This window comes from Hippopotamus amphibius, chromosome 3, assembly GCF_030028045.1.
Source record: "Hippopotamus amphibius kiboko isolate mHipAmp2 chromosome 3, mHipAmp2.hap2, whole genome shotgun sequence".
Lineage (NCBI taxonomy): Eukaryota > Metazoa > Chordata > Mammalia > Artiodactyla > Hippopotamidae > Hippopotamus > Hippopotamus amphibius.
Genome location: NC_080188.1, coordinates 148,145,141 through 148,721,856, shown reverse-complemented (window position 1 = coordinate 148,721,856; position 576,716 = coordinate 148,145,141). Strand labels below are relative to the sequence as shown.

The window sequence follows — 576,716 nt, the reverse complement described above, 5'->3', positions numbered from 1 at the left end:
GCCTACTGGTTCCAGAACTCATGTTCTTAACCGCCTCCCTGTTCTGATCTCAGCCCCCTTCATAGTGTTCTTTCTGTTATACCATTGATTCTTGTTTTCTTTTCAGAAGAAGAATGATGAGTTTTTATAGGTGACTACAACAAATGCGATAGCTTAGTTTTTCATAGACTTGCACATCATGCAGGAAAGAACCAGAAGTCAGGATGGGGGTGATTTTTTAATTCCTCTGCTGTAGCTTAATTAACAAGAAAACACAGTGCACGAAGACCGTGTAATACAGTTAACATTTAATAATTACCCAACACTTAGCCAGTACTCCAAAAGACAGACACACGGGAGAGTCAAGGATGAAAAGGCAGGGACGAGAAGTGAGGCACAGATAGGGCATTAAAGGTTTGAGGGAGAAGATGCGGTCTGTCGTCCTGTGCATTCTTAGTGCCTTTCCACTGCCCAAAGCATCGCCAGCTAACACTGTCTTCCTTCAACTAAAAGAGCAGCGCTGCCCTGGGCAGGGAGCTGGCCACCGAGCTCGCCAGGGGAGCCCTGTCCACAGGACACGGATTCCGCTTGCGGTTTTCCAGGGGTGGGACCCATGGCCCTGGGCCATCTGTGCTCTCTGCTGGACCCCACAAGGTTTGACCATGACAGCTGAGGGGGGCTAGGGTTGCAGCCTTCAGCACTCTGGAAAAAAACAGCTGCTGCGGTTCCTTTGCTGGCTGGCTTGTTCTCCATTGGCGAGTGGGACATTACGGTCTTTGTTATTCACGCAGCAGTTGGAATCTCTGCCCATTTAAGGAAGGAAGCCGCAGGGTAATTCAGCCCTGGCTGTGCCACTGACGAGTGACTCACTCCTTTCTGCCACGTGAACTGTGGATGAACCCCGGGCCGCGGTGGCTCAGGCCCTTCTCAGACGTAGTCCGTAGCCTGTACTCAGTAGACGTAATGGATTCCTGAGGGATGTGTGTACTCTATATGTTAAGTCAACTCAAGCCCTGTGCACCATAAACCATGCTTTTTTGTTTGTTTTGTTAACATTAGAGAATAGGAAGGAAAAAAGTTTCAAGTCTGGGAAAAGAGCGACAGCTCGGCCACATTGATTTACCCCGAAGGGTATCCAAGGCAGCGCTTCCCCAGGGGGCTGCTGGGTGGGGAGTCTCGTCCCAGGGCCCTCCTGGACCAGGAAAGGCCAAGTGCCAGCACAGAGTAGAGCAGTCCTTGAAGCAGGGGAGCACCAGATTCCATCCTGCCCTGCTGCTTACTGGTTATGTAACTCTCTGGGCAGCCAACTAATGTCTCCTGCCCTCAGTTTCTTCATCTGTAGAATGGCCCATTCTTGCTTCACAGAGGTGGCCTGAGAAGAGGGTCTGGCACAGTGCCAGGTTGCACTCAAACACTGATAAGGTAAGTGTAGACACACGCATAGGTGTGTGTCTACCTATGCATGTATACACGTGTGCATGTATGTATGTGTATATATGCACACACATATATACCTATGTGTATATATAATATATAATATATATATATCAGCCTACATAGATATATACATATATGATGTTTCTATTGTATAATGTATATACATACATTCTTATTTGGGCCACCAAGTAGCTGGGACACGAGGCAGGGTTGGCAGAGGGGACATGGTACAAGGGAGGAGGTGTCTGTCGGTGGAAGAAGGAATGTGATCCCAAGTGTCCACACCCACCCGGACACTGAAAAGAGCCCCTTCGTAGCAGCTGCAATGGGAGGAAACTCATGTTTATCAGGTAGCCCCTTATCAGAGAAGCACTGTCCTTTCATGTTGTTTTTGTTTTTTCTAAAAACAGAAACTAGAGGCTATAACTGTTGCCAAGATTCTTTAAGGGTAGACTCCATTGGGATCCAGTGGCTAAAGGGCACAAGCAACAACCTCAATAAGTTGCCGTGACCTCTGGCCAGAGGGCAGTGTGGAACCTGATCCAGGAGGTGTCCTATGTGGCTGAGGAACCAGTCGTGAGCTGAGGACAAATGCCCGCTTTCCTGGGCCTTTCTCTCCCTAACCCCAGGAGTTATGTTCCCAGGCCCTCAGGAGGGAAGCAACTTGAGCCTGAGCAGTCAAAAGAAGGAGGAGTGGGATTTTTTCCTAGCAAATGACTCTGTCCCTGCTATGCTACTAGCAGTCTTGCCCACAACCCAGTATATGACATCGTTCTCTGTGCAGCTGTCCTTAGTGATTTCTCACTATTTTCCACTTTTCTTCTGTTCTTATCTTGGCCTCCCATCTAGAGTGGAGGATCCAGAAACACAATGCCTGGTCAAAAGGAACTAGATGAGCCCAATAAGAGATGGAGTTCTTATGGTACCTCTGCTCTAACTTCATAAGGGACTTTGGACCCTTTAACTCCAGAAAACCTCAGTGTCCCCATTTGAAAATGCAAACAAATGCACCCACTCTGTGGGGACCCAATGAGATCGTGTGTGTGTGTGTGTGTGTGTGTGTGTGTGTGTAAATCAATAAAACATTGCACACATGCACCTCTTCCAGGGATTTGCACACCTCAGGGACTCCACCAAGTCAGCTTATATTTTTGCCACGACCACCGGAGCAATATTAAAACACACGAAACCTGCATACTACTGACTGAATTGTGTCCCCCTGGCCCTAATTCATACCTACCCCCAAGGGTGATGATATTTGGAGGCAGGACCTTTGGGAGGTGATGAGGTTGATGTGAGTTCATGAAGGTGGGGGCCCCCATGATGGAATTAGCATCCTTGTAAGAAGAGACACTGGAGAGCTTGCTCTCTCCCCACCAGGTGAGGACACAGCAAGAAGGCAGCCACCCGCAAGCCATGAAGAGAGCTCTCACCAGAACCAGACCATGCTGGCACTTTGATCTCTGACTTCTAGCTTCCAGAACTGTAAGAAAATAAACGTGTGTTGTTTCAGCCCCCTAGTCTGTGGCACTTTGTTATGGCAGCCCAGCAGACTGAAACACTGCGCATCTCAGGTCTGTAGCAGGCGGGCTAAGGATGCTGAAACAGCACGCTGGGGTCCGTCTCTGCCCTCCTGGAGGACAGATTCCCAGGCTTGGACTCACGATACCAATGGACCAGGGGGTTCAGTTATCATGGGATGAACACTGAAATTCTCAAAAGTTTTCAAAATCAATTTTCTTTCACTTTGGTTTGGAAATTTGAACGATTTCAAAAAGATATGGAATTTAAATGTGGGATGGATATTGATAGAAATAATGTATAATAATACATGTTCTGCATAATGTAAAAGTGTTCATCCCATGATATACCACTGTTCGGAGCACGTGGGCAGGTGCAGGTGGGAGAGGAGGTTGGGGGTAACACAGAATGTCACAGTGCCACGGAGCAGGAAATGATGGCACCCGGGCCACCGAGACATCAGCACATATGCACTCACCCCCCTTCACATCTAGTTAATAGACATTTCACAGTGAAGACGTTAATCCTTCTGGTCAATAGTTCTTAGCCAAATAATCAAAAAATAAATAAATCACTCATCACAAGAAAACACATGTGTAACTGTATGCTGATAGATGTTAGCCAGACTTATTATGACAATGACTTTGGAATATATATAAATATCAAATCATTATATTTACACCTGAAACTAATATGTTATATATCAATTGTACCTCAATAAATGAATAAATAAATAATAGCCGTGGACTTTTCTCCCCCTTCTCAGCCACCATCTCTTTCTAGCCCTTTTGTCAGTTCTGTGGCATCAGAAGCCCTCCTCTGTCCCTCCGCACCCAGGGGTGGCATTGACCTTGCCCTTGAAGGAGAAATCCTTGGCAGGGTTGAGTGGGGGAGGCTCCAGCATGGCTGGAATGAACCAAGGCACACTTCCCAGGAGACCATGCAGCTATCGATTCCACCTGCCAATTGTCTGGCGGGAGAGTGACCGCCTTCCCCCAGAGATGCACAAAGTGCCAACTGTGAGAGGTGCCTATCTGTTAGGGGACTACAGTGTGTGCCTTTGTGATCAGAGGCTGAATGTGGCTCGGGTGGGGAGGGAGGAGCTGGGAGACCAAGGCTGGGAGGAAGAATTACTACAGTAAGTGCTGTCTTTCAGCCTGTCCCACATCAGGGGACATGCAGCATTAGCTGCATTGAGAAACTTCGGCAAATTGAGGATAGGCCAGAAGATGTCAGAAGCAGAATCTCTATAGAAAAAAAAAAAAAAAAAAGCAACGCTGTCTCACCTGCACCACTGTACCTGGGCAGAACGAGAAGATCCCACCAAAAAGGAAAAAGGAAAGAGAGGAAGCTCTTCTTTCTCAATTTGTTCATCTCCCATTGTCAAAAGTTTCTACGCTACCAGGGGGGTTTCCCAGGAAAACAGAAATTCTGTAGGAACTCTATTTCCCTTAGTATATAGAGTGACATACTCCCGACAAATCCAGCTTTGGGGAAGAAAGTCCGAGGCTCCATCTCAGATCCAGAACTTTCCTCCCTGAGCTCCCCAGACAGGCCTGGTGCCCATCCCATCGTCTTGGATTGAAATGAGCAGGAACAAGCCCGGGAGGGGGAGGGGCACTGGGATGGGGAACGGCAGAATTAAAGAGCACTCACGTTTTCAGCCCCTGGGTCTGGCTATAGAACTCCCCCTGAGGAGCGGGTGGCCACTGCTTGCACACAGGGCTGCCCCAGGCCTGTGGCTCCTGCAGGGCTCCTCCTTGGTCCCATCACAACCTCCCCGAGGCCCCTGCCTAGGCTGGCACCAGCTCTCATCCCCAGGGCTGGGACGGACTCTCTGTAGGACCTATTACCGTGGCCTGCCTTGCCTGGAGGTACTAGTATGTTTGTTTTATTACCTCTTCTAAATGTTGAACTCCTTGAGAGCAGAGACTCTATCTTAGGCACTTTGGGTTTCCCTGAAGTTCTGAGCTCAGTGCCTTTTGAATGGCTGACGTTAGGAACATGTGTTCAGTCAAGAAGGAATGGGAATATGGCACACAAATAGCCTCCAAGCTGCTCGCCCACCCATCTCGCACAAAATTACTGGATGATGGAGTAAAACAGGATCCTGAGAAAGAGCTTACAAAGGAGCGTGGAGACAACTAACCAACCCCGCCAACACCCCTCCCCGCCCCGCCACCACCGCCCGAGGAACAAGGTCCCAAGTTTCCCTGGGTTACAGCACCTTTGCTGCTCAAAAACACACAACTCAGCGCAAGAAGCTGAGGTGGCAGCTCAGTGCTGGGAGAACCGGGTGCCCCAAGGACCAGGAGGGGAAGGCGTGGAGGAAGGCGAAGGGGGCCACTCCAGGGTGGAGACACATCTTCCTGGGGATGGGGACAGGCAGGGAAAGGGCTGGGCTGGGGACAAGCAGCACCTCCAGAAAAAAGGAACTGCACTGGTACCCAGCTTGGGAGGAAGAGCTCACCAGGCTCCTGGGGTCCAGAGCTTCCTGCACTTTATGCCAGGTGCTGACGCCTGGGAAACGTCCCTCCTATTGGAAATTCGCTGGTGAGGGGTGGCTTCCGGCCCCAGAGACAGAGAGGAGCCCAGCTGCTGTCCCAGGGTCCCCCGTCTGGGGCTTGGTGGTGTGATCCACGGGTTGTGTGGTGTGGCAGACACAGGTCGCTGTTAACTCCCACGCGTGGAGAAACTGCAGGACAGGACCACCTGTCCCAGCGCCATGGGCTGGCCCCCTCCCTCCCCCTGTCCCAGAAAAAGTCATCTGGGCGGCCTGACACAACACACAGAGGGCGGCTAGGTCTGATCTTAGGTCGCCGTGAGAGAGACCCTGCCGGGCAAGAAGGTTCCGTTTCCAGCTAAAGGCAGAAAGGCCCCCCAGGTGGCTCCCTCTGCCAGGCCAGAGAAGGCGGCCCTTCCCTTCGATGATCTCTTGTTGTCTTCTGACCCCACCTGAAGGGGGAAAGGGGACATTTAAACAGGAGAAGGAAAGTAGCAAGGGGGCCGTTTTGAGTTTCGCTGCGGAAAATCAGTCCCCGGGGCTGTAACGGTTGCTCTGTGTTATGCTTGGCCCCTCCCCCTGCCCCCCACACACTGTCACTTCATCACCAAGCAAAGGGTGCGCCTTCAGACTCATCAAGACTGGGGTTTGTCCAGAGCCTCCTGGTTGTTTAAACCAGGCGGAGCTGAGGGCCTAAAGTCCCGTTAAAACTTTATGCCGCAGTGGATGCAACTCTGTTCACGGAGTCCCTTAAAATCTAGAGCTTGGGGCATGAGCCTTACCTCAAAGGGGTCAGAGCCCTTCCGTGGGAGGTCTGGGTCCAGCTGTTACACACCAGATAAAGCGTGCTGCGCACAGCCGCCAATCAGGTGATTTGGAAAAGCTCAGATAGTGTGGGAGTCATTGGACTACTGAAGGCAGCATGTTTACGTAAGCATAGGGAGAGGGAGATGAACATTCCTGCATCCCCAGTTCCCACGAAATGTCACACTCGCCCCCAAATAGCCTCTTGCTAAATAAGGAGGAGGCGGCCAGAGGTTCTCTAGCCTGCCTCCAGTTAAACTGAAACTAGCCAAGGGAAGAGCATGGTGTGGAGGAGAGCTGTGAAAGGGAGCCTTGTTCCAGCTCCTAAGCCGCGCAGGAGGAAGGTGAGGGGACCAACCGGCCAGGCGGGGCTGCTGCTGGGGACGGACCCTCCTCTGCACCCCGAGCAGCTCCCAGCAGCAGCGCCGCCCCACCCTCCCTGCCACACTTGAGTCTGCCCGACAGCGGCCAGGAGATCAGACACAGCCTCAGCCCCGCCTCCCCACGATAAGTGCCCGAACAGAAATGCATCTAGTTTCTAAGTTGCGGCTCGGCTGCTTGATCCTTCTTTCCGCCCCGCCCCCAGCACCGCTGGGACCCTGCTGCGCACGCACTGGTGCGATTGTGACAGCTCAGGGCAAGGAGAAAAATGGCAAGCATCTGTGGACTCAAGGATCACAGAGCTTTTCATAGAGAGAAAAGACGTAACATTGGAAATCCGGGCGCTGAGTGTCAATGCAAAATCAGTGGCTTGAGTGGAAAGTCCTCTGAATTTCCCAGGAGAGTCTGCCTCCAGAAGCCACCAAAGCTCTCCAGCCCTTCTTTTTCTTCTGTTTTTAAAAATTTAGTTTAATTTATTTTGCTTTATTAAAATTTTTATTGGAGTATAGTTGATTTAAAATGTGTTATTTTTTGCTGTACAGCAAGGTGAATCAGTTATGCATATATCCACTCTTTTTTAGATTTTTTTCCCATACAGATCATTACAGAGTATTGAGTAGAGTTCCCTGTGCTGTACAGTAGGTCCTTATTAGTTATCTATTTTATATATAATAGTGTGTATATGTCAATCCCAATCTCCCAGCTTATCCCTCCTCCCCACTTTCCCCCCAGTAACCATGTTTGCTTTCTACATCTGTGACTCTATTTCTGTTTTGCAGGTAAGTTCATTCATACCATTTTTTAAGATTCCACATGTAAGTGATATCATATGATATCTGTCTTTTTCTGTCTGACTTACTTCACTTAGAATGACAATCTGTAGGTCCATTGCTGCAAATGACATTATTTCATTCTTTTTAATGTCTCCAGCCTTTCTGAAATTTAGGGGCATCTAAACAACAACTCTCAGATTGTCTCTCATTTCTGAAAGCCACATAAAATCTTTATGAACGGTGTCTATTCTAGTTTGGAATCTGCGGCGCTTGTTCAGGCCAGTGAGAAGGAACTTGTACCTGAGGTGGCCACAGAAGTTCCCCGAGGAGGAGGGAAACAGGATGGGCATGAGCTGGAGTCGCCAACGATGGGATCTCTCAGAAGAGACAACCATGACAGGCAAAGCCTGAGATGTGAGGCTGGGGCCACGTGGAGGCAGAGTAGTGAGGGAGGAAGAGCTCAGCGGCTGGTTTGTGAGCATACGATGGAGGGATTTAAACACTTAGCCTTGGGGTGTGGACTGGACATTTTAGGCCAGTGTTGGCCAGATCCAGTTCTGTTCCATGGAGGGGAAAGGTATACCGAATGTCCACCCTCCACCCTCTTCTCTGCCTCCCTCTCTGCCCTGTAAGGCTGACTTCTAGCAACTGTATGGTTTGGACTCCTGTGCCCTTTGGCTTAGGGTTGGGTTCAGAGGATGGGAAAATTGACAAGTGATTGGAGTAAAAAGAGAAAGAGGCAGGGTGTTTATTCCCCCTTCGTGTGGGTTTGGCAGTGGCCCGGCCTCGGGAGGTTTCGGCTCTTGTCAGGCAGTGCCTCCCCAGGCCCACGCTTGTCCTGGGTTCCGTTCTCTTCCTTATCCCAAATTGCCTCTGTTGCTAGTTCCCCGGGTGCTCCATCATCCCCTGGTTGGTTTCCTTAATCTGTTCACACTTTTGCTAATAGTCCCTGCAATTACTCCTTTGAATGAGCCATCTGTTTCCTGCCAGGATCCCAGTCAAGTAAATTTGGGGGAAATGCTTGAAAATTTGCAATGCTTATTAGCATCTTAAGGCTCCAAAAAGTCCTGCTGTAAAGCAACTCTTTAATTTTGTTTTGTCTACAAAATCCCTTTTTCATGGAATGCTTATTAATCCTCACAGAATATAAGAAAAGCTGCTATAAACGAATGGTCATTTGCGGAGAGGAGTGACACACACAAAGCAACGCTTTAAGAAAATTAGTTTGACCAGTGGGAAGAGAGCATTGGAAAGAACAGAAGCAGGAAGATCTGGAAGGAGCAGAGTCTCCGTTTGAAGGTGTGATTTAGGTCATGAGAGTGGGAAGGAGGGAACGTGACAGCTGACATGTGCGCTGTGTCCCTGCTGCCGGGCCCCATGGGGTTGGGCGACCACTTTCACCTCTAGTGAGAAGGGAGCCTCTGGTAATGGTTAAGTTCCATGATTCAGCGCTTGAGAATTCTGATTAAGGACACTTGGTAAATACTGTCTACTATCCCCCAAATTGACAGGACCTGGAAGGAGAATAAAATCTGACCATTAAATATATGCAAGCTTCTCTCTGTGGTTGTACAAGTGAAAAATAGCATTTTCAATGAGAAATCTGCAGATTCAAATAATCATGATGACGTTAAGAAAGAGAAACTGGGATGCTGAATTAGATGCTTCAGAAGACAATTAATAGGCCAGATCTTGGTCTCTCGTTAAGGTGGAACTGCTTTTTTCTCAAGAATCTCCTTGGTCCAAGGCATGAATTTGTGAAGTTTTGTGTCAAGAACGTTCGCCACATTCTCCAACAAAATTATTCAAGGGAAAAAGAACACTGTTCTATTACCCTGACTATCTACAAACTCTATGACCAAAGTTGCCCCAGAATTTTGTCTTTTCCTTATTTAGGTTGCATCATGACCCAAGAGACCGTATCCACTTCTGTTTTACTGCATTCACATTTCTGCTGCATACTTTTACCCCAATGGAATCTTTCACAGAAATCCAGAGATGGGGCTGAGAGCCCCAGGGCTCCAAATAGTCCGTTGTTAAGGTGGTGTGATCAATTCTCAGTTATTTGCAATGAGGAAAGGAAGCATTAGAGTTGATGCGAGAGGACTGCAGGAAGTCAGCTCAGCAAGGCTGGAATGCCAGCAGAGAGATTCCAGAGCCAGGGGTACACCCGGCCAGCAGGAAGAGCCCTTGGTCAGGAAGAAAACTGGGGCGATTCCTTTCTAAGTGGTTTGGACTCAGTGCATGACATCCTTCCCAGAGAAGAGCACGTGGGTTTTCAGGACATACGAAGACTGTCTCCAATATCCAGGGGCCACGATGGTTGCGAGGTGGTGGGTGGTTAATTCTCTGTAGTGCTGAAGAGTGGACCTAGAATGAATGGTCAAGTGATAGACTTGTGCTCAATTTTGTTTGAACTAAAGGAATCTTCTGGTATCTATGGCAACTCTCAGAGAGTTAATAATAATAATAGTACTGATCTATCACTGGGAGTTGATTATAAATCAATTCTACCTGCACTTCAGTAGACAGCAGCCAAGCGAAAAGAGAGTAGAACGCTCCACTGATCTCAAATGCATAACATGGCAAATGCTAGAGCAGTAAACAAGACACACAAGCCCTCTTTGAGAAAAGTCTTTTATGCCTGAGTATGTTCAACATGTTCCCTTGACATAGAAACTGCAGAGTGGTGCATTCCATCTTTCTTGGGGAAAGGATGAGTCAGTTCCAAATTCCGAATCTTCATGTTCTAAGAGGCTGGAGGAAACCAAAAATCTGATCCTCGCAGAGCTCTTCTCACTGTGAGCCAGAAAGTGCCCAGGGGATGGGAGGCCTCGAGAGTCAGTTCAAGGATACTATGTCATTTGTTGTTTAGAATCGTCAACATCTCCACTAATAAGTAGTCAAATGTGTACACACACACACACACATACACACACACACACATATCTTTTCTAAAAGAAGGAAGGAGCTGTAAACGGACTTGTAGAGCTCTTCCTGGCTACTTACAGAGCACAAAAACTATATTGGCTGAGTGTAGAAGGCAAAGGAAAAGGGGAGATTTATGTCTCCCTTCCAAAAAAAAAAAAAGCAGTTTTTCTTGCAAATCTCCAGATCATGGGGGTTGAGTTGACATTTCAGATGGTTGCTTAAACTTGGGCTGATTTCGGAGTATGCTGGGTTGTGGGGTAGACAACCTGCCATCAACCCTTCCTGTCTTAAGACCTCGTGAGACTTCCCTGTCCCATCCCCACCCCCATCTGCAAAGTCACCAACAGGAAAGATAGCCCCTTGAGTTATGGAGAAATGGTCTAAAGAAAAATCAGAGGCAGCAAGAGTGTAATTGCTGGGACAGATGACCAGGCAGCCCTTGTGTCTTTCAATTTAGAAATGCAACACTTTGGGAAAATCATTCGTCTTCAGAGTAAAGTCCAATTGATAGATGTGGATATTGAGGCTTATTGCGTGGAAAGATTACTGAAAGTTAAAGTGTAAACACGCATCCAAACCAAGAAGAGACAGGTGCCGTACGAAGTTAAGGCTGTGGGCACTACCAGCCGAGGGATAATGTTTTGTTTTCCCACCAGGTAAAGAAGCATTGGGGGGCGGGGGTGGGCAGGGGAGACTAAGTCAGCTAAGGTCACTACACGGTCCTCTGTCAACCGAGGGCCCACTTCCCAACCAGCGTCTCCCTGTTCCCTTCCCGGGACTGAATTGTAATCCAGCTTGGAAGTCAATACGATACACTGGGGATCCTGGGCTCTTGGTAGGAAGGAGCAGCTTTCTTCTTCTTGAGTCTTTGCAGTCCTAGAGTGGCTGGGGGAGAGAGCACGTGTGCCCACGTGTGCCAGGCCTGGCTGCGTGCCCCACTGAGTGAGGACAAGTTTGGAAACTACTGCTTCTTTCTAGGGTTCCACAGGAAACATCTCACTGTTTCCTTTTATGTAGCCCAGAGTACCCCCAAATAGCTCATGAATGGGAAGGCGGGCTACGCATCTCGTGTTTCCCTCTAGCTAGCTCATATCTTGGAAGGAACAAAAATCAAGAGAGATTTGATGTCCAGCCTGCCCAACACAACTCTGGAGGAAGTTTCAGAAGGTGGCAGGAAAGGAATCTGCAGCTTTCATTGGATGATGAGGTAGAGGGAAGTGAAAAGGCCTTGTTCTACCCCAGCAGAAACCAAAGTTTTCAGGGAAGGAGGGAAGTGCTGGGGAAGTCTGGGTTAATTCCCCTGCTTCTCTTTTCTCTATGTCCTGTCACATCACCAAAGGGGCTCTGAAGCCTATGACACAGAGAGATTCCTCCTGGAATAAGTCAAGGACTTATAGGAGCTGTTCTCTCTGTTTTCCAGAGCAAAGCAAAAATATGATAGAAAACATGGGCAGTATGTCTCATAAACAGGAACAGAGGAAGGGTAAGAGGAGAGAGAATGGTGAGTAGCTGTCTGTGTCTTGCCAATTATTATAAGCTCTGTTTATGTTTTCAACAAGTGATTTTCCATTCCTGGTGGAGTGGCGTGTGAGGGTCATTGAGACAATCCCTCAGGCACCAGGAAAAATACACACCTAAACAGAAGCCGCCTTGCCAAGAGAGCACGGATTCTGTTCTGGTGTGGGTTTCTCCCTCCTTTGGTGTTTTAACACATGCTTGTTACACCCTTCAGAGCTGAACGTGAGGAGCTGGATGATGTCTCAGCGGCCCACGTCTGTCTGAAATGGCACAGCCTGGCACTTCTCCCCCTGGCTGTGGGGATGTTGTCTTCACATGAAGTTTCTGCCCTTCAAGACACTTACCTGGTTGATGGCAAAGATGGGAGTATTGTCTCCTCCTCAGGGAAGTCTCCCTTGATTCTCCACAGCAATTAATACAATTATAATCATCCAACAAATTGAGCTGTATGCTTATGCATTTAGCATGTGCCTCTCGACTGTATCATAAGCTCTTTGGAAAGGAGCTCTATCAATCCACTTTCCCAATTTATCTCCAGCTACTAGAACAGAGCCTGGTACACAGTAGGTGCTCAGTACCTACTTGTTGGATGACTGACTGAATGAATGAATGGCATTATCATCCAAAGAGACACAGGTACCCGGAAAGAAAGGATACAGGCCCATGGCCCATGGCTATTAGTTCATACAAATGAGTTATTGTATGAGGTCGTTTAGCGATGCTGAATGGCATGGAAAGAGCAAAAGCAGAGGCATCCCACAGACTTGGATTCAAAGCCCAGTCCTATCACTTACCAACTGTGTGACGAGAAAGTTCTAGTAGAGGTTCCTCAGTTTTCTCATCTGTAAAGTGGGGAGAGTAATCGCACCTACGTCAATGATGTGCTGATTATAAAGTGTTTAGCACAGTGCCTGGCACATAACGGGGGCAAAATAAACATGCTTCCTTTCCCCATATATCTCACACTTGGCGATGATTGCAGAGGGGTAGTGGAGAGGTTTCAGCCAGAGAGAGAGGGCCTTCTGGGAGAGACATCTTAGCGCGCACAGGTCAAGCATGAACGGGGCCCAGCTGTGGGTGGACTGTGGTGGAAGAACTTCCACCTGCCCAGCCTTGCTAGAGAGGGGGCCAGCTCCTTGAGAGAACTGGGACAGGGGTGATTTTTTTTTTTTAAATCTGCATGAGAGGGACAGAGAAAAGAGGATGCTCATTCAACAAGCAGTATGCAATCTCCAGGAGGCATACTCAGAAAGATAGCATTAGCCCCATGACCAAACACAGAGCTTGGCGTGGCCCTTGCCCTGGGATACCCATTGTTCTCTTCCTCCTGCAACCTCCTGTGCACGTGGACATTCCCACCTCCCAGTCTCAGGAGATGGAGAGAAGTGTTGGGAGAGGTGGAGAGGGCAGGTCTGAGGGCCAGGAGTGATGTGGGGCTGGACACGTGGCCACAGGTCCATGCTTTGAACATGCGTGTTTCCTATCCTTAAAATAGGGATGGTATGGAGGCAACGTAAGTGTCCATCAACAGATGAATGGATAAGGAGGATGTGGCATATCAATATAGATATAGATAGAAAGATATAGATTAGCTAGCTAGATAGATGATAGATAGATGATAGATGATAGATAGATGATAGATATGATGGACCACTACTCAGCCATAAAAAAGTACGAAATTTTGCCATTTGCAACAACATGGATGGACATGGAGGGCATTATGCTAAGTGAAATAAGTCAGACAGGGAGAAACAAATACTGGATGATGGTACTTATATGTGGAATCTAAAAAATACAATAAACTAGTGAATATAACAAAAAAAGAACAGACTCACAGATTTAGACAACAAACTAGTGGTTACCAGTGGGGAGAGGGGATGGGGAAGGGCAAGATAAGGGAAGGAGATTAAGAGATACAAACTATTTTGTACAAAATAAATAAGCTATTTGTATATTTTGGAGATTAATCCCTTGTCGGTAGCTTTGTTTGCAAATATTTTCTCCCCTTCTGGGGTTGTCTTTTTATTTTGTTTATGGTTTCCTTTGCTGTGCAGAACATTTTAAGTTTAATTAGGTCCCATTTTTATTTTTGTTTTTATTTTTATTACTCTAGGAGGTAGATCAAAAAAGATGTTGCTGCGATTTATGTCAAAGAGTGTTCTGCCTATGTTTCCCTCTAGGTGTTTATAGTGTCTGGCCTTACATTTAGATCTTTGATCCATTTTGAGTTTATTTTTGTGTGTGGTGTTAGAGAGTGTTCTAATTTCATTCTTTTACATGTCGCTGTTTTTCCAGCACCCTTAGACCATGGAATATTACTCAACCATAAAGAAAAGAAGTAATGCCATTTGCAGCAACGTGGATGGACCTAGAGTGAAGTAAGCCAGACAGAGAAAGACAAACATCATGTATCGCTTATAAGTGGAATCTGAAAAGATGATAAAATGAACTTATTTACAAAGCAGAAATAGAGCCACAGATGTAGAAAAACAAACTTATGGTTACTGGGAGAAGGGGGGGGGGAGAGGGATAAATTGGGAGATTGGGATTGACATATAAACACTACTATATATAAAACAGGTAACTCACAAGGACCTATTGTATAGCACAGGGAACTCTACGCAATACTCTGTATGACCTATATGAGTAGAGAATCTAAAATAGAGTGGATATATGCATATGTATAACTGATTCACTTTGCTGTACAGCAGAAACTAACACAGCATTGTAAATTAATGATACTCCTATAAAATTTTTTTTAAAAAGAAAAAAAAGCTATGAGGATATATCGTACAGCACAGGGAATATAGGCAATGTTTTACAATAACTATAAATGGAGTATAACTTTTAAAAATTGTGAATCACTATGTTGCACACCTGAAACTTATATAATGTTGTACACCAACATTTCAATTAAAAAAAATTAAAAATAGGGATGGGGGAGGCAGAGGCAGTGAAGACCCCCTCCCACTCATCTGCCCACTCAGGCCTTTGCTCCCGCAGCAAACATTTAGCCAGCCTCAACATTTAGCCAGCCTTCTTGGGTGTGGGAAACGTACTGGAGTTGAATGGTGGGCAAACTGGACACGGTCCACGGCCTCCAGAGAGTCCAGCAGAGAAGAGAGACCTCCATGTAACACTCACTGCCATGCAGAATTGCAAACTTATGAGTCCTGGGGCAGGGGAGGTGAGGGCTGGGGGTGGTGCTGGAGGTCGGAAGTCCAGGTCCAGACTCCCCTGCTTCTCCTTTCCTCAGTGACTTTAGTTTTCTGACTACACAGCCGTCTTCCTCCCTAAGGAAGGAAAAAGAACAAAAAACCAATTATCTGTGTCTGCTCAACGGAGGGAACCTGGGCCTGACCATCCACCCTGAGACACAGAACCGCTGGGCGAGGCTTGCTTGATAGGGACAAGGGTCCAGGGCGTTGACCCCAGAGCCTGGGGAGCGGCGGTCCTGACCCATCTTCCCAGGTGGGAATAGCAAGAGCAGTGCTGCTTCCTAAGTGCTTTACACACTGCCTCATGGAATCCTTACCAAAGGTCCCATGCACCAGGAGTTCCATACTCCATTGATAGATTAGGAAACTGAGGCTGAGACAGGATGAGAAACTTGGTTGAGATTTCACAATTACTCAGCGGTGGAGTCGGGACCTGAACCAACCACCCCAAGAGCCCAGGGCCCTGTCCTCCCTGGGCTCCCTCTCTCCTGACTGGCCTTCCTGGGGCCCTGGCCAGCTTGCTGGAGGCATCCTGATCACCCACCCATGCAGCCACAGCCCCCATCCCGGGACAGCACGTGGGCGGAGGACCGGGACCCCCAGGGGCAAGCGCTGGCTCCAATGCTGAGCAGTAGGCCCACTGGCAGGCATTTCCAGCCCCCTCCTCCCCTTTGGCAGCAACAAGTGTGAGGGTTTCCCCCTCCCCTGCCACATCCAGAGAAGCAGGGCGATGCAGAGCAGCTGGCTAGCACAGAACCAAACACCTGTGTGCCAGATATTACAGCTGCACGCGTGAAACGCAATCTGTCTACAGCGCCTGTCACATGCCACGTCCAGTTGTTGTACTGGGGCAGGTTGGAAGGGGATCCGTGGAAGAGGCCTTTCCGGGGCAGAATTTCAAAGCACAGGCACCCACCTCTTCCCTTCTCCCACCCCCAGCATTTTACATGCTCCTCTTCCTTTCACGTGGCATTTCCGGCTGGGTTTGCCCTTCACCAGCCCGAGCAGAGCAGTGACTGTGCGGAGCCGGCGTGCTCCGGTGTAATAAAGGGGCTCCGTGTGCTCCCAGGGCTTTTCATCTTCAAAGCAGTTGTTTGATTTCTCGTTCCGGGGGCTGCACATCTGGCTGAAACATTTGTGGATGCCAGGCTGACAGGTTACCTTCAAAGCCGGTGCCTGGGAGACCCCAGAGGCGGCCGCAGTTTGGCTCAGCACCCGCCTGGGGTCGTCGCCCCATCCTCACCCCCGAGGCTGCAGACACGTTCCACCCCAAGGTCCAGCTCTTCTGCTTCACAGAGACCTGCTCCTTTCCTGCCAGAGTCACTTTCAGGGCTTTGGATGATGTTCGCAATTAGCCTGCATATGAAAAAGAGACAAGATAGGACATTTCACAGGTGCTGAAGAGGGCGGAGGGAGGAGGCAAAGAAGAGAAGAACCAGTTGCTTCTGAATATTAACTCACGGAGCGCCTTTGCCAGAGGGAGACTGCATGGGGCGGGGGTGGGGGTGGGGGGGAGGGGAGGTGTTTTCACCCACAACCAACTATAACACATTTACCCTGATGGAACAGAAAAAGGAAATAAAATCCAAAATGGAGTGCAGGCCTCAAATAGGTCCACCTGCCCTACTTGCCGTGCGCTCCATGGTCCTTCAAACTCCTTAGGGGATTGGCCCGGCTGAGAAACTGGACGTGGTGACCGCACACAACTGACACCTTTATCAAACTCAAATGCTTTACTTGGATCATCTTGTTTACTCATTGTCAGTCAACTAATATTTACTCGGTCAGTCCTCACTGCAACTTTATGCAGTACTTTCTATACTATCGCCAATTCACAGAGGAAAAAACTCGAGGCTCAGGATATGATGTACTTTACAAAAGGGCATCTGGGTAGTAAGTGATAGAGCAAGGCCTGCGCTCATAACTCTCTGGGCCTCAAAGTGAATGAATAAAGCAGGACTCTGGGTGGCTGCCTTCACCGTCCTCAAGTACCAGACTCGGAGGAGGTAGGGGGCCAAGCGTGGACCTGACCCACCTCTGACGTACTGAAAGGAGAAACTGGAGGCTCCGTTTCCAAACTTCTTTTCACTTGGGTCTCTTTCTTCAACTTTCAAGTGAAAAACAAACAAAAAATAAAGCTTTAATTACAGAAATTATTTTATGTGGATCAAAACTTAGTTGTTGCTTGGCCACGTTGAAAGATTCCACAGAGACTGTATCTGTGTGCCCCATCACTCCGCCTACTGCATGCCACTCCAACATCAGCCCTGTCACCACTCAAGGTGGCACTTTCTTGGTTCTGTACAGAATGTAATTTTCACTTGCCCCTGAAAAATCAATATGGAAAGGCTCTAATTCCCCAGATTTCGATTTTTCAATAAAAAAGTGAAAATGAAACTCTGCAGGATTGCAGCCAAAATGGTGCCCCTGAGCCAACTGCAGTCTGGAGGGAGACTCACCAAGAGTTTCAGAGAAAAGCACCGACTTTTGACATTGCTCTCCTCAGATGACATGGCAGCTAGGAAAGGAAGCAAATGGGGCTGGTGAGTCTGTGCGAGATTTAGCAGCACTCCTTCGCAGGAAGACGTCTCACTCCAAAGAGATTTGCTGCAAAATTCAGGCTGTCCTGCAGGGCTGTTGATGGGCCATGTGGTAACAGGGAAAGAACTTAACTTTGGACTCAAGACATAAATGCATTAAAACCCTATCTCCATCATGTAATAGCTTCTTTCCACTTAACAGCTCTGATCATCCTATGTCCTCAACCCAAAGGAGGAAGAAGAGTCAGAGTTGCAGACTGGGTTCTCAGGGAACAGCAGAGACAGTACGCGTGAAAGTGCCAGCACAATGCCTGGCTCAAGGCAGACTTTACAAAGGGTTAGTTTCCCTCCAGCTGCCCGGCCTCCTCTTTCCCTATAACTTTATAACTGGGGCTGAACAGCTGATACCCTTCAGTATGTGGTGTTGTCAGTGGAGGGCCACAGTGAACTATTGAGTTACCCAGCCTGGGACCTCCTAATCCACTCATGCCGATGACAGACCTAAGAAAGATGTCACCACCAATCCCCAGAGACGCTCTAAAACAAGACCACCAGGGTTCCCTGCCGCCTCCTTGTGTGGCTGTTTGACATTGCGCCAAGGAAAAGAAGAGCAGCCCACCCCCAGCGTGCAACCTGGTCCTGTAACGTGAGCTGACCCTCATGCCCGCTGGCTGCTCTGCCTGAGCCAAGGGCAGGTCCACCAGCAGAAGCTGGAGTCCCAGGCCTCTGGGGCGCTGCCACATGATCCTGGGTGGGTCCGTAGCTTCTGGGTGCTTCTGACCCTCAGCTGTCCAACAGGTTAATAATAGTGAGGCATGCTTGGACCCAGCACGGCAGGGTTTTGCAAAGAGAAGTCACCCTAACAAGTGCAATGATGGGACACAGGTAGAAGAAATTAAAAAAAAAAAAAAAAAAAAAAAAGCCCACCTAGCCCTGAAGTCTATTATTTCAAGGCTTTGCTCCTCCCCATGTACTGAAACAAAAGAAAGGAGATATTTAAGGCCACCGAGATAACACACACCTCCCCCGGCAGGTTCTTTGGTATTGCCTCTGAGGATGGATCAGTCCTGTGTGTGGGGGGGGGGGGTCTGGGTGGGGGGTGGGGTGGGGAGGAGGTTGCACCAACCCCAGTAGCTTCCAGACCTGTGACCTGGAGCCTGTGGGGGGCGGAAGGGCAGAGGGAAGAATGGAAGTAGAGGCTGGCTGCTTCACGCACTGGGTTTCAGTGACTGGCCCGCCAGCCCCACCCCCACGTCCACCAGTACAGTATCCAGCAGAAGAGGTGTAATTCTCCAGGACCTGGGGTTACCAGAAAGTGAGGGGATGGAGTGAGGGATAAGTGCAAACAATTGAGGCCAGAAACAATATAAAAGTGTTCTTAATTTTTCTAGGAAATCAAAAATAAGTACACAAGCCCTCTTCTACCCATGGTAGATGGACTAAATATAGCCTATTTGGTTACTGTTAAGAACTGGGTTTGGGGGGCTTTTAAGACAGTGTTTCCTGGGCTGGGCATGGGGAAGGAGACCGTTGATCAGTGGTGATGACGGATTTCCAGAGTGATAATGCCATGGGTGACTGACAGTTCAGTGGGGACAAGAGCTGCCTGGAATGAGCCCACAGAGTAGCTTATATACACAGGCCCATCTACTAGCAGAGTCAGATCAGCAGGGAACTGGCTACATACAGTGAAATAAATACCATTATTCCTTTAAAGGCTGTTAAAAGTGGTGTTAAAGATTTACTTCTCTTGGGACTTCCTAGGTGGCACAGTGGTTAAGAATTCGCCTGCCAGTGCAGGGGACATGAGTTCAATCCCTGCTCCAAGAAGATCCCACATGCCGTGGAGCAACTAAGCCCATGCACAACTACTGAGCCTGTGCTCTAGGGCCCGTGAGCCACAACTATTGAGCCTGTATGCCACAACTACTGAAGCCTATGCACCTAGAGTCCATGCTCTGCAACAAAAGAGCCACTGCAATGAAAAGCCCATGCACCACAGTGAAGAGTAGCCCCCGCTCGCCGCAACTAAAGAAAGCCCATATGCAGCAACGAAGACCCAATGCAGCAAATAAATTACTTAAAAAAATTAAAAAATAAAAAATAATGTTGAAATCAAAATATATATATATAAAAAATACTTACGTATTTCGACATAGAAATGTTTCCTCAATATATAATATTGGGTGAAGAAAAGTAGCTTCGATAAAATGTATAATATGAGCCCATTTATGTAAAAGGGAATCCACGCATCAAGAGGTATCCTGAAAAGTGATCCCCAAAATGTTGTCTGCGGTGTTCATCAGAGGATGAGATCTTGAGTGACCGTTTTTCTTTCTTCCTCATTCTCTTCTGTGTTATTTCTTTTTTCTTACAAAGAGCATTTACATAAAAAACAAAGCATCATAAAAATCCATCTCTATAAGAAGTAAATTTCACCTTTTCATCTTAGTGAAAATTCATGATTAAGCAGTGAGAAGGGTATCGAACGTTCTCCTGATCTTTCACGACATATCACGATTAATAGAGAGTAAAGAGCTCTCTGATTTCCTAATATCATAAAAATACTGGGGAGAAGGAACATCATGTAAGAGGCCATCAAAACATCTCTTGACTAACAAATCCTTATTCTCAACCCTCTTGCAAAGAAAACTAACACATATCTCATAAGGTCTATTTTTACATAATCATTTCCCCCCATTTTTCCTTTAATACTTTTCATTCAAACATGTACAGGTATCACCTGCTTTTCAAAAATTTGCTTTACACCACCTGCCTTTTACAAAAGATCTACATTAGTATCTGTTTTCACTAATCAAAAGAAATCTGAAGAGGACTTTTGATTTTTATGAAAAGGCCCAAATCGAAAAAAGTGCTCAGCATGTGTTTTGCAGTGAGACATTATAGAGGCAGGGTGCACCTGGAACTGCAAGAGTGGCACCCAAGTTCCTTCCCTGGGAGCCACACTCAGCATTTCAGCATCAAGCCGCCAGAGCTTTGAACTGTGTCTGTGAGCATCTGCTCTTTATCTTGATTTATTTTGTGTATCCATTGGCAAGATGTGTCCTAAGGTAACTGCTTCTTCTGTTTATAAGCCATTCTGTCTTTTGAAAGTTTTCACAGGAACACTCTACTTTCAGATGGGGGTGGGGGGGGGGGGTGAACCTGTATTGAGCTTGGGCAATCTGTAAGACCTTCTCTTTGAAAGCCATCCCTTCATCTGCTGGCTCTGCTTTGTTGCAGACCCATTATTGGACATAGTCACAGAGACCACAGTGGGGGAAGGCACCCACCCATCTGAGTCATTTTGTCTGTCAAGCCAGTTGACCCTGGCTACAGGGCACCTGAAGCTCTCATAATAGGTGGGTTTGCAATAGTGGCTCCTCCTCCATGCACACGTGCAAAACTCCGGAGGCATGTAGTCCTTGTTCACTCAGTATTCATTCATTCAATATTTACTGAGTGCCCTCTGTGTGTCAGGATGGCTCTAGGTGCCTGGTCTACAGTAGTGAACAAAATAAGTCTCTGCCGTCAGGGAGAGTATGTTCCAGTGGGAGAAGTCAATCAAACACACATTTCAGGATGTAGTAAGTGCCGTGCTGAAAGACAAAGCAGGGTAGCAGGGCCTGAGTGACAGGGTGGCTGGTGCTGTTTTAGATGGGGTTCTCAGGAAACTCCCCTCTGGTAAGATGACCTCTGAACAGAGGCCCGAGGGAAGTGAGGAGCAAGCCATGAGGACACCTGAAGGAAGAGCATTCCAGGCAGGGGCACAGGACGTGCAAAGGCCCTGCAGGGGAGCTGGCTCCGCGTATTCCAGGAACTATAAGCAAGTCAGTGTGGCTGGGACCCAGCAACTAAGAGGAGTGGGAGGAACGGAGGTGAGCGAGGACTGAGAGACCAGATCCTGACCTTCGGGGGCTACTGTGAGGACGGGCATTACATCTGAGTGGAATGGAGAACCTTGGAAGAGCTTAAGCAAAGTTATATGAGCTAACATGGTGGAGGCTGCATTTTTATTCTTTTTAGAAACAGAGTAGAGAAGATACCAAATAAATAAAAAGAGGCAACATTTTTAAGAAAGAGAAATGAATATGTATGCCACCCAGAAGGACTATGAACACTTCATGGGTTTCTTCCATAATAGCAATTAATCTCATACGGACCTAATGTCTTTCCCCAAAAAGCATCATAAACAGTAGTCAGTCAATGGTCTTGGAGAACAGAACTTGCCACAAGGCAACAATAGGAGCTTTGAGCAAAGCAGTGAGTCCGTTTGGGTCACAGAGGACTTGTCCCTGCTTTGCCAGAGTTGAGGACATCCCTCTCTCCATTCTCTGTATCCAAGGGGCACCCTGGGCATGTGCAAAGGATAACAAGCTACAGCTTTCTTTTATGCAGGTCAAAACCCAGTCTTGTCATGTTATACTTTCAGCACTAAATTAATTTAAATATAGTAATAATAAAAGTATTAATAAAATGAGCAATAGCTAATATTTATGAGGTGTCTCCCATGTGCTTTACAAATGTTTTCAAATACTGCTAACTATTCTTATAAGAAACCTTACGTGGTATTATTACTCCCATCTCACTCTTCAGGAAACTAAGATTCAAGAAGGCTCACAAAACCTTGCCTACATTTGCACAGGTGACTAGTGGCAGAGCAGGAATTCAAACCCATTTGTGTCTGAACGGGAATCCTGTGTTCTTAGCCAGTTAGCTACACTACAGAGGCGTTCACTAATGAATGTGCAGTGCTGGACTCAAACAGGGGCATACAGGTATGAATCCTAGTTTCTTGAGAGCTGAAAAGCTAATGCGAGCTGAGACCTACACAGAGAGCATTCGAGAGTGGAGGGCATGCTGGAGTGTGGCCCTGACCGCACATGGCCGGGCACAGAAGAAAGACTTTGGGGAATGCGGGGTGTGGGGGGTGCAGAATCAAGGGCCACATCCTTATTCAGCTGAGTTCCCAGCTCCAAGAAGTCTGGGGCTTGGTGAGTTTGGTCCTCCGGTAGATTTTTCTAACCAGCTGCCACCTACTGAGCATTCCTGTGGGCCAGGCACTCTGCTAGTGCTCCGGCGCAGGAGTGCTTCTAGTCTTCGCTGTCCTCTGAGGTGGTCTCCGCATTCTGCAGATGCATTAAGTCAGGTGGCCAAGGTCTTACAGCTTATAAATGGAGTGACTAAGGCCCTGTCCAGGTTGATTCAAAAGCCAGTCTTAGTCCTGGTGCATACTTCTTAATTTTCAGGCCTTTGGAGTTAGAGTGTCCCTCTTTTTCCCCTTGGACCCACTTTTATGTGTTACTCTTGAGGAGATAGTCCTTTTTACACGCATTAGCTCCAAGGAAAACTGGCACCTAAAATTCCCACTTATGGATCTCAGGGTAGGATAAGCATTGGGGGTGCGTCTGTGTGTGTGTGAGAGAGAGACAGAGACAGAAACAGAGACCGAGACAGACACAGAGACAGAGACAGAGAGAAAGAGGGAGAGAGATGGGTATTTTTAAAGAGAGAGGGTGGGCGAGAGATAGGGGTTGGGAGGGAGAACGCTCTAGCAGGCACTGACCGTCAGGGCAGAGTCTGCAGCTCAGCTTCCAGCCTCCAGCGCTGCACACAGAAGACAGAGCAGAGGGGCTTGAGGCTGCTCTCCCCATCGGAAGTCCTGCCACTGTTTATAGAACCACCTTGTAAAGTCACGCTCAGAACAAAGCTTTTGCTCAAAGCAGTCCATGCCCTCAGGCTGGGCAGTTGTGTCCGAGGCGGGGTTTCCCGGCAGAGCCGCCCTTGCCATGTGGGCAGCAGCTGTATCCAGGACCTCCGTGGAGGGCCCTCTGCCTCCCCCTCCACGTCCCTCTCTTGGGCCTCATGTGGTTGGCCGCTCTTGGCACACGTCCGCCCCAGCAGGTCGGTGTCACGTCGGGAACCATCAGCGCGGCAGATGGGCTCAGCTCTCTGGGCTCATCCTGAGGGACCTCATCCCACCACAGCGGAGGCCGTGGGTGATGGGAAACCCAGCAAGAAGCTGGAAAGTGATGCTCTGGTTGTCCGGCCGTACAACCAGAAAAACGTGAGAGGCTCTATCACCCGTGCACTCTCCTGGCCTGGGGGACGATGGCACTTAAACTTTCAGCCTTGGAAACACATCCCACAATCATGTATTGAGCACCTACAAGTCCCATTTTGTTGTTTAAAAAACAAAGCAAGAGATGATATTTGTTACATCTTGGTAAATGTGAAAGGCTTTCTCCATTCATGTTGGTGTGTGACCTTGTTTGCTATGAGAGGGTATCTGGAAATGGAAATTTGTCTGAGTCAACCTAACTCAAACTGATCTGAAAACTTAAAAAGTTTCCTGCCCATCAGAGAAGCCCACAGCCACAGTCCCCCTTCGTGTAAACTGGAATCCACACGTCTCCGCTGTATGCTTTGAGGACAAGATCTTGACTAATTTTTTCCCCTTTTTTTCCCTTGTTCTGTATTATTTGGGAAGAGACTAGGGAGAGAAAGACAAACAACACACAGCTCTCTCCTCCTCGAAGAGAAACTAATCCAAAGATCACATCTGTATGGAGCTCTGTGCCCCACAAAGTGCTGTCATCTATTGACTGCTTTCAGAATTTTCCACCAGAGAATTTCCTGCAGAATCAGAGGAGAGTGAAGCTGAATGCCTGACATAACCCACCAATAATGTCGATTTCTTTGAAGACTTGTGTTTCCCCTTAAAATTCATGCAAATTTTGCGTTGCACTTCACAACGTATTATTTAAGCATAAAAATGTTCTTGGTTATCTAAATATCATTAAGCAAAATTAATGGCCCAAGAAAATGCTTCAGGTTTATCCTGTGACTCTCCCTGTGCCCAGTGTGACTATCGGGATTTCTAGGACAAAGGCCTCTCAGAGCAGCAAGGAGGTGGCAGCACGTCCTGACTGGGGCTCCACAGACTTTCAGAGTCTCTGCTAGTCTCTTCTCCCTGGGGTTCCCTGGCAAGTAATGCAGGGCTCTTTAAATCTGAAGCGCTAGTCAGGTGAGCTTAAAGTGGGCTTACTTGAAATGTATCAGAATCCTTATACTAGGATTGCTTGTGAAACAACTTGCAGGCACCAAAAACCTCTGAGGCATCAATAATTCCACTCCAATCCCTGGTGAGATCCTATGGATACCCTGGGCATGCCTTTGGCCCCTTGGGCTAGGATTTACACTTGGCTTTTATTCTATTTTCTGGCTTTTTCTGGACCTGCGAAACCTGTTTGACCACTCCTGTGACCACAGTCCTTAAGCCTTTATGACCCAAATGAGCCACCTTGAGTAACTGCTGACAGGCACAGGCACCATCCACTTTGGCTATTCTCAAACTTACAGTCAGTACGTAGCACCACAGTGCAGTCTTCCAGAAGGACTTGAGGAATAGTCACCTGCCCTCTGTCTTCAGGTGACACCCACCTCACTTTGAAGCAGTTCTCGTGGTCAGTAAAGACAAGAGTTTATCCACATCCACCGAAACATTCTGGTATACTTTCTGGTTCTCATCTTGCATCTGACAACACAGTTTAATTGCTTAGGTTGAAAAAGACTAGCTCTGGCCCATTTACACTGGGGAACACGTCGGGCTGGTTATCACAGACTTTGGACAAATCTTCATGCCAGGTGGAATGCACCTTAGGGATGTTGTTGAGCATCTCAGGCCAAGCATGCTGCCCCTGTGAAAGGTAAAGCAGCTGTGAAAGCCACTGAAACATACACGATGACATCTGATCTGTTTTTTATATTCTCCTCTATCTGCCCTGTGGCCAAGGTCATTCTGTATAAATCAAAGAAACATGACCTTATTCTAGGTCCCCCTTACAGACAGGCTTTGGCAGCAAAGGAGAGGGTAAAGAAACTAAGCAGAAATAGCGCAGTCACCTTGCTTTTTTTTCATTAAGATGGTGATAACAGGAGGATGACGTAACACAGTGTCAAAAGCACAGAACTGCTTGCTGTTCCTCACACATTTGAAATGTTATTGATACCTGGAATCATCTGATCTGAAAAGGAAGAAAAAGAAACAGTGAAATTTTCCTTTATATTGGATTTTTAGGGCTGAACATGTGTGTTTTCTAGAAAAAGCAGCTAATAAATTTCTAAGTGACTTTGAGTCAGGTTTTCTGGAAGAACTTTTCTTCGGATCAGTATCATTTACGAATGAATTTGGCTACGAGTAACAGAAAATACTACTATAGCGACTTAAAGAAGTAGGCTTTATTCCTCTCACAGGACAAGGTTCAGAGGTGGCAGTCCAGGGCAGGTGCAGTGCCTCAGTGATGCTCCCGGGGACCAGGTCCCTTCCACCTTTCTGCTGCTCGCTCCATTCTTAACCTGGTCAGCCTTCCGTACTCATCTGCTATCTCCTGTGTCTTTGACATCTGCATCCTAGGAGTGAGGTGGGGAACAAAGGGCAAAAGAGGCTTTCTCTTGGTAAAGCTCAGCCTTTTTATTTAAAAAAGACACACTCCCAAGGACTTCTTCCCACTTCTCATTGGCCCTACTGTGCTAAATGCACTCCATCAGCCGTCATGAAGAACGAGAGTGTTGCTGGTCAGCCATATGGCTACCCCAAGTAAAATCGGGGCTCTGTAAGTCAGGAAGTCTGCGGAAGTCCTAGATGGTAGGTGAAGACGTAGAAGTATCTGCCACAGTGACTGGGACCTGGCAGGGTATTTTGGTACCTGTATATAAGGTACCTACCAAAAACTTCTGTGGTTGTCCACATCTAAGTTCACCGCCAATCCTTGGCTACTGTGACATGGCATCTGACCAAAAGGACTATGATGCCTGTGGCCTTGAATGAGAGAAAAAATGAGATTACATGTATCTTCTTCTTCTGTTCTAATGGTGCTTAATGAAATCATTACCAGACATCACCAATAAGGCAGTTCATTCTTATGGCTCATGTTTGAACACATAGCTTTCATTTATGGCTAAGTCAAGGAAACGATTCCTTTTCTCTCTCATTCACTCTTCTTTTTCCTCACGCTGATTATCACACAAGGCTATTTAAGTCCCCCTTTTCTGATGATTTAAACAACTGACTATACCTCTCAGCACTTTCTCCCAGTTCTCAATCATTTGAAAAATCTGTACTCTCCTGACCTGCTTCAAGAACTTTCATCCTCTCGTTTGAGGAGGTTCTTGCCCAAGACCAGTTGACTCAGTAAACTTCTGAACAACGTCAATAAGCTAGGTTTAAAATTAAATATTCACATCTCTCAAAGTCCTTATTGGCATCTACAAATGCTATTTTACAAATTATTCAAAGCTCATGACTTGCTAATAGCTAGTGACATTATTTTAATTTTATGGATTAAAATTACTACAGTATTACTTATAAATCCAAGCAGTAGGGTTTATAAGTGCTGGGTTAATTGTTAAACAATAGCTTTATACGATCACATTGTATTTGGCTTATGCTTGGTTATGACCTTCAGATCATATAAAAAAGCTCCTCTGTATAACCAGTCATTTTTCTCTCTTGAACTTGGGAGTCCATGGGGTTTTATTCTAAGACACAAACTCCACAGGCAAGAGAAAACATATCTATTAAAAGGAGGGGTAATGAAAACTGAGTTCCTTCTGCTAAAACTAAATAAGCCAGGCAGTTAAGAACACCTAGCAGGAAACACATGGTCGTCTTGTGTTAAGATTCACCCTCAACGTGTCGTTGTAGTATTTCTTTATTATGTATGAATGGGATTCACTCATTCTTGGGGAAGGACAGTCTTTCCCAGAACACATGAAAATACCTTCACAAAGGTGTAAATATAAGAAAACAGAATATTTGAAAGACCACCTCCTTGCTGCCCTAGAGAGAAAGGGGACCAGCAGCACGTGCCGAAAGCCAGCTTTGAGTCCAAGCAGTCTTGTTCCGGCGCCCAGGTCCTTCGCTACTGCGCACCGCGGGCCCCCCCGCGACACCGCAGGCTGACACTCCTACCAGCGTATTTCATAGACTAATGGGGAGAGCCCTCACCCCTGTTCTTAAGAGAAGGGGAAGAGTTGTTTGAACTGGAAAGCCCAGGGCACCCCAGCCAGGGCGGCGGAGAGCGGCTCCCACCCAGCAATACGTGGGATGAAGGCGACGGAGAGGAAGAGCCACAGCACAAAAGCTACGTGTAAAAAGGCCAGTCGATGAAGTTGCTTTCTCATGTGCGAGCAACAGCTATAAAAAGAACTTTTCAGCTTTTCAGTCAAAACTTTGTGGTATCTCCACCCAAGAAACAGTCTCAAAATTAAACTCTCAACTTCTTATTTAGGGCCGGTTTTCATTTGAACGTGTCCTTATGTACCTCCTCTTGGGTCAGAATGACCCCGCCCCCACTCACCAGGCACATTCAGCTGGACAACCCAATGTACACTCAGGGCTCAGGAAATCTTTTTTAAAAAAGAAGCTCCATCACCAGCCTGTATTTCAGAAGTAGCAATCACATATCCAGCCAAAGTGAAATTAAGAAATTTGCATGTCATTTATTAATATCTTTCCTGTCTGTCAAGCAGCTTTCAAAAACATGTTTTCCTCCTTTAGAAAGAAGCAAATTGGAATGAGCATAGTCACACAAAGGACCTCAGACCAGGCTACATTCTTCCATGGGGACAAGAAGGACCGTGGCTAAAAATACACTCCCTCCCTATCCTGACACCTGGGACATTCTTTCCTACCTACAGCCACTCGTTTCTTGTCTTCAGAATGGTCTCCTCCCTAGCACAGTCTACCTTGAAATCAAAAGGGTCATTTGAAAATACTGCAAGAGGCCTGGGTGTTAGGTTAGGGACTTGTTGATTTGTTAGGTGGGGCATTGATATCGTGCTGCTGGAAGAAAATGTCCTTATGTTTCAGAGATACACAGTGAAGCATTTAGGGATGAAATGTAATATTTCTAAGTTACTTTAAAATACTTCAGTGAAATTTTTTAAAAAATAGGTAAAATAAATATGGCAAAATGTTAACCACTGCTGTATGCAGGAAATGGGTTGGTAAGCGTCCGTTACACATTTCTCTCCACTGTTTGGTGTGTTTGAACATTTTCAAAACAAAAAACCCCAAGAACTCCCAGATGGAGCTTGCCCGAATGCTGCTTGACCTCCTGCATCAGACGAGCTCTCCCTTCCTCCGCCGTCCGCGGCCTCCCGCGCTGCCGGCCCTCTCCGGTTAAGCTCTGAGTCAGGGCTGCCAAGGACCTGGACATTCACAGTCAGAAGGGAGGTCAATGGTGACGGTAACTAACATTCAGGGCACTTTTTCCACGTGCCAGGTGCCATTTGAAGCACTTTACGTGAATTACATCACTGAATCCTCACAGCAGTCCTATGCAGAGGCTAAAGTAGCAACGCTGACCCCGTTTTACTGAGGTGGAAACTGACACCCAGAGGTGTTAACATGGCCAAGGCCACTCAGCTAGTACGTGGCACAGCCAGGATTTCAACCCAGGCAGTTAACTATTAGGGTAAAGTGCCTCACTCGGCTACTTATCAGAAGTCATAGAAAGGTGTTTTAAGGTGTACACTTTACTACCTTACATGAAATTGATTAAATTCTAGCAGCTCTCTTTCTACCTGAATAAAAGTAAATTTCAGTTGTTCTTTTTTGCATTTCTCTCAGAGGCCAAGTCAGTGCCTGGTACTTAACAGACACATGATAACTGTTTATGGATTGATTTGCTCCATGGTAATCGCCTGGAAGGGAGGGTCAAGGATAGCCACAGGCTGATTTCAGTCCTTGAATCCATAGCCTTTGGCACCTCTGTCCCCATCATTCAAGTACGGGCAGGTGATAACCCTCCCCAGAGGCATTCTAAATCCAGTTCCCATGCTGACCTTGGCTTCTTCCTGCCTAACTGAATCACTACGAGAAATGACAAAGAGGAAAGGGTGCCCATTTACACATGTACCTGTGGAACTGGCTGAAACCCAACATGTGTGTATACATCCATCTCTATCTACCTGTCTAGCTATCAGCACGTGTATAATTTTGATATTAGAAGCCAGGGAAAAGCCAACATCTTTTATAGTGAACTGATTTATCTAGACGTGACGAGGTTTGAATTCATCTCTGCTCCCTTACTTTAGGAAAATACACTTTGGCGGGACTTTGGGTCAGGCAAAGGGGTAGCAAAGACCCAAATCCACAAGAGGGAGGTCAGATGGCCGTGCGTAATCATGTCAAGGGTTGTTCGTGGTGGGCACGTGCTTTCCTTACTTTCCTAAAAATGGGTTTAGGGTGTACGGCCTCTGAAAATTATTTTCTGCTCTTGGTTGATGTGCTTTTAAGTGTCTTTTCAAAGTACGGGCTCACGGGAGATTAGGAGCAGACACTGGGAGGATGTAGGAAGCTGATCATCACTTTGGCCGGGAAAGACTCCCCCAAAAAAGACCAGACAGGAGTTGCTGAAGCCCATTTTGACCTTCTACTGAAGCCCCACAGATAGGCTTATCCAGGACCGAATGGCCCAGTCATTGTATGGTGAAGGCTGTTCCAGGAGAAGCCCGAAGCTTTGGTCAGACTCCTCAGGTAGCAGATGGAGTCCGGTCAGTGGCACAGTGTACCTGCTCTCACTGTCATCCACCTTTCACAGAAGTTTTTTCTGACACTGAAGTGAGCACCTAGAAGGTGGCCTTGGACGGAGGGGAGGTGGTCCCTCACTCCCTGGATCTTGAGGAGTGACGTCCAGACTCTGGGCAGGAGGGACAGGCGCAAACGTTCTCCCAGTGGATTGAGAAGTAAGAACTCACTTACCATTGGCTGGGGAACAAGAGAGAGATTTCCAAGGAAGGGGGTCTTGATGGAAGGTCGTGGCTTCTGTCAGCAACCAAGCACAGCACAGACAAGTCAGAGGACCACATCAGGGTTCCCGGGGCTTGCCAGGGAGCAGCGCTTGCTGAAACGCCAGTCTTCTCTGGCGGTGCAATTGGTCTACTACATTCTGTGTGACCTCACAACCTGGGAAGTGGTGGGAATTTAGCCTGCATGCCCAGCCGTTCTAAATCCTGTGCCTGGTGTCTCACAGAAGTACTTAGCAGCCTTCAAGTGGTTTAAAACACGTATTTCTGTTGCTTTTTCCCAAGTACTTCAAATCGCTGGTAATCAAAGAAATGCAAATCAAAACAACAATGTAATAGCCTTTTCCTACTATTGGGTTTGCAAAAGTTTAGAAGAATAAAGGCCAGTGTTTACATATGTTGAATTACTCTTTTGTCCTACCCCAAGTCCTAAACAATGCCTGAGAGGGAGAAATAGAAGAACTAGTCCATAGTTAGAGTCTTTTACGTAATAATCATGTCCTCAGCATCGATGAAGACAAAATCATCAGGGCTGTGAGCACTTTGGAATAGAAAGCCATCTGATTCATGCATTTACTAATTAACTCATTCATTCAGGAAATATGCGTTGAACATCTAAAAAGCACAGAGCGAACAAGGAAAGTAAAAACATATCGAACACTGAGTGTGGGGAACCCTGAGCCAGGTTTTTAGGTGAATTATTCTGTGAGGTTGGGTAACAAGATTCCCTTTTCACAGAGGAAGAAAGGGTCCATCAGTCGCCCATGGTCACCCACCTAATGAAAACTTTGCTAGAGGCTCTGTGAGACAGAAAGATGCAGAATGCCCTCTGCCCTTTTGGGGCTTCCCCAAAGGGGAAAGGAGGGTGGAACTAGTGCCCAGATAAACCCCAACAGGAACACTCAGAGTCCTGAACCTGGGGTCATTCGGGCCATGCAGGCTCCAGGGAATTCGAGAAGAGATGATTCTGGTGCAGGCAAAGCTATGCTCAAGGAGCTTCTCAGGGAAACATTGGAACTGAACCTTCTAGGATGGGTCACATTAACAAACAGATGAGGGCAGGGACAGAATGTTCTAGAGAGATTTGCTTGGGCACATCAGTAAAGAAGAAACGGCCAAGGTATCCTCAGGAAAAACTGCCAGCAAAGAAACAGATAAGCGAACAAACCCAAACACAGATCTTCACAGCCCTTCAAAAATTCTGGTGGAGCAAAACTGGTTATAGTTCACAAAAGAGATACACAAAAGGTGCTGAGAATGAGGCTTAGCCCACAGCCAGTGAGTGTGTCCACCAGACTTGAGGATGTGAGTCCTGTGTTTGGAAAATAGTTCAGGATGCAGGTATAGTTTGGGGATAGTCTTATAGTCTTTCCAGTGGCTGGGGATGCCTTGAAGGGAAGAGATTGTACAGAGTAAACGGAAGATGGATAGACTCCTACGTGCTTGTTCCCAAGTGCAGCCAAGGGTGTGATGGAGACAGAGGCTGGAGGGGAAAGCCATTACCTAAAGCTGGCATTTTTATCTCCCTCCTGTGCATGGCACCCTGCCTGTCACAGATGAGGTGCTCAACAATTATGTAGAATGAATAAAGGAAAAATTAACCCATGCCAGGAACCCAAATACTTGCTGCAAGTGAGCACAGGCCCAGTACTAAAAATAACAAAAGGGAATAAGGCAATCTCTCTAAGAGAATCACAAACTCAAGACCCCCAAGTCCTGTTTGGTTGTACATGAGAGGAGATTATCTACAAGAGGAGCCACAGGGACCTGAAAGAATGAGTGTGGGTGCCAGAACCTTCTTCCTAATGTGATCAAGACCAGTAACGGCATATTGTGAATTGTAAATTTGTTCAGGACTCCACATTTCGCTAAAACTTCAGTGTGTGTCCAATTATCTCAAGAAAGGGATGTCATGACATCTTCAAGACTGAATTAATGCTAATTCATATTCATCATATGTGAATGGAAAGCAGGTGCTGACCGTGCAGCATCTTGAGGGAAAGTATCCTACAAAACTGAACAAAGATTAGGGAACAATAACAGCTACTGTGTATTAAGAGCCTACCACGTTCTGCACAGGGAACTAAGTGCTTTCACATCCAGAGTTGATACCGCCTCTGTGCCAGGTGCTCAGGAAAAGACACACGATCTGCTGCTTCATTTCATACACATTTTCTCATCTAATCCTCACAGTGATCGTATTGCTAACCCTACGTGATAGTTGAGGAGACTGAAGTTATGTAACTTGCCCAATATCATGTATCTATAAGCGGCAAAGCAAGGATTCAAACCCAATGGGTTTGATTCTGGAAACTGCCCTTACTGCACACTCTAGGACTTGGTAGGACTCAATGCAGAAGCATCTCCTGAGCTCTCAGGACTGTGTGGTACACTGAGCAGATATACACATGGGAAGGATGCTATGTGGGAGACCCATCCCTGAAAGGACAGAGTAGCCTGGAGACCCAGGGAAAAATCTGCTCCCCATCACTTTGGATTCTAGCTTGTGTGGCATTCCAGTGTTGTGTTTCCAAGGCCTCATGGCCTCGAGACAGGCAGCAGGAAGCAATTCCAGTCTTTGGTCCAGACCTTGAGTCCTCTAAACCTTTCTATCTAATTATACTTCCACTGGCTTTCATTTCTGCAGCTCTTCTTACAGAAATGCTCTATGTAAAATAACTAAATGAGAGGGAAACTGATTGAGTTGACTGAGAATGTACCTAATTTCCACATCCAACTCCTATGACTAATGTGCGGGGTAAAGGGCAAAGTCTGTCCAGGTATGATTGTGTTTTGCATAAACTCTTACGCATGAAGTGGCTCTATTTGCAACTAGACAGGATCTAAATTTCAGAATCATTCTAACGACTGACGGTAGTAGACAATATTTTATTTTAAAATGGTTTATTTTTAAAAAAGAGAGAGAGCAAAGTCATGTCAACTTTTGCCTGCATTATAATAGCCCTGGAATGGGACATTCTTGCCTTGAAGCTTTCCTCTCTTCTTTGTAGAAGCCACTGAAGGCACCTCCTCAGACGTGAACCACCCAGGCTCCTGGCGCTGTGGTCAGGGACCTCAAGGAGCACCTCGTTCAAAAGGTGAGCAGAACCAGCATCACCACCTTCACTCAGCCTACCTCTGACCTTGGGCCCCAGTCTGATGTCTGCATCCCTGCCTGGGGCACCAGTGTGGCGCCCAGGTCTGCTGCCTTCCTTGTGGTGTTAGCCTGGGCGTGCTGGTTGCCTGTGCCAGTCATGCTGCCATGTGCAGCACAATTTCTCCTTTTGGTTTCTCCTTTTTGGAAAACTCCTTCAGCGTCATTGCCCAGTCTTTCTCCCTCGGCCCAGCGGTTTCCAAATTCAAAGTACACGAGATTCACCAGAGGATCTTGCTGAACTGCAGGCTCTGATTCAGTAGGTCTGGGATGGATGTTGAGAGTCTGCATTTCTAATAAGCTCCCAGCGTTGGTTTTGGGAACACGTAAAGGTTAATCAGTGTCAAGAATGCTGACCAAAGCAGATGAGACAGCCACTGGCCACTACTATTTTTGTCTTCCCAGAGCATGTGCTTTGCCTGCTTTTTGTTTTTTTTTTTTCCCTAGTAACAAATCTTTCCCTCCTAGCCATAGCAGTGGACATGTCTGGGACAATCAGAGTCCTGCCTGGGAATGATATAAGGACAATGGTGGGAATGAGGAAGTGGAGGTTATTGGGGAGCAGGCTCTCCTTTCCCTGAGGTTACTAAACTGAGATGACGTAGCCTCGGGGTTTCTGGTAGCCATCCTCCTTGGCATATGCAGGAAGTCATCTGTGGTGACAGAAGATGAGCTGAACCTACAGAAATAACTGAAAGAGGCAGAGATCTGATAATACCATTTAAACTCCTGAATCTAGCCATACTTGATGCTGGTTTGCTCCAGCCTTTCCCCTTATGTGAACCAATAAATTTGCATTTTCACTTAAATTGAGTTAATCCCTGTCACTTGCAAATAAAAGTGTGTAAGGCAATTTGGGGTCAAAAACAAAGTATATAATGATGATGGTTTCATGGAGTGACTTCAAAAACTATTCCTAAAGGCCAGTTCCTGAAACATTTGAACAATGGCAGTTTCTCTGGAATAAGTGCTTAGTCTCCCTGGCCACTAGAAAAAGGATAGCATTCATTTGGAATGTTTTTAAATGATCTTATAACTAACTTCATTGTGACATTTCTTGTGAACCCCAAATTCTCTGGAATGAAGGAAAGTTAAGCCATCTTAACTTAAACCATCTCTGTACCCTGGATAGCAGAGACCAGGGAAGAAGAGGATACTGCCAGCAGAACCTTGAAAATGTAATCAAGTATGGCTCTCCTAAGGACCTGATCGCCAAGGGTAGATAATGCTATGAAAGAAACCCGAGATCCCTCCCCAGGGAATGTTTGGATCATACCTTTCATGATAGTATTAAAACTTTTTGTAGAAGCTCCACGTGGGCGGTTGTTTCTTCCTGGATTTTTAGTTATATAGGAAAGTTTAGTTAACACAGGACCTTGATTCAAAACCAGATTCATAAATGGCTTCATTTCCAGTTATAGCCCTTGATGTCATCTCTCAAAGAGTCATCATCCCAGCCCCTTAGGGACTTACTGAGACCTCGGGATCTGAGGTAATGTGCAGATCCGTGAAAAGCAAAGGGCATGCATGCAAAATAGATTGAGACTTATGTACGTGAGTTGTTGGAAGATGAGCACATCTGTGGTGAGTAAAGAGGGAAGAGGGGGTTCCTGCTTCCCCCTGTGACTTCCCTGTTTCAAAATGGCAGCACCACCCTTCTGAGCACCCATGTTCAAAACCTCAGAGCCTCTTGAGTCCTCTTTCCCCGTTTTATTTTCTTCCTCATTGCCTACATGAGATTGACCCTATCCCAATGTCTACTTCTCTACATTCCCTTCTCTACATTCATTATTTCAACATGAATCACTGTGTCAATGCCTTGTAGATATTCTCCTCAAATCTGTCTTTCACACTGCTACCAGATCCAGTAAAAAATTTCAAGGACTTATTATTATTGACCCACCCCTATGGCAAATCGTATTTCCCAAAGGGTCTATAACAATAGCTCCCGTTTCATGTGTTCTTACAATGTGATCTTGACATCCTCCCATCAAGAGGTGGAGTCTGATTCCTTCTCTTGAACTTAGAGGGGCTTGAGACCCAGCAGAAGTGATGTTATGTGACTCCCAAGGTTAGGACCAGAAAAGTGTTACAGTTTTTGCCTGGTTCTCTTGGGAAACTTGTCTTCAGACCCATGGTTGCCATACAGTAAAGGCTGATGTACTGTGAGGAAGCCCAAGCCATGTGGAGATGCCATGTGTAGGTGCTCCTAATGGGAGGGCCTCACTAGGCAGGGAACGTGCTAGAAGATACCTGCACAGGATTTCCTCCCCCAGCCTTTGAGTTCTCCCCATTGAGGCCATAGCATCATGGAGCTGTGCTGTTTTTGAATTCCTGACCTACAGAATCTGTGAACACAGTGAGATGGTTGTTTTAAATTGCTAGGTTTGGGGGTAATCTGTTATTCAGCCAATAGATAACCAATACTTTACTTTCAAATTCCTTAATCTTCACACAAAACCTGTACCAATCATCTGGCTCCAACTTTCAAGGACCTACTTACAAGAGAGGTGAGATTTCAGGAACTGTCAGAGAGGAAGAGAGGCGTTGATCCCACAAAGGGAATCTGGGAATCCCTATGCATTTTTTTCGTAATTACTATGTCCAAGTGCATCCTAGTCCTTATCATATCCAAATCTTTGCCATCATGGCCATGAGGTAGGCATTAATTATCTTCTTTAAGAGGTGCAGATATTGAAGCTCAGAGTAGAAACATAAATTTCTCTTGATTTCCTGGATGTCAGTGGCAAGATAAGAATCCAAACCCAGGACCGGATGGCACCAAAGCCCTCACGGTCCTCACAGGCTTCCCAAAGAGCTGAATCTAAGAAAGAGGACACAGATGAGCACTGGGCACAACTTTGTGCTTCTACCTTTCCCAGGGCATTACTGAAATAACTTCCCTCTTTGGAGTAAAGAAAAACAAAGCAGTCTGGTTTGGTCAGAGAAAGCCCCCAGCTACAATGTCGAACAAGCCAGGAGTAATTTGTTTCTATTCTTCTCCATGTGACTGCCGGAGGTTATCCTGGTTTTTATTAGCCAAACTTCCCCTTTCCAAAAGATAATTCTTTGAAATCTTCTGGGAAATTAACATGGCTCAATCTGGCTCTGGGCTGGCTACCACATGCTCTCAGAATTAAGAGAACTTGGGTTTTTAACCCCTTGTAATCACATACACATGCACACAAAATTAGATGCCCCTCTATATTGTGTTACCAGGCTATACAGAGACAGCTTACACTGAACCAGGCCTTATGTTCAGCTTTATCCTGGAAAAATAATTTGATGTAGATTTGCTCCAATTAAAGAGTTCTACGCAATGTACTGATTTAGTTATAATTCAAACGTACTAGAAATTTTTTATTTAAGAAGGGAGGTTGGGAGGGAGGCTCAAGAGGGAGGGGATATGGGGATATATGTATACCTGTGGCTGATTCACTCTGTGGTACAGCAGAAACTGACACAATACTGTAAAGCAATTATACTCCAATAAAGGTTAAAAAAATAAAAAATAAAATAAAATTTAAAACAACGAAAAAAAAAGAAATATCATGAACCAATTAATACACAAGTTAGATCATTTAAATATGCTGGGGTTTTTTTTTCAAATATTCTTTAAGGAAAATTCATTAGGAACAAATAATATAAAATAACTACAGAAGAAATTTTAAATTCTAATTCTACTCCATATTCTAGTCAGTTACATAAAAAAGTTCATAATATTTCTTCATTTTTATCTTCTAATTGGGAAGTTTTGATATTTTTTACAGTTTCATAAGAGATATTAAAAAGTGACACAATGTAGGCAACTAATTTCTTGTTCTTTCAACATTTCCCTATCTATGTTTCTGGCAGTTAAAAATTTGTTTTTCTCTGGGAAATTTGGTAGAGCAGAGCAGGGTGGAGAAGAAGCCCACTGCTTATCCTTCCTGCCCCCTCTCCTCCAGGACCACCCTTGCTGGGAAGGCTTATGGCCTATGCAGCTGATCTCTCCTTTCCTAGGCAAAGGTCTCTGAGAGATAATGCAGGAAATCCTCTGGGAGCTGAGAGTAGAAGGAGTCTTCCATTATCACCCAGGCCCAGCATCAAGGTCATATCCAGAACTATGTGACCATAAGGGTGACACTGACTGGAGGAAGGATGAGGAGATCTTCAAGAACAGGATAGAACCCTGATCAGGCCAGTGCAGTGAGTTCATGCTGTGTCTCACACCCCTTTGCTGCAAAGACATAGCAATGTCGGGTAAGAAACAAAACAAAAGCAAAATAACTGGCCTCAAAATAATCACCCCTTAATAGAAACAAAAAGTGGTGTGCAGCAGCTGAAACCACAGGCCTGCAGGTAGCGATGATCTAGAATTTCACTTCTGCAGAATGAGGGGATTACTGGTATTCCAACTAGAGTCATTTTCACTGAGAAAGGCAAGACCTGGAATGAAAGAAATCTGAAAAATTAAGCTGCTGACAAGACAGTGTTTGGGGCTTTAGCTAGGGAGACAGGAACACATGGAAAAGATTCTGTGACAAAGAACCTCAATCAAATGTAGTGAATATGACATTCCCAATATTAAAATGAGAAGAAAGCCCTGAACTAGTAGAAATGGCTAACAATTAGAGGCCTGGATCACAGCAGCTCTGAACAACTGTAAAATCGCTATCCGGAAAGGAAAATATGGGGCGGCGTGGAGAGAGGAAACATAAACAAAAAATACCCACTCACAATAAGTATACAAACCAAAATCCCAAACCAAAGAAGAAATCCAATGAGAATGAAATCAAGGATATAAATGCGAATTCATGTATGACTAAATCAGTTTATGGAACAGCCTAGAAAAGACTTTTCTAAATTTAAAAATAAATGTTTATAATGCAAAAAGACAAATGAAATAATAATTTTCATTTTAAGAGACAGGAAAATTTGAAAAGGGAAGAAATAAAAGAAGAACAGGCATATATGAAAAAGAGTTAACTTCTTAAGGCTTGGGATACAAATATACATTCATTTAAAAAAAAACTCAATAAATAAGATCAACTCTAGACTGGACACTATAGAAAAATGCTAATTAGAAGGAAATACTGAATAATTCACCCATAACACACAGAAAAAAAGCATACATACACACACACACACACACACACACACACACACACACATAGAGAGAGAGAGGTGCTCTCCAACTCTCTAGAATAAATACACATATAGACTCATCATAGTGACACTATAAGATCACAGATAAAGAGAAACTCTTAAAAGCCACACAATAAAAAGGAAAATTATTTAAAAGAAATAACAATTAGACACTCAGCAAATTTCAAATTGGCCCCAACAAAGGTCAGAGGACAATGGAGTAACATCTTGAAAGTGCTGTGGAAAACTAAGCATCAACTTAGAAATTTATATTGAGCTCAACCACCACTTAACAATGAAAGTGACATAAAGATTTTTTTCAGATATACAAAAGTTAACTGCTTACACCCCCACAGATTCTCACTGTAAGATGTTCTTTAGAAAGAAAGAAGAAAATGAAACTAAACTCAAAGATAAACTATGGTATGCAAGCAAGAAAAAAAAATATGGTGAGTATGGAAATGGATAGAATATCAATTGTAACTATGTAGAATGAAAAAAATACAAATAAAATCTAACTTTTTATTAAAAAGTAAGGCTAAACTTGTTTACAGTTATACCAAAAAAGGAGGTAGGTGTGATTGTGATCAATAGATATTTGAGGAATTCCAAATCAGCAAGAGGAACAAAGTTGAACTAATCAATTTCCCAAGAGGAATTAGGAGGAAATAGGTGCATAAAAATACTTAAAGAAAAAGATTGGAAAATATAAGTCACAATATATCACAAAAAGGAAATCTGATTAAGCTCAACAAAAAAGGATTATCAGATTGCAATTTTTTAGCCATATATAAAAGGTTAATTCATCAGGAATATTTAATAATTTTAAATTTATATATAGCTTATAACATAGACCAAAAATACATAAAGCGAAAACTGACATAACCGAAGGAGGAACAGTCAAATCCAAAGGCATAGAGAGATAATAACACACCTCTCTTATTAGCTGACAGATTAAGAAGACCAAAATAATTGCTAAGAGTGTAAAAGAACTGAACAACATGACTAACAAACTTGCAGTAATTGGCATATTTAGAATATACTGCACCTAAGAACTGACGTACATGTGCTTTTCAAGTATACGTGCACCCTTTACCAATATTACCATAAGGAAATTCTCAAAAAATGTGAAAGCATAGAAGTCATGTAACATATACTCTCTGACTATAGTAAAATTAAACTAGATATCATTTACATAAAACTAGAAATCCCTACATATATTTAGAAATTAAGTAATAAACTGCAACATTATTTGAGTCAAAGAAGAAATCTGAATAGAAATTAGAAAATATTTTGAAATTATGATGAATGCTATATATCAAAACTTATGGAAAGCTGCTAAAGTTGTGTCTAAAAGAAAATTTATAGCCTTAAAAGCATATATTAGAAAGGAAGAAAGGCTGAAAATCAATTTTTAGTATCAATCTTAAGTTAAGAAAAGCAAAAGAATAGCAAATTAAAACCAAAGAAAATGAAAAGAAGAAAATAAAAACAGAATAATAGGAGTTAATAAAATGAGAAGCAAATATATAAAAAAGAAACAGCAAGGCCAAAGTTGGTTATTTAAAGAGTAATAAAATTAATAAATCCATAGTAAGACTAATCAAAGAAAAAAGAGAGAAGGCACAAATAAAAATATCAGGAATGAAAAAGGGGACATAACTATATATCCTCATACATTAAAAAGATAATACAATAATATTATGAGCAATTTTATGACAATAAGCTAGAAAATTAGATTAAATGACAGTTTAAAAAACTTTGCTAAAAGGAAACAAAAATAGAGAAAATCTAGTCTTGTATCAAATTGAATCCCAAATTTAAAAGCTTCTCTCTCCTTCAGGGGTAAATTCTTTATACAATTTAATGAAGAAATAGTACCAATTGTTTACAACTCTTTCAGGGAATGGGGAAAAAAAGAGAGAAAGAGAGAGAGAGAATACTTCCCAGCTTTCTAAAACTGAGCAAGATCATTATGAAGAAGAAAATTATAGGGCCAAGTTCTTTCATAAACACTTTTTTTTAAAAAGCCAATAAAATCTAATGACATACAATGAGGGTGAAATGTCACATCATAGTGGTTTATTCTAAGAATGCAAGGTTGGTTTAACATTCACACATAAGAATAGTCATGGATCAGTGTTTAACTTCCTGACTTGATTATTAAACTCCAGTTATACAAGAGAATGTCTTTGTTCTTAGTAAATATACATTGAAGTATTTAGGGGTAAAGATTTATAACATCTCCAATCTAGTCTAGAATGGTTCAGAAAAAATAAGTAATGTGTATGTACATCCTATATGAGTATATAGGATGATGAAGCAAATGAGTTGAAATGTAAACAACCGGTAAATATGGGTAAAGGGTTAGGAGTATTCCTTGTACAAATCAATTTTTATGTAAGTTTTAAGTCACACCAAAATTTATAGTTACAAGTACAAAATCAACTTAATTCACCTGTAAACAGAATAAAGGAGAAAAAGCATACAATTATTTCAATAAATGTGGAAAATAATTTTATAAAATTCAATATCTATTCACGATGAAAACTCTTGGCAACTTAGAAATAAAAGGACTAATAAAAGTTATCTACCAAAAAACCTATAGGAAACACCACACTTAATGGAAAAAATGTTGAAACCTTCTGTGAGGTCAGCAATGAGAGAAGGATGCTACTGTCACAACTTATAGTCAATAGAACTTTCAGTAAAAAACATCCTACTTTAGAAGAACAAGAAAATTGTCTGCTCGCTACAGGCTTCTTATTCCCTAAAAGAAAACAAGACAGAGCTAAACTGAGTTAGTCTTTGCAAATCTGACTCCAGATGAGTGATTACATCTCTCCCAGGTGAAGTGGGTGAAGGAAGAAAGTATGCTTGGGGAAAATTCTTCCTCACACGAATCACTATCAAAGGGCAAGTTTCCCTCTAACAATGTTCGAGACCCTTTGAAGAAAGTTACAGAATATTATCAAAAGGCATAAAAGAAAGCCTGAATAGAGAATTAGACCACATTCATGGATGAGAAGACCACATATCGTAAGTATGTCAAATATGCACAGATTCTCCACAGTTCTCTGTACCTGGTGGGTTTAGATAAATCTTGACACACTGATCAAAAAGTGCATATGGCAGAACAGAAGGCCAAGAAGAGCTACACTCAATTTTGAAAACAAAGAACGAGGAATGGCAGCAAGCCTATCAAATATTAAAAACGTTTATTAACCTACTGTACTTAAGAGAATGCGCATGGGGTAAAATATATAAATAAATAAAACAGAAAGGGAACAGACAGAGGTTGAGAAACAGACCCAGGCATATCTGTAAACTTGATATATGACACAAATGGCATTTTGAATCTATAAGGAAATAATAAACTATTTAATAAATGGTACTGGGCCAATAGGTGATCTCATCCGGAAAAACAAAATAAAAGTAGATCCTTAATATAAATTTTTTAGAGTAATTACACATGGATTAAATACCTAAGTGAAAAAATATCAAAACTTCAAAAATTTTAGAAGAAAATAGAAGGGAATAATTTTACATTTTCAGAGTAGGGAGGATTTTTAAACTAGGTACATAAAGAACAAATCATAAAGAAAAAGACTGATAAATTTGACTATATTGTTATTAATAACTTTTATCCAAATAAGACATCTTAAGCAAAGTTAAAAGGCAAATTGCAGACTGTGCAGACTAAGCAAAGATCTTTGTGATCTGTACAAGTGAAAAAGGATGAAAATCTAGACTAGGTGAAGAACTTTTACAAGTCAGTAAGGAAAACAAGAAACCTAGTTGAAAAAATGGACAAAAGATGTGGATGTGCCTTTCTAAAGGGGGACCCAGCGGCCAACGCACATATGAAAAGATGCTTAACCAAGCTGGTAATCAGGAAATTGCCAATTAAATCACCACTGAAATACCATTTCCCACCAAGCAGATTGGCAAACAGAAGAAAGCTAACAATATTAAGTGCTGGTGAAGAGGTAGAGAAAAGCAATGGGGCATTTCACACGCTTCACGGGGAATGAACATTGGTACAGGCCCTTTGAAGTGCAGGGCTAGTGTGTTAGAGACACACAGCTGATTCAGGAATTCCATTCCTAGAGATGCACAGAGATGTACTGCTCATAATGGGGTAAAAAACAGAGACAGCTTAAATCCATCAACGAGATAATGGATAAATAAACTGTGGTTCAACAGAACACTATACAGTAATAAAAATGAATAAACTAGAGCTATATACACTAACACAGAGAACCCTCAAAGACATCATGTTGAATTTTGTAAAAAAAAAAGAAAAACATGCTGCCTGATGCTATGTACAGTATGCTAACATGTAGATACAGCTTTAAACATGAAAACAAGTATTATATATCATTATGGATAGAAATAACATTAAAATATTCTTGAAAATGATAAACAACAAATTCAGAATAAGCTGTTATCTCTGAGCCAATAGAAATAGAATGTGAAGGGATACACAGAGAGCTTCACCTGTTTTTATTTTTTCCTAAAAAAAAAAAAGATCTGAAACAAGTCAGAGTTGAAATCAAAGTGCTTTGATCAAATTTGCTTATTCTCACAAAGAAACATAAATTCCACATGATCTATATTCATTGTTTTTCAAAATGAATTTTATCAGTAAAAATTTTTTGAAAGGTGTCCATCTAGAATGGACACCTGTGAGAGTGGCTAAAATGAGACACAGTGACAATACCATGTGCTGACAGGGCCGTGGACAAACTAAGGCACTCACACACTGTGGACACCAGCTATTGGTGCTTTCTACCCTTCACATCCTCACTGTCCTGTGAGATGCGCTTGTGTCTCATTGTGGTTTTGGACGGGTGAGGTCTGGCATTGCTTTGTATGTCTAGTGGCCATTTGGCCTTCCTTCTTTGTAAAATGTCTTTAGTCCATTTTCTTGTTGGGTTATCTTGTTGGTCATCTGTCTCTTCTTGGTTTGTAGGATTTTTGTTTGCTTGTTTTTTATAATTACTGGATGAGTCCTTACCATTTCCCACTCTGTGTGTCCCCTTTGTACACTTATATTACTTGTGTATTTAAAAAGAAGAAGGAGGGCTGTTCTCACCAGCTTGAGCATGCATAGAATAACCCTGGAAGGATGCCTACAATGGTTGGCAGCCTCAAAATCAGTAGTCCCCCAGTGCTCCCACCTCTGGTGGCAGAAGTGATGGGATCTCACTTTGAAGGTGAGGTGCAAAAAGCCTGTGGCTTCTGTCTGGACACAACTTCGCTTGCTTGATTGCTCCCACGTTGGGAGCTGCCCTGTGGAAAGGCCCTCAGAGCAAGGAATTAATGCTTCCAGCTACAGCCAGTGAGAACCAGAATCTTGCCTACAAGTCCTGCTCACAGTGAGTGAGTTTGGAAACAAGTCCTCCCCTGAGCGAGACTTGATGCAGCCTGGTGAGAGCCCGGGCCAGAGAAACCTTGCCAAGCCATGCCCCATGGAGATTGTGAAATAATACATGTTTGTGGTTTTTAAACCTTTAAAACAAACCCAAAAAAAAGGAGCAGAAAGACTAGGCAACATTTCTCCTGAAAAGTTTATTGATCACCTACAAGAGGCCAGACAGAACAAGTGATTGTACAGAATTCCTTCCAGAGCTGGGATCCTAAGAAATTCTCAACATAATACAGTAGATCCTTGGTTTTAAACAAAATGCTTCAGGAAACTGGTGATCTGCTGAATTTAATTTCCTGGTTAATTGGAAGAACGTTTTTAATAGGATCATGGGGCTTAAGTATACCTCATAGATCATTATACAGATGAAGAGGCTGAAGCTGAGAATAAGTAGTTTCTGAAAGTTCTGAAGCTTTTGTATCACAAACCCTAGCACAGCACCTGTCACACAGAAGACGCTCAATAAATAATTGTTGAAACAAGAAGAAAGAAGAGCAGGTGGCCGGGAGGAGGGAAGGGAGAGGTGCTTGCCCTCTTCATGGCTTTGAACTGCTGAAACTCCTGGTCCTGGCTGTGATGCCAGGAAAGCTCAGAGTTGGAAGTGAGCAGACCTGAATTCAAGCCCCAGTTCACATTTAGTTGTGTGACCTTGGACGGCCCCTTGACCTCACCCCTACACCTTATGCCTTACCTGCTCGGGTGTACAATTTAAAAAATAATAACTTCCTGTGTCATAGCGTCACTGTGAGATTCAAATACGATTCCAAATGAGAATGCACTTTCTAACTGTAGAGGAGCATACACATTTTGCTACCTTTATCTTTAGGAGATACTGTCCACTGTGCTGACTTAGAAAGCAGACCATAAACTAAAACATGCCCCCACCCCAACATATGGGAAAGGGTTGCTGTTGGGAAAATCAGCTGTTTGGGGGAGGGAAATCTATTTGGATCCTCATGTCACACCATTCACTGACACAAAATTGAGATGAATTTAAAAGTCAAATGTAAATTACAGTACATGTACAATATGTAATATCGTGCAATTAAAAAGAATAAGGTACAACTATGTGTGCTGGCATGGAAAGATCTCCAAGAGCTAGTGTTGTGTGAAGAAAACCAAGCTGTAGAATGCTATGTATACATATGTGTGTGTGCATTTTACTCACGAAAAAGTAAATGCCACACACACATGCGCACGCATATGCCACAAATTTAAAGAAAGTCTGAAGAATTCACACATCAATTGTTAACAGTAGTTGCCTCTGGAGAAGGTAATGGGACTGGGTGTAAATATGGCATTTTAATTTCTCATGAAAATTGTATATACACACATATATGTTAGTTGAATTTTAAAATGAGTGTGTATTAGTTTCAAATTTTAAAAACGAAAAATATTTTAAAATTTAAATGTAATGAATAAAACCATTAAAAATAATACATGAACACGTGGTTTCTGTATGAGAAAGAAAAAACTCTGAAAGCAATGTAAAAAATCATGAAAGTATTTCTAGAATTAACTATATTAACTGCTCCTTTTGTCCAAAAAATTAAAAGGGAAACCAAAACTGTATAATAATGTAGCTCCAAATATAACAAAGAATTAATCCTTTCTATTATAAGTTGTCAAAACTGATTAAATTTTTAAAATAAGGTCACTATCCGCCCCCCCCCCCCCCCCCCAAAAAAAAGCCCTGACCTTCCAAGCATTCAGCCCCAGGCTTTTTTGAAATTATCATCCCACGTCCTCATTTTACAGAGAGAAAACTGATACAAAGACGGTGAGTCTGTTGAGGGGAGGAGCCAGGCCTCCTGAAAGGTGAGGCTGAGGTGGGCCATTCCCTGCAGCTCAGGCGTCTACCACCCGCTTCCTCCATCACTGCCCCTGACGAAGTCCGAAAGCAGCGCGTCTTCCCGATCTTGTCAGAACCCCAAACCCCGCTCTCTCTCTCTTTCAGATTCCCCTTGAGGATGAACTGAGATCTGGTCCCCAAACGGAGAGGTCCGGGTGCAAAGACGCCTGGGGAGTTCGTCACACGGGGTGGCCCTGGATCCACGGGAAGGCTGCGTCCTCACTGCGGCCGCGTTTCCACCTGACGTGCTGCCACCACGCCTCCGGCCTGCACGCGGACAGCACGCGGCGGCTCCGGCTGCCCTCCTCCCCTACCGGGGTGGGGCCCCGGGAGGAGACGGAAACTGCCCCAAGGGAGCCCATTTCTCCAAAGTCGCCCGGCCGGGGCCGCCGCTCCCAGCCGCCCGCAGCATTGCTGGCCTGAAGACCCCCGTGTTTATCAGAGAATGACGGAGCTTGCCACCAGTTTTGAGAAAGAATGTATCTTTAAGGTTCTGGAAGGCATTTTTGGTTTGCATCTGTGACTGTGCCCACCAGGGTAGAAGGTGGGAACTTGGAAGGAACTATCAGCCCTGCCCCCAGACGTCTCCTCCCACAGCCCCGCACCTCCGGGCAGGGGCTGCCGCCTGGGGAGGGGGCCGGGGGGGGGGGGTCCTCCACCCCCACCTCCAGCCCCTGACATCGTCCTTTGGCAGTAAAGGGGAAATCCTGCACCTAATAGCTGAGAGCTTGGATCAAGCCAATGTGGGACTGCTCCTGCAGACAGGTATTTTTTAAAAGAACATTAGATAAACATTTACAGTGAAAAGATCTTGTTATCCCATCAAAAACTCATTTAACATTCAAAAAACATTTACTGAGCACTAATGAAAGTGCAGGAGTTAAACACATACAGATTATGAACATGCCCTCCTTGCCAGGGAACAGGTAATGATCCCTAAGAATTGAACATTCTGTGTGGTACAGGGGAAACTCTGCTGCTTACTAGAATAGACTCCTGATTTACTCTTTCTGAGGATGTATCTATAAAATTGGCGTAGTAGTAAAAAATCCCCCAGGATCTTGTGAGGATTAAATGAGATGGTGTAAGACAGTGCCTGGCATAACACAACCCCAGGCACATGGTAGACAGAGAAGGGCTTATACTCTGATCCCTGTGCCTCCCCATCAGTTTCCTCATCTCCCAGGTTTGTTATCTTGTTGGCTTCACTGACCTGCCTCGCAGGCTCAAATTGCATGGTACATCAGCACAAGTGCCCCACACAAATCAGTTGCCTTATTATGACTATCAAGTCTCTGATTGAAAAAATTAATTCTCTTTATTAAGTTGGGTCAATGTGAATGTCAATATACTCTTCAAAGACAAATAAAATCCCTTGCTTAGATCTGGAATGTGCTGCAGAAGAGTAAGTCAGAGACCGAGCCTTCTCTTGCAGAAGGTCAGCAAACTTCGGCCCAAGGGCCACATCTTTCCCACCCCCCACCTCCCACCCCTGCCTGTTTTCGCAAGTAAAGTTATATTGCATCACAGCCATGCTCAATCATCTACGAATCCTCTTTGGCTGCTTTCATGCCAGAACCACAAAACTAAGTCATTGTGACAAGAGAGTGTATGGCCAACAAAATCTAAAATATTTACTAGCCCACAAAACCTAAAATATTTACAATCTGGCCATTTATAGGGAAAAAAAAACTGTCAACCTCCATCCTGTTGAACACCTTCTATTCCTCTATTGCAAATATACATAAATCTGAGGCTGAATGCTGGAAATTAAACTTTTTCGCTGTAAAGTCAGTTAAGGTTTATAAGGCCTGGTGATTGGGATTGAGACTCGAATGAATCCGAAGGTTGGAAATAAGAGGGCTCTCTTCAGGTTGCCTCTGGCTTGTTCCTGTGTAGTCCTGAAGCAAGTTGTAGATTAAAATAAGGCTTTAACATACTCGTAAGGGTTTTAAGATGTGAGGAAACAAGATGGAGTAGAAGCAGCACTCACCTCAGAGTTGGCAGCTGTGTTCCAGCCCCTGGTTGGCCACCAATCAGGTGTATAATTGGCGCCATTGCTGCCCTTCCCGGACCAGTTACTTTATTTGTAAAATAAGGGGCTCATCAGTTTGTCAACCATCTTTGAACGACTCCTGGGAGGGAACTCGCCAACACAGACATGGAAATTTGGGGCCATGTCATCTCCAAGATGCCTTTCCAGCTTTAAAGTTTAATGTAAAGTGAGACTTCATATTGTGAGACTGTGGCTTTGGGGAAGGTTAGGTGAGAAGCAGTGAATTTATATGCATGGGGTGCTTCCAGTTCTGCCGTGTCTTGATGACATTCACCATGGTAGTAATTCACTGAGCTCACCTCTTTCCAAATAGATGCCATGCTAGTGTAAGTCCAGTCCATCTGCGGAGAGAGACAGCAGTCCCCAGACAGCTTTGGACAGGCCCTTCACCTTGAATTATGTGGCAGTAGCGGGGATATGAAGATTGGCCCTCTGAATTATGCCTTCTCGTTGGGCATCAGTGTGAGTTTACCTACCTTACACTAGCACCGGCAGACACAGTAAGGATGGCTTTATCCCTAGAGTGATTAGTCCACGTAGCAAAAGAATCCTAAGGATGCTGCCAACACTCTTGGGATAATTGGGACCTGACAGCAAAGAAATCCTGCAGAATCAGGACCGCTTTCCCTATCCCAAAGCCCCAAAGGGAGGACCACCTTCCAAAAGCTCAGAATCCAAAGTCTGCGTATCCGCTTTGTGGAGAGCCCATCGTCCTGGACTGCATGCCCTGCACTCCTCCCCCGTAATACCCATGCAGGCCAGTGACCCCAGCTGGCAGTGCCGAGCTACACGGATGGCAGTCCAACAACACCCAGATGAAAACTGCAGCTGATGGCCCAGCCTTTCGGGTCAGTGGCTGCTGTGCACAGCTCTCTCCCTGCCTCCTGAAGTTCAAATGCCAGCCTGATTTCTATCTGGAAGCCTCCCAGCCCAAACATGGAACAAAAGTTCCCTCTGACAAGCCCATTCCGGGTTCCAAAGTATGTTTTTATGTTTGTTGGCAAATAGAACTGTCACCAGCAACAATAATAACACTGTTTCCCCTCGACTGAAGCTACTTCATTTCTTCACATTTGTTCCAGGGCTGGAGCTGGACAGATGAATAATGTAGGCTCGGCGGCTGGCCCGAGCCCTGACCTCGTGCCTCCAAAAGCAAACACGGTGGTGAAAATGGAGACTTGTTTGTTTGAACTTTCACTGCCTAACTTAAAAAAGAAGAAGAAGAAAGAAAAACACACCTCCCACCATCCCATTTCATCAGTGTAGCCACTGAAGTTTTATTGTTTTGTTTTGTTTTTCTTTTTTTGTTTTCATTTCTCACTGTTTGAAATGAGGAACTACAGCCCTCTACTGGTGCGAGGGCTGGAGCCAATTCCCCAATCGTCGAGGCTACCCTGCCATCTTGTGGCCACCTTAAGGATGTGCAAGTTTAGGTTAAAATCAACTTCTAAGCATCATAAAACACAGGTTGTTTGAAGGAATCTTCCAAATATTTAGACAGGCTTTCATTTAAGACATCTAGAGAAGATAGACTGGATTGTTCAGGGAAAACATAGATTGGATTTGGAGTCAGAATGTTATTCTGTATCTCAGCGCCCGTCAACCATTTGTGGCATCACGCCTGAGCAAATCATTTCTTTTTTCTGAACCTGTTTTCTCATCTGTAAAGCAGAGGTCATAATCACTGTTTGATTTTTAGAGTTTTGTGACACTTAAATAAGACTGCATATAAAAAGTGACTTGTAAACTTTATACACAAATACACATAAATATATTTTTTAAATCTCTAAGGAAGCAGATTATCTCATTATACTTGGTAAGACTTTTTCTCAGGTGAAAGCCTGAGCCTTTGGATAAGAGGGAGAAGGCGTCACACTGTTACATGCTTTCCTAAATGCACAGACTGTCAAGTTCCTTAGCTTTCACTTTCCTGATTTAAGTAAAACCCATTTCTTCGGCCTTTCCCCACAGGGCCAGCAAACGGATCGCGAGGAAGAAGGAACGTAGATGAGCCTTTGGAGGTTACACTCCGCTTACCTGGAGTCGCAGTGTGCCCATTAGTGCTGGGGCTTGAGTATTTGGCTACCTCGTCTTCTGGAAAAAGCCCGAGCCAAACGCAGCCGCTGAGGAAGCACCCTTAGACGCCAGGGCGGCACAGGGCTGACGCAGGATGACTCATCAAACACAAGATGGTTTTGGCCGCTGCTTCTGTGCAGCTGTCTGGAGGAAGTCAGGAATTTCTGGTGCCTTGCTCTGCACTTGGTGAACAAACCCAAATGTTGCAGTCCTCAGCGCGTGCTAAATTTCAACCCTTCCTGGGTTGGTGGACTAGCTGGTGCTGGGTCTACTGATAAAAATGTCCAAAACGCAGGGCTGAGCTCAGAGGTTTCCCACCCACAGGCTGGCCCTTTTTGTCCTCCAGTAACAGTTTATCACTCATCTCGCTGATGCAGGAGGCAGGCTTAGGGCACACTTGGCAGCAGGATCAATAGTTTTGCAAAGAGAAGATAGCATGCCAGCCAAAGGGACATCAAATCCTTGGGTGAGTGGTGAGGAGCTATGACTCAGATTTCTAGGCCATCTGCCCCCCAGGCTGGGCTCTGCTTCCACCTGTTTCCACGTTTTGTTCATCTAGGCCTGTCCTCATGGATGTCACCTTTAGACTCCTGGATGTCACCAGTGAGCCCATGTGTTCGTGGGAGAGGGGAACAGAGGAGGGAAGTAGGCTGTGTCCCAGGAGGGTCCCGTGGCAGGTCAGGGGGATGGAAGGGAAAGGACACGCCCCTGCCCTGCGGAATGAGGGTCTCCTCCCCAAGGCCCAGAGTGCTGTGCCAGAACTCCACAGTCAGAGAGGCCACTCCTCCCCACCTGACCCTCACTGGGCTGCCCCAGAATCTTCCACAGAGACCAGCCTGTGGACACAGACTGGGGCTTGCTCCTCAGCCACCTCCAAGGAGGTGGTTCTTCCTCCTGCTGTCACTGGGAGGGGGTAGCAGTCAGGGTCTTGCCTCAGGAAGGGATGAGAGGGTAAGGTTTTCTTCTTCAGAGTTTTTCCACATCTTGCAAACTACTTATATCAGCCAAATGAGGGTAGGAGTCAAAGGTATGGTGGCCAGGGACTTCCCTGCGGGTCCAGTGGTTAAGAGTCTGCCTTCCAATGCAGCAGATGCAGATTCGAGCCCTGTTTGGGGAACTAAGATCCCACATGGTTCGGGGCAACTAAGTTCACATGCTCTAGAGCCCGCGTGCCACAACTAGAGAGAAGCCCACACTCTGCAGTGAAAGATTCCGCATGCCGACATGAAGATCCCACGTGCCACAACTAAAGACGCAACACAGCCAAATAAATAAATAAATAAATAAACTTAATTAATTAATTACATAGTTTTTTAGAAAAGGCATGGTAGCCAGACTTTCTAAGCTGAAGTTCATATGATCTGACAAGGTGAAGGTGGCTGTGGGTACAACAAGACTGCTGACAGAGTTATTAGTTTTCTGGGATGTGTTGAAAAAGATGGACCTTGTAAATTCAAGTGTGTGGGTTTGCGTGCCAGTCACGTGCGAGAGCCTGCAGGGGATCAGAGTGTGGGGGTGTCAGAATGCGCTCAGGACTGGGTGCTCTCACAGCCACGTGGTCAACTGTGACTGGCAGCAGTGGAAGCAGGGGCTCTACCGGCTTCAAACACAGAACAATGAATTCGTGTATTTGGATAAACACACTTATTTTTAGGATTTTTCTTCTAGATTTATTTAGGATACACTTATTAATACAACCCAGTAGTTAAAATATTGTCCTGTATATCATATCTTACAAAAGTTTAACGAGAAGAAGTAGAGGAAAGGTGGTATGTGTCGTATAATAGATTTCGACTGACCTTTGTCCCTGGCTGCTGGTAGGAAGCCTCCAAACCCTTGGACTTTCTGGAGTCATAGGAGTCTTGTTATTCATGATGGCCCCTCAGGCCACCACCCCTGAGTTTATGCTAATGAGATGACTCATGGTGGGTTCCCGGGTGGTTTCAGCATGGGGCCTGGCGGGGCTGCAAAGACTGACATGTGATTAGAGAGTTGGACCTTTGAGCCACGTGGTGTCCGCCCAGCCTCTGGGATGTCCGCCCAGCCTCTGGGGAGGGGAGATGGGGTTCAATCACTGCACCATGAATCATGGCTGTATAACTAAACCCCAGTAAAAACTCTGACCACCCGAGGCTCGGACACGCTTCCCTGGGGGGCGGTCACACTCTGATGTGCCGACGCAGTAACGCATCCTGAGGACACCAGAAGAGTACACTCCGGACGCTCCTGGGCCTCACCCTGGCTGGTCCTGATTTGCATCCTTTACAATGAACTGAATGGTACATACAGCACTCCTCGGAGTTCTGTGAGTCATTCGAGCAAATTGTGGAACCTGAGGTAGTGCTGGGAAGCCCCTGGATGTCAGCCAGTGGGTGAGAGTGCAGGACCTGGGAACCCCCAAGCCTGCATCTGGCTTTTGAAAGGAGGGAAGTCATGGGGAGGGGTGTGCCTTACTTGGTGAGCTGCACGGCACTGTGGAAGGAATCACAGAGGACCTGGGGACATTCACAAGGGCCGCTGGTGCGGGGCCCTAACGTTTGTTCATGTGTGCCTCCCTCCATATGCAAGAGGCGTCCTGGATTGTGTGTGGGCTGAATGAATGCATTAATTATGTAACAGGAGGCGCGCTGCCCACTGCCCAGCATGGGGTGTGGATCGTGCCTCACCTGACCCCCAAATCAGCCCCATCCCCACCTGCACTCTTCTAAGTGTCATGTGTGGTCCTGGAGCTTACGAGAACCCCTGGGAGCATCTCTCAGTCCATCTGTCCCTCTGTCTGTCTCTTCACCTTTACACTGACATCCCCCCTACAGGAACTCTCATTAGCTTGTTTTCACCCAGAAGCTGGGCCAGAAGAAGAACTTAGTCTCACTTTGTAACAGAGTCCAAAACCAATAACAGCATGAAATTAGAGAACTAGTTTTCTTCCCCGGAAAAGGGAAAGAAGGAACTTTTTAGAGGAATCTGATTTGTTTGAAGAGACTGTTCCTTTGAACTGGAAGTGTATTCATTTTTTTATTGAGATATAATTGACATATAACATTGTAATTAGTTTTAGGTGTACAACATAATGATTTGGTATATATATCAATTGTGAAATGATTACCAGAATAAGTTTAATTAACATCCTTCAGCACAAGTGTATACAGTTACAATTTTTTGTGTGTGGTGAGAACTTTTAAGATCTACTCTCTTAGCAACTTTCAAATATGTGATGCAGTATTATTAACTATAGTCACATGCCATACACTACATCTCAGAACTTATTTATAACTGGAGTTTATACCTTTTGATCACCTTCACCCATTTCCCTTACGTCCTAGTCCCCACCTCTGGTGACCACCAATCTGTTCTCTGTATCTATGAGTTTGGCTTTTTGCAGATTCCACTTACTAGTGACAGCATGCAGTATTTGTCTTTCTCCGACTTATTTCACTTAGCATAATGCCCTCAAGGTCCATCCATGTTGTTGCACATGGTAGAGTTTCCTTCTTTTTGTGGCTAGATAATACTCCATTGAATATGTATATCACATCTTCTTTATCCATTCATCCATCAATGAACACTTAGGTTGTTTCTATGTCTTAGCTATTGTAAACAATGCAGCAATGAACGTGGGGCTGCAGATATCATATTCAGAAGTGAAATTGCTGAATCATATGGTAGTTCTATTTTTAATATTTTGGGGAACCTCCATGCTGTTCTCCATAGTGACTGTACCCATTTACATTCCCACCAACAGTGCACCAGGGTTCCCTTTTCTCTACATCCTCGCCAGCACTCGTTATTTCCTGTCTTTTTGACGATAGCCTTTCTGACAGGTGAGAGGTGATATCTGCTGTGGTTTTGATTTGCGTGTCCCTGATGATTAGTGATGCTGAGCACCTTTCATGTGACCTGGGAGTTTAGACTCTTCTACTGGGAGACTTGTTTATGATAACCCCCAGAACACACGCCTTACCTCTCCCTCTCACCCACAGATCCCTAAACAATATTTTAAAAGATGTTTTTTAAATCTCAAGAACACAGGAAACCAAGAAGGGGGTACTCTTAATGACCTAAAGATTATGTCAAATCCTCAAAACCCAGATGGCAGGCAAGGATGGGATTAAAGGATGAAGCTACAGCCCAAGGCTGTAGGGCAGACAGCTGCCCAGAGGTGGAGCCCCCTGCTGGTGCTGCAGGCCAAGCTTGGTGAGCTGGCCTGGAGAGCTGTCGCTGTGACTGGCTTGGGGCAGCCTGGGGGCTCATGAGTTGGGACGTTTAGGTTTGAAAGGCATACCCCTGAGAAGGAGGGAGTCCTCAGAGCTGGCACGCCACCTCACAGCCCGCCTCCTTGGGCGCAGGGGCACAGGGAGGCCGTGAGGACATCCTGAGTGAAGATATGAGCCGCACCAGGACAGGCCAACTACTTGAGGAAAAAACTGACCCCATGGAAAAGAGACACCAACTCACCTGACAGAGGTGATCCTGGTGGACCCCAAGGCAGCAGCCTTCAGGGGAGACTAACGGGCTGGGCGACGGACAGATACAGAAAAGACTCAGGTCAGGCCAGGGAGGCCGGCTGCCTGCACTTTGTGCTAGGAACTCCCTATGTTTCCACAGAACCTTTCCTGCCCTACCCAGTTGGCTTCCTTTTCCATTTCCCCCTGTTAGCCTCAGAATGCTCACATCCTCAGGACCTGCAGGCTCCACGATTTCTTCCTGGATGGGGTCTCCATCGTATGCCTTTTCCCCTGGGATTTGGGCTGGGGCCCAGCCTTCCAGTGTGTTTTTCCTTAAAAATTTTTACTGGTCTCACAGGGTCTCTTGTGTCTGGAAATATGTTGGAAAGTTAATAAACACCCTCTGAATTGAGTGACCTCACCAAGGGCACCAACGTGCCCCTTGAGCTCCGTCCCTGCTTGTACAGTCTCCAGAAGGTTCATTCTGCCAGCCTTCACCATTTGCAGCTGAGAGACTGAAGTCATGCTTTTCTAGAGGTTCATTTTTAGTTGTTAAGCTTAGTAGGATGAAATATCCACCTGTTCTGTAGTTCATATCTTTTTTTTTTTTTTTTTTTTTTTTTTTTTTGCTGCACCGCAGGGCATGCAGTATCTTAGTTCCCCAACCAGGGATCAACCTGTGCCCCCTGCAGTGGAAATTCGGATTTTTAACCACTGGACCGCCAGGGAAGTCCTCCATTTTAATACATATATCAGTCTTGGAAGTAACAGATTTCTAGAAGCATCTAAAGTTGGTCCTAAAGCTGCACTAATAGGTAGCTCTTCTGGAGAGAAGAGTTGACGCACACCAGTAATGTGACATATTGTTGGGTCACCTGGGCAAGGCGGGGGGTTGGGGGTTAAAGGAGCGGTTTAGGTGGAGACTAGAATCTCTTCTGATTTTGCCTTTTCAGATCACATATAAACCCCTTTCTAATGAATGATCCTCAGGCTATTTATAGGCAAATGGAATTCCCAGGCCTAAGCCCTTGGGCTAAGTCAGCTTTTCACATTAAAATGGTGAGTTTGGAGTCTGGCAAATTAAACAAATATTTGTATTGTTATTTATATTCTTTTTTTTTTTTTAACTAAGAGCTGGTTTTTTATTTTTATTTTTTGGTAAATTTTTATTGAGTACTGTTGCTGTACAATATTATATAAATTTCATATGTACAACAGAGTGATTCACAATTTTTAAAGGTTATATTCCATTTATAGTTATTATAAAATGTTAGCTATATTCCCTGTGTTGTACAATATATCCTTGCAGCTTATTTATTTTATGCATAGTAGTTTATACCTCTTAATCTCTTATGCCAATGCCCTCCCCCATCTCCTCTCCCCACTGGTAACCACTAGCTGTTCTCTATGTCTGTGAGTCTGTTCCTTTTTTTGTTATAGTCACTAGTTTGTTGTATTTTTTAGATTCCACCTATAAATGATATCATATAGTATTTGTCTTTCTCTGACATTTCATTTGGCATAATACCCTCCAAGTCCACCCATGTTATTGCAAATGGCAAAATTTCATTCTTTTTTATGGCTGAGTAGTATTCCATTGTGTGTGGTATATATATCACACTTAACTTACATTCCACTTAAGTTAAGGGGAAAAAAACCTTCTTAACCATATGTCCACATGTGATGTGGGTGGGCCAAGATATTCATTCGTTTTTTCCTGTAAGATGGCTCTAATAGCACTTGGCTGTCTTTAACTTCATTTGAAACAATTTTATTAGATTGTATTTGACAGCTGTAATATCAGCGTGCATTTTAAAAAAGACATCAAAATTGGTGAATATTTGTGTAGCCATTTTAATATTGAAGATAGAAGAAAAAAGCAACATTTTCAGCATATTATGTCTTATTATTTCAAGAAAGGTAAAAACCCAACCAAAACCCAGAAAAAGATTTGTGCAGTGTATGCAGAAGGTGCTGTGACTGATCAAATGTGTCAAAAGTGGTTTGTGAAGTTTTGTGCTGGAGATTTCTCACTGGAAGTTGCTCCGCAGCTGGGTAGACCAGTTGAAGTTGATAGTGATCAAATCAAGACATTGAGAACAATCAGCATTATATCACGCGGGAGACAGCTGACATAGTCAAGACACCCAAATCAAGCACTGAAAATCATTTGCACCCACTTGGTTATGTTAATTGCTTTGATGTTTGGGTTCCATGTAATTTAAGCAGAAAAAAACCTTCTTGACCGTATTTCCACATGTGATTCTCTCCTTAAACATAATGAAAACATTTCATTTTTAAAACAAATTGTGATGGGTGATGAAATGTGGATACTATACGATAATGTGAAACAGAATATATCATGGGGCAAGTGAAATGAACCACACCAACCACACCAAAGGCCAATCTTCATCCAAAGAAGGTGATGTTGTGTATATGGTAGGACTGGAAAGGAGTCCTCTATCATGAGCTCCTCCTGGAAAACCAAGAGATGAATTCTAACTGCTGCTCCCAATTAGACCAACTGAAAGCAGTACTTGATGACATGTCCAGAATTAGTCAACAAAAAATGCAGTCTTCCATCAGGATAACACAAGACCGTGTATTTCTTTGATGACCAGGCAAAAACTGTTACAGCTTGGCTGGAAAGTTCTGATTCAACCACCATATTCACCAGACATTGCACTTTCAGATTTCCATTTATTTAGTTCTTTACAAAATTCTTTTAATGGAAAAAAATTTCAATTCCCTGGCAGATTGTAAAAGGCACTTGGAACAGTTCTTTGCTCAAAAAGATATACAGTTTTGGGACAATGGAATTATGAAGTTGCCTGAAAAATGGCAGAAGGTAGTGGAACAAAAGGGTGAATACGTTGTTCAACAAAGTGCTTGGTGAAAATGAAAAATGTGTCTTTTATTTTTACTTAAAAGCTGAATGCACTTTTTTGCCAAGCCAATTATACATATATATAATATTTATATGTATATAATATTTATATATATGCTTATATAATATTTATATATATTTATATTTATATATTTAATTATATTTAATTTAAACATATATTATATATTTATGTATATTTATGTATATATTTAATTTAAACATATAATATTTATATATATTTATTATATATTTATATTTATGTAAATTTATATATAATATATAAATTTTTATATATTATATTTATATAAATTTGTATATATATTTATATATATAAAGAAGATGTGGCATATATTCTTTATCAATTCATCTGTTCATGGACAGATGATTGCTTCCATATCTTGGCAATGGTAAATAATGCTGCTATGAACATTGGGTTCATGTATCTTTTCAAGTTAGTGTTTTTTGTTTGTTTGTTTGTTTGTTTTCAGATATATACCCAGGAGTAGAATTGCTTGGTCATAGGGCAGCTCTATTTTTAATTTTTGAGCAACCTCCATGCTGTTTTCCACAGTGGGTGCACCAATTTACACTTATGCCAACAGTGTATGAGGGTTCCCTTTCCTCCACAGCCTCACCAACATTTGTTATTTGTGTTCTTTTTGATGATAGCCATTCTGACTAGTGTGAGGTGATATCTCAGTCTTGTTTTAATTTGCATTTCTATGATGATAATAATGTTGAACATCTTTTCGTGTGCCTTTTGGCCAACTGTATATCTTCTTTGGAAAAATGTCTATTCAGGTCTTCTGCCCATTTTTTAAATCAGGTTGTTTTGTTTTTGTTTTTGATGATGAGTTGTATGAGTTGTTTATATATTTTGGATATTAGCCACTTATTGGTCAGATCATTTGCAAAAATTTTCTCCCATTCAGTAGGTTATCTTTTTGTTTTGGCAAAGGCCTCGTTTGCTGTGGAAAAGCTTTTAAGTTTAGTTAGGTCCTATGTATTTATTTTTGTTTTTATTTCCTTTGATTTAAGAGACAGATCCAAAAGAATTGCTATGATTTATGTCAAAGAGTGTCCTGCCCATGTTTTTCTCTAGGGGTTTATGGTTTCCAGTCTTACATTTAGGTCTTTAATCCATTTTGAATTTACTTTTGTATATGGCTTTAGAAAATGTTCTAATTTTGTTCTTTTACATGTGGCTGTTCAGTTTTCCCAGCACTACATAGTGAAGAGATGATCTTTTTTCAACTGTGTATTCTTGCCTCCTTTGTCATAGATTAAATGACCATGAGTGCATGGGTTTATTTTAGGGTTTTCTAACCTGTTCTATCAATTTCTGTGTGTGTTTTTGTGCCAGTATCATGCTGTTTTGATTACTGTAGCTTTGCAGTGTAGTCTGAAGTCAGGGAGTGTGATTCCTCCAGCTTGGTTCTTCTTTCTCAAGATCATTTTTGTTATTTGGGGTCTTTTGTGTTTCCAGAAACAATTTTAAATTACTTGTTCTACTTCTGTGTTATTTATATTTTTATCCCACATCTAATTCTTGGCTTTAAACACCTTTCAATGCGTACTTTTCATACAATTCAATACAGTCATTCCCCTGCTATGTTCCAATCTCTTCCATGCATGAGAATTCACTGCTGGCACTAGAATTCCTCTCAGGGTGAGAACTGTCTTTGCTGAGATGACTGATTAGATGGAAGATGAGCCCCACTCCTAAGGGCCTGGGTGTCAGGCCTGTGACAACAAGGTCACAGCACTGCATAACAGAAGAGGGGACTGGGCCAGGATGAGCAGAACAGGGAGAGAAGGAAAGGACCACCAAAGGGCACCATCAGGGATCCCCACAGTCTGCAGCAATGTCTTCTAAACACATCTCTGTTTCGTGTGAAGGATTTTCTCTTGTGAAAACCAGAGAAGGAGCTGAGTCCCTTATCAGGGTAAAGATGGTCCAAGACCGAGGCAGCCCAGGGAAAGGCCAGATCCAGGGCAGAGGAGGCCAGGGGATCCAGGCCCCCACCAATTAGCAGCAACCTTGAAGATGTCTTTGGCTTCCACCAGCTTCAGAATTGGCAGTTTTCAGACCATTTCACCTGGACAATCTCAGTTAATGGCTGAGATGTGAATAGGAATTTGTGTGCAAGGATGATAATCATAGAATTACATATAATATTGGAAAGTTGGAAACCTGAATATTCAACTATAGGAATCTGGTTAAAGAAATGGAGAGCTAAATGAGGAAATAAGTTGCAGCCATTAAAAACTGTTTTCAGTGTGTTTAATGACTTAAAGAAGCTCCTACTCTAATGTCAGAAAAGAAAATATTCCAAAATGTCATTGTTGGTATTAGTTTGAGTTTGTGTTTTGTTTTAATAAGTGATCTTTGAAGAAAAAAGACTAAAATTTTAACACAGATTGTTCCAGAGTTTGTGGGATTATAAGTGACTTGTCTTTTCTTTGTTTTACTTCTACATGATTTTCAAATTCACTATAATGAGCAAAGTAATGTCACAAACAGGAAAAATCAACATCCTTTTGAAGCGTGGGTGTGGAGTTTGCGTCAAGTGGTTTATTTGGCAGACACAGGAGAGATGAGCAAGAAGGATATTGCCCTTAAGTGACGTTTGGTCTTGATTTATTTATACCAGTTTAGGTAGATTCAACATTTGTTTAGCAGACATGAGAAGGGATCTAACCACTTTTAGGGGATCTTCACTGTTGTCAGGAAAAAAAACAGAAAAGAAGAAGAAAACAGAGGGGAGAGATAGGAAATACAGAAAAAAAATGTATTTAGGCTCGCTTCTGAAATGGGCTTTGAATAGCAGGTAATTTCTTCTTATTTCATTTTTGTGTGTTCTTCTCTTTTACCAAGTTAAAGAGGTGACAGCTGGATTATAGATGTATGGCAATCATGCCAGAGAGAACATGCGTGTGCACATATGAGAGCATGTACTTGTGTGTGACACCACCCTTCCATGTCCTACATGAATTAACTGGTGTAAACAAGGACAAATTCCCCAAGACCTTGACTCCTGCCCCCCATCCCACCAACCCCACAAAATTGAGGAAATCTCATCATCATACACAGAAGATTGTAATGAAATAATTTCAAGTCTCTCTGCTGCCACGTTGAGTAGCATGAAGCCAGGCTTGATATGTCATGATCTCAAAAATAATTGAGGAGGAAATTATATCAGACATTCTAGGCCAGCCAATTAATGCATCAGCCTTGTGTCCCCTCCCTGGCCCTGGAATCTAAGAGACAAAGTTCATCTTCTTGCCATTGACTACCAAAGAATAAGCTCACACTCCCAAAACATCCCACAACTAAGTTAAAGACCATGGCATGACTTAGCAGGAAACACAAGTTATGAAATGTGTGCCCGCACAACCCTGGCCAAGCTGCACTGCCTCTCAGGGCGCCAGCACCTCACCTGTGTGATGAGAGCTCCGTCCTGGGGCATTTCCATGGTGACTGTAAGCACTGACAAGCTACGATTCTCTGTCGAATTTATGCATAAGAGAGACAAAGAGTGTGTGTGTGTGTGTGTGTGTGTGTGTGTGTGTGTGTGTTTGATGTGCTTATTTGCCCAAATGGAAGACAATCAAGTGTGTGGGTGACAATTTCAATGATATTTAACCCTAAGAGGGAAAGAGAAGTAAATATCATTTGTTGAGCGACTCTGGAACTATTCTAGGTATTGTTCTCATGTTATCTCATTTAATTCTTAGTCTACGATGTTATTGCACATTTTACAGTTTGGGAACTGAAGCTCAAGTGTAAAGTGACTTACTCCAGATCATCCGACCACTAAGAGCCACAGGTGAGAAACAGTACCTGGAATCACTCCAAAGCTGTGGACTGACAATGCAGTGCAGTTGAGGGACCCTCCCCTTCATGAGGGGCCTTTGCTGTCGTGGGTGGGGGAGGTGCCCCCTCACCTGGTCGCTGTGGTCATTCTGGGCCAAGCTCCCACCACTCCTGCCACCAGGCTTGTCATCACAGCTCCTAACGATGCCCATGATGGGGCAGTGGCTGCCAACGGGGCCCTGAGGTTGGAGGAAGAGTGACTACAGCCCATGGGCTCCCCGGAAGGTCACCTTGTTTTGCTTGTGAAATGTGTGTTCCAGAGACTGGGCCGAAGGGTAGTTACCTGAAAGGCACACTCAGGACTATGTCAACCACAGCCATCACCATGCCTGGCTGTGTGCCAGAACCAGCACACCAGCTCCCCACTCAGGGTCAGTGCTCCCCCAGAGTGGGTGCACCTCCCATCTCCCACCAAGGGGTTGGGGAAGACTTTGTGGTTAAGCCATGCTTTTAATCATTGCACTAAATGCCATCTCTAAGACCACCACCTGGTTAGGAGCAGAGTACAGGCAAGGACCCAAAAGACCAGAGTTCCATTCCTCTTTCTATCCATGAGGCCACAATGCCTCTTGAAGCTACCTTTATTCAAGAGAAAGAAAATTCCAGAAATTTGACATATGCTGAACCATTTAGGGAGACTAAGTTATATTGAAAAGAGTAAACAGGGGCTTTCCAGGTGGCACAGTGGTTAAGAATCCACCTGCCAATGCAGGGGACATGGGTTCGATCCCTGCCCCAGGAAGATACCACATGCCACGGAGCAACTAAGCCCATGCACCACAACTATTGAGCCTGTGTGCCGCAACTACTGAAGCCCATGCGCCTAGAGCCCATGCTCTGCAACAAGAGAAGCCACAGCAATTAGGAGCCTGTGCACCACAATGAAGGGTAGCCCCCACTCACCACAACTAGAGAAAGCCCGTGTGCAGCAACAAAGACCCAATGCAGCCAATAAATAAATAAATTTATTTAAAAAAAAAAGAGTAAACAAGCAGGAAATGACTGGTTGTTCTGTTGCTATTTATCTGTGAGACTTTGGGCAAGTCACCAACACTCTCCGAGCCTGAGTTCCCACCTGCATAAAATAAAAGGATTAGGAAAGGTGATCTCTCAGACCTCCTCTGGAGAGCCTGTGCTTGGCCCCAGACCATCAGCTTTAACAGGGCTCATCTTAATTCTAGAGACTGGATCTTGTTGAGTGGCTCCGCGTTCACCTTTCTCGACTTTTCCAAATTTCCTCCCTGCTGGCATCATCAAATGCTGGCCTCCTCCTGTCGATGTGTGTGGCTCGGTGACGGCAGCAGAGCCTGGGAGCAGAGCCGGATGCCAGCCACCACCTTCCAAGAGGCCCTGTCTTGCTCGACTCCTGCCTGGGCTGCCCACTGACCTCGCCCCACAGCTGCCGCCATCGTGCAGTCCTCCTGGCAACCCTCACAGGCCTCACAGGTGTGGCCTGCCACCAGCTCTCCCCCACCGGTCTCTCGGATGCCTCTTGAGGCATCAGCTGGCCCTGGCACCTTTGCCATTGGGAATACTGGCACCAGCTCTTTGGAACGCATTGAGCTGTCATGCCCTGGGGCCTTCAAAGGTGCCTCACCCAGATGAGTCCCATGGGGTTGGTAATCTCACCCCATTTCACAGGTGGGGAACTGTGGCTGAGAGGCTGCCTTGTCTTCCAAGAGGAAACAAAGACAACAACATATCAGCCAGGGCAGAAATAAAGCTTCGGCACTCTCCCAGAGCAATATAAGCTTTCATAATCGGTCATGCGTCTCTACCTTTTGAAACTTTGTGGGATTTATATATAGCCTCCATCTTGTCCCTCTGAACTCGGCAGGGCTCACCATCAGTCACTGGGCTGAACACCTGGAACTCTGTGGGGATTATCATTAGAAGGATGCGAGGCCAGGTGTGGTTTTGGACCAGAGACCTATTGGAAGAGGGAGGATTTCTCACTTTCCAAGTTTGCTCTGTTCAAGTTAAAACAATTAACCTCCTTTCCCCTTCAAACAACTGTTCTCTGCAGCTCTCTACTAGCAAGATCCAAGCCGAAGACACAGTGTCAAAAGTGGACTCTCTCTGCCCTTCAAAACCTTCAGATGAAAAGGCGGATTAGACTGTCCTGGGGGCTTCTTCCTGCCATTGCTGCCTTCTTTTCTCCACTAATTTCGTCACTTCCCTCTGGACCTTAAACCCCCTGAGAGCAGGGATTTTCTCTACTGCGAGGGTCATGAAGAGACTGTAGCCAAAGGGAGTTTGGCCACAGTTAGGCCCCCACCTTGGGCCCCATGCTCACCTCTCGAGAGTTTGCCAGGCCTGCCCACAGGGAGGGAAGGACAGATGGCAAGGTTATTTCCACCCATTTGGGGTCTTAGCTCTCTTAACTGATGTAGCTGTCAGCACATTATTCCCCTTCTTGGGCTGCAACATCTCCTAGGAGACAAACACGCACACACACACACGCACAGACACACACACACTCAAAAACTCTTGGTAATATTAATATTTTCAGGAATTCACACACCTCCTTCTTACATTATACTTATATTACATAGCTAGCATAAATTGAATGCTTATTTCATTCTGGGCACTGTGCTAGGTGATTTTCATGCCCTAAATGACTTCATTCAATCCTCACAATAATCCTATGAGGAGCTATGTGGGATGAATCTAAGGCTTGTGGACTGAAGTGAATAACCCATGTCACCCAGCCAGTGAGGGGCAAAGCCAGGACTTGAGACCCGGTCTCACCTGACAAGTGAGTTTGCCAATCATCATCTGAGATTCTCTCCGTGATACGTGGTGTCAGTTGCAGGTGTCAAGGAGTAGCTGGTCCATAGAGGTAGTCCTGGCCAGCCCTTGACAGTTACAAGCCCTTCCCTCACCCTCACCTGTTTCACACAGCTTGGCCTTTTCCTGAGCTTACAGGGAGGCATGGTGATGGCCCACCACCCTCAGGAAACACTGCCCAGTGCAAGGCTTTCAGATGGTGGGAAATAATTCATCAGAAAATTAACTGATCATCTTGCAGAAAAGATCTTACTTAGCTGTTTTCAAACTTGGAAGCACATTAAACAACTGGGGAGACTTTTTAAATCCTGCAGGTCAGGCTATACCCCATACCAATTAAATCGACTTTAAATTGGAACCAACCAGAATTTTTAATAACATTTTTTCAAACAAGTACAAATTTACAAAAAGGTTGGAAGTTGCTATGGACTGAATGTTTGTGTTCCCCAAATTCGTCTGTTGAAACCCTAACCCACACTGTGATGGTATCAGGAGGAGGGGATGTTGGGGTAATTAGGTCATGAGGGTGGAGTCTTCATGAATGGGAATCAGCGACTTATAAGAAGAGGCACGTGGACTTGCTTCCTCTCTCTGCTCTCTGCCACATGAGGATACAGCCACCTGCAAACCAGAAAACAGGCCTTCACCAAGAACCTGACCCTGCTGGCACTCTGATCTTGGACTTCCAGCCTCCAGAACAGTGAGAAAGAGATTTCTGTTGTTTAAGCTGCCCAGTCTGTGGTATCTTGTTATAGCAGCCCAAACTGACTAAGATACAAACACAATACAAAAAAAATCCTTCCTGAACTAATTGAGAGTAATTTGCTAGCCTACTGCACCATCTTCCCCAAACATTTTAGTGTCTATTTCCCACAAATACTTTCTCCTCAATAAAAAATCACAAATCAGGAAATTTACATTGTTATATCTCTACTAACTAATCTCAGATTTCAAGTTTCACTAACTGTCCTAAGAACATTCTTTACAGATAAGGGTCCAATTTAGAATCATGGGTTGCAGTTATTGGTCAGGTGGCTTTAGTCTCCTTCAGTCTGGAAAGTTCCTCAGCCTTTCCGTGACTTTCATGACCTTGACACTTTTGAAGATTATTTTGTAGAATGTCCCTCAATTTGGGTTTGTTCAACACTTTCTTATGAGGGGATTCAGTTTATTCATCTTTGACAAGAATCTCACAGAAATAATGCTATGCTCACACTGCGTCCTGTTGGGTGGCCCACTATCTTTATTGATCCTGTTACTGATGACATCCACTTTGATCACTTAATTAAGACAGTGTCTGCTAGGCTTCTCTACTGTAAAGGTACTCCTTTTTCTTTTGTAAATTAATTGGTATTTTGCAATGAGAGGCAAGAGGTGAGCTGCATATCGGGAGATGGCCCAGCCATCACTTACTTTTACATTTCCCCAGGTGATCCCAGAGTACAACCAATTTTGAGAATGAGTGGTCTAACTCCTTCCCGAGAATAAAGCATCAGCAAAGACGTGGGGCCTTTGTGACATGAGTTAATGATGGTGAGGGCTAACACGTATTCGCTAACACTTATTGAGGCCTGTGTTCCATCCACTGGGCTAGTTACTCTATATGCATCTTCACCCCATTATTATAGAAGCTTACAGTTATCATTCACTCAGTAAGTTCTTACTGAGCACTAACTGTGGGCCAAACACTCTTCTGGGTGCTGGAGACACAGCTGTGCACAAGAGACACAAAATCCCTCTATTCGCGGAGCCTACATGCCGCTGGAATGCCGTGTTCCAAACACTGTGCTGATTGCTTTATAGTCACAGGAATTGTGACGATACTAATAACTTGCCTCTATTGAGCACTAACTACGGGCCAGACTCTTAGGTTAGCCTCACAACAACACTGTGAAGCAGGCACTTTTATCATATACTTATGAACTTAAGTCAGGGAAAGAGAGGCTGTAAGGCACATATAATAGACATGCAGTTAGCACAGCACTTGATACATTAATTACATTCCCTGCTGTCCTAGCAAAGATGATTATGGACACTAGGATTTGGGGAGAATCATACTGAGTTAACAAAATGCCACTTTACATGCATCAAGTTGGTAAAAATTAGAAAGTTGGACAAAATCAAATGCTGGCAAGGATGTGGGGAGATGTGACTGTTGAGCGTTGTTGGTTTGAAGGTAGCTGGTGAGCCACTCTGAACAATGTTTTCTGTGTGTATCCCTAGAACCCAGGAAAGCCACTCTCGGGGTCATACACTGGAGAAATCATCACAAGTTCACACAGAGACATGTATAAAGAGGTTCATACAGTGTTGGATGTGTCATAGATTTGGAGGCAACCTAGGGGCCCTTCCCAGGGAAATGAACAAGCAACATATGTTGCATGTATTTGGTGAGACTTTGCCTTAGACAGAAGAAATTACCCAGACTACATAAAACATGTATAAATCTCAAAATCATAATGTTAGCCCCCAAATGTAAGAAACAGAATATTTATAGTACAACATTTCTGAGTTATAAAACAGCATACAAAACAACATCATATATCACCAAGGATGTGTCCACACGTATGTGTGGTGGAAGCGGGACTAGAAGGAGATGAATTAAATACATGTCTAGGTATACACAGAGGGGCAGGGAGGGAAGGTGATGGGATTTCAGCTGGGGGACTAAGAGAGAAAATAACTTCAAAAAATAGAAGAGTCTTGTAAGGACAATTCCTTATATCCTATAAATTCATGCATGTGATCAATTTGATTCTGTGCCTGATTTGATTCTGCCGGGAAGCAGAATAAAAGAGGGGTAGTGTATGCAGGTCTTTCAAAAACATTATATGAGCACTCCAGAAAGAGCTCCCTTACACCCAACACTCTTCAAACGCACCCTCATGGAAGAAGGGTCTCTGAATCAGACTGACATCCTTTTGCATCAAATTGACCTAAAGAAAACAGACCTGTGTGGATGTTCACTCTGAACCACGCCAGTACCCCCTGGACTTTGACACCTGTTTTCCACAATGCCCTTCTCTGGTGACAGAGGGCCATGGAAAGAGAACAGAGTTGCCCAGATCAGGAAACATAAGCTTGGGTCTTGGCTCTGCAACTTACTGGCTGTGTGAGCTTGATCAAGATGTTTACCTTCTTCAAATATTTCCTCATCTCTCAAAATGGAAATCACACCAGCTACCTGAAAGGGCCGTTTGGAGAAACAAACAAGGTTTTGCATGAAGGAACATGGGCATGGCCATGACCTCCCTCCCTCTCTCTAGAGAACCTCAGTGGAACCTGAAGTCTCTTGTCCATAATTCTAAACATCCCCCCAAATGATGGGCACCTCCTGGTCACGGCTGGCAAGTGATTGGGCTGCTCTCCTTCAGTCTCTGGGCTACACGAAGGGCAGAAGAATAGCCATCCACACAGGGCACAGTGGTGGTCTGGGCCCGCCTGGACCCAAGGCAGGTGTGGGCGGCGAGCTCCCAGAGGAGGAGTGTGCAGAGTAGCAGCTCCCTGGTGGCCTACTCAGCTTCACAAAGTGGCTCAGCATTTTCCGAGCTGTCCCAAGTGACTGGGCATTTTCTTTCCTGCATTTCCCTCGCGGTAAATGGCACTGTTTTTCACCCAGTCATCAAAAACCTGTTCTGGAAGGCTCTTGGGCTTTTCCTCCTCCCTCACCTCAAGTCTATTCACCAGCTCAGTCCTGTTCATTCTTCCACCAGGAGCCTCTCCCAGCCACCTGGCCCCATCCCTGGATACCTGTGAACTGTCCAGGCTCTCCGCATCTTTTCTCCAGGAAGGCTGTGGCAGTGTCCTGTTTTATCTCCCTGCCCTTCCCCCATCCTCCAGGGCACCACAAGAGGGAACCTTCAGACACGTGGTCTAATGTCTCCTCTCCTACTCCAAGTTCTTAAAGGTTGCTCTAGACAAGCTCAGTTCACGTCACTGCTTTCCCTCTCCCCCTACCCCAGTCTCACCTGGGAACTTGCCAAACCCCTCAGCTCCCCAAGGCCTCTGCTCTGCCCATCCATCGTGTGCAGGCTCTCCTGCTCACCTTTGTGAGGCTGGTCCTCACTGGCTTTTAGAATTCAGCTCTGCTCTGCAGACTGGCCTTTCCTGACCACCCTCTCTAAGGCCTCCTCGCCACCCCACAATTCCCATGGATGCCCCTGCTCGTGGCCTTCAGAGCACTTGTCACAACCTTAGTTTGCTTGCTGGCTTCTTTAGTTACTCACTTATGAAAGTTCTTCCTCCAGAACCTAGCATGGTGCCTGAGACATAATAAATCCTCGTGCTGGGTTGAGCAGGGTCTCCTCAAAATTCATGTCCATCCAGAACCTCAAATGATCTTATCTGAAATAGTCTTTGCAGGTGTCATTATGATAATAATTGAGATGAAATCACATTGGGCTGGGGTGGGTCCTAAGTCCAATGAGAGTCTCATAAGGGACAGAAAATGACACATGGAGACATAAAGAAGGCCATATGAAGACAGAGGTTGGCCTTGTGCTGTCACATGTCAAAAACAACTGGGGCCCCCAAAAGCTGGAAGCGCGGGAAGGATTCCTCCCTAGGCCCTTCAAAGGGAGTATGGCCCTGCTGACACCTTGATTTCAAACTCTGGCCTCTAGAGCTATAGAAAACAAATTTCTGTTGTTGTAAATCACCAAACTTGTGGTAATTTGTTACAGCAGCCCTAGGAAACTAATATAGTCCTCAATGAATATTTGCGGAATGGAGAGGTAAAGACCGAGAGGGTATATCAATACACCTACACCCCTAAGCCCAGCACGCAGTATCGCTTGGAACTTCTGTCCCCGCCCCTTCTGCCGTCTCCCAGGTGGAACTGCTTGGGCCCCAAATAATTGACATATAACGTATTCATTTTAGGTGTACGACATGATGATTTGACGCCTGTGAAACCTGTAATGATTAGTCCAATCCATTTCACTTGCCTTCACTAATCAAGGTCATTTTAAGACTTGCACGTCCTCCAAGCAGCACGTAGCCTAAACAATAAGATGCTTGCCCGAGTTATTTTCCAGGAACTTGGAGTCAGCAGCATCTACTTGGAGCCCAGCTGAGTGAGCCTGGGTGGAACCACCGACCCCTCGACTGGGCATGCGCGCGTGTCCACTTGGTGCCCCTGTGAACGTGCAGAGGTCTGCATGTAGCCTAGTTAAGCGCGCAGAACGATTACCACACCTTTATGCAATCACCTTTCCCTCGCTTCCAATGCCTCAGGCCGCCCTGCTTCTTTATTCCTCATCCCATAAATACCGTTGCCTCCAGGGAGGTGAATCTGAGATGTGTTCTCCTCACACGGTTGCCTTGCAAATAAACCCTCTCTTTGCTGCAAAGCTTGGAGCCTCTGTGTTTTGGCTTGCTCTGCCTTGGGCATGACCAACCTGATTTGTTAACACTTGTCTATATCTGAACTGAGATTTTAACCCAGTCTGATGATCTAGGTCCCTTGAGCCTCTGTATTAGTTTTCTAATGTGATTGTAACAAATTATTACAAATCAAGCAGCTTTAAGCTACACAAATCTGTTATCTTACAGATTGGTTAGAAGCCCAATTCAGGTCTCAGTGGATGGAAACCCATCACTCACTGGGCTTATCCCTCCTGAGTCTCCAGGAGAGGATCCGCTTCCTTGCCTTTTCCTGTATTTCTTGCCTCGCGACCCCTCTTTGTCTTCACAGCCAGCAGAGTCCAGTGGAGTTCTCCTCACATTGTATCCCTCTGCCACCAACGTTCCTGCCTCCCTCTTCCACTTCCAAGGACCCATGCTGATAATCCAGGATAATGTCCCTATTTTAAAGTCAGTAGATTAATAACCTTAATCACACCTGCCACCTTAACTCCCCTCTACCATGTAAGGTAACATGTTCACAAGTTCCAGGAAGCCATTCATTATTCTGCGTACCACACCTGGGAAACCAGATAAAATGGGAACATTGCTTATGTCAAAATTGTCCCCTGATTGGTAAATTACATATGGACTGTAGGGAGCTATGAATCGATTATAAACACTTGAGGTGGACAGCATATTTTGGGCAAGGGGAGAATCCCTTTCCTTCTCTTTCCCAGTTTCTAGAGGTCACCACACGTCTTCAAGGCGAGCAGTGTTGCATCTCTCTGACTCAGCTTCTGTCATCACATCTCTGTCTGACCACAGCTGGGAAGGGGCTGCTATTCCACCTGCCAAAGCCTTCCAATATCTCATGCTGCCTCTGCAGTCCAGATGTGGAGAAGCCAGACTATGCCTTGCCCACACTGCTGGCCTCTGAGAAGACTTTAAGATATGTTCCGCTCCCTGTACTGGGTTCCAGTCTGTGGCTCCTGGGAAACCATGGCCTCTGACCATCCTCCATGCCTCACATTACTTGTAGAAGAGGTAGCTGTCTGAAATGCCAGGTTTACATTCTGGCATTCACTGGAAGGAGGAAAGTCTCTTATGCCCCCAATGGCAACAATATCCACAAGACTCCCTCTGAACTTTCATCCAGATTCCCAGGTTACAGAACCGTGTTCCGAGGCCCAGGGAACTGCCTTAAACTCCTCACAGAGCTTCGGTGGTCTCCTACCTTCTCCCTCACACACCTTTCCTGCCCCACCTCTCAGAGCTGTCTTGGTTGTAAGGCCATCACTTGTGTCGTGAATCTGTTTTCTTGATAACTTGCTTAGTGTCTGACCCTTTGTTCCCTGGTCCTAAACACCCACTCACCATTGGCCTTTTGTTTCTATCACTGTTTGTAGGTAACTAACACATCCCTGAGCCTCTCTCCTCTCCTTTCCCTGTATCCATAGCTCTTCCGGCTCTCCCAAGCTGTTGCAGCCCTGAGTAGCATCCCAGCCCCAGGACTCTGGAGTCCCAGAAATCCCTCCATGCACCAACGCATTCGATAACTTCAACAAGTATTTCTGAGTATGAAATCACAGCCAGGCACTGCACATGAGAACAGAGTGGGCACAAATCCAACATGGAGCTTACAGTCTAGTGGGCGGAAGGTTGTTAAACTAACATGAGAAACATAGAATCACAAATGGCGAGGATCTGTGTGAAGCCAGCAAAGGATGCCATAAGAAAAAGTAGGAATGGTGTTTAATTTAGACAGTGGGGAAAGGAGAAAGAGATGGCATCTCTGAGGAAAAGACATTGACACTGAGACAGAATGTTGTGTATAAATTGGTGGAAAAGAGAGAGAAAAGCAAGTGCAAAGGGCCATATCCCATAAGATTTTCCAACCAGGTTAAGTGTCTTGGATTTCATCCTAAGTATAGGAAAGCCACCATGGGGTTATTAAGCCAAGAAGAGGAAAAAACATTATCTGATTTAGATTTTACAAAGATCACAAGAGCTGCTGATTGAAGAGGAGGCTAGTGGAGGCAGTAGTGGAACCAGGGGTCCCTTCTGTAACCCCAGAATAATGGGAGATGACTTCATGGCTGCATTTACGAGTTTTGTGCCTTCATCTGTCTTCATCTCACTTTGTGATAGTGTTGAAAAACACTCAGTTTCTTCTCAGGTTGAAAAAAAAGCAGGGACGGAAGTACTAACTAACTTCCCATTAATGGTCTGAACAGCTGTGGAAACACCTCTGGCTATAATAAAGAGTCCAACCAAGATGGGAACAGGTGCAACCATCCTTTCTGATCCAGTGAATGGCATTTTCAGTGGGTTGGCACCAACCCACTTAACTGGCAAGAACCCAGTTGTGGTCTTCTGAATGGACAACAGGCCAAAGGGGCAAACAAAGGCTCCAGAGGAGGAACTTGGCACAGCTGCAAGTTTGCTCAAACAGTGAATTTATTCAGATGCCTTCACAACTAAATCTGTATTTTACACAACAGGGAAGCCTCTTAAACGCCATGAAATCATTTTCAGTTTTAGAAGCAATCTTTTGACCTTTTTTCAAGGTTTATCTGTGACCTGGTCACAGAGACACTGAGCTGGGACATCTTCAGCCTGGGCCCTGGTGTTCTGCTTCTCATCCACAGACTCACACGCACCCAGCTCCCAGAGCGCAAGTCAACCTCACTGCAAAACAGGGGCCCAACTGGAGGTACAAGCTCTCTTCTCGCCTGTAAGTCAGGACACACACACGGCACTGTTGGAGATTGGCTTTGCCAGACAGAGGCTCTGGTTGGCTCTCTTGTCCCACCCATGAGCACCAGGGAGCCCAGAAGTGTCTTAATGATCATCTACTGGTTATTAACCATGGCTGCACATGAGAACTTAAAGTTATCCATAAGACATTCTGGAAAAGGCAAAACTATGGACACGGCAAAAAGATCAGTGGTTGCCAGGGACTCAAGGGGAGGTGAGGATGAATAGGTGGAGCACAGAGGATTTTTTATGGTGAAACTTTTACATGATACTATGACGATGGATACACGTGATTACACATTTGCCCAAACCCATAGAATGTACAGCACCAACAGTGAACCATAATGGACCCATGGACTCTGGGTGATTATGATGTTTTGCCACTGTAGGTCCATCACTTGTAACAAATGTACCACATGGTGGCAAGGGTGGCGGGGGCGGGGGGTGGGGGGGGGACGTGGTGTTGATGGTCGGAGAGGCTATGCATGTGTGCCGGCAGGAGGATACAGGAAATCTTTGTATGTTCCTCTCAATTTTGCTGTGAACCTAAAACTTCCCTCCAAAAAAGTCTATTTTTAAAAAAGTAATTTAAAAACTATCCATGCTTAGCATGTGGTATATCCAAATGATGGCATATTATTAGGCATAAAAAGGAATGAAGTACTGACATACTACAACATGGATGAACCTTGAAAACATTATGCTAAAGGAAAGAAGTCAACCACAAAGGACCACAGAGTATATGATTCCATTTATGACATGTCCACAACAGGCAAATCTATCGAGACAGTACATTACTAGCTGTCTTGGGCTTAGTGGAGGGGAAAATAGGGAGTGACTTTTAATAGGCACATGGGTTTCTTTTTTGGGGTGAAAAAATGTTGAAAAATTAGATAGAGGTGATGGTTATACACTCTGTACATACCCTAAAACCCACTGAATTGTACACTTTCAAAGGGTGGATTTTTTGGCATATGAACTATATCTGCATGAAGTTGTTAAAATACATCTATGCCAGTGCCCTGACCTACTCCAATTACTTCAGAATGTCTAGGGGGTGAAGCCCAGGCAGTGGATTTTTAAAACTCCCTAGATGATTCCAATTTAAAGTTAAGGCTGAGAACCACTGGTCTAACCTAACCCTCTAGTAAGCAGCTGAGGACACTGGGGTCAGAAAGTTGCAGTGACTCTCATCAGCACTTAGAGTCAGGACTAGGACCCAGGCTGCTGAACCAGCCCCCCTCTGTGCTCAGTCCCCCCCACTGAATACCAGAATCAGATGAGGGTCTGCCTGACACTCCACATTCAGTGCTCCCTGGCTCCCCAACTCCTGCAATGGCTCTTAAATCAGCTTCTTTCCAAAATATCCAAACTGCCTCATTTGTCAAAATTTCTCTTCTAATCCACGGCTGCCTCCTTAGCTCTTCAACTGATTTCGAGTCATTTCTCCAGCTGCCCTTCAGACTTCACATCTGCCACATCTCCCTATTCTGAAGGCCAACGTGCCTGCTCGCAGTTGTTCCGTTTCCTTCCAGTAATTTCTTACCTGTTATGAATTTGCTGTACATTTAACACAAAATCATTTCTGTCTTCAGCTGAAAGGTTCTATCCATTCAACCTTTACAATCAGAGAGGAGAAGCTGTTCATCACAGGGGTCCTGGATCCTTTTGGCAGTCAAGTGTAATTGGCTGTTCATAATTCCCATTTTGAGCTGGATGACTGTTTAAGCTTTAAGGGATCTTCACTACAAGTTAATGTCCAGGGTTAGAATATAAAAAGCTTGTATCTGATGTCATTTTTAGGAATGACTACTGTTAGGAAATTAGAAATATGTTGCAAGCAAGGCTTTATCAGATAGCTTAAGAGGAAAAATTAAAAGGCAAAATCAAGCACCTTCAAAAAGAGGGTTTTAAAAAGTTTTTTTTTTTAATGTACATTCTTGTATATAATTTGTTCAGTGAAATGTATGGACTTTTGTGTTTTCTGAGCAAAGACACTTGTAATACTTTCTCATCTGGAAAAAGTAAAGGGAAGGGTTATTTCATTTACCTTTGTATCCTTTCTCCCTTTTAAACTTTAGATTTTAAGGGTCAAGGGTCTTCTCATTCATCATTGTACCTGTCCCTCCTCACATCCCCCACTGGGTTTTGGCACAGAATTGGGTTCAACAAATATGTTTTGAACAAGCTCAGAGCAGCAACCCTCAAATGGAGACAGGGAAGTAGGCGATGGGCTTAGAAACAGCACAATCAATATATTTCTTATTGTTATGTTACAAACTACATCAACAAATATCAATATTTACTTACTCATTACCAGGCACTGTTGTAGGATAAAGCTGGACAAAACTGACAAATCTCCGGAGACACTTCCATTCTACCGAAAGTAAACTTCCCCATGTAGGCTGGTGGGGACGTGAAGAATAAATGCTGGGAAAAGTCAGAGAGATAAAAATACAGATACTGGCACCATTTCCCCCACTTCCTCCACACTAACTTCATGGTTCCCTTTTCTGGAAATAGATGAGACCAGAAAAAAGTCAAGGAAATAAATTCTAGTATCTGAATGGTCTTGTGAAGTTCACATCACACGTTCACATAATTTACATCACTTAATCTCACAACCCTGTGGAATAGATGGCATCATTCCCCTTCTGTAGGTAAAGAAGAAAAGACTCAGGGAGGACCTGCAGTGTGCCCACAATCACATAGCAGATAAGATACAGAGCTAGGACTCAATTCCCCAGGTCACCAGCATCCCAGTCTTAGGTCTTTACACGTTATCACACAGTTTCTCAAGGACACAAGGAAGCCTGGGGGAGCTGGAGGAGCGGGGAGAGGTAGTCTATCTTGGCCCAAACACTGGAACATTGCTCTCAGAAGTAGGAGTGACAGCAAATATGGCTGCAAAAGCAGGCTGGGACCTGGGCACCCAGGCCTTGAAGGATGGCTTTGCACCCGTCCGGGGGAGAGTGTGCACTTAGGCCAGTTGCCCCGGCATGATAGCTAGCAGTAACTTTCGCTATCCGAAGTGTCAGTGTGCTGTCATTGCTTCCCCCACCCACACTGGAGAACCCAGAGACAGCAGAGTGAGCGAAGGAGCGGAGCAGGAGGAAAGGTCGGAACTTCCCTATGGCTGCTCGTCTGACCTCAGCTCTGAATCAGCTGGAAGACTAAGCTCTGACTTCACATTCAAAACTGACACTATTCCAGTTCCTGAAAGCTTGGGACTTTCGTGACTGAAAAAGCTATAGGCCCTGCCCAAGAGATTGTCCAGGAGTAGAAAAAGAATATCTGACCAAGTGTATTTGAGTGCAGTGATAGGAAAAAAAAAAAAAAAAAGTTCCTTCTAGTCATAAAACAGCAAGTATCTAGGAAAGGATGGTTTACAATGAGGAGGTTCTTGAGTTACTTTAGTAATAAAACCACCCAGGACAATAAAGTATGTGGCCACTGCTATGGTTCAAATGTTTGTGTCCCCCCAAAATGTACATGTTGAAATCCTAACCCCCAATGTGATCGTATTAGGAGATGGGGCCTTTGGGAAATAATTAGGTCATGAGGGTGGAGCCCTCACGAGTGGGGTTTGTGTCCTTACAAAAGAGACCCTCGAGAGCCCCGTCACCCCTTCTACCATGTGAGGACACAGTGAGAAGCCAACAGCTGTGAACCAGGAAGTGGGGTCTCACCAGACGCAACGATGCTGGTGCCTTAATCTTGGACTTCCAGCTCCAGAACCGTGAGAAGTAAGTGTCTGTGGTTTATAAGCCACCCAGTCTGTGTTACTTTGCTGTAGCAGCCAGAACACACGAAGACAGCCATGCTGTCTCTCAGCACGGAGGTGCTAATGAGATCCCAGCAACGGTCCTAACCCTGTTTCACTGACTCTGCCCTGTCACCCTTTATTAGAGGCTATCTGACTTTGCAAATGTTCTTTGGCCCTGGCCCTTCATTGTTTGCCACTGGTGAAGGCTGCCTCAAGGCGCAGTCCCAGCTGTTGCAGCGTGCCTGGAGGGATGCACCCCTCCTCCCCCTGTGTCACACTTCATCACCTGCACCGTGAGTCCTGAGTCCTGGTGAGAGCAGAGCCTGCATTCTCTGCCTGCAGTGCCCCTCTGCAAAGCCACAAAGAGATGGTCGTCAGGGGCTCCCCCTCATGCTCATTGTTTTTGTTGCTTCAACTCGTCCCCAGACTTCAACAACCTCCTCCCTCTACTCCAACCTCTTCCATCATCCTGCTTGCTCAGACTAGACTGAATCTTAGCTTGATCTCAAGCCCAGACCACTGACAGTTTGGCTTTATTCAGCAGACAACAGGAAACCTCTGATGAGCTTTGAGTAGAGAAGAAACCTCATCATTAGGAAGATTCTTCTTGGCAGTAGTTCCTCAAGTGAACTGGGGCGGGGGAGAGAAACTATTCTTGCTTCTATCCCAGGGTAGATCCAGTTTAAGACGGCGGCACTCTGGTGCCACCTGGAGGCAGTCAGCCTCAATTACAGAAGCCGTTTACTGAAAGCTGAGTTCTGAAACCAAATCTGCACATCAGAAAGTCACAGAGGGACTTTTTAGTGCTGCTGGGAAATCAGCCTGTTTGTTTGGACTAGGCCAAAAAGAACAAAGCCTCAAGGAGGTGGCTATGCTATAGACTCTAGGAGCAGCTTAGGTCTCCATGCCTTCCCCCAGGGGAGGCTGATTTATAAGGAGATTCTTGAGTCACTTCTGTACTGAAACTTCCCAGGATGGGCTGGAGAGACACCCCCAACTCCTTACAACAGATTTGCAAATCAGCATCTTTTCCAAAATAAAAGATGGTCCTTGCTCAGAGGAAGGAAGAGGACTCATTCTTGTTTCAAGTGACACATTCCAGGTGCCTGGTCTCACTTGCTTTAGAAGTCCTTGCTCACACTGGAAAGAGAAAGCGTCTCTTGGACAAAGAGAGTAGAGAGGCTATCGCAGGGAGGGTGGCAGCCAAAGCCTGTCCTGAGAGCCTGCACAGGTTTCTCCAGTAACTTTTTCCCCTAATGACCCTGTGGTTTACAGCACAACCCAGGAAATAAGTAACGAATAGGCAATGCTAGGAATTGTAATGAAACACTTTTGAGAATTAAGACTAGACCTAAATCTTTGAATCCCAGATTCTTTCTGCCAGAATCTACTTAATTACATACTTCAGTATATAATTCTCTTAATAGTATGTAATTTGTTTTTCCTTTCTCTCAAAACAATTTCTTATTCCTTATCTATTTTCTCCAGGTCACTGAGTCATGGAAGTTTATTACGGCTGAGATTTCTCTTGCCATTAGCTCTGCTTCCTAATATCTAATGTTTTCTTAAGAAAGTGTTTCATTGTAGGCAAACAAGGTCATTTCTCTGAGTCTTTGCCAAGACTGCACTGGACTTTTGCTTCTAGACGAATAGGAACTTACAAGCAGCCCAAGGCCAGCCGTCTCGATTTGTACAAGAAAAAAAGGGAAAGCTAGTTTACGCACTTAATTCTCAAACAGTATTATGAGATTTATATTGTCATGTGTATTTTAAAGGTGATGAAATAGATGCTCAGAGAATACTTTGCCCAAGGACACAAAGCTAGAAAGTGGAAAAAGTAAAATTTTAAATTCTAGGGTTGCCTGACTTCAGATCCACCGACAGCACAAGAAATATAGGCAAAGGAAACCCCAAAGTGCTAAGGGCGGCAGGGTGAGTCCTGCGAATGAAAGGAAAATGGTTTGGGTCTCAGAGCCTGTGGGGAGGGGCTATGCTGAGGGGACACCAATGTTAGTGGCCCAAGAGGAGAGGTATTGGGGAAAAGAAAAGGCTGGGCCCAGGAGGGGTAACAGTCAGATGTGGGGTGGCCCCAATGGCAAAAGGTGAGGAGGAGGCCCAGGGAAGAAATTTTGCCTCCAGGACTTTCTGAAAAGCCAGTGTCAGTGCCTTATCTCTGCCACTGTAGTTCTTTCTACCTCTCTCTTCTCTTTTTTCTTCTCTCTCTTCTCACTCTAGCCCACTTTCTTTTTCTATTTGGCTTTACTTAATTGTGAATATCATGGTGGAGCCAGGGGAAATTCAGGCCTCTCTTCTTCTGACTGAATATAACATAACGCCTTTCACTTCCTCCTTTCATTAAGGGCAAAATGTATACTATAAAATCAAAGTTCACATTCTGCATCTGACTTCCAGTAGGGTTATCTTTTCCACATTTTCTTTTAAACTGCCTTCAAGCTTTCTCTTCCTCCTTGCCTCTCTCAGAGACCTCAGTGTCTACAGGCTGAGCTGTAAGGGGGTGGTGCTGGGAGGTGTCCCCATGGAGGCAATAATGAGCTTGGAATGGGTTACACTGAGCAAATAAGTAACTTGAGCAAGTGATTAAGTATAGAGAGGACAATGGGAGCCAGGCTGGAGAGATGACAAGCAGTGAAAAGGGAAGGCTGAAAAGGAACTTGAGGTATTGGATTGTAATTGGAAGCACAGTATAAATTCATTGTTTTAAAATATACGTATAAACATAAAAATATAAATCTATATACATAGATATAGATGATGTATAGAGATACACACAGATATATTTCCATATGTTGGGGGGGATGTATATATCTATACAGACGTATACACACACACAAACACATACACACAAACAAATTCTAGCTCTGTCAGCTGAGAGGGCCCAGAAATGATAACATCCCAGTAGCAATGAGCACATGGAACATCTAACATTGGTTTCTAAATACCATTCTTTACTAAAAGAACCAGGAATGGCTGATTCCAAAGATAGAACAGAAACAAGGTGAGCCTGGAATATCTTCTTATGCCAGAAAGTAAGGAGATGCTAAAAGAATGACTAGGACATATCAAAAGGACACAGGAGCCAGCTGAAGGAGATCCCACTGGCTAACTCTGGGACAACCTAAACATCAAAATGATATGATAATATCTTATTTTCACTTATTAAATAAAATAGAAATCTGTATTGAAAATAAATGAATAAATAAGCTAATTAGACATGTGTGTGTGAAAGCTCTTTCTTATAGTAGACTGCCAAACAATAAATGTAGAGGAAATGATGGAAATAGAAAACCACCATATGACACCATCATGGTGATGATTTATTCAGGTAGGGGTCAACAATGAATGCTAAAGCTGATGAGTGGAGGTTGATAAGGACCGGGATGTTGGTATCATCTCAGAAAATCACCCCAGAAAATGCTTACCATTACAAAGAAGAAAGCAGTAACTTGATGGGGGAGAAATCTGGAAGATGCCAACATGACCAAGCAATCGAGATCCATGTCACCACTGGTGGGACAGGGGGACATCGTGTACTGTAATATGAAAAGCCCAGCATCTTTTCTGTGGTGCTGCTAACAAGAATGCATGGTGAGGTCTGACTGAAAGGAAATGTCAAATAGAGCCAGGTCTATGGTCCTCTTACAGAATAAAAGACCTGTACTCTTTTAAACTGAAGGACATTAATGACAGAACATCTCTGAGAAATTATTCCATGTTGAAGGAGATTGAAGAGATGCGACAAGTAATGGAAATATGCGTCCCAGGATTGGCTGGATCCTGGACCGAAAGGAAAGAGAGCTGCTGAGCTGGCAAAATTTGAAGGAGGTCTGTGGACTGGGCTCAGTGTTGTGCCATTGTTGGTTCCTCATTTGGAGGGTTTACATCAGTTTCCTAGGGCTACCGTCACAAATCACCACAAGTGGGTGTCTTAAAATGACAGAAATCTATTCTCTGGAGGCTAGAAGTTCAAAATCGGGGTGTCAGCAGTTAGGGTTGGTTCCTTCTGGAGATTGAAGGAGAATCTGTCCCATGCACTTCTCCTAGCTTCTGATGGGTGCCGGCAATCCCTGGCATCCCCTGGTTTGTGACAGCATCACTTCAGTCTCTGCTTCTGTCTTCATATGGCCTTCTCCTCTGTATGTCTCTGGGTCCCTCTTCGTCCTCTCCTCTTATTATAAGGGCATCAGTCTGCTGGACTTAGGGCCCACCCTAAACCCAGGTGATCTCTTCTCGAGATCCTTTATTACATCCTCAAAGACCCTACTCTGAGGTTTCAGGGGGGGCATAAATTTTGAGGGAACACTATTCAACCCACAAAAGGGTTGTATCCAGAAACACACACTGGAGTATTTAGGGGTGGCATGACGTGTAACTGCAGCTTGCCCTTAAATGGTTCAGAAAATGACAACAGAGGACTCAAGAAGTCTTTGCGTATTGTTCTCACAACTTTGTGTACACTTGAAATTATTTCAAAGTAAATCATTTAAATTTCTTTAAATCTGCTTTGACATCATGTGAAGGTTTTTCATGGGGGAAATATTCAGGAGAGACTAAGACAAGATGTTTGAGCTTCCACAGTTTCTGCCACCACTTGTCATCTTGTTTGAGGGTCCCTAAGATTGGGGACAACCTTCCTTGACTGGGTAGGAAGGAGTGTGAGAACACTCACTCCTCTCAATGCCTTGCCTTTTCACATTTTCAACATCCTTCAAGAGCTTTAAATATTGCTTCAGAGTGGATGAGACCAATTTTCAGAGGGAAGTGATTTGGAATTTGGCCATAACCATGAGAAGCTTTGTTCAAGCAAAATGTAGGAGTGAGAGTAGAGGGCTCGTCTGGTTCACAAGGCTTGGTGCTGTGCCCCCAGGGCCGGGCACCCAGGCATTGTCCTAAGGACCACCCGTTGCCATATGTGCTGCATGCCTTCAATTTTTATTTTTAATTTGACTTTAGACTCATGTTCAGCCTTTTCACTCCTACTTTGTCTTTCCTGACTTTCTTTTCTTTTTATTCCTGTCAAAGAGAGAGAAATGCAGTTCCTTTCTGCCAATTACACGTTTCTACTCACAGACTAAAATCTATCTCTGCAGGTTTTTAACTTTTTAATCTAGCTGATAAAAGGGTTTCACCTTTTATTTTTCAGCTTTAAATCTCAGACATTTTATCCTTCATTGTTTTTCATTGTCTTTCAGATTTAGTGGGTTGTTTATTTTATTTTATAAATTTTACTGGTTTTGTTTTGTTTTTCTTGTCTATTTTTTACCTTTAATCTTCCAAACTTCCATTGTCCCTTTATTAGCCTGCCCTAATTTTCCTTCTTTGCCTTTTCTTCGTCCTCTCATACAATGACCGGCTTTGACAATGACTGTTAAGAGGATGGTCCCCTGGGATGTGAGGCATTTAGAGTGATGACACTGGAAGTTATCTTCTCCAGCTCTCTCTCAAGCCTCCAGTCTGGTTCCCAGCACAGCCCTCCCAGAATCTTTGCTCTGCCTTCAGAAACTTCATCCATTCCAGGGCTACAAGTCTCTTGGAAATCTTGTTGTTAATATCTCACACAATCCAATCCTCTGTGTTTGAAAATCAGGCATCTTCAATATATAGCCAAAGTTTGTTGAGTGAAACGTGCTGGTGACCTGTGACATGTCACAAGCCAAAAGGATGTGGTCAGGGAGGTCACAGCAACCTAACCTGGACGTGATTGACCCATTTGGCCCTGATAGGAATTCTGCAGAGGCACGGTCATCAGGCCCATAGCAAGACTTGTTTCCCTATTGTGTTTCCAAGTTGTGCCACCTTCCTTTCAGGCTGGCCATGAAAGTTTGCTGGGTGTGTGCTCCTTCAGGCCCCCTTCCCACTTTAGGAGAGTCCTGGAAAAACTGGCCAGTATGGAGATTATTCTGAATGAACTTTTAAATAACAACGGAGTTCTCTCCAAGGTGAACCTCTATTGTTAGGGTCCATTCTATACATCCCACATGCACGTAGAGGATCATAACGAGAGACAAATGGGAGTCTCATTTTCTCTCCAGATCATCAGGCGTCTTTCATTCCCTACCCCTACAACTCTGTCTCTGACTTTTGCCACTTCCTCCAGGATGGAATATTGGTTCTGCTTTACTATCTCAGCTAATCTAGGGAGGAAGGCGAGAATTTCAGAGACTTCTTCTCTTCCTTCTTAACTACAGTAGCTATTATCCCAAAGGCCAAGGAACCAATGTGGGGGTAAAGCCAACAGCAAGTATGTCCATCACAATTGTATATTCAGGTTCTGGAGAAAGGACCACCAGATGGATCAGTGAACCCAGTGGACTCACCATAAGCCAGACTCGGGCCAGAATTCCATTTATCACCTGGTCCTCATATGTCTCCATTTGAACAGGGGTGCCATGATCATGCTTCTTGACTCTGAGGATGATCAGTGTCATTATCTAAGAAAATAACTACAAGAATCATTGAAGAAAGACTGGGACAAACATTACTAGGTACAATTATGGTGTTGCAGGTTTTTTCCTTGAAAGAACCAAGCTTCCTCAATCAATGGGTCTGAAAACTAACTCAGGTCCAGAAAATGGACAAGGGATTGTAACTTTTAATTATGTAAGCTGCCCCTGTCCATCCTTTATTTTTTTGTTTTTAAATAATGCCCATGTTTGGTGTCCATCTATAGTGTCTTAGGAATGCATGTTCTGTTTACCATTTCCATAGCTCTATGTAGGCTTGGTCCCTTAGCTGATCATGTGACTGGCCACTCATTTTAATCATCCTGCCGCCTTCCTTTTGAGGGTTAGGTATAACTGCCTGGTCTCTATTATTTTGGGATCTTATCTTTCTCATTGTCATCAGGGACCATGGTTCTCTAACGGTATCTCCTACCATCAGCCCTGGCCTGTTGAGTACAGCCACCACTGAACTTTTCAGTGATGCTGGTGTCCCTCTCCTCAGCTCATTCCTTTTCACTTCAGTAAATGGAGTGTCCTCCAGACACCCACCTCCTACCTCCTGCAGCATGCAGTCATTGGGGTGGGTTTTCCAGCCTTACACCATATAGAGATACTATGGCCCACTTCTCTGACTCTTTTGATCTTTTCTTCCACTTTCTGCCACAACAGTTCTAGCACATCTACTTGATTTAACATGGGCCATTGCTTTCTCCAATCTTCTGGGAGCTATATTTGCTCTGTCTCCTGGGATCCTTGCCAGAGTGTTAAATCTTCTATCCCAGGAGAAGGCTCCCAAATCTATAAAATTTCCCTTGTCTGGGGTTGGGATGAATTGGGAGATTGGGATTGACATATGTACACTATTGATACTATGTATAAAAGAGATAACTAATGAGAACCTACTGTTTAGCACAGGGAACTCTCCTCAATGCTCTGTGGTGACCTAAATGGGAAGGAAGTCCAAAAAAGAGGGGATATATGTATACGTATAGCTGATTCACTTTGCTGTACAGTAGAAACTAAGACAACATTGTAAAGCAACCATACTCCAATAAAAATTTAAAAAAAAATTTCCCCTGTCCAACTTTCTTTTCCACCCCTATATTAAAAATATACTGAGAATTTGTTTTAAACAGATGTGGTAAGACCACAGACATGGAAATGGTTGTTATGAAGGAAAATGTTTATACTCACAGATACCCAGACACAGTTGCCATGGCTCCCATGCAAGGCCACATGGGGAAAGAGGAGGGATGGTCAGGAGTCAGAAGAAAGAGAGGGAGAGCATGGCCCAGAGCCTTCTGTGGGTTTTCTTGGAAAGGAACAGTGACGCAGGTACTCTGAGTAGGTTTAGGATTGGATAGTTTGAATAATTTCCCCAGGCTCTGGACTGCAAGAGTGGCCCACAGTTGTCTTGTACCTGGCCCTGGGGTGACTTACAGCAGGGGGAATATTGGCTTGGTGTGTGAGAATCTGTTAAAGGAGACAGTTGGGGGATATGAGCTTGGGATTGGTTTGTGTACATATGAAATGCCCACTTGCAGGGGAGTCATTGCTCTCTCTAGGAATTAGCTAGCCTTGGGAGTAGCAGTCTTTTCAGGATGAAGGCCCCAAATGCCAGAGCAGCAAAAATACAGAAAATAAGAAAATGTAGTCAATATGGCCCCCACTCTCCCACCCTATCCTCCACTCTCCAACTTAGGACGCTCAGAACCCGGCCTTTCTATACGCTGCTGGCTCCTCCAATATACGTCAGCCAGGCCCTGCAGCTCCTTCAGTGTGCAGTTCGTTTTCTCCCTTAGCAGGTCCAACACTTCCCCAGCTGGGGAATGATGTCTCTTCATGCTAGTTACTGGCCTAATATTCAAGCGGGCAGGTGAGGGCAGACCCTGACAAGGGTGCCTGCTGTCATGCAAGGGAATAGCCTCTTCAATGTCTTCAAGCATGTGGGGTAGATATTAGCCCTTCATGTGGAGGAGGGAGCAAATTCTGCAGGCTCAGAGGGTTCAGGGAATCAGGATTTTCAAGTGCATCACCCAGATGTCCCTACTTCATATTTCCAGATCCCATTCTTTACTAATGAGAGTCCTGACCTGGATAGAGCAAACCTACCTAGGCCGAGTATTCAACCCTCTGCTACTCTTACAATTAAATCCTGGGCTGATCCTCAGCTTTTTCTTCCCTTTGGCTACAGGAGCTACAGATTCCTTTATATGCTGCCAAGAAGGCCTGTCATTACAAGACCTACCTTTTAATCTGTGCAATCACTGTCAGCCTTTCATTTTCCAAAGCATCAATTGCCCCCCTGCAACAGTCATCCAAATCCATTGTCGTTTGAATTCCTTTCCCTTTATGCTTCTTAAATGTCTAAATACATTTCACCTACTAGTATATTTCCTTCCATGGGTATGCCATCCAACTTCACTAGTGGCCAAAGTTTTAACAACTGCACTGCTACTTTTTACCAGCTCTAAGCTGTGCCCCAACTACCAGCAGTTATGAAGTCAACTTTGCCAGCTGGACAGCAGGTGGTTCAGCTGCAGAATCCCATTTTCATGTCTGCTTCTTGGACTACTGCTGGTAGCAATAGTCACAGGTTGATTTCCCTGGGAAAGAAACTGTGAGGTGGAGATCAACATGCAGGAAACTTATTAGAGAATGTTCTTGGGATTAACATCCCTGGGGAAAGAGATGGAAATGATTGGAAAGAGAAGTTGGACTGTGCTGTGGTCTCAACAAAAGCCTCAGCTGACCCCATGGGGAGATTTGATACTGGGATGCCCCTTCAGAGTTGTCATGATTTGGGGTAAGGTGTCTGAGCCTTTGTGCCCCCGCAAAGGACAGTCATTGGATACAGGCTGTCCCAGGAAGAGGACATAACCCTGGACATGGTGGCCCCTCGCAGCTAAGAGTAATTTCTGGAGAAGGCTGACAGCTGAGGGTTCTCAGCCAACAGCACTCCCAGGGTCCTCCAGGTCTGCAGGGGAATGGGGATGGAGACTGGACCATCCTGCACCCTGCAGTCTGGACATGATTTATCTTAACGCGCTCATTCCCCTATCTAGGTACGTGCTGTCTACTTGGACATATGGTCTCTCTTTTATGATTATTTAACTTGTATTTACATTTCCTTCTCCATGACAGAATTAGTTAACTTTAGGACCTTAAATATCTGGATTTGTGATGGGTCTAAAAGGCGAGGAATAGGAATGGGAGCATCATTTTCCCATGGGTAATATTTCTAGAGACAGGTGTGCTAACCTAAATGGAATATTTCTTACACTTTTTTGAAGAGCAGGATCTGGAAGCTTGGAATACAGAAGGCTGATAATTTTGCTTTGAAGTACTTGAGGGAGATGGTTGGACAGCCTTACTCATCAGGATCCTGTTATCCGCTGTGAGAACAACGTGACGCTATACTAACATCTCACCTGTGTAGATACACTAGTCACCTGATAAGTTAGTTGCTATTTGAGGTTCTGAAAGTCGACAAAAAGTGAATGAAATCACCCTTCAACCACTCTGGTTCATTTTTTAAAAAGAGCTTTGTGGGGAGAAGAATTTCCTCCTAGACACAGAGGGCATTTATTAGAAAACATTTCTCAACACCAGAGGATCATTGGCTAGGCTCTGAAGATATTTTTCACAGGAAGTCCTGCCACAAAAGAATTTGGCCTGTGTTTCCATAGCCAGTAGTCAGTGTCAAGGCTGCTTGGTTTCTCTGGAGCTTAGGCCATCTTAGGTGTGAATGAAAAGGAACCGCTTCAAGTTCAGACGAAACTCATGGACTGGGATGCCAGCAGAGGGTCGCTGTGACTCCCAAGACTGAAGTGATATGTGGGTGGGAGCTGCAGTAGGTTCGTGGCCCCCGGGAACTCTAGTGCGTCAGTCTGGGGTGATGCTGCAGGGCTGCTCTGAGGCAGTGGGCAGGGGAGCCCGCAGAGGAGGTCTGAGTGTGTGGGGTCCTCTTTTTAATCATTTTGCTTTTAGGTCAGAAGAAAAATAAATCAACTTTTCAGTTAAATATTATCGTTCATATCAACCGTGTCACGATAACATATGTCTGGGTTCATCTTGCTGCACCCCGCCACCACCCCCCTCCACACACACACACACACACCAGCGTCCTTAACAGGAAAAGGACATTGGTTGTTGGAGATAGAGAAGTGAAGGGAACTCCAGGTTGTGAGCTGGATGTGGGCCCCATGTGCACATTATTATGCCTCTGAAGCACAGAGGCGGTTGTTTTTAGGGTGGCAAGACTTAGCAAATAAAAATGCAGATGCCCAGTTAAGTTTGAATTTCAGACAAATGGCAAATAATTTTTAGTACAATTACATCCCAACTATTGCATGGTACCCTATAAATTATGTCCCAAATAATGCATGGCATCCTGTATTTTATCTGGCAACGTATTGTATTTCCAAGCGAAAACTGTTGAGTTATGCCAGGGGATTTGCAAGGTGAGTAGGACCAACGATGTGGCTGCCCGTGACAATAAGAAGGGCAATGAGCCCAAAAAACCATGGGAGGAGAAGTGACAAAGAGGAAACTAAAACTGAGTTAGACAGCCAAACAAAACTGGACTGTCCAATTAAATAAAAATAAAATTTTAATGGAGCTTACATGCCCAAATAGACCAATAGATTTGGCTTGGCAGACAGCTGAGACAAAGCGCAAAGAACTGCTAAAATGAATGTGTACTGGTTTGCAGTCCAAGAGGAGTAGGGGTGTGGCATGATGGCAGTTGCCATGTTTATTTCCAATGAGAAATGAACGTTGATGCTGACCTGTAGTTTTAGGATTTTAAAATGTAGGGCAAGCCTCCATTGTGACTAACTTCCTCTCCATGGGGAGGTCTGGCAAAAAAATCCATTGGCTATGATCAAACCAGAGCAACAAAGCATCCCAGTGATTCTTCGGGGGTCCTTGTGCACCGCAGATCAGTGCCAAGGGGCAGGTGCCCACAGGTCTCTCAGAGCAACAAATTCTGTCTCTACTTGCCCATTAGGTAATTAAGGGGCCTTGTCCACAAAGCTACGATAATTAAAACTGTGTACAGCAGTTGTAGGATTGAGAGATGAAAGAAATAGTATTGAAAGTCTTTCTCACTTTCTGTGATATAATCATATGATAAAAGTAAAACACACTGTTCAGTCAATAGTGAGTCGATTGCCTCACCGTTTGAATGAAAATAATTGAAATCGATTCCATGAGGAATATTAACATAATCATCTTTTACTTGGTCATCTAAACTCAGAGCAGTTATCTTCCTCAAAAAACAGTATGCTCCAAACTAGCATTGGGTCCTGGAAGTGATTTCTAGAGGGTCCACTTTCCCCATCATTTCTTCCTAACTAGATCCAGGGCCACCTCCAGGCTTGATGCTTCATGAGCAGGGCAGTGACTCTGTGAATCCGGCAGATGAGGAGGAGAACATAAAAGAATTGTGTAGAAAGGACAGCCTTGAAGAAAGCAAGCATGAAATTCAACCTACAAATCCTGACTTAAACTTGACTTCCTAAGCCAGTATGTATACAACCGTTGCATATTCAAATATATCAAGGATTTACCTGATTTCTAAATCCCTCAAAGGCTTAATGGTGTCCCCAGCTCTGACGAATTCCCAATGAGAAAATTGTATATGAAAGTGCTATTAAAAAATAAAAGATGTCTTACACCTCAGTTTTTATCATTTGCAAATCTCTACCCCACTCTCACATTGAATCACAACATTTAATACATAAAAGAGTGTGGAATCTGATTCAGCAGATTAAGCTCTGTGACCTTGACAGGTCACTGCTGTTTCCTTGGCTTCTGTCTCTCCTAACACACAGGGATGTACCCGGGGCTCTCTGAGGTTGCTTCTAACATGTGATTCTGTGATCACTCAAAGTGCACTGTCTTATGGTCTAATTGACATTTAGACAAGGCTGCTCAATCTCTTTATTTAAAACATTGTCATTATCATTACCATCCTTGGGTAATGTTCCTGGGTCTGGAAAAACAGAGACAAAACTCAAAACCCTTAACAAGAATAACTTTGACCTTTCTTCACTGGATTTTCTCTGTCCCTGGTTGGACTTTTTGGTTTTTGGAAGCAATTCAAAAAGACCGGAGGTAGTACTTATACAAAGCCACAGCTCTTATATCAATAATCAGAAAAAAAGGCTTTCACTTGATTCTCTTCCTTTTTCCTCTTGCACTGAGGCAGGCTGAACTGGTTTGCCCAGCTTTGGAATGCTTAGTAAATTTTTTATTGTTTCTTAAGAAGATATTCAAGGAGTGGTGCCAGGACAGACTGGGAAGGACAGTACAAGACCAATTTAAGAGTAAAGGATATCCAGTGTACCAACTCTGCTGTCAACAGAATAACTGTTTACAAGTGAACCATTCAAAGATCATGAATCGGAGATGACATATAACTACAGAAGTACATTTAGTTTATTCAAACATTTCCTTGGTGCCTTAAAAAACAAGGTTTGTTTTCTGGTTGGAGAACATAGCACAGCCATGACTCAATCCTGACTCAAAGCTCCCTGACCAGTTGACTTTCAGGAGAGAAAAACAATTCAGTCTAGTTACCGAGGAGTCACATTGAGCCGGCTTCCAGAAACCTGATAAAGCAGCTTCCCTGCCCCACAGAAAATGTCACCTTTCTTCATCATTTCTTTTTTCTTTTCTTTTTGTTAAATCAATCCATTTTAGAGGAACTTGGGGAAAGTTTCAACATTGAGCGAAGTATGCTCTCTGTGCCTCTATTTCCAAATCTGTAAAAATAAATATTCTAATATATGTGAAGTACTGAGAATAGTGCCTAGACTAGAACAACTGTTCAACCAATGTTTGCCATTATTATTAATTATTATTATTATTTTATTGAAAAATCTTGTCTCAGTCTCTCTGGTCTCACTTCCCTCTGCCCTCCATTCTACGTGTCGTACACATCAGCCATCCTAAATCACCTGCATCCTAGTTGCTATGGCTTAAATTGTCTGTCTCGATAGAGTATATTTCTTGCCATATACATTATATGGGCTATAAGTGACAACCCAATTTCCAAGGACATATTTTTTTTAAAACTAACCTTCTGAAGGTAATCAGTACATGAAGGAAAAGTAAATATTTCAGCAAACTTAGCCAAGCAAGCAACAAATATAATGTAATACGTATTATACATTTATATAATATATGAGTCAATTCCTCCACAGGAGGCCACAGTGCCTTTGAATGGCATGTGTTCTCCGTAATGCTTTGTGCAGCCACACTGGGCCAGAAAGAGCTGGATCTTCTCTATCGTTTTCTTGTCTTCCAAGTAAGAAGCAGACTTGTGGGTTTCACTTGGTATTATAGTAAGATTCCCTTCCTTTTTTTCTAGGGGTATTTTTCATCTAGTTTGTGTTTCAGTGTTTCTTCGACTCACAATGGGGAGTACAGAGGAGAAACGGTGAGATAATATAAACTCCCTTTCATCATGAAGTCGGTCCTTTCATCTTATGTCTTAAAGGTAACCTTCTCTCAGTATCCAAGAGTCACCACTGATCATTCTAGACTTACTGACACTCCTCTTACCTTGCTGATCAACAGTTCCATGTAATAAGCAATTGTCGGGGGCGCTTTGGAGATAGAGTGGGAAACACGTGTGACTTGTGAGCAAGAACAATAGTCTCCTTCCAGGAAGAGCTGATGTGGGAACTGGGGGCCTCCCGCCTCCCAGATCTGGACGAACGGCCCCACCCCTCAGACCAGACACCTCAGGGAGTGTTACCCTTGATTCCTTTCTCGATCTCGTGACTATCCACTCAGTCCCAGAGCTGGGTGGATTCTGCCTCCTGGTACACTTCCAGCCTGTCTCCTTTCCTGTCTTTATTATCACTGCCCTAGCTCACATCACCTCCAGTTCTTACTCAGGTAACAAAACTGTTTTCTCACAGATCTCCTTACTGCCAGTTGTCTACAAACCACTTTCCACGACGGAAAATACAAGTTTAATCACATTGATTGAGTGCGTATGGTGTGCCAGGGACTGTGGAAACCACATCACTCACTGAATTCTCATCACAATCAGTGAAGTAGATACTGGTATGATCTCCTTTTTACAGGGGAGAAAACTACTAAAAACTTAAGGAACTTTCCAAAGTTTCACAGCTAGTGACAAAACCAGGGTTCAAGTCCAGTCTGGCTCCTAGACTCAATTAAGCAAGACATACCACCACTTGAATAACTCTCCTTCCAAGTAAAATCCTAACTCGTTAATGTGGCAGACAGAGGCCCTCGAAGGCCTGCCCCCTGGCTGCTGTATCCTCATCCTCAAGTGCCCCTCTGTCTCTACTCCCCGAGACTGAACAACCTGCTGTCCCCGCTCACCTGCCTCTACACCTCTGCACCTGCTGCTCACTCAGCCTGAGATATGCTTTCCATCTCTCCTGCTGGCCTCCCTTTATCATCAGGTCTGATATGTGTTGAGCATTAACTTGGTGGCAGGTACATTAATTATCCCATTTACTCATCATAATAACTCTAAGATGCTCTTATCTCCATTTTATAGAACTGGAAACTGAACATGGAGAGGGTGAATAGATTTTCCATGGGCCACAGCTAATGAGTCAAACTGGATTTGTTGTGGCCAAGTTTTGCCCTAACACTTTAAAAATGTCTTTTTTTTTGAAATTAAGGTATTACATACAAAAATATTCATCTACCTTAAGTGTGCAGTTTGATAAGCTTTGGAAATGATATGAAAGCGTGTAACCACCACCACTGTTAAGATACACAGTAGTTCTCTCAGTTTAAAAGCTTCTTTGTGTCATCTTTATAGCTGATCCCCTCTCCCCACCCTCAAGCAACCACTGATCTACTTTCTCTCATTGTACTAAAGTCACAGGTTATGCAGTGTTTTATCTTCCGTGTTTTCTTTCTTTCACTTGGTCTAATGTCCTTGAAATTCATCCAGTGTTGTTCCAAGCACTAATTTTTTTCTTTTTTCCTGCTGAGTGGTATTCTATAGTATGGATATACCACAATTGTTTATCCATTCACCAACTGATGGATATCTGAGCTATTTCCAGTGTTTGGCCGTTAAGAATAATGCAGCTATGAATATTCATATACACATCTTTGTGTGGAATATTTTGCCATGTCTCTTGAATAAATATCTAGGAGTGGAGTTACAAGGTCATATGGTAAGTTTATGTTTAACTAACAAGAGATTGCCATATTATTTTCCATTTATCATCCTCACTGGGATTTTACTTCTTTTCCAACATATATACTTTTTACTTCTTTTTCTCGTCTAATTATGCTACCAAGGACATTCAAAACAATGTTAAATAGAAGTGGTGAAAACAAATGTCCTGGCCTTGTTCCTGATCTTAGGCAGAATGCATTGACATTTGCTGTAGGTTTTTTTATACATACTCATAGTCAGATTGAAGAAGTTTCCTTCTATTCCAGTTTCCTATTTGGTTTCTCCTGAAAGAATGTTGAAATATGTCACATGCTTTTTCTGCCTTTGTTGAAATGATCATACAGTTTTTCTCCTTTATTCTATTAGTAGTGTGAATTTCACTGATCCATTTTTAGTTGTTAAATCAATCTTGCATTCCCAGGGTAAATACCACTTATCCATTTTATAAATTGTTGAATTCAATTTGGTAATACTTTTGAGGATGCTCTTGTCTGTGTTCATGGTCTGGAGTTTTCTTGCAATCTCTTTGTCTGGGTTTGGAATCTAGGTGATGCTGGCTTTGTAAAATTACTTGGAAAGTGTTCCCTTCTCTATTTTCTTAAAGAGTTTATATAGGACTGATAGTATCACTTCCTTAAATGTTTAAAAGAATTCATTAGTGAAGCAATGTAGACCTAGAGTTTTCTTTGTGAGAAGGTTTTTAATTATGAATTCAATTTCTCTAATTGACATAAGGCTGTTCAAGTTTTCTATTTCTTCTTTGGACAACTTTGGTAATTTGTGTATTCCAAGAATTTTGTCCATTTCATCCAGGTTGTCAAATTTATTGGCATAACATTGTTTATAATATTTTCTTATTACCTTTTTAATCTCTAGAGGATCTGTACTGAGAATTTATGTCATTTATCTTTTCTTACTTTATCAGTGTTTAGAGGTTTATAAATTTTTATAAATCTTTTTAAAGAATCAGGTTTTGTTTTATTGGGTTTTTTCTATTTTTCTCTTTTTTATTGATTTGTTTTCATTTTTATTATTTCTTTCCTTGTTTTGGATTAAATTTGTTCTTTTTCTAATTTCTAAGCTTATAGCTCTGATCATTGATTTGAAACCTTTCTTCTTTTCTATTATAAACATTTAAAGCCCTATATTTCCCCCTAAAGACTGTTTTTTGCTGAATCTCACAAGTTTTAATGTGTTGTATATTCATTTTCATTCAATTTAAAACATTTTCTAATTTATCTTGTACTTTGCTTCGATTTACTGATTATGTAGAAATCTATTGCTTAATTTTCAACTATTTGGGCTTTGTCCTAACTATCTATTTTTATAGATTTGCAATTAATTCCATTGTGGTCATATAATATACTTGGTACAATTTCAATCTTTGGAATATTGATATTTATTTATTATGTACTATCTTGGTAAATATACCATTTAGAGTTGAATTTATATTCTACCATTTTTAAGTTTAGTGTTTTAGAAGTAACAAATAAATTATTTCTGATTTTTTTCTAGTTCTATGATAATTGCTGATATAAAGAGGTATTAAAATCTCTAACAATGATTGTGGAATTGTTTACTTACCTCTTTCATTCTGTCAATTTTTGCTTCCTGTATTTGAAGCTCCAATACGCAGTGCATACCCATTTATGTTTTTTATGTCTTTTCCTGATTAGTTAACCCATTTATGATTATACAAAAGACATTATACATAGATCTTATACATATGTTGTTAGATTTACACCTGAGTACTTCATTCTGGGGAATGCTAAGGTAAATTGCATTGTGTTTTCAATTTCAAATTCCACCTGTTCATTGCTGGTATATAGGAAAGCAATTGACATTTGTATATCATCTTATATCTTGCAATCTTGCTATAATTGCTTATCAGTTCTAGGAAGGTTTTTTTTTTTTTTACTTGATTCTTTCAGATTTTCTACATAGACACTCATGTCAATTGCAAAGACAGTTTTATTTCTTCCTTCCCAATCAGTGTACCTTTTATTTCCTTTTTCCACCTTATTGTATTACCCAGGACTTCCAATACCATGTTGAAAAAGATTGGTGAGAGGGGACATCCTTGCCTTATGTGTGATCTTAGTAAAAAGGCCTCTAGTTTCTTTATTAAGTGTGATGTTAGCTATAAATTTCCCTCTAATCTCTGCTTTCGTTGCATCCCACAGATTTTGTTGTGTTTTTATTTTCACTTAGTTCAAAATATGTTTTAATTTCCCTTGAGGTTTCTTCTTGGACCAATGTGTTATTTAAAAATGTACTGTACAATCTCCATGTATTGGGGGGGATTTTCCAGTTATCTTTCTGTTACTGGCTCCTCGCTTAATTCCACTGTGGTCTGACAGGAGATATTGTATGACTTCTATTCTTTTAAATTTGTTAACGTGTGCTTTATGGCCCAGAATGTGATCTATTTCGGTGAATGTTTCATGTGAGCTTCAGAAGAATGTGTATTCTTTTGTTGTTGGGTAGAGTAGTCTATAGGTGTCCATTACATCCAGTTGAATGATGGTTGTTGAGGTCAACTATATGCTTATTGGTTTTCTGCCTGCTATATCCGTACATTTCTGATAGAGGAGTGTTGAGATCACTGGTTACGATAATGGAGTCTTCTGTTTCTCCTTGCAGTTCAATCAGGTTTTTTGTTTCTATTTTGTTTTTGCCTCATGTAGTTTGACACTCTGTTGTTAGGCACATTAAGAACTGTTATGTCTTCTTGGAGAACTGACCCCTTTGTCATTATGCAATGCCCCTATTTAGCCCTGATAACTCTCCTTGCTTTGAACTCTGCTTTGATTGAAATTAATATAGCTATTCTCACTTCATTTTGTTAACACGGTATATCTTTCTCCAACCATTTACTTCTAACTTATATGTCTTTATATTTAAAGTGAGTTTCTTATAGACAACATATAGCTGGGTCTTGTTTTTGATCTACTAGGACAGAGTTTGTCTTTCATTTGGGGCATTTAAACCCTTGGCTTCCAAAGTGAGTATTGATATGTTTGGATCATTATCTAACATGTTTGTTACTGTTTTCTATTGGTTGTCCTTGTTCTTTCCTCCTGTTTTTGTTCGCCACTCTTTTTTTTCTGCCATCTGTGGATTTAATTGAGCATTTAACATGGTTCCCTTGTCTCTGTTTCTTGGCACATCAGTTATCTTCCTTTTTAAAAAAAATTTAGTTGTTGCTCTATAGTTTGCAATATACATTTACAAATATCCCAACTCCACTTTGAAATAACACCATATAACATCATGAGAAGTGCAAGTACCTAATAATAACAAAATAATCCTTATTCCTCCCTCCCATTCCTTGTATCATTGTTGCCATTTATTTCATTCATATACAAACACATACAAGCATATATAAATAAGTGTATATATAAACATATATAGGCATATATAATCGAGTACATTGTTGCCATTATTATTTTGAACAAACTGTTACTTGTTATATCAATAAAGAATAAGAAAAGTAAATATTTGTATTTTACCTTCATTTATTCCTTCTCCAATGCTCTTCCTTTCTTTATGTGGATCTAAGTTTCTGACCTATTTTCCTTCTCTCTAAAGAACTTTTTTTAACACTTCTTGCAAGGCAGGTCTACTGGCAAAAATTCCTCAGTTTTTGTTTGTCTGAAAAAAGAATCTTTATTTCTCTTTCACTTTTAAAGGATAATTTTACAGGGTAGATATTTCTAGGTTAGAATTTTTCTCTCAATACTTTAAATACAACACTCTAGGACTTCCCTGGTGATACAGTGGTTAAGAATCCACCTACCAATGCAGGGGACATAGGTTTGATCCCTGCTTCAGGAAGATCCCACATGCCAAGGAGCAACTAAGCCCATACACCACAACTACTGAGCCCATGCACCACAACTACTGAAGCCCACGTGCCTAGAGCCCGTACTTCACAACAAGAGAGAAGCCACCACAATGAGAAAACTGCATACTGCAATGAAGAGTAGCCCCCACTTGCCGCAACTAAAGAAAGCCTGCAGGCAGCAACAAAGACCCAACGCAGCCAAAACAACAAACAAACAAAACAAAACAAAACAACAACAACAAAACACATCACTCCACTTTTTTCTTGCTTGCATGGTTTTTGAGAAGTTGGGTGTAATTTTTATCTTTGTTCCTCCGTAGGTAAGGTGTTTTTTCACCTCTGCTTTCTTTATCTTTTGATTCTTTTCTTCATCTTTGATTTTCTGTAATTGGAATATGACATGTCTACGTGTAGTTTTTTGGCATTTATCTTGCATAATGTTCTCTGAGCTTCCTGGATCTGTGATTTGGTGTCTGACATTAATTTGGGGAGTTTCTCGGTCATTATTGTTTCAAATATTTCTTCTGTTCCTCTCTTTCTTCTCCTTCTGGTGCTCTAATTACATACACGTTACCTTTTGTGGTTGTCCAACAGTTGAATATACTGTTCTGCTTTTTTCAGCCTTTTTTCTCCTTGCTTTTCAGTCTTGGAGATTTTTATTGCCATATCCTCAAGCTCAGAGATTCTTCAGCCATATCTAGTGTCCTAACAAGTTCACAAAAGACATTCTTCACTTCTCTTACAGGGCTTTTCATCTCCAGCATTTCTTTTTGGCTCTTTGTAAAAATTTCCACCTCTGCTTACATTGCCCATCTGTTATTTAGGGCTCTCAACTTTATCTATTAAAGCCCTGAACATTGTAACTAGAGTTGTTTTAAATTCCTGGTCTCATCATTCTACCACCCTCACCATGTGTGAGTCTGTTTCTGATACTCGTTCAGTTTCCTCAAACTGTGTTTTTCACCTTTTAATATGTTCTGTCAGTTTTTTCCTTGACATCTGATGTGATATACCAGGTAAAAGAAACTGCTGTAAGGAGGCCTTTAGTAGTGCGATGGTGAAGTGTCGGGGGCGGGGAAGCGGTCTACAGTTCTGTGACTGGATCTCAGTAGTTTCAGTGAGCCTGGGCCACTGGACTATGCACTTCACCAGTGCTTCTCAGTCCCTCCCTCTTAGGTGGGACAGACAGCTAGAGTGGGCTGGAGTTGGGTATTTCCCTTCCTCCAGGTCACTTAGGCTCTGGTAATATTCCAGCAGGTTAGGCGCTGGTAAAATAGATTCTCAAACCTTGCTAAGAAGAAGAAAATGCTCTGGTGTGTTTCAGATGTTTCCTTTTCCTATCTACCTGCCAGAACCATGAGGGGATTTTTCTCTGATATTCACAAAATTGTGGGGCCGCTTTATGATTGGGTCCACCAGGAGTTTTTATCTCTTGTACTTGTCCACACTGAGCCGTCAGTAATTTGCCAATTACAGTTCAGATTTTCCTACCCCAGCACTGCTTCCCATGAAGTTTCTGCTCCAGTAAGCTGTGATTCTCTGTATTCACCTTTCTGTCTCTCTGGTTTGGGAGGCAGCAGTCTTCCCTGTGACTTCACATCTCTTACAGATCTGAGAAGAGTTGTCGCTTTTTCAGTTTGTTCAGCTTTTCGCTTGTTGTCACAGTGGAGTGAGTGGCAATTTCTAAGCACCTAACATGTGGAACCAGAAACCCAAAGTCCTTAACTGATTATTCTTTCTTTTTTTAAAATATTTATTTATTATTTACTTATTTTGGCTGCACCAGGTCTTAGATGCAGCATGCTTGATCCTTAGTTGCAGCATGCGGACTTCTTAGTTGCGGCATGCATGTGGGATCTAGTTCCCCGACCATGGATCAAACCCAGGCCCCCTGCCTTCGGAGCGCGGAGTCTTACCCACTGGACCACCAGGGAAGTCCCTGATTATTCTTACTTTTGGTCATTCCCTGAACTCAGCTTAGGCATTCTCTGGGCAATGTTCTCTGGCTTTTATGCCTGGGATGAATGTGCCCTCTACTTGCTCTCTCAGCACCGTGTGCATCCTCTAGCCTGACCATTCATTCATTCCTCTGTCCAATAAACATATATCAAACAATCACTCTCCTAATGGCAACTGAAAGAGCCATTATGAATAAAAAAGCCTAGAGCCTAGTGGGGGAAAATTAGGCAATTACTATGGTAACTGTGGCACATGACCCAAACTATACTGGTTATTAAAAGCTTTCCAGTGGACAGGAATATAGGAGCCCTGAGGAAAATGATGAGTCAGCCAGGTGGAGAGAGCTTATTTTTCTTTGTATCTGTCTCTCTTTCTCGATTCTAACTTCTGTAGACAAGATCCACATTTTTTTCATATTTGTATTCCTAATACTCAATCATTGCTTAGGGAAGCAAATAAGTAAAATTTAATAACTGGAAAATGAAAGAAAGGGCATATCAGGTTGAAACAAACTTTACGATGTGTTCAGGAAACCTCAAATAGTCTGGGGTGATTGGAGCATCGTGTCTGTGGAGAGCTGGCCTAGATGAGGCTGTGGCTGGCTGATGGAGGACAGGGAATGTCAGATCAAGGAGTTTGGTCCTTATTTAGCAGACAATGAGGGACTCAAAAGAGTTGTTGAAATGACAGCAGCAGGTCAGTTAACAGAAACAACCAACTCTGAGCACCCACTGCTTCTTGTAAGAAGTCACCACGAGAGAGTAATTCCCACGGTAGAGTGCCTAAATTCCACATCTGCAGCTAAAAAGCATTTTAAAAATGATATCTTAGCTTCACAGATAAAGAATGGATGAACTCTCTGCAGATATTTAAAATCCTTGATGCCCTGGACAAGCCCCATTCTTCTGCTTGACTGATGAGGGCCGCATTTTTTCCCCAGGATCACCTCTCCCAGCAGCAAGGCACACTCTAGCCCAGGGAGCCCTGGTGGTCAGCTGGGAGTGCCAGTCTCCAGAGGTGGAGAGAAAGCTCTGGAGCTGCTAAAGTCTCCTCGTCTATGAAAAGGGTAGAGTTTCCCTGGATGCTTTCTCATTGCCAAAGAGGCAATGTGGGAGCCTGAGGAGAGAAGAGCAGGAAAGGACAATACTCATCACATGAACACGCATCCCAGCCAAGCGGGCTTTCCTTGGCATTTGAGGCCCCACATCTTCAGATGTTGAAAGCCCCCCCCTGCACTCCCTGGAATGGATTCTGCTAATGGAGTTCTACCACTGAATTAAAATTTTCAGTGACATCCCTGGGAATAATTCACTTGGAGACCTTTCTTAAAGCAAAGAACAAAACACTCAGGAAATGCAGAATGGGATGAAAGAAGAGGAGAGCTAATCTGTTTTATTTGAGGCATCTAGGTAGGTTTTTAATGTTGAGATTCACAGGGGCAAGAACAAGAACGGATGGCTGATAGGATAAATTCAACTACGTGTTTTATTCCGCTTGCGCAGGGTACTGGAGGTCAGGAACGTTCCCGTTAGAAATCTGTTTTCTCTGGAAAAGCTGGAAGACTTCGGCACCCTGGGCCCACTTTCCCGCAACAGCAGCAGGCGCGCAGAGCTGAGCAGCAGCCACCCCTGCAGGGCCAGGCGCCCTCCACACCTGCAGCCCCTCTGCAGCCCCTCTGCAGGCCCCTGACACCTCCCGCTGGCTTCTGCCCGTCTGTGGGCGCCTCGCCTCCAGGGTCCTGAGTCTCCTGACCCCTGTTTCCGAGATTCTTTAACTCTTCTCAGACCTTCTTCTATTTCCTCTCCTGGTCTCTTTTCAAGCTCTTCACTCTCAACAGGCAAAAGTGTTTTTCCTGTCCTGAGAATCTTCTACAAAACACCTAAGATAGAACCCTCAGGGGGCTCAAGGGGCTCACTGGCCTTCCCATGGGTTGTGAAAAAGTAAAAGACCAGGTCAAGCGATGAAGATTTGCTCTAGATCTGCCTGCAGCCTGGTTTTTAACCACAGCGTACTTGGTAACGAGCCCCATGCCCAGCACATGCTAGGTGCTCCAGTAAGAAGTTCTGAATGAACGAACAAATCTTACTATGGTCTTACGCAGTTTCCTCATTTAACCAGAGGGTCCCCAAGGTTCATCCAGCTCTACTTTCTGTGATTCCGTAAGGGCAAGGGAGATTTTCAGGTGGCTTCGTATGGCTGAATGACAGGATGATGGGCAGGGACCCTAAAGTCTGCCTCATATTAACTCCAGTTGACGAGAGCATGTAAACATTTGTTGCTGCTGTGCTAAGTCTGGATATACAAGTCTTACAAGATGCAGAGTGTGCCTTCCCTGTGTTGGTAACTTCCTGCCACTAGAGAAGAAGGAAATCAGTTATTAAGACAGCAGGGCTCACTGGGCCTTCCTCTGTCTTGCACCCCCTGTGCCACCACCACCTTGTGCTTCTTCGTCTTCGGCCCTTCCCTCTGGGGAACTACTAGCAGCTCTCTGAGACAGAGCATCACCGTCTCCTGGCTAAGCACGTCTGCTGGTGGTTAGATGAGTGATGCCCTATAATTTTGTGGGTTACAAATGGAGAAGCTAAAATGCTCATTCTGCTGAGAGAGGCGAGCCAAGCCTCAGATGACACTGGGATGCAGATGATAAACATCAGCTCCTTTCCTGGATGCTGACCTTGGTGGGAGAAGCGAGGAGGACAGCAAGGGAAGGCAGTGCAGGGTTAGGGCCCATTGCCGGCAAGGTCGGGGGGCTCCTATCTGTAACGCTCAGCTCTCTTGTGAAAGGTACTTGCAGCGTCAATTCTGCTCTCCTGTAATTTTATCTCTAAATTATTACATTGTATTGAAAATTCTGTCTTTCTGGGAGAGAGGTCAAAGTTCAATCAGACAAGAGAAGCGATTGTCCCAGTGGGGCCGGCTAAGGCAGGGAGGGTGGCTGGCAGCCACGGAGCCCGCCCCTCACTCAGCCCTCTCCTCCACCGCAGTTGTAACCTCTCTGTTGCAAGGACTGAGACGAGACCAAAGGGCTTGCCGAAAGGAAGCCCTGACCCAGGGCCACGCAGCTGGCCTTCTGATGTGGGGGCCTGCCCAGCCCCGCAGCTCAGCAGCTCCCCTTCCCCCCAGCTAAGCCACTGAGTGTCACGCACAGGTCCTAGGATTTACTTGACCTGAGGCCGGAGGGCCTCTGACTCAACTCCTGATTCCACATGAAGCCTGCGGTACTTGCTGTCCATGTTGGTCTGGTCCTGGAGATGCTAACTGGGCATCATGGCTTTGTTCCTAGACTGAGCCTCCCTCCCCCAACACATGGTCTAGCTCTTATCATAGGTCCCTGAATTTTTTTATTTTTCTGGCTGCTGCCCAGAACCCTCCCCTCCCCCACCACCACCACTCATGCCTCCCAGCTCTGAGCTGGGTCCCCTCCTGGGACCAGAGGAAGGATGAGTTAACACTTGCTGGGTGGCTTCTGTGTGCCCACGTTATCCCTTTGACTTGCGCTATTCCTTTCCAGCCTCATAGCAGTCGTGTAAAGCTGAACTAGTCCTCAAATACAGATGAAGAGCACTGAAGCCACTGAAACTCAGAGACAATAAGGACATTTCCCAAGGTCACCTGGCTCAGAAATGGAGGAGCAGAGATTGAAGCACGGTCAGTTTGGCTTGAAAGCTTTATGTTCTTACCGCTCCACCCAGGGACTGAAGCACAGCAATAAATGCAGCCGAGTCTGGCCGGACCTGTCAGCCCCCTCCCTGCTGCCCAGCAACGTCTAAGTGCTGCTCACCTTAGATTTGCCACAGCTCTGTCCTCTCCCCTGTTCGGGGTCCCACTCTGTGGCAACTCAACCTCGTGTTGTCAACCAGCTTTTGAGAAAAAAGCAAACTCTGAAGTCACATCTGGGCTTGGCCACGTCATACCTTGCTCTGTGACCCTGAACAAGTTTCTTAGCTACTCTGAGCCTGTTTCCTTGTATGTAATATGTGATGATAAAACTCACCTCAGGGAGTGGTTGTACAGATGTGAATCTGACTATCCTTTAAAATCCTAAATCTAAAAGCTTATTTCTCTGCCCATGAGTCTGGACTTGCTGTTTTAAAGTCTTTGTTTTAAAGCTGTTTAAAAAAAAAACAAACTAAGATGATACTTGCTGAGGGTTTCACAGATGATATTTCTATTGAAATCACTAAATGGCATTGTATACAAAATAGGATATAATAATGTCATTCTGGCATTTATTAAGAATGCAGCCATTAGGCAACAAAGGCAGAGGAAAATTGTGGCATTCTGTAAGCATATCTTGTAACAATGCCTCTTTTCAGGAGGGGCCTCTGCGACCACTGCTGACAATTTTCTTTAGGCTCCATCAATGTTTTTCGTTGTTTAAAGACACACATTAATTTAAAGTCTCCTCCCATTCTCTGTGCAAATTACAGCATTCAGATGAAGTGACAGCTGCTGTAATTAAGACACAGTTAATTGCCTATCTCCTTAATTGCAATGATAGGATTTTGACAGTTCAGTAAATAAGAATTGTTTGGTTTCCTCTGGCAACTTCAGTTTTGTCTCCCATCACAAGTGCTGAGTCACCCATTTCTGGGACAAGGGCTGTGGTCCAAGGGAGCCAGGGTGGGAGAGGAACTGTGATTTACCTGCAGTTCTTTTTCTTCCTACTGGAACCTTCCAACACCACCTATTCCGTTGCCCAATAAAATCCTCCCAGGAGTTTTCTCCACATTAATCAGTCATCACATGAGACTACAAGACAGGAAACCTCAGAAGCAGGAGGGCTGGGTTGTGGGACAACGATTCCTTGTCACTGATGGGCACAAGAGGACATGATGCTGTTGGATGAGGAAACAGAAGCCCGGAGTGGTTAAACATACCCAAAGTCAGAGCACTACTGAATGCCAACCCAGGTCTTCTGACCCAATCTTCCCACTGTGCTCAAAGGATGCTTGAAGGAGCAGACAAAAATGATAGTTCAAAGCAAAACCTTTGGGGTCATGCAGACCTGAGTTCAGAGAATACTTTCACTTTTTACTGCTTGTGTAACTATGGGCAAGTTACTAAATGTTTCCAGGCCTCCACTGTAAAATGAATTTTGCATTACTCACCTCATATCATTGTGAGAAGTAAGAAAAATAATCTTATAAAGTACTTTATAACATGTCAGGCTTGTGGTAAGTGCTCAAAAAATGCAAGTTGCAAAGCAAGTACAACTCTTATTCCAAAACCTACATAAACAAATTTTTTTGCATTTCTTTCTTTTCCATAAACTTAATTTGACTGTGGCCTATGTTCCAGGTTCCCATCTGAGGCATTTCTCTCTAGGGTCTTGCCACTTTCCAGTGACACTAGCAAGGAGCCAAAGTCCAAGTGATTAGCGTCAGAAATACCAGACCTCATGTTCAAAGCCTCGTAGGAGGCAAGGAAAAATATTTGCACTTGCCTGCCATGCTCTGTGGAGCTGCAAAGAAAGGAAGAGAAACAAAACAAGTTTCCACAATAAAACAAGTACAAATACTCATATCCTACCATGGTTATTATTAGCTCTAAAAACATGACTGTAAACTCTGATTGTGTTGTGACAACCACGTTATTAGTCAATCCTTGCTTCCTACAGGCCCCCCTGGACTTGGGAACTAAAAAAACATTTTAGTCACAATAACATCTAGCTTTTTCCCAGTGCCACTGTTTTGTGCGCAAATTCCTGTCCTTTCCTAAGTATACAGTGAAGGAAGTATTAGTATATAATACTTAACACTTTTCAAAGGATGAATGAATGGAGGGAGTGGGAAAATCCTATTTAAAAACAAGATTGCCTTTAAGGAAGATGGATCTTGTCCCGTTCAGCACATACGTGGGTTTGGCTATGTAAAGATGGGCTTTAAAAAGACAGAAGCTTTCACCTAAACAAAGTCCAAAGTCAAAGGTTGTGTGGTGGCTCCACAATCATGAGGGAGTGATCTTCTTTGAATTTACTGTTCTACCATCCTAGATGCATGGCTTCCATCACATGGTCCCAGGGCTGCTCAAATCCCTGCATCTCATCTCCATTTTTATCCAATAGCAAGGAGAAGGCCGTGCTTCTTTCTTTAAAGATATTTTCCAGAGACAGCATAAAACATTTCCACTTGCACTTGCTTGGCCAGAATTAGACACATTAGTCACACAAAGATGCACAAACATTGACCTGGCCACCCAGCCTTCTAACACTGATGCAGACCTCACTGGGCACTATGATTCTCACTCATGCTGAGGCCACTGGAGGCTGTGGTCCCAAGGCAGGCCCCCCACATAGACACCACAGCTCTCAGCCAGCTCAGTGCTTACCTAACCAGTAAACCTAAATGTCGCCAGCCAGTCGGCAGCCTCAGACACTGATTTTCTAATGTGAGACAGAAGCGGTACTCGCTCTTTTAGCTTTAAAAACTCGACTACAGGGACTTCCCTGGTGGTCCAGTGGTAAAGAATATGTCCTGCAATGCAGGAGATGCGGATTCGATCCCTGGTTGGGAACTAAGATCCCACGTGCCGCAGGGCAACTAAACCCGCACGCCACAACTACTGAGCCCGTGCACCTCAACTAGAGAGCCCACGTGTGGCAAACTACAGAGCCCACGTGCTCTGGAGCCCACATGCCACAACTACAGAGCCCACACGCCCTGGAGCCTGCACATTACAAATAGAGAAGAGAAAACCCGCAAGTAACAACTGGAGAGAAGCCCACATGCTGCAGTGAATAGCCCACGAGCCACAGTAAAAGATACTGCATGCTGCAGCTAAGACCCAATGCAGCCAAGTAAATAAATAAATAAATAAAAACCATTACAAAAAACTCTACTACATTTCTCCTACCCCAAACCTAATCCCTAGAGCCTAAAACTGTGCTGGTTCAGGTTCCTTGCTGGAGAGAACAACTTTTCCACTCTGTGCTCCATCTGTAGTCTCTGAGTCGTGATATATATATTTTCGAATAAATGAAAGGGAGACTGAGAAATTCTATGGTTTTTGGTTGAGTCAATCCTGACCTGGGTTAAAAATGGAGGATTCTATTACCGAGGAGGAAGGACAGAATGGATATCGGGGGACAGATAGCAGTCTCTATCACACCCATAAATTGAGGAAGCTGGAATTTAAAGTGAAAAATGACATAAGAACATAACCACCCCCTGCTACCTCTCCAGCCCCAAATTCACTGAAATCTTGAGAGAGCTTTGGACTTCCTCAGGTAAAATTGGAATTGAGGCAATCTTATCTAGATTCTAAGTGGCCAGAAGACCAAGTCACATCTGGGTCTGAGTGATGCCACCAGGCATATGCATGTGTCACTACACAGCCAGCAGCAGCAGCAGCACACTCGAGCCCAAGACATCAGTAAAGCATAAATCCCCCAAACTGCAGTCCATGAAAAAGAGCATTGGACTTGGAGTCAGGAGCTCAGAACTGAATTAGGAACCAGAGCTCAGTCATCTAGTGAGTGATTTTGTGTAGGTACCAGAACAGAAATATCAACAGTAATTAGTGCCTGATGAGATGTTACCATATACCAGGTACATGTCACACATTTTATATGCATTCTTTATTCTCCACAAAAATCCCATGATAAACATAATATTATCATTGCCACTTTTCAAACAAAGGGAAACTTGAAGGCCTAGAGATTAAGAAATGACCAACAGAACCGGGAAAGTAGCACAGTGAGAATTTGAACCCAAGGCTTTGAAAGGCCAGATTTCTTGCTCTTAACTAACTGATGCTACTCCTCACAAAGAGGAGATGCGTGCTGACATCAGGCGTATATGGGCTGAGACACAAGTGAACAGTACATAGTGACCGGATACGTACAAGGTCAGGTGTGTGGGGGGAGGCTCCCTAGATGAAGAATGAGTAGCAGCTGGCCAGGCAGACAAAGGGGGAGAAGTATTCTAGATCCAGGAGGCAGCAAACGTGATGGTGTGGCCTTCACCGACCACCAAGTGGCGGCTGGGCTCCAGACATGTGTTCTCCATCAGGAAGAAAGGAAGGGCTGGGCGGGAAAAGATGTCTTATTGAGCAGTGAGGAAAATGTTGCTCAGCAACCCCCAGCAGACTTTGCTATGTCCCATCAGCCAGACCATGTCACAAGACCACTCCAAACTGTGAGGAAGGACAGAAAAGTCACACGGGCTGTGGTCAGTCATGAACCACCCCCTGGGGCTGGGCCCAGCGCAGCCCTAACAGAGCTGGGGTTGTGCTGGCCAAGAAGGAAGGGGGCTGGGAGGTGAGGAGGCAGCTCATAGGCGCGAGTCACCATCCTCTGCACGGAAGTCAAGGGGGAGGTGAGAGCAGCACAGTAGGACTAATGAGAGGAAGGACTGAAATCATTTCCTGAGATACTAGAGGTGAGAATTGAAAAAGCAGGATTCTTAAGTGATTGCCAGATTTATGGCTTGGGTGACTGGACTGTCAGGAACTAAACTAATCAGGGAGCAGAGGGTTAGAGCTGGAAGGCAAACTAACAGGATGTATTGTCTGAAGTCAGCTCAGACTGCCATGATGAAGTACCACAGACAGGGCAGCTTAAACAACAGAAATTTCTCTCTCACAGTTCTGGAAGCTGGAAAGTCCAAGATCAAGGTGCTGGCTGATTTGTTTCTTGATGAGATTCTCTTCTTGACTTGCCTTCTCGCTGTGTCCTTACATGGCTTTTTCTCCATGCATGTTCAGAGATTCTCTTTCCTTCTCTCTCTCTCTCTCTCTTTCTCTATCTCTCCCTCTCGTTGTCTTCTTAGGAGAATGTTATATCCATCATGGGGGCCCCACCTTCATGATCTAATCTAGCCCTAATTACCGCCCAAAGGCCCCAACCCCAAATACCATCACATTGGGGAATGTATACATTTCGAGGTGACACCTTCATTCAGTCTGTAACATGCATAAAATGATTTTATGACTCAGGAGACATTCTATTGCTCTGGGATTCTTCACAGGCTTTCCTATCTCTTGATCTGTTAGGACAATCAAACCAATAAAGCAAGTAAAAGCATCTTTAGGGAATGCCCTAGAGGTCCAGTGGTTAGAATTCCGGGCTTTCACTGCCAGGGGCCCGGGTTCAATCCCTGGTCGGGGAACTAAGTTCCTACAAGCTCCCCCCCAAAAAGCATGTTTACATCAGCCTCATATAACAGTATGTTGTCATCATCACGTAAACAGAAGGCAGTTGGAGTGGTTGCCTGATCCTATTTCCCCAGTGGCTATGAACATGCTATGTGATCCTAACCCCTGACAGATGGGCTCTGTCATTCTCATATCAATTTCAGTGCCCAGGGGATCAGGAACCTTTGCTTCTGGGGTCCCAAGACCTGTCCTGGTGCGTGCCTTCCTGAAGCTTAGTGATTCTTATTCTTCCTTCAATTTTATAATCTACTCTAATGACCTCCCAAGAAATTAATTTTTTCGTCAAGTTAATAGTCATCATTTTTGTAACCTAAAACCAAAAGAACTTTATCCAACTTTTGGTCAGGTCTTTTTTTTGAAATCACTTTATTGAGGTATGATTGACGTACATCTTGGTCACGTCTTTAAAAGTATATAATATGCCACAGTATCCCATATGTGGTGCTCTCGCCAAAAATGCTTACTTAAAATCTAATTATGAGGAAATGAGGAAAAAATAGACTGTGAGACATTTTACGAAACAACTAGTGTGGACCCTTAGAGCAAGTCATTATCATAAGAAACCAACAAAATTCTAAGGGGATCTGTTATAGGTTAGCAGAGACCAGAGACGTAACAACCAAATGTAATGTGTTAAGTTTGGATTTTGAATCATTAACAAAAATCAGCTTTCATAAACACTTCTGAGTCAATTTGAACTATATATGAGATGATAGTACAGAATTTTTAGTGTCACTTTCTTAGGTGAGAGAACATACTGGGGTTAATAGTGTTGACCTGAAACTAATAGACACCAGTTATTTCTCAAGCAAAGATGGTTTATTCAAGATCAACGAGAACTGCATTTCTGGGTCTACAACCATGGTGAGCCATGTGAATCCTCTCATGGGAAGAAGAACGTTCTTATAGACAGGAAAAGGAAGTTGGGAGGGCTACAGTAAACAATGAGTCCATGGCTTTCCCTGGCTGAGTCCTTGCCAGGAAAGAAGAGGCGTTTTCTTTTTCCTCTGCTCGGCTCTGCTATCCTAGCAGGGTGTGAAAGCTTCTCCTTCTAGTGCCTTGATTCTGAGATTTATGTTCATTCATTTTTTTCATTAGAAAATATTCTTATTCTTAGGAAACACATGCTGAAATATTTAAAGTTGTGTCATAACATCTACTTTCAAATGACTCAGAAAAAAATTTATATAACTTCATCAATTATTAAAAACTGCCAAAACTAGGTGAAAGGTACATAGATGCTCATTGTATTATTCTTTCAACTTTTCAATGAGTTTGACATTTTTCTAAATAAAATATCTGGGAAAAGTATGCAATATGCAGTTGTCCTAAAGGACAGATTCATGAGTCAGAGTGAAACATCCTAGTCTACATAGTTCTCGAGGTCCGTACTGTCCTATAAGGTTATAACTAACCTTTGCAAACTAACAAACTGCTGCCTTAGGCATTCTCTCCTATAATCCTAATGTGAATGACCCTTATGTGGTAGGTTTTGTTGCCCTACTTTGTAGCCAAGGTGCACAGTTGACCGGCAGAGCTGCAATTCTGGCCTGTGTTTGACTCTAGCCTTCCTAGATTTTCCTCCGTCCCTGCAGCCAGTGCAGTAATGAGCACCTGGCAGGTTCTCCTTGAACATTCATGTAGTATTTGTCTGATAAAGCGAAATTTTTAAACTATTAATGAGGAGTATTGTGTTAGATAGTTGTCAAAATTTTAGATTTTTAGTAAGATTTTATGACACCAGAAACTTGAGAATAATTTTTTTGATCAGGGAAGAAACTTTTTTTTTGCTTTCTTTTCTTCTTTTAAGCCTTTAGTCACACGTCCTCCTCCCCTCCCCAGCACTGGACTAGAAGCAGATGGAGAATGCAGGGATTGTGGTTTGTTTAAAGGGAAAGGTCTTTTAGCTTTGAGTTGGTCACTCACATAGCGTTTCCTGGGAAACACACTCTGATAGAAATTTGCTCCGGGGAGGTTTTTGGAGTGTGTTCCTGTAGCAACACTTATAAGGGAGTGAAAGAAACAAGACCTGGCAAAGGGATAAGCTGAACCGTGTGTCAGCTGCATCAGAGACCTGAGCCAATGCCATGGAGAGCTCCAAAGCTAGAATGGAACTTCAGAGACGTCCCAAACTGGGGCCAGGAGGCTGGGCTTCTGTATACTCATGTTAACCAGCCACCAGATGTGGGCTGCCCCGGGAAGACGGTGTAGTCTGGGCGGAGGCAACTCCTTTCAGCGGAGGGAAATTCCTGGGGAAGGACTGAGTGCTTTCAGTTGGGCTCCAGCAGGTGTGGTCTGCATCAGCTACAGAGCCCTTTCACAGTCTGGACCAGGATCCAGTCCAAGATCACATAGTACTTTTATGTGTCTCATCTCTTTAGGCTCTTAATCTAGAAGAGCTTCTTAGCTCTTCTTTATCTTCCTTGATTTTCTCATTTTTAAAGAGTTCAGGTCAGTAATTTTGTAGAAATATTTAAGCACATCTAAACTTTCCTTATGATTAGAATTCAGTTTATTATTCTTTGACTCATAGTTTTCTTCCCCTCTAAGCAGATCTAGCACTGCCCCTGCAGGTTACATTATTACTTGGTCTAAGTATCGTCTGGTGGCCAGAAGAGGAAAACTGGGTAGATTCTGAAGAAGGAAGATGGCCTCTGTGTTGTCTTCAAGCAAGAGAGGAACAATAACCCTTAAAAGAAAGGAGTGGGCCACTTCTGCAGACCCAGAAATTCAGATAAGTCTGAGTTTTCAAGGTTCCCAAGTGCATTGACTCCTTTTCCCTCATCCCAAATCTTAGGTTGCCACACCTTTCCAACCATGGCCTTGACATTGGCATAGGAAACTTGTTAGAACTATTCTCTGGGGCTTCACTACTATTACACCGAAATCCTGAGACTGATTCTCATCGATTTCTCCCCTCCTACCACAGCAAATGAGAGTCCTGCTATATGCTGCATAGCTGGGGAGTGGGGTGGGGAGGGGGGTTTTCTCTGATTTCACATTTTCCCTAAGTTAATGCTTAATCACCTTCAGCTGTTCACTGTCTTACTGCAAAACACAGTGGTATTCATCAAGAGCCATCCAATTTCATTGCTCTCATAATTACTTCTTCCTCCAATTTCTCCAATGCCTGAGAAACTGCACCTGCCAGTGGATTCCCTTCCTCTCATATCCTGGAAGTGAAAGTCTTAACAATTGCTCTGCTACAGAATGCCAGGGGCTCTTCCCACTCCACCGGGCACCAGTGGTGATGTCCTCACCAAGAGTCTGCCAGTGGATGATGGAATTCCAGAATTCAATTCAGAGTCTGTTTCCTCAGACAACTCCCAGAACCAACTCTTTTAAATCAGGTTCACTGGGAAACAGACTCTGAGACAAAGAATTGTATGGAGGTGGTTTAATGGGGAAAAGTCTCAGAAACTAGCTCTGTAATGGAACAAAGTGAGAAGGATTGGGTAGAGGGAGAAATTGAACTCAGACGTAAAAATTCACTCTCAGCCAGTTGGTTCCACAGGGACCGTTGGAGCTGGGCTGGCCCTTCAGAGTTTTCCAAACTGACACCAGGAGTGCTCACATTGACAAGCCGTTGGAGGTAGCCTGCCTACAGGTGGGAGCTTAAAGTCTGGAAGACAGTCTTCTTTGATCAAGGGCAATTGTTGGGGGAAGATTCAGTTGAAAGTCATCAAGAGGCAACATACAGTCTCCACAGATGTGAAAATGCCTCCTATCCTCCTCTCCTGAAGAGGAGAAACTGGATAGGACACCACGTTCTCCACTCCAGGTATCCTCACCCTCTTTGTGGCTGAAGGCTCATCCACTTGAAAAGCACCTTTAGAATAAAGAGGTATAGAAAGCCAGCAAGGAAACCAGAGGAATGTCAGGGGAATCTGCCCTGCAGGGCTGGCTCCACAGTCAGGGTGGCAAGGAAAGAGGATGCATCAGGAAAGTAGATGGGGAATACTCAGCACAGTTGCTCTGTCCTAGAATAAAGTGTGCATCACTAGAAGTCAGGGCTTCTCTCCAAACTTCATGGGAATCTAAATATACTACTGCACCCTACCCCAATAATAACTAATATACTTAATGAGATCAACTATTAATAGCAGTGTCCCTGGATTGAAGGATTTCTGATTATTTTAATGTTCCTAATTATGTTTTTCTATGTTATCTGAATTATGAGAACACATATTATTTAAAAATATATTTAGATGTTCTGTGCAGATGATGAAGGAAGGTCTCAGAGCTCTCTGATGTCACCAGGGAAGAAGTGTGAGATTAAGTGGAGAGAAGAGGACTTGAAAATAAGATTTGGGAATTATAAGAGAAGGTGATGATTGCTTCCCTGTATGTGGTTAGGATGACCTAGCAATATTTTGCCATTTAAGAGAGTCAAATGACAATATGACATGGTGGAATGATAGACTGATAGCTTCGTGACCAAATTTTATAGGAAAATCTCACTAACACTTTTCTAAAAGGAAGCATTAGATTGTTATTTACAGAAAACCCAGTTGGGGGGTGTGTGTGAGAATTTGGAGGTCATTTTAAAGCTGAAGAGAATGAAAACCTATGTATAGAGGTCAATGAGCTTGGCATAAGCTTGAAGAAATTTACATCAGTGAGCATCTTTATGCAAAAGCAGTCCCTACTGTTTAGAGGAACTTATGATGACTAATCCATGTGATCTCTTAGAAGGTGGAGATGAATCATTACAATTTTGGGTTTGACTCTTTAGTTAAATGTTTTAAAATTTACTCACTATATGTTATATTTTAGATATATGGAATGTATGTTATGATCCCAGTTTTCTAAAATTATTTTGGTTTATAAAGCTATCTAATTCTTTTTTTAAGCTATCTAATTCTTGATGGCAATCTGCTTATATGTTATATGATGTCAAACCTGATGCTCACCTATTGTGGACAATGATAATTTCTGAGTAGTGAGATTTGTGTTCATTTTTTAACTTTCTATTTTGTACTACTAAATACATTCCCATAACTAACACGGGGATTTTTTTGTTTGGTTGGTTGTTTTTTGCTTTCGTAAAGAACATGTTATTATTCTCAAAATTAAGAATTAACATATTTTAATTAAAATGTAATTCAGCTTGGGCTTCAGTGTCAGACAGCTTGATTCAAATCCAGATTCATTACAGCCTGGTTGTTATGACTTCAGACAAGTTCTTTAGCCTTTCTTAGCCTTCATTTCAAACACGGGTGTTTATCTGTGATGGTCAAGGTTGGGATCTGAGATGAAATGTATCAAATAACTAACACAAGGCCTAGCAATAAAACCATATGTCATTTCTATTAGTTTTGGCTCAGTATTTGCTTCAGTTCTTACATTTAAATTTTCCAACCTGTCTACTTTCAACAAAAATGCTGTGTCACCAAGACTCTGGTATTAAACTATTTTGTGTTTGTTCCATGTAGTTGCTGGTCTTTCCTAAGTGCCACCTGAAACCTTATGGAAATACTTTATTTCCTAGCTTGGGAGGGGCCCAAGATGATGGTGTAGGAAGACCCTGAGCTCACCTCCACCCATAGACACAACAACCTACATAAAGAGCAATTCCTCCTCAGGAAGGACTGAGGGCTGATTGGACAGTTTCTGCACACAAATGACAGAGGGATCACAGAGAGAAGGGTAGGAAAGGCAGAGACATGGTGTTGACCAGGAATCCCACCCTCAACCCAGAGATCTACAGTGAGGAGGGATATCACTAAGGGCCCCACGTGCCGACGTGCCCACCCTGGAGCACAGCCAAAAACAAACAAACAAAACAAAACAAAACACAGTGGGTTAAAGAGCACCTAGACTATACATGAATGAAATCCATTTGCTAACCCTAGAACATCTTCCAAATGGGTAGAGAATTGCTAAAACTCTCTCTGGGGTAGAAGGCACCAATTTTGGAGAGAGTGCCATTTTTTGCCTCTTCCCTCCACCTTGATAGCACAGGTAAGAACATGGTCCAGGCACCCTAGCCAGTCTACCAAGGCCATACCAACTGCCCCAGGCCCCTGGCCCACACCAGCTACAGCCATCCCCCAAGGTGGTCCTGGTGCATTGCATGCCAGGACACCCCCAACCCATGTCCAGTCTAGCTCCAGCCATCCCACCAGGCAGCCTGGGAGCAGTACACACCAGGACTACCCAACCTGTACCCACTCCAACTTCAGCCATCCCACCAAGGTGGCCCAGGCACAGTGTGCTCTGGGAAATCCACTGGCCTATGTTCATCTCAACTCTGGTCCTCCCACTGGGGAGGCCTGTTGCAGAGCTCTCCATGCCCACCCTGATTCCAGCCATCTTACCAGCATGACTAAGGCACAGACCACTGAATACTCTACTGCCCCCACCTACTCCAGCTCTAGTCCTCTCACTAGGGTGTCCCTAGTTCAGCACATCTTGGGGAACTTTGGCCTATGTTTGGAGCTCCAGCTTTAGCCATCCCACCAAAAAGGCCTTGGCCTGGTGCACTCCAGACTCCATTCTGCATCCATTTCAGTTCCAGGCATTCCACCAAGGCAGCTCAGCACAGCACACCCCAGGACCCCCCAGACAACACCCACCCCAGCTCCAACCAGTCTGCCAAAGCCACCCAGCACACACAGTCTATACAAAGGATGTTCCTACACAAGGCCACATTTTCGAATCCAGCAGAGGTCCTGTTTAGCCTAATTCATAGAAACAAATACAGAAAGTCAAACAAAATGAGGAACAGACAAATATATTCCAAACAAAAGAACAAGACAAAATCTGAGAGAAAGACCCCAATGAGACAGAGATAAGTAATTTACCTGATAAAGAATTCAAAGCAAGGGTCATACAAATGCTCACTGAATGGATCAACTCAGTGAGAATTTCAACAAAGAGATAAAGAATATAAAAAGGAACCAATTGGAACTAGAGAATACAATAACTGAAGTGAAAAAAATACACTAGAAAAAAATCAACAGCAGATTAGAAAATGCAGAAAAACATTTCAGCAATCTGGAATACAGTGTAGTGGAAATCACCCAATCAGGACAGCAAAAAAGAAAAAAAATGTTTTTTAATGATGATAGTTTAAGGGATCTCTGGGACAACATCAAGCATACTAACATTTGCATTTATAGGGGTCTCAGAAGGAGAAGAGAGAAAGAAAGTGGCAGAAAACTTACTTAAATAAATAATGGCTGAAAACTTTCCTAACCTGAAGAAGGAAACAGATACCCAGGTCCAGGAAGCACAGAGAGTGGCAAAGAAGATGAACCCAGAAATCTACACCAAGACCTATTGTAATTAAAATGGTAAAACTTAAAGATAAAGAGAAAATTTTAAAGGTGGCAAGAGAAAAACAGCTAGTCACCTATAAGGGAAGCTCCATAAAACTATTGACTGATTTTTCAGTGGAAATTTTGCAGGCCAGGGGGAATGGCATAATACATGTAAAATGCTGAAAGGAAAAACTTACAACCAAGAACACTCTACTAACAAATTTATCATTCAGAATTGAAGGAGAGATAAAGAGTTTCCCAGATAATCAAAAACTAAAGGAGTTCATTGCCACTAAACTGGCCTTAAGCAGAAAAAAGAAGTCATAAATAGAAATAAGAAAATATATGATTGCACAGAGCTCCATTGGCAACCCAAGTCTAAAGGAGGCAAGAGGCAGCTTAAGATGCTCATTGATTTTGCAGTTGGACGAACTCCTTAGGCAGGGGTCACTCCTGCCCCTTGGTTCCAAGGTCTGGATCCTTTCCCCAGGGTCAAGAAATTGTCCCTAATTACTACACTGTTTTTAGAGGAGTTTCCCTCCTCACCCTTAAGAATGCAGGGACATTAGTGGACAAAGGCTTTATCAGAAGTTGAGAAAATGTTTAAAATAAGGTGATTTTTACTTAAGGCCCTGCCATGACTTCTCTGTTTTGCAAAGGAGAATGGAGGCTTGCTTGCAGCAGAAATGGAGGAAGTGTTTTGTGGGAGGATAGGAAAAAAGCATGAATAATTATCTAAAATTATTATATCATATTTATAAATGTAAATAAAATATTCCAACTATTATTGCAAATATTAATACTTTGAATTTTAAAACTTAAAATTGGCATGGAATAAATGTAACTTGAATATTCTGTTATTCTTTTAAATATATGGTTCTAAGCTGCTTTTACAGATTGTTTTCCTAACCCTTGGACAACCAGAAATATCAGAATTTAGCAATAGAGTAAAATAAAAAGAGAAAATTAAAAAAAAAGGAAAGAAAATATATGAAAGAAAAAAGTCTCACTGACAAGGGTAATACACAGTAAAGGCAGGGCATTAGCCACTTAGAACGGTAGTATGAATGTTAAGAGACAAAAGTAGTAAAATCAACTATAACTACAACAAGTAGTTAAGGGATATACAAATTTTTTTAAATGTAAACTATCACATCAAAAACATAAAATGTGATGGAGGGAATAAAAATGTAATGCTTTTAGAATGCCTTTGAGCTTAAGCAACTATCAGATTAAAATAAACTTTAATATGTATATATATACACATTATGATATATATATACATTATAATATATATATATTACATACATATATGTTTTGGTTTGTGGAACCTCATGGTACCACAAACCAAAAACCTACAACAAAATACACAAAGAATAAAGAGAAAGCAATCCAAATATAACACTAAAGAAAATCATCAAACCACAAAGGTAGAGACAAAGAGAAGGAAGAAACAGAGAACTACAAAAACAACCAGAAAACAATCAACAAAATGGCAATAAGTAAATATCTATCAATAATCACATTAAATTTAAATGGACTAAATGCTCCAATCAAAAGACATAGGGTGGCTGACAGGATAAAAAGACCCATCTAAATGCTGCCTAGAAGAGATTCACTTTAGATCTAAAGACACACACAGACTGAAAGTGAAGGGATGGAAAAAGATATTCCATGCAAATGGAATGACAGGAAAGCTAGGGTAGCAATACTCATATCAGACAAAATATACTTTAAAACAAAGACTGTAACAAAAGGCAAAGAAGGGCATACATAATAATAAAGGAGTCAATCCAAGAAAAGGATATAACCTTCATAGACTTTTATGCACCCAAACAGGAGCATCTAAATACGTACAGCAATTATTAACAGACTTAAAGGGAGAAACTGACAAAAGTACAATAATAGTAGAGGACTTTAGCATCCCATTTACATCCATGAACAGACCATCCAGACAGAAAATCAATAAAGAAATATTGGCCTTAAATGACACATTAAACTAGATAAACTTAATACATATATACAGAACATGCCATCAAAAATCTTCAGAATACACATTCTTTTCAAGTGCACATGGAACATTCTACAGGATAGATCATGTGTTAAGCAGCAAGACAAGTCTCAATAAATTTAAGAAGACTGAAATCATATCAAGCATCTTTTCTGACCACAATTGTATGAAACTAGAAATCAACTACAATAATAAAACTGGAAAAAATACAAACATGTGGAAACTAAACATTATATTACTAAACAACCAATAAGTGAATGAAGAAATCAAAGAAATTTAAAAATACCTTGAGACAAATAAAAATGGAAACACAATTTTCCAAAATCTATGGGATGCAGCATAAGCAGTAGTAAGAGGAAAACTCATAGTGATAAATGCCTACCTCAAGACACAAGAAAAATCCCTAATACAATCCAGCATTACACCAAGTGAAACTAGAAAAAAAGAAGAACAAAGGCCAAAATTAGTAGAAGGAAAGAAATAATAATGATCACAGTGAAATTAAATAAAACCTTAAAGAAAACCAGAAAAGATTAATGAAACTAAGAGCTGTTTCTTTGAAAAAGGTAAACAAAATTAACAAAACTTTAGTCAGACTCACAAAGAAAAAAAGAGAGGCCAAAATAAAATAAAATAAAATGTAAGTGAAGTTACAACCAACACCACAGAAGTACAAAGAATAATAAAAGACTACTATGAACAATTACATACAGACAAAATTAGACAACCTAGAAGAAACAGATAAATTATTAGAAATATACAATCTCTGACTGTATCAGGAAGAAATAGAAAATCTGAACAGAACAATTACTAGTAATAAAATTAAATCAGTCATCAAAAACTTCCAAAAAACAAAATTCAGATGACTTCACAGGTTAATTCTACCAACGGTTTAAGGAAGAGTTAATATCTATCCTCAACAAATTATTCCCAAAAAATTGAAGAGGAAGGAACACTTCCAAACTCATTTTACAAGGCCATCATACCATGATACCAAAACTAGACAGAGACAATACAAAAAAAAAAAAAGTTATGGCCAATATCCCTGATGAACATAGATGCAAAAATCCCCAACAAAATATTAGCAAACTCTTTTTTTATTCAACAATATATTAAAAGGGTCACATACCATGATCAAGTGGGATTTACTCCAAGGATGTAAGACTGGTTCAATATTCACAAATAATTAATGCGATACACCACATTAACAAAATGAAAGAGAAAAATCATGTGATCATCTCAATAGACATACGGACAGCATTTGACAAAATTCAACACCCATTTAAATAAAAACTCTCAACAAAGTGTGTATAGAAGGAACACACTTCAGCATAATAAAGGCCATATACGACAAACCCACAGCTAACATCATACTCAATTATGAAAAGCTAAAATCTTTTCCTCTAAGATCAAAACAAGAATGCCCACTCTTGCCACTCTTATTCAACATAGTATTAGTAGTCCTAGCTATGATAATCAGACAAAAACAATCAAAGGCATCCAAATTGGGGGAAAGAAGTAAAACTGTCATTATTTGCATGTGGCATGATACTATATAGAGAAAACTCTAAAGTCTCCATCAAAAAATCTATTAGAACTAACAAATGCATTCAGTAAAGTTGCAGGATACAAAATCAATATAAAGAAATCTGTTGCTTTTCTATACACTAATAATGAACTGTCAGAAGGGGAAAGCAAGAAAACAATCCCATTTAAAATTACATCAAAAAGAATAAAATACCTAGGAATACACAACCAAGGTGGTAGAAGACCTAGACTCTGAAAGCTATTGAACATTGGTAAAAGAATTTGAAACTGATATAAAGAAATAGAAAGATATCTCATGTTCTTGGATTGGAAGAATGAACATTGTTAAAATCTCCATTCTACCCAAAGCAATCGATAGATTAATCCAATCCCTATCAAAATACCAAAGGCATTTTTCACAGACCTAAAACAAACAATCCTAAAATTTGTGTGTAACCACAAAAGACCCTGAATAGCCAAAGCACTTTTGAGAAAGAAGAACAAAGCTGGAGGTATTACACTATGTGATTTCAAACTATACTACAAAGCTATGATAATCAAAACTGTATGGTACTGGACAAAAAACAGACACATAGATCAATGGAATAGAATAGAGACCTCAGAAATAAACCCATCAACATCACTAACCACCAAGGAAATGCAAATCAAAACTGAAATGAGATATCACCTCATGGCTTTCTGAGATATTGCAATCTTAATCTGCAACAAAGAAGGCAAGAATACACAGTGGGGAAGAGGTAGTCTCTTCAGTAAATGGTGCTGGGAAAATTGGACAGCTACATACAAAAGAATAAAACTAGGCCTCTTTCTTACACCATATCAAAAAATAAACTCGAAGTGGATTAAATGTAAGACCTGAAACCGTAAACTTCTAGAAGAAAACATAATAGCATGCTCTTTGACATCAGTCTTAGCAATATTTTTCTGGATCCTCAGGCAAGGGCAAAAAGAGAAAAAATACACAAATGAGATTAAATTAAACTAAAAAGATTTTGCACAGCAAAAGAAGCCATCAACAAAATGTAAAGGCAACCTACTTAATGGGAGAAGTTATTTGCAAATGGTATGTTTGATAAGGGGTTAATATCCAAAATATATAAAGAATTCATACAAGTCAATTGCAAAAAGACTAACAATCTGATTAGAAAATGGGCAGAGGACCTAAATAGATATTTTTCCAAAGAAGACATACAGATGGCCAATCAAATGCCTCCTTTGATGCCTTCAGTAGTAGCAGGATGGAGCCTATCTAGTCTTGGACCAGAGGTAGACTCATCTGTCCCTCGTGCCACCCCTGCTTCCTTAACTTCAGCTTGCAAAGGGTAGTGCTTGCAATACAGTACTTTTCAGATCTTTGACCTTATGTTGTCTTTGGAATAACCTTCCTAGAAAAGAGAATTCTAGTGATTAAATAGTCAGGGTTACTTGCCCACATGGTTTTCCTTTCCACACCAATTTTTATCCTTTCTTTCGTGTGCAGCTGGGCTGTCATCGAGACCAAAGGATCTCTACTTTTTATACATCCACACCTGAAAGGCATTACCTAGTAAAATTTTCTAACCCACAGTGCATCACAATACCCTTTGAGTGATGTAAAAGGATCAAGTCCTATAACTCTGCCATGAGCCTTTGCAATACCAGGAGACAGCTGAAATAATTGCTGTCCTCAGAGGACTGCTTTTAAGAACAAGGAGGTCTCTACCCAGTGCAGTCTAAGTAGGTAACACCAGTTACTGTCCATACCTCTCTCTCCTCTCGCTTAGTGGTTGCATTACTAAAAAGCTGATTGCATTTTGAATGTTCTAGGTACAGGAGCTCATTATTTAAGGAAACTTTGTGGCAAACCATTTTGTGAAGCCAAGAATTCTTTTGGAAACTGAATATTCATACCTCTCAATTTTGAATTATTTGAATAATTTTAGATCAACATTTTTTTCTTAGAAATGGGGTATACCTGTATTAAGGTATCTGGCTCTATGATACAAGAAGAACAAAGCTTAAAAACTGTTAACTAGATTATCAGATTACTGAGTGGTCCGATTTATGGATGGATGGATGGATGGGTGGGTGGATTCTTTCATTTATTCATTAATTATGAAGTAGGCATTGAGCACTTCCTTGGATGGGGAACACTTTGTAAGACAGTGAGGTAGGAGAACAAGGAGAGTGAAGATAGAGGCCATCAAAACAACATGGTTCCAACATCCAGGAGCTTACTTAATTTTAGCAGAGAAGGAAGACACTGTATGAAACTCATGTCTTGCTCTTTGAAGAATCTCTAGAGCTATATTCAAGGCCTGGCACAACATTGCCACTCATTAAACATTTTCTTAAATGATGAATAAATGAGTTCAGAAACCAATGAACCGATGAGAACCAAAATGCATAATAGGATTAATCAAGGGCTCTGGGAATTCAGGGTCAGGCAACGGACCATTTGGAACTCTGAGTCCTAGTAAGAGGTTGTAAAGGACCTGAATAAGGCCCTGAAGAATGGGTGGAATTTAGGCTAGAAAAGGAGGAAGAAAAAAGCATTCAGGCAGCAGAATTTATGGTAGGATTTTGGAGGTTGTGTGCAGGGGTGTGGAAGGGGAAGAGAGCAAGTGGGTAACCAGTCTTCCCGAACTGGGAACACTGCTTCCTGAGAAGCAGTACGGGACTGCCAAAGTAACTCTGTTGCTGAAAACCATTTTCTAAATATCCTTTTACGACATACATGCTCAAAAGCAGCTGGGAGCCATTGCCCTAGCCACAGAGCAATCCTGCAGCCAGTGAGGCTGCTGTCATACTTCTGGCCAGGGTGGGTCATATGAATTCTGAGAAAGCCATCCATACACCCCCGCACCTCTCTGCTCTGTCAGATTACTAGGGTGTGGCTTTCCCTAGGGGCCCAACTTCCCCCAGTGCAATGGAGTACAGATGCCACTCCAAGGAAAGGGGACACCCGAGGACTCTGCTGTTATAAACTACATATAACACCATGCCTCTGCCCCTTCTTTGGACATATTAATTGAATGATAACTTGCTAGTTATCATGTACTTAAGGTTTACAAGCTTATTAACTTACCAGGTAATTGCTACTGGTTCCACTTGAAGTTGTAAACCTTTGATTTAACAAACATTTTTAACTCTTTCCTACCATAAAAGTAGGTGCCAACTTAAAAAAATTTTTTTTCTAAACCTCAGAAAGCCAAGAGGAGATTTTCTAAATCTCCAAGAGGAGAGTTTCTCACATGTTTCATATCACGGGAAATGTCCTGAAGCAAATGTGGCTTATCCATTCTTAGAGCTTTTCTCTTTAGAATTCTGAAAGAGACGAGGAGGGGACGCAGCCCCTCAACTACCTGAAAGCTAACTTGTCAGGATTCTGTTTTAGCAGTTCCTGATCTTTAATTTTACATTGACTGTGTGACTCTGTGATTAATATCTGACTTCAACTCCTCTACCACATAAGTAACATGAGAGCAGAATCACATACCTTTTGCTAAATGCTTTTTCCCTAGTGCCTGGTACAATGCCAAGCAAAAGTAGTCAATCAATAAATGTTTACTGAGGAAACCAATGAATCAGTGGCACTAGAGGAGAAGGAGGATGGGCTTTGGAGTCAGGCAGATCTGGATTTTTTTGTTTACTGGCTGTATGACTTTATACATGTAATTTAACATTTTCTACAAATTCAGGATAATAATAAACAACTCTCAGGTCTCTTGTGAGGACTGAATGAAAGAACATACGTAAAATGTCTGGTTGTGAGCTGACGACATTTCTACCAGAGGGCGGTTGCTCTTTTTCAAAATTATTTTAGCTATTTTATTTCCCTTGCATTTCCAAATAAACTTTAGAACAAGCTTATCTACATCTACAAAAAAAATCCTCCTGAGGACTTCCCTGTGTGTGCAGTGGTTAAGAATCCACCTGCCATGCAAGGGACACGGGTTCAAACCCTGTTCGTGGAAGATGCCACATGCCATGGAGCAACTAAGCCTGTGCACCACAACTACTGAGCCTGTGCTCTAGAGCCCATGAGCCACAGCTGTTGAAGGGCATGTGCCTAGAGCCCATGCTCCAGAACAAGCGAAACCACTGCAGTGAGAAGCCCACGCACCACAACAAAGAGTAGCCTCCACTTGCCACAACTAGAGAAAGCCCACTGGCAGAAACAAAGACCCAATGCAGCCAAAAAAATAAAAATAAAATAATAAAATAATAATTTTTAAAAATCTTAAAAAAAAAAATCTCGCTGATTAGTTCAAGCAGACAAATCAGATCAATCTGGGGAGAATTATCATCTTTACTACACTGAGTCTTCCAATCGATGAACACAGTGTCTCTCAGGTCTTTGATTTCTTTCATCAGCATTTTGTACTTTTCGTCATACATAGCCTGTACGTGTCTCGTTAGATTTATACACAATGTTTCTTTTTTCTTTTTTGAGCTATTATAAACAGTTGTGTTTTAAATTTTGGTCCTAATTTTTTACTTCAAGTATAGAAATATAATTTTTTATGTGTTGACATAGTATTCTATGATCTTATTAAAAACAGTTATTAAAGACTTTATTTGTAGATTCCTTGAGATTTTCTACACAGACAATTATATCATTTGCAAATAGGGATAGTTTTCTTTCCTTCCCATCTGAATGCCTTTCATTTCACTTTCTTGCCTTATTGCACTGAATCAGATTTCCAGCAGCGTGTTGAGTAGAAGTGGTGAGAGTAACATCCTTGCTTTGTTCCAGATTTTAAGAAGAAATCAGCCTTTCACCATCAAGTATCATGTTAGCTGTGGGTTTTTACGGTTGTTCCTTATCATGTTGAGAAAGTTCCTTCATGGCTTGCTAAGAAATATTACCATAAATGGGCGGAACTTATCAGGTTTTTGACTATGTTATTGTATTTTATAAAATTTTTATTTGATCCATAATATATTCTATAATACCAAAAAGTTGCTGAGAAAGTTGGAAAATAAATCTTATATATTTTTTTCCTGAAGTCAGCATGTTGAATATTAACTTTGAGGAAGTTTGTTGGAACGTACATCTTTTATTCATTTACCTTAGTTCACCTTTTTAAATTAGCATAATAAAAATTCTATTATTAAATTTTAATATCTGTGCCCTAGGAGTCCAACCGTAGTGAATTAGGGGCCAGTATTAATTATTGAAAGTGGCTAAAATCCTCCTAAGTAAGAGCCATAGAGTTGCCCAAACCTTGACTCACTTCTAGGAATGTATTCTAAGAAATAAATTCAATAGAATCAAACATATAGATGTTCAGCACAACCAAAATGTTGAACATTAGGGGACTGGGTTTCATAAATCATGGCACATTCAGTTATTCAGTAAATATTTATTAAATGTCTACCACATGTCAGTTAGTATCTTTGGCCCTAGAGATACAGCAGTGAACACAACACACAAAGCTCCCTGCCCTCAGGCGGGTTGGTTTCTAATGGGGAAGACAGACATGAACAAGATGCCTGAGTAAACATACAGCATGGCAGATGGTGATGAGTGTTTTGAAGAAAAATCAAGCAGAGAGCATGGATAAGGAGTCCGGGGGTGGAAGTGGAGAGGATACTGTTTTAAATAGAGTAATGGGTAGGCCTCACCAAACAACACAGAAGAACATTAAATATTAGAATTAAGAATACTTTGTAGCAATGTGGAAATTTTTTCATGAAATATTGTTAAATGAAAAACAAAAAACATAAAATAGAATGTCCACTGAGTTTTCAAGTTTTCAAGTGTAAACCCGAGTATATATACATAAAATATAAAAAATGAAAATAGTTGTTTATGGGTGGTTTTAATATTATTTTACAGCATTATTTACCCTGAGCATACTGTATTTCACTTTAAAAAAAGAAAAATGTTTAAAGTTTCCCAGGGTTAATGTGAGATTGAATGAAAGGTAGGGTGAGGTTTTAGAACTCATGTTTGCTCTGGAAGAATTTTACTAAGGGCACATCAGAAGGAGATTCTCTTAAGGCGACAGAAAAAATTATATATTTTAAAGGAGGTAAATGTTGTTTGTGGTGACTCTAACATCAATTGTGCAGTGTTGGCTGTGAGTATGGAAATAATGGCAAGTTTAACATGTGTTCATAATTGAGTCACATTCGGATTTGGTACGTAACTCTACTTTTTAAGATTAAAATAAAATGCACTGACAGACCTTATTGCAAACTACATTTTTTAATGTGTTCTAGAGATGATAGCTAACCACACAAAATGTGTTCTGGTAGCCTATGCACCTGGTAGAGACATCCTCTAAAGGTGCAGAATGGCAAGGTCACCCTCCCAAACAAGGTCTTCTGATTTTTCTGCAAGTTTAGGCTTAGACTCAAAGTGTGCTATTAATATGTTCCTCTGAAAGGGTTTCTACCGCATAGCCAAGTTACAGCCACCCAGGACTGGCATTCCCTGCGGTGCTGATTCAGAATTTCTAGGCACTGAGCAATCACTTTTTCATCAAAGCCACACTAGGTGTTGCCTTTGTTAGGAGCACAAATGTCCTAAATATCTTGCATTCTTCTCTCCAGCATGTCACTTCTAGTGAACTGAAATCCCAGCAGCCAGGTTTTCTGAGTTTAAGGGAGAGCTCAATTGTGTTTACTCAGATTTTCTCTTTCATTCTTTCTTCCTTCTTTTTAATTTTTTTTAAAATAAGCACACCAGTGCTAAGAGTAAAAACACACTTTGTAATTAACAGGCTCTGTTAGATAGCCGAACTGTTCTGTCCTAATCTTGTTTGAAAACTTTCAAGTTGCTTGAAAAACACAGAGGTGAAATAAAGCAGCCAGCTGGCCTGTGGACAGTAACTTAACAAGTTATAAAAGGAAGAGAGGGAGGCATCACACTGTTTTTTCCAATCCTTTCTCCCTCCTGGTTACTGCCTCTTTGGGGTTGCCCAGTTTCGTTTTGGCTGATGGTCTGGGTGCTCCGTGGTTGTTTCATTACAGCATAGTCGTTAAGATAAATGTTTCTGGAGCCAGAGGGTTCTAACCATGGTTCCTCAGAAGTTATTTTACTTCTCAAAATCTCAGTTTTCTTGTCAGTAAAGTAGTGATAAACAGTTCATAGGGTTTCTAGGAGGCTAATATGAGTTGATACATGTTACCTGACACATAATACGTGCTCATAAGTAGAAACTCATATATTCTCCTTTCTCAAAGATGCTTTTTAGGTTAGAAAACACTCGCACGTGCATTATTGCCTCACTTAACTCTCCAGAAAGATATTGTAATCATCCATGTACTTAGTGGGTGCCTGAGTCTGTTCAGGATGCTGTAATAAATTTCAGAGGGTCGGTGACTTGTAAATGATAGACGTTTCTTTCTCATAGTTCTGGAGGCTGGAAGTCCAAGGTCAGGGTGCCAGCACGGTCGGATTCTCGAGTTTGATGTAGATAATGAGGTGCTTACAAAATCATTGGAAGGGTTGGAAGCCTTGGAAGGCCTCCAGGAAGCTTCTAGAACACCTTCACAAACTGACCCATCATGGAAGTGCTACCTGTGCCCTCATCAGGAAGCTGCTTCCAGACAATTGAGTTCAAGAACCTAGTCCCAGAGCCACCAGCCCTGCCACTGCAGCCCCCTCTCCACACTCACGAAGCCGGTGTTTGAACACTAGAACAGAGCATTCAGCACTGCCCTTGACACAAGTGCCTCTTGACACCCTCAAAGCTGAAGACTGGACAGGGGCATTCTGCTGAAAAAAAAAAACCAAAACAAACAAAAAAACATACCATATCATCATAAGCTTGCTTGCCAGTAGAACAAGTCAAAGCAGCAGGAAACAGCCTCTGTCTCGTTTTCATCTTCCAAATCTCAGTCCATTACATCTGATTGGAGGATCCTAATTCATGTCTGGAACTCTAGTGGTGAGGGAGAATGGAAGATGCAGGGCTGAGCCTGCATAGCTCATGCAGTAGAAAGGCCCCCTAAGGAGGCTGAGAAAGGAGGCTACCTGCCCAACTCGCACAGTACTTCCTGTTTTTAAAGGAAAGCGTGTCTATCTGTATTGGCTTATGCTTTCCATTTCTTTTTGTTTAAAAGTCTATTTCCTTCCCTAAATAGTCTAGCAGAAGCTATGGATGGACCTTCTACTTTCAAGACAGACCTTGTAGTACTAATAGCTCATGCCTGCAAATATGTATAAATTTGCAATGTGAAACTTCGCTCTAATCTTTTTTTCAGAGTCCTATCCATCATGACTGCCATCCGGCTCCGAGAATTTATTGACCGCCGCCCAGGGATCCCACCCAGGTAATGTTCCTCCAAGTGCAGACGCTTCCAGAGCTGTGGCAAGGCGGACAGACACCTGGGGAATTGGAATTGCTCACCCTGCTGTTTGCTCCCTGACTGAGGGATAACTGCTGCCAGATGTTCTGGTGAAGTTTCTTTGGGTTTAGAGACAATTGTAAAAAAAATCCCACATTCATAGCAGAACCCAAGCAAACAGACAACTCCAAATTCCCAAAAGACTGGAAGGATGTTGGGTTTTGTTTGGGAAGAGCTTTAGCAAGGAACTGAAGCCCAAATTTCAGAGGGGACCTGTTTACTCTTCTTGGGATAAAACAAACCACTCTCATGCTTTTGCAACATGGGAGGCAAGGCAACTGTACAAACAGAAACGAAGTAATTTCACTCTTTCTCCAAGTTCATCAATGGCCCAAGAATAAAATTCCTAGACATGTTTTATTGTCCTAAATTCCTCCTGCTGAGAGATAGTAGATAACAACCTATAAATCCTAACCCCACCCTCCCTTCACCACTGGCTATGGGGTCTGCAGAGATTTAGAAGCTATGAAATTGGGGCAGGAACCCTCACACAGCAAGTGACTCTGGGGTCAGCCTCCTGCAGCCACACTGGCTTCGTGGTTTTTGACCAAGCCTCGTGTTTATTTTAGTATTTAGCTATTTTCAACAATGTTTAGTCATCAAAGATATGGCTTTTTGCTTCCAGAAATCACTGAAGGAGGGCTGAGGGAAGGATGCTCTATTCCTAGAAAGATGCTCTCTCTCTAAAAGAGCCTTCTTTCAGAGAAAGTATAGTGCCTACCCTTCTCTCCTTGAAACCCACATGCAGAGGAAGCAGGGTGGAGTGAAAGGGATGGGTTCCAGTATTTCCTGGTTTCTGCCTCCCCACAAGCCCTTGTCTTTCTGTGTGTGTGTTTGAGATTTTTTTTTTTTTTCCCACTCTTGGGCCTATTTAACTGTGATCTCATCTCCTGGGGAAAATGGAAACAACGCTCCATTGGCAGCTGCTGCCTGGAGCTAAATGAAATCAAGTCAGAGTCACTGGGCCTGGCTTAAACCAGCCCATGGGGAGCCAGAGGGTTTGGGTGGAACACAGAGCAGCAGGCACCAGGCTGCTGAGGTCCTCAGGCTGGGCTGCATTCAGTCCTCTTATGCTCATCCATCAGAGCCCGACGAGGAGGCACAGCATGCCTGCTCTAGACTGGGGGCCCACACCCTCCACCTGAGTGCTCCCTGTGGGGCAGGTCTTCGTCTACTTTGTGTCTTTCCTGCCTTGTAACAATAGTGGGCCCAATCCATCAGTAAGTTCCTCAGTTCTGCCTCCAGGATGTGTCTCCCTGCAGAATGTTTTTCTCCATCTCCACTGCCACGGCTTGGTCCAGACCACCACTGCCTCTCCCCTGCTCATCTGCAACAACAGCCACGTTGGTCCTCCTCCAATCCATTCTCCAGAGTGAGCCCCATAGAGTGTAAATGGGATCAAAGCCTTCCATTGCATAAAATCCTGCAGTCATTGCATTTTGCATGAAATTGAAACTCTTTGCCAGGGCCCACAAAGTCCTACATGAATGGGCCCTGCCGATCTCTCCAACCTTCTCTTAGCTCCAGCCCCATTGTCTTTCTTCCATTCCCTAGGCCGGGGCTTTTTCCTGTTCCATGCCTCGGGGCTTTTGGACACATTCCTTCTCCCTGCGTCACTGCCTTCTCCACCCTCTGCTGCTCCTCATCCTCTGCTCAACCAGCCCCCTTTCACCCAGCGTGTCTCAGCTCTGTGATCAGCTGCTCAGTGAACAGAAGTTGGGACCACCCTGACCATCCTGGCTGGGGGAGGTCTTCTTCTGCCCACCTGGCCACCTCCGTTATTCTCTATCTCACACCCTTTTTGATTTCCTTTATGGCTCAGATCACAACTTCCAATTATTTTATGTGTTTACTTCCTGTCTGCCGCACCAGCTGGAATAATAAACACTTATACAGCCCTTAAGGTGTGGCAGGCACTGTTCTAAGTGCATATTAACTCATTTAATCCTCACAATGACTGGAAGGAAACTGAGGCACAGAGTGGTTAAGTGACTGTGCTGATATCCCACAGTAGTAAACTAGCAGAGGTGGGATTTGAACCCACTGGTCTGGTGCCAACATCTGCACTCTTGGTCACTGCCCTCGACACCTCTGGGTCAGCAACCACGGCAGGGCTTGTTTTGTAGGCCACTGTGCCTAGCAGACTGCCACACTGGGTAGGCCCTCCGTGCACATTTGTTGAAAAAATGAAAATGAATCAATCGATGAGAAAAACTCATTCTGTCACGTGTTCAAGGTTTGGCCTCCCCAGTGACTGACAGTATCTGCAGAAGGCCTGCCCTCTGCTGCTCCTCTCCATAAGCATTTACCCCATTCATCCTTAAATGCCTAACACTTGGGGCTATAGTAGGGAAAACTGAATTACAAACCAGTAGGGGCATCTAATAAAATTAAATATTAAACAGTTTACAAGTAGTAGTCACCACAGAAAATTCTCATAAAAGAATTATATTAGATGCAAATTATGCCCCGTTGCTCAGGGGCAGGGCTGAGTATAGTGCTGATTTGTGGAGCCCAGGGTGCTCCTGAAAAGATCACTGCCATTGGATTAAAGTCAGTGTAGCGTGGAAGATAAAAGATAAGGAATTTGTGTTAGACTTAAATGGACTTTAAAAACATCAGCTGAATTGGTCTCTAAGAGATCAAGAGGCAGCTGTGAAGGTCAGAGCATCCTGCCTTAAATGATAGCAACACCTAACATGTATGGGACACTTTAGTCACCAAGGACGTTTGCATATATCTTGTTGACTCTTGTGTAAGCATTAATGGAAATAGCATTACCCCCACTTTATTGATGAGGAAACTGAGGCTCCCTCTTCCTTGAGGAGATTTGTGGAGCCAGTAGAGTCTGGAAAATGAGAGCGTGGGGATGGTGGTCTGCCATCTTCTGTTCTTATTAGCTCCGTCCTTAGTAAGTTACTTATTCCCCCCGAGCCTGTTTCCTGACTGGTACAGCACCACCGCACTGTATAGGATTAGCTGTCTGAATATGGTTTTCCTTACCTGACTATGAACTCTCAGGTGGAAAGACAATATTTCTCGTCACTGTATCCCTAGCATCTAGCACACTGCAGACACTTCTGAGCCTGCAATAAACACTTGTTTTATTGCACTGAAAGCAGCCTCCAGTTACACTGCTGGGTCTATTTCCCCTCCTATTCCTTTGGTACAAGACGTCTACTTCCTGCCTGCACACAATGAGAAAATCACAGAGTTCACACAAAAATAGCGCTGAACTTTTCTGAAAAGAAGTCATCACACAAACACAGAGATGACTCTGGATGTGACATGGAGTTTAGAGAGCTGGATTTGATTCGTGCCTCGGTATTTATCAGGCAAGTGATATTTAGAAATCCATGTAACCTCTCTGAGGGACTTCCCTGGTGGTCCAGTGGATAAGACTCCTCCCTTCCACTGCTGAGGGCACAGGTTCGATCACTGGTCACGGAACTAAGACCCTGCATGCCACACTGCGTAACCAAAAAACAAAACCAAAGAAACTCTCTGAGCCTTGATCTCCTCTTCTGTAACTGGGTGTTAATAATGTTTACCTGGCAAGGTGACTATGAGAGTTAGATGAGATCACCTCTGTAAAGACGCTTGGTAATGCACGAGGCCCAAAACAGACACAACGACTACATGGTCACTGTGGCACAGGCTGCCTCAGGCTCCTGAGGGATAAACACTCCTGACCTCCCCTGTGCCTACTGAATTTTGCCTGCGGGTAAGCCCAGATCCTGCTCCGGTTACATTCACCCTCCCAGGGGACAGGTTTGCTCTTGTCTGGACTGAATGCGTCACCTCAAAGAGCCAAGCTTTCAGGGACTGGTAAACACTGTATGTTGGAATCAGACGCACCTGGACTCCTACTCCCACCCAAGGAGAAGGAAAGGGCTTTCTGCAGCTGACTCAAGAATCTCGTAAGCCAAGTCAATTAAATGGGTCTGGGCAGAGTCCAGGGCAGGGCTCCTGGGCCAGGTTGGAGGCCAGCCCTGCTTTCCTACTCATTAATCGATTTTGCCTCACACCCAAACCCCCCTGGAGAGGCCGGGTACTGTGCAGCCTCTGGGAATACTGACGGCCACGCCAGGCCAGGCATTGCCCCTTAGGAGGTACAAATTCTCTTCCAAACAAGTGATATTTTAACCTGTTACTCGAGACCTTTCTCCTGTTTGAGGTGAAGGCACCATGGGGGGACTTAAAAAGTCTACCCAAAGAGTTGGAGGAAAAGTGCATCGCGCTTTCATTCCTCAAACCTCGCCACGTCTCCACCCAGCCCTCCAACACCTACCTGCTTACACACTTTCCCACTCTCTCCACTCCGAAACCTACCCAGGGAGACGCCCGAGGGACTTGGCGCAGGCATGTTACCTGGTGTTGGTGAGGGGCTTCTCCAGTCTCAGATGGCTTGTACAGACCACTTCTAGGAGCAGTGCTTAGGCTGCTTGCCTGGACTCACGCCAGGGAGGAACCCAGAGTCAAAACACAGCATAACGCAAACAGCAGAGCAACCGTGAGAAAGCAGTGTCGTTCTAGAACTCCAGCTGGAGGCTTATCAAAGTATAACATGGCCATGGGTCATCTTTCCAAGGTAGTGCTTGGAAACTGGATGGACGCCTAAGAAAGCTGTCTCCCACTCCCACGCGCTTAGAAATGTCATTTGTTCCCTGTTATTGTGCCAGTTCCTCTTTCTTCTTATGACCTAATCCCCTGCTGTTATTTACTGTTCAGGGATCAGTCATATTACCCCAGCCGCTGGGCAGGTCCAGACAGCCTGAGGTTTTCTGAAAATCAGAGCTCCCTGAGGTACTGTTTGCACAGACAGACAGACCCACCCCGATTACAGCACTTGCCTTTTGCACCAGCTAGACAGCAAGGTCCCCACTGGCCTCCACACACTCCACTCTGATCCCAACTCTAAGTCTTGGCTTCTATAATTCCCCTCACCTGGAAACTCTTCCCCATCCTATTTACTTGCCCAAACCCTAGACACCCCCCCCTTTTTGTGCCTCACTGACCCTTTATTCAGATCACAATTCAGCACGTAAAGAGCATTATGAGGACAAGGGCTGCTTCTTAGTCACCTTTGTATCTGCAGACCCTAACAGAATGCAGGATACATTATGTGCATTCAATAAATGCTGCTTAGAATGGAGGCATAGTTTAAGTTTCCATTCACTATCCAGTACATATTTGGCGAGCTGCTTCATGCAAACCTATGTACTACTTTCTACTGACTCTTCTCCTTGAATTCTTATGGCCCCTACTGAATGCTCAGAACCTGTGGAAGGTCCCCAAAGACCCCACATACTACAGACTGTATAGTCATCCTCTCAACAGGGGTCACCTTCCTGTGTTCTGTTTCTTGGGAAACGGCAGGCTTCTTCCCGATGCCTGAAGCCTCAGCCTTGTCTTGGATCCCTCCTTCTTTTTCACCCTCAACCCTCTCTCCTAATAGTGATCTCAGTCAGACCTCTCCTCCCATCCACATTTCCACCACAAAGTTCAGAGCTTCCCCACATCCCACGTACATTACTATGATTGCCTCCTGGCCAGACTTTCTACTTCCAGCCAGATTGTCCTCAAATTTGTTTTCCACACTGCCACCAGTGAAATCATCCTAAAATAAAAACTGCATTCGTCATGAATCTTCTTAAAAATCCTACAAAGATGCCCTGTTACCTGCATCAGTGGTTTTCAACCTTTCAGACAACACCCTCCCTTTGTTTATAACAGATATTTTGTAATGTCCCTGCTCCCCTGCTGAAATAAAATCCAACTACATGTAATTTTAAAATATCCATATACTGCTATAACTGTAATCTAAAAGGAAAGTAATTAGTTATAAAAGAGGATGTATTTCAACATGTGAGATCTGGGTACCACTAGCCCTCGGCCCCTCCCCGCAACACCACTGTGTTTCAGCTGCATGTACCCAGCTCACCTCACGCCTCAGAGGACTCCCCCGACTCTCCACCTCATTCATTCATGCTTGTGCTTCCAAATGTCCTCACAACCCAGCCCTCCCAGGCAGGGATACAGCCCTTCCTCCAGGCTTACAAGCACCTTGTGCTTTGACCGTCACAGTGCTTCTTTATTTTTAGCCCCATATACTTAATTATCAGAGAGTTTTTTTTTTTTAACACATTGTGAAAGTTTGTAAAGATATCTAAAGTAGAAAAAATAGTATAAGCCACCCCCATTTATCCATTTCCATCTTTCAACAATTATTAACATTTGCCCCATGGGTCTTATATGGTCTCTTTTTTTTCTGATATTTTGAACCTAATACCTGAAGTGTCAAATTTTTCTTTATGAATCCTGAAAACTAAATCCTGAAAAATGGATAACAAGAGACACTCCTAACAAGGGATTCCAAAGCTTTTATGAGATATGTGCCAGGAACTGGGTATAAAGATGGCATATATTTTTTTATTATACCACAGCTGGTTTTCTTCTGTAAAGAACTAATCATAATAATTGCTTTTCTCTCACCCCTCCCCCAACTGTCCCCACAAGTATATTCATTGCTCATCAAGGAAAAGACCTCCATGGCTACTACCCTGGGCAAGTCGCAAGGCTCCATTATGATCATAGTGCAAAGCGATCTCCCAGGTGAGACATCTTCCTAAATCTTAACGCACAAAAATTTCACTAAAGTTAGAATAATAAATGAAAAAAAAAATGGGAATCACAACTTGTAATGGTTATAACAATAATAATTATTATTGTTTAATGGATGGAAAAATTTGGAAGGGAATACAGCAGATTGTTAACAATGGTTTTTCATGAATGATGAGATTATTGATATTTGTATTTCATTTTCTATCTTTTTCTCTATTTTCCAGATTTGCTATAATGAACATATATCACTTTTAAAATTTGCAATACATATAAATTTTATTAAATCATCAAAGAAATTTAAGAAACACCATGAGTTTAGCATTTTAACTTCGTCAAATAACTTAATCTTCCTGAGACTCAGTTTCCTTATCAATAAAATTACAAATCTGACCTAAATGGATTCTGCCTTTCCCATAGATGATTTTAACAAAAAGGGGAAATAAGTAGGCACTTCAATGCTATTTTCTAGTTTGGGGAGGATGGAAACCACAGCAGTTAAAAACAACAAGTTGAGTAACATAAAATGTTTGACTTAGGCAGTTTTCATTCCTCTATCATTCCTCTATCAGTCGACTTATCTGTTAAATAATTGATATAAAATTCCAGAACATAGTAAGCACTCACAATATGATTGCTATTATTTTGAGTTCATCATCTAGTATATTGTCTTTGATATAGTCAACGCCTGATTATTCTCCAAGCAAAGGAAAGGGAGCCATGGCAACTATAAAGCAGCATACAGTCTAAACTTAATAGGTGATCAAACTGGAAGTAGCTTTAGAGGACATTCTGATCCAATTTGATAAATAAGATGTAGCCCACAGAAGTGACATGTCTTGCCAGAGGTGTAGTTGGTTGCAGTAAAACCTGGGAAGTGAATTGACCACATTTTCTGATTCCCAGTTCAAGGCTCTTTGTTCTAACTTAAACACATACCTATATTAAACTCTTGTGAAAGCCGTGTTCTTTGCCAGAGGATAAACAAGGAAGGAAGCCACTGCCAGAAGCCCTATCCATGTGTGTCTGTGACTCTGACCATTCCCCCAATTCCACTGCCTCACTGTCCTCCTACCACAGGACGCTCAGGCGAAGGGAACCTTGACTCTGACAAGATTTGTGCCTGCCCAAGATGAGTCTTAGGGAGAAAACTTAGTGCAAATGTCAATCAATGACTTTATTAAACTTCTGGTTAAGATTAAGGAAAAAACAAGCGAAAACAAAGAAAAAAAGAAAAAAGGAAATAATGCAGTTGTTTGGACCAGTCCTAACTTCATTTTTTACAGTCATAGTTTAAATTGATAGGTGCCTAATGGCTTTCCTTCCCCACATATATTCTCCCACCAACTTGATATTTTCAGAATTAGAGTCCCTCCTTTGAGTGGAAGCCTTGTCTTCAGAATACTGATGTATTCCTTGAAAATGGAGAAGATTCTGCTTCCATAGAAACATCCAGGGCAAAGGCAGAGCAGGCTGACAGTCTAACAGGAGTAGACCTAGCGGCAATCACCAGGATCTGGTTCAGAAGCCGCAGCTGTCAGTGTCACAGAAGTGACCAGACAACAGTAAGTCAGGCAGAACACAAACTCACAAGAGACTGACACATGCATCAGACAGCTAATGTTTTGATTGACAGCAGGATATAAGCTTTTGTAGGGAAAGAAGAGCTCCTGCCCACCATATAGGTGCCACTTTTTAGGACCAAGTACCTATTAAGCACAAAACTACAACAAATAGAGGTGGGAGGGAATTCTTGGTGTTCCTCCACACCTGTCCACAAGAGGACACCTCTCCACCCATCCAGCATCGATCCCCTGTCCAGTACCACACACACACACACACACACACGGTCAGAATCTTGCTCTTCCTTTTTCTGAACTTCAGGTTAGAGCCACTCCATTTCTGCTAACACACTCTCTCTTTAAAAAGGGCACACCACAGTCAAGTTTTTACCCAAGTACGTAAACATAATGCATTATGATTAAACTGTCAGTCATCCATTTCAATGTAATTAATCACAGTTATAAAATCAAGTAAGACTACATCCTACTCAAAATGACTGGATTTAGATGTTCTTAAATCTCACCCAACATTTAATATTTTTCACATCTCTAGCAGCTCACCTTATCTACTTTACAGTTTAAAAATATTCATGTTTAGGGACTTCCTTGGTGGCCCAGTGAGTAAGATTCCACGCTCCCAATGCAGGGGGCCTGGGGTTTGATCCCTGGTCAGAGAATTAGATTCCACATGCGTGCCTCAAGCAACTAAGAGTCCGCGTGACAAAAAGATCTCATGTGTCACAACTAAGACCTGGTGCAGCCTAAATAAATAAATATATTTTTTAAAAAATACACGTTTATTAAAACATTTAGAAACACTGATATTGAAAAAATTTTTAATTATCCATAATATCATTACTCAGAGATAATCATGTAGAATCTTCCAGATCTACACAAAATAGAATGAGATGGCATTTTGAAACCTTTTCCCCCCTAGTTTTACTGAAATATAGTTTACATATAACATTGTATTAATTTATGGTATATAACATAGTGATTTTTATACATGTACATACTGCAAAATGATTACCATAAGTTCATCAATATTCATCTCATAGTTACAATTTTTTTCTTGTGATGAGAACTTTTAAGATTTATTTCTCTTAGCAACTTTCAGATATACAATATAGAATGCTATAGTCACCATGCTGTTCATTACATTCCCAGAACTTATTTATTTTATATCTGAAAATTTGTACCTTTTGACCATCTTTACCTATTTCTACCACCCCCCAAACCTCACCTTTTGTGATCACTATTCTGTTTTTTTATGAATTCAGATTTTTTAGATTCCACATGTAACTGAGATCATACAGTATTTGTATTTCTCTGACATTTCACTTAGCACGATGCTCTCAAGGTCCATCTATGTTGTTGCAAATGGTAGCATTTCCTTCTTTTCTTTAGGCTGAATATATATATACAATGAAATACTGTTATCTATAATTAAGATACGAAGTATTATATTTAATGTTGATTAATTATTATAACTAATATTAATAATTGTTATGTTAATATATTATATATATTCCACATATTTTTATCCATTCATTCATCAATGGACACAGGTTTTTTCGATGTCTTGGCCATTAAATAATGCTGCAATGAAAATGGGAGTGCAGATATCTTTTTGAAATAGTGATTTTGTTTCTTTTGAATAAATATCCAGAAGTGGAATAGCTGGATCATATGGTAGTTCTATTTTTAGTTTTTTGAGGAATCTCCATACTGTTTTCCATAGTGGCTGCAACCAATTTACATTCCCACTAACAGTGCCTGAGGATTTTTCTTTGTATCCTTGCTAACACTTGTTATTTGTAGTCTTTTTGATGATAGCCATTCTGACAGGTGTGAGGTGATATCTCATTATGGTTTTGATTTGCATTTTTCTAATGATTAGTGATGTTGAGCACCCTTTCATTTACCTGTTGGCAATCTATAAGTCTTCTATGGAAAAAATATATCTATTCAGTTCTTTGGTCCATTTTTTAATTGGATAGTTTGGGTTTGTTTGTTTGTTTTTGCTATTGAGTAGTATGAGTTCTTTACATATTTTGGATATCAACTCCTTATCAGATATATGACTGATAATTATGTTCTCCCATTTTGTATTTTGCCATTTCATTTTGTTGATTGTTTCCTTTGCTATGCAGAAGCTTTTTAGTTTGATGTGTATTTATTTTTGCTTTTGTTGCCTCTGCTTTTGGTGTCAAATCCAAAAACTCATTGCAAAGAGTGATATCAAAAAGCTTACTCCCTATGTTTTCTTCTAAGAATTTTATGATTTCAGGTCTTACATTAAAATCTTTAACCCATTTTGTGTGTGGTATAAGACAGGGATCCAGGTTCATTCTTTTGCATGTGGCTGTACAATTTTCCCAGCACCAGTTACTGGAGAGAGTATTCTTTCCCCATTGTGTACTTCTGGCTCCTTTGCCATAAATTAATTGACTATATATGCTTGGGCTTATTTATGGGCTCACTATTCTGTTCCATTAATCTATGTGTCGGTTTATATGCCAATACCATACAGTTTTGATTATTACAGCTTTGTAATACAGTTTGAAATCAGGAAATATGATATCTCCAGACTTCTTCTTCCTCAGGACTGCTTTGGCTCTCTGGGGTCCTTGGTGATTCCATACAAATTTAGAATTGTTTGTTCTATTTCTGTGAAAAAAAAATGCCATTGGAATTTTGATAGGGGTGGTATTGAATCTGTAGATTGCTTTCATAGTGTGGAAATTTTTACAATATTAATTCTTCCAATATGTGAGCATGGAATATCTTTCCATTTATTTGTGTTTTCTTCATTCCTTTCATCAGTGTCTTATAGCTTTAAGTGTACAAACCTTTCACCACCTTGGTTAAATTTATTTCTGAATCTTTTATTTTTTTCATGAAATTGAAAATGGGATTGTTTTCTTAATTTCTCTTCCAGATAGTTCATTATTAGTGTATAGAAGAAACACAATAGATATTTTTATAATGATTTTGTATCCTGCAACTTTACTGAATTCATTTATTAGTTCTAACAGCTCTTTGATAACATTTTTGGTTTTTTTTAATTAATAAAGGTCATGTGATCTGCAAACAAATGCAGTTTTATTTCTTCCTTTCCTATTTGAATGCCTTTTATTTCTTTTTCTTGCCTAATTAGTCTGGATAGACTACTAATATTATGTTGAATAAAAGTGGAGAGAGTTGACATCCTTGTCTTACTTCTGATCTTAGAGGAAAAGCATTTCATCACTGAATATGATGTGAGCTGTGGGCTTGCATACATGGCCTTTATTATGTTGAAGTATGTTCCCTCTAAATCCAGTTAGCTGAAACTTTTAATCATAAACAGATGTTGAATTTTGTCAAATGTTTCTTGTGTCTCTATCAAGATGATAATATGATTTTTCTCTTTTATTGTGTTAATGTGGTATATCACATTGATTGATCTGTGGATGTTGAACCATCCTTGCATGCCTGGAATAAACCCCACTTGATCATGATGTATGATCCTTTCAATGTTTTGTCATATTCAACTTGCTAATATTTTGTTGATTGAAACACTTTTTGTATAACAGCTTTATTGAGATAATTCACATACCATACTATTTATCCATTTAAAGTGTACAATTCAATTGAAATCTTTCTTTAGATATAGTATATTGTGGACGTTTTTCCATCTCAAAAATTATAATTTTACAACATCACTTTTAATGGTGACATGGTATTTCTGTATATGTTTGTATCATTGTCTAAATAATTCCCTATTTTTTTCCACATGAAGGCTGTTTCCACTTTTTTTATTATCATAAAAATACTTTGACAAGATTTTTAGAGCTAAGTCTTTGTTGGCATTCCTAATTTCTGGGTTTCTTGGACAAAATATTTGTATCCACAGTTTAAAGGTTTAATACATATCACCAGAGTATTCTCAAACAAGTTGCACCAGTGAATGTATACTCCCACAAGTGTCTGAAGGTATTTCTACATTCTGATTCTTCTTTACCTTTACCTTCTGAGGGTACTCATCTGAGTGGAGGTACAGGAAGGTTATAATTGATTTCAGGTTTATCGAACACCAATAGGCACCATAGTGGTTAGTCTAGTCAGAAGAAAGCATTAGTTCCTTTAGGGGACCAAATTATCTAAAAATTACATTGCAAAAATGCGTTTGAAGATCTGATGTATAGGAAGTAGCCATACGTGAGCAGATCCATAGGAAGTTTTGATGCAGGTGATCTTCTGTGACCTTTGATTGAGAAGGATGAAGGATGTTAAAGGGAAGAACAGGGATCTGGAATCCTTGAGCCATCTACTGACAAGTTTGCTAGGTCTAGACTTGGAGTTATGGAGTTTTGCCGATACTACCTTGGTAGCCCCCTGGCCATTTTTAGGGAATGGATTTCAGCTGATGAGAATATGGAATGCTTTTATTCTACTGGCTGGGTATTCAGCAAGCTGTTTCTGTTTCCATTTAGACCTCTCATAGACTTGGAAATTCCACCTAAGAGAAAAAGTCAGTATCAGCCTCAATTAGACCAACAAACTCTCATTCGATATATTTGTTTTCGAAGACATTCAAAGCCTGCTGAACCATGGTATAAAGAAACTACTTACCAAAGAGACTATTCTTTGCCATTTTACAAGACTGGTAAGTCAGATCAAGAGTTCTTACTCTCTGAGATCAACCTTGCCTGGGCCACAGATGAACATCTTCCATGGGCTTGCTCTCCCAGGGAGGATGTCTGGGACCAGTCATGTTGTGGGGGAGGGGAATGCATGTGTGTCTGGGTGCAGGAAGAAGGATTTAGTGAGCTGCCCCCTTTCCTTCTTCCCTAGCTCCTTACACAGGAGACTTTAAGGCTGAAAATTCATAAATGTCCTTGGTAGGAAGCAAGCTCAAGCCTGAGCACTCCTCAGAGCCCCTTGTCAAAAAATTTGTTATTGTGCCTAAACATATTGTTAGAGAACGTTTCCCCCTCATTCTCCTATTTTAAATGGATTTATGAAAATTATTTGATATTTGGAGGTGTGTTTCAAAAATTCTAAATTCCTTGTTAGTATTTCTCCACGCTGAAGCCTGTGTGAGAGTACTGAGGGGCCCAGGTCCCCCACAGATATGACCCTGGGGGATACACATGGACATGACCTTAAACATTACCTGTATTCCTGTAGTCACTGATATGTTGGATTTTAGTCACAGAGTGGATTACTTCATTGACAGATTTTCTAAATGAATAAACCCCAATATTTCTGAGGCTCTTACACTGTGGCAGGCATATATTTTGTCCTTCTAAAGCTCTCTGAGGTAAATGCTATTATTTCTCCCACTTGACAGTGACCAAGTTGCAGAGAGAGTCAATTAACTAGCCCCAAATCACAGTACATAGGAGAAGCAGAATTCAGACCCAGGCCATTTCAGACACGGAATTCAGCCCCAAGACAAGCTCTGTGGTTGACCTTTAAGCTATATTGTCTCTGTCACAGCTAAGCATCACTTGTGCTACTATTTTTTCAACAGTTTTCTTTAAAGAGAGCCACTTTTTATCTTAAAATTAAAAATAAGAAAACTAGTAGAAGGATGGTGGGGAAGAGTGGGATTGGGAATGGCAAGAATCTTCCCTCCTCCTTTTCTCCCCTGAGAAAAGAGCTGCAGCCTGAATGCCAGAGCAGGGCTGGGACTCAGGTCCTGACGGGACAGCAAACAACGGCAATTGGGAAGAGTGGGAACCAGGCAGATCCTGGGAGTTGAGACAGGCATAGGGATGGTAATGGATGAAGCTGGGATTGGGGCCAGAGATTGACAGGAGGAGTTTGGGATAAGAGACTACAAGTAGGGCAAACCTGGATTCTGGGAGGGGAGAGAAGATTGGAGCCTGAGAAGAGAGAGAGCTGAGGGAATGGGGAGGAGGGTGAGGGCTGAGATGAGGTCATTTGGAGGAGGAGGTGCATGGTGGTAGGAGTTAGGGTCCTGCAGGTAGGGTACCTTGGGATGGTTATGTTAAAGGGAGCCAGTGTGGGGTGGGGGGCACTGCCAGGGGCTGAGGAGGGGTTGAAAAGAAGGGGTGGTCCGGAGGTGTCAGTGGGGCTTCCATCCCTGTAGAATAGCCAAAGCAGTTTTTTGAGACTGACCGAGTGTGAAATCTGCTTCCTTCTCTGAGGGATACTAGGTGGCCTCTTGTTTCCAATGTGATAGTGAACACTTCTTCACAATTCCTCTGCTATGAGGAAACTTTGGCAGACAGACACAAAAGGTCTCTCCCTCGCTTATTTTTTTTTTTTTGGGGGGGGGTACACCAGGTTCAATCATCTGTTTTTATACACATATCCCCATATTCCCTCCCTCCCTCGCTTATTTTAAAAGACAATTTCTAATTCTTTCCAAACCTATAGAACAAGGTTATTGTTTAGCAAAGCAAACCCCTGGGCTAGGTACCATAGGAGGAGGTAAAAGAAAGTCCAGACTATGATCTGAACCTCAGGGAGCTCACAAGCTAATTGGGAAGATGAGGCAACAGTCAACCTATCAGAGAATGATTAAGTACCAAGTAGAGGAGCAGGAGTTGAAAGATGAGATCACTGGGGCCTAGAACAGCCAGGAAAGCAGCATGCTCCAGTGGGGAACTAAGCTGGGTCTTGATAGACAAGATTTGCATGGTGAAGAAGAAACAGGGTGACATACCAGAGGCAGTGGATGAGAAGGATGGGGAGGTTTGTGGGTTTGGGAGAGCAGGGAAGAATCCAGCCATGAGGACCTGGCCTGACTGGGAAAAGTAGAACAAGGAATGGGGAAGTAAAATGTGGATTGGCAGGTGAGAAGTAAATGTGGAAAGTAAAATGTGGGTGAGGATGCCTGGAACTGAAGAGGAGCTGCAAGAGTCTGGAAAGTTGAATTTGGACAATCAGAGCCGTTGTAGGAACAGAGTCAAGGAAGTGACCCAGTCAGCTTCAGAGGATGTTACTCCATCAGGCTGCTTAGCATGGGTGGGAGAAGACACAGCCAGCAGGTGAGAAGAGCAGCTGGCAGGCCATGGCAGAACCGTGGGATGGAGCAGTGAGAGGCAGTGCACAGAATCCAGGCCTTGTTGTGCTAGAGGTCTGGCACATCCTGGTTGCGTGGTGTTAGGCAAAACACTTGATGTTTCTGAACGTTTTTGTGTCTGTAAAATAGAGATTCAAAGTCTACATTTTAGGATACTTGTTAGAATTGAAAATATCTGTCATGTGCCCACAACTGTGCTGATTTATTCACACTTGTGTGTCACACTCATGAGCTGCAATGAGCTGTATTACCCCCATGAAGTAGGTATTGTTATTAACTCCATTTAGCAGAAGAGGAAACAGAGGCTTAGAGACGTAGAAATCTACCAAGCAAGCAGCTGGTAATTCAACAGTCTAGGTCATGTCCAGAGATGTCACACACCCAAACCTTGCTCTTCAGTTGAACTGAGGAAGTTTCATGGGAAATGGGAAGAAGACTCATACGGCAGAGCATCAGAAGAGAGAAACAACAGTACTAACAGAGAATTCACAAGAGAGAAATTAAAGCTAATTGCACAGCCTCCCACTTCTACTGCAAGACTGTTAGTGCCTCTGATAGAAATAATGGTTTTAGGCATAAGAGGTGTCAAGTTAGCATCTGTATACAGTTGAAAATATGGTACTAGAAAGCATAGGCTAGGCAACACGAGAACACGTGGGTGGGTAGTCCCCTACTTAGGTTTGAAGCTGACCCATTCAAGAGAAAGTTTATGTTGAAATATTCATTGCTCCATTCATTGACTCATTGATTGAGGGTATGTTAGTTATCTATTGTGGAGTAACAAATCATTCCAAAACCTAGTGACTTAAAACATCAATGATGATACTTTTTATCTCTGATGGTTTTGGTGGGTTAGGATTTGAGAACTGCTTAGGTGGGCAGTTCTGACGCAGAGTATCTCTAAGGTAACAGTGTCAGCGAGTTCTCCATCCTCTGAAGGCTTGACTGGGGCTGGAGCATTCACCCTCAAGGTGGCTCACTCACACAGTTGTCAAGTAATGATGACCCACATGGTTGCCACAGGCTGGTTGGGAACTGGGGCCTCACTGCCTTTCCAGGTGTGGCAGCTAGCTTCCCCTGGAATGAGTAGTCTGAGATGAAGGTGGGAACTGCAATGCCTTTTATGGCTGAAGCTTAAAAGTCACACAACAGTCATCCCTGAAGCAGTGTGGGAGGGGAGGATACCAGGGGGTGAGAATCATTGGGGTCCATCTTGGAAACTGGCAACCGTAAGATGACTCGGTCACTGATTGAGCACCCAGGACATACTAGACACTGTGCTGTCTGCTGGGGGTACAGTGACCAGGATAGACAAGACGTGCTTTCACGGAGCTGACATTCTGGTGGGGTATATGGAACATAACCAAGTACACTTTTTTAAAAAAATTTTCGATTGTAGTAGTGCTATAAAGGAGTGCTATAAACCGAGTGATGAGTATCGCCTAGGGAGGTTATTTTTAATAGGGCAATCAGGGAAAACCTCTATACAATTTTAGCTGAGCCCTGGAAGATAACAATGAATCATGTAAAGAGCATTTCAGGAAAAAAGGAACAGTAAATGCTAAAGTCTGAAAGCTGGAAAGGGCTTGGCATGTTTGAGGAACAGAATGCAGGCCAGTGTACTTTGGCAGTGAGGGTGAGAGTGGTAAGATGTTTGGATCCTATTCTGAGAACAATGGAAAGACTTGGAATAATTTTGAACAGAGTAGTGGCATATCATTCATATTTTAAAAAGATTAGTCGGCCTGCTGTTAGGACACGGGAGAGGAGTAAGAGGTGAGGGTCTTGCTTGCAGACTGGTGAGGAAACTGTTTAGTAGTTGAGATCATAGACGACAGTGTTTGGACTAGCAGGGAAGATGAAAAGGAATAAGTGGGTTCCAGAGATATTTTGGAGCTGACATCAATCGAACTTGGTGATAGATTTGATGTCAAGCACATTTTCATTCATTCATACATATTCCTTCAGTAACTAATTTGAGAGCCTAACTATATGCCAATCAGTGTGTAAGGTTTCAGCAACACCATGTGAAGCAGATATAGACACAAAGTTTCTACATTCAAGGAGCTTTGGTGGAGAACCAGCATAGAAATAAGCATAAAATTTCACCTGTCAAGTCCTATGAAGCAGAGTTTGTGTGGTGCGATAGGAACATATAACAGGTCAGAGAAATGATGAGTTGAGAGCTGAAAGATGAGCTAAAAGTTAACTAGGCAAGGAATGGGGGAAGAGCTTCACAGAGAGCACAGCATGTGCAAAAGCACTGTGGTAAAAGGAAGACATGTTTGAAGAACTAAAAAAAAAAAATGTGTGTTGGAGCCTAGACGTCAAGAAGGATGTGGCTAACGAGATGGCAAGGTCAGAACAAGGAGGGCTGTATAGGCCATTTTAAGGTTTGGGGCCTCTAGCCTGAGATTAATGGGAAACTTTTGAAAAACTTTAAGGTGTGTGGAAGTGACACGATTAAAATTGCATTTTGAAAAGATTACTCCAACTGTGGAGAAGAAAAGGGGGGCAGCATGGGGAGTAGAGTGGGGCAAATATTGAATACGAAGGGTCAGGAGGCAATTGCAGTGGTTAGGCTGAAGGCTTTTAACCTTAGCTACATCACTTTTAAAAATCCAGATGCCCAGGATATACCCAATACCAATTAAGTCAGACTCTCCTGGTGGGAGGGAGGAGGTCCCAGGCATCAATAATTTGTAAAACTCCCCAGATAATTCCATTGTGCAGCTGAGTTAGGAACCAGTGCTTTAGGCAATTGATGATGGGAGGTAGTGATACTGACCAGGGTTCTTGGCCTTCCCCAGTCAATAGACATTGACTAGAGGCCAGACAAGAAATTCAGGCAAGGCTTTATTGGGGCTCCTGCACCGGGAGCAAAAACAAGGACTATGCTCCTTATCTTGCTCCCCAAGGGGCTGGGAGAGCTGGTTGGTTATATGGGGTGAGGGTAGGGGTGTGTCCAGGGGTTGGGCAGCAGGGGTGGCTTAGGTGTTTTGCCCACCCCTTTGGTGGTGTGTGCAGGGGGCATGCACAACACCCTGCTTTTGCACGCACAGTTATTTTTAGTCCCGTATGGTTTCTTTGTATGTTGTTGCTCGAGGAGAGGTGTGTCCAGGTGCAAACATTGCAGCACCCGCAGCAAAAGGTCCCAGGTCCCAGCTTGTCTCATTCCCCTCTGAGACACTCTACATCCTCATTCTTAAGGGGCAAGGGGCTGAAGGTCTCTTCTGAAACTTATTCCTGCTAGACAGGGACCACAAACCCTAGATTACCCTAGAGGTGTAGAAGTCACTCGCTGACTGTCCCAAGGACCTGTAGGGACATGGGCCACTCTCTGCTGGAATGGGTTGAATTCTTTGAGCCATCATGAGCCTTACTTCAAACTGTTGGAGCCTAGAGTAAACTTAACCAAAAGGTTAAACAAACCAGGGCTAAAAAGGTGATCAACAATCGCCATTAAATTGTCGAGAAAGAGAAGGAACCAGGTTAACTTTGGGAGGGCCTCCTTCACTGTCGACCAGACAGGGGAGGCAATGTTGTCCCTGCCAAGAGGCCATTCTAACTGGGTGTATATTTTTGTCAATCTCAGGGTTAAAGTTTAACATGTTGCTCAATTTTTATTTATTTTTGTTTTATTTTATTTTTTAATTTTAATTAAGAAACAAAAAGAATGAAAGCCAAGAGAATACTCAAAAAGCAGAGTTCTTAATTGTTTCATACATGGACCCTTCTAAGAATGTTTTTATTTTATTGTTTATTTTTTATTATTTTATTTTATTGGCTGCATTGGGTCTTCGTTGCTGGGCGTGGGCTTTCTGCATTTGTGGAGAGCAGGAGCTACTCTTCATTGCAGTGCGCAGGATTCTTATTGCGGTGGCTTCTCTTGTGGACCACGGGCCCTAGGTGCCCGGGCTTCAGTAGTTGTGGCACATGGGCTCAATACTTGTGGTTCGCAGGCTCTAGAATGTAGGCTCAGTAGTTGTGGTGCACAAGCTTAGTTGCTCCACAGCATGTGGGATTTGCCTGGACCAGGACTCGAACGCTTGTGTGTCCCCTGCATTGGTAGGCGGATTCTATTTTTTTTTTTTTTAAGAACTTTTATTGAGATACACTTAACATACAATAAACTGCATATATTTAGAGTGTACTATTTGGTATCCCAATCTCCCAATTCATTCCCCCCCAACCCTCCCCGCTTTCCCCACTTGGTGTCCATATGTTTGTTCTCTACACCTGTGTCTCTATTTCTGCCTTGCAAACTGGTTGATATGTACCATTTTTCTATAGTCCACATATATGCATTAATAAACGATATTTGTTTTTCTCTTTCTGACTCACTTCACTCTGTATGACAGTCTCTAGGTCCATCCATGTCTCTACAAATGTCCCAGTTTCATTGCTTTTTACAGCTGAGTAATATTCCATTGTATATATGTGCCACATCTTTTTTTACCCATTCATCTGTTGATGGGCATTTAGGTTGCTTCCATGTCCTGGCTATTGTAAATAGTGCTGCAATGAACACTGGAGTGCATGTGTCTTTTTGAATTATGGTGTTCTCTGGGTGTATGCCCAGCAGTGGGGTTGCTGGGTCATATAGTAGTTCTATCTTTAGTTTTTCAAGGAACCTCCATACTGTTCTCCATAGTGGCTGTATCAATTTACATTCCCACCAACAGTGCAAGAGAGTTCCCTTTTCTCCACACCCTCTCCAGCATTTACTGTTTGTAGACTTTCTGATGATGCCCATTCTCACTGGTGTGAGGAGATACCTCAATGTCGTTTTGATTTGAATTTCTCTAATAATTAGTGATGTTGAGCAGCTTTTCATGTGCCTCTTGGCCATCCATATGTCTTCTTTGGAGAAATGCCTATTTAGGTCTTCTGCTCATTTTTGGATTGGGTTGTTTGTTTTTTTGATATTGAGCTGGATAAACTGTTTATATATTTTGGAGATTAATCCTTTGTCTGTTGATTCATTTGCAAATATTTTCTCCCATTCTGAGGGTTGTCTTTTCGTCTTGCTTATAGTTTCCTTTGCTGTGCAGAAACTTTGAAGTTTCATTAGGTCCCACTTATTTATTTTTGTTTTTATTTCCATTACTCTAGGGGGTGGATCAAAAAAGATCTTGCTGTTATTTATGTCGAAGAGTGCTCTTCCTGTGTTTTCCTCTAAGAGTTTTATAGTGTCTGGCCTTACATTTAAGTCTTTAATCCATTTTGAGTTTACTTTTGTGTATGGTGTTAGGAAGCGTTCTAACTTCATTCTTTTACATGTAGCTGACCAATTTTCCTAGCACCACTTATTGAAGAGGCTGCCTTTTCTTCATTGTATATCCTTGCCTCCTTTGTCATAGATTAGTTGACTGTAGTTTAACTCTGGGCTTTCTATGCTGTTCCATTGACCTATATTTCTGTTTTTGTGCCAGTACCATACTGTCTTGATCACTGTATCCTTGTAGTATAGCCTGAAGTCAGGAAGCCTGATTCCACCAACTCCATCTTTCCTTCTCAAGATTGCTTTGGCTATTCAGGGTCTTTTGCATTTCCATACAAATCATAAAATTTCTTGTTCTAGTTCTGTGAAAAATGCCATTGGTAATTTGATCAGGATTGCACTGAATCTGTAAATTGCTTTCGGTAGTATAGTCATTTTCACAATGTTGATTCTTCGAACTCAAGAACATGGTATGTCCCTCCATCTACTTGTGTCATCTTTGATTTCTTTCATTAGTCTTATAGTTTTCTGAGTACATGTCTTTTACCTCCTTGGTTAGGTTTATTCCTAGGTATTTTATTCTTTTTGTTGCAATGGTGAATGGGATTGTTTCCTTAATTTCTCTTTCTGATCTTTCATTGTTAGTGTCTAGAAATGCAAGAGATTTCTGTGTGTTAATTTTGTATCCTGCAGCTTTATCAAATTCATTGATTAGCTCAAGTAGTTTTCTGGTGGCATCTTTAGGATTTTCTATGTATAGTATCATGTCATCTGCAAACAGTGACAGTTTGACTTCTTCTTTTCCAATTTGGATTCCTTTTATTTCTTTTTCTTCTCTGATTGCTGTGGCAAGGACGTCCAAAACTATGTTGAATAGTAGTGGCGAGAGTGGACATCCTTGTCTTGTTCCTGATCTTAGAGGGAATGCTTCCAGTTTTTCACCATTGAGAAGGATGTTTGTTGTGGGTTTGTCATATATGGCCTTTATTATATTGAGATAGTTTCCCTCTATGCCTACCTTCTGGAGAGTTTTTATCATAAATGGGTGTTGAATTTTGTCAGAAGCTTTTTCTGCATCTCTTGAGATGATCATGTGGTTTTTATCCTTCAGTTTGTTAATATGGTGTATCACATTGATTGATTTGTGTATATTGAAGAATCCTTGCATTCCAGGGATAAACCCCACTCGATCATGGTGTATGATCCTTTTAATGTGCTGTTGGATTCTGTTGGCTAGTATTTTAAATTCATCAGTGATATTGGTCTGTAGTTTTCTTTTTTTGTAGCATCTTTGTCTGGTTTTGGTATCAGGGTGATGGTGGCTTCATAAAATGAGTTTGGTAGTGTTCCTTCCTCTGCAATTTTTTGAAAGAGTTTGAGAAGGATGGGTGTTAGCTCTTCTCTAAATGTTTGATAAAATTCACCTGTGAAGCCATCTGGTCCTGGACTTTTGTTTGTTGGGAGATTTTTAATCACAGTTTCAATTTCATTCCTTGCGTTTGGTCTGTTCATATTTTCTATGTCTTCCTGATTCAGTCTTGGACGGTTATACCTTTCTAAGAATCTGTCCATTTCATCCAGGTTGTCCATTTTATTGGCATATAGTTGCTTGTAGTAGTCTCTTATGGTGCTTTTTATTTCTGTGGTGTCCATTGTAACTTCTCCTGTTTTCTTTCTAATTTTATTGATTTGAGTCCTCTCCCTCTTTTTCTTGATGAGTCTTGCTAGAGGTTTATCAATTTTATTTATCTTCTCAAAGAACCAGCTTTTAGTTTTATTGATTTTTTTGCTATTGTTTTCTTTGTTTCTATTTCATTTATTTCTACTCTGATCTTTATGATTTCTCTCCATCTACTCACTTTGGGTTTAGTTTGCTCATCTTTCTCTAGTTTCCTTAGGTGTAAGGTTAGATTATTTATTTGGGATTTTTCTTGTGTCTTGAGGTAGGATTGTATTGCTATCAACTTCCCTCTTAGAACTGCCTTTGCTGCATCCCATAGGTTTTGGATTGTTGTGTTTTCATTGTAATTTGTCTCTAGGTATTTTTTGATTTCCTCTTTGATTTCTTCAGTGATCTCTTGGTTATTTAGTAGCATATTCTTTAGCCTCCATAACATGTTGCTCAATTTTTAGAATGGAAGGTCTGGACCTGTTGGTCTTAGTCACAGGTTTATAATGGTAGGGAAGACAACGGAGTACTAGATGAAATATAGCATAAATCAGTATGACTGAAAAGAAAAGTGTTATGAGAAAGTGAAAACCTCCTGCCAGAAAGTTTTTTATACCTTGTGGAATCCAAGAGAACAAACTCAATAAGCAGTTTTCAATTTCCCCACCCATATTGAATAGCAAGGATTGGTGGATAAGCGTCTGCTGAAGCCAGATGGCTTGTCAAATATTCTCAATGTTCATTTCTACCTGGGAAGAGGTGTTGACATATGTACAACACGAAGTCTTAGCAATTGGACATACCCCTCCTTGTTAGGCTAATAGAGGATCGAGGGCCAATCTGCTGTCTGTACCACCTTGGCCAGGGAATCTAGATCCGCCTCCCTCACCTCAGATGGGGAGAATCATGTAGTCCTTTAATACTTTTCCACTGGTCAGAAAGGGATATGAGCAATTTCTGATATATGTGCCACCAGCCATCTGTTCCCTTAGTTCCCCCTTTGTCGCCTGCCCAGGTCTATTTGGAAGTTGAATACCTAGGTATAATGTTAGAAGGGTAAGGGATGGGATTAAAGCCATTTCTGTTAAGGGTATCAGGGCTGCTTTCTTTGCCTCCCAATCTGCCCTGTTGTTCCCTTGGCTAATTTGAGATTTTTCCTTTTGGTGCCCGTGGCAGTGAATGATGTATACTAGTTTTGGTTTTGAGCCACTTCTGTGAGATGTAAAATCTCAGCCCTGTATTTTATAGGGGATATTTTTGCATTTAAAAGTCCTCTTTCTTTCCAGACAGCTGCATGGACATGTAAAACAAGGAAGGCGTATTATGAGTCTGTATATATATTTATAATTTTTCCTTCCCCTAAGGTTAAGGCTTGAGTTAGGGCTGTTAGATCAGCCCTCTGGACTAAGGTGTTAGATGGCAAAGGTTTTGCTTCTATAACACTATAAGCACTCACAATAGCATACCCTGCCCTACTGATTCTGTCTTTAACGAAACTACTGCCATAAGTAAACCATTCTTTATCAGGGTTTTCTATGGCCTGGTCTGTTAAATCAGGCCTATAGGCATAAACCTGGTTAAAGGTTTCAAGACAGGAATGTGTTAGTTCTGGGCTTTCAGCAGGCATCAGTGTAGCCGGGTATGGCCAGTTTTGAGGGTTTACCTCTGGGGAGTCAAGGAGTAAAGCCTGGTACTTAGTAAGGTGGCCTCCAGTTAGCCAATGGTGGCCTTTAATCCCCAGAATCCCTTGTACTTGATGAGGGGTTGGACTTCCAGTGGCTATCCAATGGTAAGCTTGTTAGCTTCTTCCACTAATAAAGTGATGGCAGCTACCACCTGGAGGCAGCCAGGCCAACCTCGGGCAATGGAATCCAGTTGTTTGGAAAAATACCCTATAGGCTGAGGAAATTTTCCTAGCTTTTGTACAAGGACCCCCAGAACTGTCCCCTGCTTTTCAACTATGTACAAGATAAATGGCTTTTTTAAACTGGGGAGACCCAGAGCAGGACCTCTGGTGAGGGCCTTTTGGATATTATCAAAAGCAGGAATATTTCTCATTCCCTAGTCCAAAGTAATGGTTCTGTATCTGGGCCTTTAGTGGCTTCATGTAGAGGCTTAGTCATTAATCAGAATCCTGGAATCCAAATTCAGCAAAATCCTGCCTTGCCTAAGAAAGTATGAAGATTTTTTTGTCTTTGGGGCACTTAGGCCTAACATAGCTTGTTTTCTATCTGGACATAACTGTCTACTTTCAGGGTTTATAATATATCCCAGATATTTAACTTGTTTTGAGATTTGTGCCTTTTTCTGGGAGATCCTGTAACCCTGGGCCCCAAGGAAATTAAGGACTTCAATGGTGTTCTGATCTGAGTCCTCCGTGGTGGGACTACATATTACTATATATCATCCACGTATTGTAGAACAGCCCCTTCTTTTAGGTGTATATTCCTTAGTTCTTTTCCTAGGGCCTGGGCAAACAATTGTGGCCTGTCCCAAAATCCCTGAGGCAACACTATCCAGATATATTCTTGCATTTGGCCCCAGTGGGGGTTAGTCCACTCAAAGGCAAACAGATACTGAGTGGAGGGATAAACTGGGATGCCAAAGAAGGCATCCTTGAGGTCAAGCACAGTAAACCACTTGGGGCATCTCCAGGAATCTGGACTAATATATTACAGTAAGTCCCCTACATACGCACTTTCAATTTGTGAACTTTCAAAGATGCGAACGTGTGTTTTTACGTCCGATCATGTAAGTTAGTTCATGTGTCTGGAGTACATTTTCATGTGCATGCATCCTCTACAAGTGGGTTATGCTTTTGTGTACTTTACAGTACTGTATAGAGTACAGTAGCACTTTACCATCTCCCACCTCCTCTCCCTCCTCCAGTCAGTAACTCTTCTTGCCTGTTCACTTGATGCCAGCCCCTATACGCCAGCTGTTGTACTGTACTATTGTACTTTTCTTACTATACTGTAAGATTAAAAATGTTTTCTTTATTTTTTGTTTGTTTTTTATGTATTATTTGTGTGAAAAGTATTGTAAACCTATTACAGTACAGTACTATATAGCCGACTGTGTTAGTTGGGTACCTAGGCTAACTTTATTGGATTTAAGAACGCGTTCTCGGAACTCATTCGTATGTAGGGGACTTAATGTATAAGGATTGGCCACAAGGGGATATGTAGAGACCACTGCATCATTTACTGCTGTAAGGTCCTGTACCATTCGATATTCCCCATTTGGCTTAACAACTGGTAGAATAGGGGTATTGCATGAAGACTGACAGGGAGCTAAGAGGCCATGTTTTAAGAATTTATCTGTGAAGGGTTGCAAATCCTTTTTTGCTTCCAACTCTTGTTCGCATAAGTGACTTCTGGCTTAAGGCTAATTTTTACAGCTTGGGCATTTATAGCCTTCTTAGGGATTCCTTTGTCCCACACTGCAGGGTTTAGTGTAGAATATGGCTGGGAATAGGCTCTTGTTCTTCTAGCTGATTTGTTTTAGAGTCAAGAAAAAGGGATGCTCAGGGCCTCCTAATTGCAATATGGCTGTGAGAGAGTCTGGAAGTTCTCTTCCCAGTAGTGGGGTAGGACACTCAAGCACAACTAAAAAGGCATGTGAGATCAAATGCTGTTCAAATTGGCAAGTGAGAGGCCCAGTAAAGTAACAGGTGCGAGGCTTTCCGTCAACACTGGTCAGTGTACAGCTTTCAGAGGCGAGAAGGCCAGTGTGAGAGATTAGGACAGAGTAAGTGGCTCCAGTATCATCAAGGACCACCTGGGGCTCCTCGAAGGAGATAGACATCTCGTGAAGGGGAGCCGCCAGAATCCCCAGGCCACCTCAGTCATCTAGCATGGCCATCTCAGGAGCAGGAGCTCCCCCTGCCCCTTAGGGACTGGGGACAGTCCCACTTCCAATGACCTGCTTGTTTGCAGACTGGGCATGGACCAGGGGCCTCTTTCTGGCACTTTTGGGACTAGTGGCCAGTTGACATATTTGAAGTGTTCCCCCTTTCTGGATGGATGGTTAAACTTCCTTGATCTCCTTGGGTTGCCCTGAGCATGACAGACAGCAACAGCTATCAGTTTAGCATGAACCCTGGCCTGCCTGTTTGCACGTTGAGTTCCCTCTTCCTCCTCAGCTTGATCTCAATAATTAAATACCTCAAATGCCACCTCTAGGAGTTGCGGCATAGGGGTCTGTGAGCCTAATTGTAACTCTTGGAGTTTCTGCCTCATATTAGGGGTATACTGGCTGATAAAATGTTGTCCCAGCAGGGACTGGCCCTTGGGAGTGGATGGGCCAATGTTAGTACATTTTCTAAAAGCCTCTATATGTCGTCCCTGAAAGGGGGCAGGATTTTCTTTTTCTTCTTGGGTCACCCTTTAACCTTTTCAAGCTAGCTGGCTTTTTGATACACTTTCTCATCGCCTTTAATACACATTGGATCATGTGCTTCCTGGTTTCTGTTCCCTCCCAGGAATTATAATTCCAACGGGGCTGCTGATTTGGGACACACCTCCTCCCATAACAAGATGTTCAGGTTGGTCCCTGGCAAGCTGGTCAGCGTGCCCCTGGGCTGCTGCCCAAATTCTCTGTTTCTCCTCAGGAGTACAGCAAGTAGATAGGACTATTTGGAGATCCTTCAAAGTTACATCAAAGGCAGGGTCTGAGGGTCTTCAGGAAATCAGCCAGTCTCTATTTGCATTGGGCTAAATAGGTTAAAGAGAAGGGGCACATGTACTCTGATTGTCCCTTCACCGTTTGCCGCTTCCCTAAGAGGGCATATTTTTCCTGATCATGGGTGATAGGAAGTTCCATTACTAGTTACCTCGGAGGGACTAGTCTCTCCCATCTGGGGTAATGGAGGGTATAAAGGGACATAGGGAGGCAGAGTTTGCGGTTTGTCAGAGGAGTCTGGAGAAGTAGGTGCCTCCAGGGAAGTAGGTGGCTCTGGAGAGGTATGTGTCTCCAGAGAAGCAGGGGAGACTTGGCTTCCCCCCTGAGAATTGCGGGTGGTTAGAAGGGGATCATCTAAAATGTCAGGTGTGTTTTCTGATTCCCCAGGCTTTTGATTACAGGAGCCGCATAGAGTGGGGTTTTGGTAAAGGACCATGAAAGCTTGAACATAGGGAACCCCAGTTCATTTTCCCATCTTGCAACAGTAAAGATCCAATTGCAAGATGGTATTGTAATTTAGAAACCCATTTTCAGGCCATTTTTATCCATCCCCAAGACTTATATAAAGGCCAGGCAATGTTAGAGTAGAGTGTAAGTTTTCCCCTTTTCAGTCCATCTATTTTTTTAAATTTCCAGTTTTTAAGGATATATTCCAGAGGTGTTTCTTCTGGCTTAGAAGAGGATCCTCCCATGTTGAATAACCTGCAGCTGAGAAAGAGCACTCTTAGATATGAAGTCTGGTGTCCTGGAGACGTTTTACCAGGAGGCCTTTGTCGGAAGGGGATCAGAGTGTTCTCCAGATTCCCTTCTAACCTAATGGGATTTTGAGCGTCCTCTACTTTCCCATCGATTCGTAACCAGACATCTCTGGTCGACCCAGCCCCTCGTGCAAGGGGTCCCTGATAGGGGACGTTTAAACCAGTGCCAGAGTGTTGCCAGGGCTCTCCTTGAGGGGGATCTTAAGTCCTGTAACAAGTTTCTCTATGTTGGGGTGTATTCCTCAAGACCGAGCATCTATAAAGCCTAGGATGTGGGCTGCTTGGAAGTGGCCAGCCCAGTAGGTAATCTGTAACAAGGTCTGGGCTGCCAAGGCCTAGAGTGAAGGGGGTCCTAGAGGTGCAAAACGAACTCCTGGAGGAATTGGAGTTGGGCGTAATGAAAAATGCCGTGGGAGAAAGGACCTGAGGCGTAGAGGTGGGAGTATTCCCACAGGGGATTTTCGGACATAGAGTAAGGTGAGAGACTAGACAGCAGAAGAACCCAAAACCCTTTCCCCTATCTGTTTGGTGGCTATGATAAAATTGGGGAGAGCCTGATGATTCCATCTGACACAGGCAACAGCAAATTTGGACAATATATTTCACGTAATTTAACATACCAAATGAACTTAATTAGTTTAGGGTCTCTCTTTGGGATGCTCCAAGGACCCTTTGAAGCAGCCCCAAAGTTAGCTGGAGGTCAAAAGAACTTTAATTAGAATTTGATATTTGGGAAGTCTGTCAAAATTTCAAAAAGTTTTAAAACACCCAGTCAGATAGAATCATAGGTTACTGTGAAACAATTATTCCTTGAGCTAAGGTAAAAAAATGATTTCAAAAGTAAATACAGATCACTTACAGGCACAGAAATTCACATAATCTATTACCAAAAGCAGCATTCCAGGAAAATTTTGTTCTCTTATGAGAGAGAAAAACCAAATTCAGTCTTGCATCAGTCTATTCTTAATAAAGTCCATTTACCTAATTTAATTTAACCCAACCTTAGAAAATCCCAACCACATACAAAATTCTCTTCTCAGTGTTCCTTTTCCGCAAATCTTCTGCAACTTTCTGTAGCCATAGTTTGTCCCTTACTCTTTCCCATTCAGAAACAACCCGCTCTAGGACAAAAATCACCCTTTTTTCCTTTCAACAAAATATATTTCCATTCCTCATACCTTCTTTTCTGAAAACACACATCCTACTTTCCTTAAGCAACAATGAACTGTCTTTTACATTAGCATTCTATAGACTGGTAGAGAACATCTCAAGGTGGCACCAAACATCTTTAGCTTCTCTCTCACAAGAAGACAAAAGTAGGTAAATTTAGACATGTTTAACAATTAATGTTCCAGTAGTTTATCTTATTTGAAATGGCCTGGATATTCAATGAATTCTTATCATTTAATTTTGTTTTGATATCAAAATTTGGAGAGACTATTTTAGATGGACATTTCCGAAACATAATTATTCCTATAGAGTTTACCAAAAAAGGTCTTATCTCAGTTACATTTACTTAAAAGTTCAATCATATTGGGTTATTTTCCCTGTGGACACATTTTGTAACAGAAACAATATGCACTTATTGACTTTCAGTAATCCTAGGTACAATGAAAGTATTGTACTCAATGTTGATGACTCTAAAGACAGGCCTGTATTAATTAAAATCTTAAGCTTAAGCTAGCTCTAATGCCAAATATTAATTCAATACTGACTGTTTCCCAGATCACAAGAACCTGCAATATATTCTGTTGAGCTACTTTTATATTTCTGAGAATGTATATAAGCACTTAATTTCCTTTAAGCCAATTAAATACAGCTCATTTACAAGTTAATTTTTACATAAAGACAGACAGAACCTCACAGTTTTTCTGCCTGAATTTAAAATGCCTCTTCCCCCACCCCCCCTCAGTCTGGAGAACTACAGATGGATCAGGTATTTCCTGAGAGCCCAGGCAGAATAGTTACATTGCAAAGGCAGAGGAGAGATGCAAGCTCCTCTCCGTTTTTCGGTTTTTTTGGGGGGTTTTTTTACTCTTTAAAATCCCACTAAGTAATGCAAGGCTGGAGTCTCAGGCCATGTGGGCTATTTGTATTTCAAGGTTTAAGTGCTCCACTATGCCCACAATGTCAGCAGAGACTGGCAGGAGCAGTTGGACAGACAAAACTACATAAAACAAAGATACCAATGACAAAAACTTAAAGACACAAACAAGAAGTTTTCAGGATAAAGGGGACGGGAGTGCAAGTATAAGGATCAAGGGAAAGGGAAAGGGAGGAGGGACAGAAAAGACTGAAAGAGAGAAAGGCAGCAGAAAAATAAAGGTGAGACTACTGGGACAATGGGACTTCCAGCCACTACACGATATGAGGTTTAAACCTCTATCACTCTCATAAATCTCCCTTCAGGGAGAGCCTGCTGGACCAGGATCTGCATGGTGGGAGGTGAGCCTCTTCCACCTCTGCTCCTCACCCGTCAGCGTGAGCCATTGCCAGCCAGAGGGAGCATGGTCTCACCAGCTGAGAGGAGTGATGCTGTAGCTGCCACTCTCTCGGAAGGACAGGACAGATAATTAGAAGAAGACAGAGAGAAGTGGAGCGATATCAGGAGAGGGAAACAGACAAGGGGGAGGAGAAAGCATTGTCTGAATGAGGGTCCTGAGGTCCCCAGGGACCAGGTAAGCAGACTTACCAAATGTGCTGTCACTGAAACAAGAGGTTCAGGCGGCCACTTGTCACCGACGGGGAAGCTGCATTCGGTGGTCCCAGAGGTGCCCAGACCCTCTTCTCAGAAGGGGACAACTGCCCCACATCGGGCATCAACCACAGTTCTTGGCCTTCCCCAGTTGATAGAAATTGGCTAGAGGCCAGACAAGAAATTCACGGAAGACTTTATTGGGGCTCCTGTGCCAGCTGCAGGAGGGAGCAAAAAACAAGTAATAGATTCCCTTGCTCACTCCCCAAGGGGGCCGTCAGCTGGCTCCTTATATGGAATGAGGGTAGGGGTGTGTTCAGGTTGGGCCAGAGGGGTGGCTAAGATGGTTTGCCTGCCCCTTCGGTGGTGTTGTGTGCAGGGGGCACACACAGAGTAAAAGCTCATGAGGCATTTTTACTTCCAGCTCCTCAGAAGTGGTAGTTGGGTTTTTTGGTCTTTTTGTATCTTTTTCTCCATAATTTGCCCCAACCGAGCAAGTACACAGTTATTTTTAGTCCCTTATAGTTTCTCTGTATTTTGTTGCTGGAGAAGTTTGTCCAGGTGGTAAGCATTGCAGCAAAGGGTCCCACGTCCCCAGCCTTGTCTCAGCAGCAGTACAGAGAGTTACATGGATTTGAGAGATACTTAGGTGGCAATTATTTTATAAACAACTACCAGGCAGGCAAAAGGCTGATCTGTGAGAGACCTAACAGGGTTGTTACAAAACTGAGCACTGATAGAGAAAGGAGCAGAGATTTAATCCAGTTTTTGTTTCATTCAAGAAACTTTGACTCCTTGAAAGAGTGTTTGGGGGAAGTGCTTTTTGCAGAATAAGATAAAGTAAACATTACATTGTTTATCAAGGTGTAAGGTTTATTTTTTTGTTTTTAAATCTTACCCATTTAACCAGTCTTTGTGATCAGATTTTAAGGGCAGAGCTTGTCTAGATTAGCAACAATTTGCATTTCATGTTCAGTTCTTATTCCTTATTTGGGAATAGCTGAAGAACAGATTATATATAGATGATGATAGATCACAGTTATTGCCTAAGAAATTTTTCCTCGGTAAAAATTCTTTCTCAGCATATACAGGTTCATTTATTTATTTAGGAGATATTTATTAAGCGTTGACTATGTATAAGACACAGCAGAAAAGATGAAGACTCTGTCTTCAGAGAATGTATAGCCTTGGAGGGTGAGACGCCCCCTCAGATGAAAGTTGCCCTTGTTTTACACACCCTTGTGCCAAATAATTCATAAACCTCATTCTTCCAAAATATATTCTTTTAGTAGCAATGTGACCCTTAGACTCTCCGACCTTCAGTTTTCTCATGTGCAAAAAGGACAAAAATAGTGTCTACCTAATAGAATTAAGACACTTGTATGAAGAATTCAGCATTGTGCTTGTACATAACATCAAAAAGCTTCCAAAAATGTTAGCTATTTATTGATCAAGAATAAACATGTGCCACAGTAAATATGTTTTTAAAAAAACCTAATACACTGGAATTACATCTTATACTGATTAATTTCTAAAACCAGGACATAAACTAATAATCACATATAATCAAGGTTATCCTTCAAAGTTTCTTAAATTGCTCAGTGGTAGTATTAAATAATACTAAATCATTAAAGTATTTGGAATACATGGGATTCTTCAGCAAGTTCGTTAAATTTTCTATGTGGTTCTCAATTCTTCATTTTATTTTTCAGCACTGAATTTCAAAGAAATCACACAAATCCACATGAAAAATTTCACTTTGTCAATTGATAAAGAAATCCAAACAATCATTTCATAGTTCTTTCCACAGTATTCCCCACCCCCATATCTGAATAGTATATTTCAGGCTTGATAGCATCCACAGTCTGTGGGCATATATATACTAAGTGTAATGGCAAGAGAATTCCTCCGAAAAGGTTGCTGTGCATTCTTAAAACATTTACTGTTGAATTTACTGGTTAAATGTGTATATAATTCAGCTCCATTATATTAATTCCCACAACAAGTATCACTAATGATATTAAGTAGGATTCCTAACACTTCTAAACTTCATTAATATATTTCCCTGGCATACAATGTAATCCTCAAGAAGGTCAGAATTACTATTCAATCCAATAGTAAACTTTGAGAAGTCATATGGTTACTGCCTACAGACAGGATCACACTTAATTAAATTTCATTTTTAAAATATTCCAGAGATGGCATTTCTAGTCATATTCCCTGGATAAATGAAACATTATCCATTCTTAATATCAAGAAATGTTCTTCTTTAAATGCTCTTGAAGTGCTGTGCAAGGTGGAAAAAACAATGAAAAGATTAGGGAGGTTGGGGCCTGATAATCCTCGGTCAAATGTGGGCTCCTCCTCTCCTGAGTCCTATAAACTTGGGCAAGTTAATTAGTCTCTTTGAGGTGGTGATATCAGTGGACCTCTGAGGATTACTATGAATATTAGGGTTAATGTAAATAAAACACCTAATACAGGGTATATAACCATACAAGATAAAGTATTGAAATATTCTAGTCTTTGGTTCATTAGGTGTAGATGCAATGATTGCAGTATTCAACCCAAGCTCCTAGGTAAGCAGAACTGTTTGTGATTGTAGACAAGCATGAGGGAACTCCAATGGGTATGAATTTAGGGATGGTTAACAACTGCAGTTTGATACAAAGATGATACAAAGTGGCCTGTTAATGTAGGGCTTAAATGGGTCTACAATTAGAAAGTGAGAATGCAAACTTATGTGATTTATTCATTTTATTTACATTTTGGAATAATCCAATTTAAATAAGCCTCTTAATCAGAGACTGAATGACAGAAATAACCTTTTGACTAAGTCCTTTTTTCCCATATCTTTTAAATATATTCCTTTGTCTTAAAACCTGTAAATTATTTTGTTATTGCACACAATTGTTGTTGAAAGGACGTGTTAAAATTTAGTAGTCTTAAAATAAATCATTACTTTGTTTTACATTTCAGATTGGGACCAGAAATTAGCCACAGTTTCGTCAAATCCTAGACCACTTAATTCACTACCAGAGCACTACTGCTGTGAAGACAGGTGGCTTTGAAAGAAAGGCTTTTAAACTAAAGTAACCATGGCATTTGACAAAATCTTAAGTGGCTCTTCTAGACTAAAATATTGGTGACAAAACTACTTTTAAGTGTGTATCCACATGGCTACAATCCTAAAATATTTACATGTTGCAAATTCTTTTCAGATTAAGTTGGTCAGCCTAGGGCAGGGAATCAAGATCAGCTTTAAGAAGACTTGTCACCTGTTCTTAATGCCCCACTACCAGTCTTGTTGCTGGTGTGGCAAACCATCTCACATTTAGTCCAGTGGTTATATGTGGGACCAGGTAAGAATATAATTGCATCTGCCCAATAATTGCATCACTATTGGGGAAAAAGAAAAAAAAAAAGCTGAGGATGTAGCCGAGGAAGATTACTGGCATCACAGACCCTAAAGGTGATTTGGATGCAGAACCGCAGATATGGCACAGGGCTGTAGTGAGATGTGGGACTGGTAAAAAGGAAGATTAACTGAAAGTTTCTATACAGGAGCTAACATCCCTATCCTGACAAGAAGAAAGCCTGACAATTAGGCATCTACTCCCTAGGTAAAATGCTAGAGGTTCTTGTCTAAAGAAATGAAATGATCCCAAAGAAAAGAATCCTACATTCTGTTCCCTAGGGACCCCCTCCCCACACACACACATAGTAGTTGGTTCCCTACTCAATACCCTAAAGAGAAGTCTATTAGTTAATAAACTCCCCCCCAAAACAGAGTAACATTTATATGTATATATACACACACATATACACACACATGTATATATACATACATCTCCATTGTTTTAGTCTTAGTTGTGAAGAGCCAAGCAAGGATCACCAGAGTTGAAAAAATACTGCAACATGAAAGACAAAGACCAAAATAAACAAAACAAACAGAAGAAATTATTCCAGAGGAAAGAGAATTCAGGGAACAGAAGAGAACCTAAAACAAGCTAAAAAATAATCATTTGGCAAGAGACAGGTCAAAATAATTAAATCTATAAATATGAAAAAGCATTCTTTCCAAAGCTCTTGGAAATTAGGGATATTTTAGCAATTAATTGCTAAAATTAAAAATTTGATAGGATTTGGAAAAAATTCTGAAATATTTTATAGAGAATAGAAAAGCAAATAAAAGGACTTAAAAAAAGAGACACAGAGTAATAAATCAGGAGGTTCATTATCTAACTAACAAGCATTCTAGAGACATCACAACAAAAAAATTAGAGGAAATTATCAAAGAAACATTTTCACAGAGCAGAAGGTCAGAAGCCTCCCAAATGAAAGCTTTGCTTATCTTTCTATTAGCTGTCATGTTATTTCAGGCAGCTCTTTGTCTTTTAGGGATATACATTGAAATATTTTTTCCCAAGTTTTACTTCTGTTTTTTCAGTTGTTTTTTTTTTTTAATTTTTTCATAGTATTTTTAAAACTTTTAATTTGGTCAAATCTGTACCTTTTTCTCTAGGGTGTCCAAGTTTCCCGTTTTTCTTTAGAAGGCTCTAAGATTATATATTTTCCTATATTACTTTTATTACTTAGAACTTTCATAATTTAGATTTTTATTCTATTATACATTTCTTCTTTATGTTGAGATTGTTTTGCTGTCATTCTTCTTAATGCCTATATTTAGTTCCCATACATGCTGCAACTATTTCTAGAATGTCTAGTCCACTTCCCTTACGTATTTGTTCTTTCCCATGACAATTTCACATACATTGATTATAGTAGCTTTATACTGTTTTAATATCTAGTAAGTAAAAACCTCCCCTCTCAACACATCCCTTTTTCAAAAATATCTTAGGAATTCTTGCACATTCGTTTTTTCACCAAAGCGTCAATATAATTTTGTCCAGTTACAAATAACACAGCAATCCTGATTGGAATGGCATTAAATTCATATACTCATTTGTGAAGGACTGGCATTCAACTATATTAATCAATTAATATATAAAACACATATACTAAATAGGTCCTCTCCCCACTGAAATATCTTGTTCTGTCATTCATTTCCCTTCTACTAAGTTTCACAACTCAGAGTTTCGTTTCAGTGGTTGTTCCGTGCTTTCATGATGCCTCCTGAAGCATATGTATACATTTTGGCCTACGGTCCTCTTCTTTCACACAAAACATGGTTTGGTTGTTTGGCTTCACTTTCTTCCAGTTTTTCTTGTCAACTTCATCAGCCTCAGCAGCCTCACCAGCCCCTCACTTATTCTGTTCAATTGCTCAAACTTTCCAAATTATTTCCAGCCTCTGAATCTTTGCATATTGACTACTTTGTACTTCGGCCACTTATCCTTTTGGTCTGTTTAAATGCTATTTCTACTAAAGGCTTTCTCTGACTTTTTCCAAATTTATATTAGGTTCTCCTTCACAGCACTCTGGTACTTTTCCATCCCGGCATGTGTTTAGCATGCTGTCCCCACTACAATAAACTTTAGGAAGACTGTTTACTTGTCTTGTTACCACCACAAACCTAGTACCTAGCATATTTAGTTGCTCAACAAAGATTATTTTAATACAGTTGTCTATGATTTTAAAGACTAACCTGTATCTGAAGAACAGATCCTCTCAACCAGTTTATTTAGCAAACAGCTCATTTTTAAAGAGAAACAAGAGAATCACTCAAAATGGTCAAAAATATGTAAATGTATATCAACATCAATAGGAGCGTTACACATTTTTGGTACAAAAATAAGACCACTCCTGACTTAAAGACAGGGTTCTTTACATTTGCTTCTGGACTATTACTAAAAATATATTTTAATAATGCAATGCTTATAGCCAAGATAATGGACTTTAAAAACTATTAATAAAAATATATCTAGTGAAGATAAAAACATATAGATCCTTTCAAAGATTCTGTTTTTGATCTCTCCTCACCTTATCCCACAGACTATAAAGATAAAACTCCTCTTATATATACTAGTAGTATTACTATTACGTCTCTTATCACAATAAAAACACAATACACAGAACGTACTAGAAATAGTTGGTTCTTTTTAATCAGCTATTGATGCTATAATAAAATAAATTTAAGTGGCACCTGATTTAAACATTTAAAATAGTTCATTGAAGGATAATCTACAACACAATATGTTAAGCCAAATAGTCAAAATAACACCTTTTTTTTTTTTTCCTAAGAAAGAAGAAATAAAGGCATGATCAAAATTATGACCAACAATTTGGGTTCATTTGGACACTTATAGATGACTTTGTAGGCATATTGGCAGGCACGGTTGAAATATCAATCCACTTGACTTAGAAATAATGGTAAGATAAAAAAAGAAAGCTGTACATCTCAGAATTAATGTCAAACTAAAGAAAAATATCCAACAAATATCACAACAGATCTTTTAATGGCTAATTTTTTTAACATTACAATTGTTGTTTTAGGGAACACTTTTTCTCTTTGAACATTTAAATGTTCAATGTGTTAAATAATTTACAGAGAGAAATAAGTTTTGTGTTCTGTACAAATAAAAGGACCCACGAATATAACCCCCTCCCACCACCAAAGCTCAAATTTGCAATGGTCTCAGCAGAAAATAAACAGTTCACAATTTAAACAGAATTTATAGCATTACAAAAGTTTACAGGACTCCTCTCTTATCATTTTTTTTGAACAACAAAGATTACAATGACAGAACTGAATGATCAGAATGTAAAAATATTTGTGCAAAATTGCATTAATTGTTCTTACCATTCAATAGAGGTAAAACCTATGAACACACAATAACAATGATGAAAAACTACATTGAAAATAATTCTACTTTAGATTTCAAACAACATTGACTACATTATTACTAAACATTAAAAGAAAATGTGGCACCATGAGCAGCAGGAGCAACAAATGATTCGGCAACTATGCCAGCTAAGGAAGCTGACACTGGAAAATGCCAGTGTATCTCCACATGAGCCATCCATCTTAAAAGACTGGAAACAAGTGTAGGGCTTAAAACTCACTTCAATGTCTTTACTCTTGAAATTTGCAGATCATAAATGAAATATCTAAGAAAGTCCTTTCCCCCCCTCTCAAGGAGTGTTTCTTGCATCACTGGAAGTCCTTAAAAGAGTTGAATCATAGACTCTCTGGATTTACCTACACCAATCCATTTAACTGGGAAGGAAAAAAGGGTACAAGAATAGTATTATTTCATTTATAATGTTCAATCTTTGGGATTAACAGACCCCCCACTTTTCTCAATATCACCATTTAACATTTCCCCCCGTGTCTTTTGCTATCTTTTTTTCTCTATTAGCAGATTATGCCAATTTCTAAACAGAATGTGCAGTCACCATCCAGCACAGGGGCGTTTGCCTTACCATTTCCTGTTTTAATTGCAAAATATTTATAACTGTTCAATTCCTAATGAGTGTACAGTAAAGTACTGGCCCAAACCAGTAGAGATCTAAAGAATCTTTAATCAAGTTCCTAATTAAGTAGAAAAGATAAGCATCTTTGATAAATGGACGATACTAAGAGGAAACTGAAGTGTTACTGTAACTTTCATATCTCACAAAAAGTAGAAATATCTGGAAGAGAATACTGTTTTAACGTGCACAGCCTGAGAACTTGGCTACGGTACAAGTCTAGGGGACACTAATCATCTGCACCACATAAGTAAACCTTTATCACATTTTATAGGCGCCATTGTTAAGTTCATTGCTTATCATATTTCAAAAGGTGTTGACTAGGTGCCGTAAGCAAACATGCTTACAAAATTTGATATCAAGTTGGGAAACACAGCTAGCAACATGAAAAATAAGATTCATGTTTGGAGATGAACCATAAATATAATGAACAACACAAAATCAGAATAAGCGCATAATAGATTTTATACAGAGGGTACTTCCCACTCACTTCACTTTTTGTCTCTGAAATGTCCAACAGTGCAAAAAAAAAAAAAAAAAAGGAAAAAAAGCAATGTTTTAAAAGAAAGATTTCACATAACTAGATAACTAGTCACAGCCATAACTTGGTTATGCCTAGCTCCTTGGCCAGCTTACTTTTTTTTTTAACAAAGAAGTTTTATTCTTTATTCTTACATTTTTTTTCAATTTGGATTTCCTATTTCCTGTACTTATTTCCTAATATCTAGTCAAGAAGCTCCCACAATTCTCAAGAGTAGCTTAACCCCAAATGACAAAAGCCACAAACCATTTCTGATGGTGGTAAAGACACAAAGGATTTGTTATTAAGAGGGAGAAAGGAATAAGAATGAATGTCATAGTGTAGAAAAGAGTAACAGAATTAAAAGCAGGGTCAAAAAGGACGAGAGGTAACCTATTGTCTTCAGGCATATGAAGGATTCCTGGGCATTTGTGCAAACCATGAGCACTCTACAAAGTAATAATCTGTTTTTTATCCTATTTCAAAGGTAAACAGTTAAGTCAAAAGCAGAAAAATATAGTTGTTCATAAAGTACTTATATTTACCTGGAATTTGAAGCTCATCTTCAATAAATCGAACATAATTTTGTGCATTAATAGGTAGTTCTTTAAAAGTCCTTGCGTTTGATATGTCTGTGTTCCATCCTGGGAGAGTCTTATATTGAACTTCAACTTTATTTAAGATTTCTTGGTTTGCTGCAAGTTAAAGAATAAGTATATCTGTCCATGGTATACAATGCCTATTGTCAAACGAATTTTAATATATCATAGGTTCACAATCTCTTATACTTGGAGCCAGATACGTTCTGGAATTTAAAAGTTTTCAGAGTTTAGAAAGGTAAAGCAGTGTACCATGCAGTATTTTATAATCAAACATATTTCTGCAGCAACAGGATTATTCACTCTAAGTGGGTAGATTATTAGTTCTAATAATATCAGTTCAAGTCAGGTTTTGCTGTCAAATGAGTTTCAGTGCCAAACTTACGACCTTCAATTTTTAGAGCTTTTTAGATTTCTACACAATGGATTAGCGATTGTAGATCTGTATAATGGCAGCAATCTCAAAGAAAGAAGGTTCGCATACTTGCTCTCACCTGGGAAATCTATTGTTTTTGTGACTGTACACAAAGGCTTAGCTGGAGATCTTCATTATCTCACCTAACCAGTTTCTCTGTATCCTCTACTAGAAACCAAAAATGTACTAAAATAAGAAGTTTCTTTGACTAGAGATAGTATGGTAGATGCTATGGTACGCTGTCCAGATTTCCCTCTTCAGGATTCAGACACTCATTCCCCAGCTACGGGAGTACTGTCTGCTGAGAACTCACAGTTCAGAATCTCCCCAGCTGTCTCCCTGGAGCAGCCCACATCTAATGACTTGTCAATGGGGGATACAAAGGAGCTGACTACTTACCTTAATTTGGGACTACTCGGAAGGGCTATTTTAGCCCCAGAGCTCCCCAAGGGATTAGCTGAGGGCTTTCCATGGAACTTCTCTGCAGCTCTATTTCTCCCTCTGCCTATTCCCGCTTCTTCTCTCACACCCTTACAGATGCTGTTGCTCAGAGCACTTGCAAACATACTACCTACATGTACATCTCTGTATCAGAGCCTGTTTCCCAGGGAACCAAAAATAAAGACAGTTGGTGCCAGGAGTGGTATGAGGAAGAAGGCTCTAAAAATGGGATCATGAAGCTAGATCACTGGCCAGCTCACTAGTGGTAGATAGAGTATGGATAGTCTCTGGCATGTTACAGTTAGTGCAACTGATAAAACCTTCATGGGAGGTGAACTGGGATGCCTCGGTGGCAAGTAAAGAACTGGCAATATCTGAAGCATTGAGAAATGAGCACAACGGAACAATGGAATTGACTGGCTCTAGATGAATGCCATTCACGAACTGGAGAAAGACAATGAAAGATTAATGAAAACACCTACAGAGAATCTCATCTCCTACAGCAGAGAGCAGGAAAAGCTGAGGGTCAGGCTTTGGAGTCAGTCACACTGACAGCAGAGCTCCAGAGAAAGCTGAATTCTCAAATCCAGCATATCTGCTATGACAAGGCCAGATCGTTTTTGAGAAAAAAGGATCTCAAAAATCCTGTTTGAGACTTTGGATGAGACATCAGGGTTGAATCCCTAGATTCGCTGATGGCCTGCAGAATGGCCTGCGACTTCCTGTTAAAGGCTAAGGCTTCCCTTTGCTTGAGGATGAGGCAAGGCAGCTTGTGGCCCTCTCAGGGACTACCTCTATCTCCCCTCCTGACCAGCAAACAATGTGTAGGCTCAGGTACAACATAAGTTGGCCAAGGAGGCACGGGGCCTGGTAAAGGAGAGGGACTACATTCTGAAGGATTTGCAGGACCGAGCCCACATTTACCAGTAGGAGCCAAAGGAGTATGTACAGCACTGGATCCTAAAGGTACTGGATCAAGGGGTCCTGCGAGTGCTGGAATAAAAAGTTTAATAAGAGGGTATATCTATATGGGAGTTCTCTCCTATGATCCATGATACAAACATGATGAAAACATACTGCTGGGAGTGTTCTTGGATGCCTAGAGAAAGTGATGAACCACACCAAGTCAGAACTGCTTGTGGCAGATGACAGCAGGGGTCAAGAGACTCAGGGGGGCTTCTCCTTCCAGCCACGATGGAGTACATGGTTCTAGACCAACTTGTCCAGCATAAATAATTGTAAAACTGGACAAAATATATGACAACTCTTTCCAGGCAGTGGTCAATAGGCAGCACAAACTGTGGTTTCTGAGAGAAAGAAAAATCACACGCAATTCCTGAAACTACTCAACTCTCTGCCTAGGGACAATTTCCTGATCAATGAAAGTCAGGACACTGGAGTCAACAGAGAATGGTGGTCCCACGGACCTGAGAAGACAGATATGAGATTTCAGGGAAGCTGATGCAGCTAGAATCATCAAGGCCAAGAGTCAGAGGACTGAGCTAGACAGAGAGGGCACCCCTCTCTCAGAAGTCTGTGTGAAAGTCCCATGACTAAAGTTCAACCAAACATGCAAAGAATGGGATCATGGGAGGCTTACCAGATAGGAGTTGTCACATAGTTGAGTGGGACAAAGATTCTAGAGGTCAGGCAGTGCTGGTACAAGGGAAGGGACAGGGTACACTGGAGCTCCAGTACTGCCAGATTGGAGAGATCTCTTTATACCTAGTTAACTCTCCTGGCATCTAGCTGAGACAACAGAAAGGCTGTTCATTAAAAGTAAAAACCATACTTTAGATTGAAATCTACCCACAGCTATCCCCCAACTCCCCAACAAAGCCTAAAACCAAGCTCTGCCAAGATCCACAGAGGAGACAATTTGAAGACTGTCTCACACTAGGTTAGAGATATTTGGGAAACACCCTAAGCTCTCCACATAACTATACTAACAAAGCATAAAACCAAGCTATACAAGGTTCAGGATGATCAGCCAGTAATTCAACTGTCCCCTAAAACAAGAACCAATACTCTTCAGAGTAAGATAACTGAATCCAAGTCTCTAGAACACATTATCCACAATGTCCAATATCCAACCCAAAGCCATCAGACACAGAAACAGTGATCCACAATCAAGGAAAAGAATAGTCAAGAGAAACCAAACTGGAGATGGCCCAGATGTTAGCCAACAAATAATGACTTTAAACATGTTTCTAAGAACTTGCAGCTCTCCTCAATTTCCAAGGGCTGGTCACAAAACCTACCAGCCTACCAAGTTTCATTAAGCTAGTCAATATTCCTCCATTTGACATATTCCTAGTCTTACAGGATGACTAAACAATTTAACAGTTTCTATTTCTGGAAGCTGGAAATATTCTTGGAACTTCCTGAGTAACTGTAACTAAAGAAATCATATAACTAAAGATATGCCTGAAAAAACACATTGCTTCAAGTAGGAAATCTCTCTACATCCACCCACTTTAGACACAGAATAGAAGTTTGAAAAAAAATCCTGACAGGAATGACAGGGTAAGGACATTGCTTGAAGGACAAGCAGGGCTCTTTTATTCTATTTCACATTTCTCAAGGAAGGGAGAAATGCCTACATAGAGGTTACTTTCAAAACAGGGAAGATGAAATTCAGGAGCAACATAACTGGGCTCAGTGGTACCATGTTTCTTCTTTCCTATTTTAAGATTGAGCACATGCTTGCTGTGATCCAGAACCCAAATGCACAGCAGCTATAAAACAAATGCTAATAAGTGAATGTACCTGCACTGTTCACAAAGGGCATATCATGTCTGTGGTTATATATCATAAATCATACAGAAGAGCTTTATGAGTTGCTCTAATACATACAGCTAATAATACTCTTTATACATAGCCTAAAAAAGAGTACCTGGGAAATGAGGTATAATTTCACCATCTAACTTGTATGCAACTCCAACTTTGATTTCCTTAAACATGTCCAAAATATCCAATTTGGTAAGTGCCAACCTAATTTTGGAAGAAAAAGTGACGTTAAAACAGCAAATTCTTAACGGTCCTAACAACTAACTTGATGAGGCAGTAAAGGAAAATTCATACAAAGCTAAAAGTTCCAAAGCAATTCTGAAAACTGGTTAGGATTATATTTTAAAGCACATCTCACATAAAACACTACAGGGCAATATACTGATGTATTTTCCTCACAGTAAAAACAATAACTTCACTGATCTACCAGTGAGTTACTTTTCTAATAATTACAGTAGATTTTCACTGATTGATAGATCCAAATTCTCTTCCTTAGTTTCTCAGGATCAAGGAACACATACCCAGAGAGGGCTGCCTGGAGTAAAGGATGCACTCTGTGGCTGTGGGACACAGCACAACTGACTCTTCCACGTGGATGACAAGATACATCTACATTTACACATATGCTCTCCATCCTCATTTCTCCACTCTCCTGACCATCACCTCCACCATTCCGGTCAGAAAGTGTCAAAGGAGAGTGAAGAAACTACATCAAGGACCTCTTCATGATACATCAAAATCTCCCAATAAACTGACTGAAAAACAGAGTTTTACAAGAAAATCTACAGAAATTAGATAAAACACTAGGTTTGAGATTCTTGTCCACAGACTATTTTTTTATTCTTTATTCTGTTATTTGCTGAAGTTAAGCCTAATTCATACAAACATGAATACATTTTTACATTTCCTTATGTGTATGTGTTAACAGTAACTTTTACTGAGCATTTTTAGTGTGCCAGGCAGCGTGCTGCATGCGCTCATCTAGTTTTCACAATACCCTTTTGAAGTAGATAGTACTGTTATCTAGATTTTAAAGATGATGAAAAAGGCACAGAAAGATTAACTTGCCCAAAGTCACACAGCATAATGTGTGGATCTGAGATGTGAATCCAGAAGTCAGACGTCTGGCAAGCCCATCCACTAAACCACCGTTACACTGCCTTCCCTCTGTATGTATACTCTATGTTGCTCCATCTATCTATCTACCTACCTTTCTCCCTGCCCGTCTTACTTCCCTCCATACTTATACACATGCAAGAGTATCAGGATTCTTTTCTCCCAACCTTGGAAGTCTACGAAGAAAAACTGCAGTCCCTCTCTTTATGTACCCTTCGCCTGTATCCTGATCCACTTCTACCCTGAACTGCAACTTCATTTGGAGTCTAAAGAGTGAAATTTGTCTGTTAGTGCACTACCTCAAGTTTGCACTCCACAAAATTTAACCTGTGGTCATGAATTGTCATTTATGAAGTAAATGTTTCTAAGAATACTCACGCAGTAAATCCATTAATCATATGAGCATATTTGAGCAAAACAAGGTCCAACCAGCCACACCTTCTTTTCCTTCCAGTAGTTACACCAAACTCTCTACCCCTTGTTTGTAATAATTCTCCAGTTTCCTAAGGAACAGAAAATAAAACTTTAGGATTAAAATCCCAATGCTCTAAATCTAGTAAATTTAAAGATTTACTAGATTTAAAGTAGAATTATACTTAAAATCATATAACAAGTCAAAGTTTCTTAGAGATAAACATTTTTCACAAAATAACTATGTTGAAGATAGAATTCCATAGAGAATGGTAGATGGTAGATTTTATGTGAGGGAGACATTATCTGAAATACGTTCACTTTGGCTTCATTTTTTACCACTATTTTATTTATTTTATTTTTTTTTAATTTTATTTATTTATTTTATTTATTGGCTGTGTTGTGTCTTCATTGCTGTGCTTAGGCTTTCTCTAGTTGTAAAGAGCAGGGGCTACTCTTCATTGCAGTGTGCAGACTTCTTATTGTGGTGGCTTCTCTTGTTGTGGAGCACAGGCTGTAGGTGCGCAGGCTTCAGTAGTTGCAGCACGTGGGCTCAGCAGCTGTGGCTTGCAGGCTTAGTTGCTCCACAGCATGTGGGATTTTCCCAGACCAGGACTTGAACCCGTGTCCCCTGCATTGGCAGGCGGATTCTTAACCACTGTGCCACCAGGGAAGCCCTACCACTATTTTAAAACCAACATTTTTTATGTTATAGAGATAATTTCTTAAAATTTAGATTAACATATAAAAATTATAAATGCTGCATATTAAAAACTTTGTTAATAAGTACTTATTAAAATAAATAAGTTAGGCTAATTTGTTCTAAGAAGTTTGATGATTTTCCTGAAAACCATAAGGCAAACTCTCACCTGGTAGTTGCTATCACAGTGTCCTTTTGAAGAGAATTAAGGTTGAAAACAATGCTCCAAGTTCTAAGCTACAGCCACTCCCTACAACCTAGTTTTCCCATCTATGGGATCTATCTGTTCCTTACTTTACACCTTTCTGATTAAAGCCATCATTTCATTACCTCATGTATTCTGACATAATTACAATTAAAGTGTTCTCTGTCAAGTTTGTATTCCAGCCTTGTCTATCTGTGTGGCCTTGGGACATTTACTTCAGCTCTTCATGCCTCAGCTTCCGCATGTGTAGAATGGGGATGGCAATAGCACCCAGCTCCCAGAGTTGTTGTGAGGATCCAAAGAGCTTCTAAGTTTACAGTAATTAAACAGTGCCTGGCCCAAAGTCACCACCAATAAGGTTTGCTCTGATCAGACAATGTCTGGAGACCATTTTCCTCAATCTTGACTCCTAATAAGCTCTTGGTGAAAGGTAGTTGTTATTTTAACTTCTTCCTTCTCTAGCATCTCAGTCCCCTTCATAGACCCACCTTCACTTAGCCTTGCGATTACAATTACCTTTAAGCACCCACTAATCCCTCCCTTTTTGTTGCCAATCTGCTGCCACTAGCAATAAAAGTGTATATAATTTTCTTTAATGTTGTTCTGATTAATCTTGCAAATTAAGTAAAATGCACAGAAGGCAATAATTCATTAAGAAAAAAAAAGCATGATTTTTTATTTCAAAACTTTTAAATTAGATTTACTGAGAAATAAACAGGCTTACATTGTCTTGCTCTGTAGGAAAGGCACCAATACCAACTCTAGTCGTATAAGCTTTCACAACTCCATAAACTTCTCCAACATTTTGAGGGGGCATACCCAAGCCAGTACAAACACCTCCAACTGTACAGTTCGAAGAGGTTACAAATGGGTAAGTTCCTAAAAATAGAAACAAATAGTAAAATATACACAAATGATAGACATTATTTTAAAAATTCTGCATTTGAGTATATTCTAGGTACTTGACAGGCTTATGAATATAAACTGTAACCACCCTTTCAAAGCCTCTATGTTTTATTCCTGATTCTTTTTGTCTTCAGAGAGATAAAAACATAGGTAGTTAAGCTATAGCTGCAGTGCTTATACTAGAAAGGCTCCTTGAGTACATGCAATTACTCAGCTCTGTCTGGTACGTACTCACCTAATGGACTGCTAAATAATTTAATGCCAAAACTCTGGTGTTATTCTACTATGTAGACTTATATATATTTTAACACTCTCGCGTTAGTTTAAAACAAATTTTACTCCCTCGATACAAATATTTAAGGTGCACCAGCAACTTGGACTGACAACAGTACACTAAGAATTTTGTGGTATTCAGCATTTTCTAACCTTTTGATCTCTCTTCAGGGAATAATCCCAGAAATGACGAGAGTAAGCAAAGAGTGGTGCACTTGGGCCCCCAACCCTGGCCCCAAGATCCTCTTCATACTTAAATTATTCACTATGCTAATTAGACATTGCTTTCTTTCCAGATTGGATAGGTGCATTATAGTATCAAAAATACATATCTCCTATATAGAAATACACTTTAATTGGCTTACTTGGAGTCAAAAGCCAATGAAATGTCAGTAAGAGCTGAGAACAATCAGGCTTATCCTGAAAGATCATGTTTAGATTGAAAGGTCAACAAATTAGGCCAACAAAGGCAGTAGTTCGAAGACGATAAGCATTAACTTTTTGAAGATGGAGGAAATTCTCTAAACCCACTCAGAATCTCCTGTCCAGGGAGTTAGACTTCCACAGATCTTAGAATGTGCATGTTTAATAACAATGTATATTAGCTCTTGATATTTTTAAAAAGGCTGAATTCAAGGTCCTTTCAAAAGATTCATCTAATCATCTTACAGTTCCAAGGAAATGAGGTCTGGAATTAAACCACAAACCAGACAACAACAAAAAAATCACAGTTTATAGAACCCAAACCCATTGACCCAAATAGTGATTTCATTTTTCTAATGAACTGCAGAACTTAACACAAAATATTCCTTTCTTCATCATTCCTGAACATACAAGTGAAAAGCCTTATTTTAAAATCCTTTAATGCTAACATTAATTATTTATATCTTAAGCAATTTAGGACTCAGTTAAGCTCCTCATAAGTCATATCTCACCTACCAAAATCAATATCTAGTAGAGCTGCATTTGCACCTTCTACCAAGATTTTCTTTGGTGGTCCATGTAGAGCCTCATATAGGAAATAAACTCCATCTTTCACCATTGGTTTAATCCTTTCCATATAACCCTATATACAAAGACAAAAACCAAGTTCAATATATACTAATAAATTTACAACGTAACCAATATGAGTAAAAATTAGCTGACTTTGACAGTGAAAACTGACAAATGCAAAGCAGAAAGGGATTGGTGACGGTGCACACCCTACTGCAATATTTGGTCTCTCATGCTGATTCTCCAGAACCAGAAAAGAGACACTATTTCAAGAAAAGTAAAAATACAATGAAATTCAAAGGTTCTATTTTAACCTCACTGCAAATAATGATGACACTCTTCTGAACAGCCAAGTACTCATACTTCATAAACCAGCTTTCAGAAAAATAAAAAGAATTGAATATATTACATTGTGCTTTTATATTTTCTAGGTATTAAAAAAGCAGCACTTATAGTCCATATAACCATAAGCTGCATCAAGGTTTTTCTCAAAATGTGGTGAGGGCCACAAGTGACACTGCCAGGCATGCAAGTATCAATTATTGATTACTAATATCCTTTTACTCTTTTCCCAGTGTATTCTATTACAGTAAAATATCTTAGATATCTTAGCAGTATCACTAGTAGATAATATCAAATACTAACATATACATAAACATGATAAAATTTTCTCAAAACACGTTTTATGTATTAATAATACTGCTTAATTTTAGAAATTCTATTAAAAATATAATATAAACAAGAGGTTCCCCAAGGCCTATATTATAACTGCAACAAAATCTAGTTTTAATGATGTTTAAATATTTAGCCCGACTAGTATGGAAATTCCAAGATCCACTCATGAACTCCCCTGAGTATGTTATACCTAGTGATGAAAACATAATCCCCCCTTGGCTGTAGTCCCCAATCTCATGCTTCTTCCTGTTTTAGTCCTTCATTTTTAATGCTTGAAATGACTGTACCATTCATCACATCCCTTGTTCCTTAAAGTCCCAGTTTGACATACAGTACTCCCCCACTTATCCTAGGGGATATGTTCCAAGACCCCCAGGGGATGCCTGAAACTGCAGACAGTACCAAACTACATATACTGTGTTTTTTCCTATACATACATACCTATGATAATGTTTTATTTATAAGTTAGGCACAGTAAGAGATTACTAACAATAATAACCAAGAATAAAACAGAACAATTATGACAATATACTGCAATAAAAGTTACATAAATATGGCCTCCCTCAAAATATCTTACTGTACAAATTTAACGTCTTTTTCATCTTAAGCACTTATCATGCACTATTATACTTTTGCCGTTTGAGGTGTAACAGCAAAACTAGCACAAATTTCTTCTTCCTTCTTCACAATTTCATGGATAGAAGACTCATTCTTACTGTAGGTCTTAGCAACTTCAGCATATGATTTTTTTCTCTTTCCTTATTAAGTTGAGGATTTTCACCTTTTCACTTAAAGGAAGCACTGTATCTCTTTAGTGTATCCAAATGGCCAGTATCACTACACTTGTGCTTCAGGACCATTAGTAAGTTAAAATGAGGGTCACTTGAACATAAGCACTGTGATACCTTAACAGTCAATCTGATAAGTGAAATGGCTACTAAGTGACTAATGGGTAGGATGCACTGGACAAAGGGATGACTGACATCTTGGGCAGGATGAAGCAGGACAGCAAGAGATTTTATCACACTACTCCGAAAGTCTCAAATTTAAAATTTATGAGTTGTTTCGCAGTTGACCATGGGAAACTGAAACCACAAAAAGTGAAACCAAGGATAAGAGGGGAATATTGTTTATCACCTATTAAGAACCTTCTTACCTAATTCTGGTCATTATTATTCATCTACTTTACTTTCATATGGAACATGCATAAAATAGAATTGAAAAGATATACCCTTATTTTAGCATGTAAATATTTCCAAGTTGCTAGTAATACATTTAAATATTTGTTGCACGACAGAATGAAAAACAAAATGGCAGTCTATTCCAAGCAACAATCAATACACTGAAATCCAAATACCTAATATTTAGAATGCTCCTCGGAGGTCTTTTTTGTTTTTTTTTAGAAATTCAGTAAGTGGCTAGACCTAAGGTCTGCAACAATTCTAAAACGGCATATGAGGTATGTAAATTCCTATTCAGTTCTGGAATTGATGTCATACTTATTTATAATCAGACACACAGGAAGCAGCTTGAAACTCACCAAAGATTTTGGAGGAATGGAAGGGCGCAGAGGATAGGCAACTTGACTACTGACTAACTCAGGCACCAGCTGTGGGCCTAATCTTTGGTCAATTACCTTATTTGTCTCTTAAGAGTACAGTGCTAAAGAAATTGGCCCTATGGGGTAACAGTCCTAAATGGGCTGGTCAGCTTTAAAATTTATCGTCTCTCACTATCCCTTTGTTGATCTATCCTCCAAATTCCTATGAGTGATTTTTATATAATACAAAGCTAGTCTTTTTTTCTGCTCAAAATTATTCGACAGCTAAACTCCCTATCACTGCATAGGATACCAACATAAGACCTATGAGTTGGTCCCTACTTGTCTAACTTTATTTTCAGGTACTTTATTCTGGCTCCCTGCTCCCCACTCAATATTTTGTTTAAGCCACACCATGTAAAGTTACTCAAAAACACCACATCCTTTTAGGCCTGTATGCTTTTAGACTTAAAAATTCAAATTCACTTTACCAGTTCTTACCTTTAATACTTTATACATATCTATGTGGCATTTATTAACCTCAACTTTACACATATCTGTGTGGCATTTATTAACCTCACGTTCTTCAATCTTATATTTTCAGTTCCTAATACAAAGACTGAATGAATGGAAAGATCTAGATGCCAATTTGGCACACAAGGTTTAAAAAGGACATTATAAAGGTCAGAAAGCATTACCTTGAGTTTCTGTAATTCACCTTCAATGTCTATTTCCAAAGTGGGGTATATAGATTTGTACTGGTTAGCCAGAAATTTGAACCTGAGAAATACAGATAAATCAAGACCTTAGCTCCATTTAAAAATATTCTGAACAATTTCATTCGATTCACATGGTTTCTGGAGAAGAGTGGTCTTAATAACAACCCCCAAATCTAATAAAGAAGACCAGTCACATGAATAAATGATACACTCAAAATGTTTTTTAATGATAGGAATACCAACAATATAATTAAGGTGATGTGTGTGAGGGGCGGGAGGAATAGGGAATGACTGAAATCTATAACCACAAGACTTAAATCTGAATTAACTATTTTATACTGTGAGAAAGACCAAAGGAGATTGTCTAAAATGATGCTTTTAAGAGAGACAGAGGCAGACGTTAGCAATTTGCCTCCAATATTCTCAGTGGAGGTGCCCCAACAGTACATACAAACTGCTGACTGAAAATGGATACAGCAAATGATCTTTGATGCCATCTGTTATTAGATGTAACAAACTAACTCATCACTGAGTCACCATATAGTTTTCTGATGATTATTAGGTTTCCCATGGAGATTTTTCTACAGAGATTATCAGTGGGGCATTTCTATTTTTCAAGATGCTTGATACACAACAGTTCACCAGTACCTGAAAGCCTAACTATTTCTACATGGGAGGACACAACAGAGTCTTTGGACCTAAAACTCTGAGGATCAAGACCCTAGAATATGATGACCCCCCACAGCACTGCCACATCCCCCTAGAAACATCTCTATTTCTCAGTAAAGCATTCAAAACTCCAATTCTTAAATATAATTTTGGCTTTGTCTTTTTGGGGTACTGATATGATATCAACATCATGTTATTTTCATGAAGTTAACCTCAAATTAAGAATCAATTCAAATGTAACAAAAAATAACTTTAATATTTCAAGTGAAACAAAAAAGCCAATACCACTACTCAACTAGAATACTGACTTTTATCAATTTGCATATTGGGTTTTAAAAATCCTAAAAGTCCATTTGCTCTTTCCATTTTGAAATACAAGGCAGTTACCTCTCAGAGAAGCCATCAAAGTCAGAAACAAGATCGCACATCCTAAGTCCACTCCGAGCAGCTTTGGAAGAATAAACTGGGCCAATGCCCTTTTTTGTGGTACCCAAACTTAAAAATAAAACAAGCTCTGAGTTAGAAAAGAAAGATGCAGTTCTTATGGTCAGATCAACACAAAGAATGAAGTTACTATGCGTGTTTTCTGTTACACTATTTCCTTTAAGTTTATTTTCACAATCTTACTGATTTTCTCTGAAATCTAAACAGGATATTCTAATAGTTATTTTTCTTAAACTTCTGGCCTAGAATTTAAACCAAAAAGACAAGATATGCTTGAACTGCACATACACACACAAAAACCCACAAAAAAAAAACCAAAACATACTTTTTTCCTGCTTGTTCTTGTCTCTGTTGTTCCTGGATACCATCAGCTGCTTGATGAAAATCAAATACTGAGGGGGAAAAACAAAATCAGTTGTTGTTGAAACAAAAGCAATATAGGAAAGCAAAATACACTGTATTTTAAATGACTGATTCAGCCTAATTTCTTTATGACAAACTGAATAGATACATTTTAAAAAACAACAATAATGGTGGGAATGAAGATTATAACGCTAACTGGTATATTAATATGAAAATATGCCTGATCATTCATTCCTATTTATTACAATCTGTTCTATTTCTAAAAATGAGTCCCTAATAGAGTAATTTTGGAATACACTACCCTACAGTTCTATAAAGATGAGTCTACTAAGACATCCTCTTCAAATTCTGGACTCCAGTAATCTGGGGCTTTTGTTGATCATCTCCCTCTTCCTCACTGGTCCCAAGCTTCCATCATCTCTCAGGAAAGCTGTAGCCTCCTAATGAGTGTACCTATTTCCACTCTTGGACACCTCTAATTCTTATTTTTTAATGCAGCCACAGTCACCTTTCCAACACACAAACATGTCACCACTGTTGTCTTTAAAACTCAGTTATCTTTCTACTGCTTAAAAGAAAAGGACACGGTTTCCTTGTATGGTCTGCCCTTTAATCTTATACTATGCTCTGCCCCCTTTCTGCCCTCCCAGCCCATCACTTGCGCATTCTTTTAAGTCCTTGGCTCCAAGGCATATGCTTCTACAGTCTGAATCTGCCTCTAGGCCTTCTCTTTCTTCTCACCCTTTCCCCCTCCCCTTCCCTCTCCCTCTCTGTACTGTTCTCCCTGAGGCTACACAAATTTACATTACCACCTACAGTGGGAAGGGTTTCCTTTTCTCCATATTCTCAGCAACATTTGTTTTCTCTTGTCTTCTTAATGACAGACATTCTGACAAGTGTGAGGTGGTATCTTACTGTGGTTTTGATCTGTATTTCCCTAATGATTAGTGATGTTGAGCACTTTTTCACGTACCTGCTGGTGAATTGTAATGCCTTCTGTGGAAAAACGTGTATTCAGTTCCTCTGTCCTTTTTAAAACTGGATTTTTTTTCTGTTGTGTTGTTTGAGTTCTTTATATATTTTGGATATTAATGCCTTATCAGATATATGATTTGCAACTATTTCTCCCATTCTGTAGGTTGCCTTTTCCTTTTGTTGACGGTATCCCTTGCTGTACAAGTTTTTTAGTCTGATGTAGTCCCACATTTGATTATTTTTGCTTTTGTTGCCTTTGCTTTCAGGGTCAAATCAAAAAAATCAAAGACCAGTGTTATGAAGCTTACCATCTATGTTTTCTTCTAGGAGTTTTATGGTTTCAGTTCTTAGGTTCAAGTCTTTAATCTCATTTTGAGTTAGTTTTCGTGTACACCTAAGAAAGTGGTCCAGTTTCATTATTTTGCATGTGGCTGTCCAGTTCTCCCAACACCATTTATTAAAGAGACCGTCCCTTCCCCATTGTATATTCTTGGCTCCTTCATTGTAAATTAATTGAATATATGTGTCAGTTTATTTCGGAGCCCATATTCCATTCCATTGATCTGTGTATCTGTTTTTATGCCAATGTCATTATGCTTTTTTAATTACTATAGCTTTGTAATATAATTTGAAATCAGGAAGTACAATGCCTGCAGCTTTATTCTTTCTCAAGATTGCCTTGGCTATTTTGGGTCTTTTGTGATTCCATACAAATTTCACAACTGTTTGTTCTATTTCTGTGAAAAATGCCATTGGAATTGCATTGAATTCCAATGTAATTGAACACAGTGAATTCCAAACGCATTGAATCTGTAGAGTGCTTTGGGTGGTATGAACCTTTTAACAATATTAATTCTTTCAATCCATGAGCATGAAATATCTTTCCATTTATTTGTTTCTTCTTCAATGTCTTACAGTTTTCAGTGTACAGGTCTTTGACCTCCTTGGTTAACAGAGTACCCTTTTCAGGTTCTAGAAGGCTCTGTATAATAAGGTAGATGGTGATTAAAGGAGCAAAAGATGTGTATACTACTTGTGCAGTACTTTGATATATTATGTGGGTATGTTAAAATGTTTACTTATTTCTATGACATGGAATCTAAACCTTGGCCAATAAATTGCTATTACATACTATAAGGATTAGTTCATTATCATGTTCCTATTTTGGCGCCCAGCCAGTAGCCTTTCTCATCTACTTCTGAGAGGCCAGAATAGTTCTTAAGAGCTGTTTCACTAAACTCAGACTTTGCAAATCAGTTACCACAAGACAGTTCTTGGAGTATGCCATTTCTTTTGAATAATAAAAGCATTTGCATTTCAGAACGTTTTATTTTTTACGTTCAAAGAAGCTACAAAGGCAACTGGCAAGTCACAAACAGTTGTTGGAAAGCAGGTAAGCCAAGTACTCTGCCACAGACCTAATGTTTTCTTAGGCTTTTCTGAGTTCCAGGAAGCTATGAGTACAATCAGAATCATTACTTTCATAAAGCTTCATTGTGGTATGAAGTCTTAATACCTCCATAATTAGCATTTTTGAAAGAACAGTCTTTGTCTGAAGTTGCTCTGAATATCTCTTCCATTTTCTACAGCCTAGACACTGAAAACACAAAATGCCACCTTGGGGATTCAATCTACTTTTTTAAATTAAAGATAATTGTGTACCTTCAGTAATTAAGTTTTATTAACACCATCTTATTATTTTTTAATTATAGTTAAGTTTTATTAACACTATGGTTATACTGTATTAAAGTGTTCAGTGTGAGCCTCAGGACATGTAATATCCACTTTGCTTGCTTCTCATACCTTTTCAGGTCTTTTTTTCTTTTTTTCAAAGTTTTTTGTTATTTTTTCTTAATATGATCACTTTAGGTCACAACACAGCACTGTAACCTATAGCCTCAATATTGTACAGCATATCTCTAGACATTATTCATCTTGCATCTCCTTCAGATTTTTACTCAAATGTCGTCTTCTCAGTGAAACCTCCCCAGCCACTTTATCTAAAATTATAATTCCCCACCCACCTTCTCCAAATGCGTGATACTACCTGGCTCCTTTCTGTGATTTACTTTTTCTCCTCAGAACTTATCACTATATGCCATGGTACATTACACACCTGTCTTCCCTACTATAACACTATTAAGAGATTTTTGTCTTTTCTATTGCTGAATCCTCAGTGCCCAGCACCACACCTGACACAGAGTAGGCTTCCAATAGGTAGTTGTTGAATCAAAGGACAGACACCCAGCAAACCTTGGATTTCAAATGCTTAAAAAAATTTTAAACTCTCAGCCATTTTTCAGGGCTCTTTTCCTCAATAAGCATCTCATGTTAAAATTTTGGTTTTGTTATGAGATTCAACGGGACAGGGCACAATTATGATGTAATAGACAGTTCTTTGCATACTTGCTTCAGTAAGCTAATGTAAAGAATTGGCCAACAACTTGGTCACTTTTAAATATCTTTAAAGGAAAATTGACTGTTTAAAGCAAAAATATTAACAATGTATTGTGGAGTTTATAACAGTGTAGATATGAAATGTATAATAATAATAACACAAAGGACTTTACAAGGAAATGCAAGCATTTTGTTGTAAGGACCTTAGGTTAAGGTGTTACATTATTTTAAGGTAGATCATGAGAAATCTAAAGATGCATACTACAAACCCTAGAGCAACTACCAAAATTCGTGAAACAAGAGGTATAGCTCATAAGCTAATAATGGAGATAATATTTAAAATATCCAATCCCAAAGAAATCAGGAAAGAAAAAAAAAAAAAAGAATAGAGAACAAAGAGCAGATATAAATTCAACCATACCTCTAATTAACTATACTGGAAGTAAATGGTCTAAACAGACCAATTAAAAGGCACATTGTCACAATGGATAAAAAGCAAGGTCCAAATATATTTTGTTGATAATAAATGAGCCACAAATATAATGATATAAATAGATTAAAGATTATTAAAGGATGGAAAAAAGATACACGAATCTTAAGAAAGCTCTAGTGGTTATATTAATATCAAAGTAGACTTCAGAATAAGAAATATCACCGTAAGTAAAGAGGACATTTCATAGTGATGAAAGAGTTAATTCATCAAAAACATAATTTTAAATATACATGTACCTAACAGAGCTTCAAAGCACAGAAAGCAAAAACTTACAGAGTTGAAAAGAAATTAATAGACAAATCCACAATTATTGTTGGAGGTTTTAACATGCCTCTCTCTCAGTAACTGACAGAGCAAGTAAACAGAAAATCCGCTAGGATACAGAAGATCTGAACAATGCTGTCTTCCAATTTTATTTAATTGACATTTAAAGAACACTACTCAACAAGAACAGCACGTATTCTAAGTACATGGAGAACATTAATCAAAACAGGCCACATAATAGGTCATAAAACAAATCTCAACAAATTTAAAAAGGTTACGATTGTACAGAGCATATTCTATCTACAACAAAATTAAATTAGAAACAAATAATAGAGAGAAATCAGGAAAATCTTCCAATATTTAGAAACATAAACATCATATTTCTTAATAATTCATGGATCAAATAGAAATCACAAAAAATTACAAAGTATTTTCAACTGAATGTAAATAAACATACAAAATGTCAGTGTTTGTTAAGTGCAATTAAAATAGTGTTAGAGGGACATGTGTAGCTTTAAATGCTTATATTAGAAAAGAAAGGTCTAAAGTAAATAATCTAATAAGTTTTTAAAAGGGCTAAAAAAGAGAGATCAAATTAAACCCAAAGAAAGTAGACAGAATGGACTAATAAAGAGCTGAAAACAATAAAATAGAAAACAAATAGAAAAAATAAACAAAATCAAATGCTTATTCTTTAGGGAAAAAACTCAAAATCAATAAAATGGATAAAGCTCTAGTTAGGCTGATCAAAAGAAAATGAGAGAAGATGCAAGCTACCAATACCAGGAATGAAAGAAAGGACACCACTGCAAACTCTACAGAAATTAAAAGGATAAAATGCAAATATTAAAAGCATTATGCCAGTAATTTGACAAGTTGAATGAAATGAATAAATTCCTTGAAAAAACATAAATTACCAAAACTGACATAAGGAGAAACAGAAAAACCTGAATTTCTCCATATCTGTTAAAGAAGTGGAATTTATAACGAAAAACATCCCCTCAAAGATTCTAGCCAACATTTAAGAGGAAATAATACCAACCCCACATGTACTCATTCAGAAAAATAAAGGCACTGAAACTAAAGAAAATTACAGACCAGCATCCCTCCAGATGTAAAAACAGTACATCTTGGCCAAGTAGGGATAGGGCACCTAAATTAGGTGCTGGACATATTTATGAATAAAACAGATAAAATTCTTTCCCACATGGGCACAGCCTTGTGTGAGGAGCTATTACTGATGGGGGACTAATGCCCAGAAGCTAAACAACTTGCCAGAGGACATACAAACAACATTTGGGTCCCGATCCCTAAAATTCTGAAGCCTATAATTCTATTATACTATACTCCATATCACCCATCACACTTTCTACTGACAATCTCATGATTTTATAGAGAAAATTTTTAAATCCTTGGAAAGGATTTTTAAGCATCTATGTACCAGACTAGGTCCTCTGCTCAGTAATGAAACAAGAGTTCTAATGCCATAATTACAATGGTGCTTAGAGAACTGTCCTTTCAGTCCTATGGTAAGAGAGTCCCTGAAGCAAAAATGTGAAGTGGTTACACAGCAATGATTCTCAGCAATTTTCTAGTTAGTTTGATTTGATTTTTTGATAACATTATTTACTTCTTTTCACCATCTCAGAATTGCCTGTACTAAAAATATGTTTCTTACAGACATTTTAATAACATGTTTTAAAGAATACATATATTATTATACACATTACTACTAACATCTAAATTTTAGTCTGAGCTATCATCTATGGGCTCAATTCTCCTCTAACAGAAATACTTTCCTTTAAGAATATAAATTTATGGAAAAGGAAAAATCATTATTAAAGAAATATAATGAAATTATTAAAAAATTATAAATTAATTCACATTTGTTATAATTTAAACCACATTACTTTCCTATTACTCTGGTCCTTTGGCCCCTTTGCATTACTATTTTCTTTGGTTTTTGTACTCCAAAGTAGTTAAGTGGCTTGCTTAACCACTGTGTTACATCCAAGAATGCAAACTATCAAGTGACAGACCCAAAGCATTTGTAATGAAAAAAGGTGGAGAATCCAGACAGGAACGTAGGTATCTCTCTTAACACCATGTTCTTTTCAACTGATTGATACCATCAGCATGTATTTATACCTACACACAGCTGAACTACTTACCTGATTATGCACCTTTATGTTATAAGTCACTCAAAGGGTACATACTAGTTATTATCCTATTTTGCAATCCTAAATTGTGGTATTCAGATTAAGATACTGAATTTCACACAGCAGATGACAGAGGACCATTACAAGTTCTGAGGATAAGTAGCGGCTTTCATCATCTACCCACAAGACAGAGGCAATGAATACCAAAAGGCTACACATAAAAACTAGGAAGTTAAAGATGATTTATGTTAACAAAATAAAACACATATAAGGTTAATGATTAGTGAGTGTAAGCAGATAAAAACACTACAAAAATGATGCACAAAAATATAATTTTAATTACATATCTAAGAGACTGTAAGAAAAATAACACTGTTGCTTTCTATATTACAGCACTATTGTGATGATGTGTAAAAGTTTAAAAGTACTAAGGTAAGGTAATTAGCAACAAATATTTTAAACTACATAGGTGACAGGCTGAGTATGATTCTTTTTTTTAAACAGAAGCTTATAATGGCCAACAAACATGACAGATTTAAAACCTCCTTCCTCAGAAAAGCAAAATTAAATCCTTTTGTCCTCATCTAAATTGCATGCTATTATTTGGGACTGCAAAGCTTCTTTCTTTGGCTAGTTATGCATCTATGCTATTAATTACTCTGGAAATATAAATTGCAGTTTTGCTAAAAATAAAAAACTATGAGCTCTTCAAAGAAAAGGTTCAGTTTAAATACAAGTATAACTGATAGTTAATATTTTCATAGTTTAAACAGTCAGGTGAAATTCAAATGACTTACAAGCCTACTTTGTTTTATGGAAAATACATAAGTACGTATTCTATACATTTTATCCAGCCACACTAACAGCTAGCAAAGCCTTGAGTATGGGGAATACCAATCTACTCATGGACAACACTTAGCATAATGCGAACTAATATAAAAGTGTTTTGCAGTGGTAATCACAAATTGTTCTTTTCAGATTTTATAGATTAAGAAGCCCATGGCAAACTGAAATGAAAAGGGAGTTTTCACATAAAAGCTGCATTTCAATCCAGTACATTTTACTTCAAAGAAGTTATTTTATTGAGTTCCTAAGATTATGTACAGTATTCAAATCTGTGATTGTTATTTGGTGGTACTGTCACTTGGCTGATAAATACTCAAGAAAATTTTGATAGGGCTGCCTCTTAAATGGAGGTCAATGCTAAAACTACAGCAGCTACTGCCTCAGGAGACATACATATTTAAATACAATTTAAGGGATTTCCCTGGTGGTCCAGTGGTTAGGCTTTACCTTCCAATGCAGGAGGTGTGGATTTGATCCCTGGTCAGGGAGCTAAGACCCCACATGCCTTGCAGCCAAAAAACCGAAACATAAAACAAAAGCAATATTGTAACAAATTCAATAAAAGAATTAAAAATGGTCCACATTAAAAAAAAAAAAAACCTTAAAAAAATACAATTTAAGAGTTCTAAACAATCACAGAAGTTCTCACATGGCTTATAGTTCTTTCTCTTTCCTAGTTATTGCTTCTTAACCATGTCACTGCTAATTAAAAATTCTATCACTTCAGAGATAGGATAATAACAGGGAAACAAATCTCAGATATACTGGTGGTGGTTGAAATTAATTTTAGAATCCAGTTTGTTCTAACCAATGGAGGAGAAGGCTAGTTTGAATAAAATCTGCATCATTTAAAAAGCAGTATTATTACATTTTAGGTACAATGAATCACTTTAAAGACTTGCCAGATGGTAGACCTACTTTACATGAGTATTAATATGTGTAAATAATGCTCTTTGTGTTTTAATATGACTTATTTTTTAATAGAAGTAGTGATGTCTCATGAAATACTGCTTATTCATCCAATTAGCTAATTCTTCAGAAATAGGTAAATTTTAACCTAGCCCTTATCAAAAACAGAAGAAAAAATTAAGATTTCATGTATTTGAACCCAATTATTACCATCCATCCTACTTAGTTTTCAGTAGAATTAATGACAAAATTGGCTACTAAACGTTTTCACGTGATGTTTTTGATAAAAAGATAGTTATACATAAATGCATTATGTCCCCCTTACCAATGTGAGCTCTGTCAGATATGATAAGCCTTTTTTCCCAGCCTTCCAGACCTAGAGGAAAGGGGAAAAAAGATACACTTGATTTTGTATAATAATTTTTAAATCTTAATTTCCTTAGAAATACACTGTTTGAAAGTATTTTCGGCTTAAGCAATCATTTTAGCATCTTTTCTTCTGCATAGGAAATAAATTTAACGAATTTTCTCACCTGGCATTCATTATACAAACTCATTCACAAATTCTATCTTTCTAAATGTTCTGCTCCAAACTCAAGCCAAGCCATAGACACATAAAATACTTTTAGGAATTCAAAACACAAATGGTAGGAAATATCATTTTGTTAGCAGTAGCGGGGTGAGGGAGTGGGGGCGAGGCGCAGACCAAGGGGAGAATTTTGATAAAAGGGAGTTAATTTGGGGAATGGCACCCTCTCCCAAAAGATAATTTTAAAAAGTGTGATTAAACAAAATAATAAAATGTTCTAATTCCTCCAAAGTACTAAAAGTACTATCAATTACTTATCACACTGTATTGTAAGAAGATATATATATATCTCCCCATTTAAGTGTGAATGCCTGAGAGTAGAGGCCATGAGTTTTCATAGCATGGGATGTGTCATCCAATAAATGTTCAAAAACCAATGACTGTTGAATGAATAAATAAATGAACTTAAATATTTTTCTTTAAAGACAGTACCTTAGTAGGCTATATGCATTCTAAGGATAAGCCACGAAGCCCTATTTTCAAAATTAGAATTTGAATGTTAAAAATTAGTTGTTAATTTTGATAATATCCGAAGATTTGTTTTAAAAATATTCCTTATAGATTAAAAGAAGTTATTAAGCCTCTCGCTCTATAGCTGTTTTTGACTTGCAAACACATATGTATTCTATAGTTAGCTTAGGGAATATTGTAACAAAATATTACAAAGAAACTCAGTAAAGTGGATTCAGCTGGGTTAGACAGGCCAGAAGGAAAAAGAGTAGGGCAAAATTGTAAAGGAGATGAAGGACAACAGAGAGCAGCATGGGAACCTGAAGGTGATGAATTAGAAAAGCAGACACACACACACAGGTAAAAATGCAGGGAGGACAACAGAGATAGTAGGATAGCAAGACAGGATTCTGTGAGGTCAGATTTAGTTACACCTAAGGATGGATTGGTGCTTTTAAGCAGTGAAAAGTAAACTTGAACAATGTAATAGGATTTAGTACTTTAAATACCAGCTAAGGGGAAACTACATTAATGATTTTCCTCAACTGTGTATCATTTGCATTGCCACATTCCCCTCAAACCCTAGCAAGGCAGCCAAACTGAATGTTAACAGATTTCCAAAAATCCACAAGGGATTAGAAAAGACAGGAAATCAAGTCTTTTTCTGTTTTTTTTTTAAAGATGGAAGTGGATACACTGCATAAAAGATGCATTTCCCTTTTTTGGAGGGAGGGATCTAAACAACCCTCTTTTATCCCTGGGTTGGAGTCACCAAGGGAGTTCCAGATCCTTTGGAAAATGAGACTAACAGCGTACAGAATGGGCTACAGTGGCTTCCTGACTGCCTGAAACCAATTTTTGGTTTGTGCAGAAGGGATGCTAACGAGCACAAATGACAAAATGAACTCGTGAATTTCTTAGAGTTTTGCCACCAACATGTAGCACTTCTACCTAAAGATAAAGTCTGCAGGTGACCAATGTGTAAAACATCAGGACTTACATGACGAACTTGTTATGTCTGTCTTTCGCTTAGAGCACTGGTTATAATGAATAAAATTAAATAACTGACATTAAAAATTCTGTCCTACAATAACCTGCAATTTTAAAGTAGAAGGCAAAAATGTTAAGTTTTTCGGGAATGAGAGCCCAATAAAACTTTACAAAAAAAAAAAAAAAACACAAAAAAACTGGTTGCCAGACAAAGCTGACTCATTATTTCATACCTTTTCCTTTTTGAACATTTTTTTCTGCTTCTTCAAACAATCCAGGTAGATGAATTACCACACCATTTCCTAAAACAAAACAAAACACAAATAAACAAATCCCAAATTTAAACATCTATATTTATAATATAGACATACATCTACAATAACCCTTTATCTAGAATAGAAGAGTGAGGCACTTTAATGAATAGGACATTCTAATTTATCAGGGAGTTACCACAGAAATGATTCCAAGTTTTAAACAGTAGTATAATGTAAATACATAATAGAACATAACACACAGAATATAAAACACTAAAACTACACTCAATATAATTTGAAATTTCTTTGAAACAAAGTGAAACTGTTATTTTGAAAGAAACTAGTTATATAGTTTTAGGCAAATTGAACCAGATCACAGTCTTCCAAACTGGGGACTCAAACCTATTAGTGGCCATAAAATCAATTTATTGGGTTGTGATTAGCATTTTTAAAAATAAAAGTCTAGAACAGAAAATATCAGATTGCATCTTATAAGCATTCAAAATCAATCCATGAAACACAGACCTCTTGTATTTCTTACTATGCTTCATAGTGTTTGGAAAACTGATTTGATGATCTAATACTTGCCGACAATCAGAAATAAATGCAAAGTAATCATTCCAAAAAGGATTAGTGCTAAAAGATCTAAAAGAGTTGTAAAACAGCCAAAATTAGGTATATTCCAGGAGGTACCACTGTCAAGATTAATAAGCAATTAATGAATCATTTGATTAAATAAGTTCAGATAATGAAAAATAAACACTTTTATCAATTCGGGGGAAAATCCCTAAATTCAGTTTATATACTTACCAATGAATGCAGTAACATTCGGATTAATTATTCCGCTAGGTAAAAGGTGAAAATCATACTCCACAGAATCTACAACAACTGTATGGCCAGCATTATTTCCTCCCTAAAATACAAGATTGGGAAAAAATGAACCTGACAATAAATATGACAAATAATATATCTCCTTCCCAAGTGAATTAATGATCTCCTGCTAAAACGCCAGTATAACTTAAGGCAACCCAAGTATTTGCCATGAGTACTTATTCTTTAGAGGCTTTACCATAGTTTGGCTATCCTCTCTCCTTTCCCTACTTGAATGGTTATTCCTAACAGGATCGGAAACTGGAGAATTCAGGTTTCTGGAAGATAGGAAGACCTATCTCTTCTTAAAAGAGAAAAAAATTGAACAAAGTACAGGGCAGGAACAATTTGTTGACTAACTATTAAGTGACCAGATAGTTTTTCTAATTTCCAAGTTTAAAAAGCACAGGGAAAAGACACAAATCAATTTGATTGTTTAAATTTCTACATAATACTAACAAAAATTTTTAAAACAAACAACAAATTAGGAATATATCTGAACAAATAAAAAGTTTAACAACATCTCTGTGGGACATTAAAAAAAAAAAAAACAATCAAAACTATATCTCCGGAGGATGACTAGTTTAACTTGATCACAAGGCTATTTGACAAATGAATGTTACTTACTTTTACCATCAACATCATGAATTTGCAAAAATGACAGAAAAATAGGTCCTACAAAAGTATCTTCAAAAAAGCAAAACTTATTTATACTGTGTTTTGCACTGTACAGAGCAAAGAATTCCTTGCTTAAAGACTAGTGTATGTCATGTATGTTTAAAGGAAAAAAAAAAAGAAAAAACCACAATCTAAAAGATAACAGGTAGGTGACAAGACACAGGAAGACGGAAGTGGTAGTGTAAAGCAATACCTCCTTCACTTAATACCATAAGGGACCAGGTGAATGTTTTTTACCTTTTTCTTTTTTTGTAGGCAACATCTGTATATGATACAAAAGGCACAGAAGGATATACAGTAAAAAGTAAAGTCCTTTCCATTCTCCACCCTCCCCTTCCCTGCTACAAGGCTGCTGTTACCACCAGTTTTTTGTGTCCTTCCCTAAGTAATTTTGCATATACAAACAGGTGTTTATACACTGTCCTATTCCAGCTATACAAATGGTAGCAAAGATACACACCTAGGCAGCTTGCTCTTTTACTTAACAAATCTTGGAACTCATTCTATTAACTTAGAAAAAGACCATCTCATCCTTTCAACTGCTGCACTGTATTCCTTTCTACATGGACACATAATTTATTAAACTGGTCCCATAGAAAGGCACCTGGCTTGTTTCCAACCTTTTGTCATTACTGACAATATTGCAATACACTTCCTGGTACACACTTTACTATTATTTCACACTTGGCAAGTTTATCACCAATTCTGAAAGAATCCTAAAACATATATTACATAACAAAAGAACATAAAAAGGCTGATCTTAACAGCCTTTTTAAAATAACCCACAGCACAATTCTTACTTGGTATTTATGGTTTTCCTTTTATTCTACCCCTCATACCAATATTAGCCTTTTTATCACAACTTCTTATGATTTAGAAAACCTCCCCCAACTTACAGGAAAAATCTTTTCAAAGGATGAAGCTCAGTAAAATTTCTTTAAATCCTAGGCAAGTGTTAATTTGTTATAACTATTTACTCTAAATTATTATAAAACACTAAATTTAATGAATTTGTATAAACTGTTATAAAGTACTGGTGACCTTGAGACAAACCAACAAAGCACTATTATTTATGCAGGACCAGTTTTCTTTTTAATCCATCATTTGCTTAATATTTAAAAAAAAAAACTACTCTAATTTTAATGTAGACCTTTAAAGTAAGTCTCCTTTACACAAACTTATTTTCTACAGATATACTAATATGATCATTTGGTGAAATAATTATTAACTCAGTTGTTCTTAAGTGCAACAAAGCCGACTAGTCTCTTAGATAAATACCTTATCAAGACAGGAAGTAATGATGGAAAGGCAGTGGCTGATATGTTTGAGGCAGGTGGTTGTGATTGGCTATATAAATGACGTTAGGACGATAAACTGGTTTAATTCTTTGAGTTCTTCCAAGTTTACATACAGGTTCAGGCTGGAAAAGTTCAGCTGCAAAAGGCTTGAAATCATACTTTAGTGAACAGCTTGCTCACTCAAACATTAAGCAAGATTTTTCAACAACCAATGCCTTATTAAGGATTATTGTATGGTTTAAATCCCATTTAAATTGAGCAGGAAAATATGGTTAAATAAACCCAAGAATAACCTTAAATTAGCCTATTAAGGAGTTAAGGGAGAAAACATAAGTGCTTATTAGTATATTCGGTCATTAATGCCCTAAGAGGGAGGTGGGGTGTAATAGCTTCTAATCTTGAAGCACTCACTGTGCAGAAGAGTCCTGCCATGAACTGAGAAGAAACTACTCAACAAATTAAATCTATATATGAAATAAGTTTTAGTATAGGGTCGTTTCACGAAAAGCCCCAGATGAAGTTTCAAGTTTGAAGGGCCTATTTGGATGTTAACTTAAGATATTTATAAATTGTGTGGAATATACAAAATTCTTCTCGGGAACTCAGGAAATTGTCCTGAAACACAGATCCAAGGAGAAGTCACATGTTATTAGCAGAAAGCAACAAAGAGGTTTCAATAGAACCACCATTGCCAGCCTCACCCAACCACCAATACCCACTACCAAATTACAAGGGCAGATACAGTCTTCTCTTCATCTCCACAGGAGACTGGTTCCAGGACCCCCACAGATACTAAAATCCACAAATATTTAAATCCCTTGTATAAAGTGGTGTAGTATTTGTACATAGCATAACCTATGTACATCCTGAAGTATACTTTAAATCATCTCTAGATTACTTATAATACCTAATACAACATAAATGCTATGTAAATAGTTGCCAGCATGACAATTTAAGTTTTGCTATTTGGAGCTTTCTAGAATTTTTTTTTTTCAAATATTTTCGATTGATGGTTGAATCCTTGGATGCAGGATCCACAGATATGGTGGGCCAACTGTACTCTGAACTGCAGGCTCCCATATTTGTGATGGAACTGCTTCTCACATGGGCAACTCTATGCAGTACGTACCAAGACAAGTAGCAAGGACATATCTGTTTAATGATGTTTAACGATTCTCCTAAGTAGCCCTGAGAAGGCTAGATAAATGATGGGAGATAAATATATCTTTTGTTGTATTGATACTTTTAACAGACGCCCCAAAGCAAATTTGGTACACTATCCTCCCAGATACAATACTAATCATATATTCATATTAATAGTAATATGTAACTACCTCTTACTGCTTTGCTAAATTTCCAAAACACTTATGATCCAAGGCATTCATGCAGCATTCAACAAATACTTCTAATTATCATAGCTGTATATTTTATACTATTGATACTTAACTAAAAAAACAGAATGTTCAATTAACTGTTATACAAACAAGGAGCTATGGAATAGTAATTAATGTTTTCCAGATCAATTATATCAATATAGAAAATATTTCTTAATGAATCTCAGATGTCTTAATTTTTGAACATTTTTAACTTTGAAACATACCATCTAAAACCCCAAGAAACAAACCAGTAGGGCCCAAAAGTGGCTGCATACTGTGTAGCAAGTCTCTTTGAGGAAAAACCTAAGTTTATAATGCCTTCTATGATATTTTTTCTTATATTAAATAACAAGAACAAAGGTAAAATTCAGTAGGGATAGATGTGAGATGATGGATATAAATTCTTTAAGTACAAGGGCTCAATACTTCTTTGCTTGCCCCACAGTGACCAATAAAGTTCTATGACACTGTTAGTACTTATTTGATACGGAATGATTAATTTTAGAAAACAAAACTTTACAAATCTGATAAAATAAAGGCATTCTACCACCTCCCTGAAAAGAATAAATGCAAATTAACAGTATTAAAGTGAAGAATCCATACATATATAAATATATGTAAATCCCATCATCCAATCAGCACTCACCACAATTACAAAAACATTCCCTAATCTGATGTTTATTTTACCAATTTTCTTTGACCATTATTACATTAAGATTGAATGTAAACATTAAATAGGCTTATTTATTTATTTATTTTTATTGGCTGCATTGGGTCTTCGTTGCTGCACACGGGCTTTCTTTAGTTGTGGTGCGTGGGCACTACTCTCCGTTGTGGTGCACGGGCTTCAGTAGTTGTGGCTCTCAGGCTCCATAGCACAGGCTCAGTAGTTGTGGCGCACGGGCTTGGTTGCTCCCTGGCACGTGGGATCTCCCAGCCCAGGGATAGAACCCGTGTCCCCTGCATTGGTAGGCAGATTCTTAACCACTGCGCCACCAGGGAAGTCCCTAAATAACCTTCTTAATGACCAGGAAAAAACTGTATCTCATTGAAATAAATTAGAACATTATGATGGGGGAAGGAGAGCAGAACTAAAATTCTATGTTCTCAAAAATGAAGAGCAAAATTTCTTGTACAGACTTTTAGTTTTTAAAAAACCAATACAGCTAAGTCTCATTATTTTAATTATAGTTAAAACAATAAAAACCTATTTAACACCAAACATTCTTCCCTCTAGAAAAGCACTAGAGATCTTTGCTGTATAAGAAAACAATTTACAAATGAGAATAACTCTGAATTAATGTTTCCTCATTTCTTAATTTTCCCATATGAAATTAACTGTAGGTCAGCTATACCTTTTGTATGTTTAGCCCCTCTGCTTCCCTTCCCCCTCATCCCTTGCTTTGTAAATCATAGTAATTATCCTCTCTGGCCACAGTAATTGATCCAGACAGGGAAATCTGATCCAAGCTTGAGCCAATGAAGCTCCTGTCTCTTGGGAATTTGATTTTGAGAGTCAGAGATGCCTATCACCTAAGAGAGTACCCTAATGAGAAAGACTGCCAGTTCTGGCTGCTGAGATCCCAGGAGCTGCCTTCCTTTGTCTTAGGCCCCTCTAAGGTTTAGCCATCTCAGTCTTCCTTTAAATATATTCCCATTTTGCTTTAAGACAATCTCTTTCCATTGCTTGCAAACAAAAGAATCCAAACAATTCACAAAACAAACTCATTGCAACATGGCATGTATACAGCTGGCTCTGTAAGTTCATACCCTGCACGAGTAATAACTGAATATAAAATGATTAACTTATGTACACCTGAAACTAATATAGTATTGTAAGTCAACTATATTTCAATTAAAAAATGATTAGCTTCTAAATTTTAATATTTATGCTGTCAAGAATTTCTAAAACATGGTACTGCAGGATATAGGGATGACATAATATTATTTAGTATTTAGTTATCTTGTAACTGTTTTTTTTTCTCTTTAAGAACTTTTATTGAGACACATACAACTGACATACAATAAACTGCATATATTTAAAGCGTACAATTTGATATATTTTTTCTTACTAGTAATGTATATATGGCAATCCCAAACTCCCAATTCATCCCACCCCAAATCCCTCCCGCCCCCCCAGCTTTCCCCACCTGGTGTCCATATGTTTGTTCTCTACATCTGGGTCTCTATTTCTGCCTTGCAAACCGGCTGATTTGTACCATTTTTCTATATTCTGCATATATGTGTTAATATACGATATTTGTTTTTCTCTTCCTGACTCACTTCATTCTGTATGACAGTCTCTAGGTCCATCCATGTCTCTACAAATGTCCCAATTTTGTTCCTTTTTACAGCTGAGTAATATTCCATTGCATGTATGTGCCACATCTTCTTTATTCATTCATCTGTCAATGGACATTTAGGTTGCTTCCATGTCTTGGCTACTGTAAATAGTGCTGCAGTGAACACTGGAGTGCATGTATCTTTTTGCATTATGATGTTCTCTGTGTATATGCCCAGCAGTGGGATTGCTGGGTCATATGGTAACTCTATTCTCAGTTTTTCAAGGAACCTCCATACTGTTCTCCATAGTGGCTGTATCAATTTACATTCCCACCAACAGTGCAAGAGGGTTCCCTTTTCTCCACACCCTTTCCAGCGTTTACTGTTTGTAGATTTTCTGATGATGCCCATTCTCACCGGTGTGAGGTGATACCTCACTGTAGTTTTGATTTGCATTTCTCTAATAATTAGTGATGTTGAACAGCTTTTCATGTGCCTCTTGGCCATCTGTATGTCTTCTCTGGAGAAATGCCTATTTAGGTCTTCTGCCCATCTTTTGGTTGGGTTGTTTGTTTTTTGATATTGAGTTGCATGAACTGTTTACATATTTTGGAGATTAATCCTTTGTCTGTTGATTCGTTTGCAAATATTTTCTCCCATTCTGAGGGTTGTCTTTTCGTCTTGCTTATAGTTTCCTTTGCTGTGCAGAAGCTTTGACGTTTCATTAGGTCCCACTTATTTATTTTTGTTTTTATTTCCATTACTCTAGGAGGTGGGTCAAAAAAGATCCTGCTGTGATTTATGTCAAAGAGTGTTCTTCCTATGTTTTCCTCTAGGAGTTTTAGAGTATCTGGCTTTACATTTAGGTCTTTAATCCCTTCTGAGTTTATTTTTGTGATGGTGTTAGGAAGTGTTCTCATTTCATTCTTTTACTTGTAGCTGTCCAGTTTTCCCAGCACCACTTATTGAAGAGCCTCTCTTTTCTCCATTGTATATCCTTGCCTCCTTTGTTACAGATTAGTTGACCATAGTTTATCTCTGGGCTTTCTATCCTGTTCCACTGATCTATATTTCTGTTTTTGTGCCAGTACCATATTATCTTGATTACTGTAGCTTTGTAGTATAGTCTGAAGTCAGGGAGTCTGATTCCTCCAGCTCTGTTTTTTCCCTCAAGATTACTTTGGCTATTCGGGGTCTTTTGTATCTCCATACAAATTTTAGGATTTTTTGTTCTAGTTCTGTAAAAAATGCCATTGGTAATTTGACAGGCATTGCATTGAATCTGTAGATTGCTTTGAGTAGTATAGTCCTTTTCACAATGTTGATTCTTCTAATCCAAGAACATGGTATATCTCTCCATCTGTTTGTGTTGTCTTCGATTTCTTTCATTAGTGTCTTATAGTTTTCTGAGTACAGGTCTTTTACCTCCTTGGTTAGGTTTATTCCTAGGTATTTTATTCTTTTTGTTGCTATGGTGAATGGGATTGTTTCCTTAATTTCTCTTTCTGATCTTTCATTGTTAGTGTCTAGAAATGCAAGAGATTTCTGTGTGTTAATTTTGTATCCTGCAACTTTACCAAATTCATTGATTAGCTCAAGTAGTTTTCTGGTGGCATCTTTAGGATTTTCTATGTATAGTATCATGTCATCTTGAACAGTGACAGTGTAACTGCTCTCTTAAATATCATATAAGACATCACAGACTTATGTTTTTCCTCAAGAGACTTGCCACGCAATATGAAGTCACTTTTGGGCTCCACTGGTTTGTCTGTTTCTTGGGGTTTTAGATATTATATTTCAAAATAATAGTATGTAATTCTTTTATATTGTTTCCATGTATACTTCCCCCCCCCCCGATTTGATTTTAAAATTTATAAAGTCAGAAGACAAGTGCTTTAAATTTTCTTTCCACGGCTCCTCAGAACCAGAGACTGTCAAGCCCAATACTCTAGAATAAAAGTTTGGATCAGGAAATGTTGATACGTGTAAGTTTCTAATTAAGAAGGTCCAGCAGAGATTTTTTTAAAAAAGAAAAGAAAAAGAAAAAAAATGTATATGGGAACAAAATGAGGTTAGTCTGCAAAAGTTACTCCTGAGTCTTAACTCAGTTTGCTACTAGGTCTTCCTCTTCCCAAAATCACTCCTGCACCTAAGCAGTTTCTGTTGTGAGAGGAGATGAAGGTAGTCAATGTTACAACCTGAAACAATGATGTCTCTTTTCTAGCAACAGTGCTGAGGGCTAACAATTTCAGGCACATAGCCCAGAGGCATTTCTCAAGCCGCTTAGTTATGCCTCTAGAATAATACATGTCTTCTCTTTGTCCTTTTTGCTCTGAATACATGGACATTGTACTGTAATCATAGAGCTCAAAATGAACATCAATCAAGAAGTCAGAGTAAACACTATGGATTACAACAAAGAGCTGCAGTGCCTCAGACTCCATGCCTTTGAATTATCTCAGCAATCAAAAAAGGGTTCCCATTTCCTATCTAGACTTCAAGTTTCTTAGAAACCTAACAATCTTTTGTTTTGAGTCCATGCTTACTACCTGTGCTGTTTTTCTTGGTAACGACTGAAAGGCCCATGTCCCTTTCTTGATGAAACATTTCACTATTTGACAAAACTAGAGCACATCAATCCAAAGCAATAAAGCAATTATAAACAAGGATGACCGTTGTTTTATAAAAATATTCATATAATTGCAATTAGCTTATGATTTCAAAGTAGAGCAGGTTTAAATTACTAGCAGTAAGTTGATCAAATTAAACTATTCAACAGTAACCAGACACACTAGACAGGAAAACATATACGGGGTATCTGAATTTCTTTTTAGCAAAGACATCCAAGTTCACTGCTCAGTTATCTCTTAAAGGCTTAAGATATCTGCTTTACCTAACAGTATTACAATTACCTTCCACTTTCATACAGAGATAAATGTCACACAAATGACAAAATCTCAAGTACCTTGTATTTTGTACCTTAAATTACCATATAAAACAACTTCTCACAATGAAAATGGAAGAAGGCATTGCCTTGGAGGATCTCAGGTTCCTAATTAAGAAGATCTAGACTCTAGGTACCAAACTCTAATATACACACTTATTAAACAAGGGTCAGAGATGACCAGGGTCATAGACGGGAGGATCAGAATGCAACCAAAAAATGCATAAACCAATAATATTGTGCAGCTCTTTGTAAATGCTTGACAAAATTTTACCTCATCACTACATTTATGGAGATATTTTCTTAAAACATTAAAACTGAACTGCAGATTTCAAGTCAAAGAACTTTTCTCATGAATAAAATTCTTCCTTTAAAAGGGTTTTAAAAGCTTGATACAGACAAAAATCCCATTTTTAAAAATGTCATTTTTAAAGAGGAATTTTACTGTACTGAATTAAGTATAACTAAAAGTTGGTTTAATATAAAGAATCATTCCATCTTGGAGCCAGAGTAGCCATGGGAACTGTCCTCTATTTACTGTTCTTTCTTTTTTTAAATTGAAGTATAGTTGATTTACAATGTTGTGTTAGTTTCAGGTGTACAGCAAAATGATTCAGTTATACATACATATACTTTTTTCAGATTCTTTTCCCTTATAGATTATTACAAAATATTGAGTATAGTTTCCTGTGCTATACATGCTTACTGTTCTTTCCAACTGCTTTCCCCAGACAAAACTGAATACCTCAATGTCTCTTTTTCCACTGATAAAAGTATTCTAACATCACCAATCTTCACTTATTGGTATGTAGCTCATTCACATTAATCTTTGGTGTCAAAATCTGACCTAGTCCCCAAAAGATAATATAAATAGAATTGTATCCAGTTACAGTAAGTAAGCTATTAAGTATATTATCAATTTACCAGTTCACTCTAGATTTGCTCTAGGAAAGTTTTTCCTAGAGATACTTAGAACTACCAAACTAATCCACCCATTCTCACCAAAATTAAAGAAACAGAATAATATTGATCGGATACTGAGATGATCTCATATAATTTAAAAATATAGGACTTCCCTGGTGGCACAGTGGTTAAGAATCCACCTGCCAATGCAGGGAACACAGGTTCGAGCCCTGGTCCAAGAAGATCCCACATGCCTCGGACCAACTAAGCCCATGTGCCACAACTACTGAGCCCGCGTGCCTAGAGCCCATGCTCCACAACAAGAGAAGCCACCGTGATGAGACGCCGGCACACCTAAACAAAGAGTAGCCACCACTCACCACAACTAGAGAAAGCCTGCGCACAGCAGTGAAGACCCAACGCAGCCAAAAAATAAACTTATTACAAATATATATATATGCCTCAAAAACAGAGATAATTGTATATTATATATACTAATACAGTAAGTTTAAATAGTGAACAATTTGGGACATCCTCATTGACCAAACTTTTGACACCTACTGCCCTCAACAAAGAAAAACTATTTACTAGACTCACATGGCACTCAACTTAAATTTGCTAAGGAAATACACAAAATGATACAATTATCAGCTATCTATTTTCTCATAGATACAAGAGGTAAGACTTTAAACCAGTAAAGCCTTCGAACATAATGGTACAAGGTAAAAAATACTAGCTAAAAATTTCTAAGGGTGATCCAGGTCACCCAATAAATATTTGTTGAGTATTTACTTCCTCTCTGCCTCACACAGTACTGGGTGCTATGGAAGAAAACAAAAAGGAACAAGTCCTCTTTTTGAGAAAATGTACATTCTAGTAGGGAAAGCACAGCAATCCAAGAACGCAAGAGTTAATCAAGTACACCACACATTGGTATATACTTATATACGCACTTAGGAAATACTATAAATAAAAAACAATCCTGATAGGAGACACAGAAATAGTAAGTTATAAAACTGGAAGAATGGGGCTTCCCTGGTGGTGCAGTGGTTAAGAATCCGCCTGCCAATGCAGGGGACACAGGTTCAAGCCCTGGGCAGGGAAGATCCCACATGCCGCAGAGCAACTAAGCCCCTGCACCACAACTACTGAGCCTGTGCTCTAGAGCCGGCGAGCCACAACTACTGAAGCCCACATGCCTAGATCCTGTGCTCTAGAAAAGAAGCCACCACAATGAGAAGCCCACGCACCGCGACAAAGAGTAGCCCCAGCTCGCCACAACTAGAGAAAGCCCACGCGCAGCAACGAAGACCCAATGCAGCCAAAACAAAACAAAAATTAATTGATTAAAAAAAAAACTTTATAAACCTGGAAGAATGGCTTATCTTAAATGCTAATTCTCCACCATCTTCAAAACTATGGGAAATGGTTTAGAAGATAATTTTAGCTGTATAAGGTCAAGGCATTAAAAAAACACTGAAATTATTCTCTTTTAAATCATCTTTCAACCTTTCTGATTATTTCAAGGAGATTGTCTCAGCTACTGCTGGTATGTCTTTTACATTTGTTTATCACTTGCTAATAGCTGGTTTCAGAGCTTTCAGCTGAAAGCTACAGCATCTAGCTACAAATTAACATTTTTTTCATTGTGTTTACTTTCATGGCCAACTTTATACATAGCAAGTGACAGCATATACTTTCCCTTTATAATTCATTTTAGTTGATATTTTCTCTTTATATTAACTTTAAAACCCTGGGAGGAAACACAAAGAAAGGAAATACTGTTCTAGCTATTCCTGATCACAGGCAACTTCATGCCTGTCATCGCAGCCAAGACTACCAAGCTTTACTTTCTCCACAACAATAAACAAGCCCATGCTTAAAGTCTGTATAAAGTACAGTAGTTAAAATCTCCATAGTTTCTACTAACCAAAATAAGGAAAATAAAGAATAGTTTATTTTGAGAGTATTTGGGGGGTAAAAAAAACAGTAATAGTCCTTCTAATGAAACTATTTTTGTGTTGCCAGGAAGAGGCCTTCCTATTCCCATACTTTAATCCTTCAAAAAACCTGTACTACTACCCTTCTCCATTCCCACCCTGGGAAATACTTGTCTAAGTAATAGTTGTCCACTAGACTGTAAGCTCACTGTGGGCACAAGCCCTGCCTTTTCAGCTTTTAACTCTGGGGCTGAGTGGTTCCCCTGTAGATATTCATTATGTGATTACTGGATGCATGAACTGTGCCAGGAACTGGTCCTATACTTAATTCTTCTCTTTTCTTAAAAGACCTATCGATTTAAAATTAAGTCATCCTTTCATGCAAGTTCTACATACTTATTTAAGGATCTAGAGTATCTAACAAGTTATAAGTAACTTCCTATATATCCTGAGTAAAATACAGGCCTTAAGTGCCATGATGATGAAAATGCCACTAGCTTTGCATCTGTTCTTTCCAAAAAGGCATTTTATATACTAAAATATTTACTTAAATGCAACAACACTTTTTCTTTTTTAAAAAACTTTTTATTGGAAGAAATTCCTTATTTTATGATTCCACTAGAGATACATTATGTGTACACCACTTCTGGAGAAACGCTGTGTAAATTTTGAGCTTATGGAATGAATTGATGTTGGCTTACTAGGACTGACCAGATAATATAAAGGTATCAAGCTGAATCACAAGGAATATTCTTAAATCTATTCATTACTTACCTATCCACACTAACAAGACATAAGAATCCTTCTAATGATAAACTCTTAAAAGGCACTAGAAGAATATAAAAATTTTTTAATTATATAAGGAAGATAGTAAGTCAAAACTGTACAGGTGAGTAAAGTCTGCCTAACAAGTCTGCTCATATGTTTCTCCTCTATCTTCAGCCAACATTTTAAAGCCAAACTTGGCTCCTTCTCAATCACTTCTCTCTAGACTTTCCAAGGGCATCAAATCAGATTCGTCCATGACCTCCTTCAAGACTGCCTCCAATCAACAAACTAATTCCACTACTTTTCAAAGGGATATTAAAATTGAGGATATTTTAGAATAAATGCAAAATGGTTACATTCCCAAAACCTGCTTACGACCCATAATGTAGCTTACCCCGAGTACTACTATTTCTGTGTAAGATGTCAGAAATGACAGTGAAGTAAATAAACAGGTCTCAGCCTCTATCCCCTCCTACCCAGAAAGAGGTATTCTCATACTTCTTTCCTCACAGCACAGCCAGATCTAACTTCAACACAAAAGGAAGGTGAAGGCCAGCCCTCGGGAGCAGCTCCTAAGGCCCTGTGAGGTATCCCCTTTAGGGTTGTTATTAAGTAAGGTATGTGTGTTGCCAGAGGGGTGGAGGAATAGAAGGTTGGAAGGAAGGTGGTGGTGCTAGTGTTAATACTAAGAGGCAACTGGTGCAACAGCTATCTTAACCAAGGAACGGGCAGATGGATTTCTGCAAGCAAAAAACAAGATTTTTGCATTTAACTTTCGATGTACATATGATTACCTTTCCTGCGTCCTCAAATGGTACTCAATTTTAGGTTGAAAACTTCCAATCAAGTGGGCCTACCGAACTCGTTAGAACTGCACACAGCATCATTATATTGTGCCATGTATTTTCATAAAGAAGAAACATTCTTGCAACCTAAACAGACAGCAGTTAACTTCAGATATTACACTACCATTCGTTTTGAAAGTGGTTATTGCTCAACTATTTCGAATTTTGAAATTTGTAATAGTTATCTAAGAGCCTTTACAAAGGCCTCGCCTCTAGGCTGCTTCAAAGCAAACGACAAATAGGAAGAACGCTCACACTAAAAACCACGTGTCTCCCGGTAGGAAGTACATTACCATTCCGTTTCCCGAAAGTTCACTCTAGATGTGAGCTTAACAATGTAAATGTTTCTAAATACCAGATTTGACACTCGTGTATTTCACTTGTCGCAATCGTAAAAGAGCTGGGATTCCTATCTCTGGGACCAACAAGTAAAATTAATCTCCCCTGAGTATACCGGGTACCGAGTAAAAAACCGGGGCCATTAAACAGTCATTAAACAGCCCTAAGCCCTGAGGTGGGTTCCCATGTCAACAAAGTGGACCGGAGGAAGCAAAGCTCTGCAAGCTCGGGGCCTGCAGGTAGGGGAGTGGTGAGTCTGGATTCCAGGGCGTTTCGGCCCACTTGGTCTCCCTGGGCGGATGGGTGATGATGGGGAAGGTTTTGAGGCCGCGTAGGGTCTCCGCCCGGAGTCGCTAGCAGGCCTCCAGCGGTAGCTCCTCAAACTCGAAAGGTACCCCACCTTCACCCCGGCCTCAGTCCTGGGTTTGAACACTGGTCCCCAGACCGAAAACTGCAACTCCCCGGGCATCGCGCATCTCAAAGGTTCGCCGTCAAGCCGCATTTTCCTCCTGAGCCACTCAGAACCCTCAGTCCAAGACCCCAGGGCAGGGGTCTCCGGCCTCCCGCCATTTCTCCACGTCGCCGCAGCTCATAATAAGAGGAAAGAACCTCAAGGTGACACCTTATTCTGGACAGGGGATGCGAGTTCTGGGCCCGAGCTCAGGGGCCGGCGTCCCATCAGAGCCCGGCCGCCTCACCTGGCAGCGGCACACGATGTCGGCGTCCTGCGCCAGCAGATCCACCACCTTCCCCTTGCCTTCGTCGCCCCACTGCGCGCCGAGCACCACCGTCACCCGGTTCCCTCCGGGCCGCGCCCTGGGGCGGCCGCAGTCGCCGTTGGGCAAGGAGGATGCCGCCGGGTTGGTCTCGACGAACGCCATGGCTCCAGAGACGCGAGGAGAGCCCTCAGGGGACGCGGGCGGCTGGGAGTGCGCGAACTGAACTGCTCTGCGGCCGCCAGCCACATGCGGAGGAAGAAGGAGCCAGAGCCAGCCCGCCCCCGCCCCTCCTGCCGGGTCGCCACCCTCCCGCCAGGCCCGCCCCGCGCTCCCGCCGCCCTCTCAGGGAGGGACCAGGACCTCCCCGAGCACGCCGGCCTCGGCAGCACCGCCCCAGGGAAAGGCCACGCCCCTTCCGCGGCCGGACGCGCCCCTCCAGTGCGAACCTGGCTAGCGGAAAAGGGCGGGGGCGGGGTTTTGAGCTCGCTTCAGCCTCAACGTCCCGCCCACCCGCCCTTCCTCCTGCTTTTCAAACTGGAGAGGCGGGGAGGTGCGTGCCTGTGCGTCAGACTACAACTCCCGGCAGCGCTTTGCCGGAAGCGACGTGTTCCGGTGGTTTGGTGTCTGCCGTCTGCACGTTTCAATCTCTGAAAATGTTCATATTTAAATTATTTTTAATATGTTTTTATTAAGGGAGGAGAGAGTGTGTACAAAATACAAAGGGTGGAATTTCAAAATGTAAATGGGATGAAATTAGAACATACTATAGGTGTAGAATTGGAAAGTAAAATTCTGGAAGTAAGAACAGAGATGGGAACAGGGATCAAAAAGGGCAACCTCGAAAGTAAAGCAGTAATGTAGAGGACATTAGGCCTGAAAATCTAGAGGACGGTAGAGCCCTATACCTTCTAATTTTGCATATTAGTAACAGAAGTTCAGAGAGAAGGAACGAATTGCCCATGTCATATGCTGTATACCAAATACTATAATGTACTTTTAATTCCCACAACTATATAAGGTAGGTAATACTATCTTATCCTTATCTTACAGGGTTTAAAAGTTAGTTAACTTCCTCTAGTGAGGGCTGAATTGGTATCTAGGTGGTCCAAGTGCAGAACCCAGGTCCTTTCTGTTGTGTTTACTGTTCAGTTGCCGCTAGATTCCCAAGTATACTGTGGAAATAAATAAAGCTCATTTTAAATGGAGTCAGGAAGCCCCAAAGGAGGAGCTTTCATGCAGGTACCACTCCTAGCAAACTGCATAACCTGAAGGAAGAAGGACGATAAGTGTATTACTTTTTTCCTAGGAGAAGGGAAAACATTTTTCACATAGAAGTTTTATCTCCTGCCTTTAAAAAAAGGAAGGCAGATTCCTCCCTGCCCCAGCAACAGTGCTCTAACCTTTGAAATCTTCTTGTCATTTTAGTTAAGTGAATAATTAAGTATTATTTTATAATGATACGTGATCCAATTTAGTCATGTCCAAAACTTTTGCTATTTTTGGAAAACTTTCAAAAACCAAAAATCAAACTGTAAATGAAGTCTTTTTGCCTTAAACTAACTTTGGGGTTTTTTTGGAGGGCCCCTGGAGCATCATGAAGGATCTGTTTTCTCTTTATGAAAAGGAAATTATAGGAGACTGAATGAACAAATGAGGATGATTATAAATTTTATGATTTCTTATGCTGGTTCCCTAATGGAGTCTTTTTGAGGATGACTATAATTTTTATGACTTCTTATGTTAGTCTTATGTTTTACTTTTCCAGATTTAAGGACATTTTTTCTCTTAAGCATCTGTGACTTACAGCAATTGTAAACAAAGATGAAATATTTATCTTTTCATACCTGATCCCGCCAGAATTTTGAAACTCTTAAGTATTCTTTTCCTAACAGTACAGTTATTTACATGAATTCAGTGAGAACCTGTTCTTCTTATAACAGGATACAATTGGAAATATTGACTACATTGCCAAGGCTTTGACTGGAATGTCATATTTGAGAGAGCTATACATACTCAGATATGACCAATTTTAAGGAACTGCTTGGAAAAAATAACCTAGTACTTTGCTTGTAAGTTTCCAGCAAAGTAATCTTAAAAAGAGCTCATATGGTCAATCGCTATTCTTACTGCATAATCAGCTAAATTTAATACAAATTAGTTTTACTATGATTGTTTCTGATAAAAGGGGGATAATTATGGAGAGAGAAATTATGTTTGCACCTTTGTACATATTAGATTCTTGTCCTTTTCATCTTCTTTAAGGTTTTGTTATATATCTATAAGCTGGACTGGATCCTAAAGTCTTCTTCCTTCAAATATCTGACTATAAATCTCCAAACTAACATTTCCAATTTTCTTGAACCCTTCTGATTTGGAATCAATAAGAACAAAGTTTGCCTTTGAATTTCCTTGGAAAAGAGTACACTAAGGTCCTCCTCACTACCCAGATGCAGCAAACATCAGAGATTCGAACCTTGGGTAAACATCTCACAGCTAAAGAAGACCCCACCTGGCATCCCATCCTATAACAAGCACTGGGCACCGCTGAATCACACTGACCAGGAATTGAAGCAGACAACAATTGAAGGACACATCTTTCTTCCCAAAATGACTGGGCTAGGCCTGTGTACCTTTTTCCTCAATTACTTCTTGCCTCATCCTCTCCCTCTTCTTGAAAGACAATGTTCTTATCTGCATTTTCAATCTGTTACAAAAGGGGGAAACTTACCTAATTGTTGGGTTTGATACCAGAAACTTCAGTCAGTTCACAACAATGGTGACCCTTTAGTTAATCCTGTAACAAATTTTGTCTTTGTGCAGTGCTATTGCTAATGTCACTCAGCAACCCCTGGCATCAGCTACGGAGTAAGATGTTTGAAGCCTCCCACTGGTCCACCCCATTAAGCCTCCTTAAAAGAGAATTTCCAGGGGGCCTTTCTGGCTCTGAGTTTGCCTCCATAGGGAGGACATTTCTCCTCTGGGTTGGAATAAGTTCCAATGAATACATGATTTAAAATCTCTCCCTGATCAACTTGATGATGGGTGATGCCTTAGAGGGCCGGGATGGGGAGGGTGGGGGGGAGTTGCGGGAGGGAGGGAATATGGGGATATGTGTATAAATACAGCTGATTGACTTTGGTGTACCTCAAAAACTGGTACAAGAGTGTAAAGCAATTAAATTCCAATAAAGAGCCCCCCCCCCAAAAAAAACCTCTCCCTAACATTAGGAGACCTAGTAAATTCCACAGCCAAAGCAATAGCAACCCAACAAGGATCACTTGACTCATTAGCTAAAGTATCAATAGTTTTGGAAAATCGCATAGTCCTTGATTACCTACTTGCTGAACAAGAAGGCATTTTTTTCAATAGCAAATGGACCACCTGTTACACATGGTTAAATGCCTCTGAAGAGATAAAAACTCAATTACACAAGCCCAGGGAACTAGACCATTGGTTACAACAAATTTTACCTGAGCCCTGTTTTTTGTTTTGTTTTGTTTTTTACCTGTTTAGCATTACCTTCAGATTTGGGCTCCTAGTTTAGAACCATTATACAAACTGAACTTGTCACATTACTTTTAACTCTGCTTGGCATAATCATTTTTAAGCTTTGTGCCTGTTAAATCTTTATAAAAATGACAGATACCCAATGTAACTGAGCAGGACCCTATGGGGCCTTCTGCGGACAGGCCCCTCCCCCCACCCCTGCGTGTCCTCTTCCTGCCTCTTGTCTGTAGGAAAACTTTAGCCTCTTAGGTCTTCCCTGAGTTCCAAAGAATAAATTTAATCAGAGAAGTGAGAAAAGGCATAAAGAAAGGAAAACAGTCAAGCAAGACAAAATAATAATAGTTTAGCCATTAAACAAAGTCAAGGACCTTTAGTTCTGCCCCAAGGGCTATAAACTAATATTCTGAGCCATATCCTTTGAGATGTTTTGCAGATACTGAAATCCCCACCAGGTGGGTGAAGTTAACTATATGCTGCCCACAAGCATGCAAATCTCAGACCATCTGGGAACCAGAAGGTTGATGATGTTGACTCCCCATTACCTCACTACCAACTAAGCAGAGGAATGTCCACCAGCTGAGCATGCACCCCACAACTCCTCTCCCTCATCCTGTCTTTAAAGACTTTTCCCTGAAAGCCATCAGGAAGTTTGGGTCTGTTAAGCATCAGCTGCATGGACTCCTTGCTTGGTGTTCTGCAATAAGCACTGCACTTTCCCTTCACCACCACCTGGTGTCAGTAGATTGGCTCTACTGTGCACGGATGAGTGGACCCAAGCTTGTTTCAGTAACGCAAACAGGGTGATACTAGCTCAGCACTGCAAGATGATCTCCAACGTTTATGGCCTAGATATGATATAGACTTTAGATGGGAAATGCCTGAGAATTATTCCTCCTACTTTTCTTTGTTCCTCAAATGTGGCCTCAATAGTCTCCAGTCTGCACTTTCCCTCTGACATGGGGCATGGCAACCAGGAAAGCTCCTTCCTGGCACCAAGGGACAAAACCTCTAAATGAGGAAAATCTGACTCTTGATCAGTGATGCTTTCAAGGAAAGACGGTGATCAAAGGGGGAAATGTGAAAATGAAGGAAACCTTAACTTAAATGGAGTCAGGAAGCCCTAAAGAGGGAGCTCTCACCCACCTGCCACTTGTTGCAGCCTGTATAACCAGCAAGAAGGAAGATAAGAATGTTACTTTTCTTCTGGAAAGGGAAGACATTTTTCATAGAGCAATTTTATTTCCTTCTTTCAAGAAAAAGGAAGATCCGCCCCTGATCCAGCAGCAATGCACTAACTACCACTTGCAGTCAATGAGAAACTGCCACAATTTCGGACACTGGCTCTTCTCCAATGAAGTTTTGCTCAAAACAACCCTAGCAATTTCTTCCTAAAACCTAATAAAAGCAAGCCCCTCTCCTTTGTTCTCTGGACTTGCCCATGATTCACCATAGCTTGCCTGTCCTGAATTGCAATTATCTGCTATTTCCAAATAAACCCATTTTGCTGGTAAAATAACTGGCTGTTTTATTTTTGAGGCTGACAGGTGATATAGAGAAAAGGAGAAGGAAAAGTTAGAAATAAAAATCTAGGGAATTCCCTGGAGGTCCAGTGGTTAGGACTTGATGCTTTCACTGCCAGGGGCCCGGGTTCAATCCCTGGTTAGAGAACTGTGTGGACAAAAGAAAGAAAGAAAGAAAGAAAAAAACCAAAACCAAACAAACAAAAACAAACAAAAAAGAAATAAAAGTCTAAACTTGGAAGCAGTTTAGATAATAGAAATAAATTCAAGTACCTTGTAGAAGGAATAATTTTAATTGGTGTGACGTAAAGAAGCATATTTACATCAAGACGGGAGGGTTTGTGTAATTTCCACAAAATAACACTAAGGATGTCACTGTATCAAATGTATTTATAATCCCGCAGTTGCAGTGCACTCTATTCCGTGGCAGAGAGGAAGGATGTTTTTAACTGGCCAGCTCTGCTAGCACATGGAATGGATGCCTAATGAGGAGAGGCAAGGAAGAGATGATGGTCTTGAGTTTTACTCTTGAATTTATGGCCAAATAGCTTCATTTTAATCATTGATATACCCACCTTCAGTAGGACACAACATTTGAGTTGTTTTGTTTGGTGCAGTGACAGGCAATGAAAAACCATGTCTTAGCTTTGTATATACAAGGGTTTTCAAAGTATTGATACTTACTTGAATATTCACCCACACATTCTCATCTTATCCCTTGACCAGAGACATCCACTTTAGAGCTGGCAGCCTCATGAAACCCAAGGGTTGAGATCAAAGAATACTTTTCAGAGTTCAAAAGTTAACCTTGCACCCTAGACTTAAACCACTTTTGCCACCTGAGCATTGTTTAAAAATATTTCAGGATACTTTCAAATGACATGGCTAGAGTCTTGTGGAAAAACAGCTGCAGGAATGCAGGGGGCACTGGCAAATGACACAATAAGTTTGTCTTCCTGCACTCTATCACCAGAAAGTCATTTACAGCTGCAAGTTTTCTAAGGCAAGAATTCAAGTCTCCAAGTCTGACCGCCATAAACTGAGTGCCATCACTTTTCCACTAGGAAGTGAGACTGGGAGATGACAGTTGCTTGGGTTCCTTTGGAATGTGCTGCACAGATAGTAAGGCTAATCATTGCGGGGTGTCCAATCATTTTATAAAGCCAAGTGCTAATTAATACTCCCAAATGAGGAAATGGAATAATTTGTCATGCTTAACTATTTAGAAGTAAAACCTCATCATAGCTGACAAACAGCTTGGGGAAAGGGAAAATGTGTGTATGCTCTTTAGCATAGAAAAATATGCAACCACGGCGGGGAGGGGCGTGGAATACACAAGTAACATCTATGTACTGCCTAAAACGCTGCTGGGATCACATCACTCCTCTGATCAAAGACCCTCAGTGGCTCCCCAGGGTCAGTGGAATTATGTGCAAACTCTTTAGACTAGCATTCAAGGCCTTAGCCTGCTTTTTTTTAATCACCCCACAAGTCCTCTTCAATCTGCTTCAGCCAGCCTGGACCCCTTGCTCTTTTGTAAAGGTGAGCCACCTGAACAGGAACAGTTGCCCCACCCCACCCCACCACCAGTCAAGGAGGAGATATATTTCAATCACCTGCACCTGCGGCGCTCTAGCCCACACCTGTCTGCCCACCCCTCCCCCACCCTAGCCTCATTTTTGTCCCTCCTTAGAACCTCCCAGCACTTGGTTCTCATCACAACATCTTTCTTTCTCTGGTGGTTGTGGACCTCAAGTCTGCATCGCCCTCCAAGGTGTATGCGCTTCTCCCACCAGGTCGGCGGTGTTGCCCGGGTAAAGACCGAAGACAAAAGCGGAACGAGGCATCCCCACAAAGCTTCAGCTTCTCACGACCCAGCATACACCACCAGAGAAGAGGGTCGAACTGGCCGGGAGGACTCGGACCCCTGAGGCTTTCCCTCCCTCGGGCTTTGCAGACCTCCCAGGGACCGGCCAAGGCGGGGATATTTCGTAGGCGGCCGCCCAATAGCGGAGAGAGGGGCGGGCGCGGGTGGGGGCCTGGCCGCGAGAGAGGCGCGCGGGGTGGCCCCCGCCCAACGGGAGCCCGGCGGGGGAGGCGAGGCCGGAGCCCGGGCGGGGACGCTGAGCCGCAGGGTGGGGTGTGGCCGAGGCCTCGTGGCGCGTCCGCACTCCAGAGCCCTCCGCAGCCTCCACCTGTCCGAGAGACCACGGCGAGGGGGCGCCGGCATCCCAGGCGCCGGGGGCATTTGGAGAGTTGGCGGCGACGGTGGGCTGCGCTGCAAGGCCGGGCGGACGCGGCATCGCGGCCGGGCTCTTCTCCGCGCCTTCCCGTCGGGAGGCGGACTCGACGTGGCGGGGCCGGCGGGGCTCGGGACACGGACCCGCGCGTTTCCCCCGCCGCGGGCGGGGCGGCGTCGCCTGCCTCGGACACCACGCCCACCCGGGGGCCGCGCCCCGGACGGCGGGAACCTCCAAAAGGTCCCTCGGGTTCTGAGGCTGGGTGGCGGACTCGGGCCGGAGGTCTAAGGCTCACGACGTTTGGTCGGTACCCGACCAGCGGTGTCCGCTTTTCCCCACCTCTGTCCTCTTTCGTGCCCAAGGACGCGAAGTCTCTCTGTTAAAAGAAGTCAGGGTGTGTACCCGGCCCCGGCATCTCCCTGGAATCTTGGGATCCCCACCTCTGGCCTGAACCCCTGCAGAGGCTCTGCGGCTGTCTTGGAGGACAGTTCCTAACTAAACTGAACTGGGAAACTGTTGCCGATGGTCTACAAGACCCCCCTCTGCATCTGGGAAGGCCTAGACTGGGTTGGGGTGAAGGACCAGAAGCCGGGAGAGTCCGTCCGTGAGGTAACAGGAGTTACCTCAGCGAGGAGAGTAGACGGGTGGGGTGAGTTTTCTGCTTCCATTGTGACCCTTGAGCAGTTATCTGGATTAACTCGTCTGTACTCAGGGGGCCAGGACAAGTGTCCAGAACAGCGGCCTATCCCTCCCAAAAGGGGAGAGTGCAGATGAGCTTTCAAAGTGCTCTGACACCAGAGTCTCTGCCTCGTTAACCCACAGACCTGAACTCCATCTTCTGCCCCCTCAGAGTGTGCAGGACACTGAGTCCCGGCGCTGGAGACTCGTTCTCCTTGGGGTCTAGAGTGCCCTATCTTGGCATGTGGAGCTCTGCGCCTTCTGGAATTACCCCAACCAGCAAGATGGGACACTAGGCAGTGGGGTTTGGCTGCTTGATATTGGCTTTCTTTAGAAGATCTAGGCTTTGGCCACTTTTGTTCTCAAGCCCTGAGTAAATGAAGAGAAAATGAAGGCCTTAAAATGTGGGAAGGCCTAGAAAGGGAGCCACTGATAGGCTTCAGCCTCCAGGAAGTGATCTCAGCGAGGCAACTGTGAGCGGTGGTGTGAAGCGAGATCTTAATTCCCTGCCCAGGAATTGAACCTGGGTAGCCTGTATGAAAACCAGGAATTCTAGCCGCCAGACCAGCAAGGGCTAGAGGCTAAAAGCTATTTTTCCCTGGCCCTTGCCCCCAGTGAGAAATGCATTTCTCACAGAGGCTAAAACTGTAAAAGCAGGTATGATGTTTATTATTAGAGACATAGCATAACAACAAGTGGGAGAGCACACAGAGAAACAATTTGTTTAGTTAAGACAGAAGCAAGGCAGAGATGCACACCCAGAGAGAAAGGGTGTGGGTGTCCTCCCTAAGGAGGAGGAGTGCGGTAAAGAGGCGGTTAAGTCACTTATATAGGGCCGTTCTTCTGGGTCTTTGTTTACCTTTGGCCGATTATCTGGTTTCTTTTTCCACACCTGACCTGTCCTAGGACCCTCCCTGTCATGCGTGGGTAACTTTTTTCCAAGATGGGTTTTAGCCCAGAGGCCTATGGGAAAGCTTAAGCATGACGTATTATGGCGTGGTGCCCCCCTCCTTTTTGACCTCCAAGGAGCCTTTCTGTGCATGTGTAATGTCTCCCTTGTCCCAAGGATGGGGAGTGTATGACTGCTTGATCTCTTAATAGGGTTTAGCCCCTCTCTGTCCCTGCCATGTCCGGTTATTTACCCTATCCCTGTTGCTCTTTCTTATATCAAAGTGCAGATATCGAAATATAGACAGGAGTCCAGTCATAAATATGTAGTCCTGGAGCCCGTTTGTCTCTTGCCCCTGGAAATGTAACCAGGTAATGAATGTCCGGCCTGGAGCTCATCTTCTCTGCCACATGAGATATAAACAGGAGGCCATTTGTAAATACCTAGCCTGGAACCCATCTCTCTCCTACCTCAGAAGAACAGATAAAGGGGTGCCCCCAGGGAAGTCTTTTAAAGCCCGTGTCCCTCCTCAGACCCTGCCACTGCTCTGCTTCCCCCAACAGCATGAGTGTATGTCTGTCCCTGTGGGCCAGGCTGGGGTGCAAATGGGCAGTGCCTACTGGGAGCTCTACTGCCTGGAGCATGACATCCAGCCCAGCGGCACGACGTCCAGCAACAAGGCTCTTTTCAACACCATGAGTAAGACGGGGCTGGCAAGCACATGCCAAGGGCTCTTTGTGGACCTGGAGCCTTCTGTCATAGGTAAGTGGACAGTTGGGGGGTCCCCCACCCGCAACCCATATCTTTTGCCATCCCCCCAATCAGCTGGGAGCTCTTCTTAGAGGAAAAACTCTTGGAATGCAGGCAATCACCTGCCAAGTACAACAGTGAGGTCTGTTGCTTTTGTCTAGACTGGAACTTCAGAAGGGGTTCTGGGGGCTTCCTATGCTGAAAGGGAGATTAGTCAAAGAGCTCTGCCTGGGAAACTGCTAAATGTTTGAATCAGGGGTCAGACCTACAAAGAAGAATCCAGAAAAAAGTAGATATTAAAGCAAAAACTTTGAACTTCCTTTCCCCTACCCTCAGGCTCTCAGGGATAACGTTGCCTAGGGAACTGGGTGCTGAGTTTAACTGAAGTGGGTCCCTTAATAGGGTGTGGACCTGTGTGAACTTGGCTTTTGTTGGCCCCCAGGGGGTTCTCTGCTTCCTCCTTTCTGCATCTGGATTTCCCCAGTTTCTTGTCCTGAAAACATCACCCCTCCCCCATCTGCCTAAAGGCATTGTTTTAGATGTTAAACTGTGGACTGGGTTTTCTGCATTAGTCTGTGTTCTTATCCCAATCAAAGATCAAATGAGATTCCCCTAAACTCCCCTCCGATTCCTCACTAAGCAGAATGAAGTGGCTATGATGAGAGGGAAGGGACTGGAAAAGGGACCCCCCCCTAACTTTACCCCTCACAGCCCAGGTAGGACTGGGCTTTAGAAGTGGGCCTCGGGAGTGCTGTGTTCCCCTCATGCCCTGCCCTTCGGTTCTACCTGGGGGAACTCCGCAGCAAAAGTCCTAGTGCCTGTGTCGCTATGGAGGAGGAGACCTTTCCTCCCCACAGGATGGGGTAAGAACTGGCAGGTATAGGCAGCTCTTCCACGCTTAGCAGCTGAATCTGGCGAGGAAGATGCTGCCAGCAGCTCTGCCTGAGGCCAGTACACTGTGGGGAAGGAGATCTACAATCTGGTGCTGGAGTGGATCCAGACACTGGGGAGCAGACCAAGAGTCCTTGGCACCTGCAGATCAATGTGTTCTTAACCTCCTCCCTGGCCTGGGAGGCTGGACTTGTGTGGAAGAAAGGGGAACCACAGGCCCATTGGCTGGTGCTGGTTCCTCTGGCCTGTCTGTCCATTTGGCTTCCTCTGGGGGGAGCTGCGTGTCCTGGGTGTGGATCTAGGGTTAGAAATCTGAGTAACCTGCTGTGCCCTGAGTCTGTGGACTTGGGCTTCTGCCCTGCTGGTTCCTTGCTTTGCCAAACCTGATGGTCTGATCCAAACCTTTTTTGATCTTTGATCCATCTCTAGCCCCAGCAGCTCGGCTTGTTGTTCTCGGACTCCTAAGCAGGGCTTTCCAGTTGGGAGAGGCTCCTGCTTAGCTTTTAGCCACTTTTCCAGTTTATCCTATCCCTTGCCTAAGGCCTGGAGAGCCAGGACCAAGGCCAGCTAGGAGCCAGTACTTTGGCACTGGCCCTCTGGAGGGATTGTCCAGACATACTCTCTGTTGCTCAGAGACTGAGGACTTGCAGGTAACCTGAGGAAGGGGAGTCTGTGTGAAAATGTGACAAAGCACCCCTAAGCTTAGACCTTTCTTAAAAGGGGAATTTTTTTAGTTGTCAATTTACATAAAGCCTACTTATTTTATTTTTTGCTTTTTTAAAAAAATTATTGTATATAGTATATATTTATTGTATATAATATGTATAATTGTGTATAACCTTAGTTTCAGGTATATGACATAATGAATATGTAATACTGCAAATGAAGAACTTTTATGTTGTTACTAGTCATGTGTCTGGTATAGTCTGATGCTTTTCTAGTTCAAGGAGCAGCTACATCAGAATCACCAAGGGTACTTGTTAAACCTGCATGTTCCTGGGCTCCAGTCTGAGGTGGGCCCCAGCCCTACTCTCCTGCAACTAGGTGGCAAAGCTACAAAGGTGAGAGGGCTCAGCTCTCTGACTACAAATCCTATGTCCACCTGACCCTCCTCTCCCCTCCCCTCACCTCTGCCACTGCACACACACAGCACTGCCTTTCTAGGTCATCTGTCTCCTCAGAACTCCAAGCTCCTCTTCTCACATCTACAGAGGTGAAGCAACAGAGCATGGGAGAACTTTTTGGAGTGATGGAAATTGCTATATTTTGATTGGATTGATGGTTCTATAGGTATATACATTTGTCAAATCATTCACTGTATATACAGTAATATGTATACACTTAAGTATAAATTATGCTTCAAAGTTTTGTGTTTTTTAAGTATAGAAGTGAATACAGTTAGGTCACAATAGTTTTGTAGACAGGAAAGGGTTCTGTCAGGTGATGAGGGCTAGGGACAGATGATAATGCCATCTGCATCCTTAACAGTGTTATCTCCTACCCTGAGAGACTAGTGTGCTGGGCTTCAGGGTTTCCTGATCTTCCACAACTTTGAGGGGGACGCTGGCTCAGGCTTCACCTCCTTGCTGATGGAGCGGCTTTCTGGTGACTATGGCAAGAAATCCAAGTTGGAGTTTGCTATCTACCCAGCCTCTCAAGTGTCCAAAGCAGTTGGTAACTCCACCGTTACCACTCATACCACCCTCGAGCACTTGGACTGTGCCTTCATGGTAGACAGTGAGGCCATCTATGATATCTGTCACCGTAACCTGGACACCAAGCACCCTACCTACACCAACCTCAACCAGCTCATGGGCGAGGCTGTCCTCTATCATTGCCTCCCTGCATTTTGAGAGTGCCCTCAATGTGGACCTCACAGAGTTCCAGACCAATCTGGTGCCCTACCCCTCCATCCACTTTCCATAGGTGACCTGCTCACACATTGTCTCAGCTGAGAAGGGCTTTCATGAGGAGTGCTCGGTGTCAGGAATCACCAATGCCTGCTTCAAACCCTCCAATCAGATGGGTCAAGTGTGACCCTCACCATGGCAAATACTTGGCCTGCTCTGCCATGGAGATGTGGTGCCCAGGGATGTGAATGCCACCATGGCCACTCTCAAGACCAGCTGCATCAGCTGGTTTGTGGGCTGGTGTCCCATGTGTTTCAAGGCAAGTTAGGGATAAAGGGATGGATTAGTATGTGTCCTGTGTGCCCACTGAGAGGGGAGATTCCTGTAGAGCTGCAGGCATTAAAACATGCACTAGGGATGGGGAGAATCAGGCAAATAACAGCTTTAGGGGCTGTCTTTAACTTAATAGATCTCAACTCATCTAGAAGCCAGGCCTTTGGCCTGTATACCAGGGTCAATTCTATTTTGAAAACTTGCCTTTATGAAAGGAAAGTATGTTTCATGTTTCTTAGCCTGACATACAGGCATTCCCTAGGCTTGCCAGTCAGATTGGGGGCAGTGCTCTCATTGTTCATGTGTGCCGGGGACGTACCCATCTACTATGGCTCCTGCTCAGAAGGGAGTGCATTTGGAAGCACAGAAAGGCCTGCCATTCAGATAATGGGCAAAACGGGGGTCAGAAGGTGTATAAATACTGCCTCTTCCTTTTGAGTAATTCATTTATGCCCTACCCTTTCATCAGTTCACAATCCCAGAGGGTACTGGGCATATGACCTAGTTTAAGTTTTATAGGTTTTGTTTCAGGGTGAGACTAGAAAGATTAAGGGTGGCAGCTGTGGCATTTAGAAAATATACAGCTTTCCTGCCCTATTACACTGCTGCAGACATGACCACAATGGGAGGGGAGGCAGGGACTCCTGGTCATAAAGATAATAGCAGCTTGCTAGTATTGAAGAGTTATCCTGCCGCTCAGAAAAAAGGGGTAGGAAATCTGAGAGACGGACTTCGTTTCTCAGCTCCATATTAGGAAAGCTTTAGCTACTCAAAGGAAGAATAGCTTGCCTTCAGGAATTACTAGTAAGCTTGCTGTCCTTGGAGGCATTAAAGGGAAGTTGACTTTTTTTTTTTAAACACTGAATATGAAGTGTATGTATTCTGAATCGAGCAATGTTTAGAGTAGGTTAAATTGAGATCCATTTGGAGATCTTCACAAGGTTTTATATTCTTTTAAACTGATTTCTAAACTGCTGGAAAGTGGGGAGACTAGTATAATATAATAACATCCATATACCCTCTACCTACATCCAACATCTAACTCTACTATGTTTCCTTTTTTTGCTTTGCTGACCCATTTAAACTCATTCATAGCATTTAAACTCATTCATAGCTATTATATAACATACAAATCTATTTTGTGCCTAACAGAAACAATTTTTTTTTGGCCACACTGTATGGCTTGGAGGATCTCAGTTCCCTAACCAGGGACTGAACCTGGGCCACAGCAGCGAAAACCCGGAATTCTAACCACTAGGGAACTCCCATGTACCTAACAAAATTAATAATACGGCCTCAAAATGAGAATACCTAATCAATATTCAAACTTTCTCAGTTGCCGCAAATGTGTTTTTAGTCAGTTTTCAAAGTCAGTATATGCTCAAGACCAGGCATTATATTTACTGGTCTCTTAAATCTTTTAATGTAAAACCATCTACCCTTTTTCTTGATTGTGACTTTGAAGAGACTAGTGTCATTGTCTTCAATGTCCCACATTCTGAAATTGTCTGTTTCCTTGTGATGGTTAACTTGTTCCTCTATCCCCAAGTTTCTTAAAGACTGGCAAGTGCCAAACACTAGGTGACTGTCCCTCCCCCAGTTGTGAGAATTCTCATACAGACTCCTTCCAGGGTACACAGAACTAGACATTGGCTGTTTCTTCTTAGGTTAGCATCAGCTACCAGCCCCCCCACAGCGAGGGGACCTGACCAAAGTACAGGGGGTTGGTCTGCATGCTCAGTAATTCCATCGCCATGGTTGAGGCTTAGTTCTACCTCACCCACAAGTTGGACCTGATGTATGCCAAGCAGCACTTATGTGCTGGTATGTGGGCAAGGGCATGGAGGAAGAGGAGTTCTCTGAGGCCTGGGAGGACATGACCACCCTGGAGAAGCATTATGAAGTGGGCACAGAGTCTACTGATGACAAGGATGAGACTAAGGAGTACTAGGGGGTCGTGACATCTGCAACGCCTGGTCTCTCTCCCCAGATTTGTGTATTTCATTCCACTGTTTCCCTAGTGCCCTGCAAATACAATTGATTTTGCAAGTGATGTGGAACTGTGTGACATGGAATTCTGCTCAGGCAATGGGCCTTCTTTGAACTTCCCAACTTCCTTGCCCTCCTTCTAAGGGGCAGGGTGGCCTCTGATTCCAGCCAGGGAATGTCCAGTGGAGGATTGACCTTGCTGTCCTATGTGAGCAGACCACCCTGACAGATATTCAGGGGCTCAGAACCTGGACTATGGTGCTTTTACTTTGTATGGTGGTTCCCTATGTGCCCCCTATCTCCAGCTCACCTAAGAAAAGGTAAGCCTTCTAGAAGTTCTGGTGAAAGCTGCTGAAAGTGTATCTGCCCCCGCATTCTGGGACAGAAAGTCTCTCAGTTTCAACATTTTACCTATCCTTGCTCCTCCTGGCCAACAGAAAGCAGTAGAGGTTGAAGCCACATGAATTCAAAGGCCAACCGGCTGCAGCCATCTTACAGTTTAGGGCTGTATCCTGATGCCTTATAAAGGCGCAGGATCCAAGAACCAGGATTCTAAGGGACAGGGGTTTTTTGGCCTGGGACTGTGGACACATAAAATAATTTTTGAAGTGCCTGTGAGCCTTTTAGGCAAGAAGATCTATAACTTCTATTCTTAAAGAGGTCCCTAATTAGAAAGGAATTATTCTTCCAGGGTGTAACCGTATATGGTCTTAGAGATCAGTGCATTAGTTAGTCAAAGTGCCTGGCAGCAGCTAAGGCCTAAACTGGATGGCCCCTTCCAGCACAGCTCAGATTCAAGGAGGCTTCTCTTTAATGTGTTTGAAAAGTCCTCAGCCAGGTGGGAGGCATAGTTGTGCTCTCTGAAGAGGTGGCAATCTCATGGGGCCAGGCTCTGCCCGGGCAAGACCATTGAGCAGAACCCTGCCCAGCCCCCACCAGAGGAGTAAGACTCATACTCTTGGCCTGGTTTTACCCACTTCGATTTTCAGATATTCCACCCTAGCATAACCCAGAAATGTGTGCCTGCCTTTTTTAGGCACCAGTAAGCCTTGGGGCTGCCTAGGAATGTCACTGGTGGCCTTGCTTTGGGTTCAGGGGACTAGTTACTAGCATTAACTTAGGAACTGATCCCCAACATCTGCGAGCCCTGCTTGATTGACCCCTGGGAGGGGTTTGCTGAGAAAATGATGTCCTAGAGTCCATTAGCACGGTACCTGGGCCCATTGCTTTGACCCCTACCATGGAGCTGCATGCATTTAATAGGGGCTGTGGACCTATGCAGCTGTCAATCCCCAGGTGATGGGTCTCTTTCTCTGGCTTCCCGTCTTCCTCTGTCATTGCAATTCTGAGTGTAGAGGTCTGACAGTCTCCCGCTTGGCTTTCCCCCCCTTTCACTCAGTCCTTCGAGTCCCAGGAAGACAAGGCCCTTAGCCTATTTTATTAGAGCTTTTAATTCCTTAAAAGCTCTAATATTGGTATGTGTCTTCCTGACTGTACCTGCTTCCTTCCATTTTAAGCAGCACAGGTCTCCATTGTTAAAGCTGTTGACATTCTATTTTAGACTCTTTTTCTTCAAAGGTGTTCCTGGCGGACTCTTAACCTCCTGGTTTCTCTAGGACTCAAAGGGCTTGGGTTAGAGGTGGCGTTAAGGGAGGGAAGGAGTTTCTAAAAACCTGCCTGGTGTCTGAATCCGGATTCAGGGGTCTGGATTCAGCAAGTGCGTCTAGTCTGCTCTTCTGGGATTGTACCGGCTCCCCACCCCTTCCCCCGGCCTTTGTACTTTTTAAAAGAGCCGGAAGAATCTTTGTTAAATCTGTGCCTGGACTCCACTCCGCCACCCCCCACCCCCACCCCCACCTCCAAGCCCCAGACAGAGTCATCTCAAAAGCTTTTTCACACATGTCTGCCTGTGGACTGGGAAGATTCAAACACCTGAGCAGGCTTCGGGGGCATCTCAGGCTTTCAGTGGGTCTTTAACACGGTCTCTGCATGGTGGCCTCAGGGCAGCCAGAGAAAGTAAAGGCTGAAGGTTCCCAGAGCAACTGTTCCAAGAGAAATTGGCAAAAAATGGCCTGGCCTTTTCTAACCTCCCCTGTCACTCCCACTGCATTATGTTCATCAGGGAAGTCAGAGTGGCTCAAGGGGAGAGGCGTGGACTCTGCCTCTTGGTAGAAGGACTGTCAAAGAATTTGTGGACATTTTAAAACCACCATAAGTACTCATGGAAAGGGAAAATAATGAAAAAGTTAACAGAAGTTTACTCTCTATTGTAATAGTTTTTATTCTCATGTAGAGTATGGCATGCTTGCTAAGTTTTCTATGATGAGAATGTATTTTTACAAAGAGAAAAATATTTTATTTTTAAAAGGGTACTGTTAACAGTTCTTGAAAAACCAAAAGGGTTCCACTGAGACATCCACAGCATGTCACTGTGTTGTGGTATTCTATCAATAGATAGCTCTGAGGAGCCTGTCCAGGATTAGGCTGGGGTCCTGACAACAAAGATAACCCACCTAGACAGGGATCTAACCGGCAGTTCTGGCTCCCAACCCAGTTAGCTGCCTCATATGAGATATTAATTTCTTGATTTCCACCCCAATCTAGAAGGCCTCGTTGTATTCCAGATGTTACATCCCATAACCTGGCCCTAGCAAATGTCCTTGGTACTGCAGTGAGTGAGCTGAGATCCAGGCACAGGTACACATACATATGCATATAAAGTCTTGTGGGTCTAACTTACAAGTTTTAAACAAAAATGGGAATGTTGAGGAATAGAGGGAACCCTGAGAATGACCAGTTAATAATAGTATTTCCCTTAAATCACTAGTCAAAGAAGAGACTACAGAGGTGGCATTTTGCATTGTAAATGGGAACAGTGTGAGGGAAGCTGGCGCTCCTTTGTTGGTTGCTTCCTGAGGGCGAATGCTTAAGTAGTTTCTGAGTTTCTATCCTTATGTTTTACTCCCCTTACATTTAGTTAAGCTATAACTTCACACCTACAATATAGGGGATAGGCCAGAAATATTTTTAGGGAAACATGCCCACAGAAAGTTACAGTCAAGACTGAAATTCAGGTTTCCTGGTTCCTTACTTTTGATTCTTAATTCTCTTTGCCTCTGCTGCTCCCATTTCCCATTAGGGTAAAACAAAGTATTAGAGACTCATTTAAACATCAGACGAGGCAAAAGAGTGACTGGATTAACAATATAACAGGGTGAGAGTATCATGTTTTGTGATGACATTTCAGGTGACACAGCAAAGAATAGTGCCCAGATATCAGTTTATTTTTTTTTCAAGCTCTTTATTGGAAAATAATTGCTTTACACTCTTGTACCAGCTTTTCAGGTACACCAAAGTGAATCAGCTGTATTCATACATATATCCCCATATCCCCTCCCTCCCATGACTCCCTCCCACCCTCCCTGTCCTGGCCCTCTAAGGCATCACCCATCATCGAGTTGATCTCCCTTTGTTATACAGCAGCTTCCCACTAGCTATCTATTTTACAGTTGGTAGTGTATATATGTCTATGCTACTCTCTCACTTCGTCCCAGCTTCTCCTTCGCCCCCGGCTCCCCCAACCCTGTGTCCTCCAGTCCATTCTCTGCCAGATATCGGTTTAATAAGCCACGTGCTTATAGGATGGAGAGTGGAAGTGTTCTAGATCAGTGCTTCCTCCCTGTAAGGGAGACCCTACTGGCTACAGTATGGCCAAGAGCTCAGAAGTGCAAACTCCAGGGAATTTAATACACATTAGCTGTTCTCAGTGGACTTCCTAGCTAACATTTGGGGAGAGGCTTACTCATCCTGACCAAAGCATTTACCTTTTTAGGACTAAAGGCAATCCAATTTTTAAAAATTAAAAATTTTGCTTTTATTCTGATTGTCAATGCCAGACTAGCACACTGAGGCCATCCTATTTTATTAGAGTTTGAGGATGCATTAGAAGTGTATCATGGGGTGGGAAATATCAAGTATATTGGCAGCAGCCATAATGATGAGGAGCAGGGCGGTAACAAGCTTTGCTGGCATTGTATTTTGTACTGTTCCAGGGCAGCAAAAAGTGTGTGAGCCAACATTTTGGAAGAAGTTAAAGGAATTGTGTGCATGTGTTGTGTGTGTGTTGTGTGTGCATGCGTGTGCATACATGCATGTTGATTAGTGGGTCCAAGGATCTTAGGGATAACATTCCAAGTTGTAGAACTGGATTTTCCTTTTTAATGTTCCTTTTATAAGATAAATCCAGCATATTCTCAGAGCAAAACCAGATATCTTGTATTCATTCTTTTAACAAATACTTGAGTTCCTACTTTGTAACCATTGCTATTTCAGGCACTGGGGATACAGCAATAAACAAGAAATGTGAGCTCCTTGCTTTCCAGGGCCTTACTTTCTAGTGGAGGAAGATCCATGGTAAATAACTAAGCCAATAAACTAATATGATACTTTCAGAGAATAATAAGTAAAATAAGGGAGTGGCATAAGGAAATTCATGGGGTGATGAATATGCTTATCATCTTGATTATCGTAATGGTTCATTGGTGTATACACGTGCCGGAATTATCAAATTGTACACTGTAAATATGTGCAGTGTGTGTATCAATTATACCTCAGCAAAGCCATTTAAAAAGATTAAAATACAATGGGCAGTGGGAAGCTAATTCAGATTGTTCATTAGGGAAACCCTCCTGAGGAGGTTACATTTGCACTGAACATCATGAAGGAACTGGCCTTGCAAAGATCTGAGGGTAGAGTAGACCTATCTTGTTTGAAGAAGCCAAGAAGGCCAGTGTGGCTAGGGCAGAATGAGCCAGGGGCGATTAGGAACAGCTAGGGCCTTATAGACCATAGTCAGGATAGCAATGAAGCCAAGTTACCACAGCAACCAGTCAAAGTTCCTCCTTCATGTCTGTTAAGAATCAGGACATGGACCAGAGGCAACATAGGAGCCTCCTAGCATCCTAGTCTGTAACTTAATGATAGGGTTCCTTGTTTTGTTCTCAGTCCAAGAAACTGCTAGGGAGCAGTTGTAAAGTATTAGTAGAATGAGGGTGATGATATGACCGGGCCAGTTCAGTTTTTGTATTCTTTATGTTCTCTTCCACTGCAGCTTTTCCTGCCCTCCATGAGAAAGAAGCCGGCTATAGCTGATGGCAGCAATATTGATGGCGACCTCCCCCAGGAGCACTGGCCGGTTGATGACACGTTCACCTCTCAGAACATGGACTTCACTTAAGATGTGGGCAGACTGTGAAATCAGATCAATTGGCTGGCATTGCATCAATGACAAGAACAGTTTCTATGTGGCCATGGAATAGGTTTCCCATGAGTAACTGAGAAGGGAATCAGCTCCATACCCAGCTATAAAAGCTGCTCCCCACAAGAACTGGCATTTAACCTGGTATAACTGTTCTGCAGCTGCCTTCTCTGTACTAATATAAATTATGAGTATCAACATGTCTGGTTGAACATGCAGAGGGCTAATCCTGCTTCTTAAAGCCTCAAGTGCATGCCTCTTGCTTAGTTTGCTTTGCATCACAACATTTCCTAATTTCCCTTTCTCCCGGTTTTAGGACCCTGGGGTACTTTCACAAACCGATTCTCCTGCCTGGTATTCGGCCTGGGCTCTCTTTTACCCAGATGCTCCTTGTTTCTTACTCCAGAACAGAAGTATTCAAGCTTTTAGCCACAGTGACATATGAAAAATGATGCTCATGTGCTAATAGTTGAAACTCCACCTTTTTCTCTCTCATTTAAGAACGCATACAAGTGTCTGAGAATGCCCTTTTTGTATGGCTAACTCTCTGTAGTAATTTATTCTTTTTAAAAGTAAAGCATTTTCGAGCTTCAGTATTTAACCTCTAATCAGAAACACATTACCTTGGATATATCCCTAATACCACATTCAAGAGCCTCTACTCCAGGTTGACTGTGACTTTTTATTGTGAAGATGAACATAGTGGCCCCTCTTCCCTTCAAATCTTGATATGGTTTCTCTTTAGGTTACTCCTTACTGTCAGAGCCTATAAGTTGAGAATCAAATTTTCAACCCTATCTGACAGACACCCCAAGGAAAACTCAGCCCTGGATTTCTTGGAATCAGAAAGGAGGGTATGGGATATAGAAGGGATAGGCCTTTGCCATATTATACATGAGTTTATAGGTTTGTCTCATCTGGACAAGTAACTCTTCATTTGCTCTTTGGAGAGACTCCTTTAATGGATAGTATCATCATTTAGTGAACCTACTGGGCATGGTCCTCTCTGAGTTTTGGTTCAATTGGAATCTCTATACCAACCCAGAATATAAACTTTCCATCAAATGCCTCTATTTATAGCTGTGGGGTTGCTCTAACAGTTGGATGGTAGCATCAGTTTGATGTCCAATATTATTTTCAATTGTTCTGTCATTTCTCTTCTGAAATGACGTACCATCTTAGAGGGAATCTGTATAACCAGGTTTCAGGTATCTTCCCATCATCCTTAGCACTAAGATTCACTAGAACTGAAATGAGGACTAAATAGAGACTTTACAATCTGCAGTCCATTCCTTTTTATCTGTTTTCTGGTTGCTGTTTTCTGGTTGCTTCCTCCTTCTTCTCCACAGAACTTATTCTAAGGGCTCCCCTATTAAACTATGGGCCCTTTGCAACCAACCTACTCCCCTAGAAAGGTGGCTTCCTTTCCCAGTCATAGCCTCAATGAGCTCTAGTAGAAAATGAGAGAACTGTTGTCCATGATTATGGCATTTTCAGGAAAACAGAAACAAAAACGAGATTTATCCACTCAGGTCAGAAGGAACAAAACCAAGTAGATGCCACTAGGGGCATATGGTCCCTCATATCACAAGCCAAAATCTAGGCAAAGCATTTTTAAAAATTAGGCTTTGACTTTCCTTTTTTTAAACACAGAGATAATACACATTCATTCCAGATAAATACAAAAATGGGTATAGAATTGTTTTTAATCACTTATATTTCCACCATCCAGAGATTGCCAGTGTAATGTAGTTAGTACATACTTCTCAATATTTTTTTATATATACTATATATAAACATGTATGGTCTTTTAAAATAAATATGAGGTCACACTCTTATAGAACTTGCCTTTTTCATTTAAAAAAATACTGACTTCCCATGTCAGTAGATATCCATCTCTATACACCATTGTTTTTAGTATTCCATTGTATTTCTGTACTATAATTTTTTTAAACAATCCACTATTAGATTGTCTCCAGTTTCTTATAAACAATGTGATATAACATGCAACATTATAGCTAAATCTGTTTACACATTCTTAATTATTTCCTTGGCTACATCATTAAAAGTGGAACTGCAGGGAATGCACATTTTCAAGGCTTCTCTGTATTGACACATGTTCCTCAAAAACAGCTGTGCCAATTTATTCTCCTCCAGCAGCATAGCATAAGAGAGCATTTCTCTGAACCCTTCCAAACATTGTGTATTATCATTAAATGAATATTTTGCCACTTTGGTAGAAAAAATCTCATTGTTTAATTTGTTAATTTTATTTCTGTTAAAAAGTTATATACTTATGGGTCATTTGTATTTTTTTTTTTTTTTTGAGAATTGCCAAACATTACTGCCCCAGTAGCCAAAAATATCAAGTTGTTATGCTGCTTTTTCAGTTTTATCTGAAAGAAATAAAGGCAATTAAGCAGTCGAAATTAGATTCTTTCATGTCCTTGGGAAGAATATATAACTTGAAAAAGCAGAAGAGAGCTGAAACCTGAACCTTATGGTTTATCTTTAGATCTGTCAACTAATTAGTCACTTAGCTCTGCTATAAAGTGAGAATGTCATCTTTTCATTCCCCTCACATGTAATAGACTCTCAATAAAGATGTGTGAATCAGTTAACTGCTATTTGCTATAGGCAGATAGCGGTAACTCATGCTTGCTGCTATGAGTATAGAAACCTGCAGTTCCTATTGGGGAGGGCAGCTGATTTTTCCAAGGCCTGACGGTTTCTACAAAATTCTTTGTAACACAGAATCAAAGATGGACAATGGCACACTGACATTTTACACATTGTTACCATGCTGTGTATGAATGAGGCTACTCAAGTAACCTTAAATAACTAATGAGGATCTCTGCTCTTGTAATGGTGGACAAGTCATTTGGACTGACCATCCTACTGAGGGCAACTAGAAAGGCTGGAAAAAAGATTTTAAAAATCCAAAGGCATCTGAGAGCTAATATGAGTTTGAAGAATTACTGGACCAGGACCACTGAGAAGATGGAGGCCCTGGGAGGTGTGCTTAATGTTACAGGCCACTGTTCCAGCACTTGTCAAACTTGGAGGAGGAAGCTCAGAGGCTGACGGGTGATTTTGATGGCCTTCCAGAAGTAGGGGACAGAGCCTGTCAAAGAGGAGCAGACCTGATGAACGCAGCTCACCTTGGTTTGTGACCCTTGGTCCTTTGCATCCTAGGTATAGGGGTGGACCAGAAGTAGGAAAGAGAAAGGCCCTCGAAAGGGATTGCAGTTCAGCGTCCAATTATCTCAATTCTTAAAATTGGATTAAGGTGATCCTAAAGTGGGAGTTTCCCCAAATCCTTGGCATAAGGAAACAAAAACCCTCTTTAGAGGAAAATATCATCGTCCTAAATTTTGAATTGTTTCTACAAACAATTTTGCTACTATAGTATCCTGAATACAATAGAACATAACCAAGCATATGAAACAACAAAAACCCAGTAAAAAGACGATGGAAACAGGCCCATAGAGGATGGAGACATCAGAGTCTTCAGACATAGACTATAAAACAACTCCTTCTTCTGTTCAAGGAGATATACAAGTTTTGGGAATTTCAGCAGATACCTGAACATGTGAAAATACAAGTTTATTCTAGAATTAAAAAAAATCCAATAACCAAAATTAAGAATTCAGTAGGACTAACAGATTTGCAAAACTGCAACCTAAAACCTTATACAATATTACTGAGAAAAATTAAAAGAAAACAAATTTATGGGGCCATAAAACCACAGTCCACAGGCTAAATCCATTCAAAATAGCCTCTGATTTACTGAGATTCAGGAGTCTGCGAGCTAAGAATGGTTTTCACCTTTTTAAATGTTTACATAAGTACATAATATCCTCAGTTTTATTTCTAAGAGGCAAAGCGTAAAATATTTATTATCTGGTCCTTTAGGAAAGAAGTTTAACTACTCCTGACTAATACTGTAAATATGTCAACTTTTCCCCAAACCGATGTATAAATTTAATAAAATCTCAATAAAACCCCAACAGTTTTTTTGTGAAATTCAACAAACTGATTCTAAAAGTTATTTGAAAATGCGAAGAACTAAGGACAGCCAAAGAAGCCATGGAGGAGAACAAGATGGAAGAATTCTTCTATTAGATATCACAGTTTGTCACATGGATAGACAAAAGACTAACAGAACAAAATAGCTCAGAAACAGACCCATGTATATGGATGCTCGATTCGTGGCAAAAGTGGGAGTAATGATTTTGGGGAGGGGGCGTAAGGAGGGCTTATGAAATGCTGATAATGTTTTACTTTTTAAACATTTATGTAGTGGTTATGTAATAAATTGTTAAGCATTGTACACATCTTTTGTGCACTTTTCTGAATATATGTTTTTAAAAGGCTTTTAGAAGAATGTAACCAATGAATGCTCCTATATAAAGCTCACATTCCTAAACATTAGTTCTTAGACCCTTCATAATTAGGTTACATTTCTTTTCTGTTATCCCCTCAATGTATATCTATTTAAAAATTAAATCCTTGATTCTGCTTGCTCATCTCTAAGGAAGGTAAGTTTCATAAGTGTAGGGACCAAGAATTGTTGCAGAAATTGGTCCGTCGAGAAACAAAGCACCACACTTGGAGGGTTGGAGAACTCAGGTTTATTAAGCTGGCAGTCCCAGACGAGCTAACGCTCCAAAGTTCTGGGCCCCGAGCTCAGGGTGAACTTTACTTTTAACCGGGTCAGTGCACATGATTACAGTTAGAATTGGTAGATTTGTTACTTGGTTTACAGAGCACAGAAGTTTCCAAACAGAAACTTATAAGAGCAGGTGCAGAACATTCCATATTTAGCAAAACATCTTATGGTTACATTTGACTGCTAGGTCATCCTGTTTTTGCATATTTTACAAGAGCAGAATGAGCATGGAGTTATTTTTAGCTGAGTGCAAGTTTCTAATTTTCCTCTTCAGAATATCCTGTTTACTATTACACATTTGGTGCCTGGCCCAATGTCTGCCACATTTTAAATACTTGTTAAGGGAATTTAAACTCCATTGGATGCTATATTATTTTTATGTATTCATGCAAATTTTTAAAATGAAGTTAGTGATTAGAGTGAATTATATTTCTGATGCAGGAATAGTAGGTTACAAATTAGGTACTGCACTTTTTTGTAATGCCTTTTGACAAAGACAATGAAAACAGAAGTGATACCAGATCATGCAGCATGTACATCAGTATGGCCATAACTTTGGCTATGACTTCCGAGGGCAAAAAAATAAAGGTGTTAACTTCAGCAGTGCCAATCTTTCAATTGTGATCAAGGATTCCTGGACTATGTGTCTAAATGTCAGAATTTAGACACATAGTCCACAGAATTTAGGGTGAAGTGGCAGAAGTGTTCACCAAATTCATTTTATGTCTATTGAAATCGGAAATGTATTTTGCCTCATATATCTACAGAGACAATATTATCCATGAGTAGTTTGTAGCCTATGACATAAACGATATGGACCCCAAACATGGTCTTGTAACAAGTGATTCTAATTTGATATGCTAAGCACATGTCCTCTGCTACAAATAGTGCAGGGTCCCTGGTGACCCCAGATAGTCTATTTCAGATTAGGGGCCAGGATGGAACTATAACCTAGGGAAATTGGGAAGAGATGGAATGTAGGCTGGGGACGCTTATGGCCCTAAGGAGGTGAGGGGAGATGGATCAGTTCCCACAGGTTTATACATTACCTTTCCTCCCACTTTGTCCTGAACAAGATCTGGTATGAGATGTGAAATAGGGGTTGGGTAACTACCTGAGTTCCATTTTAGGGAGGAGTTGCCCCTGTCAAAGGGGAGGTAAATTTCAAAATAAGATAATAGGGCTTTCAATAGAAACTGAGCTCACTCAACTTGGGCAACTACAATAAGGTAACCACCTATTGTAAGTAATTCAGTCATTTGAAAGCAGGTTCTGCCTGTACAGCCTAGGCACTGGTTCAAGAATGAATAGCTGAGCCATGGTCCTGATGTCCCCCTGTTCGCCTTGATTCTTTACCACTCCAAGAACAGGCTATTCTTGTTCCCACAAAGCCACTCCACCTTATCATGCACTCCCACCCTGCACTCCCCTTGCCCAGACTGACTGTGGTTGTCATTTCAATTCCATGTCACTTAACTGCTATGTGGTAGGGGGAAATTCTACCTATAGGGAAAAGATTCAGGCTTATCAGATTCCTTAGATTGTTTCAAAATTAGAGTTAACCATGAGCCTGTCCCTCTGAACTTTGGAATATTTTAAATTCCTGAAGAGCTATGTGAAAATGATGTGTCTGCAATGGTGCTGGGGGTGAGATGAGGAGTGTGTGTGAAAATAAAGGAAACTTCACCTTAAATGGACTCAGGAAGCCCTAAAGAGGGAGCTGTCACCCACCTGCCACTTGTTGCAGCCTGCATAACCAGAAGCAAGCAGGAAGATAAGAATGTTACTTTTCTTCTGGTATAAGGGAGGACATTTTTCAAAGAACAATTTTGTTTCCTGCTTTTAAGAAAAAGGAAGGAAGATCCTTCCCTGACCCAGCAGCAATGCACTACCTACCACTTGCACCTGATGAGAAAATGCCACAACCTCCAACCCTGGCTCTTCTCCAATGCACATTTGTTCAAAACAACTCAAGCATTTCCTCTGAAAACCTAATAAAAGCAAGCCCCTTCTCCTTTGTTCTCCAGACTTGCCTATGATTCACCACAGCTTGCCCGTCCCAAGTTGCAATTCTCTGGTATTTCCAAATAAATCCATTTTGCTGGTAAAATAATTGGATGCTTTGCTTTTGTGGTTGACAATACCTGCTGCTGATCACATGCTCTTCCAACTGCAACACAAATTAACTATGGCATCTACTTCTGACATAAAGTTGCTTTGGAATAAACTGGGAATAGAATCACATTGAATGTAGTGTCTCCCAAATCATATGTATACATTCCCTGATAGTCCCTAGAGTGAATTTTACTACTTTTATTCAGTGATTTGTTAAGTCAGTAAACACTGAGAATTTACTGCGAAATAAGATTATGCTGGCACTGATAACATAAAGACTAATAAAGATACAATTGTAGTCCTCAAGGATTCAGATTATTTGGTGTACTGTACAAGTAAACAGATAAATTATAATACTATGTGATAACTCTGTTGTTTATCTTGGCTTTACTACAAGATTTCAAATCCCTGTGCAAACCAGAATGCTTTCTCTTTCCTCCCTCCCTCCGCGCTGGGTCTTAGTTGCAGCAGGCGGGATCTTTATTTGCAGCAACATGCGAACTCTTACTTGTCTGCCACACGTGGGATCTAGTTCCCTGACCGGGGATGGAACCGGGTCCCCTGCATTGGGAGCGCAGTCTTAGCTACTGGACCACCAGGAAGGTCCTGTCCTGTTTCTTTGTACTCAAGTGCACGAGGTAGTGTTGGGCATAAAGCAGGCGTTCAAGAAGCACACGTTACTATTCATTTCTGTTCAACTTTAAAATCACTTACGGAGTGCCTGCTCCCTGTAAAGTACTGCCAGCTATGTAATAGCTACCGCAGTAATTATATACTTCACAACGAAGGTTTGGGCTGAAAGACACACTATCTTAAATTAAGAGTTTCACCTTCATCCAGTCAATTCGGATTTTCCTAAGTGGTTCTGCTATGTCATTCCAAAAAACCATAATTCTGCTTTTGCTAAAATCTGATCTACATTTTCACCCCCAGCAGCTAACTTTCCGCGGCCTAGAGAGCCGCGGGTACGGCGCTTGCACGCATGCGCACACCCCTCGCCTCGCAGGCAGCGGCTGACCCCGCCCCACGGCGCCGGCTGGAAAACGCTCGCACGCGCGCTTGCCTCGCGGTGAGCGGCTGACCCTGCCCCCCCGGAGCGGGCACCGAGCATCTCCGGCTACCGGCGTCCGCGGCAGCGCGCGGACTGGCGGGCGCGGCCGGGCTGTTGGGTGGCGGCGAAGCGGCGCCATGGCAGTCTCAGGAGTGGCGGTGCTGCTGTCCTGGCTGAGCTGTTGCGGCTCGGCTCTGTGGAGGTAGAGAGACACCAGTCGCGGGCAGGGCGCGCCCCTGGGGCCGGGCAGGTGGGGCCCCACCCCGGCGCCTCAGCGTCCCAGGGCCTGGCGCCCGTGTAGCCCACAGCCTCGTCTCCCACTTCCCCCGACACCAGCACCGGCTCCCCCCGCCCCTTCCGAGAGTTTTCAGTGCGTGAGGGCGGGCAATAAGGGCACGCTGTTAGGACTGGCTGTCGCCCCAAGTTCCAGCCATAGGGTCGCGGTACCTTCACGTCGGCGTCCCCGGACAGCGGATCCCCCACTGCACCCTCTTGCCAGAGAGGAGCGAAGCACAGGAGAACCAAAAAGTCTCCACCAGAAATGGGGGGCGGGGGCGCTTCAGTGGGGTAACTAGGTAGTTGATGATTTATATTAGGTAGCTGTGGCTGAATGATTTGTGAGAGAGTGCTTTATAAAACATACACTGTACAATCGTAAGAATATGTAATTCCCGCATAAAGTGGGTTGATTTGGGGGAGGAAAACTTTCTGATTCTGAGAAATCCTCCATGCAAGTTTGCTTTTTGGTCAGCATTAGGTACTCCTGGATTGGAAGGTGTATCAAAATATTATAGATTTTCAACACAGGTTAAAATACAGATAATTAACCAGAAAAATCACATTTTGCAAATATTCTGTTTAATGGAGTCTTTGCTGTAACAAGAATTATTACCTTCTAACATTAAAATGTAAGGATACCAACAATAAATCAGAGGTTTCAGAGGGAAGGGATCATGGCATCTCAGTGGACAGATGGAGAAGTCAAATAGAATAAGAGTAAAGTTGGAAAGGATCATTGAAGTACTGAGAAAAAGTGAAAACATAGCATTCTAACAGAACTTTGTAAACCTTCATTTTCTTTATAAAATGAAGATGGTGAAGCTTATCTCATGGGGTTGTTGTGAGGCTTGGTATATTTCAAGCTTTCAACACTTGCCTGTGTCAAAAAATTAGGGTCACTGATTTAGGGTCACCTGTGAACTCAGGGAGTTTATAAAGTTTGTTATGTTGTACACCAGATGTCATCAAACTTTAGTGTAAAGGACCAGATATTAAATATTTTAGGCTTTTCAGGCAATGTGATTTATGTTTAGCTACTCAGCTCTGCCATTGTAGGGAACAGCATACACCACCAATAGACAAAGGACACGGCTGTGTGCAAATAAAAATCTACTTAAAAAAACAGATGGAAGAGAGTAGCATTGACATATATATACCACCAAATGTAAAATAGGTAGCTAGTGCAAAGCTGCTGCATGACACAGGGAGATCAACTGGAGGATTGATGATGACTTAGAGAGGTGAGATAGGGAGTGTGGGAAGGAGTGGAGGGAGGGGATATGGGGATATATGTATAAATACAGCTGGTTCACTTTGTTGTACAACAGAAACTGGCACAACAATGTAAAGCAATTATATTACAGTAAAGAGCTTTAAAAAAAAAAAAAAGATGGAATTTGGCCTGAAGAACATAGTTTGCCAACTCCTGATGTACATTAATAATTTAAGGAAATGCTAAATTTCAATTAGAGGTTAGGGAAGACAAAAATGGTATTTTTTGTCGTGGTAGTCACAGACTCTCTGAATTTTAGTTTTTAATAAGGTATGCTTTTAAAGGAAAAGATTTCTTAAACTTAATATAATGAATTTGTATTTTATTGTTAGCCTTTGAGGGGAGTTGAGAATTCCAGGGCAGATGTTTTATTTAAGAAATCTCTCCCTGCCCTGAGGTGTAAGAGTTATTTACCTAAATTTCCTACCAGTGTTACCGAACTTGAGACTGCTTCCTGGTGCACAGTAAAGCCAATCTACTGACACTGGGTTGTGGTGAAGGAAGGTTCAGCATTTATTGCAGGTGCAAGGAGTATGGGTGGCTAATGCTCAAAAGACCTGAACTCCCCAGTGGATTTCAGGGAAGGGTTTTTTAAGATAGTTTGAGGGTGAGGGTTTTAGGGTGTATGATTGGCTTGTGCACAATTCTGTTATTGGTTGACTGTAAAGTAACAGGGTGGTATTTTGTGAATCTCAGTCATCAACCTTCTGGTTCCAACAGAGTCTATGTACTGTTGGTCAGCATGAAATTAACTTCTTCCCTCTGGTGAGGGTTTTAGTATCTGCAAAACAGCTCAGGAATGTGCATCAAACACTGTTACCTATGTCCTTCAGGGAGGAACTAAAGATTCTGTGACTGCTATATGGCTGATCTGTTATTTAAATTGTTACTAGCTCTTCAGGCCCAACTGCTCTTGTTTGTTACTACCTGTTCACATTCTTTCATTAATTCTTGAGCCAGCCTTTTGAGACTCAGGGGAGGCATGGGAGACTAAAGCTTTTCTGTAAACAAGAGGCAAGCAGAGGACATAGTGGGGAGAGGTCTGTTCCAGGAAGGCCCCATGGGGTCCTGCTTGGTTACACTAAAAGTATTAACATTTGGTTTTTGATATTTCTTATCCCAGTGGAGTTGGTTTTCTTAAATGATCTAAGGTAGGAATGCAGTTACTTCTTTTTCCTTATGAATCCAGATCTATTTTTCACCTCCATTTTCCTCTTTTCCTCAATTGATCTGTCCTATACAAAACTTCCTAAACAAAACTTACATATGGACATATGCCTATCGTGGGTTTACTATTCCGCTCTATTCCATTGGTCAGTTTGTCTGCTGATGCACCAATAATACAGTGTATTAAGTTATAATATCTGGTAGGGCAAGTCTTCCTTTCCCTGTTCTTTTTGAGAAGCTTTCTGATCATTCTTGAATTTTTACACTTAAACATAAATTTTAGAATCAGATTATCAAGTACTGTGAAAAACTAATGATTTTGCTTGGAGTTGCAGTGAATCTATTTCTATAGCAGGGAAGAAGTGAAATCTTTATGAATATTAAATCTTCCTCTGCAATGAGCATTGTGTATCTCTATTTAGGTCTCCTGTAAAAATGAGTTCTGTTTCCTCCTTTTCAATCCTGATTTATTTTTCTTATTGTACTGACTAAGACTTCCAATACAGTGTTGAATAGAAACTGTAATAGTGGCATCCTTCCCTCATTCCAGATTTTTAAGGGGATGGTACTAATGTATTGCCATTTAGGATATTGTTTGCTCTAGGTGCTCTGTAGATACTTTTTATCATGTTTAAGAAACTTTCTTTGCATTTCTTCTTTAGTAAATGTTTTAAATTATGAATTTATATGAAATTTTATTATATTTTTTCACCTATTGAAACAATTGCATTTTTTCCCCTCTTTAATATGTGTGGTGAGTTTCATTTATAGAGCTTTCTAACAAAATCATCTTTGCATACATAGGACAAGGGCAACTTGGTCATGGTTTATTATCCCTTTATACATTGCTTTAAATTTGCAAATATTTTCTTTAGGATTTTTATATCTATATTTTTCTTTTTCATAATGTCTTAGTTTGGTTTTGATATCAGTGTAACACAAGCTTTACAGAATGAATTGGAGAGTATTATCTCTTTTTCAGTTCTTTGGAAGAATTTGTATAGGATTGGGATAACTTGTTCCTTGAATGTTGTGATTGGTCTCATATGTTAACCCCCCGAGCACAGTGTTTTAGTGGAGATTTTAAAGTACTGCTTCAGATCCTTTACTGTCTTGTAGAACTATTTAAACCTTTAATTTCTTCTTGAGTCAATTTTTGGTAATATACATTAAAATGTATTTCACTCATTTTTTTTAAATTGTCACATATTGAAAATATTTCCTTATATTTTTACTCTGCCTTTGTTTGTAATTATGGTCCCTTTTCATTAATATTATGTAGTTGTATCTTCTTTCTCTTTTTTGTCTTGATCAGTCTTGTCAGAAGCTTGTCTGTTTTACTTTCTTTGTATTTTTGTTTTCTATTTTATTGATTTCTGTTTTATTGATTTCTGTTTTCATTTTTATCTCTTTTATTTTCTTTAGGCTTATTCTGATGCTTTCTAATATCTTAAGCAAGACATTTAGCTCACAGTTTTTCGTCTTTATTCTTTTTCTAATATAGCATTTAAAGGTATTAATAGCCCATATAGTACTCCTTTGTTGTATCCCATAAGAAATGATGTGTAATCTTTTCATTATCATTCACTTCTAGACAGTTTTAACTATAGTCAATATTTCTTCTATAACCCTTGAATTATTTAGAAGTTTGTTTTTTAATTCCAAATATGTAAATATTTGATTATGTTTTTGTAAGTAACTTCTCCATTAATTGTACTATAATCAGAGAGCAGGGTCTTCATGACACCTATTCTTTGAAATTTGTGAGACTTGCTTTATGGCCTAATAGATGATCAATTTTTGTAAGTGTTCCATATGCACTTGAAAATAATATGTTTTCTTATGCTCTTTGGATCACCCTTATAACGGATTGATCTTCTTTGTCCCTGAAAATACTTTTTGTCTCAAAGTCTTGGTTGTGTTAGATTAATATATCCAGTGGAGACTGGACTTTCTGTGGGAATCTTGTGCTTCCCACAGTATATGGTTGTCCCACATGAATGATTTAGCAAATGCTTCTGTCAGATGCCTAAGAGTATGACCTATCGAGGACAAATTCCAGGATAGGTACAGTAAGATGTATAAGGGATTTGAGAGAAAATGGTTTACCCAAAGAATATATTTTTTAGGCTGGATACTGAGAGAAAAAGTGAAGTCAGGAAGGGGCTTATCTCTTAGAAGATGAAGGAAGGGGTAAAGGTCAAGAATTCTCTTTGATTTTGAAGAACTGGTAGAGTGGGAATATACTCGTGAGAACAGCAAAGATACTTAGAGTCCCAGAGTGAGATGGCATTGTCCTTTTCATTAAAAAATAGTCGTAGCACATGGGCCATCTCCACACCCACACTTTTGATCATTCCAGATCCATTTCCAACAATAACACATTAAATATTTGACATAATTAAGGAAGCAAGAATGAGAAGGTGTTATTATAGTTGTCTGTAATGAAGTTAATAAATTAAATATGACTCCTTTAGCTACTGTTCCCTCCATACCCTGTCCTCAGCCTTAGTAGGAGTTGGAAGCTGATAAAGGAGTCGGTGGGGAGAAGGGCTTGTCAGAAAATGTTGTTTTATCATTTAGCTTCCAGGTTTCATTTAAAAATTGCCCAGTTTAACGTTGTAAATTAAAATGCAAAATCTTCCACTTGTATCTTTCTCTTTCTTGAGGTTTCTGTCTTTCTTACTATAGTGAAAGAGGTCTTATGTTACATTCATAAGTGGGAGGCGGTTCAGACTTACTTGAAAAGAGACCTTTGATGAAAATATATTTCATTTTAATTTATAGGGATATATAAAAATACATTAACATGTTTTTATATTTGATCTGCATGTAGATAAAATGTTTCATTATTAAGTAATAAAATATATTTCATTATGTGACTGACATCTGTTAATAAGAATTCAGAATGCTGTTAAGACTTTTTATAATTCAGGTAAAAGAGTTACATAGTGATATCCCAGCAATTCCACATACAAATACACACAGAAATTGCCTCTGATTTAAGATTTTAAGGATGGAGCAATTCCAATGGCAATTGAGTGTGTAAGATAGACATGGAATAGATTACTGAAGCAAAGGGAAGGTAAAGGGAATTTTAAGATGATGCTTTATGATAGCCACCAGCCTTATCTGCTTTTGAGCACTTGAAATGTGGCTAATCCAAATTGAGATGTAAATATAGTATATATACCAGATTTCAAAGACTTAGTACCAAAAAGAAAAAAAAAACAAACAAACAAACCAAAGATTACTTTTGAATAAAATACATCATTAGAAGCAATTTCATGTTTTTTCTTGCTTTTTTAGTGTTGCTACTAGGAAATTTTCAATTACGTAGGTGGGTCACGTATTTTTATTGGACAGTAGATAGATCATAGAGACAGAAATTAAAGTACCCTAAATAATAGTGAGAAATGATAATGAACAAGGACTCAGAAATTTGCTCTTTACTTCAGTGTTTCAGATAAGAAGTACTAATTTTTTGACTTTCAATCTTTTTTCATTTTATTTTAACTCAGTTTACAGGTGAATGAGTTAAAGCCAATATTCTTCAATAGTTTTTATTCTAAAAAAAAACAAGATGTAGAAGTATTTACTTCTCACTATAATGTCTTCAGATACTGAGCCACCTTGAACACACCTTGAGTTGTGGGTAGATGTTGCTGATGTTTACAGTTTTAGCCCTGACTATACTTCCTAAGAGGGTGCTTGCACAGGAGTGTAAAGCTCGTGGCAGCCCAGGCATGCTCTAATCATGTATAGAATCCCTTTTATTTGGAGGAGAAATTAGCTTTAAAATTCATATTTGACATTTTTCTCTACAGGTATTCCAGTAACAGCCCAAACTACCGCATTTTTAGTACCAGAAGTACTGTAAGTGTTTAATTTTTTTACAATATAGTTATTTTTTTTGACTTCATAGCAGAGAGCAAAATTAATCATAATCAGTTGTACAGCATAATGTCATTCTTTTATTTTTATTTCCTCATCCTGTCTTTCGAATGTAAATTCTCCCACCAATAAATGTCTTTAAACATGTATGTAGCAAAAATAGGTAGTGTTGTTTTGAGTGTTTTTGTGATTTAGCATTCATAAAACGGTGTTATGATACAGATAGGATGACCATACAATATATTGTCTAAACCACTGAGAATTAAAGATAGTGCTATTAACAGTTATACTGGGACAATAGGTGTAAATTGGAACTGTCTAGACAAATCAGGTTGCATGGTCACCCAAACTATAGACTTCATTCTCTACATTACTTTTTTTTTTTTTGAGGTTATTTAATTTTATTATATTTTAAAATCTGAAAACTGTAAAACATTATTTATACAAACACCTGAGGACTGTTTAACTGGGCACAGCATCTTCACACAAACAATTTGAGAGAAGACCAAGTTTAAATTAGAATTTTGTCTTATAACACAAAATGAATAACAACATAGATGAAACCACCCTTTAAATAGTAGCATTCTCATATAAAGTACATTTGGTTTTCTAAAAAAGAAAATGTACATTCTTGCCCCTGGTGTACATTTCATTGGCATTTATAACAAATGGCCAGTACCTTTAGCACAGATTTCATAGCTTATAAACATTACACCAAAGTTATACAAAGTAATCACAATAGACATATAGCACTATTTCCCCTTGAAAGTTCTAACTTTAAAAATAAAGCCCAAAATGATAAGTCTGAATTAATGCATCTTCCAAAATTTAGCAGAATAAATGGCTCAGAACTAAGCAAATTAACTAGCAACATTGCATAGGACAGAGAACTTACCTGTATGGAAACCAGTCTATGGATTGTTTCTTATCCCCTGAAGACTAAGCTGAGAGGTACTAGTGATAGCAAATGATGCACATATTTTTTCAGGATAAAAACATCCAGCTATATAAATAGTTAACCATTACCTCTGCAGCAGTGCAAAGTGCCATATTAAATTCAAAAAGAACAGATTTGCTTGTTTGAATACCTACAGGTATAGAATAATATATAAATATGGTATAGTATCTGTAAGAGGAATAAACACAGACAATAAAATATATATATATTTTAAAAATTTGGGCACAGGTGTCTTCATATAGAGATGTGAGAAATGAATGCCTAGTTAAATGTCTGAGTTTAGAGAAAATATGTAAAGTTTTGAAATAACAGGTATTTCATTGAAAACATTTAATCAGACTCCATCCAAACCACCCTTGTAGTATATCTCCTGCATAAAACAACCATTCTATCTTATAATTGTTCAAAATTTATCAAAAACTGATAAGAACACTTTATGAAAGTTTATAAGCTTGTTTTTTTTTCTTTAAATATGAACAAATACAACACATAAGAGAAATAGTAACAAAAGGAAAATAATTTATATGGCTGTTCCCTTTCCAGAAATTGGTGGAACACAAACAGAGCATTGCAGTAACAGACAAAATATTTGAAAAAGAGATATCTACAGTTGCATCTTTAAATTCTTTTCTAAGGAAAACCTGTCATGGATTCCATTAGAGAGCCTGTCAGTCCCTGATACTTTCCCCTTTGGGATATAGCTGTTTTGGTTTTATATATAAACATTAATCAAAATCAAAGGTGTTTCTCTGTTTCCTGCATGAAGTATATTTGTAAACTGTACAATAAAATAATAAACTGTAAAGTGTAAAATAATAAAAAGACATAAAGAATTGCCAGTTTGAATATGCTAATACTAATGTTAATTTTTTTAAAGAAGTAGATTGGACTTGTAACGTAGTTCTGCAATTCTGGATATAACTTAGTTTTAGAGGAACTGTCTACAAAATAAAAACTGCTACGAGAATAAAAATACTTTTAAATTAAAAAGTTAAAGACAACTGAAAATTATGTCTAATCTAAACTTATACATTTTTTAAAATTATATTTTCCTTCTTTAAGTTTTTCAATATAGTAACATAACTTTAAGGCTGGCCCCAACTTCAGCCCCATATACTTCATTATCACATCACTTTTGAGTAGTAGCAGAGCCTTCCCATCAATTTCATGTTGCCTGAAGAGGTTGGCGAGGGAGCCTGATATCTGAGGATCTTTATGTTTCATAAACTGTATCACTTCATTCACAGACCAGGTTGAAGGGTCCTTAGAGAAACCTTGTTTCAGGACGCTGGGGTCAGGTACAGCTATACAACTTGGAGCTTCAGGTTTCCTCTGCATTTGGAATTTAACTTCATGGTGATTGCTCTTGGTAGATGCTTTGTTCCCCACTAGTGGTAAAGTCGGGGTGCATGGCACACTTTAAGAAACATTCCTGGAGACTGGGCTACGAGTGCTTACAGGACTTCTGCTGGCAGGATTTAAAGGACCTGCTGGCTTTAGTGGTGAGTTCTTGGACTCTTCTGGAGGCTTTTCCTCTGTGGGCGTGCCATTTCCCTCAGAAGATAATACTTCTTCTGTAGAGGCATGCACTTTTGTTTTGGGGAGCTTAGGAGAGAGAGGAGCAACATGAGGCACAGGTTGCTGAGAAGGTCGTTTGGTGCTTTTCTGTTGTATCTTTTACTGATTTATTTTGATCATGCTCTGCAGGACTATAAGTAGGACTATGAGTATTACCTCTGTAAGAGCTAAAAGGCTGGCTACTCAAAAGGTTGTCACACTGCAGGCTATGGCACAAGGTCTCAAGAAAGCAAAGAGCAAATGATGCACTGTTCACTGGCGGGAGCTGGATGGAATGAGTTTCCCCATCAGAGGAGGCAGTTATCACTTCTCCTCCACGATGGTCTGGCTTAAGGAATCCAAAAACAGTCTGAGTGGCACAATCCACGCAGGCCTGCACTGTCTGCTGGAGCACCACATTGACGGGACCTGGGCCAAAGTGGTCCGGCAGCTGCTGAATTTTCTTCTGATCCACGTGAGGGCCAGAGCTTCCATGTTTATTTATATAGACACAGACTGTAGACATCACTATTTTAGATGACCCAGGAACAGCATCCTTATGTGAAACACCACCACATTCTCTGACCAGTGCATTTAAAGAAGCTGGAGATATGGAACAGATAACAGGAATACATTTTTCCTTTCTTCCTGAGTTTGGCCCTTTTTTCCTTGGCATGATATTTTTAACAGAACTTCCCTTCTTGGGGGCTGAAGTATGTCCCGGTGGTTTAGTCTGACCTGATTTCTTGATCTGCTGTGTTGGTAATATTACAGCAGTTTTCTGTGGAGACTGCATTGAACGCTGGATTGCTTTGGAAGAAGACTGTGTTTTTGCTAAATTCTTTGTAACAGGAACATGAGTTCCTGGTGGTTGTAGTACATCTCCTGTCAGGCGACACCACCCAACTGGGAAAATATCTCGACAATCATACTTGCACCAGTAATCAAGAGCTCCACTCCAGCCATCAAATGTGATATAAATTTCGTTTCCTCTAACATTTCCAGTAGTTGTGGGGCAGATCACATAAAGGTTCTTTTTGGCTATAGCTTCGTTTCATTCCCACTTTAAAATTATTTAGAGGTGGCTTTGCTGGTTCCTCCTTAAAGAATGTTGCAGGTGCCATTTCAGATCCACTCAATGTGCACAAGAGAAACATTGGCCAAGATGATGCGTTCATCTGGTACCCCAGTGGAGGCTGAAGTAAGTCCCCTTCCTTTTCACATGTCCCAACAGGCTGAATGTCTGGAGAATCAACAAGCCACCAAAAATCATTTCTGTTGTCACTACCATCCAGTCTTAAACGTAGCCTGGCACCGGTAATTACAACGAATGTCTGAAACACTCTGAAGGAGCACTTAAAGATCCAGTCTCTTTCAAGTAATTTTCCCAGTGGAAATCATCATTCTGCACAGAAGATGTGCCGGACTGAGGAGCTTTCTCTTGATTCTCCTTCTTTACATCCATTGACTCTTCATTCACTGTTTGCCCCATGGTATCCCTCTCTGGTGTTTTTTCCTCGAGTCTCATCAGCGAAAAGAGCAAAATTCCTGTCACACTGGTCCTGTGAGCCGGTACCAGTCTTCACACTGCCGCCGCCATGTTTGAGAAGCCCTCTACATTACCTTTTAAATTCAACACTATGTCTAGTTCATTTCTTCTTCTTCTTTTTTTTTTTTTTTATAAATTTGTTTATTTATTTTATTGGCTGTGTTGGGTCTTCGTTGCTGCACACGGGCTTTCTCTAGTTGCCGCGAGCGGGGGCTACTCTTCATTGTGGGCTCAATAGTTGTGGCTCACGGGCTGTAGAGCACAGGCACAATAGTTGTGGCGCACAGGCTTAGTTGCTCTGCGGCATGTGGGATCTTCCTGGGGCAGGGATTGAACCCATGTCCCATGCATTGGCAGGCAGATTCTTACCCACTGCACCACCTAGGAAGTCCCTCATTTCTTCTTAATGCTGCCTGATTACTAGTGTGTGTTTATATTACTTATCTATTCTGCCCCCTAATGATGGATGAATGGCTTCTTACTACCACAAACAACATTGTGATGAATGCCCTTCTCCATGTCATTTTATGAATCTATGCAATAATTTTCAGCTATGGTTGGTAGGATGTAGGGAAACAGACACCTAATTTAACTAAATTCTGCAAGACTTTTTCCAAAATGGCAATCACAATTTATATTCTTAAACTTCTTCACCAAAATTTAATATTATTGAATTTCTCATTTTTTACCAATCTTATTATTACATAGTAATAGTTTATTGCTATTGTTACTTTCAGTTCTTTGATAGCTAGTGATTTTGAGCATCTTTTCCCATGTTTATGCAGGGTTCTCCTTCTGTGAATTGTCTGTTTATTTTTGCCCATTTTCCATTTAATTTTCTGTCCTTTTCTTGATTTACAGAGTGTTGTCAATGATCCACTCTGTATATTAGTCAAATGTTGGTTTTAAATGTTTTAGTTATTTCCTAGCCTCTCATCTACTTATCTAACCATGGATTTTGTCCATGGATACTTTATTTTTTAAAAAAGGTGACTTTTGTTGAACCATCTCCTCCCTTATTTGACCTTACAATTTATACTTTTTTGGAGCTTTATTTAAGAAAAAAATTTGCCTGTCCTGAGTTGCAAAGATTTTTATCCTACCTTTTCTTTTATATGTTTTATATTTTTACCTTTCAAATAAAGGTCATAAATAATATCTGGAGTCCACCTTGTATATAACATATAAGGTAGGCATTTACATTACCTTCTCCATAGAATGAACCAGCATGTTTTTAAAAATTTAGTTTCCTTTATTATTTTTTTCTGGTATCATCTTTGTTCTATATATGGATGCATCGATTCTGAACTTTCTTCTTTCCTATTGGTACATTTGACTGATCTTCTCTGCAACATGTTTCATGTAGCTGGAGTTTCAATTCTGTATGTTCTTCCCTTGAATTAACATACAACAATGTGTATATCATTCTACTCTTGATAAACAATTAGGTTGTTTCCATTTTTAGTCTACTGTGATTAGGGCTGCTATGAACATTCTTATGCCTATCTTCTGGTTAACGTATATATTTCTGCTGGGTATATACCTAGGAGTGGAATTGGTAAGTCATAGGGCATGTGCCTATGTTCAGCTTTAGTAGATGGTGCCAAAAGATTTTACAAAATAATTATATCAGTTTACATTCATATTTTACTTACATATATAGTTGTGTTTATTTTACATTATTCAAAACCAGGCAAAAGGAATCTATGTGAACTATATTTCCTTTTTTTAAAATTTTTATTTTATATTGGAGTAGAGTTGATTAACAATGTTGTGTTAGTTTCAGGTGTACAGCAGAGTGACTCAGTTATATATATATACACACATGCATCTATTCTTTTTCAAATTATTTTCCCATTTAGGTTATTAAAACTATATTTCTTAAAAATAATAAAAAAAATTAAAAAAAACTATATTTCTTTTTAAAATGTGCATTTGTCTTCAAATTTATTGCTATCCATTTCTTTATAATCTTTGTATACCATTTAAATTTCTATTTGTAGTTATTTTATTTCTCTAATATTATTTATGTACTTCATCTTTTTTTCTTGAACAGCTTTGTTATATGATTGACCATTTTATTAGTCTTTTTTTAAATCACCCTTTTCCTTGTCTATCACTTTTATGTAAGTGACAGAAACGTTTCATCTTTAATTGGTAATTGGTCCCCCAAACAATGAAGTTATGTCATTGCAGAAATGCAGATCAGGAGCCAGAGTTTGATTATCAGAGAGGAAGGTAGACAAAAGTTAAGACAGTAGATGATAAAACCAGTGGTATTGTGCTTGCTTGAAAGTGATATTCAGAGAAAGAAACAAGATATTAAGTGTACATAACACACTTCAGGGATTAAATATTCCATGAATCTTCTTAATGGAAAGCATTTTGAAAAGTCCCTTCCCACATATTTGCTCTTACTGAAGTTTCAGCATGAGAGGCAGGCTTCAGGACTGGCACACACATAAAGGTGCTCTTAGGGAGCATGTGCTGTTGGATGCTGTCTTTGCACCCTCCCTCTGCCTCATTACAATTCATTGGTATTTCTGAGATAGGAGCTTGTACACTTATCTGGAGCCCTGATTTTTGTGACTGCTGCCCAGGAAGCACCTGCAGATTGCCTGCCTCTGGTGGTCAGGGGGGCTTATGCTTGCAGTCCCACAGGACAGTATATATTTGCATACTTTAAAAGCTGTTGCCTGAGGATCTGGATGCTAATCAGCATGAATCTAGGTGCTGACAGATTCTCACCTTTGGGACACTGACAGGTCTTGGTATATCCTCAACTACTAGGAGCTATTAAAAATAAAATAGGCTGCATGGACAATCACAAAGAGAGATAACCAAGAGCTAGGGCAGGGTTGAACAATAGACTCATCTCCTACACAAGGCCATGCCTTCAAGACTGGGAGAGGTGGTAGCTTCATCTGCTGCATAGAAACCAATACAGAGTCACGGAAAATGAAGCAATAGAAGAATATGTTCCAAGCAAAAGAATAAGATGAAACCTCAGGGAAAAAAACAAACAAAAACACCTTAAAGAAATGGAGATAAGTAATTTACCTGAAAATGGTCAGGGAGAGGAATCAATATGGCAGAGTAGAAGGATGTGGAACTCACCTCCTCCCATAAATGCATCAAAAATACATCTACAAAGAAACAGTTCTCAAAGAATACCTACTGAACACTAGCAGAAAGCCTCAAAAACCTGAAAAGACAAGAAAGATATCCATGTAACCAGGCAAGATGAAAAGAAAAAAAAAAAGAGCGAGAATGCGGGACAGGACTGGCACTCCTGGGAAGGAACTGTGAAAAAGGAAAGGTTCCTGCACCCTTCCTGGTGGAGAGATCAGCCAGGACAGAAAGGGTGTTCAGATGCTCAGAGAGCACATCAACTGGTTTGTGGCAGAAAAAACAGAGAGAGACGTGCACAGATGGTCATGCCACCACCCTGTATGCCCCAGCCTGAGACATGCATCCACTGGTATGGGTGACGACTGGGTGCTGAAACTCAGGGTTTAGAGGACAGACCCAAGGAGAGGACTGGTGTTGGCTGTGTGGAGACAGCCTGAAAGGGCTGGAGTGTGTTACAGCCACAACCAGGGCTGTTTGCAGAAGAGGCCCAGGCCTGCCATAGAAACAAAGCTTCATTGTTAAGTGGTACACAAAGGGAGGAGTGGAGTCACCATAACACCTTCTTTCTCTGTGCACCAGCCCCCACATCCGTACACCAGCCCCCACATCATGCACCAGCCCCCACCTCCATGGGCTCTGGGAGTGCATGCTCCATCCACCACCCCAATGGGATCCTGCTCCCTGGCCACCACTGGGGTGGGCTTGTGAGCCCCAGCCACCATCTTGGTGGGCTCATGCTTCAGCAAGCTCTTGTGCCAGCTGCCACCTTGGAGGGGTCTAGGAGCAGGCACCAGCAGGTTACCCATGTGCAGAGGTGAGGCTGAAATCATAACTGAGCTCCAGGGGCTGCGCAACTTAGGAAGCAGGGCTGAAATCTCTCCCTGTGGCTGTGTGAGCCGCTGATTTACACCTCATCCATCAGCTTTGTAAATTCAGCACCCATAGGACATCCGAGCAGTTAATGGGTGCTCCCGTGGCTGGAATGGGGCTGGCCTTAGCAGCTGTGGGCTTTGTGGGTATATGCACATGGGGGCTGGCCCAGGCCAGGGTATGGGCTGCCTCCATAGCTTGCACATCAGGTCCAGGTGCGTGACTGCTACAGTCGTGGGACTTTACTTCAGTCGGTCTGTGCTGGTGGCCTCATGAAAACAATGCCTGAGACACCAGGGCTGATTGCCAACATTCCCATGGTTGAGGAGGGGCTGAAGGCAATGCCAACAACTTTGTACTTTGTGAGCCCACACAATAGGTGAAAGGTGACACAACAGAGCACACTCCCCAGTGAAGAGCTCTGGCAGAGGAATATTCAGTGGTTCCTCTCCCAGTGAGACCACTGCAATCCTACTTACCTAGCACCACAGCTCAGAAATGCAGCTCAGAAATGGATATAGGGGCTTCTAATCCTAAAACTAAGGAGCAGACCCTGCACCTGATAGGGCAGTGACAACCACAGAGCAAAGAGGAGACCGTGCTTAACATCCAACGCAGGCTTTGGTGACCACATCACCAGTCACACCTCCTATTAAAGGGATAATAGCCAGTACACACTGAAGAAAGAGGTGGCAGACATCTGTACTTAAAAACAGCCCTTCCACCAAAAATGTTAAACCCATACAGTCTACGCAAAGGACACTCCCACATAAAAATAGCCCTCCAAGACCACAGTAGATATTGTTTCTCCTAAACTCATAGAGCAAGAGAAATATAAGTAAAATGAAGAAGCAGAGGAACCACTCCTAATTAAAAGAGCAAGGGAATTCCCCGAAAGAACAAACAAACTGCCCTCTTCAGTGTAATAGACATCAAGTTCAAAAAGGAAATAATAAAAATACTGAAGGAATTAAGAAGGGCTGTTGATAGATATGCAAGTTGTTGTAAAAAGAAAGTAGAAACTATGAAAAGGAACCAAGAAAAATTAGAGAACTCATTAGCCAAGACAAAAGCTGAGCTAAAGGCAATGAATAGCAGAATGAATAATGCAGAAGAACAAATAAGTGATCTGGAAGACAAAATAATGGAAATCACCCAATCAGAACAGCAGAAAGTCAAGTAAAAAAAAAAGCAATATGAAAGACCTATGGGGTAATATAAAGCATGCGTAATAGGGATCCCAGAAGGAGAAGAAAGAGAAAGGGGGATTGAAAATGTATTTGAAGAAATTATGGCTGAAAACTTCCCACACCTAAAAAAGGAAACTGATATTCAGGTATAGGAAGCACACAGGGTCCCAAACAAGATGAACCCAAACAGACCTACATGAAGACGTGTTATAATTAAAATGGCAAGAGTTAAAGAGAGGAATCTAAAGGCAGCAAGATAAAAACAAATGGTTAATTACAAGGGAACCCCCATAAGGCTATCAGTTGATGTCTCTACAGAAACATTGCAGGCCAGAAGGAAGTGGCAAGACATATTCAAAGTCCTAAAAGGGAAAAACCTGCAACCTAGGATACTCTACCCAGCAAGATTATCATTTAGAATAGAAGGAGAGATAAAGAATTTCTCAGACCAGCAAAAACTAAAAGAATACAGCAATACTAAACCTATCCTAAAGGAAATACTGAAAGGTCTTCTCTAAATAGAAAGAATCAATAGGAAAGAGAAAATCACAATTGGAAAGTAAGTCACTTAAATAAACCAGTATACAGGTTAAAAAAAAGAAAAGAAGACTTCTGTGAAAGTGATAACCACAATGAACAGCAAAAGGATGAACACAAAGATGTAAAAGAAGACATGAAAAATCATAAAATGGGAAGAGAGTAAGAAATTTAGTTTTTCTTTCTGGGACATGTTTGAGCCTATAAGATTACCAGTCTAAAGCAAGTAGACATAGGAAGGTGTTAACATACCTGAAAAACAGGTTAACCACAAATCAGAAACACAATAGTTCACAAAAACCAAAAAAGAAGAGAACACAAGCATAATACAAAAGAAAATCATCAAACTACAAGAAGAAAAACAAAAAGAAGGGGCAAAGAAGAAATATAAAATCAATGGGAAAACAAGGATTAAGATGGCAATAAATACATATCTATCAATAATTACCTTAAATGTCAATGGACTAAATGCTTCAATCAAAAGAGTGGCAGATTGGATAAGAAAATAAGAGCCTACAGTGTGCTGTCTATAAGACATCCACTTTAGGGCAAAGGACACATAGAGATTGAAAGTGAGGGGATGGGTGAAGATATTTCATGCAAACAGAAATGGCAAGAAAGTGAGAGTTGCAATACTCAAACAAAATAGACTTTAAGATAAAGGCTATAAGGAAAGATGAAGGACAGTATATAATGATAAAAGGATCAATACAAGGATAGGATATTACACTTGTCAACGTATATGCACCCAGTATAGAAGCACCCAAATATATAACACAAATGCAGTCAGACAAAGGGAGAAATTGGCAGGAATACAATAATAGTAGAAGATGTTAACACCCCACTCACATCAATGGACATATCTTTGAGACAGAAAATCAATAAGGCAACAGAGATCCTAAGTGATGTAATAAAAGTTAGACTTAACTGATATTTTCAGGACATTACATCCAAAAAAAAAAAAAATACACGTTCTTTTCAAGTGCATATGGAACATTCTCTAGGATTGACCACATACTAGGGCACAAAAAAAAAGCTTCAACAAACTTAAGAGTATAGAAATTATTTCAAGCGTCTTCTCTAACGACAATAGCATAAAACTAGAAACCAACCACAGAAAAAGAAATGAGAAAAAAAAAAAAGATTACATGCAGACTAAACAACATGCTACTAAAAGACCAATGGGTCGACAATGAAATCAAAGGAGAAATTTAAAAATATATTGAGGCAAATGACAGTGAAAACTCCACCATACAAAATCTATGGGATGCAGCAAAAGCAGTTCTTAGAGGGAAGTTCATAGTGATGCAGGCCTTCTTTAAGAAACAAGAAAAATCTCAAATAACCTAACCTACCACCTAAAAGAAGTAGAAAAAAATAACAAATGAAACCTAAAGTCAGCAGAAGGAAGGAGATAATAAAGATCAGAGAAGAAATAAATAAAATAGAGATTTAAAAACAACAACAACAAAAAGACAAGAGCTGATTCTTTCAAAGGGTAAACAAAATAGACAAAACTCTGGCCAGGCTCACCACGAAGAGATAAGACCCAAATAAAATAAGAAATGAAAGAGGAGACATCACAATGGATACCATAGAAATACAAAAAAAAAAAAAAAAAAAAAAGAGAGAATGCCATGAACAATTATATGCCGACAAGTTTGACAACCTTGAAGAAATGGACAACTTTCTAGAAACATGTAGCCCATCAAAACTGAATCAAGAAGAAATGGATAACTTGAACAGATCACTAGAAGTGAAATGGAATCCGTAATTAAAAACTCCCTATGAGCAGAAGTCCAGGACAAGATGGCTTCACAGGCAAATTCTGTCAAACATACAAAGAACTTATACTGATCCTTCTCAAAGTCTTCCAAAAGATCAAAGAGGAAGGAAGACTCCCAAAGACATTCTATGAAGCCACCATCACCTTGATAACAAAACCAAAGACACTACCAAAAAAGAAAATTACAGGCCAGTATCTTTGATGCATATAGATGCAAAAATTCTCCATAAAATATTAGCAAGGCAAATCTAACAACAAATAAAAAATATCATACACAAAAACTAAGTTGGATTCATCCCAGGGTCACAAGTATGGTTCAACATATGCAAATCAAGCAGTGTAACATAACACATCAACAAAAGAAAAGACAAAAACCACATGATCATCTCAATAGATGCAGAACAAGCATTTGATAAAATTCAACCTCCATTCATGATGAAAAAAAAAACCCTTACAAAAGTGGGTATAGAGGGAACATACCTCAACACAATAAAAGCCATTTATAACAAACCCACAGCCAATATAATACTCAGTGGTGAAAAGCTGAAAGCCTTCCCACTAAAATCTGGAACAAGACAAGGATGCCCACTTTCACCATTTCTATTCCATATAGTATTGGAAGTCCTAGCCACAACAATCAGACAAGGAAAAGAAATAAAAAGTATTCAAATTGGTAGAGAAGAGGTAAAATTGTCATTATGCAGATATATTATATATAGAAAACCCTAAAGACTCCCCACAAAAACTACTAGAACTGATAAATTCAGCAAGGTAGCAGGATACAAGATTAACATACAAAAATCAGTTGCATTTCTTTATCCTAACAATGAAATATCAGAAGAGGAATGTAAAAAAGCAATACCCTTTAAAATCACATCAAAAAAAAAATACTTAGGAATAAACCTCACCAGGAAGATGAAAGACATATAATAACTACAAAACATTAATAAAGCTAACTGAAGATGATTCAAAGACATGGAACCATATCCCATGCTTTTTGATGGGAAGAATTAATATTGTTGAAATGGCCATACTACCCAAAGCAATCTACAGATTTGATTCAATCCCTGTCAAATTACTGGTGACATCTTTCACGGAACTAGAACAAACAATCCTAAAATTTATATGGAACCATAAAAGTCCCAGAATTGCCAAGCAGTCCTGAGGAAAAAGAACAAAGCACAAGGCATAACCCGCGCAGACTTCAGACAGTAGTACAAAGCTACAGTAATCAAAACAGCATGGTATTGACACAAAAATAGACATGGATCAATGGAACAAAATAGAGAGCCCAGGAATAAACCCTATGGTCAATTAATCTTTGACAAAAGAGGCAAGAATATACAAAGGGGAAATGACAGTCTCTTTAGCAAGTGGTGTTGGGAAAATTGGACAGCTGAATGCAAATCAATGAAGTTAGAACACACCCTCACGCTGTACACAAAAACTCAAAATGGCTTAAAGTCTTAAGTATAAGATATGAAAGCATAAAACTCCTGGAAAAAAAAACTTAGGCAAAACATTCTCTGACATAAATTATACCAGTGTTTTCTTAGGTCAGTCTCCCAACACAATAGAAATAAAAGCAAAAATAAACAAATGGAACCTAATGAAACTTATAAGCTTTTGTACAGCAAAGGAAACTATAAACAAAACAAAAAGACAACCTTCAGACTGGGAGAAAATATTTGCAAATGATGTGACAGACAAGGGCTTAATTTCTAAAATATACAAATAGCTCATATAATTCAATAACAAAAAACAAACAAACAACCCAATCGAAAAATGGGCAAAAGAACTAAATAGACAGTTCTCCAAAGAAGACATACAGATGGACGATAGGCACCTGAAAAGCTGTTCATCATCACTAATTATCAGAGAAATGAAAATCAAATGTACAATGAGGTATCACCTCACAGCAGTCAGAATAGCCATCAATAAAAAGCCTACAAATAATCAATTTTGGACAGGGTGTGGAGAAAAGGGAACCCTCTTACATTATTCATGGGAATGTAAATTGGTGGAGCCATTATGGAAAACAGTATGGAGGTTCCTCAAAAAACTAAAAATAGAGTTTCCATATGACCCACCAATCCCACTCCTGGGCATATTTGCAGACAAAACTATAATTCAAAAAGATACCTGCACCCCTGTGTTCATAGCAGCACTATTTATAAAGTCAAGACATGGAAACAACCTAAATGTCCATCAACAGATGAATGGATAAAGAAGATGTGACTTCACGCAGCTCAATATCAAAAAAACAAACAACCCAATCAAAAAATGGGCAGAAGACCTAAATAGGCATATCTCCAAAGAAGACATACAGATGGCCAAGAGGTACATGAAAAGCTGCTCAACATCACTGATTATTAGAGAAATGCAAATCAAAACTAGAATGAGGTATCACCTCACACAATTAGAATGGGCATCATCAGAAAATCTACAAACAGTAAATGCTGGAGAGGTTGTGGAGTAAAAAGGGAACTCTCTTGCACTGTTGGTGGAATGTAAATTGATACAGCCACTATGGAAAACAGTATGGCGATTCCTTAAAAAACTAAAAATAGAACTACCATACAACCCAGCAATCCCACTACTGGGCATATACCCAGAGAAAACCATAATTCAAAAAGATACATGTACCATAATATTCATTGCAGCATTATTTACAATAGCCAGGACATGGAAGCAACCTAAATGTGCATCAACAGATGAATGGATAAAGAAGATGTGGTACATATATACAATATTAGTCAGCCATAAAAAAGGAATGAAATTGGGAATTTGTAGAGACATGGATGGACCTAGAGGCTCATACAGAGTGAAGTAAGTCAGAAAGAGGAAAGCAAATATTGTATATTAACACATATATGCAGAATCTAGAAAAATGGTACAGATCAACCAGTTTGCAAGGCAGAAATAGAGACACAGATGTAGAAACAAACATATGGACACCAAGGGGGGAATGTGGAGGGGGAGTTGGGTGGGATGAACTGGCATATTGGGATTGCCATATATACATTACTAATAGGAAACATAATACCAAATTGTACACTTTAAATATATGCATTTTATCATATGTCAATTATATCTCAATAAAAGTTCTTTAAAAATTAAATTAAATTTAAAAAAGATGTGAGATAGATCTATCCATCTATCTCCAATGGAATATTATTCAGCTATAAAGAAGAATGAAATGCCATTTGCAGCAAAATGGATGGACTTAGAGATTATCATACTAAGCAAAGTAAATCAGAAAGAGAAAGACAAATACCATATGCTATCACTTATATGTAGGAACTAAAATATGACACAAGTGAACATATCTATGAAACAGAAAGAGACTCACAGACATAGAGAACAGACTTGTGGTTGCCAAGGGGTATGGCAGGTGGGGGGAGGGATGGATTGGGAATTTGGGATTAGCAGATGCAAACTGTTATATATAGGGTGGATGAACAACAAGATCCTATGGTACAGCACAGGGAAACTGCATTCAATATCCTATGATAAACCATAATGGGAAAGAATATGAAAAATAAAAATATATATATATACACACACACATATATGTGTATCTATCTATATCTATATGTATACACACTTTGCTATACAGCAGAAATTAACACAACATTGTAAATCATCTATACTTCAATAAAATTTTTTTAAACTTCAAAAAATTAAGTAATGGTCATAAAATGAGCACTGAACTCAAGAGAAGAATAAATGAACACAATAAGAACATCAACAAAGAAATAGAAAATATAAGAAAGTACCAAATAGAAGTCACCATGCTGAAGAATACAGTAACTGAACTGAAGCATACTGTAGAGGAGTTCAACAGCAGATTAGATGAAGTGGAAGAAGTGAAGAGAGAATTTGAAGACAGGTCAGTGGAACTCACCCAATCAGAGCAGCAAAAAAGAAAAAAGAATGTTAAAAAAAAAAAAAAGATAGCTTAAAGGACTTATGGGACAACATCAAGTGGGCTAACATTCACATTTGATGGGTCCCAGTGGAAGAGAGAGAGAAAGGGGCAGAAAACTTTTTGAAGAAATAATGACTGAAAACTACCCTAACCTGGGGAAGGAAATAGACATCCAGGTCTAGGAATCCCAGTGAGTTCCAATTGAGATAGATGAAATGAGACCCACATGAAGACACATTATAATTAAAATGTCAAAAGTTAAAGACAAAGAGAAAAATCTTAAAGTCATCAAGAGAAAAACGACTTGATACGTAAAAGGAAACACTCATAAGACCATCAGCAGATTTTTCAGCAGAAACTGCAAACCAGAAAGGACTGGCACCATGTATTTACAGTGCTGAAAGAAAAACTTTTCCAAGCAAGAATACTCTACCTGACAAAGTTGTTATTCAGAATTGAAGGAAGGATAATTTTCCAGACAAGCAGAAGCTAAAGAAGTTCATCATTACTAAACCTGCCTTACAAGAAATATTAAAGGGACTTCTTTAAGCTGAAAAGAAAGGGTGCTAATTAGTAACGAGAAAACACTTGAAAGAAGAATATCTCACCAGAAATGTAAATATGAGGGTGAGTCAAAAAATTATCCACATTCTGGCTGTAAAATTTATTTTAATTAACTTTTAGAAAACACACATCATCTTTCAGAATAATCTCCTTGCTTTTCAATACACTTTGTCCATCTGTCAACAAACTTTCATATTCCCTCATTAAAAAATGTTTTAGGCTGAGCTGTGAGCCATGAATACACTGCTGTCTTCATTTCTTCATCAGAAGTGAGACTTTGTCCTCTCAGGGCTGCTTTCAGGGGACCAAACTGGTGAAAGTCTGATGGAGCAAGATCAGGACTATAGGGAGGATGCTTTAACACCCCAAATTAAAGTGTTTGCAGAGTATTGACAGTGTGGGCAGAAGTATGGGGACGTGCATTCTCATGCAAGATCACAGCACCCTTAAACAGCAGTCCTCTGCATTTAATCTGAAGTTTAGTCCTCAGCTCCTCAATAAGCATCTCACTGTAATGAGCACTGTTGATTGTTGAACGTTTTTCCTGATAATGTTCCAATACTGGCCCTTGAGAATCCCAGAAAACTGTAAACATCAATTTTCCAGCTGATGGTTGACTTTTGAACTTTTTCTTGGTTGGCACACTGGTCTTCTTTCATGCAAATCACAAGTGGGACATCCATTTTTACTCACACCTCAGTTACAAATGAACTGATGTAACACATTCAGACCTGCACAGGAGTGACTGGGGAGACAGTAGCCTTGAATAGAAAGTGCTGATAAGACAGTGCAGCCAACAGAAGTTTTAATATAACCAGAGTGTGGATAATTTTTGACTCACCCTCGTATATAGTAAAGGTATTGGATTAATTGCTTATAAAGGTTGTATGAGTGTTAAAAGACAAAAGTAGTAAAAATGACTAGAACTACCCTAAGGGACACACAACATAAAAATATGTAAAATGTGACATTAAAAACATAAAATGTGGGGGTGAGGGAATAAAAATGTAGAGCTTTAGACTGTCATAAAACAAATTGTTATCAACTTAAAATAGACTGTTATAAAAAATAAAATAAAATAGACTTATAAGTTTTTATATGTAAGCCTTATGGTAACCACAAAACAAAAACTTATAGTAGATACACAAAAGATAAAGGAAAAGGATCAAAGCAAACCACTAAAAAAGTCACTAAACCACACACACACACAAAAGAGCAGAGAAGAAGAAAGGAACATAGAAGAACAAAACAGCCAGAAAATGATTAACAAAATGGCAATAAATACATATCTGTTAATAATTATTTTAGATGTAAAGGGACTAAATGCTCCAATCAAAAGACATGGAGTGGTTGAATGGATAAAAGAAAAAAATAAGACCCATCTATATGCTGTCTAAGAGCAACTCATTATAAGTAAGGACACACAAAGACTGAAAGTTAAGGGATGGAAAAATTTATTCCATGCAAATGGAAACCAAAAGTAAGCAGGATTAGCTATATTTGTATCAAGTAAAATATATTTTAAGATAAAGACTGTAATAAGAGACGAAGACAATGATAAAGGGGTCAATCCAACAAGACCATTTAAACATTTGTAAGTAGTTATATACATAACATAAGCACATCTGGATATCTAAAGAAAAAATTAGCAGACCCCAAAGGGAGAAATGGTAATATAATAATAGGAAACTTTAATACCCCACCTTCAGCAATGAATAGACCATTCAAACAGAGAATCAGTAAGGAAACATCAGCATTACATGGCACATTATACCAGAGGTACTTAACAGATACATACAGAACTTCTCATCTAAAAGGAACAGAATATATATTCTTCTCAAGTGCACATGGAACATTCTCCAGGATAGGTCATATGTTAGACCACAGAATAAGTCTTAAAATTTAAGAAGATTGGTATCATATCAAGCATCTTTTCTGACTACAATGGTATGAAACTAGAAATCAATGCCAAGAAGAAAACTGGAAAACTTACAAATATATGGGGATTAAACAACATGCTACCGAACAACCAATGGGTCAAAGAAGAAAAGATAACTCTAAACATACTTTGGCAGAAATGAAAATGGAAATACATCATATCAATACTTACAGAATGCAGCAAAAGCAGTTCTAAGGGATATGTTCATAACAAATTCATATATATATGTAAAGAAAATTCTCAAACAACAAACACCCTAACATCATTACACCTCATGAAACTAGAAAAGAGGAATAAATGAAGCCCAAAGTTAGTAGAAGGAAGGAAATAGCAAAGATCATAGCAGAAATAAATGAAATAAAGACTAAAGTAACAATAAAAGAGATCAATGAAACTAAGAACTGGTTCTTTCAACAGATAAAATGAGCAAACTTTTAGCTAGACTCACCACATTAAAAAGGAGGAGTCAAACAAATACAATCAGAAACAAAAGAAACATTACAACTGATAGCCACAGAAATACAATGAATCATGAGACTACTATGAACAATTATATGTCAACAAATTTAACAACCTAAAAGAAAATATAAATGCCTAGAAAATATAAACACACACAAACTTTCAGGGCTGAATCATAAATAAATAGAAAATCTGAACAGACCAATTAATAGTGAGATTAAATCAATAATCCAAGCCTCCCAACAAAAAAATCCAGGACCAGATGGCTCACTGGTGAATTTTACCAAACATTCAAAGAGGAGTTAATACTAATCCATCTCAAACTGTTCCAATATATAGAAGAGGAAGGAATACTTCCATAATCTTTTTTTACAAGACTAGCATTACCCTGAAACCAAAACCATACAAGGATGCCACAAGAAAAGAAAACGATAGGCCAATATCCCTTATGAGCAAAGATGCAAAAATTATCAACAAAATATTAGCAGACCAACAGTACATTATATTAGCAAGTAGTATACAATATTAGCAAATTCAACAGTACATTAAAAGGATGGTACATCATGATCAAGTAGGATTTATTCCAGGGATGTTACCACACCAAACTTGGGTCTGCATTCCTGACACACAGCAAAGCCAATCTACTGATGCTGGGTTGTGGTGAAGGAATGTCAGAGTTTATTGTAGGGTACCAAGTAAAGAGAATGGGCAGCTCATGCTCAAAAGACTCAAATTCCCCAATGGCTTTTTAGGGAAGGTGTTTTTTTAAGACAGTGTGAGGGAGAGGGTCACAGTGTGCATGATCCGCTAGTGCGCAATTCTCTGATTGGTTGGTGGTAAGGTAACAGATTGATGTTTCATGAATTTCAACCATCAAGCTTCTGGTTTCAACCAGCCTGGGGGTCTATGTGCTTATGGTCAGCAGTTTTCATCTGGTGGGAGTCTGGTTTCTGTAAAAACAACTTAGGAATGTGTGTCAGACATTACTTACTGTGTACTTCAGGGAGGAGCTAAAAGTCCTGTGACTCTGCTATATGGCTGATCTATTGTTTAAATTAACAGTTCTCTTGCCTAAATGCTGTTCTTTGTCTCTGCATGTTCTCATTCCTCTGATCATTAACCCTTGATCCAGATTTTGCAACTCAGGGAAATTTCAGGAAATTGAAGTTTTTCTTTAAGTGAGAGATAGGGTGCATGTAGGGGTCTGTCACCAAGAAAGGCACATCTGGGCATTGCTTAGTTTCAATCCCCCTTTTCTTTGTTGCTCTTCAGTCAAGGGTAAGACAGGGAGTAACATTTTAGATAGAGAGGTTAATCATAAGCCCAGCAGGGGATGCAAGGATGGTTAAACAACAAATCAGTCAGTGTGATATACCACATTAACAAAATGATGGATAGATATCATATGATCATCTGAATAAATGCAGAAAAGCATTTGAAAAATTCAACATCCATTTATGATTAAAAAAAAAAAACCCACTGACTATTTTACAGTTGGTAGTATATATATGTCTGTGTTACTCTCTTGCTTGGGAAGTTGTTGTATAACAAAGGGAGTCCAACTCGAGGATGGAAGATGCCTTTGAGGACTGGGGTGAGGAGGGTGGGGGGGGCTTGGGGGGGGCGTCAAGGAAGGGAGGGAAGATGGGGATATGTGTATAAAAACGGATGATTGAACCTGGTGTACCCCCCCAAAAAAATAAAAAAAAATAAAAAAAAATAAACCAACAAAATGTGCGGGGAGGGAATGGACCTCAACCTAATAAAGGCCATAAATTCCATTGGCATTTTTCACATAAATAGAACAAACAATTGTAACATAGAACTACCACATGAGCCAGCATTCCATTTCTGGGTATTTATCCAAAGGAAATGAAAATGCTAACTTGGAAAGATATTCAATATATGTCTCCATGTCCATTGTAGTATTATTTACAATAGCCAAGACATGGAAGCAACATAAGTGTCTCATCAATGGATGAATTGATAAAGAAAATGTGTATATACACAACGAAATACTATTCAGTCATAAAATAATGAAATGCTGACATTTATGACCTTGAGGGTATTATGACAAGTGAAATAAGTCAGAGAAAGACAAATACCATATAATTTCACTTATATGTGGAATCAATTTTAAAAAAGTTCATATGTATAGAGAACAAAGTGGCAGTTGCCAGAGGTGGGGCATGGGGGAGGGGTTCAAAAGGTACACATTTCCAGTTACAATATAAGCAAGTCATGGGAATGTAATGTACAGCATGATGACTATACTTAGCAATACTATACTGCATATTTGTAAGTGGCTTAGAGAGTAGATCTTAAAAGTTCTCATCAAAAGAAAAAAATTTAACTAGATATGGTGATGATATTAACTAGATTTATTGTTGTGGTCATTAAACAATGTATAGAAATACCAAATCATTATACTGAATACGTGGAACTAATATAATGTTACATGTCAATTACATCTCAAAAAATCTCTCTCCACTCTATGTGAATTTAAATGGAATTTCATTTTTTGGTTTAATAACCCCAAATAACCTAAAACATTGGAAGTTGGTAAGCATTTTTGAAACATTCTGAAGCCACTTGACTATACCAATTTTTTTTAAGCTCTTTATTGGAATATAATTGCTTTACACTCTTTTACCAGCTTTTGAGGTACACCAAAGTGAATCAGCTGTATTTATACATATATCCCCATATCCCCTCCTTCCCACAACCCTCTCCCACCCTCCCTGTCCTGGCCCTCTAAGGCATCACCCATCATCTAGTTGATCTCCCTTCATTATACAGCAAATTCCCACTAGCTATCTATTTTACAGTTGGTAGTGGACTATACCAATTTTTATTCATCATTAGAGAGGTTTGTATATAAGCTTGTAATTTCCACAGAACTTGTTCTCTGTTTTAAACCCACATTCTAAAAACTTTTCTTATGGAAAAACTTAAACATACACAAAAGTATAGAGGTTAGCATAATTTTACCATGTATAAAATATAGAGACTATTATATTTAATAAGTCCTTGTATACCCATCACCCAGCTTCAGTAATACCAGCTCATGACCAATCTTTCATTGACTCTACTACCTACTTTCTCCCCTCTTTTATTATTTTGAAACCCTCCCAGAAGTATCATTTCATTTGTAAACATTCCAATGTGTATGTAAAAATGATGACTCAAATTTTAAAAATATAAACACCATGTCCACATCTAAGTCATTTAGGCAAGAAAATGAAATAAAAGACATACACACTGGAAAGGAAGAAACAAACTACCTTTATTTGTATATGACATGACCTTCTAAATAGAAAGCTCTAAGAAATCCATTAAAAAAAAACTATTAAAACTACCAACTGAGTGTAACTTTGTATGAAATTTTACAAGGAAATTCAAGAGAACCAGAATAGGCAAAACAGTTTTGAAAAAGAACAAGAAGACTGTTATTGGAAGACTCACAGTTCCTGATGTCAAAAGTTACTATAAAGCTGCAGTCATTGAGAAAGTGTCAGATAGGCATAAGGATAGGAAAATAGATTAGTGAAATAGTAGAGTCCAAAAATTAAAACCTCATTGATTTTTTGACAATTAATTGAAGAAAACCCCACGGAAAAAATAGTATTTTCAAAAAATAGTGCTGGAACAATGAGGCATCCATGTGAAAAAAAATGAAGGTGGCCTCCTACCTCAGACTATATCCAAAAATTAGCTCAACATGGATAGAGGAACTAAGTATAGAGCTCAAACTATAAAACTCATAGAAAAAAAATCATATGGAAAAATCTTAATGACCTTGGATTATGCAATGGTTTAGATATGGCACCAAAAGCACAAGGAACAAAAGAAAAAAAGATAAATTGGACATCATCAAAATGAAAAACTATAGGGCTTCTAAGGACACCATCAAGAAAGTGAAAAGACAATCTACAGAATAGGAGAAAAATTTTGCAAATTAAGTGTCTGATAAGGGTCCTGTATCTAGAATATATGAAGAACTATTATAATTCAGTAATATAAAGACAAACCAAATATAAATATTAGTTCTTTTCCCATTGTTTTGCTTTTCAACTTCATGGATTCCAATTATACAGGTGTTGGATTTTTTTGGGTTTTGTTTGTTTGTTTTTTGTCTGCCTTCCACTTCCATCACTTTCTTTCTGGTTCTTTACTTATACCACTTATATTCTCTTGGTTGTTTTTCTGTCTTTCTTCAATGCCTTTTATTCAATTTTCATTTAAATGTAATCTCCCACCATTATCTTTTTTTAAAATAAATTAATTTTTTTTGGCTGCCTTGGGTCTTCATTGCTGCATGCAGGCTTTCTCTACTTGTGGGAAGCAGGGGCTACTCTTTGTTGTGGTGTGTGGGCTTCTTATTGTGGTGGCTTCTCTTGTTGTGGAGCATGGGCTCTAGGTGCTTGGGCTTCAGTAGTTGTGGCACATGGGCTCAGTAGTTGTGGCAACATGTGGGATCTTCCTGGACTAGGGCTCAAACCCATGTCCCCTGCATTGGCAGGCAGATTCTTAACCACTGCACCACAAGGGAAGTCCTCCATCATTATCTTTTTATTTAGTCTTCATTTCCTTTATAATGATCTGTTTCATTTCCTAGTTCAGTCAACACTTATTTCTATTTGTGGTTCATTTCTGTTCCAAGTTTGTGAATTTATAATTCATGATTTTCCTTTCTCATTATCAAATACTTGTTTGAGGATATTTAATTCAGTTTAGTATGTTAGTTTGCAATTTTTTTCTGCTTTGTGTTTGGATTTTTGAAGGCAGTTCTATTTTATTTAATTTTCCTTTAAGAACTTTTATTGAGATACAATTCACATACAATAAACTGCATAGATTTAAAGTGTACAATTTGATATTTTTTATTAGTAATGTATATATGGCAATCCCATTGAAGGCAGTTTTATTAATTGAAATATTTTTATTTTCATTTTCTATTCTCTTATAGTACCTTTGTATAGATAAAGGCTACTTATATCTATGAATTTCATGGACAGGTTGGCAGCTTGGGTTGGTTTAAAATTTTTCTAGTTAAAATTTACTTTCTTATCTCATTCTAGCAAAGTGCAGTTTCTTTAATTGATGGCGTCTTATTGGGGATGTTGTATTTACTTTGAGGTTTTTTTTATTGGCTTGTAATATCCTAAATTTCTCCCCCTTGCTTCTCTTTCCTGTCACCACTCACTTTACAAAGGGTGTCTCTCCTTTCCTTTATCTTCTTCTCTCCAAATATGATGCCTTTCTGATGGTCCCACCTCAACTCTCACACACTTTTAAGTCTCTTCCTCATAATCAGTGCTCTGATCTTCCAGGGGTCTTTTTGCGGTGTTTTTTGCACTTAGAGTGTACTTTCTCTTTCTGTGGGTGATTTAAACTTTTTTTTAATGTCTTTTTTCTGCAGTTTTTCAGAAGCTCTTTACTCTCCACAAAGGGTTATGACAGAGGCTTGGGTGAGAACTGTGCTAAAAATTGTTGTTTATTCTTTTACTTACAGATTTCTTGAAGTTTGTATTGCATTTTGTCTTCTAATTATGCTGTAATGTAGAATTTTCTTGGTTTTATTTGTTGATCTGTGTATTTTTTTTGGGAAATGTGTGGAGAGAGTTGAACTTACTTGGCCTCATTACCTGAGCTAACCATAATTCACCTATCACTCATGTTTTGATACATTGTCAGAGTATAATCATTAGCAACTATCTTCATTTTTAAATAGCCACCATGCAGACATGTTTCTACAGAATAATTCCTATTTAATACTTAAGAATACTTGATGTCTTTGCAGTCATTTTGATGGTCTGAGCCTCTTTCTCTAGTAGTTTCCTCATAGGAGCAATATTTCTTGACTTATTTAAAGGTCATAAGACCTTATCTGTGAACTTTTATCTAAAAGTTGGTGTATCTGGATGTAAAAATTATTAGCTACTATTTTTATATCCTTTTATATATGTTACTTTGTTCTCTCTGACACAAAGTGTTTCTTCTGAAAAGCCTACTGGAAATCTGATATTCTTTCCCTTGTGAATAACTTGTTCTTTTTGTCAGGATCCCCAAAGGGTTTCTTATCAGGTTCAATGCTTTTATTAATATAGGTCCAGGGTTGGTCTTTTAAAAAATCATACAAAGGCTTTTCCTAGGTATGAGTTGTGCCCTTTCAATACATTGTTTCAAGTTATTTTTTTCACATATTATTCTTGAGGTATTATTAATCTTAATGTTATTGTCCTGTATCAATCACTTAGGTTTTCTTCTTCGCAACTATGTATGTATTGGATTTTCTTTGCCTGTCTTTAATATTTGTCACTATTTTTTTCCCTTTGATCTTTATTGGAATATAATAGTTTTACACTTTACAGTTTCTGCTGTACAACAGAGCAAATCAGCTGTATTTATACATATATCCCCATATCCCCTCCCTCTTGAGCCTCCCTCCTGAGCATCCTCCCACCCTCCCTATCCCATCCCTCTAGGTCATCAGCAATCATCAAGTTGATCTCCCTGTGTTAGGCAGTTGCTTCCCACTAGCCATCTATTTTATTTTATTTTATTTTTTTAAGTCACAGAGTAACAGTTTATTAAGGTGAGAGAGTACAATATCTTCTGGCACAGACACAAGAAGGGGGTGGAGAGACCTGAGAAGGGGTCTTACATGGGTGACATATATCCCTGAAGGAGGAGTTAATTATAATCCCAATCTCTAAAGTAAAGCATTGCTTCATTCTATAGGAATTTAGAATAGCAGTAAACTGATTACCAAAAACAATGCCTTAGCCTGAGGATTGATTGTTTCCCAGAAGGGTCGTGATATTCATCAGAACAAGGATTTTCTTTACTCGGTAATCTGTGATGTTGCAAGTAATCATTACCCTAGCTTACAATAATGATTACAAAGGAGACTCATAAGAATCAATCCTAGAGGATGAAGGAGCTTAAATCACAGTTTCCAGTTCTTCCACCCTTCCCCCGGGCCAGGTCAGCCCCTGGAACTCTCATAATCCCCCTTCTTTGGGATGGAAATTAATGCTGCAAGGAAAAGGGGCATCATGTTCCTCTAGCTACTTCCTGCTGAGAAGGGGCACCATCATTCAGGGTAAAGCAGCATTATTTCCATCACCCCTTTCAGGGGGACCCAAATCTAAAGGGCCCAAGTAATAGCCCGCATAGCTCTTGTGGCTCAGGGGATAGGTGGAAGAATGCTCCACAACCATCTGTAAATTGAAGGCTTGCAGCTGTCTGGAAATCAGTCTGCTTATACAATTAAAAAGATAAGGAGTAAACAAGAATAAAATGATGCATATAGTAACAGTTAATAACATCCTTCCCCATGATGATCCAGTAATCCAGGACCTAAAGTTATCTCAATGAGAGACCTCAGGTGAGCTTAAAGACTTTATCATAGCAGGATTTAAAACATTACATACTTTGAATTGGGTAACTGGGCCTTCTAGCAATAAGGATTAATATTTAAGGAGGTGATTTTCAGACATCCAAAGGTTGCTTTTAGAATTGAGAAGTCCAGACACATCATGAGGGGTAAGAGCCATTACATTTCGGCCATTAGTGAATTTAAGAGCTTCAGGTACAAGGAAAGAAATAGTGGCTACCACCGTTAGAAAGTGGAGCTGTCCTTGGGCTACTACATCTAGAGTTTTGCTTAAATAAGCCACTGGTTGCTGTTGGGGACCCTTAGGTTGGGTCATGACTCCTAATGCCAGTCCTCTTCTTTCAGTAACATACAGATTAAATTCCTGACCAGTTGGGAGGCTAAGGACCGGTGCCTTTGTCAAGGCTTGCTGAAGAACCTTAAAAAACATTTTTAGCCTCAGCTGCCCACAGTACCTGATCTGTGTTAGCCTCCTGGGTGTCAGTCAAAAGCTGATATAGAGGCTTAGCTAATTCCCCGTAGCCAGGTATCCAGATTCTATAATAGCCAGTGAGACCCAAGAATCCTTGCAACTGTCTTAAAGTGGTAGGTAAAGGGTGTTTGAGAATTGGCTCAATCCTCTCTGGCCCTAAAGACCTTGAGCCTTGAGGAATTATAAGACCTAAGTATTTAACAGAAGATTTATATAATTGAGCCTTGTCTCTTGAAACCCGATAGCCACAATCTGCCAAGAAATTTAATAAATTTTCAGAGATCCTCAAGCAGTGTTCCTCAGTATCTGTACAAACCAGAATGTCATCCACATATTGTAAAACAACTTCTCTGGGATCTGAGAACCTTTGCAAAGGGTTGAGACAAAAAGACAAAGCCTGTCCAAACAGATGAGGGCCATCTTGAAAGTGTTGGGGTAGCAGTGTCCAAGTGAGTTGAATAGCCGGTTGGGTAGGATCCTCAAAGGCAAACAGGAATTGACTCTCAGCCTCCAACGGAATACAAAAGAAAGCATCTTTTAAATCTAGAACAGTAAACTAGGCTGCGCTTTCTGGTACGTCTGAGAGCAAGGTATAGGGGTTAGGAACCACAGGATGCAAAGGAATTACAGCCTCATTAATAATTCTCAAGTCCTGCACCAATCACCCCTGACCGTTGGGTTTCTTAATTCCCAAGATTGGAGTATTATAAGAACTATTACAGGGTATCAATAATCCCTGTTGTTTTAGATTTTGTATAATTGGCTTTAATCCCTCTTTAACTTCTGGTCTTAAAGGATATTGTTTTTGATGGGGAAAGGAACTAGAATCTTCGAGTTTTATCACCACAGGTTCTGCATATCTAGCTTTTCCAATCTTTCCTCCTTCAGCCCATACTTCAAGATCTACTTGTGTTTATACCAGAGGGAGATAAGGTGACCATATGTACATGAGTTTATCTCTGGGCTTTCTATCCTGTTACACTGATCTATATTTCTGTTTTTGTGCCAGTACCATACTGTTTTGATTACTGTAGCTTTGTAGTATAGTCTGAAGTCAGGGAGCTTGATTCCTCTAGCTCCACTTTTTCTTCTCAAGATTGCTTTATCTATCTGGGGTCTTTTGTGTTTACATATAAATTGTATAATTTTTTGTTCTAGTTCTGTGAAAAATGCCATTGGAAATTTGATAGAGATTGCATTGAATCTGTAGATTGTCTTGGGTAGTACAGTCATTTTGACAATGTTGATTCTTCCAATCCAAGAACATGGTGTATCTCTCTATCTGTTTGTGTCATCTTTGATTTCTTTCATCAATGTCATAATTTTCTGCATACAGCTCTTTTGCCTCCTTAGGTAGGTTTATTCCTAGGTATTTTATTCTTTTTGTTGCAGTGGTAAATGGGAGTGTTTCCTTAATTTCTCTTTCTAATTGTTGGTGTATAGGAATGCAAGAGATTTCTGTTAATTAATTTTGTGTCTTGCAACTTCACCCAATTCTGTGATTAACTCATAGTTTTCTGGTAGCATCTTTAGGGTATTCTATACATAGTATCATGTCCTCTGCAAAGAGTGACAATTTTACTTCTTCTTTTCCAATTCTGGATTCCTTTTATTTCTTTTTCTTATCTGATTGCTGTGGGTAAAACTTCCAAAACTATGTTGAATAGTAGTGATGAGAGTGGGCACCCTTGTCTTTTTCAGATCTTAGAGGAAATACTTTCAGTTTTTCACCATCGAGGATGATGTTGGCTGTGAGTTTGTCATATGTGGCCTTTATTATGTTGAGGTAATTTCCTTCTATGCCCACTTTCTGAGAGTTTCTATCATAAATGGGTGTTGAATTTTGTTGAAAGCTTTTTCTGCATCTATTGAGAGTATCATATGGTTTTTATTCTTCAGTTGGTTAACATGGTGTATCACATTGATTGATTTGCATATATTGAAGAATCCTTGCATTCCTGGGATAAACCCCACTTGATCATGGTGTATGATCCTTTTAATGTGCTGTTGGATTCTGTTTGCTAGTATTTTGTTGAGAATTTTTGCACATATGTTCATCAGTGATATTCACATGTAATTTTCTTTTTTTGTAACACCTTTGTCTGGTTTTGGTATCAGGGTAATGGTGGCCTCATAGAATGAGCTTGGCAGTGTTCCTCCCTTTGCTAAAATTTGGAAGAGTTTGAGAAGGATAGGTGTTAGCTCTTCTCTAAATGTTTGGTAGAATTCACCTGTAAAACCATCTGGCCCTGGGCTTTTGTTTGTTGGAAGATTTTAAACACAGTCTCAATTTCAGTGCTTGTGATTGGTCTGTTCATATTTTCTATTTCTTCCTGGTTCAGTCTTGGAAGATTGTACTTTTCTAATAATTTATCCATTTCTTCCAGGTTGTCCATTTTATTGGCATATAGTTGTTTGTAGTAGTCTCTCATGATCCTTTGTATTTCTGCAGTGTTAGTTGTTATTTCTCCTTCTTCATTTCTAATTCTGTTGATTTGAGTCTTCTCCCTTTTTTTCCTGATGAGTCTGGCTAATGGCTTATCAATTTTGTCTCTCTTCTCAAAGAACCAGCTTTTAGTTTTATTAATGTTTGCTATTGTGTCCTTGATTTCCTTTTCATTTATTTCTTATCTGATCTTTATAATTTCTTTCCTTCTGCTAACTTTGGGATTTTTGTGCTCATCTTTCTCTAATTGCTTTAGATATAGGGTTAGGTTGTTAATTTGAGATTTTTCTTGTTTCTTGAGGTAGGATTGTATTGCAATGAACTTCCCTCTTACAACTGCTTTTGCTGCATCCCATAGATTTTGGGTCATCATATTTTCATTGTCATTTGTTTCTAGGTTTTTTTTTTAAATTTCCTCTTTCATTTCTTCAGTAATCTCTTGGTTCTTTAGTAGAGTGTTGTTTAGCCTCCATGTGTTTTTATTTTTTACAGGTTTTTTTTTCCTGTAATTGATATCTAGTCTCATAACATTGTGGTCAGAAAATATACTTGATGTGATTTCAATTTTCTTAAATTTATTGAGGCTTGATTTGTGACCCAAGATGTGATCTATCCTGGAGAATGTTCCATGTGAACTTAAGAAAAGTCACTATTTCTTGAGTCGCTTTTTATCTCTTTTATTTTTAAAAACCTTCTGTTTATCTCAAAACCATATTTATAAGGCTTATTCACAATTGTACTTCTAATTTAGTTCATTTCTAAATTGACTTTTTCTTTATTTCTACTTCTTTCTGAGCTGTAGCTTATGAGTTTTAAATTTATGAATTTTAAATTCTGGTTTCCATTTTTCTTTCATAATTTCTATCATTTTCTTATTTCTTTGCCTCATTTCGAAATAGTTGGTGTACCAGTCATAACTCTTCAGTAAAACAGAACCAATAGAATTTGTACATATTTATATTAAGATATTTATTTTCAGAAATTGGCTCATGCGATTATATGACCTGGCAAGTCTGAAGCCTTTAGGTCAGGCCAGAGACTAGAAACTTAGGCAAAAACTAATACCATAGTCTTGAAGCAGAATTTCTTCTCCAGAAAACTTTAGTTTTTGCTCTGGAGGCTTCCAACTGATTGAAAGGGGCCCCATGCATATTAGCAATGGTATTCTTTTTTGTTTAAAGTGAACTGATTGTAGATATAAACTACATCTCTAAAATACCTTCATAGAAAAACCTATATTAGCATTTGATTGAATAACTGGGTACTATAATCTAGCCAAATTGACACATAAAACTAACCCTCATATTAAGTTATAGCTTTATTTATTGAGGGGAATTCACTGGCTGTCCATTGGTTAGGATTGCACTTCCACTTCAGGGGGCATGGGTTCAATCCCTGGTCAGGGAATAAAGATCCGGCAAACTGTGTAGCATAACCAAAAAAAAAAAACAAAAACAAAAAACAAAAACAGAATATTGAGTATGGTCTTACAGAGATGTTACTGTGCTTCTTACTCTCTTCTTTTTCTTACTATAACTGTGTGATTTTACTGTGATCCTCTTTCTGTAGCTCATTTTTTTAAAGCATGAAATTAATTTTCCTGATCTTTAAGGAATGAGTGATGGATTGAAATAATTTTTCTAACCTTTAGTTAGCTCTTATGTTGTTTTGTAAAGTGTCCAAAGATAAAGCTAATACTTTCTGAGATTTCCAGATTCTGTTTCCCTCCCTCATTTATCTGTAGTTTCTCTTTCCTTTGTTCTATTGTCCCTTTCCAGCTAAATTGGTATTCTCTTCCCTGTATTTTTCTTCATTATGGATCTTTGTCCTAGAAGGTGTCTTTGGCTCATTTTTTTTTTAACTTTTTATTTTATATTGGAGTATAGCCAATTAACAATGTTGTGATAGTTTCATGTACACAGCAAAGTGACTCAAGCCATACATATAAATATATCCATGCTGTTAGGTGAGCCAAAGCAGATTGTGAAAGAATTCACAGAAGTATTAACAAGGGAAGAAAATAAAGTTTTTATTCACTTCCCAAGGGAGGAAAGGGGCCAGATGTGTAGAATGGCATCATCACCAAAGGGTGGGGGTTTGAGTCTTTTATTGGGCTTCAAAGGTCAAGGTGCAGGAAAGAAAGGATGGGTTCATATCTATTTTGGTCCACAGTTGTATCCAAGCTGGCTGTGCTTCTATAGGATGTGGTTTTTCTGAGAATCTGTAACTTTTTATCTTCAGTAATTTTCCAGTCCTTGGATATTGGAAAAAGACTTGATAGTGGCCCTTGACAGGTGCTACTCTAAATTTTGAACAGTGTTAGATGGGTCTACATTTTCCCCCTCTGGATATTAACTTATTCTTGTGTTACATGGAACCCAGTTGGCCCATTTGTTGGGAATTGGGCAGAGGCTTTTTTTCTATAATTTCTTCCTGCTGAGCTGGGGTGTAGAGCTATCTGTACCTGGGAGGGCTGTGTGTGTTGTCTTTGAACTGAATGGTCTGAAAGGGAAGAGCTGTGACAAGGGCGGGAGGTTTGGTAAGGGCAGTAAGATGGTTTTTTGATAAAAGAGAGGAGAAACCAGATAAGACAAGGGCCAAAAAGGTGGAGGCAGATTGTGGCTGCTATAGGGCCCAGGAATGGAGTTAGCCAAGAAAACCAGGAAAAAATGTTGGATGTCCTGAGAGCTTGGCTGCTGTCGGAGTTGTAAGTAGTACCTGAAATGGACCCTTCCAAGGGGGTTGAAGGGGTTTTATATGTCCAGGGAGGTCCTTTAATAGGACCTGGTCCCCAGGCTATAGGATTGTAGATGGGGGCAAGTCCTGAGGTTGGGGTAGGTATTTAGCATGGTTCCATAAAATATTGTGAATTAGTTATAAGGCTGGGAGTTAAGAGCCCAGAGGAGGAGATTTTGTGACAGAAAAGGGAGTAAGAAGAGCTGGGCATCCATACATGAGTTCAAAGGGACTGACTTATAAGGGAGCCTTTACAGTAATCCGGAATCAGAACAGGGCATAAGGAAGGAGTTCTAGCCAGCTCTGATTGAGTTCCAAGGCAAGCTTGGTGAGTTGTCTTTTAAGGGAAGAGTGAGCCTTTTCTATTTTCCCTGAAGATTGGGGATGCCAGGATGTATGTAGTTTGTATTTAATGTCTAAAACTTGAGACAACTGTTGGGTAATTTGAGAGGTGAAAGCTGGGTGATTGTCACTCTGGAGAGAGGTAGGAAGACTGGATCTAGGGATGATTTCTTGAAGAAGTACCTGAATTATTTCAGAAGCCCTTTTGGATGTAGTGGGGAAAGCCTCAATCCACCCGCAGAAAGTGTCTATGAGTGTTAACAGGTATTTGTATTTTTTATGAGTGGGCATATGGGTGAAATCTAATTGCCAGTCGCATCCTGGCAGGTGTCTCCTTAATTGGTGGGAGAGATGGAAGAGGCTTTAGATGTCCCTGGGAGTTTACTTGTTTGCAAACAGAACAGTGTGAGGTGATATTTTTTAGGGCTGCTTCTAAGTTAGTGGAATGGAGAAGAGGGGCTAAGGGAAACTTAGGGCCTTAAGCCAACGTGAAGAGAGTTATGTAGGTCTTTTTTTCCCCCAAATAGCAGTGTGTGAGTGGAGGATATGGAAGGCATATTTAGAATCTGTGTATATGTTGACTTTAAGGTTTCTGGCTAGTTGTAAAACTCTAATTAAGACTATTAATTTGGCCTTTTGGGCAGAGGTGTTGGGTGGCAGTGGGGAGCTCTCTATCACCTGGGTGGTGGTGACAATGGCATATCCTGCTTTGTGTTGTCTGTTGACACATAGCTGCTGCCATCAGTGAATCAAGTGTGATCTGCGGAGGCTATGAAGGTGTTTGTTGAATCAGATCATACAGCAGCGGACTGTTCTAGGATTTTTAAATAAGAGTGTTCTGGGGTTTGAGGTCGTCTAATTTGAGATCTTTACAATGTTTGAGGAGACATCCCAAGAGGGAGTCTTTTGCCAGGGCAGATTGACAGTTGCCCGTAGTGAAAACCGTGTAACTCAGATTGGGACTTAAACCTGTGGGCCAGGACTTGAAAGCAGCCAAAACCCAGATTGGGACTTCAATTAGGAAGAAGAGTAAAGAGAAAATTTTGAGGGTGGGGCCATTCTGGGCATCTCAGAGTTCAGAAGGAGCATCCCCCTCTGAATGACCTAGAAGGATTCCCTCTGGAGTCGGGAGTCCCTGAGTCTCAGAGATGAAGCAGCGACATGAGGAAAATGGACAGGGGGCATTTCCCCCAAGACCAAATTCCCAACTAGACCTAGATAATGATAGATCCGATGTTGGGCTTTCTGCCACCTAGATTTCTGCCACTATCCTCCTGAGAGAAAGCCCCATCCATGGTAATAACTTACAGTTTTTTGGATGTCTTGGTGGGCAATGAGGAAGGTCGAGCCAGAGGTGGAGGCAAAAGGAGTTTGGTTAGGGAAGGTTCCCCGTGTAGGCCACCAAAAATGGTAGGTAAGCAAACGTGGTTATGAAAGAATTCACAAAAATATTGACAAGGGAAGAAAATAAAGTTTTTATTCACTTCCCAAGGGAGGAAAGGGGCTAGACGCATAGAGTGGCATCATCACCAAAGGGTGGAGGTTTGAGTCTTTTATTGGGCTTCAGAGAGCAAGGTGCAGAAAAGAGAGGGTGGGTTCATGTCTATTTTGGTCCACAGTTGTATCCAAGCTGGCTGTGCTTCTGCAGGATGTGGTTTTTCTGAGAATCTGTACCTTTTTATCTTCAGTAATTTTCCAGTCCTTGAATGTTGGGAAGAGACTTGATAGTGGCCCTTGACAGGCACTACTCTATTTTGAACAATGTTAGTTGGGTTTATGCCTTTTCCCTCAAATTCCCCTTCCATCCAGGCTTCCATATAACATTGAGCAGAGTTCCCTGTCCTTGCTGGTTATGCATTTTAAATATAGCAGTGTGTACATGTTAACCCCAACCTAGCCCTTCCCCCTGGTAACCATAAATTCATTCTCTAAGTCTGTGATTCTGTTTCTGTTTTGTAAATGAGTTCATTTGTATCATTTCTTTCTAGATTCCACATTAAGCGATATCACATGATATTTCTCTTTCTCTGTCTGAGTTGCTTCACTCAGAATGACAATCTCTAGGTCCATTTATGTTGCGGCAAATGGCATTATTTCATTCTTTTTATGGCCGCGTAATATTCCATTATATATATGTACCTCATCTTCTTTATCCATTCCTCTGTTGATGGACATTTAAGTTGCTTCCATGTCTCAGCTTTTGTAAATAGTGCTGTTATAAACATTGGGGTGCATGTATCCTTTTGGACCATGTTTTTCTCCAGGTATATGCCCAGGATACGTCCCAGCTCCTCCTGCCCTTTCAGACATCAGAGACCTCTTGCACATACCTAGAAATTGAAAAATCCCTCTGGTTAAAGTTGCTATCCTCAAATTGTCCTGCCATGTTGCCACTGAGTATCTATCACTGATTTAGGTGTTTTCTTCTAAGGTCTATCATACTTGCTTTCTTTTGCTTTCTTATGCTGATATCACATGAGTCTGGTAGTTTTCGCTGGTTTATTCCAACCAATTTTATTTTAGGATTTTAAGGGATACCTTGTCACTGAGTTTTATTGTTGATGTTGTCCAGTGTTTTTGTTGTGTTTTTTTGTGTTTTTGTGTGTGTGTGCGTGTTATACTAATTGTTCTCTCAGTGTTTATAAGGAAATCTGAGTACATTAAAACATTTTATATCACCACTAACTGGTCCCAATTGTAAATTCCGATTTTTCTTCTTTCTTATATCCTTCTTTTTACTTTTGTGGGTTTTCTCTGTGGTTGTTTTATTAGCATCTAATACTGAAAACTGAGTTTTTTCACTTTCAAACTACCTTATTTCTTTTATATATGATTAAGGCTATAAATTTCCTTTAGGGCCTGTTTACATGCTACAAGTTTTGATAACATCAAATGTTTTTTTTTGTTTCTTCATATAATATTGAATAATTTTCATTGCAATTTCTGCTTTACTCCATGAATCATTCAGAAGAACAGTTTTTTTTAAGATTACAAATAAGATTTTTTTCTGATTAACTTTATGAGAAATTCTAATTTTATTTCATTAAATCAAAGGCAAGTATGCATGATAATAATTCTTTGACATTGGCCAACACTTCCTTTGTAAATTTGGTCAATTTTGGTAAATGTTCTATGTGAGATTGAAAAGAATATATTTTGTATTGGTTAATTTTAGAAATACACACACACACATACATACACACACAGAGTTGACCCTTGAACAACATAGGTTTGAGCTTAACTGTTCCACTTATACAAAGATTTTTTTCAATAGTAAATACTGAAGTACTACACAATCCAAGGTCAATTGAACCTGTGGATGTGAAAACATGATACAGAAGAACAGCATATATAGAAGGCTAACTAAAAATTATAGGCAGATTTTCCACTGTGTGGAATGTCAGTGCTCCTAACCCCTGAGTTTTTCAAGGGTCAACTGTAATTATCTTTAATCTATGATTTGAAAAAAGTGTGTTAAAAGTCTACCACTATATCTGTGACTTTTAAAATATCCTCTAGTAAGGCTATCAAATTTTGCTTTATATGCTTCAGGGTTGTGTTATAGTTTCTGGTTGTCTTTTTTTCCTTCTTATACACTGTCATTAATCCTATAACATCAGATCTATGAGATAGCTGGTTTTATAACTCCCATTCAAGTAAAACCAATGAAGAAATATTTATATATGTATATCTACATAAAAAATGTATACATATGCTTGTGTACATAACTTTATGTAACAATATTAGAAGGTGAAATTGGGCTCCAACTCTGGCTGAAGAAGAGGACTGGTGTTGAGGCTACAACTGATGATGTTAGAAAGTGTATGAGCATAGTTCCAGGAAGAAAGAACTTATAAATGAAAGAATTGTGGAAGCAGGAAAAAAAGTAGAAATAAGGAAAAGGCGACTGAAGAAAGTTATGATACCATTCACCTTCTAGACACTTAACAGTTTACTTTTGAAGTGAAATAAAATAAAAATCTTATAGTTGGGGGGAGACTATTGAAGTGTCCCATAAAAGTTGTTACTTTTCCTTTGTCATAATACTTGTACATTTTAAAGGAATTGAATTTTATTCTTTCTTTAAGTAATAAGGACTCAGAAAATTGAGCCCTACATCTAAACACTGAGATAAAAATTTTTGGAGCAGAATTTTTGTTTGAGTTATTTTACCTTCTTTTCCAGATTAAGTTAGAGTATGAAGGAACATTATTTTCTGAGTGGAGTGTGCCAGGAACTTGTTCTATAAAAAATAAAAGGTAAGTTTTTTTGCTGTGAAAGTCAATGTATGTGTAAAAACCATTCAGATAGTGTGGGCATTTGGATTCAAGGCTGTGATTTAATGTGGATTTCTTTTCATTAAATAGATGTGAAAAGAAAGACAAAATCACTTTGAAAATAGGAGAGAAGTAAAATATTGCTGTATTTTGTATTTTTCTTATTAGCATACAGTGGAAGTTTTTAGGCTTAAAAAGTAGTTGGGGAGTCTTATGTGCATCTATACTTATTTCTCCTTTCCCATTCTTTTTAAATGCCAGATCACCCAAGACAGAACTGCGTTGTTTCTCTCCTGGTATTCAGATTATAAAACCAATTGTTACGGGCCCAGTAAGTTGATTTTAATGATAAATTAGTAAATCTTAAATAATCATCCCTGTTACATTTTATTTTGCCTTTTTTTGAAGTTTTAACTTAATTTACCTATATTAAATAGTAAAGTTGCAACTATAAGAGATATTTTTAAATTATTGTCACTATATCATTAATTTTTAGATATATCTCATAGCAAATTTTAAATTATGAACTGATACAGTAGTCCCCTGCTTATCCATGGTTACACCTTCTGTGCTTTCAGCTAACCACAGTCAACTGTGGTCTGAAAAATTTAAATGGGAAATTCCAGAAATAAACAATTCATAAGCTTTAAATTGCAGTTGTTATGAGAAGCATGATGAATTATTTTGCTGTTCTGCTCCATCCTGCCTGGGACATGAATCATTCCTTTGTCTAGCATACCCTACCCATTAGTTACTTAGTAGCTGTCCCAGTTATCAGATCTATTATTGCGATATCACAATGCTTGTGTTCATGTAATCCTTATTTTACTCAATAATGGCCCCAAAATGCAAGAACAGTGATGGTGGCAATACAGATATGCCAAGAGAAGCCATAAAGTGCTTCCTTTAAGTGAAAAGGTGAACATTTTTGACTTAATAAGGAAAGAAAAAAGATCATATTCATATAATTATTTTATTTTATTATTAGTTATTGTTAATCTCTTACTGTGCTTAGTTTACAAATTAAACTATCATAGATATGTATGTACAGTAAAAAACAATATATATAAGGTTGGTTTGGTACTATCTGCAGGTTCAGTCATCCACTGGGGGTCTTGGAACATAACCCCTGTGGATAAGAGGGGACTACCATATATGATTTTTACATTAGCTTTTTTATTAATAAATACACTAAAGCCCCAGTTACCACTTTAATGATAATAGTACTCCCAGCCAAGTGGATCTTGGATCATATACGCCTATGACAATACCCACGATTAAAGAGCCATTACTAGCAGATTTATTTTACATTTTCTTCAATTCAAGAAAGCAATGTGAATGCAAATAAATGAGTGATGTTGAATCCTCTCTAGTTTACAAAAATAATAATAAGGAATTTTTTTGAATATAATTGCTTTACAATGCTGTGTTAGTTTCTGCTGTACAATGAAGTGAATCAGCTGTATGTATACATATACTCTCTCCTTCTTGGATCTCCGTCCCATGCCCATCCCCCATCCCACCCATTTAGGTCATCACAGAGCACCAAGCTGAGCTCCCTGTGCTATACAGCAGGTTCCCACTAGCTATGTATTTTATACATGGTAGTGTATATATGTCAATCTAAATCTCCCAATTCATCGCAACCCCTCTTCTTCCCCTGTGTCCATATGTCCGTTCTCTATGTCTGTGTCTCTATTCCTGCCCTGCAAATAGGTCTATCTGTACCATTTTTCTAGATTCCTCATATATGCATTAATATATGATATTTGTTTTTCTCTTTCTGACTTGCTTCACTCAGTATGACAGACTCTAGGTCCATCCACATCTCTACAAATGAACCAATTTTGTTCCTTTTTATGGCTGAGTAATATTCCATTGTATATATGTACCACATCTTTATCCACTCCTCTGTTGATGCACATTTAGGTTGCTTCCATGTCCTGGCTATTGTAAATAATGCTGCAATGAACATTGGAGTGCATGTGTCTTTTTGAATTCTGGTTTTCTCTGGGTATATGCCCAATAGTGGGATTGCTGGGTCATATGGTAACTCTATTTTTAGTTTTTTAAGGAACCTCCATACGTAGCAGCTGTATCAATTTACATTCCCACCAACAGCGAAAGAGGGTTCCCTTTTCTCCACACCCTCTCCAGCATTTATTGTTTGTAGATGTTTTGATGAAGCCCATTCTGACTGGTATCTCATTGTAGTTTTGGTTTGCATTTCTCTAATAATTAGTAATGTTGAGCAGCTTTTCATGTGCCTCATGGCCATCTGTATGTCTTCTTTGGAGAAATGTCTATTTAGATCTTCCACCCATTTTTGGATTGGGTTGTTTGTTTTTTTGATGTTGAGTTGCATGAGCTGTTTGTATATTTTGGAAATTAATCTTTTGTCCATTGCTTCATTTGTAAATATTTTCTTCCATTCTGAGGTTTGTCTTTTCACCCTGTTTATGGTTCCCTTTGCTGTGCAAAAGCTTTTAAGTTTAATTAGGTCCCATTTGTTTACTTTTGTTTTTATTTTCATTACTCTAGGAGGTGGGTCAAAAATATCTTGCTGTGATTTATGTCAAAGAGTGTTTTTCATATGTGTTCCTCTGAGTTTTATAGTGTCCCATCTTACATTTAGGTCTTTAATCCATTTTGAATTTATGTTTGTGTATGGTGTTAGGAAGTGTTCTAATTTCATTCTTTTACATGTAGCAGTCCCGTTTTCCAAGCACTACTATTGAAAAGACTGTATTTTTTCTGTTGTATATTCTTGCCTCCTTTTTCATAGATTAATTGACCATAGGTGCATGGGTTTATCTCTGGGCTTTCTATCCTGTTCCACTGATCTATATTTCTGTTTTTGTGCCGGTACCATACTATTTTGATGACTGTAGCTTTGTGGTATATTCTGAAGTCAGGGAGCCTGATTCCTCTAAGTCCATTTTTCTTTCTCAAAGTTGCTTTGGCTATTCAGGGTCTTTTGTATTTCCATGCAAATTGTAAAACTCGTTGTTCTGATTCTGTGAAAAATGCTATTGGCAATTTGATAGGGATTGCATTGAATCTGTAGGTTGCTTTGGGTGCTATAGTTATTTTCACAATGTTGATTCTTCTAATCCAAGAGCATGGTATAGCTCTCCATCTGTTTGTGTCATCCTTGATTTCTTTCATCAGTGTTTATAGTTTTCTGCATACAGGTTTTTTGCCTCCTTAGGTAGGCTTATTCCTAGGTATTTTATTCTTCTTGATGTGATGGTAAATGGGGTTGTTTCCTTAATTTCTCTTTCTGGTCTTTCATTGCTGGTGTATAGGAATGCAGGACATTTCTGTGCATTAATTTTGTATCCTGCAACTTAACCAAATTCATTGATTAGCTCTAGTAATTTTCTGATAGCAACTTTAGGATTTTCTGTGTATAGTATCATGTCATCTGCAAACATGACAGTTTTACTTCTTTTCCAATTTGGATTTTCCTTTTATTTCTTTTGCTTCTCTGATTGCTGTGGCTAGTACTTCCAAAGCTGTGTTGAATAATAGTGGTGAGAGTGGACATCCTTGTCTTGTTTCTTAAATTCACTGATCTTAGGGGAAATGCTTTCAGTTTTTCACCATTGAGAATGATGGTTGCTTTGGGTTTATTTATTAGGTTGAGGTAGGTTCCTTCTATGTCCACTTTCTGAAGAGTTTTTATTATAAATGGGTGTTGAATTTTTTCAGAAGCTTTTTCTGCATCTATTGAGACAATCATATGGTTTTAATTCTTTAATTTGTTAGCATGGTGTATCACACTGATTGATTTCCATATATTGAAGAATCCTTGCATCCCTAGGATAAATCCCACCTGATCATGCTGTATGATCCTTTTAATATGTTGTTGGATTCAGGTAGTATTTTGTTGAGGGTTTTTGTACCCATGTTCATCAGTGATATTGGTCTGTAATTTTCTTTTTTGTGTGATATCTTTGTCTGGTTTTGGTATCAGAGTGATGATGGCCTCATAGAATGAGTTTGGGAGTGTTCCTTCCTCTGCAACTTTTTGGAAGAGTTTGAGAAGCATGGATGTTAACTCTTCTCTAAATATTTGATAGAATTCACCTGTGAAGCCATCTGGTCCTGGACTTTTGTTTGTTGGAAGATTTTTAATTACAGTTTTAATTTCATTACTTGTGATTGGTCTGTTTATATTTTCTATTTCTTCCTGGTTCAGTCTTGAAAGTTTGTACCTTTCTAAGAATTTTTGCATTTATTCCAAGTTGTCTATTTTATTGCCATATAGTTGCTTGTGCATATAGTAGTCTCTTAGGATCCTTTATATTTCTGTTGTGTCAGTTGTAATTTCTTTTTTTTTCTTTTCTAATTTTATTGATTATAATCCTCTCCCTTTTTTGCTTGATGAGTCTGGCTAAAGGTTTATCAATTTTGTTTATCTTCTCATAGAACGAACTTTTTGTTTTATTGATCTTTGCTATTGTTTTCTTCATTTCTATTTCATTTTTTTTCTGCTCTGATCTTTATGATTTTTTTCTTTCTACTAACTTTGGGGTTGTTGTTGTTGTTGTTGTTGTTTGTTTGTTCTTCTTTCTCTTGTTGCCTAGGTGTAAGGTTAGATTGTTTACCTCAGGTTTTTCTTTTTCCTGAGGTGAGATTGAGTTGCTATAAACTTCCCCCTTAGAACTCCTTTTGCTCTATCCCATAGGTTTTGGGTCATCATGTTTTCATTGTCATTTGTTTCTATGTATTTTTTAAATTGCTTCTTTTATTTCTTCAGTGATATCTTGATTATTTAGTAGCATATTGTTTAGCCTCCATGTGTTTGTGTTTTTTACAGTTTTTTTTTTCTGTAATTGATTTCTAATGACATAGTGTTATGTTTGGAAAAGACGCTTGATACAATTCAATTTTCTTTAATTCACTGAGGCTTGATTTGTGACCCAAAATATGATCTATCCTGCAGAATGTTCCATGTGCACTTGAGAAGAAAGTATATTCTGCCCACATTCAGGTGGAATGTCCTATAAATACCAATTAAGTCTATCTGGTCTATTGTGTCATTTAATGCTTGTGTTCCCTTATTTATTTTCTGTCTGGATGATCTGTCCATTGGTGTAAGTGGAATGTTCAAGTCCCCCACTATTATTGTGTTACTGTCAATTTCCCCATTTATATGCTATTAGCATTTTCCTCATGTATTGAGGTGCGCCTATGTTGGGTGCATAAATATTTATAATTGTTATATCTTCTTCTTGAATTGATCCCTTGATCATTATGTAGTGTCCTTCCTTGTCTCTTGTAACAGTATTTATTTTAAAGTCATTTTATCTGATGAGAGTATTGCTACTCCAGCTTTCTTTTGATTTCCATTTGCATGGAATATCTTTTTCCATCCCCTCACTTTCAGTCTGCATGTGTCCCTAGGTCTGAAGTGGGTCTTTCGTAGACAGCATATATATGGGTCTTATTTTTGTATCCATTCAGCCAGTCTGTTTCCTTTGGTTGGAGTGACCAAAGTCACCATTGCTGTGGAGACTTCATGTGACAAATCCTGCATTTACTTTGGGGCTTGTGTCTTCTTTTTCCATAAGAAAAGTGTTTCTCTGAGTTCTGTTGCTTTCTTTTTACTTAATAATTTCTATTTTCAGGGAACAGGTAGACAAGGTGATGTGGGAGAGGACAAATGAATATAGTAATTCATATTTCAATCCCTATAGATTGAAATATATTTGAATTTGGCTTTTTGAGTTTGAATGTTTACCGGTTTCATGAACACAATTCCTGAGGAAGTAAAGGATTTCTTTCCATTTTGTTATACATTGGAAGTCCACATAAATGTGTAACGTTATGTAAAAAATATGTACACACTAATATATGTATATATGGAAATATCTTTGTCATTTATATATAGTGTTATCAGACCTTACAGCCTTTAAGGAGGTACATGTGACTTTTTTTTTAAGAAGTTTTATTGAGACATAATTGACATACATACAACAAACTGCATGAGGTACATGTGACTTTTCAAATACACACAAAAGCCCTCAGTTGTAACAACCAAAAATGTCTGCAAGTATTCCCAAATGTCTCTTTGCAAGCAAATTCATCTCTGGTTGAGAACCATTAAACAAAAAAATTGAGTTGTGTTTCATTGAGGAATACTGTCTAAGAAAACTCACTCTTTTCCTTTGTACAGTCACAGAGAACACTTCTGTGACCAGATATTGGTGGAAGGGCGTTAAACATTGACCAATTCTCCTATACCAGCTGGGTGTCCTACCATTCAAAGTTCTGGCACTATCTACCTAAAGTTAACGTAACATCCCACATGTTAAGGGCTCAGTCCCACAAGACTGCCCCCACTTCAGGTGCCAGTTGCAAGTACCTAGTTGTCACCTATACTTCTGACTGACTAGTGATAAATCCAGGTTCGCATAACCTTCTCTTTAGTTTCAATAGTCTGCTAAACAGCTTACCAAACTCAGGGAAACACATTTACTGGTTAAAATAAAGGATATGGTAAAAAGGATCCAGATAAACAGCCAGGTCAAGAATTACATAGGGCAAGGTCCAGAAGGATTCTGAGTACAGGAACTTCTGTCACTGTGGAGTTGGGTACATCACGTCCTGGCATGTGGATGCATCCACCAACCTGGAAGCGCTCTTACTATAATACTTTAGCGATTTTTATGGAGACTTCATGAAGTAGGCACGATTGATTATTAACTCATTTTCCAGCCCTTCTCCCCTCTCTGGAGAATGGGAGGCCAAGCTGAAAGTTTCAAGCTTTCAATCATGGGTTGGTTTTTCTAGCAATTAGTTCCCAACCAGGAGCCCACTGAGAGTTGCCTCATTATAACAAAAGGAATTTAGGAGGTCTGTGTCAGACATTCTTATTACTCAGGAAATTAAAAAGTGTTAGGAGCTATGTGTCAGGAACCAGGGTCAAAGAAAAAATATTAGGAACTGGGGGCATATATATATGATATATATATATATCATATATGGAAAAAATGTATATATACATATAATTTCACAAAGACAAATATAATAGAAACAATCAGTCATTTAAATTTATCGTAGTCTCTTTTGCATTTTCTTTTAGGATTTAGAAGAAGAACGTTATTTATTTGTGGACAATTCTCATACCTGCTTTCTGTGGTATTATAAGGTTATGTAAGTAAAGCAAAAGAAAGGTAATTAATATGTTTTAAGAGTATTTAGCTTTAGTTAACCACAAATGGATTATCTGCATTGTAGTTTCTATATAAGCTTTTATTCACCAATCAAGATATCCTCAAATGTACTTCCAAATATTGAAGAACAAACAGTAAAAATAACAATAGCAACCACTATTTGAACATATACTGCTTCTACATGGTCATACTTTATGTAAATTAGCTTTGTCAATTTTCATAATAACCAGTTAAATGTAAGCATTACTATCTTTATTATAAATGAGGAAATGTAAACTTGGATAAGTTAAATAATTTGGAAAAAATATGCAACTACTAAAAGATAGCATTGGGAATTGACTCTAGTTTTTCAGATTACAGGCTTCTTTTGTTTCCATTGTATACATTATATTTCAAAAGGACTCTTTTTCTTAGATAGCTCTTCAAACCCTTTTTAACATGATGGTGAATGAATATAACTAAGAAGGAAAGACTGGTACAAGAAAAAATAGTTAATTGCCTTATAAAATCATTCAAATAAGTGCATCAATGAATCAGAGTTGCGGTTTTCGTTTTTGTTTTTTGTTTTTTATCATAGTCAAAGCATATCTTAAACACTGTATAGGATACAAAAAACTGTCTTATGTGGTCCCTGCTCTCCAGATGACTGTAGTGTACCTAATTCTTCTTATCTACTTACATACCTTCCTTTGAGGGAACCATCCCTCCCCTATTCTGTGGTGAAATTATTAATTTTATGTCGTTTATATGGTACTACCTCCAAAACCCCACATTTCATTGGCCACAGCAGTTAGTTGAGGATTGCCATATGACCCAAACAGAACCTATCAAAATACTTGTGTCTTCAGTAAAGCATGGTTGTTTCTGATAGTTTTATTATCCTGGTTCACATGGTGCCTTAAAGTCAGATGGCTCTGCAGTTTATGTGTAATCTTTGAACTGAAAGTCCTGATAGCTAGATTTCAGCAAGCCCCACCAGAAGTACACATTTATCCATTCTTCTCTGAATTACTGCCACTCTCCCAGAGTCTTACCAAGAAGCAAGGATTAAGTCTCTGCTACTAATGAAACTGGCAGGCTTCTGTACTTGTTGGGGGTTTCAGAGCTGTCAATCACTAGTTTTCCCCCTGTGGGTTTTGAAACAATTGAGAAATAGAAAAGGAAACATTTGGGAATAAAAATTCCTGATAACACTTATTGGAGAATAGATCCTGCCTCTGTGGCCAAAGGGCTACTTTGTCCTTCCCCCAAGGGGAGATGGTAGGACCCATTAGTGACTAATACCCATATATCCATCACACAAATCAAGACACAGAACATTACCAGTACCTTAGAATCTGCTTTATGCCCCTACTGATCACATCCTATCTATCCCCCAAGAACTAACCACTATCCTGAATATTGTATAATAGATTCTTTGCTTTTTTATAGTTTACCAACAATATAAAATGGCAATGAATTGTTTAGTTTTGTTTTTGAATGTTAGTTAAGTAGAATCATAGGTATTCACCTGTAACTTGCTTCTTTCTCTAAACATTCTATATTTTGACACTCATCCATGTTTAAACAAGAATCTTTAGTTCTTGCATTGTGACTGCTTGTTGGTATTTCATTGTATAACTATTTTAGCTCATTCTGCAGCTGATGCATTTATTTGAAGATAGTGCCTTGTTCCTCAAAGTGTGGTCTGAGGACCAGCAACACTAGTGTCACCTGAGAACTTGTTAGAAATGAAGAATCTCAGGCCTCATTTCTTACGTGAAATGCAAAATCATAATCCATTTTGACAAGATCCTGTAGTCATTTGTATGCATTATTGTTTGGAAAATACCAATCTAATGTACATAAATAAAGATTTCTCTAGAATATAGACGTAAAGGTAAAATTGCCTAAAAGTAGGATGTACACTTGTTCAGCTTTACTAGATAATGTCTAAATGATTTTTAAAAGGTTGTCCAAATTTACATCTACACCGGCAGTGGATGAAAGTTCTCGTGCTATATATCCTCACCAGCACGTAATATCTTGACTTTTAAATGTTTTTCAGCCTAGTATGTGTGAAATCATGCCATTGTTCTTTTTATTTGCATTTCCCTGATTACTATGGAGTATGTTTTCATTTATTCATGAAGAATTTTTCTTCTGTAATAAATTATCATTTTACCCATTTTTAGTTATTTTTATATTTCATAATAATTTATAAGATTTCATTATATTTTAATTGCTAGGACATTATCATATATATAGTGAAATTATTTTATCCCAGTTTATACAGCTTTTCACTTCTTATCATCTCTATAGATGACATAGGTCCTTATTATTATAGATGAATTTATCAACTCCTTCCTTTATGGGTTTATGCCTTTTAAAATCTATTTAAGAAATGTTTCCCTACCTCTAAGGTCATAAAAATAGTCTATATTGTTTTCTAAAAGTTCTGCATAGTTTTGCTTTCTACAATTAAATTCTTAATTCACTTGGAATTAGTTTTTGTACATGCTTCAAGATAGGAATCCAACTTTTTTTTTTTTTCCAACTTTATTTTTTCTGCATGAATAATTTTTTCAGACCCATTTGTTGAATGATCTATATATAATACCTGCTCTATCGTAGATCAGTTGTCTGTGCATGCATGAGTTTCTTTCTGGACTGGCTATTCTGTTTAGCTGATATATTTGTCTATACTTGAACAAATCCTGCATTATCTGTATTACTATAACTTTATTTTTTAAATCTTGAGAAGTGATAGTACAAATACCCACCCCACAACTGACCCCAACTCTTGTCCTCCTTCAGGAATTTCTTAACTATATTTTGGGCCTATTTTTCCTCCCTATAAATTTTTGGAATTGGTTTGTCAAATTCTACAAAAACCTTAGTTGGGATTTTTATAGTTTGTCTAAATATTTTAATTAATTTGGGGAGTCTTTCTACTCCTGAATAATATATAACAACCCTCCATTTACTTACGTCTTTTTTCATGTCTTCCAATAAGATTGTGTAATTTTTAATAAAGTTGCCAGGACATTTTTATTAGACTTATTCCTAGGTACTTTTTTTTTGTTGCTGTTACAAATAGTAAAATTTTTTAAAATTACAATTTCTAACCAGTTATTCCTGTTGTATAGAATACAATTTACTTTTGAATGTTGACTTTTGCATTCAGTAACATTGCTAACTCTTATATTGTGATTATTTATTTATATATTCTCCTGGAATTTTAAAAAATCAGATTACCTTCAAATGATGATTTTGTTTTTCTTTCTGATAAATGTGCCTTCTATTCCTTTTATTCTTACTGCAAGTCTAGAACATCAAATACAATGTTTCTTAGAAGGGTGATAGCAGGTCTCATTTTATTGGATCTCCTTATTTTACTGATCTCAAAAGGAAGACTGTCATTATTTCACTATTTTGCATAATATTTGTTACAGGTTATGAGTTAAACTTTACCTGGTTAAGAAGGTTCCTTTTTATTCCAACCTGGCTGTGAATTCTTTTATGAATTGGTGTTGAAATTTATTCACAGTTTTTTTCTGCTTCCACATAAAAGTTCATATGGTTTTTCTCTTTTACTATGTTAATCTGATGGATAATAGTTATTAATATTTCCATATTAAACTAGCCTTGTATTCTGGAATAAGCCAACTTGGTCTTGATGAATTATCTTTCATATACATTGAAAGATTCCATTTGCTAATATTTAGTTCTTCTGTGTGTGAATATACATGAGTGAGATTAGCCTATGGTTTTACTTGCCTTGTACTATCCTTTTCTACTTTTGATATCAAGACTATGCTAGACTCATCATGTGAATTAGGATGAGTTGTTCTTTTCTATTTTCTGAGAGATTTTGTATAAGATTGGAAATACCTGTTCCTCGAATATTTGCTGGAAACTTGCATAGAAATTCTACCTGGACCTGGATTTTTTGAGTGCGTGGGAAAAGATTTTATAACCATTAACTCAATTTCTTTAATGGTGAAAATACTATTCTGGAGTTCTAATTCTTATAAAATCCATTTTTTGTAGTATTTTTACAGGAATTCATCCACATCTTCAGTTAGCAATTTTAGTATCAATTTTAATGTCATAAAGTTGTCCATAATATCCTCTTATATTTGTTTAATCTATGAAGTAATTGTAGATATGCTTCTCTTTTATCATTTCTAATATTTTTATTTGTGCCTTCTATTTCTTTGTTCTTCTTCCTAGAGATATTTAAATTTTATTAGTCTTTTCAAAGAACCATCTTTTGGATTTACTGAGCCTTTCTATTGTTGCCTATTTTGTCTCAATTTGTTTTTTACATTATTTCTGTTTCTGAGTTTGTTTTTCTAAAATTTTTGAATTAGTTATTTAGCCTATTAGGCTTCAGACTTTCTTTTTTTTTCGAATGTATGTGTTTAAGGAAATAAGATTTCTTCTAAATACCTCTATAGCTGCATCAACAAATATTGGAATATCTCATAATTGTAATTTTTCACTACTGCTCAGAAATAATTGTCTAATAACCACTATAATTTGTTTGAACAGTGAGTTGTTTAGAAATACATTTTAAAATTTACAGACATGAGTCTTTTAAATTATTGTTTTGTTATTGAATTCTAACCTAATTGTATTGTGACCACAAAAGTGTTAGAATTAAATCTTGGCCTAGCATGTAGTCAGATTTTACAAATGTCTCATGTGTACCTAAAGAAAATATATTTTCCTATTGATGGATGAAGTACACTATTTATGTCCAGTAGATCAGGTGTGTTAAGTGTACTGTTCAAATCTGTACTTATTTGACTCATTGCTGACTTGATATTGGCTAAAATTTCCCAGTATGGTAGTAGATACGTCACTTTTCCTTGTAGGTACCTAAATTTTTGCTTTATATTTTGAGGTTATATTTTAGATGCATATAACTTTAGAATTATTAAGATTTTTTTTAAAGAATTGAAACTTTGTAGTGATTTTGTTTCTCACTTGGAATGCTTTTCACCTTATGTTCTGTCTTATATTAATATATTCATGTATCTTTAACCTTTGATTTTCAAAGCCTTAAAATTATTTTTCATTGTCTTCTGGCTTCTACAATTGTAGTTGAAAAGTCTGCTCTCTGTCTAATGGTTTTTCCTTTTTTAGGTAATCATTATTTTCTCTGTAGTTGTTTTAAGAAGTTAACCTTACCTTTGGAGTTTTGCTATTGTAGGTTTCTTTATATTTATCCTACTTTTGATTTATTATAGCTCTTGAACCTGAGGATTAATGCCTTTCCTCAGTTCTGAAAATTCAGTCACTATCTTTTCAAATATTGGTTTTCTCTCATTCTCTTCTTTCTTTTTAAACTTTCATAAAAGAAACATGTTACCTTTTCACTCTTTCCTTCCTGATGCTTCATGTCTTTTCATATTTCCTGTCTTTTAATTTACCATGACTCATTCTAGACTATTTTTTTCAAATGTTTCTTTCAGTTTTCTAGTTCTCTCATCATCTGTGTTTACAATTTTTAATCACTAAAATCCTACTATCTAGAGGAGAGTACCATAGTATACTATATTCTACCATTTCTGCATTATTGCATCCGTAAATGACTATGTAATCTGTTGGGCCCAGTGCAAAATGAATATGGAGGGCCTCTGGTTCAAAAGGCAACAGAAAAATACTGTTAAAAGTATTAAATACAAAGCTTTTCCTTTCCTCTGTGGCCACTATCTACCAGTCATGGCACTTTTTATTTGCAATTTAATGTCACGCTCCCTTGGACATGAGAATACTCTTGGGTCAAGTACAAACTTGCATAGTTACCTGGTTTAGCATGTGTGCGGTCCACTAGCTGCTTGATTTTCCCTCTCAACAGCTATTGAATTGACATATAATACCCCAGCCAGAGGTGGGGTCTGAAGTCAAGCCAGACATCTTCCCTTACAGTGGGCCTACCACCTCTACCCATAGCTGATGGGCAACCCCCAAGAATTTTGCAAACTCTGCACTGTGGCATGCTTGGTACCTGGATTGGGGGTGGCTGAGAAGCTCATCCCTGTCTAGATGAAGCCTCCATCAGCCACACCATAATTTTGCTAGCTGGGGGATGGGGAAGACAATTGCTGGCATGCCTTTTCAAATTCACTGTAATACTATTCTGCTTCATCAGTCTAACCCACTACTATATGCCTACTACTATCTGTCTATCTACTTAAACTGGTTTGGCAAAGTCACCGAAACTTTAATAGGATTTTTTTTAGTCCTTTTACTGTTTGATTTCTGTACCACCTTAATGCTGGGTATCACTTATTTCTTCTTAAAACTCTCATTCCTTCACTAACCTAATACCACTGTCTTCTCTGTCTTTTTTATTATTTGTTATTGTTAACTATAATCATCATGCTGTACATTAGATCCCCAGAACTTATTCATTTTAGGAGTAAAAGTTTGTATACTTTGACAAATATCTCCTCTTAATCCCTACTTCCCACATTTTCTTTATCTGTTCATCAGTTAATGGACACAGGTTTTTTTTCTTATCTTGGCTACTGTTAATAATGCTGCAATGAACATAGGGGTAAGAATAATTCTTTGAGATAGTGATTTATTTTCATTTGGGATGTATACCAAAGAGTGTGATTGTTATATCACATGGTAGTTCTATTTTTAATTTCTTAGGAAACTTTGTAGTGTTTTCCATAGTGGCTGTACCAATTCACATCCCCACCAGTGGTGCGCAAGGGTTTCCTTCTCTCTACATCCATTCTAACAGGTGTGAAGTGATAGCTCATTGTGGTTTTGATTTGCATTTCCCTGATCAGTAGTGATATTGAGTACTTTTTCATGTATCTGAATGTCTTCTTTGAAGAAATATATCTTTAGATGCTTTGCCCATTTTTATATATGATTGTTTGCTGTTTTTTGCTATTGAGTTGTACTTTTCCTTAAATATTTTGTATATTAACCCATTATCATATATATGGTTCACAAAATTTTCTCCTATACCATAGGTTGCCTGTTTATTTTGCTGATTGCTTCTTTTGCTGTGCAGAAACATTTTAGTTTAATGTATTCTCACTTTTTGATTTTAACTTTTTAAATAAATTAATTTATTGGGTGTGTTGGGTCTTCGTTGCTGCATGTGGGCTTTCTCTAGTTGCAGAGAGCGGGGGCTAGTCTTCACTGCTATGCATGGGCTTTTCATTGCAGTGGCTTCTCGTTGTGGAGCACAGGCTCTATATGCATGGGCTTCAGTAGTTGTGGCATGCAGGCTCTAGAGCATAGACCCAGTAGTTGAGGCACACGGGCTTAGTTGCTCTGCAGCATGTGGGATTTTCCCAGACCAGGGATCGAACCCATGTACCCTGCATTGGCAGGCGGATTCTCAACCATTATGCCACCAGGGAAGTTCTGATTTTTACTCTTGTTGCTTGTGCTTTTGATGTTATATCCAAAATCTCATTGCTAAGCCTGAAATCAAGGAGATTTCCCCCTATGTTTTCTTCTAGGAGTTTCACAGTTTCAGGTATAATATTTAAGTTCTTATTCCATTTCGAGTTGATTTTTTGAGTGGTATAAGATAAGGGTCCAGTTTCATTGTTTACATATGGATATCCAGTTTTTCCAACACTGCCTATTGACGAGACTGTTCTTTACCCATATCCTATTCTTGGCGCCCTTGTCAAATATTTGTTGGCCATATTTGTGAGGGTTTAGTTCAGGGCCCTTATTTCTGTTCCATTGCTCTATTTTAATGCCAGTAGTATACCATTTTGATTGCTATAGCTTTGTATTATGCTTTGAAATCAGGAAGTATGATGCCTCTGGCTTTATTCTTTCTCAAGATTGTTTTGACTACTTGGGGACTTTGGGATTCCATGCATATTTCAGAATTGTTTCTTCTATTCCTGTGAAAATTCCATTGGAAATTTGATACAAATTTCATTGACTCTATAGAAGGTTTTGGGTAGTATGAACATTTTAACACTGTTAATTCTTCCAATCTGTTGGCATGAGATATTTTTCCATTTATTTATGTGTTCTTCAATTTCTTTCATCAATGTCTTATAGTTTTTGGTATATAAATCTTTCAGCTTCCTATGTTAAATTTATTCCTATGTATTTTATTATTTTTGTTGCTATTGTTTTATTTCTTTTTCAGATAGTTTATCATTAGTATATAGAAATGCAACTGATTTATGCATGTTGATTTTGTATGCTGCAACTTTCCTGAATTCATTGATTAGTTCTAACAATTTTGGGTTGGACTCTTTTGGATTTCCTATATACGAGATTATATCATCAACAAGCAGGGACAATTTTACTTCTTTCTCTCCAATTTGGATGCCTTACGTTTCTTTTTCTTGCCTGATTGCTTCAGCTAGGACTTTGATCACTATGTTGAATAGAAATGGTGAGAGTGAGTGCCCTTGTCTTGTTCCTGACCTTAAAGAAAAAGCAGTCTTTCACCACTGAGTAGATGTTAGCTGTGGTTTGTCATATACTGCCTTTGTTATGATGAAGTATGTTCCTTCTCTATCCAATTTGTTGAAAGCTTTTATCAATCAAGGATAATGTATTTTTTCAAATGCTTTTTCTTCATATATTGAGATGATCAAATGGTTTTTGTCTTTCAATCTATTAATGTGGTTATCACATTGATTTATTTTCATATATGGCATTCCAGGGGCAAATCTCACTTGATCATTGTGTGTGATCCATTTAATGTGCTATTGAATTAGGTTTGCTAGTATGTCATTGAGAATTTTTGCATCTGTATTCATCAGGGATGTTGGCCTGTAGTTATCTTTTCTTGTAGTGCTCTTATCTGGCTTTGATATCAGGGTAATGCTGCATTTACAAAAAGGGTTTGGAAATATTCCTGCCTCTTCAGTTTTTTGGAAGAGAATTGATACCAATTCTTCCTTAAATTCTTGGTAGAATTCACCAATGAAGCCATTAAATCCTGGGCTTTTTCTTTGTTGGGAAATTTTTGCTTACTGATTCAAGCTCCTGATTCTTACTGGTTTGTCTGATACTCTGTTTTTTCATGACTTATTCTTGGTAGGTCATATATTTTTAGGAATTTATCCATTTCTACTACATTGTCCAATATGTTGGCCTATAGTTGTTCATAGTAGTCTTTCATGATTTTTTAAAAATTTCTGTAGAATTGGTAGTGATTTTCTCATTTCATTTCTGATTTCAGTAATTTGAGTCGTCCTTCCTTTTTCATAGATAGTCTAGCTAAAGTTTTGTCAATTTTGTTTATCTTTTAAAAAAATTCTTAGTTTTATTCTTTTTTGTCTGTATTTCATTTATTTCTGTTCTATTTCCTTTCCTTTGCTAACTTTGAATTTACTTTCTTCTTTTTTTTCTATTTTGTTCAGGTATAAAATTATATTGTTTATTTGAAGTCTTTCTTTTTTCTTCATGTGGGCATTTAACACTATAAATTTCCCTCTTGAACTGTTTTTTTAAGATAAGGACTTGTTAATGCTGTTTTATTAATTATGTTCTGGCTCTTTTGTATCCCTTTGTTCCTTTCTTCCTCTCTTGCTGTTGTTCTTTTATGAATTGATGATTTTCCATAGTGGAAAATTATCATTTACTCCTGTCTCTTCATCTTGTATATATCTACTATAACTGGTGTATGTGTGTGTGTGTGTGTGTGTGTGTGTGTGTGTGTGTGTGTGTATGGTGGTGGTGGTGGTGAGGGTTATCCTGTGGCTTACTTGAAACATCTTATAGATATAACAGATTATCTTTTCTTTTTTATTGAAAATAGTTGATACACACTATTGTGTTAGTTTTGGGTGTACAGCAAAATGATTTTGTTTTATATACATATATATTTTTCAGATTATTTTACATTATAGGTTATTACTAGATTTTGAATATAGTTTCCTGTGCTATACAGTAAATCCTTGTTGCTAATCTATTTTATGTATAGTAGTTTGTATATGTTAATCCCATACTCGTAATTTATATCCCCTTCCCTTTCCCCTTTGGCAACTATAAGTTTATTTTCTATGTCTGTGAGTTAGTTTCTGTTTTGTATATAGATTCACTTTATTGTTTTTTAGATTCCACATATAAGTGATATCATATAATATTTGTCTTTCTCTGACTTACTTCACTAAATGTAATATTCTCTAGGTCCATCCATATTGCTGCAAATGGCCATAATTCATTCTTTTTTGTGGCTGAGTAATATTCCACTGTATACATGTACCACATCTTCTTAAACCAGTTATCTGTTGATGAGCACTTGTGTTGTTTCCATGTATTGGCTATTGTAAATAGTGCTGCTGTGAACATTGGAGTGCATGTATTGAATTAGTTTTTGTCTTTTCTGGATATGTACCCAGGAGTGGGATAGCTGGATGATAGCTCTGTTTTTGGTTTTTTAAGGAGCTCCATATTGTTTTCCATAGTGGCTGCACCAATTTACATTCCTGCCAACAGTGTAGGAGGGTTCCCTTTCCTTCACATCCTCTCCAGCATTTATTAATTGTAGACTTTTGATGATAGCCATCTGACCAGTGTAAGGTGATACTTCTTTGTTGTTTTGATTTTCATTTCTCTAATAATTAGCAACCTTCAGCCTCTTTTATGTGCCTGTTGACCATCTGTATGTCTTCTTTGGAGAAATGTCTATTTAGGTCTTCTGCCCATTTTTTGATTGGGTTGGGTTTTTTTTGATATTGAGTTATATGAACTATTTGCATATTTTAGATATTAACCCATTTGTCAGTTGCATCATTTGCAAATATTTCTCCCTTTCCATAGGTTGTCTTTTCATTTTGTTGATGGTTTCCTTTGCTGTGCAAAAGCTTTTACTTTTAATTGGGTTCCATTTGTTTATTTTTGCTTTTAGTTCTTTTGCCTTGGGAGACAGATCTAAGAAAACATTTGTACAATTTATGTCAGAGAATGTTTTGCCTATGTTCTCTTCTAGGAGTTTTATGATGCCCTGTTTTATATTCAGGTCTTTTAACCATTTTGGGGCATTTTTTAAATATGTTGTGAGGGAGTGTTCTAATTTCATTGATTTACATGTAGCTGTCCAGCTTTCCCAATACCACTTGTTGAAGAAACTGCCTTTTCACCATTATTTATTCTTGCCTCCTTTGTCACAGATTATTTGACCATAGGTGTATGGGTTTGTTTCTGAGCTCTCTGTTCTGTTCCATTGATCTATACATCTGTTTTTGTGCCAATACCACACTGTTTTTATTATATAGCTCTGTAGGATAATCTGAAGTCTGAGGGTTATGCTTCCAGCTTTGTTCTTTTTCCTCAGGATTACTTTGGCAATTCTGGGTCTTTTGTTGTTCCATATAAGTTTTAGGATTATTTGTTCTAGTTCTGTGAAAAAAATGTCATGGGTATTTTGATAGGGATCACACTAAATTTGTAGATTGCTTTTAACTCTTCCCATCCAAGAGCATGGGATTTTTTTTTTCTTTCTTTCCATTTCTTTAAAGTATCTTCAATTTACTTTATCAGTGTTTTATAGTTTTCAGTGTATAGGTCTTTCACCTCTTTGGTTAAGTTTATTCCTATTTTTTTGAGTGACAATTTTCAACAGGATTGTTCTTTTTTTAACTTTCTCCCTCTGATATTTCATTGTTAGTATGAAAATGCAACAGATTTCTGTATATTAATCTTTTATCCTGCTACCTTGCTGAATTCATTTATTCTAATAGTTTTTACATGGAGACTTTAGGGTTCTCTGTATAGAGTATCAGGTCATCTGCCAATAGTGACAGTTTTACTTCTTCCCTTCCATGTTGGATACCTTTTATTTATTTCTCTTGTCTGATTGCTGTGGCTAGGACTTCCAATACTATGTTGAAGAGAAGTGGTGAGTGTGGGCATCCTCATCTTGTTCCAGATTTTAGCAGGAAGGCTTTCAGCTTTTCACTATTGAGTATTATGTTGGCTATGGGTTTGTCACAATGGATTTTATTATATTGAGATATGTTCCACATATACCCACTTCAGTGAGAGTTTTTATAATGAATGGATGTTGGATTTTGTCAAATGCTTTTTCTGTATCTATTGAGATGATGATGTGATTTTGACTTTACTTTTTTTTAAACAGTATCTACTCACAGTGTTGTGAGGCTCCAAGGAAATGTTTGTTTGTTTATTTATTTATTTATATTTTTGTCTGGGTTGAGTCTTTGTTGTGGCATGCAGGATCTTTCATTGTGGTGCACGGGCTTCTCTCTAGTTGTGGTGTGCAAGTTTTCTCTTCTCTAGTTGTGGTGCGTGGGCTCTGTAATTGTGGTATATGGGATCCAGAGTGTGTGGGCTCTGTAGTTTGCTGCACATGGGCTCTCTAGTTGACATGTGCAGGCTCAGTCATTGTAGTGTGTGGGCTTAGTTGCCCCATGGCATGTGGGATCTTAGTTCCCCAACAGGGATTGAACCTGCATCCCCTGCATTGCAGGGTGGATTCTTTACCACTGGGCCACCAGGGAAGTCCCTAACTTGATTTTTCTTAATGAGGTGGCTGTGCTGCTGCCTGGGACCTGGGCTGCCAGATTTGGCATTAAGCTGTGGTGTGGAGTAGATGAGCCAGGGCACTCTGACTGGCTTATTGCCTTATACTCCTGTTCAGGGCCTGTCTACTCGAGATTTAGTCCTAACCCCACACGTTTTTGTGGCGCAGTACTGTGTGCACACTGACAGTCTGCTACAGCTGGACTCACCACCACTGTGTGCACATGCTGATAATGGGCTCTGAGGCTCCCCCTAGTCATACTACAGGCTCTTCAGTTGTCTCTGCTTAGCTAGATGGAGTCCTCTCCCAGGGCCTGTCTGCCCAAGATTCAGTACTTGGCCTCTGTGTGTTCTTGTGGCACCACCCAATGTGCCTGCTGACATTTGCCAGGTTTGACCTGCCGCCCCTGTGTGTGTGCTAACAATGATCTCTGCAGTTCTGCCCAGATCATATTCAAGGCATCCCATCTGTCTCTGCATAGCCAGAATGAATCTTTGCCCGATTTTGCACCAGGCAGTGGTGTAAAATCGGGTGTACAGAGAGCAGAGCCAAGGTGTTTTCCCCTTCAGATTGGGAAGTGCAGCTAGGCAGCAGCCACTCATTAGCAAGCTAGCATGTGCGCACTCCTTGGAGTAGAGTCTAGGCTTGTCAGCCCTTCTGTCTGTCTTAGTGGATTTCCCAGCAGGTAAGGGGTCTCCCTAGGGCAAGTGTCTGCCAGTGAGGATTTTCTCTTCCTTACAGATCCCTTCCATGGGTGCTGGCCTTGACCTGATGCACTCTTTTTTTTCCTGTCCTACCCAATTATGTGGGGATCTTTCTTGCAATGTTGGTTGTATAGGAGATCTTCTGCCAGCTTTCAGTTAGTTTCCTGTGAGACTTGCTCCACGTGTAGATGTATTTTTGATGTGTTTGTGAGGGAAGGTGAGCTCCGCATCCTCCTACTCTGTTATCTTGATCCCCCTCCAAAATCTATAACAGATTACTTTAAGCTAATAGCTACTTATCTTCTATTGCATAGAAAACCTCTACCCTTTTACTATCCCTCCATATTTTATGTTTTTGATGTCACAATTTACATGTTTTTATATTCTATACCTAGTAACAAATTATTGTTGCCATAACTATTTTTAATACATTTTGCGCTTTAACATTTATGCTAGAGGTAAGTGTTAATGCATCACTTTATTGCAATATTAACATATTCTGAATCTGACTATATACTTACCTTTACCAGTGTGTTGGATATTTTCATATGTTTTCATTTTACTAATTAAAGACCTTTCATTTCAGCTTTAAGAACTCTTCAGCATTTCTTGTGAGACAGATCTAGTGATTAAGAAATTCCTCAGCTTTTGCTTGTTTGGGGAAATCTTTGTCTTGCATTCATTTCTGAAGGACAAATTACCTGGGGAAAGTATTCTCAGCTGGCAGGTTTTTTGTTTGTTTGTTTGTTTCTTTCAGCTCTTTGAATATATCTCCCTTGGCCTACTCTCCCCTGGCCTGCAAAATTTTTCCTAGAAATCCACTCTTAGCCTTATGGGGTTTCCATTTTTGAGAGAATTTTTTTTATCTTGCAGCTTTAAAAATTCTCCTCTTTGTCTTTAATTTTATATAGTTTCATCATAATGGTCTTGGAAAAGATCATTTGAAATTGAAATCTTAGGATGACCTATTAGCTTCATGAACTTTGATGTTAAATGTCTCCCCAGTTTTGGGAAGCTCTCAGCTATTACAAATTTTTTAATATAAATTTATTTATTTATTTATTATTTATTTATTTATTGGCTGTGTTGGGTCTTCGTTGCTGCACACGGGCTTTCTCTAGTTGCTGCGAGTGGGGGCTACTCTTCATTGTGGTGCGCAGGCTCCTCATTGTAGTGGCTTCTCTTGTTGTGGAGCACGGGCCCTAGGCACATGGGCTTCAATAGTTGCAGCACATGGGCTCAGTAGTTGTGGCTCACGGGCTCTAGAGCACAGGCTCAATAGTTGTGGTGGACAGGCTTAGTTGCTCTGTGGCATGTGAAATCTTCCCAGGACAGGGCTCGAACCCATGTCCCCTGCATTGGCAGGCAGATTCTTTACCACTGCGCCACCTAGGAAGTCCCTACACATTTTTAATAAGCATCTGCCTCTTTCTCCCCTTCTTTTCCTTATGAGACTCCAGTGATGCATAGATTGCTTCTCTTAATGGTGTCCTATAAATCTCATAGGCTTTTGTCATCCCTTTTTATTCTTTTTTTCTTTTTGCTCTTCTAACTGGATAATTTCAAATGATGTCTTTGATTTCGCTGATTATTTCTTCTGCTTGTTCCAGTCTGCTGCAGAAGCTCTCTTATAAACTCTTCACTGCAGTCACTGTGTTCCTCAGCTCCCAAAATTTATTCTTCCTTGTTTTCCATCTCTTTGTTGAACTTCTCATTTTGTTCTTGTATTGTTTTTCTGATTTCATTAAAAATTGTTTATCTTTGTTTTCTCTGAGCATCTTTGAACCATATTTTGCATTCTTAAGCTATCCATGTATTTCCATTTCCTTGGGGTCCATTGCTGGAGCTTACATGTTCCTTAAGTGGGGTCATGTTTCACTGATTCTTCATGGTCCCTGTAGCCTGTGTAGGTGTCTGTACATTTGAAGAAGCAGTCACCACTTCCAGATGTCATAGACTGACTTCACTAAGAAAAGACCTTCACCTGTGGTTGTGCATGCTGGAGTGTGCTGTGACTGCAGGTCTAGTGGTGTGGGGTGCCATGTGCAGGGGCACATGGTGGCTCTGGATCTGGTGGGGCATGATGTTTCATCAGCTCAGGCCACTGGGGTCCAAAACATCAGCATGGTGTTTACCAAATGCTGCAGGGTGTTCAGGGTGACTGCAAGGGCTATTATAGTCCTCAGCAGTGCCTCCAGGTCCAGTAGCTAGGGACAAGAGCAGGCAGCAGTAGTGACCCAGGCCAGTACTGTGTGCAAGCTCAGCTGCAGGGGTTAGTTTTAGGTGCCTGTGTACTGGCAAGGGATGTTTTTGATAAACTTTGTACTTTTTGAACTTTGGGCACATTTACCTGTCAAGATTTATAGTACTCATTTTCAGTAGCTTTCTCACATATCAGATTGAAAATATGAAATTTCATTATATAGTCTCAGAAACTCACTGCATGCACATTTACTGATTCCCAAAACATCTTCATTTTGTTTTGTACCTAATAATGTACTAAGCACTATGCACACATGAAAACATGGTCCTGAGTCATTGACTTTTAGAGATTATATGATTTTAAAAATATGGATATCTTTAAAGTGACAAAACTTACTTTCTAAAAAACACTTAACTAAACATACAAGTGAATGTTGCTTCTTTCAGAAAATTTACACTGAAAGGCTGATAAATGAAGCATTTACAGTGCAAATTGATAAATTTGGTTTTGACATAAATTAAAACATGTAAACTCTCTAGACTTCTTTTTTTGGGGGCCCATGCTGTGTGGCACGCAGGATTTTAGTTCCCCAACCAGGGATCAAACCTGCACCCCCTGCAGTGGAAGCACAGAGTCTTAACCACTGGACCACCAGAGAAGTCCCTAAAACTCCACAGACTTTTTAATGTGCATTTATCATGTGAAATTTTTTAAGAGGATTAATCATGCCACTTTGGCTATGTGAGCTTAGAGTACTATTAAGGAAGTATATCGATTTACGCCCCTCAGCCTTTTGTCAATGACACATGAAGATCAATAATTATACTTAATTACAATCATGGGCTTTTTTTTTAACATTTAGCATTTAATCATTTATGTGTCTGTAATGGAATATAAAGAGAATATTCAAAGATTTATAAACATGTATGCTGGAAATAGAATATTCAAACTAATATTTAGCATGCTGTTTACTAAAATATGATTTCTCTTTTTCCCAACAGAAATTTCACTCACAATTTAACCCAGGTACTTTTTAAAGTTTTCGTACATCCTTCATATATTACTACTATATTATTTCCATCTTATCTTCTATATTTACTATAAGAAGAATTTTGTAAACTAATTTTCAGTAAAATTTCCTTAGAGCAGTGGTTACTCAAGTTATGGACTAAGATCCTCTAGGTCTTCACAGACCTTTCCAGAAGGTCCATGAAGTCTACACTTTCCCAATGACATATCTGTGTGAGGATAGGTTTCCCCCCATATACTTCCACCAAAATAGCTTGAATGTAGGAGCACTTGATGATAAGCCAGCTGTGTTCTATTAAGCCAGATATTAGAGACTTTACAATGTAAGATGTAAAACAACCAATCTTACTATGTTTTTATCTTGGAAATAATTATTTTTTCATAAAAATGTTAGTTAATGTTAATATGTAATAGGTTTTTCATATTTTAAAATAAATTAATAAATATCTTTAAATAGTCTCAATTTTAATTTGTTATATGCACAAAAAAGACAAACTGCCTGGAATAGGTACACTTAAAAATGGAGAAAGTTCATACTTTTCAAAACTAAAGATGAAAGCCATCTGAAAGATTATTAAATCCATATTTTGAATGGTCAAAAAGATAAAAGAGGGATAAAAGCAAAGAAAATAAGAACAAGCATTATTCATAATTGAACAACATTGAAAAGTATCCTGTAGAAATGTCTTAAGATGACAAAATAGGCATCTAAAAATAAAAATTCAGGTTAAAGAATTTTTCTAGTTCAGAAGACTAGATACAGTTGAGGAAATTGCAGAATCAGTGATCTGGAATGGGAATCATGCAGAATGTAGAACATAAAAATGAAAAGATGGAAAATATTCAAAGAGAAATTGAGACATAGAGGATAGACCAAGACAGTTTATCATACTTTTGATAGGCGTTCCAAAGGGGAAGAAAAGGAATTGAAGATAATACTGAAACAGGTTATTATGGAGAATTCTTCACAACTGAAGACATGAGTTCTTAGACTGAAAAACTAAAGTACCAGATGCAGTAAATAATGAGCAAATGAACTATTTAATATGTTAGTAAATCTAAATAAGCATGACAGTCAAACATGTTAATAAGGACTAATTTTTTTAACAAATTGAAATTAAAATACTAGCTAACAAAAGAATAGAAAATGGAGGAGAATTTGGGTTTGAAATTGTCTAATATCCTTATACATATTCAGAATGAGGATACTGACTAACTTTAGCCTACATTCATTAAATATGCAAATAAAATTTTAAGGCTGTCTATTAAAGTAATAGAAACAAATGTGTAATGTCTAAGAAGTAGAGTTCTGGAAGAAGAATTTTAAAAATGCTAACAATTCAATAGGAGACAATAAGAAAGAAAAATTAAATAAAGAGAAATTAAAATAGAATATAGGGATGCAAAAATAAGATTTAAGAAAATCATTTAAATTAATTCAATAATCAAATGGGATTGGATTAAATGACAAAAATTCCAGAAATCTGATTTTTTCGTAAAGTTACGTAGTTAAAGACTAACACAAAATTTGGAAAGAAAACGATGCAAACAGGTTAATACTATCACAAGGAAACTGGGGTTATGATATGAATATCAAATAAAAGATATGTGAAGTCCAAAAGGCAGTAATGTCATAAAGAGGGAAATTACTTCATGATAAAGGAAAAATCTACAGAGAAGATAAATTATGATACCAAATGCACCTAACAATATATCCTCAGCAACATAAAGAAGATGGAAAGTGCCTCCAATTCATTTCCTGAATCCAATTGTACTTTAGTACCAAAAGTAGGCAGAGAAAGAAAGGAAGGAAGGGAGGGAGAAATGGAAGAAATTGTAGATCAATATACTTGTATATATAAAAGCAAAAATTCTACATAAATTATTTGCAAATAGAATCTGGCAATGCATTAAAAGAACAAATTGAAAAGGTCCAGTATCTTCTGGGAATGCAACATTGGTTCAATACCAGGAAAACTGACAACAATATCCACAATGTCAACACAATAAAGGAGAAGATAAGATTGTATCAGTAAATTAAAAAATTCAACAACCATTCCTAATAAAAACACTAAGCAAAACAAGTTTAGAAGGAAACTACTTAATTCTAATTAAAAAATTTACTTCACAAATAACCAACAATAATTTTTATAAATTATGAAATATTTCTAATTCAATTAAAATCAGGAACTGGACAGATATGCTCATAATCACCTTATTGTTTATTATCGTCTTGAACATAATAGTGTAATACAAGAAAAAGAAATGTACAATATTATAAATTTATAATAGCAATACAGACTATAAAATGCTTATGAATAAATATAAGAAGACACACAACCTATATCAAGAACCACTCTCAAATTTTGTTGAATGGCTTAAAAAGATCTTCTATTTTAAGTTTGTAACTAGACTCCAGACTCCAATTTTTTATTGAAAAAATATCTTTAAATTTATATGGACTAATATAGTATAATAAGCTCTCCTCCTGGAAGAAAGCGAAAGTAGAAACCTTGCTTCCACCACATACAAAAGAAAAAAATTCCCTTGGCATATAAGACAAATGTAAAACAAAAAAACTTGGAGAATGGGCAGGAGAATCTTGAAGCTGTACTATATGGAATCAAGGGAAATCTTATTCAAGACTAGAAACCAGAATCTATGAATAAAAGATAGTCATAATTGAAAATGTGAAAATTTAAAACTTTATCACAGAAGTGCCATAAACAAAGTCAATTTGGACAACAAATAGTTATGAAAAATTTTACAACATAGATGATACTACACAGCTAATATCTCTAGTGTTCAAAAGAGATGGAGGGATGTAAATTTTAAGAAATGATTCTGCATTATTTTACACATACTTTGCATCCTAGCAATTCTACTCCTAAGTATATACTCAAGAGAAACTCTTGCACTCATGCATCAAGAGACATTTTCAAAAATGCTGGGGGGCTGGGGGTGGGATGAATTGGGAGACTGGGATTGACATATATATACTACTATGTATAAAATAGATAACTAATGAGAACCTACTGCATAGCACAGGGAACTCTACTTGGTGTCCTGTGGTGACCTAAATGGGAAGGAAATCCAAAAAGGAGCGGATATAGGTATATGTATGGCTGATTCACTTTGCCATACAGCTGCAACTGACACAGCAGTGTAAAGCAACTATACTCCAATAAAAAAAAATGCTCATAGTAGAAATGCTAATAAAATTCATCCATCCCAAACAGAAAGAACCCAAATGCCCATTAACAGAAGAATGGAAAAGGTGTGGTATTTTCACATGATGGAATTTTAAATATTAATAAAAACAAATGAGCTCAGTTATGAGCAATAACATGAATAAATCCTAGTTACATAATGTTGAAAGAAAAAAAAAAGCAGGCCCTAGGGGGTTATGTGTGGAATAATAGTTCAAAAAACTATTATTATATTAATAAAAAATAAATGCAGAATTCAGGAAAGTGAGTACCTCTGGGCAGAAACAGGGGACCAGAAAAGGGAGGAATACATAAGTAAATGAAAGATATTTGTAATGTTCTAGGTCTTGAGTTGGATGGTGGGTTCCTGGCTTTCATTTTACTAATTTAAAATTTAAATAATTGCATAAAAGAGGGTCATGCCAATAATGATAGTGTGTCATGACTGAAGATTGTGATTATTCTGATTCTTTGTCTGTGTACCTAAGGTCCAAACAAAACAAAGAGCTCTTACAAATGATAAGAAAATGGTAAGTGCCAGTGGAAGAATGTTAAAAAGCTATGTACACAAAAGCAAATCTAACAAACATGAAAAGATGCTGAAATTCACTTCATCTCAGGAAAATTCAAATTAAATTAACAATGAAATGTCTCACTCATCACACTATATACGTATGTATATTTATACCCTTTGGATCAATAGTCCCACTCCTGGGAATCTAGTCCACAGAAATAAACCCTCTAGTATATATGGCTACATGGAAAAGAATCTATATTTTGCAGCATTGTAGTAGTGGTAAAGCAAAACAAAACAGAACGAAACTGAAGCCACAATAAATCTCCATTATTAGAGAAATTAAACTATAAATTACAGTATAACCACATCATAGAATATTGTTCAGGCATTATAAGAGTTGACACTGGGGAATTTCAATGATGTATACTTGAGTGAAAAAGGGGGAGAATGTGGAAAGTGTGTATAATGTGATCCAATTTGTTTTTTTAAAAAAACAACCTCTTAAGACACCTTTTTAAAAAAATACATGTACACATGTATTTGTGTATATCTCTGCAAATGCATAGTGTGAAGAAAAATAGGGGAAAGTAAATACTAGTTGTTAACTCAAATAGCATAGGTTGAGAGAAGATTAATATAGGTAAAGGGAATATAAAAGGGAGGAAGGGGAGGGAGGGAGGTGAGGAAGGAAGGAAGGAAGGGAGGGAGGAAGGGCAGCAATATTTAGGGACAATATAGAATCTAAGGCAAACAGATTTAATAGGATAAAGAGGAATGCCATATAGTTATGAAAGTAATAAAGTTTTCATATGTACATATATATGTCTGTGTAACCACCACACAGATCAAGATATAGAACACATAGAATATTCTTTATGTTAAAAACTTCTACAAATTAGTAAATAAAAGACTAACAGCTCAATAGGAAATGAACAAATAGTTCACCAGACAGGAAATACAAATAGAACTTGAATATATGGAAAGATGCTCAATGATAAAACATTTCTCATGATAAAAGAAATGCAGACTAAAACTGCACCAAAGTACCATTTTTCATCCCTCAGACTAACAATATCAAAATGTATGACAACACATCATGTTGGGAAGGCTGTGAAGAAAGAGGAAATCTCATACATTGCTGGTGAGAAGGTATATTGTTGCAACTGCTATGGAGAAAAATTTAGTAGTATGTATAAAAATTACAAATGCAGGGAAGAAAGATGGCAGCAAAGTAGAAGGACATGGAATGCATCCCTCTCCACAGATGCATCAGGAATACATCAAAAGATGCAATAATTCCCACAGAGAACCAGCTGAACAACAGCAGATGACCTTGGACACCAGAAAGGACTGCAAAGATCCTGACATAACTGGGTAGGGCAGAGGGGAAAAAAAAAAGGAGAAAAAGGAGGAGAAGAAAGGAAAGGAATGGGTCCCACACCCTGGGTCTGGAGGATCTGAAACAGAGGGGAGATTGCCAAACTCGGGGAAACATCTCTTATCTGATGGGGAAACCCCTTCTCCAATGGGGAATTTCCCTGGATCAGAAGGGAGGCATTTGGTACTGTTCAAAGAGGGTGAAGCAGCTGATCTGCAGCAGATGGGAAAGAGTGAGAAACACACGGAGGATCCTCACCACGGCTCAGTGTGTCTGGACTGAGATGTCAGTTCACAGCTGAACAGGAGGTCTGGGAGCTGGCATGTGGGAACCAGAGAACTGGTTCAGGGTAAGAAACATTGTTGGCAGTGGGGAGATGGACCAAGAGGACAGGAGGGAAGAAATTCACAGCAGAGAGTGCCTACTGCAGAAAGCTGCAAGGCCTTAGTGGCAGCTGGATACTGCTGACTCACAAGCAGTGAGGAGGAACCGCAGGTGTAGCCTCTCTCTTGGTGCCTGTGACGGGCAAAGGAAGGACCCCTCTGAGCCTGGGTAACACACTCAAGGATAACAAAGGCCCCCTGGTGGGGCTGGCCTAGAGTGCCTGCAGCTGAGAGCCGAAAGTCTGCAGAGTGGCCCAGCTCTGGAGACATTCTGTTTACACCTGAGCCGCCAGCATCCCTCTGTAACAGGCACCGCCACGGCCGACTGAGCTGCTCTGTTTCATTGCTTTAGTCTCTAGATGACACATTGCTTTGGTTTTTATTATTAGGTTTGGTCTTTATCTTAGTTCTGATTACAATTGTCTGATTTTGTTTTGGGAATCTTCAGTCTGTCTGATTGTACTCTTGCGCTTTATTATATTTGATCCTAGCTTTCAAAATTTCCCTGGATATGTGTTTGTATGTGTGTAGTTTTTTAATTAATTACGATTTTAGTCCTAAGGGATCTACACATTTTATAGCATATTTTTTAATTCTACTTTTTCTTCTATTTTTATTTTTAGCCTTTTTATATATTTCTATTTCTAGCTAAGTTTTTTGTAGTGCTAACTGTATGTCTCCTACCTTCTTTTCATCTCTATCTTTTATACATTTCTATTTTTTCTTTTTCTTTTCATATTTCCAGTCACACTATGCTCTTCTGTTGCCCTGTCTTCTATCCTTTTTAGTTTCTTTTATCTTAATATACTTATAACCAGTATTATCGCTCAGCTCTGTTCCCTTGCTTTATCCTCCAGATGACACACTGCTTTGGTTTTTATTATTAGGTTTTGTCTGTATCTTAGTTCTGATTATAATCACCTGATTTTGTTTTGGGAATCTTCAGTTTGTCTGATTGTACTCTCACTCTTTATTATATTTGATCCTAGCTTTCAAAATTTCCCTGCCTATGTGTTTGTGTGTGTGGGTTTTTTTTAAAAAATTAATTGCGATCTTAGTCTTAAGGGATCTACACTTATTAAAACATATTTTTTTATTCTTTTTCTTCTATTTTTATATTTAGACTTTTTACATATTTCTATTTCTAGCTAAGTTTTTTGTAGTGCAGACTTTCTCTCTCCTACCTTCTTTCCTTCTCTATCTTTTATACATTTCTATTTTTTTCTCTCTTTTCTCTTTCTTTTCATGTTTCCAGTCACACTATACTCTTCTGTTGCCCTGTCTTCTATCCTTTTTTAGCTTATTTTGTCTTAATATAAAGGGAATATTATTGGTCTGCTCTGTTTCCTTGCTTTATTCTCCAGATGACACGCTGCTTTGGTTTTATTCTTAGGTTTTGTCTTTATTTTAGTTCTAAGTATAATTGTCTGATTCCGTTCTGAGAATTTTCAGTCTGTCTGGTTGTAATCTTGCTCTTTATTATATTTGATGCTAGCTTTCAAAATCTCCCTGGATTTGTGTTTGTGTGTGTGGTGTTTTGTTTTGTTTTTGTTTGGTTGGTTGGTTGGTTTTGAATTTCTGTTGGTTTTTTCTTTGATTGTCTGATTGCATACTGGGGTTCTTCTGTCAGGTCTTTCTACTGCCTTATGTTCTATTGGATTCCATATTTGTGTGTCTTATACATGTATGTGTTTCCTTGATTTAGTATTTGTTTGACTCAACACTCTGCCATTAAACCCACAGTCTTCTTTAAACCCTTTTATTGCTGGGACAAGCAACCTCTCAAGTCTGAAATACTCCATCAGAAGTCAAGTAGGAGGCTCTTGGGAGGGAACACTGAATTCAGGATGATAGACTACTAGGGAGTCCTCAGACACAGGGAAGACTAAATGCAGAGAATTCTCATGGAGCCCTGTATCAGAGTCTAAGGCCCAGCTTCGTCTGACTGTCCGCAACTGCCAGTGGTGGACACCTCACAACAAACTACAAACAAGACAGGAACACAAACCCAACCATCAGCACACAGACTACCTAAAGCCATATTAACCTCACAGAAACCCTAAAACATACCACCTGACATGGCCCTGCTCATCAGAGAGAAAAGACACAGAGCCACAAACTGGAAAACAGACACCAGACTCCCCTACCAGGAATCCTACTCAAGACACTGGACAAACCCCACCATGGAGGGCAGAGGGCAGAAACAAGAGGAATTACTACTAGGCAGCATAGAGAAAGGAGACAGCAAATCCTATAAATTAGACAAAATGAGAAAACAAAGGAATACCATGCAATCAAAGGAGCAGGAAAAAAACTCCACAAGATCAAATAAATGAAGAGGAAATAGGAAATTTGCCTGAAAAAGAATTCAGAGTAATGATAGTAAAGATGATCCAAAATCTCGATAACAAATTACAAAAAATACAAGAAACAGTTAATAAGGACTCAGAAGAACTAAAGAGCAAACAGACAGTAATGGACAACAAAATAACTGAAATTAAAAATACTCTAGATGGTATAAACAGCAGAACAATTGAGGCAAAAGAACAAATAATTGAGTTGGAAGATAGAATGGGGGGAATAACTACTACAGAGCAGGAAAAAGAAAAAAGAATAAAAAGAATGGAAGACAGCCTCATAGACCTTGGTGACAACATTAAGTGCACCAACATTCGAATCATAGGCATCCCAGAAGAAGAAGAAAACAAGAAAGGGTCTGAGAAAATATTTGAAGGGGTTATAGTGGAAAACTTCCCCAACATGGGAAAGGAAATAATTAATCAAGTCCAAGAAGTGCAGAGAGTCCAATACAGAACAAACCCAAGGAGAAATACACCAGGGCAAATATTAATCAAACTAATGACAATTAAACACAAAGAAAAAATATTAAAAGCAGCAAAAGGAAAGGAACAAACAACATATAAGGGAAAACCCATAAGGATAACAGCTGGCCTTTCTACAGAAACTCTGCAGGCCAGAAGGGAATGGCAGGATATACTGAAAGTCCTGAAAGAGAAAAACCTACAGCCAAGAATACTCTATCCAGCAAGAATCTCATTCAGATTCGACAGAGGAATCAAAAGCTTTCCAGACAAGCAAAAGTTAAGAGAATTCAGCACCACCAAACCAGCCTTACAACAATGGCTTAAGGGACTTTTCTAAGTAGGAAACATAAGAGAAGGAAAAGACCTACAAAAACAAACCCAAAACAATTAAGAAAATGGTAATAGGAACACACATGTCAGTAATCACCTTAAATGTAAATGGATTAAATGCTCCAACCAAAAGACACAGACTGGCTGAATGGATACAGAAACAAGACCCTTCTATATGCTGCCTACAAGAAACCCACTTCAGACCAAGGGACACATATAGGCTGAAAGTAAAGGGATGGAAAAAGATATTCCATGCAAATGGAAGTCAAAAGAAAGCAGGAGTAGCAATACTCATATCAGACACATTAGACTTGAAAGTAAAGACTATTACAAGAGACAAGGAAGGACACTCCATAATGATCAAGGGATCTATCCAAGAAGAAGATATAACAATTGTAAATATCTATGCCCCCAACATAGGAGCACCTCAATACATAAGGCAAACGCTAACAGCCATAAAAGGGGACATCGACAGTAACACAATAATAGTAGACTTGAACACCCCACTTACACCAATGGACAGATCATCCAAACAGAAAATAAGTAAGGACACACAAGCTTTGAATGACACATTAGACCATCTTGACTTAATTGATATTTATAGGAGATTCCATCCAAAAAGTACAGAATACACTTTCTTCTCAAGTGCACACAGAACATTCTCCAGGATAGATCACATCTTGGGTCACAAATCAAATTCAAGAAATTTGAAATTATATCAAGCATCTTCTCTGACCACAACGCCATGAGACTAGCTATCAATTACAGGAAAAAAACTGTAAAAAATACAACCACATGGAGGCTAAACAATACACTATTGAACAACCAAGAAATCACTAAAGAAATCAAAGAGGAAATCAAAAAATATCTAGAAACAAATGACAATGAAAACATAACAACCCAAAACCTATGGGATGCAGCAAAAGCAGTTCTAGGAGGAAAGTTTTTAGCAATACAGTCCTACCTCAATAAACAAGAAAAATCTCAAATAAATAACCTAACCTTACACCTAAAACAATTAGAGAAAGAAAAACAAAAGAACCCCAAGGTGAGCAGAAGGAATGAAATTATAAAGATCAGATCAGAAATAAATGAAAAAGAAATCAAGGACACAATAGCAAAGATCAATGAAACTAAACACTGGTTTTTTGAGAAGATAAGCAAAATTGATAAACCATTAGCCAGACTCATCAGGAAAAAAAGGGAGAAGACACAAATCAACAGAATTAGAAATGAAAAAAAAGTAACAACTGACACTGTAGAAATACGAAAGATCATGAGAGACTACTACAAGCAACTATATGCCAATCAATTGGATAACCTGGAAGAAATGGAAAATTCTTAGAAAAGTACAATCTTCCAAGACAGAACCAGGAAGAAATAGAAAATATGAATAGACCAATCACAAGTACAGAAATTGAGACTGTGATTAAAAATCTTCCAACAAACAAAAGCCCAGGGCCAGATGGATTCACAGGCGAATTCTATCAAACATTTAAGGAAGAGCTAACACCTATCCTCCTCAAAGTCTTCCAAAATATAGCACAAGGAGGAACACTCCCAAACTCATTCTACAAGGTTACCATCACCCTGATACCAAAACCAGGCAAGATGTCACAAAACAAGAAAATTACAGGCCAATATCACTGATGAATATAGATGCAAAAATACTCAACAAAATACTAGCAAACAGAATCCAACAGCCCATTAAAAAGATCATACACCATGATCAAGTGGGGTTTATCCCTGGAATGCAAGGATTCTTCATTATATGCAAATCAATCAATATGATCCATCATATGAACGAATTGAAGGATAAAAACCATATGATTATCTCAAAAGATGCAGAAAAGGCTTTCAACAAAATTCAACACTCATTTATGATAAAAACTCTCCAGAAAATGGGCATAGAAGGAAATTACCTCAACATAATAAAAGCCATATATGACAAACCAAAAGCCAACATCATTCTAAATGGTGAAAAACTAAAAGCATTCCCTCTAAGAATAGGAACAATACAAGGGTGCCCACTCTCACGATTATTATTCAACATAGTTTTGGAAGTTTTAGCCACAGCAGTCAGAGAAGAAAATGAAATAGAAAGAATCCAAATTGGAGAAGGAGTAAAATTGTCACTCTTTGCAGATAACATGATATTATACATAGAAAACCCTAAAGATTCTACCAGAAAACTGCTAGCACTAATTGATGAATTTAGTAAAGTAGCAGGATATAAAATTAATGCACAGAAATCTCTTGCATTCCTATACACTAACAATGGAAGAGCAGAAAGAGAAATTAAGGAAACTCTCCCATTTACCATTGCAACGAAAAGAATAAAATACCTAGGAATAAAGCTGCCTAGGGAGGCAAAAGATCTGTATGCAGAAAACTATAAGACACTGATTTAAGAAATCAAAGATGATACAAACAGATGGAGAGAGATACTATGTTCTTGGATTGGAAGAATCAACATTGTGACAATGACTATACTATCCAAAACAATTTACAGATTCAACGCAATCCCTATCAAATTACCAATAGCATTTTTTACAGAACTAGAACAAAAAATCCTAAAATTTGTGTGGAGACACAAAAGACCCTGAATAGCCAAAGCAATCTTGAGAAGGAAAGATGGAGTTGGTGGAATCAGGCTTCCTGACTTCAAACTATGCTACAAGGCCACAGTAATTAAGACAGTATGGTACGGGCACAAAAATAGAAAGGAAGATCAATGGAACAGAATAGACAACCCAGAGGTAAACCCAAGCACATATAGGCACCTTATCTTTGACAAAGGAGGCAGGAATATACAGTGGAAAAAAGACAGCCTCTTGAATAAGTGGTGCTGGGAAAATTGGACAGCAACATGTAAAAGAATGAAATTAGAACAATTCCTTACACCATACACACACACAAAAAACTCCAAATGGATTAAAGACCTAAGTGTAAGGCCAGACACTATAAAACTCCTAGGGGAAAACATAGGCAGAACACTCTATGACATACATCAAAGCAAGATCCTTTTTGACCCACTTCCTAGAATAATGGAAATAAAATCAAGAATAAACAAATGGGACCTCATGAAACTTAAAAGTTTTTGCACAGTGAAAGAAACCATAAACAAGATGAGAAGACAACCCTCAGAATGGGAGAAGATATTTGCCAGCAAAGCAACAGACAAAGGATTAATCTCCAAAATATACAAGCAGCTCATGTAGCTTAATACCAAAAAAGCAAATAACCCCATCCACAAATGGGTGGAAGACCTAAACAGACATTTCTCCAAAGAAGACATACAGATGGCCAACAAACACATGAAAAGTTGCTCAACATGACTAATCATGAGAGAAATGCAAGTCAAAGCCACAATGAGGTATCACCTCACACTGGTCAGAATGGCCATCATCACAAAATCTAGAAACAAGAAATGTTGGAGAGGGTGTGGAGAAAGGGGAACCCTCCTGCACTGTTGTTGGGAATGTAAGTTGGTACAGCCACTATGGAAAACAGTTTGGAGGTTCCTTAAAAAATTAAAAATAGAACTGCCATATGATCCAGCAATCCCACTCCTGGGCATATACCCAGAGAAAACCATAATCCAAAAAGAAACCTGTGCCATAATGTTCATTGCAGCACTATTTACAGTAGCCAGGACATGGAAGCAACTTAAATGCCTATCAACAGATGAATGGATCAAGAAGATATGGCACATATATACAATGGAATATTACTCAGCCATAAAAAGGAGTGAAATGGAGCTATATGTAATGAGGTGGATAGACCTAGAGTCTGCCATACAGAGTGAAGTAAGCCAGAAAGAGAAAAACAAATACTGTATGCTAACTCATATATACAGAATCTTAAAAAAAGAAAAAGGTACTGATGAGCCCAGTGACAGGGCAAAAATAAGGATGCAGATGCAGAGAATGGACTGGAGGACATGGGTTTGGGGGTCAGGGGGTGAAGGGGAAGCTGGGACGAAGTGAGAGAGTAGCATAGACATAGATATACTACCAACTGTAAAATAGATAGCTAGTGGGAAGTTGCTCTATAACAAAGGGAGATCAACTCAATGATGGGTGATGCCTTAGAGGGCCAGGACAGGGAGGGTGGGAGGGAGTTGCGGGAGGGAGGGGTTGTGGGGATATATGTATAAATACAGCTGATTCACTTTGGTGTACCTCAAAAGCTGATACAAAAGTGTAAAGCAATTATGTTCCAATAAAGAGCTTAAAAAATTACAAATGCATATACTCTATGATTTGACAATTCCACTTTTAGGAATACTCAAAGGTACAAAATAGTATATGTTCAGAGTTGCTCATTATAACTTTGATTGTAATGGCAAAGGATATAAAGAAATATTTATCAGTAGGTTACTTGTTAAATTATTGTTTCTCCATAATTTGTAATAATATGTAAAATAATATGAAAAATTAATGAGAATATTTAAAGATCTCTAAGATATAACTTTAAGTGAAGAATATAATATTTAAAAATGCATTTAGCACACTAGCATTTATATAAAAAGGAGAGAAATAACATTGGTTATGCACAAAAATTTTATAGAAATATAAAAAAACTTACCAATATTACTTGCAGGGTGTAGTAGACTTGTGGGAATCGAGTGATGAAGTACAGGGTGGGACAAACACTTTTCACTGTACTTTTAATATAATTTATTTTTATAATAGAATAAATTGTCTATTCAAGAAGAAAACAATAGAATGGATTAGATCTGCATCTATTGAAATGGATCTGGTGTATTAAGTGACAAAAGCAAATTATAAATAACATGAATGGTGTAATTTCATTTTTGTAAAAAGTGTATGAGTGCGTGGGGAGGCTGCTGTGTCTATTTGTGGGTATAGAAAAAGACATAAGCATTCATATAAAGTTTTAACATTAGTTACCTCAGGATTGTAGAGGATGTTAATTCTTTTGGTTGTTTCTCTTGTTAAAAGCAAAACATATTACTTTGATTTTTTTTAATTGAGATACTTGAAATTTTATAAACATTTTTATGGTTATGTTTTGCCACAACTAAAAATAAAATTTGTCCAAAATGTAAAGAAAGGCAAACACATTTTATTTTGTAGGTTATCGTTATATGGATATACGATCCAGAAAACGCAGACGCTAATGAGTTGCTATGGAATGCAGACGAACCTTCCCTGGTAGGTGGAAACATTATCATCATAGATAAAATAACATGCTACCTTTCTTTGTTGAGAGCTGTGAATAATCTATTCTAAGCAGCCTAGAACTAAATACCTTTTAATTATCCATTAAATTTAGTTTAGTCTTTTTAGTGATTTTGAACTTGTGCTCTATCTCTACAATTATAAATCTTTCTTTAGAATTCTTATTGAGCATTCTCTGTAGTTTCTATGAACATTATTCACGAAGAGGCTGACTTACAATGCTTTAAAGGTGTTTCTTGAGCATCTGTGTTGAAGTCATTCTTCAAAAATCTGTTTAGTCCTTTATTGAATCCTTTACCACTTGAGACTAATGATTTTCCTAAAATTGCAATGCAGTGAATAAATAAGTCCTTTGTTTTTACCCATTACAAATTTACCAATTTCAAGATTCAAGTTCTTTCTGTTACAACTAAAATGTATAGAAGAGAAACATAAATTGAGAAGTTTTAGTTTCTTGTGGGATTCGTTATGTCAATGAGTCAAGATCTGATTTTTTAATACCATGTTGTCATGATTCATGGTAATGAAATTTACAAGAGATGGACTGATAAATCAGAATGACAACCAATCAATTAATTGTTTTATTTGGCAGTCAACTTTAGAGGGAGTAAAATAAATTAATGGTAATTAAACACTTTAAGTATTACTGTTACTTAATTTCTAATCTTTTAACTGAAAATATGCACAATTTAACATTATTTAGTTCATATATACCTAATACTTTGCTTTTTTTGTTTTTAATTTCCATGTTTATTCATGGTCGCATCTTTTCCTTAAAACATTTCTCCATTGCAAACAGCATAGTCTCTTTTTTTCTCAATTCATGCATTTATTCATCCTTTAGATCTATCAATTTTTATTGTGGGAAAATATACACAACATAAAATCTACCATTTTAAACACTCTTATGAGTACAATTCAGAAACATTAAGTACATTTCCCTTTTTAAATTTTTTATTGAAATATAGTTGGTTTGCAATGTTATGTTAGTTTCAGGTGTACAGCAAAGTGATTCCCTCCCCTTTTCCCTTTTCCCTCTGGTAACCATACGTTTGTTTTATATATCTGTGAGTCTGTTTCTGTTTTTTGTGTAAGCTCATTTGTATTTTTGTTTTAGATTTCACATATCAGCAATATCATATGATATTTATCTTTGTCTGACTTATTTCACTTAGTATGATAATCTCTAGGTCCATCTGTGTTGCGGCAAATGACATTATTTCATTCTTTTTTATGGCTGAGTAATATTCAATTGTGTATAAATACCACCTCTTCTTTATCCATTCATCTGTCAGTAGACGCTTAGGTTGCTTCCATGTCTTGGCTATTGTAAATAGTGCTGCTGTGAAAATATGAGTGCATGTATCTTTTCAAATTATAGTTTTCTCCTGATATATTCCCAGGGGTGGGATTGCTGGATCATATAGTAGTTCTATTTTTAGTTTTTTAAGGAAACCCTATACTGTTTTCCATAGTAGCTGCACCAATTTACATTCCCACCAATAGTGTAGGAGGGTTCCTTTTTCCTCATACCCTCTCCAGCATTTATTATTTGTAGACTTTTTAATGATGGCCTTTTTGACTGGTATGAGGTGATACTTCATTGTGGTTTTGACTTGCATTTCTCTAATAATGAGCAATGTTGAGCATCTTTTCATGTGCCTGTTGGCCATCTGTAAATCTTCTTTGGAGAAGTGTCTTTTTGGATCTTCTGACCATTTTTTGATTGGGTTGTTTGTTTTTTTGATATTGAGCTGTACGAGCTGACAAACAACATAGACTCAATTCTTAGACTATTAACGTGGCACACCAAGCCCTAAGTATCCCATCTCTGCCACTCTTCTCCAGCCTTAAGTTCTCCACATGTCGTGTCTCCAGCAGCAGTACTCTGCTGTCTCCCTGCACACATCTGCTGTTCCATGCATCTGTGTCTGCTTATGCCATTCTCTCTATAGCAACTACCCATTTCCTTTCTTCATCTACTCATCTTTTAGTTCTCAAGTCAGGTATCACTGCCTCCAAGATGCCTGCCATGGCCAAACCAGGATTTTTTTCACTTGAGTAGTTTGAAGGGATTATTTTAATATTGCAGTTTTGATAAATCAACAAAATATCTCTGGCAAAATATAAATTGTCTGTTTGAGTTGTTATCAGCCAGCATGTAATGTGCCTAACAGACACTCAAATCCTAATTCTATCTCTGACTCTTCATTCTTCATTCTCTTCCTTAACCCTTAACCATCCCTGACTTTGAACTCAAAATAATCCCTTATGTTTAACTCATTTCTGTGCTTTATGTCACCTTTGAACCTCCACCCACTCCTGTCTTGCATCACTATCTGAGCCTTACCCTTTTCCCAATACCCACACCAGGGAAAAGAGAACCAGCAGTAGGGTGTGGCTCAGGGATGGGGTATAGGATAACTTATTTGTACACACACTTAAATAACCATTGAAAGGCTCAGTGTTTAATTTTGAGGTTTTTTTTTCCTTCACCATTTTAACTATGAATTATATCATAAAGAAAAAAACATAAAAGCTAAGTATCCAGTTTAGTGAATAATAATAAATAACCATATAACCACTATCAAGAAATAAAACATTAACAATAAACAGAAGGTCCCCATATTTTCCACCTGCATGAACATAATTTATTGCTCCACCATAGAGGTGCTTGTATGGACATAATCCTTCCCTTCCTCTAGAGGTAACCATTATTCTGAGTCTTTTGTGATAACAGCTGCTGTGCTTTTCTCTTTAGTTTACCACATGATTCTTAAACAATGCAGTTTAGAGGGTTTTGTTTTTGTTTTTCTACTTTAAATAAATGGAGTCATGTTTTATATACAGTGTGCATATTGCTTTTTAATTTTTGTCATCATTTTGTAAGATTTATCCATGTTATATATACCTATAATTTGCTCATTTTCATTGCTGTATGATATTCATTGTTTCAACACACCACAAATTTTTTATCCATTCTAGAGGTGATGAATTTGGGGTTGGGTTTTGTTTCATTTTGCTTTGTTTTTAATAAGTGTTGGTTTCTTTTTTTCAGCTTCATTGAAATATAATTGATCTGTAGCATTGTGTAAGTTTAAAGTATACAAGTGTTGATTTAATATACTTATATATTGTGCAATGATTACCATAGTAGAGTTTTTAACACCTCCATCACCTCACACGTTAATATTTTCTTTCTTGTGGTAAGAACATTTAAGATCTACTCTCTCAGCAACTTTCAAGTACTTGGTAGAGTATTGTTAACTATTATCACCATGCTATAAATTAGATTCCCCAGAACTTATGCATCTTATAACTTGACCAACATCTCCCCCATTTCACCCACTGCTCATCCCCTTTAACCACCATTCTACTGTTTCTATGAGTTCAGCATTTTTAGATTCCACATGAAAATGAGATCATACTGTATTTCTCTTTCTCCGTCTGACTTTTTTCACTTAATATTTATATACATCACATCTTATTTACCCAATCACCCATTGGTGGACAGTTAGATTGTTTCCATATCTTGACTATTGTAAATAATGCTGCCATAAGCATGAGAGTGAAGTTATCTCTTTGATAGGTGTCCTGTTTTCCTTTCTTTTGGATATACACCCAGAAGTGGGATTGCTGGATCACATGATAGTTCTATTTTTAATTTTTGAGGACCTTGCATTACTGTTTTCCATAATGACTGTACCAATTTGCATTCCCACCAACAGTGCACAAGAGTTCCCTTTTTTCCATATCCTTTTCAGCATTTGTTCTTTCTTGTCTTTTTGATAATAGCCATCTTAAGTGGTGTGAGATGCTATCTTACTGCAGTTTTGACTTGCATTTCCCTTATAATTAGTGATGTTGAACACCTATTCATGTACCTTTTGGCCATTTGTATGTCTTCTCTGGGAAAATGTCTATTCAATTCCTCTTCCTGTTTTTTAAAATATTTATTTATTTGTTTATTTATTTTTCGCTGTGTTGGGTCTTTGTTGCTGCACATGAGCTTTCTCTAGTTGTGGAGCGCAGGGGCTACTCTTGCAGTGTGTGGGCTTCTTATTGCAGTGATTTCTCTTGTTGCGGAGCACCGGCTCTAGGTGCATGGGCTTCAGTAGTTGTGGCATGTGGGTTTGTTGTTATGGTTCATGGGCTCTAGAGTGAAGGCTTGGTAATTGTGGCTTAGTTGCTCTATGGCATGTAGGATCTTCCCAGACCAGGGCTTGAACCCATGTCCCCAGCATTGGCAGGCAGATTCTTAACCACTGCACCACCAGGGAAGTCCCTCTTCCCATTTTTTTAATCAGATTCTTTTTTTTTTTTTTTTTTTTGCTGTTGAATTGTCTGAGTTCCTTACATACTTTCCATATAAACCCTTTATCACATATATGACTTGCAAATATTTTCTCCCTTTCCATAGGCTGCCTTTTTACTCTGTTGATTATTTCTTTGCTGTGTAGAAGCTTTTTAGTTTGATGTATTTTTTCCTTTGTTGCTTGTGCTTTTGGTGTCATATTCATATCCAAAAAATCAACACCAAGACCAATGTTAAAAAGCTTTTCCCCTGAATTCTTCTAGGAGTTTTACAGTTTCAGGTATTATGTTTGTTTCTAATCTGTTTAGAGTTAATTTTTGTGATTGGTATAAAGTAGGGTTCTAATTTCATTCTTTTGCACATGATTATCAGGTTTTTCCAGAACCATTTATTGAAGAGACTATCCTTTCCCTATTGAACATTCTTGGCTTTCTTGTCAAATATTGGTTAACCATATAAGCAAGGGTTTATTTCTTTGCTCTTGATTCCGTTCCTTGCTATGTGTGTCTATTTTAATGCTAGCACCATACTGTTTTGATTACTATAGTTCTGTATTATAGTTTGAATTCAGAGTGTGATTGTCTCTGGCTTTGTTATTCTTTCTTGTCTTGGCTATTTGGGGTCTTTTGTGGGTCTAAACAAATTTTAGGATTATTTTTTCTACTCTTGTGAAAAAATGCCATTGAGATTTTGATAGGGATTATATTGAATCTGTTGATGGCTGTGAGTAACATGGACAGTTTAACAATATTAATTCTTCTGATCCATGAACATGGAATATTTTTCCATTTATTTGTGTCTTCTTAAATTTATTTCATTATAGTTATTTTGCTTACAGATATTCCACCTCCTTGGTTAAATTTATCCCCAAGTATTTCATGTTTATGATGCTATCATGAATGTGATTGTTTCCTTTATTTCTTCTTCAAATAGTTCATTGTTAGTATATAGAAATGCAACTGATTTCTGCATATTGATTTTGTACCCTGCAACTTTACTGAATTTGTTGACTAGTTCTAACAGTTTTTGGTGGCTTCCTTAGGATTTTCTAAATATAAGATCACTATTCCTACATCACATGAAGTAGACTCTAGTCAAAACCTGTCTCTAGAGGCAAAGAAGGTCATTATATTATGATATATTATGATCAATTCAACAGGATAATATAACAAGTATAAATATACTTGCACCCAACATCAGAGAACATAAATATATGAAGTAAATATTGATAGGTTTGAAGGGGGAAATGAATAGTGATACAATAATAATAAGAATCTTAAATACCCCACTTTCAGTAATGCATAGAACATCTGGACAGAAAAGCAATTTTTAAAAAAACAGCTGACTTGGAAAACACAATAGAGCATATAGATCTAATGGATGTATACAGAACTTTCTATCCAACAGCAGAAGAAAACAATTCTTCTCACATGCATATTCTCCAGGATAAATCATGTTAGGTCATAAAATAATTTTTGTCTTAAAATTAATGTATTAAATTTATTTTCACCAGTGATATTTATGCTTGCATATACTGGGGTCCACATTGGTGAAGGGGTACCCAGTAGAGATGGCTGTGGAGGTCCATGATGGTGGAGAGGACTGCTGGGGTCCCCCTTCTCTACTTTCCCCCCATGGGAAGTTGTGGCTAAGGGATTCTTCTTGGCCTTGAGCTGTGCTGGCCTAGAGGTTGGAATAATGCAGGTAAAATGCTTCCTACACTTTTCTATGAAACATCCTCAGTTTTTGTGCTCCACTGGGTTGCTGAAGCTTCTTAATTGTACTCTGGAGCTCTCCTAGGACTATTTTCATCTGAGGATAGTTATTATATTGTGGTTTTGTAGGAGGACCTCCTTGTCTACCACCTTGCTGATGTCACTCCTCCTTTTTTTTTTTTTTTATAATAGCCACCTTAGTGGGTATGAAGTGGTATCTCATCATGGTTTTGATTTGAATTTCCCTAATGATTAGCAGTGTTGACCATCTTTTCATGTGCTTTTTGGCTATTTATATAATCTTCTCTGGAGAAATGTCTATTCAAGTCCTTTGCCTATTTTAAAAATTGGGTTATTTTTGTTGTTGTTGAGTGTTAGGAGTTGTTTATATGTCTGGATATTAATCCCTTATCATATATATGATTTGCAAATATTTTATTCCATTCTGTGGCTTCCCTTTTTGCACTTTTGACAGTTTTTTGTTTCAATACTCAAAAGTTTTTAATTTTGTCTATTTTCCCTTTGTTGCTTATGCCTTTGGAGTCATATCCATGAAATCATTGCCAATTCCAAAGTCATGAAGCTTTTCTCCTATTTTCTTCTAAGTGTTTCATAGTGTTAGCTCTTATGTTTAAGGATTGTACTGTCGACACACACAACAACTTGGATGGATGCTGAGTTTAAAAGCCAATTTTAAAGTGTCACATACTGTATGATTCCATTTTTATAACATTTTAGAGGTGACAAAATTGTAGTAATTGAAAACACACAGGTGGTTGCCAAAAGTTAGAATTCGTGGGCAGTGGTGACCATTAAGGGATAATACGAGAGAGTTTCTTCTTTGTGAAGAAATAATTCTATATTCTGAGTGTGGTGATGGTTACTTGAATTGACATGTGATAAAATTTCACAGAATCATACACAATGAAAGAAGTGCCTATAAAAAACCGGTGAAATCTGAATAAGGTCTCACTAATGTATCAATATCAATTTTTTGGTTTTGACAATGCACTAAGATTATGTAAGCTATTGCCATTAGGGAAAGTTGACTCAGTTCTTGTGACTGAAATTATTTCAAAATAAAATAGTTAAAATTCTATTTAAAAATTCCATTAACATTTGCCCATTGTACTAAGAATAAAATCCAAACTATTTCCTACATCCTACAATGCTTAGCATGATATAGCCCCTGCCTATCTTTTCTTTAACCTTTCCCCTACTAGTCTCCCTTTTACTATACTCTAGCCAGTATCTTCCTTTTAATTCCTCAAATATAATAATTCCTCTCCCACTTTAGAGCTTTTGTAACTGTTTTTAATTCTGTCTGGAATGCTCCTTTCACAGTTGTATTGTGAGAGAGCTTTACTCTTCTTTGGGTGGCGAGATTATTTTCTTTATTTATTCAACAAATATTTATAAATGCTGTTTTGGGAGGCAGAGCCTCGAGGCAGCAGTTCAGTTTTGGACATACTGGTTTGAAGTGCTTGCAAGCCAAGTAAAAGAGAAACATCCCCTCTAAAGGGGAGATTAGGGACTTCCCTGGTGGTGCAGTGGTTAAGAATCTGCCTGCCAGTGCAGGGGACACAGGTTCAATCCCTGGTCTGGGAAGATCCCACATGCCGTGGAGCAACTAAGCCCATGCACCACAACTACTGAGCCCACATGCTACAACTACTGAAGCCTGCACACCTAGAGCCTGTACTCCACAACAAGAGAAGCCACCCACCACAATGAGAAGCCAGCGCACTGCAACAAAGATTAGCCCCTGCTCTCCACAATTAGAGAAAGCCTGTGTGCAGCAATGAAGACCCAATGCAACCAAAAATAAATAAATAAAGTTTTTAAAAAGGGGGATGATTAGTCCAATGTTTCAAATGCTGCTGAAAAATGGAGAAAGAAACAAAAGATATATATTAAATTTAGCAACACATATAACCATATATTGATGTTACAACTAGAAGAATACTTTTTTAAAAAGTACAAAAAGTTTGGCACTAGATAGTGAAATTTGCTGATAATGATTAATAGTAATAAAATAAATTGGCATAGGCCTTTTAGAAATCACTTTGCTCAGTTTGTATCAAGAATTTTTAAAGTGTTCATAACTTTTGATCCAGTAATCACATTTTCAAGAATCTAATCAAAATAAATAGTCCTAAAAAGATTGTATCTGATAATGTCCATGGCAATAATATTTACAAAAGTGAAAAAAAAAATAAAGCTACCTAAATGTTCAATAGGGGAGTGTTATGTAAGTAATGATAATTCACTCAATGGAATATTATGCTGTCATTTAAAATGATGTTTATATAGACTTCAGGTTATATAACATGAATACATAACAGTAACCTACTTTTGGTAAGTCCTAAAAAAATATCCTAAATGTGTTTTTCATACTTTTGATTATTTCTTTGTGGTAATTTTTTTCTATATTTATAACATCATCTTTAATGACCATGAATTACCTTGTTAATGGAGAAACATGTTCTTAAGCTTGTTTACATAATTGTCTTAACTTTTTCTTAGTCTATCCTTTTTTCTATCATCTTGTTGAATAGGTTGCTTGTTGTATTTTATTTCCATCTTATCCTGTGCTACATTAAGAATGCTCCATTTGCTCTTTTCCTTTGCAGGTATATGAAAGATAGTTGCATTTAAAATTCTGAATAGTGAATGAGATTTTTAGAAACAAAATTTAAAAGATCCTATGATTTATCAAGTATTTACCAGGCAAATATATTTTTCTCTATCAAAATCATTAAAGGTGTATTCTTCAGGAAATCCTTCCCTGACTACCATTCCTACTCTCAGAACATAGTTTTTAAATCCTCCTGTTACAGAATCCCATAGTTCCAATGATTACACCTTTACTGATACTCATTATAGCAATCTCAAAGGTTGCTTTGTAGATGGTTGGCATATTTCTAGGAAATTAAGCAGGAGCATTATTGGAGGATTCTAGACTGGCCCTCATTATCTGATTTTTTATTCTAGGGATTCCTCATAATGAAACTGTTACCTCTATTCTAAAAATACTTTATTAGGTATAATTCCAGTCATTTCAACACCTCCTTAAATCTCATGAGAAAAAGAGGGAGCATGTCAGATCTATCTTTATACTAACAGAATTTTTCTTAGAGCCTCCAGATATATTTGAAATATGCCTTGAAAGGGTATGTTGTTTTGAAGTCAGGTTCATATAGAAATAATTCCAACAGATTTGTTTTAGGAACTCCATTACATATTTCATTGCATTAAAACTAAAAGCATTTATTTAAGAGCCTCCATAATCTCAGTTTATCCAGGATTCTGTGCATAGTATTTTCAACATGTTGGAAATTGTATTATGACATTTATAATTCATAAAGTTCTAATGGGGAGGAGGCTACATAATAGGAAGAAAACAAAGCTGAATCTTGAAAATGTGGTAAATTTGTAAATATAAACAATGTCAGCTGAAATAATAAATTCAATATATCATGATGTAATTTCAGAATAGTTTTGGCCATGGCAAGATTAAAAAGAGGATTTTTTTTTTCTTACAGAATTCCATAATACTTAGCAAGCAGTTGGCCACTTTGGGACAGAAGCCTACCATATATACAATTCTGAGGAGAAAAGTTTATTTTCCACATAGAAAAATGAAGAATGGGTATTTAATTTTTAAGTTTCAGATATAAAATTCATCTTTAAAATTAAGTAAAATAATTATCAGAAACTTCAGGAAATTTAAAAACCCTAGTGGAATTTCATGGAATTTCTACTGTATAGCAAAGTGATTCAGTTATGCATATACAGTATATACATTCTTTTTCATATTTTTTCCATTATGGTTTATCACAGAATATTGAATATAGTTACCTGTGCTACACAGCAGGACCTTGTTGTTTATCCATCCTATATATAATAGCTTGCATATACTAATCCCAGTCTCCACTCCATCCGTCACCTACTCCCCCTCTCCCTTGGCAACAAGAAGTCTGTTCTCTATGTGTGTGAATCTGTTTCTATTTCATCGATAAGTTAATTTGCGTCATATTTTAGATTCAACATATAAGTGATATCATATGGTATTTGTCTTTCTCTTTCTGATTTACTTTACTTAGTATGATAATCTCTAGGTCTATCCATGTTGCTGCAACTGGCATTATTTCATTCTTTTTTATGGCTGAGTAATATTCTGTTGTGTATATATACTGCATCTTCTTTATCCATTCATCTGTCAATGGACACTTAGTTTGTTTCCATGTCTTGGCTATTGTAAGTAGTGCTGCAGTGAATATCAGGGTACATGTATCTCTTCAAATTATAGTTTTGTCCAGATATATGCCCAGGAGTGGGATTGCAGTGTCATATGGCAACTCTATTTTTAGTTTTTTGAGGAACCTTCATAGTGTTTTTCATAGTGGCTGTACCAGTTTACATTCCCACTAACAGCATGGGAGGGTTCCCTTTTCTCGTTACACTCTCCAGCATTTACTATTTGTAGACTTTTTAATGATGGCCATCCTGACTGGTGTGAGGTGGTACCTCGTTATAGTTTTGATTTGCATTTCTTTAATAATTTGCAATGATGAGCATCTTTTCATGGGCCTGTTGGATGTGTATGTCTTTTTTGGAGAAATGTTTATCTAGATCTTCTGCCCATTTTTCAATTGGGTTTTTTTTTTAACTTTTTATTTTCTTATTTTTTACAATAAACTGCATATATTTAGAGTGTACAATTTGGTATCCCAATCTCCCAATTCATTCCCCCCACCACAACCCTCCCCGCTTTCCCCACTTTGGTGTCCATATGTTTGTTGTCTACATCTGTGTCTCTATTTCTGCCTTGCAAACCGGTTGATTTGTACCATTTTTCTATAGTCCACATATATGTGTTAATATACAATATTTGTTTTTCTCTTTCTGACTCACTTCACTCTGTATGACAGATTCTAGGTCCATCCATGTCTCTAAAAATGTCCCAGTTTCATTGCTTTTTACAGCTGAGTAATATTCCATTGTATGTATGTACCACATCTTCTTTATCCATTCATCTGTTGATGGAAATTTAGGTTGCTTCCATGTCCTGGCTATTGTAAATAGTGCTGCAATGAACATTGGAGTGCATGTGTCTTTTTGAATTATGATGTTCTCTGGGTATATGCCCAGCAGTGGGATTGCTGGGTCATATGGTAGTTCTAGTTTTAGCTTTGCAAGGAACTTCCATATTGTTTTCCATAGTGGCTATATCAATTTACATTCCCACCAGCAATGCAAGAGCGTTCCTTTTTCTCCACACCCTCTCCAGCATTTACTGTTTGTAGATTTTCTGATGATGCCCATTCTAACCAGTGTGAGGTGATACCTCATTGTAGTTTTGATTTGCATTTCTCTAATAATGAGTGATGTTGAGCAGCTTTTCATGTGCCTCTTGGCCATCCGTATGTCTTCTTTGGAGAAATGCCTGTTTAGGTCTTCTGCCCATTTTTGGATTGGATTGTTTGTTTTCTTGAAATTGAGCTGGATAAACTGTTTATATATTTTGGAGATTAATCCTTTGTCTGTTGATTCATTTGCAAATATTTTCTCCCATTCTGAGGGTTGTCTTTTCATCTTGCTTATAGTTTCCTTTGTTGTGCAGACGCTTTGAAGTTTCATTAGGTCCCACTTATTTATTTTTGTTTTTATTTCCATTATTCTAGGGGGTGGATCAAAAAAGATCTTGCTGTTATTTATGTCGAAGAGTGTTCTTCCTATGTTTTCCTCTAGGAGTTTTATACTGTCTGGCCTTACATTTACCTCTTTAATCCATTTTGAGTTTATATTTGTGTATGGTGTTAGGAAGTGTTCTAATTTCATTCTTTTACATATTGCTGTCCAGTTTTCCCAGCACCACTTATTGAAGAGGCTGCCTTTTTTCCATTGTATATCCTTGCCTCCTTTGTCATAGGTTAGTTGACCGTAGTTTATCTTCGGGCTTTCTATCCTGTTCCATTGATCTATATTTCTGTTTTTGTGCCAGTACCATACTGTCTTGATCACTGTATCCTTGTAGTATAGCCTGAAGTCAGGAAGCCTGATTTCACCAACTCCGTCTTTCCTTCTCAAGGTTGCTTTGGCTATTCGGGGTCTTTTGCATTTCCATACAAATCATAAAATTTCTTGTTCTAGTTCTGTGAAAAATGCCATTGGTAATTTGATCAGGATTGCATTGAATCTGTAAATTGCTTTCGGTAATATAGTCATTTTCACAATGTTGATTCTTCCAACTCAAAAACATGGTATGTCCCTCCATCTGTTTGTGTCTTCTTTGATTTCTTTCATGAGTGTCTTATAGTTTTCTGAGTGCAGGTCTTTTACATCCTTGGTTAGGTTTATTCCTAGGTATTTTATTTTTTTGTTGCAATGGTGAATGGGATTGTTTCCTTAATTTCTCTTTCTGATCTTTCATTGTTAGTGTCTAGAAATGCAAGAGATTTCTGTGTGTTAATTTTGTATCCTGCAACTTTACCAAATTCATTACTTAGCTCAACTAGTTTTCTTGTGGCATCTTTAGGATTTTCTATGTATAGTATCATGTCATCTGCAAACAGTGACAGTTTGACTTCTTCTTTTCCAATTTGGATTCCTTTTATTTCTTTTTCTTCTCTGATTGCTGTGGCAAGGATGTCCAAAACTATGTTGAATAGTAGTGGCGAGAGTGAACATCCTTGTCTTGTTCCTGATCTTAGAGGGAATGCTTCCAGTTTTTCACCATTGAGAAGGATGTTTGTTGTGGGTTTGTCATATGTGGCCTTTATTATGTTGAGATAGTTTCCCTCTATGCCTACCTTCTGGAGAGTTTTTATCATAAATGGGTGTTGAATTTTGTCAGAAGCTTTTTCTGCATCTATTGAGATGATCATGTGGTTTTTATCCTTCAATTTGTTAATATGGTGTATCACATTGATTGATTTGTGTTTATTGAAGAATCCTTGCATTCCAGGGATAAACCCCACTCGATCATGGTGTATGATCCTTTTAATGTGCTGTTGGATTCTGTTGGCTAGTATTTTAAATTCATCAGTGATATTGGTCTGTAGTTTTCTTTTTTTGTAGCATCTTTGTCTGGTTTTGGTATCAGGGTGATGGTGGCTTCATAAAATGAGTTTGGCAGTGTTCCTTCCTCTGCAATTTTTTGGAAGAGTTTGAGAAGGATGGGTGTTAGCTCTTCTCTAAATGTTTGATAAAATTCACCTGTGAAGCCATCTGGTCCTGGACTTTTGTTTGTTGGGAGATTTTTAATCACAGTTTCAATTTCATTCCTTGTGATTGGTCTGTTCATATTTTCTATGTCTTCCTGATTCAGTCTTGGAAGATTATACCTTTCTAAGAATCTGTCCATTTCATCCAGGTTTTCCATTTTATTGGCATATAGTTGCTTGTAGTAGTCTCTTATGGTGCTTTTTATTTCTGTGGTGTCCGTTGTAACTTCTCCTGTTTCATTTCTAATTTTATTGATTTGAGTCCTCTCCCTCTTTTTCTTGATGACTCTTGCTAGAGGTTTATCCATTTTATTTATCTTCTCAAAGAACCAGCTTTTAGTTTTCTTGATTTTTTTCTGGTTTCTTTGTTTCTATTTCATTTATTTCTACTCTGATCTTTATGATTTCTCTCCATCTACTAACTTTGGGTTTTGTTTGCTCTTCTTTCTCTAATTTCCTTAGGTGTAAAGTTAGATTGTTTATTTGGGATTTTTCTTGTGTCTTGCAGTAGGATTGTATTGCTATACACTTCCCTCTTAGAACTGCCTTTGCTGCATCCCATAGGTTTTGGATCATTTCAGTTGGGTTTTTTGTTGTTGTTCTTATTGAGTTGTATGAGCTGATTGTATATTTTGCAAATTAATCCCTTGTCAGTCACATCATTTGCAAATATTTTCTCCCAGTCCTTAAGATATCTTTTCATTTTTTTATGGCTTTCTTTATGTACAAAAGCTTATAAGTTTGATTAGGTCCCATTTGTTTACTTTTGCTTTTATTTCTATTACCTTGGGAGACTGACTTAAGAAAACATTGGTACAATTTATGTCAGAGAATGTTTTGCCTATGTTCTCATCTAAGGGTTTTATGATGTGTCATATTTAAATCTTCAAGCCATTTTGAGTTTATTTTTGTATATAGTCTGAGGATTTGTTCTAACTTCATTGATTTACATTGATTACATTAATTTACATGTGGGTAGACAGCCTTTCTTAATCTATTGAGCACCTAGGCACAGGGCAAGGTGCTTATAACTACAAGATACAATACTTGCAGTCTAGTTTAGTGGGGAAGATATGCAAACAAATAGATGCTATGATAGAAGTGAGCCCAGGGTGAAGTGAAATATATAGATGGTACACCAACTGAGGCTTGAGAGCGCACTAAGGAAGGCTCAGGGAGAATGTTCCTAAAGAGGTGACATCTGCATTATTGAAAAGAAATAAAAGTTATCCCATTGGAAGAGACTTTCAAACAGCAGGGTAACATATGAGAGGGCCTTCAAACAGATACCTAAGAAAGCAGATGCCTTCTAGGAGAGGCAAGGAAGTTCAGTTCATGGTTAAAGTAGAGGGTGCCATTCAGAGAGATAAAACATTAATCTGGAGCTGAAATCCCTGCTGATCTTATAAAACTTTAGGTGTTAGGCATGGAGCAGAAGCAGTTGCTATAAAACCATACCAAAGGGCTTGTCTCATTTATCAGGCAGGTAGGAAGGTTATTGGTACTATTTGTTTTTTCTCTATTTAACAGCTTTATTGAGATATAATTCATATACTACAAAAGTAACCCTTTTAAAATGCACAATTCAATTATTTTTAGGATATTCACAGAGTTGCACAACCACTATATAATTCTGGAACATCTTTATCAACCAAAAAAGAAACCCTATTCCCTCCTGCCCCCAGCCATTGACACCACTAATCTATTTTCTGTCTCTATGGTTTGCTTATTCTGGATATTTCATATCAAGAGGATCATACAATATATGTTCTTTTTGACTGGCTTCTTCCTGTTAGCATAATGTTTTAAGGTTCATCCATGTTGTAGCATACATCAGTACAGTTGACCCTTGAACCAGTGTTTAAACTGCACAGGTCCACTTATACACAGATTTTTTTTTCAGTAAATATGTACTACGGTACTACACAATCCACAGTTGTCTGAATCTATGGCTTTGGAACTAAGCATATGGAAAGCCAGCTGTAGAATTATGCACAGATTTTTGACTGTTGGAGGAGATGGGTGGTGGGGGGAGGCAGCACCCTAACCCCTGCATTGTTCAAAAGCCAAATGTATTTTATTTATTTTTATTGTCAAATAATATTCCATTATATGGCTATACCAACATTTTATTTATTCATTCTTTAGTTGATGAACATTTTGGTTGCTTCCACTTTGCAACTATTATGGATAGCGCTGCTTTGAATATTTATATACAAGTTTTGTATGGACATTTTTCATTTCTCTTGCATATAAACCTAAGAGTGAAATTCCTCAGTCATATGGTATCTAATTTCATTTCTTTGTGGTCAGAGAAAATACTTTATATGATTTCAATCCTTTTAAATATATTGAAGTTTATTTTATGGCCTAACATATGGTCTGTCCTGGAGAACTTTCCATGTCACTTAAGAAGAATTGTCATTTGCTGTTGTTGGATGGAGTGTACTATAGACACCTGTTAGGTCTAGTTGGCTTACAGTGTTGTTCAGGTCTTCTATTTCCTCTTTGATCTGCTTGTCGTTTTATCCATTATTGAAAGTGGTATATGAAAGTCTCCAACTATTATTGTTTAATTATTTTTTTCTCCCTTTATTCTGTCAGGTTTTGCATCGTGTTATTTTATGTCTCTGTTGTCAGATGAATGCATTTATAATTGTTATACTTTCCTGATGGACAGACCATCCGACATTATAAAATGTCCCTTTTTATTTTTGGAAATTTTAATTTTGTTTTAAAATGTATTTGTCTGATATTAATATAGCCACTCCTTTGCATGATATATTTTTCCCATCCTTTTTTCCCCAACCTATTTGTATTTTAGAATCTAAAATATATCTCCTATAGACAGCATAAAGTTGGATCTTCTTTTGTTATCTGGTCTGACTCTGCCATTTCACTGGTCTGCTTAGTCCCCTCACATTTAAGGTTATTGCTGACATAGTTGGATTTATGTCTGTCATTTTCTTTTCATTTAATATATTTCTTGTGTTTCTTTTTGTTCCTCTATCCCTCCTTTACTGTTTTCTTTAGTATTAAGTGAGAATTTTGTGTATAACAATTTAATTACATTAACTTTTTTCACTATATTGTTTGAAATATTTTCTTAGTTTTTCCTCTAGGGCAGGCTATATATATGTATATATATATCAGAATCTAATTCAGATTTATACTAACTTAATTCCAGTGAGATATAGGAATGCACTCCTATTTCCTCCCCCAACTGGCCTTGTTTGCTACAATTGTTATGCATATTATATCTATATATGCTATAAACCCAATGATACCATGTTATAATTATTGGCTTGAGTAATTGTATGTCTTTTAAAGAAGCTAAGGAAAGAAAGAGTCAGTATACATGTACAGCACTTGTATTAACTTCCTTATTTATCGTATCTGTTTCTCTTCATTTGTTCCTATGGATTTGAGTTATCATCTGTTTTCATTTTCTTACACCAATATAGCTGTGCTCCCATCCCTCTCTATAATGTTATTATTAGCAAATATATTACATTTCCATGTTATAGGCCCAACAATACAATTAAATACATATTGCTTTATAAAATTGCTTTTAAAATTAGTTAAGAGAAAAATGGAGAAACATATTTATACTCTTATAATTGTATAATTACCTTTACTACTTTTTTGATGTTTTTTTTAAAATCTGGATTTGAATTACTGTGTGCTGTGTCTTGCTTTCAATCTGAAGAACTTCCTTTAGTATTTCTTAATAACTCATATTTTCTTAGATACACTTATTTTCGTATCTGGGAATATCTTCCTTTCTATTTCATTTTTGAAAAATAGTTTTGCTGGATATAGAATTTTTGTTGACTTGTTTTCTCTCCGTACTTTAAATATGTCATCCCACTGTCTTCTGCCTGCCATTATTTCTCATAAGAAGTCAGCTTTTAATTTGGATGGGGAGTGTGTGTGTTTGTGTGTTTGTGTGTGTGTGTGTGTGTGTGTGTGTGTGTGTTGGGGGAGCAGGAGATCCTTCTTTGTAACGTGCTGATTTTCTCCTGCTTTGGGGATTTTCTTTTACTTTGGCTTTCAGCATTTTTTCTGTGATATGTAAGTGTGTGGATCTCTTTGTAGTGATCTTACTTGGAGTTTGTTGAGCTTCTTAGATGTATAGATTAATGATTTTCATCAAATTTGGGAAGTTTTTGGCTATTGTTCAAATTTTTCCCTCCTTTTTTTCTCTCCTTTCCTCTGACGCTCCAGTTATATATATGTTGATGCAGTTTATGATGTCTCGCATTTCTCTGAGGTTCTATATATTTTTCTTTACTTTTTTTTCCTCTCTATCTTCTTTGGATTGCATAATTTCAATTATCTTACAAGTTCAGTAGTTCTTTCTTCTGACATTTCAAATCTACTCTTTAGTCCCTCTAGTGAATTATTATTTTTGTTTTATTGCTTATTTGTTTAGTGATTGACTGGACTATTTTAGTGAAGTTTATTTCTCCCACAATGTGAAGCCTCTGAGGTCATCCCTGAGAAGGCACAGCCTTGGACATGCACGTGACCAGCCTTGTTGTTTTACACTTAAATATATTACCTCAGTAAACCTATTCCTTCAAAAACCAAACTACAAACAACAAAAAAAGAGAGAGTGGGATATAAAGCTGTAAATTAAAAGATATTTAATTTAAATACTCTCTAGATATTTGGGTATTCAGGAACTATTGTTAAAATATTATGTGATGATTGTGATGTCACTTGTTTTTTAGAAAGTTTTTATCTTTTAAAGATATATGAAATTGAAGTGGTAATAAAATTAATCTTCTTCTCCAAGGCATCAAACTCAGATACTTTTGTGAGCAAATTCTCCTAAGGCTATTGGCATTAAATAACAATCTCTATATTATTCAAACTATATTCCATATATTTAAGAATATGGAAATCTTTTCAACTCATTATGTAAGGCTAGCATAGTTCAAATATAAAAAATTGGGCAGACAGAGCTCAAGAGTATATTAATTTTTCTTTTAATATAGATGTAATATTACTATATTAAAATCAACACCATTTTATTTTTCAACATGACTTTAAAAATTCTAGAATGTGGTTACATATGCAAAGATGTTTCAACATTAGGAAATTAATTTAACTTACTATAGTAATAGATTAAAGGAAAAATGACATAAATGTTCACAATAGGTATAAAAAGTGTTTTGATAAAACCTAACATGCATTCTTGACTTTATAAATGGTTAATAAATTGGAATTAGAAGAAAATTTGCTTAACTTGAAACAAATATACATATCAGAGACTGATAGTAATAAACAATAAGTTAATTGGTAAAATATGAATTCTCATTATATCATGAAAAATAAAAGCATGCCCGTTTTCACTTGTTCTTCCACATTGTATTTATAATCCCAACCAATGTGATATGACCAAAGGAAGAAGGGCAATAAGAAGAAAAATGTAACAGAGTAAGCAGGAGGAAGAAGGGAAAGAGGAAGATTTCTGGAGAAGAGAGGAGGAAGTGAAGAAGAGGGAGAATGTGATCTAGATTTGGGGATAACATAGGGAAATATTGGGAGTGTAAACTGGTGAAACAGGTAAGTTGAAAAATATAAACCTGTTTAAAATATTTTAGAGGGACATTGCTGCATAATGTATATTTTAAATATATATAACCTATGACTTAACATTCCCATTTCTAAGAATTCCTTCTATAGGAATAGAATCTTTCTAGCATGAGTATGTAAAGTATTTGTCTATATATGTTTATTTAAGAATACTTTGTGGCAAATTCTACCAAATATTTAAAGAAGGCTTACTACCAATCCTTTCCAAACTCTTCCAAAAAATAGAAAATAAGGGAAATCTTCCAAAATCATTTTTCAAGGCCAAAATGACCCTGATACCAAAACCAGACAAGAACACTAAAACAAAAGAAAACGTCAGGCCAATACCTGATGAGTATAAATGTAAAAATTCTCAACAAAACATGAGCAAACCAAATTTAACAATACATTTAAAGGATAATACACCATGATCAAGTGAGATTTATTTCAGGGATGCAAGGATGGTTCGACGTGCACAAATCAATCAGTGTAATACACCACATTAACAAAATGCAGGATAAAAAATCATATGTTTACCTCAACAGATATAGAAAAATCATTTGGAGAATTTTGTCATCAACTCATGATAAAAACTCTCAAGAAAGTGAGTATACAGGGAACATGCGTAATGAAGGTTAATATAATAAAGACCATATATGACAAGCCCACAGTAAACCTCATAATCAATGGTGAAAAGCTGGAAACTTTTTCTCTAAGATCAGGAACAAGTCAGGGATGCCCTCTCTCACCACTTATATTCAACATAGTCCAGGGAATTTTAGCCAGAGCAATTAAGCAATAAAATAAAATAAAAGACACCTAAATTGGAAAGGAAGAAGTAAAACTGTCTCTATTTATAGATGACATGATCTTATATATACAAAGCCCTAAAGACTCCTCCAAAAACTATGAGAACTAATTTAAAAGTTCAGTAAGATTGCAGGATACAAAATCTATATACAAAAATCAGTTGTATTTCTCTACACTAACAATGAACTATCATGGAAAGAGAAACTAAGAAAACAATCCCACTTACAGTTTCATCAAATGAATAAAATACATAGGATTAAATTTAACCAAAGAGATAAAAGATCTGTACACTGAAAACCATGAGATATTGATGAGAACAAATCGAAGAAGACACAAATAAATGGAAAGATATTACATACTTATATAAAGAACTAATATTGTTAAAGTGTCCATACCATCCAAAGTAATCTACAGATTCAATGCAATCCCTATCAAGAGTCCACTGGCAATTTTTACAGAAATAGAACAAACAATTCTAAAATTTGCATGGAACCACAAAAGACCGAGAATAACCAAAGCACTCTTGAGAAATAAGAACAAAGCTGGAAGCATCACACTACCTGACATTACACTGTATTACAAAGATGTAGTAATCAAAACAGTATGGTAATTGCATAAAAACAGACACAAAGGTTAATGGTACAGAATTGAAAGCCCAGAAATAAATCCATGTTTATACGGTCAGTTATTTGATGAAAAAGGAGCCAAAATATGCAATGGAGAAAGTGTAGTCTCTTCAATAAATGGTGTTGGAAAACTGCATAGCCACATGGAAAAGAAAAAAACCTATTCTACATCATACACAAAAATGAACTTGAAATGAGATTAAAGACTTAAATATGTGACCTGAAGCCATAAAACTTCTAGAAGAAAACATAGATGGTAAACTCCTTGACATCAGTCTTGGCACTGATATTTTGAATCTGACACCAAAAGCCAATTCAACAAATAAAAAGGCAACCTATGGAATGGGAGAAATTAGTTGCAAATCATGTATCTAATTGGGGTTAATATCCAAAATATATAAAGAACTCATGCAACTCAATAGCAACAACAACAACAACAAAATCTGATATAAAATAGAGGAACTAAATGGTCATTTTCCTGAAGAAGACATATAAGTGGCCAACAAGTATCTGAAAAGGTGCCTGGCATCACTAATCACAAATCAAAACCACAATGAAATATCACTTCACACCTGTTAGAATGATCATCATCAAAAAGACAAGAGATAACAAGTGTTGGCAAAGATGTGGAGAAAAGAGAACTCTTGTGCTCTGTTGGTGGGAACATGAACTGATACAGCCTTACGGAAAACAGTATGGAATTTCCTCAAAAAATTAAAAATAGAACTGCCATATGACCCAGCAATCGTGCTTCTGGGTATATATCTAAAGAAAGGAAAACAGGATAATGAAGAGATATCTGCATTCCTATATCTACATCAGCACTGTTCATAATAGACCATCTTTATATTATGGGATATTATTCAGCCACGAGAAAGAAGAAAACCCTGCCAGTTGGCAACATGGGTGGACTTTGAGGGCATTAGGCTAAGTGAAATAAGCCAGACAAAGAGAAAAGAAATACTACATGGCATTAGTTATATGTGGAATCTGAAAAAAAAAAAAAAAAGTCAAACTCAGAGAAACAGAATGGTCGCTAAGGCTGGGGGGTGAGGGAAATAGGGAGAGGTTGGTAAGAAATGTATGAACTTTCAGTTATAAAATGAATAAAGTCTGAGGATCTAATGTAAAACGTGGTGACTGTACTTGATAACACTGTATTGTATACTTAAAATTTGCTAAGAGAGTGGAACTTAAATGTTCTCACCAAAAATCAAAGAAAGATAAATGCGTGAGATGATGGATGTGTTAATTAACCAGATTGGGTGGGAGGGAATCCTTTCACACTATGTATGTATATCAAGTGATGTACACTTTAAATATCTTACAGTTTTATTTGTCAATTATAGATGAGTAAAGCTGAAATTTTAAAGAGGCTATTTTGCAAACAAAAAACAAAAGTTGAAATAACTTAAAAACTTATCAAGTGGGAAATCTGCTGTAAGAAGTTGAGTTTTTGCCTCATTTTATATGGCTATAAGTCACATTATCCTATTTATAAATACATTTTTCATGAAGAAATATGTTTTCAAACATTTCCTTCTTAAGCTATGTTCCTTATATTAAGAATATTTGCATAGATATTTTTATCCAGTTAGGTTAATTAGAGCTAAATTAATCGTAACATAGTGAGTTAATTATCACCAACATGAGTGGGTAAAAATCAGTCTCCTAAAACAAACATAATGAGCTAATACAAATTTCCACTATATTCTAATAAATGCAGTCTTAGCAGGAGTCTCGCAGCTGCTCGCAGCTGAATTCACCACAGTTTACCCTCTGTCAGAGGTCAGTCCTCTGTCAGGAACTGAAGCCAAATGCAGACCAGCATGTGCGCTTATTTTGTGGTTGTTGCTTTAACTCCAATCTAGCTGGACCGGCCACTGCAGATGGAACACAGCAGAAGTTTTTTTTTATTGTAAAATGCCCTTTTTGCTCAACTAATTTTACATGACAATGCATGTATTTATTCAATAAAACTTCTATGTTAGCTCCAAAAAATAAACAAATAAGTAAATAAGTAAATAAATGCAGTCTTTAGTTTATATTCTGATATCCAAGTTTATATTCCAATATCCATAGAACTATGGATAAATAAATAAAATTTTGAACATTGCACAAAAGCTCTTTGCCATTTTCAGGAAGCAAACGTACTCAGAAATTCATCTTTATGGTCAAGTATTTTCAGGACAAGATGGTAGAGTAGAAGGATGCTGCCTGGGTGTGCCTCCTCCCATGGATATGCCAAAATTATAATTGCATATAGAGAGACAACTCTGAGAACAACCTGAAGACTAGCAGAAAAGATATTCCACAACTAAAGATAAAAAGGAAAAACCACATTGAGATGGCTAGAAATAGCCAACACAGTCTGACTGGGACTCACACTGCTGGCATTGCAACCCAATGGCAGGAGGGATATCACAGCCTTAGAAATCCTCCCTGAGGAGTGAGGGCTCAGCTCCACATTAGACTCCCCAGCCTGGGTGACCTGCACTGGGAAGATGATTTTCCATATTTGGCTTTGAAAAGCAGTGGGGTTTATGTCTAGGAGAGCAAGACAGCTGTAAGAAACCAAGAATCTGCTCTTAAAGGGCACATGCAAATATTCACTCCCTCCAAGTCCCAGCATGGGGCAGCAGTCTGAAAAGCACCTGGATTATACGAGAAGGAGATTCATTGACTAATTTTAGGGCCTATGCCTGAGGGGCAGAGATCTGTTGGAACTTTCTCTGGGTACTGAGGAGCTGGTGGGCACCAAATTTGTTGTTGTTTGTTTATGGCTCACCCTCTACCTAGCTGTCCCAGTGCTGGCAGACACCATATCTGACTCTCCCTATTTAAACTATTAGTACTGATTGCCCAGTTCTGGGTTCACCTATGGACCTGATACACTCAGTACTACTCCAAAGTGCTCTCCCCACCCCACCAGACCCAGCAGTCACCCTCAGCTGTCACTAGAGTTCTCCAAATGGCCCCCTTTCCCACCAGACCGAGCCAGCAGCACAGCCCCTCCAAAGTGGCCTCCTGCCCCACCATACCTGACAGCCACTCTCAGTTGGTACTAGAACCTCTCCTAAATGGCCTTCCCACCCCACCAGATCCAGGGGATGCCTTCAATAAGCACCAGAAGCCCTCAAAAGCAGCCACTTGCTCCACCAGTCCTATTGGGCACCCCCAGCTGCCACTGGCATCCCCCTCAAAGTGATCCTTCCTTAGAAGCAAGGCTTGCATAGCAGTTGCAACCAGAACTCATAGCCCACTGCACAGAAGCCAGACCTGCACACTAGCATGCCTGAAGCAAGCATGGTCTTGCCACAAGAGAAGAATATACAGCTTACACAAGGAACACTCCTGGAGCACCTGGCTCTGGCAGCCGGAGGGTACCATGCTACTGGGCCACACAGGACACCTTCTACACAAAGTCACTCTTTTAATACTGGGAAAAGTAAATAATCTAACTAATACACAGAAACAAACACAAAAAGTTAGGCAAAATGAGGCAAAAGAATATCTTCCAAATTAAAGAATTATACAAAACCTCAACAACAACAAAAAAAGTAAATGAAACACAGATAAGCAACCTTCCAGATAAAGAATTCAAAGTAATCATCATAAAAACACTCACCAAACTCTGGAGAAGAATGGAGGAACACAGTGAGAACTACAACAAGAGATACAATACATTTTAAAAGGAATCAATCAAAGCTAAAGAATAAAATAGCCAAAATAAAAAATACACTAGAGGGAACCAATAGCAGATTAGATGACACAGAAACATGGATGCTACAGTAATGGAAATAAAAGCAAAAGTAAACACATGGGACCTAGTGAAACTTAAAAGCTTTTGCACAGCAAAGGAAATCATAACAAAATGAAAGGACAACCTACTGAATGGGAGAAAATGATGCAACTGACAAGAGATTTATTTCCAAAATATACAAACAGCTCATACAACTCAATAACAAAACAAAATAAACAAAAAACAAAAACAAAAAAAAACCAATCAAAAACTGGGCAGAAAATATAAATAGTAAGTCAGAGAGAGAAAGACAAATATTGTATGCTAACTCACATATACGGAATCTAAAAATGGTACTGATGAATTCAGTGGCAAGAACAAAGATGCAGATGCAGAGAATGGACTGGAGAACTTGAGGTTTGGGGGGGCAGGGGGTGAAGGGGAAGCTGAGACGAAGCGAGAGAGTAGCACAGACATATATATACTACCAACTGTCAAATAGATAGCCAGTGGGAAGTTGTTGTATAACAAAGGGAGTTACAAAATGATCCTGCAATCCCGCTACTGAGTATATATCTGGATAAAAGACAATATCTTCAATAATTGGTTCTGGAAAAACTGGACAGCTACATGTAAAAGAATGAAGGATGGAAGATGCCTTAGAGGACTGGGATGGGAAGGGTGGGGGGGAATCAAGGGAGGGTGGGCGGGGAGTCGAGGCAGGGAGGGAATACAGGGATATGTGTATAAAAACAGATGATTGAACTTGGTTTACCCCCCAAAAATAGTAAATAAATAAAAAAAATTTAAAAAAATACTGGGCAGAAAATATAAATAGACATTTCTCCAAAGAAGACATAAAGATGGCCAATAGGCACATGAAAAGATGCTCAACATTGCTAATTATTAGAGAAATGCAAATCAAAACTGCCATGAGTTATCACTTCACTCTAGTCAGAATGGCCGTCATCAAAAAGTCTACAAATAATAAATGCTGGAGTGGGTGTGGAGGAAAAGTAACCCTCCTACACTCTAGGTAGAAATGTAAATTGGTATAGCCACTATGGAAAACAGTATGGAGATTCCTTAAAAATCTACAAATAGAGTTACAAAATGATCCTGCAATCCCACTACTGAGTATATATCTGGATAAAACTATAATTTGAAAGGATACATGTACCTCAGTTTTCATAGCAGCACTATTTTCAATAGCCAAGACATGGAAGCAACCTATATGTTCATCAACAGATGAATGGGTAAATAAGATGTGATATACAATGGAATTTTACTCAGCCTTAAAAAAGAATTAAATAATGCCATTTGCAGCAACATGGATGGACCTAGAGATTATCACATTAAGTGAATTAAGATCAACAGAGAGAGACAAATATCATATGATATCACTTATATGTGGGATTTACAAAATAGACTCACAAACATAGAAAACAAACTCATGGTTACCAAAGGGGAAGGAGGGGAGGATAAATTAAAAGTTGGGATTAACATATACACACTACTGGAGAGACAGGAAGATGCAGAGGAGTAAGATGTGGAGATCAACTTTCTCCCCACAAATATATCAAGAATACATCTACAAGTGGAACAGCTCCTACAGAACACCTTCCAAATGCTGGCAGGGGACCTCAGACTTCCAAAAAGGCAAGAAAATCCCCACATAACTTAGTAGCACAAAAGAAAAAGGGAAAAAAGAGACAAAGGAATCCGAGGAGACGTGCTACTCTGGGAGGGAGTTGTGAAAGGGGAAATCTTCCTCACACGAGGAAGCCCCCTCATTGCTGGGGATGGATGGGAGTAGCTTCGGAGCCCCCAGAGGAGGGTGCATGGAGGGCAGAGCAGGAAGATTCCTGTGCGGAGGATCAGTGCCAAGCAACACTTCTCAGCCGGAGATGCTTTTTCTGCTCACCTGCCGTGGGTGCAGGCTGGGCACTGAGGCTTGGGTTTCGGAGGTCAGACCCCAGAGAGAGAATTGGGGTTGGCTGCATGAAAACAGCCTGTGGGGCTAGTGCACCACAGTTAGCTGGGAGGAAGTCTAGGGAAAGCCTAGGCCTGATGGAGAGATAGGAGACCTTTGTTTCGGGGTGCTCAAGAGGAGCCCTAGGAGCTTCCTGTTCTGCGTGCTCACAGGCTGCAAGGCAGTGCCTGCATGAGAACCAATGCAAGCCATGGCTGCTATATTGGAGCACAGAGCCTGCTGCCTTGGCCACCAAGAGTCCTGTGTGCAAGGCAGGTCACTGGCCACAGCCTTCCGGCAGCAGGTGCAGTCCACCACCACCAAAGGTCCCACATTCAGGACCAACTCCCCCGGAAGAATGCACAGCAAACCTCAAGCTGAAGCCAATCTCTGCTTCTGCAAGCACTCGCACAAATTTCAGTTACATGGCCATATCTCTCCCTCCACCTGGCCTGATTTTGCAGGTGAGCCCCAATCACCCTCTTTCGCCCCCTCTTGCCTGGGTGGGGAACCAATGCCTGAGAGCAGCCCACATGCAGAGACAGGACCAAAACCAAAACTGATCCTTGGGGGCTGTGGGACTAAAGAAGAGAAAGGGAAACAGCTGCAGGAGGAGCAGATTTAATATCCACAATTGACTTGATAGACCCTGTATCTGAGGATTACCTGAATAGATGAGTGTCTCTACAATTGAGGTGGTAGACTTTGGGGGCAACTATGGATTTTGTGGACAAATACATGCAGGACTACTGCCAGATCAGAGTCTGAGCTGACTCCACAGTGCCCACAGCATGTGCAGAGATCTACCTAGAAGTATTGGAGGACTTGCTGGTTTGTTTGACTTGTTCCTGATTTTATGTATTTATTAGTTTAATCTTTAGTGTATACATTCATATGTGGGTTTGTTTATTGGTTTCACTTCTCTCTTCTTTGTTTTCTCCCTTTTTTCTTTTTCTTTTTCTCTTTTTCTTTTCTTCTCTTTTTGTGAGTGCAAGTGTGTACATCTCTTTGTGTGATTTTGTCTGTTAATTTTGCTTTTACCACTTGTCTTGGAGTTTCTTTGTTCTTTTTCTTTCTTCCTTTTTTAAATCTTCTTTTTCCTCCTTTTCCTCCTTGCTGTGCAGCTTCCAGGGTCTTGGTGCCCTGGCCAGGGGTCAGACCTAGACCTCCGAGGCAGGAGAGCTGAGTCAAGACATTGGACCACCAGAGAACTCTCAACCCCATAGAATATTAATCATCAAGAGCTCTCCCAGAGGTCTCATTCTCAACACTGAGATCCAACTCACCCAGAGGCCAGCAAGCTCCAGTGCTGGATGCCTCATGTGAAACAACTAGCAAGACAGGAACGCAACTCCACACATTACCAGACAGACTGCCTATAGTCATACTAAGCTCACAGACACACCAAAACACCAGACATGGCCCTGCACATCAGAAGGACAAGACCCAGCTCCACACAAAAGAAGACAGGCATCAGGTCCCTCCCCCCGCTCCACTACCAGGAAACCTATGCAAGCCACAGGACCGACCTCCCCACTGGGGACCGACAACAGAATTAAGAGAAACTACAATGCTGCAGCCTGAGAAAAGGAGACCCTAAACACAGTAAGTTAAACAAAATGAGAAGACAGTGAAAGATTTAGCAGATGAAGGAACAAGGTAAAAACCCAAAAGACCAAACAAATTAAGAAGAGGTAGGCAGTCTACCTGAAAAAGAATTCAGAATAATGATAGTAAAGATGATCCAACATCTCAGAAATAGTATGGAGGCACAGATGGAGAAAATACAAGAAATGCTTAACAAGTAGCTAGAAGAACTAAAGAGCAAACAAACACTGATGAACAACCCAATAACTGAAATTAAAAATACTCTAGAAGGAATGAAGAGCAGAAAAACTGAGACATAAGAATGGGTAAGTGACCTAGAAGATAGAATGGTGGAAATACCTAACATGGAGCAGAATAAAGAAAAAAGAATGAAAAGAATTGAGGACAGTCTCAGAGACCTCTGGGACAACATTAAACATACCAACATTCAGCTTATAGGGATTGCAGAAAAAGAAGAGAAAAGGAAAGAGTCTGAGAAAATATTTGAAGAGATTATAGTGGAAAACTTTCTTAACATGGGAAATGAAATAGTCAATCAAGTCCAGGAAGTGCAGAGAGGCCCATATAGGATAAACCCAAGAAGCAACACACTGAGACACATATTAATCAAACTATCAAAAATTAGATACAAAGAAAAATATTAAAGAAGCAAGAGAAAAGCAACAAATAACATACAAGGGAATCCCCATAAGGTTAACAGCTGATCTTTCAGCAGAAACTCTGCATGCCAGAAGGGAGTGGCACGATATATTTAATGTGTTGAAAGGGGAAAATCTACAAAATAGATTACCCTACCCAGCAAGGATCTCATTCAGATTTGAAGGAAAAATTAAAAGCTTTACAGACAAGCAAAAACTAAGAGAATTCAGCACCACCAGACCAGCTTTAGAACAAATCTAATGGAACTTCTCTAGGAGGAAATACAACTGGAGGAAAAGATCTACAAAAACAAACCCCAAACAATTAAGAAAATGGTAATAGGAACATATACATTGATAATTACCTTAAATGTGAATGGGTTAAATGCTCCAACCAAGAGACACAGACTGGCTGAATGGACACAAAAGTGAGACCCATATACATGCTGTCTATAAGAGACACACTTTAGACCTAGGGACACATACAGACTGAGGGTGAGGGAATGGGAAAAGATATTCCATGCTGATGGCAATCAAAAGAAAGCTGGAGTAGCAATACTCATGTCAGACAAAATAGACTTTAAAATAAAGACTATTATAAGAGACAAGGAAGGACACTACATAATGATAAAGGGCTTAATCCAAGAAGAAGATATAACAATTGTAAATATTTATGAACCCAACATAGGAGCACCTCAATACATAAGGCAAATGCTAACAACTGTAAAAGGGGAAATTGACAGTAACACACTAATAGTAAGAGATTTAACACCCCACTTACACCAATGGATAGATCATCCAAAAAGAAAATAAAGACACACAAACTCTAAATGACAAATTAGACCAGATGGGCTTAATTAATATTTATAGGACTTTCCATTCAAAAACAAGTGCACACAGAACATACTCAGGATAGATCACATCTTAGGTCATAAATCAAGCCTCAATAAATTTAAGAAAATTAAAATCATATCAAGGATATTTTCTGACCACAATGTTATAAGACTAGATATCAATTACAAGGGAAAAAAACTGTAAAAAATACAAACACATGGAGGCTAAACAACATGCTACTAAATAAAACAAAATTGATAAACCATTACCCAGACTTAGCAGGAAAAAAAGGGAGAGGACTCAAATCAACAGAATGAAAAATGAAAAAGGAGAAGTAACAACTGACACTGCAGAAATACAAAGGATCATGAGAGACTACTACAAACAACTATATGCCAATAAAATGAACAACCTGGAAGAAATGGTCAAATTCTTAGAAAAGTACAAACTTGCAAGACTGAACCAGGAAGAAATAGAAAATATGAACAGACCAATCACAAGCACTGAAATTTAAACTTGATAAAAAATTTTCCAACAAACAAAAACGCAGGGCCAGATGGCTTCATAGGTGAATTCTACCAAACACTTAAAGAAAAGCTAACACCTATCCTTCTCAAACTCTTCCAAAATATAGCAGAGGGAGGAACATTCCCAAACTCATTCTACAAGGTCACCATCACCCTGAAACCAAAACCACACAAAGATGTCACAAAAAAAGAATATTACAGGCCAATATCACTGATGAACATAGATGCAAAAATTCTCAACAAAATACTAGCAAACAGAATCCAACAGCATATTAAAAGGATCATACACCATGATCAAGTGGGGTTTATCCCAGGAATTCAAGGATTCTTCAATACATGCAAATCAATCAATGTGATACACCATATTGACAAATTGAAGGATAAAAACCATGTGATCATCTCAAGAGATGCAGAAAAAGCTTTTGAAAAAATTCAACACCCACTTATGATAAAAAGACTCTCCAGAAAGTGTGCTTAGAAGGAAATTACCTCAACATAATAAAGGCCATATATGATAAACCCACAGCCAACATCATCCTCAAGAGTGAGAAACTGAAAGCATTTCCTCTAAGATCTGGAACAAGACAAACGTGCCCACTCTCACCACTGTTATTCAACATAGTTTTGGAAGTATTAGTCACAGCAATCAGAGAAGAAAATGAAATAAAAGGAATCCAAATTGGAAAAGAAGAAGTAGCATAGGAGAGAAAAGATGGCGGCGAAGTAGAGAGATGTGGAGTGCATCCCTCTCCACAGATGCATTGGGAATGCACGGAAGGATGCAGTCATTCCCACAGAGAACCAGCTGAACACCAGCAGACGGCCTCAGACACCAGAAAGGACTGCGGGGAGCCCGACATAGCTGGTAGGGAGGCACCTACGAAGGCTCAAAGAGGGTGAAGCGGCGGAGCTGTGGCAGACGGGAGGGAGTGAGAAACATTCGGAGGGTCTGCAGCGCAGCTCAGCGTTCCCAGACCGAGACATCGATCCGCGGCTGAACGGAGGGTCCAGGAGCGGGAGCGTGGGAACCGGAGAGCTGGTTCAGGGTGAGAAACATTGTTGCCGGTAGGGTGACGGACCGAGAGGACAGGAGGGAGGAGGTCCGCGGAGAGGAGTGCCCATCCCTGAGAGCTGCCCGGCCATGATGGCGGCTGGAGGCTGCAGGCTCCCGGGAGGGGGGGAGGAGCCGCGCGCGTAGCCTCTCTCTTTCGGCGCCTCTGCAACAGGCAGTGGAGAGACGCCTGTGGGCCACCTAAGGCACTCAGGGATAACAAGCACCCTCAGGCGCTTGGGCGGGGCTAGATTAAAACTCCTTGCAATGCCAGCAGCAGGGAGGCTGCCGAGAGAAAAAAAACAACAACAACAACAGCAACAACAAAAAAAACCCCAAGAGAGGGCCAACTCTAAGACTTTCTGTTTACGCCTGAGCCACCTGCATCCCTCTGCAACAGGCACCTCCAAGCCTGACTGAAACAACAGTGCGCCACTGCTCACTCACTCCCAGGAGAAGGAGCCACTATTGTACCCTCTCCCTCCCCACACACCGACGCTTACAGACGAACAATAAAGGAACCTCTGCTGGTCACAGAATAATGCAAAAAAACCCAAGGCAAGGAGAAGGACACTTACAGCTGAGACGCTAAGGAAACAGAAATAGTAGTATCAATACCTATTGAACTGGTCCATTCTGGGATCAGTTCTGGATTTTTTTTTTCTTTTTCTTTCTCTCTCTCTCTCTCTCTCTCTCTTTTTTTTTTTCTTTATTAAATACGATCTTAGCCCTAAGGGATCTACAAGTTTTATAACATAATTTTTTAATGATTTTTTTTATTCTTTTTTTTTTCTTTTTTGCCTTTTTATATACTTCTATATCTAGCTAAGTTTTTGGTAGTATGGACAATATATCTCTCATACTTTCCTTTCATCCCTATCTTTTATACATTTCTATTCCTTTCTTTTTCTTTGCATATTTCCAACCACATTACGCTCTTCTGTTCCCCTTTCTTCCAGCCATTTTAAGTTTATTTTATCTTAACATACGTATAAGCAACACTATCGGTCTGCTCAGACTCCTTGCTCTATTCTCCAGATGATGCACTGCCTTGGTATTTAATATTAGGCTTTTGTCTTTATCTTAGTTCTTAGTACAGTTGTCTAATTACATTCTGAGAATCTCCATTCTCTCTGGTGGTACTCTGGCTCTTTTCTATATTTGATCCTAGCTTACAAAATCTCCCTGGATTAATGTTTGTATGTGTAAGGTGTTATTTGTTTGTTTGTTTGCTTTTGCTTTTGTCTCTGATTTGTTCTGATCCAGTTGTCAATTTCTGTTGGGTTTCTCTTTGAATATCTGATAGCACACTGGGGTTCTGTCAGGTCTTTCTAGAGCCTTATGTCCTAATGGATTCAGTAATTGTGTGTCTTATACAGGTATGTGTTTCCTAGACTTAATAAATCCAATACTTGGACATTAGTCTGAGGCTTGGACAGTCTTCTATAAACACCTCTATCGCCAGGACAAGCAACCCCAAAAGTTTGGACAACCATGAGGAAACAAAGAAACACCATGCAGGCAAAGGAGCAGGAAAAAACCCCACAAGACCAAATAAATGAGGAGGAAATAGGAAAAATGCCTGAAAAAGAATTTAGAGTAATGATAGTAAAAATGATACAAAATCTCGATAACAAAATAGAGAAAGTACAAGAAACAGTTCATAAGAACTCAGAAAAACAAACAGCCATGGATAACAAAATAACTGAAATTAAAAATACTCTAGATGCTATAACCAGTAGAATGACTGAGGCAGAAGAACGAATAAGTGAGTTGGAAGATAGAATGGGGGAAATAAACACCACAGAGCAGGAAAAAGAAAAGAGAATAAAAAGATTAGAAGAAAGTCTCAGAGACCTCAGTGATAACATTAAATGTACCAACATTCGAATTATAGGCATCCCAGAAGAAGAAGAAAACAAGAAAGGGTCTGAGAAAATATTTGAAGAGGTTCTAGTGGAAAACTTCCCCAACATGGGAAAGGAAATAATTCACCAAGTCCAAGAAGCACAGAGAGTCCCATACAGAAGAAACCCAAGGAGAAATACACCAAGGCACATATTAATCAAACTAACGACAATTAAACACAAAGAAAAAATATAAAAAGCAGCAAGAGAAAAGCAACAAACAACATATAAGGGAAAACCCATCAGGATAACAGCTGACCTTTCTACAGAAACTCTGCAGGCCAGAAGGGAATGGCAGGATATACTGAAAGTCCTGAAAGAGAGAAACCTACAGCCAAGAATACTCTACCCAGCAAGAATCTCATTCAGATTTGAGGAAGAAATCAAAAGCTTTCCAGACAAGCAAAAGTTAAGAGAATTCAGCACCACCAAACCAGCCTTACAACAAGTGCTAAAGGAACTTCTCTAAGTAGGAAACACAAGAAAAGGAAAACACCTACAAATACACACCCAAAACAATTCAGAAAATGGTCATTGGAACACACATGTCAATAATCACTTTAAATGTCAATGGATTAAATGCTCCAACCAAAAGACACAGACTGGCTGAATGGATACAAAAACAAGACCCTTCTATATGCTGCCTACAAGAAATCCACTTCAGACCAAGGGATACATATAGACTGAAAGGAAAGGGATGGAAAAAGATATTCCATGCAAATGGAAGTCAAAAGAAAGCAGGAGTAGCAATACTCATATCAGACAAATTAGACTTGAAACTAAAGACTATTACAAGAGACAAGGAAGGACACTACATAATGATCAAGGGATCCATTCAAGAAGAACATATCACAATGGTAAATATCTATGCCCCCAACATAGGAGCACCTCAATACATAAGGCAAATGCTAACAGCTATAAAAGGGGACATCGACAGGAACACAATAATAGTGGGAGACTTGAACACCCCACTTACATCAATGGACAGATCATCCAAACAGAAAATAAATAGACACACAAGCTTTAAATGACACATTAGACCATCTCGACTTAATAGATATTTATAGGACATTCCATCCAAAAACGACAGACTACACTTTCTTCTCAAGTGCACACGGAACATTTTCCAGGATAGATCACATCTTGGGTCACAAATCAAACCTCGGCAAATTCAAGAAAATTGAAATCACGTCAAGCATCTTCTCAGACCACAACGCCATGAGACTAGATAATCAATTACAGGAAAAAAACTGCAAAAAATACAAAGACATGGAGGCTAAACAATTCACTCTTAAACAACCAAGGAATCACTAAAGAAATCAAAGAGGAAATCAGAAAATATCTAGAAACAAATGACAACGAAAACACAACAACCCAAAACCTATGGGACGCAGCAAAAGCAGTTCTAAGAGGGAAGTTTATAGCAATACAGTCCTACCTTAAGAAACAAGAAAATTACCGAATAAACAACCTAACCTTACACCTAAAACAACTAGAGAAAGAAGAACAAAGAAACCCCAAAGTGAGCAGAAGGAAAGAAATCATAAAGATCAGAGCAGAAATAAATGAAAAAGAAAGGAAGGAAACCATAGCAAAAATAAATAAAACTAAAAGCTGGTTCTTTGAGAAGATTAACAAAATTGATAAACCATTAGCCAGACTCATCAAGAAAAAAAGGGAGAAGATGCAAATCAACAGAATTGGAAATGAAGAAGAAGTCACAACGGACACCTCAGAAATACAAAACATCATGAGAGACTACTACAAGCAACTATATGCCAATCAATTGGATAACCTGGAAGAAATGGATACATTCTTAGAAAAATACAATCTTCCAACACTGAACCAGGAAGAAATAGAAACCATGAACAGACCAATCACAAGTACGGAAATTGAGGCAGTGATTAAAAATCTCCCAATACATGAAAGCCCAGGACCAGATGGGTTCACGGGTGAATTCTATCAAACATTTTGAGCAGAGCTAACACCTATCCTTCTCAAACTCTTCCAAAATATTGCAGAAGGCGGAACACTCCCAAACTCATTCTACGAGGCTACCATCACCCTGATACCAAAACCAGGCAAAGATGTCACAAAAAAAGAAAACTACAGACCAATATCACTGATGAATATATATGCAAAAGTCCTCAACAAAATACTAGCTAACAGACTGCAACAGCACATTAAAAAAATCATACACCATGATCAAGTGGGGTTTATCCCTGGGATGCAAGGATTCTTCAATATACGGAAATCAATCAACGTGATACATCACATCAACAAATTGAAGGATAAAAACCATATGATCATTTCAATAGATGCAGAAAAAGCTTTTGACAAAGTTCAACATCCATTTATGATAAAAGCTCTCCAGAAAATGGGCATAGAAGGAAATTACCTCAACATAATAAAAGCCATATATGAAAAACCAAAAGCCAACATCGTTCTCAATGGGGAAAAACTGGAAGAATTCCCTCTAAGAACAGGAACAAGACAAGGGTGTCCACTCCAACCACTATTATTCAACATAGTTTTGGAAGTTTTAGCCACAGCAATCAGAGAAGAAAAAGAAATCAAAGGAATCCAAATTGGAAAAGAAGAAGTAAAATTGTCACTCTTTGCAGATGACATGATATTATATATAGAAAACCCTAAAGACTCTACCAGAAAACTGCTAGCACTAATTGATGAGTTTAGTAAAGATGCAGGATACAAAATTAACGCACAGAAATCTCTTGCATTCCTATACACTAACAACGGAAGAGCAGAAAGAGAAATTAAGGAAACTCTCCCATTCACCATTGCAACCAAAAGAATCAAATACCTAGGAATAAACCTGCCTAAGGAGGCAAAAGATCTGTATGCAGAAAACTTTAAGACATTGATGAAAGAAATCAAAGACGACACAAACAGATGGAGGGACATACCATGTTCCTGGACTGGAAGAATCAACATCATGAAAATGACTGTACTACCCAAAGCAATTTACAGATTCAATGCAATCCCGATCAAATTACCAATGGCATTCTTCACAGAACTAGAGCAAGAAATCTTACGATTTGTATGGAAACGCAAAAGACCCTGAATAGCCAAAGCAATCTTGAGAAGGAAAAATGGAGTTGGTGGAATCAGGCTTCCTGACTTCAAACTATACTACAAGGCCATAGTGATCAAGACAGTATGGTACTGGCACAAAAATAGAAAGGACGATCAACGGAATAGAATAGAGAACTCAGAAGTAAGCCCAAACACACATGGGCACCTTATCTTTGACAAAGGAGGCACGAGTATACAATGGCAAAAAGACAGCCTCTTCAATAAGTGGTGCTGGGAAAATTGGACAGCAACGTGTAAAGAAATGTAAAAGAATGAAATTAGAACACTTCCTAACACCATACACAAAAATAAACTCCAAATGGATTAAAGACCTACATGGAAGGCCAGACACTATCAAACTCCTAGAGGAAAACATAGGCAGAACACTCTATGACATCCATCAAAGCAAGATCCTTTTGGACCCACCTCCTAGAATCATGGAAATAAAATCAAGAATAAACAAATGGGACCTCATGAAACTTAAAAGCTTTTGCACAGAGAAAGAAACCATAAACAAGACTAAAAGGCAACCCTCAGAATGGGAAAAAATAATTGCCTATGAAACAACGGACAAAGGATTAACCTCCAAAATATACAAGCAGCTCATGCAGCTTAATACCAAAAAAGCAAATAACCCAATCCACAAATGGGCAGAAGACCTAAATAGACATTTCTCCAAAGAAGACATCCAGATGGCCAACACACACATGAAAAGCTGCTCCACATCACTCATCACCAGAGAAATGCAAGTCAAAGCCACAATGAGGTATCACCTCACACCAATCAGAATGGCCATCATCACAAAATCTGGAAACAACCAATGTTGGAGAGGGTGTGGAGAAAAGGGAACTCTCCTGCACTGTTGGTGGGACTGTAAGTTGGTACAGCCACTATGGAAAACAATTTGGAGGTTCCTTAAAAAACTACACATAGAACTAACCATATGTTCCAGTCATCCCACTCCTGGGCATATACCCAAAGAAAACCATAATCCCAAAAGAAACATGTACCATAATGTTTATTGCAGCACTCTTTACAATAGCCAGGACATGGAAGCAACCTAAATGCCCATCAATAAATGAACGGATAAAGAAGATGTGTCATATATATACAATGGAATATCACTCAGCTATAAAAAGGAATGAGATGGAGCTATATGTAATGAGGTGGATAGAACTACAATCTGTCATACAGAGTGAAGTAAGTCAGAAAGAGAAGGACAAATATTGTATGCTAACTCACATATACGGAATCTAAAAATGGTACTGATGAACTCAGTGACAAGAACAAGGATGCAGATACAGAGAATGGACTGGAGAACTCGAGGTATGAGGGGGGCGGGGGGGTGAAGGGGAAACTGAGATGAAGCGAGAGAGTAGCACAGACATATATATACTACCAACTGTAAGAGAGTCAGTGGGAAGTTGTTGTATAACAAAGGGAGTCCAACTCGAGGATGGAAGATGCCTTAGAGGACTGGGGCAGGAAGGGTGGGGGGGACTTGAGGTGGGGGGAGTCAAGGAAGGGAGGGAATACGGGGATATGTGTATAAAAACAGATGATTGAACCTGGTGTACCCCCCCCCAAAAAAAAATTCTAACACATCCATAAAAAAAAATAAAAATCATACCCTATAAAACCAAAAAAAACAAAAACAAAAAAAAAGAAGAAGAAGTAAAATTGTCACTCTTTGCAGATAACATATTATACATAGAAAACCCTAAAGGTGCTATCAGAAAACTGCTAGCACTAATCAATGAATTTAGTAATGTAGCAGGATACAAAATTAATGCACAGAAATCTGTTGCATTCCTATACACTAACAATGAAAATTCAAAAAGAGAAATTGAGGAAGCACTCCCATTTACCCCTGCAACAACAAAAAAAAAAACAAAATACCTAGGAATAAACCTACCTAAAGAGGCAAAAAAAAACTGTGTGCAGAAAATTATGACACTGATGAAAGAAATCAAAGACAACACAAACAGATGGAGCGATATACCATTTTCTTGGATTGGAAGAATCAACACTGTGAAAATGACTATACTACCCAAAGCAGAATCTCCAGCAGTTTTCACAGAATTAGAACAAAAAATTTTACAATTTGTATGGAAACACAAAAGACCCTGAATAGCCAAAGCAAGCTTGAGAAGAAAAAAGGGAGCTGGAAGAATCAGGCTCCCTGATATCAGGCTACACTACAAAGCTACAGTAATCGAGACAGTGTGGTACTGGCACAAAAACAGAAATATAGATCAATGGTACAGAATAGAAAGCCCAGAGATAAACCGACACATATATGGTCACCTTATCTTTGACAAAGGGGACAAGAATATACAATGGAGAAGGGACAGCCTCTTCAATAAGTGGTGCTGGGAAAACTGGACAGCACTTGTAAAAGAATGAAATTAGAACATTCCCTAACATCATACATGAAAATAAACTCAAAATGGATCAAAGACCTAAATGTAAGGCCTGATGCTATAAAACTCTTAGAGGAAAACATAGGCAGAACATTCTATGACATAAATGACAGCAAGATCCTTTTTGACCCACCTCCTAGAGTAAAGGAAATAAAACCAAAAATAAAGAAATAGGACCTAATGAAACAAAAGTTTTTTCACAGCAAAGAAAACTATAAATATGATGAAAAGAAAATCTCAAAATGGAAGAAAATATTTGCCAATGAAGCAAATGACAAAGGATTAATCTCTAAAATATATAAGCAGTTCATGCAGCTCAATATCAAAAAAATAAACAATCCAATCCAAAAAAGGGCAGAAGACCTAAATAGACATTTCTTCTAAGAAGACATACAGATGGCCAACAAATGAAAAGATTTTCAACATCACTAATCATTAGATAAATGCAAATCAAAACCACAATGAGGTATCACCTCACACCAGTCAGAATGTTTATCATCAAAAAAATCTAGGAACAATAAATGCTGGAGAGGCTGTGGAGAAAAGGGAACCCTCCTGCACCCTTGGTGGGATTGTAAAGTGACACAGCCACTATGGGAAACAGTATGGTGATTCCTTAAGAAACTAAAAATAGAACTACCATATGATCCAGCAATCCCACTCCTGGGCATATATCCAGAGAAAACCAGAATTCAAAAAGATATGTGCACACCAATGTTCATTGCAGCATTATTTACAATAGCCAGGACATGGAAGCAACCTAAATGTCCATCAACAGATGAATGAATAAAGAAGATGTGGCATATATATACAATGGAATATTACTCAACCATAAAAAGAAATGAAATTGAGTTATCTGTAGTGAGGTGGATGTATCTAGAGTCTGTCATACAGAGTAAAGTAAGTCAGAAGGAGAAAAACAAATACCATATGCTAACACATATATATGGAATCTGAAAAAATGGTACTGATGAACTCAGTGGCAGGAGAAGAATAAAGACGCAGATGTAAAGAACAGACTTGAGGACACAGGGAGGAGGGGAAGGGGAAGCTGGGACAAAGTGAGAGAGTAGTATTGACATTTTTACACTACCAAATGTAAAATATATAGCTAGTGGGGAGCAACTGAATAGCACAGCGAGATCAGCCAATACTTTATGAAGACCTAAAGGGATGGCATAGGGAGGTGGGGCGGGGGGGGGGCTCAAGAGAGAAGGGAATATGGGGATATATGTATAAATACAGCTGATTCACTTTGTTGTACGTTGGAAACTGGCACAACTGTGTCAAGCATTTATACTCCAATAAAGATCTGGGGAAAAAAATAAAGATCCATATATATGCTGCCTACAAGAGACTCACTTCAGATCTAAAGACACCACACAAACTGAAAGTGAAGGGATGGAAAAAGATACAGGCATGCTTTGTTTTACTGTGTTTTACTGTATTGCACTTTGCAGATATTGTGTTTTTTACAAGTTGAAGGCTTTTGGCAACTCTGCATCGTCAAGACCATCAGTACCATTTTTTCCAACATCACCTGCTTGCTTTGTGTCTCTGTGTCACATTTGGTGATTCTTGCAATATTTCAAACTTTTAATTATTATTATTTATATTATTACTTATGTTATCATTTAACTTGTATTTAATTAAATAATCTTTGATGTTACTATTGCAAAATGATTACAACTAGCTGAAGACCCAGATGTTGGTTAGTATTTTTTAACCAATAAAGAATTTTTAATTAAGGTATGCACATTGTTCTTTTAGACATGGTATTGCACATTGAATAGACTATAGTTTAGTGTATGCATAACATTTCTATGCATTGGGAAACCAAAAAATTCTTGTGATTTGCTTTATTGCAATATACGCTTTATTGCAATGGTCTGGAACTGAACCAGAATATCTCCAAGGAATGCCTGTATTCCATGCAAATGGAAGCTAAAAGATAGCTGGGGTAGCAATATTTATATCAGACAAAATAAACTTTAACATGGACTATAATAAGAGACAAAGAAGAACATAAATAATAATAAAGGGATCAATCCAAGAAGAATATATAACACTTGTAAATATATATGCACCCAACATAGAAACACCTAAATACATGAAGCAAATATTAACAGACAAAACAGGAGAAACTGTCAATAATACAATAACAGTAGGGTTCTTTAAACCCCATTTATATTAATGGGCAGATTATCTAGACAGAAAACCAATAAGGAAACACTGGCATTAAATGACACATTAGATCAGATGACCTTATGAGATGCATCCAGAGTATTCCACCCAAAAACATCAGAATACACATTCTTTCAAGTACACATGGAATATACTTCAGGATAGATTACATGTAAGGACACAAAAGAAGTGTCAATACATTTAAAAAGATTGAAATTGTATCAAGCATCCTTTCCAATAACAATGGTATGAGACTAGAAATCAGCTACAATAAGAAACTAGAAAAAACACAAACACATGGAGTCTAAACAACCACTGGTCATTGAAAAAATCAAAGAGAAAATAAACCAATACCTTAAGACAAATGAAAGTGGAAATACAACATTCCAAAGTCTATGGGATGCAGCAAAGGCAGTTCTAAAAGGGAAGTTTGTAGCAGTACAGGTCTATATCAGGAAAGAAGAAAAACTACAAACAAACAATGTAAACTTACACCTAAAGGAACTAGAAAACAAACAAAGCCCAAAGTTAGTAGAAGGAAAGAAATAATGAAGACCAGAGTGTGAAAACAAATAAAACAGAGACAAAAAAGGAAGGAAGGAGGGATGGAAGAGTCAATGAAATGAAGAGTTGGTTCTTTGAAAAGGTAAAGTTGGTAAAACGTTAGCCAGACACATCAAGAAAAAAGAGAGTTGGCCCAGGTATATAAACTCAGAAATGAAAGAGAAGTTACAACTGACACCACAGAAATACAAAATATTATTATAAGGGATTACTATGAAAAATTATACACCAACAAATAGGACAACCCAGAAGAAATGGATAAATTCCTAGAAACATACAATCTTCTAAGTCAGGAAGAAATAGAACATCTGCACAGATTAATTACTAGTAATCAAATTAAATCTGTAATCAAAAAATTCTAACCAACCAAAGTCCAGGACTAGACAGCTTTACAGGTGAATTCTACTGAATATTTAATGAATACTTAATAACTATTCTTCCCAAACTATTCAAAACAACAACAAAAAATTGAGCAGGAACTAATTCAATGAGCCCTGCATCACCTTCGCACTGAAACCAGACCTAGACACTACAAACAAGAAAATTACAATCAATATCACTAATGAACACAGATGCAAAATTACTCAACAACATATTAGCAAACAAAATTCAACAACTCATTAAAAAGATCATACACTGTGGTCAAGTGATATTTATCCCAGGAAAACAAGCATGATCCAATATCCACAAATCAATCAATGTGCTATACCACATTAATGAAATGAAGGATAAAAATCATGGGATCATCTCAATAGATGCAGAAGAGAACTTTTCACAAATTCAACATCCGTTTGTGATAAAGACTCTGAACAAAGTGGGTATAAAGGAAACATACCTGAACATAATAAAGGCCACATATGACAAACCCACAGCTAATATCATACTCAATTGATGAAAGGCTGAAAGCATTTCCCTAAAATCAGAAACAAGACAAGGATGCCCACTCTCTCCACTTTTGTCAACATAGTATTAAAAGTCTTATCCACAGCAATCAGACATTAAAAATAAATAAAATGAATCCATATTGGAAAGGAAAAAGTAAAACTGTTTGCAAATGATATGGTATTATATATGAAAAATCCTATAGATCCCACCAAAATACTATTAGTACTAAAAAATTAATTTCAGTAAAGTTGCAGGAAATAAAATTAGCATATAGAAATCTGTTGCATTTTTATACAATAGTAACAAAACTATGAGAAAGAGAAATAAGTGAAGGAAATTAAAAGGTACAAACCTGTAGTTATAAAATAAATTACAGGGATGTAATATATAATATAAGGAATATAGTCAATAATACTGTAATAATTTTGTGTGGTAACAGATAGTTTACTTGATTTATCATGGTGATCATTTTGTTATTTATTTGATTGTCAAATCACTATGTTGTACACCTGAAATGAACATAATATTGTATATCAACTGTATTTTAATAAAATAAAATGTTATATGTCTAGCTAGTAAAAAAAGAAATTCAACTTTATGGTAACTAGATACAAAATAAGTATAGATTTAACTTAGTTTTTTGGCATATGTATGTCAATTGGTTTCCACAATTGTTTTGACAAACGTTTGTTGTATATCTACTAATCAAGCTACTGTTAGAAACTAGGGGTTTAGTCAAGGTCCCTACTTTCTGTATTCAAACTTTAATTGAGAATTCAAGAATTCAAATTACTCTAACTCAAATTCTAATATAGGAAATGGATAATTGACAATATGTAAACAATATAATGTATGAAGAACTATGAAAGAAATACACTAGGTGATAATACAGAGAGAAATACATTTAGATACCATCTTAGAGGTGGCATTGAATTGAGATAAAAGGGTTTACACAAACAAGTAGTGTGAAAAAATGTGGAAAGACTAATCTAAGTTTTTAAAAAGAAATATAGATTAGAGATGTATCAGATACATAAACAGTTATAGACCAATATATTTAAAAACTTAAAGAGAAAACATTCTAGAAAACTACAATTTTTCAAAGGTGACTCAAAAGGAAATATAGAAGTTGAGTGATATTTTAACTATGAAGAAACAATCAGTTTTAACGATCTTTAGGGAGTGAGAGAACACTAGCACAGATATTTCCAATACTAAATTGCAAAATGAAGTTAGCAAGTTATCATGTGCCAATTCAGGCAAGGTCTAGATAAGAAAGAAAAATTATAATCTAATCTCACTTGTGAACCTAGATGCAAAATTGTGAATAAAATATTAGTAAAATAAACCCGCCAATATATGGAAAGAGATATGACATATAATTGAGTTGGTTTATAAAAGAAATGCAAGGTTAGTATAATACTCTAAATGTTTTAATGTAATTTACTACATTAATAGACTAAAGGAGAAAACTACATGATCACCTCAATAGGGACAGAATGAAGGTTTACTTTATTCTTACCTCATATCATAATTACTTACCTCCTATCATACATTAAAGTAATCTGAGATTAATAATAATAATGATAATAATAAACCTCAGAACACATACATGTGGAAGGTTAAACTGAAAAAGCTTTAAAAACAGATAGGATCGGGGCTTCCTAGGTGGCGCAGTGGTTAAGATTCCACCTGCCAATGCAGGGGACACGGGTTCGATCTCTGCTCCAGGAAGATACCACATGCCTCGGAGCAACTAAGCCCATGTGCCACAGCTATTGAGCCTGTGCTCTAGAGCCCGTGAGCCACAACTATTGAGCCCATGTGCTGCAACTACTGAAGCCCACACGCCTAGAGCCTGTGCTCCACAACAAGAGAATCCACAGCAATGAGGAGCCCGCGCACCACAGAGAAGAGTAGCCCCCACTCACAACAGCTAAAGAAAGCCCGCACACAGCAAAAAAAAAAAAAAAAAAAGACCCAACACAGCCAATAAAATAAATAAATAAATAAATTTAAAAACAAAAAAAAAAACCAGATAGGATTGGACTTCCCTGATGGCGCAGTGGTTAAGAATCCACCTGCCAGTGCAGGGGACATGGGTTCGATCTCTGGTCTGGGAAGATCCCACATGCAGTGGAGCAGCTAAGCCCAAGTGCCGCAACTACTGAAGTCCACGCACCTAGAGCCATGCTCTGCAACAAGAGAAGTCACCACAATGAGAAGCCCGCACACCACAACAAAGAGTAGCCCCTACTCCAGAAACTAGAGAAAGCTTGTGTGCAACAAGGAAGACCCAAAATAGCCAATTAAATAAATAAATAAATAAATAAAATTATAAAAAAAAGAGAGGTAGGATAATATCTTTATTGCTTCAGGATAGGAAACAATTTCTATAATCAATAAAAGTATCTCAAATAATAAAAAGCAAAGATCTGATAAACAAATTAAAAGGTACATGAAATGATGTTTGACTTTATTAGTAACTAGAGAAAAATATTAATGGCCCACAGAGGTCTATTTTACATACACCAGATTAACAAATATGTTAACATTTTAGAATGTTGTTGGTGAAAATATTTTTCAGTCCATTCAGGCTGTTATCACAAAATACGATTAACTGGGTAACTTATAAACAACAGAAGTTTATTTTTCACAGTTCTGGAGGCAGGAAGTCTGAGATCAGGGTGCCATTGTGGTTGGTTGAAGGCCCTCTTCTGGGTGTCAGAATTCTCATTATGTCCTCACATGGTGGAACAGGCTGGGGAGTTCTCTTGGGTTTCTTTTACAAGGGCATTAATCCCAGTTATGAGAATGTGTCCACTTCAAAAGATAGACCCAGCCCTGTCAAATTTTAGAATACAAAGAAAAAGCGGACAATCTTAAAAACTTATAGAAAGGCAACTCATTTAAATCACGAGTCAATGTGTCATCTGACTTCCCCATTAGTAAAGCTAAATATGCAAGGCTGGAGAAAATGCCCTCACATTTCTGAAGTCTCTACCTAGCCAAATTGTTAGCAGGTATGTAAAATATTTTTGGGTATTCAGGTTTTCAAAAATTTTATGTCCACATACCCTTTAACATAGAGGTACTGAAAAATGTGCTTTGACAAAGCAAGAAAGATCAAAGCATTGGATGCATTAAATGGTGGCTTCAACCCAGAGAGTAATAAAGGGAAATTCTAGGAAACAAGTACTAGATTACTTCTGCATTGACCACATGGAAAATATTATGGAGCACCATTTTAATTACCTATTAAAAAACTTAGAAAACTAAACAAATTTTTAAATGAATAATTATTAACTTTAGAAGAAATATTGTGAATAAACATAAATATAGGAAAACATAATGAAACAATCTCTCAGTCATAAACAATATTTATATATTAATAATATAAGGGAACCCTCCTACACTGTTGCTGGGAATGTAAATTGGTACAGCCACTATGGAAAACAGTTTGGAGGTTCCTTAAAAAACTAAAAATAGAACTACCATATGACCCAACAATCCCACTACTGGGAATATACCCTGAGAAAATCATAATGCAAAAAGAAACAGGTACCACAATGTTCATTGCAGCACTATTTACAATAGCCAGGACATGGAAGCAACCTAAATGCCCATCAACAGATGAATGGATAAAGAATATGTGGCACATATATACAATGGAATATTATTCAGCCATAAAGAGGAATGAAATTGAGTTATTTGTAGTGAGGTGGATGGACCTAGAGTCTGTCATACAGAGTGAAGTAAGCCAGAAAAACAAATGCCATATGCTAATGCATATATATGGAATCCGAAGAAATGGTACTGATGAACCCAGTGGCAGGGCAAGAATAAAGATGCAGATGCAGACAACAGACTTGAGGACTGGGGGGAGCTGTAAGAGTGAAAACTGTTTTCCTTTGGGAACTAAAGTGAGGGATGAGGAGAAATGGGGCAGTGGTAGCGTTTTAGTACTATTTGTTTTGTTTTACCCAGACTTATGTTGATAAAAATAAAGGTTTTATAAGAGATAGTAAATGTCAGCATCTTATGAGATGGATGAGAAGAAGGACGCATGCATTTTATTCTTATATTTTCTATTTTTCACTTCCTAGGACCTGGCATATCTCGATACCAATGACAGCAGATGATGTGCTAAAAGAGATTAGAGGAAATCAAGTGGCTTTTCAAGATTGCTTTATTGCAGATATTCTTTTCCTGCTGACTTTTTCTTTGTTGACAATACCTGAGATTCCTGGTTTTTTACCAATCTCTTCACCACAGGGTAGTCAGTTAATGGCAGAGTGGGCTACTTGTGTACCTTCATTTGTCGTTCTGGTAGCTGATATGGAGACCTTTCAGACAAATGATTCATTCCGTACTTGGACCAGAATCAGAGTGCCTCCAAACATTCTAACTGATGATGAAAGACACAGTGTGTCTGATGTGACCCTATCACAGGATGGAATATTTTTTTTAATAAATGGTATTCTTTACTTAAAAAGTGATAATGCATTTAAAAGACTGGGAAGCAATGTAAATCTTCCTGATGGTGGAATTATTGGCATTACATCAAGAAAATGGTGTTGGACCAACTATTTATTGAAGGTTAGTAAAAGATTATGTACATGTACACTATACCTGCACATTTAGATATATTTACCATAGTGTTTAATTCAGTAATATACCAGAGTCTGTACTATGCAGCTCTTTGTAGAGTTATTTATGCTTGTTAATAACTCAATCTTTCTGACCTAGCTTCTCAGAGGCCTCTTTACAGAGGGGTACCAACAATGACAGAGAATAAAGTGAATCTAAAATATCTTTAATAGATTTAAATAAATGGAAAAGAAAATGGAAAACATGAGAAAAAAAAGAATCTATCAAATGTCAAGGCAATGAGTAAAACTAAAAGCAAGGAAGTCATTACCATAAAATTTAGGATAATGCATATCCTGGAAAGAAAAGATGTAGTGATTAGGAGAGAGTATGGGTGATATTTGGAGTTCTGATGATATTCTGTTTCTTAATGTATATAGCCATTACACAGAATTCTGCTTTGTGATAAATCTTCCAGCTATTTATTTATTTTTATTTGGTTGATTTTCTATATGCAGTAGATTCTATTTCAAAAATTTGAAATATATAAAAATAAATGTTAAAATATTACTTAGATAAAACTAATAATAATTGTAATGTAAAATTCAGTGATCACCTTAAGTAGAAGATTGGATACAACAAAAATTCCTAATGCATTGGGAAGTAGATAAGAAGAAATCAAACAAAATGAAAAATTGGGAGAAAGGGAGAAACCATGAAAAAGAGGATAAGAGAGATAAAAGAAAAAGAATATTCAGTATATATCTAACCAGTATTCCAAAATGTAATTTTAGCAAGAATGAGAGAGAGCTGAGAATTTTTCAGACTTGAAGATATCACTCCTTAATCCATAAATATTAATAAATCCAAATTGATATAGGAAAAAAGAAAACCCACTTGGACACAAGACAAATTACAAACAAAATAAAGACAGTAAAACAATTAGAATAAATGGAAGTCAGAAGATAGGGAAATACTCAAATAACTGAGGTTAAGTTATTGGCAACCTGAAATTATATACATTAAATAAAACTATCCTCAAGAATGAGAATGTTTGAAACTATTTTAAGAATCAAAATCAGAGGGTTTTTTTTTTTTTTTTTTGGCTGCATTGAATCTTCATTGCTGCATGCAGGCTTTCTCTAGTTGTGGTGAGTGGAGACTACTCTTAGTTGTGGTGTGCAGGTTTCTCATTGCAGTGGCTTCTCTTGTTGTAGAGCATGGGCTCTAGGCACACGAGCTTCAGTAGTTGCAGCACATGGGCTCAGTAGTTGTGGCTCACAAGCTCTAGAGTGCAGGCTCAGCAGTTGTGGCACGCAGGCTTAGTTGCTCTGTGGCATGTGGGATCTTCCCAGCCCAGGGATCAAACCTGTGTCCCCTTCATTGGTAGGCAGATTCTTAACCGCTGTGCCACCAGGGAAACCCCAAATCAGAGATTTTTATAATATAATCAGAATAATTGAAATTAAATTTATTAGATGTGCTCAATAGCAGAATGAAGATGACATGACTGAGGAAACAGTCAAGTTATATTACAGTGAAATTATATCAATTGAAAATTTCCAATTTAAACAATAGAAAAAATTGTCAAAGTTGAACTAAGCCCCAGAGACCTGTGGGACAATACCAAAATGTCTAACATTCATGACATTGGAGTCTAAGGAGGTGAGGAGAGAGGATAATGTAGAAAAAAATCTGAATAAATAATGTCTAGAAACTTCTCAAATTTGGTGATAAGTATAAACTTATGGAGCTATGAAACCCAGCAGACTCCAAACAATGTAGTTGTAAAAGAAACTCATAACAAACTATTAAAAACCAAAGGAGAAAAATGTGGAAGCAGCCAGAGAAAAGTGATACATCATATATAGGAGAACAATAATTCAAATGATGGCTGATTTTTCATCATGGGCCATAGATAACAGAAAGCAATGAAGCAATATTATTAGAGTACTGAAAATAAGAATCATAAACATAGAACTGTATCCCAGACAAACATGTCTTTCAGGAATTAAGGAGAAATAAAGACATTCTCAGATGAAGGAAGACAAAATTTGTTACTGGATACCTGCTCTAAAAAAAAATATATGCCTAATGAAACCTATCAGGTGGAAGGGAAATGGAAAATTTTAAGCTTCAGGAATGAGTAAAAAACAACAAAAATGGTAGATATACAGGTAAAAGTAATTGATTATTTTTATGCTCTTAAGTTCCTCAAAATAAGTATGATAGGTAAAAGCAAAATTTTAAATATATATCATTTTCCAGTCGAGTTTTTAATATATGTTGATATAATACATGACAATTACAGCATAATGAAGAAGGGTAAAAGAACCTATAGGCTAATGAGGTTTCTTTATTCCACTTGAAATGTTAAGTGCATTATTATAACCCCTAAAAAATTATACAAGATCACAAATCTGTTCAGGGGAGAACTACTGCATAAAATAACTAACTTTGAAAAATTATTTTGCATCAGTTTGGGAAAAAAAAAATCTCAACAGATAAATTCAAATGGAATACTAAAAAAATATTTTTCAATAACCTAAAAGAAGACAGGAAATGGAAACACGGGGACAAAAAACAGAGGATACAAACAGAAAACAACAAAATGGTATTTAAATGTAAACATGTCAATGATTTCATTAACTGTAAATGGCCAAAAAAATACTAATTAAAAGGCAGGGATTATCAAATTGGATTTAAAAAAAAACCACCAAACTGTATGCTTTCTATAAGAAGCCCACTTTAAATATAAGGGTACATAGTTGAATTAAAAGTAAAACATTGGAAAAGGATATGCCATGCAAACACTAATTAAAGAAAATGAGAGTGGCTTTATTAATATCAGACAAACTAGGAAAACACTTGGATAAAAAGAGACATGATAAAAGGGTCAATTTGTCAAGAAGACATAGCAATCCTAAATGTGTATGTATCTAACAAACAAGTTTCATAGCACATGAAGCAAAATTAATTGAATGGAAAAAAGAAATAGATAAATCCACAAAATTGTTGGAAGATTTCCACAGTCCTTTTTCAGTAATAGATAAAACAAGTAGACAGAAAACAAGCAAGGATGTGCAAGGATAAACACCACCAGTGGTCAGAACACTATTGCCCATCAACCAAATCAAGGTTGCTGTATTGTTTGTAAAAAGTTTTATTGGAATATAGCCATGCTCTTCTGCTTACATATCATCTCTGGCTGCTTTTGCACTACAACAGCACTGATAAAAATTTGCAATAGAAACTATGTGGCCCAAAATGTAAATATTTACTATATAGCCCTTTCTGTAAAAAGTTTGTTGACCCCTGAATCATACTGTCAACAACTTGACCTAGTAGACATTTGTAAAATATACTCCACCCAATAATAGCAGAAAATATATTCTTTTCAAGTAAACATGGAATATTAACAAAGATAGACTATATTTTAGAACATAAGACAGACTTTAACAAATTTAAAAGAAATCAATGTATGTTCTCTGATCATAAAGAATTAAACTAAAAATCAATTTTTTTGAAACAAATATGTGGAAAGTCATCAAGTATTTGAAAACTTACAAATACACATCTAAATAACCATTTGGACATAGATCATTTCAAGGGAAATTAAAAATCATGTTAACTAAATAACAATAAAACATATTAAAACTATATCAAAACTAATGGAAGTGAAAGAAATTAACAAATCCATAATTATTGTTGAAGATAAAATAGACAATTGTATAGAAGAACTGAACAATGAACTGAATCTAATTTATATTTATAGAATAGTCTACCCAACAACAGCAGAATGCATATTCTTAGCAAGTGTTCATGGAACATTTACCAAGATAGACCATATACTGAGTCATAAAACAAACCTCAATACATTTTAAAGAAGTGAAATCATATAAAGTATGATCTCTAACTACAATGAACTTAAACTAGAAGTCAATAACAGAAATATATCTGGAAATATCCCAATTCTTGGAAATTAAACAATACATTTCTAAGTAATTCATGTGTTAAACAGAACATCTCAGGGAAATTATAAAATCTTTTTTTAATTTTTTAATTGAAAAATAGTTTGTTTACAATGTTCTGTTAGTTTCAGGTGTACAGCACAGGGATTCATATATATATATGTGAGTCTGTGAGTCTATTTTTGTTTTGAATATAAGTCCATTTGTATTATTTTTAAAGATTCCACATATAAGCAATATCATATGATATTTCTCTTTCTGTGACTTACTTCACTTAGTATGATAATCTTTAGGTCCATCCATGTTGCTGAAAGTGGCACTATTTCATTCTTTTTAAGGCTGAGTAATATTCCATCGTGTATATATGCCACATCTTTATCCATTCATCTGTTGATTGACACTTACGTTGCTCCCATGTCTTGGCTGTAAATAGTGCTGCTATGAACATTGGGATGCATGTGTCTTTTCAAATTATAGATTTCTCTGGATACATGCCCAAGAGTGGGATTTCTGGATCATAGGTAACTCTATTTTTCATTTTTTAAGGAACCCCCTTACTGTTCTCCATAGTGATTGTACCAATTTACCTTCCCACCAACAGTGCAGGAGGGTTCCTTTTTCTCCACACCCTCTCCAGCATTTATCATTTGTAGACTTTTTGATGATGGACATTCTGACTGGAAAGTTTGATTTGCATTTGATTTTCATGTGCTTGTTGGGTATCTCTATGTCTTCTTTGGAGAAATGTCTGTTTAGGTCTTCTGCCCATTTTTTGATTCAGTTTTTTTTTTTTTATTATTGAGTTGTATGAGCTATTTGTATATTTTGGAGACTAATCCCTTGTCAGTCAGATTGCAAACATTTTCTCCTATTTAGTAGGTTGTCTTTTTGTTTTGTTTATGGTTTCCTCTCCTGTGCAAAAGCTTTTAAGTTTAATTAGGTCCCACTTGTTTATTTTTGCTTCTATTTCCATTACTCTAGGAGATAGACCCCAAATAATATTGCTGTGATTTAAGTCAGTGTTCTGCCTATGTTGTTCTCTAGGAGTTTTATAGTATCTCCTCTTGCATTTAGGTCTTTAATCTATCTTAAGTTTATTTTTTTGTATAGTGTTAAAGAATGTTTTGGTTTCATTCTTTTACATATGGCTGTCCAGTTTTCCCAGTATGACTTATTGAAGAGGCTCTCTTTTCACCATTGTATATTCTTGCATCTTTTGTAGTAGATTAATTGACCATAAGTGTATGGGTTTATTTCTGGGCTTTCTATGCTGTTCCATTGATCTTTGTGTCTGTTTTGTGCCAGTACCACACTGTTCTGATTACTATAGCTTTGTAGTATAGTCTGAAGTCAGGGAGTCTGATTCCTCCTGCTCATTTTGGTTATTTGGGATCCTTTGTGTTTCCATAGAAGTTTTAAAATTCTTTGTTCTAGTTCTATGAAAAATGCCATTGGTAATTTGATAGGGATTGCACAGAATCTGTAGATTGCCTTACAGAGTGTGGAACGTGGTATATCTTTCTGTTTTTGTTGTCTTTAATTACTTTCATCAGCATCTTTAGAAAATCTTTTAAGTGAATGAAAGTGAGAATATAAGATGTCAAATTTTGTGGAGTTCTGCCAAAGCAGTGCTGAAAATGAAATTTATAGCATTAAATTCTTATATTAGAAACTTCCACTGTGCACAAGATAGACTAAAAGATACACACACACACACACACACACACACACACACACTTGTGCACAAGATAGAATAAAACCCGGTATATACATATATATGTGTGTGAATATATATATACACATATATATATACCTTCCAGTATGAAACAACAGAAAAATAAACTATGAAACAATGCTTTATATATTCAAAAACATTGGAAATCAAGATGGGCCCTGCAATTGCCCCAGCTTAATGTCTTGAAAAAGTTCCCAACCCAGGGAACAGTGACAAGGAAACTGAGACAGAGTCCAGCAGATTCACTTAGTTGAGGAAGTGGAACTGATAGGAGAGAAAAAGGTGGCTGGAGTTTGCAAGGCAGAATATCAAATATAAAAGAGCTGCACATAGAATTCCAGAGATTTGCCAAGGGCTCCCCTCTTGTATTCAGCTGAGTATCAATAAGTCTATATTTGTTGGGAAACTATCCAAGTCTGGTGAAAGAGCCAAATGAAAGGACTAGGGAATAGAATTCATAGCTCACACAGGGATGGAAATAGTATGTGTTCTAACCAGCCAGACTGAAAACACTCATAACGATCCATGGGGGATTGGTAGAGTGCTCCAAAGGATCTTGCCTCACTACTGAGGACTTATTATCACTAGACTAAATGCTTCTCTAGTCCCATTTAACAAATCTTAAAAAGAAGACCCCAAAATATCCAGATGTTTCAAAGTAATTTAAGACACCTCAAGAATACATTTTTAAATATTCAGCACTCAACAAGGTAAATAGTCACAATTTCTGTCATCCAATCAAAGATACCAGGCATACAAAGAACAAAAAAATATGACCCATATTGAAGAGAAAAAGTAACTAATCAAAACTGAACCCAAACTGATGCAGGTGTTAGAATTAGCAAACAAGAATGTTAAAAAAGATAGCTGTGTTTCACATATTCAAAAGCTAGAGAGGAAAAAAAGAGCATGTAAAGTAGAGATAGCAAGATGTTTCATATTTAAAAAAACACACAAATCAAATTTCTAGAGATGAAAACTTCTGTGTCTGAGATTTTTTAAAAAGACAATGGATGTGGGCTTCCTAGGTGGTGCAGTGGTTAAGAATCCACCCGCCAATGCAAGGGGACATGGGTTTGATCCCTGCTCCAGGAAGATCCCACATGGTGTGGAAGAACTAAGCCTGTGTGCCATAACTATTGAGCCTGCACCTTAGAGCCTATAAGCCACAACTATTGAGCCATGTGCCTCAACTGCTGAAGCCCATGCACCTAGAGCCCGTGCTCCACAACAGAGAAGCCACAACAATGAGAAGCCTGTGCACCACAACGAAGAGTAACCGCCACTCGCCACAACTAGAGAAAGCTGTATGCAGTAATGAAGACCTAACACAAACAATTAATTAATTATTTAAAAAGACATTGAATGTGATTACCAGCAGATAGTATAGAAGAAAGGATTAGTGAACATGAAAACAGCAGTAGAAATTATTCAAAATGAAATACAGAGAAAACAAAGGCCAAACATAAATAGATAAAATAAAAAGAACATCACAGTGATTGTAAAACTTCAAGCAGCCTAATATGTATGTACTTGGACTTCTTGAAGAAGGGAGGAGGCACAGAAATATTTTTTGAAAAATTAATGGCCAAAATGATCCAAATTTGATTAAAACTGAAACCTAAAGATCTAAGGTGCTCAGTGAATCCCAAGCATGTGAAACATGAAGAAAACTACCAACACACACAATCAAATTGTTCAGAGTTAATGATAAAAAGAAAATTTTTGAAAGCAGTCAGAAGAAAAAAAATGTTTTATATACAAAAGAACAAAGATAAGTGTGACATCAGATTTCTCACTGGAAACAATGCAAGTGAAAAAACAGTGGAGCAGCATCTTTAAAATATCTTTTTTACCTATCAAACTAGAATTCTAAAGCCATGAAAATATCTTTCAAAAATGAAGTGAAAATACTTTTTTTTGGACATACTAAAGCTGGGCTAATTCATCATTAGCACACCCACAAATAATAAATGTGTTAAAGGAAGCCCATTAAGTGGAAGGAAAATGATACCAGATGGAAATATGGACCTACATAAAGAAGTGAAAGTCATGGGAAATGGTATCTACAAGATTACATTTATAATATTTCTTCATATTATTTAAATCCCTTTAAAAGACGTGTTTAAACAAAAATAGTAACAATGTAGTGTAGAGTTTATAACACATGTAAAAAATAAAATGTATGACAAAAATAGCACAAAAGATGAGGGGAGGTTAGGATTGCCATATATACATTGCTAATGAGAAAAAAATCAAATTGTACAATTTAAATATATGCAGTTTATTGTATGTCAATTGTATCTCAATAAAAGTCATTAAAGAAAAAAACCTCAAGTCCCTAAAAAAAAATGAGAGAAGTAGAAATACACTTTTGTAATATTCTTTTTTTTTTTTTCCCGTTCTCCAATATTTTATATCTTAAGTATTGGTTAGATCAGAATTCACATTTTTTTGGGGGGGGGGTACACCAGGTTCAATCAATTGTTTTTATACACACATCCCCGTATTCCCTCCCTTCCTTGACGCCCCCCCCCGAGTCCCCCCCACCCTCCCTGCCCCAGTCCTCTAAGGCATCTTCCATCCTCGAGTTGGACTCCCTTTGTTATACAACAACTTCCCACTGACTCTTTTACAGTTGGTAGTATATATATGTCTGTGCTACTCTCTCGCTTCATCTCAGTTTCCCCTTCACCCCCCGCCCCCTCCCATACCTCGAGTTCTCCAGTCCATTCTCTATCTGCTTCCTTGTTCTTGTCACTGAGTTCATCAGTACCATTTTTAGATTCCGTATATGTGAGTTAGCATACAATATTTGTCCTTCTCTTTCTGACTTACTTCACTCTGTATGACAGATTGTAGTTCTATCCACCTCATTACATATAGCTCCATCTCATCCCTTTTTATAGCTGAGTAATATTCCATTGTATATATATATGCCACATCTTCTGTATCCATTCATTTGTTGATGGGCATTTAGGTTGCTTCCATGTCCTGGCTATTGTAAAGAGTGCTGCAATAAACATTATGGTACATGTTTCTTTTGGGATTATGGTTTTCTTTGGGTATATGCCCAGGAGTGGGATGACTGGATCATATGGTAGTTCTATGTGTAGGTTTTTAAGGAACCTCCAAATTGTTTTCCATAGTGGCTGTACCAACTTACAGTCCCACCAACAGTGCAGGAGAGTTCCCTTTTCTCCACACCCTCTCCAACATTGGTTGTTTCCAGACTTTGTGATGATGGCCATTCTGATTGGTGTGAGGTGATACCTCATTGTGGCTTTGACTTGCATTTCTCTGATGATTAGTGATGTTGAGCATCTTTTCATGTGTGTGTTGGCCATCTGGATGTCTTCTTTGGAGAAATGTCTATTTAGGTCTTCTGCCCATTTGTGGATTGGGTTATTTGCTTTTTTGGTATGAAGCTTCATGAGCTGCTTGTATATTTTGGAGGTTAATCCTTTGTCCGTTGTTTCATAGGCAATTATTTTTTCCCATTCTGAGGGTTGCCTTTTAGTCTTGTTTATGGTTTCTTTCTCTGTGCAAAAGCTTTTAAGTTTCATGAGGTCCCATTTGTTTATTCTTGATTTTATTTCCATGATTCTAGGAGGTGGGTCCAAAAGGATCTTGCTTTGATGGATGTCATAGAGTGTTCTGTCTATGTTTTCCTCTAGGAGTTTGATAGTGTCTGGCCTTCCATGTAGGTCTTTAATCCATTTGGAGTTTATTTTTGTGTATGGTGTTAGGAAGTGTTCTAATTTCATTCTTTTACATGTTGCTGTCCAATTTTCCCAGCACCACTTATTGAAGAGGCTGTCTTTTTGCCATTGTATACTCGTGCCTCCTTTGTCAAAGATAAGGTGCCCATGTGTGTTTGGGCTTACTTCTGAGTTCTCTATTCTATTCCGTTGATCGTCCTTTCTATTTTTGTGCCAGTACCATACTGTCTTGATCACTATGGCCTTGTAGTATAGTTTGAAGTCAGGAAGCCTGATTCCACCAACTCCATTTTTCCTTCTCAAGATTGCTTTGGCTATTTGGGGTCTTTTGCGTTTCCATACAAATCGTAAGATTTCTTGCTCTAGTTCTGTGAAGAATGCCATTGGTAATTTGATCGGGATTGCATTGAATCTGTAAATTGCTTTGGGTAGTACAGTCATTTTCACGATGTTGATTCTTCCAATCCAGGAACATGGTATGTCCCTCCATCTGTTTGTGTCGTCTTTGATTTCTTTCATCAATGTCTTAAAGTTTTCTGCATACAGATCTTTTGCCTCCTTAGGCAGGTTTATTCCTAGGTATTTGATTCTTTTGGTTGCAATGGTGAATGGGAGAGTTTCCTTAATTTCTCTTTCTGCTCTTCCGTTGTTAGTGTATAGGAATGCAAGAGATTTCTGTGCATTAATTTTGTTACTGCTACTTTACTAAACTCATCAATGAGTGCTAGCAGTTTTCTGGTAGAGTCTTTAGGGTTTTCTATATATAATATCATGTCATCTGCAAAGAGTGACAATTTTACTTCTTCTTTTCCAATTTGGATTCCTTTGATTTCTTTTTCTTCTCTGATTGCTGTGGCTAAAACTTCGAAAACTATGTTGAATAACAGTCGTGAGAGTGGACACCCTTGTCTTGTTCCTGTTCTTAGAGGGAATTCTTCCAGTTTTTCTCCATTGAGAACAATGTTGGCTTTTGGTTTGTCATATATGGCTTTTATTATGTTGAGGTAATTTCCTTCTATGCCCATTTTCTGGAGAGCTTTTATCATAAATAGATGTTGAACTTTGTCGAAAGCTTTTTCTGCATCTATTGAAATGATCATATGGTTTTTATCCTTTAATTTGTTGATATGATATATCACATTGATTGATTTGTGTATATTGAAGAATCCTTGCATCCCAGGGATAAACCCCACTTGATCATGGTGTATGATTTTTTTAATGTGCTGTTGCAGTCTGTTAGCTAGTATTTTGTTGAGGATTTTTGCATCTATATTCATCAGTGATATTGGTCTGTAGTTTTCTTTTTTTGTGACATCTTTGCCTGGTTTTGGTATCAGGGTGATGGTAGCCTCGTAGAATGAGTTTGGGAGTGCTCCGCCTTCTGCAATATTTTGGAAGAGTTTGAGAAGGATAGGTGTTAACTCTTCTCGAAATGTTTGATAGAATTCGCCTGTGAATCCATCTGGTCCTGGGCTTTCATGTATTGGGAGATTTTTAATCACTGCCTCAATTTCTGTACTTGTGATTGGTCTGTTCATGGTTTCTATTTCTTCCTGGTTCAGTGTTGGAAGATTGTATTTTTCTAAGAATGTATCCATTTCTTCCAGGTTATCCAATTGATTGGCATATAGTTGCTTGTAGTAGTCTCTCATGATGTTTTGTATTTCTGAGGTGTCCGTTGTTACTTCTTCTTCATTTCCAATTCTGTTGATTTGCATCTTCTCCCTTTTTTTCTTGATGAGTCTGGCTAATGGTTTATCAATTTTGTTAATCTTCTCAAAGAACCAGCTTTTAGTTTTATTTATTTTTGCTATGGTTTCCTTCCTTTCTTTTTCATTTATTTCTGCTCTGATCTTTATGATTTCTTTCCTTCTGCTCACTTTGGGGTTTCTTTGTTCTTCTTTCTCTAGTTGTTTTAGGTGTAAGGTTAGGTTGTTTATTCGATCATTTTCCTGTTTCTTAAGGTAGGACTGTATTGCTATAAACTTCCCACTTAGAACTGCTTTTGCTGCATCCCATAGGTTTTGGGTTGTTGTGTTTTCATTGTCATTTGTTTCTAGATATTTTCTGATTTCCTCTTTGATTTCTTTAGTGATTCCTTGGTTGTTTAAGAGTGAATTGTTTAGCCTCCATGTCTTTGTATTTTTTGCAGTTTTTTTCCTGTAATTGATATCTAGTCTCATGGCGTTGTGGTCTGAGAAGATGCTTGATATGATTTCAATTTTCTTGAATTTGCTGAGGTTTGATTTATGACCCAAGATGTGATCTATCCTGGAAAGTGTTCCGTGTGCACTTGAGAAGAAAGTGTAGTCTGTCGTTTTTGGATGGAATATCCTATAAATATCAATTAAGTCGAGATGGTCTAATGTGTCATTTAAAGCTTGTGTGTCTTTAATTATTTTCTGTTTGGATGATCTGTCCATTGATGTAAGTGGGGTGTTCAAGTCTCCCACTATAATTGTGTTCCTGTCGATGTCCCCTTTTATAGCTGTTAGCATTTGCCTTATGTATTGAGGTGCTCCTATATTGGGGGCATAGATATTTACCATTGTGATATGTTCTTCTTGGATGGATCCCTTGATCATTATGTAGTGTCCTTCCTTGTCTCTTTTAATAGTCTTTACTTTCAAGTCTAATTTGTCTGATATGAGTATTGCTACTCCAGCTTTCTTTTGACTTCCATTTGCATGGAATATCTTTTTCCATCCTTTCACTTTCAGTCTATATGTATCCCTTGGTCTGAAGTGGATTTCTTGTAGGCAGCATATAGAAGGGTCTTGTTTTTGTATCCATTCAGCCAGTCTGTGTCTTTTGGTTGGAGCATTTAATCCATTGACATTTAAAGTGATTATTGACATGTGTGTTCCAATGACCATTTTCTGAATTGTTTTGGGTTTGTATTTGTAGGTGTTTTCCTTTCCTTGTGTTTCCTACTTAGAGAAGTTCCTTTAGCACTTGTTGTAAGGCTGGTTTGGTGGTGCTGAATTCTCTTAACTTTTGCTTGTCTGGAAAGCTTTTGATTTCTTCCTCAAATCTGAATGAGATTCTTGCTGGGTAGAGTATTCTTGGCTGTAGGTTTCTCTCTTTCAGGACTTTCAGTATATCCTGCCATTCCCTTCTGGCCTGCAGAGTTTCTGTAGAAAGGTCAGCTGTTATCCTGATGGGTTTTCCCTTATATGTTGTTTGTTGCTTTTCTCTTGCTGCTTTTCATATTTTTTCTTTGTGTTTAATTGTCCGTAGTTTGATTAATATGTGCCTTGGTGTATTTCTCCTTGGGTTTCTTCTGTATGGGACTCTCTGTGCTTCTTGGACTTGGTGAATTATTTCCTTTCCCATGTTGGGGAAGTTTTCCACTAGAACCTCTTCAAATATTTTCTCAGACCCTTTCTTGTTTTCTTCTTCTTCTGGGATGCCTATAATTCGAATGTTGGTACGTTTAAGGTTATCACTGAGGTCTCTGAGGCTGTCTTCTAGTCTTTTTATTTTTTTTTCTTTTTCTTGCTCTGTGGCGTTTATTTCTCCCATTCTATCTTCCAACTCACTTATTCGTTCTTCTGCCTCAGTCATTCTGCTGGTTATAGCATCTAGAGTATTTTTAATTTCAGTTATTTTGTTATCCATTGCTGTTTGTTTTTCTGAGTTCTTATGAACTATTTCTTGTACTTTCTCTATTTTGTTATCGAGATTTTGTATCATTTTTACTATCATTACTCTAAATTCTTTTTCAGGCATTTTTCCTATTTCCTCCTCATTTATTTGCTCTTGTGGGGTTTTTTTCCTGCTCCTTTGCCTGCATGGGGTTTCTTTGTTTCCTCATGGTTGTCCAAGCTTTTGGGGTTGCTTGTCCTGGTGATAGAGGTGTTTATAGAAGACTGTCCAAGCCTCAGACTAATGTCCAAGTATTGGATTAAACGAATATTCAGTCTAGGAAACACATACATGTATAAGACACACAATTATTGAATCCGTTAGGACATAAGGCTCTAGAAAGACCTGACAGAACCCCAGTGTGCTATCAGATATTCAAAGAGAAACCCAGCAGAAATTGACAACTGAAACAGAACAAATCAGAGACAAAAGCAAAAGCAAACAAACAACAAATAACACCCTACACATACAAACATCAATCCAGGGAGATTTTGTAAGCTAGGATCAAATATAGAAAAGAGCCAGAGTACCACCAGAGAGAATGGAGATTCTCAGAATGTAATTAGACAACTGTACTAAGAACTAAGATAAAGACAAAAGCCTAATATTAATACCAAGGCAGTGCATCATCTGGAGAATAGAGCAAGGAGTCTGAGCAGACCGATAGTGTTGCTTATAAGTATGTTAAGATAAAATAAACTTAAAATGGCTGGAAGAAAGGGGAACAGAAGAGCGTAATGTGGTTGGAAATATGCAAAGAAAAAGAAAGGAATAGAAGTGACTAAAAGATAGGGATGAAAGGAAAGTATGAGAGATATTTTGTCCATACTACCAAAAACTTAGCTAGATATAGAAGTATATAAAAAGGCAAAAAAAAAAAAAGAATAAAAAAAATCCTTAAAAAATTATGTTATAAAACTTGTAGATCCCTTAGGGCTAAGACCGTATTTAATAAATCAAAAAAAAAAAAAAAAAAAAAAGAGAGAGAGAGAGAAAGAAAAAAAAAAAATCCAGAACTGATCCCAGAATGGACCAGTTCAATAGGTATTGATACTACTATTTCTGTTTCCTTAGCGTCTCAGCTGTAAGTGTCCTTCTCCTTGCCTTGGGTTTTTTTTTTTTGCGTTATTCTGTGACCAGCAGAGGTTCCTTTATTGTTCGTCTGTAAGCGTCGGTGTGTGGGGAGGGAGAGGGTACAATAGTGGCTCCTTCTCCTGGGAGTGAGTGAGCAGTGGCGCACTGTTGTTTCAGTCAGGCTTGGAGGTGCCTGTTGCAGAGGGCGCTGGTGGCTCAGGCGTACACAGAAAGTCTTAGAGTTGGGCCTCTCTCGGGGTTTTTTCTTTTTGATGCTAGTTTTTTTTTCTCTCGGCAGCCTCCCTGCTGCTGGCGTTGCAAGGAGTTTTAATCTAGCCCCGCCCGAGCGCCTGAGGGTGCTTGTTATCCCTGAGTGCCTTAGGTGGCCCGCAGGGCGTCTCTCCACTGCCTGTTGCAGAGGCACCAAAAGAGAGGGAGAGGCTATGCGCGCGGCTCCTCCCCCCCTCCCGGGAGCCTGCAGCCTCCAGCCGCCATCATGGTCGGGCAGCTCTCAGGGACTGGCACTCCTCTCCGCGGACCTCCTCCCTCCTGTCCTCTCGGTCCGTCACCCTACCGGCAACAATGTTTCTCACCCTGAACCAGCTCTCTGGTTCCCACGCTCCCGCTCCTGGACCCTCCGTTCAGCCGCGGATCGATGTCTCGGTCCGGGAACACTGAGCTGCGCTGCAGACCCTCCGTATGTTTCTCACTCCCTCCCGTCTGCCACAGCTCCACCGCTTCACCCTCTTTGAGCCCTCGTAGATGCCTCCCTACCGGCTATGTCGGGCTCCCCGCGGCCCTTTCTGGTGTCCGAGGCCGTCTGCTGGTGTTCAGCTGGTTCTCTGTGGGAATTACTGCGTCCTTCCTTGCATTCCCCATGCATCTGTGGAGAGGGATGCACTCCACGTCTCTCTACTTCGCCGCCATCTTTCCTTTTGTAATATTCTTATACTGTATTTGAAGTGGTATAATATCACTTAAAGATCTGTGAGAAGTTAAAGATGTATATATTTTTAATATTTATTTACTTATTTGGCTGTGCCAGGTCTTAGTTGCAGCATGCAGGATCTTTGTTGCCACATTCAGGATCTTTAGTTGTGGCATGTGGGATCTTTAGCTGCAGCATAAGGGATCTTTAGTTGTGGCATGTGGGATCTTTTAGCTGCAGCATGTGATAATAAAAGAATGTTTTTCAGACTATAATACAAAGCTACAGTAATCAAGACCGTTTAGTACTGGCACAAAAACAGATGTATAGATCAATGGAACAGGATAGAAAGCCCAGAGATAAACCCACACACCTATGGTCACCTAACCTACAACAAAGGAAGCAAGAATATACAATGGATAAAAGACAATATCTTCAATAATTGGTTCTGGAAAAACTGGACAGCTACATGTAAAAGAATGAAATTAGAACACTCCCTAACACCATACACAAAAGCAAACTCAAAATGGATTAAAGACCTAAATGTAAGGCCAGACACTATAAAACTCCTAGAAAACAGGCAGAACACTCTTTGACATAAATCACAGCAAGATCTTTTTTGAGCCACCTTCTAAAATGATGAAAATAAAAAAAAAATTTTTAATGGGACCTAATTAAACTTAAAAGTTTTTGCGCAGCAAAGGAAACCATAAGCAAGATGAAAAGACAACCCTCAAAATGGGAGAAAATATTTGTAAATGGTCTAATGTATCATTTAAGGCCAGTGTTTCCTTGTTTTTCTGTCTGGGTGATCTATCTGTTGATGTATCTGAGGTCTTCAAGTCCCTACTTTTATTGTGTTACTGTCAATTTCTCTCTTATGTGCGTTAATATTTGCTTTATGTATTTGGATGCTCCTATGTTGGGTGTATGTATATTGACAATAGTTATATCTCCTTCTTGGATTGATCCCTTTATCATTATATAATGTCCTTCTTTGTCTCTTGTTACAGTCTTTGTTTTAAAGTCTATTTTGCCTATCATAAATATTGTTACCTCAGCTTTCTTTTATTTCCCTTTGTATGAAATACCTTTTTTTCATCCCCTCACTTTCAATTTTTGTGTGTCTTTAGATGTGAAGTGAGTCTCTTGTAGACAGCTTATATATAGCTCTTGTTTTGTATTCATTTAGCCACTCTATGTCTTTTGATTGGAGCATTTAGTCCAATATCAATAGGTATGTACTTATTGCCATTTTGTTCATTGTTTTCTGTTTGTTTTTGTAGTTCTTTTTTGTTCCGTTCTTCTTTTGCTCACTTCCCTTATGATTTGATGACTATCTTTAGTGTTATGTTTGCATTCCTTTTGTGTGTGTTTCTATTATAGGTTTTTTGCTTGCAGTTACCATGAGATTCATATATAACAACCTGTGTGTGTGTGTGTGTGTGTGATTATTTTAAGTTGATGATCTAAAATTGAGCACATTCTTACCAACCTACATTCTTACCCACCCCTTTTTTTTTAAACATTTTTGACATCTTTTTTACATCTTTTTGTTTATATATCCCTTAACTACTTATTGTGGATATAGATTATTTTACGACTTTTATCTTTAAACCTTCCTAGTAGCTTTATAAGTGGCTGATCTACTGTCTTTACTGTATGTTTACCTCTACCAGTGAGATTTATCCTTTTATGATTTTTATATTTCCAGTTATCACCTTTTCTCTTCTGTTTAGAGAAGTTTCTTTAACATTTCTGGTAAAGTCAGTTTAGTGGTGCTAAACTTTTGTCTTTTGTTTGTCTGTAAAACTCTATTTCTCCTTCAAATCTGAATTATAGCCTTGCCAGGTATTTTTGGTTGTACATTTTTTTCTTTCATCTCTTTGAATATATTGTGCCACTCCCTTCTGGCCTGTAGAGTTTATCCTGAAAAGTCAGGTAATTCTCTTATGGTAGTTCCCTTGTATATAACTAGCTGCTTTTTTCTTGCTGGTTTTAAGATTCTCTCTTTATTTTTATTTATTTATTTATTTCATCATTTTAATTATACTTTGTCTTGCTCTTCATCTTGTTTGTGACTGTCTGTGCTTCCTGGACCTGGATATCTGTTTCTTTTCTTAGGTTAGTGAAGTTTTCTGCTCTTATTTCTGCAAATAAATTCTCTTCCCCTTTCTTTCTTTCTTCTCCTTCCTTCTCTCTTCTCACCAGTAATTCAAGTGTTAGTATGCTTGATGGTGTCCAAGAGGTCTCTTAAAGTATCCTCATTTTTTAATTCTTTTTTTCCTTCTGATCAGTTCATGTGGTTTTCACTACTGTCTTCCTGATCACTGATTCGTTCCTCTGTATCATCTAATCTACTGTTGATTCCTTCTAGGTTATTTTTCATTTCAGCTATTGTATTCTTCTGCTCTGTTTGGTTCTTTTTTATATTTTCTAACTCTGCTGAAATTCTTACTGTATTCATTCGTTCTTCTCCCAAATTTGTTGAACATTTTATGTTCATTATCTTGAACTCTTTATCAGATATATTGCTTATCTTCATTTCACTTCATTCTTTTTCTGGGATTTTGCCATGTTTCTTCATTTGGAACATATTCCTCTGTCTCATTTTCCCAATTCTTTGTTTACTTCGATGTGTTAGATAGGTCAGTTATGTTTCCTGATCTTGTAGAAGTGGATTTATGTAGGAGACATTCTATGGGGCCCAGCAGCACACCCCTCTGGTCAACCAGAACTATATGCTTTAGTGGTACCCCTGATGTGGGATGTGTGCTGAATACACACTTCTCTTGTGGTAGGGCTGACTACTATGGGTATGCTGGTCAGTGGGGCTAGCACCTTGCCAAGTTGGCTGTGAGGCTGCCCTTTGGGTGGTGGCTGTGGGCCCACTGGAGAGCAGGGTAGGCTTCCTACTCAGTTGGCTGTGTTGTCCAATGGGTATGGGGCTTCTGAAGCCCACTGGAAGATGGGGCTGGGTTTCTCTGTAGCTGTCTGCATGAATCAGGTAGACTCTTGGCTGGTGCCAACCTGCTGCGGGGGGGGGGGGGGGGGCAAGTTAAACAACTTTAAATACAAAGTTAAAACAAATTTACATAAACTACCAAAGCTTCTCCAAGACAAATAGGTAGCATGAATACCCCTATATCAATTAAAGAAATTGAATTTGTTATTTAAAAAACCTTCCCACAAAGAAAACTTTAGGCCAAGAGTATTTCACCAGTGAATTACATGATATATTTTTAAAACAAATGACACCATTTCTAAACTCTTTCAGATAATTGAAGAGGGATGGGACACTTCCCAATTTATTCTATAAGGCTAGTATTATGTGATACCACAACCAAGATAATACATTTCAAGGATATAAAACTGCAGACCAATATCTCTTATAAACAAATATTTAAAACTTATAAACAAAGTTTTCGTAAACAGATCCAAAAATATATAAAAAGGAAAAGACATCATGACCAAGTGGGGTTTATCTTAGGAATGAAAGCGTGATTTACAATAGAAAATCAATCAACATAATTCACTTAATAGAAAATAACAAAAGAAAAAATATACAATTATCTCAATAGGTACATAAAAGCATTTGACAAAATCCAATATACACAATTGATTTTAAAAATCAGCGAATTAAGAATAAAAGAGAACTTTCTCAACCTGACACAGAACCTTTATGAAAAACCTTAAGATAACATTGTACAATGGTAAAAGACTATTTAGTCTGCTCAGATTTAATATAATTGCTGCTGTTTTTGGTTAAACTTACCATGTGGTATTTGTTTTCTATTAATACCATTTGTTCCTTTGTTTCTTTCTTCCCTTTTTTGCTTAAAATAAGGAACAAGGTGAGAATGTTTGCCGCTTCTATTCGGCATAGTACTGACAGTTCTAGCAGGTGTAATGAGTTAAGAAACAAGTAAAAGGAATCTACATTGAAAAGGAAACTGTCTTTATTCAAACAACATTATTAGATGTAGAAAAGCTTCTGAAATCTATTTTTTAAAAAGCTATCAGGGCTAATAAGTGTGTTTACCAGATTGCAGTATACAAGATCAATGTATTAAAATCAATTGCATTTTAATATGAAATATGACAACAATTTAATTTTGTATATGAAATAAATATATAAACATAATGAACAATCCTAAATTGAAGTTTTAAAAAATACTGTCTAAAATAGATTCAAAAACATTAAATATTTAGGGATAAATCTGACAAAAGATGTACAAATATATACACTTAAAAACTACAAAACATTATTAAGTGAAGTAAAAGACTTACATGGGGAGAAGTATCATGTCACAGGTGGAAAAAACACAATATTGTTAAGATGTCAACTCTTGAGAAATGCAGCACAGCTTCAGTTAAAATCCTAGTGGGCTTTTATAGAAATTGAGTTGTTGATTCTAAAAGTCATATGGCAATTCAGGATAGAACAAAAAAACTTACCTAGACATAAATGCCACTAAAAATATATGAGATCTTGGTTGGAATGCAGAATATTTGAAAATTTTAAAATTCTTCCTAAACTTATCTATGGATTTGATGCAATTTGAATAAAAATCCCAATGTTACTTTGTGAACTCTGAAAACTGATTGTAAAAGGTACATGAAAGAGTAAAGAGCTGAGGGTAAGGAGGGGATTAGAGCAAAGGATTTCTTCTACCATGTATCAAAATTTATCATAAAGCTATAGTAATTAAGACATTATAAATTATTTATAGCTGCTATTTTTCATTTAGTTCCACATCTCACCAACCTTTAGTGTGTCCAATCATTATTATTTAAACTCTTTTAGCAGGTATGAAGTGATATTTCATTTGGTTTTATTTATATATAATAATAGAGCTGCACCAGCTTTGTTATGTTTCACGCTTATATGGTGTAAGTTTTTCTATTATTTTACTATCAACCTGTCTGTGACTTCATAATTCTTGTAAACTGCGTATAAGGTGTTGCTTTTTCTCCAGTGTGATAATATCTGCCTTCAAATTCTAATATTTAGTTTGCTTACATTTAAAGTAACTATTGCTAAGGTTGGGGTTAAGTCTGCCATCTTGGCATTTGTTTTCTATTAATCCCTCTTGTTCTTTATTCCTTTGTTTGTTGTCTTCTTCTGGATGAATCATGTATTTTTAAGTATTTCTATATTGTCTCCTACATTGATTGTTTTAATTCAAAATTATTTTTTAGTAGTTGACTTGACTTTACAATAATCATCTTTAATTTATCAGAATCTAAATTTAAATAAAACTTACTTCACAACAGTGTAAAAACCTTATAACTATACAACTCCTTTTATACCCCACACATCCTTTGTACTCTGGTCTCATATTTATTTCTAAATGTGCTATAAATCTCAAAATACCTTAATATTTTTGCTTTAAAAAGTCAATTGTCATAAAGATATATAGATATAAACTGATAGCAAATAAGTCTTTTATATATACCTTCCTGTGTGTGCTTTATTTCTGTCTGCACATCCAGTATTCCTCCTGGTTTCATTTCCCTTCAACCTGAAGAATGGCTTTAAAATTTCTTGTATTGCAAGTTCTCTCAGCATTTGTCTATATTAAAGTGTCTTTATTTTTTGCCTTCATTTTTGAAGGACATTTTCTGCTGAATACAGAATTATAGGATGACACATGGTTTTGTTGTTTTTCAAGCAATTTATAAAGACATCATTCCATTGTCTTATGGCTTTCATCATTTTTGGTAAGAAGTGAGTCATTATTCGTGTCACTGTTCTCAAAATATGTAATGTGTCTTTTTACCTGTTGCTGCTTTAGAGTTTTCCTTTTATTTTCAGTTTTCAGCGCTTTTATTGTGTGCCTAAGTGTAATTTCCTTTGTATTTATCCTGTCTGAGGTTCAATTGAGCTTCTTGGATTTCTGGGATTATCTTTCATTGATTTTTGGTGTTCTTGAATATTATTTCTTCAAATACTTCTTCAGCACCATTCTCTTTTTCCTCTTCTTCTAGGATTCCAAAAACGTATATATGAGACCATTTAATATGGTCCCACAGATCTCAAATGACCTGTTAATTTTTTTTCTTTGTATTTCAGTTTGGATACATGCTATTAACCTGTCTTCAAATTCACTGCTTCTTTCCTTCACTTTTCTCAGTTTACTCTTAAAGCCTTCTAACAATTTCTTTTTTCCTGATGTCACATTTTTAATTTCTAGCATTTCCATTCTGTTTTTTTCAATCATTTACATATCTTAGCTGTAATTCCCCATCTCTGCATTTTTGTTGCTCATCTTTCCACTAGATCTTCAATGTTTTATCATAGCTATTTTCTTTTTTGCCATGTCTGGGATCTTAGCACTGACAAGATTCCAGAGATCTCTTCATATTTCACAACTGAATCGTCAGCTTTCCAAACCCTAGGAGGGCCACCTCTGCTTTACAGTCTAGATGCCAGTTTTCTTTCTCTCTCTTTTTCTTTCTTTCTTTCTTTCTTTCTCTCTCTCTCTCTCTCTCTCTCTCTTTCTTTCTTTCTAATCACTGAAGATTTCTCTTTCCTCTCTCATCAGCCCCTGGGTTTTCTTGCCTTGGGTGATCTCTACCTCTCTCTCCTGCTTCCCTGCCCCCAATTTAGCATGGAGACTGCTTTATACTTTCAGTAAAGGCCATGTATATTTCAGAGGGAGAGTTTCTCTCAGCTCTCTTATCCCACTCCCTGTCTATGGTAGCTGATAATCCAGAATGCTGATGGATTTCTCTTAATTTAGCTACCTTGTTGCTGCCCCCTCCCTGTCTTCGGAAGGTTACTGTTTTATATTTGGGAGAGGCGCTGGATGCACCAGAGGGATCACTTAGCTTTCCTACCTTGCCCCAAAACCTTGGCTTACTACACCCAAGCACTAAGTGAAGATCTATAGGAAACAGTTCTGAGTGGGTGAAATCTCATTCCATGACTGGGGCTAATTGGAATTCCCATCTATCGTGCTTATGACAAATTCCCCTTCCCATCCCTCTGCCAGGAATAGTGAGAATAGCTGTGTCTTTCCTATAAAAGTCTCGTCATTTTGTTTCTAATCTATTTCCCTTTTGAGAATTGTTTCACACTCATTTTCAGCAACAGTAGTTACTTTAAATTGAATCTTCATTTGGCAAAATGTCTTTTTACCCCAAATGGTCTTTTTTTTTTTTTTTTTTGGCACATGGGCTTAGTTGCTCCGTGGCATGTGGGATCTTCCTGGAGCTGGGATCGAACCCGTAACCTCTGCATTGTCAGGTGGATTCTTAACCACTGCACCACCTAGGAAGCCCCCAAATGGTCTTTTTAAATTATCAGTTCGATTTCTGTCTACATCCTGTTTGAGTATAGACTAAATATTTGTACATTAAGTAAATGTACAAATTTATTTAGGGAGATAAGATGTGCACAAAAGACTCCTGTTGATTGTCATGGATATAGAATTTACATTTTAAGTAAAAATAGTTAAGAATTCGAAACATTTGGAGAGGGGAGACAGGGGAAAAGGGAGGCCTTGGCTCTCTGAATGAAATGCCCACTGAATTTCAGACATAGCAGTCTCTGCATGGCCCTCCTCTCTAACAGTGTCCATAAAACAGTAGTATTGTTTTGTCTCAGGTTTTAAGTTCTCTCTTTTCCATAGCCGAGGAAGTTGGAATTCCAAAAATAATCTTTGAAACATCCTTATATCTTTTTCTTCCTTGTTTGTTATTTATTTTAAATATATCAGTGTGTACATGTCAATCCCAAACTCCCTAACTACCCCTCCCCCAACCCTTCCCCCCGGTAACCATAAGTTCATTCTGTGAGTCTGTTTCTGTTTCATAAATAAGTTTGTGTCATTTTTTTTAGATTCCGCATATAAGCAATATCATACGATATTTCTCTTTCTTTGACTTCACTCAGTATGACACTCTGTAGGTCCATTCATGTTGCTGCAATTAGCATTATTTCATTCTTTTTAATAGCTGGGTAATATTCCATGTATATATGTACCACATCTTCTTTATCTGTTCCTCTGTCGATGTAATGTCTTGACCTTGGTAAACATCAAGGTCAAGGGGCACTCCTGGCCCGAGTGGATAAATCCATAAGAAAAGAGAAGGCTGATGCTCTTTGAGGATTTAAAAGGCAATTAAGATTATTTCTTTTGATAGAAAAAGTATATAAAAGAATAAAATTACTGGAATAATTTATTTTTATACTTATGTGTAATATATTTTCATGTAATATATTTCTGTCTGAAGTATTATTCAGAAATATAATAAATATTAAACCTTAGTAGTTACTGTTTTTATTTTTAAATGTAGCAAATTAGAAGACAGGAACTGCTAACACTGTCCCTAAAATCGAAGATTTTCTGATTATTTTCAATTTTGTCACAGGATAAAGGAAGAAGAAGCAGCATGGCAACCTGGACAGAAAATGAAGTTTATCTTGGATATGCTTTGCTTAAATTTGTTAAAATAATAACTACTGAAAATCTGAAAGAACTTATAAATATGTCATCAGCTGCTACTCTGACTATACACAATGTTGAGTATACAGGACACCCTTTGGAACTTGCCTTGTTATTAAATTACTGCATTACATGTAACGTCATCAAAACAATTTACCTAGTGATATACAATGAAGATACAAAACAGTGGGTATTCCAAGACTTTGCATTAGATGTCACTATCAACACTTTTTTAATTCCAAATTTTATGTATTCAGCAATGCCAGAATTAATACTATGGGACAAACATAGGATCTACTATTATTATCATAATTTCACAGATACCGGAGTTTTACAAACACCTACAGAATTTGGAAATCTATCAAGATTATCACATAACAGCATTATTCATGATGTTTTTATGGGTAAGTTATTCTCATTCTGCAAAAATTATTGATTTCATGAGACATCTTCCTTATAAAGATGTAACAATTTTAATGCATTAATATATGGTGCTTTTGATAAAGCTGCCGTTTTACCTCCTACAAATGGATATCTTTAAAATCTATCAGTGTTAACTAGGATCTCACAAAGCAAAATGGCAAACTCAGGTTCTTTTTTCAGAGGTTTATTCTGGTCAGTCAGTAGATACATATGCAACTTACATATGCATTTTCAGTGTAAGAGGTGATATGTTGTTGTATTCATTTCCTAGGGCTCCCATAACAAAGTACCACAAATTAGTACACACTTAAAACAGGAGAAATTTATTGTTCAGTTCTAAAGGCTAGAAGTCCATGTTCAAAGTGCTGGCAGGGCCATACTCCCTCTGAAACCTGAGGGAATCTTTCCTTGTCTCTTCCTAGCTTCTAGTGACTTGCTGGCAAACTTTGCCATTCCTTGGCTTGCAGCTGCATCATTCCAATTGCTGCTTTTGTCATCACATAGCATTCTTCCTGTTTTTTCACTTGTCATTTTGTTATAAAGACACCAGGGCCAACCCTATTCCAGTATGACCTCATCTTAAATAATTATATCTGTAATGATCCTATTTCCAAATATGGTCACATTCAAGTAGTATTTGGAGTTAGAAGTTCAACATACCTTTTATTATTATTATTATTAATTATTTATTTAAATTTATTGGCTGTGTTGGGTCTTCACTGCTGCTCTCAGGCTTTCTCTAGTTGTGGAGAGTGGGGGCTACTCTTCATTGCAGTGCACAGGCTGATTATTGCAGTGGTTTCTCTTGTTGTGGACCATGGGCTCTAGGTGAGTGGGCTTCAGTAGTTGCAATGTGTGGGCTCAGTAGTTGTGGCTCTTGGGCTCTAGAGTGCAGGCTCAGTAGTTGTGGCACATGGGCTTAGTTGCTCCGTAGCATGTGGGATCTTCCTGGACCAAGGCTCGAACCTGTGTAACTGTATTGGCAGGCAGATTCTTAACCACTGCACCATGGGAAGCTCAATATATCTTTTTTGAGGGGATGCAATTCAATTAAATCTATAACAGGTGTTGCAGAGTTAAATTGATCTGTTTTCAAGTCCATGAAAATGTCATTTAACATTTCCAAGCCTCAGTTTTCTAATCAAGAATATAGGACTGTCAAGTTGATTAGATAAGGGATTGTATATCAAATGCTTTGAATAATACCTGGCAAGAGGTAAACCTTCAATTAATAGTAGTTATTCTTCGTGTTATTATTCCTGAGGTAGTGTACTAAACATTAGAAGAAATGCAAAGAAATAGAAAGTTTAATCCTCAAAGAATCTAATTAGGAGATAAATTAACTATGAAATTTAAAGTAATTATCACTGTTATTTGTAATTAGTCTTTCTTGATCCCATATCACCCTTCAACTCCCAAACATTCAATTCTGCTGCTCCTCTTTACAACAAAACTCCAAGGAAGTATTGCCTAGTTTCACTTTTTCCTCTTTCCTCTCATTCTTTCTTGAATCCACTTTCTAATCTAATTTTCTCAAAAACTGCCCTTATCAAGGTTTTCAACGACTTCCACTTTGCTAATCTAGTGGCCAATTTTCAGTCATCTTTCATGATATGGCAGCTGCATTTAAAACATTTCAACATGGCCTTTTTCTTGAAACACTTATTTTCACTGACTTTTTTAGAGTATCACTTTTAGGGTATCACCTTTTTTTTGCTCTTCCTCCTGCTTCACTCAGCCTCTTTTCCATTCTCATCTTCTTAATTTTTAAATGGAGAAATACCTCAGGATTTGGTTCTCAGACATCTTCTGAACTCTATTTACATTCATTCTTTGCTCTCCAGCCATGATCTGTAGCCTGAACTCCAAACTACTATTTCCTACTGCCTTCTTGATACCTTCACTTGGATGACTAGAGGACATCTCAGACTAACATATCCAAGACTGAATCCATGATTCCCTCACCCATACTTCAACCTGCTTCTTCCCTAGTTCTCCCCTATCAAGTAAACGGCATTTCTTTCCTTCCAGCCACAAACTTTGACCTCATCCTTGAATCCTCCCCTTTTACATTCCACAAACAAGACATTATCAAATCCTGCTGGCTATATCTAAAAAGTATACCTAATATCTAACCTTTTTAACCATTCCCACTCCAGTCTAACCCCTTACTCTCTCAAGCCCATACATACATGTGTTTTTTAAGTGGTGTCTCATCTTTTATCCTTCCATCCCCATCCCCAACCAGATTAGAGTCCACCTAGCAGCCAGAGTGAGCCTTTGAAAATATGGGTAAAATCATATTTTCCTTTGCTTAAAACCCTCATTTGGCTTCTTATATCACTCAGAATAAAATTGAAAGTCTTTATCGTCACCTGAAAATTATTGTGTGATCTGGCCCTGGACTCTGATGTCATCTCCTATCACTTGACTCTTTGTTCACTGTTACTTAGCCAGACTGGCCTCTTTGCTATTCCTTAGATATTGACTGTTTCCCTGGATATCTACTGCCAAGAATATTCCTCACTTTGATATCTATATAACTCATACTTAATTCAGGTTTAAGTCCAAATGTCACCTTATCAGAGAGCTCTTCCCTGACCTTGACCCAACTCCCTTGCTCTGTCCCTTACACTTCTTTATTTTGTTCACAGCACTTATCATCACCTAAAAAATGATATGTGTACTTACTTGTAAGCTGAATCTTCCACCAAAACAAAAAGCTCTGTATGAGTTTGTTATATTTGCTGCTTTACCCACAGTAGCTAGAACAGTATATAATAAATACTTTTGGAATAAACAATTGAAAAATATTCATTGAGCACCTACTATTTTTGAGGCATTCTGCTAGGGGTCAGAGATATAGTGATAATTTGAACACAATTCTCACCCTCCCAGAGTTTACAAAATTGTATAGGATGAAGACAAGTAAACATGCAAATAAAGCAACATGTTTAATTCTATGATAGAGCCAATATAGGGTGCTATGGAAACACAAAGATTGAGTACCTTACCCAAATTGGGAGACTTGGAAGTAGGAAAGACTACCTTGAGGTAGGGAAGTGGTATCTAAGCTGAGATCTGTTGAATAAGGAGGGGTTAGACAATGAAGGCAATTGATGGGAATGTTGTGCCCAGTGACCCAGAGACAGAGGTGACAAGATACTTTCCAGAAATTAAAAGATGATAAACTACTGAAACAGTTCTTCAGAGAGAAAAGGGATGAGTCTCTTCTGGAGAAATAGAGTCCAGATTAAGAAAGTCTTCATAAAAGGTATGAAGAAATTGAACCTCCTTCTAAGGCCTCTAGGGAGTTCTAAAGAGTTTTAAGCAAGAGAGAAGCAGGATCATATTTGTATTTTTTAAAAGACCATAGTGATAAGAAGATGAGGTCAGAATGATAAATTGGGGATAGATTTTAGAGGACCTTAAAGTTTGAATATTGTACTGAAGGCCATTCAGAAATGCTGAAATAAAGTTTAAACAGTTTATAAGTGTATGAGATATGAAGTTAAACATTCTCAGCCTTCACCATTTCCATTTCTCAAATAACCCACTATTAACAAGTTCCTGTGAATTTATCCAGACTTTTAAAAAAGCAAATTCAGGGCTTCCCTGGTGGCACAGAGGTTGAGAATCTGCCTGCCAGTGCAGGCGACAAGGGTTCAAGCCCTGGGCCAGGAAGATCCCACATGCTGCAGAGCAACTAAGCCTGTGCGCCACAACTACTGAGCCTACACTGTAGAGCCCACAAGCCACAACTACTGAAGCCTACATGCCTAAAGCCAGTGCTCCACAACAAGAGAAGCCACCACAATAAGAAGCCCACACACTGCAACAAAGAGTAGCCTCCGCTCACTACAACTAGAGAAAGCCTGCATGCAGCAATAAAGACCCAACACAGCCAAAAATAAATAAATAAATAAATTTATTTAAAAAAAAAAAACTAATTCAAAATATAACAGGTGAAATCAGATAAGATGGCAGAGTAGACGGACTCTGAGCTCATCTACTTTCCCAGGCACACCAAAATTACAACTATTTACAGAACAACTATCAATGAAAAAGACCAGAACCTACCAGAAAAGATCTTCTACAATTAAAGATATAAAGAAGGAACTACAATGAGACAGATAGAAGGGACAGAGTCACAGTATACTCAAGTCCCATATGCCTGGGCAACCCACAAACAGGAGAATAATTATAATTGCAGAGCTTTCCCCCAAGGAATGAGGGGTCTGAGCTCCACATTGGGCTCTCCAGCATGAGATGATGACCCCAGGACATTTGGGTTTGAAGGCCAGTGGGGTTTACTTTTGGAGTCCAGAGAGCTGGGGGAAATAGAGACTCACAAAATGTCACATGCTCCAGGACCCAGAGCAGAAGTTGTAATTTGAAAGAAGCCTAGGTCAGACCTACCTGCTGATCTTGGAGGGTCTCCTGGAGAGGCAGGAGGAAAATGAAGCTCACCCTGGGGACACAGACCAGGGACACAGACCCTGGCCACAGCCATTTTTGAGAGCTCTTTATACTCAAAGACCTGGTGCTGGACACTGGTGCTGGCAAGCATCATTTTGGAATTCTCCCGCTAGTTTATTAGCTTCAAGACCCAATGCTGACCCTATCCCTGCCCAACAGACTGTAGGCACCACTACTGTGATGCCTTGGGCTAAGCAACTAACTAGGTGGAGACACAGCCCTGCCCATCAGCAGACAGGCTGCCTCAAGACCCCCTGAGCCCATGGCCACCCATGGACACAGCCCTGTCCACCAGAGGGCCCAGGACCTGGCCCCACACACCAGAGCTCAGGCATTAGATCTGTAGCCCCCAAGGCCTCATAGCCAGAGACCCCAGGATGAAGGTCTACCTCCAGTGGGCAGGCACCAGCCCCCAAATCCCTGGCCTCACCCACCAGAAAGCCTGCTTTAGCCATGGGAGCAGCCTCACTCACCAGTGGACAGACACCAGCCACACAACAGCCACACCCCCACAGCCTGTAGACCCAGCCCACCAGCCAGTGGATCAGCAGCAACCTTGTGATCAGCTGTGCCCTAACCCTACACATCAGCAGGCCAATGCAAACTTTGGAACACTCCAGACTCCACATTCAGTTGTGTCAGGAACTGGCCCCACCCGCCAACAATCTGATGTCAACTCTAGGATGCCTGGGCCCTGAAGCCAGACATGAGGATGCAGATCTGCCCACTAGTGAGCTGGCACTAGCCCCAAGACCTGGATTCACCCACCAGTGGACAGGCACCAACCGCAGGATCTCCTGGACCCTAGCTCCACCCACCAGTGAGCCAGCACTAACACCAGTGACACCTGGGGTTCTGCAGCCAGCCTCCTCATGACCCAGTTCCACCAACCAGTAGCTGTAAGCCTCCATAAAAGGCAGAGCCTGGCAACCAACCAGACTAGGAGCCAAGAAACCCTATCAAACCACCCACAGTAGTCAGCCCACCATAACAGAATGTCCTATGCAACCCACATAGGGAATGACTGCAGAATATATAGCTTGGGTGATGAGAGAGAAGTGTTCTACTAAGACGCATAGGACATCTCCTACAAAAGACCACTTTTCAAAGGTCAGGAAACATAAGCAACCTACCAGATACATAGAACTAAAACCAACATGTTAGGCAAAATGAAACAACAGAGGAACATGTTCCAAACAAAGGAACAAAATAAAACCCCAGAAAAACTAAGTGAAGTGGTAACAGGCAATCTACCCAAGAAAGAGTTTAGGGTAATGATTCTAAAGATGATTGAAGAACTGGGGAGAAAAATTGATGCATAGAGAGAGAAGTTAGAGATTTTTTAACAAAGTTGGAAGATATAAAGAACAATCAGAGGTGAGAAATAAAGTAATGAAATGAAAAATACACTAGAAGGAATCTGCATTAGACTAAATGATACAGAGGAATGGATCAGCAAGCTGGAAGACAGAGTAGTGGAAATCACTGATGCTGAGCAGAAAAAAGAATGAAAAGAAATGAGGACAATTTAAGAAACCTCTGGGATGACGTCAAGTATACTAACATTTCCATTATAGGAGAAGAGAGAGGGAAAGGGGCCAAGATTATATCTGAAGACATAATAGCTGAAAAGTTCCCTAACCTGGGAAAGAAAATAGACATCCAAGTCCAGGAAGCACACAGGGTCCCAAACATGATCAACCCAAAGAGAACCACAAGATACAAAGGGAAAAGCAACAAGTTACATACACAGGAACTCCCATAAGGCTGTCAGCTGACTTTTCAGCAGAACCTCTGTAGGGCAGAAAGAAGTGGCATGATATATTTAAAGTGATAAAAAGGAAAAACCTACCAACAAAAATACTCTACCCAACAAGGATCTCATTCAGATTTGATGGAGAAATCTAAAGTTTTACAGACAAGCAAAAGCTAAAAGAGTTCAGTACCACCAAACTAGGTTTAAAAGAAATGTTGAAGGGATATCTCTAAGCAAAAAAAAAGAAAAGGCTACAACTAGAAATATGAAAATTATGAAAGGAAAAAGCTCATCAGTAAAGGAAAATATACCCCAAAAGGTAGAAAATCAACCACATACACAGCTAGTAGAAAGGTTAAAAGACAAAAATAGTAAAATCATCCATATCCATAATAAGCAGTTATGGGATACACCAAAAAATTAGATGTAAAATATGATGTCAAAACAGGAATCTCGCAGGGAGGAGAGTACAAATGCAGATTTGTTAAAATGAGTTTGAAATTCAGAGATCAGCAACTTAACACAATCACATACTATAAGTAGACCTCACAGTAAACACAAACCAAAACTTGATAATAGATACACACACAGAAAAGAGAAAGGAAACCAAACATAACACTAAAGATAGTTATCAAATCACAAGAGAACAAAAGAAGAAGAAAGGAACAAAAAACTATAAAACTACTCCAAAACAATTAACAAAATGGCAATAAGTACATACATATCAATAACTATTGTAAATGTGAATGGACTAAATGCTCCAAACAAAAGACATGGCTGACTGGATACAAAAACAAGACACATATATATCCTGCTTACAAGAGAGTAAATTCATATCTAAAGAAATACACAGACTGAAAGTGAAGAGATGGAAAAAGATATTCCGTGCAAATGAAACAAGAAGAAAGCTGGAGTAGCAATACTTATATCAGACAAAATAGACCTTAAGACAAAGACTGTTTTAAGAGACAAAAAAAGACATTACATAGTAATAAAGAATCAATCCAAGGATAATATATAACTATTGTAAATATGTATGTACCCAGCATAGTAGTACCTAAATACATGAGCCAACTATTAACACACATAAAGGGAGAGATAACAGTACCACAATGATAGTGGGGACTTTAAAACCCCACTTACATTAATGGATGGATTACCTGGATGGAAAATTAATAAGGGAACATTAGCCTTAAATAACACATTAGATTAGATAGAATTAGTAGATATATAGAACTTTTCACCCCAAAGCAGCAAAATACACATTCTTTTCAAGTGCACATGGAACATTTCTTCAGGATAGATCACATGCCTGGCCACAAAAGAAGACTCAGTTAATTTAAGAAAATTGAAATCATTCCAAGGATCTTTTCTGACCATAACACTATGAGGCTAACAGTCAACTACAAGAAAAAAAACTACAAAAAACACAAACACATGGAGTCTAAACAACATGCTACCAAAAAACCAATGGGTCACTGAAGAAATCAGAGAGAAAATTTTAAAAAATACGTGGAGACAAATGAAAACAAAAACACAACAACCCAAACTCTACAGGAAACAGCAAAAGCAGTTCTAGGAGTGAAGTTTATAGTGATACAAGTCTACCTCAGGAAACAGGAAATATCTAAAGTAAACAACCTAACCTTACACCTAAAAGAACTAGAGAAAGGACAAACAAAATCCAAAGTTAGTAAAAGGAAAGAAATCATAAAGATAGAGCAGAAATAAATGAAATAGAGATGAAGAAAACAATAGAAAAGATCAATGAAACTAAAAGCTGGTTCTTTGTAAAGGTAAACAAAATTGAAAAGGTAAACAAAACCTTTAGCCAGACTCATCAAGAAAAAAAGGGAGACAGCTCAAATCAATAAAGTTAGAAATGAAAATGAGCAAGCTACAAATGATACCACAGAAATACAAAGGAAACTTCTACAAGCAACTATACATCAATAAAATGGACAACTTGGAAGAAATGGACAAATTCTTAGAAAGGTACACTCTTCCAAGATCAAACCAGGAAGAAATAGAAAATATGAACAGACCAATCACAAGTAATGAAATTGAAACAATGATTTAAAAACTTCTAACAAACAAAAGTACAGGACTGGATGGTTTCACAGGAGAATTCTATCAAACATTTAGAGAATAGTTAATACCTATCCTTCTGAAACTCTTCCCAAAAATTTCAGAGGAAGGAACATTCCCAAACTCATTCTATGAGGCCATCATCACCCTGATACCAAAACCAGACAAGATACCACAAAAAAGAAAATTATAGGCCAATTTCACTGATGAATATAGACAGAAATGCTAGAAACTGAATCCAACAATACATTAAAGGATCATACATCATGATCAAGTGGAATATATACCAGGGATGCAAGAATTTTTCAATATCCACAAATCAATTAGTGTGATACACCACATTAACAAATTGAAGAATAAAAACCATATGATCATCTCAATAGATTTGACAAAGTCAATAACAAATTATGATAAAACCTCTCCAGAAAGTGGTCCTAGAGGGACCCTACCTCAACATAATAAAGGCCATATATGACAAACCCACAGCTAACATCATTCTTAATGGTGAAAAACTGAAAGCATTCCCTCTAAGATCAGGAACAAGACAAGGATGTCCATTCTTGCCATTTTTATTCAACATAGTTTTGGAAGTCCTGCCCACAGCAATCAGAGAAGAAAAAGAAATAAAAGGAATCCAAGCTGGAAAAGAAGAAGTAAAACTGTCACTGTTTGTAGATGACATGATACTATACATAGAAAATCCTAACGATGCCACCAGAAATCCATTAGAGCTCATCAATGAATTTGATAAATTTACAGGATACAAAATTAATACACAGAAATCTGTTGCATTTCTATATACTAACAACGAAAGATCAGAAAGAGAATTTAAGAAAACAATCCCATTTACCATTGCATCAAAAAGATTAAAATACTTAGGAACAGACCTACCTAAGGAGGCAAAAGACCTGTACTCCAGAAACTATGACACTGATGAAAGAAATTGAAGATGCAAAGATGACACAAACAGTTGGAAAAAAAAACATGTTCTTGAATTGGAAGAATTAATATTGTCAAAATAACTATACTATCCAAGGCAATCTACAGATTCAATGCAATCCCTATCAAATTAACAATAACATTCTTCACAGAATTAGAATAAAAAATTTTACAATTTGTATGGTAACTCATAAGACCCTGAATAGCCAAAGCAATCTTGAGAAAGAAAAACGGAGACAGAGGAATCAGGCTCCCTGACTTCAGACGTTACTACAAAGCTACAGTACTCAAGAGAGTATGGTACTGGCACAAAAACGGAAATATAGATCAATGGTACAAGATGGAAAGCCCAGAGATAAACCGACACACATATGGTCACCTAATTTATGACAAAGGAGGCAAGAACATACAATGGAGAAAAGACAGCCTCTTCAATAAGTAGTGCTGGGAAAACTGGACAGCTACATGTAAAAGAATGAAATTAGAACACTGCCTAACACCATACACAAAAATAAACTCAAAATGGATTGAAGAGCTACCCTCATAGTGGGAGAAAATATTTGTAAATGAAGCAACTGACAAAGGATTAATTTCCAAAATACACAAGCAGCTCACACAGCTCAATATCAAAAAAACAAACAACCCAATCCAAAAATGGGCAGAAGACCTAATTAGACATTTCTCCAAGGAAGACATACAGATGGCCAACAAACACATGAAAGGATGTTCAACTTCACTAATCATTAGAAAAATGCAAATTAAAACTACAATGAGGTATCACCCCACACAGGTCGGAATGGCCATCATCAAAAAATCTAGGAAAAATAAATGCTGGAGAAGGTGTGGAGAAAAGGGAACCCTCCTGCCCTGTTGGTAGAAATGTAATGTGATACAACTACTATGGAGAACAGTATGGAGATTCCTTAAAAAACTAAAAATAGAACTACCATATGACCCAGCAATCCCACTACTGGGCATATACCTGGAGAAAACCATAATTCAAAAAGATACATGTACCACAATGTTCATTGCAGTTTTATTTACAATAGCCAGGACGTGGAAGCAACCTAAATGCCCATCAACAGATGAATGGATAAAGAAGATGTGGCACATCTGTACAATGGCATATTACTCAGCCATAAAAAGGAATGAAACTGAGTTATTTGTAGTGAGGTGGATGGACCTAGAGTCTGTCATACAGAGTGAAGTAAATCAGAAAGAGAAAAACAAATACCATATGCTAACACATATATATGGAATCTAGAAAAATGGTACTGATGAAGCTAGTGGCAGGGCAGGAATAGAGATGCAGAAGTAGAGAACACATTTGAGGACCCAGGGGGGAGGGAAGGGGAAGCTGGGATGTAGTGAGAGATTAGCATTGACATATATACACTACCAAATGTAAAATAGATAGCTAGTGGGAAGCTGGTGCATAACATAGGGAGATCAACTTGATGCCTGGTGATAACCTAAAGGGGTGGGATAGGGAAGGTAGGAGGGAGATTCAAGAGGGAGGGGATGTGGGGATATATGTATGCATATAGCTGATTCACTTTGTTGTACAGCAGAAACTAACACAACACTGTAAAGCAATTATACTCCAATAAAGATGAAAAAGTTAAAAAGTAAATAAATAAAATAAAATAATAAAATAAAATAAGAACCAAGGCAGGTATACAATTGTACATGGACAAGTGGGAAGTTACAAACATTTATATCCAACAGTTTGAAAAGCTAATATTATTGAACCAAAAGTAGATGAATCAATGATGAAAGTGAAATTCCCCAAACCACTTGTATTAATAATAATGTTAAAAATCTATATATATAGATACTATATTTTAAACAAAAAAATAAAATTTGTTTGTGTTTCTTCCGCTCTACTTGCATATATTATGAATATTACCCTTGGGGTGAAGATCTGGAAAAAAGATCAAGAATCATTTTTTTAAACTAAAATTTAACTATTAAAAAAAAAGTTTATGTTTTCCCAGGAAAGCATTCATTTTTTTCTAGATTTTCTAATTTATTGGCAAAGGCTTCCCATTTTAATGTCTAAATTTCTTACGTACCTGTAATCATATTTCTTGCTCATTTATAATATTGTTTATGTTCCACTCCTTGCTAGTTTGGCTTGCAAGGTATCATTTATTATTTTTAGAGTTTTTGTTTTTGTTTTTGTTTTCTTTTCCTTTGAAAAGAACTCTGTTTTATTTATCAAATATACTTTCTTTTTTATTTAAATCCTTAATTTCTGCTTTTGTCATTAATGATTCTTCACTTTGGCTTTTTGTTTGTAACTTTGGTATTTTGTTGCCTGCTTCTTGAGTTAAATGATTAGTTCATTATTTTCAGTTTTTGCTGTTTTCTAAGCATTTAAAAGTATGAATAAGCATAATGCTATGAATTTTTATCTGCATGGCTTTAGCTGTGTCCCACAAACTTTTATATATAGTGTTCTTATTCTCATTATTTTAAAAAAATCCTAATTTTCATCTTAACTTCATATTTAATCCAAAATTCTTTTAATAGTGTTTTTAATAAGTAGTGTGGTAGCAAAATGGGAGTATGCTGACGTGTTATCTTATTAAAGTATTTTGATCCTAAAAAAATTGGCATTTCTGATTTGAGTTTGATAAGAATATAATTTATGACAATTTGTGAAAATGTCACTTATTCAGTTTCTAAATGTGAGATGCAAAAGCACAAAACACTCTGAACCTCCCTAACTCCTTGAATTAACCCTCCTCCTTTCAGCCAGTCCTTTATAAGTGCTGTTTTTGAAAACTGAAGAAAGTATACTCCTAGGAGCTGTACACAGAGAATGTTGTATTTGGAAAGAAAGCTATGAAACCAACCAGTCCAACTGTTCATTTTATAGATATGGCTATAGAACCAAAGAGGTTAAGAGCCTTATTGTCTATGAATGTCTACGGTTTAGGCATAATACTCTATTAAGGGGAGAAAGTTGATTATTATTTATAGAGTGAACCTGAAGAGGTGCTGGATCCCTCACCACCAGCATTTCTTCATCCCAATTGCATTAGCCTACTATGGCTGCCATAAGAAAATACCACAGACTAGGTGGCTTAAACAATAGAAATTTATTTTCTCACAATTCTGGAGGCTAGAAGTCCAAGATCAAGGTGTCATCAAGGTTGGTTTCTGATGAGGACTCTCTTCCTGGCTTGGAGACAGTGGCCACCTATGTGAAAGTCTTCACATAGACTTTCCTCTTTGTGCATGCAGAGAGAGAAAGAGATCTCTGGTGTATCTTCCTCTCCTGATAAAGACATCTGCCATATTGGGTTAGGGCCACATTCCTCTGACCTCACTTAACCTTAATTACCTCCTTAAAGACTGTACCTCCAAATACAGTCACAATGAGAGTTAGGGCTTCAACATAAGCATTTTGAGGGGATATAATTCAGCCCATAATCCAATGCTTCTTAATGATACCATTCCTGTCATATTCATACTCATTATTATTTAATGCACTAATTCCAGCTCTTTCTTCTATGTTAATAATGTGATTATAAAAGTGATATAGTGAACGCAAATAGAAAGGTATGCAGAATAAAAATGCTCTGCTATGAAGTGGGAGAGAAGCTCTCAAACATTATGTAAAGTTACGGGTTTGTGCCTGAACACTCTTAATTTTCTCAAAGTATGTAAATAGTCACTATGAAAGAAATTATTTTGGTTAATAGTGCACTTAAATAAAACAGCATGGATTCATGTTAACTTAGAATAACACAAACTTTTCTCTCTTTTTTCCAGATTATTATGGAAATATTGTGGTAAAAATGGAAAATAATGTAATGTTTTATTTCAAGATTAATATTAAAGATGCAGTAAAGCTACATTTATGGACAAATAGCACAATAAAATCATTAATTTCCTTGAATACATCTGGTCAAATGTATCTCATACATGTTTTTGAAAATGGCACAATACAGCCACAAGAATATCCCTTAAAACTGGAAGCACAAAGTGTAGCTTTCAAAACAAAAGAAAAATGCCCCTACATGACATTTCATAATGATATTTTTCATGTTTTTTACCTTTTGGACAAGGGACAAAATCTGTCAGTTTGGGCTCAAATAGTCTATCCAGAAAATATTGGTCTATATATTATCGTGGAATCATATGGCCCGAAAATATTAGAAGAGAAAAATCAGGTTCACTATGAAATTGCCTCAGGATACTGCACTAAAACCACAGTAAGTTAATATTTCAAAATTCTTTGATTTTTAATAAATGTTAAATTATCATAGTAACATTTTAAAAAACAGATTTCCCAAGTTTAGCTTTGAAAATGTTAAGAAATGTATGTTTTAATGAATAATGATATGTCATTAATTCCTAAGCAACAATTTTTGCTTTCAATATCCAGAGCCTCTTTCCACTTAAAAGCACATTCTTGCAGAACTCTTTGATTGTCAATTGTATTGTTTGCTTCCTTTTTTTTTTTTTTATAGTGCATGACTGCTCTGTAGAGTCTATCTGCTATCTATTGCACTTATAACACCACCCCTAAACCTAACGGCTTCAAACAAGTTCTATAGATCAACAATGTGGGTTATGAGCAGATGGGCAGTTCTGCTGGTTTCATCGGGGTTTATTCATGAGGCTGTGGTCATCTGGTGACTTGCCTGGGAAAAGATAATGTAAGAGGGCTTCATTCACACGTCAAATGTTTTGTGCAAGCACTGGCTTGTTAATATAGGGGGCCTCAGCTGGAGCACTTATCTCTGCTCCATGTGTCCTCCATCCTCCAGGCTAGACCTGGCTTCTTCACTTGGCAATCTCAGGGCAGTGTTCCATGGTGGTGAAAGCAGAAGCCACAAGGCCTTTCAAGGCCTAGGTTTGGTCAAAGCAGTTCACAAGGCCAGCCCAGTGTAACAGGATAGGGAAATAGACTCCACCTCTTAACAGAAGAACAGCAAACTTACACTATAAAGGGATATGCATACAGGAATGGGTAGAATTACTGCAGCCATCTTTGTAAACAATCCACCACAATAGGTATAAAAGTAATGTGTATATTATTTTGTATACTACTTTCTTAGGTGATATTATAGCATAAGCATTTTTACATGTTGCTATGATTTATTCCCAAGTATTGTACATTCTATTCCCCACTCTCCCTTTCTAGGCTCAGCTTTCTTAAGCATATACAAAAGTGGGCCTCTTAATTCATACAGTGGGATGGAAGTGTCCACTTAATTCCAAAGTCAGTTAAAGCAAAGAATTATTTTAAAAGTGAAAGCGATATATGTGAAACATTTTACTTTGACTTAAGTAGATGAATGTACATTCTAATTAGTCAATCTTTTAATATAGGACTTAAAAGCATTGGCAAAGCAACCAAAGTTCTAGATTTTTATAGTTTTTCCCAGTCTTTTAGTGTTATTTTGCTCATACCTAATTCAGCAATTTCTTCAGTGACTTGATTTATCAAAACTTTCCAAAGCAGTTCCAAACTTAGTTCTCAAGGGAACAGTAACTCTACTTTCGTTTTTACACTTATATTTAATCAGTCCATAATATTTAATATAATTCTACAATTACTATAATAATGCAATCTAGCATAAACAGATTTTGAAAACTGTTTTAGATTTATATACAATTACATGAATAGACCTTAAAACAGTCTTGAACGAAAAATAGTTGCATAAGAAACTGAAACCTATCAAATGTTACTAAATAACATTTATTAAAACTATGAACAACTACACACAAATCACAAGCAAAAAGAGTATTGTTCATTTTATAAGAATATAAAGATACCCAAGGACATACATCAAACAAGTAAAACATCATACTTGCTTGATATATGTTATGGGTGCCTATTATGAGGGAAGGGAATGGGGAAAGAAGACACAAGGGAAAAGTAAAATACAATAAATAAGATGGATGGAACATGTTTCAAGAAACAAGGAGTATATTTAACTCACTTTTCTGAAGCCGAGGTACTCCCTCCTTCCAGAATGAAAACAGAGATTTGCACTTTTCTTCAATACAGCAGGACTTTCTTTGATTATCTAGCCCCAATATTTGCATACAACCTCATAGGTTTTCTTTCCAGGAATTGCACGTATAATATATATTTGTCCATTTTCAACTTAACCCTTCAAAATGCTATTTACCAATCAAAATATACAAATGACCAAGGACTATGAAACATTAAAATTTGCATGTTTTAGTGTACTTTTAAATTTCTGTTAATATATTCTTCAGCTCTGTTTGTCTTGTTTATATTTTCTAACTCTTTGTTAAATCTCTCACTTTGTTCATCCATTCTTCTCCTGAGTTCACTGAGTATCTTTGTGATCATTACCTTGAACTCTTTATTGAGTAGATTGCTTATCTCCATTTCACTTAGTTTTTCTTCTGGGGTTTCATCTTGTTCCTTCATTTGGAACATATTCCTTAGTCACCTCATTTTGCCTAATTATCTGCATTTTTATATATGTATTAAGTACATTGGTTACATTTCCCAATCTTGAAGAAGTGGCGCTATGTAGGAAATGTCCCATGGGGACCATCAGTGCACTCCTCCCTGGTCACCAGAGCTATAGGATCTAGGGGTGTCCCCTGTTTGGGCTGAGTGAGCTCTTTTGTGGTGGTGGGACTGCCTGTGGGTGTACTGGTAGGTGGGGCTGGCCCCTGTCTGCTTGGCTACCAGGTCCTGCTTCCTGCTGAGGTGGACAGGGCCAGGTCCTGACATAGTTGGCTGTACTGTCCAGGGAATCCCAAGGATGATGCCAGCCTGCTGGTGGTGGGACTGGGTCCTAAGGTGGCTGGCTGGTGGCGGGGGGGTGCGGGGAGGGGGCTGTGGATGTGCCATCCACTGTGGCTGGTAAGCCCCCAGAACTAATAGGATAGAGGGAGGATTCCAGAAGAGCACTTGCTAGTACCAATGTCCTTGTAGTAGAACCAGCTCCCCAAAATGACTGCCACCAGAATCTGTGTTCCCAGGGGGAATCCCAGTTATCTCCTGCCCCTCCAGGATTCTCTTCAAGTTCAGCAAATGGGTCTGACCCTAGTTCCTTTTAAATTACTGCCTCTGTGCTAGGATTAGGAAAGTGTGAGGTTTTGTACATGCCCTTTAAGAGTGGAGTCTTGTTTCCCACAAGCCCCGCTGGCCTTGAAAGCCAGACGTTCTGGGGGCTCTTATTCCTGGTCAGAAGCCTCGGACTGGGGAGCCCAATGTAGGGACCCCCCCACTCACTCCTTGGAGAGAACCTCTGCGATTATGATTATCTCCCCATTTTGGGGGTGTTTACCCAGGGATGCGGCTCTTGACTATATTGAGTCTCCACTCCTCCTACCCCACGCATTGTGGTTCCTTCCTTATGTCTTTGGTTGTGGAATATCTTTTCTGCCAGTCTTCAGGTCACTATCATCAATAGTTGCTCTGTAAATAGTTGTAATTTTGATATTCCTATGAGAGGAGGTGACCTGAGGTTCTTTCTACTCCACTATCTTGTCCACTCCCCCAAATTTGCCTGTTTTAATAAGCTATTGGCTCTATCATTTACTAGCTGAGGACAACAAGCAGGTTTTTGAATCTTTGATGGTGATGATGAGGGGGAGGAGGATGCTGGTGTTTACGTCATAAAGTTATTATGAGGGTTAAATGAGTTAATATATGTAAAGGGCTTAGAAGAGCATCTGGCACATAATAAGCACTAAACGTATGTGTTACCACTACAACTATCACCACCTCTGCTGCTTCTACGACTACTAGCCCCACCACAATATTTCATCATTTCTAAGGTACAAGTTTTTGTTTTTGTTTTTTTTAACATTTAACATCTTTGAAATTGGGATGAGTCTTACATACAATAGCATCTTAGATTTGATGAACTATAGTAGTATTAGAATGATATAACAAATTTTCTTATAATATATCTTGCTTATATCACACAGATTGGATCACTGTAACTTCACAGTTATAATTATTGGCTAATATAGTGCCAAGCATCATAAGTTATTCATTTTTGAAGAAAAAAACTGAGTATAACGCTCGTATACAAAAATGGATAACTAATTGTTTAAAGTTTTTAATGCTATTAGCTGGTTTCATAATGATATTTATACCAAAAATTAGTTTTTTTATTTTTTGGTTTCTGAGGGGTTTTTTTTTTATCTTTATTGGAGTATAATTGCTTTACACTGTTGTGCCAGTTTCCACTGTACAACAAAGTGAATCAGCTGTGTTTATACATATATCCCCACATCCTCTCCCTCTTGAGTCTCCCTCCCACCCTCCCTATCCCATCCCTTTAGGTCATCAGCAATCATCGAATTGATCTCCCTGTGTTAGGCAGTTGCTTCCCACTAGCTATCTATTTTATATTTGGTAGTATATAAATGTCAATACAAAAGTTAGTTTTGAAATTTTAAAAATTATTTCTGAATATCTTAGTTGACCTAAATTCTTTTTTTTAATATTGAGGTATAATTGACGTGTAATATTTTATTGGTTTCAGGTGTACAAGATAATGATTCAATATTTGTATATTTTGTAAAATGATCACCGCATTGTCTAGTTAAGATCCACCACCACACATAGTTACAAATTTTTTTGTGTGATGAGTATTTTAAGATCTGTTATCTTAGAAACTTTCAAATATGCAATATTATTCACTATAGTTACCATGCTGTACACTATATTCTCATGATATTTATTCATTTTTAATTTATTTATTGTATTTATTTATTTATTTATTGCCTGCATTGGGTCTTTGTTGCAGTGCATGGGTTTCTCATTGCAGTGGCTTCTCTTGTTGCCGAGCACAGACTCTAGGCACGTGGGCTTCAGTAGTTGTGCCATGTGGGCTCACTAGCTGTGGCTTGTGGGCTCTAGAGCACAGCCTCAGTAGTTGCGGTGCATGGGCTTAGTTGCTCTGCAGCATGTGGGATCTTCCTGGACCAGGGATCGAACCTGTGTCCCCTGCATTGGCAGGCAGATTCTTAACCACTGTGCCACCAAGGAAGTCCCATGATATTTATTCATTTGTTTATTTATTTATTTATTTATTTATTTATTTAAGTTCATTTTATTTTATTTTATTTATTTTAATTTTTGGGGGTACACCAAGTTCAATCATCTGTTTTTTTACACATATCCCCATATTCCCTCCCTTCCTTGACTCCCCCCACCTCGAGTCCCCCCCACCCTCCCCGCCCCAGTCCTCTAAGGCATCTTCCATCCTCGAGTTGGACTCCCTTTGTTATACAACAACTTCCCACTGACTATTTTACAGTTGGTAGTATATATATGTCTGTGCTACTCTCTCGCTTCGTCTCAGTTTCCGCTTCACCCCCCGCCCCCTCCCATACCTCGAGTTCTCCAGTCCATTCTCTGTATCTGCGTCCTTGTTCTTGTCACTGAGTTCATCAGTACCATTTTTAGATTCCGTATATGTGAGTTAGCATACAATATTTGTCCTTCTCTTTCTGACTTACTTCACTCTGTATGACAGATTGTAGTTCTATCCACCTCATTACATATAGCTCCATCTCATCCCTTTTTATAGCTGAGTAATATTCCATTGTGTATATATGCCACATCTTCTTTATCCATTCATTTGATGAGATATTTATTTTTTAACTGCAAAATTTTACCTGTAACTACCTTTATCCATTTCACCCATCCCCCACTCCTGGCAATGATCAATCTGTTGACTGTTTCTGCAAGGTCATGGGGGATTTTGGATTCAGTTTTGATTTTGCATATAAATGAGATCATATGATATTTGTCTTTCACTGTCTGACTTATTTCACTTAGCTTAATGCCCTTAAGGTCCATCAATGTTGTCACAAATGGCAGGATTTCCTTCTCTCTTTTTTTTTTCTTCAGATCTTTATTAGAGTATAATTGTTTTACAATGTTGTGCAGTTTCTGTTGTACAACAAAGTGAATCAACTGTATTTACACATATATCCCCATATCCCCTCCCCTTAAACCTCCCTCCTGTCCTTCCTATCCCACCCCTCTAGGTCATCACCAAGCATTGAGTTGATCTCCCTCTGTTATGCAGATGCTTCCCACCAGCTATCTATTTTACATTTGGTAGTGTATATATGTCTATGCTACTCTCTCACTTCATCTCAGTTCCCCCTTCCCCCACCCCCCGTGTCCTCAAGACCATTCTCTACACCTTTGTATATATACTTAACCACATCTTCTTTATCTATTTATCCATCGATGGATACTTAAGTTGCTCCCATGTCTCTGCTATTATAAACAATGCTGCAGTGAACATGGAGGTGCATATACTTTTTCAAATTAGTGTTTTTGCTTCCTTTGGATAAATACCCAGAAGTGGAATTGCTGGATCATATGATAGTTCTATTTTTAATGTTTTGAGGAACCTGCATACTGTTGTCCATAGTAGTTGCCCCAATTTACATTTCTACCAATAATTCCTGGTTCCCTTTTCTCCACATCCTCATTACAAGATAACACTATCTTATCTCTTGTTCTTTTGAAAATAGTCATTTAACAGGTGTGAGGTGATATCTAATTGTGATTTTGATTTGCATCCCTGTGATGTTGTACCTGTTTTCATGTACCTGTTGGCCAAATGTATGTCTCCTTTGGAAAAATGTTTATTCAGATCCTCTGCACATTTTTTAATCAGATTTTTTTGTTTTCTTGCTCTTGAGTCATTTAAGTTTCTTATATATTTTGGATATTTATCCCTTATCAGATGTATGATTTGCAACTATTTTCTCCCAATCACTAGACTGCCTTTTCATTTTGTTGATAGTTTTCTTTGCTATGCAGAAGTGTTTTAGTTTGATGCAGCTCCACTTGTTCATTTTTACTTTTGTTGCCTTTGCTTTTGGTATCAAATCCAAAAACTTATTGCCAAGACCAGTTCCAAGGAGCTTACCACTTATGTTTTCTTCTAGGAGTTTCAGGGTATCAGATCTTACATTCAAGTCTATAATCTTGTTTTGAGTTGATTTTTTTTTTTTTTATTATTTTATTTTATTTTTTTTTGGGGGGGGTACACCAGGTTCAATCAACTGTTTTTATACACATATCCCCATATTCCCTCCCTTCCTTGACGCCCCCCCCGATTCCCCCCCACCCTCCCTGCCCCAGTCCTCTAAGGCATCTTCCATCCTCGAGTTGGACTCCCTTTGTTATACAACAACTTCCCACTGACTATTTTACAGTTGGTAGTATATATATGTCTGTGCTACTCTCTCGCTTCGTCTCAGTTTCCGCTTCACCCCCCGCCCCCTCCCATACCTCGAGTTCTCCAGTCCATTCTCTGTATCTGCGTCCTTGTTCTTGTCACTGAGTTCATCAGTACCATTTTTAGATTCCGTATATGTGAGTTAGCATACAATATTTGTCCTTCTCTTTCTGACTTACTTCACTCTGTATGACAGATTGTAGTTCTATCCACCTCATTACATATAGCTCCATCTCATCCCTTTTTATAGCTGAGTAATATTCCATTGTGTATATATGCCACATCTTCTTTATCCATTCATTTGATGAGATATTTATTTTTTAACTGCAAAATTTTACCTGTAACTACCTTTATCCATTTCACCCATCCCCCACTCCTGGCAATGATCAATCTGTTGACTGTTTCTGCAAGGTCATGGGGGATTTTGGATTCAGTTTTGATTTTGCATATAAATGAGATCATATGATATTTGTCTTTCACTGTCTGACTTATTTCACTTAGCTTAATGCCCTTAAGGTCCATCAATGTTGTCACAAATGGCAGGATTTCCTTCTCTCTTTTTTTTTTCTTCAGATCTTTATTAGAGTATAATTGTTTTACAATGTTGTGCAGTTTCTGTTGTACAACAAAGTGAATCAACTGTATTTACACATATATCCCCATATCCCCTCCCCTTAAACCTCCCTCCTGTCCTTCCTATCCCACCCCTCTAGGTCATCACCAAGCATTGAGTTGATCTCCCTCTGTTATGCAGATGCTTCCCACCAGCTATCTATTTTACATTTGGTAGTGTATATATGTCTATGCTACTCTCTCACTTCATCTCAGTTCCCCCTTCCCCCACCCCCCGTGTCCTCAAGACCATTCTCTACACCTTTGTATATATACTTAACCACATCTTCTTTATCTATTTATCCATCGATGGATACTTAAGTTGCTCCCATGTCTCTGCTATTATAAACAATGCTGCAGTGAACATGGAGGTGCATATACTTTTTCAAATTAGTGTTTTTGCTTCCTTTGGATAAATACCCAGAAGTGGAATTGCTGGATCATATGATAGTTCTATTTTTAATGTTTTGAGGAACCTGCATACTGTTGTCCATAGTAGTTGCCCCAATTTACATTTCTACCAATAATTCCTGGTTCCCTTTTCTCCACATCCTCATTACAAGATAACACTATCTTATCTCTTGTTCTTTTGAAAATAGTCATTTAACAGGTGTGAGGTGATATCTAATTGTGATTTTGATTTGCATCCCTGTGATGTTGTACCTGTTTTCATGTACCTGTTGGCCAAATGTATGTCTCCTTTGGAAAAATGTTTATTCAGATCCTCTGCACATTTTTTAATCAGATTTTTTTGTTTTCTTGCTCTTGAGTCATTTAAGTTTCTTATATATTTTGGATATTTATCCCTTATCAGATGTATGATTTGCAACTATTTTCTCCCAATCACTAGACTGCCTTTTCATTTTGTTGATAGTTTTCTTTGCTATGCAGAAGTGTTTTAGTTTGATGCAGCTCCACTTGTTCATTTTTACTTTTGTTGCCTTTGCTTTTGGTATCAAATCCAAAAACTTATTGCCAAGACCAGTTCCAAGGAGCTTACCACTTATGTTTTCTTCTAGGAGTTTCAGGGTATCAGATCTTACATTCAAGTCTATAATCTTGTTTTGAGTTGATTTTTGTATATGGTGTGAGATAATGTTTCAATTTCATTCTTTAGCAAGTGGCTATTCATTTTTCCCAACACAATTTACTGAAGAAACTATCCTTTCCTCATTGTATATTCTTGGCTTCTTTGTAATAAATTCATTGACTACATATGCATGGGTTTTATTTCTGGATTTTCTATTCTGTACCATTATCAATTTGTCTGTTTTTATGTCAATACTATACTGTTTTGATTACCACAGCTTTGAAATGTAGTTTGAACTCAGGGAGTAGAATGCCTCCAGGCCTGTTCTTCTTTCTCAAGACCATTTTGACTATTCAGGGTCTTTGCAGTTTCATATCAACTTTAGGATTGTTTATTCTATTACTATGAAAAATGCCATTGGAATTTTGATAGGGATTGTATTAAGTCTGTATATAGCTTTGGGTAGTATGGACATTTTAACAATATTAATTCTTCTAATCCATGAGCATGTAAAATCTTTCCATTTATTTATGTCTTCAGTTTCTTTCTTCAACTTTGTATAGTTTAAAGTGTATAAGTCTTTCACCTCCTGGGTTAAATTTATTCCCATGCATTTTATTCTTTTTGGTGCAACTGTAAATGGAATTGTTTTCTTAATTTCTCTTTCTGACAGTTCCTTACTACTGCATAGAAATGCAACAGATTTTTACATATTGATCATGTATCCTGAACCTTTACTTATTTTTTTTTTGGTGGAGTCTGGGTTTTTTTACATATAATATCATGTCATCTGTAAGTAGTGACAGTTTTACTTCTTCCTTTTTAATTTGGATGCCTTTGTTTCTTTTTCTTGTCTAATTGCTCTGTCTAGAACTTGAATAAAAGTGGTGAGTGTGGGCATTATTGTCTTGGTCCCAATCTTAAGGAGAAGCTTACAGCTTTTTGCCATTGAGTATGATGTTAGCTATGGGGTTGTCATACATGGCCTTTATTATGTTAAGGTATGTTCCTCTATACACACTTTGTTGTGAGTTTTTATCATAAATGGATGTTGAATCTTGTCAAATGCTTTTCTGCATCTATTGAGATGATCATATTATTTTTTATCCTTTGTTGTGTTAATGTGCTATACCACATTGATTGATTTGTGCATATTGAACTATCTGTACATCCCTGGAATAAATTCCACTTGATCATGATGTATAATCCTTTTAATGTACTGTTGAATTTATTTCCCTAAATTTTTTTGAGAATTTTTGCATCTATGTTCATCAGGAATATTGGCCTGTAATATCCTTTTCTGGTGGCATCTTTGTCTGGCTTTGGTATCAGGGTAATGCTGGTATTGTAAAATTAGTTTGGAAATGTTCCCTATTCTATATTTTTGGAAGACTTTGAGAAGAACTGACATTAATTCTTCTTTAAATATTGTAGAATTCACAGTAAAGCCATTCTGGTCATGGACTTAAGTATTTCTGGAGGTTTTTGATTACTAATTCAATCTCCTCCCTAGTAATTTGTTTGGATTTTCTACTTCTCAAAGATTCAGTCTTGTAGGTTGCCTGTTTCTAGGAATTTATCCATTTCTTCTAGGTTGTCCAGTTTGTTAGCATATAATTATTCATAGTAGTCTCTTATGATCCTTTTTATGTCTGTAGTATCAGTTGTAATGTTTTCTCTTTCATGTCTGTTTTTATTTATTTGAGTCCTCTCTCTTTTTCATCTCAGTGAGTCTAGCTAAAGATTTGTCAATATTGTTTATATTTTTAAAAAGACAGCTCTTAGTTTCATTGATCTTTTCTATTGTTTTTTCAATCTCTATTTCTGCTCTAATCTTTGTTATTTCCTTCCTTCTACTGACTTTGGGCTTTGTTTATTCTTCTTTTTCTAGTTCTTTGAGGTGTAAAATTATATTTTTGTTAATATTTCTTATTTCTTGATGTAGACAATTTATCTCTATGAGCTTCCCTCTTAGAACTACTTTTGCTGCATCCCATAAATTTTGGTATGTTGGGTTTCCATTTTCATTTGTCTCAAAATGTTTTTTGATTTCTTCTTTGACCCATTGTTTGTTCAGCAAAATGTTTAATATCCAAATATGTGTGAATTTTCCAGTTTTCTTCTTATAATTGCTTTCCAGCTTTCTATAATTGCTTTCTCATGTGGTCAGAAAAGATGCTTGATATAATTTCAGTCTTCTTAAATTTATTAGAACTTGTTTTGTGGAGAATAATCCATATGCCCTTGAGAAGAATCTGTATTCTGTTGCTGTTGGATAGAATGTTCTGGATATGTCTGTTAAGTCATTCTGGTATAATGTGTTGTTTAAGGCCAATGTTTCCTTATTGATTTTCTGTCTAGATGATCTATCTATTGATGAAAATAGGGAATTAAAGTCCCCTACTATTAATGTATTGCTATTTCTCACTTTAGCAAATACATAAAAATGTATATATGTTTGCTTTATATATTCAGGTGCTCCTATGTTGGGTGCATAAGTGTTATATCATGTTGGATTGACCTCTTTATCATTATATAATGACCTTCTTTATCATATTATAGTCTTTGTTTTAAAGTCTATTTTGTCTGATAATTATAGTGACCCCAGTTTTCTTTTGATTTCCACTTGCATAAAATATCTTTTTCCATCCCTTCAATTTCAACCTGTGTGAAATTTTACATCTGAAGTGAGTCTCTTGTAGACAGCATACCAATGGATTGTTTTTTTTTTTTATCCAATTAGCCACTTTATGTCTTTTAATTAGAGAATTTAATCCATTTGCATTTAAGTTAGTTATTGATAGGAACATGCTTATTGCCATTTTGTTCATTGTTTCTGGCTGTTTTGTAGTCCTTCTGTGCTCCTTTTGTCTTTTCCAATCTCTTCCTTTCTGGCTTAATGACTTTTTTTAGTGGTTTGCTTTGATTTATTTCTCTTTATATAATCTGTATCTCCTATAAGTTTTTGCTTTGTGGTTACCATGCAGCTTACATGTAAAAACATATTTAAAATGGTCTATTTTAAGTTGATAACAACTTAAATTTGATCATAGTCTAAAGCTCTACATTTTTACTTATCCTCCCATGTTTTACATTTTGATTTCACAATTTACATCTTTTTATCTTGCATATCTACAAACAAATTATTGTAGTTGTTTTTACTATTTTGTCTTTAACTTTCATACTAGCTTTATAAGTGATTAACTCACCACATCCACATATATATTAGATTATTCTGAATTATACTGTATATTTACCTTTACCAGTTGGGTTTAAACTTTCATATTTCCTGTTACTAACAGCACCCTTTCATTTCAACTTAAGAAGTCCCTTTAATATTTCTTGTAAGGTGGGTTTAGTGATGATGAACTCCTTTAGCTTTTGCTTATCTGGAAAACTATCTCTCTTTCAATTCTTAAGGACAGTTTTTCACTTTGAGCATTTTGAATATATTATACCACTCCCTTCTGGCCTGCAAAGTTATTACTGAAAAATCTGCTGATATTCTTATGGGGTTCCCTTGTATACAAGATGCTTTTCAGACTTTCTCTTTGTCTTTAACTTTTGATATTTAATTACAGTGGGTCTTGGTGTGTGTCTTTTGGAGTTTTTCTTATTTTGAACTCTCTGAGCTTCCTGGATCTGGATGTCTGTTTCCTTCTCCAGGTGAAGAAGGTTTTTTAGTCACTATTTCTTTATACAATTTTTTGCCCCTTTCTCAGTCTCTTCTCCTTCTGGAACCCCTACAATGCAAACGTTGGTCCACTTGCTCTTCCTTAAGTCCCTTAAGCTATCTTCACTTTGCTTTTTCCTGCTTTGATTTGGTGAGTTCCACTGCCCTGTCTGTGAGTTCACTCATTCTTTCTTCCACTTCTTCTATTCTGCTGTTGAACTTCTCTATTGTATGTATCAGTTCAGTTAATGTATTCTTCAGCTCTGTGACTTCTATTTGATACTTTCTTACATCTTCTATCTCTTTGTTGAAATTCTCACTTTGTTCATCCATTCTTCTTTTGAGCTCAGTGAGCATCATCATGACCATTATTTTGAATTCTTTATCAAGTAAATTACTTATCACTATTTTATTAAGGCCTTTTTATGTGGTGTTACCTTATTCTTTCATTTAGAATATGTTTCTGTTTCTTCATTTTCCTTGATTCTCTGCACTGGTTTCTATGCAGTAAATAAAACAGCTAGTTTTTCCAGTCTTGAAGGAGTCATTTTGTGTATGAGATGAACCTTATCATTCAACACTGCCTGAGCTCTTGGTTATCTCTCAAGCCTTTGTGATTGTCCAAGCCACCTACTTTATTCTTAGTGGCTCCCAGCATTTTAGGATATGCTAAGACCTGTCAGTCTATCAAAGTGGGGGGAGCATCTCAGCACCCAGATGCAAGCTGATTGGAAGCCAGACACTCAGGGAATAGCTTTTAAACTATGTAAATATACCTCTTTTAGGGAGTTGGCATTTCTGTTTGCTGCCTCAGTGCTGTGTCTTAGATTGATAGCCAGTTGAGAAATGTTTATTTGTTTGCTACCATCCCATTGAAGCTGTAAAAACAAGCCCTGCTGGCCCCTGGAGCCAGACTATTTAGGGATGTGTTCTCTGGGTGGCCAACACAAAAACTGGGGCACCAGATGTGTATAATAGCTACTTTCTCTGAGATATTGACAGCCTGGAGTGGTGCAGAGGAAGAGTGCAATGATAGTACACCTACCAGCCTCCCCCGTCTCTGAAGAGAATTGTAGTCAGCACTTAGATGTGTGTTTAATTATAAGCCTGCCCCTCAGGCCACATCTATAAAAATAAGGTAACAAGCCTCTTTCACAGAAAGACTTGAGGCACACTTCAGTCTACCATCTCTGTGCTGTTCCCTGGAAGGAATATCCAGCTAAGAACAATTTAATAGTCTTATGAGACCTGCAAACATGAGCTCTGCTGGTCACCAGAGCCAGGTGATCCAGGGGCATTCCCCAGTTAGCAATGACAAAAAACTAGGGCACCAGATATGTGTACAAGCTGCTTTTGGGGAGACACCAGCAACCTGGAGCAAGGCAGAGGGAGACTATGAAGATAGTACCTCCCCTATGAGGTCTCCAAAGAGGATTACAGTCAGCCCTTAGATGTAGTTTCAATTCAAAGCCTGCCTCTCAGGCCATAGCTCTAAAGCTAAGCTAATAGGCCTCTTTCACAGAAAGACTGTGCCTGCTGTGCCCTGAGGTGCAGCCAGCTAAGACTTCCTTTCCATCTATTACAGCCCTACAGAATCAATGAGGGCAAACCCCAGTGGCCACCAGAGCCAGGCAACTAAGAGGCAATCCATGGATGGTAGCCACAAAAATCAGCGTGCAAGATGAGTGTAGAAGCTGTTTTCTGGGAGATACCAGAAACTGGAGTGAGGCATAGGGAGAGCACAATGATGGAGCCATCAGCCTCTGTCTTTAGAGTATTTCAGTAGGCCACACCCTAGATGTGTGTTAAATTAGGTACCTGCCCCTCAGGCCAATGCTTTTTTCTTTTTCTCCCTTTTTAAATAACCAAAGTTTATTTTGTTTTATTTTTAAATAATCAAATTTTACTTTTTATTTTCCTTTTTTTTTTGGCTGTGCCACATGGCTTGTGGGATTTCAGCTCCTCAGCATGGGCCATGGCAGTGAAAGTGCCAAATCCTAACCACTAGACCACCAGGGAACTCCCAGGCCAATGCTTTAAGATAAGCAATTAAGCCTCTCTCACAGAAAATCTGGGCACTTTTCAGTTGACTTCTTTACATTGGGCCTTGGAGTCCATGAACCTTCACGTGAGAGCCTTTAAGAACTGTTTCTGTTTGCTATAGCCTTATGGGTCCAAATGGACACAAGCCCCACTGGCTTTCCTAGCCATATGTTTTGGGGGCTCAGTTCTAAAGTGCAGGTCTTAAAAGTTGGGGTAATAGATGTGGGGTTCAAGCTGTTTACTCCTCAGGGAGAAACTTAGGGTTTTGAATTCTCTCCCTCCCAATTGTGGGTTACCATGCTGGGGTTGGGGTTTGTGGCAAGACTGTGACTCAGTCTCTCCTACCTGTTTCAATGTGGGTTTTTCTGTTGTTCGCCTGGTATGTAGGAGTTTCTCAGCTAGTTTTACAGTTTCTTTCAGAGGAAATTGTTTTATACATAGCTGTAAATTCAGTGTTGTCTGTGGGAGGAGGTGATTTCAGGACCCTCCTATGTTATTATCATGAACCAGAAACTGCCTATTCATTTTCTTAATGGTGACTGTTAATGAGTAGAAAATTTTAATTTTGATAAAGTTTTTTCACTTATGGTTATTGTTTTTTGTGTTCTAAGATAACTTTGCTTATCCCTAGGTCACAAAAAATATTCTTCTATAATGTCTTCTCAAAGGTTTATGGTTTTAGCATTTATGTTGAAGTCCATGATCCATCTCAAATTAATTTTTGTGTATGGTGACTTTTGATCAAGGAAAGAACAAAGTTATTTTCCACTTGAATATCTAGTTACTTCAGTATTTCTTGAAAAGCTTTTCTTTTCCCTTTTGTATTACTTAACATCTTTATTGAAAATCAAATATTCATACAAGTGTAGGCTTGTTTTTGGGTGCTCTATTCTGTTCCATTGATCTATTTGTCAATCCTAGGGTATTACCACACTATCTTGATTACTGGCAAAATTAAATTTTGTATCTATTTTTCAGTGAGGTCAACTCTGTGGCTACTATAAGTAAGAGATTCTTTTAGGAACTCTATAAAAGCTTGTTTCTATAATAATAAATTGAACTTGTAAGGATCTAATCTTACTTTCTTTCTGGGAGTGCTCTAGAATGCTCAGAAACAGTCATCATTTTAGCCATCTTTACTGTCATTACTGACATCAATTCAATGTCTACTTTGTCACTAAGCCATTTGCCTCAGTAAATACTTTATCACAATCAATGACAAGTGATAATTTGACTATTTGTAATGTTTCTGCATACCATGAAATAACAGAATCCCTTTTCCATTGGCAAAGAGATTAATACTGTGTTCGAGGCTGAGGACACAATGAAATCAATCCCAGGATTCCATCTTTGTAGTTGGTTTCTTGATACTACTCCTAGACCAAGAACTGTATCAGTAAGCCTCTGGCCAGAAAAACAGAAATCAAATGAATTGTCTTAGCAGAGGTAATCTAATATAGGTAATTAGTAGAACTGGATACATGAGAGAAATGAAAAGAAAAAAAAGGAACACTGAGATTACACAGAGCTAGTAACTACAAGAAGTGGCTATTTCACTTCTAGGGCTGGAATAGAGGGAACAGAGGGAAGAAATTTGAGTTATTCCAGACTAGAGAGTTAGGGGAGGGGTTCCACAGACCTAGAACCCACACCTTGAAAGAGAGGGTACGGTTCACCTGGTGTGGCATTGCAGAAGCTCCAAGAAAGGGACTCCACAGATCTGATCTCTGAGAAAGGGGGCAATATGACTGGTACTGGTGCTGCTGAAATTCTGGTCTCTGAAACAGGTGGCAGCCAACAAGTGTTTGTACCTCAAAGGGGAGTCATGAGTGAGGCTGGTTCTGGGAGTGTGTTTCCCACTTGTTAGTTCCTTTACTAACTGCTACTGCCAGGATGAAGAGTTGCCAGGTTGACACTGACAGGAATAATGAGAAAAACAAGTAGTAGCATATTTTCTCCCATCCTTGACTTCTAGACACTCTCCAGTACCCCGTATTTGCAATATCTAAAAGAGAGCCAACTAACAAAGGAAAAAATGTGATTTGCAGAATCACATTGGTGCAGAATCAAACCCTGCATCAAAAAGCTGAGTATAGAATAGTGGGTTTGGAGGTGAAAGACAATAGCTTAATAATCAGCACATAGAATGTGTGTATGATGAACTTTAAAGGTTAAAGTTTACAATTTACACTCCCAACACTGTTTGAAAGATCCTGCAGCTCCACATCCTTGCAGTTATGGGCTAAATGTTTGTGCCTCCCAAATTCATATGTTGAAGCCCTGACCCCCAAAGTGATGGCATTTGGAGATGGGCACTTTGAAAGATAATTAGGGTTAGATGAGTTTATGAAGGTGGGGCTCTGGTCTAATGGGATTAGTGCCATTATAAGAAGGAACACCAGAGAGCTCGTCTCTTTCTCTCTCTTCCTGCATGCACAAAGGAGGTCATGTCAGCATACAGCAAGATGGCGGTCACCTACAAACCAAGAGAAGAGGTCTCAGTATGAAATCTATCTGCTGGCATCTTGATCTTGGACTTTCCAGTTTCCAGAACTATGAGGAAAAAAAAAAACTCTTGTTGTCTAAGTAACCCAGTCTGTGGTATTTTGATATGGTGGCCCTAGCAGACTAAGATACTTGCTGATAACTGGTATAGTCAGACTTTAATTTTTGCCTGATGAATGTGCGTGTATTATATTTTGTTTGCTATTCTCTTCTTATTAATGAGGTTGAATAACTTTTCATATACTTATTGGCTTTTGGATTCCCATTTCTGTGAAATTCCAATTTTTGTCACTTTTTCTATTGGGTTGTGTGCCTTTTTTTCACTGAATTTTTTTCGTTATCACAAACATTGTCTTTTTAAAGAGCTTTATTGATGTGATTGGCATGCAATAAATTGCATACATTTACAGTGTACAATTTGATAAAATTTGACATATGTATACACACATGAAATAATAGCCAAAATCATGTCCATCACCCCCCAAAGTTTCCTCATGCTCCTTAGTAATCCATTCCTCCTTCTCCTACCCATTCCTAGGCAACCACTGATCTGCTTGCTATCACTATAGGTTAGTTTACTTTTTCTAGAATTTTATATAAATGAAACCATACAATATGTTTTCTGCCTTCTTTCAGTATAATTATTTTGTGGCTTATCTATTATGTAGTGGTCATTAATAGTTTGTTCTCTTTTGTTGTTGAGTAGTACTCCATGGTATGGATATGCCACAATTTGTTTCTCCACATTTGTTTATGAACATTTGGATTGTTTCCAGTTTAGGGATTTTACAAGTAAAATGGCTATGAATATTTGTGTACAAGTCCTTGTGTGGATCTATGCTTTCATTTCTCTTGAGTAAATACATAGGAACAGATTGGCTGGATCATAAGTAGGCATATGTTTAATTTTTTACAAACTGATAACTTGTATTCCAGATTTATGTGCCATTTTACATTGCCACTAGTAGTTCTACTTGCTTCACACATTTTTGCTAACAGTTAATATGATCTGTGTTTTTGTTTTGTTATCATTGTTGTTTTGGATTTTTTAGTTTTAGCTATTTTAGTGAATATATAGTGATATTTCATCATGGTTTTAGTTAACATTTCCCTGATGCTTCTCTGATAACTAATGATATTGAGCACTTTTTCAAGTGCTTATTTGCTACTTGTAGATCTTCTTTGGTGAAGTGTCTGTTCCACTTGTATGCCCAACTTTAAGAGGTTGTCTTCTTATAATTATGTAGGAAGAGTTTTTTTATATATTCTAGATATAAATTCATTGTTGGATATGTGTTTTGCAAATATTTTCTCCCAGTCTGTGGCTTGTGTTTTCATTTTTGATAACAATGTCTTTTGAAAATGTAAGTTTTATTTATTTTGATGAAGTCCAATTTACTGCTTTTCTCTTTTATAATTTGTACTTTGGGTTGTAAGTAAGAAATCCTTCCAAACTCACGGTCACTAAGCTTTCCTCATTTTTCCTTCCAGAAGTTTTACAGTTGTAGCTCTTAGTTTAAGGTCTATGATCTACTTCAAATTATTGTTTGTATGCACTATGAAGTAAAGGTCAAGATAGTTTTCTCTTTTTAATATGAAGCCACCTCTTCCAGCAGCATTTGTTGAAAAGACTATCCTTTCCCCCATTGAATTGCCATGGCACCTTTGTGAAAAATCAACTGGCCATATATGTAGGGGTCTATTTCTGAACTTTGTTGTGTTCCATTAACTTATATGTCTATCTTGATGTCAATACCACAATCTCTTGATTACTGTACCTTTATAGTTCTTGAAATCAGGTTGTGTAAGCATTCCAAATATATTCTTTTTAGTGTACAAGACTGTGCATTTTTGGTCAGATTTATCCCTAAGTATTTCACATTTTTAAAGTATTTCATATTTTTGTTGCTGTTATAAATGGTATCATTCTGATTGTTCATTGTTACTATATAGTAATATAATTTATTTTATATATCAATGATGTATCCCACAGCTTTCTTAAACTCAGTTATTATTTCAAGTAGCTTTTTTTGTAAATTCCCTAGTTTCTACATAGGTGATCATGTCATCTGTGTACATATACGGTTTTCCTTTCCAATCTATGTGACTTTCTTTTTCTTTCCATATTTCACCATCTTGAGCCTCCAGTACAGTGGTGATTAGAAGAAGTGAGAGTGGAGATCCTTCCCTTGTTCTCAATCAGGAAGCAATTATTCAGTCTTTCACAAATTAAGTATGATGTTACCTCTAGGGTTTTAATATATGCCCTTTACCAGCATGATGAAGGTCCCCTCTATTCCTAGTTTGCTGATTTTCTGTCATTTATAGATATTGGATTCCATAAAATGCTTTTTCAACATCTACTGAAATGATCATATTTTCTAATATGTTAATATGGTGAATTCCAATAAATTATTTTCATTGCTAGAATAATCCCACTTGGTCATAATTTTTTCTCCTCATATAACATTGGATTCAATTTGTTAAAATATTGTTAAGAAGTTTTCCGTCTGTCTTCACAAGGGTTGTTAGTCTATAGTTTTCCTGTAATGTCTCTTTCCGATTGTAGTATCAGCAATGCTGACCTCTTAAGATGTTTTGGGGAGAGGTCCCTCCTCTATTTTTTTAGAAAATTTATGTGTAAATTGTATTATTCCTTGTTTAATGTTTAGTAGAACTCACCAGTGAAGACCTCTTGGCCTGGAGTTTTTTGTGAGTATGCTTTTGACTACAACTTCAATTTTTTTAGTTGACATAGGAGTATTTAGGTTATCTGCTTTTTCTTGAGTGAATTTTAGCAGTTTTTAACCTTTAATTGTCCATTTCATCTACCTTGTCAAATTTATAGGCACAAGGTATTCATAATATTTCCTTATCATCATTTTAGTGTCTGTAGAATTTGTAGTGATATCCACTTTCTCATTCCTGATATTGATAATTTGCTCGTTCTTTCTTTTTAACCTAGTCAGCCTGGCTGGAGCTTAACATTTGCATTGATTTTCTCAAAGAATCAGTTTTTCATTTTATTGATTTTCTGTAATGATTTTCTATTTTCAATTTTATTGATAAAATTATTTTAAGCTCTTTATTGGAATATAATTGCTTTACACTGTTGTGCCAGTTTTTGCTATAAAACAAAGTGAATCAGCTGTGTTTATATGTATATCCCCATATCCCCTCCCTCCCGCGACTCCTTTCCACCCTCCCTATCTCACCCCTCTAAATCCTCACCATCCTTGAGTTGATCTCCCTGATTTATTTCCTTTCCTTATTTCCTTTCTTCCAATTATTTTGGGTTTAATTTGTTTTTCTTCTTACAGTTTCTGAATATGGAAGCTTAAGTCATTCATTTAAGGCCTTTCTTCTTTTCTAATGTGGACTTTAATGCTGTAAATATTTCTCTAATAACTACTTTAGGTAGAGGAGTGACAGCAGCATTGTAGTGGCACGAGACACTCTGTCTCTCCCCTTCAATCTACAACCAGTAAAACATCCATAACTCAACAAAAATGCCTCTGTCCAACACACCAGGACACACACGTATACATTGAAAGGTGGGTGGAATGGAACACATAGAGGAGGTGGACTGGAGGAAGAGCAGAGGCTATACCAGTAATCCCCATCCCCAGCTGCAGTGGCTGACTCTACTGGTTGCAGCAGGGGAGGTGGCACACATGACTCCGACCTTCTTGCCACAGTGGTGTCCACTGCCACAGGGGAATGGCCAGCAGCAGCAGCATGGCTTATGACCCTGTCTCTCTAGCTACAGTGGTACCCGCGACTCTGGCCCTACACTGCCCACAGAGGCAGTGCCTGAAAACCCAACAATGCCAGATGTGGCAGAGGTGCCCATGACTACGGCTCTCTCCCTCCCTCCTCCCCCCCACTTCCCCCACCCCCCACCGCACAACAGCAGCAAGATCACCAGCAGCAGCAAGGCACCAGTGATTCTGGAGGCAGAAGCAGTGACAGCTAGGGCATAGGCTGACACTTCCAGTTGAGGCAGAGGTGGGTGGAAAATGCTGATTCTTAAATGTAGCCAGAGGCAGCTCAGCTTAGAAAAACCAAAAACTTGTGCTATAGCACCACCTACCAAAAAAACAAAAGAAAGTCCTTTAATTAACAATCTATCAATCTATTGAATTGCTAGAATCAAGTTTAAAAAAAAAAAAAAGCTCAACTTAAAGAAGAAAGGTGTTTGGTGTTTGCTACTTCAAATTCTCAGGCAACCCAAAACCTATGGGACGCAGCAAAAGCAGTTCTAAGAGGGAAGTTTATAGCAATACAGTCCTACCTTAAGAAACAAGAAAATTACCGAATAAACAACCTAACCTTACACCTAAAACAACTAGAGAAAGAAGAACAAAGAAACCCCAAAGTGAGCAGAAGGAAAGAAATCATAAAGATCAGAGCAGAAATAAATGAAAAAGAAAGGAAGGAAACCATAGCAAAAATAAATAAAACTAAAAGCTGGTTCTTTGAGAAGATTAACAAAATTGATAAACCATTAGCCAGACTCATCAAGAAAAAAAGGGAGAAGATGCAAATCAACAGAATTGGAAATGAAGAAGGAGAAGTCACAACGGACACCTCAGAAATACAAAACATCATGAGAGACTACTACAAGCAACTATATGCCAATCAATTGGATAACCTGGAAGAAATGGATACATTCTTAGAAAAATACGATCTTCCAACACTGAACCAGGAAGAAATAGAAACCATGAACAGACCAATCACAAGTACGGAAATTGAGGCAGTGATTAAAAATCTCCCAACACATGAAAGCCCAGGACCAGATGGGTTTACGGGTGAATTCTATCAAACATTTTGAGCAGAGCTAACACCTATCCTTCTCAAACTCTTCCAAAATATTGCAGAAGGCGGAACACTCCCAAACTCATTCTACGAGGCCACCATCACCCTGATACCAAAACCAGGCAAAGATGTCACAAAAAAAGAAAACTACAGACCAATATCACTGATGAATATAGATGCAAAAATCCTCAACAAAATACTAGCTAACAGACTGCAACAGCACATTAAAAAAAATCATACACCATGATCAAGTGGGGTTTATCCCTGGAATGCAAGGATTCTTCAATATACACAAATCAATCAACGTGATACATCATATCAACAAATTGAAGGATAAAAACCATATGATCATCTCAATAGATGCAGAAAAAGCTTTCGACAAAGTTCAACATCCATTTATGATAAAAAAAAAAAAAACTCTCCAGAAAATGGGCATAGAAGGAAATTACCTCAACATAATAAAAGCCATATATGAAAAACCAAAAGCCAACATCGTTCTCAATGGGGAAAAACTGGAAGAATTCCCTCTAAGAACAGGAACAAGACAAGGGTGTCCACTCTCACCACTATTATTCAACATAGTTTTGGAAGTTTTAGCCACAGCAATCAGAGAAGAAAAAGAAATCAAAGGAATCCAAATTGGAAAAGAAGTAAAATTGTCACTCTTTGCAGATGACATGATATTATATATAGAAAACCCTAAAGACTCTACCAGAAAACTGCTAGCACTCATTGATGAGTTTAGTAAAGTAGCAGGATACAAAATTAATGCACAGAAATCTCTTGCATTCCTATACACTAACAACGGAAGAGCAGAAAGAGAAATTAAGGAAACTCTCCCATTCACCATTGCAACCAAAAGAATCAAATACCTAGGAATAAACCTGCCTAAGGAGGCAAAAGATCTGTATGCAGAAAACTTTAAGACATTGATGAAAGAAATCAAAGACGACACAAACAGATGGAGGGACATACCATGTTCCTGGACTGGAAGAATCAACATCGTGAAAATGACTGTACTACCCAAAGCAATTTACAGATTCAATGCAATCCCAATCAAATTACCAATGGCATTCTTCACAGAACTAGAGCAAGAAATCTTACGATTTGTATGGAAACGCAAAAGACCCCAAATAGCCAAAGCAATCTTGAGAAGGAAAAATGGAGTTGGTGGAATCAGGCTTCCTGACTTCAAACTATACTACAAGGCCATAGTGATCAAGACAGGATGGTACTGGCACAAAAATAGAAAGGACGATCAATGGAATAGAATAGAGAACTCAGAAGTAAGCCCAAACACACATGGGCACCTTATCTTTGACAAAGGAGGCACGAGTATACAATGGAAAAAAGACAGCCTCTTCAATAAGTGGTGCTGGGAAAATTGGACAGCAACATGTAAAGAAATGTAAAAGAATGAAATTAGAACACTTCCTAACACCATACACAAAAATAAACTCCAAATGGATTAAAGACCTACACATAAGGCCAAACACGATAAAACTCCTAGAGGAAAACATAGGCAGAACACTCTATGACATCCATCAAAGCAAGATCCTTCTGGACCCACCTCCTAGAATCATGGAAATAAAATCAAGAATAAACAAATGGGACCTCATGAAACTTAAAAGCTTTTGCACAGAGAAAGAAACCATAAACAAGACTAAAAGGCAACCCTCAGAATGGGAAAAAATAATTGCCTATGAAACAACGGACAAAGGATTAACCTCCAAAATATACAAGCAGCTCATGCAGCTTAATACCAAAAAAGCAAATAACCCAATCCACAAATGGGCAGAAGACCTAAATAGACATTTCTCCAAAGAAGACATCCAGATGGCCAACACACACATGAAAAGCTGCTCCACATCACTCATCATCAGAGAAATGCAAGTCAAAGCCACAATGAGGTATCACCTCACACCAATCAGAATGGCCATCATCACAAAATCTGGAAACCACAAATGTTGGAGAGGGTGTGGAGAAAAGGGAGCTCTCCTGCACTGTTGGTGGGACTGTAAGTTGGTACAGCCACTATGGAAAACAATTTGGAGGTTCCTTAAAAAACTACACATAGAACTACCATATGTTCCAGTCATCCCACTCCTGGGCATATACCCAAAGAAAACCATAATCCCAAAAAAACTTGTACCATAATGTTTATTGCAGCACTATTTACAATAGCCAGGACATGGAAGCAACCTAAATGCCCATCAACAAATGAACGGATAAAGAAGATGTGGCATATATACACAATGGAATATTACTCAGCTATAAAAAGGGATGAGATGAAGCTATATGTAATGAGGTGGATAGAACTACAATCTGTCATACAGAGTGAAGTAAGTCAGAAAGAGAAGGACAAATATTGTATGCTAACTCACATATACGGAATCTAAAAATGGTACTGATGAACTCAGTGACAAGAACAAGGATGCAGATACAGAGAACAGACTGGAGAACTCGAGGCATGGGAGGGGGCGGGGGGTGAAGGGGAAACTGAGACGAAGCGAGAGAGTAGCACAGACATATATATACTACCAACTGTAAAATAGATAGTCAGTGGGAAGTTGTATAACAAAGGGAGTCCAACTAGAGGATGGAAGATGCCTTAGAGGACTGGGGCGGGGAGGGTGGGGGGGACTCGAGGGGGAGAGTCAAGGAAGGGAGGGAATACGGAGATATGTGTATAAAAACAGATGATTGAACTTGGTGTACCCCCAAAAAAATAATAAAAAAAAAAAAGAAAAAAAAAATTCTCAGGCAGAGGAAGAACTCATCAAGCACCACAAAAAACCATGAGGGAGAAACATGTATAAACAATAAAATACTGCTCAGCCATGAAACAAGAAGAACTCTTGCCATTTGAGACAACATGAATGGAGCTTGAGGATATTATGTGAAATGAATCAGTCAGATAGAGAAAGACAAATACCATATGATTTCACCTATATGTGGAATATATATTTTTGAAAACCTGAAATAAACAACCAAACCAAACCAAACATAGATACAGAGAACAGATTAGAGGTGACCAGAGGGGAAGGGGATGTAGAGGGAGGGCAAAATGGGTAAAGGTAATCAACTGTATGCTGGCAGATAAAAACTAAACTTTTGGTGGTGAACATGCTGTAGTGCATACAGAAATCAAATATTATAATGTATACATGAAACATACAATGTTATAAACCAAAGTTACCACAATTAAAAAGAAAAAAAGAACTGCTTTAGTTATATACCCAAATTTTGATATTTAGTGGTTTCAAAATACTTTTTCATTTTCTTTGTGATTTCCTCTTTGACCTATGGGTTCTAGAGAAGGATAGTGATTTTCCAGATAGTTCTCTGTTATTGATTTCTAATTAAATACCATTATAGTAAGAAAAGATACTTTTTATTTGTATCCCTTTAAATTTATAGAGAATTGTTTTATAGCTCTAAATATGGTCTATTTGGGGAAATGTTTCATGTGCACTTTAAAACATGATGCCTTTTACTCTGGAGATAATTTTTGCTCTGAAATCTACTTTGTGTGATATTAATATAGTCATTCCAGCCTTCCTTAGATTAATGTTAGCACAACATATCTTCTTTTTCTGTCCTTTTAATATGGAAAATCATTTGTATATTTCAATTTTTTTTAAGTTGGATCTTGCTTATTTATCTATTCTGAACATTTTTGCCTTTCTATTGGGTACATTTAATGTGATTTTTTTTTTGGTACTGTTGGGTTTAAATCTATCATTTTAACTATTTGTTTTTTCCTTGTCCTTTCTGTTTTTAAAAAATTTTTCCACTTTCTCTGCCTTCTTTTTGATTATTTTTATATGATTCCATTTTGGCATCTTTGTTGGCTTTTTAACTATTCCTTATTCATTTTGGTTTTCTAATGGATTCTTTAGGATTTGTTGTGCACATCTGTAATGTAACTCAGTTTGCCTTCAAATAATATTGTATCATTTCATTTATAGTATAATAAACTTATAGTAGTATACTTCTATTTTCCCTGGCATTGCTTTTGTGCTATTGTTGCCAAAACATTTTACTTCTACATATTTTATAAACCTTACAATGAATTGCTATTATTGTTGCTTTAAATAATCAATTATCTTTTAAAAGAGATTTAAATAATTAAAAAGCATTTTGTACTTTTACACATATTATTTCCAGTGTTCTTCATTCTTTTGTGAAGATCCAGATTTTCATCGGGTATCATTTTCATTCTGATGGTCAATTTTTACTTTATATATTTGAAAACATATTATTAGATGCATTCAACTTTTTAAAATCTCTTCCTGGTGAATTGAAACTTTAAACATTATGAAATAACCATCTTTCTCTGTAGTAATATTTTTTGCTTTCAAGTCTATTTCTTTCACATTTAATATAACGATATCAGGTTTTCTTCTACTTAATATTTCCATACAATTTCTACTCTTTTAATTTCAGTCTTTCTATTGCCTTATGTTTTAGCAATGTTTCCTATAAGCACCATATATTTGAGCTTTAAAATTTTTTTTTTAGCATGTCATGTAGGGAAAATATAGTCATGCATTCCTTTTATTTATTTTTTGAACCTTTATCAGAATATAATGGCTTTACATTGTTGTGCCAGTTTTTGCTGTACAATGAAGTGAATCAGCTGTATTTATACATATATCCCCATATCCCCTCCTCCCATGACTCCTTCCCACCCACCATATCTCAGCCCTCCAAGGCATCAACCATCATCGGGTTGATCTCCCTGTGTTATGCAGCAACTTACCACTAGCTTCTATTTTACATTTGGTAGTGTACATGTGTCAGTGCTACTCTCTCACTTCATCTCAGCTTCCCCTTCACTGCCCAACCCATGTCCTCAAGTCTGGTCTCTACATCTGCATCTTTATTCTTGCCCTGTCACTGGGTTCATTATTTTAGATTCCATATATATGAGTTAGCATATGGTATTTGTTTTTCTTTTTCTGATTTACTTCACTCTGTATGACAGTCTCTAGGTCCATCCGCCTCACTACAAATAACTCAGTTTCATTTCTTTTTATGGCTGAGTAATATTGCATTGTATAGATGTGCCACGTCTTCCTTATCCATTCATCCGTTGCTTCCATGTCCTGGCTATTGTAAATAGTGCTGCAATGAACATTATGGTACAAGTTTCTTTTTGGATTATGGTTTTCTCTAGGTATATGCCCTGTAATGGGATTGCTGAGTCATATAGTAGTTCCATTTTTAGTTTTTAAGGAACATCCATACTGTTTTCCATAGTGGCTGTACCAATTTACATGCCCACCAACAGTGCAGGAGGGTTCCATTTTCTCCGCACCCTCTCCAGCATTTATTGTTTCTAGCTTTTTTGATGATGGCTATTCTGACCAGTGTGAGGTGATACCTCATTGTGGCTTTGACTTGCATTTCTCTAATGATTAGTCATGTTGAGCATCTTTTCATGTGTTTGTTAGCCATCTGTATGTCTTCTTTGGAGAAATGTTTATTTATGTCTTCCACCCATTTGTGGATTGGGTTATTTGCTTTTTTGGTGTTAAGCTACATGAGCTGCTTGTATATTTTGGAGATTAATCCTTTGTCAGTTGCTTCATTGGCAAATATTTTCTCCCATTCTGAGGGTTGTCTTCTTGTCTTGTTTATGGTTTCTTTTGCTATGCCAAAGCTTTTAAGTTTCATTAGGTTCCATTTGTTTATTCTTGATTTTATTTCCATTATGCTAGGAAGTGGGTCAAAAAGGACTTTCTTTGATGTATATCATAGAGTATTCTGCCTAAGTTTTCCTCTAAGAGTTTTATACTGTCTGGCCTTACATTTACCTCTTTAATCCATTTTGAGTTTATATTTGTGTATGGTGTTAGGAAGTGTTCTAATTTCATTCTTTTACATGTTGCTGTCCCATTTCCCCAGCACCACTTATTGAAGAGGCTGTCTTTTCTCCACTGCATATTCTTGCCTCCTTTGTCAAAGATAAGGTGCCCATATGTGTGCAGGTTTAATCTCTGGGCTCTCTATTCTGTTCCATTGATCTATATTTCTGTTTTTGTGCCAGTACCATACTGTCTTGATCACTGTAGCCTTGTAGTATAGTTTGAAGTCAAGGAGTCTGATTCCTCCAGCTCAGTCTTTCCATCTCAAGGTTGCATTGGCTGTTCACAGTCTTTTGTGTTTCCATACAAATCGTAAGATTTCTTGCTCTAGTTCTGTGAAAAATGCCATTGGTAATTTGATCGGGATTGCGTTGAATCTGTAAATTGCTTTGGGTAGTATAGTCATTTTCACAATGTTGATTCTTCCAATCCAAGAACATTGTATGTCCCTCCATCTGTTTCTATGGCCTTTGATTTCTTTCATCAGTGGTTTATAGTTTTCTTCATACAGGTCTTTTGCTTCTTTAGGCAGGTCTTTTCCTAGATATTTTATTCTTTTTGTTGCAATGGTAAATGGGAGAGTTTCCTTAATTTCTCTTTCTGATCTTTTATTGTTAGTTTATAGGAATGCAAGAGATTTCTGTGCATTAATTTTGTATCTTGCTACTTTACTACATTCATCTATTACTGCTAGCAGTTTTCTGGTAGAATCTTTAGGGTTTTCTATGTATAATATCAAGTCATCTGCAAAGAGTGACAATTTTACTTCTTTTCCAATTTGGATTCCTTTCATTTTGTTTTCTTCTCTGGTTGCTGTGGCTAACACTTCCAAAACTATGTTGAATAATAATGGTGAGAGTGGGCACTCTTGTCTTGTTCTTGTTCTTAGAGGGAATGCTTTTAGTTTTTCACCATTTAGAATGATGTTGTCTGTTGGTTTGTCATATATGGCTTTTATTATGTTGAGGTAATTTCCTTCTATGCCCATTTTCTGGAGAGTTTATATCATAAATGGATGTTGAATTTTGTCAAATGTTTTTTCTGCATCTATTGAGATTATCATATGGTTTTTATCCTTCAATTTGTTAACATATCACATTGATTGATTTGCATATACTGAAAAATCCTTGCATTCCAGGGATAAATCCCACTTGATCATGGCATGTGATCTTTTTAATGTGCTGTTGGATTCTGTTTGCTAGTATTTTGTTGAGGATTTTTGCATCTATATTCATCAGTGATATTGGCCTGTAATTTTCTTTTTTTGTGACATCTTTGCCTGGTTTTGGTATCAGGGTGATGGTGGCCTTGTAGAATGAGTTTAGGAGTGTTCCTCCTTGTGCTGTATTTTGGAAGAGTTTGAGGAGGATAGGTGTTGGCTCTTCCTTAAATGTTTGACAGAATTTGCCTGTGAATACATGTGGCCCTGGGCTTATGTTTGTTGAGAGATTTTTAGTCACAGTCTCAATTTCAGTGCTTGTGATTGGTCTGTTCATGGTTTCTATTTCTTCCTGGTTCAGTCTTGGAAGATTGTACTTTTCTAAGAATTTATCCATTTCTTCCAGGTTATCCAATTTACTGACATGTAGTTGCTTGTAGTAGTCTCTCATGATCTTTTTTATTTCTGTGGTGTAGGTTCTTCTCCTTTTTCATTTCTAATTCTGTTGATTTGTGTCTTCTCCCTTATTTTCCTGATGAGTCTGGCTAATGGTTTATCAATTTTGTTTATCTTCTCAAAGAACCAGCATTTAGTTTCATTGAACTTTGCTATTGTGTCCTTGATTTCTTTTTCATTTATTTCTGATCTGATCTTTATGATTTCTTTCCTTCTGCTTACTTTGGTGTTTTTTTGTTCTTCTTTCTCTAATTGTTTTAGGTGTAAGGTTAGGTTGTTTATTCAATATTTTTCTTATTTCTTGAGGTAGAACTGTATTGCTATAAACTTCCCTCTTAGAACTGCTTTTGCTGCATCCCATAGGTTTTGGGTGTGTTTTCATTGTCATTTGTTTCTAGATATTTTTTGATTTCCTCTTGGATTTCTTCAGCAATTTCTTGGCTGCTTAATAGCATATTGTTTAGCCTGCATGTGTTTGTATTTTTTACATTTTTTTTTCCTGTAGTTGATATCTGGTCTCATGGCATTGTGGTCAGAGAAGATGCCTGATATGATTTCAATTTTCTTGAATTTACCAAGGCTCAATTTGTGACTCAAGATGTGATGTATCCTGGAGAATGTTCCATATGCACATGAGAACAGTGTTTTCTGTAGTTTTTGGATGGAATGTCCTATAAATATCAATTAAGTTGAGATGGTCTAATGTGTCATTTAAAGCTTGTGTGTCATGTATTTTCCATTTGGGTGATCTGTCCATTGATGTAAGTGGGTGTTCAAATCTCCTACTATTATTGTGTTACTGTCAATTTCCCCTTTTATGGCTCTTAGCATTTGCCTTATGTATTGAGGTGCTCTTATGTTGGGTGCATAGATATTTACAATTGTTATATCTTCTTTTTGGATGGATCCCTTGATCATTATGGAGTGTCCTTCCTTGTCTCTTGTAATAGTCTTTACTTTAAAGTCTAATTTGCCTGATATGAGTATTGCTACTCCAACTTTCTTTTGACTTCCATTTGCATGGAATATCTTTTTCCATCCCCTTACTTTCAGTCTGTAGGTGTCCCTAGGTCTGAAGTGGGTTTCTGGCAGACAGCATATATAAAGTTCTTGTTTTTGTATCCATTCAGCCAATCTGTTTCTTTTGGTTGGAGCATTTATTCCATTTACATTTAAGGTAATTATTGACATGTATGTTCCTATTACCATTTTCTTAATTGTTTTGAGTTTGTTTTTGTAGGTCTTTTACTTCTGTTGTTTTTCCTGCCTAAAGAAGTTCCTTTAGCAATTGTTGTAAAGCTGGTTTGGTGGTGCTGCATGCTCTCAACTTTTGCTTGTCTGTAAAGCTTTTGATTTCACCATTGAATCTGAATGAGATTCTTGCTGGGTAGAGTATTCTTGGCTGTAGGTTTTTCTCTTTCAAGACTTTAAGTATATCCTGCCACTCCCTTCTGGCCTGCAGAGTTTCTGCAGAAAGATCAGCTGTTATCCTTATGGGTTTTCCCTTATATGTTATTTGTTCCTTTTCTCTTGCTGCTTTTAATGTTTTTTCTTTGTGTTTAATTGTCATTAGTTTAATTAATATGTGCCTCAGTGTGTTTCTCCTTGGGTTTCTTCTGTATGGAACTCTCTGTGCTTCCTGGACTTGATTGACTATTTCCTTTCACATATTGGGGAAGTTTTCCACTATAATCTCTTCACATATTTTCTCAGACACTTTCTTTTTTCCTTCTTCTTCTGGGACATCTATGATTCGAATGTTGGTGCCCTTAATGTTGTCCCTGAGATCTCTGAGACTGTCTTCCATTCTTTTCATTCTTTTTTCTTTTTCCTGCTCTGTGGCAGTTATTTCCACCATTCTATCTTCCAACTCACCTACTCATTCTTCTGCCTCAGTTATTCTGCTGTTTATACCATCTAGAGTATTTTTAATTTCATTTATTGTGTTGTTCATTACTGTTTGCTCTTTAGTTCTTCTAGGTGCTTATTAAATGTTTCTTGTATTTTCTCTATTTTGTTTCCCAGATTTTTGATCATCTTCACTATCATTACTCTGAAATCTTTTTCAGGCAATTTGCCTATTTCCTCTTCATTTACTTGGTCTTGTGGTTTTTTTATCTTGCTCCTTTGCCCACAAGTTGTTTCTTTGTTTTCTCATTTTATCTAATTTATAGTATTTGCTGTCCCCTATCCCTATGCTGCCTAGTAGTAATTCTTGTTTCTATTCTCTGCCCCCTGTGGTGGGGTTGGTCCAGTGTCTTGAGTAGGCTAACTGATGGGAGGGTCTGGTGCCTGCTTTCTGGTGTGTGGATCTGAGTCTTTTCCCTCTGATGAGCAGGGCTGTGTCAGGTGGTGTGTTTTAGGGTATCTGTGAGGTTAACATGGCTTTAGGTAGTCTGCATGCTGATGGGTGGGTTTGTGTTCCTGTCTTGTTTGTAGTTTGGTGTGAGGTATCCAGCACTGGCAGTTGCAGGCAGTTGAGTGAAGCCAAGTCTTAGACTCTAATAGAGACCTGCGTGAAAGTTCTCTGTGGTTCATCTTCCCTGTGGCTGAAGACTCTCTAGTGGTTTAACATCCTAGACTCAGTGCTCCCTCCCCAGAGCCTCTGACTTGACTTCTAGTTGAGGAATCCAGACTCCACTGGTCGCTTGTCCCAGCAATAAAGGGGATTTAAAAAGGCTATCCAAGCTCCAGACTAATGGTAAAAGGTTAAGTCAAACAAACAAATACTGAATCAACGAAACATGTCCATGCACAAGAAAAAAAAAAAACAGAACCCAATAGAACATAAAGCACTAGAACATCCTGACAGTAGAATCCCAGAACACAATCAGACAATTAAAGAAAAAACCAACAAAAATTCAAAACAAAACAAAACAACAACAACAACAGGGAAATTGTGAAATGAGGACCAAATATAACAGGGACCAAATAGAAAGAAGGAGCAAATATAACAAAGAACAAGAGAACAACCAGGAAGACTGAAGACCGCCAAAACAAAATCACACAATTATAATTAGAACTAAGATAACAGCAAAACCTAATAACAAAAACCAAAGCAGTGTGTCATCTGAAGAATAAAGCAAGGAAACAGAGCAGACCAATAATTGATTAAAAGTATAATAAGATAAAATAAAACAAAAAGGGATAAAACACAGAGCAACAGAAGAGCATAGCATGACTGGAAATATAAAAAGGAAAAGAAAAAAATAAAATAGAAATGCATTAAAGATGAAGAAAAGAAGATAGGGGAGATAAACTCAGCAATACAAAAAAGATAATTAGAAATAGAAATATATAAAAAGGCTAAAAATAAAAATAAAGTAAAAAATAGAATAAAAAATACATCATAAAATGTGAAGATCCTTTAGGACTAAGATCATCATTTTAAAAATAAAGCTAGAACTGACAACAGAATGAATCAAATCAATAGAATTAAAAATAATAATTCTGTTTCTTTGCGGTTTCAGCTGTAAGTGTCCTTATATACACCTTGAGGCTCAGGCCACATTTGCCTCCCCAGGAGGCCCTCCTCTGCCTCTGGCTTGGACTCTGGACCTACTGTGTGTCCTATGGGGTCCACTTAGGCTCTGATCTGGCCCAGTTCCTATGTGTGCTTGCTCCCGCTGCCCACAGCTGCCAGAGCTAGACCATTTTCATTTGTGGGAACATTGATTGTCTACTCAGACATTCCAAAGACATAGGGTGTACCTAGCTGATCATGAGGAATAGTCTGCAGTGTGTGTATCTGATGGAAAGATTTTAGAACCTCTTCCTGTCCCTGGTGTTCAGCTTTGATTTTGTCCCTGCTTCTGCATGTGGTCTAACCACCAGAGTCTGGTTCTGAGGCTGCCTTGGAGCTCTTTGGGTCTGCCTCAGAGGGTTTCTTTTATTGTTCATCTGCAGACACAGGTGTATGGGGAGAGAGAGGCTTTGATAGTGGCCCCTCTCCCTGCATTTGTCTCAACAGTAGCACCTTGCTGGGAATGAAGGAGCCCCAGGGATAATGCTGAATGTGCAGGGATGCTGGCAGCTTCAGGTATAGGAAATCTGGCCTTAGTGTGGTTCTTTACTGGTGCCTGCTGCAAAGGCATCTGAAGGGCAGCCCTCAGGGGCTTTTTGTATTACTCTGAGACCAGCAGAGCTTCCTTTATCGTTCGTCTGCAGGCATCAGTGTGTGGGGAGAGAGAGGGTACAATAGTGGCTCCTTCCCCTGCATGTGAGTCAGCAGTAGTGCCCTGCCTAGGTCACCAGTGCCCTGGCAGCAGCGGTGGTGCCAGTTGCAGAGGGAAGCTGGTGGGCTCAGGTATAAGAGAAATGTCTCCAAAGATGGCCTGCTCTGTGGGCTTCTTCAGGCTCTCAGCAGCAGGCACACCAGGCCAGCCCCCTTAGGGGGCTTTTTCTATCCATTATCAACTGCAACAGCCAGGCCCAGAGGGGGACACCCTTTGTTCATTGCGGGTGCCAAAAGAGAGGTTACAACTGTGGTTCCTCCCCTCTGTGTGTGAGTCAGCAGTAGTGAGCCACCACCATGGCCACCCAGCTTTCCACAGTATTCATTCTGCATTGTGGATTTCTTTCCTCCTGTCCCCTCAGGCCATCTCCTCATGGCCAACAATGTTTCTCACCCTGAACCAGTTCTCCAGTTCCCACATCCCAGCTCCCAGACCCCCTGTACTGCTGTGAATCCGTGCCTTAGTCTGGGACACACAGGACCATGGTACAGTCCCTCTGTATCTTTCTCATTCTTTACCGTCTTGAGTTTTTAAATTTTTGCTATTTTTGTTTAGTCTGAAAATCTTTGTCCTTTAATTGGAGCATTTATTCTATTTACATTTATTGCAGTTAATAATATATTTGAGATTTTGCCTTCCATCTTGCTTTGTACTTTTCTTTTCCCATTCTATGTTTTTTCCTCTAATTTCCTGCCTTTTTAGGTTTACTTGCATACTTTTTATCATTACATTTTCCCTCTTCCACTGATTCAGCAATTATACATTCTGTTTGTATTTCTTTTTTTTATTTTATTTTTTATTATTTTTTTGGGGGTACACCAAGTTCAATCATCTGTTTTTATACACATATCCCCGTATTCCCTCCCTTCCTTGACTCTCCCCCTCGAGTCCCCCCCACCCTCCCCGCCCCAGTCCTCTAAGGCATCTTCCATCCTCTAGTTGGACTCCCTTTGTTATACAACTTCCCACTGACTATCTATTTTACAGTTGGTAGTATATATATGTCTGTGCTACTCTCTCGCTTCGTCTCAGTTTCCCCTTCACCCCCCGCCCCCTCCCATGCCTCGAGTTCTCCAGTCTGTTCTCTGTATCTGCATCCTTGTTCTTGTCACTGAGTTCATCAGTACCATTTTTAGATTCCGTATATGTGAGTTAGCATACAATATTTGTCCTTCTCTTTCTGACTTACTTCACTCTGTATGACAGATTGTAGTTCTATCCACCTCATTACATATAGCTTCATCTCATCCCTTTTTATAGCTGAGTAATATTCCATTGTGTATATATGCCACATCTTCTTTATCCGTTCATTTGTTGATGGGCATTTAGGTTGCTTCCATGTCCTGGCTATTGTAAATAGTGCTGCAATAAACATTATGGTACAAGTTTTTTTGGGATTATGGTTTTCTTTGGGTATATGCCCAGGAGTGGGATGACTGGAACATATGGTAGTTCTATGTGTAGTTTTTTAAGGAACCTCCAAATTGTTTTCCATAGTGGCTGTACCAACTTACAGTCCCACCAACAGTGCAGGAGAGCTCCCTTTTCTCCACACCCTCTCCAACATTTGTGGTTTCCAGATTTTGTGATGATGGCCATTCTGATTGGTGTGAGGTGATACCTCATTGTGGCTTTGACTTGCATTTCTCTGATGATGAGTGATGTGGAGCAGCTTTTCATGTGTGTGTTGGCCATCTGGATGTCTTCTTTGGAGAAATGTCTATTTAGGTCTTCTGCCCATTTGTGGATTGGGTTATTTGCTTTTTTGGTATTAAGCTGCATGAGCTGCTTGTATATTTTGGAGGTTAATCCTTTGTCCGTTGTTTCATAGGCAATTATTTTTTCCCATTCTGAGGGTTGCCTTTTAGTCTTGTTTATGGTTTCTTTCTCTGTGCAAAAGCTTTTAAGTTTCATGAGGTCCCATTTGTTTATTCTTGATTTTATTTCCATGATTCTAGGAGGTGGGTCCAGAAGGATCTTGCTTTGATGGATGTCATAGAGTGTTCTGCCTATGTTTTCCTCTAGGAGTTTTATAGTGTCTGGCCTCACATGTAGGTCTTTAATCCATTTGGAGTTTATTTTTGTGTATGGTGTTAGGAAGTGTTCTAATTTCATTCTTTTACATTTCTTTACACGTTGCTGTCCAATTTTCCCAGCACCACTTATTGAAGAGGCTGTCTTTTTTCCATTGTATACTCGTGCCTCCTTTGTCAAAGATAAGGTGCCCATGTGTGTTTGGGCTTACTTCTGAGTTCTCTATTCTATTCCATTGATCGTCCTTTCTATTTTTGTGCCAGTACCATCCTGTCTTGATCACTATGGCCTTGTAGTATAGTTTGAAGTCAGGAAGCCTGATTCCACCAACTCCATTTTTCCTTCTCAAGATTGCTTTGGCTATTTGGGGTCTTTTGCGTTTCCATACAAATCGTAAGATTTCTTGCTCTAGTTCTGTGAAGAATGCCATTGGTAATTTGATTGGGATTGCATTGAATCTGTAAATTGCTTTGGGTAGTACAGTCATTTTCACGATGTTGATTCTTCCAGTCCAGGAACATGGTATGTCCCTCCATCTGTTTGTGTCGTCTTTGATTTCTTTCATCAATGTCTTAAAGTTTTCTGCATACAGATCTTTTGCCTCCTTAGGCAGGTTTATTCCTAGGTATTTGATTCTTTTGGTTGCAATGGTGAATGGGAGAGTTTCCTTAATTTCTCTTTCTGCTCTTCCGTTGTTAGTGTATAGGAATGCAAGAGATTTCTGTGCATTAATTTTGTATCCTGCTACTTTACTAAACTCATCAATGAGTGCTAGCAGTTTTCTGGTGGAGTCTTTAGGGTTTTCTATATATAATATCATGTCATCTGCAAAGAGTGACAATTTTACTTCTTCTTTTCCAATTTGGATTCCTTTGATTTCTTTTTCTTCTCTGATTGCTGTGGCTAAAACTTCCAAAACTATGTTGAATAATAGTGGTGAGAGTGGACACCCTTGTCTTGTTCCTGTTCTTAGAGGGAATTCTTCCAGTTTTTCTCCATTGAGAACGATGTTGGCTTTTGGTTTTTCATATATGGCTTTTATTATGTTGAGGTAATTTCCTTCTATGCCCATTTTCTGGAGAGTTTTTTTTTTTTTTTTATCATAAATGGATGTTGAACTTTGTCGAAAGCTTTTTCTGCATCTATTGAGATGATCATATGGTTTTTATCCTTCAATTTGTTGATATGATGTATCACGTTGATTGATTTGTGTATATTGAAGAATCCTTGCATTCCAGGGATAAACCCCACTTGATCATGGTGTATGATTTTTTTTAATGTGCTGTTGCAGTCTGTTAGCTAGTATTTTGTTGAGGATTTTTGCATCTATATTCATCAGTGATATTGGTCTGTAGTTTTCTTTTTTTGTGACATCTTTGCCTGGTTTTGGTATCAGGGTGATGGTGGCCTCGTAGAATGAGTTTGGGAGTGTTCCGCCTTCTGCAATATTTTGGAAGAGTTTGAGAAGGATAGGTGTTAGCTCTGCTCAAAATGTTTGATAGAATTCACCCGTAAACCCATCTGGTCCTGGGCTTTCATGTGTTGGGAGATTTTTAATCACTGCCTCAATTTCCGTACTTGTGATTGGTCTGTTCATGGTTTCTATTTCTTCCTGGTTCAGTGTTGGAAGATCGTATTTTTCTAAGAATGTATCCATTTCTTCCAGGTTATCCAATTGATTGGCATATAGTTGCTTGTAGTAGTCTCTCATGATGTTTTGTATTTCTGAGGTGTCCGTTGTGACTTCTCCTTCTTCATTTCCAATTCTGTTGATTTGCATCTTCTCCCTTTTTTTCTTGATGAGTCTGGCTAATGGTTTATCAATTTTGTTAATCTTCTCAAAGAACCAGCTTTTAGTTTTATTTATTTTTGCTATGGTTTCCTTCCTTTCTTTTTCATTTATTTCTGCTCTGATCTTTATGATTTCTTTCCTTCTGCTCACTTTGGGGTTTCTTTGTTCTTCTTTCTCTAGTTGTTTTAGGTGTAAGGTTAGGTTGTTTATTCGGTAATTTTCTTGTTTCTTAAGGTAGGACTGTATTGCTATAAACTTCCCTCTTAGAACTGCTTTTGCTGCGTCCCATAGGTTTTGGGTTGTTGTGTTTTCGTTGTCATTTGTTTCTAGCTATTTTCTGATTTCCTCTTTGATTTCTTTAGTGATTCCTTGGTTGTTTAAGAGTGAATTGTTTAGCCTCCATGTCTTTGTATTTTTTGCAGTTTTTTTCCTGTAATTGATTATCTAGTCTCATGGTGTTGTGGTCTGAGAAGATGCTTGATATGATTTCAATTTTCTTGAATTTGCCGAGGTTTGATTTGTGACCCAAGATGTGATCTATCCTGGAAAATGTTCCGTGTGCACTTGAGAAGAAAGTGTAGTCTGTCGTTTTTGGATGGAATGTCCTATAAATATCAATTAAGTCGAGATGGTCTAATGTGTCATTTAAAGCTTGTGTGTCTTTATTTATTTTCTGTTTGGATGATCTGTCCATTGATGTAAGTGGGGTGTTCAAGTCTCCCACTATTATTGTGTTCCTGTCGATGTCCCCTTTTATAGCTGTTAGCATTTGCCTTATGTATTGAGGTGCTCCTATGTTGGGGGCATAGATATTTACCATTGTGATATGTTCTTCTTGAATGGATCCCTTGATCATTATGTAGTGTCCTTCCTTGTCTCTTGTAATAGTCTTTACTTTCAAGTCTAATTTGTCTGATATGAGTATTGCTACTCCTGCTTTCTTTTGACTTCCATTTGCATGGAATATCTTTTTCCATCCCCTTACTTTCAGTCTATATGTATCCCTTGGTCTGAAGTGGATTTCTTGTAGGCAGCATATAGAAGGGTCTTGTTTTTGTATCCATTCAGCCAGTCTGTGTCTTTTGGTTGGAGCATTTAATCCATTGACATTTAAAGTGATTATTGACATGTGTGTTCCAATGACCATTTTCTTAATTGTTTTGGGTTTGTATTTGTAGGTGTTTTCCTTTTCTTGTGTTTCCTACTTAGAGAAGTTCCTTTAGCACTTGTTGTAAGGCTGGTTTGGTGGTGCTGAATTCTCTTAACTTTTGCTTGTCTGGAAAGCTTTTGATGTCTCCCTGAAATCTGAATGAGATTCTTGCTGGGTAGAGTATTCTTGGCTGTAGGTTTCTCTCTTTCAGGACTTTCAGTATATCCTGCCATTCCCTTCTGGCCTGCAGAGTTTCTGTAGAAAGGTCAGCTGTTATCCTGATGGGTTTTCCCTTATATGTTGTTTGTTGCTTTTCTCTTGCTGCTTTTCATATTTTTTCTTTTTGTTTAATTGTCGTTAGTTTGATTAATATGTGTCTTGGTGTATTTCTCCTTGGGTTTCTTCTGCATGGGACTCTGTGCTTCTTGGACTTGGTTAATTATTTCTTTTCCCATGTTGGAGAAGTTTTCCACTATAACCTCTTCAAATATTTTCTCAGACCCTTTCTTGTTTTCTTCTTCTTCTGGGATGCCTATGATTCGAATGTTGGTACGCTTAATGTTATCACTGAGGTCTCTGAGACTGTTTTCTATTCTTTTTATTCTTTTTTCTTTTTCCTGCTCTGCGGCATTTATGTCCCCCATTCTATCTTCCAATTCACTTATTCGTTCTTCTGCCTCAGTCATTCTGCTGGTTATAGCATCTAGAGTATTTTTAATTTCAGTTATTTTGTTATCCATGGCTGTTTGTTTTTCTGAGTTCTTCTGAACTGTTTCTTGTACTTTCTCTATTTTGTTATCGAGATTTTGTATCATTTTTACTATCATTACTCTAAATTCTTTTTCAGGCATTTTTCCTATTTCCTCCTCATTTATTTGGTCTTGTTCGTTTTTTTCCTGCTCCTTTGCCTGCATGGTGTTTCTTTGTTTCCTCATGGTTGTCCAAACTTTTGGGGTTGCTTGTCCTGGCGATAGAGGTGTTTATAGAAGACTGTCCAAGCCTCAGACTGATGGTGCTGGAGGGTTGCCTGCAGAGGTGGGGGCAGCTGTGGCTCACCGAGGAGACAGGGGCACTGGCAGCAGGGGTTCAATCCAGAGCGGCCTGCCTCTTTCTTCCATCTCTCCTTGCCCTCCACGTACAGGGTGCCAGCTTCAGGCTTCGTGGGAAACTCCCGAGGTGATGAACCAGCAGGTGCAAGAAGAGGCTGTTGCTGGGAGAGGCCACTGGGTGCTGCGGGCCACCGCGCACCGCAGGCCGCGGGCACTGGAGAGGCTGTGTGCGCTGCAGCCTCCCGGGGCCGGGAAAATGACCCCAGGCAGGGCTTGGAGTAGCCGTCGTCGCAGGCCACGCTGGCGACGGTGGCCAGGGACACCCTCTGCCCGCGGCAGCCCTCGTGGGCTGTCCGCCGGAGCTTGGTCTTGGCGCTCACCTCGGGCAGCGTGGACACCGCCTCTGTTTGTATTTCTAATCAGTTTTTCTTTGAAATTACAACATGGATATTTAATTTATACAAGAATAAATTTAATTAAATACTTTATTCTTTCCCCAACTCATATGTTATTGAATTCATAGATTCATTATTAGGCAGTGTTATTACTATTTTATAAAGCAATGTGTATTTACCCTATCTTTATCTTTTTTCTTTTTTATCTTAAGCACTTCCATCTTGTATTCCTTTCCTTCTGATTTAGGTACATTCCTTAACATTTCTCTTAGTGAGAGGCTACTTGTGATTATATACTAAATTTTTGATCATCTGAAAACATCTGTATTTCACTTTTATTCTTTAAAAATATTTTCTCCAGATATAGAAATCTAGTTTGGTGATGATTTTCTTAAAGGGCATTAAAAATATTATTTTATTGGTTCTTGGCTTCCATTGTTGCTATTGAGAAGTCACTTGCAATTTTAACTCCTCTCCCTCTGGCTGCTTTTAAGATTTTATTCTTTGTTTTCTGCACTTTTACTATGATGTGTCTACACGTAGATTTCTTTACTCTTTATCCTGCTTGGGATTTCTTGGCCCTCTCAAATTGCTGAATTATTGTCTTTGTCAGATATATTGTCACATATTGTCTATGCCTCTTTCTCTGTCCTCTCTTTTTCTGTAACATTGATTGAACATATGTTAAACTTTCTCATTCTATTCCCCATGAGTTTTTAACTGTCATCTTTATTGTTCATTCATTTCTGTCTCTGGCAAAATTCTTTTAAAGTTATCTTTATGATTACATATGAAGAAAAGCATGGCATACAAGAGAATACAGGCATAAATTTGACAATTAGTTCCTTTTCCCTGAGCATGAAACTAGATTTATTTTTAATGTGATGACCTTCACAGCCTTCAACTTTATCCTAAAAGATTATATATTTTATGTCATACCACTTAGCATCCAGCAGACAAGTAAACTTTATTTCAGAAATAAGATTTTTTACTAAAGGTTTTTAGAGACACAAAGTCTCTGTTCTTATCACAACAGATTAACCAATGATCATAACTGATCTCTCTCTCTGGAGATCAAGATATATACATATATACACACACACATATACATTTACTTATTTATACATATGCATGTGTGTGTGTGTGTGTATATATATATATATATATATATATATAGTGAAGAACTACCAAAAAAGTAATTTAGGGATATAGAAAGTGTAGCTACAATACTTTAAAAATGTGGGGTTTATAATTTTCTGCCTCTATAATCATATGTTCTGTAAATGACATTACCCTGAGATGACAGAAACCATATAGAATACTGAAAATTGAGATGGAACATGGCCTGGAGGGAAGAAAATAGCAAGAAAATATGCAAAATGCAAATAGATATTTTTAAAAAATGACTCAAAAACAACAGAAGAAAGATTCAGGCAAGTAACTCCCCCAAAGTCTCAAAAATTACAAACAAGATGATATCTGTAATCATTTGAAAACCTCAAAGAAGAAATTAGAAGGTCCAGAGACAGGTTATTAGAAAACAGAAAAAGTGAAAAGTTTGCTATGCTGATATAAATGAAAAATAAAAATAAGAATATTGCAACAACAAAAGTCAAATGAGGGAGAGAGAAGTAATATAAATAAAAGAACTATGATAATACCAAATTTAATGTAAAATAAGGAAATGTAACAAAGTAAATCTAATATCTACATAATTGGAGTTTCTGAGATAGAAAAGATAATGAATTAGAAAAAAATGCTTAGTATATTATTTTTCTTACCTAAAAAAGGTTTAAATCTGTCTTGAAACTATCCATTGTCCCCATTCCCAATTTTCCTGCTTTACATAAACTTTTTTATCTTCTTTTTCAGACAATAACATTTTCCCAGAATATAAATTATGAGGCAGTAGATGATTATTTCAAGTTGCAGTAAGTAAGATTTTTACAAGCACCTACTCAGTATTAAATATGCTATTCAGGTTACTGATTTGTAGGTATTCTTTTACTTAAATGACTTCATATCCTTTCAAATATCCAGCTTTCAAATTCTTTTAAATGTTTGAAAAGATGTGAAATTAGTATTCTGTATAAAAATGTAAAATACTCTTTTAATTAAATGGAAATGTGACCTACCTGAAGGTGCTATTCATCCAACTGAAGGTGCAAAAAAACCCAGGCTATTTCTTTCTTTTTTTTTTTTTTTGGTTTTATTAATTTTATTTATTTATTATTTTTTTGGGGGGTACACCAAGTTCCATCATCTTTTTATACACATATCTCCATATTCCCTCCCTCCCTTGACTCCCCCCCCACCCTCCCTCGAGTCCCCCCCCCACCCTCCCCATCCCAGTCCTCTAAGACATCTTCTTAATTCAATAATTTTTGAGGACCTTTTATCCTTCATTCCCATCCTGAAGTCTTTACATACTATAATTAAGCAAAAGCTAGAACTCTAATGCCAAAAAGTTTTTAATTATGAGTAAAATTAGATAAAACACCATCCCTGAATCTTGGAATAAGGTATGACATAAAACAATTTCTGAAGGAAGGCAACCAACATGGATTTGTATCTTAAGGCATTAAATTATCATTATGTCCTGACTCAATATATTTTCTGGAAAAATAGCATTGTTCTTCTAGGGGAAAGTCCACTTTTCTTTAGTCTGCTGATATGCCACGTGAGTTTGAATACCCACTCCATGACAAGCACTCTAGGTGTTCAAAATACATGGTGAACAAGAAAAATGGAATACTGCTGTTGTGAGACATCTCTAGTGGGAAAAGACAAGCAGCAAGTAATCAAATAAATAAACAAGATGGTCCTGAATAATTATAAATGCTATTAAGAAAATATAGCAGAAAGAAGCAGTAGAGAATGGCCAGGAAGTGTAGGGAAAAAATGCTACTTTGGACACAGAAGTCAAGAGAGGCTCAATACTCCCCCTAACTCACCAACCTTTCTCTTGATTCTTCTAATGTTGTGGGTTCCTTTGCGTACTTTTGATTTTGTGGATATTTACTCAGAATTCTGTTGCTGTACAATACACATCAAATTGTCCAGGATACTTTAGGTCAGTCTGAAACTTGAGAGAAAATACCAAGAGCTTTGAAATCAGCCATGGCAGGAAGCAAAATCTACCTATAAGTAAAATTATGTAGAAAATTGAAGATGAAATATTTACTTTAGTGTCTTTTTTTACACATCTATACTATATTACTGAATATATCAAATCAAAGATTCCATCAAATCGGGAAAAAAGCCATAACTGGCATAATTATAAGATGCCTCCTGATTTCAAAGATGTTAAAGGAAATTTAAAAAATGTATCTTAGAGTTGATGAAATATGGCATAGTGATTTAAAAATGTAAAAATTTGCCATCTGTATCCTCATTTAGTATATTTTATATCTAATATATGATAAATATTAAAATATAATGAATATTGGAAGGAAAAGAACATTTGTTTGTGGTTAGTTCGTTTATGTTTGTTTTTTCCCAGTTTTTTCAAAAAGTAAAAACCTTAGCAGGGGCAGGGAAGGAATAATACTTTCAAAATTTTTTCTTCTGTGATTTTTGAGCCCTTCTATTTTGCCTGAGCACAAAATGATTCACGTGCATTTCCTAATCTACAAAGGTGTTACATCTGATCTCCCTTTTGCTTCCAGTCAGATCATATTATGCAGCATAATGTGGTTCAGAAAATTAACTTCAGAATTTAATATCTATTGTTCCAAAAGCATTATCAATAGGAGGAAAACAAATCCGTAGAGGCTAGAGAAGGAACCTGTGCAATGGCGGCTACAGCCTCGTAATACAGTCAGGAAGCACGGCAAGATGTCAGCAGCAAAGCCCCATCCTCAGGAGACTGAGATTGTTAATGAAACAGAGGGGTTGAAATGCTGATAGAAGCTCATTTTTATTTCCCATTGTCCCTACCCTATGCTGGCCAACATATGGGATACCATGAGATGGGAGTGACTTAGGATATAACCACAATGCACCTTAGCAGAAACAGCAAGCAGTCACCACCACCACCACCAGGCCTCTAGAATTCCTCATGGGGGGCAGGGGGAGGGGCTGAAACACAACAGGTAAATAGGACTTTTCATCTTTTCTGCACAAAGGCAAACTCGTGGCTACCTCCCTTGTGAGTCTATAATCACCTGTACGTGTTGTTTCTCCTAGATACCAGAACACAGGTCTTCTGCTTGTTCACGTTAGACCTAGTGAACATGCAAAAACATGTTCAGTATCCCAAAAGGTAAGTGACATGGGTAGAAGACTGAAGTTTTTACTTCAAGAATACATAGGTGGTAAACTAAATAATACATATTAACTCCATTCAATACCACTCCCCCTCACAGGTAGCAACATTTTGTAAGCTTTCACTGTATAGATAGCATTATTTTACTTTGGGAAGAGAAGATTCGATTACTGCCTTCCATGAGTTTACCATCAGAATATAAACACTCACAAAGATGTAAAATTATTAGTTTTTGAAAATAAATAAAACTGTGTGGAGGAAAACAAATTTATGAGAACAGCTAAAGTTGGAAATGGTTTGTCAGACAAGACTGCCGGTCATGTCCATATTTATGCTGCGTTTATTTTAAAAATTGGATCATTTCCTCATTCAAAAAATTTCATTGTGTGCCTACCATGTTTCTATGTTTCAGTCTGTGTGCTGAGTATTGGTAGTTGCAAAGATGAAAAGAGTCCCTTCCAAAGAGGAAAACATAAATGAGTGTAAGAGAATGTGAGATTTAGAGTTATCAAATAGCCCAGAGGAAAGAGTAAGCAATTTTGTTTGGGAGGGAAAAGGTGGAAAGAAGGTGATGCATAACATGACTGTTGAAGAGTAAGCAGAAGTTGAGCAGGAAGGTGCAAAGGGAATTCAAGGGAGAGGCATATACATAAGTGCAGCAATGTGATACAGCAGAGGGGTGTTCAGGCAACCACCTGCCACCACCTCCTTTGAGGCTTCGTTCCACACTGAGGGATGCCTCCTCTCTTTATTCCGTCTCATTGCAACTAATAATCAATAAACACACATTGAGCACCCAGTATTTATCAGGCATAGCACAACGGGAATAGCTATATGAAGAATTCGAAGTTAAATGAGACATAGCCCTTGCTCTTCAGGACCCCAACACCAAGAACCTGTTCCTACCAGGACAAGGTTCCATGAATTTAAAGTTATTTATTTATTTATTTGGCTTTGCTTAGTCTTAGTTGCAACATGTGGGATCTTCCTTGTCACGTGTGGGATCTTCAATGCGGCATGCGGGTTATTTTTAGTTGGCATGTGGGATCTTTCAGCTGTGGCATGTGGGATCTGGTTTCCTGACCAGGGATCAAACCCAGGGCCCTACACTGGGAGCGCAGAGTCTTAGCCACTGGCCCACGAGGGACAACCCAAGGTGCATGAATTTAGAGGGAGTCTTGAACTGAGGTAGACGTGATCCTTCCTTGAGCACTGCTGACACACACTGCTTCCCCAGGAAACTGCCTGCAGGTGCATACTGACCACTTCCCCTATGTACTCACCATGCTGTCTACCAGCTTAATCTGGGAAAGCCAAAAACAGCAACCTAATGAGTTCCTGCCCCAGCCTTGGTCTGCATTTTCTGTCTTCAGCTACTCAACCGCTCCACCCTATTCCATATAAACCATGGTGCCTTCCCGAAGCACCGTGGTTTCCTCTATCTCTTTCCCTGTCTAATTTATAGATTTGTTAGGGACCCTTATTCACCCAATCTTGCCCAGCCCAGGGATCACAAAAGCATTTTAATCTAACCTGAGTTCAAATCCAAGCTCTACCACCTACTGGCTTCAAGAAGACCCTAAACACTCTGAGTCTCAGTCACCACATTTGTAAAAGGGGAAATATAATATCCATCTCACAGTATTTATCTACTTTGTTGAGAGTATTAAATGAGATAATTTATGTAAAATGCCCAGAACAGTACCTGTCACAGAGTAATTATCTAATATTACTGGTTTCTTCCTTGGCACACCCCAAGACATGGACCATTGAAATTTAGCCACCATCTGTGCCCATTTCAGGTAGTTTGTATTGACCCACCCACTGAAATAGAATGGAGAGCATGCCACATAGTAGAAGATAATGGAATATGCCATAGCCCTTTAGGCAACAGGAAGATGCAGACTTGTGGGTAGCTAGCCAAGAAAATAACCTGTACACAACCACAAGGTATGCTCTCAATCACAGGAACCCTTCTTTGTGCTCCTATCCCCACTGGTGAGCAAGCCATCAGCCTCTCAGGTAAATATTATAGACCACAGGCTTCTTCTCTAGCTGGATGAAGTTAAGCCCTTGCTAAACCTGCTGGACCAAATGGACCATGGACTGAGCCATTTGAACATGAGCCTGCCGTCTTCATAGCCTGCAGCTGAGCAGCAAATAGAACTGACAGCTCCAACAGAGCTGCATTTCAGTTTTTTACCCATACACCAAGAACCAAAATGCAATGAGGCCACCCCAGTAAACCAGTCCTCAGAGGGCATTAGTAATTCCTTCCAAGATGAAGTTTCCCAGTGAGAGACAACCACAGTCTGTCTTATACATTGCCTACAAACATTTCTGTGTCGAAGGCCTTTAGAATTCCTGTCTCAGTTCAGTCCTCTCCAGTTAGAGGGAATATGCTGTGTCCAATTCTGAGCTGAGCAGGAACATTCTGCCCTGTCTCTGTACTTAAGAGAATAATATTAAATAAATAAAACCAAAACAAACAAACAAAAAACACCACATTCATTGTTTTCATTGGGCTATATGTCAGAATTTCTCTATTGGGGGTCCTGTCCCAGGGAAAATGTGTCAGCCCTCCAGCAGTGGGTACTCTGCAAAACAGGCTTATTCATGCTTCCCACATTCTGTACCCATGCTCCTGTTCAAGAGCCACCTGCAGGTCAACTCATATTTTTAATTTGAGTCATGGTTGTTATTTCTGAGAATAGGGATGATTTTTGTGAACTAAGACCTGGAGAAGAAGACATGTTACAAATAAGATCATCAAGTGATGGTATGTCCTAACTATGAAAAACTTGAGGACTTCAGCCAACTGTATACCTTATATGGATAATTTACTAAAGATAAAGGGCAGACCCATGTTTCTAAACACATTTGATGGGAAAAGATTTCATGATGATGGACAGCAAGGACTGGGTAGAGTTGTTGAGAGGACAAATCAGGTCCTATGGGTGAAGTCAGGTGGTTCAAGAAATAAAATCCATAAACTCCTGCTGTGGAGCACGCATTTCAAATGAAGCCTGAAAGGTCTTGGTTTAGCAGGTGCAATTCTTTAAATCCATCAAATTTGGCTGGACATCATTCTCTTACCCCCACCCTCCTGATCCCCAAGTGTTTTTTTAATTTGCCTTGTGGAAATATGCAACATACAGGACTTGTTTAAAACAGAAGGCAAGTGTCTAGATCCCATTTAGAAAGCCTGGGCTGAGGGTTGGAGAGGCAGACAGGGTAGACAGTAGTGAGTAAGGTGTCCTGGAGCCAGGTAGAAATATAAGTAGCCTATACCAATTGAGGAAGAACCAGGACTCTGACTCTAAAAAGAAGTCAAATTCATGTTTCCATACCATCTTATAGAAAAACCTGAACAAAATTTTTGGCCAATCCAATACAGGTGAGTCAGGTGCAAGCTGGAACTACAGAGTTGATAGTCATGATTGTAGAGGTGCTGGTGAAAGATGACATCGAATTGGTTCTCTGAAATACAGAAGTAAAAAAGCAGAGTCCCAATCTTTGGGCCCTGTGAACAGTTAGGGTGAAAGGAAGCAAAGAAAGGAAAAAAGTGATCAAAGAAAGGAAAAAAGTGATCAAAGAAGAAGGAAGAAAACAGCACAGAGCAGTATAACAAAACTCTACATTTAAAAGGTTATTTCATGGGACTTCCATGGTTGCTCCGTGGTTAAGAATCCGTCTGCCAATGCAGGAGACACGGGTTTGATCCCTGGGTTGAGAACATCCCACATGCCACGGAGCAACCAAACTCATGTGCTGCAACTACCAAGCTTGCACTCTAGAGCCTGCGAGCCACGACTATTGAGCCCGGTTGCCACAACTACTGAAGGCTACATGCCCTAGAGCCCATGCTCCACAACAAGAAAAGCCACCACAATGAGAAGCCTGTGCACTGCAACAAAGAGTAGCCCCCACTCGTTGCAACTAGAGAAAGCCTGCACACAACAAGGAAGACCCGACATAGCCAATAAATAAATAAATAATAAATTTTTAAAAGGTTATTTCAATAAATGTTATTAAATGTAATTGCTTTTAGCTGTAGTAATATTTTAGATCATGTGAATTAGAACCACTAAAGTCATTACCTATATTACTTTTCTTTAGGTGTTCCAAGTATCTGTTGGCTGTGATGCCAGTAAATTCATTGCAGTTAAAGGGCAAGTATATTTGCATTTGACTTGTCTTACTCTTTATGTTTTAAAGTAAATGGTAACTAAATGGTAATTACTAGTGATAATATTAGCCTAATGACTGACATGTCCATATGAAATCCGTTATAAATTGACAATTTGTCCAAACCAAATTTGTTTGAACTTTTTGCCAAGTCAAATATTACATGTGAATCATACTAAAAGAGAAAAAGATTTAACCTCTTTCTCCATTACCAGGATTTTTCTCTACCTTCCCTTTTCATAAGCCAGTTTCTGTCTTTTGCATTACCTCTCCCAGCTCTTCAGTGTACAACTCATTTCCAGAGAAATGAGAGGGACAAAAACTTACCTCTGTTGTCCACCTTACTCAAACCAGTTATAATTTCATTTCTGTCAGAGAACTGCTTATAACCACATGAGAGAAGCCTCAGTTTCCTGAAACTTTTTCCATGAGAAAGATTTTTAGAGCAAACTTAACACCAGTGTTTCCTTCAGAGAATCCCAAGGTGTGACTTTAATTGATTTTTACTATGGTTCACAATGAAGCACCCTGGAACTTGTGTCATCCACAGCTCTTTCTTCTGCATGGAAGACAATAAAGGTCAGCATACACAAATCTGTTTAACTGAGGTGGAATGTACAATGGAGACACAAATGTATTGCAATTCCTTTCCTGTGGTTAGGGCGAGGGTGGGGTAACACTGACTCTTATCTGAATCTATTTATGAAGTGACTTGCTCTCATCCAAAACAAAGGTCTATTCATCTGTCATTCTAGTAATCTTTTGAGTACTGAATTGTTATAATCAGTTGCCAGATAGATAATTAAATATTCCCATCTCATTCAGCAAGAAATTTGCATTTCCCTTAAGTCCTTTTCCAGAAAACACAAAGGGTAACTGATTTATTCAGCATATAGCATCTTATTTCTGGGATGGTCTACATCTTTGCTTCTGAAAGTATAATCTATGAACCAGCACTGGCATCACCTGGGAACTAGACATGCAGAATCTCAGGCTTCACCTCATACCTGCTGAGTCAGAATCTCTATTTTAACAAAATTTCCAAGATTAGTAGGGGCATTAAAATTTGAGAATAACTGCTCGAAGCAACATGTTACCAAAATCAATTCCCAGTACTCCTGCATGCAGTATCACTGCATGAAGATTTCCTTCTTCAGTGAGATGCAAAGCAGCTTGAATCCGTCTATTTCTGGGAAGGTTTAAAGAGCAATTGTCAAACTAGGTTGCTCATCAGAATCACCTGGAGAGCATGTCTGAAAACACAGATTTCAGGACCTTTTTCCAGACCTCTTAGTCAATGACCAACTGCTCTGAAATTCTAAAAATGACCCTAATTCCTTGGATTCAGGTTGTGGTTGGCCTAAGTTTTCACAATCAGCAAAGGATACCTATGGGACCCATGATACTTCTGAAAGGAGAGCTGTCAGTGAAGGAGGGCATCTCTTGGGGTCTAATTTGAGTTCAGGGTGGGATGTGGTCCCAGGCTTCCAATATCTGTATAAACACAGCAGTGACTATGGTTCCTTCTGAGTTACACTGGAAGCAGCCAGCAAAAATATTCAAATGAATAATTTAACTTACTAAAAACTCTATCATTTCATAGACCATGATAGCCTTATGTCTGCATAAACCCTACCTAGAAATTATGTGAATCCTTAAAATAAATCCTTAACTGCACAACTGAGTCCCTAGTAACAGTTAGAACTTGTGTTAAAAAAAAAATTATGAAGAATAAAACAGTCCCAAAATTTTGTTTTTACTTTGATAGATTGTCTATAAATTTTTCATATGTATCAGATATAAGAGGTAAAGCAGTATATTTCAAATTCTGGTACTTTCAGAAACATTTGTAAAGCTGATTTTTAAAAATAGAAATGCTTTGGCCACATACCAACCCCAGAGATTCTAACTCAATAAGTGATGATTCTGTGATACTTTCAAGTTTGAGAATCACTGAGTTAAATGATTAAATGTTTGTGCTAGTAAATAAGGAATGATGATACTACAGCTTCATTATGTTTTATTTTTTGTAGATTTAATAAAAAAGAATGTCTTCAGCATGATTTTTTTTACATCATTGAAAAGTAAGAAATATTTTTTAACATAAGCATTGAGTTTTATATTAATGTAGTATCAATAATTGAGAATCAGTATTTATTCCCATTAACATCAATCTTTTCTGATATATGCATTTATTGCTATAAACTTACCTCTAGGCACTGATTTTGCTGCACCTCACAAATTTTGATAAGTTGTATTTTCATTTTCATTTAGTTGAACATATTTTTAAACTTCTCTTAAGATTTTTTCTTTGATCCATGTGTTATTTAGATGTGTGTTGTTTGATTTCCACATATTTTAGGATTATTTTTTAATTATGGTTATGTTTGATTTTTGTGATACCTCTTTACCCAAAATAAAGTAATGGTTTTAATTTTTAAGTTTGAGAAGAGGAAAGATTCTAAGTAAGGAAAATGTTTGTTTACAGGTCATATCTGAGGGATCGACCATCTAAACACTTGGTAAGAAAACTATAATTTTGTCAATCAGCCAAATATAGAAAATAACTAAAGCATTTTTCCTTTTCTAGAGAGTAAAATATAATTGGGAAAAATATGGCTGCCCATTGAGAGTTGATTTCAGAGAAAAGTTTCACCCTGTGGTTCAATTGTAAGTATATTCTCACTAAAAATTTTAACTTACTTTGAAAGTTTCAAAATAAAAGTATCAAAAGAAGCCTAATTAATTATGCATTTAATAATAAATATTTTTGAGCACCCAGTATATGTAACACTAGGTTTTCAGTACTAGTTATACAAAGTTGGGTGATCTGTGGTCGCTGCATGTTGAGTGAGGTTACAGTTTAGGAGCTGAGACATAAATGGGTGAGAGGGCTGAGACTCTTCTCAGGAATGCATACAGAACCTAACCCTTGCTTTATCCTCTCTAAATCTCTCCCCAACCTCCAGCACCCCTCCCTAATATACGAATTACCTCCCATGGGCCAATAATAACTGAATGCTTGCAAGAGAGGAAACAGATTGCTAATAAGGGATAGTACATTGGGGAGATTTCAAAAATATTATCTCTAACTTAATTCTTATGAATAATATTTCATAATAAAAATATGAATAAAATGCTATGAAGAAGGCTTTTTCCAGTGATTTTATGTTAGTTTGCTTGCTTCTCTGATTTTATTCTAGATTTATGATTATAAAAGTTACACAGCTTGTAACAAAATTTTAAATACAGAAAACTATGAGACAAGTGACCTAGGTTTCTAATTTTTTTGCTATTATATACAAAATTGTGATGAATATCCATTTTTGTACTTGTGGACACTAGTCCAGATCATGAGGATAAATTAGTGGAAGTGAAATTCCTATGAGTAAAACATCAAATTTCAGAAGCTAAAGACAGCTTCTGAAATCTCTCAGGGTGGGTAGGTGTGGAGTAATAAATCAGGCACTCCAATTTAGTTTTGCCATCAGAGCTTTTTCCCTGTTGGAACCCAGAAGACTTCTGCCGGCAGGTACTGCCGCCCGCTTCTCATCCATGGCAGTTCTAAGATTCTATGCTGTTCCCTCACCCTGTTATATTACCCTCTTATGATCCCTGTCATGGATTCTCTGAGCTATCAGGCTAATCTGTTATCTTCTTTAGTTTCAATCTTCTAGACACCTAATCATGCCACTGCTTTTTCTGGGCACCCTAGGCACTCCTTCCCCCACTGAGACCCATTTTTTTTTCTTTGTTTGTTTTGTTTTTTTGTTTTATGTAGTGCCTAATCCCCCAGTGGTTAAAAAAAAAAAAAATCTTAATGTTCTCTCCCAGGGAAGTGCATTCTTCAGTTCAAATCATCATTATTAAACACCTATTTTGCACCAATTACTGTGCTAGGCACTGGGAATTCAAAGATGAATAAGACAGGATTTCTGCACTCAAGAGCTCAAGAGACTGATAAATTATATATGAACTGATATTCTAAATGGAACAATAGAATGGCCTAGGTCATTGGTATTGAAACTGAAAAGAAAAGAAACCAACTCAGCTGTGGAAGGGGGAGGGGCTCTGGGAAGTGTTCCCAGAGCATCTGAGCTGAGTCACTGAGTCTTAAAGGATAGTGAATATTTAGCTGAAGGCAGGGGAGGGAAGAAGAAGTGGGGAAGGTAATAGGGAATTCCATCGAGTAAGCCTTTCAAGCAAAAGTGATAGAGGAAGAAATTTCATAGTTCAAATGGTATTATGTTATTGGAGCACATAGAGAGGCATGACGTGTCAGGAGAAAGAGCTGGGAAACTAGCTAGCTAGAGTCCAGGTCATGGAAGGCTTTCTAGATATTCTTATGGTACAGTGGCATGATTAAATATCTGCTTTAGCTAGTTCTCTCTTAGAGAAGTGTAAAAGATGAATTTCAGGGAAACAAGTCTAAACATGGAGACCAGGTAGTAAACTGTATTGGTAGAGGAAAAAAACAAATGACCAAGATAGCAACAAAGACAAAGAAGAGGAATCACTTACGAGAAAATTACTCATAATAATGGGCAGGGCTTGATAACTGATAGAAGTGAGTGATGAGGGAAAGAGAGAATGAGGACGATGAATGAGTCAAAGGTGATATCAGTCAGAAGAGATCTTCTGCAAACTTCTACTACTTTATCTATCCATCTTCAAGTATCTGTACCCATTAACTCTGTCTGTCTTCCTATCACCATATCTAAGGCCTGTCCCTCCATTTGTGAACTGGATCCCCACCCCCTTTCCTAATTAAGACCACTGTTCCTGAAATTGCCCCCTCTTTCTCCTGCTTCATCAACTTTACACTCTCTACTGGATCATCACACAAATACGCAGTTCTTTCCCTCACCAAAACCAGAAACTAAACCAAAACAAAACCCCTCTCTTGACCCCACTTCCACTCTAGCTACTATACTCACTGTCATCAACTCTTCTATCCTCTCCCAAATCTTTCTCAGTCAAGTTTTTACCCTCACCACTCCATTGGCACTGCTGGCCAGAGTGCCCAACGGCCTCCATGTTGCTAAACTCAATGGTCAATTCTCAGGTATCATCTTATTTGATCTCATTAACAAGAACTGACACAGTTCATCATTTCCTCCTATTTGGAATATTTTCTTTCTTGGAATTCCAGGATATTACATTTTCCTACTTTTCCTGCTACCTTACTGGTAGCTCCTCCTTAATTTCTTAGTTTCTCCTTTTCTCCATGACTTCTTAATGTTGGAATGCCCCAAGACTCAGGGCTTTCTTTTCTTTTCTCCACTTCAACTTGCTCTTTCAGTGATGTCATCCAGTCTCTTGGACTCAAATGTCTCAATATATTGATAAACCTCCAAACTGTATCTCCACTCTGAATATCTCCCACTGTATTAGTCAAATACAGTTAGTCTATGCTGCAGTGACAAATAAACCCTAACATCTGTGTGCTTAACTCTTTTCATGTCATAGTCTGACACATTTCATACCTACATCATCTTGACCTGGCCTCCTAGGTTACCACTATGAAAAGGAAAAACTGAAAAAAAGAAGACTAGAGGATTTCCTGGGATGTCTCAAAGCAGCAGTCCCCAACCTTTCTGGCACCAGGGACCAGTTTTGTGGAAGACAGTTTTTCCACAGCCGGGTTGGGGGCAGGGGAAAGATGGTTCAGGCGGTAATGTGAGCGATGGGGAGTGGCAGATGAAGCTTTGCTTGCTCGCTCGCCACTCACCTCCTGCTATGTGGCCCGGTTCCTAACAGACCATGGACTGGTAGAGGTCCACGGCTCAGGGGTTGGGGACCCCTGTCTTAAAGAGTCAGGCCTAGAAGTGGTTTACATCACTTCTACCCACATCCTATTATCTGGAATCTAATGCCATAACCCTAATCGAACTCCAAGGTGGGCTGGAAAAGGTAAACAGGCACAAGGATATTTGGTGAGCACTAGCAGTGTCTGCAAAACTCCTGAACTCCAGACAAATCAATTAGATGTTGAATAGATAAATCATTTTTCCACTTAGATATTGCATAGATGCATCAAATGTAACCTATCCAAAACTGAACTCCTGATACCACCCTCAAAATCTGCTCTATCAATAGCATTCCCCATTTCAACTAACAGCAACCCTATCCTTCTGGTTGATCGGGTCAAACTTTGGAATCACCCCTAACTGCTCTTTCTCTTATATCTTTCATTCAGTACATCAGTAAATCCTATTGGCTCTATCTTAAAGATACAAACAGAATCTGACTATTTATCACCACTTGAACTGCTACCACCCTGATCCAAGTTATCACTACTCACCTGGACTATTACCATAGCCTTTTTGTTGGTGTCCCTGCTTCCACTCTTGCAACTATATAGCAGCAACAGTGAGTCATTTAAAACAAAGTTAGAGCACAACACTCCTAAGCTCAAAATGCATAATCACTGAGTAAAAGCCAAGTCCTTTCCCTGATTTACAAAGCTCTATGTGATCTGCTGGCCCTGTTACCTTTCTCCTGGTGAGCTTAACCTTACTCCATTCTACTCACATGGCCTCCATATTGTCCCTCAGGTAAGCCAACCATATTCTCACCTCGAGGCCATTGTACCTGCTGTTTGCTGTGCCTGCAATACTCTTTCCCCAGATGTTCACTTAGTTTGTTCTCTTACCTCCTTCAAGTCTTTGCCCAAATGTCACTTTCTTAATGAAACCTATGCTGACTGTCATGTTTAAAATTATAAGCTGCCTCTGTACCACCTTAACTCCTTACTTGTCTTTTTTATTCATAGTATTTATTACCATCTAACAAACTACACATCTTACTTATTTAACTTGTTTATTGTCTTTTATCCTCTACTATAATGGATGTTCCACAGAAAAGAGCTTTTCATTTATTTAGTTCACTGCTATATCCTCCAGCACCTATATCACTGACTAACATATAGTAAGCAATAAATAAATATTTGCTGAATGAACTCATGAATTTGATGTCTATGGCTTCCCTAAACTGGACAGATTTTAGTACCATTAGTTGTAATATAAAATAAAGAATAAAGGGTAGGTTTACAGGGGAATATGACTAGTTGAGTATTAGACATTTTGAATTTGAGAAGTCTGTGTGACATCCAGAAGGAAATGTCCAATAAAATATAAAATTGAAGCATCTGAAGTTCATATAAACTGTCTGAGTTAAAGAAATATATTTGGAAGTCAATAAAAATTTTGTGATATGAAGAATAGTTATGGACTTCCCTGGTGGTGCAGTGGTTAAGAATCTGCCTGCCAATGCAGGGGATGCGGGTTTGAACCTTGGTCCAGGAGGATCCTACATGCCATGGAGCAGCTAGGCCCGTGCACCACAACTAGTGAAGCCTGCATGCTTGGAACCTGTGCTCCACAACAAGAGAAGGCACCCTAATAAGAAGCCCGAGCACCGCAACAAAGAGTGGCCCCTGCTCTCCACAACTACAGAAAGCCTGCCCGCAGCAATGAAGACCCAATGCAGCCAATTAAATAAATAATAAATAAATAAATAATAAGTAAAAAAGAAATAGAGACACAGATGTAGAGAACAAAAGTATGGACACCAAGTGGGGGAAAGGGGAAGGGGATGAATTGAGAGTTTGGGATTGACATATATATACTAATATGTATAAAACATATGACTAATAAGAAAAAAATCAAATTGTACACTTTAAATATATGCAATAAAAATAAAATTAAATAAAATAAAAAAATAACTATGGTTATAAATAAATCAGGAGTAGGTGGCACAGAAGAAGCTTTGGATGCCCAGAGGCCTAAACTGTGCTAAAAGCCATCTGCCAGAAATGCTGTTATGTGAAAGGTGTTGAGCAGTCCTCATCAGTTTCCACAAGCAGTCCTCTGTTACTGATTACCCTGCTACTGCTATCTATGAAGCAGAGGAAACTGGAGAGGTTAAAAAACAAACAAACAAACAAAAAGAATAGTTGTGGGTGATCATAGAGAATTGCTGGGGTCCATTTGCACCCCTCTTCCTCGACCAAATCCTGAGTGAATTGAATAATCTGAGTCAGAAGATGAAAGTTATTACTTATCACCTATTATTGACAAAAAAATATGTATTGACAGATGTAGCTTACATTTGCAGAAAGTGAAGTTTCTGATACTATACCACTAATACTATACCTAGCAGAGTTAAGAAGAATTATCTCCCCAGTCACAGGTATTGTTGATCTACTGTTGGTTTCTCCTCTTGGAGGACATTTAAATGTATAACTTTAAAAGAGCAAAGAAGAACATGTTATCCTACAAGAAATTCACTCCTAAGAAGAAAAATGCAGAAGCTAAGCCAGCTTATTCTTTTCTAACTGATCAATCATTTAGGTTAATCCACTTCCCAAAGGACAGAGTGAATAGAACAGCAAAGATAGACCAAGAGTGTTATACTTATTGAGCTCCCTCCACATAAAAGGAAGTATCAAAAGTGGTGTTTCATTTTAACTATAATCTGGTAAATGAGAAGAGTTATGAGCCAAAGATTAACCCTGCTAAAAAACAAAAACAAACAAACAAACAAAAACGAAATTCAAGGGTGGGCAGAGAAAAAAGGAGTCTAGCAATAAGGTCCAGAGAAACACAAGGACAACATAGATACTGTGGAATTGTGGAAGCAAAGACAATAGGAATTTTCAAGAAAAAAAATGAGTAAAATAGTCAAGTCAGAGAGATCTAGTAAACCATCACCAAAAATGCCCATTGGATTTGACATTGGAATAGCATTAGCAAACTTTATAAGAGTAGTTTCTATGAAATGGTGAGAACAGACAGAAGCCAGATTGCAGGGGGGTTGCAAAAACAATTAGAGGTTTTCATGTAGTGGCAAAATGTAGTCTACTCTTTTTCAACTTTTGGTTGGAAAGAGACAGGAATTTACCTATAGATTAAAACAGAAAATCATTGAGATTTCTTTTTTTTAGGATAAAAGATATATGAGCATATTTCCAGTTTGAGTTCACAGTGTACATTACAGTTGCACTTTCTTCAATAAAGGAAGAAAAGTTTAAAATCAGCCATTCTGATTATGATAATATAACAGACTGAGCTGACTTGAATCATTCCCCACCAACTATAGACACACATAATCCTTGATAAAACATAACAAAAATATTTTACACAAAGCCAAATTTGAAAAAAAAAAAAAAGGAGCAACCTCTAGGTGATAGAAATAAAGAAAGAACTCAGAGTAGTCAGCTCCAGCTGATCCACTGTTATCCAGGAATATTGATTCAGGATACTGGAAGTAGGAATTGGGAGCTAGGGTTTTAAAGCCTCTGTGGAGCCAGGAAGGTCTTTCATAAATTCAGGATATATGAAGAGTAAAAAATCCTACTCAATGACCAGAGAAGCAAAGAAGAAAGTTTTATCTGCATGAATGTGGGCAAAAAAAAAAATATCTCCTGTAAGAATGTTAAATGTCAACCTCATGCAAATGTAAATTGATACAGAAACAATAAATGTTGGAGAGGGTGTGGAGAAAAGGGAACTCTCCTGCACTGTTGGTGGGAATGTAAGTTGGAAAACAGTTTGGAGGTTCCTTAAAAAACTACAAATAGAACTACCATATGATCCAGTAATCCCACTCCTGGGCATATACCCAGAGAAAACCATAATCCCAAAAGAAACGTGTACCATAATGTTTATTGCAGCACTATTTACAATAGCCAGGACATGGAAGCAACCTAAATGCCCATCAACAAATGAATGGATAAAGAAGATGTGTCATATATATACAATGGAATATTACTCAGCTATAAAAAGGAATGAGATGGAGCTATATGTAATGAGGTGGATAGACCTAGAGTCTGTCATACAGAGTGAAGTAAGTCAGAAAGAGAAAGACAAATATTGTATGCTAACTCATATATACAGAATCTAAAAATGGTACTGATGAACTCAGTGACAAGACAAAAATAAGGACGCAGATGCAGAGAATGGACTGGAGAACTAGAGGTCTGATGGGACGGGGGGTTAAGGGGAAGCTGAGATGAAGTGAGAGAGTAGCATAGACATATATATACTACTAACTGTAAAATAGATAGCCAGTGGGAAGTTGCTGTATAACAAAGGGAGTTCAACTCCATGATGGATGATGCCTTAGAGGACTGGGACGGGGAGGGTGGGGGGGAGTCGAGGGAGGGAGGGAATACAGGGATATGTGTATAAATACAGATGATTGACCTTGGTGTACCTCAAAAGCTGGTACAAGAGTGTAAAGCAATTATATTCCAGTAAAAAAAAAAAAAAACTAAAAATAGAACTACCATATGACCCAGCAATCCCACTACTGGGCATAAACCCAGAGAACACCATAATGCAAAAAGACACATGCACCCCAATGTTCACTGCAGCACTATTTTCCATAGCCAGGACATGGAAGCAACCTAAATGTCCATCAACAGATGAATGGATAAAGATGTGGTACATACATACAATGGAATATTACTCAGCGATAAAAAGGAACAAAATTGGGACATTTGTGGAGACATGGATGGACCTAGAGACTGTCATACAGAGTGAAGTGAGTCAGAGAGAAAAACAAATATCGTATATTAACACATATATGCGGAATATAGAAAAATGGTACAAATCAACTGGTTTCCAAGGCAGAAATAGAGACACAGATGTAGAGAACAAACATACGGACACCAAGTGAGGAAAGTGGGGGGGGCGGGGGTTGGGGGGAATGAATTGGGACATTGGGATTGCCATATGTACACTACTAATAAGAAAAAAGATCAAATTGTACACTTTAAATGTATGCAGTTTATTGTATATCAACTCAATAAAAGTTCTTAAAGAAAAAAAATGTCAACCTCAGGCTGTATGTAGACAGGGATCTAAACTTAATGTACATATACAGGAAAAGACTATAGTAATAAAAATCAATAGATGAAAAAAGAAGCTAAAAACTTGTCGAGTGAACATAAAATTCCTAAGGCTCCAACAGAAGCAATTGAAAAAACAAATACAGGGCATAAGACTCCCACGGGAAAAATCACCACCACGAAAGAACTGATAACCAAGGTTTACCAACCATATGAGGAAATGGACTGCCATGGGAGAGTTAAAAGATAAAATAAATTGAAAGATTGGCACTACAAAACTAAAAATAACAGCAATCTGAATAATAGATAAATATGTTCAAAATAAAGAAGATGAAACAAACTGTAACAAAAAGCATGACTCTGAAAAGAAAGGAGGCATATTTTTAAAAGATAGAAATTCTAGACGTAAAATCATAGTTATTCAATTCAAAATTTTAGAGAAACCACATTAAATATGGGCAAAGAGAATCCTGGGAAAAAGAGAGAGAGAGAGATGTGGAAATCAACCAGAATACAGCACAAACAGTTAAGGAGATATAGAAATAAGGAAGATGTTAAACAGTTGAGGAATGAATGATGGATTTTTCTGACATGTGCCTAATAGTTTTCTCCAGGAGAAGAAATTAGAGAAAATGGGTTGGGAAGGGAAGCAAAACTCAATGAAATAGAACCTGAAAACTTTCCATAATTTATTAAAGGGTGAAGTCATCAGGTTGAATATTGACACAAAGTCTCAAGTACCTCAAAATGAAACCACAGAACACCAAAGAAAAGGAGGAAATATTTATATGCTTCCAAACAGATAAGACAGATTACCCACAATGGACTGTCATTTATATTGAGAGATTTCTTATCAACAAATATAGGATAAAAATAATAGAATGATATTTTCATTGAACTGAGAGGAAAGAATGTTAATCTTAAATAGTAAATCTAGATAAACTTTTATTTGAGAGTTAGGGTGAAATAAATACTTATGCAAATAAAGAGTTTACATTAAAAAATCCTTAATGAAAACAAAACAAAAAAAGGATTTTATTCAGTAAGAAGAAAAATAAACCCAAAAAAGAAAATAGTAAAATAGAGGAACCAATAGTAAGGAAAGAAATAGGTAAAAGCAAATAAAGATGAACAGTAGAAATAAATTTTGAGAATAATATCTTTGATGGATGTGAAAACAAGATGGAAATGAAGTAGTACTACTCAACATGTGGAATGGGAACAAGATTGTTAGAATTAAATTATTCTGAAATCTTAGTATTGTTTAGATGTGGGGTCACGATTTTTAAAGTGAAGTAGCCACTAAAAGAATGATAGAAAGAAAAAAGTGGTTTTTCTTTTAAAAATTGATGAGGCGGAAATTTAATGGGTATACAAAATCCTATTTTCTTATCCTCGAGGGCACACACTTAGACTCTGTTTCGAAGCATGCTTTGCAGTTAGGTAGGGCCATATGCCTGAATTCTGCACAGTGGAATGTGGATCAAAGTGTCACATGACCAGTCAATCTTGGACTCTGTGCCCCACCACAAAAATTTAAAATTGTATGTATTTATCACATCTTCTTTATCCACTCATCTGTCAATGGAAATTTAGGTGCTTCCATTTCCTGGCTATTGTAATGAACACTGGGGTGCATATGTCTTTTTAGAATTATAGTTTTCTCTGGATATACACCCAGGAGTGGGATTGCTGGATCATATGGTAGCTCCACTTTTAGTTTTTTAAGGAAGCTCATACTATTCTCCATAGTGGTTGTACTGATTCACATCCCCACCAACAGTTTTGGAGGGTTCCCTTTTCTCCACAACCTCTTTAGCATTTATTGTTTGTAGATTTTTTGATGATGGCCATTCTGATGTGTGTGAGGTGATACCTCATTGTAGTTTTGATTTGCATTTCTCTAATAATTAGTGGTGTTATGTCAGGAGCCGTCTGGACAAGCCAATGCTGTGAAAAGGTCACCAGGCTCCAAGGAGGACCGCAAGGTGAGAACTCCTTGGAAGGGCATTTCGGAGCAGGAGGATCGCAAGGCGACCGCTCCGCAAGGACAGGCCCCAGACCATCTCCACCCATTGTACATTCTGCTCTTTGTTTCTTTGTGATACTGTGCTTACCACCCACTTCCCCTCCCTGTTTCTATGTCCCCAGGAAAGAACCAGGGTTTGACACATTCTTTCTCCCTGTCTGCCTCACCAAGTCCCCTCCCACCACCCCTTCCTGGAGAAGGCGGGCACCTCAGGCTACTAAATGCTGGAGAAAAGGGAGGGGTGGCTCTTTTTGTAATGCTTATGATTGCTGCAGGCATAAGTATAGACGTAGACATTAGGCATAGGTATGGGTGCTAAGGGCTATAGTTTGCTTAGATATAAGAAGTAATTTACATATGCGTACCTCAGAGTCACAAGGTTTCCTATGGGTACTAAGGGCTATAGTTTGCTTAGATATAAGATTAAGAAGTTATTTACATATGCTTATCTCAGAGTTACAGGGTTTGCAAGCCAAACCTGACGAAAGAAAGAAACTGGTAGATGCTGAGGGACAATATGCTCTGCCATAAAAGATTTTTTCTGAGATATGTTCACTATATAAACACACAAAGCTCTGACAATAAATGGAGAGATCCTGCATAGCTGACACAGGCCTCCCCATCTCTTCCTTGCGCCAATGCCACTCATCCCTTGGGTACTCCTGGACCCGCCGGAGCTGGACTTCGGCAGTGTTGAGCATCTTTTCATGTGTTTTTTGGCCATCTGTATGTCTTCTTTGGAGAAATGTCTATTTAGATCTCCTGCCCATTTTTTGATTGGGTTGTTTTGTTTCTGTTTGTTTGTTTAATATTGAGCTGCATGAGCTGTTTGCATATTTTGGCGATTAATCCCTTATTGGTTGCTTCATTTGCAAATATTTTCTCCCATTCTGTGGGTTGTCTTTTCATTTTGTTTATGGTTTCCTTTGTTGTGCAAAAGCTTTTAAGTTTAATTAGGTCCCATTAGTTTATTTTTGTTTTTATTTTCATTGCTCTAGGAGGTGAATCACACACACACAAAAAAGGATCTTGCTGTGATTTATGTCAGAGTGTCCTGCCTATGTTTTCCTCTAAGGGTTTTATAGTATTAGGTCTTACATTTAGGTCTTTAATCCATTTTGAGTTTATCTTTGTGTGGTGCTAAACAATGTTCTAATTTCATTCTTTTGCATGTAGCTGTCCAGTTCTCCCAGCACCACTTATTGAAGAGATTATCTTTTCTCCATTGTATATTCTTGCCTCCTTTGTCATAGATTAGGTGACCATAGGTGTGTGGATTTATCTCTGGGCTTTCTATCCTGTTGCACTGATCTATATTTCTGTTTTTGTGCCAGTACCATAGTGTTTTGATGACTGTAGCTTTGTAGTATAGTCTGAAGTCAGGGAGCCTGATTCTGCCAGCTGTTTTTCTTTCTCGGGATTGCCTTGGCTATTCATTTGTGTTTTCATACAAATTGTAAAATTTTTTGTTCTAATTCTGTGAAAAATGCTATTGGTAATTTGCCAGGGATTGCACTGACTCTGCAGATTACCTTGGGTAGTATAGCCATTTTAACAATATTGATCTTCCAATCCAAGTACATGGTCTATCTCTCCATCTGTTTGCATCACCTTTGATTTCTTTCATCAATATCATAGTTTTCTGCATAGAGGTCTTTTGCCTCCTTAGGTAGTTTTATTCCTAGGTAATTTATCCTTTTTGATGTGATGGCAATTTTTTTAAATCTGTAGTGAAAGACACCATAAACAAAGTAAAAAAGACAGGTGGTTGCAATGTGTGTTTATAGTGTCTTTAAGTACAGATTTTTAAAAGCTGTGGTAAAATATACATAAGGTAAAATACAGTGAACATTTGGATGAATACCTCATGTAGTTAGACAGTGGAATGCCAAATAGCAGTTAAAGTGAATGAATTAGAATGCCTGTAAGAGGGAATCAAATGATCAGCCATGAAGTTCAGGTTCGGTAGGCAAGGAAGAGAGACTAGGAGGGACCTGCCAATGAGGAAAACAGAGATCAAGAGACTGGAAATGTCTATGGATTTATCTCTAAACCTAATATTGAGTGAAAAAAGTCATCAAAAGATATTTACAGTATAATGTCATGTATGTATATTTTCAGAGCCATAAAGCAATACTATATATGATTTGTGGATACATTTATATATAAGTAAACTATAAGACCTGGATGGAAATGATAGTGATTTTCACATTATTCTCTGCATATTTAACATACTTCTTAAGTAAAATGAAATAAGTGCCTGAGCTATAGGAGCAAGGTTCATGAAGAAAACTGGGGAAGAAGGATCAAAGGCCCAGGTGGCAAGGTTAAAAGGACAATTCATCCTCTGAGACTTGGAGGGAAGGAGTAAATATGAATGCAGAAAGTGGCTGGTTTGGAAATAGGAGTATAGGAGTTGAGGAAGGTTATGTCTGATAGCCTTGATTGATTTATTTACGTGAAGTAGGAAGGAGGATCTGTAAACTGAGAGAAGGGAGGGGTTGAGGAGGGGCTTTGAGGAGAATGTCAAAGGTCACTGAGGGTAATATAAGAAGGTGCTGGCTAAGGGCCAGGAAAAAGATTACTGGATATCACCAAAGGCACAACTGTGGTAAGATACCATGAGTGGGTCCAATCCTCACACACGTTGTATGTCTGAAGTAGCACATGCTCAGCTGAAGAAGGCATAGGTACCATCCAAGGTTTAGGTTAGATGTTAGATGCAAGGGGAGGAATAAATGTGCATTCAGAATGCTGGTGAGAGAGCAGGTCAGATGATCAACCATGAGACTGGGCTGATTTGGGGAGGAAGAGCAGCTAAAAAGGAACTCTGTGTAGCAGGAAAGCAGAGAGGAATCAGGGGACTGGAAGTGCTATGAGGTCAAGGGGCAGGTGAGAGGATGTGAAAGATGGGAGAGGCTGGGGTCAGAAAGTGGAATTTTGGAGCAGCACTACTTTGGACTATTGTGGCAATACTTTTCCCTAGGGGTAACTTTTTGTATCTCTGCAACCAGGAATCACTTGATAAAGCTTGTTGCCTCCAATTCTCCTAAAATGATCAACCAAATAGTTGAAGCTAACTACAGAGGGACAGTCAGATCAATAAGGCTCAGCGTCCAATTCAACTGAATTATAGCAATACATAGTTGATAACAGTATTCAATTAGGTATTTATCAGAGGCAAATTTAGGTACTAATTAATTAAGCCTTGAGAAACAGGCAGACAGGGGTAGTCACTAGGAAATTAGTGTGTAGTCTAGGTCTCTATAATAAATACATTACATTTGTAGAGAGTGGCTCAGGAACAAGGTTGGGCAGAATTTTACAGATGAAACAATAGATTCACTATCAAACACTAATAAGAATAAAGCAAGTCCTGGGAGTATGATCCAGCTGGGAATATGTCATTCTAGCTGCCTCTTTGCTTTCTTAATTTCCATGACAACCCATCCCAAACTAGAATTTGGTGCTACAGAAGCAACCAAGAGGAAACAGTGGGATGTAATTGTTCTACTATGATGCAGGAAATTCAATAACAAGTATTAGGGGTGTTTTAGGGCTACTCAAGATTTGTTTAAATCAGATATGGTAAGACACACAGACATGAAAATGACTGTCATGAAGGAAGAAGTTTATTATAAATACCAATCCCAAGAAACAGGAGTCACAGCACACCATGTAAGACCTCACAGAGAAGCACCAGGGTCTGTCAAGAGGGAGAGGGCATGAGGGGAAAACAGAGGCAAGAGGTTTTTTTTTTTAAGCTCTTTATTGGAATATAATTGCTTTATACTCCTGTGCCAGTTTTTGAGGTACACCAAAGTGAATCAGCTGTATTTATACATATATCCCCATATCCCCTCCCTCCCGTGACTCCCTCCCACCCTCCCTATCCTGGCCCTCTAAGTCATCACCCATTATCAAGTTGATTTCCCTATGTTATGCAGCGACTTCCCACTAGCTATCTATCTTACATTTGGTAGTGTATCTATGTCAATGCCACTCTCTCACTTAGTCCCAACTTCCCCTTCGCCCCCTCCCAACCCTGTGTCCTCAAGTCCGTTCTGTACATCTGTATCTTTATTCTGAGGCAAGAGTCTTTATTGTGTTCTCTGTGGTAAGGAATGGATGAGACAGAGTAAACAGATTTAGGACCAGCTATTTTGAGTAATTTCAGTGGGCTCTGGGCATAAGTACTGTCTTGTTGTCTAGTACCTGGTCTTGGGGTGATTAGGGCAGGTGGACACTGGCCCAGTGTGACAACCCATGAAGGAGGTGGCTGGATTGGTTGGTCTGCATATGAAAGGCATTCCTGGAAGAGCTGTTTACTGTCTCCAGGAGTTAATCCTGAGAGAGGCAGTCCCTCCAGGGTAAGCAAGTCCCCATGTGATTAAAGCATCACATGACAGAAAGTAAAAGACATGGTTAATACAACGGGCTATCTGGAGGAACTGCACAGGATTGAAAACATATGTGTCTAACGGATCAACAGAGAGCTCTCTCCTTCCCAATTCCACAAGTGGAACTGCCATAGTAGAGAAGTTACAAATTGTAGGGAGAAGTTACAAAATGTAGTAACATTCATGAATCTCTCAGGTTGAATTAGTATTATATCTCATATTAATGAGCTTTAATGAAAATAAGTCATGCTTACACAGGCAAGTATTTTTGTCCCATATTCTCAGTGAAATAAATAGAACATCAAAAGATCATTATACACCCAGAAAGTATGTCATGCAATTTATCATTATTGCCACTAGATGACACTGTAGCTCATCGCTTTTGTGTCAAAACATGCCTGCTCAGAGCTAAGATCTCTTTTTATTTAAATAAAGCAACTAGTTTTTATTAATTCAAGAATCTGATGGCTTTCAGAAGATGCACTCAAACATGCTGTACCTTCCAAAGCTCCCAGAATTAGAGCTTTGCCCAAATCTCTGAAATTGTATAGAAAAATGTGTGTGTGCCCACACACATGTTCATTTTCCTTTGTGAGGGTCCAGAGCTCTCATTAGAATTTAGAGTTCTCTATAACCCCCCTTACATGCCAAGCAAAAAGTGAAGCATCACTGCTTCAATTCCTACTTAGTCACACCTGAGTTCTTCTCTATGATTTCTAAAAACTAATTAAGATAGAAATAAAATAGCCTCTCAGATATCACCTTCTGACACTTAAAAATGTTTCCTTCTCAGTTTGTAAGAATGGGACAAAAACTGTTTTTTATGACCAGAGGTGGATGGTAGTGAGTTATAGCCGACCTGAAAAGCCTGACAGAATGACTATAAAGTCAGGCAGAGATCTGGGCAGTAAGTAAGGGGACCCTGTGAAGCATCTGTTGTTTTTTATGAATGGACACAGAGATGTGAAGCAAGAAAATACGTCAGACACTGAGGAAACCTGCCTGAGAGCAAGGTCCTAAGTGAAATTTCCATCCAAGGGGTGCAGGGGACAATTTCATTCAGAAAAATGGGCAATAACTGATGGAGAAGGAAGGCATGTAACCATTTTTTAAAACAGTCAAGCTCTGGTATGCAAAGGTATGACTTTACCAGTAACTGACTTTAGCTTTTGTCTCAAGGCCCTATTTTCATATGGTAGCAGAAAAAAATCTTAACAATTTGAAGTAATACATCTCTTTTTATTTATTTATTTATTTTTATTTATTGGCTGCGTTGTTACTGCACACGGGCTTTCTCTAGTTGTGGTGAGTGGGGGCTATTCTTCCTTGTGGTGTGCAGGCTTCTCATTGCTGTGGCTTCTCTTGTTGCACAGCCTGGGCTCTAGGTGCACGGGCTTCAGTAGTTGCAACGCGTGGACTCATCAGTTGTGGCTCACGGGCTCTAGAGCGCAGGCTCAGTAGTTGTGGCACACAGGCTTAGTTGCTCCGCGGCATGTGGGATCTTCCCGGACCAGGAATCAAACCCATATCCCCTGCATTGGCAGACAGATTCTTAACCACTGTGGTACCAGGGAAGCCCTGAAGTAATACATCTCTTTTAAAATTTCCTGAGTTTGGGGTGAAAACTGTAAGCTCAATGGGGCTTACATCTCCAGTCCCGGCACCAGAGCAGTGGGCACCCTGTCCATGTTGGACGCTCTGCTGGTGTCTGCTGCTGGTAGGAGTCACCATGTGCCTCTGAGCAGGGGCTGTGCATGACTATAGCTCCGGGGGCTTATGATGGCTCCTGCTTCTCAACCCCACCCCAGCTCTTACTGATGATGCTGATCCTCTGACAGAGGGGTCCCCACCCCCGTCCATGGAAAAACTGTCTTCCACAAAACCAGTCCCTTGTGTCAAAAATGTTGGGGACCGCTGCTCTAACACTTCACTACATCTTCCAGTTGGCTCCTCCAGAGAGATCTGTAGCTTCTCCGTTCTAATCATAGTCATTCTGTGGCTTAGTTCTCTGCTACATAATAGGTACCCAATGAGTATCTGTTGATTAAATAACACCAGGAGGGACTTCCCTGGTGGCACAGTGGTTAAGAATCTGCCTGCCAAGGCAGGGGACACGGGTTTGAGCCCTAGTCCAGGAAGATCTCACATGCAGCAGAGCAACTAAGCCTGTTTGCCACAACTACTGAGCCCATGTGCCACAACTACTGAGCCCATGTGCCACAACTACTGAAGCCCATGTGCCACAACTACTGAAGCCCATGTGCCACAACTACTGAAGCCCATGCACCTAGAGCCCATGCTCCACAACAAGAGAAGCCACCACAACGAAGAGTAGCCCCCACTCACTGAAACTAGAGAAAGCCCGCAGGCAGCAACAAAGACCCAACGAAGCCAAATTAATTAATTAATTAATTTAAAAAAATAAATAAATAACACCAGGAATCCTTGCTTTGCCCTTCCTCCATTCATTATTCCCTTCCATCTTTCTCCCTGCTACCAGCCATGACAGCATGACCTCACCTACTCACCTTATCAATACATGGCTTCTATCAGTGTGAAGAGAACTTATGGTTCCAACTGTTAAAAAAGTGAAAATTTTCTGCTTCATTACTATTAGGTTTATTTTGAGAGCGGAAGGAAACCTGTACAGTGGGTACTGTTATTATGTTACAGATGAGAAAGTTGAGGCTTCAAGAATTTAAGTAACTTGCCTAGGGTCACAAAGCTAAGTGATAAAGACAGGATTTAAACCTAAGCACATCTTCTTGAAAGCTGGAGCTCTTAATCCTTCTACAATAAATTATTATTTTTTTGTTTGCCGTCTCTTCCAGATACAATGACAACGGCTATGTTGAGGATGTTGAAGTAAATTTCATAGTGTGGGAAATACATGGCAGGGATGACTATACCTTTAATAACACTATGAAGAAGGTATGACATTTTAGGATTTAAATAGAATTTAGCATGTAATTAGACAAGTCTTTCTATTTTAAATCTATATGTAAATTATCTAAGGAAAATGGAACCAGTCAGCTGTGAGTCAGACAAAAAGCCATATTACTTCTATATTAAATTCTATCACTACTAAAATTCTTTACAAAAAAAGAAATCACTGTCATATAAAACAGACTTAAAGGGGTCAGAAAATATAATGTTTTTAGTAGGATAATGCAATTATTGATTAATATTTTATTTTCTCTCCACATTGTATTTAATGTTTCATTATTTATGGGTCTGCCTTTGGCTTTGGAACACTTATCACATTTGTGCTAAATCAAATAGACACTCTCTAGGCTTCATCTCACTTGACTTCTTTGCATCATTTGACCCACTGACCTTGGCTTCGCTGTCCCCACACTCTCCTAGTTTTCCTTCATCCTCCATGACTGGTCAATCTCAGTGTCCACAGTGAATCCCCTTTATTCTGCCTGTTCACTTTGCAGGCCACAGCAGAAAGGCCTTACTTCTCCAAATCACCGCACTTCACTCCTATCCCCCTCTATGTGGGGCTTTCTGCCCTTGAGGACCTTCCATCATGACGGAGCCTCTCTAGAAGTTACCAGCATTGATTCCTGAGATTTGTCAGAGATCTCAAACAAAACCAGAGATGACTTCTTCCAAAGTAACTTTGTCATCTACCAGGGACCTTGATTCTCCAAGAAGTAGAACCTACCCAAGTGGCAACCAAGAGACATGAGTTCCACCTGCTACCCCCTCCACATTAGTGCAGTTATGTGAGCAAACAAATCCACCCCATCACACAACCCTCCCATAATTGTTCAGCACCCTATATGTGAGTTCTTCTGGTCTACTTGCTCCCCACAGTCTCATCCCTAAATCATTCTATCCTTCTTATACCTTGTCTCAGACTCCCATTACTCTTCACCTTCTCAAAACTTTCCAATAAACCTTAAGGTTAAATGCCCTAGATCCTTCTTCAATAAACATTCCTCAGATAATATAATTTTCCCTATTTTTCTAGCAAACCAAGGGTACTCTTTTTCTTACCCCATATACTTAAGAAACTGTGGAATTTATGTCCTTCCTAATCCACAGTACCATTACCAGATCATTATCTCCTCACCCTAAGTAAACACAATTTGTTTGAGGCTCCTGTCATCCCATTGTCATCTGCCCCATCCGTATGTGTTGCTGCCACATAGCCAGTTACTCGATGCTTTCTCCCTATGCCTTGAAAACATTCTGCCAACCATCATGTAGGGTTATTGCTGGAAAGAAGCTTTCAAAACAGAGACTACATTTCCCAGCCTCATTTGCAACTAAGCGGGGCCACGTGACTGATTCTTACCACGGGAGTATGAGCAGAAGTGGTACGTGAGCAGGATGAAGTGCTTAAGAACTTCACATGCAACTCTATGCTTCCCGTCTTCCTTCACATGTCAATATATTAGAGCACCAATTGAATATGGAGTAGATGAGAGCTGGATGAAAGGGATCAGGAACTTCAAGAAGCCACTAGATTTTAAAAGTCTGAGTCATTAATCCAGTTCTTTGAGGATAGTCATCCATAGGAACATTTAACCAGGGACATCTGCATTGGACTACGTGTGATTAAGGTTAAATTTTAATGTGTAAAACCCCTGAGGGCTGGGGTTGTTATTGCAGTAAAGTAGACCAACATAGCTCCCCCTATTAAAATTACATTTAAATGCAAACATTTCAGCCTCTGACCTCAGCCCCCAACCCTTTAGCTCTCTCTTTCCTACTACTCCTCTGCCTCTTACTTTTTCTCGCATAATCTAGATATCCACTATATTGAACCCTCTGCTTTCTCCCTCTCTACTTCTCCCATTTTTTTCTCTTCATTTCCTATCTAATTTGAGCTCCATGGTTCAGTCCTTCAGCTATTGTCTTCCCAACATCTATATGTCTTTTTCTCCAGTATTGTTCTTGTTAGCATTACAGCAGCTTCAAACATCAATCTTTCTGCCTTATCCATGCCTAAATCTGAGCTATTAATCACATCTAGAAAAAAAAATTTAATTGCAATAACTGGAATTAGGAACTCAACTATTGGGAGTGATGACTGAAAAGAGAATTAGTCATCTAGAAGAGAGGTCAGAGGGAAATATTCAGAATTACACATAAAGAGATTAAAGTGATTTAAAATACAGAAAAGAACATAAAGGAGATTCAATACTAAGATCTAAGAACTGGAGTCCTAAAAAAAGAGAGAGTGTTGATCAGAAGCAACGTTTTCCAAAACTGGTGAAAGACATCAAGGCACAGAAAAAATAATCTGCATCCAGAAACATTGTGGTAAAATTTCTAAAGTCAAAAACAAAGAGAAAAATCTTTAAAGTAACCAGAACAAAAGAGGTAAGTTACCTTCAAAAAAGTAACTGTAAGATTTAAAGCTGATTTCTCAATGGAAATAATACAAATCAGAAGTCTTTGAACAAAAATATCTTTAAGTTGCTGAAAGAAAATAATTTCCAAACCTAAAATTTTGAATACAATGGAAGTTGCATTTAAAAAGTGAAAATGAACAACAGATAATGCCTTAAAATATACACGAAATTAAAAGAGGAAAAAATTTTAAGTAAAAAAGAGATGGATGAAATAAAAATGATTTGAGAGAAAGTGACAAATATTGAGGACAGGCAAAGAAGAGCCAATCTGCGTGTAAATGGAATTCCTGAAAAAGAGAACCAAAGCAAAGGAACAAAACCAATACTAATAATTCAACAAAACACAACCCCCCTGAGGAAAAAAAATTTGAAGCTTCTGATTGAAAGAGCATATCGTATATTTTAGAATATCAAATCAGAATAGCTAACCCATGCAGGCATCTAGGCAAAAAAAGCAAGCAATTTATAAGGAAAATTAAATTATTATCAGATATTCTATAGCAGTGCTATATGCCAGGAGAAAGTGGAGTCAAATATCTAAGATACTAAAGGAAAATAAACACGAGCCAAGGATTTTATATCCAGCAAAACTGATTATACTATAAATGGCACAAACTGCTATCAACATGCAGAAAGCCCAGATAATATTGTTCCCATGAGCCCTTCCTGAATAATTTACTAAATAAGAAGCTTCAGAAAACCAAAATTACTAAAGAGATGTCAACATAAGGACTAGGAGGAAGCATTTTAATATAGTATAGAGTTACTTATAGAACTAAAACAAAATGAGAGTTAAGTGGGTTAGAGTATAATATATAATGGGTGTGTTCTCTGACAATGTAGATATAGCACAATTATAAAATATGATAGGAGACTGTGAAGAGCATATACAAGGGGAAAATATAAGTGTTTTCAGTAATCATGTCAGTGGTGATAATATTTGTATGGTTTTTCTGAAGTTGTGAGGTGTATAGTGTGAGATAAAACAAATGTATAATGATGAGATATTCTAATGCTGTCATTGCTCACCACGTGTTTTGTTGTAAAAGCAAGAATATACATATGTAAGATAGAAGGAGTTAGACAAAAGTCTTGAATTCGAATAGGACTCAATATGAACTCATAAGGTATTGGATATTTCTCTGGATAGAAATGTATTATTCAAACAGAGAGATAGATAAAATTTTCCTATTCTGACCATTAAAATCCTTAGAAACATAACTAATCAGTAGCTGAAAGCATCCTTAGTAACCAGATTGTTGTTTTGAAATACCATTTCCCACTAAAAGTACCGGGCATTCTTAGATAAATTAGTGATCCCACGCCTGAAGGAAGAAATGTACAAGATGAGCCTGGAACAGTTTGGCATACCCAATAGCAAGGAAGTATCAAAGACTGCTAGAGTCATTTAAAGTAATCAGAAATCAACATATTGAGGTTCCTACTGGCCAAAGATGCAACAGTTTGAGTTTCATGGATAATAATTATTGCAACGGGGTAAAACTCATTAAATATATTAAATCTATGAATTCACGATGATTTTTTTTAAAAAAAGATCACCTTTGTAGAATGATAGGAAACCAATTCCTTATTTTGCAAACTGGTAAATAAAGAGAAAGAAACAAATATTTATCCTATTTTCCTCAAATGAACTATACCAATGGGCAACCAAACAATAGATGAGGGGAGGCGTCTCTTTATAGAATTATTCCAGTTGACAAATGAAAAAATGGAATAGAAATATCACCATTTTATAAAGCAAATAATAGAGGTTATTATAAACAAATTTATATCAACAAATTTGGCAACGGACAAGTGGATAAAATGGACAAATGCCTTGAAAAATACACCAAAATGTCTCATATTCCCCACACCAAAAAATAGAAAACTCTAATCTCAGATAGCCTCCCTGATGAAGTCTACCAAATATTTAAGGAATATTTTACTTCAGCCTTATAAAAACTCTTCCAGAGTATTGGGGTAAGAGGAAGCACTTTAAGCTCATTATGTGAATCAAGGAGGACCTGATGAGGGCCTTAAAAGAAGAGAATTATGAACCAATCTTACTTATGACCATAGATACAAAACACCTGAACCAAATACTAGCAAATCAAATACAGCAAATTATTTTAAAATAGCTCATCCAGGCCAAGTTTTCTTTATTTCATAAATTGAGTTGGGAATATCATTTGAAAATCAAAGTAATCCACTATATTAACAATATAAAGAAAAGGCATAAGATTATTACAACAGTTGATGAAAACTCATTTGATTAAAAATTTATCACCCATACATTAACATTATTTTAAAAGTAAATCTTAGAAAATGATAAATAAATGGTAACTTTCTTAACCTAATAAAATGTCAATACAAAAAAACCTGTATAAAACATCGTACTTAATGGTGAAAATGTGAAAGCCTTCCCTCTGAAATCAGGAATGAAATAAAGGAGGCCTGTTCTAACCATTTCTATACAACATTGTTCCTGATGTTTGTAATAAAGAATAAACAATAAAAATAAATTAAAAGTATAAAGATTGAAAAGGAAGAAATAAAACTATCATATTCACAGATAAAATGATTGTTCGTCTGAAACAATTAAAATTAATAAGTGAGTTGAAGAAGTTCTCCCTGTACAGGGTCACTATACAAAAGTTCATGGTTTTTCTGTGTATCAGCAAACATTTAAATAATTAAAAAATTAGATACATAATTTTCAACAGCACTAAACTATATTAAATACTTAATAAATTGATATACAAAACATATATAAAGTTTTTCTATCTATATAAAATCTTTCTATATATATAAAATCTTTTGACAGAGTGGTTGTTTGAATGAAGCTCAGACATGGAAGTCAATGACTGAGCTTAACAAGCACCTCCCATTAGAAGAAGCCTGGGGACCTGAGGTAAGGAAAACATTACCTTGCAAATTGTTTATTTATAATAACCAACCTGGCATTTTAGTATTAACAAGTATTTAATGGAAACACTGGGTTTAAATTTGATTTTGCAAATCAAATCCAATTTTTCTATTGGATTATGTTATGATGTCTAAGTCTGATCTTCTGTTGCTCCTGCATTACTAACAATTTTGTTTTAATTTTCTCTTCTGAAAATCTATTTGCAGATTATTAAATATCTGATAAACATGTTAAAGCATTGAGACTGAGTCTTCCTAAAGAATGCCTGAAGTTTCAATTCTTGTATAACTAAAAGATCATTTCTGAGTGCCAATTACCAGTCCTATACTGTTTGCAATTTTTTTAATTGAATTAAATTGAAATCGTTATTTGGCAGGTCAAATCTCATGAATAAAATCTGACATATAAGGTACCTCAGCCTGTAAAATATAAACCCTACAATAAGAATGTTATTTTGCTTCTACATCAGAATCTATACATGTCAGGATAGAGATATGAGGATTGAAACTTGATCATTTATTCAGTAACGTGGAGACAACAGGTAACCTTGACCAAATCAGTTCCAGTAGGTTAGTGATAGACAAAACCTTACTGAAGTGGGTTTAATTAGTCTGAAAAAAAAGAATTCAAAACAGCAAGCATAGATGTCTCGCAGAGGAGTTTTACAGTAAAGGAGAGAAATAGTGTAGTAGCTGGAGAGCAATGGGGTGAAGAAAGGGTCTTTTTTTTTTTAATAGTTAAGAAAAATAACCACATGTTTACTGATGGGAATATTCCAACAAGAAAGAAAACTGATGATGCTTCAAACTTAACATGTCTGAAACTGAGCTTCTGACATCCACCATGCAAACATACTCCCGCAACATTGTTTCCCACCTCAGTTAATAGAAATTTCATCCTCCCAGTTTGCTCAGAATAAAAGCCTCTAAATGTTATCTTATGCTCCACATTTGGTCTTTCAGCAAATCTTGTTGGCTCCTTCTTCAAAGTATATTCTGAATTTGGTCACCCTGTACCACCCCAATTGCCACCACCCTATTTCAAACCACCATCACCAACCATCTGGGTTATAACCACAACCACAGCATCCTAAATGGGCTCCCTGCTTCAGCCTTGCCCACCATGAATCTATTCACAACACAGCCCCAAGAGTGATACTACTAAAACATAAATCAGAACATGCCACTCTTCTGCTCAAAATCACACAATGGTTCCCATCTCAGCTATGACAAAGCCAACAGGACTTGCTGCACCCCACACTCACCACACCCCCATCATGACTAGCTAATGCCTTTCTTCAGGTCTTTACTTAAGAATCAACCAGTCAACGAAGACTTCCTTGGCCACTCTACCTGAAAAGTTAAACATCATGAAGAGGAAAGTTAGAAACTTACACTCAGATAAAAATAACTCCACGCTTGTTTTGCTTTTGTGAAATATGCTGGCTGTGCCGCAAAAAACAGAAAAACAGGAGGACCTAACAATCCAATGTAACTTTAAGATGTTTTGCTAAAACATGGAATATTCTGCACCTGCTCTTGTAAGTTTCTGTTTGGAAACATTCATACTCTGTAAACATGTGCGCTATAAAAGTAAAGCTCACCCTGAGTTCGGGACCCAGAACTTTGGAGCATTAGCTCGTCTGGGGCCATGGCTTAATAAACCTGAAATCACCAACCCTCTGAGTGTGGTGCTTGGTTTCTTGATGGACCAGTTTCTGCAACAATCACCCCATGACAGTTCTATCTCATTTCCCTATTTTCTTTAATGTCATTAGCATTTGTAACTCTCTGACATATTATGTAGTCTATTTATTTACCCTATTTATTATCTGGCTTCCCACCTAAAATGTAGGCTCCATAAGGGGAGGATTTTGTTTGTTTTCTTCACTGGTATATCCCCAGCATCTAACCCAATAAAACCCAATTTATTGTGGGTGCTCAATAAATATTTGTGGAACTAACTTAATTAATTATAGGTCACCCACCTATTATAAAGAGTATTGTTCTGCTATTTAAAAACTCATAAGGAATTAAACTAGTAATGGAATCAGTTAAAAACAAAACTTACCCTTCTAACTTCTTGTTGAAGGACATCCAAGAATCTGGGATTGAGGGTGAATGTAAGTGACCCTCTTATTCAAAATCTCACAAACAGCACCCAAATGTTATCAGATATGACAAAATAACATAGTCTTAAGAAGCAATGAGCTACCTGATAATTAACAGTCATGGAGCTTTCCTCAATCAGTATAATACAGTGCATAATACTTTTATTCTCAAATTTTAGACTCACCTAGAGGTGACATCAGAATCACCTAGAGGACTTGCTAAAACAGATCTCTGGGTCCTACCTCCAAAGTTTCTGATTCATCAGATCAAATTTGTATTTCTAACAAGTTCCCAGGTGATGCTCATACTGCTGATCTGGGGACCACATTTAAGAAACATTGAAATAGTGGTTTACATTCTATAAAGATTCTGGAATGCCCACACCAGGCCCTAGGTGTTCAGTTCTACCATATGAGAAACAAAAAACTCATCACTAAAAGGGTGGATTCAGTCTGGAGTCTGAATGTAGTAGAAGGCAGGTACCTGCAAAGACCAATTATGTCCTAGTGAGTAAGGCTATACTTACTGAAGAGTGTCACTGTCTATTTATTAAACATGGCAATCAGAGGTGCTCTCTTCCTGAAACATATACCTGAAATGAAACAGCCTTCCAATTCTTGGAGCTGCACTGATTGCTACATAGTCCTGATTCTACAAGGATGAATGACACCTACATAAAAATCTGGGAAGTATCTCTAGAGACTGTAAATTCCCAAGAGAAAATCTGAAGGACTCATAAACAAAAGTGGCATTTTCACAGGTTATGCCAAGTTAATGTTGGAGTTTGAGAAGGAAAGAGAGAATATGGGCCATAAATGGCTGGCTACATACTTATAACTCAGGATGTGAGTTGAGTTTCTGGACTTGACTGACATAGTAATCTGAGAAGTCCTTGGCTAAAAATGAATTATAATTCATGAGGCCAGGACTGGTTTGTTTTCTTAGAGGCTATATAACTCGATCAAATGGGATTTCAATTCAAAGAGAAAGGGGAGGGGGGCTTCCTAGGTGTCACAGTAGTTAAGAATCTGCCCGCCAATGCAGGGGACATGAGTTCTATCCCTGCTCCAGGAAGATCCCACATACCATGGAGCAACTAAGCCCGTGTACCACAACTATTGAGCCCATGTGCTGCAACTACTGAAGCCCACTTGCCTAGAGCCTGTGCTCCACAACAAGAGAAGCCACGGCAATGAGAAGCCCACACACCACAACAAAGAGTAGCCCCCACTCACTGCAACTAAAGAAAGCCCGTGCACAGCAAAAAAAAAAAAAAAAAAGACCCATCACGGCCAATAAAATAAATAAATAAATTTATTAAAAAAAAAAAAAGAAAGGGGAGGGCTTCTCTGGTAGCATTGTGGTTAAAGAATCTGCCTGCCAATGCAGGGGACAGTGGTTCGATCCCTGGTTCAGGAAGATCCCACATGCTACAGTGCAACTAACCCCATGTGCCACAACTACTAAGACCATGGGCCACAATTACTGAAGCCCATACCCTCTAGGGCCCACGTGCTGCAACAACTGAGCCCACATGCTGCAACCACTAAAGCCTGCATGCCTAGAGCCAGTGCTCCATCACAAGAGAAGCCACCACAATGAGAAGCCCGCTCACTGCAAAAAAGAGTAGCCCCCACTTGCCACAAGTAGAGAAAACCTGCCTGCAGCAACAAAGACCCAATTCAGCCAAAAAAAGGGGGGGAGGACAATAATTGGAAAAAATATCTGTTACTACAATAGGAAATATCAGGCATGACACAAAAATAAGAGCAATAATGAGTGGGAATCATTCACATTAGGAAATAACTGGGTAGGAAGTTGGAAACAATATAAATATTCCCAGGTGTCTATACACAAAAAATACATGTAATGATAGAAGATGAATATGTTCTTATCAGCAACACATTGCTGTGATGATATATATCCAGTTCCTGCACATATTTAGTATACGCCACATACTCTTTCAATTAAGTCTGTGGTCTCATATATTAACTAACTTGGTAGAACAAGAAGTTCCAGGCCAGTGTTGACCTATAAGAAACTCCACCAACAAAAAAATATTAATAATAAGACATATCAGGGACTTTCTAGGTGGCGCAGTGGTTAAGAATCCACCTGCCAATGCAGGGGACACAGGTTTGATTCCCACTCCAGGAAGATCCCACATGCCTAGAGTCCATGCTCTGCAACAAGAGAAGCCACCGCAACGAGGAGCCCACATGCCACAATGAAGAGTAGCCCCCGCTCACCACAACTAGAGAAAACCTGTGAGCAGCAATGAAGACCCAAAGCAGCCAATAACTAACTAACTAACTAACTAACCAAATTTGTTTTTTAAAAAAAAGATATATCATGTTTCAAGTTAGGGTACATCAAAAAATGACTGGTTGCCAGAGGTAGGGGGTGAAATAGGTGAAGGTGGTCAAGAGGTACAAATTTACAGTTATAAAATAAAAAGTCATTGGTGTGTAATGTACTGCATGGTGACTATAGTTAATAATAATGTATTGTATATTTAAAAGTCGCCAAGAGAGCAGATCTTAAAAGTTTCCATAATAAGAAAAAAATTGTAACTATGTGTGGTGATAGATGTTAACTAGACTTATTATGGTTATCAAAATGTAGGGAAAATGTGAAGGAAAGAACAAGAAATAAATACCACTTGAATAAGTCAAATGGGAGTTACTCATTCAAAAGCTATAGAAAGAATTCAGCTTCACTGAGAATACATACCAGAGAGACAAGCAAGGCCTTAAGCAGGGTGTGAAAGCATACAGGACCTACAAGAATCCAGAAGAAATGCCATGTATTATTTCAGGATTTTATTTTATTACCTTAGCTTTAATAAAGTGACTTTTTAAAAAATAAATTTATTTATTTATTTATTGGCTGCATTGTGTCTTCGTTGCTGCAAGTGGGCTTTCTCTAGTTGTGGTGAGTGGAGGCTACTCTTCATTGTGGTGTGTGGGTCCTCGTTGCAATGGCTTCTCTTGTTGTGGAGCATGGGCTCTAGGTGCGTGGGCTTCAGTAGTTGCAGCACATGGGCTCAGTAGTTGTGGCTCACAGGCTCTAGAGTGCAGGCTCAATAGTTGTGGCTCACGGGCTTAGTTGCTCTGCGGCATGTGGGATCTTCTCAGAGCAGGGCTCGGGGTCCCCTGCATTGGCAGGCAGATTCCTAACCACTGCGCCACCTAAGAAGTCCCGAATAAAGTGACTTTAAAAATATATAGTGTCTATGCATTTAAAAAGGGGAACAGGAGATAAAGAAATATTCTTTCTACTTTGTATCTTGAGACCCACAGAGAAACAGTAGTGGTAATGGGAATAAATAAAAGTCTTAGGGGAAGATTTGACTATTGTATCCACACCTTATGATCAAAATAGTATCTGTCCCCAAATTAAGCATCCTTGAAGGATTTTGCGCTTTTTCAATTTAGGGAAATAAAATGCTTACAGATTCTCCATGCCCTAATTTATTGTTTTTTGCAAATAAATAAACACAGCCTTTGTTTTCACTATGCTTCACTTTTTATCAAACTTTAACCCAAGATAGCCTCTAAAAATACTATCCAGCACTAAAATGATAAAAGAGACAGGAATAACTATTATATCTCTAAATAATTTTCCAAAATAAATATATGAGAATATAATTTTGTTTATTAAAGTCAGATAATGACCTTAAGGTTTTTGTCTTTGTTTTCTATTCAGAACTATAAGCACTGCTTTTCTTATGCTATTGGAAAACCGGGAGACTTAAATCAACCATATGAGATTATCAACAAGTCTAACCATAACCATTTAGTTTGGCCCTTGGACCATTCTGGAATGTATGTGTTTCGTGTGAAGATCCTGGATCCAAACTACAGGTGAATATAAATGTTCCATTATAACAGTTACAGTATTAGTTAATAAAAATTAAATTTTTATTTTCTTGATTTAATTTGATATCACCCAGCTATCCAATTACAGGCATACTTCATTTTATTACACTTCGCTTTAATTGTGCTTCAAAGATACTGCATTTTTTACAACTTGAAGGTTGTAGCAACCCTTGGTCAAGCAGGTTTATCACCACCATTTTTCCAACAGCATTTGCTCACTTCATGTCTCTATGTTACCTTTGAGTAATTCTTGCAATATTTCAAACTCTCCACCAGCAAAAAGATTATGATTTGTTGAAGGCTCTGATGATGGTTAGCATTTTTTGAGAAACAAATTATTTTTTAATTAAGGCATGTACATTCTTTTTTTAGACAGGATACTATGGCACACTTAATAGACTACAGTATAATGTATACATAACTTTTATATGCACTGGGAAAGCAAAAATTTGTGTGACTCACTTTATTGCAGTGGTTTGAAACTGAACACACGTCTCCCAGGTACGCCTATCATGTTTGTTTTTTCATTTTGCAGCAATCATGTTAAACGTTCAATGGGAGTGGGAGATAAGATTTCATGTTAAACATTAATTAAATTAATCAATTCACAATTATATTCTGAGTACTTACTATGTTTCATTGCTATGATAGATGCAAATAGAGCATAAGGAAAATCTCAGCCTTCAAAATGCTTGTAATTAAACTGGTTGGGGAAGGAGGAGTGGAGGATACACATAAAATCACGGGAGGTTAAATCAGAGCAAACACATGATATATTTTTCAAATATAAACATTTGTATTATTGATAGGCAGAATAATAATTCAGAGATGGGAAAAATCAATGCTATCTTGAGCATCGGGAGAAAATTTCCTGGAGGATAGGGAGCATTAAGAATTTATATTGCCAGAGAATGAAGATAGACTCTTCAGATGAAAGAAATCACACTAATAATGGAATGGAGCTAAACATTAACATACTGTCTATGGCTTGTGGAGTCATGAAAGAAGGTGGAAAATACTTTGAGTGAGGAAGGTAAAAAACAAAGGATGCAGACTAATTCAAAGCAATTCATAATGTTGAAGTCAATTTCAAACCATGTCCTCGAGAGCCTCTTTAGTATCTTTACTAGGGGAGTGTGATGAGAATATAGTTCTAGGAAAATTAGCCTAAGAATAAAGAATTTTATAAAAGGAAAATAAATTGCAGATAAATGAGAGGAGTGAAATTAACAAGACAAGGGCCAAGGAAGCCCTGTTGGCAGTAAGAATGGAAAGAAAGGAAAAAGTCTAATAAATATCAGGAAAAGAGATAATATATTGATCTAGTGTGGCAAATGAAGGAAAAGAAGGAATTGATATGGTTTCAAGTTTTCTAGACTAGGTGATTTAAAATTATAGTATTTTCTTTGACCACAGTCGATACTGTGGTGGTTTTTCTTTGGGGGAAATAAATAATGAGGTAAGAATTCTGACTTTGCATTTGAAAGGACAATGAAATATCTGAGTGAAGATGTCATATAGACAGTTTAAATTTTTATTTTAATTTGGGCTTTGAGTTGGAGGGAATAGCTGATGATAAAGAGTTTTGAAAACACAAATGTGGGCATCGTCTATGGTGACTCCCTGAGTACACATAAGTTAACTGACTTACTAGAAGAAAAGAGAGAAGAAAAGAACTTTTAGGAGATACCCACAGTGAAGGAACTGAGGGTGATAAGAAAAGGGCTGAGCAGAAAGCTCCTCAAATAAAAGAAAAAAATGAAGAGAAAAAAAAAATTCCATACTACCCAAGCAATATGCAGATTCAAAGCCAGGCCTATCGAATGTCCAGTGACATTTTTCACAGAAATAGAACAAACTGTCTTAAAATGTATATGGAACTGCAAAAGACCCCCAAAAGCCAAAGCAGTCTTAAAAAAGAAGAACAAAGTTAGAAATATCACACGCCCTAATTTCAAACTATATTGCAAAGCTACAGTAATCAAAACAGTATGGTACTGACATAAAAACAGACACATAGATCAATGAACCAAAATAGAAATCCCCAGAAATAAACTCACACATATACAATCACTTAATTTATGACAAAGGAGCCAAGAACATACATTGGGGAAAGGACAGTCTCTTCAATAAAAGGTGTTGGGAAAATTAGACAGCCACCTGTGAAAGAATGATGCTGGACCACTCTCTTACCATACACAAAAATTAACTCCAAATGGGCTTGAACGTAAGCCCTGAAACCATAAAACTCCTAGAAGAAAACATAGGTGGTAAGCTCCCCGATGTCAGTCTTTGCAATAATTTTTTTTATTTGACACCAAACACAAAGGCAACAAAAACAAAAATAAACAAGTGAGACTACATCAAACTAAAAAGCTTCTGCACAGCAAAGGAAACCATCAACAAAATGAAAAGGCAACCTACAGAATGGGAAAAAATATTTGCAAATCATATATCTGATAAGGGGTTAATATCAAAATATATAAATAACTCATACAACTCAAGTATGGACATAAAAAGAAGGAAATCTTGCCACTTGAGACAACATTGATGGACCTTGAGAACATTATGCTAGAGAACCTATGTTGGTTTGAGTCCTAATTTTGCCACTAGTAACTATCTAATCTTAAACAAATTACTTAGTCTCTTTGAGCTTATTTGTCTCTGAATTGAGTCAGTAATAGCTATCTTATAGTATTCTGAGGATTAAGTGAAGTACCTGAGTAAAAAAAAATCCTAACTTTGCTGGGCACATAGCAAGGACTCAATAAAATTAAGTTCTTTTCCTCTCTCTTCTCCCACATGAAGATAGGTGAAATCATATTAATAATGTTTATTTAGTTATATCCTGTCTCATTCCAAGCCATATGCTAAATTGTGAGAGATAAATATTTAGGGATAAACCTACCTAAGGAGGCAAAAACCTGTATTCCAAAAACTATTAGATACTGATAAAAGAAAGCAAAGATGATACACACAGATAGAAAGATATACCGTGTTCTTGGATTGGAAGAATCAATATTGTCAAAATGACTATACTACTCAAGGCAATCTACAAATTGAATTCAATCCCTATCAAATTACCAATGGCATTTTTCACAGAATTAGAACAAAAAAAAATTTTACAATTTGTATGGAAACACAAAAGATCCTAAATAGCCAAGGCAATATTGAGAAAGAAAAACAGAGCTGGCAGAATCAGGCTCCCTAACTTCAGACTATACTACAAAGCTACAGTAATCAAGACAGTATAGTACTAGCACAAAAACAAAAATATAGAACAATGGTGCAGAATAGAAAGTCCAGAGATAAACCCACGCACCTATGGTCACCTAATCTATGACAAAGGATGCAAGAATATACAGTGGAAAAAAGACAGTCTCTTCAATAAGTGGTGCTGGGAAAACTGGACAGTTACATGTAAAAGAATGATATTAGGACATTCTCTAACACCATATACAAAAATAAACTCAAAATGGATCAAAGACCTAAATGTAAGACTGGATACTATAAAACTCCTAGAAGAAAACATAGGCAGAACACTCTTTGACATAAATCACAGCAATATCTTTTTGGATCATCTCCTAGAGTAATAGAAATGAAAACAAAAATAAGCAGATGGGACCTAATGAAACAAAAGCTTTTGCACAGCAAAAGAAACCATAGACAAAATAAAAGACAACTTGCAGACTGGGAGGAAATATCTGCAAACAATGCTACCAACAAGGGATTGATTTCTAAAATATACAAATAGCTCATTACAGCTCAATATCAAGAAAACAAATAACCCAATCAAAAAATGGACAGAAGATCTAAATAGACATTTCTCCAAAGAAGATGTAAAGATGGCCAACAGGCATGTGAAAAAAGAACGTTCAACATCACTAATTATCAGAGAAATGCAAATCAAAACTACCATAAAGTATCACCTCACACTGGTTAGAATGGCAGTCATCAAAAAGTCTACAAATAATAAATGCTGGAGAGGGTATGGAGAAAACGGAACCCTCCTACATTGTTGGAGGAAATGTAAATTGGTACAGCCACTATGAAGAACAGTATGGAGGTTTATTAAAAAACTAAAAATAGAGTTACCATATGATCAAGGGATCCCACTCCTGGGCATTTACACAGAGAAAATCGTAATTTGAAAAGGTACATGCACCCCAGTATTCACTGCAACACTATTTACAATAGCCAAGACTTGGAAGCAACCTAAATGTCTATAGACAGATGAATGGATAAAGATGTTTTATATATATATTATACACACACACACACACACACACACACACACACAGTGGAATATGACTCAGTCATAAAAATGAAGAAAATAATGCCATTTGCAGCAACATAGATTATCATACTAAGTGAAATAAGCCAGACAGAGAAAAACAAATATCATATGATATCACTTATATGTGGAATCTAAAAAAAAGAAAAAAAGTTATAAGTGAACTTATTTACAACACAAAAATAGACTCACAGACATAGAAAACAAATTTATGGTTACCAAAGAAGAAAGAGGAGGGAGGGATAAATTAAGAAGTTGGGATTAGCACATACACATTACTATGTATAAAATAGATAACCAACAAGGACCTATTGTTTAGCACAGGGAACTATATTCAATATTTTGTAATAACATATAAGGGAAAAGAATCTGAAAATAGATATATGTATAACTGAATCACTTTGCTTTACACTTGAAATTAACACATCCTTTTAAATCAGCTATACTGTAATTCAATTTAAAAAAAACTAAAAAAACAAAAAAAAAGCTAATGAAATTAGTGAAGTTGTCCACTTAAGGGAACAAAATTCTTAGCAATTCTTCTTTGACATCAGTCCAGCTACTGTGATTTTGCTGTGAAATTATCAGCAGAACAAAGAAGGGAGTATATATTTAAATACAGTAATTTTCTTAATTATAAAGGCTTTTGATTTATAAATATACCAAATTCTTCATAAACTAAATAACCAACTTGATATTTTGCTATATAGATGTAATTTAAATACAATTACATAATTCATAATTAATAATTCTCATTGATTACCCTACAGTGGAGATTTTTCTCTGTAAAATGGAAGGTAATGCTCAGTTTAATAAAAATTTCTTTTGGTAATAATAAAATTATTAACTATGCTGAGAGAAAAAAGAAAAAAGAAAACGACACCTTAACTAAGATTATACATGATTTGGTTGTTACCATAGAGATGTACAGGGAGTCTTTTAATACATTATATTTAATTTAATCTTTAATATTATTTTTCTGATTTGCAGTTTCTGTAACCTAACCACTATATTTGCAATAGAGACCTTTGGAGTGATTCCCAGGTAACGACTGGTGCCTAATCAGGCTTTAATGAGGGAAGTTGTAAAATATATGGTGGCAGCTTAAAAGGAAACACACCTCTCCCCTATTTTCCTGGGACCCTAATACTTCTGTCCTATGTGTGACATCCTAAAAATTGTATGTATCTGCTATACCAGGCAGCAGCAGGTAGGAATTCCTGAGACTTGTTACTGCTGCTAGGGTCCCCTTTTGTGCATCCCCCTCGACAGCCATTGTCTTCCCAATCAAAAGAGTCTTTCTGAATGTATGGATTCTAAAGGGGGAAAGGGGTGGGGTGGGAGGAATTGGGAGACTGGGATTGGCACATATACATTATTGATACTATGTATAAAATAGACAACTGATGGGAACATGCTGTATAGCACAGGGAGCTCTTCCTAATGCACTGTGGTAACCTAAATGGGAGGGAAGTCCAAAATGGAAGGGATGTCTGTGTGTATGTGGAGGCTAACACAGTATTGTAAAACAACCACGCTCCAATAAAAATTAATTTTAAAAAAGATGTCTTTCAACTCCACCAAAGGGCAGATGGTAGACTACAACAATAGGGACAGGTAGGAGACAGTGACCATGCCCCCACTGGACCTGAGTCAGCCCTTGACCACTGGCCATCATTCCAATGCCTATAGGAAACAGGCATTACAGGCATTTCCCTGGACTCAGCTTTAGTTTCCTTGGAGAGCAGAGTAAAATATCTTAATACAAAACTTGGGACTGCAGATAACTCTGCTTCTCTGTCCTGTGTTTCCATTTCTGTTTTTTGTTTTGGAAAATGTTAAACAAGAGTGGACCACAAACAATTAGGTTACTTATGGCCCTACTTTAAGTATTACTGACTCAATTTTTTGTGCTAATCGGAGGTTAATGGTGTGAATAATCTGCTAATGAGATAAGACATGCATTGTTTCTAGGTAACTTTGGGAAATGTGTATAGCATTTTGCAGCTTCTCTTTCCTCACTAGATTTGTATGTTTGTTTGCTTTAAATGAACATTAAGAACATACACCCCCCCCACCAAGTATCCACCAACAGAAAAGGGAGTTGGTGAGTTAGGGAGGAGAGGACAGAGTAAAGGGGTATCTCACCTATTTGCCCCAGCTCACCTCCCAGTAGCTGGATTTTAGCAGCCAGAGAATACAGTGCAGCACAGGGGATAGTCCATTAGGTTAGGGACTGCAGTCTCTGTTATGCTTGAGCCCTGAAGGGTCCAGAGGCAGAGCAGGGGTTAGCTGGTGGTGAACACCTTCCTAGTAAGAGAGCCCTTTTCATGAGCAAACAGTGGCTGAAAAGCAGTTTGTAGGAGGCAAAGATCTTACTAGCTTTTTTGCTTTCTGGCCCAGTGCTCAACCACTTCCTCAAGTTTTCCACTGTGTCCTTTGGAGTTGCCACCATTTAACTAGCAACTCACCTAAATCCTGTGCTCTGAGCTCTGTCCGTGTCTCAGAGCACCATTACCATTCCCAAAGTATTATTTATCCAGGTTCTTCTAAAAAACAGAAACAACACCCCCCCCCGCAAAAAATTTTTAAACACTTACCCTTTGAGATTCATGTCATCTGCTATACCCCTGCCCTTTCTCTGTCCTCATTGCTGCATCCTCTCCAAACTCTCCTTCATTGAATGCCATCCTGTTTTCACCTCCACATCAAGACCCACCATCGTGGCCTTTCCTAATCCTTGGTGTCCCCCTCCTGCACTGTACTTTGCCATTCATTCCCACAGTCACACCTTGGACACTTTGATACTATCATAACTTCTCTGCTTACTAAGCATCAATTCAGACATCTCATTCTTGGACCTTCCCAGCTTGCTAATTCAACTACACCTCCAACAACTCATCCTCATTGGAACCTGCACCCCTACTTTCAACCTCTCCTTTTTTACTTCCTATTTCCTTACATTTCAAACAAAGTCTATTATTTCAATAACATTTTCTAGTACCTCCTTACCTTTCTGGAATTTGGCACCCCTCTGGCAAGCCTCCAACTACCTACTTTCTTTGTGATTACATCTGAGCAGCCCCGTAAAGAAAGTTACACAACAAGGCAAATTGATCACCTACTTCAGATATGTTGCCAACACTACCTGGAAATTTCTTTCTCTGGTCAACCATTGTTTCCACTCTCCAAAACAACTGCTTCAGACCTTGTTTAATTAGCTTCTTCCTTTCCTTAACAATCATCAAATGAACTGTTTTTCACCTTTACAGAGAAATTAGAAGCCATCAGACAGGAACTACCTTTATTTCTGATTCCAAACATATAAACCAACTAATACCTATACCCATTCTCTCCTCTTTTTATCCTGTTATATCCTCTTTAAATGTAATTCTTCCACCTATGCCTTGAACCCTATTTCTTCCCAATTTCTAAGGAAAATTCTAAATCGATTATTCCTTCTCTCTTCTATATATTCAACTTTCCCTCTCAGCTAGATCCTTCCAATAGGCTTTTAATCACCCTCAAGTCTTTTAAGCAAATAAATAAAAAATAAATACAACCTCAGCCATATCCCCTTCCAGCTACCACCCTTTTGCAAGACAAACTCCTTAAAAGCCTTGTCTATCCTCATAGTCCTCATTTCCACCCTATTTTGCTAATCCATCCAGCCTGCTTTCTATCTTATCACTCCACCAATTATTTCTCATTAGAATAGCTTTGACTTGCACTAAATCTGTTTGGTACTTACTTATATATTCTTTCTCTCTGTTGAAATTTTCACTTGTTCATGCATTGTTCTCCTGACCTCAATGAGCATCTTCATGACCATTATTTTGAACTCATTATCAGGTAAATTACTTGTCTCCATTTCATTAAGGTCTGTTTCTGAAGTTTTATCTTGTTCTTTTGTTTGGAACATATTTCCCTATTTCTTCATTTTCCTTGATTTTCTGTGTTGGTTTCTATGCAATAGATAAAACAGCTGCTTCTCCTGGTCATGAAGAAATGGTCTTATGTAGGAGATGGAACTTATTGTTCAGCCCAGCCCTAGCTGTTGTTTGTCTTTTAAACCTTTGTGATTGTCCAAGCTGCCACCTGAGTTCTTAGTGTCCCCCAGCAGTTGAGGGTGTGCCCATTACCAAGTCCAAGCTCATTCTGCTTGCTGCACAACAGGCCAATGAATTGGAGATGAGGTATTGGAGCAAGGAATATGACTTTATTCAGAAAGCTGGCAGACTGAGAAGATGGCAGACTAATGTCTCCAAAAAACCATCTTATCAGGGTCTGGATGCCAGTTTGTTTTATAGAATCAGAGAGGGAGAGGCAGTGAGGAAGTAAAGTAAAAAGGCAGAATAGAGCAGGAGAAGCACGGAGAAGTAAAGTAAAAAGGGCTATCAGTCTTGCAAAACATCTCCTGGAATGACTAGCCTTGGGGAGGGGATGTGTTAATTTCTTCTTTTCTGCAGCCATTCATAGGTGAGCAGTGTTCTCTGATGCAGGCCATTATGTATGATTATAATAACAAAAGCAACAAAAAGTAAAGTTTAAAGTCAAAGAAAGAGTTCCAACATGGAGTCTGATTAGCTCTTCCCTGTTACATACCAAGACCTGCCAGTGTCCCAAAGAGGAGGATCTCAGTCAGAACCTAGATACAGCCTGGTTGGAAGCTGGGCTCTCAAGCAGCAGCTTTTAAAGTATGTAAGTAGACCTCTTTCAGAGAAAGACTGGAAGATGGGCTTTTCTTTCTCTTCCCTCTGTGCTGAGCCCTGAGAGAATAGCCAATTAAGAACAGTTTCTTTGTTACAGTCCTCTGGGACTGGTGCACATAAGTTCTGCTGGCTACCAGAGCCAGGCAATCAAGTGTTGTGTCTCCCTGAGTGGCAACCTTAGAAGCTGGGACATCAGAAGTAAGCACAATGTCATTTCGGGGAGATACCAGTGATCTAGGGAGAGGCAGAGGGAGAGCGCAAAGATGGTATCTGCCAGCTTCCCCAGTCTCTGGAGAAGATTGCAGTCGGCCCCTAGATTTGTGTTATGTTAGGAGACTAACCCTCAGATTTAAGCTTTTAAGATAAGCAACTAGGTCTCTTTCATGGAAAGACTGGGAAATGGGCATTTCAGTCTGCTGGCTCTGTGCTAAGTGGGGGTGGGGGGGCAGGTAGTGAGAGAGGGGTTAGCCACCAAGAGTCCTCAGGAGCACTTTTGTTTGCTATAGCCTTGTGGGTCTCATGGATGAAAGCCCAGTTGGCTTTCAGAGCTAGGTGTTTGGGGGTCCCATCCCTCAGGTGGAAGTTTTAAAAGTTGGGGTACCAGATATTGAATCCAAACTCCTTAGGGAGAAGCTCAGAGTTGTGAGTTCCCTCCTCATTGTATGTTGTTGTGCTGGGGATGGGGTTTTTGGTGCGACTGTCTTAATCTCTCCTACTCATTTTTATATGGGTGGGCTTTTTTTGTTCACCCAACTAGTAGGAGTTGCTCAGCTAGTTTCTGGATTTCTTTCAAAGGGAATTGTTCTATATGTAGCTGTAGGATAGATGTGTCCATGGGAGGAGGTAAGTTCAGGAGCCTCCTTTGCACCATCTTGAACTGGAACTGGCCTACACTAAATCTGACATATTTTTCCACCCATATTTTATTTGAGCTTTCATTAGTGTTGACTTTCCCTTTGGCTGCCATATTACTCTATAGGTTTTCCTAGCCTTCTGTATCCATTCTCTCTCTTTCTAGTAAAGAAAGCCTCAACCTATAACACCAGCCATTAAATGTTGACCTTCCTTAGGGCTCAGTCCTGGTTTTCTGAGCTGCTCACTCTGTCAAGTTCATCCATACCCATGATTTCAATTAGTATCTATAAACACACAACTCCCAAATCATATCTCTAGCCCAGTCCAGGGCCATATATCCCACTCTCTACTTAACCTCTTCTCTTAGGTATCTCAAAGACTGGTCAAACTGGACACGTCCAAAAATGAACTCATGATCTTACCACCCATTCCCTTACCCCATTATTTGTCTCACTCTAAAGCTAACTTATCAAGGTAATTACAGTCAGCCTTATGAATTGCCATTACCCAGCTCCAGGAGAATTCATTCACATAGGCTGTAATGTGAATGGTGCCCTCTGGAACTGAAAAATATGGCAACCCTATTTTCCAATGTTCCCTCCCTCAGGAAATAGCACATCCAACTGTACAAGCCAAACTCCTAGCAGTCAAAAGTGAAAAACTAAAACCTAGGATTCACATTCATTTCTCTCTGTTTCTGTCTCTGTCTCTCTCTCCTCCAACTCATCCAGTAACTGCCTCCCATGCATTTAACCTCTTGAATTGCCCTTAAAAGAATCCACTTCTTACCAAACCCATCACCACCACACCCCTCTAATCCAAGTTAACATTATCTCTGATCCGAATTACTGCAATAGACTCCCAATGGTAATTTTAGTAGCTTAAAACCTTTAAGTTTCTTTCCTTAAAATGGCAACTTCTTAATATGGCCTACAAGATCTTTTCTGATCTAGCCCCTACCTACTTCTCCCATCTCATCTTGCATCATGTTCCCCTCACTTTCTCAGCCCCAGACCTACCAACTTTCTTTCAATCCCCAGCCTTCTCCATACTCTCCATACTCCTGTTCCATAGCAGGAGCTTTGCACTTGCTATTTTCTCTATCTGGAATCTCTTTCTTCCCCATGTTACCTATTTAACTTTACCAACTCTACTTCTACTTAATTCTTCAAATTTTATAATAATTATCTTTTCCCCATGGAGGCATTTCTTGATTCGTTCACCAGGTTAAATCCTTCTATAGTAAGCGTTCATTGCATTGTATACCTCTCCTATGTAGTTTTTATCACAAGTTCAATTTTATATTTATTTCCTCATTATCTGATTAATGATTATGTTCCCACTAAAATATAAGCTCTCTAAGGATGAAGACCATGTCTAGTCTTACTCATTATTGTTTTCCCAGCACCTAACACAGTACCTGGCATGTATCGGATGGTTTATTGTTAGTTAATTAATTTCTAAGAAGGAAATGATTCACTAGAGCTAGATTAAGTCTGTATCCACAGAGGAGGAATGTCAGACTAATGAGAATGGGGACCTGGGGAAAGTGTAATACTGCAAACAAATAATCATGGTTTAAAAGGGAACTGAAAACTAACGTTAGGTACCAGGACACCAAATAGAAAACAGCACAGTGTTTGGCTTAAGAAATAAATCTACTCTGATGGGAAGCACATGAGTTGGGGAGGCAGCTGTCTGGATCCCAGGTGAAAGTAGCATCTAATAAGTGTACACACACACACACACACACACCTGGTTGACCCTCATGTACCTCAAATTTGATATGCCCCAAAGTAAACCAACCATATTCACACATACCCTCTAAAGTGTTCTTCCCTGTGAATTTCCTATGTTAATGAATGGTGCTACCATCCTCAGAGTTACCTCATCCCCAAATTTAGGAGACATCCTTTATTCTAACATATTTCTCAAACCCCACATCTTAACAATCACCAAGATCAACCCAATCTAACTTCTAAATATATCTTAGATCTATCCATTTCTCCCCATTTTTATAGCCACTAATTAATTAAAACTCACCATATTTGGTTATTACAAAAACCTCATAACTAGTTTTCTCCCTTCACAGTCATGCTTCCCATCCATCCATTCTTCACACTACTATCAGAATCGTCCTTCTAAAATGAGAATGCTATATATATGTCTGAAACTCTGTAGCTTGATAAAAGCTGTCTTTCTCACCTTGAACAACCTCATCTCTAAGCACCAAGCATACCACCTAAATTCTACATTGAACTAGTTTTTGTTCCAGAATGTCTGGGGCTGACCTTAAAGTTTTCTCACGCTTCCATGCCTTTGTAAATGCATCTCCCTTTACCTAAAAAGTTATGCCCACTTTAGTCTTCTCCTCCACTCCTAGGCATTTTTATCTAATTAGTATCATACTAGTACTCCTAAGCCTACTCATATCTAGCTAACTCTTACCTATACTCGGTTCAGAACTCAACTCCACTGGAAGGCCTTCCTGATGCCTGGCTCCCTTAGAACTTTACACTTCTTCTCTCACTATATTGATCAATCACACTGTCTGTCTTCCTCCCTTATCAGCCTCAAACACTAAGAGGTAAACATCTTGAGGGTAGACAAGATGTCTTATAAATCTTATTAATCATTAACAGAGTACATTGGCATAGCAGCTATCTGTTCAAAATTTTTTTGACTAAATTAACAACCAAAGTGAACAATGACTTCTAATGACTTTTCTTCTCATTTCAGTCCAAGTGCTTACATGGTTGCAGCTTTGCTTTTTCTCCTGATGCTACTGTTCTTCAGTATTCTTGTTTTGAGCTACTTTCATTATTTGAGGATTTATAGAGAATATATTTATGAACCACTGCACAAATCTGAAAGAAAACAAAAGAATAATTAGAAAAATGAAAGTTTATTTACTATGAATATATGTATGTAGAAAGTGTGTATATATACTTATATTGAGAGTGTGTGTTTGACCAAGAAATACTAAGTATAAGCTCATAGTAAGTATCATCAAATTCAAAATCTCAAAAATGTTCTTAAATTACCCAAAACAGAAATATTTTAATATATAATGTATGTTACTAAATTAATCCTTAATGTGTTCACTTTTACCTTAAGGTAGTTTATATATTCTTACATGGCTTTTAAAAAGAAAAAAAAATTTTAAAAACTGCCTAAATTTGGCTGTTACAATCCTTCCTAAGAATGAATACATTTTTGAAAATATATTTAAATGTGTCAAATATTATCATTTTGCATAAAACTTCATATGAACCTTATATGGCTATAGTTAATTTATGTACAAAAGACAAGTATGTGAATTTAAATAGTCTGTCAAAGATATTTCAGAAGTTTTTCTAATAGTAGATTCACATATGAAACAATTTATCGTATTGAAGGAAGCTGATACTCTGTCTTAATTTTAAGTTTTCAGATTTGATGTTGATGCTCAAAATAAGCTTCTTAACTTGTCCAAATGTGACCACAGCTTTCTAAACAATTAGTATTTGAACAATCAGTAGCCAACTAGAGGAGAACCAGTAGGAGATTGTGTGTGTGTGCGTGTGTGTGCGTGTGTGTGTGTGTGTGTGTGTGTGTGTGTGTGTGTGTGTAAAGAGATTTATTTAAAAGAATTGGCTAATGGGGAGGAAAAGCAGAAGATAAACAGTGTGCTGAGCTTTAGCTGTGCTGGGCCCAGCCAAGGTGGAGATACCCTAGTCCGTGTTCTTCACTCCGTCCATGGACATTATTTAATTTCATAAATTGGCTCCTTTCCCCTCACCAAAAAAAAAATGGCTTATGTGATTGTGGGGGCTGGGTAAACAAGTCTGAAACCCATAGTGCGGACATAAGGAGTGGAAGTTCAGGAGCAAGATGGCACTCCATGGGCACAGATCAAAGCTATTGTCCACAAATAGAATTTCTCATTTTACTAAGATCAGGAACAAGACAGGGATATGTGCTATTCATCACTCTTTTGAAGGTTCTGACATTACAAGAGGAAAATAAAATAACCATTATAAATGCTGGGGGGGAGGTGATAAAATGCTCTTTCAATAATAAGATTATATGCATAGGAGACACAAAATTAGGAACAAGAATTATTAGAATAAGAGCACTTGATGGCTCAATATAAGACAAATATTTAAAATTTAATACCTTTTCTCTATATTTATATGACAGTTTAACAGTTAGCAATAGAATTAATTTAAAATAATCTATTTATTGTAGTGACAAATTACATAGAATTAAATTTAATATGAAAGGTGTATGCCATACATGGAAAACATCTTTAAAATCTTTATTGAAAGGGTGAAACAAGATCTGATAGAAATAGTTGATGGAAAAAAAAAAGAAAATAATCCAGTATAAAATAAGCAAAAAATACAGTCATTTCACAGAATAGCATATCCAAATAGCCAATAAACATATTAAAAACAATTTTTTTAGAGTTTACTATGTGCCAGAAATTGTTCTAATAATGTATCTAATCCTCTTCAACAACACCATGCAATGGGAACTATTATTATCCCATTATAGAGATGTGGAAACCAGCACAGAGAGGGTAAGTAATTTTTCCAAGTTCACACAGCTGGTAGGTGAAGTCTTAGGCAGACTGGCTCCAAAATCAGGTGCTTATCCACTGAGGATGCTCAACCACACCAGCATTCAGAAAGATACAAACCAAAGTTACAATGAACCTGTTGACAAAAATTCAGAGAGGGAATACTCTTGGGGAGGAATGATAATCAAGAATGAGAAAAAAACTATCTTGCATTTCTGAAGGAAATGTGAATTTTTAAAGATTTTTTGGAAACTAATCTGGCAAGAGCAATTAAAATTAGAAACATTCATTCTCTTGGACCCAGAAATCCTACTCTTAGGAATCAGGAGTCTATCCATGAGATGGGAGGACCAACACATATATAATATTCAAATAGCTTTATATACATAACAGTTATATATAACTATTATATATAGAGACATATATATACATAGTGTGTGACAGAACTCTAGAAGAATTAATGTGTATCAGTAGGTGAATGGCTGAATAAATGATTGTTCATAGACCATATGGATCAGTCTGTATTAGTTGATTTAAAAGATTTTCCACAAGATTTTGTTAAATGAGAAAAGCAAGCTGCAGGGAAGTATTTATAGTATGATCCCATTATATAAACAAAACAAAAGCTTTATGTATGAGAACACAGAGAAAAGTATGGAAAGATACATAGCATTTTGTGTATAGTATCATGTGCGTGTGTGCATGTGTATGTCTGTACACTGCATGAGGGGGAGAGCGTATGTATCAAGAGATGTAGAGAGGGAAGGATATAAACAAAACCCTCAAAACTGGGGGAGAAGGAAACAATAGAAAAATAGGGAATTCCAGTGATTAGAATTCCGTGCTTTCACTGCTGAGGGTCTGAGTTTGATCCCCAGTCGGGGAACTAGGATCCCACAAGCTACACAGTGCGGCCAAAAAAAAAACCCAAAAGTAGCATGCTAATTTTTCTCTTTATGTAAAATGATGTGTCTGTGCATAATGACAAATGAAAGGGTGATTGTTACCAAACTTAAATAGATGTAGTTCCAGGTAATATTTGCTTTCTTACTGTTGTTTCTCACCACACTGAACTTATACTACTTAATCATGCTAAGTAAAACTCTTCTCACTTTTTTAAAATTCTTTTTTTCTAATTGGAGTATTATTGCTTTACACTGTTGTGCCAGTTTCTGCTATACAACAAAGTGAATCAGCTGTGTTTACATATATGTCCCCATATCCCCTCCCTCTTGAGTCTGCCCCCAACCCTCCCTATCCCACTCCCTCTAGGTCATCACCAATCATCGAGTTGATCTCCATGTGCTATGCAGCAGCTTCCCACTATCTATTTTACATTTAGTAGTGTAAATATGTCAGTGTTACTCTATCCCTTCCTCTCAGCTTCCCCTCCCCCACTCCATGTCCTCATGTGCATTCTCTACTTTTGCAGCTTTATTCTTGCCCTGCCATTGGGTTCATCAATTCCATTTTTTTAGATTCCATACATATGTGTTAACATCTGGTATTTGTTATTCCTCTTTCTGATTTACTTCATTCTGTATGACAGACTCTAGGTCCATCCACCTCACTACAAATAACACAATTTTATTCCTTTTTATGGCTGAGTAATATTCCATTGTATATATGTGCCACATCTTCTTGATCCATTCGTCTATTGATGGGCATTTAGGTTGCTTCTATGTCCTGGCTATTGTAAATAGTGCTGCAATGAACATTGGGGTGCATGTATCTTTTTTCAAAATAAATTATTTATTTACTCATTTGGCTGTGGTGGGTCTTTGTTGCTGCACATGGGCTAGCTCTAGTTGCGGTGAGCAGGGAGGAGGGGGCGGGCTACTCTTCATTGCAGTGTGCAGGCCTCTCATTGCAGTGGCTTCTTTTGTTGTGGAGCACAGACTCTAGGCACATGGGCTTCAGTAGTTGCAGCACAAGGGCTCAGTAGCTGTGGCTTGTGGGCTCCAGAGCGTAGGCTCAGTAGTTCTGGCACACGGGCATGGTGCTCCCCAGCATGTGGCATCATCCCAGACCAGGGCTTGAACCCGTGTCCCCTGCATTGGCAGGTGGATTCTTAACCACTGCACCACCAGGGAAGTCCCACATGTATCTTTTTGAATTATGGTTTTCTCAGAGTATATGCCCAGTAGTGGGATTGTTGGGTCATATGGTAGTTCTTTTTAGTTTTTAAATAAACCTCCATACTGTTTTCCACAGTGGTTGTGCCAATTTACATTCCCACCAACAGTGCAGGAGGGTGCCCTTTATTCCACACTCTCTCCAGCATTTATCGTTTCTAGATTTTTGATGATGGCCATTCTGACCAGTGTGAGGTGATATCTCATTGTGGCTTTGATTTGCATTTCTCTAATGATTATTGATGTTGAGCATCTTTTCCTGTGTTTGTTAGCCATCTGTATGTCTTCTTTGGAGAAATGTCTGTTTAGGTCTTCTGCTCATTTTTGGATTGGGTTGTTTGTTTTTTTGATATTGAGCTGCATGAGCTGCTTGTATATTTTGGAGATTAATCCCTTATTGGTTGCTTCGTTGGCAAATGTTTTCTCCCATCTTGAGGGTTGTCTTGTCTTGTTTATGGTTTCTTTTGCTGTGCAAAAGCTTTTAAGTTTCATTAGATCCCATTTGTTTGTTTTTGATTTTATTTCCATTATTCTAAGAGGTGGGTCGAAAAGGATCTTGCTTTGATTTATGTCATAGAGTGTTCTGCCTATGTTTTCCTCTAAGTTTTACAGTGTCTGGACTTACATCTAGATCTTCAATACTTTTTGAGTTTATTTTTGTGTATGGTGTTAGGGAATGTTCCAATTTCATTCTTTTAAATGTAGCTGTCCAATTTTCCCAGCACCACTTATTGAAGAGGTTTTCTTTTCTCCACTGTATATTCTTGCCTCTTTTGTCAAAGATAAGATGACCATATGTGCGTGGGTTTATCTCTGGGCTCTCTGTTTTGTTCCATTGATCTATATTTCTGTTTTTGTGCTAGTAAGATACTGTCTTGATCATTGTAGCCTTGTAGTATAGTCTGAATTCAGGGATCCTGATTCCTCCAGCTCCGTCTTTATTTCTCAAGATGGCTTAGGCTATTTGGGGTCTTTTGCTTTTCCCTACAAATTGTAAAATTTCTTGTTCTAGTTCTGTGAAAAATGCCATTGGTAATTTTAGGTAGGGACTGCATTGAATCTGTACATTGCTTTGGGTAGTATAGTCATTTTCACAGTGTTGATTCTTACAATCCAAGAACATGGTACATGTCTCCATCTGTTTTTATCATCTTTGATTTCTTTCATCAGTGGCTTATAGTTTTCTTCCATACAGGTCTTTAGCATCCTTAGGTAGGTTTATTCCTAGGTATTTTATTCTTTTTGTTGTAATGGTAAATGGGAGTCTTTCTGATCTTTTGTTGTCAGTGTATAGGAATGCAAGAGATTTCTGTGCATTTATTTTGTATCTTGTGACTTTACTAAATTCATCAATTAGCACTAATAGTTTTCTGGTAGCATCTTTAGGATTTTCTATGTATAATATCATGTCATCTGCAAAGAGTGACAATTTTACTTTTTCTTTTCCAATTTGGATTCCTTTCATTTCTTTTTCTTCTCTGATTGTTGTGGCTAAAATTTCCAAAACTATGTTGAATAATAGTGGTGACAATGGTCACCCTTGTCTTGTTCTTGTTCTTAGAGGGAATGCTTTCAGTTTTTCACCACTGAGAATGATGTTGGCTGATGGCTTTTATTATGTTGAGGTAGTTTCCTTCTATGCCCACTTTCTGGAGAGTTTTTATCACAAATGGATGTTGAATTTTGTCAAAAGCTTTTTCTGCATCTATTGAAATTATCATACGGTTTTTATCCTTCAGTTTGTTGATATGATGTATCACACTGATTGATTTGCATATATTGAAGAATCCTTGCATTCCAGGGAGAAACCCCACTTGATCATGGTGTGTGATCTTTTTAATGTGCTGTTGGATTATTAGCTAGTATTTCGTTGAGGATTTCTGCATCTATATTCATCAGTGATATTGGCCTGTAATTTTCTTTTTTTGTGACATCTTTGTCTGGTTTTGGTATCAGGATGATGGTGGCTTCATAGAATATGTTTGGCAGTGTACCTCCCTCTGCTATATTTTGGAAGAGTTTGAGAAGGATAGGTGTTAGCTCCTCTCTAAATATTTGATAGAATTTGCCTATGAAGGCACCTGGCTCTGGGTTTTGTGTGTTGGAAGATTTTTTTTAAGCTCTTTATTGGAATATAATTGCTTTACACTGTTGTGCCAGTTTTTGCTGTACAACAAATTGAATCAGCTGTATTCGTACATATATCCCCATATCCCCTCCCTCCTGTGATTTTGGAAGATTTTTAATCACAGTTTCAATTTCAGTGCTTGTGATTGGTCTGTTCTTATTTTCTATTTCTCACTGGCTCAATCTTGAAAGTTTGTACTTTTCCAAGAATTTATCCATTTCTTCCAGGTTGTCCAACTCATTGGCATATAGTTGCTTGCAGTAGTCTCTCACGATCTTTTGTATTTCTGTGGTGTCAGTTGTTACTTCTCCTTTTTCATTTCTAATTCTGTTGTTTTGCACCTTCTCCCCTTTTTTCCTGAGTCTGGCTAATGGTTCATTACTTTTATCTTCTCAAAGAACCAGCTTTCGGTGTTATTGATTTTTGCTATTGTTTCCTTCATTTCTGTTTCATTTATTTCTGATCTTTATTATTTCTTTCCTTCTGCCATCTTTGGGGGTTTTTTGTTCTTATTTCTCTAATTGTTTTAGGTGTAAGGTAAGGTTACTTATTCAATAATTTTGTTTCTTGAGGTAGGACTCTTGCTATAAATTTCCCTCTTAGAACTGCTTTTGCTGCATCCCATAGGTTTTGGGTTGTTGTGTTTTCATTGTCATTTGTTTATAGGTATTTTTTAATTTCTTCTTTGATTTCTTCAGTGATCTTTTGATTGTTTAATAGCGAATTATTTAGCCTCCATGTGTTTGTGGTTTTTACCCTTTTTTTTCCTGTAATTGATCTAGTCTCATGGTGTCGTGATCAGAAAAGATGCTTAATACAATTTCAATTTTCTTGAATTTACCAAGGCTTGATTTATGACCCAAGATGTGATCTATCCTGGAGAATGTTCTGTGTGCACTTGAGAAGAAAGTGTATTGTGTAGTTTTGGGATGGAATGTCCTATAAATATCAAGTCCATCTGACCTAATGTGTCACTCAAAGCTTGTGTTTCCTTATTTATTTTCTGTTTGGATCATCTGTCCATTGGTGTAAGTGGGATGTTAAAGTCTCCTACTATTATTGTGTTACTGTCGATTTCCCCTTTTATGGTTGTTAGCATTTCCCTTATATATTGAGGTGCTCCTATGTTGGGTGCGTAGATATTTACAATTGTTATATCTTCTTGGATTAATCCCTTGATCATTATGTAGTGTCCTTCCTTGTCTCTTGTAATAATCTTTATTTTAAAGTCTAACTTGTCTGATATGGGTATTGCTACTCCAGCTCTCTTTTGACTTCCATTTGACTTCCCTTTCCATCTCTCACTTTTAGTCTGTATGTGTCCCTAGGTCTGAAGTGTGTCTCTTGTAGACAGCATATATAAGGGTCTTGTTTTTGTATCCATTCAGCCAGTCTGTGTCTTTTAGTTGGAGCACTTAATTCATTTACATTTAAGGTAATTATTGACATGTATGTCCCTATTACCATTTTCTTAATTGTTTGGGGATTGTTTTTGTTGTTATTTTCCTTCTCTTGTGTCTCCTGCCTAGGGAAGTTCCTTTAGCAATTGTTGTAAAGCTGCTTTGATGGTGCTGAATTCTCTTAACTTTCGCTTGTCTGTAAAGCTTTTGATTTCTCCATCGAGTCTGAATGAGATTCTTGCTGGGTAGAGTATTCTTGGCTGTAGGTTTTTCTCTTTCAAGACTTTCAGTATATCCTGCCACTCCCTTCTGGCCTGCAGAGTTTCTGCTGAAAGATCCCCTGTTATCCTTATGGGGTTCCCCTCATATGTCATTTGTTGCTTTTCTCTTGCTGCTTTTTTTTTTTTCTTTTTTTTTTGTGGCGCATGGGCTTAATTGCTCTGTGGCACATGGGATCTTCCTGGAGCAGGGATCAAACCTACGTCCCCTGCATTGGCAGGCGGATTCTTAACCACTGCACCACCTAGGAAGCCCTCTCTTGCTGCTTTTAATATTTTTCTTTGTTTGATTTTTGTTAGTTTGATCAATATGTGCCTCAGTGTGTTTCTCTTTGGGTTTATTGTGTATGGGAGTCTCTGTGCTTCTTGTATTTGACTATTTCCTTTCCCATGCCGGAGAAGTTTTCCACTATAATCTCTTCACATATTTTCTCAGACCCTTTCTTTTTTTATTCTTCTGGGACGCCTATGATTCGAATGTTGGTGTGCTTAATGTTATCCTCTAGCTCTCTGAGACTGTCTTCCATTCTTTTTATTCTTTTTTCTTTTTCCTGCTCTGTGGCAGTTATTTCCCCCATTCTATCTTCCAGCTCACTTACTCATTCTTGTGCCTTAGTTATTCTGCTATTGATTCCATCTAGAGTACTTCTAATTTCAGTTATTGTGTTGTTCACTGTTTCGTTTGCTCTTTAGTTCTTCTATGTCCTTGTTAAATCTTTCTTGTATTTTCTGTATTTTGTTTTCGAGATTTTGGATCATCTTTACTATCATTACTCTGAATTCTTTTTCAGGCAATTAGCCTATTTCTTCTTCATTTATTTGGTCTTGTGGGTTTTTATCTTGATCCTTTGCCTGCAAGGTGTTTCTCTGTTTTCTCATTTTGTCTAATTTACATTATTTGAGATCTTCCCCTAGGCTTCCTGGTCATAATTCCTCTTGCTTCTGTTCTCTGCCCTTTGTGGTGGGGTTGGTCCAGTGTCTTGAGTAGGCTTCCTAGTGGGAGGGACTGGTGCCTGCGTTCTAGTGGGTGGATCTGAGCCTTTTCCCTCTGATGGGCAGGGCCATGTTAGGTGGTGTGTTTTGCAGTATCTGTGAGTTTAGTATGACTTTAGGTAGTCCGTGTGCTGATGGGTGGGTTTGTGTTCCTGTGTTCTTTGTAGTAGGCATTTCCTGCTGTGGATTTCTTCCCTCCCATCCCCTCAGTCTGTCTTCCCACAGCCAACAATGGTTCTCACCCTGGGACTGTTCTCAGGTCCCCACGCTCCAGCTCCCAGACCCCCTACACTCCTGTGAACACACATCTCAGTTTGGGGCACACAGGGCTGTGGTATGGACCATCTGTATGTTTCTCACTCTTTCCTGTCTGCCACAGATTGACCGCTTCACCCTCTTGGGACAGCCCCAAATGCCTCCCTTCTAACCCAATCAAATTCCCCTTTGCAGAGGGGGTTTCCCTGTCAAATAAGGAGGGTTTCCCTAAATTCAGGAATCTCTCCTCTGCTTTACCTCCATTGCCCCAGGGTGCAGCCCCTCAAGGGCTGGCCCTAGCCTGCCTGCTGTTGAGAGCCAAAAATAATCTGGCCAGGGTGGGCCATCTCCAGGAACATTCTGCTTATGCCCATGCCTGCCGGTTCCCTGTGCAATTGGTGCTGCCATTGGGACTCCCATGATTCAAGCAGGGCACTACTGCTGATTCACATGCGGGGGGAGGAGCCACTATTGTAACCTCTCTCTCCCCACACACCAACACCTGCAGATGAACAATAAAGGAAGTTCCGCTGGTCTCAGAGTAACACAAAAAGCCCCCTATATATAGATATAGATATCTTACATCTTTTTTATCCATTCATCTGTTGACAGACACTTAGGTTGTTTCTATATCTTGGCTATTGTGAATAATAACAATCAGCAATAAACATGAGAGTGCATGTATCTCTTTGAAATCCTCTTTTCATTTCCTTTGAATATACATTCAGAAATAGAATTGCTGGATCATATGGCAGTTCTATTTTTAATTTTTTGAGGAAACTCCATACTGTTTTCCATAGCAGCTGAAGCAATTTAAATTCCTACCAACAGAGTACAAGGGTCCCCTTATTTCCACATCCTCACCAATACTTGTTATCCCTTGACAATCTGCAGAAGGTTAGTGGAAAAAAGAACTACAGCCGTTAAAGGTTAAATGTAGGAACCAGAGTACCTCAGTGGTATCTTATAAAGAGATCAGCATCACCAGTAGTGAAAGGGCAGACCAATTTAACAGCAGGCTGAAGACCTGGGAATCATAGGGCTCTACAGATGTTTGAACACTCAATCAAGACAGGTCTGTTATGCAAAGGTCGAGGCACTGGTAGGGAAAAACTGGAACTGGAAAAATCGGGACAGGGTCATCTGGATGGATGCCTCTGAATATGTTGTCTCGCCACACCCACTCCACCCCACACCCACCCTCCGGGCATGCAGACATGGCCTATCTACCTCTAGTAAAATCTTCCACTTCTGCTGGGCTGGAAGATGCTGAAGAAGCCTCTCCCCCACAAGACAATAGGACCCCTCCACCTCCTCTGACGTGTTAAATCCCAACATAATCCAGCTGGTGCTGGGCCTGATAAGGGAAGAAAGAAGTACAAAAATGAACCTACATGTATTGGAGGAGCCAGGGGAGTATGCCTGGTATTGGATTCTGAGGGCTCTTTAAAACTGGACAAGTAAGAATTTGTTGAGTTTGAGCCATTTTCTCAGAATATGGGATTTAACTAATGCCCTAGCAAGGACCCAATGGGTCTCAGAAGCCTAGAAAAAATGCTGGCCTGCTCTCCACAAAGTAAAAAAGTAAAAATAAAAACAAAACAAAACAAAAACACCTGAGTGTCCTGGCAGTTGGTAGAAGGAAGGAATAAAAAGCCTCAGGGAGGTGGAAAGGCTGGAATGGAGACATTATACAAGACCAGAAGACCCAGAAGATTATGTCCCATAAGAAGGTCCAGATGGCACACTAATCACCAAAGCCATTTTGATGAGAAGACCACCAGCATCACTAAAACGTCCAGTGAAGGCTCTCCTCTGCAGCTAGGGATGACAATAGGTGAGGTGGCCACAGGGCTCATCAAGCAGATGAGGCCCTGAAGTAAGAGTCTTGGTAGTGGTGCTTCACTTCCTGAAGCCAGGAGGCCACAGTTACCATAATGACAGAAAAGGTGCAACAATGGGGGCTTGACCTACAGGGAGTTTTGAAGATAGAACACAGTGATGTTAGTGGCAAAATTATCATGCAGCCAACAAGGCTGTTGGATGATAACATCTAAGAAAAAAAAAGAATGGAGGAGGAGGCTGAGGGCAGTTGTCCCCATAAAAAGTCACAGTCTTTTGCTCCAGTCCCTAGACCTGAGTAGATTTTCACATCCAGAATCTGTTAACTGAAGAGGTGGCCAGGTCCGTAGGAAGAAGGACCCTGAAACACTGTGGCAAGTCTATACCATGACAATTCCCCCCAAGACCTATAGTCATTTACTCAGGTGACTGTACTGAGGAAAGAGGAATAATCAGATGCTTTGAGGACTATTTGATGCAGGTCTGAGTTAACATTGATACCTAGTGACCCAAAGTATCATCAAGCTCCCCTCCTTTAGAGTGAGACCTATGAGGGCCAAAGTGGCTTTGGCCACCCCAGGGATACTTACTTCAGTCCCCAAGTGCATAACTGAAATTGATATACTTGGCAGTTGGAGTGAAGCCCACACTGAACCCCCAGCTTGTGGAGTAGGGTCAACAATAGAAATTTCTGAAACTGTCCCCACACACACTCCTGAGAAAGTTAGAAAATCATTATCATTTTCCAGGGAATAGGACATATTAGTACCACAATTAAGGACCTAAAAGATGCAGAGTTGGTGGTCTCTGTCAGATCTTCATTTAATAACCAGTCTGGCCCATGCAGGAAATGGATGAATCCTAGAGAATGACTACTGCAGACTACTGCAGATTTAATCAAGTAGTTAGTGCCAACTGCATCCAGTATGCCAGATGTGGAATCAATGCTAGGGCAGGTTAACCAGGCCTCGTGCATATGGAAAGTAACTACTGACTTGAAAAATGCATTCTGTTCCATCCCATAAGAAAAGAAGATCATAAACAGTTCACATTCACATGGACAACAATATTAAATTATCTGTCCATCCAATGAAATTCCCAAGGGTATATCCTCATACAGACAACCAAAATAGCAAACCAACCTCATTTCTGGTTCAATCACAGTGCCTGGAAAGCAATGCTTTTGTGGTACCCAGGTCATACTGTACCAATTAGGAATGAAACAGCAGTTCCAGATCAAGATGGCAGAGTAGGAAGATCCTGAGCTCATCTCCCCCCTACACACCAAAACTACAACTAGATATAGAACAACTATCTCTGAGAATGACCTGAAGACTAAAAAGACTTTCTACAAATAAGAATATAAAGAGAATGCCACATCAAGATGGGCAGGAGGGGTAGAGAAGTGGTCTAGTCAAAACCCACATTCCCACACCTACAAGAGAGAGGGATATCATAACTGCAGAGGTCCTCCTGAGGAACAAGAGGTCTGAGCTCCATGTTAGGCTCCCCAGTCCAGGGGACCTGCACCAGGAAGATAAGCCCCCATAATGTATGGCTTTGAAAACCAGTGGGGGTTACACCTGGGAGACCTGGAGGGCTGTGGAAAACTGAGGCTCCACTTTTGAAGGGCTCACCCACAAACTTGTTGGCTTCAAGTTCCAGCCCAGTGGCAGCAGCTTGAAAAGCACCTGGGTCATACAAGAAGAAGATTCATTGACTAATTTTAGGATGTGTGCCAAAGGAGCAGGGATCTGGTAGAACTTTCTCTGGGCACTGAAGCACTTCAGGAACTTTTTTTTAAGTTCTCTTTCCATTTAGCTGGCCCAGCACCTGTCAAGGCACCATTTCTGTCATTCTCAATCAACCTAGCTAACATGCCCTGCTCCAGCATTTTCCTGAGGACCCACCCCAGCCAGCCCACCAGCTCCTCCAAAGCAGCTCCTACCCCACTCCACCCAGCATGCAGTTTTGGCCCACACCAGCACCCCTCCAGAGCAGCTCCCACTCCAGGGAACCATCCCTGCCCACCACTGTGCCTGAAGCAATCACAGCCCAACTACAACATATGGGTGCATGCAGCCCACACAGGGGATGTCCCTAGAGCACCTGGCTCTGGTGAGCACAGGTACGGAACTGGCCACACAGGACACTTTCTACATAAGGCCACTCTTTCAAGACTGGGGGACATAACTGATATACCTAATACATAGAAACAAACACAGAATGAGATAAAGAAATATCTTCCAGATGAAAGAACAAGACAAAAACCTCAGAAAAAGAACTAAACAAAAAAGAGATAAGCAATTTACCAGATAATGAGTGTGAAGTAATAGTTATAAAGCTGCTCATTGACCTTGGGAGAAGAATGGATGAATTCACTGAGAACTTCAACAAAGAGATAGAAAATATAAGAAAGAATGAATCAGAACTGAAGAAACAATAACTGAAACGGAAAATACACTAGAAGGAATCAGTAGCAGATTAGAGGATGCAGAAGAACAGATTCACAATCTGGAAGACAGACTAGTGGAAATTACCCAACTGAAACAGCAAAAAGAAAAAGAAACAAAAGAAAAATGAGAATAGTTTAAGAGACTTCTGGGACAACATCAAGTATGCTAACATTTGTATTATAGAGATCCCAGGAAAAGAGAGAGAAAGGGACAGAAAACCTGTTTGAAGAAATAATAGCTGAAAATTTCCCTAAAGTGGTGAAGGAAGCAGACATCCAAGTTCAGGAAGTACAGAGAGTCCCAAAAAAATGAACCAAAGAGGCCACACCCAGACACATTATAATTAAACTGTCGAAAGTTAAAGAGAGAATCTTAAAGGAGGCAAGAGAAAAACAACTAATTACATACAAGGCAAGCACCAGAAGACTATCAGTTGATTTTTCAGCAGAAACTTTGCAGTAAGAAGAGAGTGGCATAATTTATTTAAAATGCTGAAAGAAAAATACTTATAACCAAGAATACTCTATCCTGCAAGGTTATCATTCAGAATTGAAGGAGAGATAAAGAGTTTTCCAGAAAAACAAAAGCTAAAGCAGTTCATCACCACTAAACTGGCCTTTTAAGAAATGTTAAAAGGACTTCTTTCAATGGCAAAGAAAAGGCCATAACTAGAAACAGGAAAAAAACTTTTATGGTTACCAAAGGAGAGAGGGAAGGAGAGAAGGACAGATTAGGAATATGGGATTAACAGATATTACTGTATACATAAAATATCAATAGATAAGCAACAAGAATTTACTATATAGTACAGGGAATTATATTCAATATCATATCATCCCAACCTATAATGGAATATAATCTAGCAAAAAATATAAATTAATCACTTTGCTGCACACCTGAACTAACACATTATTGTAAATCAACTATACTTTAATTTTTTTAAAGTTAGAGAAACAAACATCAAACAGGAAAAATACCCAACTTTGTTTTTTTAAGAGGGAGAAAAAATTTAAAAAATAAATAAAATAAATAGCATACCATCATGGTTTCTATTTATTTAGATTTTAAACTTTACTTCATATTTTTGTATTTTAAAATATACGTATACCTCTTTGTAAGAAGGATTCAAAGTGGCTTTGTTTTTTCTCATGAAATAGAGAAAGAAAATTAAAATATACATACAGTGGACTATTAGTCATAAAAATAAAATCTTGCCATTTGTGAAACATGGATGGACCTGGAAGGTATTATGCTTAATGAAATAAGTCAGGCAGAGAAAGACAAATACTGTATGATTTCACTGACATGTGAAAACAAAACAAAAAAATGAACAAATAAAAAACAGATTTATAGGTACAGAAAATAAATGGGTGATTGCCAAAGGGGAGTGGGCTGGGGGAAGAACAAAATAGGTGAAGGGGATTAAGAGGTACAAACTTCCAGCTATAAAATTAATAAGTTACAGGGATGTAATGTGCAGCATGGGGAATACAGTCAATAATACTGGAATCATTCTTTATGGTGAGAGACAGTAACTAGACTTGTGGAGATCATTTTGTAATTTATAAAAATATCAAATCACTATGTTGTACACCTGAAAATAATATAATATTGTCAGTTATACTTCAAGTAATTTAAAAAACACAGTTGGACTTGCTTCATCTCTACAATACAGTTCAGGCAGCAATAAGCTTTAAAATGTATTTTCCCTTATAACACTTCAAACCTCTCAGGTTGCCTAAGAAATTGTTTGTTGTAGGTTGTAATGAGGCTACTCTCTGTTTCAAATCTGCCTTTCTAGTTTCTAATCTGCCTTTCTAGTTTCTAATCTGCCTTTCCTTGCTGAGGCCAGGACTCCACAAACCACATTTCTGCTCTAGACCTGGCTTCCTGGTAGCTTTCTCTAGTACCAGGTACTGGAGGGACACCAGCAGGAGGAGGAAGAAAAGCAGTTCCCGTTTCCCACTTTTCCTATCAGTGTGAGCTTAGTCATACGTCTTCATCCCAACAGTGGTAGCAGATTTCAGGAGCAGTGGTTTATGTCCAGCTTTAAGTTTTTAAAAATTTCCAGGACCCACGTCATTGTACCCTTCAGAGGCACCAGCAGCTTTGGCCTGCTGAACTTCCCCCTTCAGAGCTCTGGATTCCACCTCCACAGACTCTCCTCCAAGCTTTAAAACTGTTTAAATCCCAGCTTCTTTGTGCCTCCGGCCTAGGGGTGATAGCTGCTTCTGGTGCTTACTGACACCTTAGTGTTCCTTCTTTTGTCTTTTTCAGCCTCCAATACCTCATTTACAACTATTTATATTACACTTTCTTTGTTAATATTACTGTCTCTTGACAGCCACCCCAAATGTCTCCCTGTTATGCTCTATGATTGCTTGTGCCCTTCAATTTAAATTAAAAATTAATAAATACATACTTTTTTTCTGTCTTCCAGTGGTTAGTAAACTTCATGAGGGCTTCAATATTGTTTTGTGAAATAATGAATGAATGAATGAATAAGTGATGGATAATTTCAGTTACTGGTGGATCAGTACCTAAATTACATGAGCAATACAGCTCAATTCATCATCTGACAGAGAATTCAATTTTGTAACTGGTTAATTTGAAGTGAGCTTGGGACATCCTGTGTGGTGGGCAGGGTAACAGCTCCCCAAAGATGTCCACATCCAATTCCCCAGAACCTGCATATATATTACTCCACATAGGATAAAAAGACTTTGCAGATGTGATTAGTTAAGGATCTGGAGATGACATTATCCTCAATTATCCAGGTGGGCCCAATGAAACCACAAGGGTCCTCTTAAGTGAAAGGAAGAGGCAGGAGAGTCAGAGAAGATATGACAGAAACAGGGGTCAGGGTGATGTGACCATAAGTCAAGGAATGAGAGCAGCCTCTAGGAGATGAAAAAGAAAGACAAGGAAGCAGAGCCCTGGAGCCTCCAGACAGAACATAGTCCTTGATTTTAGCCCAGGGAGACCCATTCTGGATGTCTGGTCTCTAGAAGTGTAAGATAATAAATATGTGTAGTGTTCTTTCAAACCATTAAGTTTGTGGTCATTTGTTACAGCAGCAATAGGAAACTAATACACCTGGTGGAGAAGTCTAATAGGCTGCATGTTATACTACCCTTGTGCTCAAGAGAGAGATGGGGATTGGAGATGGGGGCATCAGATCTTTCAGCTTACCCGTGATGGTTACAGCTGAGAGAGTAGCTGAGATCACAAAGGGCAAAGGGAGTGTTTAGAGCAAGAGTTGAAATGTTTGAGCCCTCAGTAGGGGGTGTTATGATGTGTTAATGGAGAGTGCCTGCCTTTCCCCACACCTGTAGTTTGTTCAATTAGGTTAGGAGGAGAGGAAGGCCACACTGGGGAAGGGAAGCACAGCAACTGGGTATACCAAAAATGAACTTTAGAACTTTGTCCACAACCTGAGGATAGTCAAATAACTATCATGCACACAGCATTTACTGTCACTCAACACTGCCTAGCAATTCAACCCTATTTCCCTAGTATATTTGTATTCCCTATTTTACACCTTCTCCTCTCTTCAAATTCCCTACACCCCATCCCTCCTCAGCTCTCCAGTGATAATCTTGCCTCTTATTCATTGAGAAAATCAAATCAGAAAAGAACTGCCCTCATGTCTTCTATACCTTCCATACTACTACTGTGCACCTGCATTTACCTTATATGCTATCACTACAGATAAAGCATCCCTCCTACTAAAGGCCAACCCCTTACTTACGCACTGGATCTCTTCCCCTTCTTACCTCACCCATGGAAATCCCCCCTCTCACCTACATCATCAATTTCTCTCTTTTTACACACAGTATACTTTAGTATCTCTCATCTTTAAAATGTCCTCCATTGACAACACAGCCTTATCCCACTATTGCCCCAAGCTGCCTATAGTTTCCATTTCTTCACCTTACGTTCACCCCTCAAACCATTCCAAATGTTCTCTGGATCCTACTCCTCCCCTTATACTGCTCATATCAATGCTACCAGTAACTTCCATATTGCTGAATCTAACACTTGTGGCTTCTGTGTTACCACGTACTGCTCCTGCCTCTGTGATTCCTCTTTCTCCTCTACGTGAAGGGTCCTAGATCTTTGTCTTTGACCCCTTTACCTTTTTTAAGCTACACATTTTCCTAAGTCATCCAATCAGTCCTAAGGCTTTAGAGTTCATTTATCACGGCCACAACTCCAGTTTTTCCAAATGTCTAAATGGTATCTCCAACTTAACACGACCAAACCTTAACTGTTGATTTCCCTTTTCCCAAGCTGTTCTTCCCAATTTTCACATCTTATAAATGGCACCACCATCCACACAATTTCTGAATTCAAAATTCTATAGAAAGTATCCTTGAGTGTTCTCTCCCTAACAAACTCAACATCCAATCCATTAGCAAGTCCTGTGGAGTCTACTTCCAAAATACACCAAATCTAATTTCTTCAGTATTACCCACTACCCAATATCCAAGCCACCTTTCCGGGGCACTTGTGGAATTGCTTTCTGATTGGTTGACAATTAGCTTTGCTCTTCCCCTTTAATGGGTTATTTGTCTCCTGATACTTGCAGGTCTGGCTTTTTGTCATTCAGATCTGAGCTTAAACCTCACCTGGTCACCTAGACCTTCACACGGTAGCCTATCTAAGGTTACTCTCAATCACCTCATCCTATTTTAACTCTCTCAAAGCACATATCACCGATATTTTGCTTGTCCTCCCTCCTACCGATATTTTTTTTCTATATCCCCCAGTGCCTACATCAAGGCCTGGCAAAGGGCAGGCACACAACAAATATTTTTTGAATGAATGCAAAAGCACCTACTGCATCCCAGGGTTGTTCTAATCTATGAGTATCGTACTCTCTTCCCATCTCAGCAGGACGGTTTCATAAAACGTAAAATTCCACATTGAGGATTAACTGGATGCATGTTACACCCCTTCCCCCCCTAGAAACCCACCTTCCTCTATTTCCCCACCACTGCCCTTGCAAAAAAAAAAATAATAATAATAATAATAAAGAACTTAGAAAACAGTTGTCATCAATATGGTCTTCTGCCACATCCCGAAGGCTTCATCGAGCTCAACGCGAGAGAAACTAACCGCAACAGCAGCGGTGAGGAGATGCAGGTAATAAACCTCACCGCCCGCAGAGGCGAACTGGAATGGCTGCGGCGCAGACCGCAGGCACTGCATGCTGGGAGCTGTAGTCTCCCCAGGAGGCCTGGCGCGAACAACCGGGCCCCCGCGGCATGCCGGGAGCTGTAGTCGACGGCTGGCAACACGCCGCGATGAAGGACGGCAGTTGCTGAAACTCCGCCTCTGCGCTTCCTCACTGCATGCTGGGAACTGTAGTCTTTCTGGGTACTCCCCTCCCGCGCCGAGAGGCACCGAGGTTGCGCCATCTTAGGTCCGAGTGCGCCTGTGGAGGCTAGAGCGCAGGCGGGCCCAGCCCAGGCGCCGGCCGGCCCCGCCCCCGGGCGCCTGGCGCACGCCCCTCGCTCGGGCCCCGCCTTCCCCCACGTGTCTGCCGCCGGGGGGAGGTCCCTGAGCCGGAGCGGGCCACCCGCGGTCCGGCCCCGTCGGCGCAGAGGGTCCTGTCGGCGGCGCCCGGGAACGACTCGCCTCCCGATGCTCCAGCCCCGGCTGCCGCGGGCCGGGCTGTGCGCTTAGTGCCCGGCTCCGGCCCCCTGAGGCGTCCGCGGGGGTGGGAGCGGCCTCGGCCCCGCGGAGACGGAGCAGCGGGAGGGCGAGGCGGCGGCCGCCGGGAGGAGGATGGGGGCTAACCAGTTGGTGGTGCTCAACGTGTACGACATGGTGAGTACGGCCCCGGCGGCCCGAGCGCGGCCCAGGCCGGCATCCTCTTGCCGGTCGACTCGGACCCGGCCCCACGCGCTTCCTGCCTCTCGTCGCCGCCTCCCGCTTGGTTCTCCGGGGTGGGGGGAGGGGAGTATTATTTTTTTAATCCCCTTAAACGTCGACGCGCTTGTTAGCGTTGCCCAGTCTGCCCCGGGGCTTTGGCCAAGACTGGGTTCGCCTTGAACCTCTCGCGTGCCCCGGCTTGGCCCGGACCCTCGGCTGGGCCCGACCCCCTGGCCAATGAGCGGTGTCCTTTCCGCGAAGCTTGGGTCGCGGGTCGGACTTCCCGCTCCACCACCCGGACTACAGGGCAGCCCCGCTTCTCCCACCCCGATTGCCTGCTCTGCCCTGCTAGCCCAAGTCTTCAGAAACTCCCAAGCCCCTCTAAGTCCGGAGAGTCACCGCTTGTCGGTGCCTGTGCTAGAGTCTCTTTAAAGGTGAGCAGGAGCCAACACACCCTTGCCTCCAAGGCAACCTCATTAAAATGAATGAGGCTAAAATTTATCCAGAAAATAGTGCTGCTGAATTATTTAGGGATCATGGTGGTGCTCCTTTCCTCTAGATTCTGGAGACCACTTTCCAGGTGATGCAACAGGTATCTGACGTGACCACTGGAGAGGGACGGGAAGAACTTGTTAGTTACGTCATCTAACTTTGGAGTACTGCGAGCACACAGAATTGAGTCCAAGGATTGGGTTGCTTTACAGTTGTCATTGCAGTACCCAGTACACAGTTATTGTTGCAGTTAGATGCGTGCTTGGGTTTGTTTGCTTTCGGTTGATTAGTTCTTGTTTTATAAGGGTCACCTCTACCTGCGATGTTTAAAATTTAAGTGGATTGACAAATGAAAAAGTTCCCAACAATTTTTTTTGTTGGCTTGAAGATGCAGAAGAGCAAAAATACTGGAGGTCGGGAGTCTCGGTTCTCATTCACAGATATAAACTTTTTATTTCCTTTTGTTTTTAAGTTTTTTAATTTACAGTGTAACATCATGGATAGAAAGGAATTTCCATGCCACAACCTGGGAATTTTGTGAGAAGGTCGTAGAAACTGCTTCGGACTTGAGAGGAGTTCTTTGTTGAGTTCACATATAAACTTGGAGGTGAAAGGAGATAAGTGGTACATGATAGAGAAAGTTACAGAAAAGAGTACTCATAACTATAGATTTTAGAAAAGCGTGGTACTTTGGCCTGTGCTACTGGTTAAGAAATAATTCTCTAGATTTAAACTTTTTGTGAATAGCTGTGGATGCCTTTATTTTGCAAGAATTTTTATTGCTCTTTTACTTTTTCTGTGTCCATGTCCCCCCCACAGTGATCTGAATTTGGTTTCTTGTTTATTCATGAAGATGGTTACAAACCGTCCCTCAGGATGTATTCTGCTCTTCAGAGCACAGCATTCCTTTTTTTCTAGATTAAACCCCTTTATAAATTAGGATTATGCACTGACCAGAGGGCCATGGTTTCATAGTCTAAAAGAAACCTGTGAAAGTAGAGGAAGAGAGTGTTTTGCTTTTTTAATGAAACTGAAAATACATTCTTTGGCTTATAATGGGCTTCTTTACACTTTAGGTATTCTGTGAGTCACAAAAATCATTACTATGTAGTAAACGTAGGAAAAGCTAGAGATGATACACAAACCAGTATGTTTTAAAGGGAGGAGTGTTCTGAAAGGTTTTTGAAATATTAACTAGGTAACAAAGATCTTATTCTTCACATCACTTTTGTAAAGTAGGTAGTTACAAAGGAAACAGAGAAAAGGGTAGGTTAAACCTGCCCAGATAACTATAAATAGGATATAGACTTTCTAGACCACAGAGTCTGTTTCATTATTTTCTCTACTGAATAATTCCTATGTTTATTTCTTATATATTGCTTTTTTCCTGTCAACAGGAGGAGAAGGAGCATGTGAATGTTTATCAGAATGGTAAATAGCTGAATTATTAGACTTCTAATAAATTTGTGTTTTTATGTTCTTCTAAGGGCTTTTGGTCTGAGTGTTTTATGTCACTAACTCAGCAACATACAATTATTTAGTTAAGACCCTGTAGAAGTCACAGAAAGGAATTAATTATCCTTTCTTCTTTATGGAATTTAGAGTGTTATAGGGGAGGTACAACAGTGGTAACAATTCAAAACAGAATACCATGATTCTGATGAGAGCAGAACAAGATGTAAAGAAGAAGCCTGAGTGTGCTTGTAGGACCAGGGAATGCTGAAAGATAAAGGGGGCAAAACCTGAAGGGTTGGTAGGATTTTCGCTGCCAGGGAGCTTTCAGCATGAGCAGAGTGGCAGGAGTAGGAAAGCATAGGTTGGATTTGGGAAATTCAGTATAGCTAGAGTGTAGGATGCATGAAAGGAGACAAAACGTTCAGTTTGATTAGAATTATTAGTTTGGGGTTGAGGGGTCATCTGTGAGCCAGAAGGAGCCATTTAAAGTTCTTGTGGTGAGGAGCAGTGTGATCAGAGTTTTGTTTTAGAATTAAAACCAGTGGGTTGAGGAACAAATTTTTATCTATTATACTTATTTTTCTCAAGTCTGTTTTGGTTTTGAAACATTTTTGCTTGAAGTCAAGGGCAAATTTCTTTTATCTTTGGTAGTACTTCCTATTCATCATAAATGCCTTTGATGAGGATTGCTGTGGTCTGTCTGTACAGGCCTAGTACAGCAGCTGTCTGTCTAGTCCAGACTTTGTAAACATGAAAATCAGCCTTTGATTTGTGCTTCTAATCACTGTTTATAGGGACCTCTTGCGGTGTATCCTTGTACTACTTTCTCTGTGAGACTTGCCTGCTCTAGCTGATTGTATTTTTCCTGTTCGGTAAATTGGGAGCTGCTGATCACTTCTTTCCTTCCATAACTCTGCCACATATATGAAAATAATTGTATCAGGGTCATCTGAATTATACTTCCTTCTCATGGAGAAAGAGTATAATCTTCAAAAGGTTACTTAATCTTACCTAGCACTACTTAATTATTGCTTGCTGCCTTCTCAGTGGTTATGTTCCTCTCTGTACTTTGGGGTAAGTATCTACCACCAACAGAACATGTCCTGGAGTTATTTTCCAAGCCTTGGGAATGAGGTTATTCACATATTGCTAATTTACTGACACATAGTAAAGCAGGTGATTCAGATTAGTTTCAATTGCTGAGCCAGTCTCTAGTGTAGTCACTTTAGCACAAGGTCTTCATTTGTCATAGATCCAGATTTTGTGCTACTAATGAATTTTTATAAAGTAAAAATATGCAGTAGTATGATGATGTTTGTAGATTGATTCTGTAAAGAATTTTCCTATTTTTTAAGTAGTATTTGTACATCTTCAGAGTCTTAATAGATAAGAAACACTTTCTAGGACTCTTCAAATGAGGAAGTTTTTGTCTATTCTCCATTCTTTTGATCCTCCTGTCTCCATTGTAAGACTTCTGTGAGAGAGAGTGAGGGCATGCAGGTGGGACATTTGACTTCCCATACATCTGTAGATCTAATTCAGGCTTTTTTAAAGAATTTCAGACTCATTTAAATACACTCTTCACCTTAAATATACTCTTCCATAATATCTTTAAATCAGCATGTCCAGGAACAAACTTTTTTCCCTTTTCTCCCTTCCTGACCTCAGACCCTTCCCCCTTACTCTACTGAACCCTCCCTGTCCCCCACATTTCTTGTGATGTAATTTTATCTTGATAGCTAACACCTGCTTCTGCTCAGTTTCCAAAGCCAGAACCTTGGGAGTAAAACTTAAATTCCTCTTAATTACAAACCTTTCAAGTCACAAGGCCCTGTCTCTTAGTTTGGTTACTTGTATCTAAAAGTAACAGAGAGCTTGACAATCAGTGGTTTAAAGTGCAAAGATCCTTAATCCAGAGATAAACAGTCCCTGGGTTAGTTCAGCAGCTCAGCCAGGTCATCAAGCACCAAGGCTTTTTCATCTTTCCACTCTGCTGTCCTCGGTGTGTTGGATTTTGTTCTTGCTTTGTCCCCTCATAATTATAATGTGACGGTCATAGCACCAGTCATAGTGTCCTCATTCAGCAGGCCAAGACAGGTGAGGAGGACCTTTCTCCACGTACACCTCTGTCCTTTTAATAGAGGGGAGATGCTTTGCCAGAACCACCCTCCGTTGCTGAGAGATTGTCCAGAGTTGACTCACAAGTGACTGTGATGAAGCTGAGAAACAGGGGTGTCTGGGTTTTCTAGCCTTTGTGGTGAGTTGTGGGTAGGCAGGGAGCTGGAATTGCAGTTAGTTGGGAACCTGTGATGTCTGTCATATATTTTACTTTCTGAATATTCTTTAAATTGGTTATCTTATCCCCATTTCCACTATTGCTTCTTGAGTTCAGGCCCTCATTATCTCTGTTTGTATAATAGCTTTCTTACTAGTTTCAGTCTCTAGTATTACTTCATTGTAATCCATCTTCCCTTCTGTGACCAAAGTATCTTTCTGCAACATAAATGATTGTGCCATTCCTCTGCTTAGCATTCACCTACAGGGTAAAGTCTTAGGCCCTTTGTGATGCACCTGTCTGACTGTTACAGGCCCATTTCCTACCAATCCCTCACTGCCTCCCTTCCCCACAACATACATTCTCTGTGCTCACACAATGAAATTTTTCAGTTATCTGAACAGGCTATACTGTACCCAGTATCTTTTACACGTGCTGATCCTTCTGCCGGAAGCATCCTATTCCAGTGTTGATCAGCTATAACCCCCTGCTCCCTCTAGCTGTAGGTTAGCCTTTATTCATCAGAGACTTGGCTTAACTTCTGTGCCCTAGTTATACTTTCTACATGTCTCAGTCACTGCATGCATTATAATTCTGTGCATCCCACTAAACTGTAAGTCCCATGATAGCATCGTATTATCTCCATTGTTTCGAACAGGGCCTGTCGCTAGAAGCTGTTCTGTAAGTAAATATTTACCAAGTGAATGGGATTTTAACTAGGCAGTTTTATTAGGAATGGTGCCAGTACTTAAACGGCATGAAAACATCATCTGACCCTTCTTCTCCTGTCTCATATACCTATTCCTGGGTTTTTTTCTTGTTCTTTTACTTAGTTCATTGCCGGATTTTAGCTTTATTTTTGGAATTGGGTGACCAAGAAGGGGAATAGGATAGGAAAAAATGTTAATTATTCTTTGACATTTTTTTTTAAACACTGTGGAACTAGGCTGAAGAAATGTTCTTAATCTGTTTATTCTTTGAACTTGGATCTTAGTCACTCCTTGAAAGATAATCCCTCCAAAAACATTGTCAGTTCCTGAATTTTGATAAGATTAATTAGTTAATAGGAGCTAGTCTTAATTTTCTTGTACCAAGTATGCTTCTTGGGCCAGTGACTCTCCTGTCACTTGACATAGAAACAGTGACCTGTGAGTCTAGCTTTTAAAAAAAGTTATAAATCTGCCCCCCATGTTATCCTTGACAGTATCTCTTCTTTTTTCTTTTCTTTTTTTTGGTTTAGTATATAAAAGAATTCAGTCCCTCTATATATTTGTTTTATATTCCCACAATAACAAATTGCCCAAAATTTATTGTTTTAAAACATTGCAAATGTATTCTCTCACACTTCTGTAACATCAGACGTTTAGGTGGACTAGGCTGGTTCCTCTGCCCTAGGTCTCACGAGGCTTGAAAGCAAAGTGTCAGCTGGCCTAGGCTGTGGGGACAAATCTGCTGCCAAGCCATTAGATTGTTACCAGAATTCAGTTGCTTGCCGTTGTGGGGCTGAAGTCCCGTCCCTTGCTGTTTTGTCAGCCAGGCCTTTCTTAGATGCTTAAAGCCTCTTGCATCCTTCTTCTTCAAACCAGCAATAATGTGTTAAGTCCTTCTCACAGTTCAGATATCTCTGGCCTCACCTTCTCCCACATGCATTCTACCTCTGTCCAGAGAAAGTTCTCTGCTTTTAAGGGCTCTTATAATTAGATGAGACTCACAAGGATATTCCAGGGTAATGTCTATCTTAAAGTCTATAACTTTACATCTGCAGAGTCCCTTTGCCATGTAATATAGCATGTTCACAGGTTCTGGAGACCAGGATCTGGACATTTTAAGGAGTCATTCTGCCTACCACACCATCTGTGAAAGGTATTTTGTAAACCCAAAAACATTCAGTGTTCCCTTTTAGCAGTCCCTTGACTTGGCATGGAATAAATGTTAACCTAGTAACTTAAAATGGAAATTTTGACGTACAGTCATCCCTCAGCATCCATGGGGGAATTGGTTCTAGGACCCATGCCAGATACCAAAATCTGCAGATGCTCAAATCCCGCAGTTGACCTTCCATGTGCGCAGATGCAGAACCTGTGGATAAGGAGGGCCCACAGTATATTTATTGGAAAAAATCCATGTATTAAGTGGTCCTGTGTTATTCAAGGGTCAACTGTATTCAAAAAGTAAAGCATGGAAATCTTTTGTGATTGGCAAATACTCAAATCTTAAGGGTTCAAGCATGTTGATGCTGCAGACCCTTCAAACTGTGGTAGTATAGTGTATAGCAATCCCAAGGTCATGTGATGGATAACGTTAACAGTATAGAATTTAGTGAAACTTGTAAATTAAATACTTTTATTTATTTTTATTTATTATTTACTTGTTGGCTGCATTGGGTCTTCATTGCTGCACATGGGCTTCCTCTAGTTGTGGTGAGTGGGGGCTACACTTCATTGTGGTGCACAAGTCCTCATTGCGGTGGCTTCTCTTGTTGCGAAGTATGGGCCCTAGGCACGTGGGCTTCAGTATTTGCGGCACACAGGCTCAATAGTTGTGGCTCATGGGCTCTAGAGCGCAGGCTCAATAGTTGTAGCACACGGGTTTAGTTGCTCCGTGGCATGCGGGGTCTTCCTGGAGCAGGGCTGGAACCCATGTCCCCTGAATTGGCAGGCAGATTCTTAACCACTGCACCACCAGGAAAGTCCCTAAATACTTTTAAATACCAAGGAGAGCCTACTACTTTAGGTGAATTCTTTTGTTAAATGGATTTTTCTTAAGACAGGTTATACTTAGACTTTCCAGTTGTTGGCTGTCAGGTTTTCTGTAAGAATATTTAAATTACAAAGCACTATAAGTATTATTCAAGTATCACCTAGTTGGTTAATAGAATATAAAGAGAAGACTGCCAAAGTAATCTTAAACTATGAGAAAGGCAAAACAATAATAAAGGGAAATGAGATACACGTAAATAATTTTGTTTCAATTTATCTCGAATGTATTTTGGTGTATGACTGATAGTCCCCCCATCCCCCAAACAATAACTCAAAAATTAATTAACCCCATGTTATTTGAAGTAAAAGTCTCTCCTCACTAAATTGTAATGTTATTCTTATCATAATACTAAATTCTTGCCCATACAGAATTAATTCTAGTCTCATTACTACACTATTTTAATTATTATAATTTCATAGTATATTTAGTATATGGCTGGGTCACTTTCCTTTTATTATTCCAAAGTTTTCGTGGCTATTACTCATTTTCTTTTTCAGGAGTACTCTGTAAGGCTCTGAAAAAATTCTGTACTTTTTTGTCTTTTTTGGGTTTTTTTTTTTAATTTTGTTAAAATACACATAAAATTTACTGTCTTCACCATTTTTAGCTGTGTAGTTCAGTGTACATTCAGTTGTTGTGCAACCAGTCTGCAGAACTGTTTCATCTTGCAAAATTGAAACTATACCCATGAAACAACAATTTCCCACCTCCCCTTCCCCTCAGTCCCTGGTTACCACCGTTCTGCTTTCTTTCTCTATGCGTTTGACTAGATACCGCATTTAAGTGCAGTCATACAGTATTTGTCTTTTTGTAACTGACCTATTTCTCTTTGCATAGTGTCCTCAGGGTTCATCCCTATTGTAGCATGTGTCTGAATTTCCTTCCTTCTTAAGGGTGAATAATAGTCCACATTTCGTTTATCCATTTATCTATCAATGGACACTGTTTGCTCCCACCTTTTGGCGATTATAAATAATGCTGCTGTGAACATGGGTACACAAATATCTGTTCAAGTTTCTGCTTTCAGTTCCTTTAACTATATACCCAGTAGTCCACAAATTTTTTTAAGTTTTATGACATTTCATCCTCATGTCATCCCTAGAAAGGCTTTCCTCTAGCCTAAAATTATAGAAATAATCTACCTGTTTATTCCCAAGTGGAAAGCCAGTACTAATTATTGAATAATCCATGGTTCCCCATGTTAATTGGAGGTACATGCCACATTTATCCTGTCTTAAATGATGATGGATATGTAAGTCTGTTTCTTGACCTTCATTATTCACTTATTTTCTCTCCTGCACCATTACAGATGTTTAATTGTAGTGTCCTACTGTGTTTTGATAACTGGTGATAAGTTTCTTGTATTCTCTTTCAGAATTCTCTTTATTTTTCCCAGACATTTATTTTTCAAATAAAATTTAAAATCAACTTGTGAAAAAAGTCATTGAAAATTTAAATATAATGACATTAAATTTATGAATAATTTGGGGGGAGAATTGATAGATTTACAATATTGAAACTTTTCCCATAATAATGAGCTAACATTTTTTTTTAATGTTTTCTGTATGCCAGCCATTGCAATAAGCCATTCTCTCATATCCTTTTTAAAAATGAGGGAACAGGCTTAAAGAATGTGCTCAGAATCACATCATAAGTGGTAGAGCAGTCTTGAACCAAGAGCTCTGATACTAAAATCTGTGTCCTTAACCACCGTATAGCACCCCTCATCCCTGGGAGGTGTTATGTTTCTCTTTTCATTTGTCCTAATTTTACATCCATCCCTAAAGTAACTTTCACTGTGCTTTTTGGAACTCATGAATGGGTAGTGATATTTAATAATCCCCTACATCCTAAACCTTTTCTGTAAATGGTTCTGTGATGGTTAATTTTGCATGTCAACTTAGCTACGGCAGAGTACCCAGTTTTCAGTCAAACAGCAGTCTAGATGTTGCTGTGAAGATATTTTTTAGTTGTGATTAATATTTAAACCAGTAGACTTTGAGTAAAGCAGATTATCCTCCATAATATGGGTGGACCTCATCCAATCAGTTGAAGACCTTAAGAGAAAAGACTGAGGTCCCATAAGGAACAAGGAATTCTGCCTCCAGACGAGCTGTAACATCACCTCTTCCTTGCATCTCCTGCCCTGAAAATTTCACACTTGCCATCCCCTACAATCACGAGTCAATTCCTTCAAATAATCACTCCCTGACTCCCCCCACCCCCCATCTAAGTTAGATTTTGTAGTCTACCATTTTAATCATCCCCTCTGTCGTACTGGTCTGGCAACTGTAGTTAAATTGAACTCTCCGTCTACTCTACACTTCAGCAGTCAGATGCAGCTAGAGAAAAATATACAACCATACAGACTAATCTCACTTTAAGATCATGACCACAAACCCCAGGAGGACCCTAAATGCCATCTGGCAATGCTTCCTTATTTTTCTGGTCAACTGACTTTCCCAAGACAACTTCAGTATTTCATACTCTCTTCCCACATTCCTTACTCTCAGCTGATGGCTTTACTGCTTATTTCACTTAAATTTAAAAAATTTTTAACAAAACAGTTGAAGAGAATTTTCTCATCCTTCCACCACCACTGTTCGCCTCCCTCCTATTACAATGGAGTGGGAATAATTGTCCATGAATTGGGAATGAATTGTCAAACCTTCCACTGTGTGCTGAAGCCCATACTCTGCTATGCAAGGACTTTACTCTCAGAATTGTCTTCTTCTGTTCTCTCTCATCAGCCCCCACCCCTCCGTCTTTCCAGTCAGCATATGAATATGCTATAATATTTTCCTTGTCCATTTGAATTGAGGAGACTTAGTGAGATACTTCAATATTATCTCTGTTTACTGTCCGCCATGTTGTACCATGATGCTCTCAGTCTGGAGGTTTATGTCTCTTTAAATCAACTTCAAGGGATTTCCATGCAGGGGCAGTGGTTGAGAATCTGTGTTCCAATGCAGGGAGCCTGGGTGCAATCCCTGGTTAGGGAACTAGATCCCACATGCATGCTGCAACTAAGAGTTTGCATGCCATGACTAAGGAGCCTGTGAGCCACAACTAAGATCCCGAGCAATCAAGTTAAATAAAGAAAAAGGGAATCTTTTTAAAGAATAAATCAATTTTGTAAAGAAATTGATTACTTTTAAAAGGCTAACAAATAACGAAGTAAGCAAGAACTGTGATATTTCAATCCCCATTCATTCTGACCTGCTGTTTTATCTGTGGGTATCAAAACAATAATGCAGCGGCATAGATTTCTAAATTCTTCACTGTGCAGTGAGCTTGAGGGCAGTCAGTGTGTTACTCTTCTTTTTATTCCCAGAGCTTGGTACATAGTAATTACTTTAAAAAGGTTTCTTGGACTTACCTGAAGTTCCCCTAGGGCTTGTCATCCTGAAATAGTCTGTTCCTCGACTGTGTGCTGTGTTCATTGCTGCTGCTTGCAGGATGGAGAAGCATGCTGCTGGACACTTGCAATGGCTTTGGGTTTCAACCCTACGCCTGGCTGCTCACCTTCGGGGACCTGCTTTGCTCTGGTATCTTGACGGGTCTCTCTAGCCAGTCAGGTGGCACTTGAAGAGTCCCAAAGCATCCCATATTCATAACAAGAGTATCAATGTGAGAAAGAGTCAGAGCTGAGGCAGGCCTGCCTTCTCTACCTTCTATGCCTGCTGTATGGAATCTGTTATTGAAAGTAGTGAAATGCAGTTGTCTTTGTGGTTTAGCCTGGCATCAGGCTGCGTGGATTTGTATTCTACGTCCTGCTTTTTAGCTGTGTGACTTTAGGAAAAGTATTTAACTTCTCTGTGCATCTGTTTCTTTCTAAAATAGGAATAGGACTTCCCTGGCAGTCCAGTGGTTAAGACTCCATACTTCCAATGCAGGGAGTGCAGGTTTGATCTCTGGTCGGGAAACTAAGATCCCACATGCTGCATGGCGCAGACAAAATATAAGTAAATAAAATGGGAATAGTACTGTACCTAGCTCATAGGGTTTTTTTAAGGATCATATGAGTGAATTTAAGCAAAATGCATAGAATGATACCTGGCAAATGATAAACACTAGAAAGTGCTATTGTTATTGCTAGTGCTGTTATTTTCAGGATTGTAGAAGCTAAATGAGCTTCCATTTGTATACTTTCAGCAGTTGCAGCACTTAACTCAATTTTTGGAATTTTTTCAGTTTATCTAAAGGAGTATTAGTACACAGAACAAAGTGCTACCCAGATTGAAGCATTAAAAGTAGGCTGTTGTAGATACAGAGAACAAACTAGTGGTTACCAGTTGGCAGGGCAGGCAGTAGAGGGGTGGGGGAGTGGTTACAAACTATTGGGTATAAGATAGGCTCAAGGATATATTGTACAACATGGGGAATATAGCCTACATTTTATAACAACTATAAATGGAAAGCAACCTTTTAAAAATTGTATAAAAGTTAAAAATAAATTTAGATTTAAAAAGTGGGCTGGGGGGTTGAGGTGGGATGAATTGGGAGGTTGGGATTGCCATATATACATTACTAATAAAAAAAATCAAATTGTACACTTTAAATATATGCAGCTGATTGTATGTCAATTATATCTCAGTAAAAGTTCTTAAAAAAAAAAAAGTGGGCTGTTATACATTTGACACCATCTCCAAGCTCTCCATCATACTATATATATAAAATTGGGGTTAATTGTGTAGCCTTTCTTCCCCCTTCGGTGTTAGAGTTGACAGCTGGTCTTCAGCCTTTCTTCCAGATGAATTTAATGGAACTAATTTATATGTCTAAATATTTATGGTAACTAAAAATAAACAACTTAGCTTTAGATTGCTTTGTATACCATAGTGTAATTATAATTTCTAGCTCACTGTCCGACAATAAGTTAAATGAACCACCAGATAAAGTTAACGTGTTAATTGTCTCTAGCAGTTCTCAGTATAATCTGTTGTATGTATTCTAGTCTACTGAATAGTATAAAAAGAGTTATATGGTTGAAGTACAGTCGAAATTCTAGTTTCCAAAAGGAACATATCTTCTAGATTTTCCTTCTCCTTCAGATTTGAAGGTTTTATAGTTCCCAGAATAGGAGGTCTCTGTATTACTAAACTAGTGATAAGGTGGGCATGTCATATGGCATTTAGGCAAAGAGTAAGCGATGGCTATTTCTTTTTACTTGTGATGGTACGTGGTAGGTCACCATAATTTCACACTTAAGAAAAAATGATGAACTAATAGTAATGATCTCCATCTTATTCTGAAGTTGTTCAGAATACTTCAAGATCATATAAAGAAAATCAAAGCCATATGAGACTATCTATTAGGAAGGAGTCGTGATTTAAAAAAGCAGTAGATGAAGGCTAAGAAACCTGGGCTGTTTACAGCTTAGCCACTCATTATGTGGCCTTGGGCACAAATTACTTGCTTGAATATCCCAAAAGTGATTTACATATTTTGTGTGGACTATTATTGTGAAAGACAGAATAAGTGAAAGCATGTTGGAGTATCCCAAAAAATGAGTTGTTAATTTATTACATATACACATACTTGTTTTAACACTTATCGGATTGTGATTGATTATTTACATTCTTAATGAGTTCTTTATGGACAGGGACTGTGAGTTAATCATCCTTGTATCCCCAATGTCTAGCAGAGTCCCTAACACATACATTTTATTGAATCAAAGTTGTCTAACTTGCTTTATTTATAGCTTTGCAAGTAAGTAAAAATTTAAAATGAGATTTAAACTGAGATGCAGTTTAGGGGAACCTTCTAGAACTGTTTCTCAATTTTATCCTGGACCAACTAAAATATACATTTTACATAACACTTATTATACACACATGTAACTGAAACACCTTGCTGTGTGTGATGTCCTCTGATAAGTTGTTTTATTCATTTAAAATAAAGCTGGTGCAACCCACTGAATTGATTTCAGGATTCTTTAGTGGGTTTTAAACCTGCAGTTTAAAAGATACCTCTCAGGAATGCAAGCTCCATGAGAACAGGAACTTGGTCGTGTTCGCTTCTGTATTGCTAATTTTTAGCACATAGTAGGTGTTCAATACATATTTCTTGAATGAGTGAAGAACAGGACAGAGGGAAACGCATTACATATTCCTTGCTACATTTTAGCTTATCAAGCATTTGAGTGATCTAAGTATAATACAATACACTAAGTAACATGGAGGGTACAGAAAGTTAAAACTTTGTCTCAGATCTCATGCAATTTTAGAACCCAATCCAGGAGGATAGTCAAGTACAAATAGGCCTCCTTAAAAGGAGTTTCAGAGTTTTACCAAAATATTTCACACAACTAAATTAAGTGCCTGATATGAGAAATTTGCCAAGAACATGGTTTTCTTGTGTGGATATGGTTCAGGACCAAGAATTGGCAGTACCCTATCCCATGTACTTATCATCACTAGTAGAGTCAAAGAGTGGATTGTAAAAAATAGGTTTAGTCTTAAAAATATTCAAGGGGTGAGGTGGATAGAACTACAATCTGTCATACAGAGTGAAGTAAGTCAGAAAGAGAAGGACAAATATTGTATGCTAACTCACATATACAGAATCTAAAAAGGGTACTGATGAACTCAGTGACAAGAATAAGGATGCAGATACAGAGAATGGACTGGAGAACTCGAGGTATGGGAGGGGGCGGGGGGTGAAGGGGAAACTGAGACGAAGCGAGAGAGTAGCACAGACATATATATACTACCAACTGTAAAACAGTCAGTGGGAAGTTGTTGTATAACAAAGGGAGTCCAGCTCGAGGATGGAAGGTGCCTTAGAGGACTGGGGCAGGGAGGGTGGGGGGGGGTCGGGGAAGGGAGGGAGTACGGGGATGTGTGTATGGAAACAGATGATTGAACCTGGTGTACCCCCCAAAAAATAAAATAAAATAAAATAAAATAAAATAAAATATTCAAGGGGCATTTAGTTCACTGGTTTTTTGTTTGTTTTTATATAAATTTATTTTATTGGCTGTGTTGGGTCTTTTTTGCTCTGCACAGGCTTTCTTTAGTTGCGGTGAGTGGGGGTTACTCTTTGTTGTGGTGAGCCCGTGGCTTCTCTTGTCGTGGAGCACAGGCTCTAGGTGCGTGGGCTTCAGTAGTTGCAGCACATGGACTCCACAGTTGTGGCGCACGGGCTTAGTTGCTCCGCGGCATGTGGGATCTTCCCGGAGCAGGGATCGAACCCGTGTCCCCTGCATTGGCAGGCGGATTCTCAACCACTGCACCACCTAGGAAGCCCAGTTCACTGTTGATTTGACTTTTAAAAATCTATTCTGCTTTAAGTAATCCAGTCATCCTGTGCCTAGCTTTTGTTGTGGTTCTAGAAATTAGATCCTTTGGTAAACATAATAATTTGTTCTTGAAAATTAGTTTGTCTATTCAATAAAGAGAAGGAAACCTTAGTTCTGTACAAAATACGTGTCACCACATTTTCCTTGGTTTTTAGACTATCATGTCAGTATATAGTTAGGTATACTCACACTCATGAGATCAGGACTTTTAAGACTCAAAGAGTACAGTCCTTAAGAAGGCCAGTGTTAAGCTAACTTTAAATTGTATCATCAAAACTGAGACTTGAGAATAAAGAGGGTTGCAGGCTAAATAGTTATATTGAAGCAGATATAAACTGGGACTGTGGCAGCAAACAAGGAAATCTGGCTAAGCTAGCTTTCATATGTTTATGTTTGGCTACACTGTCTCAGAAAAGAAAATTTCTTTTTTTCTAGAACATTTATTAAATTTGAAACACTATTAACTAAAAAATTACTGACAAATCTTTCATAATCAGGAAAGATTACATACTCTAAAAGATTGAGGCTTAATACCTACTGTTATCAATATTTATAAGTAACTTTGTAATGAAATTTTTTAATTTTTTTTTCTAAGACATAGAAAGTCAGCCATGTGCTTATTAGATAATTTCTGGTAGTGAAAATACTGGACATTTTCTTAGAAATAATAATAATGGAATAGAATATATATACTTCTTACAGTATAAAGTGAATTAACAGACATAGCACTGGATGTTCATGAGTTCATCTAAAAAATATACTAGAAAATCTCAGTTCATTCAGTGAGTTTTTATTGTCTCTGCTTTCTGTCTAGCCCAATGCTAAGGCACCAAAGATAGCATTTAACTATGATTTGCTATCAATATTAAATAACATTTGCTGTAAGATTATTTTGGACTAAATCCAGTGGCACTAGAAAGACTTCATAAGGTAATTTAACAGTGTGAACATGGACAGTTTTATATGAGATGGCACTATAATAATTACCCCCACAATCTCTACTAGTCACAATTTATTTTGATTTTTAACTCAGTAATTGAAATGCCTTGTTCTAAACACCTTTTGGGGGGAATTAATTAAAATACTTTTAATCCCGTGAATCCTGGTTCTAGTTTTTAGGGGAAACAGTCATACTTTATACTTGGATCATTTAATACTGCCTTTTAAGGAAGTCAGACCCAGGCTCTCAGTGGTCATATTAAGTGTTTTAAGTTCCAGACTAGGGAGATAGCATTTATCATTGTTGCTTTCAAATAGGAAGCATAACATTTTATTAAATGAATAAAGCAAATCACTGACTAAAATGAAGTTTAATGAAGAACTTCTGTCAGAAGAACTTAACAGTTTAATATATGACTATAATATAGTATAGTCAATTCACTTTTGTAAGCAGTGCTTTAAAATAATAAGTGGAAATATTTAGGCCAATTTTTTGCATTGAAACAAGATTGAGCTCGAAAGTAACTGCAGTTATTTATGTATTTATTGCCTTCCCACAGATTTCAAGATGATACTTTTTCTGTGAATTGTTTCCTTTTACCTTTTTATATTAATACTTTGGAATGCTTTGATAAGCCTTCTAAACTTCAGTGACACTGGCTGGTATCAGAGGAGGCAAAGCATGTATTAGTGGTCCTTCCTTGGCCCTTTACTTTCTTTACTTACTTGCCATCTCCACGGACTTAGGAAGTACAGGACTGTAAGGTCTTAGCACCAAAGTGAGATTGGTTCTCCAGCCCTCTGCTCATGTCCTTCATGAATATATAAGAATCCTACAAAACCACTGCCTTACTTATAGAGACCTTTTACTCAGATTTGTACTTTTCAAGAATATAAATACTTGCTTAAAGTAGTCTTAGAGTCATATTAACTCTGCCATTTTTTGCTTTTCAGTTTAGTGAATCATTGCTATTGGTAATTTGACATCAACGCTCAAAGATTCTTGAAAATCCTGAGAATTAACAGCCAGAACCAATCTGCTTATTTACACATGCATACAACCCTTTACCAAGGTGTAGAACAGAGTATTAGGGAAGGATCATATCAATATATGTGTTTGCTACTACTAATGCTTAATGTTTACTATAGGTCAAGCACCCTGCTAAGTACTTTATGCATACTAATTTATTTAATCCTCATAATAAGTCCTCTGAGGAAGACACTATTGGTATTATCCGCGTTTTATAAATAAGGACAGAGAGGATAAGTATCTTTCCCCAGGTCACACAACTAGTAAATAGTGAAGTCAGAATTTGAACCAAGGTATTCTGGCTCCAGTATCTGAATTGGAGTCAAATGCTTTTTCAGACATAGTGGGTACCTTTAAAAGTTAACAAATATCGGGACTTCCTAGGTGGTGCAATGGTTAAGAATCTGCCTGCCAATGCAGGAGACTCGGTTTCGATCCCTGTTCCAGGAAGATCCCACATGCTGCAGAGCAACTAAGCCCATGCACCACAACTGTTGAGCCTGCGCTCTAGAGCCTTCGAGCCACAACTACTGAGCCCGTGTGCTGCAACTGCTGAAGCCCACACACCTAGAGCCCGTGCTCAGTGACAAGAGAAGCCACGGGCTCACCACAACAAAGAGTAGCCCCCACTCACCACAACTAAAGAAAGCCCGTGTACAGCAAAAAAGACCCAACACAGCCAATAAAATAAATAAATAAATAAATAAATTTTTTTAAAAAAGCTAACAAATGTCATAATAGGAGGGGGATAGATTGGGAGTTTGGGATTGACATGTACACACTGCTGTATTTAAAATAGATAAGCAACAAGGAGCTACTGTATAGCACAGGGAACTCAGCTCAATATTCTGTAATAACCTAAATGGAAAAAGAATTTGAAAAAGAATGGATACTTGTATGGGTATAACTGAATCACTTTGCTGTACACCTGTAACACATCATTGTTAATCAACTATACTCCAATATAAAATTTTAAAAATTTTTAATAAAATTTTAAAAATTTTAAAAAATTAAAGTTACCAAATATCTGTGAAGAAACCAAGGCAAAGAACCTCCATCTCCTGACACTCAGCCCAGTGTCTTTCCACTGTAGTTCAGATGCTTCAGTGTTCGTTGTATCAACCTTTTTCTATCCAAGCAATAAACTCCGAAGTAAATTCAGAGATAATAGGAGCAATACTCTTGTGATCCAAACTGGAACACAGGAACACTGTGGGCTTTCCTGTTTGATCGGAAGGGAAAAATAGCCTTAGATGAAGCTGACCAATCGTTTAGTAGGTGGTTGACATGGACATGTCTGGTAACTCTGCTGTTGTTTCATGGTTTAAGAGATACTATTCAGTGGTAGCAGCTGGCTGGTTTACTGTTTTCCTTTGGTATGTTGGGAAAAGTTTGAGAAGAATCAAATTGTAAACTTTCAAATGAAAACATCTGATTTTTCATATAATCAATCCCTGAGGGATTGTATAGTTGTCAACATTGGGTAAACTTGAATATATAGTTTCCTTTAGTGGATCTACCCCTAGTATTCCATGTCACTCCTCCCTCACCACGTGGCCCTGTGTGGTAAAATTTCTCTGCAGGGCTGGCCTCAGTGTCATCCCAGCTTCTGCAGTTATCTCAGAGCAGTAGTTCAGCTGGTCTCCTGAATACTGGTTGTACTCTTAGACTTGGACCAAACTCTGGCAATAAAAGTGGTCTTTTCCCAGTTCACATAAAAAGCTAAGCCTTTAAATAAAATTGTCCTGTATTATCCATTTTTCCCAAGTATGTAATTTTAAACTTTTGGCATCTGCTATTTAGACAACAAAATCAATGAAGACATACCCAACAAAAATTAACAGAAATCTTGCTAACATCCAGTCATATCTAATTCAGCAGCTTGGTTTGTTTGTTTGTTTTTCATGGATACGTGTTCTTGGCTGTGATTTCATGTTGCATATTTATATCTTCTGTTAGAAAATATCAATATTATGGTTGTACAAAAGCATGAATTTCCACATAGCAAGTTTGAGAAGCTCTGTTGAGCTTTGTGGGGAGATTTTTATTCCAGAGATGCCATGTGAAATGTTTTGACAATGGTAAATAATTTTTAAAGTAATGACAAAGGATGGAAACCAAGTTGGAAGAGCACTGAGAAACACTACTATTAATTTCAAAAATCTTAAACTATGAGAGAATAGTAATTACTTCAGCATGAATAACTACCAACAGCAAATCATTGTAGAGGAGTTCCACAATTCAGTAAAAGACTCAGTCCTCATATGCAGTCGGCTCTCCGTATCCACACATGCAGGGGGCTGGCTGTACCACACCATTTCAAATAAGGGACTTGAGAATCTGCAGGGGTTCTGGAACCAATCCTCTGAGGATACCGAGGGGCTGCTGTACATTTTTTGTTTGTTTATAGTTATATCATTAAATCTCCACTTAAAATAGGCATCATCCATATTGTCTGCATAGCCTTGGCAGGACTTTGAGGCAGAAGGACTCGATAAGGCTTGCTGACCTTGAATTAAACGCCTGTCTTCCACAGGCAGCCTGCCCAGTTTTTAGAGAGTGAGCCTTCCAGGCATGTTCTCTAATAATAGAGCTAGGAAGCCCTAACAGAAACAGTAACATTTGGAGAGCATCTCTGTGGAAGGTTTATCCACTTTTCTTTAGAGTCCATTCAGGAAAAAAAAAAAAAATCACACCAAGGGAAAGCATCTAATTTACTTCATAAAATTTCTTCAGTAATGTGCTATTGTTCACATATGAGAGATGGCTGACCAGAATACATATATTTAGAGTTGGGTTTTTTTTTCCTGTCTTCTTTTTTTTTTTGTTTAGTTTTGTTTTGTTTTGTTTTGTTTTGTTCAGTTGCATCTCGTGGCTTGTAGGGATCTCAGTTCCCGGACCAGGGATTGAACCCAGACCCTCGGCAGTGAAAGCACAGAGTCCTAACCACTTGACTGCCAGGGAGTTGCCAGTATTTTTCTGTTCTTGATATGCTATTTGTTTATAGTCTGTTTTCTACATATTTTTGAAGGCAGCTATCTGGAATTAGGAATGCAGTCTGCAATTTGAGAAATAACCTATTTAAAGATTTTTGATTGCGGATAAGAGTTCAAGAACTAATTGGACCATCTTTTGTGTTATTTATTAGAAAATGTTTTCAGGTAGCTAGCAGTTTTTTCACTTGGAGGGGGGTGAGCGTCAAGAGCCCCACACTCATAATCTGTATATTTTACTCTTCTAAAGTTTATATTGGACCATTTCTTAGAAGGAAGACAGGGAAATGAAAACTTTTTTGTTCAGGAATTTCTTGGTTCTCACTTTGCTAACAGAGAGGAAACTTTGTTGATAATGCCAAATTACATTTCTTTTTAAAGGAACAAAGTATGTATTGTATCTGAAGGAAATTTTGTCCTTGGAGGATTCATGGTATTTATAGAATAGTTTTTGTTTAGGTTTGCCAACTATGAAATTATATACTCTTCTACCATTTGGTATAAGTTAGTAAATCCTTTACTTCTATTCCTAGCATTTTTTAAACAGTTTTATTGAGATATAGTTCACCCTTTGTGTACAATTCAGTGGATTTTAGTGTATTCATGGAGTTGTACAGCCATCATTGATTTCAATATTAGACATTTTTCATCACCCAAGAAAGAAACCCCATACCCATTAGCAATCACTCCCTATTTCCCTGCAAACCTCCCAGTTATAAGTAGCCATTAATCTATTTTTTATCTGTATAAATTTACCTGTTCTAGGCAAACTCTTCCAAAACTGCTGTACCATTTTACATATATCCTGTGGAATATTATGCAGCCTTTAAAAAGAATGAAATAATGCAATTTGCAGCAACATGATGGTCCTGGAGATTATCATTCTAAGTGAAGTAAATCAAACAGATAAAGACAAATATATGATATTGCTTGTATGCAGAACCTTAAAAAAAAATGATACAAATGAACTTATTTACAAAACAGAAACAGACTCACTGATCTAGAGAATGAATTTATGGTTACCATTACCAGGGGGGAACAGTGGGGAGAAGGATAGGTTGAGAGTTTTGGATTGACATGTACACACTACTATATTTAAAATAGATAACCAACAAGGACCTACTGTATAGCACAGGGAACACTGCTCAATATTCTGTAATAACCTAAATGGGAAAAGAATTTAAAAAAGAATAGATACATGTATATGTATAACTGAATCACTTTGCTGTACACCTGAAACTAACACATTGCTAATCAACTATGTTCCAATATGAAATAAAAATTTTTTTTAAATTTAAAAAATAATATAAAATGAAATAAACAAAACTGCTGTACCATTTTAAAATCCCATCAAGGCAGTGTATGAGGATTCCAATTCCTCTATACTGTTGTCAACACTTGTTAGATCTGTCTTTTTGAATATAGTCATCTGAATGGGTATGAAATGGTATCTAATAGTAGTTTTGATTTGTCTATCTTTTTTAGAGAAACATCTATTTAGATCCTTTGCCCATTTTTTAATTGGATTATTTGTCTTGTTCTTGATTTATAAGAGTTCTTTATATATTCTGGATATACATCCCTCATCAACTTTCTTCCAGTCTGTGGGTTGCTTTTTCACTTATAGTGTCTTTTGAATCACAAAAGATTTTAATTTTTATGAAGTCCAGTTAATTTTTTCTTTGTTGCTTGTATATTTGGTGTCACAACTAAGAAACCATTGCCTAATTTAAGACCACGAAATATGCTTTTGTTTTCTTCTAAGAGTTTTGTAGTTTTGGCTCTTACATTTAGGTCTTTGATTCATCTTGAGTTAATCTTTGTATATGGTGTGAGATAGGAGTCCCACTTCATTGATTTGCATGTGAATGTCCAGTTGTCACAGTCCCATTTGTTGAAAAGACTGTTTATTTCCCCCACTGATTTGTCTTGGCACCTTTGTTGAATATCAGTTGACCATAAATGTAAGGGTTTCTTTCTGAACGGAATTCTATTCCATTGGTCTAAGTGTCTGTCTTTATGCCAGTTACACACTGTGTTGATTACTGTAACCCTGTAGTAAGTTTTGAAATCAGGAAGTGTGAGTATTCCAACTTTTTCAAGATTGTCTTGGCTATTACAGGTCTCTTGAATCTTCAGCATTAGCTTATCATTTCTGTGGAAAAGGCAGCTGGGATTTGGATAAGGATTGCAATGAATCAATCAGGTCAATTCGGAGAGTATTGCAATCCTAACAATATTAAGTCTTCTAATCTATGAGCATGGAATGTCTTTCCATTTATTTTGATCTTTAAATTCTTTCAGTAATGTTTATAGTTTTCATATACAAAGTTACGTAATTCTTGTGTTAAATTTATCCTTACATATTTTTTAATGCAACTGTAAATGGAATTTTCCTGATTTCATTTTCGTATTGTTTATTGCTAGTATATAGAATTACAGTTGATGTTTGTATATTAATCTTGTACCGGCAACCTTTACTGAACTTGTTTACTACTTTTACTATTTTTTTTAGTGGATTACTTATGATTTTCTATATACAAGATCATGTCATTTTGATTTTACTTCTTTGCCAATCTGGATGCCTTTTTTCTTTTTCTTCTCTATTTACCTTGGCTAGAATCTCCAGTACAGTGTTTCATAGAAGTGGCAAAGGCAGATATCCTTGTTTTGTTCCTGATCTTAAAGGGAAAGCATTAACTCTGTCACCATTAAGTATGATGTTAGCTTTGAGTTTTTTGTAGATGCCCTTTATCAAATTGGGGAAGTTTCCTTATATTCCTAGTTTATTGAGTGTTTTGATCATGAAAAAGTGTTGGATTTTGTGGATTTTGTTCTTTATTCTAGTGATATGGTATATTATAGTAATTGATTTGGGGGGATATTAAATCCACTTTCCATTCCTGGAATAAATACCACTTGGTCATGGTGTATAATCCTTTTTATATGTTGCTGAATTCAATTTGCCAGTATTTTGTTGAGGATTTTTGAGTCTGTATCCATAAGAGATTGATCTGTAGTTTCCTTCTGATGCCTTTGCCTGGTTTTGGTGTCAAATTAGTACTGACCTCACAGAATGAATTGGGAAGTGTTCCCTTTTCTTCTGTCTTTTGAGCAGTTTGTGAAGAATTAGTATTCTTGTTTAAATATTTGGTAGAGGGGCTTCCCTGGTGGCACAGTGGTTAAGAATCTGCCTGCGAATGTAGGGGACACAGGTTTGATCCCTGGTCCGGGAAGGTCCCACATGTCACAGAGCAACTAAGCCCGTGTACCACAACTACTGAGCCTGCGCTCTAGAGCCTTCGAGCCACAACTACTGAGCCCATGTGCTGCAACTACTAAAGCCTTCACACCTAGAGCCCATGCTCCACAGCAAGAGAAGCCACCACAATGAGAAACCCGCACACCACAAGGAAGAGTAGCCCCTGCTCACCACAACTAGAGAAAGCCTGTGTGCGGCAACAAAGATCCAACGCAGCCCAAAATAAATAAATTAATTAATATTTGGTAGAATTCACCAAAATCATCTGGTTGTAGGCTTTTCTTTGAGGGTAGTTTTAAAATTACTAATTCATCCTCTTTGCTTTCATTCCCATTCATTATAGATCTAGTCAGATTTTCTCTCTCTTCTTGATTCAGTTTCAGTACTTTGTGTCTTTCCAGGAATTTATACATTTCATTTCAGTTATCTGACCTGTTTGTATACAACTACTCATAGTATTCTTTATAATCGTTTTTGTTTCTCTAAGGTCAGTGGCAATATCTGGTAATAGATTTCTAAGTAAATAGTTGCTTTAATTTAGAAAATAAATTAACTCTTACATTTGGGGCCCTTTCTAGGGATAGAAGATACAAAGAACATGAAAAGCAAAGAGCCATTGAGTCCCTCATTTTTTTTTTTTTTTTTTTTTTTTTTTTGGTTTTTTAAATACTGGGTTGTTGTTTTTTTAAATATCTATTTATTTGGCTGTGTCGGGTCTTAGTTGAGGCACAGGGGATCTTCGTTGTGGCATGCAGGATCTTTAGTTGGTGCATGCGGGATTTTTAGTTGCAGCATGTGAACTCTTAGTTGGGACATTTGGGATCTAGTTCCCTGCATTGGAAGCACTGAGTCTTACCCACTGGACCACCAGGGAAGGCCCAAGTCCCTCATTGTTATTGCTAACAGTGAATAAGCAACATCAGCGTTAATTCCTGCCTGGCATAGAATATTGAGACAGAGCCTTTAGGAAGCAAATAATGTTAAAAGTGGGTAACTTCTGTTTTTTTAATACTGTTCAAAGGAGTATCTCCGGGTTAAGAAATCCTTTTCCTAGCAACTTGCGGGTTTTTCCTAGCAACTTGCTGGCTGCCTATAACCTTCAGCAGAAACACTTGACCTGATTGTCCAACTTTCCATCTGAGAGTGGAGGTAACACTACCACTTGCAAAGCTATCAGGTATTCATTTTTCATTGCAGTGTCTCAGCAATTCTTTAGAAATGTTATATAGGTCAGGTCTCGTTGTAAACTCCAAAGGACTGACCAAATTTTTAGGTGGTACATTTCTCTCTCATTTCTGCTTCTCTCATTTTATAGATTTTTCCAATTTATGAAATGTGTCAAAATATATCGTTTTATATGTAGAATGTAAAGTCTTGAAGGCAGGGAAATTTTAGACTAAAGTAGTGTTGTATACACACAGACACACACACACACCCCCACCCCCACATCCCCAAGCAACATACAGAAGTTCTAAACATGGAAGAGATTATTTTCAACTGAAAGAGCAGAGAATAAAAGATTTCTGAGTCCAGGATCCCCACTCTGACAAGTACATTCCCATCTTAACCTGTTTAACTCTGGCTAAAAGTCACTGTGAAGGTTTGTTGTTTTTTTGTTTTTTGTTTTCCTTTCTGTGAAAACCTTTCTATCTCAATAAAACATTTCAATTTCCATTATAGAAATTTATTATAGAAGCACTTTCAGAAGGCTATTTACTGGTCAACAAAAAATAAATTGTTAAAATTAAGTGATACTAGACCTTAAATGGAAATAAATGTTCAGTTTACCAAGAGTTTAAAACATTTTGATTGTTTTAGACAATTTTGTTATCTATCTCTTTTCGAAAATATTTTTTGAAAGAGAAGTGCTCACAGTGTAAAAAAGAGAAAAGCTAACTACATAGGAGTTGCTTGCATCCAGAACAAAAGCCTGTTGGTGCCATTGTTAAGGAAATCAGTTAGTAGATCAAATTATTGATTGTAAACAGTATAAGCAATGAGATTTCTCAATTGGGAAAGACAATTTAAGTCCTAGAAGTTGGCTGCCAAGGAAACCACTGACTGCAGTAGCCAAGATATAGAAGCAACCTAAATGTCCATGAGTGGATGAATGGATAAAGAAGATTTGGTGTGTGTACACACACACACACACACACACACACACAGAGGAATATTACTCAGCCATTAAAAAAAAAAAGAATGAAATCTTGCCATTTGCAGCAACATAAGTAGACCTGGAGGGTATTATTCTAAATGAAATAAGTCAAAGAAAAACAAATTCTGTCTGGTTTCACTTATATGTAGAATCAAAAAAAAAACCCAAATGGGCAAATAAGACAGAACAGAAACAAACTCATAGATACTGGGAACAAACTGGTAGTTGCCACAGCAGAGCAGGGTAGGAAGATAGATGAAATAAGTGAAGGGGATTAAGAGACACAGACTACCAGCTATAAAATAATGAAGTCGTGGGGATGTGATGTCCACATAGGGAATATGATCAGCAATATTGTAGTGACTTGGTATGGTGATGCATGGTAGCTGGTCTTATTGTGGTGATCATTTCATAATATATAAAAATATTGAATCACTGTGTTGTATACCTGAAACTAATATTCTATGTTAATTATAACTCATTTTTTTAAAAAAGACTAACAGAATTTTTATGCAGACTAGCATGATCACCTTGTGGTATTTTCTACTCTCTGTCTATAAAAAGGGGGAGAAAGTGGGAGGATAGCAGGAAACTTGAAAAGGCATCTCTTCTGTTGGAACGAGGAAAGGAATAGATTGTTCTTTTTAGTTCCCCCTAACTTTTTATTTTTAAAACGTTTAAATCTTCAAAAAAAAAAGTGAAAGAAGAGTATGTTTTATATACTCTTCACCTAGATTCACCAGTTTTTACCTGTATTTGTTTTCTTTTACCCTCTTCTACATAAAACTCAGAAAGTTTCACAACCATTTTAGTATTTCATCTCTCAATACTCCAACATGTATTTCCTAAGACGACATTGTCTACCTAACCATGAAACTATTTACCCCTCCCAAGAAATTTTCAGTTAGTACAATAATTTATCTAATGCATAGTCGATATTAATATTTCCCCCAATTACCCCAATAATGTCTTTTCGGCTTTTTGTTCTTTTTTAAGTCTAGGATCCAGTCAAGCCTCCTTCGTTGCACGTATTGATAGTTATCGTGTCTTTTTAACCTTCCTTAAAGAATAGCTGCCCTTCTTTTGACTTTAACGTCATTATTTTTTTAAAAAGATCAGGCTACTTTTCTTATAGAATGTCCCACAATCCAGACTTATCTGATTTTTCCTCATGGTCATATTCTATTTAATATATTTGACAAGAAAAGTAACAAAGGAAAAGCTACAGCCTTTCTGTTTCATCACATCAGGAGGCACATAGTATCAGTTCGTCCAGCTATTGATGACAATCACTTTAATCACTTGGATAAGATGATATTCACTATAATTTTCCATTGCTATGGTATCTTTTCTCCTTATAATTTAGGAAAGTGTGGGATTGATGCTTTAAGACCATGGGAACATTGTTCTCCAACAACCTTCTCCCAATGGTTTTAACATCCATGATCCTTGCCTGCATCAGCTGGGGGCTGCAAAACTATCTAATTCTGCCTTTACTTCATGTTTATTAGCTGCCTTTTCCTTTGTAAAGAAGAGTTTTCTCTCCTTTCACTTTTTGGTTTTTTGTTTCATTTTATTTTTGGGGGGGTTTTCATTTTGGGGGAGTTTTTTTTGGTTTTTTCTTTTTTTTCTTTTTTGGTATTACTGTGGACTAAGATTATTTTTTGTTCAACATGCTGTATTCCATTATTGTCCTTATTCTTTTTGATATGCAGATTTTCCCAAAGTTGACCAGTGGAAGCACCGTCAAACCAGCCTTTGTAGCATTTTGCCACGTCTCCATTTTTCTTTTCTTTTTGTTCCCCTAACAAATATATCCTGGAAATTACTCCCTATCAGTTTCTTGAGAGTATCCCCCTTCTTTGTATGGCTTTGTAATATTTTACATATTGTTTATCATAGTTTATTCAACCATTGCCTTATAGGTACACATTTAAGTTGTTATAAGTACCTTGCTAATACAAATAATGCAGCTGCTTATGTTTTATATATATGCAGCCTGTTCTTTTAAGATAGTAAAAATGTTCAAATAAATTGAAACCTGTTAAGCTAAGAGAATATAGTGTTTTACTTTAACATTTTTCTAATTATAAAAGTTAATACACATAATTCATGAAATTCAGAAAACAATCCTGAAATGTACGGAGTTGAAAGTGAAAGTTTTCCTTTACATGCCTGTATTCCCACCCCTACGCTGTATCTACTCCCCTCCCCCCAAACTGTTAACAGTTTTATCTGTAATGCTTCAGACTTTCTTTTGTTGTAATTGGTGGTGATTTTGTTTTATTTTTCCATACTTAGCATGTAAACATACACAGAGGGCCTATTTATTTAACTTAGAAAAATGTGATCTTGCTACAGATAATATATTTTTACCTGGTTTTTTTTTTTACTGGGTGTGTCTTAGATATCTTTTTATGCCCTTATGTGCCGAGTTAACTCATTCGTTTTAGTAGCTGTGTAATAGTTCATGATGTGGATTTATGGTCATTTATAAAAGTAGCCATTCTCCTACTGATATTTAGATTGTTTCCAGTTTTTCAGTACTATAGGCAACTGCAGTTAGTGTCTTGGAACATGTCTGCCCATGTTCAAGCATTTCTGTAGTCTAGACTTCAGGAGGTGAAATGCTTAATTAATTGGCGTTGATTCACGTCTGCAGTATCTTCCTGACATCCTTACCAACACTAAGTATTAGCAATATTTTACATATTTGCCAATCTGATGGATTAAAAAAAATGGTAGGGAATTCCCTGGCAGTCCAGTGGTCAGGACTCCACACTGTCACTGCCGAGGGCCTGGGTTCAGTCCCTGATTGGGGAACTAAGTGCAAGCCAAGCAGCCCAAAAAAAAAAAACCTCCCAAAAAAAAAAGAATTGTAGCTTATTGTTTTAGCTAGCACTTTTCTATTTACTAATGAGATTGTTAGTCCATATTTGTTAGCCACTAATTTCTTCTATGATTGCTCACTTTGTCTGTGGGGGTTATTTTTGTTTTAAATAGAGTTTTTGTATACAGTATCCCTTGCTGTCTGAACTTCTACTGCCCAAATTCCGGAATTAAATAGATTTGGATAAATGTTTTGAGAAATCCCTTACTATATGTACCCTCACTACTCTGCATCCAAAATCAAATTGATTCAGATAAAAAAGTGTTACTCACTTTCCTAACTTGCTGTCTAGATTCAGACTATACAAAATCAGGAATCAAATAGGATGAGAGAGACAGGGAGACTTGTATTCTCATACTGATCTTAGTGTTACAACTTTTTTCTTCCTGTGTATTGTTTATCTTTTGTTCTTGTGTAGTTTTACACAATAAAAAGTTGTAAATGTTTATGTTAAATGTTGTTTTCCTCTATATAGTCTAGATTTTGATTTGGTTGGCTTTTCCCATCTAAGATTTTCTTTTCTTTATTTTTAAAATTTATTACAGAATATTGAGCAGAGTTCCCTGTGCTATACAGTAGGTCCCTGTTAGGTTATCGGTTTTAAATATAGCAGTTTCTACATGTCAATCCCAAACTCTCAGTCTGTCCCTCCCCCCCCACCCTCCTACTCTTCCCCCACTATAAATTCATTCTCTTAAGTCTGTGAGTCTGTTTCTGTTTTGTAGAAAGTCCGTTTTTTTAAGATTTTTTTAATTTATTTTATTTTCTTCTATATGATTATTTTTAGACACACTGGAATTTTTAGATATGTGAGATGTATTTTTATGCATAATCAATTTTATCAATGCATTTATACTAACTTATCCTTTATCATTAATTTTATATACCACCTTTATCATATGCTAGATTCTTATATATACAAGGATCTGTTCCTGCAACAGTACCATACTATTTTAATGATTATTTTGATATCTAGGTGAGATAGTCCCTTGTTCTTTTTTAAATATTTCTTGTTTGTTATTGTTTAATTTCTCTTCCAGTAACATTTTAGGGGGAAAAGGTGTCCTTTATCATTTATGCTTCCTTCAGCAGTGTATGAGAATGTGCATTTTTCCAGGTCTGGGAGAAACTGGCTAGAGGTCTAAAGCCAAGGATAAGACTTGAATAAACCTAGAAAAATTAAAGTCAGATTATCTACTCTCTAACCTGGGAGAAGTTGTATAGGGTTGTAACACTGTTAAGTGTTACCTAAGTGTTTGTTTAGTGTTAACTCCTTTGCTTTCTAAGTGTAACTTCTCCACTCCACACTAACCACTTTCACAGTCATCTCACAGAACTGCACATCACATTACCTGTGTACATCCTCTTCCCTCTACTTGGCATTTCTTCTCTTTCCCCACCCGGCCCTCCCCATCCTCACTTTAACCTCCATATTTCCTGTGTGGAGAAATCTTATTTGTTTCTAAAACCTCAGTTCAAATATTACCTTTTCTTGGAATTTTTCTTCATGCCAGTGGTAAGAAAATTGTTCTAATCTTTGTGCCTCATATTATTTATTTCTTATATTATCATTGTCAAACTTTGAGCTGAATCAGGACATGTATGCCAAATGTTTTTGAAAAAGAATAGAATATCCCTGTCTTCAGGGAGCACACCAGAGAATGAAAGGGGACACTTAAGATAGAAGAAAAATAGATATGAACACAGATGCTATATGTGATTCTTTAAAAAGTCATTAAGAGGAGAGCTTTTCTATCACTTTGTTTCCCAACCTAACCAGGTTTAAATTTTATGGCTTATGTAAGCCTTAGCTAAGATGCTTACACACAAATGGAGACATACATTTTGACCCAGGAAGGCATTCCATATGGGGTGTGGCATAAGCAAAGGGAAGGTCAGGACTGAAAACATCGTTAGCATTAGAGTGTAAGCGCTGTAAGGAAGATACCAAGAAAAGGGATTAGAAAGGCCTAAACGTTCAGTAAAAGATTTGGGAAGTAGTAGTCTCCTATAACATGGACTTGAATTATAAATGAACAAATATCTGAATCTTTTTTTTTTCCTTTAGTACTGGATGAACGAATACACCTCATCCATTGGAATTGGAGTTTTTCATTCAGGAATTGAGGTATATGGCAGAGGTACGTGTACACACAGTCTAAATATACTTTCTGAAGTTTTTTCTGATTTAAGGGAGTTGCAAAATCATATTTGTAGCTTTTTTTTTTTTTTAAGTACTTCCCTACTTTATTGTAGAAAGTTGAAGAAAATCTCCCCATATTTGTTTATACTGTATTTTGGGGAAATGCCCAAAATGGAGTGTATTTGGGGAGAAAGTACTCAAAGTACACAAGTGTTCATTGATTTGGTTATGTTTTATTCTAGACACTACGTGTTAAAAAATATTCCTTTTGAGATTGTTATACCATGACAGTTTTGCTTTAATAGATATTGATGTTTCTCAGAAACCTTGCACTTTGAAAAGCAGTATGATAAAAATAATCATTTTGGTTGGAAAAAGGTTGGTACTAGAATGTCATACTTGAAATACCAATTTCCTGAGGGAATTTCAGTAATAAATTTGTTTTTGTAGACCTAAAAATGTATGGTTGTAAAGTTTAAAAATATCACTGAGCAAATCCTGCCTTTGATTACATTTAGCTTTTTGCTTAAGAATGATGGCCTTTTTCATTAACTCAGCCCTTTTTATTTTTTATTACCCTTCATTATGATAAACATAACTGGAGTCACTCAAACCAAGCAGCTCTGTTTCAACAGCTTTTTCCTTTGTTCTAATTCTCTCTCTTGGTACAAGATTATCTGATCAAGTTGTAAGTAGAATGTTCTGCGTAAGATCAATCACATTGCTGATTTCATCAAGGTTGTAATAATATACTAGTTTGAATCATAAAGTCAACCTCTAGCAGAAATGTTTTTATCTGCTTCAGCTAGGAAGTCTTTATCACCCCTTAGAATATGTTCCTGCAGTTTACTCCCAGTTACCCCTGAAGACTACATACCAGCTTTAGCTAATACAAAGAAAAGGCTCATTTACTTAAATGTGTCAGTGTGGCTTTTTACTGTCCCTTCTTTATATGCTAAATGAGCTACTTCTGGGTGCAGTGTACCATATTAAATGTTGGCCATAAAGATCTGCCATATAAGCTCCATTTTACTTTAAAGACTGCATCTACCAGATAATCCCAAAAAGCAGTGAGGTTTGTGCTGAAAGTTCCAGTGACTGGAGTATTGATACAGGCGAAATTGTAGTCTGTGGGTTTGCTCCCTCATTGATTTGGCTTTTGCCAAAGTTGTGTGTATATTCCTTTTTAACTGAATTTGTATGGTGTGTTACAGTTTTTAAAGTGTCATCAAATTTTGAACCACATGACCATGCTGCTCTGAGATAGGTTGAAGCATAAGGCATTTTCTCCTTTTTTCAGATGAAGAAACTAAAACTAAAACCTGTGGAAAGTCATACTGCTAATTAACAGAACTAAGACTTGAACCCAAGTATTCTTATATACTCATCCATTATCCTTTTATCTGCCTAATCATTGCTCCCATTCATAAAGTGACTTAGGAATAATTAGAAACATGGCTCAAAACAGCAAAGCCAGGGCCAAATACATTCCTAAATGTTAATTATTGCTTCTTGAATAGAAGAATGAGTGGGTCTACAACTTCCTTACTATAATTGAGAAAATTAAAAATCAAAATATCTTTCCATGTCTAACCTTATCTACAATATTCTATAAAATTCTGTCATTAAAAAAAATTTTAATGTTTGTTTCAGAATTAAATACTAAATACTTTATATTCTACATTACTGCTTTTTTTTCCTGAAAGTCCTGAATCAAAAGTAAATATATTATAGAATTACCTTATTCTCTTCCATGTTTTGTTCTAATACCTTATAAGATTATATTTAATAAATTTTAAGTGACAAGATTAAGCATTTGTTTGAAATTCTTTAAATAAGTCTACTAAGATTTGCCACTTAAATATAGAAGTGTCTCATATCAGAATTGTAGCCAGAAATTTTATTTCCTTCCTAATTTGAAACCTTTCTCCATTTTTGTTCTGAATGAGAGTTTATATCTGATGGGCCCAGATGTACATTCGCTGTAGTACAAGTAGCTCTCTCCTAGCTTAAAGATGTGCTGTGGAAAGTGTGTGTCTTTGTGTGTGAGTGGATATGTATGCTAATTTTGCAGCTTATCTCTTCTCAAGTGAGGGGAATTGAATTCAGTTTTTCTGGTTTGCTAATGTTTCACTCTTATTCGAAGATAAACCAAGAGTCTTCATCCCAGGAATCATGAAAACTCATTGTTATTAGACGTTTTTCCAGTAAAGTACAAGTTTGAAATTTGGTCACTTTAATTTAGAAAGTGGCAAAACACTGAATGGAGCACCTACGTACTTTGGCGTGATAGGTAAACACAGGGACTTTTTTCACCTTTGAATGTTAGTCACTCTCCTCTAGCCAATATAAAGTAAATTTAGAAGTCAGGATTACCTTTGAGCACCTTTTGTTATTAGAGTTTCAAGTCTTTTGCGTCAACTGTTCTATACAAGCAATAGCGAAATAGGATGTTTGTGAAGCATTACTAAATTGAAAAATATTTAGGTGGTATCATTACTATCCGCATCATTTATTAAATCTGATTCAGCATACTGGTTAAGTTTTATGTGATAAATACTAAAAATCATGAGTTTTCTCTTTTCAGAATTTGCTTATGGTGGCCATCCTTACCCCTTTTCTGGAATATTTGAAATTTCCCCAGGAAATGCTTCTGAACTAGGAGAAACATTTAAATTTAAGTAAGTAGGGAGGATAATTTTTATTACACTGTCTTAGGTGCCAAAGCTTGTTTTAAGGCATACAGATTCATTCTGTAGATTAGAATCTAGGAACTTAAAATGTTTCTTTAATGTTGTTTTAGTTGCTGACACTTTAAAATCAAATCTGAGTTGTTGTGTAAAGATGGTAATCAGCCACATAAAGTGCCGGAAATAAGCAAGTCTTGCTCTTATTGAGGACCCACAAAAGTTATCATGTCTACTTTAAAATGTTTTTACCTTGGTATACAATTCTACTTTAGAAAACATTCCTGTCTAACCATTGCTTCCCCTCAGTCTCCTATTTGGGGGGAGATGGAGGAAAGTTTTATTGTGACCTACCCAACATTCTTAAAAATCTCTTTATTTTCCCAATGAAAGGGACACTGTTTATAAACTTGAATTAACTAAACTAAAATAATTTGACTAGATTAGACAAGAAACTATTGTTAAGGTACTTGTATTATACGCATTGATAAACCAGGAATGTATGGATACGAGTGTACCCTGGAGCCTTATGAGTAGTAGACAGCACTGAAAACCGGAATGCTAATAATCAAATTCCCATTCCTTAATTGTTTTATATTTAAAGTGATGTTTAGAATCTTAGTTTCAAGGAGCTTTAAAGAAACTTCTCGGCCTATGATAGTTAACTTGCCAGGTGAAAAATAGTGAAATGAGGTTACAATATTGAAATTCAATATAGGGCTATTCCTTTTTATCACTACTAAGTTAACGGTTCTCTTAGCCTATAACTAATTTGAAATATTTACACACAGAAGTGCTATAATGCCAGCCTGAATCCGTTCCTTAGGTCTCCCTTTTGTCAAAACTGCTAGATAAAAGGATTTTCCAAGTATTGTCAGCTTTCTTGGATGCCTAACTTGTATCTGATTAAAATTCTGCTTTCTATTGAATGATGTCTGTTGCATTTCCAAGGCAGTAGTTTGGGGAGGGAGTTCTTTTTTGGTTTGGTGTATTGTTTTGGGGGGGGGGGGGGGGGAGGTGGTTGGTTTTATAAGCTTTTTTAAAAATTGGTCATTTGACAGTTCATCTCACTGCAGCCCAATGACAGATAACTTAAAAGATTATTTCTAAGTGAGAATATGACCAGCCATTTGATGGCGAGTGTAATTAGGCAAGAGTATTTGCAGCATGGATCTGTTTCTCTAATAACGTAACTTCTAATGCGATAGTAGCAAAAATAGCTGTGGTATTACATTTTTAATATAATGACACTGTTTAATAAAAAAAAATGACTTATTTTGCATTTGTAGTATTTAGAAGTGATATACCTAAGAGTTTATTGCTTTTAAAAAGTAGAAACGAAAATAATTGAAATTATTAAAATACCACATTTACCTTTTAGTCTTATTACATTAACCTGGCTTTGTTGCATCAGTCATAATATTCCTGGAAATAAGCATTTCTGGAAATGTCTTTAAGCATGCCTATAATACCTATAACTCACACAGCTATATTCTTTTATTTTCTTTTTTTTTCTCTTCTTTTTGTTCTTTAAGAGAAGCTGTTGTTTTAGGGAGCACCGACTTCCTAGAAGATGATATAGAAAAAATTGTAGAAGAATTGGGAAAAGAATACAAAGGCAATGCCTATCATTTGATGCATAAAAACTGCAATCACTTTTCTTCGGCTTTATCAGAGGTAAATTAAATTTTATTCTATGAGTTCTTCAAATAAATAACATTTACTAGTATACTTTCTGTCCCACTATATTTAATCAGTTATTTTTTTTTTCATTATGTTGTGTAACATATGGTATTTTATTTCTTATATGTGAATATTTCTTTTATATGAGTGACCTTTCCAAAGTTGGTGACTTTAGAGTCAACACAGTTTTAAATTATAATTCTATTCATGACTTTGCAGTGAGTACCGTGAATACAATAATGGGTTTCTTCTTATCCTAATTTATTTCATTATAATCTTATATTTTCACTTAAAAATTAATGCTTGGGGGTTGGGGAGAAAAAAGTAAAAATAATTAAAAAATTTTTTAAATTGATGCCTAAGTGACTTCTGCTTCTTAGCCACTAAGATTTCTCTTTCCTAAATTTTAGTTGCCAACTTGAAATTTTTCTGGCTCTTTCTTATTAATAAGTAATTTATTTCTCCTGTCTTGAAATTTTACTCTGCCACATGCGCTTATTTGCCTTCCCAGTTCTTGAATGCCAAACAGAAAACCCAAAGTAGATCCATGTGAAAGGACCTTAGAAAATGGAAGAAAGCAGAAGATTATCCAATAATGTCTAAAGAATTAAATAGCACTTGAAACAGCTTCCCGGTTTTCTGACCCTTAGCAGCTGTTTGCAGTGGCCACATCAAATACCACAGAAATTGTGTGAAATGTGTGAAAAAGAAAATGAGCAGCTGTTTCAGTGACCTCCTCTGCAGAGCTGCTTGGCTACCCGGCCCTTTTCACTGCCCCCATGGCTTCCACAGCATAGGTTTCAGACAGGACTACAGCAGACTGTTGCTGCGCTTCTCAAATTATTTTTTGAGGACCAGTGGCATTAGCATCATGTAGGAATTTGTATATGATCTCTGTCCCACCATAGATGTACTGAATCAGAATCTCCATTTTAACATGATCCCCAGATGATTCATAAAGGCTGCAGAAGCACCCACTAATCTGGTGGGTGCATTGATACCGCAAAGGTGACCAAGTCAGAGGTGACCAAGTCTTCGAGGAAGAGAGAAGGTAGTTCTAAGCTTTCTTAAATTTGTAGGGAATGCATTTAAAGATCCCTAGAATGTTAAAATTAGCGAAGATTTTAGCATCTAATCCAGTCTCCTCATTTTATAAACTAAGTAACAGGCCCTGATTGGGGAAATGACTTATCAAAGATTGAGGAGAATTTAGATCAGACCCCGACTACTTAGTTCAGTGCTGGTTATACTTTATCAGTACTTCCTCTGGTTCCAGTTTATTCTCTCTCCCAAATTAATAGCTTTATTGAGCATCTGTTAACACCACCTCAGCCCTGCTCTAACCCTAAAGCCATATTAGGGTTGAGGGCCTGAAGAACAATCTCCAATCCTGGAGCCATCTTTTTAGGTCACAGTTTTCATGCTTTCACCTGTATGAGTGCTGAATTGTTAAAGAAACTGAGATTCAGAAGTTAAGTGACTTAGCCGAGGCTCGCCAGCTTGTCAGTGACAGAACTGAAACTAGAATTCTGGATAGTGAAGGCGGTAAGGGGCTATTTTTAGTAAACCCTATATAATCAAGGCAAATAAATTTAATGTTAGGCACTCTTAAAAAGTTGTTAAGTCTGGACTTCCTAGGTGGCGCAGTGGTAAAGAATCTGCCTGTCAATGCAGGGGACACGGGTTCGAGCCCTGCCCTGGGAAGATTCCACATGCGACGGAGCAACTAAGCCCGTGCACCACAACTATTGAGCCTGTGCTCTAGAGTCCGTGAGCCACAACTACGGAGCCCATGTGCCACAACTATTGAAGCCCACGTGCCTAGGGCCCATGCTCCACAACAAGAGAAGCCACTACAATGAGGAGCCTGTGCACCGCAATGAAGAGTAGCCCCAGCTCGCAGCAACTAGAGAAAGCCCATGTGCAGCAACGAAGACCCAATGCAGCCAATAAATAAATAAAATAAAGTTATAAAAAAAAAGTTATTAAGTCTAATGTGCTTCTACATCTTTGACAACATAGTTTCTGTGTCATATAACCAGTTGCAGGTAGAAAACCCTAGCTAATTATAATTGATGATACATGTATTCTGTTATTCAAAATTGTTCCAAAAATTCTAAGGATTTTCATCAACATTGTAGTTATTTGAATGCTTCTCTACCACAGGGATTAGCAAACTGCTGCAATCTGCACACCAGCACCAGTGTACCACCTGTTTGTGTACAGCCTGTAAGCTGAAGATGGTTTCTACATTTTTAAATGGTTGGGAAAAGGTCAAAAGAAGAATATATGGTTACATGTATAAATTATATGAAATTCACATTTCAGTATCCATTAAAATTTGATTGGAACACATCCGTACTCAACTTTTAACCTATCGTCTTTACTGCTTACAGGTTGCAGCAGCAGAGTTGAGTAGTTCTATCAGAAACCAAATGGTCTGCAGAGCCTAAAATATTTACTGTTTGGCCCTTTATAGATGGTTTCCCAACCCCTATACTACAGGTCAGATGCATTCGAATCTGATTCAGGTAGACTTAAACAATGAGGAAATATTTTATCTCACAAAACAAGAAGTCCAGGATAAGGCAGCCTCCATGTCAGTATGGTCAGTTGTCTCAACTGACCTAAGGTCTTTTTATCTCTCCAAGCCGCCATCCTTAGGATGTTGAATCACACCTAAAAAAATTAACGTTCATTCCTTAATCTGATGCAAATAGTGTTGAAATTTTCCCAATTGTCATAATTTTAAAGTTTTTTTGAATCAGGATAAATAAAGGCAATACCCCATACCCCCTTGTGCCCTGAGCTTTAGTCCACATAGGAAAGGTAGGATAGATGTCTTGATTTTCTTCTGTTACTTAACAGTCTTCAAAAAAAGAATTAGTTCCTGTGCTGTTCAGAGAAAAGTTAACACAGCAGGCTCTAGACTGCTGTCCTTAGGAAGGCCTGCTTGCAAGGTTGGCTGGCATCTGGGCGCTTGGATTTCAGGAGGGTCCCCACGACTCCCAGCACGGTTAAGAGTGGTTCACTGTGCCTAATCTGTTTGTTTAAAGTTTGGTTTATGCTGAACATCTGCTTCCCCTCTGGGAATCTGGAATTTTGGTACCTTCTAGGCAGAGGGTGCCTGTGTGACCAGTTCCCAACAAAAACCTTGAGCAGTGAGACAGTAATGAGTTTCCCAGGTAGACAGCATTTCACACATATTGTCACAGCTGATTGCTGGGGGAATTAAGCCTGTCCTGTGTGACCCAAGTAGGAGAGGACACTTGAAAGCTTACTACCTGTTGCCTCCAGACTTTGCCCCATGCGCCTTTTTTTCCCTTCCTGATTTTGTTATGTATCTTCTGCTGGAATAAATCTTAGCCATGGGTATGACTGTATGCTGAATCATGTGTATCCTAGCAAATTATCGTACCTGGGGGTGGTTGTTTGGAGCCCTGACATAGTCATTGTCAGAAGTGGGATTCGCTGGAATGACCCTGACTCACTAAGCTATGACTGAAGGACTGTTTGAGGGAAGAAAGGATGAAGCGGATGGGGACTGGCAAACCTTTGATGCCTGGGTGGCTATGGCATTATCCATAGTAAGAAATAACAGTTGAGCTGCTTGCTGTCTGTTTGGAGAGGTAAAAGTTACCTATATAATTAGAAAATGATAGATCTAGCTCCCAGAGCGCCGACTCGCGGGTTGCCCTGGCTGCTAAACGTTCATGTCGTCCTCTCATCCAAGTGCGAAGCAAAATGGTTTAAATCAGTTCCCAGGGCTGGAGCAAAGTTAAAGGTGGAGAGGGGGACACGCCAGTCTTTTTTCAGCCCAGCTGCTGCTGAGGCATACCCCTGAACACCCCCAATTCCAGCTGGGATTTCCCCAAACAGCTGTAATGTTAAACCTGTAAATGCTAAATTTACTGCTAGGAGTTTGAGTAAGTTTTCAATGAGGAAAGAAAAGGAGAATTTTTTAATGGCTTTGTATTTTGCAGTTATTGCATCTATGGATATGATAGAAATTGATATAAAATGTTTTATTCTTGTAATTTCATAGATGATACAGGGATCATCTCAGTCAGGGAAAGCTGCAAAGAAAAAGTGTTAGTGGGACAAAACTTCCTTGCTTTTTGCTGCCATAAGATGGGTGGAATTTAAATCCTTTGATTAGTTTAAAGAAAAATCTCCATAACTGATGATTTTTACTATGATTTTTGCCCATCGCAGCCTCTGGAAAAAGGGAGACAACATGAAAGAAAGAATCTCCAGATGGAAATATATTTCTAAAATTTCAAAGGCGTCTTTAGTTGCTAATGAGCTCTTGTAAAATCAGATGTCTAACATGAAGAAGCTAATGATTTTTTTCAGCCTGATGTGTGTATTTTTGAGTGGGTCTTAGAAAGGGCTTAGGAAAGCCTTGCTTGAACTTAGAAACGTGACACTTTGGCCCTGCAGCATCTCAGCTTTACCACTACCAAAGCAAACCCGTTTGCTTTTTTTGAAATCCTGAATTCACACTCGTAATTGCCTAGACTTGACTCTTAAGCTAAAACCTGAGATAGTCTGTCTGCTACACACTGCACTGTTTCAGCCTCAGTAGAAAGTGGGCTAAACTGAAAACAGGTGTAGGCTCGGGACCATTGCAGATTTAGGACACCCGTCGCTGGAGCCCTAAACTGTAAAACATCGTGGATGTTGACTGAACCATCTGGGTTCTTGGGGGAGGGGGGGGCAAAGGAAAGGGCTTTTTCTCCATTGGGACCACCTGAAACTGAACTGCTGGTCAGCTCTGTATTTCTTATACAGAGACTGATTGCATCCCTGACTTGGTGATTACTGCCAAAAGCTGCAAGTTGGGGGAACACACATCCTCAGGACTGTGACCCCACTGCCCACTCCTGACAGAACTTAACTGTCAGCCCCCTCTCGGAGATGTTGCATTGCAGGTCACTTAATGACAGTCTGAATTAGCTGTAGTTTGCAGCAATGGAGTGCTGGCCTGATTCTGCTTTTCTCACACCTTTCTGCTGGAGCACACACCTGAGTGAGGTAGTTTGATTACCAAACGCAGTTATCCGCAGAATTGGGGGAATCTTTTCTAGGTCACTAAGTAGATAAAGGAGGAAAGGAGTGAGTGGCTACATAAACCCATTTTGAAATTTTCTGGAAATTCAGGATTTGATCCCAACCAATCCTAACATAATGCATCTATCTCGTTAAATTATATGAAAGTATTTTCCTCTGAAAACTCTTTTGTTCCTCTTATATACTTCCCTTCCACACAAAAGGTCTGGATGAGAGTAGGGAATCCTTCTTTAAATGTAAAGTTATGATTGCTAAATGTGACACATTGATTTTGTAACAAGAACAACAAAACAAAGCCCTGGCACCTGAGGAGGAGACTAGGAGGGGTGACAGTGTTAATAATCTTTGTTTTCAGTACTGCCTTTTCCCTCTCTATAAAGAAGAACTTTACATTCTGTCTGCCTCGGCTGCTACAAGCACTTTGAATTCAAATAGGCCACTGAGCCTGTAATCACAGTGACAGTGCTGGCTGTAGGACAGCAGAGGGTAGCCCTAGCTCCTGCACTCCCCACACTAAACATGAGCAGATGTCTTCCACACTCACGAGGCTGATAACCTCGCGTCTTGGACAGACAGAACTGTTTGGAACTGACTGCCTTCAGGCAGTCCTTCTGAAACCAAACATTCAGCTGATTTTTCAGACGGGATCAGAAACCCTAGAGCAGAGGTCCTGTCTTAGTTCATTTGGGCTGCTGTAACAAAATATCATAGACTGGTGGCTTGTAAACAATAAAAATTTATTTCTCACAGTTGTGGAGACTGGGACGTCTCAGAAAAGGAACTGGCAGACTTTGGTATCAGGTGAGAGGTCTGCTTCCTGGTTTATAGGCTATCTCACTGTGTCCTCGCATGGTAGAAGGGGTGAGGGAGCTCCCAGATCTCTTATGAGGGCACGAATACCACTCATGACCTACTTACCTCCCAAAGGCCCCATCTCCAAATACCTGCACATTGAGGGTTAGGATTTCAACATATAAATTTTGAAGGGACATAAACATTCAGTCTGTAGCAGGCCCACAGTGCCCACCCACAGTGAGAAAACACATTGGGGGCCTTTTTAACCTGTACTGCCTAATGTTTGCCCTGCTTAGAATGCCCTCACATTGTAAGCTTATAGTTTCTAGGCATAGCCTCTGGTATTTCCCTTCTTTTGTGTGCACCCCACCATGGCATTGCCTCAGTCCTGAAAATCTTTCAGGTCAACTTCAACTTACTGGCCAGCATTGTGCTATGCCTAAATTGATGCCTCAGACCAGATAAAGAAGGCTCATACTAAAACTTAAATGTTTATGGTTAATGGGGTTTGTTCTAACTGACTAAGTCCAGGATCCCTAAAGAGTATAACTGAGATCATACTTAAAGTTGGTCTCACTGCTGCATAGGATCCTTTGATAATTTCTGCTATTATAACAGCTTGGCTGAGGGGTGGACTGTGCAAAAAAAGCTAACAAAGCAGCCTGGAGACTGCCATCCTTAAAAAGGCCTGTGTACAAAGTTGCCCTTGGCTGCATCTGAGAACTTGGTTTTCCGGAGGGTCCCACCTTTCCCAAATTCCTGCAGGTAAGAGTGGCTCATGTGCATGAACTGTTTGTATGACAATGCAGTTTATGCTAAACACCTGCTTTGGTTCTGGGAGTCTGCAGTTTTGGTACCTGCTAGGAGAGGGTGCCCTTATGACCAGGCCCAAATAAAAACCTTAGATATTGGGTCTCTAATGCTCCCCTAATAAACACTTCACTTATGTTGTCACAGCTCCTTACAGGGGTAATTAAGTGTATCCCATGTGACTCCACTGGGAGGCGACCTTTGAAAGCTTGTGCCTGATTTCCTCTGGACTTCACCCTCTGTGCCTTTTCCCTTCCTAATTTTGTTTTGTATCTTTTCACTGTAATAAATCATAGCTGTGAATACAACTGTATTCCAAGTCCTGTGAGTCCTCTTAGTAAATCATCTAACAGAGGTGGTCTTGGGGACCCCTGATGCAGTTCCCTAGCATTCTCCAAAGGTAATAATTTTTTAAAAAATTTAGTGTTTAATTTTGTTATATAAAACTTTTCCATGGTTCCAAAGTCAAATATAAAAAAAAAGTGTTCATAGATGTCTAGCTTCTAGACATCCACTCCCGTCCACCCTTCTGCCTTGGCCTCTAGAACTGTAAGAGAAAAAAATTGAATTATTTTAGCCACTGAGTTTCTGATAATTTGTTAAAGTTGCCATGGGGAGCCAGTACAGATGTTGGTACCTAGAAGTGAGCTGCTGCTTTAACAATACGTTTACAAATGTGGAAGTGGTTTTAGAATTAGGTAATAGGTAAAGGCTGGAGAAGTATTGAGGAGTTTGATAGAAAAAGCCTGGATTACCTTGAATAGACTTAGTAGAAATATATAGATATTAAAGGTGCTGCTGGTGAGAGCTCAGAAGGAAATAAGGAACATGTTATTGGAAACTGGAAGAAAGGAAGTCTTTGTTATATAGTGACAAGAAGCTTAGCTGAATTTTATCCAACAGTTACGTGGAAAGCAGAACTGTGAACAATAAACTTGGATATTTAGCTGAGGAGATTTCCAAGCAAAGTGTTGAAGATAATAACCTGATTTCTTCTCAAAGAAAGATAAATTGAGGGAAGAAAACTTACGGCCAAAAAGGAATCAGCACTTGATGATTTGGAATTACTCAGCCAGTCCAGATTGCAGAAGATGGTAAAATTCGGGGCTTTACTATTAGGAAAGCGTATTGTGGAGAGAAGGCCAAGGGTATGACTGGGTAACCTTTTGCTGCTGCTGGAAAGATTAAACATGAGACTCATGGATCCTCTCAACCATCTTAGTGGAAATCGGGAAAAGAAATGGGATTTTCCAGGAAAGACCTGTAGAGGAACCTCTTGTCTAATAGAGTGAATCCCATGACATACACGGGAGATACACATTTTTGAGGATGTTATATTAGCAGAAACACTGCCAGCTTGGACTGATAGGGACGGAAAGAGGACAAAATGGAAGATGACTCTGGGATTCCCAAATTCTGCAGGCAGGAAACAGGCGGGCGAGAAAGGATTATTTCAAGGGCCCAGACAACAGAACTGAGGGCAGCAGACGATTAGTCCCAGGCCTTGAAACCTAATGGAGGTTGCCCAGTCAGATTTTGAAATTGCTTGGGACTAATAATTTCTTCCTTCCATGTTTTCTCTTTTAGAATGGGAATGTCTGTAACTTATTCTGTGTCTGTCCTCCATTATATTTGGGGGGCATCCTAAACACACTTTCACCTACTTTGTTTTTTTCACTTTATATCATGGAGTTTATTCTGTAACAGTATATAAAGATAGTCCTCATTTCTTCTCACAGCTGAATGGTCCTCCTTGTTTGAATGTGCCAAAATATATTGTCAGTTTCCTATTAATGACATTTGGGTTCTTTTTAGTCTTTTGCTGTTACAAAAAGTGGTGTGATGAATAACCCTGTGCACACCTCTTTTCATATTTTTGCCAGTGTGTCTCTGGAATAAAGTCCTAGAGGGATTACTGAGTTGAAGCTTAAATGCAAAAGTAATTTTGTTATATGAGTCAAATATTTTTTGACCACTACCCACAGTAAGAAACATTTTACATCATGTTTCAGTGTATACAGATATGTACACATAACTAAAACAAGTGTCACAATTACCCTACTATCTAGTCTATTTCATTTTTTTAAGAACTTTTATTGAGATACAGTTAACATACAGTAAACTGCATATATTTAGAGTGTACAGTTTGGTATTTTTTTTTTCTTATTAGTAATGTATGTATTGCAATCCCAGTCTCCCAATTCATCCCCCCCAACCCTCCCCACTTTCCCCACTTGGTGTTCAGTCTGTTTCATTTTTAAAAATTCAAGTTACAATGCTAAATGGATCTTGACTCAAAGTTTGAAAGACATTGGCTTGATCACAGATCTGCACATTTTTTCTGAAAGGGCCATATAGTAAATATTTTAGGCCTGTGGACTATTCCTGGACTCCACTCTGCCTCCACCATGGTAGCCCAAGAACTATATAGGCCATAAAAATATGTAGGGGCATGGCTGTGTTGCAATAAAATTTTACCTGTAAAAACAGGTGGCTTTAGTTTACAAACCTCTGTTTTAGGTTAGTCAAGCCACCCCCAGGTGTTGGGATGAAGTCAGCTTCCCAAGAAGCATATTCATAAATGGAGAATAGATCACTGAATAAAATCAGGATTTAGGAAGGAGAAGGAAGAAAACAGCTGCTGGATAGTCAGCAATGGCTTATTATAGCATTAACCTAGCCATTCCTAGTCACCACTTCTGTGGTAACCTTCAAATACACCTTCAAATACACATAATCCCAGTTATGTCATAGGTGTAAAATATAATACTTGTTTGCCTGTGTTTTTTAGAATAGACAGGTAGGAATGGCATAAGGTTATTGATCAGCTTTCCCTCAGATCTAATTCATGCACATTCTTCAAGTATTTTTAAGTACTGTCTACCTCTCTGTGCTCTGGGCCAGGTAATCAAAAATGATCAAAACATGCCACCTTCCTTCCAGTGAGACCACCCCCTAGCCCTGTAGTTAAGACAGAAACATAGTATTTAAATGTAGCCATTAAGGCATAGGGCTGAACCTTTAGGGAGAAAAGTTACATGGCTTGATTACAGGTATGGGAGGATTATTTATGTTTTAGCTAATTTTTGAACGTAAGATACTTTGAAACCAACTAAGCTAAAATAGATGGTACTTCTAGATCATAATTATAATAATTATAATCTTTGACATGACTGGGGGCAGAAACACCTCAGGGACAGTAAAGCATGGGCTAGTTAAGCCTAGTTTTGAATGCAGAAGGGAAGGAGGATAATAAAGCGTAGAGTTGGTGTTATAAAAAGACCTAGTTCTTACTATTTGTAGTTGGGAAAAGAGGGGGCTTACGAGTCCTAAGAACAGGATACGGATGAGAACTACCTGGAGCTTCTGTTACTCGAAATGATATTTTAAGTCTTTTCTTCTGTGTGTTCAAAATACTTTTACATGCTTCTCAAAGCAGTTGCAAAGACCAAAGAAAGAAAGCGGCCAAATGGAATTAGCTTGATTTTATAGATGTAAAAAATAAGTGACTTAACAAAGTTCTTCAGAAAGGAAGGAATGGAGCTGACAGTAGGGGGACCCCAGGCTTCCAAGTTCGGGAGCTGCTTGTCATTAAAGGCCAGAAGTAACAGCACCAAAGGCTAATGTGCAGTAGCTTTTCTGCATATCCACCTCCCTCCCCCACCCTCCTCTCCTTGGCAGTGAACCAGGTAATCTTAACCTCTCGCCTAATTCTATACTCTTTCTCCTCTGCAGATTCTTTGTGGGAAAGAGATTCCTCGCTGGATCAATCGACTTGCCTACTTCAGCTCCTGTATACCCTTTCTACAGAGTTGCCTCCCAAAGGAGTGGCTCACTCCTGCAGCCCTGCAGTCTAGTGTCAGCCAGGAGCTCCAGGACGAACTGGAGGAAGCAGAGGATGCTGCAGCCTCCGCTTCCATGGCCAGTGCTGCCGCAGGCTCCAGACCCGGGCGCCACACTAAACTGTAAATGTCTCCAAAGTCACACATTCAGAACTGTCTCTGGCGGTTGAATATCACTAGAGAAAAGTAAAAGAGTAAACGTCCTTTGGATATTTTGTATGCAAAGATGGCTCTCCCCCAAATCCCAGTTTTTCAGCTCAGGATTATATTTATAATCAAAAAAAAAAAAAAATCACTTGGCGCAGGAGGGAGAACTTTGTATGAAGCTGCCCTCTGTTTTTTTTACCCACTTGTAAATTTGGATTTACTTCTGTTTTATACAAGCTCTGTTAAGTTATGTTTACAGTATTTTGTATCGCTGTTTACAAATCTTGCATGGACTCCTGCCACCATGAAAGAAGAAAATCTTCATGTCTTCAAAAATTAGGCAGGTAATCTTTGTACACTTCTGACAATTGCCCAAGCTACGGCATAAATAATAGGCACACAAGAAGGTACTCACAATTATAGTCACCATCACCTGCTTAAGAATTGTCTTTTAGGTTTGTGTTTGTTTTTGTTACTGTTTTGGCACCAGGATGCACAGAGGTGAAGGAGCACACACAGCCCTGAGGGCTTGGGACCTTGGTCTGCGTGAGAGGTGCCCGACCTGGGCGCTCTTAGCACTCCCTCCACTCCGAGTAGCACATCTCCTGAGGTTCCCACCTAACAGTGGCTCTCATTCCAAATATCCGTCCACCTCCACGGGGTGGTACACTCTCGTGGCAGTCTGGCTTTGATGCCTCTGAGTCTGTAAGTAAGATGTTTTTCGTTAAAGATATTCTTGCTAGTAGCGAGTGTTTTTGCACATGTATTGGGGGCTTCATTTTTACTTTAATATATGCTGATATCCTCCCTGCACAGGATTTTGTTAGTGGGGTAGGAATATCCTAAGTGGTAGCCTTCTGAGTAGCAGTGTGAGTTGACATTCAACTGCTTTTAACTATTCAGGCTACCTTTTATACTACACCTTGGAAACTAGAGTCTAAAGTAAAACTCTCCAAAAAGTTAATACTTTGATATTTTAAACATTTTATGTACCATACCGGAAAGAGTACGTTGGAGTTTGCTGGTTTGTTACGGGAGTAGTTTCACCTCATAATAGAAAGCCTAGTCTCATTGACCTCTTGTTGAAAACTCATATTTATGTGTCTTATAATTCATTTTTTTCTGTTCTTTCAAATGTATGTCTCTTACATAACCTACTCTAAGAATGAAGTTGTCACCACCAGATAAGTCCTCGTTAGCAAGGATTCTGTCTGCTCAAGTCTACTCCCAGTTTGACCCTTGGATGTAAGAGCCAAGTCATTACATGTCAAGTTCAATTTTTCTGCCTTAAGAATGAATGTCCTACATAAAATATTGGATGCAGTGTGTAAATTATCCAAGGCAGTGACTTCAGCTTTATATATATTGTTAGTTTTAAAATCATCTTCTTTTATTTAAACTTCTAGATTGGATTGTTTGCTATTGCTCTTTATAAGGATACATATCTTTCAGTAAACTACATTTTTAACTTTTCCATAGCTGATTTTGAGTCATTTTATCAAATTAAGCACACCCTGTTCATAGGGAAAATAACCTTGGGTTTGACCTGAGGAAAACGAAGCCACTTAACCTAATTTATGCTTTTGACTGTTCTGTTTCTGGAGAGGAATGCCTTTACAAGTGATTCTCAGTTCTTTAGGGGTGCAGAGCACTTATTTTAAGAGATGTGACAGAAAGGAATATGTGAACTCTATGAAAAGTTGACCTGGTTCAGGTCTAAAAATGAGATTTAGAATAAAATGGGAAGACTCTGACAGTGAATCAGTTCACTCTAAAACCCAGGTTAGTGAAAAGTGTTTGATGCAGTTTGCTTGGGATTTTCGTTTTTAATAACGTGGTGGCTTCCAGTTTTTTTAATCCATTCAAATATACGTGAGTTTAAATCTGTGCTACTGACACACAGGAAGGAGTAGCCATTGTTGAGGCACTTCTCGGTGAGTTGCCAGGAAACTTCCACCTTTGCTTATCCAGAATCCAGCACCTCAGCACATAAGTGATTTTATTATTTTGTTGTATTTACTTTCATCTGCAGCATTTGGAGTTTAAAAATAGTATTAAGGGTCCTAGTAAAAACAAATAATGGCCTAAGGCCAATTATCATAAATAATGTCCTGATAAAATTCTGGACATGAGATTCCTTGCAGTCTAATTGTACTTGAGGTTGAGAAATAAAAAAAAAATGTCTTTACTTTAGAAAATCTCATTTAATAAGTCAGTTTGTTCACTATGGTTCAAAATTGAGGATGAATTTAATTAACTAGCATCTCGCCAGCTTTCCTTTGCCCTTGGAGGAAAAGAGTCTTGTTCTCAACCTGATCTCTGTTAAGAAAAATCCTGTATAAAAAAATCCAGTCATTAAGATACATGTGATGTGATGGCATCAGATATTTTCTTCGTAGTTGTAACCAAGTGAAACACATTTCTCATGGTGGGTTGGACAGTAATATAGTGTGCAGAGGGTCAGATGCTGCTGCTTTCTCCTGTTTGTTTTCAGTGCCCTCGGGTTTTGTATTTTCTTTTTTTCAACCCTAAGAAAAGGGCATCAGCTCTGCAAAGTGTGGCCTGTGGAATGGTAGAAGGCAGTGGTGCAGCAGTAAAGAGAGCCTCCACTTGATGCCTGAAATCCAGCCCACTATTGCTCTGACCACAGCAATAGTGCAAGTTACCTTCACCAGCATTCGTACAGAGCAGGGAGTTCTGGTTTTCACCAACTGACAGCATTGTGTGTGTGAGGAGATTCAACCCTACAGACAGCTACGGGACTCTATATCCATGGCTTCTTTCCATCACAAAACGGGTAGAAACACATTCACTGCTTCAGGGTTCTCATCTGTGTGTCTTCTTATGGCTCCGTTTCTATAAAACACTCTGTAATTTTGATACATGTTGTATTTTCTTTCAGTGACTAAGTTTAAAAGGCCTGGGTTTTGTTCAGCAAGCTGGCCATACTGCCATTGTACCCCTTCCCTTCAGTATGGTTTAGAGTGCAGTTCAGTCATTAGACTTTCATTGTCAACTCAGTCAACACACACCTTCACTGTTCGAAAGGTGTTACAGCTGTTCAAGAATCTTCATGAACCTGAAGATAATTTGTGAAGTTGAATGCAAATGTACTGTCATTCATAGTGTTTATATATATATATATTAAAAAAAAAAAACCAGGAATCTTCACTTTTGCTACCTTGATATAGCATTGGGCTATCATGTTAACATTGAAATACATCAATTTATTAAAAAATACTTTTATAAGAAATGTTTTATAGTGCTTTCTGACCTCCAGGAGACTGCAAATGTTATATATTTGTGGTGGGGGTGGGGGTTGATTATTTTTTATTTTTAAACAGTTTTAAATGTTACTCTCCATTTACAGTTATTACAAAATATTGCCTATATTCCCCGCATTGTACAGCACATCCTTGTCGTCTTACACCCAATTAGGGAAGTTATTTTTGAAACCCAAGAATCCCATCTGCTCTGCAGAGACATAGTCCGTCCTTCTCCATCATATGTTCCTCTTGTATTTGCATGTACATTTACTCCCATGTATTCCTCTTGAGCTCAGGTCCATGGTCCAAGTTCTTAACTGTCAAAGAGAGCATAACCACACCTGTTCCCAGGCAGTGGTGCCAGCCCCAGCTTCTGGGGGATGGAGGCAAGGCTGGGAAGGGAGAACATGCCCTCTTCTCTCCACCAGGATTGCAGGAGAGATTCCCGCTGCAGGGGAATCACCTCCACTGCCTGTGCACACACACTGCCCACCTAGAAGCATCAAGGGAGCATGAGCCTGGGTGACTGCGCTCCCTGTTTTCTACAAACCTATTCTTTGCACCTCCAACCTGACCCTTCCCCTGCCTCCATTGGCCTTTTACACCTAGCCAAGTAATACTTCCCTCAAAAACTTATCTGATTAAGTATTATTAAAACAATAGTGGTGGTCACTTGTGGTCTGTCAGTGCCTGTCTACAATCTGCTAGGTAGGAATGGTCTACAACTCATTTGTTCTCAAGGACAGGAACCAAAGGGAAACTACCCCCCCCAACCCCCAGTCTAAATAGGTTTCTAATAGACTATAACAAGTTGATCACCAACTCATATCTGGTAAAGCAATTAGTCTTACCTGTAGAAAGGATGCCAAATATACTGAGGGACCATGGTCTTTTCTTTCCCGTTATTATCTGCTCCTGAAGTTCTCCTTGTCACCCAGATACTGACCTTGTTCTAAGTGTGCAGAAGTCTGTGCTCATAAAGATGAGAGGCTCCGTGCTATGCATTCCAAGAGGTAGGCGAGAGGCAGGCAGCTACTTATTTCCTCATGGATTCTGAATCCAGAGAACTGCTGAACCCTCTCAAGCTTGTCCCTTTGATTCTTTCCCCAAAAGGAAAATCCTCTGATCATACCTTGTTCCTGCACTAGAAACTGTGAATAGTTTCTATCTTGTCAAGGCCCAGGGAAAAGCTAAGTTTAAGCTTAAGGGACCTAAGGGAGGCATTCATTTCCAAAGGCTAGATGGGCACACCTGTGCCCTGCAGCCCTGTCCTCACTGGGATGGTTTTGTGGACCCAATCAAGAATGTACCACCCCCAGGCTGTTGAGGAGTGGAGTAGAGCCAATTACCTTGATCTCCCTGACCCTGAGATTCCTTGACTTGGAAAGAATTGCCTGGTTCTACGAGACACTCATGGCCTTAGTGGGTCTCAGTTAGGGAGGCCATTGACTGCCAGGCTGTTTCCTTCACACCCTTAACTTCCAGTGATTAGGGGGATTTAGTGCCTTGGACAACCTTCAGCTGCTTCTAAAGCTGCAGCGGGGACTTCCCTGGTGGTGCAGTGGTTAAGAATCCGCCTGCCAGTGCAGAGGACACAGGTTCAATCCCTGCGCCAGGAAGATCCCACATGCTGCAGAGCCACTAAGTCCATGTGCCACAACTACTGAGCCTGCACTCTAGAGCCTGTGAACCACAACTGAGCCCACATGTCACAACTACTGAAACGTGTGCGCCTAGAGCCCGTGCTCCGCAACAAGAGAAGCCACCGCAATGAGAAGCCCACACAACACAGTGAAGAGTAGTCCCCACTTGCAACAGCTAGAGAAAGCCTGTGTGCAGTAATGAAGACCCAACACAGACAATAAAAAAATAAATTTATTAAAAAAAATACAAAATTAAAAAGCCGCAGCCATGCAGAGAAAGCCACATGCCTCACCAGGCTATCCTTATAGCCTTGCAGGCAGGTGGACTCAGGGATAAAGTTACCAAAGTCACTAAGACTCCACAGAGGGAGAGTGGGAGGCCTGCTCTACTCACTCCACTGGAAAAGGAATATGCATGGTAGAGAGCAGTGAAAAATGAGACAAGGGACAGCCACTCAGTCTACCTAGGACTCTCAGTCTTGGTGGCTAGTGATTATCCACCCAAATAGGGATTGGAATTTTCAGATTACAAAGCTGAAAAGAGCCAGAGCGGCCAGCCCTGGCCCCAATCAAAGATAGACGACTCCGTGCCTTCCTCTCTCACTGGCATCAGTGAGTGAGCACCACAGAGCGGCCCTGGCAGGCAGCTGACACTCCACAGAAGGCCAGTATGCCCACGACTATGAAAAGGTGTCACCTTGAATCCGGAAAGGCAGTGGGTTTTGTGGATGAGACAAAGGGGAAAGAGAAGTCCTCTTACAGTGCCCCTGCTGTGTGCTCCTTGGGCTATTCATTTAATCGTCACAACAGCCTGTGACGGTATTCCTGCTTTACGCAAAAGGAGCTGAGTGGTTCGTAGTCCAAGAATGCACAGACAGCACAGGGAAAGCCCATATTTGAACCTAGCCAATTGCAAGGCTTCTACTTTTTCCACTCAGGTACACTGCTTTTCTGCAGTGGAGAACCCAGGTCCACTCCAGACCCACTAAATCAGAATCAGCATTAGCATTTTAACAAAACCTTCAGGCAATTCACACGTACATTAATGGTTGAGAAGCACTGCTCTAGTGCATAGGACTCAGTTCTGCATGGTCCCAGCCTACTCTGCCCATAGAAATGAGAGTTTCCTGGATGAGGTGACTCTGTCAGGCGGCCTGGACACAAGAACGTCTGTAGGACCTCGTAGCTGAATCGTCTCCAAAATTCAATAGAGATGAGATAGGATTTTCCAAATTTTTCCTGGGTTTGACTGAATCCATATAAGTGATTCAAGGAGTACTCTAATAAACGCAAAGCATAGACTTGAACCCTCTGGAGTTACTACAGGGAATGGTTACCTAAAGTTCCCTGATCCATGCACTCAGGATTCTGGACCATTGTTTGAACTGATTATCCATCTTCCTGTGAGAGACCACCAGGGCTACAACCATCCCTGATGCTTTACTTTAGATCACCAGAAGCATCCAGGTCCAAGTCCTCATTCCCAGCTAACCCGGGCATGGCTCTCATCTGGCTAGCCCTCCTTCTCATCCTTACTGGCCCCCCTTCCAATGTACCCTCTGGAACTCCCCGTATATGACAGGAAAATGCCCAATAGCCTCCACTTTTTAAAATGTTTCTTGACCTCCCTGCTTTATGCGAAGCCCAGCTGTCCCCTGCAGTGCGCCCTCCCTCAGGGTGTGTGCTCTTGGTCTCCCATTGCTGCTTCCAAACCTCCGGCTCCACTGAAACCAGGCTATCCAGTTCTACCAGCTGTTCCCTCATGGCTCTCTTCCACTCTCCCTCTCTCCCTCTGTCTTCCTCTCCACCTTTTTCCTGTCATCGGTGACTTTGCATTCATGCAGGTGACCCATCTAATACCCTAGCCTAGCTGTGGCTCTATTGCCATAATGGTAGGACAATCCTTTGTGCTAGACAGTCCTGCCCATTATAAGCCATGTGGCATCTCTACACTCTGTCCACTGATTACCAGCCTTTCACCCCCTCCACAGTCATTGCCACATCAAATGCCCCCAGGAGGTAGGTAGGCAGTCCTATCCTGGGTTGAGAACCACCGTCACTGTCTCAGGCTTCTGATCTCCTCACTTCCGCCAAGCACCCAAACCTTAGACTTGTCATCACCAGTAACTGCACCTCTGCTAAAATCTTCATTTCAAGCATCTCTGACCACTAACTTCCCAGCTGCCCTGAGTACCCCACACACTGCAACGTCTTTGACTTCATTAAGATCCCAGATCCATTCAATTCAGCACTTGTTTTAGTAAATATTACTCCCACTGCCATCTTTCACTTTTCTTCTCACTCAGCCTAAACTGCATGGTCAGTAATTAAATTATTTCCTTCCCAGGATCCTCCACTTCTGTGCCCCTGTCTCCCTTTATCTCATGGCCTGGCAAACCCAGCTCATGGCCTGGCAAACCCAGCCCTGATCAGACCCAGACTTCTCCGTGTCTGTGCCTGATGCGCTGAATGCTGCTGGGGTGAAATCACACAACTGGGCTGGCCAGTTTTGTCTCAGTGTTCCTGTCTCTGACCACCACGCCAGTTTCCTGCAAGCCCCTTGTATGCCTGCTCACTGCTCTCCTGGATGACACTTCAGACTGTCTCTCTTCAGACCTCCCGTGTGTTCCCCACACACATGTCCGTTGAGAATCTCACTTTATGCTTCACTGAAAATAGAGACAATTTAGACAGTTGACCTCTGTATTGGGGGAAAGCACTCAGTTCTCCCTCCTTTGGGTTTCTCCTTTACTGTCACACAGAACACGTCACAGGTGACATTTCTGTCACCAAATGTGTGGGGATTTTCCCCACACCAAGCAGTTTTCCATGACACCAACGGGTTGGTCTACCACTTCATTCTGACACTACCTACCTGGAGATGCCATGAGATCCCACAGGTCAAGCGCTCTGTCCCACAAGACGGCCCCCACTTCAGACGCCAGCCGCTAGCAGTAGGGCCCCAGGTTACCCACAATTTCTGTCCAACTTGGCTCCAACTCAGAGGTTCCCACCACCCCCTCCTTGAGTTTGGTTGATTTGCTAGAGAGGCTCACAGAACGCAAGGCAACACTTCCATTTACCAGTTTCTTAAAGGAAAACACACGCAAATGAACAGCCAGATAAAGAGAAATACAAGGCAAGGTCTGAGAGCGTCCCGGGCACAGGAGCTTCTGTCCCCATGGAGCTGGAGCACGTCGCCCTCCTGGTATGCGAATGTATTCAGCCACCTGGGAGCTCTCCAAACCCCATACTATTGGGACTTTATGGAGTTTCTTCACATAGGGATGATCAATTATTAACTCCATTTTCAGCCCCTCTCACCCTTCTAGAGAAGTGTGGGCAGAGGGGTGGGGTGGTGGTAAAAACCCCAAGCTTCTGATCATGGCTTGGTCTTTCTGGAGACCAGGGGCCATCAGGAGACCAGAGTGGCCTCAACAGAATGAAAGCTGCTCCTGGTGCTCTTATCACTTAGGAATTTACAAGGAAGGGTTCTAAGAGTTCTGTGCTTGGAATCGGGGCCAAAGACCAATACATATATCAATTACTGTCTCACATCTTGCAATTTTTCAGCCTACATACTCATCCGAGCTTATAGCCAGAGTCGGTGTCCATGTTAAAATGGGAAAAACGTCCTTACTGTTTTCAAAAGCCAATCCTTCTTCCTTTATCACTAGATCTCACCCTCTCTCATCTCTCAAGGACTTGCTCCAGCATTATTCTTTCTCTCCTTTGAAACATCAATTTCCCTTTCTCCACTGGATCATTCCTATCAGCATAAAACATGTTCCATGGTTTCTCAGCTAAAACCAAGGCAACTTTTCCCAATTTCTCTCCACAACAAAAGTTCATGCACCTTCATGTCCCATTCACTCTTTAAACAACATTTTGGTTCATGTATATATATATATATATATATATGTGTGTGTGTGAAAGAATACATAGGATGTATATGTACAGTCTGAAAAACAATAAAATGAACACCTCCCTGTACCCACCACCCAGCTTAAAAAATAGAACATGAACAGGACCTCAGAAGCACCGTCTCCCTCCCCAGTCACTTCCTCCTCCCTCCACTGTGGGGATAACCACTATCCTGAACTCTGTTTTAATCATTCCTTTGCTTTGTTTTTAATGGTTTTTAATACTCATATATGCATCACTAGACAGTATATGATCTGGTTTTACCTATATTAAACTTCTCATAAATGGAATCACTTTGTATGTTTCCCTGTGATTTAAAAAACTCTACATATATTTTCAAATACATGTATATTTGTGTGTAGTTATAGTTCATTTTCACTGCTGTATAGTATTCTGTTGTATAACTATACCACAGTTTTATTTATATATCCTACTTTTAATGGACATTTGGGTGTTTCAGTTTATTGCTCTTGTGAGCGATACTTCTGTGAATGTTGTAAGGCATACCTTCTGCTGCAGATGGAAGCTAGAGGGAAGATGGAAGGGTTTCCCTTTCTCTGGGAGAGGAGCTGCAAAGTTAGAGAGAATGTGCACCTCCAGCTTTATTAATTTTTAGAAAGAAACAACGTACTCTTCTCACTGCATTTTCATTAAATGAAATCCTATTCAGCCCTCTCTCCATCTGCTAGTCAAACAGAGCTCCACAGACTAGTTATTTTCTTATAATGTCATATAATGAAATTTCAGAGCCTGGGCTTGAAAAATCCTTTCTCATTATTCAGAGGTGAGAGCTATGCCCTGCTCCCACACAGCCGCTAGGAGGACAACACTCAACATCGCAAAAGTCATTCAAAGAATCTGCTTGATTGGTTAAGAACTTTCAACAGAATGTGTCTTGTTCTCCCATGTAAAGTGATATGTAAATATTCATCACTATTTGCAACTCTGAGCAGCAGTGTCTTGTTAAACAGCTATGACTTTAAAAATCATTGCCACATCCTGTGAAAATAACCTCCAAAGAAACCTATATTTGGTTGCTTGTCTTACTTAATTCACTGATTTAATTATAATGTTGTAAATGGCATCTCAGTATTCCTGAAAGTTACAGATACTTGAGAAAAAAAAACAAACTTCTCTTAGAAATAAGAAGAGGATCATGGCACTTTTCTCCTACGTGTATTATGGGAAAACCAAAGCCCCTGCTAGATATATTATGTAACAAATATCTGAAAGTCCTTGTATCATCTTGTGAACACTGGGTAATCCAAATTGTTTTCCAAAGTGGTAGTAACACTCTCCATTCCCACCAGTGGAAGATTTTCATTCCAGTTACTCTACACCCTTGCCAAGACTTGATACTGACTAACTAATGTTTGTCAATCTGGTAGGCATAAATTGGCATCTAGCTATGCTTTTAATTTGCATTTTCCTGACTATTAATGAGATTAAGAATCTTTCTATGTGTTTCTGGGCTTTTTTTTTTTTTCTGTGAAATGTCTGTCCTATCTTTAGCCTTTTTTCTATTAGGCTATTTATCTTTTTCTTACTGATTTGTAGAAAATACTTACATATTCTGACTACTATTCTTTGACAATTCTATGTGCTACAAATATTTTCTCCCAGTTTGAGATTTGTCTTTTCACTATCTTTAAGGTATGTTTTGATAAACGAGTTCATTTTAAAATAGTCAATAATATCAATATTTTTCTCTTTGGTAAATATTTTTTGAATCTTAAGAAATACATCTCTCTGCCTGATTTGGAAAGATAGTCTCCTGCATTTTCTTCTAAATGTTTTGTTTGCTTTTTGTATTTAAGACTTTAATCCAGCCAGAATTGATTTAGTGTGTCTGTGTGAGTTACCTATTTTTTTTCCATATAGGTAACTATTTGCCTATATTTGAATAGTCGCTCCTTTACCCACTGACCTACAAGGTTCATTTCCATTAAACAAGTTTCCATATATGTATATGACTCTGTTTCTCGGTTCTCTCTAATTCCATTGGTCTATTTACTATCTCTAGACTAATGATACAGTTTTAATTACTAAGGCTTTATAATGAGTCTCAATATGTGGTAAAGCAAGTTTCTCCATCTTCTTTTGGGAGTTATTTGGTTATTCTTGGTCTTTTACTCTTCCGTGTATATTTTGGAATCAACTTCTCAAGTTACACACCCACACACAAATCATATTCGAATTGCGTTGAATTTATCAATTTGTAAAGAACCGTTGTTTTTATGATATTGAGTCTTTATCCAAGAATATGATCTATCACTCCATGTATACTGATCTTCAGTGTCCTTTGATAAAGTTTTGTAATTTTCTCCCTAAAGAGCTTTTGTGTATTTTGTGAGCTATATCCCTAGGTTCCTGATATTTTTTCTTGCTAGTGTGATATCCTTTTTTTCTTAATTATATTTTTCTGACTCATTGTTCCTCATATATAAAAATGCAATTGACTTTTTTAAAGCTCTTTATTGGAATATAATTGCTTTACACTCTTGTACCAGTTTTTGAGGTATGCCAAAGTGAATCAGCTGTATTTATACATATATCCCCATATTCCCTCCCTCCTGCGACTCCCTCCCACCCTCCCTTGTCCTGGCCCTCTAAAGCAACAACCATCATCGAGTTGATCTCCCTTTGTTATACAGCAACTTCCCACTAGCTATCTATTTTACATTTGGTAGTGTATCTATGTCTATGCTACTCTCTCACTTTGTCCCAGCTTCCTCTTTGCCCCCACACCACCCCCTCAGGCCCATGTCCTCAAGTCCATTCTCTACATCTGCATCTTTATTCTTGCCCTGTCACTGGGTTCATCAGTACCATTTTTTTAGATTCCATATATATGTGTTAGCATATGGTATTTGTTTCTCTCTTTCTGGCTTACTTCGCTCTGTATGACAGTCTCTAGGTCTATCCACCTCATTACATATAGTTCAGTTTCATTCCTTTTTATGGCTGAGTAATATTCCGTTGTATATATGTGCCACATCTTCTTGATCCATTCATCTGTTGATGGGCATTTAGGGTGCTTCCATGTCCTGGCTATTGTAAATAGTGCTGCAATGAACATTATGGTACATGTTTCTTTTTGGATTATGGTTTTCTCAGGGTATATGCCCAGGAGTGGGATTACTGGGTCATATGGTAGTTCTATTTTTAGTTTTTTAAGGAACTTCCAAACTGTTTTCCCTAGTGGCTGTACCAACTTACATTCCCACCAACAGTGCAGGAGAGTTCCCCTTTCTCCACACCCTCTCCAACATTTATTGTTTCTAGATTTTTTGATGATGGCCATTCTGATCAGTGTGAGGTGATACCTCATTGTGGCTTTGACTTGCATTTCTCTAATGGTTAGCGATGTTGAGCATCTTTTCCTGTGTTTGTTAGCCATCTGCATGTCTTCATTGAAGAAATGTCTATTTAGGTCTTCTGCCCATTTGTGGATTGGGTTATTTGCTTTTTTGGTGTTAAGTTGCATGAGCTGCTTGTATATTTTGAAGATTAATCCTTTGTCCATTGCTTTGTTGGCAAATATTTCCTCCCATTCTGAGGGTTGTCTTCTTGTCTTGTTTATGGTTTCTTTCGCTGTGCAAAAGCTTTTAAGTTTCATGAGGTCCCATTTGTTTATTCTTGATTTTATTTCCATTATTCTAGGAGGTGGGTCAAAAAGGATCTTGCTTTGATGTACGTCATAGAGTGTTCTGCCTATGTTTTCCTCTAGGAGTTTTATAGTGTCTGGCCTTCCATTTAGGTCTTTAATCCATTTGGAGTTTATTTTTGTGTATGGTGTTAGGAAGTGTTCTAATTTCATTTCTTAAATGTAGCTGTCCAGTTTTCCCAGCACCTCTTATTGAAGAGGCTGTCTTTTTTCCATTGTATATTCTTGCCTCCTTTGTCAAAGATAAGGTGCCCATATGTGCGTGGGTTTACCTCTGGATTGTCTATTCTGTTCCATTGATCTTCCTTTCTATTTTTGTGCCAGTACCATACTGTCTTGATCACTGTAGTTTTGTAGTATAGTCTGAAGTCAGGAAGCCTAATTCCACCAACTCCATCTTTCCTTCTCAAGATTGCATTGGTTATTCGGGGTCTTTTGCATTTCCATACAATTCAAAAGAACATGGTATGTCCCTCCATCTGTTTGTATCATCTTTGATTTCTTTCATCTGTGGCTTATAGTTTTCTGCATACAGGACTTTTGCCTCCTCAGGCAGGTTTATTCCTAGGTACTTTATTCTTTTTGTTGCAATGGTAAAGGGGACAGTTTCCTTAATTTCTCTTTCTGCTCTTTCATTGTTAGTGTATAGGAATGCAAGAGATTTCTGTGCATTAATTTTATATCCTGCTACTTTACTAAATCCATCGATTAGTGCTAGCAGTTTTCTAGTAGAATCTTTAGGGTTTTCTATGTATAATATCATGTCATCTGCAAAGAGTGACAATTTTACTCCTTCTTTTCCAATTTGGATTCCTTTCATTACTTTATCTTCTCTGATTGCTGTGGCTAACACTTCCAAAACTATGTTGAATAATAATGGTGAGAGTGGGCACCCTTGTCTTGTTCCTGTTCTTAGAGGGAAGCTTTCAGTTTTTCACTATTTAGAATGATGTTGGCTGTTGGTTTCTCATATATGGTTTTTATTATGTTGAAGTAATTTCCTTCTATGGCCATTTTCTGGAGAGTCTTTATTATAAATGGATGTTCAATTTTGTCAAAAGCTTTCTCTGCATCTATTGAGATGATCATATGATTTTTATCCTTCAATTTGTTAATATGATGCATCACGTTGATTGATTTGCTTATGTTCAAGAATCCTTGCATTCCAGGGATAAATCCCACTTGATCATGGTGTATGATCTTTTGAATGTGCTGTTGGATTCTGTTAGCTAGTATTTTGCTGAGGATTTTTGCATCTATATTCATCAGTGATATTGGCCTGTAATTTTCTTTTCTTGTGACATCTTTGCCTGGTTTTGGTATCAGGGTGATGGTGGCCTCATAGAATGAGTTTGGGAGTGTTCCTCCTTCTGCTGTATTTTGGAAGAGTTTGAGAAGGACAGGTGTTAGCTCTTCTCGAAATGTTTGATAGAATTTGCCTGTGAAGGCATCTGGCCCTGGGCTTTTGTTTGTTGGGAGATTTTTCATTACAGTCTCAATTTCCATACTTGTGATTGGTCTGTTCATATTTTCTATTTCTCCCTGATTCAGTCTTGGAGGATTGTACTTTTCTAAGAATGTATCCATTTCTTCCAGGTTATCCAATTTATTGGCATATAGTTGCTTGTAGTAGTCTCTCATGATCTTTTGCATTTCTGCAGTGTCAGTTGTTCCTTCTCCTTTATCATTTCTAATTCTGTTGATTTGAGTCTTCTCCCTTTTTTTCCTGATGAGTCTGGCTAATGGTTTATCAATTTTCTTTATCTTCTCAAAGAACCAGCTTTTAGTTTTATTGATCTTTGTTGTTGTTTCCTTCATTTCTTTTTCATTTATTTCTGATCTGATCTTTATGATTTCTTTCCTTCTGCTCACTTTGGGGTTTTTTTGTTCTTCTTTCTCTAATTGTTTTAGGTGTAAGGTTAGGTTGTTTATTCAATATTTTTCTTGTTTCTTGAGGTAGGACTGTATTCCCATAAACTTCCCTCTTAGAACTGCTTTTGCTGCATCCCATAGGTTTGGAGTTTTTGTGTTTTCATTGTCATTTGTTTCTAGGTATTTTCTGATTTCCTCTTTGATTTCTTCAGTGATTTCTTGGTTGTTTAATAGTGTATTGTTTAGTTTCCATGTTCTTTTTTTAATATAATTTTTTTCCTGTAATTGATATCTCGTCTCATGGTGTTGTGGTCAGAGACAATGCTTGATACAATTTCAATTTTTTTGAATTTACTGAGGCTTGATTTGCAACCCAAGATGTGATCTATCCTGGAGAAAGTTTCATGTGCACTTGAGAACAAAGTGTATTCTGTAGTTTTTGGATGCAATGTCCTATAAATATCAATTAAGTCAAAATGGTCTAATGTGTCATTTAAAGCTTATGTGTCTTTATTTATTTTCTGTTTGGATAATCTGTCCATTGGTGTAAGTGGCATGTTAAAGTCTCCTACTATTATTGTGTTACTGTCAATTTCCCCTTTTGTGGCTCTTAGCATTTGCCTTATGTATTGAGGTGCTCCTATGTTGGGGACATAGATATTTACAATTGTTATATCTTCTTCTTGGATTGATTCCTTGATCATTATGGAGTGTCCTTCCTTGTCTCTTGTAATAGTCTTTACTTTCAAGTCTAATTTGTCTGATATGAGTATTGCTATTCCAGCTTTCTTTTGACTTCCATTTGCATGGAATATCTTTTTCCATCCCCTTACTTTCAGTCTATATGTGTCCCTTGGTCTGAAGTGCACTTCTTGTAGGCAGCATATAGAAGGGTCTTGTTTTTGTATCCATTCAACCAGTCTGTGTCTTTTGGTTGGAGCATTTAATCCATTTACATTTAAGGTGATTATTGACATGTGTGTTCCTATGAGCATTTTCTTAATTGTTTTGGGTTTGTTTTTATAGGTCTTTTCCTTCTCTTGTGTTTCCTGCTTAGAAAAGTTCCTTTAGCAATTGTTGTAGGGCTGGTTTGGTGGTGCTGAATTCTCTTAACATTTGCTTGTCTGGAAAGCTTTTGATTCCTCTGTCGAATCTGAATGAGATTCTTGCTGGGTAGAGTATTCTTGGCTGTAGGTTTTTCTCTTTCAGGATTTTCAGTATATCCTGCCATTCCCTTCTGGCCTGCAGAGTTTCTGCAGAAAGATCAGCTGTTATCCTTATGGATTTTCCCTTATATGTTATTTGTTGCTTTTCTCTTGCTGCTTTTCATATTTTTTCTTTGTGTTTAAAATCATTAGTTTGATTAAGATGTGCCTTGGTGTATTTCTCCTTGGGTTTCTTCTGTATGGGACTCTCTGCGCTTCTTGGACTTGGTTAATTATTTCCTTTCCCATGTTGGAGAAGTTTTCCAGTATAACCTCTTCAAATATTTTCTCAGACCCTTTCTTTTTTTCTTCTTCTTCTGGGATGCCTATGATTCGAATGTTGGTGCACTTAATGTTGTCACCAAGGTCTCTGAGACTGTCTTCCATTCTTTCTATTCTTTTTTCTTTTTCCTGCTCTGTGGCTGTTATTTCCCTCATTCTATCTTCCAGCTCACTTATTCATTCTTCTGCCTCAGTTATTCTGCTCTTTATACTAGCTAGAGTATATTTAATTTCAGTTATTTTGTTGTCCATTACTGTTTGTTTGCTCTTTAGTTCTTCTGAGTCCTTATTAACTTTTTCTTATATTTTCTCTATTTTGTTGTTGAGATTTTGGATCATCTTTACTATCATTATTCTAAATTCTTTTTCAGGCACTTTTCCTGTTTCCTCTTCATTTATTTGTTCTTGTGTATTTTTACCTTGTTTCTTCATCTGTGACATATTTTTTTGTCATCTCATTTTCCCCCCACTTTGGATAGGTTGGATTGTGTTCCTGTTCCACTGAGTGTTTGGCCTGAGGTTTCAAGCACTGGAATTTGTAGGCTGTTGAGTATAGCTGGATCTTTGGTGTTGAGGTGAGAACCTCTGGGAGACCTTACTCTAATCATATTCCCTGGGAACTGGGTTTCCCTGTTATTCCAATGTTTTGGACTCAGAGCTCCCAACTCAGGAGCTCAGGCCTGACCCCGGGCTTGTGAATCAAGATCCCACAAGCCATGTGGAGCAAGAAAATGAAAAAAACTAAAAAAAAAAAAAAAAAAAGTAGGAGGACAGCAGGACAATAGCAAGATAAGAAATACAATAAGAATAGGAAACTAACAGATATGTTAGAAAAAAATTTTTAAAAAAATAGACGGAAAAACAACTGGAAGGTAAAACAACTGCAATAGCTGAAGTGAGGAGATGGGAAGAAAAAAAAAGAAAAAGAAAAGCCAGAAAAGGCCTTGGCTGTGGGGGTGGGGCTTAGACAAGGCGGGGGTGGGGGTTAGGCAATGGGCAGGGCCTATGCTTAGAAAAGGCCCTGGGGGTGGTGGAAAATGGGGTTTAGGCCCAATGTGGCAGAGGGGCCCAGGAATGCCTCTGGTCCTGGGGACAAAGGACCAGGTCCAGGTACACAGTAGGCTCCCTGGGCCCAAGTTGGTTGGAGAAAGGCTAGGCACCTCCCCTAGTCCTCCAATCTTGGAGGTTCCCACCCCCCAGGTTTTCTTCCTCAACCCCTCCCTCCTATTTCCCTAGGACCCTCACAGCTGTAGGGGGCACTGGAAGCAAGGAGACAAGACTCTGACCCCCAACAGGATTCCTAGGGCCATCTGGGCTAGGGTAATGCCTGCGGCACTTCCCCAGATCTCCCAGTCTCGTAGGGTCCCTGTCCACCTTTCTTCCTCTCCCCCACCCCACACTTTCCTAGATCCCAAGCAGCTGGAGGGGGCCCTGGAGTGTGAAAGACCAGGTCCATGAGCCTAGCAGGATTCCCAGGGCTAGTGGGCAGGGGAAATACCTTCCCTGCCTCCCTTGATCCTCCAATCCCAGAAGGCCCCCTCCCCTGCCCGCCTCTCCTCTTCTTCCCTGCTTTCCTTCTATACCCGTAGGACCAGTGAGACCTAGAGGGGTCCCTGGAGGACTGAAGACCAGGTCTGGGGGCACAACAGGCCTCCTGGTGCCAAGTGGGTAGGGAGATTTCCCACAGCGTCTCCCCTGATCCTCCAGTCCTGCAAGGTCCCCCCCACCACTGTCTGCCTCTCTTCTTCTTCCCCTCTCCTCCCTTTCTCCCATGCCTGTAAAACCTACTCAGCCAGAGAGGGCCCCAGAGACTGAGGGACCAGACTTGGGAGCCCAGAAGGTCCACTGGGCCCAAGTGGGCAGGGGAAAAGTCCTCCACACCTACCCTGGTCCTCTGATCTTGGAACATCCCACCACCTATCTGCCTCTCTTCCTCTTCCCCTGCCATGCTCCTATGCCCCCAGGCCATGCTCCTATGCTCCCAGGACCAATGTGTTTGGGAGGGGACCCTGGAGAGTTGGAGACCAGGCCTGGGAGCCCAGCAGGCTTCCCGGGCCAATGGGCAACGGAAATGCCTGCTGCTCCTCCCCCAATCCTCTGATCCCAGAGGGTTCCTTCCCCCTTCCATGTCTCTTCTTCTCCCCCCACTGCTTCCCTCCTGTACTTCTAGGACCAATGACCCAGAGGGGCCTTGGAGGGTGGAGGACCTGCCTGGAAGAAATACCCAGTGGCACCTCCCCTATTCTTCTGACCTGGAGAAATCCCTTCCCACCCCCACTGTCTGCCTCTCTCCCTCCCCCTGTCCCCCTCCCCCCACACCCCCAGGACCCACACACCAGAGGGGGCCCGGAGAGTGAAGGACCAGGCCCGGGAGCCCAGTCAGCCTCCCTGGCCAAGAGGGCAGGCGAAACGCCCTCTCACCTCCCCATCCCCTGATCTCAAAGCCCCCACCCCCATCAGTCTGCCTCTCCACCTCCTTGCCCCTCCTCCTTCCCTCCCACACCCCAGGACCCAGGCAGCCTGGAGGGGGCCTTGGAGGGTGGAGGACCCCGCTGGGGAGCTCAGCAGGCTCCCAGGCCCAGGAGCTCAGCAGGCCTCCTGGGTGGGAGAAACCCAGTTGTGGTTTTGTGATCTCCCCAGCCCCCATGGGTCCATCCAGGCAGGAACCTCCCCCCTCACCCAGCCACCCCCAGGTGCGCCGGTCCCATCTGGCTTCCCCTTTCCAGCCCCCCTGACTTCCCCCTGGACCTACCCAGTTGCTTCGGGTTCCTAGGTCTCCTTGGGCCTCAGGTCTGCCCGCCCAACTCTAGCAACCAATCGATTTGTGGGGAGATGCCATCTCTGCATCTTCCCATGCCACCATCTTCACTCTGCCCAATTGACTTTTTCATGTTAAAAAAATAATAGATTTTATTTTTTAAACAGATATGAGTTTATAGAAAAAATAATCAAAACAGAGAGGTTGCCATATACAGCCTCTCATACACATATTTTCCCCTTCTATTAACATCTTACATTAGTATGGCACATTTATGAATTGATGAACCAATGAATACACTATTATTAACTAAATTTCATTTACATTAGGGTTCACTTTTTTCCATCCTTTTATTTTCAATCTGTGTCATTATATTTAAAGTAGGTTTTGTTTTGTTTTGTTTATATATAGCATATAGTTGAATCTTGCATTTTTATCCCAGTGTGACAATCTCTTAGATTGGAGTTCTTGGACATTCAGCTGGAATGCAGTTATCAATACAGTGTCATCTAAATCTACCACTTATCCATTTGTCCAGTGTTTTCTTTGTTTATTCCTTTTTCCTGACTCTTTGGGGATTTATTTAGCATATTTTAGTATTCCATTTTCTCTACTTTATTAGCAATCTGTCTTTGGGGTTTTTTTTTTTTTTAAGATTACTTTTCTAGGGCAGTTTTAGGCTCGTATGTCTTTGGGTTTTGTTTTGTTTTGTTTCTAGTGGTTGCTCATGGTTCATAACTTGGACATCATTAACTTATCACTGTCTACACTCAAATAATATTATACCACTTCACATATATTGTTAGAACCTTAAAACAGTTTACTTCAATTTATCCTCTCCAATTCTCTGTGATAGTCTTCATACATTTAATTCTATGTATGTTATAAACCATACAAAAATTTGTCATTTTTTTTGCTTTAAAATGGCTATCTTCTGAAGAAATTTTAAATGACAAAAAAATTTTTTTATATCTACCCATATATTTACCATTTCCAGTATTCTTTGTGTAGATCCAAGTTTTTATTTGGCATCATTTTCCTTTCACATAAAGAATTCCTTTAATGTTTCTTGTGATACAGTGGTTTTCTTGTAGTTTTCAAATTTTTGAAAAATTGTAGTCATTATGTCTTCAACTACTTTTCCTGCAATTCTTCTCCTCACCCCACCCCTTTCCTTTCCCTTCTGAAACTCCAAATACACACATGTTAGAATGTGTTGATGTTCTCACAGGGCCAGATGCTCTGCTCTTTTTGCTAGTCTTGTTTTCTCCTGTGTACTTTAGTGTAGATAGTTTCTATTACTATGTGTTGATGTTGATTGATATTTTCTTCTTCAGTGCTTAATCTGGTATAAATCCAAATAAGTGAAATTTTCACGTGGTATATTATATTTTTTAATCTCCAGAAATCATCCATCTCTCCTCATTCTGTTTATGATTTCCTTTAAATCCTTGAGCATATTTATAATAACCATATTAAAGTCCTTATTTGCTAATTCTATCATATCTTTCATTTCTGGTTTGTTTTTAAAGTCTATCTGTTTTTATTGACAGGTTTTTCTTCTGGTTATGGGTCACATTTTTCTGCTTATTGGCATACATAATATTTTTTGACTGAATGCTATATATTTCAAATATTACATCGCTGAGTGTCTGTGTTTTAAATGATGTTGAGGGGTTTTTTTCTGGCTGTCAATTAAATTATTTGTATATCTGTTTAATCTTTCTGAGGCTTGTTTGTAAGCTCTTATGGCAGGTTTGTAGTAGCCCATGCTCTATTGGTGGTTTAGCCCTCCTATTAAGGTGTGACCCTTTAGGTCTTACTATGGAATACCCCAGATGATTAACAAGGCCTTTCTAGTCTGACTGGTAAGACTCTGTCCTGTGGCGCTCTGGAAATTGTTTAGCTTAAAGCTTCCAGGTCATTCTTTGCCCAGATTCATGAAGTTTTACCCACTTCTTGTAGTTTAGTATCAAGCAAAGTCTCAAGAGGATCCCTATGGAGAATGCTGGTTCTCTTTTTTTTCTGTGTAACTATATCCTCTTTAGAACTCTGTCCCACAACTTGCAGCATCTTCTGCCTTCCTGAACTCTGAACTCTATCCTCTCAACTCAGTGACATGCTCGGCTTGCGACCCTCCTCCCTACGCTGTGGTCCAGAAGGTGCCTCCAGGCAGAAAGCCAAGGCAACTATGAGGTTCACCTCATTTATTTCCTTTACCCTCTTTCAGGTATCACAGTCCTGCACTGCCTGTTTTCCAATGTCTGAAACCAGTTGTTCCACATCTTACATTTGATTTTTTAGTTGTTTACAGCAGGAGAGCAAGTTGGAACCCTATTAGTCCATAATGGCCAGAATCAGAAGTCTCTTTTAATTTCTTAATGTGGTGAATTACATTAATTGATTTTTACTGAATTTAAACTTTGTGTTCTTTGCATATCTGGCTTAAACCCAATTTCCAACTTGGTCATAATATCTTTTTAACGTATTGCTGAATTTATGATAGATAGACAGGAGGACATACATGTAGGTAAGTAGGTAGATACATAGATACATAAGTAGATAAATAAGATATTCTAAGTTCTGAGCGAAATTGGCATATAATTTTCCTTTCTTGAAATGCCCTTGTCTGATTTTGGATTCAAGCTTGTGCTGGCCTTATGAAATGAATTAGGAAGAGTTTCTGCTGTTATCTAGGAAAGTCTGTATATGAGTGGAATGATCATTTCCTTAAATGTTTTGTAGAAGTAAGCTGTCAAGCTGACTGGACCTGATGATTTCTTTGTGGGAATATTTTAAAATATTGATTCAATTTCATTAATAATTATAAGATGATTCAGATGTTCAACTGTGTCTCAACTCTATTTTTTGTAAGTTGTATTTTTGTAAGAATTTACCCACTTTATCTATTCTTTTCAAATATAGTGTATAAAATTGTTCATAATATTCCTTTGTTACCATTTTAATTTCTTCTAGATTTATAGTTGTGTCCTCTTTTTTACTATTAATATTTTTTCTTTTTTCTCTCTCCCTGCTCCTCTCACACTTCTCTATCAGTACTGACGCATTGGCTTGTCTGTTTTACAAGTTTGTTGTTTTTTTCTTTTTTTCAAAAGATTAACTTTTGGTTTTATTTGTACTTGATTGTATGACTATATTGTCTGTCATTAATTTCTGCTTTTTTTTTAATGTTCCTTCTTTTGCTTTTTTGGTTTTATTATGCTATTCTTTGTTTTTCATGAATTCTCAGCTTCTTTCAGACTTCAGAATCTTGTTACCTAATTTAATCATATATTTTCCTCAAAGTATTGTGTTCCTCAAGTTTTGTTACATAGTATTAGTGGTATCATATAGTTCAGAATAGTTTCTAGTTTTCAATATGAGTTGTTTTTTCACCCACAAGTTTTTTAGAATTATGTGCATTAATTTTTGAACTTATGAGAATTTTCTAATTATCTTTTGTTGGTTTTCCATTTAATTGCATTGTAGTCCAAAAATGTTGACTGTATTCTAATTCTTCGAAAGTTATTAATAACCTACTGCATGATCAATTTTTTCTTCCAGTTTTATAGAGATGTAATTGACATGCAGCACAGTATAAGTTTAAGATGTGCAGCATAATGATTTGACTTACATCATGAAAAGATTATCACAATGTTTAGTGAACATCCATCATTTCATATAGATACAAAATTTTAAAAATAGAAAAAAAATTGTATGTGATAAGAACTCAGAATTTACAATCTTAATGTTCACATATAATGTACAGCAGTGGATTTTTTTAAAAATAAATTTATTTATTTATTTATCATTTATTTAATGGATGTGTTGGGTCTTTGTTGCTGCATATGGGCTTTCTCTAGTTGTGGTTAGCAGGGGCTACTCTTTGTGGCGGTGTGTGGGCTTGTTGTGGTGGCTTCTCTTTTTGCAGAGCATGGGCTCTAGGTGTGCAGGCTTCAGTAGTTGTGGCACACAGGCTCAATAGTTGCAGCTTGAGGCCTCTAGATCACAGGCTCAGTAGTTGTGGTGCAAGGGCTTAGTTGCTCCACAGCATGTGGGATCTTACCAGACCAGGGATCAAACCCGTGTTGCCTGCATTGGCAGGTGGATTCTTAACCACTGCACCACCAAGGAAGTCCCCAGCAGTGTTTATTATAGTCACTATGTTGTACATTATGTCCCTAGTACTTATCTTATAACTGGAAGTTGGTACTTTTTGACTGCCTTCATCCAATTCCCCGTCCCCCCACCCTTTGCCTCCGGCAACCACAAATCTGATCTCTTTTTCTGTGAGTTTGTTTGTTTTGGAAGTAAAACTGACCTACAATATGTAGGAACTCCTGGTACATGACATAGTGATTCAATATTTCTATACATTTCAAAATGATCACCGTAATAAGTTTAGTTATGATATCACCATTCAAATATATTACATAGTTAATCAACTATATTCCCCACACTGTACATTTCATTCCTGTGACTAATTTATTTTGCAACTTGAAATTTGTATCTCCTAATCTACCTCATCTATTTCTTTCCTCCCCCCACACCCCTCCCCTCCTGCAACCAGCTGTTTATTCTCATATCTATAACTCTGTTTCTGTTTTGTTATGTTTGTTTTATTTTTTAGATTCCACATATTAGTGAAATCACACTATTTTTCTTTCTCTGTCTGACTTGTTTCACTCAGCACAACGCTCTCTAGGTCTGTCCATGTTGTTGCAAATAGCAATATTTTATTCTTTTTTATGGCTAATATCTCATTGTATATATATCACATTTTCCTTTTCCATTTGTCTATTGATGGAAGCTTGGGGTGCTTTCATAACTTGGCTATTGTAAATAATGCTGCAATGAGCATAGAGGTGTATATATCTTTTCTAATTAGTGTTTTTGTTTTCTCCAGATAAACACCCAGAAGTGGAAATGCTGGATCGTATGGTAGGTGTATTTTCAATTTTTAGAGGAGTCTAAATACTGTTTTGCATTGTGACTGCACCAATTTACATTCCCACCAACAGTACATGAGGGTTTCCTTTTCTCCACATCTTTGCCAACACTTGTCATTTGTTATCTTTTTGATAACAGCCATTCCTACAGGTGTGAGGTGATATCTCATTATGGTTTTGATTTGCATTTCTCTGATGATTAGTGAAATTGAGCACCTTTTCATGTGCCTTTGGCCATCAATATAAGTTCTTTGGAAAAATATCTATTCAGATCATCTGCCCAAATTTTATTTTTTGTTGTTTGTTTTTTTGTTTTTTACTTTTTTTTTCCCCCACTACCACAAATTATGCAGTCGAGTTTCCCACACTTGGGGAAATCGCAGGGGTCAGCACACCCGCAGTGCAATGGGTAAGCCTCGTCCTGGGAAAACCACCTTCGTGATCATGGTATCTCCCCTGTCAGGTAAGTATTACTTTTTATTTTTTTAAGAACTTTTATTGAGATAAGATTGACATACAATAAACTGCATACATTTAAAGTGTAAAATTTGATTTTTTTTTCTTATTAGTAATGTATATATGGCAATCCCAATCTCCCAATTCATCCCACCCCAACCCTACCCCCTGCTTTCCCCACTTGATGTTGCCCATATTTTAATTGGGTTATTTTTTATTTGTTTTTGTTTTTGTTTTGATGTTGAGTTGTATGAGTTCTTTGTGTATTTTGGATATTAACCACTTACAGATATATCATTTGCAAATATCTTCTCCCATTTAATAGAGGCCTTTTTGTTTTGTGGATAGTTTCCTTCACTGAGGAAAAGCTTTTTCATTTTATGTAGCCCCATTTGTTTATTTTTTTCTTTTGTTTTCCTTACTTTAAAAAAAATATGCAAAAATATTACTAAAACTGATGTCAGAGTACTGCCAATATTTTCTTCAAGAAATTTTATGGTTTCAGGTCTTACATTTAGGTCTTTAATCCATTTTGAATTTATTTCCGTGCTTCATGTAAAAAAAGGACCTACTGTATAGCACAGGGAACTCTACTCAGTACTCTGTAATGGCCTATATGGAAAAAGAATCTAAAAAAGAGTGGATGTATGTATACATATAACTGATTCACTTTGCTGTACAGAAGAAACTAACACAACACTGTAGATCAAATATATTCCAACAAACTTTTTTTAAAAAACAGAGAGAGAAAGTAGTCCAGTTTGATTCTTTTGCATATAACTGTCCAGTTTTCTAAACACTATTTATTGAAGAGGCTGTCTTTTCCCCATTGTATATTCTTGCCTCCTTTGTCATAGAATAATTACCCATTAAGTGTGGGTTTATTTCTGAGCTTTCTATTCTGGCTGTTGTGTCTCCATTCAAATTTTAGAATTATCTGTTCTAGACCTGTGAAAAATGCCATCAGAATTTTGATAGGGATTGCACTGAATCTGAAGATTGCCTTGGGTAATACGGTCATTTTAACAATATTAATTCTTCCAATCCATAAACACAGTACATCTTTCCATCTGTTTATGTTGTCTTCAATTTTTTTCATCAGTGTCTTATAGTTTTCCAAGTACAATTTTTTACCTCCTTAGTTACAGTTCTTCCTAGATATTTCATTCTTTTTGATGCAATTGTAAATAGGATAGTTTCCTTAATTTCTCTTTCTGATAGTTCATTGTTAGTGTATAGAAATGCAACATATATCAGTATATTAATTTTGTATCCTGAAATTTTACCAAATTCATTGATGAGCCCTAGTAGTTTTCTGGCGGAGTCTTGAGGATTTTCTACACATAGAGTCATATCATCTGTAAACAGTGACAGTTTTACTTCTTCCTTTCCAATTTGGATTCCTTTTATTTATTTTTCTTGTCTGATTGCTGTGTTTAGTACTTCCAATACTGTGTTAAATAAAAGTTGTGAGAGTGGGCATCCTTGTCTTTTTCCTGACCTTACAGAAAATGCTTTCAGCTTTTCACCATTGAATATGATATTAATTGTGGGCTTACTATATATGCCCTTTATTATGCAGGAGTATGTTCCCCTTCTACCCACTTCGTGGAGAGTTTTTGTAATGAATGGATGTTAAATTTTGTCAAAAGCTTTTTCTGCATTTATTGTGGTGATCATAGAATTTTTATTCTTCAGTTTATTAATGTAATGTATCACACTGATTAATTGCAGATATTGAACCATATTTGCAGCTCTGGGATAAATGTCCCTTGATCATGATATAAGATCCTTTTAATGTATTGTTGCATTTGACTTGTTAATATTTTGTTGAGAACTTTTGCATCTATGTTCATCAGTGTCAGTGGCCTGCAATTTTCTTTTTCTGTGGTATCTTTGTTTACTTTTGGTATTAGGGTGATGCTGGCCTCATAGAATGAATTCAGAAAACATTCTTTTCTCTGCAATTTTTTGGGGATAGTTTGAAGGAACAGGTGTTAACTCTTCTCTAAATGGTAGAAAATTTTTGTGAAGCCATCTGCTCCTGGGCTTTCATTTAGGGGGAGTTTTTTGTTACAATTCAACTTTATTACTGGTCA

At 38.9% G+C, this 576,716-nt stretch overlaps 4 protein-coding genes and 2 pseudogenes across 10 annotated transcripts; 4 read left to right on the top strand and 2 right to left on the bottom strand.

Annotated features, from left to right (window-relative positions):
* Positions 1-119,051: 119,051 nt before the first annotated feature.
* Positions 119,052-159,120, top strand: SPMIP3 (sperm microtubule inner protein 3). Of its 2 annotated transcripts, XM_057728281.1 has the most exons (5): positions 119,052-119,136; positions 125,616-125,684; positions 132,279-132,374; positions 138,421-138,593; positions 158,993-159,120. In XM_057728281.1, the coding sequence occupies exons 2-5, from the start codon at positions 125,629-125,631 to the stop codon at positions 159,082-159,084; spliced, it is 417 nt and encodes a 138-aa protein (XP_057584264.1). In that variant the 5' UTR covers positions 119,052-119,136; positions 125,616-125,628; the 3' UTR covers positions 159,085-159,120. The 2 variants fall into 2 exon arrangements, with proteins under 2 accessions (XP_057584264.1, XP_057584265.1); XM_057728282.1 differs by lacking the exon at positions 119,052-119,136 and having other exon boundaries at positions 125,629-125,684; positions 138,517-138,593.
* A 2,933-nt stretch (positions 159,121-162,053) lies between these two features.
* Positions 162,054-202,810, bottom strand: ADSS2 (adenylosuccinate synthase 2). Of its 4 annotated transcripts, XM_057727825.1 has the most exons (13): positions 202,495-202,810; positions 188,363-188,465; positions 187,532-187,600; positions 185,595-185,645; positions 177,189-177,255; positions 176,807-176,914; positions 175,730-175,811; positions 172,763-172,889; positions 171,369-171,523; positions 169,707-169,831; positions 168,319-168,416; positions 164,513-164,662; positions 162,054-163,193 (listed from the first exon to the last, which is right to left on the bottom strand). In XM_057727825.1, exons 1-13 carry the CDS (start codon positions 202,675-202,677, stop codon positions 163,141-163,143), a joined length of 1,371 nt encoding a protein of 456 aa, XP_057583808.1. In that variant the 5' UTR covers positions 202,678-202,810; the 3' UTR covers positions 162,054-163,140. The 4 variants fall into 4 exon arrangements, with proteins under 4 accessions (XP_057583808.1, XP_057583805.1, XP_057583806.1 ...); XM_057727822.1 differs by lacking the exon at positions 176,807-176,914 and having other exon boundaries at positions 202,495-202,785; XM_057727823.1 differs by lacking the exons at positions 185,595-185,645; positions 187,532-187,600; positions 188,363-188,465; positions 202,495-202,810 and adding an exon at positions 178,510-181,174.
* Positions 202,811-211,909: 9,099 nt separating this feature from the next.
* On the top strand, positions 211,910-217,124 carry LOC130849249 (tubulin alpha-8 chain-like; annotated as a pseudogene).
* A 13,115-nt stretch (positions 217,125-230,239) lies between these two features.
* CATSPERE (catsper channel auxiliary subunit epsilon) lies at positions 230,240-486,823 on the top strand. Its single transcript, XM_057727707.1, has 22 exons — positions 230,240-230,459; positions 236,804-236,852; positions 272,926-272,999; positions 273,279-273,348; positions 280,111-280,181; positions 296,597-296,621; positions 310,369-310,446; positions 320,049-320,155; positions 356,289-356,781; positions 380,230-380,707; positions 393,772-394,214; positions 435,913-435,971; positions 438,229-438,304; positions 442,427-442,479; positions 444,529-444,579; positions 444,984-445,017; positions 445,086-445,165; positions 462,611-462,710; positions 467,976-468,062; positions 473,897-474,054; positions 479,354-479,407; positions 486,670-486,823. The coding sequence occupies exons 1-22, from the start codon at positions 230,395-230,397 to the stop codon at positions 486,821-486,823; spliced, it is 2,859 nt and encodes a 952-aa protein (XP_057583690.1). The 5' UTR covers positions 230,240-230,394.
* An 18,712-nt stretch (positions 486,824-505,535) lies between these two features.
* DESI2 (desumoylating isopeptidase 2) lies at positions 505,536-553,835 on the top strand. 3 transcript variants are annotated; one of them, XM_057727934.1, is made up of 6 exons: positions 505,536-505,816; positions 507,751-507,784; positions 535,484-535,556; positions 538,146-538,239; positions 539,781-539,922; positions 550,342-553,835. In XM_057727934.1, the coding sequence occupies exons 2-6, from the start codon at positions 507,770-507,772 to the stop codon at positions 550,573-550,575; spliced, it is 558 nt and encodes a 185-aa protein (XP_057583917.1). In that variant the 5' UTR covers positions 505,536-505,816; positions 507,751-507,769; the 3' UTR covers positions 550,576-553,835. The 3 variants fall into 3 exon arrangements, with proteins under 3 accessions (XP_057583917.1, XP_057583916.1, XP_057583918.1); XM_057727935.1 differs by lacking the exon at positions 505,536-505,816 and adding an exon at positions 529,392-529,547; XM_057727933.1 differs by lacking the exon at positions 507,751-507,784.
* Positions 553,836-574,488: 20,653 nt separating this feature from the next.
* On the bottom strand, positions 574,489-574,632 carry LOC130850629 (U1 spliceosomal RNA; annotated as a pseudogene).
* Between the last annotated feature and the right edge of the window lie 2,084 nt (positions 574,633-576,716).

Coding starts and splice junctions, on each gene's coding strand:
- SPMIP3 (XM_057728281.1), top strand. CDS start 125,629: ATGACTGCCATCCGGCTCCGAGAATTTATTGACCGCCGCCCAGGGATC. Junction 125,685..132,278: donor CGCCCAGGGATCCCACCCAG/GTAATGTTCCTC, acceptor TGTCCCCACAAG/TATATTCATTGCTCATCAAG. Junction 138,594..158,992: donor TTTGCCATTTTACAAGACTG/GTAAGTCAGATC, acceptor TTTACATTTCAG/ATTGGGACCAGAAATTAGCC.
- ADSS2 (XM_057727825.1), bottom strand. CDS start 202,677: ATGGCGTTCGTCGAGACCAACCCGGCGGCATCCTCCTTGCCCAACGGC. Junction 172,890..175,729: donor GTGAATTACAGAAACTCAAG/GTAATGCTTTCT, acceptor CTTTGTATATAG/GGTTATATGGAAAGGATTAA. Junction 171,524..172,762: donor TCTACTAGATATTGATTTTG/GTAGGTGAGATA, acceptor TTCTATTTTTAG/GAACTTACCCATTTGTAACC.
- CATSPERE (XM_057727707.1), top strand. CDS start 230,395: ATGGCAGTCTCAGGAGTGGCGGTGCTGCTGTCCTGGCTGAGCTGTTGC. Junction 280,182..296,596: donor CTGTGGTATTATAAGGTTAT/GTAAGTAAAGCA, acceptor TTTTCCCAACAG/AAATTTCACTCACAATTTAA. Junction 468,063..473,896: donor AAGAAGCCTGGGGACCTGAG/GTAAGGAAAACA, acceptor TTTTCTATTCAG/AACTATAAGCACTGCTTTTC.
- DESI2 (XM_057727933.1), top strand. CDS start 505,775: ATGGGGGCTAACCAGTTGGTGGTGCTCAACGTGTACGACATG. Junction 505,817..535,483: donor TGCTCAACGTGTACGACATG/GTGAGTACGGCC, acceptor TTTTTCCTTTAG/TACTGGATGAACGAATACAC. Junction 535,557..538,145: donor AATTGAGGTATATGGCAGAG/GTACGTGTACAC, acceptor TTCTCTTTTCAG/AATTTGCTTATGGTGGCCAT.